The sequence below is a fragment of the Pelobates fuscus genome, chromosome 12 (genome assembly GCF_036172605.1).
Source record: "Pelobates fuscus isolate aPelFus1 chromosome 12, aPelFus1.pri, whole genome shotgun sequence".
NCBI classification, from domain to species: domain Eukaryota; kingdom Metazoa; phylum Chordata; class Amphibia; order Anura; family Pelobatidae; genus Pelobates; species Pelobates fuscus.
This window is the reverse complement of record NC_086328.1, coordinates 60,139,252-60,715,967: the sequence shown is the minus strand read 5'-3', so window position 1 is coordinate 60,715,967 and position 576,716 is coordinate 60,139,252. Positions and strand designations below refer to the sequence as shown.

The window sequence follows — 576,716 nt, the reverse complement described above, 5'->3', positions numbered from 1 at the left end:
GGGGAACGACGGTAGATAGCCTGTGAATCTGCTAAATGGCGGTAATCAGATAGTGCAGAATAATGCCGATCGGAAGAAATCCTGCGGTCGAAACAAGGAAAAAAAACAAAAAACACTTTAATAGGCCTTTTAAACATAAGTAAATAATTGAAAAAACAAAACAAAAAAAAAAACACTTAGCATGTAATCCGATCAAAACCATGAATAGCATTTATGCAAATGTGACCATGCTAAATCCATAAAAATACTTTAACATGTTCAGATATTGACAGCAGATACTTTTAAATCATTAAGATTCTTCCTAAAAACTAAAGATGTCAAATGTGTGGTACATGAAATGTGTGTTGAAAGGCCATTAATGACCATTTTAAATCAAGTGGACTAAAGCTTGATTGTTAGCTGGACAAAAGATATTAAAATGGACACCAAGTACCAGAGCCAGTACAGCTTAAAGGGATATGCATAACTTTGAATGAGACAGTTGCCTCACTCTAAGGGTTGAAAAAAATAAACATATAAATATGAACTTTGTCTTCAGATTTACGCGTTTCTTTCCTATGCTTTCCACATCCACGGTATAGACTGATCTAATCAGTGTCCTAGCCACAGGAATGCTAAAAAGGTGCATTGGGCATGCATGACTAGTTACACAAGTCCAGTTGGAATATCTCTTCAAACTGCAACATCTGACAAGGGGGGGGACGATAACTGATCAGAGCAGGCTTCAGTGTTGGGTTTCTCTCTCCTGCTGCTGTACAAAGACACCCTGTTTATGTCATTAGTAGACTACTCTGAAACTTGAGGGAGAGGCTGACGAAACTCCCATAGGTGAGAGTTTAGAAACGTTTATACATACTTTTTAAAGTTTTTTTTTGGTTTGTATACTTAAATGTGTTTGCTGGTAGTTTAAAAAAAATAAATCATCAAGTGATGCATGCCCCTTTAAATATATCAGTTTTGATGAACAGATCCTGTACACCTTCTCTAATCTCAGTAAGCCACTAATCTCAGTAAGCCACTAGTCTGCACTTAATCATGCAGAAGCACTGATTAAAAAGCCAAATTCTTGCCATAGAGAATAATTGAATGCAATGATTCTCTAGGACAAGCTGTGAGACACTTCACGGTATGACTGGGTATGAGGGCCAGGAAGTACCAGTCCAAGTTCTTCAATTTAGGAGGGCTTGAAACAGGTTTTCAAGCCTTCAAACTAGTAAAAACACTTATCGTTAAAGGACCACTCTAGTGCCAGGAAAACACTCGTTTTCCTGGCACTAGAGTGCCCTGAGGGTGCCCCCACCCTCAGGGACCCCCTCCCGCCCGGCTCTGGAAAGGGGAAAGTGTTTAAAACTTACCTTTTTCCAGCGGTGGGCGGGGAGCTCTCCTCCTCCGATCCTCCTCTTCTCCTCCCCGTCGGCTGAATGCGCACGCGCGGCAAGAGCTGCGCGCGCAGCCGGTCACATAGGAAAGCATTCATAATGCTTTCCTATGGACGCTTGCGTGCTCTCACTGTGATTTTCACAGTGAGAATCACGCAAGCGCCTCTAGCGGCTGTCAATGAGACAGCCACTAGAGGAAATAGGGGAAGGCTTAACCCATTCACAAACATAGCAGTTTCTCTGAAACTGCTATGTTTATGAAAAAATGGGTTAACCCTAGAAGGACCTGGCACCCAGACCACTTCATTAAGCTGAAGTGGTCTGGGTGCCTAGAGTGGTCCTTTAAGGACAGAAGGGGGAAAACATGAGGATCTATAACAGTGATGGCGAACCTTTTTGAGCCCGGGTGCCCAAACCGCAATACATGCCAACTTTTTTTTCCCTTAAAGTGCGTGTGTGTGGGGGGGGGTGCAGTGTGTGTGTGTGTGTGTGTGTGCAGTGTGCGTGTGTGTGTGGGGGGGTGCTGTGTGTGTGTGTGTGTGTGGGGGGGGGGTGCTGTGTGTGGCTGTGTGTGTGTGGGGGGGGTGCTGTGTGTGGCTGTGTGTGTGTGGGGTGCTGTGTGTGTGTGTGTGGGGTGCTGTGTGTGTGTGTGTGGGGTGCTGTGTGTGTGTGTGGGGTTGCTGTGTGTGTGTGTGGGGTTGCTGTGTGTGTAGGGGGTAGGGGTACTGTGTGTCAGTATCCCCCCCCTCCCTCCCTCCTTATTACCTTTAATGAAGTAGAGGAGAAGTGAGGAGGGGGCACAGCCATCCCTGGTGGTGGTAAGCACTGCAGGGGGAGGTATCTGTTAATCAGCTCTCCTGTCGTCCCGCGCGATGCTGTGTGGAGCGTTGCCATGGTAACGCTCGGCAATGCTCCACACAGCATCGCACGGGAGGACAGGGAAGCTGCATCACAGATCCCTCCCCCTGCCTCCCGACCCGAAATCAGAGTAAGCGCCTGCCGTTTCGGGCATGCAGGTGCCTACTCTGCATTGATGGTGAACCTATGGCCACATGCCCACAGAGAGGGCCCGGCGTGCCACCTGTGGCACGCGTGCCATAGGTTCGCCATCACTGATCTATAACAACTTCAATAAGATGAGGTTTTTATATTGTTTACAGTGTTCCTTCAAATGTGTTGCACCATGGCCACTTCAGTGATATGAGGGTGATGAAAGGACGCCACTATTCCTTATACTATAGAATCCGTTAAAGGAACACTATAGTCACCTAAATTACTTTAGCTAAATAAAGCAGTTTTAGTGTATAGATCAGTCTCCTGCAATTTCACTGTTCAATTCACGGTCATTTAGGAGTTAAATCACTTTGTTTCTGTTTATGCAGCCCTAGCCATACCTCATTGGCTGTGATTGACAGAGCCTGCATGAAAAAAAACAAAAAAAAAAAAAAAAAACTGGTTTCACTTTCAAACAGATGTAATTTACCTTAAATAATTGTATCTCAATCTCTAAATTGAACTTTAATCACATACAGGAGGCTCTTGCAGGGTCTAGCAAGCTATTAACATAGCAGGGGATACGAAAATCTTAATTAAACAGAACTTGCAATAAAGAAAGCCTAAATAGGGCTCTCTTTACAGGAAGTGTTTAGGGAAGGCTGTGCAAGTCACATGCAGGGAGGTGTGACTAGGGTTCATAAACAAAGGGATTTAACTCCTAAATGGCAGAGGATTGAGAAGTGAGGCTGCAGGGGTATGTTCCATACACCAAAACGGCTTCATTAAGCTAAAGTTGTCCAAGTGACTATTGTGTCCTTTTAAAAAACAGCAAAACCAGTACACCATCAGTTACAGAATCCTGCATGGATGTCATGTGGGTGTGCATTTATTTACGACTGCAGCATGTTTTACAACAGAATATAAAATCCAGAACCTTATTTAGATCTACTAGCCATGAATGTACAATAAAAATATACAAATTTTGATCATCCCATTTCTTTGCTTTCATGGATAATGTTGCCAAAATGTCTGTTGGATGACAACAATTTGAACATTTCGTAATAAAAATAAGTAATACTTAACTTGAAACACTACTAACACAGCAGACCATGTCCAATCAGAAAGTATACAGATTTTTTACGGACCTACATGTCTCCACCACCAACATTAACAATTCGAGTTTGTTCCTGTAATAACAAATTCTGTTAAAATGCTAGTAGACATACCTGTCAGAAATAGAACTCCGTGGCGGAGAAAGGCGGGTGCGCTCGTACATTGGTGGGTCTGCCTTCATTGGGGGCACAGTCGAGTATGCAGACTGTTGACCAAGGCCAGCAAATTTTGAGGACTCATAGGCAGAATTTGGCTGCTGCCTATATGAGTTGACTAGTGCGGACGACGCATAAGGGGAAGATGACTGTGCAGCATAAGGACTGGATGAGGACTGATTGCCCAAGGACGACGCCATAGAGGATATGTGAGTGCCGTAACTCGACAGTGTGGATCCCCTTGGTCTATACGCATCTAAATCTGCCCCATACGTTGAGGAATGGGTTCCATAAGCTGAAGAAAGTGAAGACTGACTACCATAGGCAGAGGCCAATGCTGCAGAACTCTGGCGGTACTTTGATGTTAGAATAGCAGATGCCTCTGCGGCGGAGTACAATGATCTGGGGGGTGACCTTCGTATAGGGCTCCTATCCCGTGAATAGTAAAGAGGGGAAGGAGGGCGTGGATGGCTTTCATAGGAATTATAGCGAACAGTGTCCATATAACGCTCATGTGGTGACCGTAGTGCATATGAGGCATAGGCGGCTTCAGTGGCTCTCCGGCGGTCATAAACATCAACATGATTTGTCAGTGGTTCATGAAGATCATGTGGCCTGCGTGATCGTGAGCTATGAGAACTACCATTAGAGCTTGAAGGCTTCTGACATTTATTAGAGAGTTCCACATTAATCCTCTTGCCTTTTATATTCTTCCCATTTAGATCCTTGATGGCCTCCCTAGCATCACTTTCTCTCTCCATATGAACAAACGCAAAGTCTAATGAGGTAGCACACGGAACAGGGGACAAAAGAGAGAAACCTGTTTTAGTACAAGGTAGATATGTCAAACACCACATCTTGTTATAAAACACCAAGAGAAGGCCCATCATCATGTGTCAAACAGAAATATTAAGTTCCATAACGCAAAATATTGTTACGAATTACATAACCACCACTTATGCTCAATATATTGGTGTAAAGGCTTGCCATAAATGTTACAGAGCAATTAACTATTTAAATAAGTCATGAATAAATCTGTAAAGCAGTGTTTCCTAATTGGTGTTCCGCCAAAAGTTTATAAAACAAAATGGCTGCAGGCGGCGAGGGAGCAGTAATCTCCCTCGAGCACACAGCAGTGATGCTAAAGCCGAAATATGACGTCACTCCGACATCACTAAGAGGCGCCCGCACCCCAGCAGCCCCACAGGGACTCCATGCCAGCACTCCTAAAGGTAGGGGGGCTGGGTGGAGTAAAATGTAAAAAAAAATACAAAAAAAAATGTATGTGTGTCTGTTAGGGAGTTTCTATGTGTTTGTGTGTCTGTCAAAGAGTATGTGTGTGCTTGTCAGTGAGTGAATGTGTGCTTGTCGGTGAGAGTTTGAGAGTGCATGTATCTGTTCTTGTCAGTGAGAGTGTAGGTTTGCGTATATGTGCTAGTGTGTTTGTATGTGCCTGTGTATCTGAGTGTGTCAGTGTGTATGTTTGTGGGTCAAGATGCGTGTCAGTGTGTATCTGTGTGCCACTATGTGTCAGATACATACACACACACCGACAGGCACATACAAACACAGATACACACTTTGATAAACACACCTGACACACAGATACACACTGTGTGTTACTATCTGCCAGTGTGTGTGTGTGTGCGTGCGTGCGTGCGTATGTATATATTGGTGTGTCAGATTCATACACACTGGCACATACAAACAAAAAAACGGCGCAGTTTTTTTTCTTTTTTTCAGGGGTCCACAATGTTGATACATGATGTCAGTGGTTCCAAGGGAAACATTAATAGGGAACCCCTGCTGTAAAGTGTATTTCAAATTAAGTTAAAAAACAGTACACAGTAGTGAAAACCTTTGCATATCTATGTATAACAATATTGTAAGCTAACACCTAGTTGATTCACAATTCTTAATAAAATAAAAAAAATTTAAAATGTTTTTAACTGAACCCAGAATGATTGAGCAAATTAAATTGTGGTAAGATCTTCTTAAACCGTTTCAATAATACAAAACCACTCAATATAAAGCACTTCACCACTCAGCCATTTTGAAACCATGATAACAGGCACGAACCGCCATTTGCTGAAGCACATTTTGCGCTTTGACGCAAACCTCTCCAAAATCATAGGGTTCATTAGCCTTTCCAGACGAAACATTTTACAAAGGTGCCCCAATGGCGGCTACTTCCACATTTAATCAGGGTGCCCAGAAGCAACTACACCCACTCATTACCTTTCACCACGTCGCACTCCACCACCCTCCCGTAGGCTTCGAACATTTTGCGCAGTTCAGTGAGGTCGCAGCCCGAGCTAACGTTGCCCACGAATATCTTCCAAGTGTTTTGGGGCCTGGGTTTGGATAGCTCTACCACCATCTTCTTGCCGTGAAGCTCAAGTCCGTTTAGCTCTTCTATAGCTTTCAGAGCGCCGTCCTTCCCACGCATGTGAACGAAGGCGTATTGTTTCATGACGGCGCAGCTCAGTACGGGTCCGTATTTTTCAAACAAGGCGCTCAGCTCATCCTGGTTAGTCTGGTCATCCACGTTGCCGATAAAGATTTTCATTTTGTCCTACTTTTTAAAGCGCCTTTGGAAGTTAAAGCAAACAAGAAAAAAAAAAAGTCACAGGAGGTATTACAAATAAGCGCGCATAAGGCGAAGCCCTTGATGCGAGAACAGAAACGGACCTGTTAAAGTAAAATAAAAGCTAAAACAAAAGTCGGATAATTACTAATACCTGAACAGATCCAAAAACGTCACGCTTATGAGCCGCAATATGGGATACTGTGAAAACGGTGCACGCTCTGTACGATACCCAATAGAAAATGGACGGCAGCAAGGCCTCTGTGGCGCACACGGGGAAAAAAATACGTTACTGATAATCTTGAAAATATTAAATAGTTTTTTCCTTCAAAATGAATACGACTGTAATCATGTCGTTGTGTAGAAATCTTAAACTGCGTGGTCTCAACGTTCGTTTCCGCCTTGGTCAATCTTCTCCTAGACAACCAACCAATGTCTGCTCAGTAATCACGAATGCGACCAGCGTCGTCATGCGCACAAGCATCATTTGGGACAATACATAGTTGAACGAGATGTGATCTCCGGAAAAATGGCCGCACCATTTAAGTTCTATGGATAAAGTTTGATTATTGGTCGACCGTGATCTAATATGTAATGCCAGTTCCTAGGATTATAAATATTATGGATGCTTATCCCGTGTATGTAACAAATAGGTGTTGGTGAGGTTCCAAAAAAAAAAAAAAAACTGTCTGATTTAAAGGGACACTCCAGGCACCCAGACCACTTCTGCTCATTGGAGTGGTCTGGGTGCCAACTCCCACTACTCCTAACCCTGCAAGTGTAATTATTGCAGTTTTTTTTATAAACTGCAATAATTACCTTGCAGGGTTAACTCCACCTCTAGTGGCTGTCTATTAGACAGCCACTAGAGTGAACTTCCTGCTCTATAGCTCCTGTGCTAGAGCGTCGCTGGACGTCCTCACTCTGTGTGAGGACCTCCAGCGTTGTTTAAATCCCCATACGGGGGTCTCCTCGGCCGGTGGGCGGGATCAGTATCGCCCACCGGACAACGGAAGCATAGGGAGGAGCGGCGCGGAGAAGGAGACAGCGGCGAGGGACATCGCCACTGCCTCAGGTAAGTGACTGAAAGGGTTTTCACCCCTTCAGTAACTGGGGATTGGTGGGTGGGAGGGAGAGGAACCTTCCAGTGCCAGGAAAACGGATTGTTTTCCTGGCACTGGAGTTTCCCTTTAATCACTGTCCAATTACAGAGAGGTTGCTTCAGCTTTCTTTCATAACCAAGTATCGGCCGAGGGAGCTGTGATCGTAGATTGCACCTTCAAAAGGCGCGCATCAGATAGAAGACCACCAGATATAATCTTTTCCCTCCCCGACGCAAGAGGGGCAATACATTTTCGTGATTTATAGTGATGTCCCGAACGGTTCGCCTGCGAATAGTTCCCAGCGTCCATAGCGCGTTTGCCACGGACGGCGAACATATGCGATGTTCGGTCCGCCCCCTATTCATCATCATTGAGTAAACTTTGACCCTGTACCTCACAGTCAGCAGACACATTCCAGCCAATCAGCAGCAGACCCTCCCTCCCACCTCCTAGACAGCATACAATTTAGATTAAAGGGACACTCCAGGCACCCAGACCACTTCTGCTCATTGGAGTGGTCTGGGTGCCAACTCCCACTACCCTTAACCTGCAAGTGTAATTATTGCAGTTTTTCATAAACTGCAATATTTACATTGCAGGGTTAACTCCACCTCTAGTGGCTGTCTATTAGACAGCCACTAGAGGTCACTTCCTTGTTTCTAGCACAGGTTTCCTGTGCTAGAGCGTCGCTGGACGTCCTCACGCTGTGTGAGGACCTCCAGCGTCGCTCAAAACCCCATAGGAAAGCATTGAAATGATTTTTCAATGCTTTCCTACGGGGAGACGTAATGCGCATGCGCGGCATTTCCGCGCATGCGCATTAGGTCTCCTCGGCCGGTGAGCGAGATTAGTCTCGCCCACCGGCCGACGTAATCACTAGGAGTAGCGTCGCGGAGGCGGAGACAGCGGCGAGGGACATCGCCGCTGTCCCAGGTAAGTGACTGAAGGGGTTTTCACCCCTTCAGTAACCGGGGATTGGTGGGTGGGAGGGAGAGGGACCCTCCAGTGCCAGAAAAACGGATCGTTTTTCTGGCATTGGAGTTTCCCTTTAATTCTGAAGCTGCATTCTTTTTTTTTTTGTGTTTGTTTTTATTATACATTATCCTCCATAGCCAGTAACCTGTGTTTATTATACATTATCCCCCATAGACAATAACCTGTGCTTATTATACATTATCCCCCCATGGCCAGTAACCTGTGTTTATTATACATTATCCTCCCCATAGCCAGTAACCTGTGTTTATAATACATTATCCCCCCATAGCCAATAACCTGTGCTTATTATACATTATCCCCCCATGGCCAGTAACCTGTGTTTATTATACATTATCCTCCCCATAGCCAGTAACCTGTGTTTATTATACATTATCCTCCCCATAGCCAGTAACCTGTGCTTATTATACATTATCTCCCATAGCCAATAACCTGTGTTTATTATACATTATCCTCCCATAGCCAGTAACGTGTTTATTATACATTATCCCCCCATAGCCAGTAACCTGTGTTTATTATACATTATCCTCCCATAGCCAGTAACCTGTGTTTATTATACATTATCCTCCCATAGCCAGTAACCTGTGCTTATTATACATTATCCCCCCCATAGCCAGTAACCTGTGTTTATTATACGTTATCCCTCCATAGCCAGTAACCTGTGTTTATTATACATTACCCCCCCCCCATAGCCAGTAACCTGTGTTTATTATACATTATCCTCCCCATAGCCAGTAACCTGTGTTTATTATACATTATCTCCCCCATAGCCAGTAACCTGTGTTAATTATACATTATCCCCCCACAACCAGTAACCTGTGTTTATTATACATTATCTCCCCCATAGCCAGTAACCTGTGTTACTTATACATTATCCCCCCACAACCAGTAACCTGTGTTTATTATACATTATCCCCCCATAGCCAGTAACCTGTGTTTATTATACATTATCCTCCCATAGCCAGTAACCTGTGTTTATTATACATTATCCCTCCCATATCCAGTAACCTGTGTTTATTATACATTATCCTCCCATAGCCAGTAACCTGTGTTTATTATACATTATCCCCCATAGCCAGTAACCTGTGTTTATTATACATTATCCCCTCATAGCCAGTTTTGTGTTTATTATACATTATCCCCCCATAGCCAGTAACCTGTGTTTATTATACATTATCTCCCATAGCCAATAACCTGTGTTGTGGTGGAATCTCGGTAAAAATAAATGTAGTAGGCCGAGATTACCACGTGGCATGTGTACGTGCATATGCTGACGTATCGATCAGTTGGTTGCACGAGGCAAGATACGATCAGTAGTGTACGGAGCATGTGCAAGAATACAGGATGTAGTATTCCCCTCCTCCATTGTGCTGGACAAGCCATGCGGTCAAGCAGGAAGTTAATTCTTATTTGTATTGATTGGTCAAGAGAATGTGCGGGTGGAGCTTAATATGGGAGGAGTTATGTGCCTATATAAGGAGCCTGCACTATTGTCCGGGGCTCAGAACTTGTGGTATTTTGGTGACGCTAGTCCCTCTGAGTCCCGATCGGTGATCCAATAAAGAATCTCTTCCTTCCTGAAGAAACCTGTGTCCATCTCTCTGTGCTTGGCTTCCGTCAGTTTCTCCGGTATCATTTGGTGCATTGGCCGGGAAGCTCATCGTTCAACGGTAGCTGAGAGGCAGAGGCGTGAGACGGTCTATCTTTGCCCACGTTCTCTACGGCTGCACCCCTGAACTTCTGCGTGGACCTCCCTTCGTCTCGGCGCCACTGGTCTGTTGTCCAGGAGATCATCGGCCTCTACGTGAGAAGTGCTGGGGTGTCCCCGTCGATGAGTGTGAACTCAGGTTCAGGAACGAGGAGGTAAGACAACTGCTGTTTTAGACGGCAGACCCACTAGGGGTATACCGATTGTGCGGTAGGCCCATAAGGGGTTATTTGTGTATGGAATCTGCCCCCTCTGTCGGAGGGAAGGAGCGAAGGCGCACCGCTCAATCGAACGCTCTTTAGTCAGACCGTTTGATTTGGTTAGTCAGGCGGGGTCCTGTGTAAATAGCCCTAGCCGGACACCGGTGTCTTGTCTAGACTAGCGTTCTAGGGTGTATATTACGTTCGCTAGGTCGGAGGGACCGGGAGACTAAGCGGCGCCTGTGTAAATTCGGTTCGCTAGCTCTCAACCTATCTTGGCTAAGTGGGAAGGCGTGTAAATTTGGAACCCACTAGATTTTTGATAGTAATCGACTAAGAGGCACCTGTGTAAATTCGGTCCTCTAGCTCGCTATACGTGGTGCTTGGGCAGTGTGGCTAACCAAAACGGGTGTATATAGTTTTAGGTAGTCCATCAAGGTACTGGCCAATAGTTTAGTTGGGAATTGTAAATGTGATAAAGATTGTTTAGTAAAGTGTATATCTTGTTATATAGCGCGAGCTCAGCCGTCTAGCGAGAGTTTTAATAGTGTGTTGCTGTATTATAGTGCACGGTACCATAACCCTGTATATTTACTGACACTGTATATAAGTACTAATCATTGTCGTCCATTGCATGTTTAACACCATAACCACTAATAATTGTATTGTGACCTTAACTTGTGCTTTGACCTATGCTAACCGTACTGTAACCGCTATTTGTAAAAGACGATGTTACTGGGGTGTGTTATAGACGGTAATTCGTATATAGAGAATTATAGCGTGGGTGACTGTATAGTTTCGCCAAAGGGCATAATATTGATTATCTAGTGACTGGTGTAACAGCTGTGTGTGTACGGGAATTCCCTGAGTGTTTATTGTGTTATTGTATACGTTTCACTTGGTAACTGTACCACGTGGTGCTGTTGCCAGAGGAAACGGGTGTGACTGTTGAATAGTACGCGTGCATAGTATTCGTTGTCAACGACGTTCCATTGATAAGTATGGGCGCGTCGCAGTCAACGATTCCGGATCCCTTAGGTTGTATGGTGAAGAATTTTAAAAAGGGATTCAAAACTTGTGATTTTGGGGTTAAAATGTCTCCTGTACGTTTGGTCACTTTGTGTACTAGGGAGTGGCCTACTTTGGTTGCGGCATGGCCGCCACGTGGCAGTTTGGATCCAACTCTGGTACAGCGCTTACACGTGGCTGTATCGAGTAGGCCTGAACTTTACGGCCAGTTTCCTTATATTGATTGTTGGAGACAGGCCGTAAATGACTCGCCAAAATGGCTTCAGACATGCCACGAGGAGCAATGTCGCCTCATGGTAGCTAGGACTTGTTTGTCCACTAGGACTGGTGTTAGGCCCATTTTGGACACGCCCCCTGAGTCCGAGATCCCTTTGCCGCCCCCTTACTTTCCGTTAAGAGGAAGTGACGCAAATGCAGGAAGTCCTGCAACCCTTCCCTCATTGCCCTCATCCACTTCCGCTTCCTCCTCCAGTACAGAATCCACCACCTCTCGTACTAAATCTCCCCTTCCGGAATCAGAACCAACCCCCATTAAATCCGAATATCCTGATTTGGCGCCACTTCAGACTTCCGGTCAAGCTTCATCTAGCTCGACTCGAAGTGTTTTATTTACAACCTTTTCCCAAAACCAAGCTCCCACATACCCATACCCTATTCCTCCCCGACTGGAACCCATGACTGACGCCCCTCCACGTAGCCCCATACAGACCCGACAACTGACCGGTACCCAACAATTAAAACACTATCAGATGCCTCTTCGTCTGAATCCTGGGTCAGCCTATATCGATGCCGCAGGCCAAATGGCACATGCTGACCCAGTCTTCGTATATGTCCCGTTCACGACAACCGATCTCTTAAATTGGAAGACCCACAATTCCTCGTATACTGAGAAACCACAAGCTATGACTGATCTGTTCACCTCAATAGTACAGACACATAACCCGACATGGGCTGATTGCCAGCAGTTATTAATGACTTTATTCAACAATGAGGAAAGGACAAGAATTAATCAAGCGGCCATTAAAGCACTAGAGGATAAAGCCCGTACTTTAAACCAAGCCAATCCATCAGCATGGGCCGCAACACATTATCCCAACACCGATCCCGATTGGAATGTAAATGGTGCTGATATGGTTCAACTCAGAGCCTATAGAGACGCTATAATTGCTGGCATGAAAGCCGGAGGAAAGAAAGCCATTAATATGTCGAAGACAGTTGAGGTGATTCAGAAAAGTGATGAAGCGCCCAGTGTCTTTTATGACCGATTATTGGAGGCATACCGCTTGTATACCCCCTTTAATCCGGAAGACGCAGATAATTCCCGAATGGTGAACTCCGCCTTTGTCAGCCAAGCTTATGGAGATATTAAGCGCAAGCTACAGAAGTTAGAAGGAAAGGGTATAGGATCAGCGCTGAGTGCTCTAGAGGGGAATAAACAAGAAAAGACAAGCTGCAACCTATGGATATGAGGTTCCCTCCAACGTCCTCAAAAGAGAAATAGCAAAAATACAATAATAGGTCGCGCTATACAGAAAGTATAACAATAAGTAGATAAAAATATATATGTACTCACATTTAATAAATAGGCAAACAGAGAGTAAAAATAGATATGTGTATAAAAGTCCCAATATATATTAAAATTCTTGTAGGTTCCAGTAGGATAGTAGAGACTTGATGGTGATATCAATGAGAGGCTGGATCTTCTATAGCTGAGGGGATCTTGTCTCAATGACGGACATGTAAATGAAAGGATAGAGGAAACTCCAATAGTGTAAACTGTGATTGAGTAGATAAAATAAAGTGTGTATTCGGGAGGTATTACACTCACCTATTCAAGAGCGTGTACTCGCTCAAGTGTATTTGGCATTCAGTGGCGTTGACCCCCCACTGTCGGGATATAGGTGTGGATAATTTCTCGATATGAAAAAAAGATAGAGACCAAATATAGTGCTCACTGTATAATAATAAATAAGTCTGAGAAGTAAAGGGTGTACTCACATTTGCATGAGCAGGATATACCGCTCAATATGATGGCGTGGGTGGTACAATCCCCACCTAGGATTCTTTAAACGATGGTCGGCTTCAAAGTGACGTGTAACCAGGTTAAAAATAAATGAATAAAATAAAATAAAATAAAAGGTATATGGCAAATAAAAGGTAAAAAAGCCAATATTTCTTTATTAATACAGTAAAAAATATATATAAAAATAGCCAAAACGCGTTTCGCCACACAGGGCTTTATCAACTGGCAATAATGTACCACCCACGCCATCATATTGAGCGGTATATCCTGCTCATGCAAATGTGAGTCACAGTCACTCAATCACAGTTTACACTATTGGAGTTTCCTCTATCCTTTCATTTACATGTCCGTCATTGAGACAAGATCCCCTCAGCTATAGAAGATCCAGCCTCTCATTGATATCACCATCAAGTCTCTACTATCCTACTGGAACCTACAAGAATTTTAATATATATTGGGACTTTTATACACATATCTATTTTTACTCTCTGTTTGCCTATTTATTAAATGTGAGTACATATATATTTTTATCTACTTATTGTTATACTTTCTGTATAGCGCGACCTATTATTGTATTTTTACAGAAGTTAGAAGGGTTTGCAGGTATGTCCATTACCCAACTAATGGAGGTAGCGAATAAGGTATATATGAATAGGGAAACAGAAAGTAAGAAAGAGGAAGAGCGCAAGATGCGTAGAAAGGCAGACATGCTAGCGGTAGCGATCGCAGGCGTAGATAGACGGGGCCCAGATAGAGGCGATAGTAGATGGAGTAGGGAGCCTTTGAGTAGGAATCAGTGCGCGTATTGCAAGGAAGAAGGGCATTGGAGGAACGAATGTCCACAAAGAGAGCAGTACGAGAGAGACCAACCCAGGGCAGGTTACGGAAACTTTAGAGGCAGAGCGAGAGGTAGAGGAGGCCCCGGAGGGAGTAATGGTAATAGAGGGAGCAATGGGAACAGAGGAAGTGTCAGGGAAGATAGGTATATCCCAGCAGCGCAAAGGTCCCGCAATAGAGAAGGCAGGGACTTTGTAGGATTGGCTGACACGGTCATGGAGGACTATTGATACCGACCGGGCTCCATCCCCCTTGGTCGAGCGGAGCCTATGGTCGATGTATCAATAGGGGGAAAAAGGAGTGCGTTCATGATCGACACTGGTGCTGAACATTCAGTGGTGACTAATCTAGTTGCTCCTCCATCTGGAAGGACTATTACTGTAATAGGAGCAACTGGAAGAAGTGCTGAAAAACCGGTTCTTAAAAGTCGACTCTGTACATTGGGAGGCCACGTAGTAAAACATCAATTCCTTTATATGCCTGAATGTCCAGTCCAATTGCTGGGACGTGATATGCTATCAAAATTACAAGCACAGATTACGTTCCTACCAAATGGAACAACATCCTTAAAGTTTAATGGACCTTCAGGTATTATGACATTATCCGTACCAAAGGAAGAAGAGTGGCGACTTTATACAGCGTTGACTAGCCAAAACCCTAGGAGTGATGAGTCCTTATTCAACATACCAGGAGTTTGGGCAGAGAACAACCCACCAGGACTGGCCCGCAATATTCCACCTATTAAAATTGAACTAAAACTTGGGGTTTATCCAGTGAGCCTAAGACAATACCACATCCCGCAGAAGGCTAAGAAGAACATCCAATCTTATCTGGATAAGTTCATACGGTATGGTATCCTAAAATTCTGTACTTCCCCCTGGAACACCCCATTGCTGCCTGTTCAAAAGCCCGGTACAGATGAGTATCGACCTGTGCAGGACTTGAGAGCAGTCAATGATGCGGTTGTTAGTATACATCCAGTTGTACCCAATCCATATAACCTGCTTGCTTTAATTCCGGGCGGGGCTACTTACTTTACAGTCTTAGACCTCAAAGATGCCTTCTTTTGCCTCCGAATTGCCGCAGAAAGTCAATGTATTTTCGCTTTCCAATGGGAGAACGCTGTAACGGGCTCAAAACGCCAAATGACCTGGACAAGACTGCCCCAAGGGTTTAAAAATTCACCTACCCTATTTGGTTCAGCTCTAAGTCAAGATCTACTGGATTTCGAGTCCATCCCAGGAGAGTGTGTATTGTTACAATATGTAGATGACTTGTTGATAGCAGCAGTTACAAAAGAAATCTGTCAGCAAGCAACGCACGATCTACTACACATTCTATGGAAGGCAGGATACAAGGTGTCTAGAAAGAAGGCTCAGTTGTGTTTGCCAACTGTCAAATATCTGGGATTCCATATCTCTGAAGGTCAAAGAATTATGGGGCCAGAGAGAAAAGAAGCTGTGTGCCAAATACCGATACCCAAGAATAGAAGACAAGTGCGAGAATTCTTGGGGGCAGCAGGCTTCTGTAGGATATGGATTCCCAGCTACGCGATACTGGCAAAACCTCTGTACGCAGCTATCAAAGGTACAGAGCACGACCCCTTCTTATGGACCCAAGAACAGCAAACGGCATTTGAAGATGTGAAGAAGGCTTTGATGAGTGCCCCAGCATTAGGTCTACCTGATCACACACGACCATTCTACCTGTATGTACATGAGCAAAGAAGAATGGCTGTGGGAGTATTGACACAGTACTTGGGATCATGGCAAAGACCTGTTGCCTACATGTCTAAGCAATTGGATGCAGTGGCCAGCGGACTTCCACCTTGTCTAAGAGCTGTAGCTGCAGCCGCCCTGCTGGTAGCTGAAGCCGATAAACTCACTCTGGGTCAAGAACTTTATGTACGAGTCCCACATGCAGTACAGACGTTGTTGGATTACAAAGGAAATCATTGGTTTAGTAACAGCCGTATGACCAAGTATCAAGCAATGTTGTGTGAAAACCCAAGAGTGCATTTAGAGACTGTAAACACCTTAAATCCAGCTACCCTTTTGCCACAACCTACTGAAAGTCAACATGATTGTTTGGAAGTAATGGATGAAGTATTCTCAAGTAGACCAGATCTTCGTGATTTTCCCATCCAGAACCCCGATGTTCAATTTTATATACCGACGGTATTATACCGACGGCAGTAGTTATGTGAAAGAAGGGATCCGCTATGCAGGATATGCAGTGACAACAATAGACAAGGTGATAGAAGCTCGGCCACTGGCGAAAGGAACATCAGCACAAAAGGCAGAATTGATAGCACTGCCACGAGCGTTACAATTGGCTGAAGGTTTAAGAGTGAACATCTACACGGACTCCAAATATGCGTTTTTAACCACTCATGCCCACGGAGCTTTGTATAAAGAAAGAGGACTACTGAATTCAGAAGGCAAATAAATCAAATACGCAGCTGAAATCCTACAACTATTGGAAGCAGTGTGGGAGCCGAAAGAAGTCGGTATCATACATTGTCGAGCGCATCTGAGAGGAGATGGTGATGTAACCAAGGGAAATCGGATGGCAGATAGTGCAGCTAAGCGTGCTGCTGAATCAGGAAGACAGGAATATGTGGGGCATATAGCTGCTCTTATACCAACTCCACTGTCCCAATGGACTCCAGTTTATACAGCTCAAGAAGAGGAGTGGTTAAAGACTGAACCAGGAAAGTATTTGGAGAACAAGTGGTATCAGCTAGAAGATGGAAGAATAGTCATACCAGCATCACTAGCGGTAGAAATTGTCCAAAATTATCACAACGGGACACATTCTGGGAGAGACAGCACAGAAGAATCTCTCAGAAAACATTTCTACATACCAAGATTGTCCAACTTGACTCAGGCCATTGTACGAAGATGTGTAACGTGTGCTAAAAATAATGCAAGACAAGGACCAGTAAAGCCACCAGGAGTCCAGTTTATGGGGGGACTCCCCATGTCCGATTTACAAATTGACTTTACAGTGATGCCTAAATCGGGTGGACATCGTTACCTGCTGGTAATTGTGTGCACCTATTCAGGCTGGGTAGAAGCATGTCCTACTCGTACAGAGAAAGCAGGAGAAGTTGTGAGATTCCTGCTACGAGAAATAATACCCCGATATGGACTACCCTGTTCTATAGGATCGGACAATGGTCCAGCTTTTGTTCATCAGTGCCTACAACAACTGACTCATATGCTAGGTATAAAGTGGAGACTTCATACAGCATATAGACCCCAGAGTTCTGGTAAGGTAGAGAGAATGAATAGAACTATTAAGAATCAGTTGGCTAAAATGTGTCAGGAAACCCAACTTAAGTGGAACGTTCTCTTACCCATAGCTTTATTGCGAATCCGCAGTACCCCTACCAGAAGGATGGGCCTCTCTCCTTTTGAAATCATGTATGGGCGACCACCTCCCGTACTTGGTAACTTAAGGGGGGACTTGAGTCAGTTGGGAGAAGGAATTACCCGGCAGCAGGTTGTAGAGTTGGGTAAGACTATGGAGGAGGTACAGAAATGGGTACAAGATAGATTACCTGTGAATATTTATCCCCCTGTTCATAGTTATCATCCAGGAGACCAAGTGTGGATTAAAGAGTGGAATAATGTACCGTTAGGGCCCAAGTGGAGAGGTCCTTATGTTGTTCTTTTGTCTACCCCTACAGCAATAAAAGTAGCCGAAGTGACTCCGTGGATACATCACTCCAGGGTTAAACCAGCAGCAGTCGATTCCTGGCAAGTTACAGCAGATCCAGAGAATCCCTGCAAGATCCGGTTAAAACGCACTACTCAGTCGGAGTAACGAGGAATTATTGTGGATTACAAATTTTATTATTTTTGGGATTTGGTGCGTGAGTGAGAAGGCCATAATAAAGCCTGTCCGCCCACCGACGTATAGTTTATAAGCCAGGGAAAGTCTCGAAGGGACTCCTGTGAAGACGAGCAGAACTCCATTCCCTGCAGCCCTTACATCCTGGAAGCTGAGGTGCCTTCGCACGGACGAAGACTGAGGATGACGGCGAAAGATGTGTTGATGATAATGTTTATTTATGTGTATTTTTATATTCAGGAAGGTAGAGGTACCGACACTCCTAGCTGTGAGGTATGCATTAAGACTACAAGAACAGGTAACCATATTTCCCAAACCCTAATTTGGCATTCACAATACGAGTGTAAAGGAGATGTATCGAGATGTAGATACCTAAATATAGACTATAGTGTGTGCCATCTAGGAGTAGGAGAACCTAAGTGCTTCAGTCCAGAGTATCAACCCCGTACAATTTGGTTGACTCTCAGGAATGGAGATCCTCAGGGGACCCTAATTAATAAGACAGTATTAGAATCCGTACATTCTTCGGGTGTTCTGCTATTTGATGCGTGTAAGGCGATATCAAGTGGTAGAAAGCCGTGGAATGTATGTGGGGATCTTAGATGGGAGAGGACGTATGGGTCTAATGATAAATATATTTGTCCCAGTAGTAAAAATAAATATGTGAGTCCTAGATGCCCAAATAAAGACTATAACTTTTGCCCATATTGGTCTTGTGTGGGGTGGGCAACTTGGGGACAGACAGTAGACAAAGACATGATAGTGACTAAGTTGCCTACCAGCCCATATTGTAAGTCTATGGAATGCAATCCCATCCATATACTTATAAATAACCCCGATAAGTTCTTAGACAAGTATGGCAATTTATTTGGGTTTCAAATATACGGGACGGGTTTAGATCCTGGGACAGTATTGTTTATAGGGATAGAGACTGATACGGTATCCTCCCAAACTCATCAAGTATACCATTCCTTTTATGAAGAGATGAGTATAGATAATAAGATCCCCCATAATGCTAAAAACCTGTTCATAGATTTAGCTGAAAGTATTGCCGGTAGTCTTAATGTTACCAACTGCTATGTGTGTGGAGGTACTAACATGGGAGACCAATGGCCTTGGGAAGCAAAGGAGGTAATGTCCGGTTCTGAGGCAGTTGACCAATTAATATCTACACAAGCCGATTATCATATGAGTGTTAGAGGTAAATCTGAGTGGAGATTAAAGACCTCCATCATAGGTTATGTTTGCATAGCAAGGAAAGGAATAATGTATAACACTTCTGTAGGAGAATTAACTTGTCTAGGGCAAAAAGCTTATGATGATGATACAAAGAATACAACTTGGTGGTCGGCTTCAAATGTCTCAGAACCATCTAACCCGTTTGCTAGATACGCCAATTTAAAGGATGTGTGGTTTGATTTATCCATCACATCTACCTGGAGAGCCCCAGCAAATTTGTACTGGATCTGTGGTAAGAAAGCCTATTCGGAGTTGCCACAGGACTGGGAAGGGGCATGTGTGTTGGGTATGCTCAAACCATCCTTCTTCTTGTTACCGATTGAAACAGGTGAGACTTTAGGTGTTAAAGTGTATGATGTGAATCATAGGAAGAAAAGGGGACCCATAGAGATAGGAGCCTGGGAAGATGATGAATGGCCTCCCCAGCGTATTATAGATTATTATGGGCCAGCCACGTGGGCAGAGGATGGTACCTTTGGTTATAGAACCCCTATTTATATGCTCAACCGTATTATAAGATTACAGGCGGTGGTTGAGATTATTACTAACGAGACATCACAAGCGCTCAATCTTCTAGCGAAGCATAATACCAGGATGAGGACAGCAGTCTACCAAAACAGATTAGCCTTGGATTACCTTTTGGCAGTAGAGGGAGGTGTATGTGGGAAGTTTAACCTGAGCAATTGCTGTCTTCAAATAGATGACGAAGGGCAAGCAATAGCTGAGCTTACTAGCCATATGGTTAAACTAGCGCATGTGCCTACTCAGGTATGGAAAGGGTATAATCCAAGTAGTTGGTTTGGTAGCTGGTATGAGTGGTTTGGAGGGCTTAAGGCAGTGGTAGGTGGAGTCCTACTGATTTTAATGTTGTGTCTACTCCTGCCGTGTCTTATACCCTTAGTAGTTAGGTCTGTGCAAAGCCTGATAGAAAATATAGCAGAGAGGAAGGCTGCTGCACAGATAATGGCAATTTATAAGTATAAGGCTCTAGATCAGGGAGAACCAATGCAGGAAGATGAGTGTTGAAGATTCACATCATAAGATAAGTCTGGTCTGGTTCAAGGTAACTTTCGGTGTATGCAAACTAAGGTTAAGTGATGCCTCAAGTAATTGTGAAATATCAAGAGGCATCAAAGGGGGGAAGGTGGTGGAATCTCGGTAAAAATAAATTTAGTAGGCCGAGATTACCACGTGGCATGTGTACGTGCATATGCTGACGTATCGATCAGTTGGTTGCACGAGGCAAGATACGATCAGTAGTGTACGGAGCATGTGCAAGAATACAGGATGTAGTATTCCCCTCCTCCATTGTGCTGGACAAGCCATGCGGTCAAGCAGGAAGTTAATTCTTATTTGTATTGATTGGTCAAGAGAATGTGCGGGTGGAGCTTAAAGGGACACTATAGTCACCTGAACAACTTCAGCTTAATGAGGTTGTTCAGGTGAGTGCTACAGCTACCCGGAGCCTTTTTCTTGTAAGCACTGTATTTTCTGAGAAAATGCAGTGTTTACATTGGAAGCTTGGAACACCTCTTGTTGCAGTCAATCAGACGGCCACCAGAGGGACTTCCGAGTTCATAGGCCCTAAAAAGGCCTCTCGTCCGATGCATTCTGGGTGAATGCATCAGACGGGCTATCAGCACACAAAGCACTGTGAACGCGCTTTGTGTGCTGATAGCCTGTCAGCACTGCTGTGGGAGTGGCTTCAGCTGACAGCTGAAGCCCGAACCCACAGGGACGCTTACTGTCCACAATAGTGGTTGAAGGGGGGGGGGAGACCTACTCTCCTTCCCCCCCCCCCGGCCCCCACCGCTGTGCGGCGGGTGGGGGCCCTAAAATTATCAATAAGGGGGGGGACCTACTGTCCCCCCCCCCGGCCCCCACCCCTGTGCGGCGGGTGGAGGCCCTAAAATTATCAATAAGGGGGGGACCTATTGTCCCCCCCCGGCCCCCACCCCTGAGCGGTGGGTGGGGGCCCTAAAATTATCGATAAGGGGGGGGGCCTACTGTCCCCCCCCGGCCCCCACCCCTGTGCGGCGGGTGGGGGCCCTAAAATTATCAATAAGGGGGGGACCTATTGTCCCCCCCCGGCCCCCACCCCTGAGCGGTGGGTGGGGGCCCTAAAATTATCGATAAGGGGGGGGGGGCCTACTGTCCCCCCCGGCCCCCACCCCTGTGCGGCGGGTGGGGGCCCTAAAATTATCAATAAGGGGGGGACCTACTGTCCCTCCCCGGCCCCCACCCCTGTGCGGCGGGTGGGGGCCCTAAAATTATCAATAAGGGGGGACCTATTGTCCCCCCCCGGCCCCCACCCCTGAGCGGTGGGTGGGGGCCCTAAAATGATCAATAAGGGGGGGACCTACTGTCCCCCCCGGCCCCCACCCCTGAGCGGTGGGTGGGGGCCCTAAATACAAAGGGGGGGGGGACCCTAGTTAACCCTCCCCCCCCAAAAAAAAATTATCTCCCTACCTACCCCCCTCACCCTAAAAATAATGAGGGGGGGAACATTAACTAAAAACCTGTAAAAAAAAAAAAAAAAAAAAGAGATAAAAAAAACTTACCATTCGATGTTTTCTTTCTTCTAAAATCTTCTTTCTTCAGCCCAAAAAAGGCCAAATAAAAATCCATAATAACCGACGCAATAAAAAAAAAAAAAAAACGAGCGCAAAAAAAATAATCCATCTTCACCCATGGAGGGCTCCGCGCAGACTGAGCTCCGCAGGCTTGAAACCCATCCAATCACAGTGCTCTGTGTCATTTTACAAGCGTGGGGAAATTCCAAAGAACTTTCCCACGCTTGTAAAATGACACAGAGCACTGTGATTGGATGGCTTGAAATCCATCCAATCACAGTGCTCTGTGTCATTTTACAAGCGTGGGAAAATTCCAAAGAACTTTCCCACGCTTGTAAAATGACACAGAGCACTGTGATTGGATGGCTTGAAATCCATCCAATCACAGTGCTCTGTGTCATTTTACAAGCGTGGGAAAATTCCAAAGAACTTTCCACGCTTGTAAAATGACAAAGAGCACTCTGATTGGCTCAAACCCACCAATCAGAGTGTTCTTAGCCTAATTGCAGGGCGGGGCAAGGCTTTATAAGCCTTCCCCACCCTGCGGAGCTCAGTCTGCGCGGAGCCCTCCATGGGTGAAGATGGATTATTTTTTTTTGCGCTCGTTTTTTTTTTTTTTTTTTTTATTGCGTCGGTTATTATGGATTTTTATTTGGCCTTTTTTGGGGCTGAAGAAAGAAGATTTTAGAAGAAAGAAAACATCGAATGGTAAGTTGATTTTATCTCATTTTTTCTTTTTTACAGGTTTTTAGTTAATGGTCCCCCCTCATTATTTTTAGGGTGAGGGGGGTAGGTAGGGAGATATTTTTTTTTTTTGGGGGGGGGGGGGGGGGGAGGGTTAACTAGGGTCCCCCCCCCTTTGTATTTAGGGCCCCCACCCACCGCTCAGGTGGGTGGGGGCCGGGGGGGACAATAGGTCCCCCCCCTTATTGATAATTTTAGGGCCCCCACCCGCCGCACAGGGGTGGGGGCCGGGGGGGGACAATAGGTCCCCCCCCTTATTGGTCATTTTAGGGCCCCCACCCGCCGCTCAGGGGTGGGGGCCGGGGGGGGGACAGTAGGTCCCCCCCCTCATTGATAATTTTAGGGCCCCCACCCGCCGCACAGGGGTGGGGGCCGAGGGGGGACAGTAGGTCCCCCCCTTATTGATAATTGTAGGGCCCCCACCCGCCGCTCAGGGGTGGGGGCCGGGGGGAGGACAGTAGGTCCCCCCCTCATTGATAATTTTAGGGCCCCCACCCGCCGCACAGGGGTGGGGGCCGGGGGGGGGACAGTAGGTCCCCCCCTTATTGATAATTTTAGGGCCCCCACCCGCCGCACAGGGTTGGGGGCCGGGGGGGGACAGTAGGTCCCCCCCATATTGATAATTGTAGGGCCCCCACCCGCCGCTCAGGGGTGGGGGCCGGGGGGGGACAGTAGGTCCCCCCCTCATTGATAATTTTAGGGCCCCCACCCACCGCACAGGGGTGGGGGCCGGGGGGGGGACAGTAGGTCCCCCCCCTTATTGATAATTTTAGGGCCCCCACCCGCCGCTCAGGGGTGGGGGCCGGGGGGGGCAGTAGGTCCCCCCCCTCATTGATAATTTTAGGGCCCCCACCCGCCGCACAGGGGTGGGGGCCGGGGGGGGACAGTAGGTCCCCCCCCTTATTGATAATTTTAGAAAGCGAGCTGAGCTGTCAGTCAGACAGCTCAGCTCGCGAACGCGCAATCCGCGCACATGCGCGGTAAAGCGCTCAGGTTCTTCATAGGGCGGCATTCAATGCCGCTCTATGAAGAACGCGATTGGTCCAGCGCGAAGCCGTCCCATTGGGCCCCGCGATTTCGTCATTTTGACGAAAAAGGGGGCGCGGCCTAGCGGGGAGCTCGGCGCTGGAACGGAGGTAAGTTTTTAATATAAAAACACCGAATTTTTTTTTTTAATTAATGAAAGTTCATATAAAAGCAAGAAGGAAGGCTGGGGGACCTGTCTTTCTTGCTTTTATATGGTGACTATAGAGTCCCTTTAATATGGGAGGAGTTATGTGCCTACATAAGGAGCCTGCACTATTGTCCGGGGCTCAGAACTTGTGGTATTTTGGTGACGCTAGTCCCTCTGAGTCCCGATCGGTGATCCAATAAAGAATCTCTTCCTTCCTGAAGAAACCTGTGTCCATCTCTCTGTGCTTGGCTTCCGTCAGTTTCTCTAATGTTTATTATACATTATCCTCCCATAGCCAGTAACGTGTTTATTATACATTATCCCCCCCATAGCCAGTAACCTGTGTTTATTATACATTATCCTCCCATTGTAATGATATTGATGTTACAAAGTTTTGGAGTCCAGTAGCCAGATCAGCAATGTTTTCTGCCAGAGGTAGCCACTCGTTACCCAGGTGGTTGAGCCCCTGAGCCTTGAGTGGCCTTCTGGTCTTAAGCAGAGATGGGAGACTGGAACAGAGAGATGATAATCGTAGGGAAGGAGAAGCAGCAAAGTCAAACCGGTCCAAAATCAGCAACAGGTAGGAGAAACAGGAACAAGCTTGATTAGAGAGTACAGGAACCACAATAATCTGGCAAAGGTACAGAGACAGGAAGTGGCTTTTATAGGCCAAGAACCAGACACATGACCAGACACAGCTGAAGAGACTTGTCACTGATACCGATGCTGTAGAGTCAAGGTTACCAGATCTCAGGTACATTTGCAAAAGGCAGGCTGGTGTACTGGTAAGGAAGAGGTTTAGCAGCATGTAAACCAGGGTTCGAAACCCAGCAGAGTCAGTTCCTCACACCCATAGCCAGTAACCTGTGTTTATTATACATTATCCTCCCATAGCCAGTAACCTGTGCTTATTATACATTATCCCTCCATAGCCAGTAACCTGTGTTTATTATACATTATCCCTCCATAGCCAGTAACCTGTGTTTATTATACATTATCCCCCCAGAGCCAGTAACCTGTGTTTATTATACATTATCTCCCGCATAGCTGGTAACCTGTGTTAATTATACATTACCCCCACAACCAGTAACCTGTGTTTATTATACATTATCCCCCAGAGCCAGTAACCCGTGTTTATTATACATTATCCCCCCATAGCCAGTAACCTGTGTTTATTATACATTATCCCTCCCATATCCAGTAACCTGTGTTTATTATACATTATCCTCCCATAGCCAGTAACCTGTGTTTATTATACATTATCCCTACCATAGCCAGTAACCTGTGTTTATTATACATTATCGCCCCATAGCCAGTAACCTGTGTTTATTATACTGATACCGGAGAAACTGACGGAAGCCGAGCACAGAGAGATGGACACAGGTTTCTTCAGGAAGGAAGAGATTCTTTATTGATTCACCGACCGGGACTCAGAGGGACTAATGTCACCAAAATACAACAAGATCTGAGCCCCGAACATACAGTGTAGGTCCCTTATATAGGCATATAACTCCACCCATAATATGCTCCACCCACACATACTCTTACCCAATCAACCGAACAAAGACTAACTTCTTGTTTGACCACATGGCTTGTCCAGCACAATGGAGGAGGGGAATACCATATCCTGTATTCTTGCACATGCTCCGTACACTACTGATTGTATCTTTGCCACGTGCTACCAACCGACCGATACATCAGTATATGCACGTACACATACCACGTGGCAATCTCGGCCTACTAAATTTATTTTTACCGAGATTCCACCACATTCCCCCCTTTGATGCTTCTGATATTTCACAATTCCAGATGCATCACTTAACCATAGTTTGCTTACACCTCAAGTTGCCATAAACCAGACCAGACTTTGCGACTCCCTAAAGATACAAATCCCTCAACATTCCTCTTCCTGTACTAGTTCTCCTTGATTTAGAGCCTCATACCTATAAATAGCCATTATCTGTGCAGCAGCCTTTCTCTCTGCTATATTCTCTATAATGCTCTGCACAGACCTAACTACCAAAGGAATCAGACACGGTAGGAGAAGGCACAGCATCAAGATTAGCATGACTCCACCTACCAATGCCTTGAGTCCTCCAAACTGCTCATACCAGTTACCAAACCAACTACTCGGATTATACCCTTTCCATACCTGAGTAGGTACATGTGCTAATTTAACCATATGGCTAGTAAGCTCAGCTATTGCTTGCCCTTCATCATCTATTTGAAGACAACAATTGCTTAGGTTAAACTTCCCACATACACCTCCCTCTACTGCCAATAGGTAATCCAAGGCTAATCTATTTTGGTAAACGGCCGTCCTCATCCTAGTATTATGTTTCGCTAGGAGATTGAGCGCTTGCGATGTCTCATTGGTAATGCTCTCAACCACTGCCTGTAACCTTATAATACGGTTGAGCATATATATTGGGGTTCTATATCCAAAAGTACCATCCTCTGCCCACGTAGCTGGCCCATAATAATCTATAATACGCTGGGAAGGCCACTCATTATCTTCCCAGGTACCTATCTCTAGGGGTCCCCTTTTCTTTCTATGATTCTCATCATATACCTTAACTCCCAAAGTCTCTCCTGTTTCAATTGGCAACAAGAAGAAGGATGGTTTGAGCATACCTATTACACATGCCCCTTCCCAGTCCTGTGGTAACTCCGAATAGGCTTTCTTACCACAGATCCAGTACAAATTTGCTGGGGCTTTCCAACTAGAGGTAGCAGATAAGTCAAACCACACATCCTTTAAATTGGTATAACTTGCAAACGGGTTAGATGGTTCTGAGACATTTGAAGCTGACCACCAAGTTGTATCTTTTGTATCATCGTCATAAGCTTTTGGCCCTAGACAAGTCAATTCTCCTACAGATGTATTAAACATTATTCCTTTCCTTGCTATGCAAACATAACCTATAATGGAGGTCTTTAATCGCCACTCAGATTTACCTCTAACACTCACTTGATAATCAGCTTGAGAAGATGTTATCTGTTCAATTGTCTCAGAACCGGAATACATTACCTCCTTTGCTTCCCATGGCCATTGGCCTCCCATATTAGTACCTCCACACACATAGCATTTGGTTACATTAAGACTACCAGCAATACTCTCGGCTAAGTCAATAAACAAGTTCTTAGCATTATGGGGGATCTTATTTTCTACACTCATCTCCTCGTAGAAGGAATGGAAGACCTGATGAGTTTGGGTGGCCACAGTATCGGTCTCTATCCCTATAAATAATATTGTCCCAGGATCCAAACCTGTTCCATATATCTGGAACCCAAATAAGTTTCCGAACCTATCTATAAACTGTTCTGGGTTATTAATAAATATATGGACTGGGTTACACTCCATAGACTTACAATATGGTTTGGTAGGCAACTTAGTAACAATCATATCCTTATCTACTGTCTGTCCCCAAGTTGCCCACCCTACACAGGACCAATATGGACAATAATTATACTCTTTATTTGGGCATTTTGGATCTATATATTTATTCTTACTACTGGGGCAAATATACTTATCATTAGATCCATACGTTCTTTCCCATTTAAGATCCCCACATACATTCCACGGTTTTCTACCACTTGATATCGCCTTACATGCATTAAATAGCAGAACACCCGAAGAATGTACGGTTTCTAGTATGGTCTTATTTATCAGGGTCCCCTTTGAGTCTCCATTCCGAATAGTCAACCAAATTGTACGGGGTTGATACTCTGGGCTAAAACACTTAGGTTCTCCTTCTCCTAAATGGGATACACTATAGTCTATACCTAAATATCTACACTTGTATACATGTCCTTTACATTCATATTGTGAATGCCAAATAAGGGTCTGGGAAATATGATTACCTGTTTTTGTAGTCTTAATGCAAACCTCACAGCCAGGTGTGTCGGTACCTCCACCTTCCTGAATAATTAAAAACACAAATATACACGTTATCAAATACATTTCTCCTGACATCTTTGTCCTAATTCTTCGTCCGTGCGATGGCACCTCAGCTTCCAGGCGGTAAGGGCTGCAGGGAATGGAGTCCTTCAAGTCCTCTCTTCCCTTCACAGAGGTCCCTTCAAGACACTCTGGCTATGTAACGTAGGTAGGTGGTCAGGCTTTATTATGGCCGTCAAAACACCTACTTGCTGATCTCTTTGATTACTCTTGAAGTCCCAATATCTCCTTGTCACTCCGACTGAGTTGCACGCTTCAACCGGATCTTGCAGGGATTCTCTGGATCTGGTGTAGCTTGCCAATAATCTACTGCTGCTGGTTTAACCCTGGAGTGATGAATCCACGGAGTCACTTCGGCCACCTTTATAGCTGTTGGGGTAGACATAAGAACAACATAAGGACCCCTCCACTTTGGCCCCAACGGTACACTGTTCCACTCCTTTATCCAAACTTGATCTCCTGGATGATAACAATGGACAGGTGGATAAATATTCACAGGTAACCTATCTTGTACCCATTTCTGTACCTCCTCCATAGTTTTACTCAACTCTACAACCTGCTGCCGGGTAATTCCTTCTCCCAACTGACTCAAATCCCCCCTTAAGTTACCAAGTACAGGAGGTGGACGCCCATACATAATTTCAAAAGGTGAGAGACCCATCCTTCTGGTAGGTGTACTACGAATGCGCAACAGAGCTATTGGCAAAAGAACATTTCTTGACACTTCTTTGCCAATTGGTTCTTAATAGTTCTGTTCATCCTTTCCACTTTTCCAGAACTCTGAGGCCTATATGCCGTATGAAGTTTCCACTTAATACCAAGCATATGAGTCAGTTGTTGTAGGCACTGGTGAACAAAGGCTGGGCCATTATCCGATCCTATAGAGCATGGTAGTACATATCGGGGTATTATTTCCCGCAACAGAAATCGCACAACTTCTCCTGCTTTTTCTGTACGAGTGGGACATGCTTCTACCCAACCTGAGTAGGTACACACAACTACTAACAGGTAACGATGTCCGCCGGATTTAAGCATTACAGTATAGTCTATTTGGAGATCGGACATAGGGAGTCCTCCGATATACTAGACTCCCGGTGGTTTCACTGGACCTTGCCTTGCATTGTTCTTAGCACATACCACACATCTTCGTACAATCTCTTGAGTCAAGTTGGACAATCTTGGTATGTAGAAATGCTTCCTAAGAGATTCTTCCATACTATCTCTCCCGGAATGTGTCCCATTGTGATAATTCTGGACAATTTCTACAGCTAGCGATGCTGGAATAACTATTCTTCCATCTTCTAACTGATACCAATTATTCTCCAGGTACTTCCCAACTTCAGTCTTTAACCACTCTTCTTCTTGAGCTGTATAAACTGGAGTCCATTGAGACAGAGGGGTCGGTATGAGAGCAGCTATATGCTCCACATACTCCTGTTGTCCTGATTCAGCGGCATGCTTGGCTGCATTATCTGCCATCCGATTTCCTTTTACTACATCACCATCACCTCTCAGATGCGCTCGACAATGTATGATACCAACTTCTTTCGGTTCCCACACGGCTTCCAATAGTTGTAGTATCTCAGCTGCGTACTTGATTTCTTTACCCTCTGAGTTCAGTAGTCCTCTTTCTTTATACAAAGCTCCATGGGCATGAGTGGTTAAAAACGCATACTTTGAGTCCGTATAGATGTTCACCCTCAATCCTTCAGCCAATTGTAACGCTCGTGTGAGTGCAATTAGTTCTGCCTTCTGTGCCGATGTTCCTTTTGACAATGGCCGAGCTTCTATCACCTTGTCTAGGGTTGTCACTGCATATCCTGCATAGCGAATCCCTTCTTTCACATAACTACTGCCGTCCGTATAGTACTGGACATCAGGATTCTGGATGGGAAAATCACGAAGGTCCGATCTACTTGAGAACACTTCATCCATCACCTCCAGGCAATCATGTTGACTCTCAGTAGGTTGTGGCAAAAGGGTAGCTGGATTCAAGGTATTAACAGTCTCAAGATGCACTCTTGGGTTTTCAAGTCTAGCAACGTCTGTACTGCGTGCTGAACTCGCACGTAGAGTTCCTGACCCAGAGTGAGCTTATCAGCTTCGGCTACCAGCAGGGCGGCAGCAGCTACGGCTCTTAGACAAGGTGGAAGACCACTGGCCACTGCATCCAATTGTTTGGACATATATGCAACAGGTCGTTGCCATGATCCCAAGTACTGTGTCAATACTCCCACAGCCATTCTTCTTTGCTTGTGTACATAGAAGTAGAATGGACGTGTATGATCAGGTAGACCTAATGCTGGGGCGCTCATCAATGCCTTCTTAACATCTTCAAATGCCTTTTGCTGTTCAAAGGTCCAAAGGAAGGGATCGTGTTCTGTACCTTTTATAGCCGCATAAAGAGGTTTCGCCAATATCGCATAACTGGGAATCCATATCCTACAGAAGCCTGCTGCCCCCCAAGAATTCCCGCACTTGTCTTCTATTCTTGGGTATTGGTATTTGGCATACAGCTTCTTTTCTCTCTGGCCCCATTATCCTTTGACCTTCAGAGATATGGAATCCCAGATACTTGACAGTTGGCAGACACAACTGGGCTTTCTTCCTGGACACCTTGTATCCTGCCTTCCAAAGAATGTGCAGTAAATCATGTGTTGCTTGCTGACATATTTCTCTTTTAACTGCCGCTATCAACAAATCATCTACGTATTGTAATAGTACACACTCTCCTGGGATGGACTTGAAATCCAGTAAGTCTTGACTTAAAGCTGATCCAAATAGGGTAGGTGAATTTTTAAACCCTTGGGGCAGTCTTGTCCAGGTCATTTGGCGTTTTGAGCCCGTTACAGCGTTTTCCCATTGGAAAGCGAAGATACATTGACTTTCTGCGGCAATTCGGAGGCAAAAGAAGGCATCTTTGAGGTCTAAGACTGTAAAATAAGTAGCCCCGACCGGAATTAAAGCAAGCAGGTTATATGGATTGGGCACAACTGGATGTATACTTACTACCGCATCATTGACTGCTCTCAAGTCCTGCACAGGGCGATACTCATCTGTCCCGGGCTTTTGAACAGGCAACAATGGGGTGTTCCAGGGGGAAGTACAGAATTTTAGGATACCATACCTTATGAACTTATCCAAATAAGATTGTATGTTCTTCTTGGCCTTTTGTGGGATATGATATTGTCTTAAGCTCACTGGATAAACCCCAAGCTTTAGTTCAATACGAATGGGTGGAATATTACGAGCAAGTCCTGGTGGGTTATTCTCTGCCCACACTCTTGGTACGTTAAACAAGGATTCATCACTCTTAGGGTTTTGGCTGGTCAACACTGTATAAAGTCGCCACTCTTCTTCCTTTGGTACTGATATTGTTATTATACCTGAAGGTCCATTGAACTTCAAAGATGTTGTTCCGTTAGGCAGAAATGTTATCTGTGCTTGTAATTTCAACAACAAATCACATCCTAGCAGTTGGACTGGACATTCAGGCATGTAAAGGAACTGATGTTTTACTACGTGGCCTCCCAATGTACAGAGTCGACTTTTAAGAACCGGTTTAGCGGCACTCCTTCCAGTTGCTCCTATTACGGTGATAGTTCTTCCTGAAGGAGGAGCGACTAGGTCAGTCACCACCGAATGTTCAGCACCAGTGTCAATCATGAAAGAACTCCTTTTTCCCCCTATTGCTACATCGACCATAGGCTCCGCTCGGCCAAGGGGGATGGAGCCCGGTCGGTATCAATAGTCTTCCATGACAGTGTCAGCCAAACCCACAAAGTCCCTATCCTCTCTCTCTCTGGGTCTCTGCGCTGCTGGATAGTACTAATGCTTCCTCTATTATTCCCACTATTTCCTCCAGGACCTCCTCTTCCTCTTGCTCTGCCTCTATAATTACTGCTATATCCTGCCCTAGGTCTGTCTCTCTCATGTTGTTCCCTCTGTGGACACTCACTTCTCCAATGCTTACTACTTAATGGCTCCCTATTCCACTTATTCTCGCCTTTTTCCGTTCCCCTATATACTTCCTTTTCCCTTCTATCTACACCTGCGATAGCTACCGCTAGCATATCTGCTTTCCTTCGCATCTTTCGCTCTTCTTCCTTCTTCGTCTCTGTCTCCCTATTCATATAGACCTTATTTGCTATTTCCATTAGTTGGGTTATAGACATCCCTACAAACCCTTCTAACTTCTGTAGCTTGCGCTTTATATCTCCGTAGGCCTGGCTGACAAAGGCAGAGTTAACCATCCGGGAATTCTCAGGAGCCTCTGGATTAAAGGGGGTATACAACCGGTATGCCTCCAGTAATTGATCATAAAAGACACTGGGCGATTCATCACATTTCTGCAATACCTCAGCCGTCTTAGACATATTAAACGCCTTTTTCAATCCGGCTTTCATGCCAGCAATAATAGCGTCCCTGTATGCTTTTAAATGGGCCATATCTGCGCCATTGACATTCCACTCCGGATCAGTATTTGGATAATGGGCTGCGGCCCATGCTGCCGGGTTGGCCTGATTTTGTGTACGGGCCACTTCTTCCAACGCTTTAATTGCCGCTTGGTTTATCCGTGTCCTTTCCTCGTTATTGAACAATGTCATAAGCAATTGCTGGCAATCAGCCCAAGTGGGATTATGTGTCTGGATTATGGAGGTAAACAAATTCGTCATGGCTTGAGGTTTATCGGTGTATGAGGAGTTATGGGTCTTCCAGTTAAATAGAACATAAACGAATACGGGATCAGCGTGTTGTAACTGGCCTTCACCGTTAATGTGTTGGGCCCGGTGTCAGTCGGAGAGGCATTTGATAATGTCGGGGTTGGAGGGTACCGGTCAGTTGTCGGGTTAGTATGGGGCTTAGTTTAGAAATGTCAGTTAGGGGTTCCGGTCGAGGGGAAGTAAGACGAGGGGAAGGGGACGCTTTTTCTTTACTGAGGGGGAGGTCAGTGAGTAGAATGTTCCGAGCCGGACTGGGAGGAGCCTTACCAGGAACTAGAAATGACGTCAAATCTGGATAGGTGGGGTTAACAGAGGTAGGTACCGGAAGGGGAGGGTTTAGAACAAGAGGGTTGGACTCTGAGCTAGAGGAGGGAGTAGGAGGGGACAACGGGGCAAGGGGAGTAGCGTTACCAACAGCACCTCCTCTTCCTCTTCCTGTAGAGGAGGAGTAAGGGGGCGGCATGGGGATCTCTGACTCAGGGGGCATGTCCAAAATGGGCGTAATTACGGCCTTAGTGGACAAGCGAGTTCTGGCCACCATGAGGCGACATTGTTCCTCGTGGCATACCCGGATGCATTTTTGCAAGTCATTTACGGCCTGCTTCCAACAGTCAATATACGGAAACTGGCCGTAAAGTTCAGGCCTACCTGATACAGCCACGTGTACAAGCTGCACCAGATTAGGATCCAAACTGCCACATGGTGGCCATGCAGCCACCAAAGTAGGCCATTCCCTACTACATAAAGTAGTCAGGCGTGTTGGAGACATCTTTACCCCAAAATCACATACATTATATCCCTTTTTAAAGTTTTTCAACATACATCCTAAGGGATCCATAACCGTTGAATCTGACGCACCCATACTTAACAATGAAGCGTCGTCTCCAACAGAAACAAAACAAACACACTTCCAACGGTCACACCCGTTCCCTTGGCAACAGCACCACGTGGTACAGTTACTAGGCGAAACGCACACAACAAAACACTCAGGGAATTCCAGTACACACACAGCTGTTACACCAGTCACTTAATAACTACTACTATGTCTTTTGGCGAAATTATACATTTACCCACGTTATAATTCTCTGTATCTAAATTACCCGTCTATAACACACCCCAGTAACATCGTCTTTACAAACAGTAGTTACAGTACGGTTAGCATTGGTTAGAGTACAATTTAAAGTCACAGTTCAATTAGTAGTGGTTATGGTGTTAAACATACAACATAGACGACAGTTATTAGTGGTTATTTACAGTATCAGTAGTTATTATACATGGTTATGGTACCGTGCGCTATAATACAGTTACACACTATTCACACTCTCGCTAGACGGCAGAGCTCACGCTATCTAGCAAGATATACACTCTACTACAACAATCTTTAACACATTTACAATTCCCAACTAATCTATTGGCCAGTACCTCGATGGACTACCTAAAATTATTTACATCCGTTTTGGTTAGCCACGCTGCCCAAGCACCACATATTGCGAACTAGAGGGCGGAAATTACAACAGTACCCTCTTAGTCTATCTACTCTATCAAAAGTCTAGTGGGTTCCAAATTTACACGCCTTCCCACTTAGCAAAGATAGGTTGAGAGCTATCAAACGATAATGTACATTAGAGTCTGCTTAGTCTCCCGGTCCCTCCGACCTAGCGAACAAAATATACACCCTAGAACGCTAGTCTAGACAAGACACCGGTGTCCGGCTTGGGCTATTTACACAGGACCCAGCCTGACTCCAATACCAAAATTAAACGGGCTGACTACAGGGCGTTTAATTACGAGCGGTGCGCCTTCGCTCCTTTCCTCCACTGGAGGGGGCCAATTCCATACACAAATAACCCCGTATGGGCCTACCGCACAATCGGTATCCAATACCCCTAGTGGGTCCACCGTCTAAAACAGTAGTCGTCTTACCTCCTCGTTCCTGAACCTGAGTTCACACTCATCGACGGGGACACCCCAGCACTTACTACGTAGAGGCCGATGATCTCCTGGACAACAGACCAGTGGCGCCGAGACGAAAGGAGGTCCAGGCAAAAGTTCAGGGGTGCAGCCGTAGAGAGCGTGGGCAAAGATAGACCGTCTCACGCCTCTGCTTCTCAGCTACCGTTGAACGATGAGCTTCCCGGCCAATGCACCAAATGATACCGGAGAAACTGACGGAAGCCGAGCACAGAGAGATGGACACAGGTTTCTTCAGGAAGGAAGAGATTCTTTATTGATTCACCGACCGGGACTCAGAGGGACTAATGTCACCAAAATACAACAAGATCTGAGCCCCGAACATACAGTGTAGGTCCCTTATATAGGCATATAACTCCACCCATAATAAGCTCCACCCACACATACTCTTACCCAATCAACCGAAAACCGAACAAAGACTAACTTCTTGTTTGACCACATGGCTTGTCCAGCACAATGGAGGAGGGGAATACTATATCCTGTATTCTTGCACATGCTCCGTACACTACTGATTGTATCTTTGCCACGTGCTACCAACCGACCGATACATCAGTAAATGCACGTACACATACCACGTGGCAATCTCGGCCTACTAAATTTATTTTTACCGAGATTCCACCACAATACATTATCCCTCCCATAGCCAGTAACCTGTGTTTATTATACATTATCCCCCCCATAGCCAGTAACCTGTGTTTATTATACATTATCTGGTGTAACAGTAGTGTACATTAAAAAAAAAAATACAGGGGGCTTGTTGTCACCTTTCGGGGACCCTTGGTGTTGTACGTGGCTGGGTGGAGGAAGATACCTTCAATGACATCAGTGAGGACAAGGAACGGGACATGGCTAGCTTGGTATCCAACCTTGTGCAAATGGACTGTTTGCGATTGTTTGCGGTACGTTAAACAGGGAGTTTGGTCTGTCACTGTGAAGCGGGCGTAACCCTTACACTACCTGATCGATACAACATCATACCTGATGTTTTAAAGCACGTTATTCCAAACAATTTAGGAATGTTAGGTGATGTATGCCCTTTATGGATTAAAACCAGACTCTGCATCAACTATGTAATTTTCCATGGGAATTTTGCCATGGATCCCCCTCCGGCATGCCACAGTCCAGGTGTTAGTCCCCTTGAAACAACTTTTCCATCACTATTGTGGCCAGAAAGAGTCCCTGTGGGTTTTAAAATTCACCTGCCTATTGAAGTCTATGGCGGTTCGCCGGGTTCGCCCGTTCGCGAACATTTGCGGAAGTTCGCGTTCGGCGTTCGCCATTCGCGAATGGAAAATTTCATGTTCGCGACATCACTAGTGATTTATTAAAAAATATATATGCCCCCACACAACTGTTCCAATTTACCCTTCATGTACTACAGCCCCCTATTGCCACTCCCCACACACTAAAGCCCAAGAACTAAAATGAGGGTGGTAAAATGTTTGTTTTAGGTTGTGTGTGTGTGTATAGCAATTAAAGGAAAACAAAAGTCATGTTTTGCTAAATCTTAAGCTATGCTTTGTAAAATCGATATACATAAAATATTCACGTAATCCAAGATATTTAGATTAGTGCAGTTTCACAATGAGAATGTAAAGAATAGAAGTGCAACAAAAACCTATATATAAAATAGAAACATAGAATGTGACAGCAGATAAAGACCATTTGGCCCATCTAGTCTGCCCAATTTTCTAAATACTTTCATTAGTCCCTTCCCTTAACCTATAGCTAGGATAGCCTTATGTCTATCCCACGCATGCTTAAACTCCTTTCCTTTGTTAAACTCTACTACTTCAGCTGGACGGCTATTCCATGCATCCACTACCCTCTCAGTAAAGTAATACTTCCTGATATTATTTTTAAACCTTTGCCCCTTTTAATTTAAGACAATGCCCCCTTGTTGTGGTAGTTTTTCTTCTTTTAAAGACACAGCTTTAGAAGCTTGTCGTACCCTTAAGGACACAAGGCATTTTTTGCTGTTTGTGTTCAAACGCAATTTGCATCTCTGTCATTTATTGCCACAACACATATTATATACCGTTTTCAGAGGGCAAACAGGGCTTTCATTTTATGTCACATATGCATATATAAATTCTCATCAACTCTAGAGACTATAAAACTGGCAAAATCTATAATTTTCCAACTCGTCGTATGAGACAGAATTCTGAGAACTGTCAGACATCTGAATACGACTCATCAGACACCGAGCCTAATACTGTCATCTCAGATTCACAGACTTTAACGCCAATTCCACCTAACGTTAACAACCCCCGCTGTATCCTAAAGAAAGGCGTGGATTTTTTAGAAGTGAGCCAACAGGAGGCCTTTCCAAACTATCAGACACGTTTCCAATCCAGAAACAGGGGACGAGAAAGGAGGAGGGGGAGACGTTACTAACACTTAACTCTGACACAGTGGCCAGGTACATCCCCAAATCACAAGTTGTAAATCTTGCATCCTGCCAATTAGACAAATCACATCTTAATATCTTGGGCAAAGGACTCTCTTTTGTACCTACTCCATCTTTTGATAGATTCACTTGGATTAAAGATTTACACCTTTTTGTACGCAAATTGGCACTACATAAGTTCCACGAGTTAAATAAGGAAAAGAGGGCACGGTCTTTAGGACTTTCTAATATGGATATTGAGTGTTTGAACACCCTGATTTCCCTTCTGGATGAGAGTGAAACTCAATCATTATCAGTTCAAACTAATCTTAAACCTAAGAGCCGCTTTACTCCTAATTTTGCAGCATTCAGAAATATCGATCTTTTCCTTGAAGCTGTTAAAAGTGAGATAGACGGCATTAACTGTAAACTGTTTCGCTCTTTTCCTAGTGACAATTTGTCCAGAAGAGAACAAACTGCCTTAAAAACACTAAGGGATAATGATGAAATCATTATCAAACAGGCTGATAAGGGAGGTAATGTTGTGGTAATGGATACGGTCAATTATGAACGTATGGTTCTAAATATACTTAAAGACACAAATACCTACACAATCCTACCCTCTGATCCAACTGACACCTTCTTCTCTAGCTACAAGGCTATTTTGGATGATGGCGGTAGTGGAGGGTTGCTATCGGACGAAGAATATCACTTTATTCTGAACCGTCACCCGAGGATAGCAACCTTCTACTGCTTGCCCAAGATTCATAAATGCCTTGAAGACCCTCCCGGTCGTCCGATAGTGTCAGGAGTTGACAATTTAACCCAAAATGGCAGTCTGTATATCGATAAGATCCTCAGACCGTTTGTTGAACTCCTACCCTCTTACATCAGAGACACCAAACAGGCCCTCTCTCTCCTGTCAAAACTGAAATTTGACCCTACAGCTAGTCTGTGCAGCCTTGACGTTGAGGCATTATATTCCTCTATTCCACATCAGAGAGGCATTGAACATGTGAAATACTATTTGGATCAAAGAGGTCCTGATTTACAGGAACATACTACCTTCACTCTGAAACTGTTAAATTTCATCCTTTCCCATAATTACTTTTTATTCCACAATAAATACTACCACCAGATACAAGGCACAGCAATGGGCACAGCTTGTGCACCCTCTTACGCTAATCTCCATCTAGGGTGGTGGGAAGAGAATATTAAGTTATCCACCCAATTGTCACCTTTCCTGTCCAACATTCTTTTTTGGTACAGATATATAGATGACGTTATACTAGTGTGGCAGGGTAATAAGGAGGACTTTGACAACTTTGTGACACTCCTTAATTTCAATGACGATAACCTCAGATTCACTGCTGAATTCGGGGGGTCCTCTTTAAACTTTTTGGACCTCACAATTTCAGTCTCCCAAGATGGCTGTCTTAGAACCACTCTATTTAGGAAACCCTCTGCAACAAATTCCCTTCTCAAATGGGACAGCTTTCACCGTAGACCTCTTAAACAGGGTATTCCTACTGGCCAATATCTTAGACTACGACGAAATTGTACTGACACTAAAGATTTTCAAATCAAAGCTAAGGTCCTGAGACAACAGTTCAGAGAGAAAGGTTACCCAAATAAATGCCTCAAGAGAGCTTATTCTAGAGCGCTGACATCAGACAGATCTGACCTCTTGGCAGACTCCCCAGCTTTACATCAAAGTGACAATAAAACCATTAGGATGATTGGCACATTCGATACTGGCTGGGATGAAGTGAAACATTCTATTCAAAAATTCTGGCCGATACTTTTGAAAGATACTCACCTTAACAAAGTCCTAGGTCCACATGTCACTATCACGGCTCGGCGTGGTAAGAATCTCCGCGACATTCTGGTACCCAGTCACTTTTCTATTAAACAACCTCGCCTCACCACCTGGCTTGGACGTAGTAACCCTACAGGCTCTTTCACCTGCAGCAGATGTGTTGCCTGCAGGTATATTTTCAGAGACTCTAAAACAGTAAGCGACAGTGAAGGTAAACAATCCTTCAAAATTACCCATTTTTTTAACTGCAACTCTACAGGGGTAGTATACCTACTTACCTGTAGCTGCAAGTTAATGTATGTTGGTAAAACATTCCGGCCCTTTAAAGAACGCATTAAAGAACACGTTAGATCCCCAAAAAACCGTCTTGATACTCCCATCTCAAGACATCTTAAGGAACAACATGGGGGGTCTTCTAAAGATATCCGTTTCTGCGGCCTGGAACTTGTCAGACGTGAACAAAGACGTGGTGACTTTGACAAAATTTTACGTCAAAGAGAATGTAGGTGGATCTACAAACTAAACACACCAAGAAGGCAGCGGTGCAGGAGGTCCTCGACCTCAGCCAGGAAATAGCACACCTGGAGGCCAGGCACAAACGCACCCTAGACGCGGAGACGTACAGGGACTTAATATCCAAACGAGACCAACTCACCACACACCTCAACCGCTCGATCCAACGCTCCTACCAGCACTACAAACACATGATACACGAACACGGGGACAAGTGCGGGAGACTGTTAGCGAACCTACTGCGACAACGCAAAACCCAACTCTACATCCCAAAAATCAAAGACGCACAACAGCGACTCAGGCACATGCCGGACCAGATTTCCACAGCATTCCAAGCCTACTACCAAGACTTATACCACCTCCGACGGGAGACCCCAGGAGCACCGCGACCCAGTACCATTGATGACATTAGGAGGTACCTAGCTGCAGCAAATGTGCCCGAAATAGAAGAGGCCGACCGAGAAACACTGGAGACACCCATAACACCGGAGGAACTGGCACACGCTATCAAGAGAGCGAAAACGGGCAGAGCACCGGGACCAGACGGCCTTCCGCTCCACTACTACAAGACCTTTACACAGAGAAACAGTACCAAAACTCCTCATAGCCCTCAACTCCATCCACGAAGGGGCCATACCAACAACCCAATTTACTTCGGCAAACATTACCCTTCTTCCGAAGGAGGGAAAAGACCCGACACTATGCCCTAGCTACCGCCCGATCTCCGTGCTAAATACGGACCTCAAACTCCTGGCAAGCGTCCTCGCGACCCGACTGGCACCGCTGCTACCTGCTACTATCCACCACGACCAAACGGGGTTCATCCCAAACAGGGAGGTAAGGGACAACACCATTAGAACCCTGAACATTATAGCCCAAGCCAGAACGCAACGGACCCCAGTGCTACTCCTGTCCACAGACGCAGAAAAAGCGTTCGACAGGGTAGACTGGGACCTGATGTTCGAAACGCTCCGACACCTCGGCATAGGGGCAAAATACCTCACCTGGGTGACAGCGCTATACACATGCCCCACGGCACGAATCAGGATCAACGGCGCACTATCGGACCCCTTCCAGATACACAACAGCACCAGGCAGGGCTGCCCGCTCTCGCCCCTACTTTTTGCGCTGACGCTAGAACCCTTCCTCAACACGATCCGACGCAATGCGGACATACAAGGACTAACAATTGGAAACACACACCATAAAATTCTGGCATACGCCGACGACCTCCTGTTCGTAGTCACGAACCCGATGACCTCCCTACAAGCCATACAGACGGAATTCGAGACATACGGCCACCTCTTGAACCTTCAAATCAACCACTCGAAGTCGGAGATACTGAACCTGACCGTCAACCACACACTCAAACAAACGATCCAGAGGCAACACCCATACCGCTGGTGCGACCAACGTATGAGATACTTAGGAATCTGGCTCACTCCAAACCCGGCGGATCTATACGCACACAACTACCTCCCGATACTGAAAACAGCAACAGAAGAACTACACAAATGGAACTCATACTATATGTCGTGGCTGGGAAGGGTGAATGCGGTTAAGATGACGCTACTACCCAAACTGCTATTCATATTCCAAACAATACCGATACTAGCCCCGCAAACGTTCTTCTTGACGCTAAAGACAGAAGTCCGCAGATTCATTTGGAAGGGCAGATCCCCACGTGTAGCACACTCCCAACTGATCCTACCTAAACTCTGAGGGGGCTTGGCGCTGCCGGATTTTGAGAAATATTACCACGCTGCACACCTTACGAGAATTATCAGCTGGTCGGTGTCTAGCGGCACCAAACCGTGGACCCAATTGGAATCGGACATGACCAAATGCGACCTCCGAACACTACCATGGATCCCTAAAACAGCGTACAGACACAAACACATCACCAATCCCTTTGTGGCGGCGACAATGCAAGTCTGGCACAGACAGGGCACGAAACATTACCTGACAACAGACCCGAGCCCACTCCTCCCTCTGAGGGGCAACCCGGACTTCCCAGCGGGAGAACTCGGCCCGACCCTGGGAGCGATAGGACAGAAACCAATCTTCCGCATGAAAGACGTCCTCCAACGCCCATTCATGATCCGCCCGCTGACTGAACTCTTCCCGGATCGACCACACACATTCATGCACACTCTGGCGAGAGCACAAATAGCACAATACGCCCGATCCATCCCTCAAAAACCATCCCTCCTGAGAGACCCAACATCATTCGAACTCCTTTGCACACAGGACAAGGAACCACCACGAGCTATATCGCAGATTTACTCGGTCCTGATCGCAAGCAGATATTTACTGGCGCCCCCCTGCATCAGAAACTGGGAGGAAGACATAGACGAACCCATGACCGAGGCAGAATGGGACAAATCCATCACCCTGATACAGAAAACACCGGGTTCCGCACGCCTACAGGAAAACTCTTACAAAATATTCACCAGGTGGTACCTAACACCGTCAGCGCTCCACGCGAGAAACCCAGAAATACAAGACACCTGCTGGAGATGCGAGGAGGAGGTGGGCACGTTCACACATATCTGGTGGTCCTGCTCCAGGATCCGTCCTTACTGGGAGACTATCCGTAAAATGATACAGGATGTAACAGACGAACTATTGCCGAGGACCTCGGCCGCCTTCCTCCTACACCGAACCACCATGTCAACACAGACATACGCCAGATCCATCATTCCCAGACTACTTAACGCAGCCAAGGCAACCATCCCCATATACTGGAAGCAGACCACCACACCCCCACTGCGACGATGGGTGGAGGAGGTGGAAGCTACACGGAAATTCGAGGACCTGAAAGCCAATACCCCAACACAAAGGGACCGCTACATAAAACGTTGGTTCCACTGGATACGCCATACTACCTCAGACTCCTTTCAACACCGCCACATAACACAGTAACCGCAGGAAGAGAGGGAGGGAGAAACACAGACCCGAGTGGGGATTCGGAAGGCCGCGGGGCGCGGTGAGCCGGAGCGGCAACGGGAGACAAGACATCCCCCCCCTCAACCCTCTCCCACCCCTAACACTTCCAAAACGGACGAATACAGACTCCAACGCAAAAAGACCACGCTACCGAAAAGAGTGAAGACAATTAAACAACACACAAACACGACTACTCGCTACGGCGATCCCCACTGAGACACGGACAAACTAACACATTTAACAACCAACACGACCACACCCGAAACACGCTAAAACAAACACTACACAAAAAGAACACGCACACAAACACACTCACCCAACCCAGAGACCGAATATAAAACCGACGCAGAAAGAGGGGCCAACATGTCGAGATACACAAAAGACCCAAGGACACAGTACTACTAGAAAACATAGACTCCGCACCACCCACCAGACCCCAACAAACCCTGCAAACTCTACAGTAGTAAGCACGGCGAGAGGCCGAGACGAGCGGGACTACTGCAGGGGCAAACAGGAGAGATAACATACAGGAGATATGTCACACACAACACTACACTCTCATATAACGGCCAACTACACACAGCCATAAGTAAAAATCAACCGCAACATCAGCAATCCCAAAAGACGCGACGAATAGACGAAAACACTAGCACACGCAAAGCACACAGGGACTAACTAGACACAACAAATCCACAACAAGCTCCAAAAATGTACCTAGGTGCCCACCACAAAAAAAACAAACAAAAAAACAAAAAACGTGCACATCCAGACATGCACAAATCGCACAGTATGACAGATAATTACAATGCATAAAGAATGCCAATCTCGCCTCTGCGTAGGCAACCAATGGCTTATAACGCTGTATTGAGACTCATGCCTCTGCGCAGGCACCTGCATGCTATAAAGAAAAAAATGTTTGTTAACCTAGCTTTTGACACGACTACAATAAAAATATTTAAAACAAACTAAACACACTAAACCCAAAAGGTTTAAATGAAGGCTTCTCCTTCTCCCCCTACATCTGACCTCTAGACGTCTTACACCTCTGCTCTATTGCACCTTATAGCAATTTTTAAAAAAATACCTGTCTATTCTATCGGCCTAATTTTTCATTTATTTATTTGTGTGATCACTCTTAGTACACATTATATGGTAAGTTTCTCTTTTTTATTCATTTTGGCTATTTCAAATTAGATTCTCATTTTCGAATGGGTTTATTGACTGCTTGGCATTCCATTTTAAGACCCATTACTATCTACTCTTTGGGTCTCTCTAATCTACACCTGCATTTATTGTGGATGTTCTTGTATCATTTTTTACTGTATAACGTTACTCCACTTGTGAACAGACCACTACTTAATGCAAATGTTTCATATTGATCGTTATAGCCAGCACCTTGTTCTGACTTATTACATTGTTACACATGGTTTTTCAAGTTTCTGTAACTTGAACCTCGCAGTCATCTAGATTGTCCCTCCTCTCTCTCCGTACTCGTTCTATGTCAGTACGGACGTGACACTACCCCGCCCACCGCCCACGATTGGTCCAAACACCGGAGGTATGATGTGTCAATCTCCGGACTCCCCGCAATCTCATTGGCGGGTCTCAGTAGAGGGGCGGGCGCATGCTCCTTTTTAAGCGGGCTTGTTTGAATTAGCAGATTGCTCTTGACAAAGGCGTTCTTAATACGCCGAAACGCGCGTCAAGCTGCCTATAGCCGACGCTATGACTTTTCACTAAACTTTACTCCGTTTATTATTTTGTTACTTGTTCACTTGGGCTGTCTGGACGCGATTTGTGCGTCCTTTCTTTTTAGTATGGAGGGATTTGGACAGGCTACCTCGAAGCAGCAGTTAGCAGTGGTATTTTTTTAGACAGTCAGTTTAGGGTGATTCAGGTCCTGGCTTTTTTCTTACGTACTGCTACCTCTTCTCACTCCCCAATTGGCTCTATTTCATTAATTGCAAGAGGACTAGTTCCCTTATTATTTACAAATTCCATATGGGGGCGAGTGGTATACTATAGGTTAGCCTATATGTTGTCTTTTTAGGCTCACCAGGACCTAGCCCTGCGATTCACTGCCTCATTCACCTTTGGTACCATCACCACTGCCATCTTTATATATATTTTTCCTTCCTTTTATTATTTTGAAACCTTATTTTTTTTTTTTTTTTTTTTTTTTTTTTTTTTTTTTTTTATATTCTTTATTTTTGTTGTGCAGATATTGACAAATAGGCTTACATAGACATATCCATTGGTTAAGGTAAAACATAACAGGGTACAGGAGCATTACAAGATATGACAAGAGTGTTGCACAATTTTTTTTTTTTTGTATAACAAGCAGGCTTAGTATGATACGCTGTAGTAATATGTTCATGCTAAACAAAACTTCGCATGAGAAGACAACAAAATGCAGGCAGTAGCATAATACGTGTTACATGACTGTTGTCTGGAGAGGGGTTCCACCCCGCAGGACTCCGTGTGATAGGCGTGAGAGTCCAATTAGTGTTGCTTAGGAGTATGGGGAGGCAGGGTACCTCAGCGTGGTAGCGAGCATGGAGGAGCACACTTGGACACTCCAGGTGTCCCTCAGCCTGTGCCTTTGAAGGGCAGTAATGTCCCGGATATCGGTGCTAATTAGCAAGCTCTGTGGGGTAAGTGCCAGTGAGAGGGTACCTTGATGTTATATCAGATGTTGGGGCAGTCAGCATTCCGTGGTGTGTTGCCGTCCGGCTGGTAGCTCTCCTGTCTGTCTAACATAGGAAGCCACAGGTGCAGGCGGCTGGGCTTTATTCTCCGGTGAGTTGGCGCTGATGGACAGGATCTCGTTCGCCCTTGTGCAGCTTTGTCCAGAGTTGTGTGCACCCAGTTGCATGATCTGGAACAAGCGGGTCCGCCGCGTGGGTAGGCTGTAAGCAGGCCTTCATAGGAGCGGGCCTGGGTCTGGCGGCCATCTTGCTTTGGGCCTTGAGCTCACGTGGTGGTATAATGTTGCCTCCGAGAGCCGTTACGGGATGAGGACCGGGATAACCCCCCCGGTCCAAAGGGGGGGGGATCGGGACCGGGCCCGCAGTGATGCAGCTCCTCCGTTGGGCCCCGTAGGGCAGGATAGTGGAGCGGCGGCCGTCCAGTCCACTCACCGCCGGGCTAGTCTCGCTTGGTACGGCAGAGATCTCTCCCCCGAGGGACTTAAACTCCAGGAGTAAGCCTCTCCTCGGCTCCGGTGGCCCTTATGCATCGAGGGTCGCAGTTGTGGGTCAGGTAAGTAGCCAACATTCCCGGTTTTCAGGCTTATTGTTATGAGATTTGCAGGAGCTGGTCTCTCCTGCGACCGTTCAGGTCGGCGGCCCGGCCCCGCCCCCGAAACCTTATTTTTTGGTCACCTATTTATTTATTTATAGTATATTCTCCAAGGGATGCCATCTAGTGTTTACCTCTAATTGTATTCAATACTCCACTATTTTAGTTGCTCCCACTATATATAGTATATCTAAGGTGACCTATAGGCTTTGCCCAAGCGTTTTATCAGGTGCTAGTTTTCACCTATCCTACACAATATTCTGGTGTTATTTTTTATTTTTATTTATATATTTTTTTCTGAATAAAGGTTTATCTACCCGAACTGATGTGACATTGTACCTAGGAGGTATTTGCCCAGTGGAAATTGAGTTCCTATTTGCTATATGCTAGGGGATCTTCCTTTTCCACTCTCTTTTCTTTTGAAGAGACGTAACAAGTTTAGGTTTTTAAGTATGAATTTTCATGGAGGGTTTTGATGCGTCCATGTCCCACTTTGGAGCACTTGAGCAGGCTACATATTAAAACTACACCATAAAGGCATACCATTTCTTAAAGAAGACATCCCAGAGCATTTCAAAAGGCATATTTTGAACCTTAGCGTGGGATAATTTTTCCGCTAGCGTGTACCAAGTGTAGTGGTAATAAGCATTTTTTCTGCCTTTTTGACACACAAAGTGAGTTTGCGCAGTATATTTTGCAAACCTTATGTGTGCAACGACTGTATAATACTACATATGTTGCTCAGCTATGTCGCCTAAGTACAGCAATACGTACGTACCTTTGCCAGGTATATGTGGATGTTGAAGGGGCACATTTGAGACACAGCCATTCAGTTTTTTTCTAACTTTGAAGTTTTACGCTGTGTCCATGTTCCATTTTGGAGTAGTTTAGATGGTTGGTTATTGAAACTTTCCCACAAACACATACTATGTATTAAAGAATACACCCTAGGGTAATTCAAAAGGCGTATTTTGAACCTTAGCGTGAGATAATTGGCTGGAAATCCAATCTTCCTCACAAATAGAGTTGAGCGAACCTGGACTGTTTGGACCCCGGACCAGAACACGGACATATCACTGTATGTTCGGGTTGGAGTTCGGTGTTCGGCGATTTAATGACGCGTTTTGAAAGACTGCAGGGCAGCCAATCAACAAGCGTTTGACTCGTGTGCCCTTAGAAGCTTTCACAGCCATGCCTGCATTTGCAAAATAAATTAAAAAGTATGCTTTACACAGCGTATAAGGGTGATGTCACAGCACAACGGGAATCTAACAGGGGAAGAGGTGAAAGTCATCCTCCTCCTCCCACGACCACGCCGGCAAGGACAGGACGCTTTAAAGACCTGTTGTTGATGGAGGACATGCAGAGCTTTTTAAGTCCTACGCATTGCCACAGCCCTTCGGGATCCACCCTCAGAGAACGACTCGACCGACAGGTAGCAGACTACCCTGCCTTAACTGCAGATATCGACACTCTGAGGAGCGATTAACCCCTTGACTACTGGGTGTGCAGGCTTGACCTGTGGCCTGAGCTATCCCAATTTGCGATAGAACTTCTGGCCTGCCCCGCTTCAAGTGTCCTGTCAGAAAGGACCTTCAGTGCAGCAGGAGGTATTGTCACTGAGAAGAGAAGTTGCCTAGGTCAAAAAAGTCTAGATTACCTCACCTTTATTAAGATGAATGAGGGATGGATCCCGAAGAGACTGACAGTGGGCGATACATTAGACTAAAAAAGGCCTGATGAGTTGAGCTGCCTTGGGCTAAAAATGGTCCACACGCTGCTGTATTTTAGCTCTGAATGCCGGTTGACTTGTGTGACTTATCCGCCACCAACTAGGGTTCAAGCCACAATGTTTTAGGGCACTTTCTGCCTGGGAAACAAACATCAATTTTTATGGCCGCTGCTATAGCAGCGGCTGCAACAATACCTAATTTTTCAGGCATGTGTACATGCCTAATTTTTCGGCCCTCTGGTGCTGCACTGTTACGCTACTAGGGGTGATTTGGGTTGGAACTCAACTGCAGCTTGTAAACTCCCTAATTACAATAGTGAAGAAATAGATAATCCTTAAGTATTAATACTGTAGCTTTAGAAAAGAGAGATTCACTGGTAACTTGATTCAACCGAAGTTTTAATAAGTGTTAAACTTAAATGAATTGCATTTAGGCAATAATCCAATAATAAGAAGTGCAAGTAATCAATGACACAAAGTTCATTATTAAGTATTTCTTCAGAGATGCATTAAGTAACATTAGTTCATGAGAATAATCTTCAATAGGAACAATAATCAATTAGCTAAGGATATTTGCAAAGCAAGAACAGTTCATAGTGAATAAGCATGATGGGAGTTGTCCTTCATGAGATTAGTAATTTGAAGCACTGAATGTAATTGCAAAGCAAGAAACAGTTCATAGTGAATAAGTATGATGGGAGTTGTCCTTCATGTGATTAGTAACTTGTAGCAATGTAGATTTGAGTAAGCAAGCATTAGTTCATTAATAAATGATATTGCAGACAAATAGCTGAAAGATATACTTAAGGTTAATATGGGTAGTCCTCCAATAGTCCAGACATATGGTCCACTTGTAAAGTAGCAAAGTATCCATTCTCCAGTAATCCTTTATGGCATGCAGCAATCCTTGCATTTGCTCAAAGGCTGGAAGGGCTTGTCTGAGCTTGTGGAGAGGTAAGTCTGGTGGAAGTAGTTCCCAGTAGCTAAGCCTGTGGAGCTCACGGAGGCAGCTCACATGTTAGCTCAAACAATCAATCACCAAGCACCCTCCCTCTGGCCCAGTCTCCCTAAATACTGTCAGAGCTGTGTCAGAGGGGTGCGGGGTCCAGCTCCTCACAGCTGAGTGACGAACCCAGAAGTGTTACTCCATGACATGCACTGTGGCTTCAAAAACCAAACAAAAAAAAAGGCACATAACAGGGATTAAACTGATAGGAATAGTACTACTTAACACACCACTCCTATCTGGTGGCACATTAGATTGCTCGCGCAGTGCCCCAAATTTGAATTAGGAGACCGACCAAGCATCTTTTTCCATCTCCCGGTTCCTAAAATCGATGCCATATACACGTCCCCTAATAGGGCGCCAGCTTGTTATTCTCTTGGGCGCCAGCTCGTTATTCTCTTTTTCACTTAACTAGGGACACTTTACTGCACTATGGGCACTTAGACCCACTCTTTGTCTTGCATACTGTTATTCCTAGCCAGCATCTGTGATGGGAAATCAGGCAGTCATCTAAACGTTTAGATTGAGCTTTAGCTTAGAACACCCTTGAAGGTGTTTAAGGAGATTAGGGCTAGTTTAGAGGATTCTTCTTTGACCTCTCTGAGTCTTTATAGCCCTTCTACCTATCCAGCATTTCTGGAAACTAGTTAAGAGAAAGGGTGTCTGTGTGTCTGTGATACATTTAACTTTATATCACCTTATTGACACTTTATCACTCCGGTCTCCATACTCTCTGCCTATACCCATCTATTTAGAGGGAATGTCCTTGCCCCTGCCAATATTATATAATAGGTAATAGTATTACCATTATTACACAATTAGGTCTCTGAGGACAGGTGTCAATCCATATCTGCCAAGTGACCCTATGTAGGGTGAACAGTCCCTATTCTGCTCTGTGTCAGTGTGTATCAGGGGCTCTGAGGACAGGTGTCAATCCATATCTGCCAAGTGACCCTATGTAGGGGGAACAGTCCCTATTCTGCTCTGTGTCAGTGTGTATCATGATCTCTGAGGACAGGTGTCAATCCATATCTGCCAAGTGACCCTATGTAGGGTGAACAGTCCCTATTCTGCTCTGTGTCAGTGTGTATCATGGTCTCCGAGGACAGGTGTCAATCCATATGTGCCAAGTGACCCTATGTAGGGGGAACAGTCTCTATTCTGCTCTGTGTCAGTGTGTATCATGGTCTCTGAGGACAGGTGTCAAGCCATATCTGCCAAGTGACCCTTTGTAGGGGGAACAGTCTCTATTCTGCTCTGTGTCAGTGTGTATCAGGGATCCTTAGGATAGGTGTCAATCCATACCTGCCAAGTGACCCTATGTAGGGTGAATAGTCCCTATTCTGCTCTGTGTCAGTGTGTATCAGGGTCTCTGAGGACAGGTGTCAATCCATATGTCAAGGTGTCAAAATGTCATATGTCAGGTGTCAATCCATATTCATTGTGATTTAGGAATGTTAGGTGATTTCTGCCCTTTATGGATTAAAACCAGACTCTGCATCAACTGTGTAATTTCCAATGGGAGTTTTGCCATGGATCCCCCTCCGGCATGCCACAGTCCAGGTGTTAGTCCCCTTGAAACAACTTTTCCATCACTTTTGTGGCCAGAAAGAGTCCCTGTGGGTTTTAAAATTCGCCTGCTATTGAAGTCAATGGCGGTTTGCCCGGTTTGCGAACGTTTGCGGACGTTCGCGTCCTCCGTTCGCGAACCGAAAATTTTGTGTTCGCGACATCACTATTAGGGAGCATTGGGAGGGAGCCACAGAGTCAGCAGGGACCCCGGTGGTGCCATATGTGCTGGAACTGAGGGACCGTATGGAGGCGTTGACCCAGATGGTGCGTGAAAACCTACAGTCGGCTCAGCGGTGCCAGCGAGTATGGTATGACCGGAAGGCCAGGCACTGTAGTTTTCAGGTAGGCCAGTGAGTTATGGTACTTAAACCAGTCCGACGGGACAAACTACAGGCTGCCTGGCAGGGACCCTACAAAATTATTGGGAAAGTATGTGACACTACGTACACGGTAGCCAGCTGTGATGATGAGAATATAAAGCGCACATTCAACATCAACATGCTGAAGCAATACAAGCGCAGAGAAGAGGAGGTGGCTGCCGTGTATGCACCTCCATCCGAGGATCTAGACACCCTACCCCTGCCGGATCTATTGGAGGGCGACCAGAGGGTACGGGCTATAGAGGCGGCACAGTTGGGGGAACGGCTGGGACCACAGGAACGGGCCCAGGCAATCGCCCTCCTGAAACAGGCTACGTTCTCTCGGGTGCCTGGGTACACGAGATTGGCTGTCCACAAGGTTGAGTCCCCAGGCCAGGCTCCCTTGCGGCAGCCCCCCTACCGCATCCCTGAGGCAGTCCGGGAAGGGTTGCGGAGGGAAATATGCTATGCATAGGGGTCATTGAACATTCCGAAAGTCCTTGGGCTTCGCCGGTAGTGTTAGTGCTGAAGCGGGACGGCACGACCCGCTTCTGCGTAGACTACCGACGATTTCGCGATAAGACTGTCACAGACGCCTACCCGATGCCCCGGGTAGACGAACTGTTGGACCAGATGGCTTGGGGGAAATATCTGACAACAATAGACTTATGTAAGGGCTACTGGCAAATTCCCCCATCCGAAGACGCCATTCCGAAATCTGCCTTCGTCACCCCGTTCGGCTTATACCAGTTCCGAGTTATGCCGTTCGGGATGAAGAATGCCCCAGCCACTTTCCAACGGATGGTAGATCGCCTCCTAAATGGTCTCCAGGATTATGCGTGTGCATACCTGGACGACATAGCGATTTTTAGTGAAACCTGGGAGGCCCACTTAGAACATGTAGGGACGGTACTGGATAGAATCCGGGCAGCCGGCTTGACCTTGAAGCCTGACAAGTGTCACATTGGTATGGTGGAGGTGCAGTACTTGGGCCTTCGGGTAGGATGCGGAAAACAATGGCCGGAGCCCACTAAGATTGAGGCTGTTGCCAACTGGCCCACCCCCCGTACCAAGACGCAAGTTATGGCTTTTTTATGGACAGCCGGCTACTACAGGCACTTTGTTCCTGACCATAGCGCCCTGGCCAAACCCCTGACGGACTGGACAAAAACGAACTTACCCCGACAGGTCCTGTGGTCCCCAGAGTGCGAGGCAGCCTTTCAAGCATTGAAGCAAGCTCTTATAAACGATGCCCCCGATCCTAACAAACGTTTCATTGTACACACAGATGCTTCAATGTTTGGACTGGGGGCAGTCTTAAGCCAGGTCGGAGAAGACGGGGGGAGCACCCTGTAGCCTATTTGAGCCAAAAATTGTTGCCCTGGGAGGTCAGCTATGCGGCCATTGAAAAAGAATGCCTAGCTTTAGTGTGGGCATTGAAGAAACTAACACCCTACTTATATGTCCGGCGTTCACCCTCATCACGGATCACAATCCTCTCGTCTGGCTCAATATGGTTGCAGGGGATAATGCCCGACTTCTACAGTAGAGCCTCGCATTACAACCATATGACTTCACCATCCACTACCGACAAAATGAATGGGAATGCGGATGGCCTATCCCGACAAACTGAATGAACGGCCTAAATTTCGCAAGGATTACCCAGACAGCCCCAAGTCGACCCGAAAAGGGTCCAACTGTGTCTGCCGTAGCTGTCAGCAAGGGGGGAGCAGTGTTAAGAAAACCCCTCTTTTATGGACTTAGTTTGACTGTTTTGTTTCCCCCCTCTTAGAACACCAGTTTAAACCCTTAATAACTGTAATATTTTCAAACACTTTTGTTTTCCTCAGAGCAGGTGTGTTTTTACTGCATGAATACTGTTGTTTTGTGTGGCATTAAACAGATCTCTACCTAGCATTGAGCCTCGGCTCATGTGTGAGGGGTTATGCTATGCTTGTGTCTACACTCTGCCTGGAAGGATTATTCGCTAACTACTGGGAGAAAGGGAACCCAAGACGGTCAGAGAGGGTTGGACCGTTACAAGGGGGGGTTCCTATTGTCCCCCCCGGTCCCCACCCCTGAGCGGTGGGTGGTGGCCCAAAATATCAATAAGGAGGGGACCTATTGTCCTCCCCCCCGGCCCCCACCCCTACCTACCCTTCCATCCTAAAATAATGAGGGGGGACCCTTATCTAAATACCTGTAAAAAAAAAATAGACTTACCATTTGACGTCTTCTTTCTTCTAAACTCTTCTTTTTTCAGCCCCAAAGAAGGGCAAATAAAAATCCATAATAACCGACACACTTTGAATTTTTTTTTTTTTTAAACGAGCGCAAAAAAAATAATCAATTTTCACCCATGGAGGGCTCCGTGCAAACTGAGCTCTGCAGGGCAGGGGAAGGCTTATAAAGCTTTGCCCTGCAATTAGGATCAAAGCACTCTGATTGGTGGGTTTAAGCCATCCAATCAGAGTGCTCTGACAGGTAAATGAAGAGACTGACAGGTAAGTCTCTACATTTACCTGTCACAGCACTCTGATAGGTTTGCTTGAAATCCACCAATCGGAGTGCTCTGTGTCATTTTACACAGCGTGGGAAAATTCTTTGGAATTTTCCCACGCTGTGTAATTTGACTCATAACACTCTGATTGGTGGATTAACCAATCAGAGTGTTATGAGTCAAATTACACAGCGTGGGAAAAGTCCAAAGAACTTTCCCACGCTATGTAAAATGACACCGCTCAGGGGTGGGGGCTAGGGGGGGAGGAGAGTAGGTCCCCCCCCCCTCCTCATTCTTATTAAGGGCCCCCACCCATCGCACAGGGGTGGGGGCAATATTTATTTAATTTTTTCTACTAGACACGCCCCTACTCGCGGTATAGCTCCGTGTTGAGGGTCAAAACAGGAACAGACAGAGCTGTGGGTTTATTGTTCTTATATACACATTCTTACACATTAGTACCACCCACAGGGTTTTGGAAAACAACCAATAAACACGTACAATACACTCAGACACTCCCACACAAAATTCTCCCCTCTACCTGTGATTAGTGATGTCGCAAACACAAAATTTTCGGTTCGCGAACGGCGGACGGGAACTTCTGCAAATGTTCGCGAACGAGCGAACCGCGCGAACCGCAATAGACTTCAATGGGCAGGCAAATTTTAAAACACACAGGGACTCTTTCTGGCCACAATAGTGATGGAAAAGTTGTTTCAAGGGGACTAACACCTGGACTGTGGCATGCCGGAGGGGGTTCCATGGCAAAACTCCCATGGAAAATTACACAGTTGATGCAGAGTCTGGTTTTAATCCATAAAGGGCATAAATAACCTAACATTCCTAAATTGTTTGGAATAACGTGCTTTAAAACATCAGGTATGATGTTGTATCGATCAGGTAGTGTAAGGGTTACGCCCGCTTCACAGTGACAGACCAAACTCCCCGTTTAACGCACCGCAAACAACCGCAAACAGTCCATTTACACAACCGCAAACTCCCCATTTGCACATGTTTTAGTGCAAACTAGTCTAACTACTAATATAGTTGAAACATGCTACTTTTATTCATGCCAGACAACCATGCAGGCCAGACTAACAAACATGCCAGGGCCAATCATAGTTAACCACCTCAGATAGTAACATGGCTCCCTCTATATACAGAGTAACATGGCTCCCTCTATATACCGTGTAAACATGGCTCCCCTCTATATACTGTGTAAACATGGCTCCCCTCTATATACAGTGTAAACATGGCTCCCTCTATATACAGAGTAACATGGCTCCCTCTATATACAGTGTAACATGGCTCCCCTCTATATACAGAGTAACATGGCCCCCTCTATATACAGTGTAAACATGGCTCCTCTCTATATACAGAGTAACATGGCTCCCCTCTATATACAGTCTAAACACGGCTCCTCTCTTTATACAGAGTAACATGGCTCCCTCTATATACAGTGTAAACATGGCTCCTCTCTATATACAGAGTAACATGGCTTCCCTCTATAACCCATGTAAACATGGCTCCCTCTATATACAGAGTAACATGGCTCCCTCTATATACAGAGTAACATGGCTCCCCTCTATATACAGTGTAAACATGGCTCCTCTCTATATACAGAGTAACATGGCTCCCCTCTATATACAGTCTAAACACGGCTCCTCTCTATATATACAGAGTAAAATAGCTCCCTCTATATACAGTGTAAACATGGCTCCTCTCTATATACCGTGTAACATGGCTCCCCTCTATATACAGTGTAAACACGGCTCCTCTCTATATACAGAGTAACATGGCTCCTCTCTATATACAGAGTAACATGGCTTCCCTCTATATACCGTGTAAACATGGCTCCCTCTATATACAGAATAACATGGCTCCCTCTATATACAGAGTAACATGGCTCCCCTCTATATACAGTGTAAACATGGCTCCTCTCTATATACAGAGTAACATGGCTCCCCTCTATATACAGTCTAAACACGGCTCCTCTCTATATACAGAGTAACATGGCTCCCTCTATATACAGTGTAAACATGGCTCCTCTCTATATACCGTGTAACATGGCTCCCCTCTATATACAGTGTAAACACGGCTCCTCTCTATATACAGAGTAACATGGTTCCCTCTATATACAGTGTAAACGTGGCTCCTCTCTATATACAGAGTAACATGGCTTCCCTCTACATACTGTGTAAACATGTGCAGTGTGTGTATAGTGTGTGCAGTGTGTGTATAGTGTGTGCAGTGTGTATTGTATATGCAGTGTGTGTAGTGTGTGTGTACATAGTGTATGCAGTGTGTGCATAGTGTGTACAGTGTGTACAGTGTGTGTATATTGTGTGTATAGTGTGTGTAGTGTGTGTATAGTGTGTGCAGTGTGTATAGTGTGTATGCAGTGTGTGTATAGGGTGTATGCTGTGTGTGTATAGTGTGTGCAGTGTGTGTGTGACAAACCTAGCCACTTCTGGACTATAATGTAGAAAGGTTGTCTGTAGGCTGTATTGTGTGCTGTGTATATTTTGCTGTGTGTGTACTGTGCTATGGTAGTTCGCATGCTGGCAGCCGTAAGCTACCAGCATGCAAGTACTTCGTTCGACGAACAGCGGCTATCCGGGCTGTTCGTCACACGGATACGGGCTCCCCTGATAGACCACACACTTAGAGTTGTGTGGCGCTTGTTAACCGATAATTAGAGGCTCTCCTAGGCTCTCCTAGGTGGCCGTCGTTCGACTACCGACCATGCGGCGGTCGGCCATCTTGGATTCGCTATTCTTCAGCGGTGTTTGTTCGTCGAGCACCTGGAACTGAAAACGGCTACTCGACGACACGAACACCGCTGTACTTCCAGGCCGTTCGGGAGCCCGGTGTTCGGTAGGATCGTTCCCCTAAGTACAATCGACAGATTGAGGGGAACTTCAATGTATAACCTTATTTGTTGCGGCGTTCGGTCATTTCAGCTGGGAGCTGAGCGGTATTCTCTCAAAAGATGCGCTCATGCGGCGGTCGGCCATCTTGGATTCGCTATTCTTCAGCGGTGTTTGGTCGTCGAGCGCCTGGAACTGAAAACGGCTACTCGACAACACGAACACCGCTGTACTTCCAGGCCGTTCGGGAGCCCGGTGTTCGGTAGGATCGTTCCCCTAAGTACAATCGACAGATTGAGGGGAACTTCAATGTATAACCTTATTTGTTGCGGCGTTCGGTCATTTCAGCTGGGAGCTGAGCGGTATTCTCTCAAAAGATGCGCTCAGATCCCAGGTATCTACCGAACGTTCGGTTATGTCAATATACCGAATAAAACACAAAAACTGTATTTTAATGTAAATTGTCAGTTTTGCTGCACAAGGGGATAATCCACTTAATCGTCCATTTTAGTGGGAGTATCCCTCTCAGCAGCAATGCCTGTTGGGAGAATTATATTGCATGAGGGAATAAATCCCCTGAAGTCCCTGTAAGGAAACCCCTTGCATGGGGAACTGTATAAATATGCCAGCTTGTGAATAAAGCCAGTTAGTTGACTCCCAGACTGTGTTTCGTCCGGTTATTGGGAGGATTGGGATATTGCCTTGCTTTCTAGCGCTGACTGTGGATTTACCTGTGATATCAGCAGAGATCGTGGATTATAATACTGCATTCCGCTACAATTGGTGGAAGCGACGGGATCCGACCTTACAGCCGAAAAGCGGTGTTCGTGTAAACAGAAACTACCGAATAAGGAAAGCAAAGGGCAATTCGTATGGAGATTGATTATACTGTATTGAAACGGCAGACATTAAAGGAGCTACTGGAAGCCAGGGGTAAGATAGCCAGCAATAAAGCCAAAGCTGTGCTGATCGCTGAACTGATGGAGGGAGACAGAGCCCGCAGCGCTACACCTCCACCAGCCATGGAAGAGACCCCATACCAGAGAGAGCTGAGAACCAGGATGGAGTTTTTGCCGCAGCCAGTACCCATGGAAATAATGACCGTGCTGATGTCAGATGTGCATAATTATCTCATGGCAAACCGCACACCGGAACCACCGTCCAGGGAAGAGTCCGTTACTGCCTCCATTTACGGACAGGTAAAGCCCAAAATCCCATATCATGCATTTAAGGTGTTTTGTGAAGAAAAAGATGAGATTGACGGGTATTTACAGGATTTCGAGAGGCTGTGTGATCTGCATGACTTGGAACCGGCCGTATGGGTACCCCTACTGGCAGGCAAACTATCGGGTAGAGCAGCGGAAGCCTACCGCGCTGTACCCCGAGAGGACAGCAAAGATTATGCAAAAGTAAAAAGGGCGATTTTAGAGAGGTATGCCATTACCCCGTTGGCATACCGGCGCAAGTTCAGAGGCTTGCGCAAACCAGAAAAAGATTCCCATGCAGAGTGGGTGCACAAGCTGGACCAAGCATCACAAGGGTGGATACAAGCCAGCAACGCCACTACTATGGAAGAACTGAGGCAGTTAATGCTGCTGGAACAATTTTTTAATGGCTTGTCCCCAAAGGCACAAGAATGGGTGAGAGATCGGAAACCTCTCACCCTAACGGAAGCGGCTCGACTAGCTGACCAGCATTTTGATGCCAGGTACCTTTACGCCTACGCCTGACGCCCAGTACCTTTACGCCTACCGGCCCCACCGTACCACTGTCTAGATCAACCCAAGGTAATCCACCACCTCCCTCTCGCTATAACGGCCAGGCTAACATCCAGTGTCACACCTGCAAACAGTGGGGACATATTTCCTGAGAGTGCACTCAGAACCGGAGCAGACAAGCGTGGAACCAATATGTGTATAGACAAAAAGGAGACCACCCAGGTGCAGCAGTGAATTAACAAAAGGGGGGTAGATTACTTCCCTCTGAGTCTAGGCTGTAACAAAGGATTCCTCGGATCCTCACAAATCAATATGTAAAACAAGATACGCCTAGATAAAATGGAAGCAGAGAACACTCATAGGGTAACACCGTTTAGTGTATATGTCCCTACTATGAATATTATGCACTCACAAAATAAAGGAGTATTTCAAGCCCATCTGATGTCTTTAGATCCTGGAGTATAATTCCTCAGGAGTACATGCAGAAAAGAAAACTGGACATAGTGTGAAATCTTAATTAAATAAAAAATCACATTTAATGGAAAAACTTACAAAAAGTCAGAAGTAAGAATGCTCATCAAAGGTGGTGAATTGAAGAAGCAGGTTACAGGATTTATGAAGCAGCTCTACGCGTTTCGTCTAGATACTAGACATCATCGGGAGCAACAGCAATCAAATATATAAAAAACAATAAAATACAAATACATTAATAAAAGTCCTGTTTCTTAAATCTTCTTTTATAGGTCCTTAGTCCCATTCCGCGCCAAAAGTTCGCCAATCCGTGGGTTCTATGGCAGCTGTTCTGCATTTTCTCAAGATTCAGATCCGTCTGTGTATTTCCGTATTGCCGCAGTGGAACGCACGTGCGTTCCACCCACCCGGAAGATATCCTCTCTTCCGGACGCATATCCAAATACGTCATCTTTCCGTGGCCGGAACGCACATGCGTTCCACCTCGGCCGTCGCCGAGAAGTATGGATACCGATGGGGAAAAAACAAGAAATTATATATCAAAACACAGGAAGCATTATAGCATAATTAACATCAATCAGGAACATAGAAGGATGCCTCCTTCTTCAATCCAGACTGTAGAAATCCATAGATATGCTCAATAAAATTATAGAGGTGACTTAGACGATACATACAGGGAGTGCAGAATTGAGCAAATGAGTATTTTGACCACATCATCCTCTTTATGCATGTTGTCTTACTCCAAGCTGTATAGGCTCGAAAGCCTACTACCAATTAAGCATATTAGGTGATGTGCATCTCTGTAATGAGAAGGGGTGTGGTCTAATGACATCAACACCCTATATCAGGTGTACATAATTATTAGGCAACTTCCTTTCCTTTGGCAAAATGGGTCAAAACAAGGACTTGACAGGCTCAGAAAAGTCAAAAATAGTGAGATATCTTGCAGAGGGATGCAGCACTCTTAAAATTGCAAAGCTTCTGAAGCGTGATCATCGAACAATCAAGCGTTTCATTCAAAATAGTCAACAGGGTAGCAAGAAGCGTGTGGAAAAACCAAGGCGCAAAATAACTGCCCATGAACTGAGAAAAGTCAAGCGTGCAGCTGCCAAGATGCCACTTGCCACCAGTTTGGCCATATTTCAGAGCTGCAACATCACTGGAGTGCCCAAAAGCACAAGGTGTGCAATACTCAGAGACATGGCCAAGGCCAGAAAGGCTGAAAGACGACCACCACTGAACAAGACACACAAGCTGAAACGTCAAGACTGGGCCAAGAAATATCTCAAGACTGATTTTTCTAAGATTTTATGGACTGATGAAATGAGAGTGAGTCTTGATGGGCCAGATGGATGGGCCTGTGGCTGGATTGGTAAAGGGCAGAGAGCTCCAGTCTGACTCAGATGTCAGCAAGGTGGAGGTGGAGTACTGGTTTGGGCTGGTATCATCAAAGATGAGCTTGTGGGGCCTTTTCGGGTTGAGGATGGAGTCAAGCTCAACTCCCAGTCCTACTGCCAGTTTCTGGAAGACACCTTCTTCAAGCAGTGGTACAGGAAGAAGTCTGCATCCTTCAAGAAAAACATGATTTTTCATGCAGGACAATGCTCCATCACCCCACACAGCATGGCTGGCAAGAAAGGGTATAAAAGAAGAAAATCTAATGACATGGCCTCCTTGTTCACCTGATCTGAACCCCATTGAGAACCTGTGGTCCATCATCAAATGTGAGATTTACAAGGAGGGAAAACAGTACACCTCTCTGAACAGTGTCTGGGAGGCTGTGGTTTCTGCTGCACGCAATGTTGATGGTGAACAGATCAAAACACTGACAGAATCCATGGATGGCAGGCTTTTGAGTGTCCTTGCAAAGAAAGGTGGCTATATTGGTCACTGATTTGTTTTTGTTTTGTTTTTGAATGTCAGAAATTTATATTTGTGAATGTTGAGATGTTATATTGGTTTCACTGGTAAAAATAAATAATTGAAATGGGTATATATTTGTTTTTTGTTAAGTTGCCTAATAATTATGCACAGTAATAGTCACCTGCACACACAGATATCCCCCTAAAATAGCTATAACTAAAAACAAACTAAAAACTACTTCCAAAACTATTCAGCTTTGATATTAATGAGTTTTTTGGGTTCATTGAGAACATGGTTGTTGTTCAATAATAAAATTAATCCTCAAAAATACAACTTGCCTAATAATTCTGCACTCCATAGTTGGTGGAGATATTCAGAGAGATGGATACTGGAATACACTAAACATATATGAAATTATCTATAATGAATGAAATAAAAAATGAAATAAAAAAAGAGAGGTCAAAATAAATAAAAATAAAAATAAATAAAAATAAAAATAAAAATGAAAATAAAGATATAAACATCAAAATAAAAATGATTAAAAATAAAAATAGATTAAAGATAAAATAAATAAATCAAAATCAAAATCAAAATATAATTAGTATTAAAATTAAAACTAAAAATAAAAATAAAAATAAGAATAAAAATGAAAATGAAATACAATAAAAATAAATAAAAATAAAAATAAAAATGAAAATAAAAATAAATAAAAATAGAAATAATAAAAATAAAAATGAAGATGAATATAAAAATAAAATAAAAATAATAATAAAAATAATAATAATAATGAAAATACAAATAAATACAAATAAATAGAAATAAAAATAAATATAAAAATGAAAATCAAAATGGAAATAAAAATAAAAATTAAAATAAAAATGAAAAAATGAAAATAATAATAAAATAATAATAAAAATGAAAATAAAATTGAAAATAAAAATACTAATAATCAATGTTATTAAAGAAAACAAATTAGATCAAAATCCACATTCAACCCATAGGGTTGGAGTGTTTTAAGTTTGTGGATCCAGTATCCCTCTCTCTGTCTCAGTCTCGTGACAATGTCTCCCCCTCTTACACCAAGAGACACTTGTTCTATAACCACCCATGAAAAATTGTGTAAGTGGAATTGCAGGCATCTATTACAATGTACTGGTACAGAATGATTTTGTACATTTTTCCTGATATTGTTTTTATGTTCTAAAAACCGAGTTTTGGCTGGTCGCCCCGTTCTCCCCACATATTGTGCACCACATCCACATGAGAGGAGGTACACAACATGCGAGGAAGAGCAGGTGACCCGTCCCTGGATGAAAAAAGTCTCTTTAGTAATAAAGCTTGTGAAAGAGCGTGTGTGGGATGGTAATCCCCTACACGCTTTGCATGAGCCACAAGTGTAGAATCCTCTACTACTCTCTGTTTTCTTATTGATTTTATTCTGAAAATGGCTAGGTGTTAGAAATGTGGACAGGTTTTTGCTTTCCCGGGAAATAATTTGAGGGTATTCTGGTAATTTAGGGCCTATAAACTCATCGAATTTTAGAATGTTCCAATGTCTTTTGAAGATTTTATTAGCGTGGAACCAAATCCGACCAAATTTGGCACCCAGGGCCGCTGCTCATCATTTTCAAGTAGCACCAGCCACCCAGGAGATATTGAGCACTCAAACCGAGGAACCTCTAGGAGTACTCCACGAGGTGATGTCGGTTCGAGCCACCGACAACCGGCAGCATCATCGCCAGCTAGTGACCCTGGAAGGGAAGGAGGTACAAGGGCTCCGAGATTCCGGGGACACTCTAACTTTGGTAGCACCTCATTTAGTCCCAGGTTCAACCCACACTGGCAGATCAGTGGCAGTGCGAGTGGCAGGGGGAGCAGTGTACCGACTACCCACTGCCAAGGTCCATTTGGATTGGGGTGTGGGAGAGGGGACTGTGGAAGTGGGCCTCATGCAAAATTTACCAGCAGATGTTGTACTGGGGAATGACTTGGGCCAGATGACTTCTGCTTTTATACCTCAGGCTCCACACCAGGAAACCCATCCAGTGACTACACGGCAACAGGCTCGCACCACGGTTCCACCACCACACTCTGAGGCTCAGGTAAGAGACCATGACCCCCACATGACACACATGTCCTGGGATACCCCAACTACCTTTGAGGCAGAGGTGAAGTCAGACCCCACCCTACAGGTATACAGGGACAGAGTACACACCGACCAGGCAGGGTTAGAGGGGGAGCGGTACACATGGGAGAAAGGGCTACTGTACCGCATCGCGGAAAAAGGAGTAGGAGGGTCAGTCACAGTGACGACCAAGCAGCTAATAGTTCCCCAGAAGTATCGGCAGGAGCTACTTAGGATTGCTCACGATATCCCCTTGTCCGGGCATCTAGGGATGACCCGTACCCGGTACCGGTTAACCCATGCATTCTTCTGGCCCGGAATTTCTAAAGATGTGCGACAGTATTGCACCTCCTGTGACGTTTGCCAACGAGTAGGCAAACGAGGTGACCGCCACAAAGCCAAACTATGTCCCCTCCCTATTATTGCAGAACCTTTCAGTAGGGTAGCTGTAGACATAGTGGGGCCCTTACCAAAACCCAGTCCCTCGGGGAAAAGATATATCCTAACTGTAGTGGACTATGCCACCAGGTACCCCGAGGCCGTAGCCCTCACTAATATTCACGCTGAAACGGTGGCTGAGGCTTTAATGAAGATATTTTCCCGGGTGGGGTTTCCCCAAGAAATAATATCTGATAGGGGCACCCAATTCACCGCCGAGGTCACCCAACAACTGTGGAAGGTATGTGGCATTAAGCCAATAGTAAATTCTGCCTACCACCCCCCAGTCCAATGGGCTATGCGAGAGATTCAATGGTACGCTGAAGCAGATGCTCCGTACGTTTGGAGAAACACATAAAGACTGGGAGAGGTTTTTACCTCACCTGCTCTTTGCGTATAGGGAGGTACCCCAGGAATCGACAGGATTCTCCCCGTTTGAATTACTGTTCGGAAGGAGGGTACGAGGGCCATTAGATCTAATTAGGTTGCACTGGGAAGGAGAGAGTAGCTCAGATGGAACCCCTATTGTATCATACGTACTGGAGTTCCGGGACCATCTGGAGGTGCTGACTCAGACTGTGCGCACCAACCTCCAGGCGGCCCAACAACGCCAGCGCCGCTGGTACGATAGGGGAGTAAGAGACCGCAGCTTTCAAGTGGGACAGAAGGTGTTGATTTTAAAACCCGTCCGCACAGACAAGCTGCAGGCCATCTGGCAAGGCCCATACCAGGTGGTGGAACAGAGATGTGACACCACCTATGTGATTGGCCCCTGCTCAGGGGTAGGGAAGAGACGCATGCTCCATGTGAACATGCTCAAACCCTACCATGAGAGGATAGAGGACGTGACGGCGATATGCGCCTCAGCCTCAGAGGATCAGGAGAACCTGCCCCTACCTGACCTATTAGAGCCGGAAGAGCAGATAGAGCCCTCCCGGGGGGTTCAGCTGGGGGAGCGGCTAAGCCCTCAGGAACGTGCCCAGGTACAAGAGCTGATCGTAGCTAAAGGGGCTACCTTCTCCAATTTGCCTGGGTACACTCCACTGGCCACCCACCGAGTCGAAACCCCGGGACAGCTACCTATGCGACAGGCTCCATATCGGGTCCCTGAATCAGTCAGGACCCATATGAAGGCCGAGCTAGACGAGATGTTACAGCTAGGGGTTATCGAGCCCTCAGATAGCCCCTGGGCATCGCCGGTAGTGCTGGTACCTTAGAAGGACGTCACGACACGTTTCTGTGTCGACTATCGGAGGCTAAACAACAAAACAGTGTTGGATGCCTACCCGATGCCCCAGATAGACGAGCTGTTGGATAAGATGGCCCGGGGCCAGTATCTCACTACCATAGATTTGTGTAAGGGATACTGGCAAATTACACTAGCCGATGATGCCATCCCCAAGTCGGCGTTTGTCACCCCGTTTGGCCTGTACCAATTCTGGGTCATGCCATTCGGGATGAAAAACGCTCTGGCAACCTTTCAGCGGATGGTAGATCGGCTACTGGACGGCTTCCAAGGTTATGCCTGTGCGTACTTAGACGACACCATATTTAGCCAGACCTGGGAAGAGCACCTACGACATATAGGGGCAATTCGAGATCGTATTGGGGAGGCAGGGTTAACACTCAAACCCAGCAAGTGTCACATAGGGATGGCCGAAGTGCAGTATTTGGGCCACCGGGTGGGGTGTGGGCAACAGAAACCCGAAGTCGTAGCAAAGTGGCCCACCCCAAGGACCAAAACCCAAGTGCTAGCCTTTCTAGGTACTGCGGGGTATTATAGAAAATTCGTGCCCAATTACAGTGCCCTGGCTAAACCCCTGACTGACTTGACCCGCAAGAACCTTCCCCGATAGGTTGTCTGGGCCCCAGAGTGTGAGCAGGCATTTCAACAACTCAAGACTGCTTTATCTAATGCTCCTGTACTTGCTGCTCCTGATCTAACTAAAAGATTTCTTGTCCACACAGACGCTTCAATGTTTGGATTGGGAGCAGTGCTGAGCCAAGTTGGAGCAGATGGCGGTGAACATCCCGTAACTTACTTGAGCTGAAAGTTGTTGCCCCGTGAAGTAAGCTACGCCGCCATTGAAAAAGAATGCCTGGGCGTGGTGTGGGCCCTCAAAAAGTTACAGCCGTATTTGTATGGACAACCTTTTTCCTTACTCACAGATCACAACCCGTTGGTGTGGCTGAACCGTGTGGCTGGGGACAATGCCAGGCTGCTGCGCTGGAGTTTGGCGCTGCAGCCCTTCGACTTTACCATACATTACCGCCCAGGGAAACAAAACGGTAACGCCGACGGGTTATCTAGACAAACTGAACTTGAAAAGTGATCTGTGAGTACTCTCCCGGACATCCCCAAGCCGATCCGTTGGGATCAGACTGTGTATGCCGGCTTGGTTCTGGGGGAGCATTGTGGCAAACCTAGCCACTTCTGGACTATAATGTAGAAAGGTTGTCTGTAGGCTGTATTGTGTGCTGTGTATATTTTGCTGTGTTTGTACTGTGCTATGGTAGTTCGCATGCTGGCAGCCGTAAGCTACCAGCATGCAAGTACTTCGTTCGACGAACAGCGGCTATCCGGGCTGTTCGTCAAACGAATACGGGCTCCCCTGATAGACTACACACTTAGAGTCATGTGGCGCTTGTTAACCGATTGCAACAATGTTGCAATCGGTAATTAGAGGCTCTCCTAGGTGGCCGTCGTTCGACTACCGACCATGCGGCGGTCGGCCATCTTGGATTCGCTATTCTTCAGCGGTGTTTGGTCGTCGAGCGCCTGGAACTGAAAACGGCTACTCGACGACACGAACACCGCTGTACTTCCAGGCCGTTCCAGGTGTTCGGTAGGATCGTTCCCCTAAGTACAATCGACAGATTGAGGGGAACTTCAATGTATAACCTTATTTGTTGCGGCGTTCGGTCATTTCAGCTGGGAGCTGAGCGGTATTCTCTCAAAAGATGCGCTCAGATCCCAGCTATCTACCGAACGTTCGGTTATGTCAATATACCGAATAAAACACAAAAACTGTATTTTAATGTAAATTGTCAGTTTTGCTGCACAAGGGGATAATCCACTTAACCGTCCATTTTAGTGGGAGTATCCCCCTCGTGCAGCAATGCCTGTTGGGAGAATTATATTGCATGATGGGATAAATCCCCTGAAGTCCCTGTAAGGAAACCCCTTGCATGGGGAACTGTATAAATATGCCAGCTTGTGAATAAAGCCAGTTAGTTGACTCCCAGACTGTGTTTCGTCCGGTTATTGGGAGGATTGGGATATTGCCTTGCTTTCTAGCGCTGACTGTGGATTTACCTGTGATACCAGCAGAGATCGTGGATTATAATACTGCATTCCGCTACAGTGTGTATAGTTAGTGCAGTGTGTGTATAGTGTATGCAGTGTGTGCAGTGTGTATGCAGTGTGTGTAGAGTGTGTATAGTGTATGCAGTGTGTGTGCAGTGTGTGCATAGTGTGTGCAGTGTGTATAGTGTGTGCAGTGTGTATGCAGTGTGTATAGTGTGTGCATAGTGTATGCAGTGTGTGCATAGTGTTTACAGTGTGTGTGTATATTGTGTGTATAGTGTGTGTATAGTGTGTGTAGTGTGTGTATAGTGTGTGCAGTGTGTGTATAGTGTGTATGCAGTGTGTGTATAGTGTGTGCAGTGTGTGTATAGTGTGTGCATAGTGTATGCAGTGTGTGTATAGTGTGTACAGTGTGTGTATATTGTGTGTATAGTGTGTGTAGTGTGTGTATAGTGTGTGCAGTGTTTGTATAGTGTGTATGCAGTGTGTGTATAGTGTATGCAGTGTGCATAGTGTGTATAGTGTGTGCAGTGTGTATGCAGTGTGTGTAGTGTGTGTGTATAGTGTGTGCATAGTGTGTGTATAGTGTGTACAGTGTGTGTATTTTGTGTGTATAGTGTGTGTATAGTGTGTGTAGTGTGTGTATAGTGTGTGCAGTGTGTATAGTGTGTATGCAGTGTGTGTATAGTGTGTATGCAGTGTGTGTATAGGGTGTATGCAGTGTGTGTATAGTGTGTGCAGTGTGTGTATAGTTAGTGCAGTGTGTGTATAGTGTATGCAGTGTGTGCAGTGTGTATGCAGTGTGTGTAGTGTGTATAGTGTATGCAGTGTGTGTGCAGTGTGTGCATAGTGTGTGCAGTGTGTGCATAGTGTGTGCAGTGTGTATGCAGTGTGTGTAGTGTGTGTATAGTGTGTGCATAGTGTATGCAGTGTGTACATAGTGTGTACAGTGTGTGTATAGTGTGTACAGTGTGTGTGTATATTGTGTGTATAGTGTGTGTATAGTGTGTGCAGTGTGTGTATAGTGTGTGCAGTGTGTATAGTGTGTGCAGTGTGTATGCAGTGTGTGTATAGTGTGTGCATAGTGTATGCAGTGTGTGCATAGTGTATAGTGTGTACAGTGTGTGTGTATATTGTGTGTATAGTGTGTGTAGTGTGTGTATAGTGTGTGCAGTGTGTGTATAGTGTGTATGCAGTGTGTGTATAGTGTGTGCAGTGTGTGTGCAGTGTGTATAGTGTGTATATTGTTTGCAGTGTTTGTAGTGTGTGTGTATAGTGTGTGCATAGTGTATGCAGTGTGTGCATAGTGTGTACAGTGTGTGTATAGTGTGTACAGTGTGTGTGTATATTGTTTGTATAGTGTGTGTAGTGTGTGTATAGTGTGTGCAGTGTGTATAGTGTGTATGCAGTGTGTATGCAGTGTGTGTATAGGGTGTACGCAGTGTGTGTATAGTGTGTGCAGTGTGTGTATAGTTAGTGCAGTGTGTGCATAGTGTATGCAGTGTGTATGCAGTGTGTGTAGAGTGTGTATAGTGTATGCAGTGTGTGTGCAGTGTGTGCATAGTGTGTGCAGTGTGTGTATAGAGTGTGCAGTGTGTGCATAGTGTGTGCAGTGTGTGTATAGCCATCATACCCGTCGAATAAAAAACCCGAGCGCAAAAAAAAATTAATCCATCTTCACCCATGGAGGGCTCCGTGTCAGTGTTTATCAGGGATCCTTAGGATAGGTGTCAATCCATATCTGCCAAGTGACCCTATGTAGGGGGAACAGTCCCTATTCTGCTCTGTGTCAGTGTCTGGAGGGAGTATCTGCAGTAACACAGGGTGTCTGGAGGGAGTATCTGCAGTAACACAGGGTGTCTGGAGGGAGTATCTGCAGTAATACAGAGTGTCTGGGGGGGAGTATCTGCAGTAACACAGGGTGTCTGGAGGGAGTATCTGCAGTAACACAGGGTGTCTGGAGGGAGTATCTGCAGTAATACAGAGTGTCTGGGGGGAGTATCTGCTTGTAACATTTATATGAAAAAAAAAAAAAATAATGGTTGCAGCTTCCGAATTAATCTAAAATGGATGCTATCCAGTAGGTGGGAGGGTCTGCTAGGGAGGGTGTGCTGCTGATTGGCTGTAATGTGTCTGCTGACTGTGAGGTACAGGGTCAACGTTTACTCAATGATGACGAATAGGGGGCGGACCGAACACCGCATGTGTTCGCCCGCGGTGGCGGACGCGAACATGCTATGTTCGCCGGGAACTATTTGCCGGCGAACAGTTCGGTACATCACTACCTGTGATACAATTACCTTACACAATGGGTAATGTAATTATCACAGGCAGAGAAATACAGTTTTTCCACATTATTCATAATTTTAAAAGTATGCATCACATTCACATAAAAACATTTTCAGAATCAGCATACTCCAAATACTAACCCATAGGTTGAGGAGGCGGTGACCATGGCGGTGTAGGTGGAAGCGGCGGTGGAGGAGCCTGTGTTTTATATATATATCTATATATATAAAAATATATATTTATATATTTTATTTTAATTGGGGTAGCCCTCAAAATATTGGGACATATAAAAATAAGAAAACTGTTTGGCAGAGCCACTGACCCGTGCGTGCTGCATCTGAAACTCCACTATCGCCTGCTGCTGCTCGCACAGTCTCATGAGGCGGTGAGCGGGAAGGCCGAAGTTACGCTGCAGCGCAGACAGGCGAGCAGCAGCAGGGTGAGAACGCTGAAAGCGCACACAGCCGCTACAGTGAATGTCACATCCTGTTCCAAGTTGCAGATCAGTGTGGTGATGGCTTCTGGTATCCAGTACTCTTTTTACTGAAGCTGCATCAGGGTCCTGGTATGTGGCTGCACAAACGCTGGTGCTCAACACCAAGGGGTGTGCGGTTACCCTGCACCAGACCCTGCTAATCCATTCCACACTGCGACACCTAACTTCTACATCAGGCATACTGGGTCCCATTCTCCAGACTGCAAAACTGCGAATGGCTCGTTAAATCTGTTATGGTTTTTTTATCGCTTCAACTGCTACTTGGATAACTGTGGGAATTCTAAAGATAATACATGCCGCTCCGCTTTTGCACCCTGCTCCCTCCTATGCTGTGCTGATACCTCTGTGCGACCAGTGCCTCTTCCTCCAAACTGCACACGTCACTCGCATGACCTTGATTCCATGTGGGGTCTAGGACCTCATCATCCTCCACATCATCTTCCACCTACTCCTCAACCCTGCACTCCTTGCCGGTATGCACACTGCAGAAAGCCACAGCAGTTGGCACCTGTGTTTTTCCAGCATGTAAAGTCTGCAAAGGACATATGGAAATTGTTTTAGAATTGTATCCAGGCAACAGTTTTCCCTATAAACTGACCTCTCAGTTTGACTTGTGAGGGTATTGCCCCAGAATTACAATATTGTTTAAGAACCTCTTAGCTATTGATAACTGGTTTAAATATAGCAGCTTGTTATCTGGTAGTTTCTAGTGTAGAAATATCAATCTGTTTTCTATCACTTAGATCTGTGTAACAAGTGTTGTAGGTGTGAAACAATATTACAAGTGACCGATGTATTAAATTCGAATCAAAGTTACGCTTCTATTTGACTCTCAGAAATGAAGAGCAGGCCCCAAAATTTACTATTTAGCAGATTAGCAGCAAAACAATTAGAATGTTTACAACTGCTCTGTAAGCACACTATTAGACGCTTCGATTTTACTCTCAGATATGAAGAGCAGGCCCCAAAATGTACTATTTAGCAGATTAGCAGCAAAACAATTAGAATGTTTACAAGTGCGCTGTAAGTGCACTATTAGACGCTTCTATTTGACTGTCAGATATGAAGAGCAGGCCCCCAAATGTACTATTTAGCAGTTTAGCACCAAAACAATTAGAATGTTTACAACTGCGCTGTAAGCGCACTATTTCACGCTTCTATTTGACTCTCAGATATGAAGTGCACCCCACTAAAATACTATTTAGCAGTTTAGCACCCAAAAAATTTTAAGTTTTAAAACTGCAATGTGACAGCAGTATTTGACGCTTCTATTTGACTCTCAGATATGAAGAGCGGGCCCCAAAATGTACTATTTAGCAGATTAGCAGCAAAACAATTAGAATGTTTACCACTGCACTGTAAGCACACTATTAGAGGCTTCTATTTGACTCTCAGATATGAAGTGCACGCCCCAAAATGTACTATTTAGCAGATTAGCAGCAAAACAATAAGAATGTTTACAACTGCGCTGTAAGCGCACTATTTGACGCTTCTATTTGATTCTCAGATATGAAGTGCACCCCACTAAGATACTATTTAGCAGTTTAGCACCCAAAAAATGTTAAGTTTTAAAACTGCAATGTCACAGCAGTATCTGACGATTCTATTTGACTCTCAGATATGAAGTGCACCCCACTAATGTACTATCCTACTAATGTACTATTTAGCACCAAAAAAATTGACTTTTTAAAACTCCAGTGTAACCGTAGTATTTGACGATTCTATTTGACTGTGAGCTATGAAGTGCACCCCACTAATGTACTAGTTTGCAGAATTCTTTCCTAAGCTGTCCCTCACAGCGGCAGCATCCTCTCCCTACACTAATACCAGCTTAGAAATAGAGGCTGGGTCAAATTGCTGCACTGGCCAATCACAGTCATGCCATTAGTAGGCATGGCTGTGATGGCTTCTAAGGGCACACGATTCAAACGCTTGTTGATTGGCTGCCCTGCAGCCTTTCAAAACGCGCCATTAAATCGCCGAACACCGAACTCCAATCCGAACATACAGTGATACGTCAGTGATCGAGTCCGGGGCCCAAAAAATTTAATGTTTGGTACAAACCCGATCTTTACAGTCCGGGTTCGCTCAACTCTACCGACCGCACGTATGGTCCCATGCCTAAAACGGTTCCATAGAACCGCTGGCGATCGACTGGGAACTGTGAAGTCTTCATGCCGAAAATAGTTCCATAGAATCGTGGCTAAGTGCCGCTGGGGGACCGACTGGGAACCGCAAAGTCTTCATGACGAAAATAGTTCCAGGGCATTCGCGGCTTAGTCCCCCTGAAGTCTATTTGTGGTTTTGGTCAATGCGAACAGCTGCCAGGGAGTTAGCCTTTGGTTCTATGGAAAGTGCAGAGCCAGGGGAACCAGGGGGTCTTTACAGTCGTTGACTTGGCCTGTAGTCTTTTGGCAAGAGGCTGGCCAGCAGGCCCCTCTAAGCATCCGTGACATGGTTCAGTTTGTCACATTTCTTGCCCCCCAAGGGAAGACTAACCAGGTGTGACGAAACCAATCTCGCCACATTGTGTTGGAGGAGCCTGGTTGCCCGCCTGCTGCCTTTGGACTATGGGCCAGACTGTAAAATACTTATTTGCCCTGCAGAAAGGCTTATTTGTGCCTTTTCTGCCGGGGTGTTCGGTAGATTGTATCTACCGAACAAACTACCGATTGCCAGGCCACCCGGGAGCTGGAGTGTGCCCTCAATTTACCTCCGTGAAGCTGCGGTTAACCGCAGCTTAATTGACTAATCCAGGGTGGTCTTTGTTCGTCGACCGAACACGTGGCGGCGGCCATTTTACAAGTAGCATACGGCCAGCGGTGTTCGGCACCTAACTTATGGAACTATAAACGGACACTTATTTGCACGAACACCGCTGAGCCGTCCGTCTCCTGGTTCCTGTTCGGGGGGGATGTAGCCGAACAGCCGTTCATTCGGTATTCTTATGTGAACTGTGGTAACCCAGATAGCTTGCCATGGAGCCTCTTCGTGTGATTAAAGACTTTGGCTCCATGGCGATTAAACTGTATTCGTGTAGTCTGGGTGCCATTCACCTAATAATGTGCACCCAGACCTGAGCTATCTGGGGATATGTAACATGTCCATATTTAATGTGTAACAAGTGACTGTATATATTTTAAAGCATATTCTGTATTTAGGTCCCCACATGTGTAATGGAGGTTTGTCTTTGTCCTAGGAGATAATTGGATTACTTCACCAATTATCTCCAGGAAACCAGGATGCATTGTGGGGATGTTTTTCCCCTGTTTGTCCTGAAATGCTAAATGTCTGTCTTTTGTTACAGTCTTCCATCTGGTCCCCTAGGGGAGTGTCCACCAGGTGGGAGACCTGCATAAATACAGGGGCAGGTAGCCCTGAATAAACAGACCACTGCTTGACCTTCAACACGGAGCCTTGTCTCGTTCTTGGGGGGATTCACTGTATGCTGCTGGAAGATTGATTGCTAGGAGTGTAAGCTGATGTCTGCTTTTCCTGTTCGTCTGCTAGCAGCTATTCGTGAGGTTCCAGTTTGGAGTGCTATCTTATTCCCTGGTATGCAGTTCGGGAGTTTGATGTATTCAGCTATATCCAAATTCGTGAGTTTTGGTGCTTTTACAGTAGCTGTGCCTTTTTGTGAAAAGGGGATTATCGCCTAAACAGATTTTTACCCTTTTATGCTGAAACGGTCCGTAACAATTGGTGGCAAGCGGCGGGATCGTTCCTACAGCCAGAAGGACAGCTACAGGAGACACCATTGCTCTGGATTTTACAATTTGACAGCACCAGCATGGAACCAGCAGTAGAGTTCGATGAGGGTACCATGGAGGACCGAGATGCAGTCCGTAGAGGCATCTGGTACCAGGCACTGGGCATTGTGGAATACCAACAGGGTAAGAGACTTCCCAAGGAAGATCAGCGTTTGCAGAAGCGACTAGCCCTGCGGATGCCCTTCCTGGGAGAGCAGCCCAGGGAGGAATGGGTAAAAGAATTGGAGCTCCGGGTATGGCAGGAGATGTGGCTGGAGGATGCCTACCAGGCGCTTTGGTGGTATGTTGCACAGTACCTGCCCCGGACAGCCGAGCATGACAAGCCAGAGGGAGAGGAGTTTTATGGTCCTGGCTTGTTATGGGGGTCCTTTTCAGAGCTTGAATTTGGGAGCCCTACACAAGACCGGTTCAGTGATCTCTTGGGGTGGAGGGAGAGCAGGTATGACTGGGATGACACTCATGAAATTGAGCAAGACCTGGTCCACCTGGTGACCCGGGAGATGGAGCTAGAACAGGGCTACCAGCAGCTGTTCCAATATTATGAGAAGGCTCAGCAGGAGAGCAGCAGGACAGACCCAGAGCCAGACCCATTCAGAGGGGACGAGATGGTACAGTTTTACTGGGAAGAACCCCAGGTGGCCAGTGGAGATGGGACCGAGGTCTCTCCACCGGTCCTGCAGGGAATTGGGAGCCCAGTCTCCATTCCCCAGCGGCAGTGTAAAGTGCAGGGAGAGGAGAGCAGTGTCCTCCCTCCCAGCGGCAGGCTGAGTTACAGGGGGCAGAGGTAGTTGTTCCTGCCCCCCAGCAGCCGAGTGATATGCCAGGAGGGCAATGTGAAGTGCAGGGAGAGGAGAGCAGTGTCCTCCCTCCCCAGCGGCAGGCTGAGTTACAGGGGGCAGAGGTAGTTGTTCCTGACCCCCAGCAGCAGAGTGATATGCCAGGAGGGCAATGTGAAGTGCAGGGAGAGGAGAGCAGCCTCCTCCCTCCCCAGCGGCAGGCTGAGTTACAAGGGGCAGAGGTAGTTGTTCCTGCCCCCCAGCAGCAGAGTGATATGCCAGGAGGGCAATGTGAAGTGCAGGGAGAGGAGAGCAACGGCCTCCCTCCCCAGTTTCAGCGTGATTTTTCGGGAATTGGGAGCCCAGTCTCCAGTCCCCAGCGGCAGTGTGATGTACCGGGAATTGGGAGCCCAGTCCCCTTTCCCCAGCAGCAGGACTCTGTATTGGGAGGAGAGACAGTCGGTCTCCCTCCACAAAGACTAGAAGTATGTATGGGAGAGGAGATTGTTACCACCTCTCCCCAGCGGCGGATCATCAATGGGCAGAGTGTTCTATCGGGAGAGGAGCTTGTTACCCCCCTCTCCCCAGCGGCAGTTTAATGTACCAGGGGGAGACTGTAAACCCCCCACCGGTGCAGATGGGACCGTGGTCTCTGCACTCACCACACAGGGGGTAGGGACGGTCGGTCCTACCCCCCACGACAGAGCTGTGTATCCAAGGGGGAGACAGTCCGTCTCCAGCAACCAGGCTCCAACCAGACTACTCCGGTGGTAGTGCTGGCACCAGGACAGAGTACCGCTGGTCTCTGCCCACTCAGCAACCCACCCAGGCAGCTTACCGGTCCCCCACACAGCCGTGGTGAGGCACCTGGACATGGACAAGATTCTCCTCTACCCAGGTGTAGTAACCATTTATTGTGGGTGGGCTGTACTGTTGTTTCTGCTTTGTGGGTGGGTTGCTGGACTAACAAGGGCACTGACCGGCAGGAGGTCAGGTACCCTGTTAGTCTTTTTGGAAAGGGGGAGAGATGTGACGAAACCAATCTCGCCACATTGTGTTGGAGGAGCCTGGTTGCCCGCCTGCTGCCTTTGGACTATGGGCCAGACTGTAAAATACTTATTTGCCCTGCAGAAAGGCTTATTCGTGCCTTTTCTGCCGGGGTGTTCGGTAGATTGTATCTACCGAACAAATTACCGATTGCCAGGCCACCCGGGAGCTGGGGTGTGCCCTCAATTTACCTCCGTGAAGCTGCGGTTAACCGCAGCTTAATTGACTAATCCAGGGTGGTCTTTGTTCGTCGACCGAACACGTGGCGGCGGCCATTTTACAAGTAGCATACGGCCAGCGGTGTTCGGCACCTAACTTATGGAACTATAAACGGACACTTATTTGCACGAACACCGCTGGTTCCTGTTTGGGGGGGGGATGTAGCCGAACAGCCGTTCATTCGGTATTCTTATGTGAACTGTGGTAACCCAGATAGCTTGCCATGGAGCCTATTCGTGTGATTAAAGACTTTGGCTCCATGGCGATTAAACTGTATTCGTGTAGTCTGGGTGCCATTCACCTAATAATGTGCTCCCAGACCTGAGCTATCTGGGGATATGTAACATGTCCATATTTAATGTGTAACAAGTGACTGTATATATTTTAAAGCATATTCTGTATTTAGGTCCCCACATGTGTAATGGAGGTTTGTCTTTGTCCTAGGAGATAATTGGATTACTTCACCAATTATCTCCAGGAAACCAGGATGCATTGTGGGGATGTTTTTCCTCTGTTTGTCCTGAAATGCTAAATGTCTGTCTTTTGTTACAGTCTTCCATCTGGTCCCCTAGGGGAGTGTCCACCAGGTGGGAGACCTGCATAAATACAGGGGCAGGTAGCCCTGAATAAACAGACCACTGCTTGACCTTCAACACGGAGCCTTGTCTCGTTCTTGGGGGGATTCACTGTATGCTGCTGGAAGATTGATTGCTAGGAGTGTAAGCTGATGTCTGCTTTTCCTGTTCGTCTGCTAGCAGCTATTCATGAGGTTCCAGTTTGGAGTGCTATCTTATTCCCTGGTATGCAGTTCGGGAGTTTGATGTATTCACCTATATCCAAATTCGTGAGTTTTGGTGCTTTTACAGTAGCTGTGCCTTTTTGTGAAAAGGGGATTATCGCCTAAACGGATTTTTACCCTTTTATGCTGAAACGGTCCGTAACACCAGGTACCCGAACTTATGTCGGTCGGCACCTGAGTTAGTTGAGTAGCCCACCCATACACAACTACTTGACCTGGTGGCCTCTGGTGTCCGGCTCTGTACTGTATGTACCATGTTGCTGAGTGGGTGTCCGTCACCCCCGACCTCCCTTGTGCTCCCAGGCATGGAGTTGTGAGTAATTGGGGGGAAGAGGCCCCTTAGCCAGCGTTACCGCTGAGTAAGTCAGAGGGTCGTCCGGTCCTGGAATGAGGACAGGGGGAAGGCAGAGGCCAGCTGCTCTCTGCCCTGTTGCCAGCATTTCTGCATGGATGGCCTGTGGGTATTCAGGCTCTGGACAAAGGAAAAGGGGAGGGCAGAGGCCAACTCCTCTCTGCCTGGGTGCCAGCTCTTCTTACCTCTGATACCATGATACCAGCCCATCCTGTAGGTTCAAGAGGTTCTGCAACCTCCAGTGAAACTCCTGCTCCACTTCAAACTCTGTCCAGGGACTAGCTGGTTCCATATCGCTGTAGATAGGGACACTGCATGGTGGCTGGCTCTATCCCTCCATATCAATCCGTAATGATTGGTGTCTCCAGGATGCTGTTCCTCTCACTAGGAAGCCATCCCACTGCTGCCACCAATGTGACGGACCGCCTGGCACCCTGACTGGGTACCTCTGCCAATCGATGTTTCCTAGCTGACGCTGAGGACCATAAGCACTGCACCGGACACCATATGCACCGCAGACTCCACAACCGCTGTAGCTTAGCTGGGATCTCGCCGTCTTCCTCTCACCATGGACCAACCTCTGATATCCAGGACCGTGTGGGAAAGACCTCTCCTCCAGGAGAGTATAGCTGTAAAGCTCTTATAAGAGCTAGTGATATAGCAGTATAGCATTTCCCCTCCAATCACGAGACCAAGCTACATGTTGAGGGTTAAGCAGGACTCAATTTTAATGGTGCCACAGCTGGCCTAATATGCAAGTTCACATGCAAGGGAACACCCACCTGGACCTGATGGGGCACAGGGTTACAAAGTTAACACACACAGCACACAATCCCTCCCTGTGGCAAATACAGCCACTATATATTGTCCTGTATGTATAACCAATGTTAATGTATGTGTATACCCCTTTAAAAGAACCAAGCGTGTTAGGTATTAGGTGTACTATGGTTCAGGGGAATGCTAGCATTCGTATGCTGATGGCATGAAAACCGCCAGCGTTTAGGTAATCGTTTCACGAATGGTGAATTTCAACACCAACAAACAAACTACCAAATGGAGACCACACACAGGAGGTCGTGTGGCTCCCATTAAAGATTGCAACAATGTTGCAATCGGTATTTAAGAGGATTCAGGGTGGCCGTCGTTCGACTACCGACCATGCGGCGGTCGGCCATTTTGGATCCTTTGTTCGTCCAGCGGTATTTGGTCGTCGAGCGCCTGGAACTAAAATCGGCTACTCGATGGCACGAATACCGCTGGACTTCCAAGCCGTTCGGGAGCCCCGGTCTTTCGGTAATGTGGTCTCCTAAGCTCAATCGGTAGTTTGAAGCAAGCATAAGTAATATATGTATTTTGTGCGGCGTTCGGTTAGATGAGCTGGGATCAGAGCGGTACTTTCATGAAATATGCGCTCAGACCCCAGCTATCTACCGGACGTCCAACCATGTTAATATACCGAAAATTACCCAAGTTATGTATTTTAAATGTAAATTGTCAGTTCTGCTGCACAAGGGGATAATCCACTTAACTGTATATTTCAGTGGGAGTATCCCTCTCGTTCAGCAGTGCCTGATGGGAAAAATGCAATGTATGATGGGAGAAATGTGGGGAATGCCCCTGCTATGTCATTATGGAAACCCCTTGCATGGGGACCTGCATAAATACTGCAACTTGGAATAAAGCACTCAGTTGACTCCCAGCCTAAGTCTCGCCTAGTTCTTGGGAGGGAAGGATTCGTATTACGCTACCTGGAATATTGTATGCTGTACCTGCCTATGCTGATTATTACCTGTGGTCCTGTATACCAGCGGAGATCTTGCAGATGGTACTGCCTCTCCGCTACACTCCCCTCTGCATGGGAGATAATTGAGTAAAGTACTGTATGTAACTCAATTACCTCCAGGCAGAAAATCCACATATCTATAAAGTCCCATAAGTACCCCAAAACACAACATATCCCCATAAATGTTACATCCCCCGATAGCCCTCATTTGGGTGAACAACATATACAGAAAATCACCCAGATCAGAGCAGGGTTTCAGGAAATTTATGGAAGTCTCTTTTTGACTGACTGCACGCATGGTTTCATGCCCCAAACAGTTCCAGAGAATCAGGCTGTGCGGCCAGTCTATTTCAATTAGTCGATATACCGTTTGAATTACCGAACGTAGCCATTCGTCAATGTAGTCAATATATGCCCCTTGTTCATGGGCTTCTGCCCACCGAATGCGGTTCGACTCCCGTTCGAATAGCTTAAGTTCCATGGAAGGTAACTGTTTAGCGGTGTTCGTGCCTTCGCGTGTCTGATTTGAATTCCATAAACTCGACGACAAAACACAGCTGAACACGTTCGACTAAACACGTGTTCGACTATATGAACGGCGACCACCCAGATGTTTGCCAATTTGGCTGTGGTTAACTACCAGCCTAGGAGGTAAATAGGCTGCACACTCCACTTGCGTGTGGTCTGGCTGTTCGGTGGTTCGAAGTGGCACTTCGAAAGTTCGAAGAATTATTGTCCAAAGTCCTAATGGGTACAAATAGGGTTTTTTAACCATAATAAATTAAAGGGGCCATAGTCACAGGGTAAAAGGCTGGCAAGTAGTCCCCTCCAAACCCCAGTGGCAAAGTGGCTTTCGCCACATGCCGAATGTGACGTCATGTGGAAGCCAGGTGTACACAATGGCCGACAATTATATGGTTATATACTCCAGACAAATGGAGGCTTTGATTAGCATTGAGTAAGACTCCAGGAGGAGTCGAAACGCATCTGCTGACCTTCTCTTGAGACTATTATATATTTGTTTTTGCTGTGATTTTTTTTTTTGTGAATATATTTTATTGAGTAATTTTCAACGTCATGACAATGTGGTAAACTCATCACAGTGGACTCGCAGGTCCCAAAGGTTGGTCAGGTCTTCTAAAATAACATAACATCTGGAACATTTGTCTCAAATGCAAACATTGGTGACTCGCAGGTCACTCCATTACATATTTGGTATATATTGGTGGGACTCGCAGGGCCCGCAGTATGTGTGGTGCTGTGATTTTTATATGTCATTTGTTCACTGCTTTTTTGTCCCATTATTGTTATTATTTTTATTGATTTTCGACCATAATAAAGTCTTTTAAACCTACATTACAGAAGGAAGAAATACACATCTTTAGCCTATTGTCACATCCTGATCTGTTCTGTGGAGATGTCTGGCTTTGGCTTCTGGTATCCAGTACTCTTTTTACAATTCTTGTTTAGTTTTTCTTGTTTTTTTTGTTTTCTATTCTATGTCTGGTTTTCTTTATGCTGGGATTTCTGGGTTCATTCTTATAGTCCGTCCCTGGATTTCCCAGTCTCTTCGATTCATTTAAATGTTTGTTTTATTTGCCACACCCGTTTGTTTTCCATCATTCTTTTTTGTTTCAGTGTCCTGCAGGCAGCTGCTCAAGGCTTCTGCCCTTTCTTGCAGGTAAGTGCTATATATGTCTTCTTTGGTTGTTTTAGCATACATTAGGCAGAGTAGGACCTGCCAGATATGGGGTACATTGGCGTTGCTGGCAGGCTTATGCAATGTATGATCATATAATGTGACTAAATCCCCATGATTTCCATATATAGTGTTTAGTTATGTCTCCTCTTGTTTTGCCTATCTTCTCCTGTCTTGTTTTAGTTTGTATACCCAGTCCATGTACAGTCCTGTCCAGTCATGCCCATGTTATGTTCATGTTTCCCTCGTGTCTTGTGTACATGTTCTGGGTTTAGCTTCCTATCCTTCTCCGGTTCTGGGTTCTATTAGTTCTGTCTTGTTTCCATGTTTGGTGTCTATCTCTAGCCTTGTCTTGTTTCTGTACTGGATACACTCCTGCTGCAGAGCCTCCCTATTCAGCTCTGGGAGGTCTGCTTAATTCCTGCTCCTAGTTCCTGGGATCCGCTTAAGCTGATTCAGGATTCTGGTTGTGGCTGCACAAATGCTGGTGCTCAACACCAGGGGGCGTGCGGTTACCCTGCACCAGACCCTGCTAATCCACCTCCACGCTGTGACTACTACTCTGAACATCAGGCATATTGGGTCCCGGTCCACGCACTGCCACCCGGACAGTGTCTGGGTCCCGGGCACCAGACCACCACCCTGACACCTATATAGGCACCTTGGAGTGCATTATATAGTGCCTGACACGGCTCTATACTGTGTGAGTTATATTCCACCATTGATTCTGTGTTTCCTCCCAGTATATACAAAAAGAACTATGTGTTATTTTTTTTTAATGTTTTACATTTCTGCTTGATTGAAATACAGGGATAGATATTATATTTTATGTTTTTATGCTTAAATAGATCTACAATTACAGGGAAGTAAGTAGCCTATGAAATAAAGGGTTTAGACAATAAGCCCAAAGTGGAAATAAGGTAAACCTATAAATGTTATAGGTAGGAAATTGAAGATAACCCTATAAGAGAAATTATTGGTACAATCTTGAGGGAAAACAGAAAACAGGATTTAGGCAAATATGCCGCAGAACAGGATATAAAGAAACAGGGAAACCTATAAGAGAGAAAGATGTCTTCTTTTTTCTAAAATCTTAATTTTTCAGCCCCAAAAAAGGCCAAATAAAAACCATGATACCCGTCGAACTTGTAAAAAATAAAATAAAAAACGCGAGCGCCAAAAAAATCAGAGGATAAAGAAAAAAACCTGACATTAAAAAATGTATCCATCTTCACCTGGCGAGGGCACAGCACAGACTGAGCTCCGCAGGGCGGGGAAAGGCTTATAAAGCCTTCCCACGCCCTGAAATTTGACTCAGAACACTCTAATTGGTTGGCTTGGAATTCAACCAATCAGAGTGCTAGTCATTTTACACAGTGTGGGAAAATTCTTTGGAATTTTCCCACGCTGTGTAAAATGACACAGAGCACTCCAATTGGTTGGATTTCAAGGTTTGATATCCATTATAGGATATACAGAATGTTAAAATAAATATAAAATCAGTTATATATAAGACTCTAGATACATAAAGCATAAAACTGAGAAAATATGTACAGTTAATTATAGTTGTTTTTTTATAAAAATGTGTATGACTGAGAGTTAAACTTTAAATTTATATGTATAGGAATAAACCATATAAAGGGGGTTAAAAAAAAGGTCTTGTATAGGAAGGAATAGGATACATTCTTAAAAAGTTATAAAAGTTCAAAATCTACATTCAGGCCTTTTGGGGCCAGGGTTTTTAAATTAAAAACCCAATTCATTTATTTTTGGCCTAACACTTTTTTAAGATCTCCACCTCTCCAAGGGATTTTACATTTCTGAATTCCTATACATTTTAGATTCTTTGGATTTTTACCATGGATTAGAAAATGTTTTGATACAGATGCTTGCTGAGTCCAGTATATCACATTGATTTTATCGTTTTTAGTTGATCTACTTCCTGTTAATATGTCCTTTGACCTTTGAAACATATCATATGACCTAATTTAGGGTCAAAGGTCAAACAAGACACCATTTTTAATTTGCTGATTGTTTGGACCCTATATAAACCCACAGGTGCCAGGCTAATACTATGTACACTTGTAGAAACGCCTTGTGGCGAAACGCGTTGTGGACTTTTAATTTGTTTTACTACTGTGTTAATAATGGTATTTTGGCTACTTTTACTCTTTTTACTCCGTTTTTATTCTTTTATTATTTTATTGCCTGGTATCCTGACTCTACTCCCAGTAAGAACTACTCAAGAAATCCTTAGGTGAGGATTATTCCACCCGTGCCCTATCCATAGAGCAGTTTGTCTGATCTGGTAAATAAAAGTAATATTATCTTATTTATTCTTCTGGTTGATTTTATACAGTGAGCACCATTGTTGTTTCTTTTTATTTATTAGTCCACACATCATTGAAACCATTCTTCACGTATCCTATAAGTGAGTATTGTACCACTGTACGCCTTTCATACTAGAGCTGGTTTAAAGCTCTAAAAAACGTAAGTTGGACCGTATATACTTTTATTCTTATTTTTATATTTTCTGAACATACTGCACCATTATTCTCTCCTTCTTTCCACATACAGACCGCATCTGATATACCAACATGAAAATTTTCCTTGAACAAGTTTGTTATTGCTCCTCCAGAAAGTATATACCATCATCTTTTATTGGATTCTCTATCTTGGATATATATATATATTTTACTAATCTATTTATAATAGGTAACACACTACGCTGTGAATGACTGAAATCCTGCAGTTCCCCAAGGTCCCCCTGTGGAGGGAGTTGAAGGTTCGAGTTGCCAAACGTCAGCTTTGAAATCTTAAAGACTTGGAGGAGATTTGTGCAAACCTGATGGCCAACTACAAGAAATGTCTAACTTCTGTGATTGACAAAAAGGGTTTTGCCACCAATTGCTAAGTCAAAAGGGTGAAATACGTATTCAACTCATTGACAGGCAAATCAATGTATGACTTTTTTGACATGCATTTTTCTGTTTTTTTTTTGTTATCCTGTCTCTCACTGTTAAAATACACCTACCATTAAAATTATAGACTGAAAATTTCTTTGTCAGTGGGCAAACGTTCAAAATCAGCAGGGAATCGAATTGTTTTTTCCCTCCCTGTAGGTTGAAAAGAGACATGTGTCCATCAAGTTCAGTATTCCTCTAATTTGTTTTTTGATGTTGACCAAAAAAAAGGCAAAACAAAACCCAGTTCAAACATAATTTTGCAACAAACTAGGAAAAAAATCCCTCTTGACCCAAGAATGGCAGTAATATTTATCCTTGGATCAAGAAGCTATTACTCTACAGGTGAAAAATTATATAATTGAATATTATGTTTTTGCAAATATGCATCTAGTTGCTGTTTAGACATTTGTACAGACTCTGATAAATAAGATGTTAATTCTACCCAGCCAAAAGAGTCTGAGACTTCCATTTGTTCATTTCGCCTTTGCATAATCATTGTATAGTGACAAGAGTAAGTTTCCTTATACCTGAGAGATGGGTGATTTTAACTCCCAGATAAGCAAGAGGTGCTGTTCTCCAGTCAAAGGAGTGAGAGGTTTGGTTAGGTCCGAGGGTGGGCTGATTGCAGTGGCGTACACACAATCCATGGGGCCCCGGTGCGATACTGATCACCCTCCTGTTTCTTACATTTTAGGTGCAAGAGGGTGACTGGGGTCCAGTGGTGGCTCAGGTGTATGGGAGTCTCTGACTCCCTGGTCTTCCTCCCGCGCGGCTCTCAGTGTTAGCGGTCACTTCTTCCCAGCAGTTAGTGGTCACTTCTTCCCAGCAGTGATGCCATCACAGGGGACCCGGTCGCGCTGTAACGCGCCCAGCGCTGACCGGGTCCCGTACAATCCCTATCCATCGTGTGGCCCTGACAGCATTGGCCACCCGATGGACCCCTTGGACGGTGACCCCGGTGGTTTACCGCGCGGGCCGGGGCCGCAAAAGATAGTGGCGCAGGTGTCCGCCGAGTGGCCGGGCCCGGTCGCAGCTGCGACCCCTGTATGTATGCCAGTGGCTGATTGGGAGAGCTTATGTCTTGTCTTGATTTAAGCAGTAAAGGTAAAAAATTTTAAAGAGATAACACAGGGGAAAGAAAGTGCATAGGGTCAGAGAGTGCTATAAAATTTTGCCAGCAAAGAGTGCCAAATAATAGTCGATAATATCCGTAGAGTAGTAGATTTGATTGATTTAACCAATAGAAGGACCGAACAGACTATCCTACTTTCACTTGATGCGAATAAAGCCTTTGATCGTGTAAGTTGGTCCTTTATGTTTCAAACATTAATTAATAGAGGCTTTAATGGGTTAATTCTTCAGGCAATAATGCCTCTACACTAACCCTTCAGCTAGGATCATAGGATCAGGTATTGCTTCCTCTTGGTTTAAGGTTCGAAATGGAACTAAGCAGGGTTGTGCTCTCTCTCCGATGCTATATATTCTTACTCTGGAACCACTTCCTCAATATATTAGAATGAATAGAAATATCAAGGGAATTCAATATGATCATAGAGAGACAACATTAAGCTTATATGCTGATGATGTTATAATTAGTGATGTATCGAACTGTCCGCCGGCGAACAGTTCCCGGCGAACTTAGCGTGTTCGCGTTCGCCGCGGCGGGCGGACACATGCGCAGTTCGATCCGCCCCCTATTCATCCTCATTGGGCAAACTTTGACCCTGTGCCTCTCGGTCAGCAGACACATTCCAGCCAATCAGCAGCACTCCCTCCCTTCCACACCCTCCAACCTCCCTCCCAGCATCCATTTTCGATTCATTCTGAAGCTGCATGCTTAGTGAGAGGAGGGAAAGTTTAGCTGCTGCTGATTAGATAGGGAAATTGATAGCTAGGCTAGGGTATTCAGTGTCCACTACAATCCTGAAGGACTCATCTGATCTCTGCTGTAAGGACAGCACCCCAAAAAGCCCTTTTTAGGGCTAGAACATCAGGCTGCTTTTTTTTTTTTTCCCTGTGTAATGTAATTGCAGGTGCCTGCCTGCCAGCTTCTGTGTGAGGTTCACATTGGATACTGTGCCCACTTGCCCAGTGCCACCACTCATATCTGTTTTTACAATAGGTTAAGCTTTGGATTAAAAAAAATATTTTTTTTTTCACTGTAATAGAAGAGCAGTTGCCTGCCTGCCAGCTTCTGTGTGAGGTTCACATTGGATACTGTGCCCACTTGCCCAGTGCCACCACTCATATCTGTTTTTACAATAGGTTAAGCTTTAGATTTAAAAGAAATAATTTTTTTTCACTGTAATAGAAGAGCAGTTGCCTGCCTTCCAGCTTCTGTGTCAGGCTGGATGCCTTGCCCATTTGCACAGTCAGTGTCACCACTCATATCTGTTTTTACAATAGCTTAAGCTTTAGATTTAAAATAAAAAAATGTTTTCACTGTAATAGAAGAGTAGTTAGTTGTCTGCAAGCATCTGGGTGTCAGGCCTCCTTCAGCGTGTGCTCTGCAGACCTGTGCCAGCATACTTTGACAGTTGCCAATCATATCTGGTGTCTCTTTAGCGTGCTTTTACAAAGAAAAAAGGTTTCCAGTGTAAGCTAATAGCAGCCAGTCAGTGTCCTTCAAGCGGCTCTGTCAGGCCTACAGTGTGTGCTCTCCAGAACTGTTCAAGTGCACATTGCCAATCATATCTGGTGTCTCTATAGCGTGCTTTTACAAAGAAAAAAGGTTTCCAGTGTAAGTTAATAGCAGCCAGTCAGTGTCCTTCAAGCGGCTTTGTCAGGCCTACAGTGTGTGCTCTCCAGAACTGTTCAAGTGCACATTGCCAATCATATCTGGTGTCTCTATAGCGTGCTTTTAAAACCAAAATTTAGTTTCCACTGTAATAGAAGAGCAGTTGCCTGCCTGCCAGCTTCTGTGTGAGGTTCACAGTGCATACTGTGCCCTCTTGCCCAGTGCCACCACTCATATCTGTTTTTACAATAGCTTAAGCTTTAGATTTAAAATAAATAATTTTTTTTCACTGCAATAGAAGAGCAGTTAGTTGTCTGCAAGCGTCTGGGTGTCAGGCCTCCTTCAGCATGTGCTCTGCAGACCTGTGCCAGCGTGCTTTGACAGTTGCCAATCATATCTGGTGTCTCTTTAGCGTGCTTTTACAAAGAAAAAAGGTTTCGAGTGTAAGCTAATAGCAGCCAGTCAGTGTCCTTCAAGCGGCTCTGTCAGGCCTACAGTGTGTGCTCTCCAGAACTGTTCAAGTGCACATTGCCAATCATATCTGGTGTCTGGTAATCCTCCAAGATGGCACCAATATACCAGTGGTCTAAGCATCTTCCCACCTTGGCCTAAAAAGGGGAGGTGATTCCACAATTAAAAATCGCTGCCATTTACACGTCCACTGATAGGAGACGCGGAAGGTATTAAACTGATATGAACAATACTAAACTCACCACTCCTATCTGGTGGCACATTAGCTTGCCCTGCAGTGCCCCAAATTTCAAGTAAGAGGACCGACCAAGGATCTTCTTCCATCTCCCTGTTACATAAGCCAATGCCATATCCATAGAAATTGTACATAATATCCAGGAGAGTTTTACAGGGCCAAATCTTGTCGCCTGTTGAAAGAGGTGACCTTGCTCGGGTCCCACGTGTGCGGTTCCTAAAATGGCTGCCATATACACGTCCACTGATAGGAGACGCGGAAGGTATTAAACTGATATGAACATTTACTAAACTCACCACTCCGAGTGCTGTTATTTATTTAATTTTTTTGTGGTGAGGCTTTACAGGACAGAGTGCTTCTCCACGGGACATGTTAACTCGCGGGCAGCTGGCTCATCAAGGAACCAGAGCAGCTTTAACGAGCAGCTTGAACGGTGTCCCAATAGCTTGCATTTAAAAACCTGTTAAATGCTATAATAACAGATTGCTTTGCAGCAGGATATCCTTCCAGAAGAGATGTATTTGACAAAATGTTGTAATACCTTTAGTAAAAATTAGTGAAAAAATAAATCACAAGCAGGGTACAAATGGCTAATTAAAGCTAAGGATTTCAGGATTAACCATGTTTTAGAGAAGGAGATCCCACCAAAAAAACAAAAAACAAACCCTTGTTCGATTCTAGAAACCTGGTGTGTATGGTAATCTGACCCAAGTCAATGAGGCAAAACTGCAGATGGAGGAAACATGCAAACTCACAAGTTACATTAGCACCACCACTCAAAAAACACTGAATAAACAGACGCAGAACTGTAGCCGTCTCTATATTTTAAAGTAAATTAAGTCATACAATTCACCACCCTCATTTTCTAAAAGGGGAAAAATTACTATGGGTCACTTTACCACCAGTGAAGTTCAGCCCACCCCCGGCTCCAACCAATTGACTGAAATCCTCCAAGATGGCACCAATACACCAGTGGTCTAAGCATCTTCCCACCTTGGCCTAAAAAGGGGAGGTGATTCCACAATTAAAAATCGCTGCCATATACACGTCCACTGATAGGAGACGCAGAAGGTAATAAACTGATATGAACAATACTAAACTCACCACTCGTATCTGGTGGCACATTAGCTTGCCCGCGCAGTGCCCCAAATTTCAAGTAAGAGGACCGACCAAGCATCTTCTTCCATCTCCCTGTTACATAAATCAATGCCATATCCATAGAAATTGTAGAGAATATCCAGGATAGTTTTACAGGGCCAAATCATGTCGCCTGTTGAAAGAGGTGACCTTGCTCGGGTCCCAGGTGTGCGGTTCCTAAAATGGCTGCCATATACATGTCCACTGATAGGAGACGCGGAAGGTATTAAACTGATATGAACATTTACTAAACTCACCACTCCGAGTGCTGTTATTTATTTAATTTTTTTGTGGTGAGGCTTTACAGGACAGAGTGCTTCTCCACGGGACATGTTAACTCACGGGCAGCTGGCTCATCAAGGAACCACAGCAGCTTGAACGAGGTGACCTTGCTCGGGGGTCCCAGGTGTGCGCTTCCAAAAATGGCTGCCATATACACGTCCACTGATAGGAGACGCGGAAGGTATTAAACTGATATGAACAATACTCCACTCCTATCAGTAGGTCCGTCCCATTGTGATTTATGCCCCCCACCCACCGCGCAGGGATGGGGGCCGGGGGGGAGGAATGTAGGCCCCCCCATTGTGATTTATGGCCCCCACCCACCGCGCGGTGGTGGGGGCCGAGGGGGGGAGGACAGTAGGTCCCCCCATTGTGATTTATGGCCCCCACCCACCGCGCAGGGGTTGGGGAGGACAGTAGCTCCCCCCAGTGTGTATCATGGGCTTTGAGGACAGGTGTCAGTCCATACCTGCCAAGTGACCATATGTAGGGGGAACAGTCCCTATTCTGCTCTGTGTCAGTGTGTTTCATGGTCTCTGTGGACGGGGAACAGTCTCTATTCTGCTCTGTGTCAGTGTGTATCATGGTCTCTGTGGACAGGGAACAGTCTCTATTCTGCTCTGTGTCAGTGTGTATCAGGGGCTTTGAGGACAGGTGTCAATCCATATCTGCCAAGTGACCCTATGTAGGAGGAACAGTCCCTATTCTGCTCTGTGTCAGTGTGTATCATGGTCTCTGTGGACGGGGAACAGTCTCTATTCTGCTCTGTGTCAGTGTGTATCATGTTCTCTGTGGACAGGGAACAGTCTCTATTCTGCTCTGTGTCAGTGTGTATCAGGGGCTTTGAGGACAGGTGTCAATCCATATCTGCCAAGTGACCCTATGTAGGAGGAACAGTCCCTATTCTGCTCTGTGTCAGTGTGTATCAGGGGTTTTGAGGACAGGTGTCAATCCATATCTGCCAAGTGACCCTATGTAGGGGGAACAGTCCCTATTATGCTCTGTGTCAGTGTGTATCAGGGATCATTAGGATAGGTGTCAATCCATATCTGCCAAGTGACCCTATGTAGGGGGAACAGTCCCTATTCTGCTCTGTGTGAGGAGGAGGAACGGGAAATGAGTAGCTCGGCATCCAACCTTGTGCAAATGGGGTCTTTCATGCTGTCGTGCCTGTTGAGGGACCCTCGTATATAAAGGCTGAAGGAGAACAACCTGTGCTGGGTGTCCACTCTACTAGACCCCCGGTCTCTATTCTGCTCTGTGTCAGTGTGTATCAGGGGTTTTGAGGACAGGTGTCAATCCATATCTGCCAAGTGACCCTATGTAGGAGGAACAGTCCCTATTCTGCTCTGTGTCAGTGTGTATCAGGGGTTTTGAGGACAGGTGTCAATCCATATCTGCCAAGTGACCCTATGTAGGGGGAACAGTCTCTATTCTGCTCTGTGTCAGTGTGTATCATGGTCTCTGTGGACAGGGAACAGTCTCTATTCTGCTCTGTGTCAGTGTGTATCATGGTCTCTGTGGACAGGGAACAGTCCCTATTCTGCTCTGTGTCAGTGTGTATCAGGGGTTTTGAGGACAGGTGTCAATCCATATCTGCCAAGTGACCCTATGTAGGAGGAACAGTCCCTATTCTGCTCTGTGTCAGTGTGTATCAGGGGTTTTGAGGACAGGTGTCAATCCATAGCTGCCAAGTGACCATATGTAGGGGGAACAATCCCTATTCTGCTCTGTGTCAGTGTGTATCAGGGATTTGACTATCTTTATTCAGATTCAAAAATTAAAATTCCAGGAAAAATTTAACAAACATTTACAAGAACATGTTATGCACATCATAGAAACAACGTGAACCTCTTTAAAGCCACAAACTTAAGACAAAAAATACGTACACACAATGTGTAATGGTTTGAAAGAATATTCTGAATCCTTACATGTTTACTTTATCGTTTGTTTGATTTTTGTGAACCATATATAAACTACAAGCAGCGTGAAAACTATAAAAACTCAAGTGGCCATGCTGATCAAATTAAAAAGTATGCTTTACACAGCGTATAAGGGTGATTTCACAGCACAACGGGAATCTAACAGGGGAAGAGGTGAAAGTCATCCTCCCCCTCCCACGACCCCGCCATATCTGCCAAGTGACCCTATGTAGGGGTAACAGTCTCTATTCTGCTCTGTGTCAGTGTGTATCATGGTCTCTGAGGACGGGGAACAGTCTCTATTCTGCTCTGTGTCAGTGTGTATCAGGGGCTTTGAGGACAGGTGTCAATGTTAGGTGATTTCTGCCCTTTATGGATTAAAAGCAGACTCTGCATCAACTTTGTAATTTCCCATGGGAGTTTTGCCATGGATCCCGCTCCGGCATGCCACAGTCCAGGTGTTAGTCCCCTTGAAACAACTTTTCCATCACTTTTGTGGCCAGAAAGAGTCCCTGTTGGTTTTCAAATTTGCCTGCCCATTGAAGTCAATGGCGGTTCGCGCGGTTCGCGAACATTTGCGGAAGTTCGCGAGCCGAAAATTTCGGGTTCGCGACAACACTAGTTATAATGATACTAACAGATCCTGAAAACTCTTTAAATTGTCTTCTTAAACCCTTAAGGACCAAACTTCTGGAATAAAAGGGAATCATGACATGTCACACATGTCATGTGTCCTTAAGGGGTTAAGGAATTAGAAATATATGGCGCCATGTCAAATAATAATACATCTAAATCAATTATTGTGAGTTGGAATTTGGATGATGATATTAAAGAGAGCCTTAAAAAAAAATACCTTTAAATGGGAAAAAGCATTGAATAACTAGGCATTACCCTCACCTCTCAGGTAGAAAAGCTAATTAAGGCTAATTGGGAGGTATTGTTAAATCAGACTATCAAAATGCTTAACGAATGGAAATCCTTGGTACTCTCCTGGTTGGGACGAATCAATGTCATAAAATCCTATTTGCTCCCAATATAGAATTATGTATTTGTGGTTATTCCCATATGCCTACATAGATTGAACTTGGTTAAAATCCAAAGTAAAATGTATGATTACATAAATAGAGGGAATAAAGTCAAGAATAAAAAGAAAGCTATTGGAAAAAAGCATAGATAAAGGTGGATTAGCCATTCCTAGTATTAAAAAATATCATGATGCAGCTATTCTTAAACACATCTCTAAGTGGTTTAAAACAGAACCCAAAGACTTATGGGGTGATCTTGAATATCAGAACTTTCCCTATTACTATGGATTGATCCTAAAAAATTGAGTATTGGTAGGACCGTAGAGAACAAATGCGGGAAACACTATCTTACATATGAAATTCTAAGGTTTTGGTCCAGATTCAAGATGCAGTATAATCTATCCTGGGGCAACAGTATCAGAGATAAGTGCAGCATAAGCTTGTAAGAATACAATATGGAAGAAATTAATATGTCTATATGGAAAAATTATGGTATAAATGCTTTAATAGATAAATTAAATGGTCCTTTATTAAACCTTTTCATGAATTAGCTTTTGAATTTCATTTATAGTGTTTTCCTATCTTAGAATCAAAAGTTACATGAGAAACGTTATATGTAAAAGAGACAATGAAATTATAGGATTGGAGTCTCTATTAAAATATGGAGATAATATTAGAAATTTGATGAAAAGTCCCATTTTTGATGATAGAGACTCTTCTATAGATCCAGTTATTAACATTATAAATAAGTGGAAAACTGAACTTGGAATAGAAATAAAAATCTCAGACTGGCATAAGATTATACCGAAAGTCAAGAAATCTCTCCATTGTCTTAACCTCATAGAGCTACAATATAAGATATTAATTAAATGGCATTTGGTCCCAAAGAAAATAAATACAATGTTCCCCTCATACTCCCCTCTCTGCTGGCAGTGTAATTACTTCTTGTGCCATGGATTCTGAATCACAAAACAAACAAAATAGCTCACTCATTCCTCATTTCATTTGTTTTGTGACTTGGTGATTTAGAGTTATAGAATTTCGATGATTCACCGAATGCAGAAAATTTGGACAAACTGTGAAACAAGTCTACTACTCACTGTATCCTGGCAGCAAGAGTACGGAAGCCTGCTTGCTGTATCTTGGAGTAGAAAAGCCTGCTGACTATACTAGGATATAGTGACAGACCTCCTGAACTTAGGACTGAGTTAATTGGTTTTCCATTTGGTCATAATCTATATAGTGATGTCCCGAACGGTTCGCTGGCGAATAGTTGCTGGCGAACATAGCATGTTCGTGTGCGCCACCGCGGGCAAACACATGCGATGTTCGGTCCGCCCCCTATTCTTTATCATTGAGTAAGCTTTGACCCTGTACCTCACAGGATACTCTCCCCAGACACTCTGTATTACTGCAGATACTCCCCCCAGACACTCTGTGTTACTGCAGATACTCCCTTCAGACACCCTGTGTTACTGCAGATACTCCCTCCAGACACTCTGTGTTACTGCAGATACTCCCTCCAGACACTCTGTGTTGCTGCAGATACTCCCTCCAGACACCCTGTGTTACTGCAGATACTCCCTCCAGACACCCTGTTACTGCAGATACTCCCCCCCAGACACTCTGTATTACTGCAGATACTCCCCCCAGACACTCTGTGTTACTGCAGATACTCCCTCCAGACACTCTGTGTTACTGCACATACTCCCTCCAGACACCCTGTGTTACTGCAGATACTCCCTCCAGACACTCTGTGTTACTGCAGATACTCCCTCCAGACACCCTGTATTACTGCAGATACTCCCTCCAGACACTCTGTGTTACTGCAGATACTCCCTCCAGACACCCTGTGTTACTGCAGATACTCCCTCCAGACACCCTGTTACTGCAGATACTCCCTCCAGACACTCTGTGTTACTGCAGATACTCCCTCCAGATACCCTGTGTTACTGCAGATACTCCCTCCAGACACCCTGTTACTGCAGATACTCCCCCCAGACACTCTGTATTACTGCAGATACTCCCCCCAGACACTCTGTGTTACTGCAGATACTCCCTCCAGACACTCTGTGTTACTGCACATACTCCCTCCAGACACCCTGTGTTACTGCAGATACTCCCTCCAGACACTCTGCGTTACTGCAGATACTCCCTCCAGACACCCTGTGTTACTGCAGATACTCCCTCCAGACACCCTGTGTTACTGCAGATACTCCCTCCAGACACCCTGTTACTGCAGATACTCCCTCCAGACACTCTGTGTTACTGCAGATACTCCCTCCAGACACCCTGTGTTACTGCAGATACTCCCTCCAGACACCCTGTTACTGCAGATACTCCCCCCAGACACTCTGTATTACTGCAGATACTCCCCCAGACACTCTGTGTTACTGCAGATACTCCCTCCAGACACTCTGTGTTACTGCACATACTCCCTCCAGACACCCTGTGTTACTGCAGATACTCCCTCCAGACACTCTGCGTTACTGCAGATACTCCCTCCAGACACCCTGTGTTACTGCAGATACTCCCTCCAGACACCCTGTGTTACTGCAGATACTCCCTCCAGACACTCTGTGTTACTGCAGATACTCCCTCCAGACACTCTGTGTTACTGCAGATACTCCCTTCAGACACTCTGTGTTACTGCAGATACTCCCTCCAGACACCCTGTGTTACTGCAGATACTCCCTCCAGACACCCTGTGTTACTGCAGATACTCCCCCCAGACACTCTGTGTTACTGCAGATACTCCCTCCAGACACTCTGTATTACTGCAGATACTCCCCCCAGACAGTGACACAGAGCAGAATAGGGACTGTTCCCCCTACATAGGGTCACTTGGCATATATGGATTGACACCTATGTGGCAAACCTAGCCACTTCAGACTATGGAACTGGGTCTCTAAAGGTTTTCCTACACACTGCTGACATATTGTGTTTGATTGTAATTCGTATTCTGCCTTGAAATGTATGGTTGCCTGTATCCCTATAGTATTTGTATGTTAGCAGCCGAAAGCCGCTGGCATTTACATGGCCCTTTCACGAACAGCAACGTTACCGGCTGTTCGTGAAACGAATTAGGTACCGAACCCAAGCCCACACACTGAGAGTCGTGTGGCACCAATTACCCGATTGCAACATTGTTGCAATCGGTAATTAAGTGTGTTCTTAGGTGGCCGTCGTTCGGCCATCTTGGATCCTTTGTCTTCCCCAGCGGTATTTGGTCGTCGAGTGCGTGGAACTACAAACGGCTACTCGACGACACGACCACCGCTGTACTTCCAGGCCGTTCGGGAGCTCTGGTCTTCTCCTATTGTGGTTCCCCATCGGTGTTCGGTACTTTGAAACAAATTAACTAAGTGAATGTATTTTGTGCGGCGTTCGGTTAGTTTAGCTTGGATCTGAGCGGTATTCACACGAAATGTGCACTCCGACCCCAGCTATCTACCAAACGTATGTTCGTGCAAATATTGTGAATATTGTTGGAGTTATAGATTTTAAGGTGAAATGTCGGTTCTGCTGCACGGAGGGATAATCCACTTAACAGAATATTTCAGTGGGAGTATCCCTCTCGTGCAGCGGTGCCTGATGGGAGAAATGCTTCAAATGTTAAGTCCCACATGTAGTCCCTTACTGTGTTACCCCTGTTATGTCAGTAAGGAAACCCCTTGCATGGGGACTTGCATAAATACTGGAAGTTGTGAATAAAGACCTCAGTTGACTACCAGACTGTGTTTCGCCCGGTTATTGGGAGGATTGGGATATTGCCTTACTTTTCAGCGCTGACTGTGGATTTACCTGTATACCAGCGGAGATCGTGGATTTCAATATTGCACTCCGTTACAACCTATCCTAAGGATCCCTGATACACACTGACACAGAGCAGAATAGGGACTGTTCCTCCTACATAGGGTCACTTGGCAGATATGGCTTGACACCTATCCTAAGGATCCCTGATACACACTGACACAGAGCAGAATAGGGACTGTTCCCCCTACATAGGGTCACTTGGCAGATATGGATTGACACCTATCCTAAGGATCCCTGATACACACTGACACAGAGCAGAATAGGGACTGTTCCCCCTACATAGGGTCACTTGGCAGATATGGATTGACACCTATCCTAAGGATCCCTGATACACACTGACACAGAGCAGAATAGGGACTGTTCCTCCTACATAGGGTCACTTGGCAGATATGGATTGACACCAATCCTAAGGATCACTGATACACACTGACACATAGCAGGATAGGGACTATTCCCCCTACAAAGGGTCACTTGGCAGATATGGATTGACACCTATCCTAAGGATCCCTGATACACACTGACACAGAGCAGAATAGGGACTGTTCCTCCTACATAGGGACTGTTGTAAGCACCCCTTTCCAACCCAATCCTGACAATATAAGTGTGGGATTATTCCACTTTTTTTCAATGACTGCCACCTTAACTAATTCCTCTGCATGAAGAAAACAACTAATGAAGTTTGAGAAATCATCTTTTGGACTTCCTCATCTCTGGAGAACTACTTCTATAATTTATCATGTATTACACAGGGTATCTGCTTTGCCCCAATCTTTCTTCATCACTGCATTGGAAAAATACTTAGGCCAAACTGTGGTGGAATCTCGGTAAAAATAAATTTAGTAGGCCGAGATTACCACGTGGCATGTGTACGTGCATATGCTGACGTATCGATCAGTTGGTTGCACGAGGCAAGATACGATCAGTAGTGTACGGAGCATGTGCAAGAATACAGGATATAGTATTCCCCTCCTCCATTGTGCTGGACAAGCCATGCGGTCAAGCAGGAAGTTAATTCTTATTTGTATTGATTGGTCAAGAGAATGTGCGGGTGGAGCTTAATATGGGAGGAGTTATGTGCCTATATAAGGAGCCTGCCCTATTGTCCGGGGCTCAGAACTTGCTGTATTTTGGTGACATTAGTCCCTCTGAGTCCCGATCGGTGATCCAATAAAGAATCTCTTCCTTCCTGAAGAAACCTGTGTCCATCTCTCTGTGCTTGGCTTCCGTCAGTTTCTCCGGTATCATTTGGTGCATTGGCCGGGAAGCTCATCGTTCAACGGTAGCTGAGAGGCAGAGGCGTGAGACGGTCTATCTTTGCCCACGTTCTCTACGGCTGCACCCCTGAACTTCTGCGTGGACCTCCCTTCGTCTCGGCACCACTGGTCTGTTGTCCAGGAGATCATCGGCCTCTACGTAAGAAGTGCTGGGGTGTCCCCGTCGATGAGTGTGAACTCAGGTTCAGGAACGAGGAGGTAAGACAACTGCTGTTTTAGACGGCAGACCCACTAGGGGTATACCGATTGTGCGGTAGGCCTATAAGGGGTTTGAATTGTGTATGGAATCTGCCCCCTCTGTCGGAGGGAAGGAGCGAAGGCGCACCGCTCAATCGAACGCTCTTTAGTAAGACCGTTTGATTTGGTTTGGAGTCAGGCGGGGTTCTGTGTAAATAGCCCTAGCCGGTGTCTTGTCTAGACTAGCGTTCTAGGGTGTATATTTTGTTCGCTAGGTCGGAGGGACCGGGAGACTAAGCGGCGTCTGTGTAAATTCGGTTCGCTAGCTCTCAACCTATCTTGGCTAAGTGGGAAGGCGTGTAAATTTGGAACCCACTAGATTTTTGATAGAGTAATCGACTAAGAGGCGTCTGTGTAAATTCGGTCCTCTAGTTCGCTATATGTGGTGCTTGGGCAGTGTGGCTAACCAAAACGGATGTAGATAGTTTTAGGTAGTCCATTCAAGGTACTGGCCAATAGTTTAGTTGGGAATTGTAAATGTGTTAAAGATTGTTAGTAAAGTGTATATCTTGTTAGATAGCGCGAGCTCAGCCGTCTAGCGAGAGTGTTAATAGTGTGTTGCTGTATCATAGTGCACGGTACCATAACCCTGTATATTTATTTACACTGTATATAAGTACTAATCATTGTCGTCCATTGCATGTTTAACACCATAACCACTAATAATTGTATTGTGACCTTAAATTGTGCTTTGACCTATGCTAACCGTACTGTAACTGCTATTTGTAAAAGACGATGTTACTGGGGTGTGTTATAGACGGGTAATTCATACATAGAGAATTATAGCGTGGGTGACTGTATAGTTTCGCCAAAGGGCATAATATTGATTATCTAGTGACTGGTGTAACAGCTGTGTGTGTACGGGAATTCCCTGAGTGTTTATTGTGTACGTTTCACTTGGTAACCGTACCACGTGGTGCTGTTGCCAGAGGAAACGGGTGTGACTGTTGAATAGAACGCGTGCATAGTATTCGTTGTCAACGACGTTCCTTTGATAAGTATGGGCGCGTCGGAGTCAACGATTCCGGATCCCTTAGGTTGTATGGTAAAGTATTTTAAAAAGGGATTCAAAACATGTGATTTTGGGGTTAAAATGTCTCCTGTACGTTTGGTCACTTTGTGCACTAGGGAGTGGCCTACTTTGGTTGCGGCATGGCCGCCACGTGGTAGTTTGGATCCAACTCTGGTACAGCGCGTACACGTGGCTGTATCAGGTAGGCCTGAACTTTACGGACTGTTTCCATATATTGATTGTTGGAGACAGGCCGTAAACGACTCGCCAAAATGGATTCAGATATGCCACGAGGAGCAATGTCGCCTCATGGTGGCCAGGACTTGTTTGTCCACTAGGACTGTGGTTAGGCCAATTTTGGACACGCCCCCTGAGTCCGAGATCCCTTTGCCGCCCCCTTACTTCCCTTTAAGAGGAAATGACGCAAATGCAGGAAGTTCTATACCCCTCCCCTCATTGCCCTCATCCACTTCCGCTTACTCCTCCAGTACAGAATCCACCCCCCCTCGTATTAAACCTCCCCTTCCGGAACCAGAACCAACCCCCGTTAGATCTGAATATCCTGATTTGGCGCCACTTCAAACTTCCGGTCAAGCTTCTTCTAGCTCGGCTAGGAGTATTATATTTACCAACTTTTCCCAAAATCAAGTTCCCACATCCTCATGCCCTATTTCCCCCCGACTGGAACCCATAACTGACGCCCCTCCACGTAGCCCTATACTAACCCGACAACTGACCGGTACCCAACAACTTAGACATTATCAGATGCCTCTTCGTCTGAATCCCGGGTCAGCCTATCTCGATGCCGCAGGTCAAATGGCACATGCTGACCCAGTCTTCGTATATGTCCCGTTCACTACTACCGATCTCTTGAATTGGAAGACCCACAATTCCTCGTACACTGAGAAACCACAAGCTATGACCGATCTGTTCACCTCGATAGTTCAGACACATAATCCGACATGGGCTGATTGCCAGCAGTTATTAATGACTTTGTTTAATAATGAGGAAAGGACAAGGATTAACCAAGCGGCCATTAAAGCGCTAGAGGATAGAGCCCGTGCTTTAAATCAAGCCAATCCGGCAGCATGGGCCGCAACACATTATCCTAACACCGATCCCGACTGGAATGTTAATGGCGCAGATATGGTCCAACTTAAAGCCTATAGAGACGCTATAATTGCTGGCATGAAAGCCGGAGGGAAGAAAGCCATTAATATGTCGAAGACAGTTGAGGTGATTCAGAAAAGTGATGAAGCGCCCAGTGTCTTTTATGACCGATTATTGGAGGCATACCGCTTGTATACCCCCTTTAATCCGGAAGACGCAGATAATTCCCGAATGGTAAACTCCGCCTTTGTCAGCCAAGCTTACGGAGATATTAAGCGCAAGCTACAAAAGTTAGAAGGGTTTGCAGGAATGTCTATCACCCAACTAATGGAGGTAGCAAATAAAGTATATATGAACAGGGAAACAGAAAGTAAGAAAGAGGAAGAGCGCAAGATGCGTAGAAAGGCAGATATGCTAGCGGTAGCGATCGCAGGCGTAGATAGACGGGGCCCAGATAGAGGCGATAGTAAGTGGAATGAGGAACCTCTGAGTAGAAATCAGTGCTCATACTGTAGGGAAGAAGGGCATTGGAGAAGTGAGTGTCCGCGAAGAGAACAGTATGAGAGAGACAGACCCAGGGCAGGTTACGGAAACTTTAGAGGCAGAGCGAGAGGTAGACGAGGCCCCGGAGGGAGCAATGGTAATAGAGGGAGTAATGGGAACAGAGGAAGTGTAAGGCAAGATAGGTACTATCCAGCAGCGCAAAGGTCCCGCGATAGAGAAGGTAGGGACTTTGTAGGATTGGCTGACACGGTCATGGAGGACTATTGATACCGACCGGGCTCCATCCCCCTTGGTCGAGCGGAGCCTATGGTCGATGTATCAATAGGGGGAAAAAGGAGTGCGTTCATGATCGACACTGGTGCTGAACATTCGGTGGTGACTGACCTAGTTGCTCCTCCATCTGGAAGAACTATTACTGTAATAGGAGCAACTGGAAGAAGTGCTGCAAAACCGGTTCTTAAAAGTCGACTCTGTACATTGGGAGGCCACGTAGTAAAACATCAATTCCTTTATATGCCTGAATGTCCAGTCCAATTGCTGGGACGTGATATGCTATCTAAGTTACAAGCGCAGATTACGTTCCTACCAAATGGAACAACATCCTTAAAGTTTAATGGACCTTCAGGTATTATGACATTATCCGTACCAAAGGAAGAAGAGTGGCGACTTTATACAGCGTTGACTAGCCAAAACCCTAGGAGTGATGAATCCTTATTCAACATACCAGGAGTTTGGGCAGAGAACAACCCACCAGGACTGGCCCGCAATATTCCACCTATTAAAATCGAACTAAAACTTGGGGTTTATCCAGTGAGCCTAAGACAATATCACATCCCGCAGAAGGCTAAGAAGAACATCCAATCTTATCTGGATAAGTTCATACGGTATGGTATCCTAAAATTCTGTACTTCCCCCTGGAACACCCCATTGCTGCCTGTTCAAAAGCCCGGTACAGATGAGTATCGACCTGTACAGGACTTGAGAGCAGTCAATGATGCGGTTGTTAATATACATCCAGTTGTGCCCAATCCATATAACCTGCTTGCTTTAATTCCGTGCGGGGCTACTTATTTTACAGTCTTAGACCTCAAAGATGCCTTCTTTTGCCTCCGAATTGCCGCAGAAAGTCAATGTATCTTCGCTTTCCAATGGGAAAACGCTGTAACGGGCTCAAAACGCCAAATGACCTGGACAAGACTGCCCCAAGGGTTTAAAAATTCACCTACCCTATTTGGTTCAGCTCTAAGTCAAGATTTATTGGATTTCGAGTCCATCCCAGGAGAGTGTGTATTGTTACAATATGTAGATGACTTGTTGATAGCAGCAGTTACAAAGGAAATATGTCAGCAAGCAACGCACGATCTACTACACATTCTCTGGAAGGCAGGATACAAAGTGTCTAGAAAGAAGGCTCAGTTGTGTTTGCCAACTGTCAAATATCTGGGATTCCATATCTCTGAAGGTCAAAGAATTATGGGGCCAGAGAGAAAAGAAGCTGTGTGCCAAATACCGATACCCAAGAATAGAAGACAAGTGCGAGAATTCTTGGGGGCAGCAGGCTTCTGTAGGATATGGATTCCCAGCTACGCGATACTGGCAAAACCTCTGTATGCAGCTATCAAAGGTACAGAGCACGACCCCTTCTTATGGACTCAAGAACAGCAAACGGCATTTGAAGATGTGAAGAAGGCTTTGATGAGTGCCCCAGCATTAGGTCTACCTGATCACACACGACCATTCTACCTGTATGTACATGAGCAAAGAAGAATGGCTGTGGGAGTATTGACACAGTACTTGGGATCATGGCAAAGACCTGTCGCCTACATGTCTAAGCAATTGGATGCAGTGGCCAGCGGACTTCCACCTTGTCTAAGAGCCGTAGCTGCAGCCGCCCTGCTAGTAGCTGAAGCCGATAAACTCACTCTGGGTCAAGAACTTTATGTACGAGTCCCACATGCAGTACAGACGTTGTTGGATTACAAAGGAAATCATTGGTTTAGTAACAGCCGTATGACCAAGTATCAAGCAATGTTGTGTGAAAACCAAAGAGTGCATTTAGAGACTGTAAATACCTTAAATCCAGCTACCCTTTTGCCACAACCTACTGAAAGTCAACATGATTGTTTGGAAGTAATGGATGAAGTATTTTCAAGTAGACCAGATCTTTGTGATTTTCCCATCCAGAACCCCGATGTTCAATATTACACCGACGGCAGTAGTTATGTGAAAGAAGGGATCCGCTATGCGGGATATGCAGTAACAACGATAGACAAGGTGATAGAAGCTCGGCCACTGGCAAAAGGAACATCAGCACAAAAGGCAGAATTGATAACACTGACACGAGCGTTACAATTGGCTGAAGGTTTAAGAGTGAACATCTACACGGACTCCAAGTATGCGTTTTTAACCACTCATGCCCACGGAGCTTTGTATAAAGAGGACTATTGAATTCAGAAGGCAAAGAAATCAAGTACGCAGCTGAAATCCTACAACTATTGGAAGCAGTGTGGGAGCCGAAAGAAGTCGGTATTATACATTGTCGAGCGCATCTGAGAGGAGATGGTGATGTAACCAAAGGAAATCGGATGGCAGACAGTACAGCTAAGCGTGCCGCTGAATCGGGAAGACAGGAGTATGTGGGGCATATAGCTGCTCTTATACCAACTCCACTGTCTCAATGGACTCCAGTTTATACAGCTCAAGAAGAGGAGTGGTTAAAGACTGAACCTGGAAAGTATTTGGAGAACAAATGGTATCAGTTAGAAGATGGAAGAATAGTCATTCCAGCATCACTAGCGGTAGAAATTGTCCAAAACTATCACAACGGGACACATTCTGGGAGAGACAGCACAGAAGAATCTCTCAGAAAACATTTCTACATACCAAGATTGTCCAACTTGACTCAGGCCATTGTACGAAGATGTGTAACGTGTGCTAAAAATAATGCAAGGCAAGGACCAGTGAAGCCACCAGGAGTCCAGTTTATGGGGGGACTCCCCATGTCCGATTTACAAATTGACTATACAGTGATGCCTAAATCTGGTGGACATCGCTACCTGCTGGTAGTTGTGTGTACATATTCAGGCTGGGTAGAAGCATGTCCTACTCGTACAGAGAAAGCAGGAGAAGTTGTGAGATTCCTGTTACGAGAAATAATACCCCGATATGGACTACCCTGCTCTATAGGATCGGACAATGGTCCAGCTTTTGTTCATCAGTGCCTACAACAACTGACTCATATGCTTGGTATAAAGTGGAGGCTTCATACGGCATATAGACCCCAGAGTTCTGGTAAGGTAGAGAGAATGAATAGAACTATTAAGAATCAGTTGGCTAAAATGTGTAAGGAAACCTAACTTAAGTGGAACGTTCTCTTGCCCATAGCTCTATTGCGAATCCGCAGTACACCTACCAGAAGGATGGGCCTCTCTCCTTTTGAAATCATGTATGGGCGACCACCTCCCGTACTTGGTAACTTAAGGGGGGATTTGAGTCAGTTGGGAGAAGGAATTACCCGGCAGCAGGTTGTAGAGTTGGGTAAGACTATGGGTACAGAAATGGGTACAAGATAGATTACCTGTGAATATTTATCCCCCAGTTCATAGTTACCACCCAGGAGACCAAGTGTGGATTAAAGAGTGGAATAATGTACCGTTAGGGCCCAAGTGGAGAGGTCCTTATGTTGTTCTTTTGTCTACCCCTACAGCGATAAAAGTAGCCGAAGTGACTCCGTGGATACATCACTCCAGGGTTAAACCAGCAGCAGTCAATTCTTGGCAAGTTACAGCAGATCCAGAGAATCCCTGCAAGATCCGGTTAAAGCGCACGACTCAGTCGGAGTGATGAGGAACTTTGTGGATTACAAATTTTATTGTTTCAGAGATTTGGTAAGTGAGTGAGAAGGCCATAATAAAGCCTGTCCGCTCACCGACGTATAGTGTATAAGCCAGGAAAAGTCCCGAAGGGACCCCTGTGAAGACGAGCAGAACTCCATTCCCTGCAGCCCTTACATCCTGGAAGCTGAGGTGCCTTCGCACGGACGAAGACTGAGGATGACGACGAAAGATGTGTTCTTAATAATGTTTTTATATGTGTATTTTTATATTCAGGAAGGTAGAGGTACCGACACTCCTAGCTGTGAGGTATGCATTAAGACTACAAGAACAGGTAACCATATTTCCCAAACCCTAATTTGGCATTCACAATACGAGTGTAAAGGAGATGTATCAAGATGTAGATACCTAAATATAGAATATAGTGTGTGCCATTTAGGAGTAGGAGAACCTAAGTGCTTCAGTCCAGAGTATCAACCTCGTACAATTTGGTTGACCCTCAGGAATGGAGATCCTCAGGGGACCCTAATTAATAAGACGGTATTAGAATCCGTACATTCTTCGGGTGTTCTGCTATTTGATGCGTGTAAGGCGATATCAAGTGGTAGAAAGCCATGGAATGTATGTGGGGATCTTAGATGGGAGAGGACGTATGGGTCTAACGATAAATATATTTGTCCCAGTAGTAAAAATAAATATGTGAGTCCTAGATGCCCAAATAGAGATTATAACTTTTGCCCATATTGGTCTTGTGTGGGGTGGGCAACTTGGGGACAGACAGTAGACAAGGACATGATTGTGACTAAGTTGCCTACCAGCCCATATTGTAAGTCTATGGAATGCAATCCAGTCCATATACTTATAAATAACCCTGACAAGCTCTTAGATAAATATGGTAATTTATTTGGGTTTCAAATATATGGGACGGGTTTAGATCCTGGGACAGTATTGTTTATAGGGATAGAGACTGATACGGTATCCTCCCAGACTCATCAAGTATACCATTCCCTTTATGAAGAGATGAGCATAGATAATAAGATCCCCCATAATGCTAAAAACCTGTTTATTGATTTAGCCGAAAGTATTGCCGGTAGTCTTAATGTTACCAACTGCTATGTGTGTGGAGGTACTAACATGGGAGACCAATGGCCTTGGGAAGCAAAGGAGGTAATGTCCGGTTCTGAGGCAGTTGACCAATTAATATCTACACAAGCCGATTATCATATGAGTGTTAGAGGTAAATCTGAGTGGAGATTAAAGACCTCCATCATAGGTTATGTTTGCATAGCAAGGAAAGGAATGATGTATAATACTTCTGTAGGATAATTAACTTGTCTAGGGCAAAAAGCTTATGATGATGATACAAAGAATACAACTTGGTGGTCGGCTTCAAATGTCTCAGAACCATCTAACCCGTTTGCTAGATACGCCAATTTAAAGGATGTGTGGTTTTACCTATCCATCACATCTAACTGGAGAGCCCCAGCAAATTTGTACTGGATCTGTGGTAAGAAAGCCTATTCAGAGTTGCCACAGGACTGGGAAGGGGCATGTGTGTTGGGTATGCTCAAACCATCCTTCTTCTTGTTACCTATTGAAACAGGTGAGACTTTAGGTGTTAAAGTGTATGATGTGAATCATCGGAAGAAAAGGGGACCCATAGAGATAGGCGCCTGGGAAGATAATGAATGGCCTCCCCAGCGTATTATAGATTACTATGGGCCAGCCACGTGGGCAGAGGACGGTACCTTTGGTTATAGAACCCCAATTTATATGCTCAACCGTATTATAAGATTACAGGCAGTGGTTGAGATCATTTCTAACGAGACATCACAAGCGCTCAATCTTCTAGCGAAGCATAATACCAGGATGAGGACAGCGGTATACCAAAATAGATTAGCCTTGGATTACCTTTTGGCAGTAGAGGGAGGTGTATGTGGGAAGTTTAACCTGAGCAATTGCTGTCTTCAAATAGATGACGAAGGGCAAGCAATAGCTGAGCTTACTAGCCATATGGTTAAACTAGCGCATGTGCCTACTCAGGTATGGAAAGGGTATAATCCAAGTAGTTGGTTTGGTAGCTGGTATGAGTGGTTTGGAGGGCTTAAGGCAGTGGTAGGTGGAGTCCTACTAATTTTAATGTTGTGTCTACTCCTGCCATGTCTTATACCCTTAGTAGTTAGGTCTGTGCAAAGCCTGATAGAAAATATAGCAGAGAGGGAGGCTGCTGCACAGATAATGGCAATTTATAAATATAAGGCTCTAGATCAGGGAGAACCAATGCAGGAAGATGAGTGTTGAAGATTCACATCATAAGATAAGTCTGGTCTGGTTCAAGGTAACTTGCGGTGTATGCAAACCAAGGTTAAGTGATGCCTCAAGTAATTGTGAAATATCAAGAGGCATCAAAGGGTGGAATGTGGTGGAATCTCGGTAAAAATAAATTTAGTAGGCCGAGATTACCACGTGGCATGTGTACGTGCATATGCTGACGTATCGATCAGTTGGTTGCACGAGGCAAGATACGATCAGTAGTGTACGGAGCATGTGCAAGAATACAGGATATAGTATTCCCCTCCTCCATTGTGCTGGACAAGCCATGCGGTCAAGCAGGAAGTTAATTCTTATTTGTATTGATTGGTCAAGAGAATGTGCGGGTGGAGCTTAATATGGGAGGAGTTATGTGCCTATATAAGGAGCCTGCACTATTGTCCGGGACTCAGAACTTGCTGTATTTTGGTGACATTAGTCCCTCTGAGTCCCGATCGGTGATCCAATAAAGAATCTCTTCCTTCCTGAAGAAACCTGTGTCCATCTCTCTGTGCTTGGCTTCCGTCAGTTTCTCCGGTATCAAAACCTTATTTGAATACAACTGGATGAGAGCTATTAGTATGTATCATATCATATCAGGTTAGTGAGGAAAATCCTTAAATAGTATATGGTCTATCATTTGTACAAATAAATCTAATTGATTTATTATGGCGATGTCCCAAGTTACATTACTATTGGTCTGAGGTGATATTTCTTATCCAATCTTGTACGGTATTCACCCTCCCTAATACTCCTGACTGTATCTTGTTTATTTTCCATATGGGGATCCCAAAACCTATGAAATATTTTATTGTTCATAAATTAGTGGCCTTATTGTCAAGGAAATCGGCTTTCACCCATATTCCCACATTTCTTGACCTCACTAGATCTGTGATGCAAACAAATCAATTTGCCAGCACTACTTCTTCAGGTAATTGTTTGTGGAAGGAGGCTTGCGATATTTAGGATAAAGCAAAACTGCTAATACTCTCCTCTGTGTTTCCTATCTCATGATTTCTTGAGTGTCTGTCAGGTGTGCTCTTTTACTTTAATGTATAATTAAGTTATCCTACTTTTCCCACCTTCCTAATTACCCTTTTCCATCCTATCCTTCCTTCCTTAATCCTTGGTTTCTTCTCCTTGTTCGCAATTCATGTTATTACATGGGTATAAAATAAGCTCCAGGGTTTCCCAAATTACAAGACTTGTACGTGTATTTGTTTTTGTGAATGTTTCTGTGACAATCGTTTTTTGGTTTGTCTTTTTGTACTATTGGGGTCTCCTTTGTGTAGAGAAATATGTAAAGTATGCCCTTTGAACCATTTGTTATAATCCTCTTGTTATTTTGTTTCTGACATATATATATATATACCAATAAAATTCTATTTAACCCCCCTATGTAGGAGAGAAGAGATGAAACAGTGTTTCTGTTTCTTCTCTTCGTTGCAATGTCTACTTTGGCTTTGCCTTATTTGAACTAGCTTATTATGCTATTTGCTAAATCTATTATATACATTTAAAAGAAAACTATTTTATTTTTTCCAATGGTGTAAAATCCAAAAGTGACAGATCCCCTGTAAGCTGATATTAATGAAAGAAGCCACCAACACTCCAAGAATGCGGTACTGGTTATGGAGCCAGGAGTACTCTGGCATCCATGGGCGTCGGCAGGGGGGAAGGGGGGGGAAGGGGGGGCACTTGGATTTTTCAGCTTGATCTGCTATTTTTCGTGTGATTGAAAATGAACTGCAACCAGTAGGTGGCGCTGTGTGTGGAGAGAGACAGGGATAGGAAGCTACATCTTATCCCTGCATCTCTCTGCTGACTGAAACCGCAGGGGAGCAACACATGCAGGCAGAGACAGCCTACAGATCAGGTAAGTGAGGGATGGGGGGGAGGGTTTGAGATAGCCTACAGATCAGGTAAGTGAGGAATGGGGGGGAGGGTTTGAGATAGCCTATAGATTAGGGGAATGAGGCATGGGGGGGCAGCCTATAGATTAAGGGAGTGAGGCATGGGAGGGGCAGCCTATAGATTAGGGGAGTGAGGCATTGGGGGGCAGCCCATAGATTAGGGGAGTGAGGCATGGGGGGCAGCCTATAGATTAAGGGAGTGAGGCATGGGAGGGTCAGCCTATAGATTAGGGGAGTGAGGCATTGGGGGGCAGCCCATAGATTAGGGGAGTGAGGCATGGGGGGCAGCCTATAGATTAGGGAAGTGAGGCATGGGGGGGCAGCCTATAGATTAGGGGAGTGAGGCATGTGGGGGGGGCAGCCTATAGATTAGGGGAGTGAGGCATGGGGGGCAGCCTATAGATTAGGGGAGTGAGGCATGGGGGGGCAGCCTATAGATTAGGGGAGTAAGGCATGTGGGGGGGGGCAGCCTATAGATTAGGGGAGTGAGGCATGTGGGGGGGGGCAGCCTACAGATTAGGGAAGTGAGGCATGGGGGCATAGGTGTGCGCAGCCTATTGCATTAGGGTGTGCACCCTAAAGCACAAACACACGCCACGTGTATATGTATGTATGTGTGTATGTATACATATAGTGTATATGCATACATACAGTGCTGTGTGAGGGTGCTGTGTGTGTGTGAGTAAGGGTGCTGTTAGTGTGATGTGTGTGTGTGAGGGTGCTGGTAGTGTGCTGTTAGTGTGCTGTGTGTGGGGGAACTGGTAGTGTGCTGTGTGTGTTTGTTAGGGTCCTGTTAGTGTGCTGTGTGTGAGGGCGCTGTTTGTGTGGGTGCTGTGCGAGTGTTGTGTGTGTTTGTGAGGATGCTGTTGGTGTGCTCTGTGTGTGTGGGTGTTGTATGTGTGTGGGTGCTGTGTGTGTGGGTACATGTGTGTAGGTGCTGTGTGTGTGCTGTTTGTGTGTGTGTGCTGTATGTTTGGGTGGAGGTGGGGGCAGATTAGTTAATATCCCCCTCCCTTCTTACCTCATGTAGGGAGGGGGGACCGTGCTGCTGCCTTCCCTGGTGGTCCAGTGGAGAGTGAATTCTAGCCCGGGTTCTCTGCTGCCTCCCTCCATGCTGCTGTGGACCGATGAGGTAGATCTTTGATCTCCCCACCGGCCCATGGAGGCTTAGACCAGAGTCGCCGGTCGAATAGCGCTCTGTCCGGCCGGTCTCAATCCATTGGCATGCCGCGGGGATTAGAGTGTGCCCAGGCACACCCGACACACCTGTGCGCACGCCTATCGAAGTGAGGGATAGGGGAGACAGCCTATATGAAGAGACAGCAAAGAGCAGGAAGGTAAAGTAAGAGAAGGAGCAGAAAGGAGAAGGGACAGAAATGAGCAGGAAGGGACATCAAGGAGCAGAAAGGGTCAGAAATGAGCTGGAAGGGGCAGAAGGAGCACAAACGTAAAGTAGGAGAATGAGCAGGAAGGGCCTGCGAGGAGCAGGAAGGTAAAGGAGCAGAAAGAATCAGAAGGAACACAAAGGTAAAGTTGGAGAAGGAGCAGAAAGGGACAGCAAGGAGCACAAAGGTAAAGTAGGAGAAGGAGCACAAAGGAACAGAAATGAACAGGAAGGGTCAGCAAGAAGCTGGAAGGTAAAGCAGCACAAAGGTAAAGTGGAAGAAGCAGAAAAGGTCAGAAATTAGCTGGAAGGGGCAGAAGGAGCACAAACATAAAGTAGGAGAATGAGCAGGAAGGGCCTGCGAGGAGCAGGAAGGTAAAGGAGCAGAAAGAATCAGAAGGAACACAAAGGTAAAATAGGAGAAGGAGCAGAACGGGACAGCAAGGAGCACAAAGGTAAAGTAGAAAAAGGAGCAGAAAGGGTCTGCAATGGAGCCGAAAGGGGTCAGAATGAGAAAGGAGCAGAAGGGCGCAAAATGAGCAGAATGGGCAAAGGATAGAAAACAGTGTCAGAAGAAAAAGAAGACTGTCAAATGAAGGAGAGGAAAAGGAGATTGGAGCAGGAAGGACAAATGAAGTGAACCCTCCACTTTATTCTGGACATCACATCATAAGGTTTTGGTACCTGGGCCTGGCAGGGAAACTCTGGACCTTCTCATCTCCAAAAGTAAAAAAAAATTATCAGTGTTAATGTGTTCACTTTTATTTACTGAGTGTCCGGAAGCACAGAGAGCCATTGGGTAGGGGTGTTGCTGATTGGCTAGAGCGGTCAGCTGGCACTCTAAGCCAATCAGTAGCTCCCCATTCCTAAAAAAGTAAAAATATTTTATGAACCGAGAACTCACGATTGGCTTAGAGCGTCAACTGTCCACTCTAGCCAATCAGCGGCACCCATGCCTGACATCTTCCTTACACTCTGTTTCAGAAGCTGAATACCACTGAGCGACCTGGAGCTGGAGGAAGCTTTTGGGGTTAAACCATTTGAGAGCGGTTTAACCCCTTAAAGGAAAGAGAGCACCCAGGGGCTTCCTGGCATCATAGCATTTTAATTTAGGTGAAGTTGTTATGGTGACCAGAATGGTCCTTTAATTTGCTTAAAGGAACACTATAATGTCAGGAATACAAACATATATTCCTGACACCATAGTTGTGAAAACGCTATTCACCCTGGCTTTATGTGATAATGACTATGCCTCTTGCCTTTCATGACACTGTCAAAAAGGTACCAAGCATGGATGTCATTACAATTATTCCCCCCCTGGAAAAATTCCTGCGGACGCCCATGCTGGCATCCCACCCCAATGTAGTCAAACTGTTTGCTCTCTTCCTGGGGTGTGCCAGGTGCTGCATTCTGCTTCCTCACAGCTGGAAGCTCAATTCATCAAGTCAAGCCTGACGGTGCAGGGCATAGATCATTGGCTAACATCAATCAGCAGACACACTCAGCCATTGAACTGGCCCTGCACAGTGGGCTTTGGTGTCCATGACTACCAGTTTTCTACCAGTGCATTTAATTCATGACATCTGAACTTTTTCAGGTTGTGCAATGTTGTTTTATCTCCACTGATTAGATAGTAGATGATTTCACTCAATTAAAACGCCTACTTAAATTAAACCCTTAAGAATCAAAAATGTCCAAGAAATCGCAGCCTGCTGTAATGAAAAATAATAAGAAATAGAATACGTTAAACAAACATTTACTCAATTAGCCTCACTTTATCTTTTATATTATTAAATGAAGACTCCAAGTATCATAACTACTATAGCGTGCATTAAAGATTACCATTGGTTGCCATTTTGCAAGACCAAATGAAAATGTTTTCTAGCACAAGACAGTAAATGAAATATTTAATACTGTTTTGATTACTTCCCATTAATCTTAGTTCTAGGATTACTTAGACTGTAATGCGTAAATCAATATGTATGTAAATCAATCTAATTTTAAATTATCAACAGTTAATAGATTTGTCTGTGGAATTGAAATCTTTAATTGTAACTTGTAATCAAATGTTCTGACAAGGAAGATACGTTTTCTTAAAGGTTGGCAGTTTTGCGTTTGTTCCGTTCTGGTCCCGCTATTGGACAGTCTCTCTCCTCCCAAATGGTAACCCCATCACAAGAGCAAATCTTCTTTACGTTTTCATAGAGACCTGCTGAGCGAGCAATAATACCGAATGCCAACCTGAAAGCAACACAAATTTAAGAGAAGCAGAAGAGACTGAGTTTCAAAATAAGGAAGTGGTTTATATACAATATGAAAAAAATAAAAGCAGGTAGAAGAAATATCTAAGACACATGGAAATGAACAAACAGTAGTAATACAATAAAGCTGAAGATAAAAAAAAAGGAAATACATGGTAAAATGTGTTTGTCTACTCCTTTTCTCTTGTAAAATGATAGGTAAACAAGGCCAACAACAGACACCTATGGATAATTTAAAACTGAATTATAGATGTTCCATTTGGAGATGAATACAAAACGGGTTGGTGCAGTCTTAGCAGACCAAGGAATTCCACGCCAAGAGCCTTAAATATAGATTCTATACTGGGTGCATATGTAGACTATACCTTCTAAAAGTGGTGGAAACATATATATTGTCTGTTGAACTGGAACCTCGACTCATTTTTTATTTCTATACTAAGCATTCATTTAAAGAGACATTAATTACCATAACCACTACAATGCTGTAACAGTTTTAGTGCCAGGAATCCCCAGGCAACGTTCAAAGATAATCTGTGAAAATGTTTACAAAAAAAGGTTGACATTTACCTTCCATTTACCACCGTCCTTCCGGGCTAAGCTACAACAATAAAGTGAAAGTTCATACTACCACATTATCATACTAGGTATGGCTTAGAGAGTGTGCACAACATGATTTGAAAGACTAGTGTTTAGATTTTTACTTACCTTGTTTCCCTTGCCTTGCCAGTCTCTTCACTCAAGTCCCGCCCCTTTTTGCTGAGCTCATTGAGATCGATGATCTCAGACAATCCCATAATTTCCCATACGTGGCAAAATCAGATGGTCTCTCTAAGATCATCTAATTAAAATAGCAGTTTTACTGTGCTGTTTTAGAGGAGCACCTCTAGTGGTTAACCTTACAATGAATGCATTGCCATTCCAACTGCATGGTTAAACCGGCGGCACATTGCACTCAGGCCACATTGAGATTAAGTGGTCTAGTGTTCCTTTAAAGAAACATCTTATGAAACAGGCACTTTAAAAAACACGAAGAGGGAGTTCCTAAACAAAGCATAGACTAAAAGCATGTAGTTAAACCATAAATGCATGTTTTCTTTAGGGTATAACTAGGTTCGGGTCAATTGTATTGCTTGGTCTTGATGTATCAAATTATATATAATGATTAGAGACTTTTTAGCTATATCAGTGAAATGTTTTAAAATGCTTAGTAGGGTGTCTCCCCTGCCTGCTCAGCAAAACACCCTGAGTTATGCTGAGCAGACTTGCTTCTCTACTCCTAACATACAGAATTGTATGTGATGTATTAGAATTGCTTGGTTTGTAAAGAATACTGTGCCAATTTGCGATTGGCTGAATAAATGTAACACCTTAGACAGTGGATCAAATAGTTTTTTCCCTCCCTGTTGGTTGAAAAGAGACATGTGTCCATCAAGTTCAGTATTCCTCTCATTTGTTTTTTGATGTTTTTTTTTTATAAATCTTTTTATTTGTTCACCGTACAGCAACAATTGTCTTAGGCTCGCAGGCCAGTAAGAAAGATCATCTAGGAGTATACAATTTAGGTCTGGTAGCGAACAAGTTATCATGACATAACAGTTTATAGAGTGTTGCATAAGTACTTTACAGCTTTTTTTTTTTTTTTTTTTTTGGGTTTTTGAAAAAGAGTAGGAGATCATATACATTAACAAGGTAACAGTAAATGTAGGGCTCGTAGGCCTCAAATAAACATTCGTGGTTACATAATATGTCTGCATCTTATATTTTTCTGTTTATAATTCAGCAATTTTTCAACATATTGTGCTTGTTAATACCATCGATATGCATAAGATGCAGTGTCCTTTTCTATGAGTGTATAGTGTGTGTATGTCAAGACTGTAGTGTGTGTAAGTAAACAAAAATAGCGCGTTCCCATAGGTGGGGTATTTCATCTCATATTTGAGTACCTTTTTGCCCTTCCGGGTAGAGTGTACGTGATGATGTCTATGTGAGATGTCTTTATTTTTGGGGTAGTGAGGAAGATCAGATTGTTGGTAGGCGATATGATAGGTGGGGTGTGGTGGTGTTCGTGTCAGCGTCCCCCTCCGGGTCCCTGCGATGCAGCCCCCACGGCAAGCGACCCCCCTGGCCCAGTGAGAGATGGCCTGGTTCGCTCGGACCACTCATCCCCAGCGTCAGATTGTATGTGTGGGAGACCACACCAGAGATCTAACGTTGAGGTTACTATTCTCGGGGGTATTCCCTCGGTATAAGGGTGTTTGTGTTTCCGGCAGTGTTATCGTGCTGTGGTATGTTCTAATGCCCAACCTCTTTTCCCCCTCCCTCATGCTAGGCCGTGATTTATTTAATGTCCTCTGGCTTTGTAAATGAACCAAGGTTGCCATAGCTCCGCGTGCCTGGCCTCTCGACCCGCCAGGGATGCCTGCAGTGCCTCCGCAGTTGTATGTCTCCGACCCTATGGCGCCACTCCTCTACCGTGGGGATCTCCACACGTTTCCAGTACAGAGGTATAAGGGCCTTGGCTGCGTTCAATAGGTGTCTGAGTATGGACTTCTTATATCTAGATATGGACTGAGAGGTGATATGGAGGAGAGCCAGTTCTTTGGACCACTCTGTGTCATCCCCTAGGACCACTTTAATTTCTGTCCTGATTCGTTCCCAGTATGGTATAATGGTACTACAGTCCCACCACAGGTGTACCACCGTCCCCCTTTCCTCCTGGCATCTCCAGCATGTTGGGGACACCTCCGGGAATATTCTGTGTAAGGCGACTGGCGTTCTGTACCACATGGAGATCAATTTATAATTGACCTCCTGGTAGTGGGAACTGGAGGAGCTTTTGTGTTGCCACAAGAGCGCTTTGTCCCACTTCGATGTTGATATGGATTTTCCCAGTTGGTCTTCCCATCGTCTCTTGAAGGTGTGGTTATTCGCGGTGGTACTGACTATTAAGTGCTGGTAGAGCTGTGAGACTGCTTTGTCGAGTTGCGCTCCTCGGTGGCATATATCCTCGAACCAGGTGAGTTCTCTATGCAGCTGTTCTTTGAGTGGAAGCGATTCATAATAGTGTGTCAGCTGCATATGTCGGAGGGACGCCATTGGCGTAAGAGGTCTATCTGCCAACAGTGTGCGTAGGGGCTGTATCGTTCCTTCCTTAAGCACAGTGTATATCGGGATGTAGTCCCTTTCCTCCAGGAATATCCAAGCCCGGGCCGGGACACCTCCCCCTATACCCGCGTTAGGGGTAATGGGGATCAGGGGGCTAGGGATCGGGGAGACCTGTGTGGTTTTCCTTATTTTCCCCCATGTCACCAGTGTTTGAGTCACTGGGTTCCCTGTTCCCCCGTCATTGCGACGTCTCGATCCTCCTTGCCACACTGCTGCTTTAAGTTTAGCTTTCGAGTCTCCTCTGTCCAGAGTCACCCATAGTTTTGGGGGGTCATTTGCGTGCCATTCTAGAATTCGCTGCATCGTGGTTGCTTGATGGTATCGTTGGAAGTCTGGGAGTGCCAGCCCCCCCTCTCTTCTAGGTAGGCATAGAGTTTCGTGTCGTAGTCTGGACCTTTCTCCCCTCCAGACGTATCGTATGATAGCCGATTTTAGGGTGGAAAAGAAGATAGGCGGTGGTGCCAGTGGGATTGTTTGAAATAGATAGAGGATTCTCGGTAGCACATTCATCTTAAGTACGGCAATTCGACCATGCCATGTAATGTGCGGATATCTCCAGTTGTCGAGATCTCTGGTTACCTGTTGGAGGATGTGTGCGAAATTATATCGGTAAAGCTCTTGGGGGTTCGTAGTTATCCAGACACCGAGGTATTTCATCCTCCCTACGCACCATCGGAACGGGAAGGCGGCTCCCATTTCTGTGTATTCTCCTGTTGGGAAGGTCAAGTTGAGTACCTCACATTTTGAGAGGTTCAGCTTGAACCCCGATATTCTCCCAAATTTTTCAAATTCCAGGAGCAGGCATGGGATCGTGATCCGTGGGTTAGATATAAAAAAAAGGAGGTCATCCGCGTAAGCGGCTACTTTGTGCTCCGTGTCCTTCCATGTGTATCCCGTGATATCTGGGTTCTGTCGGATCGCCTGTAGCAACGGTTCCAGTGTTATTGCGAACAGGAGTGGTGACAGGGGACACCCCTGTCTCGTTCCGTTGTTGATCGCAAAGCTAGGTGTCAGGGCCCCATTCACTCGGACCGTTGCGCGGGGCGAGTCGTACAGCGCCGTTATCCATGTCAGCATGTTTTGTCCGAGTCCCATGGCTCGCAGCGTGTCCAGCATGTATGACCAGTTGACGCGGTCAAAAGCTTTTTCAGCATATGTGGAAAGTAGCAAAATCTTATCCCGTGACTCCCGGGCTCTGTGCTGTATAGAGAAGAGGCGTAAGGTGCTGTCTCGGGCTTCTCTCCCTGGTATGAACCCTGTCTGATCCGCGTGGATCAGACTTGGTAGCACGCGTTGTATCCTGGTTGCGAGCACTTTAGTGAGCAGTTTCGTGTCCACGTTTAGTAGGGATATTGGACGGTTACTGCTGCACTGTTCGGGGTCTTTTCCGGGCTTAAGTAACACTGTGATGGTAGCTGCCAGAGATTCTGGTCCAAGTCGTTGTCCCTCGGTGATGGTGTTGACCGCAGTCGTCAGTCTCGGCAAGAGGATGGAAGAAAAGCGTTTGTAATATCCTGTGGAGAAGCCGTCAGGTCCCGGAGCTTTTCCCAATTTGGTGCGCTTCAGGGCCGCAGCCATCTCCTCAATACTAATCGGGTCGTCCAGTATGTTAGCTGCTTCCATTGTCACTGTTCTGCTTACGGTGCTACGCAGGTATTCGTGGATAGATGTGTTGTTAAGCTGCGTCGGTGGCGTAACTCCGGGGCCAGGTAGGTTGTATAAGGCGTGGTAAAATCGACGGAATTCATTTGCGATGTCGTCTGGGTGTTGGGATGAATTCCCTGTCGGTAGTCGTATTTTGTGCACCCGTGTGCGAGGGGTATCGCCTTTCAGGATGTGGGCCAAGTATTTGCCACCTTTGTTTGCGTGGATATAAAAAAATGTTTTTGAGTGTTGTAGAAATCGGTGGTGTCTTCTCGTAATTAGGTCCCTGAGTCGGTGTCGGGCCTCTGTTAAGTCCTTTTGTATGTCGGCACGTTGAGTTTCTTTGTGTTGGAGTTCCAACCTCGAGATGGTAGCATATAGGTCCGTCATTTCCCTCAGGGTTGCTTTTTTCTTGCGTGAGGCGATTTTGATGAGTGTGCCACGGATGGTGCACTTGTGAGCTTCCCACAGTGCGATTGGTGAAATGTCTGCCACGTCGTTTTCTTGAAAGTATAGGTCGAGAGCTTGTGTAATTTCCCCTTTCACCTCCGGGTCCTGGAGCAGTGACTCGTTTAAGCGCCAAGTCCATTGTGCCGGCTTGAACATCGGCGATTCCAGTTCCACTGTCACAGGACCGTGGTCAGACCATGTAGCAGGTTCTACGGTGGCCTTCCGTAATCGGGGCAATCCTTCCTGTTGAAGTAACAGGTAGTCAATTCGCGAATAGCGCCCATGGAGTGCGGAGTAATGAGTGTAGTCTTTAGTATCTGGATTGAGCGCTCTCCAGCAGTCTACTAGCCCCAGGTCGTCCATTGACTTACGGATTGAGTGAAGGCTAGATCGTGGTATATGGCTATGCCCTGTGGAGGTGTCTATGTGGGGTTCTAGGGGGGTGTTAAGGTCCCCCCCCAGAATGAGTGTGCCCTCGGAGAATTCCCGCAGCTTGTTCAGTGTTCTTCGGATGAAGCGTGCCTGGTTCTTATTGGGCACATAGACTGACGCTAAGGTGTAAAGCTTGCCTGCAATGGTGCCTTTGAGGAAGAGAAATCTCCCTTGTGTGCCTGTCATCTTACCTAGTTCTTTAAAGTCCAATTCGGCCGCGATTAGTATTGCAACTCCAGCTCTGCGGGCCGTGGGGTGATTGCCAAAGGAGTTGTTAGGGAAATGTCGGTTTCGGAGTTTGGGCGCGGAGCCCTCAAGGAAATGGGTCTCTTGGAGCATTGCCACTGAGATCCGTTTCGTATGTAATTCTCGCAGTAGGTGAGTGCGCCGTTCTGGGACGTTCAGGCCCCGACAGTTGAGAGTCATGACATTGAGCGGGGCACCGAGGTACGCCATAGTCACACCACCGAGAGGGCCCGGTCACGCGGAGATACCAGCACCTGTCCTTTAGCTATTGTTATCAATAGGCCTAATCGTGTCTCCGTATAGTTTCCCTGGGTTCTGTGCGCTGCGCGGGCGTGGTGTGGCAGGTTATGTCGTGTTACCCCTGTGCGTGCACTGGAGTCCCTAGCTATAACTGTGTAGTAATAATTTGTGGATCTCGCGAGTGTGCGGACTTTTATGTGTTGTCTGGGTATGTGATGTTGGGATTGGGTAGGGTATCGGGTTCGGTGAGCTCACCCGCCTGTGGGCCGCACCGCAGGGCAAGGGAGAGGTAGACGCCGGTGTGTTAAGTGTGGGTTGTAAGGTGTAGAGTGGGTGTAGTGGAGAGGTTAAGAAAATGGGGATTGTTAGGTCCCCAGATAGAGGTGACCCCCACAGTGGGAAGGGAGAGTGTTCACCTCGGTCCCCCTTCAGGAGAAGGGGGTATAGTCGTGCGACGGCAGGGGTTGCCCAGGCCCACTCCAGTAACCAGACCAGGAGTTGGGGTCCCGGGGAGCTCCGCCGTATTATTCTATGCACGGCCTGTCTTAGGGGTAGGCGGCCTCGCCCCGATCCGATACGGATCCAAAGTGTGTATGTGGTATGTGGTTTGTATCAACTAACTCCTCTCCGCCAGCACCACAGCCTAGTGCTGTGAAGAACACATGGTAGAGTATGGAACAAAGAAAGCATGAATAACAACATATAAACATTTCAACATAGCAATATTAGTAAACATGTGGCATAGCTCAAGCCACTTCCCCTCCCTGTCTCCCCTCCTCCCATCCCATAGTTATCCCCGCAATGGATGTGCATTTAACGAGTATCAGGCAATGCATATAAAGTACAATCAATGGTATCACCTCCACGTGTACCTGTATAAGTTATAAGTAGCATTATTCCTCGACAGTGTTGTAGTCAGATACCCCCTCGAGCCCTCCCCCCCCCTTGCATCATGTTGCGGAGTGTAGCATGTGGTATAGGTATATGTCCCTGCTAGTATACCGTGGTATTACAGATGTTGCAATAGAATGAGTGTGGCATAACCTTTGAAATGTGTGCCGTGTGCGGCCTATGTGTTGGTAACATGACCATAAGCGTGTCAATAAGTTGAACACCCAGTGTTGTGTGAGTGTGGACGTGACACCCTGTACCGTTAGTCCATCGTGGGCATCTTTCGGTTAGACGGTGCAGTGTGGGGGTTCAGAGTTTTGTTCAATGCAGAGGTGTATGGTTTTCACAGCGGAGTCCTGTTTTGTAGGGGTATATACAATCACACGTGCATGGGGTTGTTCCCCCGCTATGTCTGCCTTCCAGGAGCTGGTTCGGTGCACCATTCAATAAGTGTATCGCAGTGTCCACATTTTCCGTAGTCGGTGGGTTCCGTGTCCTTTGGTCTGAGAGCTGGTACTGATCGTGTTCTCTCTTATGTCTGTGTGGGTGTATAACAACTGCTGTCCACATCCAGTGAGTTGGTGTAACGAAGGGATATTGTAACCTGTCTATGTAAGGGGTGGTCCCCTAGGGTTCCAATGTCTGCGGTTAGTCCATAAATTTCAAAGGGGCGGTGGGGTACGTGGGTATCCAGGGGAATGCAGGAGTTGGGATGGGTATTCAGGGAGGCGGTGGGCATACTCATTATTCTGGTGCCTCTGGGTTGTTGCGTCTGCGTCTCGCTAGGCCCCGAGGCGATCCACCTCCTCGCCTCCGTGGTGCTCCCCTTTGATGTTGGGGTCTCCCTCCCAGTGGGCCCAGGACCCAGTCCGGAACCGAGATGTTCGGTAAGTCATTTCCTCGAGGAATCTGGGGATCTCTTCTGGCCATCGGATGGAGGCCCAACCATTCTGGTGTCGGGCCATCAAGGCAAAGGGGAAACCCCATCTATAGGCGATATTTTGTTCTTGCAAGGCTGCCGTGATAGGTTTTAACGCCCTCCTGGCCTCTAAGGTGATGGGCGAAAGGTCATTAAATACGGAGATCAGTGCCCCTCGGTGGTTCCAGGTAGGTTGAGCTCTAGCTGCTTTCATGATGGCATCTTTGTCACGGAACGAGCTGAGGCAGCATATAATATCCCTTGGGCTGTCATCTAGGGATCTGGGGCGCAATGCTCTGTGTGCACGGTCATATTTGAAGGTGTGAGGAGCCTGCTCACCCATGATCTGATGGAAGAGATCATTCAGGGTGTGTTCTATATTTTCCTCCCCTTCAGCTTCAGGGACTCCACGTACTCTGATATTGCTTCTCCGTCCCCTATTGTCTAAGTCTTCCACCGTTCTCCTCATATGCAACAGCATTTCCCCCTGGCGTGCAAGGGCTGTGTCAGTTGCCTGCAGTCTTGTGGATTGGGCCTCCTGTGCGTGCTCAATATTCTGAATGCGGCCTGCTTGTACTGCGACCTCAGATCTGATACCTGCTATTTCCGCACGTAATGCATCTTGTATGGATGTGGTGTGAATCAAGAGGTCTGCCTTAGTCACCATGGCTGCAGCCATCGAGCGGATCTCTTCCCCAAGCCCATCTAGGGTAGTGCCACGCGGTCCGCTCGTGGGGGGTGATGTCGGCGCCATATTGGATCCGCACGCTTCCCCACTTACTTCGGTGTGGGTTTGGAGGAAGCCGTCCATCGGTCCGTGAGTGTGTCCGGACTGGGAGCCCCTCGGGGTCTGGGGGGTATCGGTGTGGCGGTGTCGTCCCATGTGTGCCGTTTATCGCTGGTTTTAAGGCTATGTTTTGTGCCGGCGGAGCGGAGCTCACTCTCTAAGCGTCCATCTCGGTCAGAGCTCAGGCCACGCCCCCTTGTTTTTTGATGTTGACCCAAAAAATGGAAAACAAAAAACAAGTTTGAAGCACTTCCAATTTTGCAACAAACTACAGAAAAAAATTCCCTCTTAACCCTAGAATGGTATTCAGATTTATCCTTGGATCAAGAAGCTATTACCCTACAGGTGAAAACTTATATAATTGAATATTATGCTTTTGCAAGTTGCTGTTTAAACATTTGTACAGACTCTGATAAATGAGATGTTTATTCTCCCCAGCCACAAGAGTCTGAGAGACTTCCATTTGTTCATTTCGCCTTTGCATAATCCTTGTATAGGGACATAAGTAAGTTTCCTGATACCTGAAAGATGGGTGATATTAACTCCCAGATAAGTAAGAGATGCTGTTCTCCAGTCAAAGGAGTGAGAGATTTGGTTAGGTCCGAGGGTAAGCTGATTGGGAGAGCTTATGTCTTGTCTTGATTTAAGCAGTAAAGGTAAATATCGCCAAAGGTTTGTAAAAGAAATAACACAGGGGAAAGAAAATGCGTAGGGTCAGAGAGTGCTATAAAATTTTGCCAGCAAAGAGTGCCAAATAGACATGTGCAATTCATTTCGGTCCGAATTAAAATTCGGCCAAATTTCGGGTAATTCGGACATTCGGGTGTTTCTGAATGTCCGAATAGCTGAATTGCCGAAGTCCCGAAATTACTGAATTTCCGAAGTGTAGTAGTGCCGAAGTGCCGAATTTGCCGAAGTTCCGAGGTGTCAAAGTGCCGAAGCACAGTATTGCCTAAGTACTAATATACTTACCCAGTGAAAGAAGAAGAATGTTACATTGTATACAATTTTAAATAAAAAGTATACAAACATAGCCAGGATTCAGCTGTAAGCGTTTGCAACACTTACAACAATCAAGTAACACACATTTATATAAAATATAAGTTACTTAGCCAGTCATGTATTGACAAGAATGAATACGTAGATAACTCCCTAATTACATACATACTTTTTTCCACCTGCACTGTAAATGTTTACATGGTGTGTTCAATAAAAACATGGCAACATTTCATTCTTTGTGTATTATTAGTTTAAAGAGACTGTGATTGTCTATTGTTGTGACTTAGATGATGATCATCACATTTAATGACCAATTTGTGCAGAATTCCATATCATTCCAAAGGGTTCACATACTTTTTCTTGCAACTGTATGTAATGAAATAGCAACACCGTATATGGAACTGTTTGCTTAAGCAATAAATGTATCGCTATAGACTGAAGTTAATTGCAGAAACTAGATCAAATATAAAAACCAGTTTATTAAACAATAAAAGATTATATATAAAAATCCATAAAATACAGATCAGTTCATGATGGTATTACCAGTCTTATGAGTATCAAATGATGGTATGAACCCTCGGATCAGCTTAGGATGGATGTAGATTGAGTTGTGCAAACTCGCCTCCTGTAATACTTCACGGCAAATCCTAGTTATATTTATATACCTTAAGACATCCATACTGGGACTCTGCATTCGGTTTCATTTACTGTGCTGCTTTCTTACCATATTCCACTACAGAATATTTTTGTATTCATTATATTTCCCTTATCTTTATTCTTTATATTTGTTTCCATGAATCCTCAGTTTATTCTATTATCACACTGTAATGGGTCAAAATATATATTTAACCTTCACACGTATTCTTATCCACACAGTCCCATCTCTCTTCTCTTCTCTTCTCTTCTCACATGTACTTAGAGGTCCGACAACACACCATCATCGATCAAAGTCATTTTAAATATAATTGATTGATGAATATACTAATGTATGTGTTCTTTTTCAGAATGGACCACTAATAGGATAATTTGATTAACATTAATAGTATTCATAATTTTTTCACTTGCTGTTTTACTAATTATCAAATTATGTAACATTGTATGTTTATTTGTATATTACTTTAAGAATGTAAACAACACCAATGGATACATATCCTACCCAATAGCAATCTAAATTCCATTTGGTTATAATACTACTGCAGCATATTTAATATAAAGGTTTTATGTATGCCTTTATGAATAACATCTAAAACATGTATTTGTATTTTTTCTCTTAAAGAATTAACTATTTCCTATTACCATCCCAATTATAACAGGTGTAATATTGTAAACAAATATATACTACTAACTGTGAACTGTCTAGATATTAACCCCTTAAGGACACAGCTTCAGAAGCTTGTCTTACGCTTAATGACACAAGCAATTTTTGCATTTTCTTGCTGTATGCGTTCAACTTCAATTTGCATCTCTCTCGTTTATTGCACCAACGCATATTGTTTAGAGGACAGAAAGGGCTTTCATTTGATGTAACATATATATATATAAATGCTTATTTATTATTAAAAAATACAGAAAAATGCAAAAAAAAAAGAAAAATTTTGTGTTTTTTGTACAGTTTTTGCAATAATAATGTGTGCCTAATTAGTGCAGGTCAAAGAAAGTAATTAAAAATAAATTCATTTAGTTGTTCTGATTTACAGAATATATAATGTGTCTGGGATTTTCAGTTTTTTTTGGTAGTTACAGGTCACAAAGCACAAGGAATAAAATAAACTGTAAATATGGAGCGATTTTAGAATTTGGTATGTTTGTCTTGTAAGCTTAATAGCCATAAAAGAAAACAAAATTGCCCCACAAAAGTATATATTTATATAAAGTAGACATCACAGGCTATTGTCCTAAGGTTGTTTTGACACTTTCTAAGTAGCCATTTCACTGCCAATCTCTGCTAAATATTGGAGTAAAATTTAGTATTTTGGGGTATTTGGCACACAAACTTTTAACAAAGAACTTCTCATGTGTATTTTGTAAAGTTGGTGTGTGCTATTCCTGTACAAGGTTTTATTATGTGTTCAGTTACTTCTGCTGAGTACAACGGTACCCCCATTGTATGTCTTTGGCACTATTTCGTGAAGCTACAGTGCCATATAGGAGACTTGTCCGTTTCAACATTTACAGTAGAATTTTGAGAGGCGGATTTAATGGGCCTATGCTTCAATTTGGGGTATTATAGCAGTTTGACTGTTCAAAAAAACCTCACAAAGGCCTACCATTTGTAAAAGTAGACACCTCAGGGTATCTCATATGGTGCATATTGTGCTTTAACATGCCCCCATTTTTTCACCAATATATGCCAAAGTATGTGGTAAAATATAATTTTGGGCATTTTTTACATATGGATTACATTTTTGCTGGGCATTTTGTACATTTCATATGTGCCACTAAGTTCAAACCCCCCAAATTATGCTCAGCTAAGCCTTCTGAGTAAAACAATATGCCCAATGTATGACCTAGACACTATTTTGTGAAGTTACACTGCTGTAAAAGAGACATAACAAGTTAAGTTTTTTAAGTGTGAATTTTCATGGAGGGTTTTGATGCGTCCGTGTCCCACTTTGGAGCACTTGAGCAGGCTACATATTACAACTACACTATAAAGGCATACCATTTCTTAAAGAAGACATCCCAGGGCAATTCAAAAGGCATTTTTTGAACCTTAGCGTGTGATAGTTTTTCCGCTAGCTTGTACCAAGTGTAGTGGTAATACGCATTTTTTCTGCCTTTTTGACACACAAAGTGAGTTTGCGCAGTATATTTTTCAAACCTTATGTGTACTCCGACTGTATAATACTTCATATGTTGCTCAACTATGTCGGCTGAGTACAGCAATACCCCCGTATGTACCTTTGCCAGGTATATGTGGACATTGAAGGGGCACATTTGAGACACAGCCATTCCAGTTTTTTTCAAACTTTGAATTTTTACGCTGTGTCCATGTCCCATTTTAGAGTATTTTACAAGGCTATATAATCCAATTACTCCATTAAGGCATACCATTTCTTAAAGAAGACATCCCAGGGTAATTCAAAAGGCATATTTTGAACCTTAGCGTGGGATCATTTTTCCTCTAGCTTGTACCAAGTGTAGTGGTAATGAGCATTTTTTTAATGTATTTTTTTACTTTGTAAATCTTTTTTTACTTTGTAAAACCCGTTTTTAAACTTTTTTTAACTTATTAAATGTTTTACATTTTCTTAACTTTTTTTTACAATTTTACATTTTTTTCTAAACTTTTCTTTTACGGTTAACCCCTAACTAGCAGTAAGTAGCACTAACAGTAAATTCCCCATTTCCCCATAACTCTCACCCACCCCAGCTAGCAAAATATATAATTATAAAATATTTAAATGAATTAATTAAATAAATTGAACCCCTGAGGGTTAAAAAAAATAAATAAAAGTTAATCCTCAGGGGTTAAAAAAAAAATTAGATCACAGTATAATACTGCGACCTGTATGTTGATCACTGTAGGCAGTGATCAACTGGCAGGGAAGGGGTTAATTTTTATTTAGACTGGGTAAAGGGGGGTGGTATTTTTTTTTTACTTAAACGTTACTAAACAGTTAAACATTTTTTATTTTTTTTTACCTTTTTAAAGCTTATTTTTAAAAAAAAATGTAACGTTAATCTTAAGCAAATGGAATGCGATGAGGAAAATGTGGAGGCTTTATGGGTAAATATCTGCTTGGGGGAAAATAAACCAACTATTGGTTGGGATATGTTATAAACCACCTAATGTTAATATTGACGAGGAACAACAGCTGTTTGAGCAAATTGAGAAAGCTGCAAATCTGGGTAACACTTTAATTATTGGAGATTTTAATTACCCGGACATAAATTGGGACAGAGGGACTAGTAGCTCAGCAAAGGGAATTAGGTTTTTAAACTTGTTAAATGACACCTTCATGTCACAACTAGTACAAGCACCAACTAGAATGGATGCTTGTCTGGACCTGGTTTTAACAAACAACATTGATCTTTTGACCAACATTCAAGTAGGTGAGCACTTGGGAAATAGTGATCACAATATAGTGTCCTTTGAAATAAACTCAAAAAAACAAAAGCACATGGGGTATACTAAAACATATAATTTTAAAAAGGCCAATTTCAATAAGTTAAGGGAAGCTTTACAATATATTGACTGACAAACTCTTTAGTGAAAAGAACACTGAGGATAAATGGATCATCTTCCAACAAATATTAGAAAGGTACATTTCTCAGTATGTACCATTGGGAAATAAATATAAAAGAAACAAATTAAAACCAATGTGGCTTACTAGAAAAGTAAAACAAGAGATTAAAAATAAGAAAAGGGCATTTAAAGCATTTAAATCGGACAAATCAGATGCATCTTATAAAAGATATAAGGAAGCAAATAATGCGTGCAAAAAGGCAATTAGACTTGCTAAACTTCAAAATGAAAAAATGATAGCTAAAGAGAGCAAAACCAACCCTAAAGCATGTTTTAAGTACATAAATTCTAAAAAAAAAAAAAAATGAAAGTGTAGCTACACTAAAAACTGAAACGGGGGTGTTAGTCAATGAAGACCAGGAAAAGGCAGGAATTTTAAATAACTATTTCTCCTCTGTATATATTAAGGAAGAACCCATGGCAATAGATGTGCAAATGATTGCTACTAAAAAGTTGCAGAATAATTGTAATTGGTTAACTCAAGACAAGGTGCTGCAGCAACTAAAGAAAGTTAATATAAACAAAGCTCCAGGGCCTGACAGTATCCATCCACGAGTACTTAAGGAACTAAGTGTAGAAATAAGTGAACCTCTGTTTTTAATCTTTCAAGATTCTTTTCTTTCAGGAAGTGTTCCGGAGGATTGGAGGAAGGCAGATGTGGTTCCTATATTCAAAAAGGGTTCAAAATCCTTGCCTGGAAATTATAGACCTGTGAGCTTAACTTCTGTGGCTGGTAAAATATTTGAAAGGTTATTAAGGGATTATATTCAAGAATTCCTTGAGAAGAACATGGTTATCAGCAAAAATCAGCACGGTTTTATGAAGCACAGGTCGTGTCAAACTAACTTGATTGCATTCTACGAAGAAGTAAGTAGAAGTATAGATCAGGGTGTTGCAGTGGATGTGATCTATTTGGACTTTGCCAAAGGCATCTGATACAGTTCCACACAGAAGATTAGTGTTCAAACTCAAGGAAATCGGTCTAGATGAAAATGCTTGTTCTTGGGTAGAACACAGAGCACTTAAAACCAGAGTACAAAGAGTTGTCGTTAATGGTAAATTTTCAAGCTGCACAGAGGTGGCAAGTGGTGTCCCTCAGGGGTCTGTTCTGGGACCCCTTCTATTTAACATGTTTATAAATGATCTTAAAGGCAGCATTGAAAGTCATGTTTCAATGTTTGCAGATGACACAAAACTTTGTAAAATAATACAATGTGAGCAAGATATTACTTTGCTGCAGAGGGATTTAGATAGACTGCAGGACTGAGCACTCAAATGGCAGATGAAATTTAATGTTGAAAAATGCAAAGTTATGCACTTCGGCGTAAAGAATACACAAGCAACGTATACCCTTAATGGAAGCGAATTAGGGTAACAACACACGAAAAGGACTTGGGAATTGTTATAGACAACAAACTATGCAACAATGTGCAATGTCAATCAGCAGTGGCCAAGGCCAGTAGGGTATTGTCATGCATGAAAAAGGGCATTCATTCTCGGGACGAGAATATCATTTTGCCTGTTTATAAATCACTGGTAAGACCACACATTGAATATGCTGTGCAATTTTGGGCACCTGTTCTAAAAAAGGATATTATGGCACTAGAAAAAGTGCAGAGGCAGGCTACAAAATTAATAAAAGGAATGGAACATATCAGCTATGAAGAAAGGTTAACAAATTTAAACGTATTTAGTTTAGAAAAACGTCGCCTGAGAGGGGATATGATAACATTATACAAATATATTCGGGGCCAATACAATCCATTGTGTGGAAATCTATTCACAAACCGGACTTTACATAGGACACGAGGTCATGCGTTTAGACTAGAAGAAAGAAGATTTCGTCTAAGGCAAAGGAAAGGTTTTTTTTACTGTAAGAACAATCAGGATGTGGAATTCTCTGCCTGAAGAAGTGGTTTTATCAGAGTCCATACAGATGTTCAAACAGCTACTAGATGCATACATGCAAAAACAGAATATTCAAGGATATAATCTTTCAATGTAGGGTAATAACTGCTTGATCCAAGGATAAATCTGACTGCCATTCTGGGGTCAAGAAGGAATTTGTTTCCTAGCTTGTTGCAAAATTGGAAGTGCTTCAAATGGTTTTTTTTTTCCTTCTTTTGGATCAACAGCAAAAAACATATGTGAGGAAGGCTGAACTTGATGGACGCAAGTCTCTTTTCAGCTATGTAACTATGTAACCCCCTGAGGGTTAAAAAAAATAATAATTAACCCTCAGGGGTTAAAAAAAAAAAAAATCAGATGACATTAAAATGTATACCCTGCCAATTGATCACTGTAGTCAGTGATCAATTGGCAGGGAAGGGGTTAATTTTATTAAAACAGGGAAAAGTGGGGGTGGGATTTAACTTTAATTTTTTTTTTTACACTAGGGGGCAGGATCATTGAAGATCCGTCTCCCTGCACTTCACACAGAACCCGGAAGTGCAGGGAGGCGGAAGGTGAGTATTTGGAGCGCTCGCTCTGACATGCTGTCAGAGTGAGCACCGGTGCTGGGGCAGCCCGATCGGGTGCTCCCGGTCTGCCTCTAATACAGAGGCAGACCGGAGCACCGTTAACCCCGCGATCGCCGCGATTGCGGCGATCTGGGGTTAACTTTAGTAAATGACGGAAATTTTCCGTCAACGGTCCTTAACTGAAGGACAAGGTTGACGGAAAATTTCCGTCACCGGTCGGGAAGGGGTTAAAATGTATCAAATGTATTTATTTATGCATCGAACATCTATTTACTTATTCTTCTTATATAACTTCTTAGACTGTATTAATTTGTGTCCAGTATATACATTTTTCACATTTAGGTTCTGTATTTGTATTTATATCAATTTTAACCCCTTAAGGACAGAGCTTCAGAAGCTTGTCTTTCACTTAATGACAACAGCATTTTTAGCATTTTTTTGCTGTTTGCGTTCAACTGCAATTTGCATTTTACAAATTTTTTGCACCGACGCATATTATATACCGTTTTTTAAAGGACAGAAAGGGCTTTAATTTGATGTAACATATATATAAATGCTTATTTATTATAAAAAAATACAGAAAAACGAAAAATGTTGTGTATTTTTTTACAGTTTTTGCAATAATAATGTGTGCACAATTAGTGCAGGTTAAGGAAAGTAATTAAAAAATAAATTCATTTAGTTGTTCTGATTTACAGAATATATAATGTGTCTGGGATTTTAAGTTTTTTTTTGGTAGTTACAGGTCACAAAGCACAAGGAGTAAAATAAACTTTTAATGTGGAGCGATTTTAGAATTTGGTATGTTTGTCTTGTAAGCTTAATAGCCATAAAAGAAAACAAATTGCCACACAAAAGTATATATTTATATAAAGTAGACACCACAGGCTATTTACCTAAGGTTGTTTTGACACTTTCTACGTAGCCATTTCACTGCCAACCTCTGCTAAATATTGGAGTAAAATTGTGTTTTTTGGGGGTTTTGGCACACAAACTTATAACAAAGAACTTCTCATGTGTATTTTGTAACGTTGATGTGTGCTATTCCTGTACAAAGTTTTATTTTGTGTTCAGTTACATCTGCTGAGTAAAAGGACACCCCTATTGTATGTCTATGGCACTATTTCGTGAAGCTACAGTGCCATATAGGAGACCTGTCCTTTTCAATATTCACAGTCGAATTTTGAGAGACGGATTTAATGAGCCTATGCTTCCATTTGGGGTATTATAGTAGTTTGACTGTTCAAAAAAAACCCACAAAGGCCTACCATTTGTAAAAGTAGACACTCCAGGGTATCTCATAAGGTGCATATTGTGCCTTATCATGCCCCCATTTGTTCACCATTATATGCCAAAGTATGTGGTAAAAAATAATTTTGTGCATTTTTTACATACGGATTGCATTTTTGCTGGGCAATTTGTATATTTCATATGTGCCACTAAGTTCAAAACCCCCAAATTATGCTCAGCTAAGTCTTCTGAGTAAAAAGACACCCCCAATGAATGTCTTTGGCACTATTTCGTGAAGCTACAGTGCCATATAGGAGACCAAGCCATATCAGTTTTTACCGAACTTTGAATTTTGATGCTGGGCCTATGTGCAATTTCCAAGCATCTTCGCAGGTTTTAAATTCAAACTACCCCACAAAGGCCTACCATTTCTTAAAGTAGACACTCCAGGGTATTTCAAAAGGCATATTTTGAACCTTAGCGTGGGATCATTTTTCTGCTAGCTTGTACCAGGTGTAGTGGTAATAAGCCTTTGCCAGGTATATGTGGACATCGGAGGTGCACATTTGGGACACAGCCATTCCAGTTTTTTTCAAACTTTTAATTTTTACGCTGTGACCATGTCCTATTTTAGAGTATTTTACCAGGCTATGTAATCCAAATACCCCATAAAGCCATACCATTTCTTAAAGAAGACATCCCAGGGTATTTGAAAAGGCATATTTTGAACCTTAGCGTGGGATCATTTTTCTGCTAGCTTGTACCAGGTGTAGTGGAAATAAGCATTTTTTCTGCCTTTTTGACACACAAAGTGAGTTTGCACAGTATATTTTGCAAACCTTATGTGTGCTACCACTGTATAATACTTCATATGTTGCTCAACTATGTGGTCTGAGTACAGCAATATCCCCGTATGTACCTTTGCCAGGTATATGTGGATGTTGAAGGGGCACATTTGAGACGGAGGCAGTTTTTTTCTAACTTTGAAGTTTTACGCTGTGTCCATGTTCCAATTTGGAGTAGTTTAGATGGTTGGTTATTAAAACTTCCCCAAAAACACATACTATTTATTAAAGAATACACCCTAGGGCAGTGATGGCGAACCTATGGCATGCGTACAGCAGTACCCCTACCCCCCAGCAGCACCCCTACCCCCCAGCAGTACCCCTACCCCCCACACACAGCACCCCTACCCCCCAGCAGAACCCCATACCCCACATACACAGCACCCCTACCCCCCAGCAGTACCCCTACCCCCCACACACAGCACCCCTACCCCCAGCAGTACCCCTACCCCCCACACACAGCACCCCTACCCCCCCACACACAGCACCCCTACCCCACACCAGTACTCCTACCCCCCACACACAGCATCCCTACCCCCCCACACACAGCACCCCTACCCCCCAGCAGTACCCCTACCCCCCCACACACAGTACCCCTACCCCCCACAGTACCCGTACCCCCCCACAGTACCCCTACCCCCCACACGCAGCTCCCCTCCCCCACACCCAGCACCCCTCCCCTCCCCCACACGCAGCACCCCAACCCTCCCCCCACAGACAGCACCTCTACCTCCACACACAGCACCCCTACCCCCCCACACAGCACCCTTACCCCCGCCCAGCACCCCTACCTCCCCACACAGCACAGCACCCCCCACACTGCACAGCACCCCTCTCACACACAGCACCCCTCTCACACACACAGCACCCCTCTCACACAGCAACCCTCACACACAGCAACCCTCACACACACACACCCCTCAATGCAGTGAGTGCGTGTACGCAGCAGTCTGCGTGTCTGCGTGTACGCAGCAGTCTGTCTGTGTACTCAGCAGTCTGTCTGTCTGTGTACTCAGCAGACTGTCTGTCTGTGTACTCAGCAGACTGTCTGTCTGTGTACTCAGCAGACTGTCTGTCTGTGTACTCAGCAGACTGTCTGTCTGTGTACTCAGCAGACTGTCTGTCTGTGTACTCAGCAGACTGTCTGTCTGTGTACTCAGCAGACTGTCTGTCTGTGTACTCAGCAGACTGTCTGTCTGTGTACTCAGCAGACTGTCCGTCTGTGTACTCAGCAGACTGTCTGTCTGTGTACTCAGCAGACTGTCTGTCTGTGTACTCAGCAGACTGTCTGTCTGTGTACTCAGCAGACTGTCTGTCTGTGTACTCAGCAGACTGTATGTCTGTGTACTCAGCAGACTGTCTGTCTGTGTACTCAGCAGACTGTCTGTCTGTGTATTCATCAGTCTCTATATTCAGCAGTCTTGTGTGTGTGTGTGTGTGTATTCAGCAGACTGTGTATGTATTCAGCAGACTGTGTATGTATTCAGCAGTCTGTGTGTGTGTATTCAGCAGTCTGTGTATGCAGGGCCGGATTAAGAGCACACTGGGCCTGGTGCTGACAATTATGATGGGCCTAATTACGTAATCTTATTGACCAAAAACACTAAACCAGTCATACCTCCCAAGCGTCATGTATCTGATAGAGATGGTGCTGGAGGGAAACTCATAGGATGCGGCTATAAGAAAACACATACTCTATTCTAATCTCTCTCTAATTTTTGCTTTCATATTTCAAGTAAATCCATAACCCCTAACAGCAGTGTCCAGTGAAGCAGGAAGTCAATGGGCTGGGTAAAAGGTGGGCCACTGGTGCGAATCACGTGACTAGACCTGCCAAAAGGGGAGAACATGCCCACAAAGGGGGCATGTCTGTCCAAAGAATTTGAAGGACAGCCTGGCATGAATGCATGTCAGGCTGCCCACCAATCCTGCAGGCTGTCCAACTAAGGACATACTATCCAGGCAGTACCCTGAGCTTGACATAAATGCGTCTAATGTTGCGCTCACTCCATGCTTTCTAAGGACTGTCCCCTAGCACTCACATGTCCACTTTTCTCATTATTGTCTTATTAGCAGGCAGACGTCCCTGGTATATAGTTTGAGACAGAGAAAAGGTGTATGCAGTGAGTGTAGAAGAAAGGGGACATGCCACAGTGTTAGAGAGACCAACGTCTGCATCACCTAAACTAATTTTATTGTCAGCCAGTCCACACAAGTTTTGTTCCCATACATCCCTCTTAAGCTTTCAAACTTAAAGGAACACTATAGTCACCATAACAACTACAGCTTATTGTATTTGTTCTGGTAAGTAGAATCATTCCATTCAGGCCTTTTGCAGTAAACACTGTCTTTTCAGAGAAAATAATTCCACTGGCCACTCCTTAGATGGCTGCTAGAGGTGCTTCCTTGGGCAGTACTGCCTAGTGTGCAGCACTGCCATTCAGTGTCTCCACCCTCTGCATGCAGACACTGAACTTTCCTCATACAGATGCATTGATTCAATTTATCTTTATGAGGAGATGCTGATTGGAATTGTGCTGGCTCTGCCCCTGATCTGCCTAGTTGACAGTCTCAGCCAATCCTATGGGGAAGTATTGTAATTTGCTCAGACCACCACTTCTGATGATGTCAGCAGACAGTCAGTTCAGAGGCAAAGCCAGCAGCTGCAGACTTGAATACAAGTTATATTTTACTATACTTAGGGAGGCAAGAAGGGGCCAACGTGCTGGTTTTAACATAATAGGGTCAGAAATACATGATTGTGTTCCTGATCCTATGGTGCTCCTTTAAGCAAGAGTATGTGAAGAGTAGTTAGGGTTGCCACCTTTATTGGAAAAAAATACCAGTCTTAATCATTTGTTTAATCACAAGGAGTGACATCAGAGAAAATTCTGTAAAATCACCAACAAACTACTCACAGTTTGATTCTGCTGTATAGATGGATTGCTCCCAGTGTCTCAGTCTCGCAAGTCACCCAGTGTCTCAGTGTCCCTATATATAACAGTGTCAGTGTCCCCATGTTGCCCAGTCCCCTAGTCTCTCAGTGTCCCCATTTCTCCCAGTGTCCCAATGTCTCAGTGTGTCCCCATGTCACTAGGATACTGGGGACACTGAGAGACATGGGGACACTGAGAGACCCGGGGACACAGAGACATGGGGACACAGAGACATGGGGACACTGAAACATTTAGGGAAACTGGGAGAAATGGGGACACTGAGACACTAGGGACACAGACACTGGGAGACATGGGGACACTAAGACATGTGAACACAGACACTGGGAGACTAGGGGACACTGGGAGACATGGGGACACTGGGACATATAGGGACACTGGGAGACATGGGGACACTAGGCACACTGAGACACTAGGAACACAGACACTGGGAGAAATGGGGACACTGAAAAATGTAGGGACACTAAGACACTAGGGACAAAGTGACATAGGGACACTGGGAGACTATGGGACACTGGGAGACATGGGGACAGTTGTGGACATAGACATGGGGACACTGGGACATAAAGGGACACTGGGACACATGGGGACACTAGGCACACTGAGAGACATGGGACACTGGATGGGGGACATGGGGACACTGGGAGAAATGGGGACATCATGTCTCTGTGTCCCAATGTCGCAGTGTCTCCCAATGTCCCTATGTTTCACAGCATCCCCATGTTTCCCCTAGTGTCTCAGTGTCCCCATGTTTTCCAGTGTCCCCAAGTGTCTCAGTGTTTCCAGGTCTCCCAGTGTCTGTGTCCCCATGTGTCCTAGTGTCAGTGTCCCCTAGTGTCTGTGTCCCCATTTGTCCCCTAGTGTCTGTGTCCCCTAGTGTCTCAGTGTCCATATATGTCCCCTAGTGTCTCAGTGTCCCATAGTGTATCAGTGTCCCCATGTGTCCCTGCTGCCTTTCCCCCATCCCTCTCTTACATGAGCTATAGAGCTGCTGTCTGGACTCTGCTGTGTTGCTGCTCCCTCACGGATCAGTAAGTAGTAGAGAGAGGCAGGGATATGCTGTAACTTCCTATCCCTGCCTCTCTCCACACACAGTGACCCCTACTGGCCGGTGCTGGTATTGCAGAGTAATCTCCATTTATTCTGAGAAAAATACCTGCATTTGTATTGCCGGTATTACTGCAATACTGGCACAGCCAGGCAGCCTCAAATACCAGTCAGGTGGCAAACCAGTAAAATACCAGTCAGGTGGCATACCTAAGAGTAGTGTGTGTAAAAAAAAAAAAAAAAAAAAAAAATTTTTTTTTTTTTAAATGGGCCTATTCCATGGGCCTGGGCCTGGAGCTGCAGCTCCATCAGCCCCTATGTTAATCCGGCCCTGTGTGTATGTATTCAGCAGTCTGTGTGTGTATGTATTGCATTTGTTGGAGATACTAATAAATATAAGCTTAATTTTATCTATTTATATCATTATTTAAAATTTGTATCATTGAACTCTCTGTTGTTGTGTTCTTTTAAAACAAAAGTTGTTAATTAGTTCGGACAACAGTCCGAGTTGTTTTTTCTAAACTTAAACCTCAATATTCAGGTTTAATTGCCGTGTTGGCACGTTAAGGAAAAAAATTTGGCATGTATTGCGGTTTGGGCACTCGGGCTCAAAAAGGTTTGCCATCACTGCCCTAGGGTAATTGAAAAGGCATATTTTAAACCTTAGCGTGGGATCATTTTTTCTCTAGTTTGTTCCAGGTGTAGTGGTAATGAGCGTTTTTAAATGTATTTTTTAACTTTTTAAAACTTTTGAAAATTATTTTGTAAACTTTTGTTTTGCTTATTAATTTTTTTAAACTTTCCTATACTTCCTTAAAGCTTTTTTTTTTTTTACAGATTTAACTTTTTGTAAGCTTTTTTTTTTTTTACCGTTAACCCCTAACTAGCAGTAAGCAGCACCAACAGTAAATTCCCCATTTTCCCATAACTCCCACCCACCCCAGGTTGGAAAATATTTAATTATACAATATTTAAATTAGTTAATTAAATAAATTGAACCCCTGAGGGTTAAAAAATAAATAAAAGTTAATCGTCAGGGGTTAAAAAAAATTAGATCACAGTATAATACTGTGATCTGTATTTTGATCCCTGTGTAGGCAGTGATCGACTGGCAGGGAAGGGGATAATTTTTATTTGGACTGGGTAAAGGTTTTTTTTTTCTTTTTTTTACTTAAACGTTATTAACTTTTTTTTTACTTAATTTTTAACCTTTTAAAGCTTATTTTAAAACTGTTTTTTAACGTTAACCCCTAGTTAGCCTAACACCAAATCCCCAAATTCCCCACTAACTTCCACCCACCCCAGCTAGCTAAATATATAATTTTAAAATATTTAAATGAATTAATAAAATAAATTTAACCCCTGAGGGTTAAAAAAAAAAAAATCACTTCATAGTAAAATGCAATCCCTGCCAATTGATCACTGTAGTCAGTGATCAATTGGCAGGGAAGGGCTTCATTTTTTTTATTAAAATGGGTAAAGGGGGGTGGGATTTTAATGAAACTTTATTTTTCAACAGGGGACAGGATCACTGATGATCCGTCTCCCTGCACTTCACAGTGAGCCCGGAAGTGCAAGGAGGCGGAAGGTAAGTATACTAAGCACATGTGCTGGCTCTGACATGCTGTCAGAGCGAGCACATGTACTGGGACACCGCGATCCGGTGCTCCCGGTCTGCCTCTAATATAGAGGCAGACCGGAGCACCATTAACCCCGCTATCGCCGTGATTGCGGCGATCTGGGGTTAATTTTTTTTTTTTTTTTTTATTCTTTATTTATTACAAGGCGTGTAACCACAAGCATGTGTAAGCAATAGGAGATAACACAGAGTGCTGTAATACAGTATCATATATACGAACACTTGGAACATTAATACATAATAGCATTGAAAACATTTATGCTAAGAAAAGTAGAAATTGTAATCAGTCCAAGGTTTTCATAACGAATAAGTGTTCTGTTGCCATAAGTGCGTGAAAGTTTATGTAGTTACACCTTGTTAGTTTTTTATTTTAGTAATATAAGAAAATGTCGGACATCCCCTGTACACCTGTCAGGCCTATGTGTATCCCACGCTTATTAGAGTATCGGACCCGGGCTCTCGCCCAAAAAGCCTAGTAACTCAAGTTCTGTATATGAGTCCATTTGGCTTAGGTGATACCTTAGATTTCGTATCACTTGTGGGCGCCGCCCAAGTTGATAGATCGATACATATGTGGTTCATTGTCCAGAGCACTCATTGGGCGGCGTCTTCCAGGGTGGGGGTGTAGTAATAAATTGTCTTGGTGTACATGGAGATGAACGTAAAAAGGATAGAAGAAGATAGAAAGGAGTAGCGTAGAAAAAAGAGGGGGAGAGTATGGGGAAGGGAGAGGGGAGGAGGATGGGAGGGGGAGGTACAATATATAGCAGCACACAGTCACAATGAGTAAGTTCCGCGAATTAAGCTTGATAAAGTAAAGTATTGGGCCGTGGTGGAGATCAGGGTGCCCCAGGCGCAAGCCTCAAGCTAAGACCCACCTAGCGGGGTCTTGCGAGGCCCTCGCAGGAGGCCCGAACGAGAGAGTGGTGTGTAGCTAAGAAGATGATAACACAGGTGGGGGCTCAGGGATAGATCCTGTCCTCTCCTCCCCTAATCCCCCATTCCGCTGTCTACCCATGGGGCCCAGACCCTGTAAAACTTTTTAAGGGTGCCCCTAACCCGCGCCGTCAGCTTATCCATAAGGAAAGCATCTTTGATCTTTTGTATGACTACATCAAGTGGGGGGGGGGGGTCTCGCTCTGGAGCCACACCTGGGCAAGGGCTCTTCTGGCTGCTAAGTTCACTTTGTGTAGTAAGTTTTGTTCCCCTCTGGACCAGTTGTCAATAGGCCTGGCCAGGAGGAACACCCAGGGATCTAAATTAAGCTCTTTATCAAAGATATCCTTCAAAAGTCCCACCACCCTTTTCCATAATTTCTGTGCTTCAGGACATTCCCACCACATGTGTATGTATGATCCCTTCTGACCACAACCTCTCCAGCATAGGTCCGTGGGCATTTTATGCATTTTATATAACTTTACCGGGGTGGTATACCACCGAAAGATGGTTTTATATGCTTGTTCCTGCATGGAGACACATATAGACGAAGTGGCTGCTGCCTCCCAGATTTCCTGCCAATCGATGCCCTCCAGTTCCTCGCCCAGGTCAGCTTCCCACTGAGATATGTAGGTGAGATCCCCCCATTCCGTCGTATGTGTACTCAAGTGAGTATACAGGATGGAAATGAGGCTCCTAGGGAACCGTTCTTTGAGGCACATAGATTCAAAGAAGGTTGGCTGCCTCAGTGCACTGATCTTAATCGAAGGGACCTGGGCGAAGTCCCTTACCTGGAGGTAGCGGAAAAAGTTGGCGGGCGCAAGGTAGCCCTGGATTTCAGTTCTTCGAACGAAATAACAGAGCCACCTTCATATAAGTGGCAGAGACGTTGTACCCCCGCGCCTTCAATACCCCCAAAATCCCTAGCGTTTAGTCCCGGTGGAAATGCTGTGTTTCTCAAAAAGGGAGCCAGGGGGGAAAGCCGGGGTGACAAACCATATTTGGTTGAAGTGGCGTCCCAAATTCTCAGGGAGTTCGCAATGGCCGGGCATTCGATGTGGGTCGATGGTCTATGGTCCCTAGGGACCCACATCAGAAATTGGGGCAAGTCTGGTCCCGTGAGGGACGATTCCAAGTCTACCCACCGCCTCTCCTCTGGAGGGGAATGCCATAAAGCTATGTGCGATAGCTGCGCTGCCAGGTAGTAAAAGTATAAATTAGGGAGGCCCAGGCCTCCTCTCGTCTTGGCCCTATAGAGAACGTTTCGGGAGATCCTATGTCTTTTGTTTTGCCAAATGAATTTCCCTATCGCCTGTTGGAGTGCGCGTAGATCAGATTTGGTCACTTTAACCGGGAGGGCCTGGAACAAGAACAAAATCCTGGGGAGAATGTTCATCTTCACCGAGTGGATTCTGCCGATCCAAGAGATCGGTTTATCCAGCCATTTCTCCATATCCGTCATTAGGGTGTTAATCAGAGTTGTATAGTTTTGTGTGTACATCCGGGCAGGATCCGCCGTTAACCACACCCCTAAGTATTTGACATGATCTCTCGCTATGCGGATCCGATATGTGGTGTCCATGGAGGCTATGTCAGGTTCAGTCATGCAGATAGGTAATGCACTAGATTTAGGCATGTTTACCTTGTATCCAGCCAGTCTACTGTAGGCAGCGAGGACATCCGCTAGCGCCTTCATTGACGGAAGCGGGTCTGTCAGGGTCAACAATATGTCGTCGGCGAAACCCGACACAACGTACCGCTGGCCCCCCACCGAGATCCCATGGATATTTCGTATCTCCTGCAGAAGAGGTTCTAAGGAGAGGATGAACAGCAAAGGAGACAAAGGGCACCCCTGCCTGGTGCCGTTCCCCAGGCCAAAGGGCGTCACCTTCGCCCCGGATATCCGAACCCGTGCCTTAACATCCGTATACATTGCCTGCACCGCAGTTATAAATGTGTCCGGTAGGCCAAAGTGTCGAAGGACCTCGAAAAGATAGGGCCATTTAACCCTATCAAAGGCCTTCTCAGCGTCAAGGGATAATAACAATGTCGGGATTTTCCTATTCGTTTGCCTCCAAATGAGGTCGATATTCTGCCGGGTATTTTCAAAAAGTTGCCGGCCAGGTACAAAACCAACTTGGTCAGGGTGTATCAACTTTGTCAATAAGGGGTTTAGTCGGTTAGCCAAAATTTTCGCCAGGATCTTGGAGTCGTGATTGATCAACGAGATCGGGCGGAAATTGCCCGGGACGAGATCATCCTTGCCCGGTTTTGGTAGTAGTACCACATCCGCCAACGACATGTCCCGGTCCGGGACGCCACCCCCCATGAGGTCATTAAACCACGACTCCAAGTAAGGTACTAGCTCCTCGCGAAAAACCTTGTAATAACTACCCTCAAAACCATCCGGACCTGGAACTTTGTTGCCTTTCAGCATTGAAATTGCAACGTCTATCTCCTCAGCGGTTATGCGAGCTCCGAGAGCCGCTGATTCTTCGGCCCGTAATTTTGACAGGGCGAGGCGGGACAGAAAGGTACGGGTATCGTGTGCTTCTCGTCGAAGGTCCGAAGCAGTTCAGTTGGAATGATTATATAAGTTGGTATAATACTCCGTGAAGACCCTGGCAATCTCAGTGGGGTCCGTGCAGAACTTACCTGAGGCGTCCTTAATTCTCGTGATGTGCGAGTGTCCCTGTCTCGGGCGGAGAGACCTGGCCAACAGTGTATCCATTTTGTTGGATTTCTCGTAAAAGGTCCTTTTGGACCATGTTATGGCCCTGGCGGTCTCATCTATGAGTGTGTCGCGGACCGAGGATCTTAAGTTTCGAACATCCGCCAGTGTGTCTGATGATGGGAGAGCCTTATGCTTTTCTTCAGCTTTCCCCAATGCCTCCAATTGTGAAGACAACAGTTTTGTTTTACGTTTTTTCTTCAGGGTGGCCTCGCGAATCAATATACCCCTAATAACCGCTTTGTGTGCGGCCCACACCGTAGCCGGTCGAACGCCAGCAAACGCATTCCTTGCGAAATAATCAAGCAATTCCCTGCGAACAGTCTCCACCACGGCCGGGACCTCTCCCGTGTGACCTCGGGATTCCGCCTCGTAGGCTCCTGTCTACCGCAGGACACGGGGCAGCGTTAAGGTCGCCCCCCACAATTACCATGCCGTGAGGCAAACCGTTCACCACCTGGGTCATGGTGTCCCAGAAGTCCACAGAGGGATCGTTAGGGGCGTAAATATTCAGAATATGGATGGTGTGAGAATACAGGGTTCCAGATATTAATATAAAATGCCCACTCGGGTCTGCTGTGACAGTCCCCACTCGAAGCGGGCATCTATGGTGTATAAGCACCGCCACCCCATTCCATTTGTTTAATGCCCTTGCTTCGTGGGTAGTCCGAAAGGTATGGTCCCTGAGAGCGAACTTCGCTGAGGTCGGTATATGTGTCTCCTGCAGGAGTGCTATATCCGGATTTATGCGTTTAAGTTCCCTAAACATAAGGCGACGTTTACTTGGTGCGTTTAGGCCCTTAACGTTCAGGGATAATAGTTTCAGGGGCATTGATATGGATCAAGGGGGAGGCTTATCCTACAAGCCATTTTCACCAGAGGCCGGTGATAAACGAGTAATAAACAGTGTTGTCGTAGAGCATCTGTCCACGCCACCTGGGCCAGGGCCGAGCATCGTGTCGTCGCAAATTGTACCAACGTCCCCTCCCAGAGGGAATACCAGAGAGGAACGGGGGGGGGGGGGGGAGGGGGGGGGAGGGTAAAAAGGGTGAGAGGGAAAGGGAGAAAGAGAAGCAGAAACAGAGATAAAGAGCAACATAAATAACAAACTCCTGGTCTTACTCGTAGCCAGGGTCAAAAGGGGAATACGTTGAAGCTCCTCCAAAGTCCATAAAAGGCTCCAGAGTAGCAAAAACATAGACCAACGAAGAACGGGCACCCACAGGGTGCCCATACGAATAACTTATGCAAGAAAAACGATACAAAAATAAACAATATGTATTATGATCCCGCCAAAACCAGCCCGGTCCCAAGGTCCGGCAGGGAGGCCCCCTACCCCGTCCCGCCAGCCCACCTCCGTGAAAGACCCTGTGCTCCCCTCTTCCCCCGTTCCCAGGAGGGATAACCCCCACCGAAACCTGATAAGCGAGCGGGGAGGGGAGGAACAGTTAAGAAAATGCATCGGAGTGGGATGGATGATCTCAAGGATGAGGGGCGTATGGTGGGGGGAGGGGGGGGGGACACGGGTACCCAAGCGCCAGGTCCCGGAACCGCTAGTGGGTCAGAAACAGGGCACAACACGTATCGTACTATAACATAATATGATATAACGTAGCAGGCCTGGGGCGTATAACAGCCCAAGGCAGAGAAAAATTTAAGCCCTCCCGCCACCCCCGAGGGAGTACCGCCCCAACATGAAGATCCGGGAGGGAACAGACTCGAGTGGGCACAAACCCGAGAACCTAAAATGGGGGATGGGGTATAATACATCCAGCGGAGGGAGGGGGAAGTACCGGCCATAGGGACTGTATTTCTGCAATGGTCGGCCAAAAAGAGGCCGGGAGATAAGCCGTGATATCCCCTCGAATCCCGGTTCCAACCCCCCAGAGCGCCATAAGCATAGTAAATTCGATAGGGATATCCCGGTAAAAATTATCACTCGGTGCATAATCTAAAACAGACGACCCACCCCTTAAAATAAGAGTTAAGGTACCCCGCATACAAAACAAAAGTTCAGCATATAACAAATGTTAACCATGAAAAGTAAACAATACGCCCGGTGCCGCCACAAGCTTGCAGGGGTTAATCAGGGAGAGCCCTCCGCCGTCATGCCCTCGATCGCCCCCCTTCCCGGGGTCACAGAAGTGCATATGGGTTAAGGGCCAAAACAAAAGGAACGGTATGGGGTGTGATGATGAACTTGTGGGAGTGGGGGAAATCCCTAGCCCACCCCAAACATAGTAACCCCCCCGACAAAAAGAAGAAAAGCCGCGTTGGGGCGACCCTATAAGGGACCCCTGAAACCCGGGTGAAAACAAAAATGGTGGAGGATAAGGAATCCCCGCAACCCTCCCTCACAAACAACAAGGGCCCACCCGGAAAAGCTCACCGCCCTGATCCGCCGACCGCTCACCCAGTGCCGCATTAGATGGGCCTACATCATTCGCCCGCCGCATACCACTCACGTGGCAGGGCAGGAAGGACCTCCGCCGACGACTTCAGAACTGCGAAACCCTCCGGAAGACGGATCCCGAGCTCCGACAGGAAGATCGCCGGATCGCCATCAGCATGCAGAACTTTCGTGCGGCCATCTTTAAAGGCCAGTAGCCGAAAAGGGTGACCCCATGCATATTTAATGGACTCCTGCTGCAGTATTTCGGTTATAGGGCGCCATTCACGTCTTTTCCGCAGGGTAGCAGGGGTTATGTCCTGATATAAGGCAAGGTCTGTCCCTTTGTAAGTAATTGGGCCTTCTCTGCCCCGTTTCATTAAGGCCTCTTTTGTCTGGAAGGACAGGAATTTAATGATGACGTCCCTCGGTCTCCTATCATCCGCCCTCCTGGCTCGAAGCGCACGGTGAGCCCGCTCGATGTGCCATAGATGTTCCGGCACGTCGGGGAGAAGCGTTTTAAAGATATTCGAGACCACCTCCACTAGGGACCCTCCTGCTCCGGAAGGCCACGGAGACGGATATTATTCCGTCGCGACCTGTTACCCAGGTCGTCGATCGCCGCCGCAGCCATCTGTAATTGGGATGTCAGGGTATTTATTTGAGCAGCCGACTCGTTGTGGGCCAGCACAGTAGACTCCATCCTTTGTTCGAGTGCCGCCGTCCTCGTACCCAGGGCCTGGATCTCGGCCTTCACTTCCGTTGTAGTACGGACGATTTCTGTGGCCAGGTAAGAGCGTACCTCTGATAGCTTGGCTAATATTTGGCTGGTATCCGTGTCCGATGTCCCCGCAGCGACACCACTACCAGGGCTCGCAGGAGAGTGAGGCGTTCCCATGCCGTCCCGACCGCCATCTTGGGTGGAAAGTCTCGCGGCACGTGTGGCCGCAAACATTTCGGGAACCGATGTCACCGATTCCGAGGGTTTTTTCACCTGCTTTCTTTGGGTCCGTTTATCCATCCCGGTCCCCCGTGCTGGTAGGCCAAAATAGGATAGATTTTCAGCTTTTGTATGCTGTTGGCACTGTGGTTACAGCGGAGCTCTAGCCAGACACGTCCAGCTCGCTCGGCTGCAGACCACGCCCCCTCCCTGGGGTTAATTTTAATGGGTGACGGGCGAGGTCCGTCACTCGTCGTTATGGCAATTCCCTGAGTGACGGACCTCGTCCGTCACTCATCGTTAAGGGGTTAATGTTGGATTATTATACAATCAATTTATGCAGCGATATGTATGTTTCACCATTTAACACTTTGAATGTAACTGTAATTTATGCACTGAATACTTGTATCACTATGAAATATTTTTATTAGCAATTAAAATTAGCAATCAAAGTATTTGTATATAAAGATAGACTGAAGCATTAGACCACATTCCGTCTCTGAAGAAGTAGGGCTTAACCTACGAAACGCGTAAGACAGACTAACAAAGCAGGATACATATCCACCTAACCAGCAGATCACTCCACACAAAGAACCCTTGGTAAACCTATCTACCGAAATCGTCTGTTCTGTCCGTCCCCTGGAGTGAGGATCTGTTGGGACATACACACAGACGCACGCTGTCCTCACCGGCAGTTGCATTCAGGAGGCGAGTTTGCACAACTCAATCTACATCCATCTTAAGCTGATCCGAGGGTTCATACCATCATTTGATACTCATAAGACTGGTAATACCATCATGAACTGTTCCTGATCTGTATTTTATGGATTTTTATATGTTTAAGGCCGTAAGGCCTGTATTTGTGGGAGGAGTTAAGCGTTCCATATAAACGCTACTCCCCCCCTTCTTACCTGCCGTACGCACGCTGTTCACCTTGGAATGCTCGCTTCCCTCTCGTCGACAGGACTTCCGGTTCCTCAGCAGCGCTTCCGGTCCCGACATTCCTCGCTGCTTTCCCGCTGGCCTTCATTCGCACGGACGCTCAAAACCTCTAACTAACGAACGCAGGTAATCGGTGAGAATAGCCACGTTTCGGCTATTCTCACCGTTCGGCACCGTTCAATTTACGTTCTCTAAATATACGATACAGCAATTACAGGAATTATTCGTTTCGTTATATATTAATTCCTTCGTTCAATTTGGGTATCTGGTTATGCTCAAGCGGGTTCCGTTTTACAAATCAACCGTACTTTAGTACATTTCGTCGTATATTTAGCTTGTATGTACGTAGGTTGTTTTATACACATGCAATTATTGTTCAAATTAACAAGTCACTAACTCTACTCAAGTTAGTTACTTCGCTATCACCCTGTGCCACGTATATGCAAACCTGCAGTCTGTTCCCCATATTCACTGCCCCCTTAACAGAATTCCATGTCCCTTTCCAGTAATCATGCTCCCTGTAGAGACTTTGCATGTTTGGAATTGAGATAATGATGCGAGTTGTGTCCTCTGCCAATGCAGGTAATGCTGGCTGTCTAGCAGGTGCATACATTGCTTTAGTGCATCCTGGGGAAAAAAATAAATAAATAAAATGCGGACATCTGTGTGCTCTGCACTCACTCAAACATTATCACTTTGGCATATTCTTGCTAAATTGCCCAGGGGTTTATTTGGAATCTTTCATTGTCTGTTTGACTAATTTATCAATGCCTGCTATACATATAGTATATACATACAGCTCTGTTGGTTGAATATAAGGGTCAGTAATTCATATATGTGCAGCATTTCTTGGATTTTACAGTAATGCCATAAGCTGATGATTCAGCCTTGCATACATGTTACCTTTCCGTTTTTTCTATTTATTCAATACAACTCTATTTGATTTGCTTTCAAGTTTCCTGCAATTGCTTTATTTTACAGCGATCAATGCTTCCCAGCTGACAGCTGTTGCCTATTTCCTTCGCATACGTTTGGACATAGTGCAATTGCTATGTGGGTGGGAGAGCATTACCTTTTGAATTTGCCTGACATCTCGTCCTGTTTTGGGTGTATCTTCATTGGCACTTCCATGTAATAATTCTCAATGTCTGACACCGCACTGGATTATGCATTCGTAGGAATTAATTGTTATATTTCTAGTTCGGTTATTCTAAGGGTTAATCCATTTTTCCTCGCTAACAGATGTAACGTTTCACTGTCTGGCAATATCATTGGTCAATTCATGGATTTACTACACTTTGTGTTTAAATTAGACAATGAAGACTACTGCTGTTTGTAATGTATTACTCTCTGTCAACCATTTGGACAGTTTACAGTAACATATGGGGCATGGATTAAAATCCCCTCCTTTCATTCATTTACTACCACTCGGTTGTTACTCCATTAATTTATAATTAACTTACAGGGGTTGTTAACATACAAATGTTGTTTACTCGCCTTGCCGCGTCAGGCCACGGCGTCACTCGACTACTTGTTTCACGTTATAATCAACGCACATAATCTCGCAACCAACATCCTAAACTCCTGTGACTCCCTTCATTCCTTCACCGTTTTCCTTCCATCTTTACTACTATTTTAGGGTTGTCACCTTATAGGGGAATTTTAGTTAATGTCCTTAGTCTCTTTTGTATGCACAGGACCTTTGGTTATTATTCTATATGTAATATCACGGAATGCTTAATATATATTCCCTACTATCTTCTACTCGTATGACCAACTGCGTTACTTTTACATGTTCGGCTTAATTTGATTCCGTTTAGAGGCCTGGATTGTAGGGTGTCCTTTCTTTTTTTTTTTTTTTTTTTTTAACTACACCTTGATTTCAGGTTCATGACAGCATTCTATCGCCAATCAATTACTGGCTTGTTTTGTCTCCAGGTGTCATCATTAGACAATCACTAGTTCGCTATTGTCGCCTATTTCTATCAGGTACAATTAAGTTTCGTCCACATTTCAAACAACTGCCTCGACAAGGCCACGTTGTTACACGATGGGGTATCGACCTATATTTTATACGCTCAAGCTCACTAACGGTCTAGCGCGTGAACGCTTGACACTCACAGACAACACGATTCGTATGAGAACGGCAATCAGGTTACATTTCAGCAGACTATTTGTTTTGGTATTTATTATCAATTGTGTCTGTATACGTATGCGTAACTATGTTTGTTGCAGGTACCACTTCCATAGTTTTCTTCTCGCATTTGCACCTGTTACATTGCGACCTTTATTCGGTCGGTATATTTGGGATTTCAGCGTTTTCCTTAGCAATTTTGCAATTTTCTGTAACCTTCAGTCTCACTGTTTTGGCTGCAACCAAACACCGGTGTGATACATTAATAACATGGTTTAAACAGGTCTTCAAATGTTTTTTTTTATTTATTGTGGTCTTACGTTGTAGGTAATTCCGTTGGTGTTTAAGTCACGGTTGACTCAGACTGATCAGCTGACTGTACAATTGCCTGTCTCAATTACGATTACGTAAGCTCGCAAATATTAATGTTATACCTAAGGTTATCTATTATTCAGCCGCTTCACCGTGTGGATAACCATTCTTTCACTGTTATTGGACTGCCTGTCCTATTACTCTCAGCTTTGGCTAGGGTGGTAATTTATGTAATACCCTCGTTGGGGGACTGCTCTGTAAGTTATACTGTGCAGGCGAGACTTTCAGGTAAATGTTTTTCATACGTGTAATTGTAGGTGACAATCAAATGTTACGTTAGTTTCACAATTACTATTGTTGTCATCTGCTATCAGTAGACAATTACTGGTTCGCTATTGTCGCCTGTTTCTTACAGGTATAAATGTGTTTTTGTTTCCATTTCCTACAATTGTTACGCAATTGGCCTTTAGTCAATCGATTTGTCACCTGGTTCCATCAGGTTTACTTTCGTTTTGTTTCCAAACAACTGCCTCTACTAGGCCACGTTGTTACACGATTGGGTTTTGGGGTGCGGGGGCTTGATTCCTGCCTTGCCTCATCAGGCCACGGCTCCACTCGACAACTCTTCATTCGTACTCGCTACCCGTAACATTCGTTTTGTTACTCACTATCTTGCTAATTTCACCCTCCTCTTTCCGTCAGCTGCACAACACCTTCTTTCATCTCCTGTCAGGTTTATTTAGTTTTCATCACGAGAATCTTCAGCACCCTCAGGGTCTATCGATACTGTTCTATCAGCTATATCTCCATAGTACTTTGCTGTACGGCACGTTATTTTCCTTCCCTCGACTTCAGTTCCTTTCCTCTTCTTTTTTCCTCCTTCCTCTCCCTTCGTTTCCTCTGTCTCTGTCTGGGAATCTCCGGGTACCTATCATTATCCACATCTTGGGTTACCAAACACCCCGTCAAGCCCCCGTCTAGGGTCAGAGAACTGGCTATCTAGGGTTAGGAGCTGGCCTCAGCTGTACAACGTAGCTGGTCCCACGAGGCCAACTCCCCAATCTCAACACGGAGATTTTCGCCCCTCGGCCCAAATCATAGTTAGTGCCTCGCATTCACCCACCTATCGGGTTTATAGTTAGGGCCTCACCTCACACGGCCACACGTTTTTGGATCTTTACTGTCACCGAGAGGCCACCACCCCGCCACCACGCTAGTGGCTCGAGCCCCACGCCCAAATCATAGGTAGAGCCTCTCACCAGCCGCTTGGCTACTAGCAGGGCCTCACTTGTCACGGGGTAGTGAGCTTTTCGCTTCGGCACTAGTTTGCCAGCCAGTTCTATTTTACTTAACCGTATTGTTGTTATTTGAGTTCATTGTTGTTGGCATGTTCTTTTTCAGGATGTCCTGCACAGGCAACGTCGGACGAGGGATTGCAGCATTTTCGTGTCTATTAGGGCCGATTATCCAAGAGTCGCTCAGTCTCGTACCTCACCCAACTCACATCTCTCGAGCATAATCCGCATTTTAGCATCCCCTTCCAGTCACTCGGCTGTTGGGGCTCGACACAAGTTATCATCTGGAACATTATTCGTTTGCTCTTAGATACATATTTCAGAATTGTGACGTTCTTCCAAGAATCAGTGGAGCATGACTTCCACAGGCATGCTGATCACCCTGTAGTCTTTTCTACATTTTTGCCACCTTTAGTCGGTTAGCCAAAATTTTCGCCAGGATCTTGGAGTCGTGATTGATCAACGAGATCGGGCGGAAATTGCCCGGGACGAGATCATCCTTGCCCGGTTTTGGTAGTAGTACCACATCCGCCAACGACATGTCCCGGTCCGGGACGCCACCCCCCATGAGGTCATTAAACCACGACTCCAAGTAAGGTACTAGCTCCTCGCGAAAAACCTTGTAATAACTACCCTCAAAACCATCCGGACCTGGAGCTTTGTTGCCTTTCAGCATTGAAATTGCAACGTCTATCTCCTCAGCGGTTATGCGAGCTCCGAGAGCCGCTGATTCTTCGGCCCGTAATTTTGACAGGGCGAGGCGGGACAGAAAGGTACGGGTATCGTGTGCTTCTCGTCGAAGGTCCGAAGCAGTTCAGTTGGAATGATTATATAAGTTGGTATAATACTCCGTGAAGACCCTGGCAATCTCAGTGGGGTCCGTGCAGAACTTACCTGAGGCGTCCTTAATTCTCGTGATGTGCGAGTGTCCCTGTCTCGGGCGGAGAGACCTGGCCAACAGTGTATCCATTTTGTTGGATTTCTCGTAAAAGGTCCTTTTGGACCATGTTATGGCCCTGGCGGTCTCATCTATGAGTGTGTCGCGGACCGAGGATCTTAAGTTTCGAACATCCGCCAGTGTGTCTGATGATGGGAGAGCCTTATGCTTTTCTTCAGCTTTCCCCAATGCCTCCAATTGTGAAGACAACAGTTTTGTTTTACGTTTTTTCTTCAGGGTGGCCTCGCGAATCAATATACCCCTAATAACCGCTTTGTGTGCGGCCCACACCGTAGCCGGTCGAACGCCAGCAAACGCATTCCTTGCGAAATAATCAAGCAATTCCCTGCGAACAGTCTCCACCACGGCCGGGACCTCTCCCGTGTGACCTCGGGATTCCGCCTCGTAGGCTCCTGTCTACCGCAGGACACGGGGCAGCGTTAAGGTCGCCCCCCACAATTACCATGCCGTGAGGCAAACCGTTCACCACCTGGGTCATGGTGTCCCAGAAGTCCACAGAGGGATCGTTAGGGGCGTAAATATTCAGAATATGGATGGTGTGAGAATACAGGGTTCCAGATATTAATATAAAACGCCCACTCGGGTCTGCTGTGACAGTCCCCACTCGAAGCGGGCATCTATGGTGTATAAGCACCGCCACCCCATTCCATTTGTTTAATGCCCTTGCTTCGTGGGTAGTCCGAAAGGTATGGTCCCTGAGAGCGAACTTCGCTGAGGTCGGTATATGTGTCTCCTGCAGGAGTGCTATATCCGGATTTATGCGTTTAAGTTCCCTAAACATAAGGCGACGTTTACTTGGTGCGTTTAGGCCCTTAACGTTCAGGGATAATAGTTTCAGGGGCATTGATATGGATCAAGGGGGAGGCTTATCCTACAAGCCATTTTCACCAGAGGCCGGTGATAAACGAGTAATAAACAGAGTGTTGTCGTAGAGCATCTGTCCACGCCACCTGGGCCAGGGCCGAGCATCGTGTCGTCGCAAATTGTACCAACGTCCCCTCCCAGAGGGAATACCAGAGAGGAACGGGGGGGGGGGAGGGGGGGGAGGGTAAAAAGGGTGAGAGGGAAAGGGAGAAAGAGAAGCAGAAACAGAGATAAAGAGCAACATAAATAACAAACTCCTGGTCTTACTCGTAGCCAGGGTCAAAAGGGGAATACGTTGAAGCTCCTCCAAAGTCCATAAAAGGCTCCAGAGTAGCAAAAACATAGACCAACGAAGAACGGGCACCCACAGGGTGCCCATACGAATAACTTATGCAAGAAAAACGATACAAAAATAAACAATATGTATTATGATCCCGCCAAAACCAGCCCGGTCCCAAGGTCCGGCAGGGAGGCCCCCTACCCCGTCCCGCCAGCCCACCTCCGTGAAAGACCCTGTGCTCCCCTCTTCCCCCGTTCCCAGGAGGGATAACCCCCACCGAAACCTGATAAGCGAGCGGGGAGGGGAGGAACAGTTAAGAAAATGCATCGGAGTGGGATGGATGATCTCAAGGATGAGGGGCGTATGGTGGGGGGAGGGGGGGGGGACACGGGTACCCAAGCGCCAGGTCCCGGAACCGCTAGTGGGTCAGAAACAGGGCACAACACGTATCGTACTATAACATAATATGATATAACGTAGCAGGCCTGGGGCGTATAACAGCCCAAGGCAGAGAAAAATTTAAGCCCTCCCGCCACCCCCGAGGGAGTACCGCCCCCAACATGAAGATCCGGGAGGGAACAGACTCGAGTGGGCACAAACCCGAGAACCTAAAATGGGGGATGGGGTATAATACATCCAGCGGAGGGAGGGGGAAGTACCGGCCATAGGGACTGTATTTCTGCAATGGTCGGCCAAAAAGAGGCCGGGAGATAAGCCGTGATATCCCCTCGAATCCCGGTTCCAACCCCCCAGAGCGCCATAAGCATAGTAAATTCGATAGGGATATCCCGGTAAAAATTATCACTCGGTGCATAATCTAAAACAGACGACCCACCCCCCCACCCCTTAAAATAAGAGTTAAGGTACCCCGCATACAAAACAAAAGTTCAGCATATAACAAATGTTAACCATGAAAAGTAAACAATACGCCCGGTGCCGCCACAAGCTTGCAGGGGTTAATCAGGGAGAGCCCTCCGCCGTCATGCCCTCGATCGCCCCCCTTCCCGGGGTCACAGAAGTGCATATGGGTTAAGGGCCAAAACAAAAGGAACGGTATGGGGTGTGATGATGAACTTGTGGGAGTGGGGGAAATCCCTAGCCCACCCCAAACATAGTAACCCCCCCGACAAAAAGAAGAAAAGCCGCGTTGGGGCGACCCTATAAGGGACCCCTGAAACCCGGGTGAAAACAAAAATGGTGGAGGATAAGGAATCCCCGCAACCCTCCCTCACAAACAACAAGGGCCCACCCGGAAAAGCTCACCGCCCTGATCCGCCGACCGCTCACCCAGTGCCGCATTAGATGGGCCTACATCATTCGCCCGCCGCATACCACTCACGTGGCAGGGCAGGAAGGACCTCCGCCGACGACTTCAGAACTGCGAAACCCTCCGGAAGACGGATCCCGAGCTCCGACAGGAAGATCGCCGGATCGCCATCAGCATGCAGAACTTTCGTGCGGCCATCTTTAAAGGCCAGTAGCCGAAAAGGGTGACCCCATGCATATTTAATGGACTCCTGCTGCAGTATTTCGGTTATAGGGCGCCATTCACGTCTTTTCCGCAGGGTAGCAGGGGTTATGTCCTGATATAAGGCAAGGTCTGTCCCTTTGTAAGTAATTGGGCCTTCTCTGCCCCGTTTCATTAAGGCCTCTTTTGTCTGGAAGGACAGGAATTTAATGATGACGTCACTCGGTCTCCTATCATCCGCCCTCCTGGCTCGAAGCGCACGGTGAGCCCGCTCGATGTGCCATAGATGTTCCGGCACGTCGGGGAGAAGCGTTTTAAAGATATTCGAGACCACCTCCACTAGGGACCCTTCCCCCTCCTGCTCCGGAAGGCCACGGAGACGGATATTATTCCGTCGCGACCTGTTACCCAGGTCGTCGATCGCCGCCGCAGCCATCTGTAATTGGGATGTCAGGGTATTTATTTGAGCAGCCGACTCGTTGTGGGCCAGCACAGTAGACTCCATCCTTTGTTCGAGTGCCGCCGTCCTCGTACCCAGGGCCTGGATCTCGGCCTTCACTTCCGTTGTAGTACGGACGATTTCTGTGGCCAGGTAAGAGCGTACCTCTGATAGCTTGGCTAATATTTGGCTGGTATCCGTGTCCGATGTCCCCGCAGCGACACCACTACCAGGGCTCGCAGGAGAGTGAGGCGTTCCCATGCCGTCCCGACCGCCATCTTGGGTGGAAAGTCTCGCGGCACGTGTGGCCGCAAACATTTCGGGAACCGATGTCACCGATTCCGAGGGTTTTTTCACCTGCTTTCTTTGGGTCCGTTTATCCATCCCGGTCCCCCGTGCTGGTAGGCCAAAATAGGATAGATTTTCAGCTTTTGTATGCTGTTGGCACTGTGGTTACAGCGGAGCTCTAGCCAGACACGTCCAGCTCGCTCGGCTGCAGACCACGCCCCCTCCCTGGGGTTAATTTTAATGGGTGACGGGCGAGGTCCGTCACTCGTCGTTATGGCAATTCCCTGAGTGACGGACCTCGTCCGTCACTCATCGTTAAGGGGTTAATGTTGGATTATTATACAATCAATTTATGCAGCGATATGTATACCATTTAACACTTTGAATGTAACTGTAATTTATGCACTGAATACTTGTATCACTATGAAATATTTTTATTAGCAATTAAAATTAGCAATCAAAGTATTTGTATATAAAGATAGACTGAAGCATTAGACCACATTCCGTCTCTGAAGAAGTAGGGCTTAACCTACGAAACGCGTAAGACAGACTAACAAAGCAGGATACATATCCACCTAACCAGCAGATCACTCCACACAAAGAACCCTTGGTAAACCTATCTACCGAAATCGTCTGTTCTGTCCGTCCCCTGGAGTGAGGATCTGTTGGGACATACACACAGACGCACGCTGTCCTCACCGGCAGTTGCATTCAGGAGGCGAGTTTGCACAACTCAATCTACATCCATCTTAAGCTGATCCGAGGGTTCATACCATCATTTGATACTCATAAGACTGGTAATACCATCATGAACTGTTCCTGATCTGTATTTTATGGATTTTTATATGTTTAAGGCCGTAAGGCCTGTATTTGTGGGAGGAGTTAAGCGTTCCATATAAACGCTACTCCCCCCCTTCTTACCTGCCGTACGCACGCTGTTCACCTTGGAATGCTCGCTTCCCTCTCGTCGACAGGACTTCCGGTTCCTCAGCAGCGCTTCCGGTCCCGACATTCCTCGCTGCTTTCCCGCTGGCCTTCATTCGCACGGACGCTCAAAACCTCTAACTAACGAACGCAGGTAATCGGTGAGAATAGCCACGTTTCGGCTATTCTCACCGTTCGGCACCGTTCAATTTACGTTCTCTAAATATACGATACAGCAATTACAGGAATTATTCGTTTCGTTATATATTAATTCCTTCGTTCAATTTGGGTATCTGGTTATGCTCAAGCGGGTTCCGTTTTACAAATCAACCGTACTTTAGTACATTTCGTCGTATATTTAGCTTGTATGTACGTAGGTTGTTTTATACACATGCAATTATTGTTCAAATTAACAAGTCACTAACTCTACTCAAGTTAGTTACTTCGCTATCACCCTGTGCCACGTATATGCAAACCTGCAGTCTGTTCCCCATATTCACTGCCCCCTTAACAGAATTCCATGTCCCTTTCCAGTAATCATGCTCCCTGTAGAGACTTTGCATGTTTGGAATTGAGATAATGATGCGAGTTGTGTCCTCTGCCAATGCAGGTAATGCTGGCTGTCTAGCAGGTGCATACATTGCTTTAGTGCATCCTGGGGAAAAAAATAAATAAATAAAATGCGGACATCTGTGTGCTCTGCACTCACTCAAACATTATCACTTTGGCATATTCTTGCTAAATTGCCCAGGGGTTTATTTGGAATCTTTCATTGTCTGTTTGACTAATTTATCAATGCCTGCTATACATATAGTATATACATACAGCTCTGTTGGTTGAATATAAGGGTCAGTAATTCATATATGTGCAGCATTTCTTGGATTTTACAGTAATGCCATAAGCTGATGATTCAGCCTTGCATACATGTTACCTTTCCGTTTTTTCTATTTATTCAATACAACTCTATTTGATTTGCTTTCAAGTTTCCTGCAATTGCTTTATTTTACAGCGATCAATGCTTCCCAGCTGACAGCTGTTGCCTATTTCCTTCGCATACGTTTGGACATAGTGCAATTGCTATGTGGGTGGGAGAGCATTACCTTTTGAATTTGCCTGACATCTCGTCCTGTTTTGGGTGTATCTTCATTGGCACTTCCATGTAATAATTCTCAATGTCTGACACCGCACTGGATTATGCATTCGTAGGAATTAATTGTTATATTTCTAGTTCGGTTATTCTAAGGGTTAATCCATTTTTCCTCGCTAACAGATGTAACGTTTCACTGTCTGGCAATATCATTGGTCAATTCATGGATTTACTACACTTTGTGTTTAAATTAGACAATGAAGACTACTGCTGTTTGTAATGTATTACTCTCTGTCAACCATTTGGACAGTTTACAGTAACATATGGGGCATGGATTAAAATCCCCTCCTTTCATTCATTTACTACCACTCGGTTGTTACTCCATTAATTTATAATTAACTTACAGGGGTTGTTAACATACAAATGTTGTTTACTCGCCTTGCCGCGTCAGGCCACGGCGTCACTCGACTACTTGTTTCACGTTATAATCAACGCACATAATCTCGCAACCAACATCCTAAACTCCTGTGACTCCCTTCATTCCTTCACCGTTTTCCTTCCATCTTTACTACTATTTTAGGGTTGTCACCTTATAGGGGAATTTTAGTTAATGTCCTTAGTCTCTTTTGTATGCACAGGACCTTTGGTTATTATTCTATATGTAATATCACGGAATGCTTAATATATATTCCCTACTATCTTCTACTCGTATGACCAACTGCGTTACTTTTACATGTTCGGCTTAATTTGATTCCGTTTAGAGGCCTGGATTGTAGGGTGTCCTTTCTTTTTTTTTTTTTTTTTTTTTTAACTACACCTTGATTTCAGGTTCATGACAGCATTCTATCGCCAATCAATTACTGGCTTGTTTTGTCTCCAGGTGTCATCATTAGACAATCACTAGTTCGCTATTGTCGCCTATTTCTATCAGGTACAATTAAGTTTCGTCCACATTTCAAACAACTGCCTCGACAAGGCCACGTTGTTACACGATGGGGTATCGACCTATATTTTATACGCTCAAGCTCACTAACGGTCTAGCGCGTGAACGCTTGACACTCACAGACAACACGATTCGTATGAGAACGGCAATCAGGTTACATTTCAGCAGACTATTTGTTTTGGTATTTATTATCAATTGTGTCTGTATATTTATGCGTAACTATGTTTGTTGCAGGTACCACTTCCATAGTTTTCTTCTCGCATTTGCACCTGTTACATTGCGACCTTTATTCGGTCGGTATATTTGGGATTTCAGCGTTTTCCTTAGCAATTTTGTAATTTTCTGTAACCTTCAGTCTCACTGTTTTGGCTGCAACCAAACACCGGTGTGATACATTAATAACATGGTTTAAACAGGTCTTCAAATGTTTTTTTTTATTTATTGTGGTCTTACGTTGTAGGTAATTCCGTTGGTGTTTAAGTCACGGTTGACTCAGACTGATCAGCTGACTGTACAATTGCCTGTCTCAATTACGATTACGTAAGCTCGCAAATATTAATGTTATACCTAAGGTTATCTATTATTCAGCCGCTTCACCGTGTGGATAACCATTCTTTCACTGTTATTGGACTGCCTGTCCTATTACTCTCAGCTTTGGCTAGGGTGGTAATTTATGTAATACCCTCGTTGGGGGACTGCTCTGTAAGTTATACTGTGCAGGCGAGACTTTCAGGTAAATGTTTTTCATACGTGTAATTGTAGGTGACAATCAAATGTTACGTTAGTTTCACAATTACTATTGTTGTCATCTGCTATCAGTAGACAATTACTGGTTCGCTATTGTCGCCTGTTTCTTACAGGTATAAATGTGTTTTTGTTTCCATTTCCTACAATTGTTATGCAATTGGCCTTTAGTCAATCGATTTGTCACCTGGTTCCATCAGGTTTACTTTCGTTTTGTTTCCAAACAACTGCCTCTACTAGGCCACGTTGTTACACGATTGGGTTTTGGGGTGCGGGGGCTTGATTCCTGCCTTGCCTCATCAGGCCACGGCTCCACTCGACAACTCTTCATTCGTACTCGCTACCCGTAACATTCGTTTTGTTACTCACTATCTTGCTAATTTCACCCTCCTCTTTCCGTCAGCTGCACAACACCTTCTTTCATCTCCTGTCAGGTTTATTTAGTTTTCATCACGAGAATCTTCAGCACCCTCAGGGTCTATCGATACTGTTCTATCAGCTATATCTCCATAGTACTTTGCTGTACGGCACGTTATTTTCCTTCCCTCGACTTCAGTTCCTTTCCTCTTCTTTTTTCCTCCTTCCTCTCCCTTCGTTTCCTCTGTCTCTGTCTGGGAATCTCCGGGTACCTATCATTATCCACATCTTGGGTTACCAAACACCCCGTCAAGCCCCCGTCTAGGGTCAGAGAACTGGCTATCTAGGGTTAGGAGCTGGCCTCAGCTGTACAACGTAGCTGGTCCCACGAGGCCAACTCCCCAATCTCAACACGGAGATTTTCGCCCCTCGGCCCAAATCATAGTTAGTGCCTCGCATTCACCCACCTATCGGGTTTATAGTTAGGGCCTCACCTCACACGGCCACACGTTTTTGGATCTTTACTGTCACCGAGAGGCCACCACCCCGCCACCACGCTAGTGGCTCGAGCCCCACGCCCAAATCATAGGTAGAGCCTCTCACCAGCCGCTTGGCTACTAGCAGGGCCTCACTTGTCACGGGGTAGTGAGCTTTTCGCTTCGGCACTAGTTTGCCAGCCAGTTCTATTTTACTTAACCGTATTGTTGTTATTTGAGTTCATTGTTGTTGGCATGTTCTTTTTCAGGATGTCCTGCACAGGCAACGTCGGACGAGGGATTGCAGCATTTTCGTGTCTATTAGGGCCGATTATCCAAGAGTCGCTCAGTCTCGTACCTCACCCAACTCACATCTCTCGAGCATAATCCGCATTTTAGCATCCCCTTCCAGTCACTCGGCTGTTGGGGCTCGACACAAGTTATCATCTGGAACATTATTCGTTTGCTCTTAGATACATATTTCAGAATTGTGATGTTCTTCCAAGAATCAGTGGAGCATGACTTCCACAGGCATGCTGATCACCCTGTAGTCTTTTCTACATTTTTGCCACCTTTTATTCCAACCTTCATACGCACACGATCGCACTATTCCAAACTGACATACACGTTTCTGACAAGCCTTTCAAACCATACCCCGTTTTTACACAAGATATCAAAAGATAATTGGTTTATCGCTCTACAGTAACGTACGTACACAGATGGGAATACCGGGCAGTATCAGACTCCCTAAAAACAGCATTCGCGCCACACAACCAGTTCTTAATCTATGTGCCTGAAACCATACAAGGGTTCGGGAACCCTACAACTCCACGATCATAACCAATCAGACAGGTAAGTCATGTCTCCCCAAGGGAAATTTAAGAAGGCACAAACACTACACCGCGTCACAAAAAAATTCAAACCAGACAATCAAGACACCTGACCTACTAATCATTCCCTAACTACTTATAAATACGATTCTACATTCACACTCCTGTCATTAGAGTAAGTAGGACCACTGGCTCCTATTTTTCACATCCATTCGATAAGCACGACATCCAGTAGCAGTACGCCGGAACAACAATTAGAGGCACTAGGAATCGGCTATATTATACAGAAACATTCCAACGCATGAGTAGCAAGACAACGGATTTTATATAGTGCTATAAGTGTGTTTTCTGGCATTTCCTTTTGCCCTCTTTTTCAGGCCTACCCTCTACGTCGGTTCCGGCACACCACACTGACTTAATCTCAATCACAAGGTATTTCACTATACGATATTAACCGACCACAAGTTTAAGGCCGTAAGGCCTGTATTTGTGGGAGGAGTTAAGCGTTCCATATAAACGCTACTCCCCCCCTTCCCACCTGCCGTACGCACGCTGTTCACCCCACCCACCTCTCCCTCTTATACAATTCATTCAGGGGGGCCCTCTTTTTCAGGCCTACCCTCTACGTCGGTTCCGGCACACCACACCGACTTAATCCCAATCACAAGGTATTTCACTATACGATATTAACCGACCACAAATAATCTTTTATTGTTTAATAAACTGTTTTTTATATTTGATCCAGTTTCTGCAATTAACTTCAGTCTATAGCGATACATTTATTGCTTAAGCAAACAGTTCCATATACAGTGTTGCTATTTCATTACATATTTTTATCTTTGCTGATACAAAGTATATTATTCAGTGAAAGTGTCATTTACCCTGCACCCTTCAGGGATAGAGACACTAACACTGTACATTCATCCATTGCAAACCGATTCAATAGTTCTCTTATTCTTATATTATTATTTTTTCCATCCTCTATGTGCATATTTTACCATCTTTACTCCGATTTCTACCAATTTTATTTTCTATTTCTGATTTGTATTTTTTATTTTTATAACTAAAGCTTCTATATTAAATTTCTTAAAGGCACAGTACTTAATTTTAACATCCAGTTATATATTCCTTTTATTTTTTATATATATTTGCAATTTTTCAAGTCTCTACAAATCCCATGGGATTTTTTACTGTCCCATCAAGCCATTATCACGAGTCAGCTCCTGGTTTTCACGCACTATTTCTTAGAGTGTTGTTTTCTTATTACTGTTTATAGGTTTTTGTAAATCCCTATTTGTTTACAGTGTGAGCGACTCAGTGTTAGTTAGACTCCCTCTCCTCTGTGCATACATTAGGTATACCAGAACCCTCTAATACTGCATTGTATACCTAACCCTATAGTGTTCCTTTAAATTTAATAGTATACATATTTGTTTTGTTATACTTGATCTTTATAAAGGCCCAGGTGGGGTTGAAACGCTGATCGTCATATAAATTTTCACTTTGAATTAAAGATTTTTTTTTATACACTTTGGAATGCCATGAAAGCACAATAGATCTTTAGCACCCAGACACATTGTGCTTAAGGTAGACTGTATTTATGGTAGGGTGTGGAATTGCACTCTGTCCCTTTAAGCAGTATGTAGCTGGGTGAAACTCGGACAGTCTCAGTACTAGAGACCAAATGCTGAGTTACAAAAAGAGAAGAAAGGTCCAGGCATTCCAAGGTACAAACCAGGCAATTTTATTGAAACCACTGTGATGGAGTGGGTTCAATAAAATTGCCTGGTTTGTACCTTGGCGTGCCTGGACCTTTCTTCTATTTAAGGTAGACAGTATAACATATATATATGTAAATAATGGTATTTAATTTTTTTTAGCTTTAACTAAAATTAATGATGCAGCACATTCTTTTTTTATGTTCAGGTATTTTGGTCTTGAATTTCGCTGGTCAATTCTCCACACTGGTTGTTAAGTGAATAAACCCCTAGTGAATAATTTACACTTTGTGATTTGTTGTTTATTAACATATTTCTTACCGTTTGCCTGAGTTTCCAGTTATTTTAGACAGAGGATGATCCTCTTGTCCAAGATCGTCCTCTTTTTCATCCACCACTAAAGAGCGACCAATGATGTCCCATACCTGAGAGAAAATAGACCACCAGATGTCAATCAGTGTTTGGAGATTAACATTTCTGTGACTGGTATAACAAAATACATTTTCAATAATAATGGGTGGTAGGCACACCTCAGAATCCCACATGTTGGAGCATGTGCTAGCAGGTAATGTCCCTGTTCAACCAAACCTTTTCCAACCAATAAAACAGAAGCATCTACAGCAGGGGTTCCCAACCCATGGTATGAATACCCCTAGGGGTACAATCCAGTGTTCCCAGGGTATGCAAAAAAAAAAAAAACAGGTACTAGCGGTGGTGCAATCACACCGTATAGGTTGGTAACCTGGGTGAAGGTCCATCAAGTGGCCCATGGACATGTGCCATGAGGGGCTCGGTTGTGCGCTGCAGCCTTTTAGCCTTCTAATCTGCTTGTTACTTCCTCCCAGCTCACTCAGACCCAGCTGCGCAGGGGGAAGAAGTTATGAGGTGCGAGTGCCCACAATATCTCAACTCTGCCCCCTTGTTGTCATTGAAGCGGAATGAACGCTTGTTATATATATTTTTTCATTTCCTTTAGTTGGCTGTCCGTACCCACCCCCGTTCGTATACCGAAACCCCATCTGTGTGGTCCATATGTTCGCATCTTTTAACAACCGACCACCCCTGGCTGTTAAATGCAAATTGCTTGTTAAGTAAAGTGGTTCCCCTGTGTGGTCGCCGTTCGAATAGCTGAACACATGCGTGCAAACAAATGGCGGCCATCTTGTCTCTTGAACGCGGGCAGTGGTATATGGTCGTCGATGACATGAAACGGTTTTCGGCTACACAACTCCACGAACACCCGGTAAACTGATACCGCTGCCATCTAACTTCACGAACGGTTATGAGAACGGCGTTCAGGAGACATAGACTACCGAACAGGCGGAACATTCGTATGCTAACAGCCAGGGGGAGCCTTCGTCGGTATTCAAGAACCACTGAAAGATGACCACAGTTTATACTAGAATACTACTGCTTACTAATATAGTTCATGATGTTCACTACAATAGGTCTCCTTACTAGATAGGCAAGTGGCAATTATTTCATCATTTTTTTTTTTATGTTCATAGATGATAGAGTAGGCAGCAATTTCCCTTATATGTGCTGTCTATCAGTCTGTCTGTTAGTGCACATTAGAGAAAATTAACATGCTTGTTAAATACTCATACAAGTGCTTAATATGCCCTGTTGGATACTAGTTATCATTTAATTTGTTTGGCAACATTTCTAATCATGTTTATGATAAATATAGTAGATACGTATATGTCTAATCATCATGCCTTTATTACTAAACTCCAGAAGCAGCTTGGCTTATTGTTATGCAATGTAGGCTATATTTAGTTCTAATGAGATTATTTTTGTTGTAATTTTTCAGAAGAATAGCAGTTCTCCTTGTAACCTTTGTCTGGCTACATAGTACAGTGTATTAGTATATTTATAGGATTGGAATATGCTGCTATAGTTATGGTGTTTGCAGTAGCTTTTCTAGTGAGTGTTTTACATTTTACATTGGCTGGTTCCCATTTGCATTGTAGAAAGCATTCATATGCTTGTTTGATATTCATATAACACCACCATAATTGCGTTCAGGCTCTGACTAATTGATGTTTTGAGATCCCTCAAGTATGTTTTGTTTGATAAAATATTAAATTAAGTCCGAGATAAATATAGAGGGCATTTAAATGCTTCCTACTTATGTAATGATAAATATTGGTTCCTGATTTGATTTGTATAAATATCAATACTAATATGTATAAAATATAGACAAAACATATATAATAATTAGTGATGTCCCGAACTGTTCGCTGGCGAATAGTTCCCGGCGAACATCGCTTGTTCGCATTCGCCACGGACGGCTAACACATGCGCTGTTCGGTCCGCCCCCTATTCGTCATCATTCAGTAAACTTTGACCCTGTACCTCACAGTCAGCAGACACATTCCAGCCAATCAGCAGCAGACCCTCCCTCCCAGACCCTCCCACCTCCTGGACAGCATCCATTTTACATTCATTGTGAAACTGCATTCTTAGTGAGAGGAGGGACAGTGTAGCTGCTGCTGATTTGATAGGGAAATTGATAGCCAGGCTAGTGTATTCAGTGTCCACTACAGTCCTGAAGGACTCATCCGATCTCTGCTGTAAGGACAGCACCCCAAAAAGCCCTTTTTAGTGCCAGAACATCAGTCTGCTTTTTTTTCTGTGTAATGTAATTGCAGTTGCCTGCCTGCCAGCCTGTGTCAGGCTCACAGCATATACTGTGCCCACTTGCCCAGTGCCACCACTCACTCACTGGTGTCACAATAGCTTGCATTTAACAAAAAATAACTTTTTGGACTGTAATATAATAGCAGTCAGTTTCCTTCACTAGTGTGCGTTTCAGGGCCTGCCAGGGCACAGTGTCACACCAGTGCAACTCATATCTGGTGTAACAGTAGTGTACATTTAAAAAAAAAATACAATTTTGACTGTAATAGATTGAATAGCAGTTAGTTGTCTGCCAGCGTGTGTGTCAGGCTCACAGCGTAAACTGTGCCCACTTGCCCAGTGCCACCACTCATATCTGGTGTCACAATAGCTTGCATTTAACAAAAAAAATAACTTTTTGGACTGTAATATTTTTTTTTTTTTTGGATTATTATTTTTTTTATTGAATAAATGTAATATACTGTAAACATTAAACAAAAACATACACAAAATAAGTCAATATCTAGTGGTTTATGCACTTAACACATGATTGTGGTAAAATGAAATCTGAAATGCAAAATTACTACAACAAGAGCCAAGTTGTTATAACAGTGTATGCTTATAACTGAGTTGATTTTTTTTTTTTCAATGAGCTACTGTTGCCTAAATTTTGCAATTCAATATTCAGTCTACTACAATTCTTTTTTTTTAATAAATTTTTATTGAAACATTTTCCTTTTTCACAGTAAAAGACAATTATGCTGGGTCTTAAAAGATTCAATTCATATACAGTGTTACAAACAAATAAATGAATATTTGAATAAATTATTTGAATAAATTATTACTCATTATTTGGCATTGTACAGAAAGATAGTGTCACAATGATCCCATATGAACCAGCATAAATAACAAAAATACAATAAATAAAAAAAAAAAAAAAAACCATCACCAAATTTTGGAGCAGATAATTTAGAGCACATAATCATATATTTAGATCCACATCTATTTTATATTCTGTTTGATTTATCCCTTAGTAAGGCCAACAAATACTTCACAAATATAATAAACTATCTAGCTAGAAGAGTGTCCGAATAAGCCCTTGTATTTTTTTAACCAATCTTTGTACCATTGTTGCTTCTTCGACATAAAAGTCGAATTGTTGATCAGCGCATATTCCATTGACATTTGGAACATGATCTGGTCAATCAATAGTCGCTTGTCAAACGGCTTTGATGATTTCCAATGTCGCGCAATAATAATTTTAACAGCGACTAGGCAATGAATGGCAAAACAAACATCCTTCTGGGAATTGAAAGTCAGGTTTAGATGTAAGAGGGCCGCAGCGGCATTTTCCTCAATTCTATTTGTCGTCATGGCAGTAAAGATATTAAACGTCCATATCCACAAATATTTAACCGCAGGACAGGTCCACCATATATGTATATAAGTACCTGGCTGACTTCCACATCTCCAACACGTTGGATCAGTAGAATCGTATATTCTGGCCAGTCTGGCTGGAGTATAGTACCATCTATATAAAACTTTAAAATGGCACTCAGACAGATTAAGGCAGTGTATGTATTTATTTACCATAGTTAGAGAGGAGTTCCACTCCTCTACAGAAATCTGCAAATCCAATTCTAGTTCCCACCTTTTAATCAATCTGTGAGGGGATTCTTTAAGCAGCTCCAACAAGGACGCTGCCACAGACGAAATCTTTCTAATGGCTTGGCTTCGAAAAATAAATTCCAATTTCTTTGCAAATATATTAGATGAATTAATAACATTTTTGTGGATGAAATTTTTTAAGCGAAGATAAGTAAAGATTTCTCCGCCTGGAATATGGCAAGTATCTATAATGCTTTGGAAAGGTACGATCTTATCTCCCTGCATTATGTCTGCAATCCTCAGTTTGTCAACATTATTCCAGTGCTTTAAAGAGAAATCTTCTATCAATAATTCCAATATGTCAAGCGTACATGTTTTCGGTATGGAATTATTAATGTTTAGTTTTTCCTTAATGTTTAGCCATTCTCCCAGCATCTGGGATAATATCAACGAGCTAGTTAGGGGAGAGTTTTTAAGGGAAGTCTTTGTAGTTGTCCACAAAGAATGTTGTAATTTGTCCAAATGAGCCACTTTGGATTCTATAATATACCAGGGCTCAGAAACCTGTTTAGGATCCTGGAGAAGATAAATATGCCTAATAATATTCGCTTGGTAACTATATACAATGCTAGGGAAATTTAGACCGCCATTGCTCAACTTTTTAGTTAGGATCTTTTGAGTAATTCTGGGTTTTTTATAGTTCCAGATAAAATTGTTAAAACTAGATTGGATCATTGCCAACCAGGGTACAGGGACTGTAAGTGGTATCATGGAGAACAAGTATAGCCATTTAGGTAAAATATATGAGTTTATAATGTTGATTTTGCCCTGCCATGAAGTTTCTAAATTTCTCAATTTTTTAAGTTTAAGATTCATGTTGCGAATGCAAATCAAAATATTCCTCTCCATTATCCCAGCTGGGTTAGCAGTTATAACTAGTCCCAAATAGTTTATTTCTGAATCTGTCCATATAAATTTGTAAGTGTCGGCTAGGGTTGTGACTTGTTCACTGCTCATATTCATGAACATTACTGTGGATTTATTAATATTTAATTTAAAATTTGAAATAATGGAATATCTGTCAATTTCAGACATTAAGGATTTCAGAGACGACTCTGGAGAGGAGAGCGTAAGTAACGCATCGTCCGCATAAAGAGATATTTTGACATCCAGAGTGTCCATTTGGACACCTCTAATTCGTGGATTGTTCCTGATATTAATAGCCAAAGGCTCAATGGACAAAATATACAACAAGGGAGAGAGTGGGCACCCTTGTCGCGTACCATTTTTAAGAGCAAACCACCCTGCAGTAATGTTGGGGCCCACAGTGCGTGCAGAAGGAGCAGAGTACAAAGCCATAATGGCATTGTGTATCCAACCTGTAAGCCCGAAAGCAGTAAGAACTTCAGCTAAGTAACCCCACCCGACCCTGTCAAATGCCTTTTCGGCATCTAAAGACAGGGCCAGGAGGGGCAACTGGTCTCTATTGGCCAAATCTACAATATCTATTATTCTCCTAGTATTACTGGACGCTAACCTACCCGGTACAAACCCAATCTGGTCCGGATGGATCAGGGTCGTAATTATAGACTTGATTCTCTCCGCGATTATAGCCGCGTATAGCTTCATGTCTACATTAATTAACGCTATAGGTCTGTAATTGCTGGGATCGGTACTACTTTTATTTTGTTTTAGAATAGGAATGATATTTGCTTGTAGTAGTTCGGTTGGAAAAGACTCGTTTATGGCTATTTGATTGAACATATCCGTTAAAGGTTTAATCAATAGAGACTGCATATGTTTATAATATAAATTTGTAAAACCATCCGGACCCGGGGTTTTATTTATGGGTAATCTATTTATTTGGAACTGAACTTCGTCCTCCGAAATGGTTTTATTTAAATTTAATAAATCCTGATACGTAACTTTTGGTATTTGCGTGTCAAGTAAATACTTTTTAATATCATTAACCTTAGGGGACAGTTTTAAATTATACAAATCCTCATAGAATTGGTTAAATCTTTCCCCTATTGAAGAAGGGGTCGAATAAACCTTTTGACCGTCTGTCAATTGTTCGACTCTATTTTTTGCGTTGAAATTTTGTAGTCGTTTAGACAGATTTTTATTTGCTCTATTCCCCGTATAGTAATTATTTAGTTTTAATTTATGAATATTTGTTATAATTTTCTGTTCAACCTTTAGATTTATTTGTTTTTGTAACCCTTTTAACTTTGTGTTTATTTCTGCAGAGGGATTCTGTTTATTAAGTTTCGATAAATTATAAAACTCAATATACAGATCACTTAAGGTCTTTCCAGTATTGATCTTCATAATGTGGGCTAATTTAATTAAATATCCGCGCATAACTGATTTATGTGTACACCAATTATTTGCTGGAGATGTATCGGAGGAGCTGTTCTCCTGCCAAAAATATTTTAATAATTGGGTTAGGTCCTCCTTGCTCTTTGGATCATTAATAAGAGCATCATTCAATCTCCAAGTATTTCGGACTGGGGGAGATTTATTTCCGAGCTCCATTAATATAAAACTATGATCTGACCAAATACTGTCTTTAATTTCACTTGTGTTGCATAAAGAAATCGAATTTGCATCCAATAGACAAAAATCAATCCTAGAATATGATCCATGTACACAAGATTGATGAGAGTAATCTTTGTCGGTTGGATGCAATATTCTCCATATATCATGCAGATTGTATTGTTTGCAGATAGTATGAAGTTTTTTAGCCTGCTTAATAGTTCTTTTATCAGTTAGAGTGCCCAATGTATACAACTTATCCATTTTAGGGTCACTGACGCAGTTAAAGTCCCCAGCTATAATTAGATGGCCTTTGTGCACTTTATCAACTTGGCTCATTATAGACAAAAATGTAGCCATAGGATCTACATTCGGCAGATACACGTTGACTAAAGTATAGACTGTATTATCAATGGCACAGACAATAATTATAAATCTAGCTTCTGTATCCAGTTCAATATACTTAATTTCAACATTGAGATTACTATTAAAGATAACTGCAACCCCTCTTTTTTTATTATTCGTTAATGAAGCATGAACAATGGTGGGAAACTTGTCCCCTCCCCATTTCTGGGTACGATCCTTTAACCAATGAGTTTCTTGTATAAATGCCAGTTGTATATTATGTTCCACTAACGAGGCATACAATCTTCTCCTCTTTCTATTTGTATTTAAGCCTTGTACATTTAACGACATAAACTTAATCATATTTTTCATGTGGAGTTTTCAAAAGTATTTGTTGTGCTTGGACCCCACGTCTAAAGTCAAAGAATTGGACAGCTACCATCATCAAAAGTTTCTCCAAAATATCATATGCTCCAAAATAAAAACAGAAAAAACAAATCAGATACAAAGATATACCACCCATAGTAAAACAGAATTGGATCAAAATTGATCCAATAGCCACAGACAACATATAACAAATATAGAAGAACCTAGTTCCCTAGTTCTTCCCGTTTCCTCCTTGTCCCTCTTTTCTCTCTTACACTGTGAATTTCAGATGGTACTAGAAATTGACAGAAACGATGTAGTATCACTACACCAAGAGGGGCAACCTCCCAGAGAAGACTAACAACAGCCTCTTAGAGTCTTACGTCCACTATTTCCATTTAAGTCGGGGAAAGCAGGATACCCTTAAACTAGTCCCGCCTAACGTATTCTGTGTGTTTTAATGTCAATACAGTTAACCAGACAGGGTCATTATATAAATGCAAAGAGGGGAAACATTTGATATGCCTATCAATTATCTGTATACAGAGAAAGAGATAAGGGTATGATTGGGTCTGGTATGATTTCCAACAACAAGGGCATCGGCCATAGGAGATAAAGTTTACCCGTGGCATTTATCGGGTTCTACTGTGGGGCTAGTTAATTCAGATAAGCCTCCTATGACCAACGCTTATCCAGAGTCGACTTATCCCTTCACAATATATATCACCATTAGGTAATCGTGCCATGATTTCTCAACTTCATATTCTAATCGGCTGCTTACCCGTCTACCCCCACGTCTTAATAGAGTAAAATAACAATGGGTATAAATTACATGCTTCAAAAAAAAAATATCTTATTTTACCTTAATTCATGTATCCCCACCAGCATTGCCATTTTAAAGACTAGAATTATCATACAAATATAATACCATTGTGCCCATGCAGATTATTTGTGCACATTTATATGAGTGTGCATAGCAGATTTCTATCTAATCTGTCCCCGCGAACATCCTTTGTTTCCAAATAGTGATAAATTTAAACTTTGACAAATTAACATTCTTTTCCCTTTACCCATTTTCATATTTACACAGAGTGTTGTCTTGTGGTAGTAAAACAAAATTCAATGACTATAACAATTGTTTATATTATATAATACCGTGTCTAAATATATTTAGGCCATAGCAGTTTAATTTGCAAATGGCTTATAGAGTTACTAATGTATATCAACTTGGCTATACCAATATACTGTGACTTCTTAAGTTTATCTGTGAGTTTACAATTTCTAATGTGAATCTGCATTAGCGAGTAATTATTAATCTGCACATATAGACAAATAATGAAAAATTAGATAGTGAATCTATATAGAATCAAACATTTAAATCATACTTTTCTTCTCATCTAGTGAATCGTCTTAAACACGTAGAATCCCAATCACCTTATCATCCCCCCTGTTTATAGCTATTGAGTAACCATGGCTAATTGTGATAGCTTTATAGTCTGGTCCCCTATGGGGCCGTCAGCCTAGACGTTCTAATAATGGTAAGTATAGGTAAGTAAACGTATCATACAGTATTATCCAATGGTAGTAAAACAGACTACCATAAGTATATCATTTATAATATATATAGGCTGTTATATTCGGGGAGTGGGATATTATCCGTATTGTAGTAGCATTGAGCAATTGTTTAAGGGAGTTTTTTCTTTTTTCTTTTTTTTTTTTTTTCCCCTTGTTGCCCTTATCCCCTCTCCCCCCCCTTCCCCCCCTTCCCCAGCGTAACACTTCATTTCTCCCCATATGCGTTGTATTCTTAACCACTTAATGGGGCTACTGCATTAATTTCTTGCCCTTAAGCCATTCAACCAAGTCCATATTGGTATCAAAAGTCTCTCTTTTGTCTTCATATGTCAGCGAAAGTTTCAAGGGGTGTAGCCACCTGTATCTTATATTGTGAGATCTAAGTATTTGGGTTGCAGAGCTAAATATTTTCCTTTTCTGTCTGGTTTCAAAGGAGAGATCCCGAAGCACCTGTACATTTTGATAACAGCCAGAATTAATTTGATTTGTTCGAGCTGACCGCAGAATAGATTCCTTAAATTCATATGAAACAAAACTAGCAATGATGTCCCGTGGAAGATTTTTCTGAATTGATTGTGGTTTAGATAATCTATGGCAACTGTCTATTATTAGATCGTGTGGATCAAACACAATACCCAGAAATTCTACGAAATCCAGCAAGGTTTTTTTTAGATCTTCTTGTGAGTCTTTCTCAGATATATTCCTGAAACGTAGGTTTTTACGCCGACTGCGATCTTCCAAGTCAATTATTTTGAGTTCTAATGCCGAAATCTTGGTTTGGGCATTCGTACTTTCTTGCATAAGACTTTTAACTTGAAAATCCATTGCTTTAAATTGATCCTCTATTCTGTGCATATTAGCAGCAAGAGCATTTATTTCTTGTTTAATTTCTGTTTTAATTGCTGCTGCAGTTGTAGCTAATTCGATCTTTATTTCATCCAAGTTCGCTCTAAGGGTAGTTTGTAATATAGTAAGTGTAACTTGATCTGTTTCAACTGATTTTCTGCCCACATCCTCGGGAATATCAAGGCTAGTGTCTGTATCATTCACTGTCAATTTAGGCTTTTTATTCTGTTGCGGCGAAAAATAAGTGCTCATTGATTTGTCTTGAGAAAGATCTTTTTTTATCTTTTCTTGATGAGACCTTAGTGTCATTAGGTTTCCTTGAAGCCATATTGAAGAAAAATAAATCCGGGTTAAAGTTGCACACCAGTAAATATGGTTGCTCTTTAATTATGATTGTATAAACAAACTTAGCGTTGCACTTGAATTTACACAGTGGTATACAATTACCCCGTTTATATATACGTTGGCACACAAAAATATGTATGTAAAAAATGTGTAATATGCCCCACACACTCAGATATATGAAATAATTTGGCTGACTTTGGTGGGGTTTAGTTGTACACTAATACACTAATAGTGTGCATTCCCATTCAGGATGTATCAGTAGACAAATAGAAAAAATAGAGAAAAATATAAATCCTTGGTCAGAGGAGCAGTGTTTCCCATGTGGGAGGCGGCCACCGCAACCTTATGAAGGCATATAGGGAGAGTGTTTCCTCCGGTAAATTACCTTAACCTTTTAGTTAAAAAAGGGAGCGGATAGTTCTCTGTCAAAGCTGGAGACAGGGGGGAATCAGGCAGAGTTTATTCCCCGTCGGCAAACCGTAATGACTCCTCAAAGCTGCAGCGGGAGCACGGACGGCTCATCTCGGAACGGCCGCCTCGCCACCCGCCATCCCTGGTGGCTGCCCCTCCTCCTCCGTCACAACGACGCCGCACGCAAAGTACGTCAGCACGTCATAGCGTCCTCCTCGGTGAGGCTCCTACAATTCCTTTTTGGACTGTAATATAATAGCAGTCAGTTTCCTTTACTAGTGTGCGTTTCAGGGCCTGCCAGGGCACAGTGTCACACCAGTGCAACTCATATCTGGTGTAACAGTAGTGTACGTTTTGAAAAATTTTTTTTTTTTGACTGTAATAGATTGAATAGCAGTTAGTTGTCTGCCAGTGTGTGTGTCAGGCTCACAGCGTATACTGTGCCAACTAGCCCAGTGCCACCACTCACTCACTGCTGTCCCAATAGCTTGCATTTAAAAAAAACAAAAAACTTTTTGGACTGTAATATATTAGCAGTCAGTTTCCTTCACTAGTGTGCATTTCAGGGCCTGCCCAGTGCAACCACTCACTCACTGGTGTCACAATAGCTTGCATTTAACAAAAAAACAAGAACTTTTTGGACTGTAATATATATATGTCTAATTTGGACAGAAACAAATAAGTTTGAATGACTATCTGTTCCTGTCCAAATTAGAGATGATTAAATTACGTATACGCAGAAGTAAATTCACACTGACACACGGAGTTCAGGTTAAAAGAACTTCGAGAAAATTTAATGGCATCTGGTTAAAAAAGCGGGTATGCAGACCCTTTTAAAGGCAATATTACATCATCATAGAATATCAAGATAACAACAAATAAACATTATTAATTGGATTAGGTGTTAAGTGGTAAGTTAAATGCCCTCCCATCTATATTATTAATTGGCTTAGGGGTTAAGTGGTCAGTTGGGCATCCTCCCATCATGGGATGTCGTCATCTTCGACACGGGAGTGGACATAAGATACAAGCGCCATTGTTGTTTAGCACGAGGCTCGCTCGATGGGAGGGGGGATCTGGCAGCCAGCCATTTTGAGTACTTGGCACCATTTAGCTTCAAGGTTAGTTTCTCAGGCTTTTTAGTGAATACACATTTTATTAGTACAGTTCTCATGATCTAACTATGGCATACAATGTTTCATACTACAGGAACTTGACTGTTCCGGTGCTGCTCATAACCTTCTAGAAAAGCATTTCCTTCTAATATTCTAAATACTGTTAGGAAAAAGAATAATAGTCAATCAATAATAGGTGATTTAATAATTCTACAACAATAGCAGTCAGTTTCCTTCACTAGTGTGCGTTTCAGGGCCTGCCAGGGCACAGTGTCACACCAGTGCAACTCATATCTGGTGTAACAGTAGTGTACATTTTTAAAAAAAAATACAATTTTGACTGTAATAGATTGAATAGCAGTTAGTTGTCTGCCAGCGTGTGTGTCAGGCTCACAGCGTATACTGTGCCCACTTGCCCAGTGCCAACACTCACTCATATCTGGTGTCCCAATAGCTTGCATTTAAAAAAAACTAAACTTTTTGGACTGTAATATAACAGCAGTCAGTTTCCTTCATGAGTGTGCATTTCAGGGCCTGCCAGGGCACAGTGTCACACCAGTGCCACTCATATCTGTTGTCACAGTAGCTTGCACGCATAGTAGCATTAATCGAAAAAATGACAGGCAGAGGCTGGCCACCCCGCAGGGGCCGTCGTGGTCGTGGTGCTGTGATTCCCTTTGGCCCTAGAATAATGCCCAGTGTTCAGAGGCCACGTACCCTGAACTCGAAAAGTTCTGAGGACATAGTTGACTGGCTAACACAGGACACCCAATCTTCTACAGCTTCCGCTCGGAACCTTGACGCACCATCCTCCTCCAGCTTAGCTTCGGGCACCTCTCAAGTTACCACTCGCCCGCCTGCGGAAGAAATGAGTGATGCGCAACCATTATTGCCAGAGGATGTAGATAACAGGGATATGTCGCAGGCAGGCAGCATTACACACATACGGTGTGATGATGATGATGTTGTACCCGCTGCTGCTTCCTTTGCTGAGTTGTCAGATACAAGTGAAGCGGTTGATGATGACGATGCGTCCGTGGATGTCACGTGGGTGCCCGCTAGAAGAGAAGAAGAACAGGGGGAAAGTTCAGATGGGGAGACAGAGAGGAGGAGGAGATGAGTTGGAAGCAGGGGGAGGTCGTCGCAAGGAGCTAGTGGCACAGTCAGACAGCATGCATCGGCACTCGGGGTCAGTCAGACAGCACGCCAATAAACGCATGCTGTTGCCACCACCAGAATGCCGTCATTGCAGAGCTCAGCAGTGATGCCATTTGCAACCTGTGCCAAAAGAAACTGAGTTGTGGGAAGTCCAACACCCACCTAGGTACAACTGCTTTGCGAAGGCACATGATCGCACATCACAAACACCTATGGGATCAACACATGAGTACAAGCAGCACACAAACTCAAAGCCGCCATCCTCCTCCTGGTCCAGCATCTTCAGCCACGTCAACCACTGCTGTCCTCCTTGCCCCTTCTCAACCATGCGCCCCTCCGTCTCTCGCCTTGAGCAGTTCCTGCTCATCTGCCCACAGTCAGGTGTGTGTCAAGGACATGTGTGAGCGTAAGAAGCCAATGTCACAAAGTCACCCCCTTGCCCGGCGTCTGACAGCTGGCTTGACTGAACTCTTAGCCCGCCAGCTTTTACCATACAAGCTGGTGGAGTTTGAGGCGTTCAAAAAATGTGTAGCTATTGGGACACCGCAGTGGAAGGTACCCGGCCCAAATTTCTTTGCACAAAAGGCAATCCCCAACCTGTACTCGATTGTGCAAAAGGAAGTAATGGCATGTCTGGCACACAGTGTTGGGGCAAGGGTCCATCTGACCACTGATACCTGGTCTGCAAAGCATGGTCAGGGCAGACCACCTACACTGCACATTGGGTAAACCTGCTGACGGCTGCCAAGCATGGAATGCGTGGCTCTGCAGAGGAGTTGGTGACACCGCCACGACTTGCAGGCAGGCCTGCTGCCACCTCCTCTACTCCTCCTACTCCATCCTCTTCCATAACCTCCTCGGCTGAGTCCTCTTCTGCTGCTGCGTCTTGCTCCACATCAACGGCACCCCCCAGCTCCCCAGGTACTGTTCCACATCCCGGATACGGCAGTGTTACGCCGTCTTGGGGTTGACTTGCCTGAAAGCAGAGAGTCACACCGGACCAGAACTCCTGTCCACCCTGAATGCACAGGAGGATCAGTGGCTGACTCCGCACCAACTGGAGATCGGCAAAGTGGTTTGTGACAACGGAAGAAATTTGTTGGCGGCATTGCATTTGGGCAAGTTGACACATGTGCCGTGCATGGCACATGTGTGTAATCTGATCGTACAACACTTTGTGCATAAGTACCCAGGCTTACAGGACGTCCTTAAGCAGGCCAGGAAGGTGTGTGGCCATTTCAGGCGTTCCTACACGGCCATGGCGCACTTTTCTGATATCCAGCGGCGAAACAACATGCCAGTGAGGCGCTTGATTTGCGACAGCCCGACACGTTGGAATTCAACACTCCTAATGTTCGACCGCCTGCTCAAAACAAGAAAAAGCCGCTAACGAGTATTTGTATGACCGGGGTGCTAGGACAGCCTCTGCGGAGCTGGATATTTTTTTGCCACGTTACTGGACGCTCATGCGCAATGCCTGTAGGCTCATGCGTCCTTTTGAGGAGGTGACAAACCTAGTCAGTCGCACCGAAGGCACCATCAGCGACATCATACCATTTGTTTTCTTCCTGGAGCGTGCCCTGCGAAGAGTGCTGGATCAGGCCGTAGATGAGCGTGAAGAGGAAGAGTTGTGGTCACCATCACCACCAGAAACAGCCTTATCAGCATCGCTTGCTGGACCTGCGGCAACGCTGGAAGAGGATTGTGAGGAAGAGGAGTCAGAGGAGGAATGTGGCTTTGAGGAGGAGGAGGAAGACCAACCACAACAGGCATCCCACGGTGCTCGCTGTCACCTATCTGGTACCTGTGGTGTTGTACGTGGCTGGGGGGAAGAACATACCTTCAGAGAGATCACTGAGGACGAGGAACAGGACATGAGTAGCTCGGCATCCAACCTTGTGCAAATGGGGTCTTTCATGCTGTCGTGCCTGTTGAGGGACCCTCGTATAAAAAGGCTGAAGGAGAACGACCTGTACTGGGTGTCCACGCTACTAGACCCCCGGTATAAGCAGAAAGTGCCTGAAATGTTACCGAATTACGGCAAGTCGGAAAGGATGCAGCAGTTCCAAAATCAATTAAAAAGTATGCTTTACACAGCGTATAAGGGTGATGTCACAGCACAACGGGAATCTAACAGGGGAAGAGGTGAAAGTAATCCTCCTCCTCCCACGACCACGCCGGCAAGGACAGGACGCTTTACAGACGTGTTGTTGATGGAGGACATGTGGAGCTTTTTAAGTCCTACGCATCGCCACAGCCCTTCGGGGTCCACCCTCAGAGAACGACTCGACCAACAGGTAGTAGACTACCTCGTCTTAACTGCAGATATCGACACTCTGAGGAGCGATGAACCCCTTGACTACTGGGTGTGCAGGCTTGACCTGTTGTCACGATTCCTGGAACCCAACACGCTAACAGACACACACACACACACAGAAAAGGTGCCGTACCGGACCTTAGAGTGGCCGGGCTAAGCACACACAGAATAGTCAGGAGACAAGCCGAGTCAGGGGAACCAGAAGACAGGATAACGATAAACAAGCCGAGGTCAAAGGGTAGGAGAAAGTCACAAAGTCAGTTTAACAAGCCAGAGAGCACATAACCAGAAATCACAAGTTCAGAATCAATACTATAAAGCAAAGACCACAACAGGGCAGGGAGGAACAGGAAAGGTAAGTATAAATACCCTAGGTTTAATTCTGATTGGATAACTTCCAATCAGAATTAACAATCACACGTGGAAGATATCTAAGCCTCCCACTGTGATTGTGGTACTGTTGCTTTAACGCCGGGTCACTCACGTGACCCCGGCGTTTGCATAAATTAACAACCTCCCAGCGTGCAGCGTTATACATCGTGCCGCTGGGAGGCGTGAAGGACGCGAGCGGCGAGCGGCGGAGAGGAGACGCCGCTCGCCGACAGGTAGGAGGGGAGACCGCGGGCGGCGATGGACTGAGGGTGAGTGCTGCAAGTTGCGAGCAGCCTCCCCTCCTAGCCGCCCGCGGACCCCTGACACCTGTGGTCTGAGCTATCCCAAGTTGCGATAGAACTTCTGGCCTGCCCCGCTTCAAATGTCCTGTCAGAAAGGACCTTCAGTGCAGCAGGAGGTATTGTCACTGAGAAGAGAAGTCGCCTAGGTCAAAAAAGTCTAGATTACCTCACCTTTATTAAGATGAATGAGGGATGGATCCCGAAGGGACTGACAGTGGGCGATACATTCAACTAAAAAAGGCCTGATGAGGGGGACTACTTAACACACCACTCCTATCTGGTGGCACATTAGATTGCACGTGCAGTGCCCCAAATTTGAAGTAGGAGGACCGACCAAGCATCTTTTTCCATCTCCCGCTTCCTAAAATCGATGCCTTATATACACGTCCCCTGATAGGGGACATAACAGGGATTAAACTGATAGGAATAGTACTACTTAACACACCTTATAATAACGCAGAGAGAGGCAACGCAGAGAGAGGAGTCTGAAGAAGAGAAGTCAGAGGAGGAAGGTGGCTTTGAGGAGGTGGAAGACCAAACACAGCAGGCGTCTCAGGGGGCTTGTTGTCACCTTTCGGGGACCCTTGGTGTTGTACGTGGCTGGGTGGAGGAAGAGAGACCTTCAATGACATCAGTGAGGACAAGGAACGGGACATGGCTAGCTTGGTATCCAACCTTGTGCAAATGGGGAGTTTGCGGTTGTGCAAATGGACTGTTTGCGGTTGTTTGCGTTGCGTTAAATGGGGAGTTTGGTCTGTCACTGTGAAGTGGGCGTAGCCCTTACACTACCTGATCGATACAACATCATACCTGATGTTTTAAAGCACGTTATTCCAAACAATTTAGGAATGTTAGGTGATTTATGCCCTTTATGGATTAAAACCAGACTCTGCATCAACAATGTCATTTTCCATGGGAGTTTTGCCATGGATCCCTCTCCGGCATGCCACAGTCCAGGTGTTAGACCCCTTGAAACAACTTTTCCATCACTATTGTGGCCAGAAAGAGTCCCTGTGGGTTTTAAAATTTGCCTGCCCATTTAAGTTTATGGCGGTTCGGCCGGTTCGGCCGTTCGCGAACCGAAAATTTTATGTTCGCTACATCACTAATAATAATGTATATAATTTGTGTGAATATGAATTATACATATGCCACATCATGGATAATCACTTGTATTTCTTAACACTTCATTGTTTGTCACTTTATCACACAAGTTTTTTCTTTCACGCATGTTCACCTCTGTGCATCTTTTATCACATTTTATTTTTTTTTGACTAATTATACTATATATATTACATCAAGAAAACTGATAATGTTCCAAACTTTGATCTGGACGCTATGATTTTGTTCCTCCGTCTGTATAGTTTCACTTCACACCGCACATTTTTTTTCACTTGTCACAGTTGTTATTCCGGTAACTATGGCAACCACGCATCTATCCGCCGTACTCCAACACGTGATGACAGCACAGGCGGTCTCAGCACACTTCCGGATGGTAACAGAGAGAGGGACAACACTTCACTGATTGGTAAGTTTATTAATTATTTTGTTATATATACACATTCTTTATGTAAATGCAGTAATCTTGAAAAAGACCCGACAGAGTCGAAACATTGATTTTTTTGCTGTATGTATATTTACTACCAGTGTGCATTCTGGATTTCTATTTTATATATATATATATATATATATATATATAAAATAGAAATCCAGATTTCTATTATATATATATATATATATATATATAAAATAGAAATCCAGATTTCTATTATATATATCTATCTATATATATATATATATATATATATATATATATATATATATATATATATATATATACACACCAATTTTTCTTGCAATGTTTCATTACATCAATTAGTCTCGCTAGGCCTAAACCAACCACCCTTTACACCCTTAACTCGGTCTGCAAAAACTCTCTGGTATTGTTTATACATGGTATCATGACTTCACATATTGTACTCCACTTATCCGCAATGTTATGTTTTGATATGTCTTTCTGTCACAATGCCTAATTGCTCCAAACTTGCGGCTGTTTATCCTCAACTAGATAATTTGTGATTGTACCCTCGCCTTGAATATACTTAACAGGGGTCATGTTGTTCAATTATTTCCGGCCACCTCCTTTTATGGCCTTTGTTACATATTGAAACACAACGGTGAGATTGCCGGTAAGGTAGGTAAAGTAAGTGTAATGTGCCCAGAACACGAAATACTCTTGATATCTGATACCAACTAACCAAAGGAAATTGAACTGTATAATAAGTGACCCATGGTCAGTATGAAGTATACCTGGGGAGATGTGGCATACTGCAATCTCGGCGTTACATTATCATGGTGTTGTCATAGTTCTGGATTATGAAATCCCTAGTGGGATTTCAGTTTTGGACCTATGTATTCAATCTATTTTGCCAATACCTTTATATTCACTTATTCTTACCATCAACTCTGCCAGGGTATGTCTAATTAATCATGCCACAGTTTATTGTGTGGCTTTAACGTTTTTCAAGTCACCATGCAAGTGACTCGCTATACAATACTACTGTCACATATTCATCGGCTCATAAAAATGTGATTAATGGCATTTACTGTCCTGACAGGAACAGTTGTGCAGAGCAGCAATGAATCCACAGGAGGGTTTGTGCTGAGCAGCAATAAATCCACAGAAGGGTTTGTGCTGAGCAGCATTCATGCAAATAGGAACCTGGTAACTGCTTTTGGGGTCAAAGGCCGGTTACAACCAATCAGATCCACAGGCGGGGTATTTAGGCCCAGTTCTCCTCTTGCTCTGTGCCCTGTTGTGGTTTCCCTTGTGATTGTCCGAGAGCGCGTTATTGATTCTGGTTATTTGACTTTGGCATTGATATTGACTTCCCTGTTTTCTGGCATCCCTGACCCCTGGCTTTTCCTTATCGTTGTGTCTCTTTCTGCATCCCTTGACCTCGGCTATTTCTGACTATTCTTTGGTACGTTAGTCCAGCCATTCTAAGGTCCGGTATACGTTACCTATCAGTCCTCTGTGTTGCACAATTCTACGTGATGAATCATATTGTAATCCTGACAACTACCTCCCTTCTTACAACAACCACTTGCTCTACACAACGTATGTTTAGCTTGGTCTGGCTGTTAGTTTTCGGATTCTTGTGCCATTATTTAGCAGTTCCGCAAGGCCAACTCCCATTCTCAACTATGGAGGGCCAAATCATAGTTACTGCCTTGCATATCTGCCCTCTTGGCAAACGTAGTTAGGGCCTCATCTGTCATGGCCAACTTATTGTGAATCTCTTTAATCCTCATCGAGAGGCAAACACCCTGCCACAAGTCAGTGGCAACTGTATCCAACAAGCCAAATCATAGGTAGAGCCTCTCATCGCCACTTGGCAACTAGTTAGGTTTCCAGTCACCAATTTAGCTTAATTGTTTTGCCACTTGGCATAACATAGGTCAGCCAGTATCTTGGTGGTATCTCCCACTAACACATTTTCACTTTCAGGTTTGGTTATAAATGCTGATAAAATTTTAAGTATTGATTGCGTAATGTGGACACATATTAAAGTGTTAAACTATTAACTTTTTGCCCTCTTCTTACAGGCCCACTCAAACATCGGTACAATACAACCGACTTATGCACTACTAACATAACTCGTCTTATTTTCCCCGACCACAAATGGAAGGCTGGGCTTGTAGTTGTGGGGGTGGTTATTCCGGCTCACCCATCACTTGCTTTATCAAGCCATTTAAATTGGTGAGCCCTCTTTTTACAGGCCTACCTCAACATCGGTTTTGGCACACCACAACCGACTTATGCACCACTAACATAACTAGGCTTATTGTCCCTGACCACAATTATTTATTTATAATATATACATATATTTTCCCAATAGAGGCAGTGCACAACAACTTGGATTTCCTCTAATCTGGATCGGAGGAGACCTAAAAAAACGTAAGCACTCCTTCTCACCGACTCCGACTCCTATAGGTATAAGACCACACCAAATCCCTGAAACCCCAGTAGTTGGCGACGTATGTCGTGACAAAGTGAGTCGGTGTGGACCGAGGACTGCTCTGTCCTTCCTTTATGGGGAGACGCAAGACTTCTCTCTTAAAAAATCAGGTGGAAAGCAAGCTGGGTGGCTGCTTTCCACCGTACTTTATACCGCCTAACATTTGAGCCAGGTGCCGGAAATGGCGAGGGTGCGCGTCTCACACATGCTGGGAGGTCCTAGGATGGAACGCATCGCACAGGCTGAATTGCATTTCATCGGGAGACTGCAGAGCAGTCTGCACAGCTCCTAGAATCAGGCGCAAAATTTAGAAAAAAAAATTATCTTTGCAAACTAGGACCTGGGAACAGTATACAACCCAGCAGCAGCTTCCTTGCCAGGTGCTCACAGTTTACGTTGCAGTGTGCTCTCACCTGCACTCCTGCACACTTAGAGGCCATTAAAGTAAGACTTTACAAATGTAAAGTTCATGTTCTCTTACCTAATTTAATTTTCCTTATCCAACAAATACGGATATGCCTGGAGAAAAAGGCAAATGTATGGCTAAAATAAGGTATTTGATGTGTTCCTCCTGTTCCCAACCTTTACCACACAGCTATAAGAAGAAAATGTGTGGCATTTGTTCTAGAGAAGCTTTAGATGAAGCATCATCTTTCATGACTTGGTTCCTAAATAGCTTACAGCAAGACATGTTTTGAGGTACCAGATATGAGCTCTAAATCATCTTCTAATGCCTATTCTTCCAAAGAATCTAGTGATTCCTCTGATTAGGAAAAAATGCTTTCAGGAGCAGTATCTGCCTAAACTCATTAAAGAATTTTACAGCCTCATGGATTTGGGAGAATCATCTTCAGGAGAACTGGAAAAGAGAAAACTTAATTCCTTTCCTATTCATCCATCTATTCAGAAGCTGATGCTAAGGCAATGAAAATTTCCTGCAAGTAAAGCGTTCAAATCCAAGCATTTCATTTTTTAGGTTAAAGATGACGGACCCAAATACACAGCTAGAGATTTTACCTAAGGTGGATGTTCCTATTGCCCAACTAGGGAAAAAAAACACACTTCCTATTGGAAATTCAAGTGGTCTCCAGGATACAATGGATAAGAGAGCACAGTCTTCCTTAAAAAATCTTTTTTTTCACTGCAGTGGCCCAGAGTAAGGTGCTCATTTTAGGTACATCAGTGGCTAAAGCCCAAAGATGCTCGCTAGACACCTCAGAGAAAGTCTATCTGGGTGATTCTAAGGAAGATCCTCTTAAACCTTTGAGAAATATCAGTATGGCTGCAGATTTTCTGACGCTTTCGGCTAAATCAAAGGGGCTTGCTAATGTACCCAGACATGCAGTATGGTTAAGAAGCTGGTCTGCTGATTCTGCTTCTGCTTCAGCACATCGCCCCCTTCTGGTAGAGTATACCATAACACAGATTCTGATGATGATTCCTCTCCCTCTACAAAGGGGGACATCAAGAGACTGCTTGTAGATCTTAGAATAGGCACCCTACACCAGAAGGTGTCTGCTGTGGAGGAGAGGGAGAAGACACGAGACAGTGAATTACAGAACACAAAACACCAAATGGAGGGCCTTAGCGTACAGGTCAAGCAGCTGCACAAGATGGTGACCTCCATGGAATCCCGCCACCGCCGTCGGAACATACGCCTTCGAGGTATTCCTGAAGAGATCAGCGGAGGCGCAGTCTTGCCATTTGTCCAAAGAATAATTGCGATGCAGATACTCCAGTTATTCTGTCCTCTTTTAGAGTACGAAAATCAGCTGCTGCACCGGCAGGAGCACCCAGAGACGTTATTGCAACTACAAGGGATATTGCAGTGAGAACCGCTATAAGGGTCAAATCTAAATCTTTGGGGATGGTGAGCTTTGAGAGCCACAATGTGTCTATCTACAGTGACATCCCGCTCTCCGCCCTTGCAGAACGCAGGCAGTTGGCACCAACCACCAGAATACTTAGGGGTCATTCAATTAAGTATTTCATGGAATCAGGGCCGGCGCGTCCATAAGTCCTTAGGGCGCACGGGCTCTGGGGGCGCAAGATTTCAGTGACCGGCAGGAGGGAATCTCTCCCTCCTGCCGGCCACAATCTCGGCCCCCGGCCCGGCCCGGTACAGCACAGCCGCACGCCGCCCAGCAGCCCCACTGGACCCCAGGGAAGGATTCATCATCCACACCAGCTCTCCAGGTAGGGAGGCTGGGTGGAAAATATTTATTTATAAAATAATTAGTGAGTGTCTGTGTGTGTGAGTGTATGTGTGTGTGTGAGTGTATGTGTCTGTGAGTGACAGAGTGTGTGTCTGTGAGTGACAGTGTGTGTCTGTGAGTGACAGAGTGTGCGTCTGTGAGTGGCAGAGTGTGCGTCTGTGAGTGACAGCGTGTGCGTCTGTGAGTGACAGCGTGTGCGTCTGTGAGTGACAGCGTGTGCGTCTGTGAGTGACAGAGTGTGCGTCTGTGAGTGACAGAGTGTGTGTCTGTGAGTGACAGAGTGTGCGTCTGTGAGTGGCAGAGTGTGCGTCTGTGAGTGACAGCGTGTGCGTCTGTGAGTGACAGCGTGTGCGTCTGTGAGTGACAGAGTGTGCGTCTGTGAGTGACAGAGTGTGTGTCTGTGAGTGACAGTGTGTGCGTCTGTGAGTGACAGAGTGTGCGTCTGTGAGTGACAGAGTGTGCGTCTGTGAGTGACAGTGTGTGCGTCTGTGAGTGACAGCGTGTGCGTCTGTGAGTGGCAGCGGGTGCGTCTGTGAGTGGCAGCGTGTGCGTCTGTGAGTGAGAGTGTGCATCTGTGAGTGACAGAGTGTGTGCGTCTGTGTGTGTGCATGTGAGTGTATGAGTGTGTCTGTCAGTGTATGATGAGTGTGTGTCAGTGTATGAGTGTGTGTCTGTCAAATCAGTGAGAGTATGTTTGTCATTGAGTCTGTGTGTGACTATCAGTGTGTCTGTCAATGAGTCTGTGTCTGTCAGTGACGTCTGTGTGTTTGCCATTGAGTGTGTGACTTTCAGTGAGTACAGAGTGTAGCGGAGCGGAGCGCGGTACAGGAGCTTCTGTTTCCTGTACCTGGCCAGACTGACAGGAGGTGCTCACAGAGAGAGCACTCCCTGTCAGTTCGGCCGGGTACAGAAAACTGAAGCACCTGTACCGCGCTCCGCTCCGCTACACTCTGTACACACTGACACACCAGGAAGGGGAGTGTGGCCACTAAAGGGGTGTGGGGTGCACCAATGGACAGGGAAAAGAGGGGGGAGGGGAGAAGAACACTAAGGGACAGGGAAGGGACCCTTAATGGTCGGGGAGGAGAGAGGGGCTGGTTAAGAGGCACATAGGTGAAGATGTTTTTTTGGGGGGTGGGGGGGGGGCAGAAAAATGCATCTTCGCCTATGTACCTAAAAATCCAAGCACCGGCCCTGGTTGGAATGCAGAGGGATTTCTTGCAGTCACTCAGGGCTCCGAGACGCTCACATTGTCCTCCTCCGATGACCCAAAGTCGCTGCTCCATGCACTGGGCTTGGGACCTGCCCTCACTGACGAAGGGACAACCAGAGGAGATATATGGAGCTAACCAGCCTCTAACACCAGAAACATCATCAGATTTTTTATTTAAATTTTTGTTTCAGATTTGTTTTTTACGAGACTGTTGTCTATTTTTCAGTGGCTGTCGATGTGAACTTTATGTCCTGGAGTATGCTACCAGTATGCACCTGTCTACCATCTGAAGTGCGCTATATGGGCTAAAGTTTGAATTGCAAATATACCTTGAGATTCGAGGCTACATATGTTTATTTTATTATATAGGTTGATTAGAATGGAACTTAACGAAATCTTGACCCGCTTATTTTCAGATATATATTGGCACAGTTGTATACTGTGTACAAACCCTAATAAGACACACACAACAAAAATGTCTTTGTGTTATCTTCCCTCGAGCAGGGTAGACTGTTTGGATCACAGCTAGATGACCTACTAAAGCATATGGCAAAAGGTAAAAATGCCTTGTCCAAAGAAAATATATTCAGGGAACAAACCTTTTTTCTACAGAAACAAACAGCATTATATAGATTCCTTTCATAGGTTCTCATACAAGAAAAATCAAAGAAGACCATTTTCCGGTCAAGAAAAGGGAAAGGAACTTTCCAGAGAAAAGACTGAAACATGCCAGTGGGTGGCAGACTTCTGCATTTCCTTTTAGTATGGCAGAAGACTACTACAGACAACTGGGTCTTGTCAGTAATTCAAAACGGTTACCGGATAGAATTTCTCGACATTCCTCAACGCAAGTTCCTTTGTTCCACTGTTCAGTCCAAAGAGGTTGCTGCAGTGCTTCTCCGGGGGGGGGGGATGGAAAATAGGTCCCCCTCCTTATTTTACTTTAGAGCCCCACCCGCCATTGCCCGGCCCCCACCCCTGAGTGGCGGGTGGGGCCCTAAAGTAAAATAAGGAGGGGGGACCTATTGTCCTCACCCCTGGCCCGCACCCCTGAGTGGCAGGTGGGGCCCTTTAGTAAAATAAGGAGGAGGGACCTATTGTCCTCCCCCCGCCCCCACCTCTGAGCAGCGGATGGGGGCCCTAAATTAGAATGAGGAGGGTGAACCTATTGTCCTCCCCCCGGCCCCCACCCCTGAGTGGCGGGTGGGGGCCCTAAATACCAATAAGGGGGGGAATCTATTGTCCTCCCCCTGGCCCCCACCCCTGAGCGGCAGGTGGGGGCCCTAAATTAGAATAAATTAGAATAAGGGGGGACCTATTGGCCCCCTCCCGCCGCTCAGGGGTGGGGGCCCTAAAGTAAAATAAGGGGGGGACACCAATTGTCCCCCCCTGGCCCCCACCCCTGAGTGGTGGGTGGGGACCCTAAATTAGAATAAGGGGGGCCCTAAATTAGCTGTGGGAGGGGGCCCTAAATAGCGGTGGGAGGGGGCCCTAAATTAAAAAGTAATCCCCGCCCCAGGTGACTAGGGTTCCCCAAACTCCTAGTCACCCCCTCCCAAAAAAATTAATGAACCCCTACCTACCCCCCTTACCCTAAAAATAGTGAGGGGGGGGCAATAGCTAGGTACCTGTAAAAAAATAAATAAAACTTATTTGATGTCTTCTTTTTTCTAATATCATCTTTTTTCATTTTCTAAAATTTTCTTTTTTCAGCCCCAAAAAAGGGCAAATAAAAATCCATAATAACCGCCGCAAAAATAAATAAAAACAGAACACAAAAAAAAAAAAAATCCATCTTCACCCATGGAGGGCACCGCGTAGATTGAGCTCCGCAGGGCAGGGGAAGGCTTATAAAGCCTTGCCCCCCCCCCTGCAATTAGGCTCAGATCACTCTGGTTGGTTGGTTTAAGCCATCCAATCAGAGTGCTCTGACAGGTAAATGAAGAGACTTACCTGTCAGTCCCTTAATTTACCTGTCACAGCACTATGATTGGTTAGCTTGAAATCCAGCCAATCCGAGTGCTCTGTGTCATTTTACACAGCGTAGGAAAATTCTTTGCCATTTCCCACACTGTGTAATTTGATTCATAACTCTCTGATTGGTTACTTGCAATCAACCAATCACAGTGTTGTTAGGGGACAAGAAACAAACTCAGGGGTGTATATAAAAAATACCCCTTTCTGTCTCAGTAGAGATTTTTGCCAGAGGCTCAAGGAAGCAAGGTGAATAGTTAGAGTTAGACCCACCTAGGGGGGGGTCTGCCTTGATGTTGGCAGGTGGGCTCATCCTCTCATGGCCATTGGAGGTAACTAAAAAAACTCTGTTTGTTTAAAAATACATAGGGATTAAGGAGAGAGCGCAGGTAACTTGTTTTTACCATATATTGGGGCTGATGTGTACTGTAGTCATTTGCAGCCACCCAGTGATGGGAGTGAGAGCAGGACTTATCTTTCTGCACTTGGATTCTGCCAGTCTGAAGATTCTCACTTTAAAAACAGTTTTTTGGGGCACAATCAATGAGCTCCCCGCTCACGGCTACTAAAAACACGATTTTTTGCTAGAATAACAAGCCGCAAATTGAACCCACCGACCCACCAGGGAAATGGGGCGGAAAACAAAAAAACAAAAGCCAGACAAGGTTAAATTGGAACTCGATATCGGAGATTTATGCCGACAGGCACAAGGCGCACATGGGGCCAAGATGGCCGCCGACAAGGCAGGGTATACGGACTCATCAGACGAGCTAAGTCTGGACGAGTGCCCCAGCGGAATGTTCGCTCCATTAGCACTACCACCCACGACCAAAAGGCCATCTGAACCAGTTACCACAGACACGCTAAGATCCATGCTGGGCGAGCTACAGTGGGTGCTCCAGGCCAATGTGGCACAGTGCCGGGTGGAGGTGACAGGCCTGGTGGGACGCACTGACGCCATCGAGGCCTCCACAGACAGGCCCAAGAGATGGCGGATCGACAAAACGAAGTACAGGCGCTCAAGAAGCATCAAGTGGCCACAGACCAATGATTTGCAGCCCTTGAAGACCGCAGATGCCGCAATAACCTCAAGATTCGAGGAGTCCCAGACGACATCCCGACCGAGGAACTCCCACACCTGGGGCACAGGGGCACTACTGAAGCCACAACAGGCGAAATTCACGAGTTTTGAGGAGATCTTCCGTGTCCCTAAACCAAAAAAAGCCCCAGACACGGCCTCCAAGTACCTAGTGGTGAGGTTCCGATCAGGGACAGACAAAGCGGCAATACACACTGCCCTTTAAGGGAAGACACCCTACACCTTTGAAAACGCCAACCTTACCTTCTATGCCGACCTGTCTGGAGACACCCTGCAGTGGCGCAGGTCCTTACAATGTTCACGACACTCTTGAGGCAAAACGACATAGCTTACCCATGGCGCTCACCAAGGACCCTACAGGTCCTGAAAAACGACCAGATCCACACAGTCACAGACCTGCCAGAAGCTGTGCGGCTGTTGCCAACACTCAAATTACCGGGGAACTCTCTTACACCTGCAGCTCAAACAGGTGCAAACAACATAAAGCACTGATGGGACCCATCAAAGATTACGCCATTAGTACCTCAGAAATGGCAGCCGATCAACTCAACGACAGCCTCATCCTGAATAGAGGCACTTAACACCTTTAGCAGTGCCCTACTTCCTCAGGACGCACCACAGCTGCGACCCGCAGCAGCTCCCGCTTAATATCGGACTCTTATTTTTATTTACTACTTTGGACTTTTCTTTTACACCTCGTTACCATACCACTATTCTACAAGCAAGCGACCCAGACAAACCTGGGTTCACTCAGGCCCAATATCCGGGACTTTGGATATGTTTGAGAAAAGCAGGTCACGGATGCCTTTCAGCGCATGGGCCCTACCCCCTCTCCACGCCCAACAGCTTATAGACACTCCATGCCACAACCTCTGGGACAACAGATCAACCATCAGCGATCGAGACACTGGCACCCACCCATCAGGATCGAAACCCAAGGTTTGCAGAGTCAGCATCCACTGCCACTCCGCACGACAGCTCCTAGACCTTCCTGGCAGCAGGACACGAGACTCATAACCCATCAACAGACAACCCAGTCACCCATACGTACCAGAGGGAGCAGCACAGTAAACCGGGTTCCAACGGGACCCCACGCTGCCTCTTGGTAACTCTCTTGCTTGTCCCTATGCGCCCAGCTGTACTGCGGCAGTTGCCATCCCACATTCCGAGACTCTCGGCCCACCTACGTAGACATATCCACAAAGCCCCCTGCAGTGGCTCACAGTTTATAACAGTTACTAACTCTTTCGATATACAAATGTTTCTTTACTTGTTTTCAGTTTAATGGCCAGCATGCTATGGAAAGTTGACAACCCTAACCACACAAAATGACACACAAGACTAGACGGACACCCATACCCGGCTTTTAGCCGCGCGGGACCTTCCCCCCCAACCACCCCTATACTTAAGCCCACTCTAGTAGCACACGCTCACATACAAAACCTTAAAAGGTCAGACACTCCAATCACTAATAGACATATCTACCACACGCACATCTTACTGTTTTTACTGTTTATGCATCTATCCTTATGCCAACAACTCACTACTGTCGAGAGCAGATCATACATGCTAATCATCAGCCCATTCGCTATACACATTTATTCCCCCAGGCCACACATCCAACAGGTCAGCTAGAATAACCAGCAACGTTATGCCTGGGGACTTCCTTCTCACTCACCTTTTTACTTTTTCGATCTGATCATTTTATGTTAATTTCACCAGTGCCCAGCAGTATATATTGATGCATAATCTGACTACTCAGCTTAAACTATGACTAATAGTTACACACACATGAATAGCCTTGTTCATCTTTACTACCTAATGGTACTCGACTTGAGCATATTACCTAGCTTGTTTACTAACATATGTACCTAGACTAATTATGGTGGGCACACGGCCTGTCTTCACAATTCCAAATCGTTAGACGCAACCTGCGCTGTGACCATAGTTTATTATTGTGTTTTTAAAAAAAAAGAGAAAAGTGCTGCAATATGTATACATTTATACTACTCTGATTTGCCTGACCCATTGCAACATTTCTCATATATACGGTCTTACTGCTGTCACCACCAAGCACAACTAAAATAAAGAATTTAAACCCCTCCCCCCCCCCAAAAAAAAAAACTGTGTTTTTAGTTGCAGTGACTTCTGCAAAACATCTGGGGGAACTTCAGTCTTTGGCCTCTTCTCCACCATCCTTTTTTTAATTTGGATAATGTAGCCCTGAAACTTCATCCCTCTTTTCTTCCTAGGGTGATTAATTCATCTAATATAAATTAAGAAATTATTCTCTCCACATTTTGCCAGAACCCACAAAATCCTACTAAGCATACATTTAATTGTCTGGATGACATATGGAGACATATTTTGTGTATTTAGGAGGAGTGCCAAGCATCCGTTTATAGGTAATATATATACACAGTAATGAAGGTGGCTGCACTCCGGTCTTTCAAGTATCCTATATTTTATTCAAGACAAAGCTAAAAAGATCAACGTTTCAGTCCCTCTTTCTTCAGGATCAAAACATACAATACATACAAATTACAATTCTAAATTTAAAAGTGCACAGTGACGGATATGTAATGGTTGTGAATGCTCTGACACCTAAGTGGGTTCCCCTAATACCACTTAAAAACATAAGAAATACATACAATGGTAGGTGGAGTACTCAATGAATCTGTAAAAATAATCAGAAATACAGCAAATAGTGCAATATGTTTAAAATGGGCATACAGTGCAGTATAAAATAGGTAGTTAAACTGACAAGCCTAGAGCCAAATAAAGTAATATGGCGCACATGGGAAGTGCAGTAGGACTCTTAGTAGGATGTCCCCGGCCTTTCTGTGGTTCACTTTCAGGTGTCTCCAAGTGGTGTTTGGAGAAATGGTCCAGACAGCTTTTTAGTCAGAAAAGGTATACTTTATTTAATACGATAAAATAAATAAAAGCAAATGGGTGGAAATGTCCAAAAAAGTGGTGTGGCGAACAGAACCTCGCCACTGGTTCTGGGAGGGGCCTGCTTGCCAGCCTCTTGCCCCATGACTATGGCCCCTGCAATAGACCTGGCTAAAATACGTTAAAAAGACTCTGTTCTGCAATTGGCATTATATGGTTCAGTTACCGAACAACCGCACGAACCAGAGAGCTCCCTGGAACTTGTTAACACCTAATAACTAATTGTTCGTCTGGCTGGTCGCAATTCCTATGACCAACCACGAGGTGGTTGCCCTCTTGTTTGAATGAACGCAGGGCATGAATCTCATGGAACTAAAATCGGACACAGAAACTCCCGAACACAGCTGGACTTCCATCATCGCCTGCGTTCGGTTCTATACAACTTAGAAGGGCACTGTTCGGTGAAATCATTCATCTGGATGAAGGGAACAAGCTCCAGGGTAAGACTATTGAATCTGTTTGGTAGTTTGTTCGTTTTCAAACTACCGAACTAGACCGACCGCAAGCCCTGATTCTCTGGAACTGTTTTGGGCAGGGGACAATGCCTACGGTCGGTCTATGTGTGGGAGTGTCATGCATTGTAACACTGTTATTATTGGTCTGTGACTTTGTACCGTAGTTCCCCACAAGGTCCATGTGGGAGTGCCCCTTGCATGGTGATTGTCATAAAAGGCCAAGTGTGGCACCATTAAAATTTGTTCCTCTTCACCATCAACATAGAGCCTCGTCTCATGTGTGGAGGGGACAGCTAAATTCACTCTGGGGATTGCTATACTCATTATAAACCCTTGGATTATAATGACTAGCTCTTATAAGAGCTGTTCTTGCTATATTCTCTGGAGTAGGAGAGGTTCACCCACTGGGAGCTGGATCCTGGTCCAGGGTGGGTAAAGAACGGCGAGTTCCCAGCCAAGCTGTAACGCTGGACGTGGGGACTACGATGCTGATGGTGTCTGTGGCGGAACCAACCTCGCCATTGTGCACTGGAGAAGCCTGGTTGCTCGCCTGCTCCCTTTAGACTATGGCCCCTGTTATTTTTCCCTGCAGAAAGGCTGGTTTGTGCCTTTCTGTGGACTGTTAAAGCCATGCTACCCCAGATAGCTATGCCATGGAGCCCAGCCGTATACTGAAAGACTGTATGAAAGACTTTGGCTCCATGGCGATTAAACTGTATGTATGTGATCTGAGCGCCATCCGGTAATAATGTGCGCTCAGATCTAAGCTATCTGGGGATAGGTAGAATGTCTGTATTTTATGTAATAAATTTAACCTTGTGTATTTATTGTATTTTACTGTCTTTTTACTGCCATGTGCTTAATGGAGTTTTGCCTTTGTCCTTGGAGATAATTGGATTACTTCTCAATTATCTCCAGGATAGAAGACTCTGTGGAACTGGTTTTGGGCAGAAAAGCCATGCTTCATTTCGTCACAAAGGACTTCGATCTATCTTTTGAACCAATGGACCAATTTGGATGATTTTGACATATGTTTGTATTTGGAGTATGCTGATTCGTAAATGTAAGTTTTATGTGAATGTGATGCATACTTTCAAAGTTACGAATAATGTGTAAAAACTGTATTCCTCTGCCTGTGATAATGAGATTACCCAGTGTGTTCAGTAATCATATCACAGGCAGAGGGGAGGATTTTGTGTGGGAGTGTCTGTGTGTATTGTACGGATTGATTGGTTGTTCTGTAAAACGCTGTGGGCTGTACTATGTTTGTGGATTGGGAATAAAAGAGGCTGTATGTGCCAGTACAGTCAGTTCTGCTTGACTTCAAAAGGAAGTGTTGTCTCGTTATTGGGGGAATTGGATTATATGCTGATTGCCAGGAGTGTAAGCGGATTGTATGCTTTTCCTGTTCAGCTGGAGGATTCGTGTAGTTTGCAGTTCGGGAGATTGGTGCTTGCAGTAGCTGCCTGTGCATTGGAAAGGGGAATATCGCCTAATCGGTTTTTAACCTCTGGTGAGCAAAACGGTCCGTTACAGTGTCTGGTAGAATGCTAAGGTTCCTCGGTGAGCACTAGGAGCATTGATTGGCGGAGACACCTGGTCGGGGTGCCAGGCGGTCCGTCACAAGTGGATTAATAAGTCCTTGGTTAGTGCCAATATTAGTCCGAAACGTGTTTCGCCCTGTACCTAGGGCTTCTTCAGTTGGTACGTGTACTTCCGGGTTTGTTGACCGCTTTAAATATCCTGCCAGATCAGCATATTTCGTTCCACACTCGCTTGCGGTCATATGTTCAGCGTGTCACTTTACCACGAGTTGCGTGGCTTCCTAGAGGTGTTTCCTTTCCGGCATTTTGTGGGGTGTGTCTTTTGTTGGAATGCTCCATGTGTTCCACCGTGTATAGTGTTAGTAGATCCCAGGATCTCTTTCAAATTTTCGATCCTCCCGTGATGTGTGTATTAATACTACAGGGCGATCAGCACTTTCTGGAGCTCCTTTCGGGGTTCCATCTATAGAATTCCAAATAAACATTTTCTCATGTTTATAAGAAGGTGCTTCATTTATATTAATGGCAGTATATTACTATAAATAAATATTTTTTCTTGTTAAAAAGAATTATAACCAATGAAACCTTATTTTATCTTTAACACATCTATAACAGAGTAATACAATCTTTTCAGTCCATCATAATTTGTTTGGATCTATTCCTTTTTGGTATAATTATTATTTAGCTGAGGATCAATGGATATATATAATAGCTCTTAAAATGATGAAAAAATGTGTTGGAGAATACTTTGGGCATTCTGGAGGTTCATAATAATATTAGGGAACTTAATAAAACGTGTATTAAAAAGGAACAAGTTAAAAAATATGTATGTGAAGAGAAAATAACTAATATCTAAAAAAAAACGCTCTAAAATATATAATTATATTGGTAAGGATAAAGAGAAGCAAGTATCAAATGTGTGAAGAGTAAGAATCATATATCTAAAAATCGCTGGACCAGCTTAGTAGGTTTTCATCCCCCACCCTCCATGACTCCTCTCCTGCAACTGTCAAAAATTACCTACTAAGCCCTCAATTATTGCTTTTCTAACAACCTACTTCGTACCCCTACTTTTACTCTGTGTCACTATACCCCACTCCCTCTATAATGTAAGCTCATGGAGCAGGGCCCTCCACCCCTCTGTTCCTGTATGTTCAGTTGTCTGGTTACAATTCCATGTATGTTAGCCCACCCGTTGTACAGCACTATGGAATTTGATGTCGCTATATAAATAATAAAACATTAATAATAATAACTGCACAGTTTTAAAAGGAAATCGTAAGAAAAAATGCTAGAGTAGTGTGTTTAGATGTGGATGCTAGGTGATGTTTAGCAATTTTCAGACATGCATAATGAGAAATATACGTATGTTAATAGTGAAACTCCTGGTTAGCTCGCTGTAGTGGGACACCTGGTAACCCGACCAGTTAACTCCGCTAGTTCCCTTCCTTCAGCCAATCAGGAACTCTTACATGGTTAGGGGACTAAGCTCTATGCTTTCCCAGGAAGAGACGACACTCAGTCCTGGAAGCTCTTAGTCTTTACAAGGACTTTCCCCGTTGCATCCCCTGCCAGCTGGAACAGCAGACACAGGGGTTAAATCTTCCTTCCCTCCAGTAACTGGATGACACACAGTTCTGGAGGTTAAAACAATGACAATCTTTATTTAGAACACACCGCTATTATGCACAGTCTCCATTCAAAGTAACCCAAAACATAAGCCAGACCCGGTGTCGCTGTGTCTGGGAAATAATCGAGTCGGGAACAGTACAACTCAATTATCTCCCAGATACTTCCAAAAAAATATACAATTTGAAACACCTCAAAAGTACCTTTCCAATTTCTAAAATGGGTTAATTGGATTGCATGAAGTGTCAAAATGTACAACCCCAATCCCTCTTTGAAGCTTGGACTCCAGCAGAGCTATTCTGTAGGGTGTGGGAAGTCACACGGACGTGTCCTGGAAGTCTTTTGATATGGTAATGATCAAGCTTTCTAGAAACAGGAAACCCTTGATTCAATACCATATCCAAAAGAGACATCTGCTTAACCCAATTATCCTCCATGCACTAGAGTTGTAGATCATAAAACAAAAACTATTAAATATACATCTCAAACATATAGGAACCCTAAAAATAAACCAGGGAAATCACACAAAATGCATAAACAATAAATGGGGAAACACAGAATGCAAGGGGAGAACTCACAATACAATGGAAAAACACACAAGCAGTGGGCATGGTACGTAGTGACGGTGGTTTGTCACACTCGCGTTATGCAATTAAGTTATTCACAGAGACTTTGCTGAAGTCATTACTATAGTGGGTGGGTGGTATTACTCAACCAATTGTTAGCCATAGAGTCCCATGGGAGCCCTACTGTAGGTAACAGTCCCTTTGCGCCCTGTAGATCTTGGATAGGATACAAGGTGTCTCCATGTTTGTACCTGCAGGGTGCTGGGTGTTCTCCATGCTGTTTGAGGTAATCTGCATAACACTTATAATTCATTAGTACTATTCCACCACCCTTATCTGCAGGGTTTATGGCTATAGAAGGATAATTCCCTATTACTTCTTTCCAAAGTTTGTTTATGAATGTGCACTGCCACCAGCTGTGGATCAAATTGCCTTCCTCGATATTGCATTTGCAACATCTGTCTGATAACTCTGGGTAAATTTTCTTTTAACATTTTTGGTGTTAAATACCATCTATTAACTAATTTAAATTGTGTTTCTGTAAGGTTTAGACAGTGTATATGTTTATTTTGTTTAAGGCATTTATCCATGTTTCTTCTTCTATATACATTTGAAGTTCTTTTCCCCATTTGTTGATCAAATGCTATCGGTTTGTCATGTCTCCATTCATGTCCCCAGGCCTCCGTCCTGCTTTGATCTGGCCAAAACTTTCATTTTAACTCTTGGTTTCCTACCTCCCCATATGAATTAAAAAAAACGAGTAGTGTAGTAGTGATAACCAATTTTCTGGGAAGTTAATAGGAATCATTCTCAACAAGTATAACCATTTTGGCAAAATACATGCTTTTAAAATGTTTATCCTACCCGACCAAGACAAGCCCATTCCTTTCCAATCCTTTAGATTTTTATTAGTTTGTGTTAATAAAGGGAGGAATTGGCTTCTACTAAGTCTTTTAATTCTGCGGTTATGGTAATGCCCAAATATTTTAGCCTGCCGCTTTATTTCGGGGAACCCAATGTCTTGTAGAAGAAATTTAATTGTACTTTTGTTCATATTTTTAGCTATAAATGTTGATTTCTCCAGTTTTGTTTTATAACCTTAGACTTTAGAATAAGTTTCTATATCCTTTAATAATTCTGGGACTGAGATATTTGGTTCTTCTAGTGTTAGTAAAATATCATCTGCGTATATGTTTAATTTGGTTTGTCCTAGCAGATTGGTAAATCCTTTAATTTTTTTTGTTTTGACTTATTAATATCACTAAAGTCTAACACCATTATATACAGTAAAGGGGAGAGGGCATCCTTGTCTAGTCCCATTTCTGATATTGAAATTTTGTGATGTAAATCCTGAGCCTGTTACCTTGGCTGATGGGGAGCTGTAGAGAGCGGGCACGGCTTGTGAAATTGGTCCAGTGATTCCAAACTGTCTTAAAGTGGCATAACATAAAACCCCATCCAACCCTGTCAAGCGCTTTTTCTGCGTCTATTGACAGGAATATCAGAGGGGTTCCACTGTTCTCTATTTCTTCTAATATGTTTATTGTTTTTCTAAGATTATTGATTGGGGATCTCCCTGGTATGAATCCGGCTTGATCATTATTGATTAAATGTGGTATTACTATTTTTAGTCTATGAGCAAGAATAGAAGATAGTATTTCAATATTGGTATGTATTAATGAAATAGGTCTATAGTTGCTGATATGATCTTTATCTGCTTTTGGGATGGGAACTATGTTTGCTTTCAACAGCTCTCCAGGACAGTCTCCTGTTTCCATTATATAGTTAAAGACATTAGTTAGTTCCCCTTTGAATTGATCTTTCATTAACTTATAGAATTTGTTTGTGAATCCATCTGGGCCTGGTGCTGTCTTTATTTTAACCCCTTAAGGACCAAACTTCTGGAATAAAAGGGAATCTTGACATGTCACACATGTCATGTGTCCTTAAGGGGTTAAGTGTATATATTGATTTAGTAACCTCTAGTTCTGTTATGGGCTGATTTATCAGTCTTAATTGTAGATTATGCTAGCTTTAGTGTACCTATAATCTTAATTTTATTAATGACAGGAGGCGAGTATTTGCTTAAGTCTCTCTTTACTAGAACTCCACAGCAGCACATAAAATACAATGGGGAAGAAACAAAGTCCTAGATAACATGAATACAACAATGTCCACCATCCGAGAAGAACTACCCAACCAGAAAGCGTTGATGGACTGTAAACTGAAACGAGAGAAAAAACAGAATCGAACAGGTTGGTTAACCAATGAAATGTACTCTGAACAAACATGTAGGTACCCAATGAAGCAATCAAAATACCTTAATATGTAGATATCCAAACTCTATGAATGAAAAACAGACATAAGAACAAGTGACAGGTAGCAGAGACAACAAGTAGAGTTGCAAATGTACCTGATGAACCCAAATCACAATAAACAAGGGAGAGATAAGAATGGGTGGGAAATACTTGCCTCCTGTCATTAATACAATTAAGATTATAGGTACACTAAAGCTAGCATAATCTACAATTTTATAACATGACAGGAGGCTTTGTATTTGCTGTTTTAACGCCCGTCAACAAATCCAACGCTGTTTGTTTTGCTGGTACCTATTCCGGGAGACACTAGAGCAGTCCTAAATGGACCTTCCAACTGTGAGAAATGACAGTAGACGGATCGATGAAGATGCCAGCCATCGAGGCACCCCAAATACGGGAAAACACCATCCGCTGTTAGATCCATTGTACGTAGGGTTGCGACCTGTTTCCTATTAGCCGGTCCATGGGCTGCCAAGCTCACCTATTAGCCCTTCTCCTGTAGGTGTAAAATGCAGAAAGTCATATGCGGACTCAGGGCTGCGAGGGGCAACTGCCACCGGGTCTTGACTCTTGATGTGGAGGAAGGCTCCTCCGATCGTGCCAGGGTCACTCGATGATGTGGCCTTGCAGACAAATCTCCAACCTCAAGTAATGCGTCTAAGTCTACCACCAATTCCGTAGCAGAACCGAGTAGGGTCTTTTCGTTCCCTCATGATACCCGGTGAATGGTCTCATCCGAGAATGAGTTTATTATGCAGGCAAGAGCGCGGTCAAAACTAGCCATATCCTAAGTGATTCCAATACTCCAAATGGACTGCGTAACCTGCGACTGCGGTAGAGAAGGAATTCCCAAAGGACGTCCAATCCGGGTCCCAAACCGTACTTGTGTAGTGAAACGGTGGTTGACTACTCTGGAGGATTGTGAATCCCGGATATATCCAAAAGGAGATGAACGTAAACCAGGGTTGAGATTTCCATCCAGATATATCGTCGAAGAGTGATAAGTGGTTGGATCCAATGGTAATTGGGACCTGTATAACACATAAGAGTCCTTACGTGCTGTAGTGAGAGTGAGATAATCTGATTACTCGTTTGTACGATCCTGTTCCATGCCCGACCTGTCAAAATATGTGTAGGAGCTCCTGGTCTGCATGCCCCCTACAAGATAGGGTAAAACATAGTGAAACCTTTAGGTCCCTGTTCCCCTGACTGTCCGGGCACATATCTCCAAGATATCCAAGATATCTCCAGGAATGTGAATTTGAGAATCGAAGTCAAGGCTTCCCTATAGAGGAGTACCTCCCTTCTTAGTCTGGAGTCCCGCAACTTATAGCGTTCTCTAACATGCAGGCAAGACGTAAAGTCCCTTCACTCACGACAGGTGACTCCAGAGGCAGATATAGCGAGGACAAGGGTCTAGCTTCAACCGTCCGAAGCAGGGGTTGTCTAGTTTGAGGACGTCGGCAGCCATCTCCGAGCCTGCCACACATCCTGAGCAGTACTCCAGCGGTAGGCTGCGTCCCGACTTGTGACGTCTGTGTAGGAGGCGGGGGCCCACCGGGTTCCCCCATAGAGTCCAAGTAAGTCTCCTTGATGGTAGTTGAATAGGTGGGTTAGCGAGAACCCACAACCAATACGGTTCCCGCGAGGGAATTAGAGTATAGAAGGAGTGCCCCCATCTCCGAATTGTGTTCTCCAGATATGTTCTCAGAGGAGCAGAGGCAGTCCTGTCATCTTATCCCAAGATGGTTAATGACCAGGGAAACCAAGTCAACCAAGGGTTCCGGTGTACCTGCGATCCATGTGCCCGGTGTACCTGCCGACCGGGCTGTGGACTTTCCCCAGTCTTGTTACCTGAGCAAGGCAGTGTACGTTTGCTCTATGAAGGTCTCAGGATCTCATGTCATCCTGACCTGGGAAAAACTGTCTGCGCAGTTTGTTTGCAATGGTCTTCCTAGCCTAAACAGAGTGCGATTGCTTGTTTGATATATGCAGCTAAAGGTAAGGGATTACCGAGAACCCCTGATGGTGTCTGAGCACTGGTCCCTGTATGTGCATCAGAACGAAACTCTCCGTGGGGATGTGTCACCGCCAGGCTGGGGAAAACCGTGGCTGCCCGCCCGGGAATCTTAGTAGAAGCCTTGCCCTCAGAGCGTGAGGTTTAGGGCCTTCACCCTTCCAATCATATTATGTGTATGTATACTGGTGTCACCTCAGGGCATATGGCAGCCGTGTCAAAATATTTTAGCCTGCTGCTTTTTTTAGTGGGTATTGGGCTTTCCTCAGTATATTCCCCCAGGCCTGTGGCCAAGAGGGGTTCGGGCAGGCCAATCCAATGGGCACAGATGTAGCAGGCCGATCAATGGGGCACAGAAATAGCAGGCCAATCAATGGGGCACAGACATAGCAGGCCAATCAATGGGGCACAGACATAACAGACATCTGCGTGTGTAGAGCCCCCTTTATAGACAAAGAGAATCTTGGGGTAATAGATGCACAGCCACTCGATATAGTAAACCCTCATGGTAGTGAGAAAGTGCGCTAAGGGCACTAAAATAGGAATTTTGGCAGTCCTCCAAATGTCCTACAGCCACTGGTCACTGGGGCATCCATGTTGAAAAAATATCAGTGTAGAACAGATAAAATAGAACCCAAACTGCATCCCAACCTAGCTTCTTCAGCATATACCTTAGAAAGGGGTGTTATAGTGACTAGTTGGTTAAAATTGGTCACCTGAAAAAGCGGTCACAACACGTTTACATGTAAACCTGATCAGTGTAAAAAATGGTGACCTCTGTTATTGCTTGTTTAAAATGCAAAAGGGAATAACAAGCACAGAAAAATCAAAACACTCCACAAAATAGAAAGACCAATCTGTTATGACAGCCGAGAGTGAGAAAACCAGTGTTGTTTATATCATTAATATTTTGATTAAGTTATGGTGATGTATAGTTTCTTAAAACAAAATAGGGTCTAACAATCAGCATGGCCATGTTTGATTAATGGTGTCTTACTATTTGTATAGTTTCAGACACCAAAATGCATATGTTTAGTGAATTACCCAGTTTCAAATATTTTCCTATTAAACAAAATAGCTACAGGAAGTCTGGCAGAAGCGCCAGACTTCCATCGGAGAAAGAAAACCTGTAAACAGGCCGCCATAGAGGAATGTACAGCCAGGGGAGGGGCCGCGATCAATGCGCCCCCTCCTCCACCCGGTCGGACACATGCGGTCTGGAGCCGGAGACGGCCACATGTAGAAGAAAAAACGGCCGCCGGGTACTCGTGACCAAGCACGGGAAGCGGCAGGAAAGCACGGGACCACCGGAGGTGACTCAGCGGTCCGGAGCCCAGGGTCAGAGGCGACATGATAGGCAGTCCGCCTCCAGAAAACCCACGGGCAATGCACATACAGCCTGCCAAAAATGGGCAGTGGTGAAATAAAAATGGAGCATTGCTAAATATAGAAGGAGAAATTATCCAGTAATATGAAGAATTAGGTATCAGATGTGATGGATACTATATGTGTATCACAAGGCTGAGATAACACTAAAACATGCACCTAATGGTCTTATACTGGGAGATAGGTGGGGGGGGGGGGAGAAAAACAAGGATATAGCAAGGGCAGAAAAAGCCCACCAAGACCTCCTAGAATCCAAATGCACTACATGTAAGCAAACAATGAGGCATAAAGCTACAGAACAATATATAAGTTCCCAGACAGATAAACATAGAATGCTAAATATAAACAAATCAATCCAAAGCCACCAACTAAGCAGGAGGCAGTGGTAGTCTGACCTGTACTGACTGCGGAGCAGCAAAGAAAGAGGAAATTATGTATGGGAAGGGGAGTTTTTATAGTACCTTACTAGTACCTAGTGCTGCTGTGGAGTTCTAGTAAAGAGAGACTTAAGCAAATACGAAGCCTCCTGTCATAAAATTGGTCGGGTAGAATTTTAGTTTTTTCATTTAGTTTTTCTTTGTATTTTTTTCATGTGCAGACAACTATTGCTGATTGCAGACAGGGTCTTTACCCATATAACTTTCAACTATAACACTGGTTATTGAGGTGGCATATCAATTAGGGACTTTTTTTCTTTTTGTCAAGGCATATCACCAGATGTTGCATTGTTGAGTTAGGATATAACTTTACGCAATAATCCTATGTTCTGCCATATGCATATATTTATATAGCATCACTAAGTGTAAGAGATATTCATTTTTTATTGGATGGAATAAAAAACAGATATTTTACTGTATATCTAATATTGAGTGCGGTATCATATGTATTCATAGATTTTTTGGCATAGACAGATTTTAAAAAAATAATTTCAATCTCTTTTTCTTTGCCAAATGTTTTTTTTTCTGGTAAGCCATATAGATTCTGATAAAATCTTTCAAATGCTAGACCTATTTTTTCTGGGGCCATTAAGTAGGTATCCTTATCTTTTATTTTACATGTTACTATTTTATATTTATCTTTTTTCAGTTTATTAGACATAATTGTTTCTGGTTTATTACCTTTTAAAGCACTTTTGATATGAAGTTTATTGTAGCTTAATTTGGTGCATGGATATTGGCTAATGTGAGTAGCTTATTATTTATTTCACAAATTAAAATAATATATCGGCCTTCTGGATCTAGTTCTTGATGTTTAATAGTTAAGGAAACATTTTTTTGCAAAGATAAATGCATCACCTCTTTTTTTTTATTTTATAATGCTGCATGTATGATAATAGGGAACCTTGATGAATTAATTTATTGTACTGTCTTTGGGTCTTGTCCAATGAGTTTCTTGCAAGGCGCGAATTTGTACCCAATTTTTTTTTATCAGAAAATCTACAGTTATAGACCTTTTACATGGTGTATTGATCCCCTGGGCATTTATTGAGATCAACTTAATTTGTAATTTCTTGTTTTTGGGACTCTCTCTCTCCATGTATTAAAATACTTATGTAGAAAATAAAAAAAAACCTTCTTTATTATTGTTTACACAAAGATAAGACGGGTTGATCCAAAACACTGGCATCAACCTAAAACAAACGTAATGTATGTCGAGAAACCCCCGCCATACAATATCTCGAGCAATGTAACACATTACCCAGATACAGGTCCCACGTATCATGTGGGAATAGCGTACTGAGGGTAGTCGTTCTGGGGTTAGCCTAACTAGAGGCACTTCTAGTAGAAGGGGCGTGGAGAGTGAGGATATTTTTTTTTTTTATAAATACATAATAAATAAATAAAATAAAATTCCTGGTGTGCAAACTTACAAAAGAATCTTATAAGTCGTATTTACACCTCCAACACTTTATTACGTGAATTTTATCTCACTATCTCTTACTTAGTTGACAAACTTGTGCTATATTTAAACTTATCACTCTTTCTCTTAGCTTTCTTTCCTCCATATCTTGATATGTGCCTATCTTATTTTATAGTGTTCTTTACTTTTAATGTTACTTTTTCTTTGTTTCTTATTACATTTCCTTCTTTTTATCATGCTCCTAATAGATATATTTTCCTTCTTTAGTGCATTAATTTTCTTATTAAGTGCCTGTTTGGTTAAATTTTGGTGTGATCTACTATTCCCTATTCTTTATTTGTTTCTTCATTTTCGCTAAATTCCTATTTTTAATTGTATTTATATTATCTCATAAATCCCCTTGTCCCCTAATGCTGATAATAAAAATAATAAAAACAGTGTCTTTCTTCCCTGTCTTTCCCCCTTCCTCCTCTCCTTCTCCTTCCTCTCCCACTCCATTCCTTTCAGTATTTATATCATCCTGATTTGTTGGCTGATATCTAGGATTGATTCCAATTTGATTTGTGTTTAACCAACATTTCAAGTCTTCTCCACTGTTAATATAGATGAGTTTCTCTTCATGTGATATACATTTCATGTGAAATCCCCATCGATAATTGATATTATTCTGTCTCAGAATTTGTGTGCCTTCAGAAAAGGTCTTCCTCTTTTGTCTGGTTTGCCATGATAGATTCTGGAATACTTGTAATGTTTTATATTCTTCTGCACATTCATTACTTCTTATGGCTCTCAGGACTTGCATCTTAATTTTAGAGGAGAAACAGCATATCATTACATCCCTTGGTAGATGTTATGGTACGACTTTAGGTTTGCTCACTCTATGGCATCTTTCCATCATAGGGATTCTAGGGTCCCATTCAAACTTCAGGTGTTTAAAATATTCCTCTATGTATAGTTCCAGATTTTTTAATACCTTTTTGCTCTGGTACTCCTCTGATTCTTAAATTGTTCCTTCTTGCCCAGTCTTCTAGGTCTATCAATTTATTCTCCATATCGGCCATCTTTTTCTCTAGCACCAGGTGTTGTTCTTCATGGGCATTTTCCTTATGTTCCAACACATTTAAAGGATCACCATCTAGCCCCCCAGGCTAGATACCAATACGGATTCCAGACTATATTGCTCTGCTTGAGCTCTAGCCACAGCGTGAGATACGTCTTTCGGATACAAGAAGGGGAAAGGTCGCCTTTACGGACCTGAGAGCGTATATCCCTGAGCTTGGCTGTAAGCTCAGTAATATGTGAGTGGTTCCTTATATAGAGTTACAATTGTTACAATTTTTACTTGCAGTTTTGCACTATGAGCATTTAATCTCTCTTTCAGAATAAGATTTTTATACCATTGAATTTTGTTCGGGAGTGACAACTAAAGAGTTTGAACATATTTCAAATTGTATGTAGCGCTACACCTTTTGTTATTTTTATGAGTTTGTGATTAGTGTATGAGGAAAGATTACACATGGTGATATAGCAGCTATTATAAAGTCTATCAAAGTATATTTTGTGGAAATTAAGCTTGTATAGAGCGCCAGTATATTCTTATTTTTACTTCTGCAATATCACTAATAAAAATATTTAAGAGAATGGGTCCAAGTACAGATTTCTGAGGTACCCCACTGGTGACAAGCCCATGCTTCGAATATACTCCATTGACTACAACCCTCTGTTGCCTGTCACTCAGCCTTACCCATTCAACAATATTGGAATCCAAACTTAAATATTGCAGTTTACTGATAAGCCTTCTACGTACAACAATGTCAAAAGCCTTACTGAAATCTAGGTAAGCAATGTCTACGGCACCACCCTGATCTATTATTTTAGTTATCCAATCAAAAAACAACAATGATCGGTTAAAAAAAATCTGTTAATGGTTTTCCTAGTACAGCACTAAGCTCTTTTAATAACTTTGGGTGTATTCCATCAAGTCCCATTGACTTGTTTGTCTTTACTTTTTACAGTTGAAATAGAACCTCTTCCTCTGTAAATCTGACTCATTTGTCCTTTTTTCTAACTGAGGCCCATTTCCTTAATTTCCATCTGTAAATACTGAACAAAAATATTCATTAAGGCAGTTAACTAGACTTTTATCCTCTACATACCTTCCTTCTGTTGTTTTTAATCTTACTAATCCTTGTTTTACTTTCCTTTTCTCATTTATGTATTTAAAAAATGTTTTGTCACCCTTTTTTACTGACTGTGCTATTTTCTCTTCTGTGTGTGATTTGGAAGCTCTTATAACTTGCTTAGCCTCTTCTGCCTAATCTTATAGATCTGTCTATCTTCCTCACTATGTTTTTTTTAAATTACTAAATGTTAACATTTTGTTTTTTTGGCCACATTTGCGGAGTACCACAGTGGTTTCTTGATTTTTTTGCTAATACGGACAAGCCTAATGCAATTTTCTGTTGACTTCAGCAGTGCAACTTTTAAATAATCCCATTTCTCTTGGACTCTATTTAAATTGCCCCAGTCTGATAATGACTCCTTTACACATATTCCAATTTTAGAAAAGTCTGTTTTTCTAAAGTCTAAAACTTTTGTTTTTGCTTGGTGTGATTCAGTCACTGTTCTTATATTAAACAACACTGACTGATGATCACTGGATCCTAAACTTTCCCCTCCAGTAATATCTGATACCAAATCTCCATTTGTTAACACTAAATATAGTATGGCCTCCTTACGAGTTGGCTCCTCAACGACTTGTTTTAGAGACAATACCAGTAGGGAGTTTAGAATATGTGTGCTCCTGGCACAAGCAGCTATTTTGGTTTTCCAGTTCACATCAGGATAATTAAAGTCATCCATGATGAGAACTTCCCTCTTCTAACTTTTAGTAGGCTAGATTTTTTGCTATCCTTCACATACAGGGCCACCCCTCCCCCTTTCTTGCCTTCCCTGTCTTTTCTATATAAAGAGTACCCTGGTATTGCTATGTCCAAGTCCAAGTCATTTTTTTTATTATACCATGTCTCAATTACAGCGACTAAATCTACATTATCAGTTGCCATTATTGCCACAAGTTCATGGATCTTATTCCCTAAAATGCGAACACTTGTAGACATGACTCTAAGCTTATCATTTTAAACACACTTGCTACAGGCACCGTCTGTCCTTGTTTTGGGGGGGCAGTTGGATTAATGTTTTATCACCCTTTTACGCCCCTCCGAGTTCAAATACATCCTAGCAAAACCTCTGAACTGCTCACTGAGAACATTTGTTCCACTTTGAAAAAGATGCATATCATCTTTTTTGTACAGTTTATTTCCATTCCAAACAGAGCTACCATGAGAAATTAAGACAAATCCTTGCTCCCGACACCTTTCACCAAGCAACAAGTTAAAGTCCCTAATATGCATCAGCTTGTTGTTCTGAGTGTTATGCACAGGCAGAACTTCAGAGAATGACAATGTGGAAGCAACCTGCTGTGTATCATTGCCAAAACACAAAAAACTCACACAGTGCTTGAGCACTACACTTAGTGCCTGAAGCCTGTCTCCATAACACCATTACACTACAGCCTGTCTCCATAACACCACTACAATCTGAAAGTGCTAAAATGAATTATATAGAGCAACAGATTGTGCAATATGCATTTTATCTACAACTCTATGTCTACCAGATCCTACAGTAATCCATCTGCCATTCCTAGTACAACTTTGCGGCAGTGGCTTTGCAGCAGTTCCAGCCTGCATTTGTTTACCAGATAATTTACAAATCTAAAACTTCAAAAATGCAATCTCCTGCCGCAATATAAAGAACTGTCTACAGATTAGACAGCATCCAAATCTCCAAAAAGTGGACGTGAAACAAATGCATAAGAACTATTACACTGAACTAAGTCCGTCATTTTAATGAGGTAAATAATTTAAACCAAACAAATCTTAATTTTTTTTGTCCTCATGTATACCTCAGATTACCTCCAGTTTATCTCCAGAATATCTTCAATCACACACTTTGAAGCAGCACGTTGATGTAGCAGCCAAGCTAATGACCACAACCCTTATATAACTCCTAAAAGCACCACCCACTAGGAATGTTTAACACCCTGGTAGGCCTATGCTTATTTGCAAATGTAGCGGAGAGCTGGTATTTCACAGGTTATCTCCACTAAAGATCCCAGTGAGGCTCAGGAACAAGTAATCAAATCCCATATAACAATAATCTCAGCAAGCAAGGTAATCCACGAATATCCCAATATACAGGGAGTGCAGAATTATTAGGCAAGTTGTATTTTTGAGGATTAATTTTATTATTGAACAACAACCATGTTCTCAATGAACCCAAAAAACTCATTAATATCAAAGCTGAATATTTTTGGAAGTAGTTTTTAGTTTGGTTTTTAGTTATAGCTATTTTAGGGGGATATCTGTGTGTGCAGGTGACTATTACTGTGCATAATTATTAGGCAACTTAACAAAAAACAAATATATACCCATTTCAATTATTTATTTTTACCAGTGAAACCAATATAACATCTCAACATTCACAAATATACATTTCTGACATTCAAACACATAACAAAAACAAATCAGTGACCAATATAGCCACCTTTCTTTGCAAGGACAATCAAAAGCCTGCCATCCATGGATTCTGTCAGTGTTTTGATCTGTTCACCATCAACATTGCGTGCAGCAGCAACCACAGCCTCCCAGACACTGTTCAGAGAGATGTACTGTTTTCCCTCCTTGTAAATCTCACATTTGATGATGGACCACAGGTTCTCAATGGGGTTCAGATCAGGTGAACAAGGAGGCCATGTCATTAGATTTTCTTCTTTTATACCCTTTCTTGCCAGCCACGCTGTGGAGTACTTGGACGCGTGTGATGGAGAATTGTCCTGCATGAAAATCATGTTTTTCTTGAAGGATGCAGACTTCTTCCTGTACCACTGCTTGAAGAAGGTGTCTTCCAGAAACTGGCAGTAGGACTGGGAGTTGAGCTTGACTCCATCCTCAACCCAAAAAGGCCCCACAAGCTCATCTTTGATGATACCAGCCCAAACCAGTACTCCACCTCCACTTTGCTGGCGTCTGAGTCGGACTGGAGCTCTCTGCCCTTTACCAATCCAGCCACGGGCCCATGCATCTGGCCCATCAAGACTCACTCTCATTTCATCAGTCCATAAAACCTTAGAAAAATCAGTCTTGAGATATTTCTTGGCCCAGTCTTGACGTTTCAGCTTGTGTGTCTTGTTCAGTGGTGGTCGTCTTTCAGCCTTTCTTACCTTGGCCATGTCTCTGAGTATTGCACACCTTGTGCTTTTGGGCACTCCAGTGATGTTGCAGCTCTGAAATATGGCCAAACTGGTGGCAAGTGGCATCTTGGCAGCTGCACGCTTGACTTTTCTCAGTTCATGGGCAGTTATTTTGCGCCTTGGTTTCTCCACACGCTTCTTGCGACCCTGTTGACTATTTTGAATGAAACGCTTGATTGTTCGATGATCACGCTTCAGAAGCTTTGCAATTTTAAGAGTGCTGCATCCCTCTGCAAGATATCTCACTATTTTTGACTTTTCTGAGCCTGTCAAGTCCTTCTTTTGACCCATTTTGCCAAAGGAAAGGAAGTTGCCTAATAATTATGCACACCTGATATAGGGTGTTGATGTCATTAGACCACACCCCTTCTCATTACAGAGATGCACATCACCTAATATGCTTAATTGGTAGTAGGCTTTCGAGCCTATACAGCTTGGAGTAAGACAACATGCATAAAGAGGATGATTTGGTCAAAGTACTCATTTGCCTAATAATTCTGCACTCCCTGTAGATCCCAATGACTGGACGACACACAGCATCAGGAGCAGAACTGAACTTTTAATCACACAACCTTCTTTTAAAGCTTTCTCCCATGCAAGGGAGGGATTCACATTAATTTGTACAGTATCCAATAGTGTAACTGTTACCTCCCACACATCTCCTCCCTTCAGTGTGACACATAATCCACTTATTCATACTGCAGTTTTACCCGATTTCTAGATATAGCCCCAAACAGTCAGGCATAATTATGCAATTATATAGGTATAATGTTGGTAGCCCTGATCTGGGTGACCAACATATTCAAAATTCACCCAGATCGGACCAGGGGTTCGGGAGTTAGGTGGAAGAGGCAGTTTGACAGACCGCACACGAGATAGTATCCGAAAAAGGCTCCATGTGTTTTGGCCTTGCGGTCGGTCTCTGTTCGGGAGATAAAACATATAGAAATACTTGCCATTCAAAGTTAAATCGGTATTTGTCTGAATTCCCTTGTTTGGTATATTTATTTCACTGAACGAGGGGCTGGTTGGCCCCTCCGTTCGGGAGTTACGGAGCTCTGGAGGTCTCAGCAGTGTTCGGGTAATTGAGTGTCTGATTTGAGTTCTAGACACTCGACAACCAAACACAGATGATATTTTCTTGGGTAAGATGGCCGCCGCCACGCGGTTCGTATGCCGAGCGGCGACCACCCAGAAATATACAAAGTACCGATTGCATGGTCAATTAGATTGCGGTTACAGAGTGTGAAAGCTTAACGAGGTGCACACTTCTCTCTGGGGTGGTCTGATGCTTCGGTAGTTTTCATTCGTATGGAACACGGAATGAAGAATACCGAACAATCAAACAAATGCTACATACAATACAGCTATACAGGGGAATAATCACATGAAATACATTTTTAAAACGATTTTTGAGGACAGCCCAATGCCATCCGCTACACTGCTCCCCCTTGCCCACAAGCCAGCATACACAGTCTGATCCAACACGGATCGGCTTGGGGATGTCCGGGAGGGCTCACGGATCATTTTTCAAAGTCTGTTTGTCTGGACAACCCGTCAGCGTTGCTATTCTGTTTTCCCAGGCGGTACTGGATATTAAAGTCAAACGGCTGCAGCGCCAAACTCCAGCGCAGCAGCCTGGCATTGTCCCCGCCACCCGGTTTAATCATACCAACGGGTTATGATCCGTGAGCAAAGAAAAGGGCTGTCCATACAAATACGGTTGTAACTTCTTTAGGGCCCACACCACAGCCAGGCACTCCTATACGATGGCGGCGTAGGTAACAGTTTCTGACTGATGTAAGCCACGGGATGTTCTCCGCCATCGGCCCCGACTTGGCTCAGTACTGCCCCCAATCCAAACATAGAAGCGTCTGTGTGAACAAGAAACCGTTTAGTTGGATCGGGAGCGGCCAAGACAGGGGCATTGATAAGGGCATCTTTCAGTTTTTGGAATGCCTGCTCACACTCCGGGGTCCAAATTACTTGGCGGTGAAGGTTTTTGCGGGTAAGGTCAGGAAGGGGTTTGGCCAGAGCGCTATAGTTGGGTACATACTTCCTGTAATACCCAGCTGCCCTAGAAAGGCTAGTACCTGGGTCTTTGTCCTGGGGGTTGGCCACTGAGCTACGGCCTCTACCTTTGCAGGGTCAGGCTTCTGCTTCCCGCAGCCTTCTCTGTGACCAAGGTACTATACCTCGGCCATGCCTATACTACATTTGGCAGGTTTCAATGTTATTACTACATTTGGCAGGTTTCAATGTTAAGCCTGCCTCCCTGATCCTATCTAGAACTGCTCCAATATGGGCCAGATGTTCCTGCCAGGTATTGCTAAAGATGGCAATTTCGTCTAAATAAGCACAGGTGTAATCTTGGAACCCATCTAGGAGCCGGTCCACCATCCTCTGGAAGGTAACCGGTGCGTTTTTCATCCCAAAAGGCATCACCTTAAATTGGTACAAGCCGAAAGGGGTGACAAAGGCGAACTTAGGGATGGCGTCCAGGGCCAAGGGGATCTGCCAATAACCCCTACAAAGATCAATAGTAGTGAGGTATTGGCCTCTGGCCATCTGGTCTAGCAGTTAGTCTATCCTGGGCATAGGATAGGCGTCAGACACGGTCTTTTCATTTAACCTCCGGTAGTCTACGCAAAAGCTACAGGGGAGGCCCAGGGGCTGTCTGACTGTTCAATCACCCCCAGTTGGAGCATCTCTTCGATCTCCTTGCACATGTTCTCCCGTACCGCTTCAGGGATGCGGTAAGGCGTCTGGCACATGGGAAGTTGTCCTGGGGTTTCTACCCGCTGAGTGGCCAGAGGGGTGTACCCAAGTATATTGGAGAATGTATCTTGTTTCTCCCTTAGCAGTTGCTGTACCTCAGTACGCTCCTGTGGGCTCAACCGGTCTCCCAGCGTAACTTCTCCTAAATCCCCGGACAACCGACCGTCCCCCAGCAGGTCTGGGAGGGGAAGGCTGTCGAACTCCTCAGAGGATGGGGCACAAATGGCCGTCACCTCCTCCGAACGTTCCTGGTAGGGCTTCATCATGTTCACATAAAGCATGCGTCGCCCTCCAGTTCCTGTGCAGGGGCAAATTATATAAGTGGTATCACATCTCTGTTCCACCACTCTATAAGGGCCCTGCCAGGCGGCCTGTAACTTGTGGTGCCAGACAGGTTTTAAAATTAAAACATTTCTGCCGACCTGGAAGCTACAGTCCCTGGCGCCCCGATCATACCATGTGCGCTGGCGAGTCTGAGCCGCCTGAAGGTTCTCCCTTAAAGAACATAGTCAATGCTTCTAGTCGGTCTCGGAATGCCAACACATATGGTATGACGGTAGTCTGCGCTCCGGTCTCCCTCCCAATGCACCCTAAATCAGGTCGAGGGGTCCTCTTACTCTCCTCCCAAATAGTAGTTCAAATGTGGAAAACCTGGTCGATTCCTGCGGCACCTCCCGGTAAGCAAATAGAAGATGGGGAAGGAATCGCTCCCAGTCCCTATGGGTTTCCGCGAAGGTTCGGAGCATTTGTTTCAATGTTCCATTGAACTGTTCGCATAGCCCATTGGTCTGGGGGTGGTAAGGGGCACTGATTATAGGCTTAATGCCACAGAATTTCCAGAGGTGCTGGGTGACCTCCACAGTGAACTGAGTCCCCTGATCCGAGATGATCTCCCTGGGTAACCCCATCCAGGAGAAAATCCGCATCAGGGCCTCAGCTACCGTTTCTGCATGGATCTTGGTCAGGGCCACCACCTCTGGATATCTGGTGGCATAGTCTACGACAGCTAAAATATACTATTTACCTGAAGGGGGCCTATTAAGTCTACAGCTACCCTACTGAATGGTTCCTCAATTATGGGTAGCGGGTGCAATTTTGCCTTCTGCCGGTCCCCCCTCTTCCCTAGGGGACACATTCTAAGGAAGGGGAAGGATCTCTTACCTGGACCTCCGGGAGTGTGTTGTAGTCCTGGGTGCGGGCCGGTTGTCGGGTGACCACTGGGATGTGCTTCTCCGGTAGTTGGGGCCTGGGGTGGGGCCTGGGGCTCAAAAGCAGAGCTTGCCCAGATCATTCCCCAGCAAAACCTCCGCAGGCAATTGCGGCATTAACCCCACTTCCACATTTCCATACCCCGCTCTCCAATGTAAATGTACCCGGGCTGTAGGTAGCCAGTATACTGCCCCCCAGGCTACCCTGACTGCTACAGTTCGGCTGGTCTTGGCTTGGTCAGATACGAGGTGGCTTTTGACCAGAGTTATGGTGGCCCCAGAGTCGCGGAGCCCTTGTACCGCTTTCCCCTCCAGGTAAACAGTTTGTCGATGATGTTAGCGATTGTCTGCATTAGCTTGGAGTGGGCCTGCTTCGTGTAACACTTCCCACTGTTCCACGGTAGTGATAGGAATTGCCGAGCCATATGTGGTTGGTGTTTCTGTTTGATAACAGTGGGCTGCAGCTCGAGGAGGTGGAGGAGGACCTGGTCGGATCCAGGTGAAGCAGTCTCTTTGTTGGGGACAATCCCGTTTGTAGTGTCCCCACCACTGGTGGCATTGCACTGGTGGCATTGCACAGAACTGGGTGGCCGGAACCTCTGTTGCGTAGCGGCTGGTGGATAGGGTGGTAGTTGTTGGGGTGACATTGCTGTGCTGGGGGGTTGGCTGCTTCCCCCTAAGGGTCGAATCACCATTTTGGTGGGTGCAGGTTTTAGTTGTCTGCTTTCCTAGCTGCCTCTGTGAGGGAGGTTGGATTGCGGTCCCGTACCCATTCCTGGACATCTGTCGGGACCCCATCGTAAAATTGTTCTAACAGCAACATTTGTAATAGGTCCTCCATGGACCGAGCCTTGTTTGCCTGTATCCAGCCGAGGGCGGCCCGGTGCAGCCGGCAAGCCCATTCGACATGTGAGTCCTTGTCATTCTTTTTCAGTTCTCTGAACCACCTCCGGTATGCCTCTGGTTTGATGGCATACCGGGCCAGAATAACTTCTTTAACCCGGTGGTAGTTCCGAATTTCTTCGTCCGGTACAGTTCTGTATGCCTCAGCTGCCCTCCCAGATAGCCAACCTGCTAAAATGGGCACCCACTCTTCTGGACTGATCTTATGTAGGGCACATAGTTGTAGCGGTTACCCTGTGTAGCAGAGGGGTTTCAACCGCTGGAGGGTGTCCTTTTCCTGATCAGTGAGGAGGATTGTCAGCATCCAGTCGTGTTCCAAGTCAAGAAGCTCTTACAAGAGCTAGTGTGAATAGCTGTATAGCAGTTACCCCCAATAAGACAGGACAGGACTCTAGATTGAGGGTGAAGTAGAACTGAGGTTTAATGACACACACTCTGCTTTTATGCAGTGCTCCCCTGCAAGAGAGACGCCCACAGACAATTAGACATTAACCAATCAGACAACGGTTACAACCCACAGATTCCCTCCCCTCTGCTTGGGAGATAATTGAGTTTCTTACTGTATCTACTCAATTATCTCCAAGCCAAAACTTATACTTTTTTATGCATTTTTATAACTTTATGATTTTTCATCACACAGGAATAAAAAATATATTTTTAGGAACAACATAACTTGGGGACAAACATATTCAAAATTCGTACAAATCCGTTCAGTGGTTCCAGAGATATTGAAAAGTCTATTTGAACTGACTGCACGCCTGTTTGCATGGCCAAAACAGTTCCACAGATTCAGGCTGTGCGTTCGGTCTATTTCTGCCTTGAAAAATAACAAAGTCCCATCCGAAGGCAGCGTTCGAATAGTCGAACGCACTTTGACTTCTGTCGAAGTGTCAAAGTAAAACGGGGTTACATTTCCACGTTGGTCGTTAGTTGAGTGGCAGTCTATTTCACACGAAAAAGAGGACAAAGTCCCATTCGAACGTGTGTTCGAATCTTCGAATGGGACTTAGTCTCCAGCCGCAGTGTCGAAGTAGGGGAAGGTACAGGTCAGCGGTGTTTGTTCAAATGTGTGGCTGATTTCCGTTCCAGGGATTTGACGGCACACACCGCTGACCGCGTTCGACTGCATGAAAATGGCCACCGCCACGTGTTCGATTGTCTAATGGCAGCCACTTCGACTGTATCCGAAGTGCCATATCAAACTTACCCATTCTTTGCACAACACAGTTAAAGGGCCAGAAACAGTTTTTGTCCTTAGGTGCAGGGCAATGTGGATGATGGCAGGAAAACAAAAGCTAGAGGTTCCCAGGCAACATGGTAGTAGGCTGGTACAACATATATTACAGATCCAAAACAGGGGGATCTTTTACAATAGTCTCTCAAAATCTTGAAAGAATGCGTCTATGTCTTCCTCTGCCTCTACGTCACTTTTAAAAGCTTGGTAAGGTATTTTTGTCTTACCCTCTGTGTTGGTAGTGGTTGCTGGGTTTCTTTCTGTGGTGGTCTTTGCCGTATTATAAACTCCTGGACTTCGGTCATAGTCCTGGAGATAATATCCGCCGTTGGATTTTCCCCATAGGTTCGCCATCGGTTCGGTATTCTGCCATGACCTCTGCGATGAGACTTGCTTCTGTTTTATTGCTTGCTGAAATACCTCTTGCTTCTAGAAGGTCTTTTAGCGTGGATCTTTTCAGCGTAGAGTAATCAATCTCCATCCGTACTCCATTAGTCCTTGTTCCTTTGTGAGTCTGGATCCCGGCGCTGCCAACCAATGTAGCTGGTATTTCACAGGTTATCTCCACTAAAGATCCCAGTGCTCAGGAACAAGTACATCAAATCCCATATAACAATAACCCAGCAAGCAAGGTAATCCACAAATATCCCAATATAGATCCCAATGACTGGACGACACACAGAATCAGGAGCAGAACTGAACTTTTAATCACACAACCTTCTTTTAAAGCTTTCTCCCATGCAAGGGAGGGATTCATATTAATTTGTACAGTATCCAATAGTGTAACTTTTACCTCCCACACATCTCCTCCCTTCAGTGTGACACATAACCCACTTATTTATACTGCAGTTTTACCCGATTTCTAGATATAGCCCAAAACAGTCAGGTATAATTATGTAATTATATAGGTATATTGTTGGTAGCCCTGATCTGGGTGACCAACATATTCAAAATTCACCCAGATCGGACCAGGGGTTCGGTGGAAGAGGCAATTTGACCGACTGCACACGAGGTAGTATCCGAAAAAGGCTCCATGTGTTTTGGCCTTGCAGTCGGTCTCTGTTCGGGAGATAAAACACATAGAAATACTTGCCATCCAAAGATAAATCGATATTCGTATGAATTCCCTTGTTTGGTATATTTATTTCACTGAACGAGGGGCTGGTTGGCCCCTCCGTTCGGGAGTTACAGAGCTCTGAAGTTCTCAGCGGTGTTTGGGTAATTGAGTGTCCGATTTGAGTTCCAGACATTCGACGACCGAACACTGCTGATATTTTCTTGCGTAAGATGGCCGCCGCCACACGGTTCGTATGCCGAACGGCGACCACCCAGAAATATACAAAGTACCGATTGCATGGTCAATTCGATTGTAAGCTTAACAAGGTGCACACTCTCTGGGGTGGTCTGATGGTTCGGTAGTTTTCATTCGTATGGAACACGGAATAAAGACTACCGAACAATCAGACGAATGCTACATATAATACATCTATACAGGGGAATAATCACATGAAATACATTTTTAAAACAAATTTTGAGGACAGCCCAATGCCATCCGCTACAGCAAACAATAGCTAATTAACCAACAATCAATAGCAAACACCTGGCTAATCAAATGCATTACCAATTACCAACAGGAAATCAAACATTGAGCAAACAGTAACCTTTTCCTATAGATGAATCTTTCCTGCAAGAGTAAAAAAAATAAACGCTTAGCAAAATATTAGGCAGTTGAAGATTCTGTAAAACTCTCCAGAATGTCTCCAATCACACACTTTGAAGCAGCACTTAGATGTAGCAACCAAGCTAATGACCACAACCCTTATATAACTCCTAAAAGCACCACTGACTAGGAATGTTTAACACCTGGGTAGGCCTTGTGCTTATTTGCAAACAATAGCTAATTAACCAACAATCAATAGCAAACACCTAGCTAATCAAATGCCTTACCAATTACCAACAGGAAATCAAACCTTGTGCAATCAGTAACCTTTTCCTATAGATGAATCTTACCAATTACTAACAGGAAATCAAACCTTGTGCAATCAGTAACCTTTTCCTAAAGATGAATCTTACCAATTACTAACAGGAAATCAAACCTTGTGCAATCAGTAACATTTTCCTATAGATGAATCTTACCAATTACTAACAGGAAATCAAACCTTGTGCAATCAGTAACCTTTTCCTAAAGATGAATCTTACCAATTACTAACAGGAAATCAAACCTTGTCCAATCAGTAACCTTTTCCTAAAGATGAATCTTACCAATTACTAACAAGAAATCAAACCTTGTGCAATCAGTAACCTTTTCCTAAAGATGAATCTTACCAATTACTAACAGGAAATCAAACCTTGTGCAATCAGTAACATTTTCCTAAAGATGAATCTTACCTGTAACAGTAAAAAATAAAACTCTTAGCAAAATCTTAGACAGTTGAAGATTCTGTACAATCTCCAGGATATCTCCAATCACACGCTTTGAAGCAGCACTTAGATGTAGCAACCAAGCTATATGTCCCATCAAGGCCCTTGCGCTCTGCCGGAGACCTAGGTCTAACCTCTGTTCGTATTCCTACCTCTGATGCTCACCTTAAAGACTTCTCTAGGGCTGCATTGTTTCTATGGAACACCCTTCCCCTCTCTGTTAGACTTTCACCCAAATCTCCACTTTGGACGGAAGGTGTCTGAGAATCAGGGGAACAAACACTACCTATGAGCCAGCCAGAGCAGCCATATTGCGGCCGCAGGAGCTGGAACTGTTTTGGGCATAGGACCATGTGTGCGGCCGGTCAGAACTTACACTGCATCGATCTCAGCGCTATTTGGAGAACTTTGGCACTTAGATCAGGGCTATTTATTAATATAATATTTATGGGGGTTCCTATTTGTGTTATGTATATTTTTAATATTTTATGTTTAATGCTTAGTCATGCTGATGTGGTGGAATCTCGGTAAAAATAAATTTAGTAGGCCGAGATTACCACGTGGCATGTGTACGTGCATATGCTGACGTGGTTGCACGAGGCAAGATACGATCAGTAGTGTACGGAGCATGTGCAAGAATACAGGATGTAGTATTCCCCTCCTCCATTGTGCTGGACAAGCCATGCGGTCAAGCAGGAAGTTAATTCTTATTTGTATTGATTGGTCAAGAGAATGTGCGGGTGGAGCTTAATATGGGAGGAGTTATGTGCCTATATAAGGAGCCTGCACTATTGTCCGGGGCTCAGAACTTGCTGTATTTTGGTGACATTAGTCCCTCTGAGTCCCGATCGGTGATCCAATAAAGAATCTCTTCCTTCCTGAAGAAACCTGTGTCCATCTCTCTGTGCTTGGCTTCCGTCAGTTTCTCCGGTATCATTTGGTGCATTGGCCGGGAAGCTCATCGTTCAACGGTAGCTGAGAGGCAGAGGCGTGAGACGGTCTATCTTTGCCCACGTTCTCTACGGCTGCACCCTGAACTTCTGCGTGGACCTCCCTTCGTCTCGGCGCCACTGGTCTGTTGTCCAGGAGATCATCGGCCTCTACGTAAGAAGTGCTGGGGTGTCCCCGTCGATGAGTGTGAACTCAGGTTCAGGAACGAGGAGGTAAGACAACTGCTGTTTTAGACGGCAGACCCACTAGGGGTATACCGATTGTGCGGTAGGCCCAAAAGGGGTTTGAATTGTGTATGGAATCTGCCCCCTCTGTCGGAGGGAAGGAGCAAAGGTGCACCGCTCAATCGAACGCTCTTTAGTAAGACCGTTTGATTTGGTTTGGAGTCAGGCGGGGTTCTGTGTAAATAGCCCTAGCCGGACACCGGTGTCTTGTCTAGACTAGCGTTCTAGGGTGTATATTTTGTTCGCTAGGTCAGAGGGACCGGGAGACTAAGCGGCGTCTGTGTAAATTCGGTTCGCTAGATCTCAACCTATCTTGGCTAAGTGGGAAGGCGTGTAAATTTGGAACCCACTAGATTTTTGATAGAGTAAATAGACTAAGAGGGTTCTGGGAAAATTCCGCCCTCTAGTTCGCTATATGTGGTGCTTGGGCAGTGTGGCTAACCAAAACGGATGTAGATAGTTTTAGGTAGTCCATTCAAGGTACTGGCCAATAGTTTAGTTGGGATTGTAAATGTGTTAAAGATTGTTAGTAAAGTGTATATCTTGTTAGATAGCGCGAGCTCAGCCGTCTAGCGAGAGTGTTAATAGTGTGTTGCTGTATCATAGTGCACGGTACCATAACCCTGTATATTTACTGACACTGTATATAAGTACTAATCATTGTCGTCCATTGCATGTTTAACACCATAACCACTAATAATTGTATTGTGACCTTAAATTGTGCTTTGACCTATGCTAACCGTACTGTAACCGCTATTTGTAAAAGACTATGTTACTGGGGTGTGTTATAGACGGGTAATTCATATATAGAGAATTATAGCGTGGGTGACTGTATAGTTTCGCCAAAGGGCATAATATTGATTATTTAGTGACTGGTGTAACAGCTGTGTGTGTACGGGAATTCCCTGAGTGTTTATTGTGTTATTGTGTACGTTTCACTTGGTAACCGTACCACGTGGTGCTGTTGCCAGAGGAAACGGGTGTGACTGTTGAATAGAACGCGTGCATAGTATTCGTTGTCAACGACGTTCCATTGATAAGTATGGGCGCGTCGGAGTCAACGATTTTGGATCCCTTAGGTTGTATGGTAAAGCATTTTAAAAAGGGATTTAAAACATGTGATTTTGGGGTTAAAATGTCTCCTGTACGTTTGGTCACTTTGTGCACTAGGGAGTGGCCTATTTTGGTTGCGGCATGGCCGCCACGTGGTAGTTTGGATCCAACCCTGATACAGCGTGTACACGTGGCTGTGTCAGGTAGGCCTGAACTTTACGGACAGTTTCCATATATTGATTGTTGGAGACAGGCCGTAAACGACTCGCCAAAATGGATTCAGATATGCCACGAGGAGCAATGTCGCCTCATGGTGGCCAGGACTTGTTTGTCCACTAGGACTGTGGTTAGGCCCATTTTGGACACGCCCCCTGAGTCCGAGATCCCTTTGCCGCCCCCTTACTTCCCTATAGGAAGAGGTGACGCGAGTGCAGGAAGTTCTATTCCCCTCCCCTCCCCTCCACTTCCGCTTCCTCCTCCAGTACAGAATCCACCCCCCCTCGTATTAAACCTCCCCTTCCGGAACCAGAACCAACCCCCGTTAGATCTGAATATCCTGATTTGGCGCCACTTCAAACTTCCGGTCAAGCTTCTTCTAGCTCGGCTGGGAGTATTCTACTTACCAACTTTTCCCAAAATCAAGCTCCCACATCCTCATGCCCTATTTCCCCCCGACTGGAACCCATAACTGACGCCCCTTTACGTAGCCCTATACTAACCAGACAACTGACCGGTACCCAACAACTTAGACATTATCAGATGCCTCTTCGTCTGAATCCTGGGTCAGCCTATCTCGATGCCGCAGGTCAAATGGCACATGCTGACCCAGTCTTCGTATATGTCCCGTTCACGACTACCGATCTCTTGAATTGGAAGACCCACAATTCCTCGTACACTGAGAAACCACAAGCTATGACCGATCTGTTCACCTCGATAGTTCAGACACATAATCCGACATGGGCTGATTGCCAGCGGTTATTAATGACATTGTTTAATAATGAGGAAAGGACAAGGATTAACCAAGCGGCCATTAAAGCGCTAGAGGATAGAGCCCGTGCTTTAAATCAAGCCAATCCGGCAGCATGGGCCGCAACACATTATCCTAACACTGATCCCGACTGGAATGTTAATGGCGCAGATATGGTTCAACTCAAAGCCTATAGAGACGCTATAATTGCTGGCATGAAAGCCGGAGGGAAGAAAGCTATGAATATGTCGAAGACAGTTGAGGTGATTTAGAAAAGTGATGAAGCGCCCAGTGTCTTTTATGACCGATTATTGGAGGCATACCGCTTGTATACCCCCTTTAATCCGGAAGACGCAGATAATTCCCGAATGGTAAACTCCGCCTTTGTCAGCCAAGCTTACGGAGATATTAAGCGCAAGCTACAAAAGTTAGAAGGGTTTGCAGGAATGTCTATCACCCAACTAATGGAGGTAGCAAATAAAGTATATATGAACAGGGAAACAGAGACGAAGAAAGAGGAAGAGCGCAAGATGCGTAGAAAGGCAGATATGCTAGCGGTAGCGATCGCAGGCGTAGATAGACGGGGCCCAGATAGAGGCGATAGTAAGTGGAATGAGGAACCTCTGAGTAGAAATCAGTGCGCATACTGTAGGGAAGAAGGGCATTGGAGAAGTGAGTGTCCACGAAGGGAACAGTATGAGAGAGACATACCAAGGACAGGTTATGGAAACTTTAGAGGCAGAGCGAGAGGTAGAGGAGGCCCCGGAGGGAGCAATGGTAATAGAGGGAGTAATGGGAACAGAGGAAGTGTAAGGGAAGATAGGTACTATCCAGCAGCGCAAAGGTCCCGCGATAGAGAAGGTAGGGACTTTGTAGGATTGTCTGACACGGTCATGGAGGACTATTGATACCGACCGGGCTCCATCCCCCTTGGTCGAGCGGAGCCTATGGTCGATGTATCAATAGGGGGAAAAAGGAGTGCGTTCATGATCGACACTGGTGCTGAACATTCGGTGGTAACTGACCTAGTTGCTCCTCCATCTGGAAGAACTATTACTGTAATAGGAGCAACTGGAAGAAGTGCTGCAAAACCGGTTCTTAAAAGTCGACTCTACATTGGGAGGCCACGTAGTAAAACATCAATTCCTTTATATGCCTGAATGTCCAGTCCAATTGCTGGGACGTGATATGCTATCTAAGTTACAAGCGCAGATTACGTTCCTACCAAACGGAACAACATCCTTAAAGTTTAATGGACCTTCAGGTATTATGACATTATCCGTACCAAAGGAAGAAGAGTGGCGACTTTATACAGCGTTGACTAGCCAAAACCCTAGGAGTGATGAATCCTTATTCAATATACCAGGAGTTTGGGCAGAGAACAACCCACCAGGACTGGCCCGCAATATTCCACCTATTAAAATCTAACTAAAACTTGGGGTTTATCCAGTGAGCCTAAGACAATATCACATCCCGCAGAAGGCTAAGAAGAACATCCAATCTTATCTGGATAAGTTCATACGGTATGGTATCCTAAAATTCTGTACTTCCCACTGGAACACCCCATTGCTGCCTGTTCAAAAGCCCGGTACAGATGAGTATCGACCTGTGCAGGACTTGAGAGCAGTCAATGATGCGGTTGTTAGTATACATCCAGTTGTACCCAATCCATATAACCTGCTTGCTTTAATTCCGGGCAGGGCTACTTACTTTACAGTCCTAGACCTCAAAGATGCCTTCTTTTGCCTCCGAATTGCCGCAGAAAGTCAATGTATCTTCGCTTTCCAATGGGAAAACGCTGTAACGGGCTCAAAACGCCAAATGACCTGGACAAGATTGCCCCAAGGGTTTAAAAATTCACCTACCCTATTTGGTTCAGCTCTAAGTCAAGATCTACTGGATTTCGAGTCCATCCCAGGAGAGTGTGTATTGTTACAATATGTAGATGACTTGTTGATAGCAGCAGTTACAAAGGAAATATGTCAGCAAGCAACGCACGATCTACTACACATTCTCTGGAAGGCAGGATACAAAGTGTCTAGAAAGAAGGCTCAGTTGTGTTTGCCAACTGTCAAATATCTGGGATTCCATATCTCTGAAGGTCAAAGAATTATGGGGCCAGAGAGAAAAGAAGCTGTGTGCCAAATACCGATACCCAAGAATAGAAGACAAGTGCGAGAATTCTTGGGGGCAGCAGGCTTCTGTAGGATATGGATTCCCAGCTACGCGATACTGGCAAAACCTCTGTATGCAGCTATCAAAGGTACAGAGCACGACCCCTTCTTATGGACTCAAGAACAGCAAACGGCATTTGAAGATGTGAAGAAGGCTTTGATGAGTGCCCCAGCATTAGGTCTGCCTGATCACACACGACCATTCTACCTATATGTACATGAGCAAAGAAGAATGGCTGTGGGAGTATTGACACAGTACTTGGGATCATGGCAAAGACCTGTTGCCTACATGTCTAAACAACTGGATGCAGTGGCCAGCGGACTTCCACCTTGTCTAAGAGCCGTAGCTGCAGCCGCCCTGCTAGTAGCTGAAGCCGATAAACTCACTCTGGGTCAAGAACTTTATGTACGAGTCCCACATGCAGTACAGACGTTGTTGGCTTACAAAGGAAATCATTGGTTTAGTAACAGCCGTATGACCAAGTATCAAGCAATGTTGTGTGAAAACCCAAGAGTGCATTTAGAGACTGTAAACACCTTAAATCCAGCTACCCTTTTGCCACAACCTACTGAAAGTCAACATGATTGTTTGGAAGTAATGGATGAAGTATTTTCAAGTAGACCAGATCTTAGTGATTTTCCCATCCAGAACCCCGATGTTCAATATTACACCGACGGCAGTAGTTATGTGAAAGAAGGGATCCGCTATGCAGGATATGCAGTAACAACAATAGACAAGGTGATAGAAGCTCGGCCACTGGCAAAAGGAACATCAGCACAAAAGGCAGAATTGATAGCACTGACACGAGCGTTACAATTGGCTGAAGGTTTAAGAGTGAACATCTACACGGACTCCAAGTATGCGTTTTTAACCACTCATGCCCACGGAGCTTTGTATAAAGAAAGAGGACTATTGAATTCAGAAGGCAAAGAAATCAAGTACGCAGCTGAAATCCTACAACTATTGGAAGCAGTGTGGGAGCCGAAAGAAGTCGGTATTATACATTGGCGAGCGCATCTGAGAGGAGATGGTGATGTAACCAAAGGAAATCGGATGGCAGACAGTACAGCTAAGCGTGCCGCTGAATCGGGAAGACAGGAGTATGTGGGGCATATAGCTGCTCTTATACCAACTCCACTGTCTCAATGGACTCCAGTTTATACAGCTCAAGAAGAGGAGTGGTTACAGACTGAACCTGGAAAGTATTTGGAGAACAAATGGTATCAGTTAGAAGATGGAAGAATAGTCATTCCAGCATCACTAGCGGTAGAAATTGTCCAAAACTATCACAACGGGACACATTCTGGGAGAGACAGCACAGAAGAATCTCTCAGAAAACATTTCTACATACCAAGATTGTCCAACTTGACTCAGGCCATTGTACGAAGATGTGTAACGTGTGCTAAAAATAATGCAAGGCAAGGACCAGTAAAGCCACCTGGAGTCCAGTTTATGGGGGGACTCCCCATGTCCGATTTACAAATTGACTATACAGTGATGCCTAAATCTGGTGGACATCGCTACCTGCTGGTAGTTGTGTGTACCTATTCAGGCTGGGTAGAAGCATGTCCTACTCGTACAGAGAAAGCAGGAGAAGTTGTGAGATTCCTGCTACGAGAAATAATACCCCGATATGGACTACCCTGCTCTATAGGATCGGACAATGGTCCAGCTTTTGTTCATCAGTGCCTACAACAACTGACTCATATGCTTGGTATAAAGTGGAGGCTTCATACGGCATATAGACCCCAGAGTTCCGGTAAGGTAGAGAGAATGAATAGAACTATTAAGAATCAGTTGGCTAAAATGTGTCAGGAAACCCAACTTAAGTGGAACGTTCGCTTGCCCATAGCTCTATTGCGAATCCGCAGTACACCTACCAGAAGGATGGGCCTCTCTCCTTTTGAAATCATGTATGGGCGACCACCTCCCGTACTTGGTAACTTAAGGGGGGATTTGAGTCAGTTGGGAGAAGGAATTACCCGGCAGCAGGTTGTAGAGTTGGGTAAGACTATGGAGGAGGTACAGAAATGGGTACAAGATAGATTACCTGTGAATATTTATCCCCCAGTTCATAGTTACCACCCAGGAGACCAAGTGTGGATTAAAGAGTAAAATAATGTACCGTTAGGGCCCAAGTGGAGAGGTCCTTATGTTGTTCTTTTGTCTACCCCTACAGCGATAAAAGTAGCCGAAGTGACTCCGTGGATACATCACTCCAGGGTTAAACCAGCAGCAGTCGATTCTTGGCAAGCTACAGCAGATCCAGAGAATCCCTGCAAGATCCGGTTAAAGCGCACGACTCAGTCGGAGTGACGAGGAACTTTGTGGATTACAAATTTTATTGTTTCAGAGATTTGGTAAGTGAGTGAGAAGGCCATAATAAAGCCTGTCCGCTCACCGACGTATAGTGTATAAGCCAGGAAAAGTCTCGAAGGGACCCCTGTGAAGACGAGCAGAACTCCATTCCCTGCAGCCCTTACATCCTGGAAGCTGAGGTGCCTTCGCACGGACGAAGACTGAGGATGACGACGAAAGATGTGTTTCTGATAAGGTTTTTATATGTGTATTTTTATATTCAGGAAGGTAGAGGTACCGACACTCCTAGCTGTGAGGTATGCATTAAGACTACAAGAACAGGTAACCATATTTCCCAAACCCTAATTTGGCATTCGCAATACGAGTGTAAAGGAGATGTATCAAGATGTAGATACTTAAATATAGAATATAGTGTGTGCCATTTAGGAGTAGGAGAACCTAAGTGCTTCAGTCCGGAGTATCAGCCTCGTACAATTTGGTTGACTCTCAGGAATGGAGATCCTCAGGGGACCCTAATTAATAAGACGGTATTAGAATCCGTACATTCTTCGGGTGTTCTGCTATTTGATGCGTGTAAGGCGATATCAAGTGGTAGAAAGCCGTGGAATGTATGTGGGGATCTTAGATGGGAGAGGACGTATGGGTCTAACGATAAATATATTTGTCCCAGTAGTAAAAATAAGTATGTGAGCCCTAGATGCCCAAATAGAGATTATAACTTTTGCCCATATTGGTCTTGTGTGGGGTGGGCAACTTGGGGACAGACAGTAGACAAGGACATGATTGTGACTAAGTTGCCTACTAGTCCATATTGTAAGTCTATGGAATGCAATCCAGTCCATATACTTATAAATAACCCCGACAAGTTCTTAGATAAATATGGTAATTTATTTGGGTTTCAAATATATGGGACGGGTTTAGATCCTGGGACAGTATTGTTTATAGGAATAGAGACTGATACGGTATCCTCCCAGACTCATCAAGTATACCATTCCTTTTATGAAGAGATGAGCATAGATAATAAGATCCCCCATAATGCTAAAAACCTGTTTATTGACTTAGCCGAAAGTATTGCCGGTAGTCTTAATGTTACCAACTGCTATGTGTGTGGAGGTACTAACATGGGAGACCAATGGCCTTGGGAAGCAAAGGAGGTAATGTCCGGTTCTGAGGCAGTTGACCAATTAATATCTACACAAGCCGATTATCATATGAGTGTTAGAGGTAAATCTGAGTGGAGATTAAAGACCTCCATCATAGGTTATGTTTGCATAGCGAGGAAACGAATGATGTATAATACTTCTGTAGGAGAATTAACTTGTCTAGGGCAAAAAGCTTATGATGATGATACAAAGAATACAACTTGGTGGTCGGCTTTAAATGTCTCAGAACCATCTAACCCGTTTGCTAGATACGCCAATTTAAAGGATGTGTGGTTTGATCTATCCATCACATCTACCTGGAGAGCCCCAGCAAATTTGTACTGGATCTGTGGTAAGAAAGCTTATTCGGAGTTGCCACAGGACTGGGAAGGGGCATGTGTGTTGGGTATGCTCAAACCATCCTTCTTCTTGTTACCTATTGAAACAGGTGAGACTTTAGGTGTTAAAGTGTATGATGTGAATCATAGGAAGAAAAGAGGACCCATAGAGATAGGCACCTGGGAAGATAATGAATGGCCTCCCCAGCGTATTATAGATTACTATGGGCCAGCCACGTGTGCAGAGGACGGTACCTTTGGTTATAGAACCCCAATTTATATGCTCAACCGTATTATAAGATTACAGGCAGTGGTTGAGATCATTACTAACGAGACATCACAAGCGCTCAATCTTCTAGCGAAGCACAATACCAGGATGAGGACAGCAGTATACCAAAATAGATTAGCCTTGGATTACCTATTGGCAGTAGAGGGAGGTGTATGTGGGACGTTTAACCTGAGCAATTGCTGTCTTCAAATAGATGACGAAGGGCAAGCAATAGCTGAGCTTACTAGCCATATGGTTAAACTAGCGCATGTGCCTACTCAGGTATGGAAAGGGTATAATCCAAGTAGTTGGTTTGGTAGCTGGTATGAGTGGTTTGGAGGACTTAAGGCAGTGGTAGGTGGAGTCCTACTAATTTTAATGTTGTGTCTACTCCTGCCGTGTCTTATACCCTTAGTAGTTAGGTCTGTGCAAAGCCTGATAGAAAATATAGCAGAGAGGAAGGCTGCTGCACAGATAATGGCAATTTATAAATATAAGGCTCTAGATCAGGGAGAACCAATGCAGGAAGATGAGTGTTGAAGATTCACATCATAAGATAAGTCTGGTCTGGTTCAAGGTAACTTGCGGTGTATGCAAACTAAGGTTAAGTGATGCCTCAAGTAATTGTGAAATATCAAGAGGCATCAAAGGGGGGAATGTGGTGGAATCTCGGTAAAAATAAATTTAGTAGGCCGAGATTGCCACGTGGCATGTGTACGTGCATATGCTGACGTATCGATCAGTTGGTTGCACGAGGCAAGATACGATCAGTAGTGTACGGAGCATGTGCAAGAATACAGGATGTAGTATTCCCCTCCTCCATTGTGCTGGACAAGCCATGCGGTCAAGCAGGAAGTTAATTCTTATTTGTATTGATTGGTCAAGAGAATGTGCGGGTGGAGCTTAATATGGGAGGAGTTATGTGCCTATATAAGGAGCCTGCACTATTGTCCGGGGCTCAGAACTTGCTGTATTTTGGTGACATTAGTCCCTCTGAGTCCCGATCGGTGATCCAATAAAGAATCTCTTCCTTCCTGAAGAAACCTGTGTCCATCTCTCTGTGCTTGGCTTCCGTCAGTTTCTCCGGTATCACTGACACAGAAATTTATAGACGTGTTGTGGAAGTGTTCTGGGCGTGTTGTGGAAGTGTTCTGGGTGTGTTTGAGTGTATCCCTGATGTGTATAAAAGCAGGTCAACTGGGCAGAATAATATATTCCTTTTATACCTTTCATCAAGTCTAAGCTCATGTTTGGGTAAATCAGAGCTTTAATCACTGCTTCACTTGGGATTTGGGATAAGTAAAGCGGATATACTCATTAGGAGTAAAGGGGATCCGTTACAGAGGGAGAGGGAGAGAACCCTGAAAATGGTGAGGAAGGAGCAGTTAGAAAGCGACTTATGCCCAGCAGGTTTTACAAGTGAAAGGCTAGAGACACTTGTTCTAATAGCAGAAAACTACAAATAAGATACGGTTACCCATGTACTGTAAATGGGGGGAGAGGGTGAGTACCCTGAAAACTACGAGCAAAGTGCAGTTAGAAAGCAACTAATGCCCAGCTAAATGTGTAATTCATGAAAAGCTAGAGACTCTTCTTCTGATTGCAGAAAACTACAAATAAGATATGGTTACCCATGTACTGTAAATGGAGGGAGAGAACCCTGAAAATGGTGAGGAAGGAGCAGTTAGAAAGCGACTTATACACAGCAGATTTTACAAGTGCCTAGCTAAATGTTTAACCCATGAAAAGCCATAGACACTTGTTCTAATAGCAGAAAACTACAAATAAGATACGGTTACCCATGTACTGTAAATGGGGGGAGAGGGCGAGTACCCTGAAAAAAGCGAGGAAAGAGCAGTTAGAAAGCGACTTAGGCCCAGCAGGTTTTACAAGTGCCTAGCTAAATGTTTAACCCATGAAAGGCCAGGGACACTTTTTCTAATAGCAGAAAACTACAAATAAGATATGGTTACCCATGTACTGTAAATGGGGGCAGAGCATAAGAAACATTGAAACTGTGAGGATGGAGTAGTCGGGACAGTATTTATACACAGTATACACCTGGTTAACAGTACACACGGACGGTGGCTTTATGCAATGTATAGGCAGAGTACAATAAAAAATGATGGTTGATGCATTGACGTACAGCACTGTACTCACTGTATTAATACTGTAATTATGTGCAGCACTGTGCCAACTGTATTAATACTGGTGGTGTACAGCACTGTACTCACTGTATTAATGTACATCACTGTACTCACTGTATTAATGCTGTATTAATGTACAGCACTGTACTCACTGTATTAATACTGGTGGTGTACAGCACTGTACTCACTGTATTAATACTATATTAATGTAAATCACTGTACTCACTGTATTAATGCTGCATTAATGTACAGCACTGTACTCACTGTATGAATACTGGTGGTGTATAGCACTGTACTCACTGTATTAATGTAAATCACTGTACTCACTGTATTAATGCTGTATTAATGTACAGCACTGTACTCACTGTATTAATACTGGTGGTGTATAGCACTGTACTCACTGTATTAATGTACAGCACTGTGCTCACTGTATTCATACTGGTGGTGTACAGCACTGTACTCACTGTATTAATACTGTGTTAATGTACAGCACTGTACTCACTGTATTAATGTTGTATTGATGTTCAGTACTGTGCTCAATGTATTAGTACTGCTGGTGTACAGCACTGTGCTCACTGTAATAATACTGGTGGTGTACACCACTGTACTGACTGTATTAATGTACAGCACTGTACTCAATGTATTAACACTGGTGGTGTACAGCACTGTACTCACAGTATTAATACTTTATTAATGTACAGCACTGTATTAATGCTGTATTAATGTACAGCACTGTACTCACTGTATTAATACTGGTGGTGTACAGCACTGTACTCACTGTATTAATGTACATCACTGTACTCACTGTATTCATACTGGTGGTGTACAGCACTGTAGTCACTGTATTAATACTGTGTTAATGTACAGCACTGTACTCACTGTATTAATGTTGTATTGATGTACAGTACTGTGCTCACTGTAATAATACTGGTGGTGTACACCCCTGTACTCACTGTATTAATACTGCTATGTACAGCACTGTACTTACTGAATGAATACTGGTGGTGTACAGCACTATACTCACTGTATGAATACTGCTATGTGCAGCACTGTACTCACTGTATTCATGTACAGCACTGTGCTCAGTAGATTGTGCCTTAATTAAAGGCGGTGCAGGGGGAGGTGGAGAGCTGGATGGAATGGCTTACTGTGCAGGGGAGGTGAGAATTGATTTGGGAGGGGGAGGCAGGGAGAGCCAGGGGAGCTCTATGCATCATATAGTCTGGGCTTATTTGTAGTGGGTGGTGGCAGTGTTATGATGGAAGGGGCAGAGCTATGATGGAAGGGGCAGAGCTATGCAAGCATGTAATGGATCGACGGGCACACCGACTGGGTAACTCCGTTGAAGGATGCTCCTAGCGCTTCCTGAGGACTCCAAGCACTGCAGCAGACACCACAACCACCGAACTGGAGAAGCATACAAATGCTCTCAAGCATATGAATGCTGTAAACAGCTAAACAGGAAAAGGATACAATCAGCTTACACTCCTGGCAATCAGCATACAATCCAATTCCCCCAATAACAAGACGACACTTCGTTTTGAGGTCAAGTAGAACTGACTGTACTGGCACATACAGCCTCTTTTATTCACAATCCACAAACATAGTACTGCCCACAGGGTTTTGAAATACAACCAATTAATCCATACAATACACACAGACACTCCCACACAAAACCTCCCCTCTGCCTGTGATATGATTACTGAACACATTGGGTAATACAATTATCACAGGCAGAAAAATACAGTTTTTACAAAATATTAATAACTTCCAAAATATACATGCCATTCACATAAACATACATTTTCAGAATCAGCATGCTTGAAATATACACATACTCAAAAATCAGGGCAATCGGTTCAGGGGTTAAAAAGTTAAGGGAATGTCCTATTTGACCACATGAAGCATGGCTTTTCTGCCCAAAACCAGTTCCACAGAGTCTTCTATCCTGGAGAAAATTGGGAAGTAATCCAATTATCTCCAAGGACAGAGGCAAAACTCCATTAGCCACATGGTAGCAAAATACAATAAAATACATAAAAATATATAACTGTGCAGCTATTGCATAAAACAGGTACATTCATATCCCCAGATAGCTTGGATCTGAGCGCACATTATGACTGAATGGCGCTCAGATCACATACATACAGTTCAATTGCCATGGAGTCAAAGTCTTTCACATAGTCTTTCGTTATATGAATGGGCTCCATGGCATAGCTATCTGGGGTAACCCTGCTCACATAGGGAAAGTACAGAATGACCCGGCTTTCGGGTCTTTGCAGGGGAAAATCTAGCATTTTAACATGGGGCCATAGTCACAGGGCAGGAGGCTGGCAATCAGTCTTCTCCAATCCCCAGTGGCAAGGCTGGTTCCGCCACAGTCCAGACTGGAGATAGTCTGGGTGGGAGGAGGCAGGTATAGAACGCAAGCAGGGAGGGAGAAGGGAGGGGAAAGCAGGAGAACTCAGTGATGAAATCAGGAGGCAGACCCTGCAGCACACAATCTGAAGGGTCACTGAATCGCACATAACACCGGTATGCAGTGGCTAGGACCTACCAAAAGAGGTACAAGGAAAGAAAACCAAAGAACCAGCATCAGGGTCATGGGCACGCAAGTCGTATTCATGCACATGGGGAGCGAAGACTTGTCCATCTGGTCCGATCACAAAGCAGAGTTACTGTAGAGCAAATTGCTGAAAAACTTAATGCTGGCTTTGATAGAAAGGGGTCATACACAGTGCAGTTTGCTATGTATGGGGCTGAATAGACGCAGACCAGTCAGAGTATCAAAAGGCGGAGTTAAAAATTTATGGTGGATCACCGCCCTTGCACTAATTCGTATGTTAGGCATTACAAGCTGTGGAACGCAGCAGACTGAGCGATGGGACACATGCCTTTCCCAACTTTTACAGAACCTCCATCCATTTTTATAAAGTTTAAGCTGTCACAGAGGAAGGGGATCTCATTATTCTAATGAAAGGACAGTTTTTCCTGCGAGGCTCTCGCAACGTCAACACCTGTAAGTGTATTTTAACCTTGATTATAAAAAAATGTGTCTGCAACAGTAAGCACTGAGTTTTTTCTGCATTTTATTTCCTAGGCATTTGAGATACAGTTGAAATGTTCCACATCCATCAAAAAAGATACATAAGTGGGAGGTAGGTATTAAAAGGTTGACTACCCCTGACCTATTCTATGGTTTAAAGTGGATTTGTTCACTTACAAAATGTTGTGTACTATAATGATAGTGGTATATGATACAATTTGGATACTAAGTACTTATCTGCAAGTGTGCTTTCCTTTCCTTATTGCTATATATATTTATATATATTTATATATATATATATATATATATATATATATATATATATATATATATATATATATATATATATATATATATATATATATTTGTAGCATTTAGGGACACTGCTACAGTATATTTCCTTCTCTATTTATTTTTGGATCGGGACTTGTTTTCTCAAACTTGGAAGGATTGTAATATTTTCTTAATATCTGATTGATGTAATGACTTTTTTTTTCTCTGTTTTATTTTATTTATCTGTAATCCTGCTATATGATACCTCTCTTTTCATCAGTTTTCACAGATTTTTGTTTTTTATTCCGCTACTTTGAGGTGCTTGATATGGTGAGACATAGACTAGTTTTAGAGCTATATTTATTACATAGTCTTCATTTCCTGGCTACTTTGCAGCATCACTTACAGGAAATAAGTCAATAAAAAAAAAAGAGACCGAGCATACAAAAGGTCCCTCTTCCTTTCATACCTCAGTCTTTTCCTGTCCTCAACCGGATAGGAATATTTTTTCCTCATATTTTTTTTTTCCACCTTCCCATGTGCACCATGGGTCTACCAGTCACAGTTCAGCCTCTCTGTCCCTGAAGGACCCAGTAAACATCCTGCACGAGCAAGACTAACTGGGTCAGGTTTAAAGGAACACTATAGTCACCTAAATAAAGCAGTTTTAGTGTATAGATCATTCCCCTGCAATTTCACTGCTCAATTCACTGTCATTTAGGAGTTAAATCACTTTGTTTCTGTATATGCAGCCCTAGCCACACCTCCCCTGGCTATGATTGACAGAGCCTACATGAAAGAAAAAACTTAAATAATTGTATCTCAATCTCTAAATTGAACTTTAATCACACCTTGCAGGGTCTAGCAAGCTATTAACATAGCAGGGGATAAGAAAATCTTAATTAAACAGAACTTGCAATAAAGAAAGCCTAAATAGGGCTCTCTTTACAGGAAGTGTTTATGGAAGGCTGTGCAAGTCACATGCAGGGAGGTGTGACTAGGGTTCATAAACAAAGGGATTTAATTCCTAAATGGCAGAGGATTGAGCAGTGAGGCTGCAGGGGCATGTTATATACACCAAAACTGATTAATTAAGCTAAAGTTGTTCAGGTGACTATAGTGTCCCTTTAATATTAGCTATTAAACCAGACAAATATATCTAACATTAATTAATGAGGATTGGTACAGGCTGTATATATAGCCACTTAATTATCCCCTATCCATTACCCTGCTGAGGCTTATTTTACGAAAGAAACCTCTTTAAAAATTTTGAAAATCCTTAAACAAACTTTCTCTAACTTTCTTAACTTATCTGCCCTTTTTTATTTTTATAGAGATCCAGCTCTTAAAAATCTCACAAACGTGATATTGTACTCTGCTTCTTTTCACGAAAGACATTCATTTCCTGAACGCCATACAACTGCATTTAATCCAGGTGCATCTGTTAGAAGCCGGTAGACGAATCAGTTCCCTTTATAAGCGTTCGTGCCTTTTGCCACAAATGGGGAATTGGCACTGACGTCTAAAATGGCGCAAACAAACTCGAAGTTCTAAATTCCATGCATTAATTCTCCCAAATGCCATAAAGGTACACATCTTGCTGGGAATTAAAGAGACATCAACTTAGAAATTTCTCTCCATATTTGGAATTCATATCATCTGCTGCCTTTTCTTATCTTATCTTTCCTTACTCAAGGGAATTACTTCCTCTGTAAAAATTTCAAACAAAAAATTTATTTTTTGTTTCCTTATTAATAAGAATGTCACGTTGACGTTTATTCTTATTCTATTATTCCAGATGGCTTCTCCCTCTGCATCACATCAATCAGTGTCCAAGAAACATAGGTGAGCCAATACCTTAAGATTAACGGGGATATGAAGAGTGCCAATTAAGCCCCATCATTTATGTATGACCTCATGTTTTGCAGCCCCAGTATTATCCACGAAAAACACTGTTTCGAGAAAAGTAAAAGTAAAAAAATAAAAAGCAAAACGTGTCTTTCTTCTCCAAAAGACAGTTGTTCCAGCCAGAACTTACACCAGTCTGCTGGGTTATTAATTTCAACAATAGGCTTGATTGGATGGGCCTAATGGAATTCCAGAACTATCCGGTTAAACTTTTTTCACCAAATCGACAACAAGGTAAACAATTGGGAACAGCCATTTTTTATTTCTCCAGCAGTCAAAAATCAGTTAAAATTTTGGAGACAAGACAAGAACCTTCAAAAAGGATTTATCCTAGGAGAACCACCCTGGCAGATAATAACTATAGATGCAAGTCTAACCAGATGGGGAGCCCACACAAACTCAGTTTGGGCTCAATGATCATTTAACAAATTGGGAAAGTATGTTACATTCAAGCCTACGAAAACTTTGTACCATTATGAAAGCTATCAGGAACTTCACCCACTTCAAGTCAATGGCTCATAATCAAAACAGACAACAGAGCAGTAGTGGCTTACATAAATCATCAAAAAAGGAAAAAGAATAAGTCTTCTTCAGAAACTATCTACGCTGATGACCTGGGCACAAGTTTACCCGAAAGCTATCAAAGCTGTATACTTACCAGACACAGAAACCCATCCAGCAGACTACTTGAGCAGAACCCACATCCAATCAGGAGAATGGAGACTGAACCACACAATATTCAAGGTCTTGGCTAAGTAGTGGGCCATACCTCAGCTCGATCTAATGGCCAACAGAAAGAACATGCAAGTCCAACTTTTTTTTTCCCCTTACACCAGACCATCTAGCTCTGGGACAGGGTGCACTAACTCAAATTGGAAGTTCGATCTGGGGTATGTGTATCCTCCACTCTATGAGAGTCTTAAAGAAAATCTGTCAAGAAGGTACAAAGGTTATAGCCATAAACTGAATATGGCCCAGGAGACCTTGTTACTCACTCCTTCTGAAGATGTCTCAGGGACCTCCCAGGAGACTACCAATAATATCTCTTGCCAGTTGGAATCTGGGGGCATGACTATTAAATGGAGGTCACTTATAGAACAGGGTCTTTCCGAACCGGTTGTCAATACAACACTCCTTAAAGCAAGAAAACCAGCCACCTCATCGTGCTACTACCAGTTATGGGATACCTTCAAAAATCGGGCCAAAGACAAAGAAGTAGATTTTCAAAACCCATCACACCTTAAAATGTTAGAGTTCCTCCAAGCAGGACTAGACAAAGGTCTAGTACCTTTAAAGTCCAATCCTCTGCTTTATCTGCCCTACATAATATCTCCTGGGCCTCTAATCTATTAATAACTTGATTCTTCAAGGCTGCTATGAAGATTTGCCCACCACACATTCTCTTTCTCCTTGGGACCTTCCATTGGTCTTGAAAGAATTATGTGAGCTTCCATATTCTCCTCTTGAAGATATCTCCATTCAATACCGCACATATATAGCAGTATTCCTCGTGGCTATTTCTACTGCAAAACAAATCTCATAAGTACAAGCCTTTTCTAGTGAACTATCTCACACTTTGGTTTTTCATGATAGAGTAATCCTTAAACCTAAAGAAGATTTTCTACGTAAGGTAATGTCTAACATTCATCTACTACAATAAGTGGTTCTTCCATCCTTTTTTTTTCTCCGTCTAATAAAGAACGGGAGAAACTACATGAATTGGAAGTCGAGGAATGTATCACCCAATACTTATCAGTTTCATCGGAATTCAGAAAATCAAACAAATTGTTTTTTCTGCCCTCAGGATCATGCAAAGGAGAAGCAGCTTCTTCATCAACATTAAGAAAATGGATTGCCAGTGTCATCTCAGGTGCATACACTAAGAACAGCTTAGCTCCTCCAGAAAAAAAATAAAAGCACACTCCACAAGATCCTTTGCTACTACTTGGGCAAACTGGACAGAGGTTCCTCCAGATGACATCTGTAAGGCAGCCACCTGGTCTTCTCCTATGAACTTCATAAAACATTATAAGTTGGACTTTTCTTCAACTGCTTCAACCTCCTTTGGTAAAGGGGTTCTATCACCGGCTGTTTCTTCAAACTAAGCATGATAAATGTTGTGTGTTTGCATCTATATTAGTGTATATGCCTTTCCCCCCTCCCTTATTTGGAGCTTAGGTATTACCCATACGTAATGCTGCCACGATTAGCCAGGAACAAGACAAATGAATTACTTACCTGTGATTTTTTTTTCCTGGCTATTTAGCATGGTAGCATCAACAACCCTCCCTTTAAAATTGCTTAATAATTAGACTGAGGTATTAAAGGAGGAGGGACCTTTTTTATGCTCATTGTCTTTTTTTAATTGGTTTATTTCCTGTCCTGATCTGATATGGGGGTGGAGCTACCCATAACTTATGATGCCATGATAAATAGCCAGGAAATTCCATTCCAAAGTAATAGCCATCTTAAAAAAATATTTTAAAGGGGGCGGAGCCTGACTGCTTAACTGGCTAAATGTATCTAGATTGAGCTCCGGGGATATACCCTTTATATCGCCCGTGTTTTACTAACAATCGTTGCCTTTTTATAGATGAACATAAGCTGGGTGCACATGAGAACCCTGTAAGCGCCAATCTTGCCATTATCAAGCAGGCGGCTGGTGGTTATATGGAGAAACAAACTTGCGGCCTGTAGACTGAGGCGGGCAGCCGCTCTCCTTGCTCTCGGGTCAGCTATACGGACCAAGTGAGCTTCACCTTTCGGTCAAGTCCCATCATTGTTTCCCCTTCTTCTAATATGTCCAGAAGAGCGTTATTTGGAGGGAAGGCACAATGAACACTGAGGAGCAGTCGCTCCCTGAAAGCCAGGGGGAGCTCCCATTTGTCACTGCACAAGATCTCCCGTAAAACGTGTCCGCAGGCACTGAACTTTTGGACCTCATTTCGGCCAGGATTCAGCGAATGGCTGGTCAGAACTTTAACCTGGTGGTGTTTCCCCAATTTCTTATGGATCTGAACTTTTTTTTGTGCCAGAATGGGCACTCAGACCAGACCTTTCCAGTGATATATAACTTGTGGAGATTCGGGGTTGTTTTGTTAATGTTTTAGGGGCTTTTCTATGTAAGGCTCTCTGTATCTGGGAGATAATTAGTTTAGCAAGAAATGACTGAATTATCTCCCAGATATAGAGATGCCAGGCAGGGACTACCTACATGCACAGACCCCCTGTTGGGGGGTCTGTGTATAGAAGATCACCTTGTCCCATTAAACATGGTCATTGTTCCAACATCAAGTGTCGTCTGATGTGTGGGTGAATAAGGGCTATAACACTAAACAGCACTTTCTTCCAGCTCAAAGGATATTCCAGCGGAGATCACTAGCTAGGGCATAGGAGCTCTGCTACACCATGCATGTACAATATTTATGTAAGCCAAAAGAGGAACTACAGCCAGGGCAAGACTAGCTCATTGGTGAAAATAAGGTAAGCAAATCTTTATTGCTTACTTCTGTGGTGGGACCCTTATCTAAATAGGCTACACAATACTCTAACATTAGGAATACATGTTTCTGAGTGTCATTCTACTAATTAAAATAGGACAGATGAACCATGACAAGTTGAGCTCCAATCTTCAAATATGTTAAAAAACTGAAAATGAAAAAACCTCTAGATTTTGACTGTTTCCATATAATTAATTCACTCTGAGAGACATATCTACTATAGTACAAGAGAAAATAAGAAGCATGTCACCTTTAATCGATTATTCTCCACTCTGAAAGTTGCTCGTCCATCATCATTGGCAAAGATATTTCCCAGGTCTCCAACATGCTAACAAAGCAAAAAAGTAGCAGATACTTCACAGTTAGAATCTAATGTTAACTGAGCACACATAAAAGGTTATAATGCAAGGTGAATTTGGGGTCCAGGAGAAGTAGTGGGATCATGGAACATGGGTACTATCTGTATTCTAAGTGTTGGCAGCAACTCTAAAACCCATTTTTAACCGCTGATTAATTGCTTTTAATCAATCCATTTTGTGAGACCACTCTCATTATGAGACAGACAGGAAAAGGCAAATGCTTTGTTAGAGTACAAGCACCGTAACCACTGCAGCATCCTGGTGACCACCAATGGGTGGTTTAGTTTAGTAAGAGTTTGCTTTCTTACCTAAGGTGTGCTGGGAGTTGCTCCAAACTGCTAGCTCTCCTGAGCAAGCCCTGCACTGTAGTGCTAGGTCACTAGCTGAGACTGCCAACGGATCGCTCTCAGCAAAAGAGGTAGCCCTTTACCAACGGGCATAGTTCAATGAAGAGAGCTTTCAGCAGAGAGTATTTGGGATGCTGAACCCAGCACATCCCAGGTAGGAATTCAAAGGGTTTGACTACTTACCATTAGGGGTCACCAAAGCACTCTTGCCACCACATTGACTACAACATACTGTTACGACAGCAGCACATTTCAGGTGTATTATTTTATCTTAACTAGTTATTTTCCTAGCACAGTGTAAACATTACAGTTTTTACACCTGTACATGTTTTTGGGATCAAATGCAAACCTTATGAATTATAAAACAGTATTTTCAAATGAAGTACACTCACTCGGTCAATATCTTCCGGACCTCCATGGGTATTGCCATCAGGATTATAATGCTCACCACAACTAGGAAAGAATAAAGAAGTAATTTTTTTACATTTACAATTTCTTAATGCAACCAAACCCATTTAACCTCTTAGTGACCAGACCGTTTTTCAATTTTCTTACAGTTAAGGACCAGGGCTCTTTTTACATTTCTGCGGTGTTTGTGTTTAGCTGTAATTTTCTTCTTACTCCTTTACTGTACCCACACATATTATATACCGGTCTTTCTAAAGATACCATTATCTACAACCGCCAGAAAACACCCATGCTGAATAGTTTCAAAATGTTGTCCTAAGTTTAGAAATGCCCAAATGTTAACATGTTCTTAGTTTTTTTTGGAAAGTTATAGGGATATAAGTACAAGTGGCACTTTGCTATTTCCAAAACATTTTTTTCAAAATGAACACAAGTTACATTGTAACACTGATAACTGTCAGGAATAAACCTTCACATGTATATATTTGAATAAACCTTCACATGTATATATTTTTTTAAAAGAAGACAACCTAAGGTTTTAAACTTGGGGTGTTTTGACTCTTTTCGTGCTCTTTTCATGCAACCATTTTACCACCAATCTATGCCAAATTAAAAAAAGAAAAATAGTTGGTGATTTTTTTGACACACATAGTTACGTAGTTACATAGCTGAAAAGAGACTTGCGTCCATCAAGTTCAGCATATGTTTTTGCTGTTGATCCAAAAGAAGGCAAAAAAACTAGTCTGAAACGCTTCCAATTTTGCAACAAACTAGGGAAAAATTCCTTCTTGACCCCAAAATAGCAGTCAGATGTCTCCTTGGATCAAGCAGCTATTACCCCACTAATTAGAAATAATATCCCTATATGTTATGTTTTTGCAAGTATTTATCTAATTGCAGTTTAACCCCTTAAGGACACATGACATGTCTGACACGTCATGATTCCATTTTATTCCAGAAGTTTGGTCCTTAAGGGGTTAAACATCTGTAATGACTCTGACAAAACCACCTCTTCAGGCAGAGAATTCAATATCCTTATTGCTCTTACCGTAAAAAAACCTTTCCTTTGCCTTAGATGAAATCTCCTTTCTTCCAGCCTAAATGTGTGACCTTGTGTCCTATGTATAGCCCTGTTTATGAATACACTTCCATATAAAGGTTTGTACTGGCCCCAAATATATTTGTATAATCTTGTCATATCCCCTCTCAGTCGCCGTTTTTCCAAACTAAACAGATTACATTTTTTTAACCTTTCTTCATAACGAAAATGCTCCATTCCTTTTATCAATTTTGTAGCTCGTCTTTGCACTTTTTCTAGTGCTATGATATCTTTCTTTAGAACAGGTGCCCAAACTTGCACAGCATATTCAAGGTGTGGTCTTACCAGCAATTTATACATGACAAAACCTTACTGGCCTTAGCAACTGCAGATTGACATTGCTTCCAGTGTACCTACACTTTCATTTTTTTTTTTTTTTTCGAATTGATGTACTTGAAAAAAATTTGCGGGTTGGCTATCAATTTCTAATTTTCTAGTTTAGCCACTTTGATTGCCTTTTTGCAAGCGTTATTGGCTTCCTTATATCTTATATAGCAGTGATGGCGAACCTTTTTGAGCCCGAGTGCCCAAATCGCAATACATGCCAACTTTTTTTCCTTAAAGTGCCAACACGGCAATTGCGTGTGTGTGTGGGGGGGGGTGGTGCGTGTGTGTGTGGGGGGGTGGAGGGGGGGGCGTGTGTGTGGGGGGGGTGGGTGTTGTATGTGAGGGGTGCTGTGTGTGTGTATGAGGGGTGCTGTGTGTGTGTGTGTATGAGGGGTGCTGTGTGTGTGTATGAGGGGTGCTGTGTAAGTGTGTGTGGGGTGCTGTGTAAGTGTGTGTGGGGTGCTGTGTGTGTGTGTGGGGTGATGTGTGTGTGTGGTGCTGTGTGTGTGTGGGGGGGGGGTGCTGTGTGTGTGTGTGTGGGGGGGTGCTGTGTGTGTGTGTGTGGGGGAGTGCTGTGTGTGTGTGGGGGGTGCTGTGTGTGTGTTTTGGGGGGTGCTGTGTGTGTGTTTGGGGGGGTGCTGTGTGTGTGTTTGGGGGGTGCTGTGTGTGTGTTTGGGGGGGTGCTGTGTGTGTGTGAGGGGGGTGCTGTGTGTGTGAGGGGGGTGCTGTGTGTGTGTGTGAGATGGGTGCTGTGCGTGGGGTAGGGGTGCTGTATGTGTGTGTGAGAGGGGTGCTGTGCTGTGTGGGGGGTAGGGGTACTGTGTGGGGGGTAGGGATACTGCTGGCGGGGTATGGGTACTGCTGTGGGGGGTAGGGATACTGTGTGTGGGGGGTAGGGGTGCTGTGGGGGGGTAGGGGTACTGTGTGTGGGGGTAGGGGTACTGCTGGGAAGTAGGGGTACTGCTGAGGGGTAGGGGTACTGCGTGGGGGGTAGGGGTACTGCTGAGGGGTAGGGGTACTGCGTGGGGGTAGGGGTACTGCTGAGGGGTAGGGGTACTGTGTGGGGGGTAGGGGTACTGCTGAGGGGTAGGGGTACTGCATGGGGGTAGGGGTACTGCTGAGGGGTAGGGGTACTGTGTGGGGGGTAGGGGTACTGCGTTGGGTGTAGGGGTACTGCGTGGGGGGTAGGGATACTGCGTGTGTGGGTAGGGATACTGCGTGTGTGGGTAGGGGTACTGTGTGTGGGTAGGGGTACTGTGTGTGGGGGGTAGGGGTGCTGTGTGTGGTGGGTAGGGGTCCTGTGTGTGGTGGGTAGGGGTCCTGTGTGTGGTGGGTAGGGGTGCTGTGTGTGGTGGGTAGGGGTGCTGTGTGTGGTGGGTAGGGGTGCTGTGTGTGGGGGGTAGGGGTGCTTTGTGTGGGGGGGTAGGGGTACTGCTGGGGGTGGTAGGGGTACTGCTGAGAGGGGGTAGGGGTGCTGGGGGTAGGGGTGGTGCTGGGGAGATAGGGGTGGTGCTGTGGGGGGTAAGGGTACTTCTGAGGGGGTAGGGTGCTGCTGGGGGGGTGGGGTGGTGCTGTGGAGGGTAGGGGTGGTGCTGGGGAGATGGGGTGGTGCTGTGGGGGGTAAGGGTACTTCTGGGGGGTAGGGTGCTGCTGTGGGGGTAGGGGTGGTGCTGGGGAGATAGGGGTGGTGCTGTGGGGGGGTAAGGGTACTTCTGGGGGGTAGTGTGCTGCTGGGGGGGTGGGGTGGTGCTGTGGGGGGTAGGGGTGGTGCTGGGGAGATAGGGGTGGTGCTGTGGGGGGTAAGGGTACTTCTGGGGGCGGTAGGGTGCTGCTGGGGGGTGGGGTGGTGCTGTGGGGGGCAGGGGTGGTGCTGGGGAGATAGGGGTGGTGCTGTGGGGGGTAAGGGTGCTGCTGGGGGGGTGGGGTGGTGCTGTGGGGGGTAGGGGTGGTACTTGGGAGATAGGGGTGGTGCTGTGGGGGGTAAGGGTACTTCTGGAGGGGTAGGGGTGCTTTGTGTCAGTATCCCCCCCCTCCCTCCTTCTTACCTTTAATGAAGTGGGGGGGGGGGGACACAGCCATTCCTGGTGGTCCGGTGGTGGCAGGCAGTGCTTCCGTGTCGGGAGGCAGGGGGAGGGATCTGTGATGCTGATCCTCTGTCCTCCCGCGCGATGCTGTGTTGAGCGTTGCCATGGTAACGCTCGGCAACGCTCCACACAGCATCGCGCGGGAGGACAGGGGATCAGCATCACAGATCCCTCCCCCTGCCTCCCGACACGGAAGCAGAGTAGGCCTCAGAGAGGGCCCGGCGTGCCACAGGTTCGCCATCACTGTTATATAGGATGCCTTTGATTTGTCCGATTTAAATGTTTTAAATGCCCTTTTCTTATTTTTAATCTCTTGTTTTACTTCTCTACTAAGCCACATTGGTTTTAATTTGTTTCTTTTATATTTATTACCCAATGGTACATACTGAGAAATGTACCTTTCTAATATTTGTTTGAACAGTTTCCATTTAGCCTCAGTGTTTTTATCACTAAGGAGTTTATGCTAGTATGTTGTAGAGATATGCTGTAGAGCTGCCCTAATCTTATTGAAATTGGCTTTTTTTGAAATTATACATTTTAGTATACCCCACGTGCTTTTGCTTTTTTTAGTTTACTTCAAAAATTACCATATTGTTATCACTATTTCCCAAATGCTCCCCTACTTGGATGTTGGTTAAAAGATCAACATTGTTTGTTATAACGATATCCAGACAAGCATCCTTTCTAGGTGGTGCTTGTACCAGTTGTGACATAAAGCTGTCATTTAACACATTCAAAAACCTGATTCCCCTTGCTGAAGTACTAGTCCCTCTATACCAATTTATGTCCGGGTAATTAAAATCTCCAATAATTAACGTGTTACCCCGATTTGCAGCTTTCCCAGTTTGCTCTAACAGCTGTTCCTCCTTATTAATATTTACATTAAGCCTAGATAAATACCAAGACATAATAAAGTTTAGGAAACATGACAAATTTTTGAGGGATCTGAATGATTATGAGACCGGGAATATTTACAAATCTTTTAATCGTAGGATGAGACGTACCTCAGATAACACTTTAACATCAGACTATGATTCCTCAGATACGGACTCAGGTAGCCAAATTACCCCATCTGAGTCCCAATCACAACCCTCCACCTCCACAATGGCTCCTAACCCAAGGGGGATTCTCAAGAAAGGGGTTAATTTTTTAGCCATGGGCAATCAGGAAGAATTCCCAAGCCAACGCACACGTTATCAGACCAGGTACCCAAGGGGTGGGGGGGGAGGAGGAGGAGGGGGGAGAAGGAAAAGGTACTAGATACCACTCAAATTTCAGGACCCGAGTCACAGGTCATAAATCTGTCATCCCATACATTGAACGAAGACCAGCTTAGGGTCCTCGGCAGGGGACTATCATTTGTACCGACTCCATCATTTGACAGATTTAGTTGGATCAAGGATCTCCACCTTTTTATCCGTAAACTGGCTTTACATAAATTCCATTCAATCCAGAATGAGAAAAGGGCTAGAGATCTCGGTTTAACGACCAGAGACTACCAGTGCCTGACTACTCTCTTGTCTCTTCTGGATGAGAACGACCCAAGTACCACCCATAAATACACCGATCTTAAACCTAAGAGTAGATACACACCAAGCTTTGCTGGCTTCAGAAATATTGAACTTTTTCTTGAAGCAGCTAGGAATGAGATCGAAAAAATTGACTTTAAAACTCTTTCCATCCGATCAAGTGACAACCTCCAAAAAAATGAACAGCGGGCCTTGAAGGCACTCCAAAGTGATAGTGATATCATTGTTAAACCAGCGGATAAGGGGGGTAATGTCGTGATAATGGATGTAAATAAATATGTTGAAATGGTGGAACACGTTTTGGGTGACTCTGAGACCTATAAAGTGATTAAGTTTGACCCGACAAATGATTATCTCCAGAAATACAAAGAAATTCTGGATGACGGCCGCAGTAGGGGGTTGCTATCTAAGGACGAATATGACTTCGTCCTTAATCGTAACCCTAAGATAGCAACCTTCTACTGCCTGCCTAAAGTTCACAAAAACAGGGAGAACCCCCCCGGACGCCCAATCGTTTCGGGGGTAGATAATCTCACACAGAACGGCAGTCTGTATGTAGATAAAATCTTGAGACCTTTTGTAGAGGCCCTCCCTTCGTATATTAGGGATACGAAACAAGCCCTAAATAAACTATCAGAGCTCAAATTTCCTTCTACAGCGAGTCTTTGTAGCTTGGACGTTGAATCCCTCTATTCTTCCATTCCCCACGTGAGGGGGATTGAACATGTAGGATTCTACCTTAATGAGAGACCATCTAGGGATGATCCCCATACCACTTTTGTCTTACGTTTATTGGGCTTTATTCTGTCACACAACTATTTTTTGTTTAATTCCAAGTTCTACCACCAGGTGAGAGGTACTGCCATGGGCACAGCGTGTGCTCCATCATACGCGAACCTCCACCTGGGCTGGTGGGAACACTGGATATCCACCTTGGAAAATTTGGCAGAGTACTTGCCCAAGATATTATGGTGGGGTCGCTACATTGACGACGTTCTAATTGTCTGGCAGGGCACCCCTCAGGAATTCTCTGACTTGGTCACTCTTCTTAACCACAATGAAGAGAACCTCCGCTTCACATTCGAATTTGGGGGACGCTCTATTAACTTTTTAGACGTGACCATCACCATGGATGAGGGTGGTACATTTCAATCCACACTGTACAAAAAACCAACTGCTACAAACTCGCTTCTCCATTGGAGTAGTCATCATCCAAGACCATTGAAGTCTGGTATCCCTACGGGTCAATATCTCCGTCTCCGCAGGAATTGCAGCGATATTTCAGATTTTAAACTCAAAGCACAACAACTTAGAGCCCACTTTAAGGCTAAGGGCTATCCGAACCGCTGCTTAAAGCTGGCGTATAAAAGGGCATTAGGGACCCAGAGGAGTGCACTCCTGAGTGACCAACCTGACAAGGTTGATAGGGAAACTGACAAAATACGCATGATCGCGACATATGATGCTGGCTGGCCTGAGGTTAGGAAGTCACTGGACAGATTTTGGCCGTTACTGCTGAATGACACCCACCTCAAACAGGTCCTTGGCCCTCACATTGATATTACGGCTAGACGGGGACGTAACATCCGAGACTTGTTGGTACCAAGTCACTTCTCTACCCCAACACAACCAAGAGCCACCTGGCTAGGTACCCCACCCTGTGGCTCATACAGCTGCGGTAGATGTGTCGCCTGTCGATACATCTCCAAAGGCTCAAAGACCGTAACTGATAGCACAGGTGAAAATACCGTAAAGATAAAAGATTTCTTTAATTGTAACACCAAGGGACTTGTATATCTTTTATCCTGCGCCTGCGGACAGAAATATGTAGGCAAGACCTTCAGGGCCTTCAAAGCGAGAATTATGGAGCATATAAGGTCTCCGAGGAACCGTTTAGATACACCAATATCTAGACATTTAAAGGAACACCATCACGGTGACTCTAATAACCTCAGATTCTGCGGCCTTGAATTAGTGAAAAGGAACCAAAGACGTGGTGATTTTGACAGAATCCTAAGACAGAGAGAATCCAAATGGATTTATCAGTTAAAAACACTCCAACCGAGAGGTCTAAATGAGGGCTTCTCTTTTGCCCCATTCATCTGACTTGTCTATAATCATTTTTATGATGCTCTTTTTGTTTATTTGTTTATTTATTTATTCTTTGAACCATGCCTTTCTTGTTTTATTACCACTCCTTCATTATGTATAATCAACTTAGTTCATAACATTTGAATGGACCTTTAATTTTCTTTTCTCCTATTGATACATAATATGTCACTTATTACGAATTATGCCTCTCTTAAATGTTTGCCCCCACTAGATATCGAACGTTATGATACTCGGACTTACTAGCCACCTTACAACATCCACCCTCCCCCCTTTTCTAAAGAATTTTGGGGATGTGTAAACCCCTATCGTATCACGATAGAGATTAACCACAGCTGCCCAGTAGCAGATACGTTATCCCAATGTGGGTAATATATACTCTGGGGCCCTTAATACTGCTTAAGATAATATTCTCTGGGCTCTCTTAGATTCAAGACTTTGCTGAAATCATTAGGGGATATTTTGGTAGGCAGCCGATTTATCATCCACTACATTTACCATCCTTGCCAGGTGGACCGCCTGAGTTGGTGACTAAGTCCAGACGCATGCGCAAGAATAAATACTTATAAACACTAAGTTCGCACGCATGCGCCAATACTTGACGGCGTACTGCCGTGAGCGTATCGCCCAATCCTGAGTTTTTGGCGCATGCGCGAACAGACTGACACATACATACTCTGTGCGCATGCGCCGTTATCTAGTATCCGACATACGCATGTCCACAAGCGGATATTCTGCCTGGCCCGAAGACTAAGTTCTGACGCATGCGCGGGTGGAGGCTCTGTACCCATGAAGGGGGAGAAGTTCCCGCGCATGCGCCGGGGAAAGGGACATGCGCACAACACCACCAGCGGTAATTATTGGATGCGGCTGGCGGGCAATTTGAAACCCCACCTTCTACTGGATTAGTAGATGGTTGGGTATATAAACAAGGTAAAGGGAGGCTCATTATGTACCACTATTTGCCCTTGAGAAAGGCGGTGAGACCGCCGAAACGCGCGTTGGGCAGTTTGTTCCACATGATTGGACACACTGATATACTTTTGATGCTGACTGCTTTGACAACTTGAGTGAAAACCTCACAGCCCTAGGTACAGACTAGAGGGATTATTCTGAGTTAGGAGCAGCAATGGTAATTGTATTATTTGCAAAACTCTGTTTAGACTCAGTCCCTTTCATTACTTTGTTTTCTCTGTATATACTGTTTGATCTTACTTTCCTTTCGATTTACTTCCTTTTGGTGCACTGGATATACCAGGCACTTTTGATATTGGACTAAATTTAAGTACACCTTAGGATTCTCGGAAGCTATTATACAGATTTAACTAGATATCAGCTGTTCCTAGGAACACTGCAATTGGGGGAATCCCCCGGCTTTGGTGCTGTTTCCTGGCATTAATCAGTGACAGGTAGGCTGAGGTTCCAAGGGAAGCTAGATTAGCAACTATGTATCTTTACAAACTATATTGTGTCTAGAAACTTGATACACCAGTACTTTTTGTGATTGCCGTTGCTACTTGCATTCCAATAGGTACCCAGCCACACTGGTTCGCCAGTCTACATTTACAGTCGCATCGTATCATCTTGTTTTTAACCCTCACTGAGTGGGGTGATTTAATAGGTGGTGTGTTTTTTGATATTATATTTTTTTCCTTAAAGTTGTTCTATTAAAGTTTTTGTTATTTTCGTTGCTCTTATTGTTTTGATACTAAGACTGGGGGTAGCGGTAGTGAGATTAAGGACCCCGTTTTTACGGGGAACTCTTCTCACTCCCTCCGCTTTGATAGTCATATATTCAGGGTTAAGCCCTATACTACCCCTTTAACCCCTTTTTTACTACTGGTCAGATGTTTTGCACTTTGACCGATAGTTCTTATGCTTAATATTTACATTAGGTGGCAGGGCCGGACTGGGGATACAAAGCAGCCCTGGAAAAAAATTATATTCCAGCCCCATAAGTCATTGCGCCACATATTGTCGCATGTAATATGTAAGGTTATGTCTTGCCACCCCAGATGATTGATATATATATATATATATATATATATATATATAATTGTGATGACTTGGCACTCTCCTTTACAAAAAAATATATAAACAAAACTTGCTTTGGTGTGACTCCCAATGCATCCAACAAATATAATATAGAGAGATCGAGGAGGCACTCACAGGTCTTGCATTCGTAAAATGTGATTTATTCTATTAAATTTCCATACAGTAAATAGATCAACGTTTTGACCCTGCTGGGTCTTTCTCAAGATGAGAAAGACCCAGCAGAGTCGAAACGTCGATCTATTTACTGTATGGAAATTTAATAGAATAAATCACATTTTTCGCATGCAAGACCTGTGAGTGCCTCCTGGATCTCTCTATAATAAATATATATTTTTAATATATTGTATTTTCTAATATAAAATATTGGTCCTTTCAGAGTAAAACGTTTAATTATACAGTAAGCATACTCACATGCAGACATAGACAATCTCACTGACACACGCAAGCTCATTGATACACAGCCTCATAGACAAACAAACAATCTCACTGATATACATAAGCTCATTGACATAAAAACCACAAGCTCATTCACTAGCAGGCACACACACACACACACACACACATGCAAGCAAGCTCACTCACTAGCAGGCGCACACACATACACACACACACACACACAGCTATATGTAGTGGTTCTGGTGTCTATAGCCTGTCCCTGCAGGCTTTTCAATGTAAAGGCAGTGTTTACATTGCTTGCTAGTGAAACCTCTAGTGACAGACACTCAGACGGTCACTAAATGTGCTTCCTGTGTCAGTGCAGCACAGTGTGCAGCACCTACATTCAGGGCCTCCACGCTCTGGATGCGCTGAACGTTCGCCATAGAGATACATTGATTTAACGCATCTCTATGAGGAGATGCTGATTTGTGTAATGTTTTGCAGCCAATCCTATGGTGAAGCATTTGTTTGGCTGAGATCCTCAAGCTTGATGATCTCAGCCATAGAGGCAGGGCAAGTCGAGGGGAGACCAGCACAGCGTGGAGAAAAAAAGGTGAGTAAAAACACTATTTTAAAAACACACACAGACAGCATAACAGACACAGACACACACATATACCATGACAAACACACACAATGACAGACACACACACACAATGACACAGACAGACCACACATTACATGACACAGACAGACACACTCAATTGCTAGTGCTACCTGTGCACAGACGCAGGGGGAGCTTTCAGCTTTGCTGGCGGCCGCAGGTAGCTGTGCTGTTTCTGCTCTGCTCCCCAGCACAGCTTAATGAGACCGGGGCCAGAATATGACGTCATATTCCGGCGCCGGTATCATTAAGTAGCGCGTGAGGCGGGGGCAGAGCAGAAACAGCTCCCCCTGCGGCCGCCAGCAAAGACAGCGGTCTGCCCGGCCCCAGGTGCCGACGGCCCACCGGGAAATTTCCCGGTATCCCAGTGGGCCAGTCCAGGCCTTTAAGGTGGTTTATAACATATCCCAACCAATAATTGATTTCCCTTTGTTTGCCCCAAGCAGATATCTACCCAATTTAAGAATACATGTATGGAGAACTTTAAGGGTTACTTCCGAAGAACACCAATATGTGTTCAGCAACATATCCTGAGTACAGTGATACCCCCATGTATAGGTGTGTCAGGTTCTCTGAGGGCTAGAAGACCTTATTTGGAGGGTGCACATTCCAGTTTTCCAACTTGGAATTTTCACAGCTGGTCATCATGCACCCATGTCCTATTTGGGACATTTTTGAAGCCGGCCAATGTAATTTACCCCCATCAAACCATATATTTTTAAAAAGTATACACCCTAGGATATTTTAAATGGTGGTGTATTTTAACAACTGCCATGCACTAATTCTACCACCAGTCTTGGTCAAACTTTTGGGTAGTCATTTTTTTGTGTTATTTTTCTCTCACATACTGTACTTTAGGCATGGATTCTCAGTTCCTGTTACTGACAAAGAACACCCCAATTTGTGTTCAGCAACATCCCCCGATGTTTGCACATTGAACTTTGCCAGATTAGCTTGCTGGGACTATGCTGCCTTTGAGACCGTATAGCAGCCCAGGAATGAAAATGAACCCCATCGTAGCCACTTAGTCACAAACACTTGCCAAAGTTAGCATTCAAATTTGTTTTCTGCATTATTTTTACACAAAAACTGCACTTTTACTGGTGATTTCATTGTCGTGACAAGTTTTACTGTTGTAAACACTCATATTTGTGTTCAGCGAAGTCTCCCGAGTATAACAATACCCCCATGTACAGGTTTTATGGTGGTTTGAAAAGGTACTGGGTCAATATAGGGCTTGCCCAATTCAGTTTGCCAGATTGGTTTGCTACGTCTGTGTTGCATTTTGAGACCATATGGAAGCCCAGGAATGTGAAATAACCCCATCATGGCATACCACTTTCAAATGTAGACAACCCAGGGTATTCCAAATGGGGTATTTCCAGTGTGTGTGTGTGTGTGTACGTATATATATATATATATATATATATATATATATATATATATATAAATACACATACATACATACACACACACATACGCACGCACACACACACACACACACACACACACATATATATATAATATGTGTGTGTGTGTATATATATTTGTGCTCTGAATTTTCTAATACGTAATGGAATGTAGAAGGGGGAAGCAAGGTTGGTTGAGGTGTGCCGAAACCAACGTACGAGAAGGCCTGTAAAAAGAGGGCCCACAAAGGTGAATTGTAAATATATATGGGTGTAGGTGGGTGGGGACAAACGGCTTGCAAGACAAAGGTAAGTAGGAGGGAAGTGGTTTATATAGGGTCATAACTCCTCCCACAAATTCAGGCCAAATGGCCTTGCAACTTGTGCTCGGAATTTTCTAATACGTAATGGAATGTAGAAGGGGAAGCAAGGTTGGTTGAGGTATGCCGAAACCAACGTATGAGTAGACCTGTAAAAAGACGTCAAAAGAGTATTTAAAAGAAAAAAAAACACACTTTATTGCAAGTTAATACAGCACGAGTACCGAAAGCTTGTAAGGAGCTATACTCTGATTGAGGTATGTAAGTACCTGAGCTGATGATTTCTTGTGACCCCATCGCTTTGTGATGTAGACTGGGGTGTAAGAGTTTGAAGCTGCTGCTGTAGTGCTTGCTAAAAGAGACCAGCGGAAGAGACATGCTGAAGCTCCAGCTTAGTGGAAGGGTTAGACATAACGTAATGGATTTAGGAATGATAGTGAGTGTTTGACTTAGGAGACGTAACAGCTGAGTAACAGCATAGGAGGTCTTAAGTTAGAAGCTTGGTTTGTAAGCTTAGAGGAAGAGGCAAAAATAGAAAAAAACAAAACAAATTACCATGATTATAACAGAGAAAGTCTTGAATTCAAGCAAACTTCTGCTTGTGACATGGTACAATACACAAAGCCGTGGCGTACGTAATGGAATAGTTGTGAACATGCGTGAAGCGTGCGTACCTGTGCGTGGCGTAATTGTGCCTAGTCCCAGATTAGCTTGTGGAATGGTGGTACCCTGGATGGAAAGTGATGGGCCGTGGGGAGTGCCTGAAATAAGACATTAATTTGGGAGCATGAAAGAGCATCGGCTGCTGTGTTGTGGACACCAGGAATGTGGATACAGACTAGAAAGAACTGATATGTAGCTGCCAACCACGTCAGCCTGCGAATCAGCCTCATAATTGTTAGTGAGGAGGATCGACCTTTGTTAATGATGTCGCAGTTGTCGGAGAAGCATCTAACTGCCTTGCCGGTCCAAAGATGACCCCATGTGTGGGAGGCCGCTACGATGGGGTAGATCTCAAATAAAGTAGATGTTTCTCTAAAGGCCGTCTCAGTGGTGTACACACAAACAAGTACGTCCCAGAGAATGAAAACTGCTCAAAACACCAGTGAGGTATCCCCTTCACCTTCACAAATACAATGATATAATACAACAAAATAGGTGGAGCAGTGTATAGCAAATATGAATACTTCCCTCTCTTCAATATTACAGCCAAAACAATGAAACTGAAACTGAAACAGAGGGAGATACGATAGTGTAAATCTGATAAAATGGAGGTAGGTCACTGTATCTTTAAATAGCACACTCACAAAAGTAGAGCCATAAAGTAACCTGGCTCTGGTCTGGATAACGATAGGATACTTAAGGGAGATCCAAATCCCACTCCAGCAGATGAGAAGGATAATACAGGAACAATAAATGCTTCTAAAAAAGATAATTTATTCCAGAAATAAAAGAACAGCATAAAACAAAGTCCATATAGTCACCAAAGTCACCAAGACGCGTTTCGCCAAATAGGCTTCCTCAGTTGGTGAATATTCAATATGTGCAGTCCCTTTCCTCTTAAATACGTTTGATTTTGGCGCCTTTTTTCATCCGTGGAACGCACAAATTCGTCAGTGGAACGCATCGTTTCCGGCTTGGTGTTCGCTTCCTGTATTGTCCGGTCACGTGATCGGGCTGCTTGATACTTCCTGTATTGTCCGGTCACGTGATTGAACTATTAGATGCTTGTGGAACGCACATGCATTCCACCCCTCCCCACATCCTCCTCCTGCTCCAGGAAACGAGCGGACATGACGGCCGTGGAACGCACCTGCGTTCCACCCACGAAAATTTAAAGAGAAACATCCCTTAAAATAAAATAACATTCATTATAGGAACTGACTTCAAAAAATACCTAAATGATTCATAACAGAAACATATTAAACTATCATATTTTATAAAATCATACAAAGAGATCAATAAGAACGATGTCACAATATATGTGAATAGCAAGGAAAGTGTATAGTGATAAAAATTAGAGTAAAAAGATAATATATAGATAAAGTGCCAATATGTAATATTAATATGTTAAAAAAACTTTTAAAAATTAGAAGGTTAGTATGTACCACAAGCATATATGATAAAAAGCTATATGAAAAGAATTATACACATATGTTTAACACATTACAAATTATGTCACAAAAAATGGCATAATTCAAAGTCTTGGTTCAGACCGTTTGGAATAAGGGTATTGAAATTATATATGTATCGCATTTCTTCTTCACCAATTCTTTTGCTGAAATCTCCTCCCCTCCAATTTTTTGAGACTAATTTAATAGCGCAAAACATTAAAACTTTTGGATTACTATTATGACATCTTTTATATTGTTGTGAGACGCTATGTGTCTCTAAACCTTTTTTTATATTCCGTATGTGTTCGGCAATTCTAATATGTAGGCACCTAATTGTTCGCCCCACATAAATTAGATTGCAAGGACACTTAAGGATATAAATCACATTCTTTGAAAAACAGGTTAACTGATCTTTAATGATGAATTCTTTTTGGTCTTTATATATAAATGAAGTTATATGTCTTTTTGTATTATTCGTTTCCCTACAAGCAAGGCAGGAACCACACCCATAAAACCCTTTATTTTTATTTAAAAAGTGTGTTGGGGGTTGTGCTCTAAAACTACTTTTTACTAGAAACTGTTTCAGATTCCTACATCCACGATAAACCATTTTTGGTTGATTGGGTAAAATTTGGCGTAATACTGGATCTTCTTTTAAAATAGGCCAATACTTGGTAACAATTTTATTAATTTTGTGATTATTGCCACTATAATTACATATAAAAGGCATATTTAGTGCATGTTTATCAACAGTATTCTTATGTGGCTTTTTATAGCGTATAAGGTCTTTTCTATCAATCTTTTTAACTTCCTCAATGCAGTTCTGTAAAGTTCCGGTCTCATAGCCTTTATCTAAAAATTGTTCTTTAATTTTTTCTACTTGAGAAATGTAATCGGTCTCTTGTGTACAGTTTCTACGTACTCGTAGAAATTGACTTTTTGGGACATTCTTAAGCCATGGTGGATAATGGCAGCTATTCATTTCAATGTAGCTATTAGCATCGACATCTTTGAAATGATTCTTGGTGTTGATAGTAGAATTTGAAATAAAAACCTCTAAGTCCAGAAAATTAATGTGATTAGTGCTATATGTAGAAGTTAAAACGATCCCCCAATTGTTGACATTCAATTCATTTAAAAATAAATTAAGACTTTCCTCTCCTCCTTTCCAAATTAAAAATATGTCATCGATATATCGATGATAGGACACCAAATTCGTAGCAGCAAGATGTGGAAATACTATGTTATCCTCCCAGTATGCCATAAAAAGATTGGCATAACTGGGAGCGAATTTGGTGCCCATAGCTGTGCCAGTAATTTGCATTAAAAAATGAGTCTTTGAACCAAAAAAAAATATTTTCTAAAATCAGTAAAATTCCTTTGAGTATAAAATCTATTTGTTCTGGTTTAAAACTAGATTTCTCTAGAAAAAATTGCACTGCTTGTATACCTATATTATGAGGTATTATGCTGTATAGAGAGCTAACATCGCAGGTGACTAACAAGTATTCTTCTCTCCATACTATATCTTTAAGAATCTGTAGCATGTGTATGGTATCTTTGAGGTAGGAATTTATTTCTGGAATAAATTATCTTTTTTAGAAGCATTTATTGTTCCTGTATTATCCTTCTCATCCGCTGGAGTGGGATTTGGATCTCCCTTAAGTATCCTATCGTTATCCAGACCAGAGCCAGGTTACTTTATGGCTCTACTTTTGTGAGTGTGCTATTTAAAGATACAGTGACCTACCTCCATTTTATCAGATTTACACTATTGTATCTCCCTCTGTTTCAGTTTCAGTTTCATTGTTTTGGCTGTAATATTGAAGAGAGGGAAGTATTCATATTTGCTATACACTGCTCCACCTATTTTGTTGTATTATATCCGTCTCAGTGGGCCAGTCGTCCCTAAACCAGTGGTTGCCGTAGATGGCTGCGAACCCTGTGTGAATCGAAGGCGAGTGCTCTGAAAGTGGGCAAATGAACAAAGAAATCCCATTCAAATCAGCCAAAAATCTACTCCACATGTGTAAATCCGCCCTAGCCGGATCGTACAAAAATGATTGGGCAGGAGTTGGGCACACCATGGAGCAAGTTGAGAAGCATGGAGACAAAAAGCCTGGAGACCTCCCCTGTGTAATAAAACGCATAGCAAAGTTGAGGGACCACAATAATGACTGGAGGCCCCTCCTAGTGCACTTAACACTCCGCAGGAACAGGACAATCTTGTTCCTAATGTGGGACAGTGTAACGGATCGACGGGCACCCCGACTGGGTACCTCCGTTGAAGGATGCTCCTAGCGCTTCCTGAGGGCTCCAAGCACTGCAGCAGACACCATAACCACCGTAGACTCCTCCAGAGAGCAAAACAGGAACAAGCTCTTACAAGAGCTTAGCAGTGATTAAGCAAGGGAGTACGACAAGCATAGCAATCCCTTGTAGCAGATTCCCCCAATAAGAGACGGCACTCCAAATTGAGGGTAAAGTAGAACTCAGGTTTAATGGCACACACTATGCTTTTATGCAATTCTCCCCTGCAAGGGAGACGCCCACATACAATTATACATTACCCAATCACACAATGGTTACATCCCATAGATTCCCTCCCCTTAGCCTGAGAGGTAACCCAATTATCCGTACAGTTTAAACATAGTTTTTACCCAACTTTCATAGTTCTAAAACCATACATCCAATATTAATAAAAGTTACATATTATTACTCAGCACATTCCAAATACAAACATACCCAAAAATCATTTGAATCCGTTCAGCCGTTCGGGAGATAGGTATAAGTCACTTTTGACCGACCGCAAGCACACTTTCATGCCCAAAACAGTTCAATGGATTTTGGCTGTGCGGTCGGTCTATTTTACACCGAGAAAATGACTAAGTCCCATTCGAACGAGCGTTCGAAGCCGCGGTGTCTCCAGCCGCGGGGTGTCAAGAAGGTACGGGTCAGCAGTGTTCGTGCAATTGGGTAGCCGCAAACAGTTCCATAGATTTGGTTTGGTATGTTAAAATGGCCGCCGCCATGTGTTCGTTTGTCGAATGGCGGCCACTTCGACAACTTCGGCACTTCGACTGCATCCAAAGTACCAGTTCAAAAGTTGTAACACTGCTCCAAAGTAATCAAAGGGCCAGGAACAGCATTATACAAATCCATTGTGCCCAAATACAGTCCTTAAAGTGTTAATACATCCCAGGGCCATAGTCGCAGGGCAGGAGGCTAGCAACCAGGCTTCTCCAGTGTACAGTGGCGAGGTTGGTTCCGCCACAGACAGTTTGTCTGGTGGTAGACTGGCTTGAAGGGTTGTGGTGTTGAGTACTATGCCCAAAAAAACGAGCGTGGTGGGGGGACCAAGTGTTTGCTTGGTGACAAAGGGACCCAGAGTGTTGTGAAAAAAGTTGTGGTGGAGTGTATAAAGTAAGGGGATTGTGAACCTGGTTCTATCAATAGAAAATCATCTAGGTAGTGGATGACAGAGGGACATCTGATTATATTTAGGAGCAGCCAGCAGAGGGTTTCTGCTAAGATATCTTAATATATATATATATATATATATATATATATATATATATATATATATATATATAAATATATATACATATATATCTAGAAAAATATCAAAGATAGCACTCCAAGGACTTAATAAAAAAAATAACTTTTATTACCTTCACTAAAACAGCAAACTTATCAACGTTTCAGCTTGATCCCCTCAAGCTTTCGTCAGGACACCTTGAGGGGATCAAGTTGAAACGTTAATAAGTTTGCTGTTTTAGTGAAGGTAATAAAAGTTATTTTTTATTAAGTCCTTGGAGTGCTATATTTGATATTTTTCTACATTTTTGGCTGACAAGCACCGGGCAATTTGATGTTTTTATAGGTGGAGTGCAAGATTATTATTTTTTTTTTTTACATATACATATATATATATATATATATATATATATATATATATATAGTCAAAAAAAAATTCTTGCACACAAAAAAGTTTTATGGCCTGGTGCCCAGCAAAAAAGATAATATATAATGAAGAAAAATACCGGCACTCTAGGTCTTCCAATGATTGTAGTTTAATTTTCAATCCAATGTCAACGTTTCAGCCCTGGTTCAGGGCTTTCAAAACATGTGTGTCCTGATGAAAGCCCTGAACCAGGGCTGAAACGTTGACATTGGATTGAAAATTAAACTACAATCATTGGAAGACCTAGAGTGACAGTATTTTTCTTCATTATATATATATATATATATATATAGCAAGAAGGAAAGAGATGCACTCTCAGGTCTTTATAGAAAAAAACTCTATATTATTTAATAACAGGTCCTGAAGAGGTCGAAACGTCGATCAGATGTATGTTACCTGTTATTAAATAATATTGAGTTTTTTCTATAAAGACCTGAGAGTGCATCTCTTTCCTTCTTGCTTTACATACCCAGCGTGGGATTGCACCAAGGCAGTTTTTTACTTATTCATTGAAAGGGTGAGTGCCACTACACTTGTGTGTATATATATATATATATATATATATATATATATATATATATATAACTTGGGGCTGCTCCAAAAGTGAGCCGGTGGCGAAAAGTGAGCCGGGTGGCTTCCATGGCATCATCAGTTTTAGCGTATTACAGTAAGCGTATTGCAGGGATGAGGGAGTTGATACTGGGAGTGGAGGAAGAGTGAGGTGCAGAGAGGTCTATAATTTTATAGCATGACAGGAGGCTTCATATTTGCTTAAGTCTCTCTTTACTAGAACTCCACAGCAGCACATTAACATAGAGATAAAAACACCAGAGACAAAATAAAATCATGAATCTATAAAAGGCTTCTCCCAACTAACTATTTCCTCTTTCTTTGCTGCTCCGCAGACAGTACAGGTCAGAGTACCACTGCCTCCTGTTATATATGGGTGGTTGTGGATATTTTACTGTATTTATATGTTTATTACTGTATTGATATATTTGTTTAGAGGGTATTTTTGCATCTACCTACTTAGTGCTGTAGGGATTGATTAATTTAGCTAATCTGTATTTTCTTCACCTACCTGCTTAGTGCTGTAGTGATTTATTTATTTAGCTATACTGTATTTTCTTCACCTACCTGCTTAGTGCTGTAGTGATTGCTTAATTGATTATTTACTTTTTTCTGCATCTACCTTCTTATGGCTGCAGGGATTTATTTGTTTAGAATGTGTTTACCTTCCTACTGCCATTATGATTTATTTATTTAGATTGTATTTTTCTGTCCCTACTTTTTTGCTGTAGGGATGTATTTTCTCTTATGACTTTTCTGCATTTTTCTGTTTTGGGCCCCCATGTCTGGGGACGGTTTTTTCTTGGGTTTGGGTGGGGGGGATTCCTTTTTTCCCTCCCTCCCTCTACCTTTTCTGGGTGGCTTTGCCCTTCACTTTTCGTCTGTTTTGCGGCCGCCGGGACGCCGGAGTAAGACTCAGGAGCTGAGATAAGTCAGTTTTGCGGCCGCCGGGATGCCGGAGTAAGACTCTGGTGGTCCCACGTGTTGGATCCCGCCCGCCGGCTCCATCCGCCGAGCGAGATCCTCTGCTTCCACACCCCACCCGACCCACGCTACCGCTCGCGGTATATCTGCTCCCACGGCGTGGGGGGGGTTACCTTACCATGCAGTGCGGCGGCCCCGAGCATCCACTTCTCCATGACCGCGCGGTCGGGTGGGGGTTGGGGCCGGCCAGTTACCAGACTTACCGCATTAGTTCCGTTGATGGCAGGCACATGTGCTGTAGATTTGACTGGGACTCAGCTATGACCTGGGGCGCATTGCACCCTCAGGCTGTCCTGGCTTTGTGCCCCACGTGGCTGGCAGGCTAGGCTACTGGGGACTATAGTGGATGATATAGATCACAGGCATGCTAAATAGAGCTGTGCACAACCCCTCAAGGGTTACAGGCACAACTGGCAGTGTTACCACTTATACTCATCCCCCCCCCCTTTTTGTTTGTTCAGATGATTGCTTGCAGCGCTCTGTTTTATCATTTTGACCAATGGAGAACCTCTTGTGAGGTAACTCAGTTGGTGAGCTCCCTGACTACAGGTGTACTCAATATGCAAGTTCACTATTTACGGAGTGTCCGGCACTATTTAACTGAAGTGCGTTAGCTACAGTTGCACAGTAGAAGGCTATGTACAGTTATACAGTAGAAGGCTATGTACAGTTACACAGTAGAAGGCTTTGTACAGTTACACAGAAGAATGCTATGTACAGTTACATAGAAGAATGCTATGTACAGTTACATAGAATAATGTTATGTACAGTTACATAGAAGAATGTTATGTACAGTTACACAGTAATATACTATGTAGTTACATAGAAGAATGTTATGTACTGTTACACAGAAGAGTGCTATGTACAGATACACAGAAGAATGTACGTACAGTTACATGGAAAAGTGTTATGTACAGTTACACAGAAGAGTGTTATGTACAGTTACACAGAAGAGTGTTATGTACAGTTACACAGAAGAGCATTAGGTATGGTTACACAGAAGAACGTATTGTATGTTTACACAGAAAGATGTTATGTACGGCTGCACAGAAGAGTGTTATGTACAGTTACACGGAAGAAGGTTACGTACAGTTACACAGAGTGTTAATTACAGTTACACAGAAATGTGTTATATGCTAATAATCTGAAGAAGTGTTATGTACATCTTAGCGAAAGGTACATTTTATCGGAAGAATGGAATATGCAGTTCCTCACCTGTACATCTCTGAAGGTCATGACTTGTCTATGCCCCAGGCTTTGTCTGTGCCTTACTGATTGGCCTGCTTTGTCTGTGCCCCGTTGATTGGCCTGCTTTGTCTGTGCCCCATTGATCTGGCCTGTGCTGTCTGTGCCAGAATGTCTGCATGCCAAGCCTACTGCCACATACTCACGCTTGTGCATTGTATGCGGTGCCCAACTTGCCTCGGTCACTATATGGGGTGCTGCCCCTATCTCCCTGCCGGTGACTCTTGTCCTCTATACTCCTTGAGGTCACTTTGCCTGGGACCGCTGCACAGGAGAACCCTTATCCAGGTTAACAGCGCAGACAATGACTACTATGGCAGTGACCGCCTCCGTGGAATTAGGCTTCAGCCAGGGTCCTCCCTTAAGCTCGTCAGGAGCGTAACGCTAGAGGGCCCACCTTTAAAACGGCAGGCGACTTGAATGAGTCAGACTCTCCTAGAGGAGAGCAGGCAAGGGCAAGGGCACATAAGCGCTACTGGAAGGGTGAAGGCCCTGAACCAGTGACTTGAATGAGTCAGACTCTCCTTGAGGAGAGCAGGCAAGTGCGCATGAGCGCTACTGGAAGGGTGAATGCCCTGAACCAGGCTCCCGGAAAGATAAGACTCCGAGGAGCGGCTAACCCCTCTGCAATCGGCCAGACGGCCCTGCCTATATGGCGCTGGGGAGGCGATGACCACCGGATGCGGCAGTGACTGCCTTCTTAAAAAGGCAGATGACTTGGAGGAGTCAGACTCTCCGAGTGGAGAGCAGGCAAGGGCGCATAAGCACTACGGGTAGGGTGAAGGCCCAGAACCGGAAAGATTAGACTCCGGAGAAGTGTCTAGCCCTGATATGATCGACCTTGACGGCCAGACAACACTGCCTATGTGGCACAGGGGTGAAGGTCCCTGTAACCCCCCACCATGGCCGCCCTAGCTGAATGGCGGGCGGACCGGTTCCCCTCGGAGGGAGAGGACGATGGGGGTGTGGATTATGATGACGGCCCCTGGTGGCACCATGAGATGTAGAACAAAGGCCACTACAGGGGCCCCGACATCCTTGGAAGAAGAGGTCGTCTCGTGGATCGCCTTAAACGAACCCCTGTTCGACCCTCGATCCATTGCTCACCTGGTTTCTTTGGAATGGTCTCTGCCCGATCACCTAGCACCATCGGTGCATTTATGGGCCCGTAGACCGCTGGCTTGAGAAGCCCGCAGGATAATTTGAGCGGTATTCCCAGCCGGGCTCCCGATCAAAGTAGCCGCAAACCCAGACTTAGACCCCGATGGGGCACTGCGGTTTTGCTGGTTAAGCACCTGTCTAGTATTCAGGAGATCCTGAGAGCGGCCCACTGCAGTGCCTATACTATGAAGGCCGCACTGGCAAGCCGATTGTTCTCCGCTACATGAGTGAGTTGTGCTAGCAGAACATACGAGGAAGTATAAGAGGTGTCCTATTTTACATGGAAATACTTGACGGCGGCTTATCTCAGCTCCAAACCGTACCTTTTATAGGGGATTGGACCCTTGACCCGGAATTTCACACTTGCCTCCACTTTCTGGTGACATCCCAGACGGGGCCCCGAGTCTGGGGTGGTAGACGACCCTATCCTATACGCAATTTGGACCGCTGGAGGTGCTTGGGATAAAGGGATCTGAGCCCCTCAGAGTCCCGGCCAGAGTCTACGAATGAACGTATATTCATTAGTTGCTTTGAATTAGATGCGGCCCTCGAGAAACTTCTAGGGACCGCGGGGCCCAGTTCTGGTAAGGTGGCCTCTATTTTCTCCTTGGTGAGATAGGTATCTTGTGCATCAGTCATTTGGGCGACAATACAACCTGGTTGGCAGGTTGGGAGGAGTTGAGGACATTCAGGAATACCAGAACTATCTGAAGAGATCTTTCTCGTTTTCCACGCGTTGGGACCCGGACGCGACTCTTCATCGATATAGGACATCTTGCTGTACGGTCTACCTGGACAGGCTTGCCGGAACCCCTGCGAGGTACCTCCCAGACCGAAAGGTCAGACGCTCCCTGCGTTTTACCTGGTTAGAGTTCCTGGATTTCGTTTTTTTCAACCAGGGAAATATCAACCTCCTCTACATCTCAAGAAATGGAGTCCTGGAGGGCGGATTGGACGCAAGGGGGTGCCTCCTACGCTCTCCACTGCCCGAGTTTCTTGTACGTATGGAATAGGTACTCTGGGAGGACCCGGCGTCAAGACTTTAGTCCACGGAGGAGGACCCATCAGGCCCCGACCAGTTCGGCTGGATAACGGACCCGTTTGCTCAGCGATGGATGTTTCCCTCAAGGAGTGTTCGACACGGAGACGCGGATGAGTCTCTTCCGTTTGTTTGGTCTCAGGACCTTTCTACACGTGCCTCGGTCTGCAGTTCCAGGATTCCCTGGACCCTTGCTCATTTGATCTCGGGGATCGTGAGACTTTGGTCTGCATGGCGACCCTGACGTAGTTGGGTCTGGTACGGATCTCCTAATTTTGCTACCGCTTTTACAGGGTTCGGGTATTGTTTGGTCACTTTATTACCGGGGACTGCCATATCAATTAGATTAGGTAGCGCGTACAACTGTTGTCAGCGGGCCTCGCTCTGCTTAGAATTCCCTTTACGGTTCCTGAGGATGGGTATTCATCTCCCCATGGGGTACACTCATTTTTGTCATGCTCCTGTGGTGGTTTATGTCCGGTTTTGTCCATTCACTGATTCTGGATTTATTTCAGTTATTATACCTTGTTTTTTCTTTCAGATGGGTTCGGTGGTTTGGACCTTAGTTGTCCATCAGCCTTAGTCGGACCAGAGGGTCATATTATTACTTTGGTAGTGCTCCCACCTTTAGGCGGTGTTCGACGTCACCGTTTGTTTAAATGGTTCTTCCCTTTTTCTCGCCCTTCATGTACCGCTTGGTTGTGGTTGGCATTGGCGGGGCGTATAGGTTTTTTCGGTTCACTTCAGTCCGTAACACTGCGACTTCAGGTACCGACATGGCGGGCGTTTTTCTCCACGACATTGTACGCTTTCCTGACGGTTATGAGGAGCCATCTTCGCAGAGTTTAGGTTGGTACGGCGGATCGGGTTTCTTTGGTCTTTGCTGTCCGAGCGTTAAAACAGCAAATATGAAGCCTCCTGTCATGCTATAAAATTGTAGATTATACTAGCTTTAGTGTAACTATAATCTTAATTTTATTAATGACAGGAGGCGAATATTTCCCTCCCAGTTTCTCCCTCCCTTTGTTATATGTTGGTTTGACTGACTTGTTGTTTATTCATCTGGTCTCCTGGGCTAGGTTGGTTATCTGGGGGACTGGGGGTTTATCTGGGATATGGTACCATCAGTATTTTATGATGGGGATTCAGGTTCTCTCACTTTCTGGGATATTATACTGTCAGTATTTACGATGGGGATTCATGTTTTCTCAATACATTTCATTACCTAATCAGTCTTTTCGACTGTTTCTCTCATTTCAGTTTAATGGTTTGGCTACAGTTCTTAGATCCGACTACTCTACAGGATAAAGGTCAAGGCTTCACCCACTGGTTCCACGATTTCTAGTTCGCATGGCATTCAGCGTTATGTTTTGTTTGTTTCTCCTGTTATTGTATTTGTGGTGTATTGTTCATGTACTTTATTTGTCGCAGCGTGAAAGAGGAAATAGTTAGTTCATGATTTTTTTTGTCTCTGGTGTTTTTATCTCTATGTTAATGTGCTGCTGTGGAGTTCTAGTAAAGAGAGACTTAAGCAAATATTCGCCTCCTGTCATTAATAAAATTAAGATTATAGTTACACTAAAGCTAGTATAATCTACAATTAAACGTTTCTTGTTGGAGTATTTGTGAGTGGCTATACCGATGGGATTGGTATGCCAAGATGAGAAAGGTGAAGACAGAAAAGGACCGATCATAAAGCCGGTTGTGATTTCTGTGGACAGAAGTGTACCTGTATGGATGGCGATAAAGCCAGTGTTAAACCCCTGTGAAAAACCCGTCACCAGATAATCTACCAGGTGCCTAGCTGGATGTGACTGGAGATAGTATTCCAGGATGTTTATGTTAACCTCGGTCAGGCGTTTCTTAAGTGACAGATGGGCTGGGCAAGTGGACTTGGTGTAGGCTCTGAAGCATATGGAGCAGATGTGCAGATTACATACCCACGCATTAAAGTCACTGCCCACCCAAACCTTGCTCAGAAATGAAATTGGACTGTCCGGCATGTCTCTCTGCCCTCCACCCTTACTAGTGTGCAAGGTGAGGGGGTGGTGAGACTTGGAAGTGTCTGTCATGCTAGTGAGCGTAGTTTGGGAGGTCAGCGGTAGGGCCATCAAGTTAATGTCTTTATCCTCGAGGATTCCCTTTTGTCAGGATTACTGTTTGATCCAGCACGTAGAACTGTACAGCACGGATGACAAATAAGTAACATATTACCGGTCCTTAGAATGGCCAGATTTAACGTACAAAGAACAGTCAAAAATACTAGCCAAGGTCAGGGAACACAGAAAGGGACACAGCGATGAGGAAAGCCAGGAGTCAGGATACCAGAATATAGAGAAATCAATAAACAAAGCCAAAGTAAAAAAACAGGTAGAAAACTATAAACAGGAACGCGCTCTCGGACAACCACAAGGGAAACCACGACAGGGCACTGAGCAGGATGAGATTTGGGCCTAAATACCCCTCCTCTAGATCTGATAGGCTGTAACCGGCCTTTGACCCCAAAGTCAGTTACCAGGTTTCATTTGCATAATTAATGCTCAGCATTAACCCTTCTGTGGATTAGGTTGCTGCTCGGCACAACTTTTCCTGTGTGGACAGTAAATGTAATTAACCACATTTATAAGCGGATGAATACGTGACACCTTTTTGATGGACTCTGGGACAGGGTGGGCCAGGGATACGTATGGAGTGGGTATGGCCAAGATCGCCAGGGGAAGGTTTGCCAAGCCCAATGAGACACCTGGTGTGGCTATAGCAGATTCCACTTTCGCCAGCCTGTGATTGATCGTTGGGAGGCTGGTGAGTATAGCTACCAGGGTGTCTCGTGTAGAATCCAAAGTGTGAGCTGGCAGGTTTTGTGAACTACAGCCTGGCCTGGGGACATTGGCCTGAGTGGTCATGAGCCTGTATAGTTCGGCCTTCCTGGGAGTGGCAGGAAAGGGGATACCCCTGTATCTGAGCTCCGCTGAGATTTTTGGTATGGTCCAGTATCTCAGGGACCTGTGGGTAGAAGGGATGAGGGATTACTCCGGAGACCCAGGCCTGACTGGCAAGCTGGGTATGTTGTCAGATGGTAGATCGATGATCGGTTCTTGTGACATCTGAAAAAGGAATAATGATTTGAATAAGTAGGGTGAAGAGGAGGTGAGGGTGAGACCAAGTGACAGGTGAGGCCCTGCTAGTGCCAAGTGGCACTACCTACGATTTGGGCCAAGGGGATTTTGTTGCCACGTGCACGAGACCGTAAAGAGAGTCAAAATGTGTGGCTGTGACTGGTAAGCCCTAGCTATAGCCCAAAAGAAGGGCGAGCGAGGTGGCTAACTATGATTTGGTCGTGGGCCGAACCTCCGTGTATGAGATGGGGTGTAGACCTTGCGGGTATTACTTTGATAGCGAAGGCCAGAAGCTAACCCTATGAGCCAGTTCTCTAAACTAATAGGGCTTGTCTCTTGGAATGATGTATTTGAACGTATGTAAATACTAACCTTGAGTATAAGTCATGTTTGTTTGGACAAAGCACAGGGAGACTTCGATATGTCTCTATATTTGCTTCTGCAGGAAACAGGCTTGGTCCAGAAACCTAAGGGTAAAGGAGATGCTAGTGGGCCTGAGGCGTACCACCGGTGTGCCAAGTGTGAAAATGTAGAACGTATGGGTAAGTGTGTATCGGAGATACTGTAATGTAAGCATGTGTAAGCTGAGGGACCTGAACGTTGGTCCGTAATTAGAGACAAGCCCCTGGGATCCCAGAGATGTGAAGTTTTGAATGATACGAAGGCGAAGTGAGGCCTTGAAGAGAACGTAAACGTAACGAGAAGATAAAAATACCTGATACTGAATGCCGGGGACCGGGTAGCCTGTTGGTTGTTAATATAATACTAGCACGGTTGTGTAGGTTTATGAGATTGTTCGTGTCTTGGTGAGGTGTCTTAGACCTGGTGTGTTTGAAGTTAAGAACCCACTTTGGGAGGTGGGGGGAATGGAGAGGGGGGGTTACGTAAGGTCGTGGAGGCTGAATGAGGCCTCAGGAGAAACATAATATTGGTAAAACCTTTTTTACCTGATACCGTGAAACTGGAAACTGGATACCACTTCCTGAAGATTTGCTTGAAGAAGAGTAGTAGGACCTAAAACATATGCATTCTAAGTATGAGACCCCAGGGAATAATGTTTATTTAAAGGAACACTATAGTCATCTAAATTACTTTAGCTAAATAAAGCAGTTTTAGTGTATAGATCATTCCTCTGCAATTTCACTGCTCAATTCACTGTCATTTAAATAATAATAAATAACTTTGTTTCTGTTTATGCAGCCCTAGCCACACCTCCCCTGGCTATAATTGACAGAGCCTGCATGAAAGAAAAAACTGGTTTCACTTTCAAACAGATGTAATTTACCTTAAATAATTGTATCTCAATCTCCTCCACAGGGGGACACACAAAGGTCCCAATGTGAGTCTTAGCAGTAATGCTAAGTAGAGAGGACTGACCCCAAGTACCTCGGCACTATATGGAAGACGCTAGTGCCTACTATGACCAGAGTCCCTATAGCTCCCCCTAACCAGAACCCTTATGGTGCAGAGCAGGGAGAAGCCTCTAAAGAGGAACACACAAGGTCCCAAATTAACCTTAGCAGAAATGCTGAGTAGAGAGGACTAACCCTAAGTAACTCGGCACCTTTGTGTGTCCCCCTGTGGAGGATTTTCCCTTCACTGCTCCTCCGCCCATAGCAGCAAGTTTTTCCCTACTACCTCAGATCCCTTGACAAGGGTTCCGGTTAAGGGGAGCCTTTCAAGCTAAGGACATAGTCAGGTAGCCTTCCCATTTAAAGGGGCACCTGTGATACTAATTGTCCCTTGACTGCTGGCATACTCCTTACCCCTGTTCTACCTGTCCTATTCCCTCTCTATTTTGTTTTCCCCTTAGGATTATTAAAGGTAGGGACTCCCCATCTTTCACTTTAACTCTCCACCTGAGGGACTTTCTCTAGTCCCACTTTCTCCTCGTTATCTATTTACTATTAAGGGTTATTCCCTTCTGGGAGAGTTATTGCAGGGCATCTTGACACTAATTCACCGGTTAATATTTTAACCTCTGTATAAGTGCCATCACCCATCTAGTTTTTATACGTATATATGTCTAATATATATATTTTTATTTATTTTTTTACTTTTTAGCAGCCTGCTGGCAGCTCCTTGACTCCTATTGGGGCGATGTGATCATTGTGATCACATGGCCCTGGAGGGCCGGGTGGCTGGAGCTGCTGCAGGGGGACTGCTGGGGTCTCCAGCAGTACCCCCTGAGTGTGATCGCCGCGGATCGCAGGTCCAGGTCTCATATTTGCCGCGGACGTAAAAACAACCGTTTTTTTGTCAGACGTACATAGTACATCCACGGTCGTTAAAGGTATATACGTAGATATATATAATTTCATTCTAAGTGTATTTTGAGATATATATATATATATATATATATATATATAAATATCAAAATACCAGTTAGAATAAAATTACATATTGTGACCTTTATGGGCAAAGCAACACAGTCCTCTAGGGTAACAGGTATAAAACAACAGTCTCTTATGCCAAAAAAAAGTTGTGGTTTATTTACATTGTGCACAAATATCCATGCAGCAATCAGTTTGTTCAAAACTGCAGGAAAACAGAAAGGAAAATCTACAAACAAAATCCTAGCTCAAATTTGAGCACTTACTAAACATAAAGTAATGTCCCTTACTAAACCAGGGTAATAATCTATACAAATCAACAAAATAAACATTGGTTTCACCAACCTTTAGCACTTGTTATGGTGCTGCTCTGCACAGACCTGCTCTCTGCAGGTCAGATTGTATCTCCCCCCTTTCTGTTTTGAGACCTGCAAATTAAAGCCTCAAACGTCGATATTTGGAGTAAAAAGAAGCTTTATTTAAAAATCCTGGGAGTGCTGATTTTTTTCTGTTTTGCATGTCTAGTGCAATCTAGCACCGGGTTCTAAATTTTTGTAAGTAGGAGTGCAAGGCTTTTGTTTTTTTCTATATTTTATGTATATATACACACACATATATATATATATATATATATATATATATATATATAAAAACAAAAGCACATGGGGTATACTAAAACATATAATTTTAAAAAGGCCAATTTCAATAAGATAAGGGAAGCTTTACAATATATTGACTGGCATAAACTCTTTAGTGAAAAGAACACTGAGGATAAATGGATCATCTTCCAACAAATATTAGAAAGGTACATTTCTCAGTATGTACCATTGGGAAATAAGTATAAAAGAAACAAATTAAAACCAATGTGGCTTAGTAGAGAAGTAAAACAAGAGATTAAAAATAAGAAAAGGGCATTTAAAGCATTTAAATCAGACAAATCAGATGCATCTTATAAAAGATATAAGAAAGCAAATAATGCGTGCAAAAAGGCAATTAAACTTGCTAAACTTCAAAATGAAAAAATGATAGCTAAAGAGAGCAAAACCAACCCCAAAGCATTTTTTAAGTACATAAATTCCAAAAAACCCAAAAATGAAAGTATAGGTACACTTAAAACTGAAACGGGGGTGTTAGTTAACTAAGACCAGGAAAAGGCAGGAATTCTAAATAACTATTTCTCCTCCGTATATATTAAAGAAGAACCCATGGCAATAGATGTGCAAATGATTGCTACTAAAAACTTGCAGAATAATTGTAATTGGTTAACTCAAGACAATGTGCTGCAGCAACTAAAGAAAGTTAATATAAACAAAGCTCCAGGGCCTGACGGTATCCATCCACGTGTACTTAAGGAACTAAGTGTAGAAATAAGTGAACCTCTGTTTTTAATCTTTCAAGATTCTTTTCTTTCAGGAAGTGTTCCGGAGGATTGGAGGAAGGCAGATGTGGTTCCTATATTCAAAAAGGGTTCAAAATCCTTGCCTGGAAATTATAGACCTGTGAGCTTAACTTCTGTGGCTGGTAAAATATTTGAAAGGTTATTAAGGGATAATATTCAAGAATTCCTTGAGAAGAATATGGTTATCAGCAAAAATCAGCACGGTTTTATGAAGCACAGGTCATGTCAAACTAACTTGATTGCGTTCTACGAAGAAGTAAGTAGAAGTATAGATCAGGGTGTTGCAGTGGATGTGATCTATTTGGATTTTGCCAAGGCATTTGATACAGTTCCACACAAAAGATTAGTGTTCAAACTCAAGGAAATCGGTCTCGATGAAAATGCTTGTTCTTGGGTAGAACATTGGCTTAAAAACAGAATACAAAGAGTTGTCGTTAATGGTAAATTTTCAAGCTGGACAGAGGTGGCAAGTGGTGTCCCTCAGGGGTCTGTTCTGGGACCCCTTCTATTTAACATTTTTATAAATGATCTTGAAGACAGCATTGAAAGTCATGTTTCAGTGTTTGCAGATGACACAAAACTTTGTAAAATAATACAATGTGAGCAAGATATTACTTTGCTGCAGAAGGATTTAGATAGACTGGAGGACTGGGCACTCAAATGGCAGATGAAATTTAATGTTGAAAAATGCAAAGTTATGCACTTCGGCGTAAAGAATACACAAGCAACGTATACCCTTAATGGAAGCGAATTAGGGATAACAACACACGAAAAGGACTTGGGAATTGTTATAGACAACAAACTATGCAACAATGTGCAATGTCAATCAGCAGTGGCCAAGGCCAGTAAGGTATTGTCATGCATGAAAAAGGGCATTCATTCTCGGGACGAGAATATCATTTTGCCTCTCTATAAATCACTGGTAAGACCACATATTGAATATGCTGTGCAATTTTGGGCACCTGTTCTAAAGAAGGATATCATGGCACTAGAAAAAGTGCAGAGGCGGGCTACAAAATTAATAAAAGGAATGGAACATATCAGCTATGAAGAAAGGTTAACAAATTTAAACCTATTTAGTTTAGAAAAACGTCGCCTGAGAGGGGATATGATAACATTATACAAATATATTCGGGGCCAATACAAACCATTGTGTGGAAATCTATTCACAAACCGGACTTTACATAGGACACGAGGCCATGCGTTTAGACTGGAAGAAAGAAGATTTCGTCTAAGGCAAAGGAAAGGTTTTTTTACTGTAAGAACAATCAGGATGTGGAATTCTCTGCCTGAAGAAGTGGTTTTATCAGAGTCCATACAGATGTTCAAACAGCTACTAGATGCATACTTGCAAAGACAGAATATTCAAGGATATAATCTTTCAATGTAGGGTAATAACTGCTTGATTCAAGGATAAATCTGACTGCCATTCTGGGGTCAATAAGGAATTTTTTGTCCTAGCTTGTTGCAAAATTGTGCTTCAAACTGGGGTTTTTTTTTTTTTGTTTTTTTTCTCTTTTGGATCAACAGCAAAAAACAGGTGTGAGGAAGGCTGAACTTGATGGACGCAAGTCTCTTTTCAGCTATCTAACTATGTAACTATGTAACTATGTAATATATATATATATATATATATATATTTATTTATTATCTTTTATTTGTTTATTTTACTTTTATTAACTTTATTTTTACTTTTCAACTAGCAGAGAGACTGCCAGTCAGTTCAGGCAATCTCCCTGCAGGCAGGCAGGCAGCACTGTGGACCTGGCCCCTGGGGGGTCCTTTTTTGCAGAGGGGGGACTCTCTGGGCTCAGTCCCGAGAGTCCCCCCAACGAAGAAGACCGATCGCTGGCGGGAGAACGCGGCGATTGTTAAGTACACGGGAGAAGGAGGTTTTTTTTTTTTTTAGACAGAAGGAGGGAGGGTAGGGGTTAATTATTACTATTTTTTTAATTACTTTTTTTTTTTTTTTTTTTAGACAGAGCATTGGAAGCCTGCCTGATGGCTTCCGATGCTCTGTCTCACTGCCGGGCTCCATGTGGAGCAACCTGGAAGTGATTGCTCCTGGGGGAGCGACCACCCGGTAATCTCCGGTGGCCCCCAGCAGTGAGGGGGGTATTACAGCAATGCCTCAACATTAAGGCATTGCTGTAATAACATTAGAGCTGCTGGAAGCGATCATGATTGCTTCCAGAGGTCTAATTACCCCAGGATGTATCAGATACGTCCGCGGTCCTTAAGGACCGTTTTTTGTCGGACGTACCTGATACGTGTCCAAGGTCGGGAAGGGGTTAAAGACACTAACAGCACCCAGACCACTTCATCTCAATGAAGTGGTCTGGATGCAGTGGCCCTTCAGTTTTAATCCTGCAATGTCAAACAATATAGTTTTGTAGAAACTGCAATCTTTCCATTTCCTGTCAGACTCGGTCCTAGAGTACATTTGATTGGCGCAGCGTGACAATTTCCCACACATGCGCACTAGCCTGCCGATCCATTCCCATGGGGAAGCATTAGATTGGTGACTGAAACGCAACCAGTAAGTCGAGGAAGTAAAGGTAACTAAAACTACCTTTTAAACCCTCATGAGGGGCATCTAAATAGGTAGGCGGCACTCTATAGCAATTATTATTATTATTATTATTATTATTGCCATTTATATAGCGCCAACAGATTCCGTAGCGCTTTACAATATTATGAGAGGGGGATTTAACTATAAATAGGACAATTACAAATAAACTTACAGGAACAATAGGTTGAAGAGGACCCTGCTCAAACGAGCTTACATTCTATAGGAGGTGGGGTGTAAAACACATTAGGACAGGAATTTACAATCAAATAAGGTGGGCTGCCCTTTAGGAGAGGGCAAGAGACAGGTATGTGAGGTAGGGGTTAGTCTTTGAGGCCATAAGCTTTCCTAAAGAGATGGGTTTTAAGGCACTTCTTAAAAGATGCAAGACTAGGGGAGAGTCTGATGGCGGTAGGCAGGCTATTCCATAGGAAGGGAGCCGCCCGTGAGAAGTCCTGCAAGCGCGAGTTGGCCGTACGAGTGCGGACAACGGACAGGAGGTGGTCACGGGCAGAACGGAGAGACCGAGAAGGGACATACCTATGGATCTGTGAGGAGATATAAGAGGGGCTAGAGTTGTTCAGTGCTTTATAGGTGTGAGTTAGTACCTTGAATTGACTCCTATAGCATACAGGAAGCCAATGTAAGGACTGGCAGAGGGGTGAGGTGTGAGAGAAACGACTAGAGAGGAAAATCAATCTAGCAGCAGCATTCATTACGGACTGTAAGGGTGCAGTACGGCTATTGGGGAGACCAATCAGGAGAGGGTTACAATAATCCATGCGGGAAATTACTAGAGCATGGACAAGCTCCTTGGTAGTATCTGGTGCAAGAAAGGGGCGGATGCGGGCTATGTTTTTAAGATGGAATCTACAGGATTTGGCAACATGCTGGATGTGAGGCTCAAAGGTGAGACCAGAGTCAAGTATGACGCCAAGACAGCGTGCTTGCAAGGATGGACTGATGTTGGTACCACAAACTTGGAGGGAGAGCGAAAGAGGAGGAGCAGTATTAGGAGGAGGAAAGACAAGGAGCTCAGTTTTTGAGAGATTGAGTTTCAGAAAGCGGGAGGACATCCAGTCAGAGATGGAAGAAAGGCAAGCAGTGACACGTTGCAGGACGGCAGGGGAGAGGTCTGGGGAGGAGAGATATAGTTGGGTGTCATCAGCGTACAGGTGGTAGTGAAATCCAAAAGAGGTAATAAGTTTGCCAAGAGAGGCAGTATAAAGAGAAAATAGAAGGGGACCAAGGACGGAGCCTTGGGGAACTCCAACTGAGACAGGGCAAGGGGAGGAGGTATCATTAGAAAAGGAGACACTGAATGAGAATTCATGTGTTTATCGATAATGCTATAATGTTCCCTGCTTTTGTTTTGATCATCTCAGATTTATACAGTGCCCATGTATTATGTAAACACAGAACATATCTTTAGTAGCTCCTGTAAAAGCTGTACATTATTATTACATAATTTTCTTTAATGAACAATTACCTTGCACAACCCTCTGAGATATCACCATATTCATGAATATGAATGCCATGTAAGCCAGGACTCAGACCATCCAAAGTTCCATCAATAATGCAGTTATCCTCAGATACTTGAAGAAAGCGGACAACTCCTTGTATTGCATCTTCTCCGGATATTATAGCTACAGCAGCCCCATTGTTCTCTGGAAATCACAGAATGTCAGCTGTAGAACATCAGCATATGCTTTATAGGTCAGTGTTCAACAGGAATTTTTCAAATTTGTCTTGAGCTTCCAAGTCCCAATTACTGAATATAGTGGACCCCATGTAAGAAGTCTAACAGTTCTAAAATGGTTTGACTATTTAAAATGGACCCTCCAGACACCATAACCACTAGAGTGTACTGTGGTTATGGTGCTTGAAGTATTTCTTTCATTTTTGCATGCTAAATAACAAATTCATTATAAATAGTAAGTCAGCTTAAGTCTGTTGCCCATCGAAGCTTAACTTGTACTGCTTCATAGAATACCACAATTTCTACTCAATTAGTTCCCCACCCCTCTCCCATGTCATCCATGTTTTTGAGTGCTAGGTTAAGAATTTTTGTTCAAACTTGTAAATTGGAGCTATGTATATAATTTTGTAGACTATTAAATTACTCATTAACCCCTTAAGGACTGAGCCAAATGTACACGTTGTGAACAAAACAAAATGTAAACAAAACCTGGCATTTGCGCTATATGCCTGTCCAACCATAATTCACCTCTTTCATATTAAATGCAACCACCCTTATTACATATCATTTTATTCAGGGGAAACAGGGCTTTCATTCAATATCACATATTTAGCTATGAAACATAATTTAAAATGAAAAAAATGGGAGAAAATAAGAAATGTTTTAGTTCTACATGACATTTTAACTGTCAATGTCATAATACTGTTTGCTTTTACTGCAATAAAATACACATAGTTGTATTAAGCAAAGTCTCACGCGTAAAACAGTACCCCCTATGTACAGGTTTTATGGTGTTTTGGGAAGTCAAATATAGCACGTTACATATGAAATTAAAATTTGCCAGATTGGTTACGTTGCCTTTGAGACTGTATAGTAGCCCAGGAATTAAATTTACACCCATAATGGCATACCATTTGCAATAGTGTTTGTGACTAAGTGGCTACTAAAAAAGACTGGACATACCCCATTTGCAATACCTTGGGTTGTCTACTATTGCAAATGGTATGCCATCATAGGGGTAATTGTAATTCTTTGGCTACCATAGGGTCTCAAAGGCAACGTAACCAATCTGGCGAATTTTAATGTAAAAAAAACGAAACACAAACCGTATATTTGACGCTGTAACTTTTGAAAACACCATAAAACCTGTACATGACGGGTACTGTTGTACTCGGGAGACTTCGCTGAACACAAATATTTGTGTTTCAAAACAGTAAAAAGTATCACAGCAATAATATCGTCCGTGTAAGTGCTGTTTATGCGTGAAAAATGCAAAAATTTCACTTTTACTGGCGATATCATCGTTGTAATACATTTCACTGTTTTAAAACACTAATATTTGTGTTCAGCGAAGTCTCCCGAGTAAAACAGTACCCCATGTACAGGTTTTATGGTGTCTTGGAAAGTTATAGAGTTAAATATAGTGCTAGCAAATTAAATTCCCTATACTTTCGGCATGGGTTGTCAGGCAGGTCCCGCTAATTGTAATTAATTAAGATACCTAATTATGTAAACATATTACATAAATATATATGTAGAATTAATATATGTATATATATATATATACGTATGTGTATATATATGTATATATATATATATATATATATATATATATATATATAATATTTTAAAAATACTTTTATTTATATATAGGTATATATATATATAGTGATATAAATGTGTATATTTATGTATATAGATATATATATATATATTATTTCGTTCTACGTGTATTTTGATATAAATATATATATATTAATATCACAATACAGTTAGAACGAAATAACACACATCTATATATTTTTTAATTATTTATTTTTAGTTTTTTAATTTTATTTTTTAACGTATTTACATATTTATTTTTTTATATTATACATAAACATATATATAACAATAATTATATATATATATATATTTAACCAGTATCAGTCTACGTGTAATTTGATAATATATAATTATATATATATATATATATATATATATATATATATATATATATATATATTATATATATATATATATTAATAGTAAAATACACCTAGACAGTGTATGTGTGTGTGTGTATATGTGTATATATTTATATATATATATAATCTAAGTATATTATTATTTTTTTTTTTATTTTTTTTACACTGATTAACTTTAATTTGATTTCCAGCCAGCAGGAGGACTAACTGTCATTACAGGCAGTCCCCCTGCTGGCAATGCAGCAGCCAGCCAACCCGGCCATGTGATTGTGAGGTCCTCGCAAGGACCTCACTCTCACATGGCCGGGGGGGTGGGGGGGGTTGGGATCTGCCGCGGGGGACTCCCTGGGATCCCAGGTTTGTCCCCCCAACTGCGATCACCGGCGTCGGATCCCCGGCAACCGGGTAAGTAAAAAAAACAAAGAAAAAAACGGAGGGTGTACTCTTACGCCCTACGGCGTTTAGAGCCGCGTAGAATAGGGCGTAATAGTACGCCCTCCGGTTTTAAGGGGTTAAAAAAGTGATTCTAAGGCAGAAAACACATTTTGAAGAAAGTGAAGACAAGGAAAGAGGTGAGTTCCTTAATTACTCGCAAGCCCCTCTCTCATTATTCACTAAACTCATAACAAAATATGACAATTTTATCTGGAGTGTCTACTAGGAAATTAACAAGTTCTATATAAAAGTATAGAATTCAGATATTTATCAGACACCACAAATTGACACTAAATTGTCTCCCAATTTGTACTGTCAAAGCCAGAATTGGAGATGATTGCAAAAAAAAAAGGGTGGGGGTTTTAGGGGTACAGGCTTTAATGTTCTATCATCTTCTTCTCACCAATATGTAGTACGTGAGGATTTAACCCTTAAGGACACATGACATGTGTGACATGTCATGATTCCCTTTTATTCCAGAAGTTTGGTCCTTAAGCAGCACTGTCATGACAAACTGATCTTTCCTCAATCGCTTCCTCTTCTCTTCCTCTCTCAGGATCTGTTCTTCATATAGACTGTTCTTCTATAGACTGTAAGTTCGTTTGAGCAGGGCCCTCTTTAACCTATTGTTCCTGCAAGTTTTTGTAATTGCCTCATTCATTGTTTAAATCTCCCCCTTTGATAATATTGTCCCCTTTGATAATATTGTAAAGCGCTACAGAATATGCTGGCGCTATATAAGTAATAATAATAATAATAATAATAATAATAATATCTTCCTATCTACTCTAGTTTTCTTTAACCCTTTAACTCCATTACGGCGTTCTATGCCGTCCCGGCTTTAGAGGGCTTTAAAGCTGTTGCGGCGGCATACAACGCCGTAACGGCTTTCTGCCCCAGGAGGAGAGATTTACTCACCTCCACCGCAGCCCTCCCCCGGCAAATCAGGCCCCCGGGAGTGATCACTTGGCCCCCTATAGCTGGCTGTGGAAATATTAGACAGTCCCCCTGCTGGTAGGTAGTGTAAAAAAAAAAAATATTAGACAAGTGTAAAATTAAATTAAAAGTATTTTCCTATATATAATATATGTATATATATTATATATATATATAATATATATACATATTATATATATGTAACGTCATACAAAGTGTATTTTAATATTACTATTAGTATATATTAATATTAAAATACACTTAGAATGACGTTACATATATATATATATATATATATATATATATAATATGTATATATATTATATATATATAATCGATATATACACATATATTATATATATATATATATGTATAATTACAATAAATAAATAAAATAATTAAATAAATAAATAAAATATTGAAACAAAATTGAATGTAAATTATATATTCATATGTAATTTCATTCTAACTGTATTTTGTTATTAATATATATATATTGGTAACAAAATACACTTAAAATGACATTCTATATTTATCTATCTATATATAAAATACAAATAACCGCAAATATATATATATATATATATATATAGATAAATACATATAATTACATAAAAGATTACATTAGTATACACGTAGAATTTAAATACCTATAAATGCATATATATTAAAATTCTACGTGTATATTTAAATAATCTTTTAACATAATTATGTGATTTTATTAATTAAAATTTGATTGACATGCCTGACAACACAGGGAGAAAGTCCAGAGAATTTAATTCGCAAGCACTATATTTGACCCTGTAACTCTTCAAGACACCATAAAACCTGTACATAGGGGGTACTGTATGACTCGGGAGATTTCGCTGAACTCAAATATTAGTGTTTCAAACTGGTAAATTGTATTACAACGATGATATTTTAAGTAAAAGTGAAGTTTTTTGCATTTTTTACAAACGAACTGCACTTTTATGGACTATATTATTGTTGTAATATGTTTTTACTGACATTGAAATTTGCCAGATTGGTTATGTTGCCTTTGAAAGCGTATGGTAGCCCAGGAATGAGAATTACCCCCATGATGGCATACCATTTTCAAAAGTAGACAACCCGAGATATTGCAAGTGGGGTATGTCCAGTATTTCTTAGTAGCCACTTAGTCACAAACACTGGCCAAATATTCGTTTTTTGCTTTTTTCACACAAAAACAAATATGAACGCTAACTTTGGCCAGTGTTTGTGACTAAGTGGCTACTAAAAAAGACTAAACATACCCCACTTTCAATACCTTGGCTTGTCTACTTTTTCAAATGGTATGCCATTATGGGGGTAATTCTCATTCCTGGGCTACCACACCGTCTCAAAGGTAACATTACTAATCTGGCAAATTTCAATCTGAAAATGGAACGTTCTATATTTGACCCTGTAACTTTCCAAAACACCATAAAACCTGTTAATGGGGGGTACTGTTGTACTCGTGAGACATCGCTGATTACAAATGTGTGCATTTTTTTGCAGTAAAACCTAACAGTATTATGACATTTACAGCTAAAATGTGAGGCGGAACTACACATTTTTAAAAAAATAAAATAAATTTTTCTCACAGTTTTTTTTATTTTATTCATAATAAATCATGTTTCATACATAAATATTTGATATGAAATGAAAGCCCTGTTTCTCCTGAACAAAATGATATATAATAAGTGTGGGTGCATATAATATGAAAGAGGGGAACTATGGGTGAACAGACATATAGCGCAAATTCCAGTTTTTGTTTTGATCAGAACGTGTACTATTGACTCCGTCCTGAAGGGGTTAAAACATATGACAAAGTAGGGACTATTTTGACTTATGTATTTTTCCTGTGGTGAAAGCAATTTCCCACAATACTCACCTCTCCTCCTGTGGTTTCATTCGCCACCTGAACGCCGGTGAAACTACCGAATTTCATCCTAACAGAATGAGAACAGTTTGTCCATTCACGTTAGGACGCAATTCGGTTCTTTTCATACGGATTGGAATTTCATTCGAATTAATGAAATACCGATCTATTCATGCCGCGGCTACCTCTTGTTACCAGGGAGCTATTTACTAAAAGGCTGAAAAATTCAGCCAAATTCACTAATATGAAGTACATTTTACTTAGTATTAGTAATTAAGGGAGATTAAAATCTCAATTGTGTCCCTATTCGCTATTCCGCGAGTAGAGGCATGGTCACAAAAATAATTAACTGGGGGGACGTAGTGTCTTCCCTGAGCCCCCACTCGTGCACCGCTAGTGGGGGCCACTAATCTAAAACTTATTAGTGATATTGCAAAAAGTCTAGTGATATAAGGTATATCTTTTTTGCTAATGATACTAAGATATGTAACAGGGTTGATGTTCCAGGAGGGATAAGCCAAATGGCAAATGATTTAGGTAAACTAGAAAAATGGTCAGAGCTGTGGCAACTGACATTTACTGTGGATAAGTGCCAGATAATGCACCTTGGACGTAAAAATCCAAGGGCAGAGTATAGGATATTTGATACCCTACTAACCTCAACACCTGCGGAAAGGGATTTAGGAGTAATTAGTTGACTTAAAGGTAGGCAGACAATGTAATAGAGCAGCTGGAAATGCTAGCAGAATGCTTGGTTGTATAGGGAGAGTTATTAGCAGTAGAAAGAGGGAAGTGCTCATGCCATTGCTCAGATCACTGGTAAGACCTCACTTGGAGTATTGTACGCAGTACTGGAGACCGTATCTTCAGAAGGATATTGATACGCTAGAAAGAGTTTAGAAGAGGGCTACTAAGCTGGTTCATGGATTGCAGGATAAAACTTACCAGGAAAGGTTAAAGGATCTTAACATGTATAGCTTGGAGGAAAGACGAGACGGGGAGATATGATAGAAACATTTAAATACATAAAGGGAATCAACACAGTAAAGGAGGAGAGAGACTATATTAAAAGAAGAAAAACTACCACAACTAGAGGACATAGTCTTAAATTAGAGGGGCAAAGGTTTAAAAATATTATAAGGAAGTATTACTTTACTGAGACGGTAGTGGATGCATGGAATAGCCTTCCAGCTGAAGTGGTAGAGGTTAACACAGTGAGGGAGCTTAAGCCTGCGTGGGATAGGCATAAGGCTATCCTCGACTTAAAGTAAGGCCAGGGACTAATTAAAAGTATTTCGAAATATTGGACAAACTAGATGGGCTGAATGGTTCTTATCTGCCGTTACACATTCTATGTTTCTATATCTGAACTCCATACACACATAGGTGTGGCATCTACAGCCTCAAGCAGGAATATACCTCTACATATAATTATATTTCTAGGATGCTGGAAGTTCAAGAACTTAGACAAGCATTTCTGAATATGACAATGTAAATATATATAATGGTTTTGTTGATTTTAATAAATATATGCATGGTATTCTCCATTTTACAGGTGTGCTAGTATGGCAGTTCTAGCATACCACAACTGACATTGCATAGACATATGCAATATTCAAAAACGTGTGTGTGTGTGTATATATATATTAGGGATCGACCGATATTGATTTTTTTTTAGAGCCGATAACGATATTCTGTGAACTTTCAGGCCGATAGCCAATATAGAAAAAAAAAAGGCAAACAAACAAAGAACATACAGCTGTTAAAAAAACAGATGTATTGAAGAGGTTCAGTCATATCTAGCAAAGAAAGCAATACAATATCTTTGTAATTACCGTATTTATCGGCGTATAACACGCACTTTTTCCCCCTGAAAATAGGGGAAAAATCGTGGGTGCGTGTTATACGCCGATATCCCATAATTACTTACCTGTCCTGAAGCGTGGGCCGGCTTCACAGCGCGCACCGCGGTACAGGAACTTTAATTTAAGGTTCCGGTTTCCGGCGGGACTGAAAGGAAGTGTGCACAATAGTGTGCACACTTCCTTTCAGTCCCGCCGGAAACCGGAACCTTAAATTAAAGTTCCTGTTCCGCGGTGCACGGTGTGAAGCCGGCCCACGCTTCAGGACAGGTAAGTAATTATGGGAGGGGAGGAAAGTACACTATGGGAGGGGAGGGGGAGGAAAGTACACTATGGGAGGGGAGGGGGAGGAAAGTACATTATGGGAGGGGAGGGGGAGGAAAGTACACTATGGGAGGGGAGGGGGAGGAAAGTACACTATGGGAGGGGAGGAGGGGAAGTACACTATGGGAGGGGAGGAGGAGGAAAGTACACTATGGGAGGGGAGGGGGGAGAATACTATGGGAGGGGAGAGGGGAGAATACTATGGGAGGGGAGGGGGGGAGAATACTATGGGAGGGGAGGGGGGGAGAATACTATGGGAGGGGAGGGGGGGAGAATACGAGGGGGGGGAGAATACTATGGGAGGGGAGGGGAGGGGGGAGAATACTATATACTATGGGAGGGGAGGGGGGGAGAATACTATGGGAGGGGAGGGGGGGAGAATACTATGGGAGGGGAGGGGGGAGAATACTATGGGAGGAGGGGGGGAATACTATGGGAGGAGGGGGGAATACTATGGGAGGGGGGAGAATACTATGGAAAGGGGGAGAATACTATGGAAAGGGGGGAGAATACTATGGAAAGGGGGGACACTATGGGATGAGGGGGGAATACTATGGGATGAGGGGGGGGAATACTATGGGATGAGGGGGGAAATTTCCTGGAATTTCTTTCTAAAAATGAGGTGCGTGTTATACGCCTGTGCGTGTTATACGCCGATAAATACGGTAGATACAATGTTGCATTCTAGGCTGCTGCATGTTTAGGCAGCTTTAGTTACTGACTATCTACCTTGTTCATCTTTTCTGGCTAACATTCTGTTCATAGATATGCCGTGAGCATTCTAAGCTTCACGATATCTATGCTTTTTACCTCTTTCTACTATATGTATTTATAGCCTCTTTTTTTCATTTTCCAGCAGCTCCTCCAGCTCCACAGTGTAAGTCTCGTGCTGCGCGGCAACGCTCTGACGGCCACGGGTCTCGCAAGATTTACTCTGGGGAGCTGCAGGAGCTGCTGGGAGGTGAGTAAACGCTTGCTGCCTGACCCCCCCCCAGGACTGCCGGGCTGTTAATAATGAGCTTGGCGGTCCTAGGAGGTATTATCGGCAATATCGGTATCTATATTGGCCGATACCGATATTGCCGAAAATAACGAATATCGGTCGATTATATCGGTAAAACCGATAATCGGTCGATCCCCAATATATATATATATATATATATATATATATAGATATATATATATATACACTGTATGTATATGTTATGTTTCAGGAATGTTAGACAAAATGGAGGAACACAACTGCAGAATGAATAGGTAGTACTATACCTTTAAGAAAAGCAAAAAGATTTTACTTAGGATTCCTTGAAAGATTTTATTTATCTTTAGTGAATTTAAGTTGAAGACAATTATTATTACTTAATTGAAGTTTGGCATGTAGTAAGAAAAAAAGACTTTGCCCAAATGTTCTGGTTGCAACAATTGTATAAAAAATAAAAAGTAACAATGTCCTTAATTATGCAAAGTAGGAGTTTAGAATGCAGCATAGGAATTAGTGTTGAATAGATTGTAGAAATGTAAGAATTCTTTAATTAGTAGCAGAAGTACATACAGTTTGATTATCCTTATATGCAGAGTTGCAGCAATAATTAGATTTGATAAGTGGCACGTAGAATTTGATTAGCCTTATATGCAGAGTTGCAGCAATACGTAAATTGATAGCAGATATTTAGTGATACTTATGGTTTTCCATGAAATTCCTGAAGATGAAGTTATTAGTAGATTTTTAAGGGATTTATATATCCAGGTAGTTTAGTAGTAACAATCCAGTTTGTTTGAGGGTTCATGAATTCAGGAGTCCGTCCTGGTCTGGTAGAAGATGATGACAGCGTGGGATAGTATTCAATCAAGCGAGAGATAAATCAGAGAGCAGACCAAGGTTGTTGAAGTCTAACGAAGTAAGAGGTAGCTCAGTGTAGAGTCCGAGGTTACAAGCAATTTTGAGTTTGGCGCGGCTTCCCTATAAGGCAGGTGAGTGGAGTGTCATATGGATGGGAGGAGCTTACTTCTGAACGCGGAAGTAACCTCAGGGGAACGGAGTCATGGTAAGTTATGACAGGGCCCCCTCTCAAAGGAGCACCCTAAGGGAGCTATTAATGGAGTTTATGAGAATAACATTTGTGAAATATGGAGACCTTTCTAGGTGAACATGAACATCGGTAGATTTTCCCCAGGTATCATCTTCACAAGAATTTCCCTTTTATCTGATCAGATACTGTAATGTGCCATGATGAAAACGTGAATCGAGGACTTCGTATTGATCTTGACCATCAACAGAGATAGGATCAGGATTCTGTTGGATGTTCCTAAAGAAAGGATCTGGTTTGTGAGGTTTGAGTAAGGATACATGGAATACGGGATGCAACTTGTCTGAAGCTGGAAGAGTAAGTTTGAGTACGGATTCATTTATGATTCTTTCAATAGGAAATGGTCCAAGGTAGAGAGAGCTTAATTTCTTCGAGATCTACAACGACGAGGATGGTGGTACATTTTTTAGAAGGCGGTAATTAGATTATGAAGTCCATGGAAATTGATCTTCATGGTCCTTTCGGAATTGGTAGATTCCTTAAAAGTCCATAAGGATGATGCAGGTGAGGTTTAGATTTAAAAAAAAATAAATAAATAAAGTGCGCTGTGCCTTTAAGACCAATATTAGTGAATAATTCACACAAATATTAAATAACAATAATGACTTTTCAAAGGTTATTTAAAGTGCACTGTGCTTAAACACTATAAATCAAAGTGATATGAATATCACATACATATGTGATATCTTAACCCCTTAACGACGCAGGACGGTTCAGGACCGTCATCGGCATTTTTGCATTGCCGACCGACGACGGTCCTGAACCGTCCTAAATTTAAAATGTACTTACCCGATCGCCGTCGTTCCCCCGGCGGCGATCGGCGGTGCTCCCGTTGTGGGGAGACTGCCTGCAGCCCAGACAGTCTCCCCATGGCGGTTTAGGACCCCTGGGGCCATGTGATCGCCCAACAGGGCGACCACATGGTCACAATAGGTGTCCTAGACTCTGCCTGCAGGGGGACTGTCTGTGCTGACAGGCAGTCTCCCTGCAACTGTAAAATCAAAAAAAAAAATTAAAGTTATAGTTAATAAAAAAAAATATATTATTATATATGTGTATATATATGATATATAGACATATATTATACCTATATAATATATGTCTATATATTATACATATAATGTCATGCTAAGTGTATTTTTATATTAATATGTACATATATTAATATAAAAATACACTTATAATTAATTTGCACACGTATATATATAATATATATAATAACTATATATAGTGTATATATATATTATTATAAAATACGAATAATAAATAATTTAAATTAAAAAAATTAAAAATAATAATAAAAAATTGAAAAAAAATTATATATCTATACGAAATTTTATTCTAACTGTATTTTGATATTAATATATATATATTTATATCAAAATACACTTAGAATGAAATTGTATATATATCTATGTATATTTAAATAAATAAAAAGAATGCGAACTATTCATATGTCGATATACAAAATTACATAAATAATTATATAAATATACACGTAGACTTCAAATATATAAATATGCATATATATTTAAATTCTACGTGCGTATTTAGGTAATATTTTTACATAATTAAGTTATTTTATTGATTGCAATTTAAGGGACCTGCCTGCCAACCCAGGCCGAAAGACCAGAGAATTTAATTTGATATCACTGTATTTTACCCTGTAACGTTCTACGACACCCTAAAACATGTACATGGGGGGTACTGTTTTACTCGGGAGACTTCGCTGAACACAAATATTAGTGATTCAAAACAGTAAAACATATCACAGCGATGATATTGTCAGTGAAAGTGACTTTTTTTGCATTTTTCACACACAAACAGCACTTTTACTGATGATATAATTGTTGTGATACATTTTCCAGTTTTGAAACACTAATATTTGTGTTCAGCAAAGTCTCCTGAGTAGAACAGGACCCCCCATGTACAGGTTTTATAGCGTTTTTGAAAGTTACAGGGTCAAATATATAGGTCAAATATTTTTACATTGAAAATGGCCAGGTTGGTTACGTTGCCTTTGAGAGCATATGGTAGCCCAGGAATGAGAATTACCCCCATGATGGCATACCATTTGCAAAAGAAGACAACCCAAGGTATTGCAAATGGGGTAAGTCCAGTCGTTTTTAGTAACCACTTAGTCACAAACACTGGCCAAAATTAGCGTTCAATTTAGTTTTTTACTTTTTTTACACACAAACAAATATGAACGCTAACTTTGGCCAGTGTTTGCGACTAAGTGGCTACTAAAAAAGTCTGGACATACCCCATATTGAATACCCTGGGTTGTCTACTTTTAAAAAAATATGTACATGTGGGGTGTTATTTAGCAATTTATGACAGATAACAGTGTTACAATGTCACTATTGATACATTTTAAAAATGTATGTTTTGAAACCGCAATATCCTACTTGTACTTATAGCCCTATAACATGCAAAAAAAAAGCAAAAAGCATGTAAACACTGGGTATTTTTGAACTCAGGACAACATTTTGAATCTATTTAGCAGTTTTTTTCATTCGCTTTTGTAGATGAGTAAAAGATTTTTCACATAAAATTCAAAAAACGTGTATTTTTTTCAATTTTTCATCATATTTTTTCATTTTTTTTAAATTAAATTAGATGAGATTATATAAATAATGGTATGTAAAGAAAGCCCCTTTTGTCCTGAAAAAAACAATATATAATTTGTATGGGAACAGTAAATGAGAGAGCGGAAAATTACAGCTAAACACAAACACCACAAAAGTGTCAAAAAGATGCCTGGTCGCAAATGTACAACATCGCAAAAAAAGTCCAGTCCTTAAGGGGTTAAAAGTGCATTAGTGTCAAAACACATAAGTGCTAATTGAAAAATAAACTCACTTTTAAAAGTTTTGTAGTTGCTTCTGTTGACAATTAAGTGATATACTCAAAGAAAACAGAAAAAAACCCATAGGGCAATATGCATAAAATTTAAAATACTGAAATTATAAATCAAAACACTCACAAGAGTAGAGCAATTTAGTCTGCTCTGAACTGTATAGGCATCTCGGTATATAGAGGCTTGAGGCTGTGATGGTAGTTAAAATCCTACAATTGTTTGGGACTATATCACACCGGTGAGGAGAAGGACATACAGCCAGACAACTACTTTTAATGATTGGAGTGTCTAATAAAGGATTTTAACTACCATCACAGCCTCAAGCCTCTATATACCGAGATGCCTATACAGTTCAGAGCAGACTAAATTGCTCTACTCTTGTGAGTGTTTTGATTTATAATTTCAGTATTTTAAATTTTATGCATATTGCACTATGAGTTTTTTTCTGTTTTCTTTGAGTATATCACTGAATTGTCAACAGAAGCAACCACAAAACTTTTAAAAGTGAGTTTATTTTTCAATTAGCACTTATGTGTTTTGACACTAATGCACTTTTAAGATATCACATATGTATGTGATATTCATATCACTTAATTTGATTTATAGTGTTTAAGCACAGTGCACTTTAAATAACCTTTGAAAAGTCATTATTGTTATTTAATATTTGTGTGAATTATTCACTAATATTGGTCTTAAAGGCACAGCGCACTTTATTTTGGGTTTTTTGCATTTTATGTGAGAGGAGCTTTTTCACGATATATAGTGCTGCTTTATTTTTATATTGTACTGTACACATTAATTTTAGCGCCATTTTTACTTGTCTTTTGGTACCTTCAGGTTTAGATTTTTGACAAATTCCATATGATGAGACATAGGATGAAATGGTTTTATTGTGTTGAGGCCACCAATATAATCTATTTAGTAATTCCGAGGTTTTCTCTATACCGGGATGTCCAGCAAGAGGGGAATCATGAATCATTCTTAAAACTTATTTCCTAATGATGGGGGAATATATATTTTATCACTCATGTAGAAAAGACCATTCTTTTTTAGTAAGGCAGGTTCATTTGGTAAATCCAATTTAGAAGAAGGAGTTTTTTTTTTATCTTATCTATTAAGGTATATGAGAATCCAGTGAAAGACTCTGGCTTTCGGATCATCATGTTTTTTTCTTCATGAGGAATAGAATGTGGAATTCTTGATAATGAATCAGCTTTCTTATTCTTGGACCCTGGTCTATAAATGATATGAAAATAAAACGGTTAAAAGAAGACTCCATCTGAGTGCAGTCGCATGGTGTGAGAGCTCCGCCGTTAACCCAACCTGAGCAGCGACAACATAAGCGAAAATACAATCCATCTGCACACCCCAAAGCCTCTTATTTCCCTTAAACGACTACCTTCAATAATGTCACCTTCGAAACAACTAAAACTGACAGAAGCGCCAAAAAATAAGAGGAAAGACCGGAGGCGGGAAAAACAAGATGGCGACGAAACAACTAATATGTCGGATGCTGCATCGGATAATGAATCTATTTCATCTAAATATTCGGAAGCAGCGATCACGGAACGCAGTCTCCATAAAATGCTGCAAGATCTGCGGGCCACTATTAGAAATGATTTTCTTAAAATCGATAGCGACCTCAGGAGGGAAATCTCGGCCCTAGGTGAGAGAACTAGCCAACTGGAGAACAGATCGGATGAACTATGCGTAGCCCATAATGAAGTAGTCGATAAACTACAGAAAATCTCCGAAGAAAACATCACTCTAAAATTTAAGTTAGCCGACTTAGAAGATAGGTCAAGGAGGCAAAATATACGTTTTAGAGGCATACCGGACGATGTGTCACACGATGCTCTGCCCGCTTACATTTTATCGATCTGCAAATCCCTCGTTCCAGATCTACCGGACTCTGCCTGGTCGTTTGACCGTATGCATAGACTCCCACGCCCGGCCCGCATAGCAAGCGACATTCCTAAGGATGTCATCGTGAAGTTCCACTACTACACACACAAGGACACCTTACTAAACGCAGCCCGAAAAGCAAGCACGCTCCCGGATCCGTTTCAACAAATCTCCTTATACGCTGACTTATCGGCCGCCACCATGGCAAGAAGAAAAGAATTCATTAACATCACGAAAACTTTGCGCAACAATAACGTCTCCTACAAATGGGGCTACCCGACGAAACTTCTGGTATGGCGACAAGGAAAAACTATAAGCATCAATGAGCCTGAGGAAGGGATGAAACTTCTAAAATCTTGGGGCCTATGGCTTACCTCTGACTCAACTCCGAATGAACTCTCTCCCGCTGGCGGTTCCATTAAACGCTTACAACCAGAGTGGATCATGGCGGGATCGTCAGCTAAAGTCGCATGAACTGCTTCTCCACTCCTCCAAATGTCTTTTACGATGAGTATATTATATGTGCCTGAATATTCAATGTGTATCTTAACCCCTTAACACCGCAGCCAAATGTACAAGTTGTGAACAGAACAAAACGTAAACAAAACCTGGCATTTGCGCTATATGTCTGTCCAACCGTAATTCACCTCTTTCATATGAAATGCATCCCCCCTTATTATATATCATTTTATTCAGGGGAAACAGGGCTTTCATTTAACATTAAATATTTAGGTATTGAACATAATTTAATATAAAAAATATATAAAAAAATGGGAGAAAAAAAGATTTTTTTATTTTTTTTTAGTTCTATGTGACATTTTAACTGTGGATGTCAAAATACTGTTTGCTTTTACTGCAATGCAATACACATATTTGTATTCAGCGATGTCTCACGTGTAAAACAGTACCCCCTATATACAGGTTTTATGGTGTTTTGGGAAGTTACAGGGTCAAATATAGCGTGTTACATTTGAAATTGAAATTCGCCAGATTGGTTACGTTGCCTTTGAGACTGTATAGTAGCCCAGGAATTAAATTTACACCCATAATGGCATACCATTTGCAATAGTAGACAACCCAAGGTATTGCAAATGGGGTATGTCCAGTCTTTTTTAGTAGCCATTTGGTCACAAACACTGGCCAAAGTTAGCGTTAGTATTTGTTTGTGTGTGAAAAATGCAAAAAACGCCAATTTTGGCCAGTGTTTGTGACTAAGTGGCTACTAAAAAAGTCTGGACAAACCCCATTTGCAATACCTTGGGTTGTCTACTATTGCAAATGGTATGCCATCATAGGGGTAATTTTCATTCTTGGGCTACCATAGGGTCACAAAGGCAACGTAAGCAATCTGGCGAATTTTAATGTGAAAAAACTGAAACACAAGCCTTATATTTGACGCTGTAACTTTTGAAAACACCATAAAACCTGTACATGTGGGGTACTGTTGTACTCGGGAGACTTCGCTCAACACAAATATTTGTATTTCAAAACAGTAAAAAGTATTGCAGCAATAATATCGTCCGTGTAAGTGCTGTTTGTGCGTGAAAAATGCAGAAAACGTCACTTTTACTGGCGATATCATCGTTGTAATACATTTTACTGTTTTGAAACACTAATATTTGTGTTCAGCAAAGTCTCCCGAGTAAAACAGTACCCCCCATGTACAGGTTTTATGGTGTCTTGGAAAGTTATAGGGTTAAATATAGTGCTAGCAAATTAAATTCCCTATACTTTCGGCATGGGTTGTCAGGCAGGTCCCGCTAATTGTAATTAATTAGGATACCTAATTATGTAAAATTATTACATAAATATATGTGTAGAATTAATATATGTATATATATACATATGTGTATATATACGTATATATATATATAATTTTTTTTTAATATTTTTATTTATATATAGGTATATATAGTGATATATACGTATATATTTATGTATATAGATATATATATTATGATATATATTATTTTGTTCTACGTGTATTTTGATATAAATATATATATATTATTATCACAATACAGTTAGAACGAAATAACACACATCTATATATTTTTTAATTATTTATTTTTAAATATTTTTTTAATTTTATTTTTTTACGTATTTACATATATATTTTTTTATATTATATATAAATATATATATAACAATAATTATATATATATTTAATCAGTATCAGTCTACGTGTAATTTGATATTAATATATATATATATATATATATATTAATATTTAAATACACGTCGTGTATGTGTAAATGTGTGTATGTGTATATATATATATACTTAGATCATATATATATAATATATATGATCTAAGTATATTTTATTTGTAACTGTAATTTTTTTTATTTATTTTTTGAACTAATATTTTATTTTTTTTACAGGACAGGGGGCAGAGACAGTGTCAGCCAGTGATGTCACATCACTGGCTGACACACAGGATCAGTGATCACAGTGACTGCCTGTCACTGTGATCACCTCCTGCAGATTGGGTAATTGACCACAGGGGGGAGTGCCTGGGTGGTACAAGCACTCCCCCCTTCCAATCTGCAGGGGGATCACTGTGCCAGTTACATGTGTCAGCCAATAGGCTGACACATGTAACACTGATCGCAGTGACAGGCTGTCACTGCGATCAGAGCGCTCTGAGATCGCAGTGACAGCCTGTCACTGCGATCTCAGACCTAGCAGATCGCGGTCACTGACCCCAGGGGGACTGCCTGGGGGGCCTGGCATCCCCCCCGACCGCGATCTGCAGCGGGAGAATACCGCCGGCCACGTGGGCGGCAATAAAAGCGAGGACGTACTATTACGCCCGCCGGCGTTTAGAGCCGGTTTCTGCGTGGCGTAATAGTACGTCCTCCGGACTTAAAGGGTTAAGGGTTATGTTTCATGTTTTACATTTTGTTTATTTTTGTTTAAATAATGTTCATCTGACTCTCATTAGTGATTACAATGGTGCCCATGGCCTACCCTTTGCTCACGGCTACTTTACTAACCCGGAACCCCCATGCCCTATTTTTGCCTATAATGGCTTTAATTTAACTAACACCAAGCCATATTACTTGATAAAGCCCGTACACCAGCAACTTAGAACGATGAGCTCCCCCATACGGCACATCGCCGCTTTAACTACGTCTGGCAATCGGGGTTCACTTGTACCTTCTTCCGGCCATAATGTTCAATGCCCATCATTTAAACCGCATTGTCTTGAGGGGCCAAAATGGTTAACTAGGTAGTACACAGTCAGACTACCAGCAACTCCTCAAAGCCATTTAATCTTTATGTTTATCAGAAATCTGTTATTAGAGGATATTGTTTATTATTTATCAATATCTCACTCATAAGGTCCTCGCCTTAATACACATATCGCACCTCAGATGTACTTATTCATTTGTGTTCACGTTATATAATTATTATCAATTTCACGTAATCCTGTTCATATGTTCAGCTGTATATCGACCTTCAAAGCACTGGTTTCCTCCAAGGCACCGTATTGCTAATACTGCTAGTATTGCTAGTTAGTTGCAAAATCTCCCTCCTTACTGAAGTTTATGAAAATTACTCTTGTCCCTTACTGACACTATACTTGCTACTCCACGACATCTATAGTAAAACACCGTGGTTATCCGGTACTATTTAAAATATTTGGCTTTTCTGTAAGTCGCAACCTTCCCGCGGGAACTTGCTTAATCACCCAAGTCAACAACCTATGATAGGGTATTTTCACAACGAATTTGGGGTTCATTCGCCTATTTCACGTTTCGGCTTTCCTAGTAATCTCCCTAGCCTTCAAACAAATTTCTTTTTTTCTTTTTTTTTCCTTCCCACTAGCTTTAAGGATAAAACACAATTAAAAAACAAACGCAAAGGGTATACTGATTATGGAGGGATAAAACATAAATCAAGCAAGTATTGCACGATAAGATCAAAATGGGAAAAAACAAAAATAAAAATTAAAAAAATATATAAAATACTATAAAAAACAATAAAAAAAATAAATAAATAAATAATCGTTACAAAAAATATAAAAAAATAAATAAATAAAAAAAAGGCAATAGAAATATACTGTCTGATACTCATTCAGGTTTGGGTTCCTCACCCCCCACGAGTCATCACTTGAGACATACACTGTGCCTCAGTATGACTGGTTCATATTCCCCTTTCACAGTGAAAGGACTTGTATATAATTGTTACTGTTTTGTTGTTCCCCTTGCCTTCTCTTCTTTTTCCTATCTTTTCCCAACACTCATACCTACCCTAAAGAAGTCACTATCTACTTCCATACATATGCCACTGGGTCTCAATAGAGTACATCCACCTTTCTCTCGATATGTAACAACAACCTGTGCATTTAGACCACATTTAAGACATTTCAGGCTCCCATTACGCTTGTATAAATCCCACGATGACTAACACTCTGAAAATTTTTTCTCTAAACGTAAAAGGTCTCAATAGCCCATATAAAAGAAGACAGGTATTGAAGGACATGCACGACTCAGGTGCAGCTATAATCTGCCTTCAAGAGACCCATTTTTGCAAAAATAACCCACCTCAACTACGTTCCACCAAATACCCTGTAGCGTACCATGCATACGCACCCAACAAATCCAAAGGTGTAGCTATTTTATTACACGCAGACTGGGTATTCACCCTCCACACTCAGTACGCAGATCCATCTGGCAGGTTGCTTATCCTAGTAGGTGAACTTAACGGCATTCAAGTGACGTTGTCATCCTTATATGCACCTAATGATGCCCAATTCTCATTTCTCAATAAGTCTATCAGGAAAATCTCAACTCTAAAACGAGGCCACGTCATAATATGTGGTGATTGTAATTGTATACTAGACCCCTCATTAGACATACAACGCACCAATAACCAAACACCTAACAAACTCACTGTCCACAATAGCAATTTATTCTCGAATCTCATTTTCACGCATGACCTCTATGATACATGGAGAAATCTGTATCCTACTGCCAGGGATTATACATACTTCTCCCCAGTTCATCTAACTTACACGCGAATTGATCTATGCATGATAGATAAACTAACATTACCCCACCTTTTAGACCATACAATAGGACAGAGGACGTGGTCTGACCACGCTCCAATAGTCATCACGTTAGCAGTACCCTACCCAGCAAAAGGCCGTGGCACGTGGAGGTTAAACGAGTCTATCCTCGACTCACCCGAATACTCCCACACAGTTGCTCTGGAACTGCAAAACTATTTCTCCAATAACGATACAACCGACACGTCTATCGAATACCAATGGCTAGCTCATAAGGCGGTAATCAGGGGCACATTTATAAAAATAGGCTCAACTATTAAAAAAAAATTCTGCAAACTCAAAGATTCACTTCACCAACAGCTCGTGTCCTTAGAGAACGCTAATAAATCAGCCCCCTCTAGATCCACCACGAAACAAATATCAATAACTAGAGAGAAAATCCTCAACCTTAAAATCCGAGAATACGCTAATCATGCGACCAAACTTCGACAGAAATATTACGGCTTAAGCAACAAAGCCGGCAAACTTTTAGCCAGCCAACTGAAATCCAAGTACCTTCAAACAAAAATTCCATACATCCTCTCTAAGTCAGACGCAAAACTTTTTAACCCCAGCGATATCGTCAATGAATTATCATCGTATTATGAGACTCTCTACAACCTGGATAAAAATGGGGACATACCCACTCCGAATAATGCAGATATCCTAGCATTCCTACAGAAAATATCTCTACCACAAGTGACACAACAACAAAATGCAACCCTAGATGCACCCTTCACAGAATTTGAAGTGGCTACAACCATTCGCTCCTGTAACGCTCAATTGTTGATAAGATGGAAACAACTGCAGATTTCTGAATTTGATAACGTTTATTACTTTAAAATAAAAAAGATAATCAATTTTGAACTGTCTCTTTAATTCCTGGCAGGTTATAACCAGCAGCGGTGTTTGAAGTTGTTTTAGGATAAGGTAACTTTAACACAACCAGCGAGAAGTTCCAAATTAGGATGCAGATAATTAATAAGTGGAGCAGAATGCAAACTACTTAGATTAGAGATGGTTTTATATTAAACTTGAGCCAATCTGGTTTACTTAACTTATGAAGGAGAGATAATCCAAATTGGTGATGGAGGTTCCACAGAGGATCGAGGTTGCAACAGGCAAGAGAATGTCCAGAAACAGTCCGAGGTCGTAGGAGAGGAGAAGGAGGGTAAATGATTAAACAGTCCGGGTCCGATACACAGTAGAAGTAAATATCCAGTTTGAAGTTCGCGGGAGCTTTCGAGTTGATCAAGCACTGTGGTGTTGGCGCGGACTCTCTATGAACCCTGGGAACGACCACGTCATAGGAGGGGGAGTGGCCGCGCTCCGAGAACCCGGAAGTCCACGGTTAGCGAATGCCGGAAGGTCTGACAGAACCCCCCTCATAAGAAGCAGCCACCGGATGCTGTCAACGAGGTCTGGATGGGTAGCGAGCATGGTACGCGTTGATAAGTCGACGAGCATGCACCGCGGAGGACGACACCCATGAGTCTTCGTCAACACCGTAGCCCTTCCACCGGACAAGATATTGTAAGGAACCACGATGGATTCGTGAGTCGAGAATCCTCTGAACCTCGTATTCTTCTTCACCTTGTACCAGAATGGGATCAGGAGTGGTATGAACATCCCTCATGAAAGGGTCGGAGTGGTGTGGTTTAAGCAACGACACATGGAAGACTGGATGCAGTTTCATGGTAGGTGGAAGTTTCAATCTAACCACGTTTTCGTTGATGAGTGACAATATACGAAAAGGGCCAAGGAAGAGTGAACTTAGTTTCTTTGAGGGACGGTTGGTAACAATGTTTTTTGAAGAGAGCCATACGAGATCACCAACCTTGTAAGTAGGGGAAGGTCGTCTACCAGTATCGAAAAACTTTTTCTGAGCAGATGATGCATTTTTAAGGTTATCACGTAACTTGAGGAAGAGGGCAGACATGAACGAGTTATGGTTGGAGACGTATGGATTAGAAGAAGGAAGTCCTTGATCAGGAAATGAAGAAGGATGGAATCCAAAATTTGAGAAGAATGGAGTCATTTTGCTACTAGCGTGTACCGAGTTGTTGTATGAGAACTCTGCCATTGGTAACCACGTGATCCAATCATCTTGTAAATGAGAGCAATAACACCGCAAGTATTGTTCAAGACATTGGTTAACTCTCTCTGTTTGTCCGTTGGTTTGAGGATGATAGGCTGAAGATAATTTACGTTGAATGTTGAGGGAGGAACACATCTCATTCCAGAATTTGGAGGTGAACTGTGTTCCTCTGTCTGATATGATTTCTTCAGGAAGACCATGGAGTTTCACGATGTTGTTGATGAATACTTTTGCAAGTTCAGATGAAGAGGGTAATTTCTTTAAAGGAATAAAATGGGACATCTTGGTGAAACGGTCTACCACCACCAGAATGGTGGTATGATGTTGCGAAGGAGGGAGTTCTACCAAGAAATCCATTGAGATGGACTGCCAAGGTCTTTCTGGAACAGGTAGGCTCAGTAATTGACCGAATGGGGGATGATGGTCAGATTTTGATCTCAGACAGGTTGGGCAGTTTTTGACATAAGATTCTATGGTTCTGTCCTGGCGAGGCCACCAGTAATATCTTTTAGACAGCTCCAGTGTTTTTCTTGTACCAGGATGACCAGCCAGAGGGGAATCATGAATCAAGGAGAGTATTTTATTCCTAAGCAAGGGAGGAATGTATAACCTGTCTTTGAAGTAGTACAACCCGTCCTTTTTTGATAGATTGTTTTGTTTGGGAAGTTCAAGATCTTCTTCTTTAAGATGTTTAATCTCATCAGTTAATGACGAAATAATACCTATGATTTTAGGAGGTTGAGTTTCGTTTACAGGAAGATCTTGGTGAATTCTGGACAGGGCATCTGCCTTTTTATTTCTGGATCCCGGTCTGTAGATGATTTGAAAATTAAAACGGGAAAAGAAAAGATTCCAGCGTACTTGTCTGGCAGAGAGTGTTTTGTTGGAATGAAGATATTCAAGGTTCCTGTGGTCGGTATAAACAATTACAGGAGTGCGTGTGTCTTCAAGTATGTGACGCCAGTTTTCGAATGCAGCTTTAATACTTAATAATTCTTTTTCTCCTACAGGATAATTGCGTTCAGCAGGAGACAAAGATCGTGAAAAAAAAGCTACTGGATGGAGAGGATCTTGAGGCGTTTGGTGTTGAGAGAGTACAGCCCCGATAGCTGTATCAGAAGCATCCGTTTCCATGACGTAGAGAAAAGCAGGATTAGGTAGTTGAAGAATGGGAGCACTTGTGAATCTCCGTTTTAATTCATCAAAGGCTGCTTGAGCCTCTTCGTTCCAAGCAAAGGATCGTTTACTGCTATTGAGCAGGTTGAGGGGATGAGCAACCTTAGAGTAATTTTTAATGAACTTCCTATAGAAGTTGGCAAATCCCAAAAAACGTTGTAAGTCTTTAGTATTAGTAGGAGTAGACCAGTTGACAATGCAATCTATTTTGGAGGTATCCATACTTATTGAATGAGGGGAGATAACATATCCCAAAAAAGTGATTTCTCAGCTTTTCTTTCCCTAAGTCTTCTGTCGATACTGATTGACAGTTGAATAAGTGTATTTAGTGTAGTAGGTAGTTCAGTTCTGGAGAGCTCATCTTTGACAGCTTCAGATAACCCAATACGGAACTGGTTACGTAGAGTTAAGTCATTCCACTGAGTTTCAGGTGCCCATCGTTTAAATTCAGCAATGTAATCTTCAACAGGCCGGTTTCTTTGCTGCAGTGTTCTGATGGTTAAATCTGCAGTCGCTTGTTTGTTTGGGTCTTCGTAAAGGAGAGACATGGCTTCAAAGAATTCATCCAGAGAATCCAATATGGGATCATCGTTCTCAAGAAAGGAATGGGCCCAGGCCATGGGTTCACCTCTCAAAAATGAAATAACAGAACAGACTTTAGATCTTTCTGTGGGATATGATCGGGGTTTTAATGCAATCAACAACTTGCAAGAATTGATGAACTCTCGGTATTGGGACCTGTCTCCAGAGAATTTTTCGGGGTTGGAGACAGCAGGGTCACTAGCCGAGTGTGTAACTGTGTGAGGAGTATGGGTTTGCAAGTCCCTTACATAAGTAAGGATTCTTTCATTGGTGATCTGTAGATCTTGCATGCCTTGAGTGAGAGTATCCACCCTTTGGTTTAATCTGGTGATTTCAGAAGTGAGATCTGCTGTATCCATTAATTAGGCTTGATCAATCTGTAACGCTCAATTGTTGATAAGATGGAAACAACTGCAGATTTCTGAATTTGATAACGTTTATTACTTTAAAATAAAAAAGATAATCAATTTTGAACTGTCTCTTTAATTCCTGGCAGGTTATAACCAGCAGCGGTGTTTGAAGTTGTTTTAGGATAAGGTAACTTTAACACAACCAGCGAGAAGTTCCAAATTAGGATGCAGATAATTAATAAGTGGAGCAGAATGCAAACTACTTAGATTAGAGATGGTTTTATATTAAACTTGAGCCAATCTGGTTTACTTAACTTATGAAGGAGAGATAATCCAAATTGGTGATGGAGGTTCCACAGAGGATCGAGGTTGCAACAGGCAAGAGAATGTCCAGAAACAGTCCGAGGTCGTAGGAGAGGAGAAGGAGGGTAAATGATTAAACAGTCCGGGTCCGATACACAGTAGAAGTAAATATCCAGTTTGAAGTTCGCGGGAGCTTTCGAGTTGATCAAGCACTGTGGTGTTGGCGCGGACTCTCTATGAACCCTGGGAACGACCACGTCATAGGAGGGGGAGTGGCCGCGCTCCGAGAACCCGGAAGTCCACGGTTAGCGAATGCCGGAAGGTCTGACAGCTCCCTTCCCAAGCACAAAGCCCCTGGTCCCGATGGACTTTCCAATTATTATTACATCAAAATGGAATCTCATTTAACTCCACATATTACAAATCTTTTTAATTCTATAAAAGTAAAAGGCAGTTTCCCAAAAGAAATGTTGGAGGCATACATTGTCACTCTGCCCAAACCGAACAAACCACCCACATCCTGTTGTAATTTACGACCAATATCTTTACTTAACGCTGATACAAAACTATATGCCAAACTTATCGCTAACAGATTGAAACTCATCTTAAACAAATTAGTATCTGAAGAACAAGCTGGCTTTGTGCCTGGCAAACAAGTGGGCGATAATACAAGACTTTGCTTAGATCTAATAGAGTGGGCAACTCGTCAAAAGCAGTCCGGGGTCCTTATGGCTCTTGACGCCGAAAAGGCCTTTGATCGTCTCAATTGGGGTTACATGAAGGCCACCTTAAAGGCATTTGGTTTCTCAGACCTTTTCGTCACAAGCATTCTGGCTCTTTATTCCGCACCCTCGGCGAAAGTCTTCAACTCAGGCTTCACGTCTACCAGTTTTAATATGTCTAATGGTACGAGACAAGGTTGTCCCCTGTCCCCCTTGATTTTTATTCTTTGTTTGGAACCACTCATCCGTTCTATTAAAAAAGACCCATTACTCCCAGGCCTGAATACCCCCGCAGGAGAGAAAAAACTTGCTGTCTTTGCGGACGATATCATTCTTTTCCAAAGAAATCCGACTTCTTCCATTCCCCATCTTCTACAAGTTCTGAGAACATATGGTAGCGTTTCTTTTTACAAAAATAACGTTAATAAAACTCAAATACTTCCTTTAAACATAAAACCTCACATTGTGGATTCTTTAAAGTCACAATTTACTTTTGATTGGCGCAAAACGTCTATCACTTATTTAGGTATAAAACTCACCCAGTCCAAAGCTCAAGCCATAAAAGAAAACCACGAAGCAACCCTAGCTAAAATTACCAACCAACTTGACTCTTGGGATAGATTAAACACCTCATGGATCGGAAAAATTAATTCAGTAAAAATGATGGCACTGCCTCAAATACTCTACTTATTCAGAACGTTACCTATTACCCTTCCAAATTCAATCCTCACAAAATTCCAAGCTGCAATAAATGCGCACATATGGAAGAAGAAACCCCCAAGAATCGCACTCTATTCTTTATGGCGTCCCTTTCATCAAGGAGGTCTGAGTATTCCCAATATTGGCAACTACTACAAGGCTTCTGTGTTGGCTCAATGCCTGGACATTATGACTAAGAATTCCCTCCCGTCATGGCTTAAACTAGAACAATCCTGTGGCAATATTCAGTCGGTGGAAGGCTTACTGTGGTCGAAAAACTCTCATGACAGCTCGTCCCTTCTATCGAGTACAAAGTTTATGCTAAATTCATGGAAATTATGGAGTACAAAACTCTGCTCGAACAAAGAACTACTCTATCTAGCTCCGTTACGTGCTCTTTCAACGCTCTCTCCAGACCTGGCGATACAGCACTGGTCATTACATGGCCTAACACATGTGTACTCTCTATATGATATCAATGGTCTTCGGTCCTTCCCTGACCTACAGTCAGATCATAATCTTCCACATCGAGATATCTTCCTTTACCTGCGAGTTAAACATATTTTAAATACTGCTGAAATCATTTATTTGAACACCGCTACACTTAGCATGATTGGACACAAATGCTACTTATCAACTAAAACCAGTCATCCACCAAAATTTCTCACAGCATGTTATCTGGCACAATCAGCGAACCTCACCGATAGTAAACAACCCTACATGATAAGATGGGAAAAAGACCTAGGAGCAGAATTTCATATTAAAGACTGGCTATATGCTATAACATCCACCAAAAAATCCACCAAATGTGTCACCCTTTGGGAAGCATATTATAAAGTTCTGATGAGATGGTATCTAGTCCCCAGCAGACTGAGTAAAATCTATCCCGACACTAAAGCTTTATGTTGGAGATGTAACAATGAAAATGGTTCTTTTCTACACATATTCTGGGATTGCCCGAAACTCCGAACTTTCTGGACCTATGTGAAGAATATTATACATTCGCTTTCTGAATCACATATTTCTCCTAGTCCAGCAGGATTTCTGCTTCACCTAATACCGGACCTACACCGTTTGCCCTCGAGAGCAGCAATTATCAATGTTTTAATAGCAGCTAAACTCTGCATAACATCACATTGGAAGAGTAATAAAGTTCCACCTATTTCTGAACTACTGAGTAAAGTTCACACCAGCTATTGTCATGAAAAAGAATGGTCCACAAAAAGCATAACATCCAAATTCAGGGAAAAATGGGAATCTTGGGACACCACCTATAACAAATTCATGAACTTGATTTAACCAACGAAAACAACCCAGACATACGACATTTTCGGTACTAACTGGCCCCAGTGACTTCTGTACTTCTGTACTTTTGTACTTCTGTACTTCTGTACATCTGTACTCCTGCACTTCTGTACAACACCGCAATTTCCCATACCTTCCTCCCCATCTCATAACCTCCTCCTCTACTCCCCCTCAATTTCTATCTTACTTCGCTCCCTCTATCTTGTAAATACATCATCTCTTATCTCTATTCGCATTTATTCATACGTCCAGCTCATATATGTTTAAGTTAGTGTATACTATTTTCACAAACAAATGTCGACCTATACACTCCACATGAGTCATTATGGATCCCTTTATTGCATTGTGGTTCCATTTGAATAGAAGTACTTGATATGGGTCCATCGTTTTAAATTCCATGTATGACATGTTGATACAGCACACAGCTTTTGACAATATGCGAGTAATATGCAATTGTGTTGTAATATGTGTACCATACTTTATTATTATTGTATACTTGTGTATCTACAATGCTGTTTGTATAAAGATTGTGATTTTTGCACCCCCACCCTTCTTTCTTTCTGTATCCCACAAGTTTCTTATATGAAAAATGCACAATAAAAATTAACATTGGAAAAAAAAAAAGAAGACTCCATCTGACTTGTCTGGAGGACAATGTTTTTTTGTTGTTTAAGTATTCGAGATTCTTGTGATCTGTATAAACTATTATAGGGTGTCTTGTCACTCAAATAGGTGACGCCAATTCTCGAAGGCTGCCTTGATTCCCAATAATTATTTTTCCCCAATGGGATATTTATGTTCAGGAGAAGTCAAGGTCCGAGAAAAAAAATCCACTGGATGAAGGGGATGCTGTGAAATCTCTTGTTGAGATAAAACGGCTCCTACTGCTTCATCTGAGGCATCCACTTCTACAACATAAGGCAACATCGGGTTTGGCATCCTTAAGATGGGAGCAGTAGTACATCTTTCTTTTAGCAAATTAAAAGCTTTATTGTTTTCATTGTTCCATTTAAATGGACGTTTATTACCAGTGAGTTGGTTTAAAGGGCGTACTATTACAGAAAAATGTTTTATGAACTTCCTGTAAAAGTTAGCAAAGCCTAGAAAGCTTTGTAATACCTTGATATTTTTTTGGAATGGGCCAATCTATTATAGATTTAATTTTGGAGTCATCCATTTGTATCTGTTGGGGAGATATAATATAACCAAGAAAAGAAAGTTGGGAAACCTCAAATAGACACTTTTCGGGTTTGGCATATAGGTTATATGTTCAAAGTCTGGATAAGACCCATCTGACATGTTTTCGATGATCGTGGATATTGTTTGAGTAAATAAGAATATCATCCAAATAAATGATTACACAGTAATCTAATACATCTTTAAACATATTGTTGATTAAATGTTGGGATGTAGCAGGGGCATTGCAGAGCCCAAAAGGCATGACAAGATATTTGAATAAGCCATATTTGGTACGGAAGGCTGTTTTCCACTCGTGCCCCCTTTTTATGCATATTAAATTGTAGGAACCTCGTAAATCAATCTTTGTGTAGATCTTGGCAGTTCTCAATCTTTCAATGAGTTCTGGAATTTTGGATATCGGTTTTTAATGGTTCTTTTTTTTAGCTCTCTCTAATCAATAATGGGTCTTACTGAGTTATCCTTATTCCTAACGAAGAACATCCCTGAAGCAGCAGAAGATGTGGATGGTCTTATGAACCCTTTACGTAGATTCTCATCTAGGTATACCTTTAAAATCTTTAATTCTGCTTCGGATAGAGGATAAATACGGCCAAACGGTACACATGAACCATGAATCAAATCAATGGGTCAGTCATAGATTCTATGAGGGGGAAGAGTCTCTGCTTCTTTTTTATTGAAGACATCTTCAAATTCCTTATAACATTCAGGAATAGGAACCTCTTCAGTGGATTGAAGTATGGGAAGGTGTTGGAAACAAGTATTTTCACAATAGTTTGAATTCAATTTAATAAAGAAGGGAAACCACTGAATAGAAGGATTGTGCCTTTTTAGCCATCTAAGACCTAAAATTTTTGGACAAGTAGGTGACTTGACTATATCAAATACAATGAATTATGTGTGATTGTGATCAATAATCATCCTTAAAGGTACGGTTTCCTTTTTAATGGGACCTGAAGGCATAAGTGAACCGTCAAAAATCTTAATGATACAAAGGTATATTTTTGCACACAAGGGATTTTATTCATTCCAACAAACTCTGAATCTAAAAAAACACCTTCAGCTCCAGAATCTATGATGGCCTTAATTGATATCCTTTGTTGATCCCACTGTAGAAGAATAGAAATAATACAATGAGATGATGAACCAATAGGGGACATTTTTAAGATAGAAGGGTGAGAGGTACGCTTACCGCCTTTGATGCATCTAAGGTTAGGATAGTTGTCTAGGAGATGGTCGGTGGCAGCACAGTACATGCATAGGTTCAAGTGTCTTCTTCTGGTTTTCTCTTCAGGAGACAGAGGACCCCTCATTATGCCAAGTTCCATAGGTTTATGACTCTTGGCCTTGTCGTGGGTTTTAGAAGTAGTGGAGGAAGTTCTCCAGTGAGGAGATGAGAAAGTTTTTTTCTACCTTACGTTCACAAATTCTTCTATCAAGTTTAATTGATAGTTGTATTAATCCATTGAAAGTAGAAGGGCGTTCTCGAGAGTTCATCTTTAACTGAGCCAGACAAGCCCAATCTGAACTGATTCCTGAGCGTGATGTCATTCACCTCAGTTTCTATAGCCCATCTCTTAAACTCAGCGATGTAATCCTCGACCTGTCTTTTACCCTGAAGGGTTCTTATAGCAAGGTAAGCTGTTGCTTGTTTGTTTGGATCTTCATACAACAGAGACATTGCATTAATGTCAATGGAATCAAGGATAGGATCATTATTTAAAAAAAAAAAAAAGTATGAGCCCATGCCATTGGTTCTCCTCTAAGAAAATACATTACTGAACAAACCTTGATCCTATCAGTGAGGTAGGATCTAGGCTTAAGAGCAAATAGTAATTTGCACGAATTAAGGAATTCCCTGTATTTGGCATGATCACCTGAAAATTTCTCAGGATTGCAAACTGCAGGTTCTGAGGAGGAATGCATTGTGGGATCAGGAACTAGAGGGGGAAAATTCTGATTTTGTATTTCTCTGTTATATGTCAGAATCCTTTCGTTTGTTACTTGAAGTTCTTCGAAACCTTAGAAGAGTATATCAACTCGGTGCGTTAGAGAATTTATCTAAAAAGTTATTTCTGCTGGTTCCATCATTTTTTTTTTTTATTCTTTATTTTTGTGGATAAAGCATGATGTTTACAATATTACATGTTTGGCAATATAATGAACAAACAATGCAGTAATTTCAACATGTTGCGGGGACTATCCAGTTTTATAATTTTAATAGCTTTTACAACCCTCTCTTGCCTGTTCTCCTGCGGGTGTTTGGTGATGTGCTGGGGGGCTCCTTTCCTATTGCTGGGGAGTGCCCTTATGCTCGGTAATGTGAATTTACGTGTGGCAGTAACGAATGGCACATCTGGGAGGGTGATCTGCTGGTGAAGCTCAGTTAGTGCTGTGGGTGCCCATATGCTTAGTAGTGGCATGGTATATGTGGCTTGGGCCTAAGGCACGCCTAAAAGTGTGGGTACCTGGCATGGGTCCTGACGGACCTGGGCATAGGGCTTAGGGCTATAATTGCGTGAAAAAACTGTATTTGCTTGCCGCATGTGAGGGACACGGGCAGTATTAACTCTGCTTTGTGCACTCAAAATAAAGGGGGGGGGGGGAAATAACCTGGTCGTATAACCTGAGCCGTAGCTTGCGGAGCCAGTGGGAGGACGTTTTCTAAGAAGGGAGATTAATAGTCCAGGGAACTGTTGGTGCTCCTGCTGTCAACAACAGGTATATAGACATGGAACTTGCATGGCTGTAACTGTATCAGGTAGGCAGGGCAGCAACTTGCAGACCCTCTCCTCTGGGCACGAAGGGTCCAAGGTGGTCGAGCTGTTTCTTGTGCTGCTGGCGTCGGTATGCCCAATGATCTGAGGAATGCCGGTATTTCAGAAGTGTGTAGTAGCTTGTATGTCACGCCTGGCTTTTCCGCTTGTAGTCTGCGTGGGCCCCACTTGTAGGGGATGGCTTGATCCCGTAGTAGTTGTGTGACCTGACAAAATGATTTCCTCCACTGAATAGTGTGTCTTGAATAGTCTCTGTAAAATGCTAGTTGTGCCCCTTCAAACGGCACTGTGGGAGAGTCTCTCGTAGCCCCATAAGTATTCCTCGGTCAGAGTCTCTTACGAATTTTATCAGGACGTCGCTAGCTCCTTCTTGTGGCGTAGAGGTCGCCCTGGAGAGCCTAAAGCAGGAGTCAATCATTACCTGCTTCGCTTGTCGTGGTGTCAGCAGCGTGGCTATGAGCCGTCGTCAGAAATGTGGCAGTTTGTTGCCGGAGATCGTCTCTGGTATTCCCCGGACCCTCAGGTTCCGTGCCTTGTGTCTGTCGTCCATGTCCGCCAGTTGTGCTTGCTGGTCGGCACACTGCTTGCGCAGGGTGTTCAGTGCGGCATCTGTGGCATTTTGCGCCAGCGTTGCACCTTTCGCGCCCTCCTCCACTGCAGCCACCCTGTTGGTTAGCGTAGCCAGTGCCATATCGGCCTGAAACATGATCTTGATTTCTTGCACCAGGGCTTTGATATCCTATTTGGTGGCGGGTGCTGAGTCTCCCTGATCCAGGGGTCCCTGAGGTGTCTGGCGCTCTCGGCTCAGTGTGGAGGGTTCAGTGTAGTGGCTATCCTCGTCTGAGGATTGGGAGGTGTAAGCCTCCGGCGCCATCTTGGGATTTGCCGTCCGCATGGCTGCACGGAGAAAAGCCCCGATATCTCCCGATCCTATGCTCGGATCTGCCCGCTGTTTCTTGTTTTTCTTCCCCATGACTCAGGGAGTCCGTGCCCCATCTTTGGTGAGCCGGGAAGCCGGTATTTATCATCTCTGGGCAGCGTTTTTCGGCACGATACACGGAGCAGCAGTGCTGTACGACTATCCTGCTCGGGTGCTGGCTCCGCCCCCCTGGTTCCATCATTTTTAAGGCTGAGTGATTATGTTATGTTTCAGGAATGTTAGACAAAATGGAGGAACACAACTGCAGAATTAATAGGTAGAACTATACCTTTAAGAAAAGCAAAAAGATTTTACTTAGGATTCCTTGAGAGATTTTATTTATCTTTAGTGAATTTAAGTTGTAGACAATTATTATTACTTAATTGCAGTTTGGCATGTAGTAAGAAAAAAAGACTTTGCCCTAATGTTCTGGTTGCAACAATTGTATAAAAAAGAAAAAGTAACAATGTCCTTAATTATGCAAAGTAGGAGTTAGAATGCAGCATAGGAATTAGTGTTGAATAGATTGTAGAAATGTAACAATTCTTTAAGTAGTAGCAGAAGTTCCTTTTTTTTTTTTTAAATCTTTTTTTTAAGTTTTATAGTATAAAAAGACAATGACAACTGAGAAAATACAGTACCACACCGAGAAATGTCTTACTGTACCCCATCGGGAAAGGTATTACAAAAGACAAGGAACAATCTTTGTCGGAAGGGACTACGACACAAAGGGTATATCCAATTTACATCATAAATATCTAGGAGATAACTCTTCCAGTACATACAAATTTGAATTACAATATAAATAAGTCGAGTCATCACATTTCTGAGATTCTCACTACCCAGAGTGGAAACACATATAAGACAAATATAACTGGTCAAAAATAAAGACACATAATATCAGGTCGAGAGTTCCATATTCGAGAGAAAAAGAAAAAAAAAGTAGAGAGTAGCACTATTATCAATGTATGGTCAGTATATGGTCAGAGAGCCCAGAAGATAATCTCCATTGCCAAGAGTCTTAAAAATATATGTATAATCTTTTATATTTGTCCAAATGTTTTATACCAGCCTTTTAGTCACATCAACAAGATTGGAATATAAGGTTAGAGTATCATCATTAGGGTAATCAATCAAAAGTAAGATCCCTTTTTCCATCTCCAGTTGATATAATAATTGGGCTATAACTTGGTCTCTATTAGGGATCAAGGTACTTTTCCAAAATCTTGCAGTAAGAATTTTAGTTGCTAGTAAACAATGTATAATTACAATTTCTTGAGTATCCTTTGTTTCTTCACCCATAATATGGAGAAGGGCAATTTCTGCTCTATGCTCCAATCTGTGACCACCAAGCCTATATATTAAATTGAATGAAATCTTCCACAAAGGCTTAATTCTGCGACATGCCCACCAGATATGGAGCATAGAGCCGTCTTGTTGGAAACACCGCCAGCAAATTGACGGATTGGAGTTAGATATTTTTGCTAATCTACTCAGTACCAAATACCATCTATACATAATTTTAGTATGGGTCTCTAAAAAATTCAAACAATGTATAACTTTTTTAGTCAACATAAAAGATTTCCACCACCTATTAAATGAAATAGAGATTGCCAGGTAATTTTCCCATTTAGTTAAGGCGTTAGGGATATCTGGATTGCCCTTAAGTTTTATCAATTCTATCGCAAGAGAGAACACCTTTTTTGCCCTCGAGGCGGAAATTTTTTTCCCAAACAGTTTTCCCGTTTGACCATTTAAGACTAATAAATTATCTTTAAGATAGCTCTTTATACGAAGATAATTAAATATTTCTCTAGGGGGTAAATCCAGCAAAACTTTAAGATCTTCGAAGCTTTTTAATTGTTGATCATTATAAAGATCATTTATCTTATAATTAGGATCATTATACCAATTTATTAGATTAATCTCCAACATATAATGTTCCAAAGAGCTTAAACCCAAATTCTCATAAAGTTTGTTATTCATTTTTAGTTTTTTATTTATAGTATTCCATTCTCTTAGTGTTTGTAATAAGGATAGAGGATATTGAATGGTATCTCAGCCGTTTGATTATTCTGACTTGCTTCTCTCCAAAGAAGAAATTCCAGATTATCTAATCCAATTCTAGCTGCTTCGATCTTATACCAAGCTTGATTTTTAGAATCCCTTAGTTGTAGATTGCTGGCATGTACCAGCATATTGGCCTGATATATTTGGGAAATTAAGGAGTATCCTAATCCCCCCTGTTGGGCTTTCCTAGATAGGGTATATGTATTAATTCTTGGTCTCTTACCTCTCCATATATAAGATGTAAAACTGCTTTGTAGCATGCTTAACCAGTGAGTAGATATCGAGAGGGGGAGCATCCCAAAGAGGTAAGCCCATTTTGGGATTATATAGGCTTTAATGGTATTAATCCTTCCCCACCAGGAGATTTCATGTACTCTCCATTCTTTTAATAGAGCGTTAGTTTCTTTTAACAATTTCAAAAAAATAATTTCCATAGTCCTTTTTGTATCTACAGATATAATCACCCCTAAATATGGAAACTCTTTTTCCGTCCATTTAAAGTCAAAATCTTTCTTTAATAATGTTAATTTGTCTCTTTGTATATTGATAGACATAGCTATTGTTTTATTCATATTCAAGCTATAGTTCGAAACACTACTGTATTTATCAAATTCTTGCATTAAATATGGGAGAGAAACATGGGGGTCTATAATCACCCCTAAATATGGAAACTCTTTTTCCGTCCATTTAAAGTCAAAATCTTTCTTTAATAATGTTAATTTGTCTCTTTGTATATTGATAGACATAGCTATTGTTTTATTCATATTCAAGCTATAGTTCGAAACACTACTGTATTTATCAAATTCTTGCATTAAATATGGGAGAGAAACATGGGGGTCTGTAATGGAAATTAAAATATCATCTGCATACAGACATATCTTCCATTCATCATCTTGTGTACCCATTCCTTTAATCCTATCATTTTGTCTGATGTTATTCGCCAAAGGTTCTATTGATAGAACATATAGTAGGGGAAAAAGGAGACACCCCTGCCTTGTCCCATCATTAATACTGAACCAGTCTGAACATATATCGCGAGTTACTATACGAGCCGAAGGGTTAGAATAAATAGCCCCAACTGCATCCATGAACCACCCCTCAAAACCGAATTGTGAGAGAGTTCTCCTAAAAAAAACCCGACCCGACCCTGTCAAAGGCTTTTTCAGCATCCACCGACAGGGTGTGGAGGGGGGTTCCCTCAGCTTGGGCCCAGTCCAGCAAATTCAGGACTCTACGCATATTATTAGATGAGTGCCTACCCTCCATAAAACCTATCTGGTCCTGATGGATGAGTGATGGCAATAATATTTTTAATCGTTCCGCTAAAATTGCGGCATCAACGTTAACCAAAGAAATAGGGAGATAGTTACTAACTTCATAGGGAATTTTATCTTGTTTCAGAAGTAGCAGAAGTTCTTAATAACTTGATTAGTAGATGATAATTGGCACATAGAATTTGATTACCGTATATACTCGAGTATAAGTCGACCCAAATACAAGTCGAGACCCCTAATTTTACCCCAAAAAACTGGGAAAACATATTGACTCGAGTATAAGACTAGGGTGGGAAATGCAGCAGCTACTGGTAAATTTCTAAATAAAATTAGATCTAAGATGCAATGTAAGTTGCCATAATACAGACATTGAAAAAGTTACCTGCGCTCTCTCCTTAACCCCTTAAGGACAGAGCTTCAGAAGCTTGTCTTTCACTTAATGACAACGGCATTTTTTGCATTTTTTGCTGTTTGCGTTCAACTGCAATTTGCATTTTACTAATTTATTGCACCGACGCATATTATATACCGTTTTTTAAAGGACAGAAAGGGCTTTAATTTGATGTAACATATATATACATAAATGCTTATTTATTATTAAAAAATACAGAAAAATGCAAAAAAAATAAAAATTGTTTGTTTTTTTTACAGTTTTTGCAATAATAATGTGTGCACAATTAATGCAGGTTAAAGAAAGTAATTAAAATTAAATTCATTTAGTTGTTCTGATTCACAGAATATATAATGTGTCTGGGATTTTAAGTTTTTTTTAGTAGTTACAGGTCACAAAGCACAAGGAGTAAAATAAACTTTTAATGTGGAGCGATTTTAGAATTTGGTATGTTTGTCTTGTAAGCTTAATAGCCATAAAAGAAAACAAAATTGCCACACAAAAGTATATATCTATATAAAGTAGACACCACAGGCTATTTACCTAAGGTTGTTTTGACACTTTCTACGTAGCCATTTCACCGCCAACCTCTGCTAAATATTGGAGTAAAATTGTATTTTTGGGGGGTTTTGGCACACAAACTTATAACAAAGAACTTCTCATGTGTATTTTGTAAAGTTGGTGTGTGATATTCCTGTACAAAGTTTTATTTTGTATTCAGTTACAATTGATGAGTAAAATGACACCCCCATTGTATGTCTTTGGCACTATTTCGTGAAGCTACAGTGCCATACAGGAGACCTGCCCTTTTCAGTATTCACAGTAGAGTTTTGAGAGACAGATTTAATGAGCCTATGCTTCCATTTGGGGTATTATAATAGTTTGACTGTTCATAAAAACCCCACAAAGGCCTACCATTTGTAAAAGTAGACACTCCAGGGTATCTCATAAGTTGCATATTGTGCCTTAGCATGCCCCCATTTTTCCACCAATATATGCCAAAGTATGTGGTAAAAAATTATTTTGGGCATTTTTTGACATACAGATTGCATTTTTGCTGGGCAATTTGTATATTTCATATCTTCCACTAAGTTCAAAACCCCCAAATTATGCTCAGCTAAGTCTTCTGAGTAAAAAAGACACCCCCAATGAATGTCTTTGGCACTATTTCGTAAAGCTACAGTGCCATATAGGAGACCAAGCCATATCAGTTTTTACCGAACTTTGAATTTTGACGCTGGGCCTTTGTGCAATTTCCAAGCATCTTCGCAGGTTTTAAATTCAAACTACCCCACAAAGGCCTACCATTTCTTAAAGTAGACACCCCAGGGTATTTCAAAAGGCATATTTTGAACCTTAGCGTGGGATCATTTTTCCGCTAGCGTGTACCAAGTGTAGTGGTAATAAGCGTTTTTTTTCTGCCTTTTTGACACACAAAGTGAGTTTGCACAGTATATTTAGCAAACCTTATGTGTACTACCACTGTATAATACTTCATATGTTGCTCAGCTATGTCTGCTGAGTACAAAAATACCCCCGTATGTACCTTTGCCAGGTATATGTGAACATCGGAGGGGCACATTTGGGACACAGCCATTCCATTTTTTTTTAAACTTTAAATTTTTACGCAGTGCCCATGTCCCATTTTAGAGTATTTTACCAGGCTATATAATCCAAATACCCCATAACGCCATACCATTTCTTAAAGAAGACATCCCAGGGTATTTCAAAAGGCATATTTTGAACCTTAGCGTGGGATCATTTTTCCGCTAGCTTGTACCAGGTGTAGTGGTAATGAGCGTTATTAAATGTATTTTTTAACTTTTTAAAACTTTTTTTTACTTTTTAAAACTATTTTTTAAACTTTTGTTTTGCTTATTAATTTTTTAAAGTTTCCTAAACTTTTTTTTTTACAGATTTAACATTTTTCTAAGCTTTTTTTTTTTTACCGTTTACCTCTAACTAGCAGTAAGCAGCATTAACATTTGTCTAAATATACATAGGGATTAAGGAGAGAGCGCAGGTAACTTTTTCTTTTCTTTGGTTTTTACTATATATTGGGGCTGATGTGTATTGTGGTCCTTGCTGCCGGCCCATTAGTGATGGGAGTGAGCGCAGGACTTCTCTTTTTGTATTTGATAATACAGACAAAAAATGTGCCGAAAAACTCGTCTTATACTCGAGTATATACGATAGCCTTATATGCAGAGTTGCAGCATAATTAGATTTGATAAGTGGCACATAGAATTTGATAAGCCTTATATGCAGAGTTGCAGCAATAATTAGATTTGATAAGTGGCACATAGAATTTAATTAGCCTTATATGCAGAGTTGCAGCAATAATTAGATTTGATAAGTGGCACATAGAATTTAATTAGCCGTATATGCAGAGTTGCAGCAATAATTAGATTTGATAAGTTGCACGTAGAATTTGATTAGCCTTATATGCAGAGTTGCAGCAATACGTAAATTGATAGCAGATATTTAGTGATACTTATGGTTTTCCATGAAATTCCTGAAGATGAAGTTATTAGTAGATTTTTAAGGGATTTATATATCTAGGTAGTTTAGTAGTAACAATCCAGTTTGTTTGAGGGTTCATGAATTCAGGAGTACGTCCTGGTCTGGTAGAAGATGATGACAGCGTGGGATAGTATTCAAACAAGCGAGAGATTACTCAGCGAGGAGATAAAGGTCCTGGAAGTCTAACGAAGTAAGAGGTAGCTCAGCGTGGAGTTCAAGGTTGGGACAGAATGACTCAGCAATTTTGAGTTTGGCGCGGCTTCCCTTGAAGGCAGGTGAGTGGAGCGTCAAATGGATGGAAGGAGCTTACTTCCGAACGCGGAAGTAACCTCGGGGGAACAGAGTCAGTTATGACAGTATATATAAAAATCTGGCACTCTGCCCCAAGCAATATATTGGTAATCTTAATAACCAGGGTGTTTCCCAGCGCACATGATACACCATGAAATAATGAGAAAATGAAATTACCTACGTGCACAATATTTATAACCAAAGAACAATAATGAAAATAAGCTAACCTATTACCAGTCATGCAAACAAATCCCCAGACTCTCGGCAATCGGTCGATCTGAGCACCAATGCGCGCGTAGTGATGTGTGAATTGCTATTCTTGTTTCTTTGTCTTTTTCCACACACACTTCACTCCACACATTTCTTTTGGTCCTTTTTTTGGATTCTTTCTTTTCTATACACGATCTTACACACACACACACACACAAACGTTGGGCATTCCTATAGATGCACATGTCCAGACTCTAATTCAGAGTCTTATGTTTAGCATTTATTGTTTATCATATCCTCCTTGCATGATTTTAATTTCCACGATCACTGTGTTCTTTGATGGCTAGCATCACCGTGGCAACGGGACGCCTGTTTGTGCTGCACGTCATCACGTTGGACGTATGACATCACACGCACACACTTCACTATGCACGTACAGGTGGTCGGACTAATAGGTAAGCTTGTTTTCATTATTGTTCTTTGGTTATTAATATTGTGCACGGAGGTAATTTCAGCATCTTCATAAAAACCATTGTGTGGTCGAAATGTTGATTTATACATGTCAATTTGAAGATACTTAATTGATTTTTCATTATTTCTTGGTGTGTGTGTGTGTGTGTGTATATATATATATATATATATATATATATATATATATATATATATATATATATATAGGTGATAGCATGGAGTTGTGGGAGAGCCTAGTTTCCGCAATCTAAAGTACTCACCTCCTCTGATCATTAACCATATCATGTACAACGCAGAACATATTCCACCCTCCACTCACAATTTTATAACATGACAGGTTTCATATTTGCTTAAGTATGTCTTTAACAGAACTCCACAGCAACACATTAACACAGAGAAAATCAACCAATCAGAAAAAAGTTATATATAATAAAGCTCCCCTCCCCACACATAACTCCCTCTTTCTTTGCTGCTCCGCATCAAGCACAGGTCAGAGTACCACTGCCTCCTGCTTTTAGTGGGTTGCTGTGGGTTTATTTATTTATATTCTTATATAGATATCTCTTCTATTTTGCTGTAATAATCAGTTTAAATGAAAGAAATATGCATTTGTATGTTCAAAGATATTAATAATTTCAAAATATTAATAATGTGTTTGTTTTCTCCCACATTGTTATTGTCCTGTACTATTTCATCCCTTTCTTTTGCAGAGTTTGGATTTGTATTTTTTCTACTGAGCCTGTAAATAGTGGTCTTCATGTCTGATGATATGAGCAATTTTGATACCTTATTTCTGTAGTATTTATGGTAGTGAATTCCCTGGGCCTAAGGAATCCGTAAAAGGCTAAATATATCGCGGCTTTTAAAGATTGATTGGTCTCGGGTTCAAATGGGGAGTTATTCAAAAGGTCTGACAGTGACCTGAACAAGCTCCCATTAAAATGTAATCTCTGTGGTGTTTGTGTTGTACTGCACCTCTGGATTCCTTTCAGTAAGGTCTTGATTTGGTAAGATGATATGAAGGTCTGTTTGTTTGGGAAAAGTGTCAGCATGTGGTGTTGTAACCCTGTGAGGTAAAGTTTGATTGTGTTGTAGGACAAATGTAAATTGAGGTGGCAAAAGGATGCAAAAGCCACCAAAGATTCCATTGTAAACATATTTACCTCCTGGAAGTCCCTAAATTTCACAAAAATATCGAGAACCCGTTTGTGTAACGGACCGCCTGGCCCCCCGACCGGGTACCTCTGTCAATCGCTGCTTTCTAGTATTTGTGAGTACCATAATCACTGCACTGGAACACCATAACCACCATAGACCCCACAAACGCGGCAGCTTGGACCCAAGACCAGGATCCAGCTTCCAGTGGGTAGATCTCTCCTAGTCCAGAGAGCGTAGCAGCAACAGGGGACAAACCGAAGCATTTCTTCCCACAGTCGCCATGGCTTGACTGGGGCCCTGGAACCGACTGGGGCCCTGGACTAACCCCATTGAATCCCCTGCAAGCTGGAATAGCAGACACAGGAGTAAATAATCTTTCCCTCCAATAACAGGACGACACACAGTTTTGGAGTGTAAGATGGAATAGCAGTTTAATGGAGGCACACTGCCTTTTATACAAGTTTCACAACAAGGTTGACGCCCAGGTGGACCTTGTTGGAAAAAGGACATAAAATATACAAGCCAATCAAAACAATGTAACAATGAACGACACTCCCACATATAGTACACAATCCTTTCTCTCTGCCTGTGATACAATTAAGGTAGATAATATAATAACTTAATTATCCCTAGGCAGAAAAAAAAAACATTTTTTTAAAGTCTAATAAATACCCCAAAATACAACATATCCCCATAATTTGGGTGAACAACATAACCAAGAATCACCCAGATCAGAGCAGGGGTTCAGAAAATTCCTGGATGTCTCTTTTGACCGACCACACGCATGGTTTCATGCCCAAAACAGTTCCAGAGAATCAGGGCTTGAGGCCGGTCTAGTTTGGTAGTTTGCAAACGAACAAACTACCGTACGGAGTCAATAGTCTTACCCTGGAGCTTGTTCCCTTCATCTAGATGAATGATCTCACCGAACAGTGCCCTTCTAAGCTGAATAGTAACTAATGCAGATGGAAGTTCAGCGGTGTTCGGGAGTTTCTGTATCCGATTTCAGTTCCATGAAATTCATGCCAAAACACCGCTGCCTGTGTTCATGTGAACAAGATGGCCGCCACCTCGTGGTTGTTCATAGGAATCGCGGCCACCCAGACGAACAATTAGAACACTGCGGTGAGAAACGTTCCAAGTTGTTAATAGGTGTTAACAAGCTCCAGGGTGGTCTCTGTTCGTGCGGTAAACAAACCATCTAGAACCTGTTTGAAGTATATTAGCCAGTTCTATTGCAGAGGCCATTGTTACAGGGTAAAAGGCTGGCAAGTAGTCCCTCCAAGAACTTGTGGCAAACTCACTTGAAAAGGGGAGTTTGTCATAGTTTGTATGCCCGTCTGGTGTTTTCAGATAAAGCGCATTGCAACAGCATTGTGCCGTGCGCTAGGAGTTGGCCTAATCCAAGATGAGCTCTTGAAACTAAGGGGCTGGAGTTGCTACCATTGAGGCATTGGGATGTAGTTGGAGGAATTCATGAAAATGGAAGCGGGACAAATGGTCAGCTGCTGTGTTGCGAACACCAGGCACGTGTGTACAACATATAAAGAACGGATGAGTCGCAGCGAGCCAAGTTAACCGTCTAACGAAGCTCATGATAACTAGAGAGGGGGACCGGCCTTTGTGTAATGATATGACAAGTAGATTGATTGTTTAAAAAAACAATGTACCGCGTGTCCTGACCAGGAGTGGCCCCAGGTTGCTGCCACTGCCACAATAGGGTAAATTTCCAACAATGCTGAGGTCTGATCAAAGGCCTCCAGTGTTCTGGTCTCAGGCGGCCAACTGCCCCACAACCACTGGTCACCACAAATGGCCGCAAAACCAGTAGAAGCAGCCGCATCCGACCCCAGCATTGGGGAATCGGTGGACAGTGTAGGTATGAACATGGATTTCCCATTCCACTGACATAAGATTTTCTGCCACACGCGTAAATCTGCTGTGGCCTGAGAATCCAGAGAAACCTCACTGTCCTCGGGGGGTAGACTAGGTAATAGACATTAAAGCCTAGAAACAGAAGACCTGCCTTGCGGGATGATCCTCATAGCAAAATTTAACGACCCCAGCAATGACTGCAACTCCTTACAACTACAGTAACCCAGTCGCAAGTAATCACTAATACTTGCTAGGATATGCTCAATTTTGTCATGTGGTAAGCTGGCTTCCATAGTCACTGAGTCAAGTTCAATGCCCAGAAAACTGACTACGTTTTTGGGACCTTCTGTTTGAAGGGGAAAATTGGGATACCCAACCTCCCAAAGAGTTGTCTGGAAGGCTCTGTGGTGGGTTATGATTACTCTCTATGAAGAGAAAATCATCCAGATAGTGCAGTACTGATGGTACATGAGTTCAGGAGCAACCAGGTTAAGGCCTCAGCAAAGGTGGCAAATATTTTCGGGCTACTTTTTGACCCAAATGTTAGATGGTTGAAAAAAATAATACTGGCGATGACGGGGGGCAGGGTTGCGTGATGACGTAGAGGTGGGCGGAGACACGCACGCACGCATCCTGAGGCGGGGAGGCTGAGACCGTAATGGAGGAGGAACGCAGCGTTCTACACGTGGCATGAACAGATGCTGAACTCTAAGGGGTAAAGGACGCCAATTTTTGGAAGAATAATACAACAAAGCTACTTATACGATATGAAATGAAGACAAACGAAGATAAGCTAAGTACTTCCCTTTTTCTCTATACTTATTAAGCTGGGGTAGAAACCGAGAAAGGACCGAGAGAGGAAGAAAGCAAAAGGAAAGAAAAGGAAAAATAGATAACGGAGAAATAAATACAACCAAATTAAAATAAGAAAAACGAGGTATTAAGACATAAAGGGAAAAAGAAAAGGTAAAAAAGAGTAAAGGCAGTGAAAGGACTGTGAAAGGACTGAAAGGAATGAATAAAAAATAAAGAATAAAGAAAAAGAGAGAGTTAAAAGAAGGACAAGGGGGAAAGAAAAAGAAAGTAAAGAAAGTAAAGTTAAAACAGGCGGAAAAAAAAAAGCTATATCATAAAGAAAATAAATCAGACCTATCATATTAAAATTAAATGCCCTTTGAAAATGAACTGCCTCTGATTTAAGGGAAAGTACTTGGAATAGAAAAGCAGAAAAATAAGAAGACAAACAAACAGAATAAAGGCAGAAAAAGCCGGTGAATTGTAAAAAAAAAAAATAATAATAATAATAACAACAAAAAAAAAGGGGAGAATTGTAAATATAACCAATATAAAAGAAGATTTAAATAACCTTTGGAAAAAAACTGCCTCTGATTAAAGGGAAAGTACTGTGAACATAAAAGCAGATAAAAATAAATAAAAGTACCAAAGGCAGAAAAAAAACTGGTGATTTGAATAGCAAAAAAAAGGGAGAATTGTAAATATAACTAAATATAAAAGGAAAGAGAGAGGAATAAGAAAAGAAAGAGAAAGAGAAAAGAAAAAAAAGAAAAAAAAAGAAAAGAGGAAAAGGAGTAAGATTTGAATTTTGAAAAACCACAATCAAAGGAGAAAAGGAAGAAAAAAGTAAAAAGAGATCATGGCAACTAAGTCATCAGGAAAAGCCGCCATTAAGAAAGCAGCAAAGCAAGATCAACAAATAGAAAAAAAAAAAACAAAACTCAAGTTTCTTTTCACCAGGACAAAAATCTATTGCTGAAAAAAATTTAGATAGCTCAATTATGTACTCATCAAAAAGCGAAGAATCAATTCAAAGTCCATCCAGTCAAATAGAAAACTATATTACAGCAGAGTTTCTAGACTAATGTTTAGAAGAGCAACTGGTGGCTATATCTGCTGAATTTAATAAAAACACAACTGAAATAAAAAACAGTTCCAGGACATAACGGAAAAGTTAAAGCAAAGTGAAGAAAAAATCACAGCCTTGGAATTTGAAAGCAGAACATATAAAGAACAAAATGAGCAGCTTAATAATCAAATGAGACAAATAGAAGGAAAATTAGGAGATCTAGAAGATCGCTCAAGAAGAAACAATTTGAGAGTAAGAAATGTGTCAGAAGCAGTTACACAAGATAAAATACCTGAGTACCTTGATACCTTATGGGCAACATTTAATCTAGATTTGTCGACTCTAAATACCAAAATGGAGCGATACCATCGTTTAAGCAAACCTAGATCGGTTCCCCAACAACTTTTCAGTCCTTTCAATTTAAGGAAGCTGTATTATATGCAGCTCGAACAAAACAGATTAATACAGAAAAATTTGGTGATATCAAGATATTTCAAGACTTATCTTTCTATACCAGACAACAAAGAAAGAAATTCACGACGGTTACAAGCTCACTAAGAAGCTTAAACATAAAATACTTGTGGATCTATCCCAGTAAAATAAAGATTATTACAGAAGGAACACTAGAGACATTCACGACTCCATCCCAGATTGAAGAATGGATAAAGAAGAAAAATAAATAACTTTACAAAAGGGATAAGTAAGAGAAAAAAAAATGGGAGGGAGAAGAGAAGAAGAGAGAGGAGAAGAGCAAGCAAAGACACTGAAGACCTAAAGCATAAGTAGAAATTAACGGATCCAAAAAGAAAAGAGAAAGGAAAGAGGGAAGAAAAGAGAAAAAAGAAAAAAGCCAGAAATTTACAAAGGACGTTGAAACATCTAGGTTGAAAACATAGAGAATAGATTGTAATCATAGAAGGAGAAATCAATATAGAGAAGAAATCTTAAGTTAAAAGTACTCATGTATAGTTTAGTAAAGTAATTTTTATGTAAGGAAATGGAAATGACATTATGTAAGATACACTAACTTTTTGAGGAGAAAATGGTACACTTAGAAATATAAATTGCACATTAGTAATTAACACGATTGGAAACTTAGAAAAAAAAGAGAATAAGTAAAGGGAAAAGAAAATGTTCTATAAATATGTAGAAAAGAAAAATCACTTTTTTTATATACAAAGTAGGGGAAAGTAACAAATTTAACCGAGGCACTATATAAAAGGTTAAAACAAAATTAAAATATTTGAAATATAGCACAAGGTAAAAATTAAGAAGTATGAAAAATTCAAATTTATATTAAATACAAAAGAAATAGAAATATAGAAGTGTTAATAAAAAATGAAAACATTTTTTACAGTTAATGATAATAGAAAAATTATAAGATCACGAATATAAAGAAAAAGGCACGTAAAAAGATAGTTAGGTTCTTTTTTTTTTTTTTTTGATAGTTTCTCCTTCTATCTTTTGTCCTCATCAATGGTTTAAGTGGTAGTAGAGACAAACTAAAGGGATCAAATGATCAAACAAATTAAGAGAGGAGATCTAAGAGATTTATAAGAAAACAAAAAAATTAGAATGTATTTAGGATAATCACCAGTGCTTTGCTTTTAATTATTATTTTTTTTTTTTTTTTAAGTATTGATAGTTTCTCCTTCTCTCTCTTGTCCTCATCAATGGTTTAAGTGGTAATAGAGACAAACTAAAGGGATCAAATGATCAAACAAATTAAGAGAGGAGATCTAAGAGATTTATAAGAAAACAAAAAATTAGAATGTATTTAGGATAATCACCAGTGCTTTGCTTTTAATTATTTTTTTTTCTCTCTCTCTCCCCTCCCCAACCTCTGCTTCTAAATCTCTTCTCTCCGTCTCAGTGGAATAAGAGTGGAGAAGAAGAATATACTACATAGAGTAGATGAGAGAGAGGGACTAGAGAGAGATGGAAAAAGGGAATTAAAATTTAGATTTGGTTCCTCCATGTCCGAGATAGCCTCCCCTGCTGTAATCTGAAAAAGGTTAAAAGTGGGCATTAAGACCCACCAAGGAAAGTGGTTTTCGACTCTTTTTAGAGTCTGTGGAAAGAGTGGAAATATACTCCAAGTACTAAATATACTTGTAGTTGTTTCATTTATGTATTGTGATGTTAATTTGTTGTATTGTTCACGAGAGCTCTCTAGATTAACCAAAAAAAAAATACAAATTTACGAGAATGGTTAAAATAATAACGTTAAATATTCAAGGTTTAAATATTCCTCAAAAATACAAGCTTTTCAAGAGTATTTAAAAAAGGAACAGGTTCAAATTGCTATGATCCAAGAGACACACTGGCGTAAACAGGATGAAAAAAGATGGAATAGCAAATCCTTTCCCTTAAAAATATGTTCCTCTAGAGAGGAGGGAAAAAAGGAAGGAGTAGCAATATTTTTTGAAAAAGATTCACAGATCACGAGGGGAGATTTATCATCCTAGTAGCTACAATCAATGATGAACTATTCACCCTAATTAATGTTTACTTGCCCAATAAAAACCCCATATTTCTATTGAGAAAAGTATTAAATAAGGTTGAGAAAGTAGGAGTAGGAATTAAGATATATGCAGGAGACTTTAACAGTATACAAGACCCCTTATTAGACAAGTTCTCTGAAAAACTAACTAGTTGGGATAAACAAGTCTTAAAAAACGCAAGAACTTTTAATAACTTGATGAAAAGAGAAGGTCTATTTGACATATGGAGACTTAATAATCCTGCAGAGAAAGAATTCACGTTCTATTCCTGGCCTCATAATTCGTACTCGCGAATAGATCTGGTTTTTGGAGACTCGAAACTGATAGAAAGAACATATAAAATAGAGATCAAGCCAGTAATATGGTCAGACCATGATAGTGTGTGCCTGGAACTAAATAATAATAGATTAAAGTGCAGTAAGAATAAAACCTGGAGGCTAGATGAATCATTATTAGTAAATAAAGAATATAAAGACTATATAGATAAAATGATCATTTGTTATTTTGAAGAAAATAATAATGGACAAGTGGAGAATGATACTCTATGGTGCTCATTTAAAGCAGTAATAAGGGGACACTGTATAATGCTTAGCAAATTAAAGAAAAAAGAAAAAGGTGCAAATGTACAAGATCTTTACAATGAACTATATAATTTAAATAAGAAAAATAATACAAACCCAACCAAGGAAAATCAGGTAAAAATAGATAACATTAAATCTGAGATACAGGAAAAAACTTACGAAAAAATCAGAATAAATATGCATAAACTTAAAATTAAATATCATAAATCTAATAGAGCGGATAAAATAATGTCGAATATGCTGAAAAAAAGAAATACATCTAATAAGGTTGATAAAATAATAACTAACGATTCCATCTCCCTTTTTCCAGAACAAATAGGGAAAGCATTTAATGAGTATTATGCCAACTTATTCAGTAACTACTCCTTCAGAAATAATAAAAAAATATATAAAATCAGCAAAATTGAATAAGATAACAGAAACACAAATAAATAATCTAAACACAGAAATAACGGAAGGAGAGATTAACATAATAATAGATAGATTAGAAACTCATAAAACGCCAGGTCCGGATGGGTTTGGGAACAAATTTTATAAAACAATGAAACACCTATTGATAAGCCACCTAAAAAAATATTTTTAATACTGCAGTTAAAAAGGGCAGATTCCCAGAAAAAATGCTTAAAGCAAACATTCTACCTATACTGAAACCAGGGAAGGATCCAACTAAAGTTCAGAGCTATCGCCCAATATCATTAATAAATGTAGATATTAAGATATTTTCTGCGATTATAGCTAGCAGATTAAAAGAAGTTATGAAACAACTAATCCATCCTGATCAAACAGGTTTTATCTCAGACAGAATGTCAAGCAATAATATTAGACGTTTGATAGATGCACTAGATATAACACAACGTAAAGAAAGTCCCATGCTGATCCTGTCTTTAGATGCTGAGAAAGCCTTCGACAGGGTCAGCTGGGACTTTATGAAGTTCACATTAGAAGAAATAGGCATACAAGGTTGGCTGCTTGATGCAATTTTAGCTTTATACAAAGATCCAACGGCAAGAACAATTGGTCCTGGCATATGCTCAGAATGGTTCAAATTGAACAACGGGACCAGACAAGGGTGCCCGTTGTCCCCTTTACTATTTATATTAACTATAGAGGTTCTAGCTAATAGAATTAGAAATAACGAAAATATTAAGGGATTCATAGCAAGTCAGAAAGAACTAAAAATATCTCTTTACGCTGATGATACTATTCTATAAGGCCTGAAGGTTTTTCTTTCTCCCCCTACATCTAACTATCACTATAGGGTCCCTCTACAATAATCTTGTGACCCATACCTGTCGCATGGATACAGCGACAATGTTTTGACTTTGTAAACACATATGTATATAATTCCTGTCTATACAAATAAATAAATAAACTAATATAATCCTAAAAAAAATCCTTTACCTGCACATATTGTCTGTTCACAATTATAATTTTTTTGATTACTATTTACAACAATTTTGTGGTATATATACCTTAACCTGGCACCGGTCTAGTCCATTGAGACTATGACCTTAGAACATTTAGATAAGTATATATATATATATATATATATATATCGACAGCAAGGGGCGACAGCAAGGGGCGGGTGTGGGGAAGGCTGAACTTGATGGACGCAGGTCTCTTTTCAGCTATCTAACTATGTACTATGTACTATATATATATATATATATATCTTTGTTCATTCATGGGCAAACTATATAATTTTGTCACTAACCTGCCATTTTGGGTAATGTATCTAATGAATATACACTTTGGATCCTTTATTTAATCAAATATCAAACTTAATTAATCCATATGGCATACTACTAATGTTGTGCGTTACCTCTAGCCATATCTAAATTTAACAGCACTTTATAATAGTGACTATTTGCCTAGATGGTGATTGGTGAACCCCAATGCGAGAGGACCGAGTACAGTGATCTAACTCTTTACAGATCGTGCTAGATGTAATTTCTCTTTACAGTTTAGATCCCCCTTTGAATAAAGTGGCTCCTCTCCACTGGCGAGTTACCAATGACTATCTTGACGTAGTTCTGACATATGGCTTACCTATGGCTATTATAGAAGTAGCTAAGTGAGGTGATAAACCTTTAAATCTAGGTCTCTGTGCAGCTATTCTGCACTGCGCGCGCACACTACAAGGCTGGTTGCCTCACCATGGTGATAGCTAACGCAGCTCATACACAGGAGACACGTGACACTCTGACTAACGAGCCCTTTGAATGAGGGGGACTCGATCGGGGCATAGCCCCGCCCCCGGCCAACCCTCAGCCGTGCTGATTGGAACGCACGGATGTATGGGCGGGACTTTCCCCGGTATATACTCACCTCCTCTCAGCTGTGCCAGGAGCTCTTGATAAAGGCGTGTGATCGCGCCAAAACGCGCGTCGAGCGTTTGCCGAACTTTTGTTTTATTACTGGGGGATGCAGACGGCTAATCTTTATTAACGTGGGGAACTAGACACCTTTTGCTCAGACTTTGTACTATTAGACTGTCTTTCTAGCAGTAGCAACAGTAGTTACTTCTAGTATTACTAGGAAATAGGGACTTAGCACCTAAGGAGTCTATTTAAACCTCTGCCTAGACACTAGACTATGAAACTGTTTCTCTAGTAGCAGCAGCAGCAACTCTGGGCACAAATAGGGGATATATTTAGCTATTCCTTTAGTCAGCTCAACAGTCTATTTGTCACATATAGAGATAGGCTGCCTTGAAGCAGCTGTATATTTTTCTCAGTCAGCTAGACAGTCTGTCTGTAACATACAGCGCTAGGCTGCCTTGAAGCAGCAGTGTGTATAATCAACTATATATAGGAGCTAGACCTGGTGAAAGACATACTCTTATCTGATATATATTTGCCTTAGGGGCCTCTATCTCAGGGAGGAATTTGGTTTATTGGCGGGTACCTATTTTTATATGGGGTCTGTGTCCTTACCCACTTACTTTGGGACATCTATGGGCTGACCCTCATGTGCATCCTGTGAAACCAGTCTCTTAGTTACATCTACAAATTTGCGCTCTAACCAACCTATTGAGACATTTGCTGTATTGCTGTCTCTATTTACTGATTATATATATCAAGTATAAAGTCTATTTCCAAGGTACTTTAATCCTATAAGGAGATATTTGGATAACAAATGAATTTTATCCACGATCTATTATGGTGCATATAGATACATGGGTGCTGGTACTATGTTCTCTATTGACTAAACAGCTTCCTATGTATCACCACTCTACTTAAATACAGAGTGGCATCATTGATACACACTCTCCTTTAGCTCATTCTAGACTCTTTTCTACTTGTAACAATTTAGATATATACTGCATGACAGACTTACCACACATGGATACTATGTATTTATTCTAAATTGTTAAATCCTACTATAATATACTTGTCAGGGTACCTGTTGTCTCTACCTCAGAGGAGGTGAGACACTTAGAATTCCGCCCTCTCAGAGGGGCTGACTCACTCGTTCCTCGCAGTCCTCTCGGCCGTTTACACGCCGGACGCCTCTGATCCGCCTCCTTTTATGACGCGGCTCTAGTAGCCGACGTCATGACGACTATCCGTTTCGACCTGTCAATCAAGTCCTGAGCACGAATCAGGACTCGTCGGGGGCGTGATCATCTATTTAGAACCAGGGTATAAAATAAGGTTTTGTGTATTGGTTCATTGCCCTGTCGTGGTTCTAGCTAGTCTAGTCACTCAGCGCTCTTATTTCTATTTGTCTCTTTGGTTCTGACCCGGCTTGTAATATTTCTACCCTGCTTACCTCTATTACCTTTTTGACCCGGCTTGTCTCTCGTTTACCTGCTCTCTCGTTCCCTCGACCTGTCTCTAGACCATTCTTTGCTTACTCCTTACGTTAGTCCGGCCATTCTAAGGTCCGGTATACGTAACTTCTCCTGTTTGTACTCTGCGTGTTGGATCCCTGTCCCGATCCTGACAATACTAGAGTCTGTGGGAAGGAGTTGTGGACTCACGTCTATAGCCGGGATATCTACGAAGTCCTATACACTGTGGGAACCCCCCTCTTAAGGAATAGGGTTTGTGCGATATCCGATTTAATATAGACTGTACTATATATTGTACTCTTTACTTTAAACTCTATTTCGGATACAGCTGTCACCCACATTACCCGTGTAGAATATCCATATTGCATCTACCCAGTTTTTAATTCACCTATATTTTCACGAGTGTTTCACTATTATTACACTTTGTTTTTGTTCTGTCCGTCAGCGGCTTAATAAAGGTTATACCCTATAATTATTCTAATTTTTTAAGATATATCATCTTGTGGAATGGATGTCCATTTTTTCCATCTCTAGTGGAACAACCATTTCACTTTAGTCTTTTCTTTTTACTATTCTATTCTTAAGTAATGCGTCAACATCTATATCAAACGCAATGTCAGAAATTGAAATGTATAGTGAAGTATCAAATTACAAATTAAATAAAACAAAATCAATTGCTATATATATCAATATGTCGAATCAAGAAATAGATTCATATCAAGAAACATACAATTTTATTAAAGCTAAAACATTCCCATACCTAGGAATTAAAATTAGCAGAAAAGTAGAAAACATTATGCGAATAAATTTTATGGATCTCTTAAAAGAAACCAATAAGAATTTGAAAGAATGGAGAAAACTAGAAGTATCTTGGGGAGGAAGAATTAATATTTTGAAATCATATGTTTTGCCAAAATGGATTTATATGTTTAGAATGCTCCCATTAGAAATTCCGAATACATGGTTAACAATGATCAACAACGCTTTTTCTAACTTTGTATGGCGAGGGAAAAAACACAGAATTAAAAACAAAGTACTATCTAGAAGAATAAAGAAAGGAGGCTTAGGATATCCAAACATAAGAAAATATTATGAAGCTGGGATTATAATGCATGTTATGGCTGGCCAGATAAAACAATATAAAGAGGAGATATGGTGGTGGTCAGAATTAGAATCTAGCCAATTAAGAGATCCCCTAGACTTATTCTGTAAAATAAAAAAAATTCATTTATCCAGATCATATATCTTAGGACAGATTATTCCAATATGGCAAAAAATAAGGAAAAAAATTGATTTAGTTAATAAAATATTTGATTTTCAAAACCTAGATATAATAGAATTAAATATGAAGAATATTTCTTTAAAATTATGTAAGGAAAAAGGAATAAGCACTTTAAAAGATCTGACCAAAGATGGCAAAATTAAACCTTATAAAACGCTGATAGAGGAGTTTAAGTTCTCTGCTAAAGATGTATATACTTACCTCAGAGTAAAACACTTTTTGGAGAAAGTTGAGATAGTAATAGAGGGTAAGACGTATGATATTTTAAAATCAATAATATACCAGAATAAAACAAAGCAGTTGTTCTCTAGATGTGTTAGAATGCTAGACCCAATGAATTATTCAGTCCTAACCAGTGCTATTAAAAAATGGAACACTGAATTAAAAATAAATATAGAATTAAAGGAATGGTTAGCTACTCTACAAAAGGAGAGAAAAAATGGGTCGCAAGAGAATACTGAGAACGGGCAGCAACTGAAATAGCCTGCCCTTCGGTCGGTCACCGCTCAGTTCTCAAGCTGTTTTTTGCTCATCTTGTGCCATTACAGAGAGAACTTCTCTGAAACATATCAGACTGGTCCCACCCATACGGGCAGTCCAGATCCGAAATGCCAGCAAGTTCCCTCTGCACGAGAGACACAGCAACCCCAGACGATCGTTTCAGCCTTGTAAGGCATCATCAGTGAGGCATAGCTGATATCTCCCTAGGCACCGTGAGCAAGGGGTCCACGTCTGGATTATCCCTTAAACTTGTGGAGAGAAAAAATGGGTCGCAAGAGAATACTGAGAACGGGCAGCAACTGAAATAGCCTGCCCTTCGGTCGGTCACCGCTCAGTTCTCAAGCTGTTTTTTGCTCATCTTGTGCCAATACAGAGAGAACTTCTCTGAAACATATCAGACTGGTCCCACCCATACGGGCAGTCCAGATCCGAAATGCCAGCAAGTTCCCTCTGCACGAGAGACACAGCGACCCGTTTTTTCTCTCCATAAGTTTAAAGGGTAATCCAGACGTGGACCCCTTGCTCACGGTGCCTAGAGAGATATTGGCTATACCTCACTGATGATGCCTAACAAGGCTGAAACGATCGTCTGGGGTTGCTGTATCTCTCGTGCAGAGAGAACTTGCTGGCATTTCGGATCTGGACTACCCGTATGGGTGGGACCAGTCTGATATGCTTCAGATATGTTCTCTCTGTAATGGCACAAGATGAGCTAAAACCAGCTTGAGTTCTGAGCGGGGACCTACCGAAGGGCAGGCTATTTCAGTTGCTGTCCGTTCTCAGAATACTCTTGCGACCCGTTTTTTCGCTACTCTACAAAAAATCTATAAATATGTCCATTCTTTTATACTGATAGAAACACACTTTAAGTTGGCTTATCAATGGTATATGACGCTAACTAAAATAGCTAAATTTGATACATCCATGGACACAAAGTGTAGAGAGGAAAAAGGAAATTATATCCACATGTGGTGGTCATGTAAACAAGTGATTGTTGTATGGCAGTGGGCTCAATTTATCATCCATACACTGTGTGGTGTAAAAATATTCCTAAAACCTGAAACAATGCTATTACACTATCAATGGCCAAAATTAAACAAAATAAATCAATTTTTAATTACTCATTGTTTAATAGCCTGTAAAATAATAATAGCAAGAAACTGGAAGGGAGATACCGCATTTAACATCAAATTAATAACAATACAGTTGATATACCAAATTAAAATGGAGAAGGATCACTGCAAGTTTCTGAATGATAATTTGAGCCTATGGGCAAATTGGGAAAAAAAATTACTACAAATGTAATATCGATACCATTTGAAATAAGAAGTAGAAGCTGGAAGTATGTAGAGCTCTCGTGGGGGGGTGGGTTGTTTTGTGTTTTTGTCTTTTTTTGTTTAAGTGTTTATGTGTATGAATATGAATTTTTAAATACTTTTTTGTATAAATGAAATTTTTTTTTTTAAAATAATAATACTGGTTTCTCCACTTAATACCATGTAGATGCCATAAGGAAGGGTGAATTGGAAGTAACTTGAATGCATTCACAATATAATTTTTACACAGAAACGTAGAAGGTGAATTAGGCGCCAATCTTAAAAAATATAAACTGGTGCAGCTTTTTCCACCTAAGTGTATAGTCACACAATACACTCCAAATAGAAACCACAAACAAAGAAAGGTGATAGCGCACAAACAGTAATATTTTTTACCTTTTTACATGTAAATATATTGGTCCTATTAACAGTTATAGCTATTTAACTGTGGACCCTATATATGATAAAAACAAAAAACACAGCATAGTGTATACTGTTTAACCAAGTATATATTGTAGAGAATAGAAAAAGGTGCACTCACAATTTCCAGAGCCAAATAAGTCAGGCTCTGGATTATAGAAGCATTTCATCCATTTAATGGGATACACTGGATCTTTGTCCTTGAAGGTCCTCTGGTTTTCAAATTCACAGGAACCCAGGAGTCCAATGGATTATTCAAAAGTGGGAATTTTATTCACATATATGTATATAAAAACATATAAAATACAGATCTAATAGCACAACGCATTTTGACCCAATTGTGGTCTTCCTCAGGTGCAACATGTCCTTCCCCTTGGTCAGTACACCTATATATACCCCCTAATAAATATAGGGTTACAGGTGTAGTGACTTAATCAGGGTGATTGTATAACCAAATATGGCCATAAACGGAAGCAAACCGCCACCACCAAGATGGTGGTGCTTCCGGTTTTCGGCGTGATACATAGAGATGTCTCTGTATGCAGTTACTTCCGGGTATAGTAAAAGGTGGTACGTCTTCTTCCGATGACATCCACTTTCGGTTTTCGGCATGTTGCGTCCTCGCATGACGTATTTCTGCTCTTTCAATTGTAAGACGGCCGTGTCTCTCGCTGGAGTGGGGAACTCCTCCCATTCACCAGCGTCAGAAAACGAACGAAAGTCCCAAAGGGGATTTAGGGGGGGATGTCCATACGTTCCATATTAGAAGTTCATCACACATTATAGATCTCCATTTTGGACAAGGGCAATCCTCCCAAAAGTCATATATAACAGAAGATATAAAATATACATTATACAAGATAACAAATAGTTTATATTCACAGTGAGATAATAAAGTGCATGTTGGAAATCACATCCCAATATAATAAAAAAAAATGTTATAATAAAATTATTTTGAAAGGAGGGAGAATATAGCTTGGTTGCTTCATCTAAGTGCTGCTTCTAAGTGTGTGGTTGGAGATATTTTGGAGATAAACTGGAGGTAATCTGTGGTATTCAAGAGGACTAAAAATATAAGATTTGTTTGATTTCAATTATTCACCTCATTAAAATGGCAGACTTAGTTCAGTGTAATAGTTATGTTATGCATTTGTTTCACGTTCCACTTTTTGGAGATTTGAATGCTGTCTAATCTGTAGACAGTTCTCTATATTACGGCAGGAGCTTGTATTTTTGAAGTCTGAGATTTGCAAATTATCTGTTAACAAACTCAGGCTGGATCTGCTGCAAAGCCACTGCCGCAGTGACGTCCTGGCAGATGGATTACTGTAGGATCTGGTCGACTTAGAGTTGTGGATAGAAGGCATATTGCACAGTTTGTTACTTTACAGAATTCATTTTCTGCACTTTCAGAGTGTAATTGTGTTATGGAGACAGGATCAGGTACTGAGTATAGTGGTGTTATGGAGACAGGCACTGAGTATAGTGGTGCTGTGGAGACAGACTCAGGCACTGAGGGTAGTGGTGCTGTGGAGACAGACTCAGGCACTGAGGGTAGTGGTGCTGTGGAGACAGACTCAGGCACTGAGGGTAGTGGTGCTGTGGAGACAGACTCAGGCACTGAGGGTAGTGGTGCTGTGGAGACAGACTCAGGCACTGAGGGTAGTGGTGCTGTGGAGACAGACTCAGGCACTGAGGGTAGTGGTGCTGTGGAGACAGACTCAGGCACTGAGGGTAGTGGTGCTGTGGAGACAGACTCAGGCACTGAGGGTAGTGGTGCTGTGGAGACAGACTCAGGCACTGAGGGTAGTGGTGCTGTGGAGACAGACTCAGGCACTGAGGGTAGTGGTGCTGTGGAGACAGACTCAGGCACTGAGGGTAGTGGTGCTGTGGAGACAGACTCAGGCACTGAGGGTAGTGGTGCTGTGGAGACAGACTCAGGCACTGAGGGTAGTGGTGCTGTGGAGACAGACTCAGGCACTGAGGGTAGTGGTGCTGTGGAGACAGACTCAGGCACTGAGGGTAGTGGTGCTGTGGAGACAGACTCAGGCACTGAGGGTAGTGGTGCTGTGGAGACAGACTCAGGCACTGAGGGTAGTGGTGCTGTGGAGACAGACTCAGGCACTGAGGGTAGTGGTGCTGTGGAGACAGGCTCAGGCACTGAGGGTAGTGGTGCTGTGGAGACAGGCTCAGGCACTGAGGGTAGTGGTGCTGTGGAGACAGGCTCAGGCACTGAGGGTAGTGGTGCTGTGGAGACAGGCTCAGGCACTGAGGGTAGTGGTGCTGTGGAGACAGGCTCAGGCACTGAGGGTAGTGGTGCTGTGGAGACAGGCTCAGGCACTGAGGGTAGTGGTGCTGTGGAGACAGGCTCAGGCACTGAGGGTAGTGGTGCTGTGGAGACAGGCTCAGGCACTGAGGGTAGTGGTGCTGTGGAGACAGGCTCAGGCACTGAGGGTAGTGGTGCTGTGGAGACAGGCTCAGGCACTGAGGGTGGTGGTGCTGTGGAGACAGGCTCAGGCACTGAGGGTGGTGGTGCTGTGGAGACAGGCTCAGGCACTGAGGGTGGTGGTGCTGTGGAGACAGGCTCAGGCACTGAGGGTAGTGGTGTTGAGGAGACAGGCTCAGGAACTGAGGGTAGTGGTGCTGTGGAGACAACCTTGGTGAGGCCGAATAGAAAGCAGTTGTTGTTGGGGGATTCCATCATAAGAGGTGTGGAGATGAACAATGGTGGTCTTGTGAGATGTCTTCCCGGAGCTACTGTTCACAGAGACAGGAGACGTATTTGTAATATTGTTAAGCGAGCAAAGCAGGAAGGGAACTGGATGTACTTGTCCATCTAGGGACAAATTACTTTGCTTGCAATGAGGTTTCAGAGGTTAAGGAAGTTTTTAGTGTTTTTGCCAATGATATACGGTAGGTTGCTTCCACACTGTCATTCTCTGAAGTTCTGTCTGTGCATAACACTCAGAACGACAGGCGGATGCTTATTAGGGATTTTAACTTGTGGCTTGGTGAATGGTGTCAGGAGCAAGGATTCGGCTTTATTTCTCATGGTAGCTCTGTTTGGAATGGAAATAAACTGTACAAAAAAGATGGTTTGCATCTTTCTCAAAAGGGAACAAACAAGGACAGAAGGTGCCTTTAGCAAGTGTGTTAAAGGATAAGCTTAGAGTAATGTCTACAAATGCTCGCAGTTTAGGGAATAAGATCCATGAACTTGTGGCAATAATGGCAACTGATAATGTAGATTTTGTCGCTGTTACTGAGACATGGTATGAGAAAAATGACTGGGACATAGCAATACCAGGGTACTCTTTATACAGAAAAGACAGGGGAGGCAAGAAAGGGGGAGGGTGGCCCTGTATGTGAAGGATAGCATAAAATCTAGCCTAATAAAAGTTAGTGAGGCGAACATAGAGTCAGTTTGGGTTACGTTAGAATTTGGTAATCACACAGTAACTTGTGTAGGTGTGATTTATAGGCCCCCAGGAAAAATAGAAGAGTTAGATAATCAACTAGTTGAGGAAATAGCTAAAATGCCAATGAAGGGGAAAGTTATCATCATGGGTGACTTTAATCTTCCTGATGTGAATTGGAAAACAAAATTAGCTACTTGTGCTAAGAGCACACATATTCTAAACTCCCTACTGGGATTGTCTCTAAAACAAGTCGTTGAGGAGCCAACTCGTAAGGAGGCCATACTAGATTTAGTGTTAACAAATGGAGATTTGGTATCAGATATTACTGTAGTGAAAGTTTAAGATACAGTGATCATCAGTCAGTGTGGGTTTATATAAGAACAGTGACTGAGTCACACCACACAAAAACAAAAGTTTTAGACTTTAAAAAAAACAGACTTTTCTAAAATTAGAATATGTGTGAAGGAGTCATTATCAAATTGGAGCAATTTAAATGGAGTTCAAGAGAAATGGGATTATTTAAAAGTTTCACTGCTGAAGGTAACAGAAAATTGCATTAGGATTGTCAGTAAAAGCAAAAAATTAAATAAACAACTATGGTACTCCGCAGATGTGGCCAAATTAGTAAAAAAACAAAAAGTTAGCATCTCGTAATTATAAAAAAAAAAACAAAGTGAGGAAGACAGACTGATCTATAAGATTAGGCAGAAAGAGGCTAAGCAAGTTATAAGAGCTTCCAAATCACACACTGAAGAGAAAATAGCACAGTCAATAAAAAAAAAGGGGAAAATATTTTTTTAGATACATAAATGAGAAAAGGAAAGTAAAACAAGGATTAGTTAGATTAAAAACAAAAGAAGGAAGGTATGTAGAAGAGGATAAAGATCTGGCTGACTGACTCAATTAATATTATTGTTCAGTATTTACAGATGAAAATGAAGGAAATGGACATTAGTTAGGAAAAAGGACAAATGAGCCATTTATTACATGTGAGTTTACAGAGGAAGAGGTTTTATTTCAATTGTCAAAAGTAAAGACAAATAAGTCAATGGGACCGGATCGAATACACCCAAAGTTATTAAAAGAGCTTAGTGGTGTACTAGCAAAACCATTAACAGATTTATTAAAAAAAAAATCATTGTTAACAGGAGTAGTCCCAGAAGATTGGAAGTTAGGGAATGTTGTGCCCATCCACAAGAAAGGTAGTAGGGAGGAGTCGAGGAGTCGAGGAGTCGGGCAAGCCTTACTTCAGTAGAGGGGAAAGTAATGGAAACCATGTTAAAGGACCAGTATAGTCACCCAGACCACTTCAGCTTAATGAAGTGGTCTGGGTGCAAGGTCCATCTAGGATTAAACCTGCATGCTGAAAACATAGAAGTTTCAAAGAAACTATGTTTACATATGGGTTAATCCAGCCTCTAGTGGCTGTCTCATTGAAAGCCGCTAGAGGTGCTTCCGCGCTTCTCACTGTGATTTTCACAGTGAGAAGACGCCAGCGTCCATAGGAAAGCATTGAGAAGACTGGCTGAATGCACGCGCGGCTCTTGCTGCGCTTGCGCATTCAGCTGAGGAGGAGGAGAGTCCCCCGCCCGGCGCTGGAGAAAGAGGTAAGTTTAACCCCTTCCTCCCACTAGAGCCCGGCGGAAGGGGGGCCCTGAGGGCACTATATTGCCAGGAAAACGAGTATGTTTTCTTGGCACTATAGTGGTCCTTTAAAGGATAGGATTGTTGAACATCTAAAAACACATGGATTTCAAGATCAGAGACAACATGGGTTTACTTCAGGGAGATCATGAAAAACTAATCTTATTTATTTTTTTGATTAGGTAACTAAAATAATAGATCAGGGTGGTGCATTAGACATTGCTTACCTAGATCAGTAAGGCTGTTGCACATAGAACGCTTATCAATAAACTGCAATCTTTAAGTTTGGATTTCAATATTGTTGAATGGGTAAGGCAGTGGCTTACTGACAGGCAACAGATGGTTGTAGTCAATGGAGTATATTCGAAGCTTGGGCTTGTCACCAGTGGAGTACCTCAGGGATCTGTACTTGGACCCATTCTCTTTAATATTTTTTATTAGTGATACTGCAGAAGGACTTGATGGTAAGGCATGTCTTTTTGCTGATGATATTAAGATATGTAACAGGGTTGATGTTCCAGGAGGGATAAACCAAATGGCAAATGATTTAGGTAAACTAGAAAAATGGTCAGAGTTGTGGCAACTGACATTTAATGTGGATAAGTGCAAGATAACGCATCTTGGACGTAAAAAAACCAAGGGCAGAGTACAGAATATTTGATATAGTCCTAACCTCAACATCTGCGGAAGGGAATTTAGGGGTGATTATTTCTGATGATAATAGAGCAGCAGGAAATGCTAGCAGAATGCTTGGTTGTATAGGGAGAGGTATTAGCAGGAGAAAGAGGGAAGTGCTCATGCCATTGTACAGAACACTGGTGAGACCTCACTTGGAGTATTGTACGCAGTACTGGAGACTGTATCTTCAGAAGGCTATTAATACTTTAGAGAGAGTTCAGAGAAGGGCTACTAAACTGGTTCATGGATTGCAGGATAAAACTTACCAGGAAAGGTTAAAGGATCTTAACATGTATAGCTTGGAGGAAAGACGAGACAGGGGGGATATGATAGAAACATTTAAATACATAAAGGGAATCAACGCAATAAAGGAGGACACCATATTTAAAAGAAAAGCTACCACAACAAGAGGACAGTCTTAAATTAGAAGGGCAAAGGTTTCAAAATAATATCAGGAAGTATTACTTTACTGAGAGAAAGTGGATGCATGGAATAGCCTTCCAGTTGAAGTGGTAGAGGTTAACACAGTAAAGGAGTTTAAGCATGCGTGGGATAGGCATAAGGCTATCCTAACTATAAGATAAGACCAAAGACTAATGAAAGTATTTAAAAAATTGGGCAGACTAGATGGGCCGAATGGTTCTTATCTGCTGTCACATTCTATGAGAAAACTTTTAGAAGGGACTATTTAAAAAGGAAGGGTGGGTAATGGAACAGGTTTTCATTTAAAAATAAAAAATATATATATAAAAAAATATATAAAATATATTTTTTATATATATATATATATATATATATATATATATATATATATATATATATATATATATATATATATATATGTGTGTTCGGGGCATTATCATATGATATAGAATAAGATGGTTGTAGCGATGTAGCTTTAGGAATAATCGGTTGAGGTGTGCCGAAACCGACGTATGCTGTAGGCCGGTAAAAAGTGGGCTTACATAGAGGAAATATGAACAATAGGAGTGGAGGGTGGGGCTATTCGTCTTACCCACAAAGGTAAGTAGGGAAAGGGGGAGTCCCTTTTGTAGGTCTATAGCCCCTCCCACAACTTCAGGCCATGCCTTCCAATTTGTGTTCGGGGCATTATCATATGATATAGAATAAGATGGTTGTAGCGATGTAGCTTTAAGAATAATCGGTTGAGGTGTGCCAAAACCGACGTATGCTGTAGGCCGGTAAAAAGTGGGCAAAAAGAGAAATATTAATGCAAAACATTATACAGGATCATAGTGCATTTGTTAACCATCAGGTAGACATTTTAATGAAAGCTTCCTAATTCCTGAATCGGCTGTGGTATGTAAGTCGCATAAGCCTAAGCCGTGTCTTTAACGTGTGCGGGGATATCTTGGCTATATAGTGCATGAACTTACCTGTGGTAAGGACAGTATTGTACAGTGACAGTAATGGTTCAGTAGTGCGTATGGTGGTGTGCCCAAGAACGTAACCAGTACCTTAACCGGGCACCCAGTATTGCTTGTAAGATAGTAGGTTATATGCACTGGTTCGCACATCTGACTCGTCTTCGTTTTAGGAAGGGACCGGACATAGTGGTTTGTGTGTTTTAGAACAATAAGAGGTCAACAGGCACTCTTGTGTATGATGTTTGCAGCTGATAGTGAGTTATACCTTGAGAAAGCAGTTAAAGGCTAGATAGGTAGCAGTTTTGATGACTGCATTGGCGCATGGTTCGGAAGGTGCATGGTCGAGTGGTTCTGATATGGTTTGAACATTGTATGTCTATGGCCAGTATTTAGTCGTAGAGGGAACGTAAGCTTGGTATGTCTCTAAGTAAGGTATGGATGGGGTAGGAGGATAGGAACCTTTGTTGTTTGGGAAGGAGAAATACGTATAGTGTTGAATGTCCGTGAGATAAAGTTTAACCGTGTAGTGCGAGAATTTTTAACTTAAGGTGGCAAAAAGAAGTGAATGCCATAAATGGTGAAACCTCAAACCAGCTAAGTCATGGTCCGACATGAAACATATTGTATAAGTGGAAACCCTGTAGCAAGCGTGTTGAGTGCTGGTGGACAAGGCCAGTTTAGTCAGAGCCCGGCTATGTTGGCGAGGTTCATGTAATCCATGACCTTGACCATAAATGACCCCCTGCCATGGCGGCTGTCACGTCAGCTGCCACAGTAGTTTACCATTACGTGTGGTTAGGTCTGCTTGGTTGTCTAGGGACAGCCCCTGATCATCATGCGCGAGTGTGGAAAAAGCAAAGTGGTCTGAGATTAAAGCGCAGCCTGCGGTTTGATGCGCATGGCAAATTTTAAGGAACCTGGCAGGGATTGTAGTTCCATGCGGTTGCGAGTACCAAGCAGGAGTTGGTAATTGGTGTTGTTGCGACTGTTCCTATTTCTCACGTGGTAACTTGTTGGCAAGGATGCCAAGTCAAGTTGTATGCCCAGGAATGTAACGATAGTGTCTGGGTCTTCTGTGACCTTAGGGAATACTGGGACCCCCAAGTGTTCAGACATACTAATGGCTTCCTTGAAGCTTCTAGAGGGAAAGGCGTTCCCTTTGACCAACAAGAAATAATCTCGGGAGTGTATGACTGTGGGGCATCTGGATATGTTTAACCACAACCAGCAAATAGTTATACAAATATATTTAAGATTGTGGCTGCTCTTGACCCAAAAGTTAAGCAGGAGAAGAAATATATGACTGCTGCCCATAAATGCCCTGTAAGTGCCAGTGTAGGGTGGATGATGGCAGTCTGAAATGCGTTGTGATATCAGTTTTACTTAACCAGGCTTCCCCCGCTGCTTGAGTGATAGCTGTAATGGTATGAACAATAGTGGCATACTGTAATGAAGACTCCTCGGAAGGGTATGAGGGTGTTGAGACTTGGGGTAGACGAGGCGTGAGGTGCAGATGAGTCTATGATCTGTTACAGTGTGAGGGAAGATTCCCTGTGACAATCCCAATGGGATTGCGCCACGCGGTAAATGGTGTAGATCGGAGAGGCCCAGGTAGAAATCTTTCTGCCATTCTTGGGCCATGAGTGTATTGCTAGCTGTTGGATGCTGCTGTGATGACTGCAAGTTAGGGCATTTTATATTTCCCCAAAAGTATATGGCAATACCTGTCCGGAAGGCTTTTAAAATCGGAGATTAGGAAATCAACTAAATGTCTGGAAAGGTGATGAGTTAGAAAGTACTGGAAATGCATAATGTTTACAGACGTGAAGTAATGTTCAGGGTACATTTATTGGGACACATGGTTTTCGTGTGCCCTGACGTATTGGGAACATATCTGCCACAGTCTGCATGCACTGAAACTACTTGTGCCAACATGGAAATTGCTGCAAATCTGGGATTTGCCAAAGAGAATAAGACGACCCAATTTGTCTCTGGTAGTTCTGAGGTGCTAGAGCTTGGAGCCTGAAACGTGATTGTCCGCTGTGTTGGGACAAAATTGTCATGTGGGACTAGCAACATCCTCTCCAAGTGAAAGATGAAGATAGCCATTATTATATGAACCCACAGTGTGCTAGTACTGGCTTGCTAGCTAAAGCCACATGGCGAAACAATTAATCCTTTGTTTTGTGACAGGTGAGGCCCTGCTAGTTGCCAAGTGGCTTGAGAGGCTCTATCTATGCAATGGCGCGAGGGAATTTGTGGCCACCAACGTAATGGCAGGATGTTGGCCTCTCGGTGACTGTAACCATAAAAAAGGGGAGGGGAGGGGAGTGACAGGTGAGGCCCTCTCTATATACCATGCGAGGCGGCTAGCTCACGAGTGGCCCGATGGGTGTTTGCCTCCGAGCGTTGAGGCAAGGTGTTGGCCTCGCGGGACCACTATACGACAGGCGTAGATGCCAAGAAAGGAGAATACCTATTGGAAACCTATAGTCCCTAATTGCGAGTACACTAAGGATGTATCCAGGGGAAAACAGAAAATGTATGTAAATATCACATAAGCAGGTGTATATACCTGGTAGTATGATTAGATACCCTTACTGGTCGTAAGGGTTATTAATACCTGTATCCCGGATGGGTAAAACAATGCATGAAAATTGAATATAGACATTTAAAAGCGTATACCCATATGTGTGTTATGCATGTTTAATAGAGCAAAGTGCTCAGTCCCAATGTTTATTGTATGCTTGTTAATGCCCCTGTTTGAAGGAAATTAACTTGTCGGGAGTGTTATATCATATGTGATATGGAATACAACTGTACCCGGAAACATGAGTGTAGTGAACCATGACTGGCTGCTGAATAACCTAATGTGTGAAAGTACGTAATTGGAAGGACTTATATTTTAAGCGTGCAACCATGCAAATATTCCATAGGAGTCAGTATAAAAGCGAAAATGCTGTAGTTAATTTGTTTGCTTATGAAGTGAAATAAAGTCTGAGAAGCCTGTAGTATACCGATTGACCAGTAGGGGTCAGCATGTAGGCGAAAATGCAGTGGTTCGTTGGATTCTACATGAAATGCAATAATGTCTGAGAAGCCTGTAGTACACCGAATGACCGGTAGGGGTCAGTGTGTAGGCGAAAATGCAGTGGTTCGTTGGTTTGTACATGAAATGCAATAATGTCTGAGAAGCCTGTAGTACACTGAATGACCAGTAGGGGTCAGTGTGTAGGGGAAAATTTAGTGGTTTATACATGAAAATGCAAACAACATCTAAGAAGCCTGTAGTACACCGAAATGACTGGCAGGGGTCAGTGTGTAGGCAAAAATGCAGTAGTTCGTTGGTTTGTACATGAAATGCAATAATGTCTGAGAAGCCTGTAGTACACCGAATGACTGGTAGGGGTCAGTGTGTAGGTGAAAATGCAGTGGTTTATTGGTTTGTACATGAAAATTCAAACAACATCTAAGAAGCCTGTAGTACACCGAAATGACCGATAGGGGTTAGTGTGTAGGCGAAAATGCAGTAGTTAGTTGGTTTGTACATGAAATGCAATAATGTCTGAGAAGCCTGTAGTACACCGAATGACCGATAGGGGTCAGTGTGTAGGTGAAAATGCAGTGGTTTATTGGTTTGTACATGAAAATTCAAACAACATCTAAGAAGCCTGTAGTACACCGAAATGACCAATAGGGGTCAATGTGTAGGCGTAAATGCAGTAGTTAGTTGGTTTGTACATGAAATGCAATAATGTCTGAGAAGCCTGTAGTACACCGAATGACCGGTAGGGGTTAGTGTGTAGGCGCAAATGCAGTGGTTCGTTGGTTTGTACATGAAATGCAATAATATCTGAGAAGCATGTAGTACACTGAATGACCGGTAGGGGTCAGTGTGTAGGTGAACATGCCGTAGTTTATTGGTTTGTACATGAAAATGAAAAACGTCTAAGAAGCCTGTAGTACACCGAATGACCGATAGGGGTCAGTGTGTAGGTGAAAATGCGGTGGTTTGTTGGTTTGTACATGAAATGCAATAATGTCTGAGAAGCCTGCAGTATACCGAATGATCGGTAGGGGTCAGTATGTGGGCGAAAATGCAGTGGTTCGTTGGTTTGTACATGAAATGCGATAATGTCTAAGAAGCCTGTAGTACACCCAAAGACCGGTAGTTTTAACCGCACAGATGATTTTAACCCAAAAGATTTTAAACAACAGATTTTACATGAACAGCTAGGTGAGTATTAGGTAATGAAATAACTGTGCAAAACCGTAAAGTGAGGACCCGTTCTGTGCTGAACGCCGTGGGAACTAATTCTGGCGCGACAGGTGGGTCAACTTACGGTTTGAGAGTCCCTGAGGCACCAAATGTGATGCTGACCGGAAAGAAAGCCACTGGATTAACGGAAAGCCCTGCAGCAGAATTCCTGGACACAGCTTGGAGTATGAGACCTCATGGAGCAAAGGTGAAAACAAAATGGCGTCTTGCATGACCTGGAAGTGCTATTCGTCTGACCCACAAAGGTAAGTAGGGAAAGAGGGAGTCCCTTTTATAGCCCCTTATAGCCCCTCCCACAACTTCAGGCCATGCCTTCCAATATATAGGCAATTAGCAATTATGTAAAAAAAAATGTGAAAAGATGAATAATAAATTTTCAGGAACACCTGGATTATAAAATAGTTGATCTCAAAATCTATATTGAGCCCTCTCGATGTTGAAGTGCATAATTCGAAAATCCATTTTGTTTCTTGCAAGCTTAATTTTTTATTGAAATTGCCCCCTCTCCAATGCATAGTAACTTTTTCAATTGCACAAAATTCTAATTTTTTGGGATTAGAACTATGCTTTTCCAAAAAGTGTCTTGACACACTATGATTAATAAAACCTCTCTTTATATTTCTGGTTGTCTTGCCCACATATTGAAGTCCACATTCACATGATAATAAATAAATTACTCCTTTAGATTGGCATGTAATGGGGCATTTAATATTATAAGATTTTCCAGTGACTTTAGATAAAACACATTTTACATTCTTAGTATTAAGATTGGAAATTCTGCATGCATTGCATGTTCCACAATGATAAAAAACCTTTCTGGATTTCAGCCCAGCTAGTAAAAAAAAAGTTTGGTCTTTCTTTTCCAATAAAACCTTTGGTAAAATTTGTTTAACATTTTTTACTCCCCTAAAAATGAATCTAGGTTTTGGTCCTATGTATTTTGAAACAGCATGATCTTGTGTTAAAATGTGCCAGTTCTTATTAATTATTCCTTTAAGGGAATTAATATTACTTGCATAATTAAAAATAAGGGGAATTTCGTTTTCCTCTTTTGGGATCTTTTTTTCTTTATATTTTAAAAGTTGGACTCTATCGGATTCTAAAACCTGGTTAATTTCTTGTTGTAAAGTATCTTCAGAGTATCCCTTTTGTTGAAACTGTTCTTTCAAAATGTTAGCTTGGGTTTTAAAAAACGACTGTTCAGAGCAATTTCTACGAAGTCATAAGAATTGTCCTTGAGGTATATTTTTTAGATATATTCTTCTAGTACTTTATTCTCGGCCACAGAGAGAGGATAGACTGTGCCTCTAGGGGGCATAGTGCCGGGTAATAAGTCAATGGGACAATCATATGTCCGATGTGGAGGTAATTTTTCTGCCTCTCGCGGTTCAAAAACAGCTTTCAGATCCCAATATTGTTTGGGTATCTTAGTGGTTAAACTTAGAGTGTGAGCTGACAGAAGAGCTGAACTGACGGTGCGGAGGAGAAGGGAGCTGACAGGAGCTGCAGGAGAGGTAAGTAAGATCTCTGCCAGCCCCCCTCTCCCTCCCACTGAGCTACCAATGCTGGACCACCAGGGAAGGAGAGCCCCCCTCCCTGCCATATATCAAGCAGGGAGGGGGGACGAAAAAAAACATATATTAATAATAATAATGAAATTAAATAAAACATAATAATAAATAATAATAAAAAATAATAATAATGAAATTAAATAAAAAATAATAATAAATAATAAAAAAAAATAAAAAAAAATTGCCCACCCCCACCAAGGCTCTGCAACACACACACACACACACACACACACACACACACACACAGCATTCATACACACACTGCATTCGTACACACACACTGCACTCATACACACACACACACTGCACTCATACACACACACTGCATTCATACACACACACTGCATTCATACACACACTCGTACACACACACTGCATTCATACACACACACACTGCACTCATACACACACACACTGCACTCATACACACACTGCATTCATACACACACTGCATTCATTATACACACACTGCACTCATACACACACACACTGCACTCATACACACACTGCATTCATACACACACACTGCATTCATTATACACACACTGCATTCATTATACACACACTGTAAATAAATATTCAATTAATATATTTTTTTTAGGATCTAATTTTATTTAGAAATTTACCAGTAGCTGCTGCATTTCCCACCCTAGTCTTATACTCGAGTCAATAAGTTTTCCTAGTTTTTTTGGGGTAAAATTAGGGGCCTCGGCTTATATTCGGGTCGGCTTATACTCGAGTATATACGGTAACCTTGTTTCACCTGCAGTAAAGCTAAAATCAGGAGTCAGGTAATTGCTCATATGCATAGTTGTCAACAGTGGCATACACACAACCCATGGGGCCCCGGTGCGAAAACTGATCCATGCCCCCCCCCTGCTGGGGCCGCAACACATGGCGACCGTGGTATGTACGCCAGTGCATGCAGATACACATACACTTAAAGGACCACTACAGACACCCAGATCACATCAGCTCAATAAAGTGGTCTGGGTGCCAGGTCCCTCTAATTTTAACCCTGCAGCTGAAAACATAGCAGTTTCAGAGAAACTGCTATGTTTCACTGAGGGTTAATCCATCCTCTAGTGGCTGTCTCATTGACAGCCGCTAGAAGAGCTTCCGCGATTCTCACTGTGAAAATCACAGTGAGAAGACGCTGAACGTCCTTAGGAAAGCATTGAGTAATGCTTTCCTATGGGCGGTTTGAATGCGTGCGCGGCTCTTGCCACGCATGCGCATATGGAGCTGAGAGGAGGACCGGGTCGGAGAGATCCCCAGCGCCAAGGGAGTCCGGCGCTGGAGAAAGGTAAGTGCTTAAGACACACACACTCTCACGAACAGACGCATACACACTAGCTAACAGACACACACATTTATTGACAGACACACTCAGTGACAGACATACATATACACTCACTGACAGACAGACACACACTCACTCACTTACAAAACACACACTCACCGACGCACACAAACTAACACACTCAGTAACAGACACACACAGTAACACACTCACTGACACACTAACACTAACACACACACACACCCTAACACTAACACACACTAACACACACACTAACACTAACACACACTAACACACACACTCACACGTTTTTTTTAAAACATTTAATAATCCCCCCCAGCCTCCTTACCTGTGGGAGTGCTGAGGGGATTCCCTGGGGTCCAGTGGTGTTACCCGGCGGGCAGGCAGGCTGGCGGGTGCGCGAGGGAGCACTCTCCCCTGAGTGCTTCCTCTTCAGCTCCCTCGCGCGCCGCGTAGGGATGCCGGCGCCGGAAGATGACGTCATCTTCCGGCTCCGGTATCAGTGCGGTGCACGAGGGAGCTGAAGAGGAAGCACTCAGGGGAGAGTGCTCCCTCGCGCGCCCGCCCGCCCGCCTGCCTGCCTGCCGGGTAACATAAGGGCCAGCCTCTGGGGGCCCTGAGGTGGCCGTCTCATGGGCCCCCCAGGAGAAGAGGCTGGCCCAGTGGGTACATATCTGGGTCGCAGGGCGGCCGGGCCCCCTGGTGGGCCGGGCCCGGTCGCAGCCGCGACCCCTGCAACCCCGGTATGTACGCCACTGGTTGTCAACATTTGAAAAAAAATTCTAGGGACACTTTGCAGCACAGCTATCAATTACTTACTTGAAAATGTACCACGCCCACTGCTGCAAAGCTACGCCCACTCTGCCCAGCACACACAATTAATCTCCACCTGCTTCTCATAGTGCAGATTACAGGGTCTACTCAATAAAGAAAGAATTACAGGGAATTGAGATGGTAATTTTAAACTTTAGGCCAAAGTAGCCGAGTTGGAAAAATTCTCCCATTCAGCTGCACTATTTTGGCCTAGATTTTGAAATTTCCACCTCAATTCCATGCAATTCTCTCTGTATTGAGTAGACCTTTATAACACCAAGTTCCCACCAACAGTACCATGCATCCTTGGTATGCAATAGATACATTTGCAGCACAGCATCTATATCAGGCAGGTCTATTTTATCATTTTTAGGTGAGTTGGGTATCAGAGGTTACACTGTCAGTACAAATACAAATATAGAAAGACCTTGTGTAGATGTGCTTCAGTCAGAGAGTTGTGTCTTTACCATAGAACATACTTTAGTTCACAAAAATAATTATATTGGGGAGTGAATATAGTAAAAAAATAAAAAAAGCTGAAAATAGGAAATGAAAGATTATAGAAAGAGAATTTATATAATGGAATTAATTAGAGAAACGGGAGAAAAAGAAAAAAAAAGGAAAAAGTGGTTTTGGCGACTATAGTGTCCCTTTAATGTGAGGTAAATTACAGATTAGTGTCACTAATAATATACTAGCTTGCCTACTTACAGCCAGATGAGGACAAGAGGGTGACGATGGGCTCTGGCTGCAGTCTGGCTCCACTGGTGTGGTATAGCACAGGCTCTCTGGAGGCTGTTTGTAACTGTACTCACAAAAATTGATGCCCTGGGGGAACAGTAACCAGCTTGATTTTTGGGGGTCCTTTACACAGCTCCAGATCTCGCCCCCCGGGGCCTGACCGTGAGTATGCCCACAAAGCCCGCCCATAAGTCCATCTACATGGCCCCCCCCATGAGTTTGCTTACAGGGAATGAAGTGTATGTGTGTAGGGAATGTGTTGTGTTATTGTAGAGGATGTAATGTGTGTGGGTGTGCTCATGGAATGTAGTGTATAGGGATACCAGTTTGTATAGGATATGTAGTGTGCGTGTGTGTAGTGGATGCAGAGTGGTTGTGTGTAAGGGACAGAAAGCAGTGTGTGTTTGTGTAAGGGATGCATTATGTGTTTCTGGGTTGGAGTGTGTGTAAGTGATGCATTATGTGAGTCTGTGTTTGTATGTTTAATGGATGCAAGATGTGTTTCTGTGTATGGGATTTATTCAGTGTGTGTAAGAGATGCATTGTGTGTTTTGTGTGAGTGCAAGGGATGTATTGTGTGTTTATGTGTGTGGGTGTGTGTGTGTGTGTAGGGATGCATTGTATGTTTCTGTGTGTGTAGAGATGCACTGTGTGTTTCTGTGTGTGTATGTAGGGATCCATTGGGTGTTTCTTTGTGTGTTTGTGTGAGTAAGATCTTCAATGAAAGCTTACGAAACTATAATCATAAGGGGCCATCCTGGCTAAGCAGCAGAAGCCATATTCAATTGCCTGAGCTGTGCTAAGGCATCCAGGTGTACATTTTAAGTGCAGGGGACTATTCACTAAATCAAATAATTCAACCTTTCTTACCTGGCAACTGATTATTATTCTCCACCCTAAAATAGAAAAAACAATTCGCTACCTCGAACTGTTCATCCCTTATGTTTATATGGCAACTGAAAAATGCATAATACATGTTTTAGAAACATCCTGCACTGAACAATAAAAAAAAAAAAAAATAATACTCTTGAAATGCTTTAACATATATTGTTAGGATGCCTTACATCACTTGTTATAGTCACTTAGTTGCTTTCACATATTTTTCACTTATTTATGCACATTTTTTTCACTTTCACAGGTGTAAGGGTGATTTGGGTATTAATTAGGCATCTCATTACTCTATGTAGTCATTATAGTAATTTAGTAGATTCCTTAAAAGGCTGTAGATATCTTCTGTCCTGTTGTCCTTTTAACACAACCTCGGACTCACATTTCCTCTTAGACACAGACTTTATGCATAGTGGATATGTTTCCATGGTAATCACTGAGTATTCCGCCGGACATCATGACGTAATGACGTCACATGGGCGGTCCTAAAACACTTCCGGGTTCGGTGAAGGGATTCACAACGAGATTGATTGTTAAGTTCACTTACTTTTATGTATATATAGAGATTATTGTGTTAGCTACAGTAACCTTGAAAAAGACCTGCAGAGGTCGAAACGTTGGTTTGGTTTGTACCTGGATTGAATAAAACTACACATTTTTTTACAAAGACCTGAGTGTGCATCCTACATTCTCTATTTTTGTCTATATATATATATATATATATATATATATATATATATATATATATATATATATATATTTCGTTTTTAAATTTTGTGTCCCCCTTTTAAGCCCCTTGTGTGTCTCTTTGTATGTCTCCTACATCCTCCCAATCCCTTTGTGTGTGTTACTCTCCCAGCCCCTTTGCGTCTTTTACTCTTGCCAGCTCCTTTGTGTGTGTCTCTTTCACCCCTAGGTCCCTCTGTGTGTCTCCCTCACGAGTGACTGTGTGTGTCTCCCTCCGAGTCTCTCTGCGTGTCTCGTTCTCCCCTATCAACCCCTTTGTGCTTCTCATTCGCCCCTTCCTCAGCCTCTCTGTGTTTCTCTTCCACTCCCATTGTCCTTCAATGATCTATTTCACCCCCCCCCCAACCCTTAGTGATCTCCTCTTCTCCCCCTGGCCCTTAGTGATCACCCCTGCACCCATGTCCCTGGCCCACTGTTTCAGGATTCCTCCATATTGTCTCGGAACTCCTCCTTGTTGGTTTCATCCCTATTGGCATTACCTGTATGACTTCCGGGTTTCACCGATCAGTCTCCGCCTATGCGTCTGACATCACGTGCTTCCCTTCAAAAGGAAGCCGTGACCGCATTTAAAGGGCTCAATCAATCTCTTGTGTTTGATGTGCTCTCGCTACTTCCTACATTGTTGCCACTTCGCTACAGAACTCGGCTGATCTGAATTCCTGTGCACCGAACTTCTGGCTTTGATCCTGGCTACACTCTACTCCACTCTCCCACTCAAGGAACAGACCTAACTTCGGATTCCTGCATCTCTTCACTTACTTCAAGGAACCATAACTAATTCCACGCCGGAAAGGACTTCAATTCCTATCATTCAGGAAAGGCAAGATAAGTTGACCATTGATTACAATTATTAATTGGCATGGGCTTACCGGGAGCATTTGGCACCCGGGTGGATCTTATATTTGGCACGTTTTTGTATGAAGTATGTGTGAGTGAAACAGCTTTACCGGCTGTTCGTGAAACGAATTAGGTACCGAACCCAAGCTCACACACTGAGAGTCGTGTGGCACCAATTACCCGATTGCAACAAGTGTGTTCTTAGGTGGCCGTCGTTCGACTACCGACCACGCGGCGGTCGTCCATCTTTGATCCTTTGTCTCCCCCAGCGGTGTTTGGTCGTCGAGCGCATGGAACTAAAAACGGCTACTCGACGACACGAACGCTGTACTTCCAGGCCGTTCGGGAGCTCCGGTCCTCTCCTATTGTGGTTACCCATCGGTGTTCGGTACTTTGAAACAAATTAACTAAGTGAATGTATTTCGTGCAGCGTTCGGTTAGTTTAGCTTGGATCTGAGCGGTATTCACACGAAATGTGCTCTCCGGCCCCTAGCTATCCACCGAACGCCTGTTCGTGCAAATATTCTGAATATTGTTTGAGTTATAGATTTTAAGGTGAAATGTCGGTTCTGCTGCACGGAGGGATAATCCACTTAACATTATATTTCAGTGGGAGTATCCCTCTCGTGCAGCGGTGTCTGATGGGAGAAATGCTTCAAATGTTAAGTCCCCCCATGTAGTCCCTTACTGTATTACCCCTGCTTTGTCAGTAAGGAAACCCCTTGCATGGGGACTTGCATAAATACTGGAAGTTGTGAATAAAGACCACAGTTGACTCCCAGACTGTGTTTCGTCCGGTTATTGGGAGGATTGGGATATTGCCTTACTTTTCAGTGCTGACTGTGGATTTACCTGTAATACCAGCGGAGATCGTGGATTTCAATATTGCACTCCGTTACAATGACCCTATGGAAAGCCCATAAAGTGGTCCTTCGAGGCCAACTTATTAAACATGCTAATTATAACAAAAAACAACGTATGCTGACATATACAAACACACTTGCCAGACTCTCCCCGCACGAACAAACAAACACCCTCACACGACTTCAAGCTTAATTGAAAGACATGGAATTGGCCAAAACCACGTACCTACTGACAAAGTTGAAACACCATTTTTTTAAAGAAGGTAACAGAGCAGGGAAAATCCTAGCAGCTCAACTTAAAACACGAACTGTACCCTCTAAAATAGCATTTGTCCATACCAAAGATGGATGCAAACTTACTAATCCGCAAGAAGTAGTGTAAGAATTTGGTAAATACTACAGCGATCTGTATAACTTAGCTAACGATGCGGATTCTCACGCACCTCCACAAGAACACATAGACGCCTTCCTACGCGACATTAACCTGCCTAGCCTTACACTAGAGGAGTGCCAAACACTGACACAGCCATTCCCACCCCAGGAAATATTATGTAATCTTAAACAATTGCCGAAACAAATCACCGGGACCTGATGGGTTCACCAACCTCTACTATTACACTTTTAAGGATATACTAGCACCCCACATGTCCAACCTATTTAATCGCTGTTTTCAGACTGGTACTATGCAATCAGATATGCTCAAAGCACACATTACTACTCTGCTGAAACCGGGAAAGCCCCTAACCCAATGTTCAAATTACAGACCTTTTTCCCTCTTGAACTGTGACACTAAGGTGTATGCCAAATTGATAGTGAATAGACTAGCTCCGATATTACTGCGTATTGTGCATAACGACCAATCGGGCTTTATAAAAGGTAGGCAAGGTTCAGATAATACCAGAAAGATTTTAAATATATTATCCCACATAGCAGAAAACAGTACTGAAAGCCTGCTACTGGCCTTAGATGCGGAAAAGGCCTTTGATAGGCTTAATTGGGTATATATGACTTCAGTGCTATCTAAATATAAATTCCTACCAGAGGGATTATGACACTATATGGGAACCCCTCGGCCCAAGTATCCCAATCTGGATTTATTTCATCATCCTTTAACCTCACCAACGGCACCAGACAGGGGTGCCCCCTGTCTCCTCTCCTCTTCATTCTCACATTGTAACCCCTAGCCCACAAGATCCGGCAGGACCCACTTATCAAAGGGATTCACAATAACACTAATTACCGATTAACTATGTTTGCAGATGATGTGTTACTATCCCTGAGCGACCCAGAAATATCCCTACCAAGACTCATGACCCTATTGCATGAGTAGGAGCGCGTCTCATACTATAAGCTCAACAACTCCAAAACACAGGCCTTACCGATCCACATACCTACATCAAAGACACATCGCCTCCGCCTCACATTTCAATTTGACTGGAGGTAAATCACATTTTTAGTATTACACCGGACAAAAAAATCTTTAATAATATACCGTATTTTTCGCTCCATAAGACGCACCTCACCATAAGACGCCCCTAGTTTTTAGAGGAAGAAACCCAGAAAAAAAATATTCTGAACAAACTGTCCCATAGTGTTTCTTACTATGGGACAGTTTGTACAGAATATTTTTTTTCTCCCCTGTCCCATAGTGTCCCCCCCTCCCATAGTCTTCACTCACCCCCTCCCCATAGTCTTCACCCACCCCCTCCCCATAGACTTCATCCACCCCCTCCCCATAGACTTCATCCACCCCCTCCCCATAGACTTCATCCAACCCCTCCCCATAGTCTTTATCCCCCCATCCCCATAGTCTTCATCCACCCCATCCCCATAGTCTTCATCCACCCCATCCCCATAGTCTTCATCCACCCCCTCCCCATAGACTTCATCTCCCCCCCTCCCCATAGACTTCATCTCCCCCCCCTCCCCATAGACTTCATCCCCCCCCTCCCCATATTCTTCTCTCCCATACTGTCCCCCTCCCCTTGTCCCATAATTACTTACCTGTCTTGCAGCGTTGGCCGGCAGCACAGGGCGCACCGCGGTAGTGGAACTTGAATTTCATGTTCCGGTTTCCGGCGGGACTGAAAGGAAGTGCGCACTCAGCTTGTGCACACTTCCTTTCAGTCCCGCCGGAAACCAGAACATGAAATTCAAGTTCCACTACCGCGGTGCGCCCTGTGCTGCCGGCCAACGCTGCAAGACAGGTAAGTAAAGCTTCATATTCGCTCCATAAGACGCACAGACATTTCCCCTCACTTTTGAGGGGGGAAAAAGTGCGTCTTATGGAGCGAAAAATACGGTAACTTTTGTTGGTTTTATTCAATGTAAAATGGGTGACTTTAGACTGGGTAGAAGAATTAGTACTCTTGCAGACAATACACCGTTTGCATTTATAAAATCCTTTTGCCTCTTCTAAAAATGTACGGTTTGTAGTAGATTTCTTTTCTTTAGTGTAATTATTAGTTAAAATACTTCTAAAATTTGGTGCACCTCTAAAAACAATATTTGTTTTTTCAAGTAAAATTTCTTTAACCCCTTAAGGACACATGACGTGTGTGACACGTCATGATTCCCTTTTATTCCAGAAGTTTGGTCCTTAAGGGGTTAAGGAGGTCATCTTGCCATAAAAGGTGCCAGTGTTTTTTTTATTATCCTATTTATTTAGCCACTTTTGATGTTGTAATTAAAAATTATAGGGAGAGACAGGGAATCTGAAGATTTTTTATCTTTATAGATTACGAGGTTGTCTCTTTAATGATTTCTAAAACTCTCTATGGTGTTGTTTAGTTTAGTAGGAGAGTAGTTCTTTTCAATAAATGTACCGCACTTCATGCGACGCCTGCTAGCTTCTCTGCTACCTGCCAAACAGGCCAAACAGGCCAAGCTGGGGGGGTTGTTCCGCCTCCCACGTCCACCTAAAGCCCCAGCTACAGCACCGAGAGACCTCCTGGTGCGCTTCCTGAACCATGGGGACAGAGCAGCGGTCCTCCAAGCGACCAGGACACAGTCACCATACGTGTTCGAAGGCAGACAGCTAGCATTTTACGCGGACCTCTCGGAGTCGACACTGGCCTGGCACCGCACCTTGAAACCCTCCACGGCCCTCCTCCGCCTACATAAAATCACCTACCAGTGGAGGCGACCCTGGGTGCTCCTGATTCAACACGGCGACACTTCATACAAGGTCCACGACCCACAAGGAGCCAGTGATCTTCTGCCAACCCTGGAACTGCCACAGAACACCCTGGCCGGCACGCCCGGCGACGGGGTCAGCAATAAGCAACACCGCTCACCCCCAGACGGGCGGGAGCAGGCGCACCAAGATCGCCAACAATGAATAATACCTGAGAAGCCCCGGGACTCAAAACTACCTAGTACTCACCTCCTAAAAGCCCCAGGGCTACATTGACACACTGTTCACAGTGACCGGGACTCTTTCTTTCCTCACCCACTGAGCCTAACTATAAGTTCACCTCCCCCCCTCTCCCCAGGGTAATGGGGTACACCTTTCTAACGGGAGCATGTAGCTCAAGAACCCACGCACCAGGTATAGCTCCCTAGCAGGAAAACGGTACTATACCTAAACTATTAAAGGACCACTCTAGTGCCAGGAAAGCATACTCGTTTTCCTGGCACTAGAGTGCCCTGAGGGTGCCCCCACCCTCAGGGACCCCCTCCCGCCCGGCTCTGGAAAGGGGAAAGGGGTAAAAACTTACCTTTTTCCAGTGCTGGGCGGGGAGCTCTCCTCCTCCTCTCCGCCTCCGTTCCTCCCAGTCGGCTGAATGCGCACGCGCGGCAAGAGCTGCGCGCATTCAGCCGGTCACATAGGAAAGCATTAATAATGCTTTCCTATGGATGCTTGCGTGCTCTCGCTGTGATTTTCACAGTGAGAGTCACGCAAGCGCCTCTAGCGGCTGTCAGTGAGACAGCCACTAGAGGAAATAGGGGAAGGCTTAACTAATTGATAAACATAGCAGTTTCTCTGAAACTGCTATGTTTATAAAACAATTAGTTAACCCTAGCTGGACCTGGCACCCAGACCACTTCATTAAGCTGAAGTGGTCTGGGTGCCTAGAGTGGTCCTTTAAGTCATCTAGCTAACAGCCTAACAGCCCCTAGCAACGCCGGCCATACCAGCCTTATGACCAAGCCACTAGACCCCCAGGCTTACATGTTAACGCTGACACCCACTACCCAAAATAAAATTCTCTCAGCTCATTGCCCTTGGTTATTTAACCCCACATGAATGTCACACATTGGTCAAGTTTAACGTTATGTATATGCTGTATTGTCCACACTGTTACCTTTCTTCTGTAAAACTCAAAGGTCACACTGAATCCATGACCTGAGTCAAAAATAAAGAATTAAAAAAAAAAAAAAAAAGTTATCAGCAGAATAAGTATAGCTTCTGCCTATATAAGGAGAAGAACATTCCCCAAAGGTGCATAAAGCAAGAATATATTAAGTCTCAAAGTACCTGCCAGAGATCAAGGTAGTTTTCAAGGAGATAAAGTATAAATTGGAAAGAACAGCTTCCCTACTCTACTGTGCCTTCGAGGGCACCCCTTAAAAAAAAGCTAGTAACCCCCTCCCCTCCTCTGAGTCAAATAGGTGCAGTACGTCAAACAAGACCGCAGAAAGAAAAATAAAAGTAATAAATGATGAAATAGTGAAATAAAAGAAAAAATAATAAAATAATATTGTATGGGTGGTATTGTCTAATAGTGTCAAGGCATGTCCCCTTATCATGTGTACCAACACCATACAAAGTAACGTCCCAATCTCTGGCAGGACTCAAATTGTTGCTACAATTTATGTTATCCTCTCACTTCTGGGTTAGTAGACAAGCAACATATGTGGCTCCCAGCTTGCAGTTACATTTGTTACAAATCTTGTAACAACCCCTTGCAGTATTCGATTCAAGCTTCAAATTACCACTGTTTTTGACAGTGAGATATTATTTTCTTACTTTAATTATTATTTATTTTTCTATTTACTTATTGTGAATATTTATTTAGACGGAATTACTTTGAGACTTAATATATTCTTACTCTGTGTTTTATGCACCTTTTTTTTCTCCTTATATAGGCAGAAGCTATACTTATTCTGCTGATAACTTTTATATATTTGACGTTATATATTTTTTCACTTATTTTTTTATACAATATTTATTAAAAGTTACATTTTATTTGGGTTACTCGCTTTACAAAGGGATTTACTAAATGGTTTACCCTTTTGTTTCTCTTTTCTATACTTTGGTTTATATTCAAATATACAAACACTGGCACACATGCAGATACACAGACACATAGGTATACACATGCAGATACATAGAAAAATGGTCACGCGCAGATACAGACAAACACTGACACACATACAGATAGAGACACACAGATACAAACACACACACACACACATATATACAGTGACACTTAGGCATAGACACAAGTACAGATAAAACACAGACACACAAATAGAAACACAAACACACAAACAGATACACAGACACACAGGTATAAGTGTGTGTGTTTATTGTATGCAATGTGTGTTTGTGTAGTGTATGCAGTGTATGTGTATAGTGTGTATGCAGTGTGTGTCTGTATATCTTCATATCTGAGAGTCAAATAGTGCAGTTACAGCGCAGTTTGAAACATTCTTATTTTCTGGGTGCTAATCTACTTAATAGTAAATTTGGGGCGTGCTCTTCATATCTGAGAGTCAACTAGAACTGTTAAATAGTGCTGTGACATAGCATTTTTAAACATTCAAATTTTGTGGCTGCTAAATAGTACATTTGTGGCCTGCGGTGCACTTCATATCTGAGAGATAAATAGAAGCGTCAAATACTGCGCTTACAGCGCAGTTTGAAACATTCTCATTTTCTGGGTGCTAATCTGCTAAATATTACATTTGGGGCGTGCACTTCATATCTGAGAGTCAAATAGAACCGTCAAATACTGTGGTTACAGCGCAGTTTGACCAATTCAAATTTTTTGGGGTGCTAAATAGTACACTTGCGGCCTGAACTTCATATCTGACAGTCAAATAGAACCGTCAAATAGCAATATAACAATATTGTAATTCGGGGGCAATACCCTTACAAGTCAAACTGAGAGGTCCGTTTATAGGGAAAACTGTTGCATGGATACAATTCTAAAATAATTTCCATATGTCCTTTGCAGACTTTACATGCTGGAAAAACACAGGTGCCAACTGTGGCTTTCTGCAGTGTGCAGACCGGCAAGGAAAGCAGGGTTGAGGAGTGGGTGGAAGATGATGTGGAGGATGATAAGGTCCTAGATGCCACATGGAATCAAGGTCATGCGAGTGACATGTGCAGTTTGGAGGAAGAGGCGCTGGTCGCCAGGGCCGGACTGGGGATACAAAGCAGCCCTGGAAAAAAAAAAATCTATGCCAGACCCATAAGTCATTGCGCCATATATTGCCGTATGTAATATGTAAGGCAATGTCTTGCCACCCCAGATGGTTGAGTAATATATATATATGTACATATATATATATTTATTTTTCTAATATATAATATTGGTCCTTTTAATTTAATTATACATTAAGCATACTCAAATGCAGTGTTTACATTGCTTCCTAGTGACACCTCTAGTGACAGTCACTCAGACAGTCACTAGAGGTGCTTCCTGTGTCAGTGCTGCACAGCGTGATTGCACAGTGTGCAGCACCTACTATCAGGGCCTTTGCAGCCAATCCTATGGCAGAGCATTGGATTGGCTCAGATCATCATGCATGATGATCTCAGCCATAGAGGCAGGGCCAGTCGAGGGGAGACCAGCACGGCGTGGGGATAAAAAAAAGGTGAGTAAAAACACTTTTTAAATACACACAGACACAGATACACCATGACACACACACACCATGACACAGACACACACAATGACAGACACACACCATGACACAAACACACACACCATGACACAAACACACCATGACACAGACACGCACACACACACCATGACACAGACACACACACACACCATGAAACAGACACACACACCATGACACAGACACACACACAATGACACACACACACACAATGACACAGACACACACACAATGACACAGACACACACACACCATGACACAGACACACACACACAATGACAGACACACACCATGACACAAACACACACACCATGACACAGACACACACCATGACACAAACACACACACCATGACACAGACACAGACACACACACACACCCACCATGACACATACACACACACACTGACACTGACAGAATTACACAATTTACCTGTGGGTGACAGGCTGGGTGGGCTAGTGGCCGCAGGGGGAGGTCTTCTGCTGCCCGCTGGCTGAGGGAGGTCTGCTGCCCGCTGGCTGAGGGAGGTCTGCTGGCGGCCGCAGGGGGAGCAGGCTCTTCTGTCTCTGCTCCCCCGCCCTCGCACGCTAGAAAGAGACCGGCGCCGGAATATGACGTCATATTCCGGCCCCGGTCTCATTAAGCTGCGCGCGAGGGCGGGGGAGCAGAGACAGAAGAGCCTGCTCCCCCTGTGGCCACCAGCAGACCTCCCTCAGCCAGCGGGCAGCAGACCCAGCTGTCTGCCCAGCCCCAGGTGCCGACGGCCCACCGGGAAATTTCCCGGTATCCTGGTGGGCCAGTCCAGCCCTGCTGGTCGCACAGAGACACCAGCACAGCATAAGAGGGAGCAGGGTGCAAAAGCGGAGCGGCCGTCCCCATAGCGCTCGTCGGCAGGTATTCTCTTTAGAATTCCCACAGTTATCCAAGTAACAGTTGAAGCGATAAAAAGAACCATAACAGATTTAACAAACCATTTGCAGTTTCGCAGTCCGGTGACAGGGACCCAGACACTGTCTGGGCGGCGGTCGGACGACCGGTACCCAGTATGCCTGATGTTGAAGTTAGGAGTCACAGTGTGGAATGGATTAGCAGGGAATGGATTAGCAGGGTCTGATGCAGGGTAACCGAACGCCCCCTAGTGTTGAGCACCAGTGTTTGTGTGGCCACATACCAGGACCCTGATGCAGTTAGGAGTCACAGTGTGGAATGGATTAGCAGGGTCTGGTGCAGGGTAACCGAACGCCCCCTAGTGTTGAGCACCAGTGTTTGTGTGGCCACATACCAGGACCCTGATGCAGTTAGGAGTCACAGTGTGGAATGGATTAGCAGGGTCTGGTGCAGGGTAACCGAACGCCCCCTAGTGTTGAGCACCAGTGTTTGTGTGGCCACATACCAGGACCCTGATGCAGCTTCAGTAAAAGAGTACTGGATACCAGAAGCCATCACCAGACTGATCCGCAACTTGGAACAGGATGTGACATTCATTGTAGCGGCTGTGCGCCCTTTCGGCGTTCCTGCTGCTGCTTGCCTGTCTGCGCTGCAGCGTAACTTTGGCCTTCCCGCTCACCGCCTCATAGGCGATGTGCTCACAAGGTGGAACTCCACCTTGCACATGCTGGAGAGACTGTACGAGCAGCAGCAGGCGATAGTGGAGTTTCAGCTGCAGCAAGCTCGGGTCAGTCGCTCTGCACCAGACTTGCGTTCCAATTGATCAGAGTTAAAGGATATCAAGTGGACTCATTACAATTACAGGGCCTCTAAAGAGTCTTGTATTGTTATTTGTCGTCACTACCTTCCCGCATCGGGAGTGGGTAATTTGCGCGCCCGCTGCCTGCCTTGCATGTGGTAGCCGTTTCTCAGGCTCCCTCTCTGGAATCAAACCCTGATTCCCCATTACCCGTGGTCACCATGGTAGGCGCAGTAAATGGCATTGAAAGTTGATATGGATGACATACGAATGCGTCGTCGCCTTGTCATTGGGGAGCCCATTGAAAAAGTGATCTAGCATGATGAGCTGGGTGATCTCCTCCAGGAACTTGGCTTGATAGGAGTTTGGCCCTTGTGATGCGGCATGCCAACTCCGCATGGGAGTCCTTCTCCACTTTCCGGGTCTCCCTAAACTTTCGTAGTGTATTGCTCGGGGGTGACCGCATACCGGACCAGGAGGATTTGGGTAATAAAGGGATAGTCTCTGATCTGCTCTTCTGGTACAGCCCGGTATATATCCGCTGCCTTCCCCACTAGTTTGTTGGCCAGGATGGTGACCCAGTTGCTGGGGTCCACGTCTTGGAGTAGGCACTGGCGCTCAAAGTCTTGTAAAAAGTCATCAATGCCTTCTTCTGCTTCCTTGAAGTCTTTGAAGGCATTGTGGGCCAGGGTGGTTCTGGGCCAGGGTGGTTGTGCTTCACGGCGCCCTCTGCTCCCTTCTTCCTTCATCTGGGTTCATGGAGGTCACCCTCTGTCTATTGGCAAGGACATAGGCTTGCACCTTCAAAAAGGTCCTGCTGACAATATCCTCTGTGGGTGGCTCTCGGTAATATGCCTGGTGCCGTTCCAACTCCTTGTGCACTTCCTCCTCATCTCCGGACCCTGGCTGGGGTTCGTTGCCTCACTGCGGGCCTGTTGTCCTCCATGAGCGCAGCAGTCAATTCGGCCTTGTTACGCCCACCAGGCGTTATTCCTCTGGCTCCACAAGTCCTGCAGTGTAGGTCGCATTAGGGTCTGTTGGAAGGGACATGGGATCCCACCGCTTGCCACCAATTGAAGCGGGAACTGGGTAACCAATGGTTATCCCCTTTGATTAGAATAGGTCAGACCCATTTCCCCAGTAACCGGATGGGACACAGTTCCAGGATACAACGTTTGAAAACCTTTATTTGGGTACACAGCTTTGCCTCCTGTTGCCTCCCCCCATAGTAGTAGGGGGGGGAGGGTCATAGCAATCTACAAAATGGAGAAAGGACAGAAAGGAGATAGGCTTAAGCACAGTATAAGGGGGGTGGAGACGGGGGGAGGGGCAAGCTCAGAACAGAGAAGCTATGTAATGTTGATGATTCACAAAATATACAAGTGACGCATGATATTAAATGTATGCTTACTAATGCAACTAGAGGCATTAGCATACACTAAACAATATGATATAATAGTCATAACTGAAACATGGTGGGATGAGACACATGACTGGGGAGTTAACTTAATGTTATTTAGGAAGGATAGGAAAAACAAGAAGGGTGGTGTCAACCATGATTTGTATGTCAACCAATGTTTGTATGTCAACCATGATTTAAAGCCAAATCTTAAGCAAATAGAATGTGATGAGGAAAATGTGGAAGCTTTATGGGTAAATATCTGCTTGGGAGAAAAGAAGGGAAACCAACTATTGGTTGGGATATGTTATAAACCACCTAATGTTAATATTGATGAGGAACAACAGCTGTTGAGCAAATTGAGAAAGCTGCAAATTTGGGTAACACTTTAATTATTGGAGATTGGAGAATTACCCGGATTTAAATTGGGACAGAGGGACTAGTAGCTCAGCAAAGGGAATTAGGTTTTTAAACTTGTTAAACGACACCTTCATGTCACAACTAGAGATGTCGCAAACACAAAATTTTCCGTTCGCGAACGGTGAACACGAACTTCTGCAAATGTTCTCGAACGGGCGAACCCGGCGAACCGCCATAGACTTCAATAGGCAGGCAAATTTTAAAACCCACAGGGACACTTTCTGGCCACAATCGTGATGGAAAAGTTGTTTCAAGGGGACTAACATCTGGACTGTGGCATGCCGGAGGGGGATCCATGGCAAAACTCCCATGGAAAATTACATAGTTGATGCAGAGTCTGGTTTTAATCCATAAAGGGCATAAATCACCTAACATTCCTAAATTGTTTGGAATAACGTGCTTTAAAACATCAGGTATGATGTTGTATCGATCAGGTAGTGTAAGGGTTACGCCCGCTTCACAGTGACAGACCAAACTCCCTGATGTCTTCCATGTTTTAGTGCAAACTAGTCTAACTACTAATATAGTTGAAACATGCTACTTTTATTCATGCCAGACAACCATGCAGGCAAGAATAACAAACATGCCAGGGCCAATCATAGTTAACCACCTCAGATAGTAACATGGCTCCCTCTATATACAGAGTAAACATGGCTCCCTCTATATACAGTGTAACATGGTTCCCCTCTATATACCATGTAAACATGGCTCCCTCTATATACAGAGTAACATGGCTCCCTCTATATACAGAGTAACATGGCTCCCCTCTATATACAGTGTAAACATGGCTCCTCTCTATATACAGAGTAACATGGCTCCCTCTATTTACAGTGTAAACATGGCTCCTCTCTATATACAGAGTAACATGGCTTCCCTCTATATACCGTGTAAACATGGCTCCCTCTATATACAGTTTAACATGGCTCCCCTCTATATACAGAGTAACATGGCTCCCCTCTATATACAGTGTAAACATGGCTCCTATCTATATACAGAGTAACATGGCTTCCCTCTATATACCGTGTAAACATGGCTCCCTCTATATACAGTTTAACATGGCTCCCCTCTATAAACAGAGTAACAAGGCTCCCCTCTATATACAGTGTAAACATGGCTCCCTCTATATACAGAGTAACATGGCTCCCTCTATATACAGAGTAACATGGCTCACCTCTATATACAGTGTAAACATGGCTCCTCTCTATATACAGAGTAACATGGCTCCCTCTATTTACAGTGTAAACATGGCTCCTCTCTATATACAGAGTAACATGGCTTCCCTCTATATACCGTGTAAACATGGCTCCCTCTATATACAGTTTAACATGGCTCCCCTCTATATACAGAGTAACATGGCTCCCCTCTATATACAGTGTAAACATGGCTCCTCTCTATATACAGAGTAACATGGCTTCCCTCTATATACCATGTAAACATGGCTCCCTCTATATACAGAGTAACATGGCTCCCTCTATATACAGAGTAACATGGCTCCCCTCTATATACAGTGTAAACATGGCTCCTCTCTATATACAGAGTAACATGGCTCCCTCTATATACAGTGTAAACATGGCTCCTCTCTATATACAGAGTAACATGGCTCCCCTCTATATACAGTGTATACATGGCTCCTCTCTATATACAGAGTAACATGGCTCCCTCTATATACAGTGTAAACATGGCTCCTCTCTATATACAGAGTAACATGGCTTCCCTCTATTTACCGTGTAAACATGGCTCCTCTCTATATACAGAGTAACATGGCTCCCCTCTATATACCGTGTAAACATAGCTCCCTCTATATACAGAGTAACATGGCTCCCCTCTATATACAAAGTAACATGGCTTACCATTCGACGTCTTCTTTTTTCTAAAATCTTCATTTTAAAGCCCCAAAAAAGGCCAAATAAAAAGCCATCATACCCGTCGAACTTAAAAATAAAATAAAAAACCCGATCGCAAAAAATTAATCCATCTTCACCCATGGAGGGCTCCGCGCAGACTAGGGTATTAACATATACCCTATTGTTACAATTGTTACTTGAAAAGCGTGAGGAATGCCGTTGGGGTACCACATGCTCATTTGTTATACCTCCATGCACTACAAAAATAAAGAATTTTAAAAAATAAATAAATAAAAAATAAAAAAATAATAAAGAAAATAATAATAAAAAAACATGTATGCAGCTTCCAAATGAATCTAAAATGGATTCTGTCCAGGAGGTGGGAGGGTCTAGGAGGGAGGGTCTGCTGCTGATTGGCTGGAATGTGTCTGCTGACTGTGAGGTACAGGGTCAAAGTTTACTCAATGATGAAGAACAGGGGGCGGACCGAACATCGCATATGTTCGCCGTCCGCGGCGGACGCGAACACGCGATGTTCGCCGGGAACTATTCGCCAGCGAACCGTTTGGGACATCTCTAGTCACAACTTGTACAAGCACCAACTAGAATGGACGCTTGTCTGGACCTGGTTTTAACAAACAACGTTGATCTTTTGACCAACATTCAAGTAGGTGAGCACTTGGGGTATGGGGTATACTAAAACATAGAATTTTAAAAAGGCCAATTTCAATAAGTTAAGAGAAGCTCTACAATATATTGACTGGCATAAACTCTTTAGTGAAAAGAACACTGAGGATAAATGGATCATCTTCCAACAAATATTAGAAAGGTACATTTCTCAGTATGTACCATTGGGAAATAAATATAAAATAAACCAATTAAAACCAATGTGGCTTAGTAGAGAAGCAAAACGAGATTAAAAATAAGAAAAGGGCATTTAAAGCATTTAAATCGGACAAATCAGATGCATCTTATAAAAGATATAAGGAAGCAAATAATGCGTGCATTGTTGCACGCAAATAATGCGTGCAACAAATAAGATTGTTGAAGAATGAGTTGTTAGTAATAATGCATTTCTCCATGCATCAGAACTGCAAGAAATGCACCGCAGGCGGCAAATGTTTCTTTTTTTATATGTTCCAATATTTTCGGGGCTACCCCAACTCAAGAAAAATATATATATATATAAAAAAAGGCAATTAGACTTGCTAAAGGCAATTAGACTTGCTAAACTTCAAAATAAAAAAAAAGATAGCTAAAGAGAGCAAAACCAACCCGAAAGCATTTTTTAAGTACATAAATTCTAAAAAAAACAAAAATGAAAGTGTAGGTACACTAAAAACTGAAACGTGTGTGTTAGTTAATGAAGACCAGGAAAAGGCAGTAATTTCAAATAACTATTTTTCCTCCGTATATATTAAGGAAGAACCCATGGCAATAGATGTGCAAATGATTGCTACTAAAAACTTGCAGAATAATTGTAATTGGTTAACTCAAGACAAGGTGCTGCAGCAACTAAAGAAAGTTAATATAAACAAAGCTCTAGGGCCTGACGGTATCAATCCAAGTCTACTTAACCCCTTCAGGACGGAGTCAATAGTGCACGTTCTGATCAAAACAAAACGTAAGCAATAACTGGAATTTGCACTATATGTCTGTTCACCCGTAGTTCCCCTCTTTCAAATTATATGCACCCACACTTATTATATATCATTTTGTTCAGGAGAAACAGGGCTTTAATCTATCATTAACTATTCATATATGGAACATAATTTATTATGAATAAAATAAAAAAAAAATGGGAGAAAATAAGATTTTTTTTAAAATTTGCATTTCCGTCTGACATTTTAACTGTGAATGTCATAACACTGTTAGGTTTTACTGCAAATAAATGCACATATTTGTAATCAGCGATGTCTCACGAGTACAACAGTACCCCCCATTAACAGGTTTTATGGTGTTTTGGAAAGTTACAGGGTCAAATATAGAACATTCCATTTTCAAATTGAAATTTTCCAGATTAGTAATGTTACCTTTGAGACGGTGTGGTAGCCAAGGAATGAGAATTACCCCCATAATGGCATAGCATTTGAAAAAGTAGACAAGCCAAGGTATTGAAAGTGGGGTATGTTTATTCTTTTTTAGTAGCCACTTAGTCACAAACACTGGCCAAAGTTAGCGTTCATATTTGTTTTTGTGTGAAAAAAGCAAAAAACGAATATTTGGCCAGTGTTTGTGACTAAGTGGCTACTAAGAAAGACTGGACATACCCCACTTGCAATACCTCGGGTTGACTACTTTTGCAAATGGTATGCCATCATGGGGGTAATTCTCATTCCTGGGCTACCATACGCTCTCAAAGGCAACATAACCAATCTGGCAAATTTCAATGTGAAAAAAATTAAATGCAAGCCTTATATGTGACTCTCTAACTTTCCAAAACACCATAAAACCTGTACATGGGGGGTACTGTTATTCTCGGGAGACTTCACTAAACACAAATATTAGTGTTTTAAAACAGTAAAACATATTACATCAATAATATAGACCATAAAAGTGCCGTTCGCTTGTAAAAAATGCGAAAAACGTCACTTTTACTTAAAATATCATCGTTGTAATACAATTTACCAATTTGAAACACTAATATTTGAGTTCAGTAAAGTCTCCCGAGTAAAACAGTACCCCCTATGTACAGGTTTTATGGTGTCTTGGAGAGTTACAGGGTCAAATATAGTGCTTGCGAATTAAATTCTCTGCACTTTCTCCCTGTGTTGTCAGGCATGTCAATCAAATTTCAATTAATCAAATCACATAATTACGTGAAAAGATTATTTAAATATACACGTAGAATTTTAATATATATGCATTTATAGGTATTTAAATTCTACGTGTATACTAATGTAATATTTTATGTAATTATATGTATTTATCTATATATATATATTTGCGGTTATTTGTATTTTATATATAGATAGATATATATAGAATGTCATTCTCAGTGTATTTTGTTACCGATATATATATATATTAATAACAAAATACAGTTAGAATGAAATTACATATGCATATATAATTTATATTAAATTTTGTTTCAATATTTTATTTATTTATTTTATTATTTTATTTATTTATTATTTTAATTACCGTATATACTCGAGTATAAGCCGACCCGAATATAAGCCGAGGCCCCTAATTTTACCCCAAAAAACTGGGAAAACGTATTGACTCGAGTATAAGACTAGGGTGGGAAATGCAGCAGCTGCTGGTAAATTTCTAAATAAAATTAGATCCTTAAAAAATTATATTAATTGAATATTTATTTACAGTGTGTTTATATAATGAATGCAGTGTGTGTATGAGAATGCAGTGTGTGTGTGTATGAGAATGCAGTGTGTGTATGAGAATGCAGTGTGTGTATATGAATGCAGTGTGTGTGTGTATGAGAATGCTGTGTGTATGAGTGCAGTGTGTGTATGAGTGCAGTGTGTGTATAAGTGCAGTGTGTGTGTGTGTGTGAATGCAGTGTGTGTGTGTGAATGCAGTGTGTGTGTATGAATGCTGTGTGTGTGTGTATGAATGCTGTGTGTGTGTATGAATGCTGTGTGTATGAGAATGCTGTGTGTATGAGTGCAGTGTGTGTGTGTATGAGTGCAGTGTGTGTGTATGAGTGCAGTGTGTGTGTATGAGTGCAGTGTGTGTGTATGAGTGCAGTGTGTGTGTATGAATGCAGTGTGTGTGTATGAGTGCAGTGTGTGTGTGTATGAGTGCAGTGTGTGTGTATGAGTGCAGTGTGTGTATGAGTGCAGTGTGTGTATGAGTGCAGTGTGTGTGTATGAGAATGCTGTGTGTATGAGTGCTGTGTGTGTGTATGAATGCAGTGTGTGTGTATGAATGCAGTGTGTGTATGAATGCAGTGTGTGTGTGTATGAGTGCAGTGTGTGTGTATGAATGCAGTGTGTGTATGTGTGTGCGTAATGCAGAGTGTGATGCAGAGCCTTGGTGGGGGGTGGGCATTTTTTATTTTTTAATTATTATTTTAATAGTTTTTTTTGTTTCATTACATTTTTTTATTATTATAATTTTTTTATTTTATTATTATTTTTTATTTTATTATTATTTTTATTTTATTATTTTAATTTTTTTATTAATATATATACAATTTTTCGTCCCCCCTCCCTGCTTGCTAGCTGGCCAGGGAGGGGGGCTCTCCTTCCCTGGTGGTCCAGTGGATGGGCACTGTGTAGGAGGGGGCTGTGGGGGCTGCAGAGAGATGTTACTTACCTGTCCTGCAGCTCCTGTCAGCTCTCTCCTCCTCCACCGGTCCGTTCAGCACCTCGGTCAGCTCCCAGTGTAAATCTCGCGAGAGCCGCGGCTCTCGCGAGATTTACACTGTGAGCTGACAGAAGAGCTGAACGGACCGGCGGAGGAGGAGAGAACTGACAGGAGCTGCAGGAAAGGTAAGTAACATCTCTCTGCAGCCCCCACAGCCCCAGTCTGTATTATGGCAATGCAAATTGCCATAATACAGGCAATTGACTAGAGTATAAGCCGAGTTGGGGTTTTTCAGCACAAAAAATGTGCTGAAAAACTCGGCTTATACTCGAGTATATACGGTATACGTATTTATATATAATATATATATGTAAATCTATTATATATATAATATATATACATATTATATATATGTAACGTCATTCTAAGTGTATTTTAATATTAATATATGTACTTATATTAATATTAAAATACACTTTGTATGACGTTATATATATATAATATGTATATATATTATATATATATAATATATATACATATTATATATATATAAAAATATATTTAATTTATTTTTAAACATGTTTATTTTTTTTTTTTTACACCTCCTACCAGCAGGGGGACTGTCTGATATTTCAAACAGTCCCCCTGCTGGCAGATCCATAGCCAGCTATAGGGGGCCATGTGATCGCTCTTTGAGAGCGATCACATGGCCCCCGGGGGCCTCATTTGCCGTAAGGGGGCTGCCTGGGCTCTCAGGCAGCCCCCCAGAAGAGGATCGCGGCGGAGGTAAGTACATCTCACCTCCTGGGGCTGCAAGCCGTTACGGCGTACCATGCCGTCGCAACGGCTTTAAAGCCCATTTAATGCGTGACGGCATGGTACGTCGTAACGGCGGGAAGGGGTTAAGGAACTAAGTGTAGAAATAAGTGAACCTCTGTTTTTAATCTTTCAAGATTCTTTTTTTTCAGGAAGTGTTCCGGAGGGTTGGAGGAAGGCAGATGTGGTTCCTATATTCAAAAAGGGTTCAAAATCCTTGCCTGGAAATTATAGACCTGTGAGCTTAAAGGGAAACTCCAGTGCCAGAAAATCGATCCGTTTTTCTGGCACTGGAGGGTCCCTCTCCCTCCCACCCACCAATCCCCGGTTACTGAAGGGGTGAAAACCCCTTCAGTCACTTACCTGGGACAGCGGTGATGTCCCTCGCCGCTGTCTCCACCTCCGCGACGCTCCTCCTAATGATTACGTCGGCCGGTGGGCGAGACTAATCTCGCTCACCGGCCGAGGAGACCTAATGCGCATAAATTCCGCGCATGCGCATTACATCTCCCCCATAGGAAAGCATTGAAAAATCATTTCAATGCTTTCCTATGGGGTTTTGAGCGACGCTGGAGGTCCTCACACAGCGTGAGGACGTCCAGCGACGCTCTAGCACAGGAAACCTGTGCTAGAACCCAGGAAGTGACCTCTAGTGGCTGTCTAATAGACAGCCACTAGAGGTGGAGTTAACCCTGCAATGTAAATATTGCAGTTTATGAAAAACTGCAATAATTACACTTGCAGGGTTAAGGGTAGTGGGAGTTGGCACCCAGACCACTCCAATGAGCAGAAGTGGTCTGGGTGCCTGGAGTGTCCCTTTAACTTCTGTGGCTGGTAAAATATTTGAAAGATTCGTAAGGGATAATATTCAAGAATTCCTTGAGAAGAAAATGGTTATCAGCAAAAATCAGCACGGTTTTATGAAGCACAGGTCATGTCAAACTAACTTGATTGCGTTCTACGAAGAAGTAAGTAGAAGTATAGATCAGGGTGTTGCAGTTGATGTGATCTATTTGGATTTTGCCAAGGCATTTGATACAGTTCCACACAAGGAAATCGGTCTAGATGAAAATGCTTGTTCTTGGGTAGAACATTGGCTTAAAAACAGAGTACAAAGAGTTGTTATTAATGGTAAATTTTAAAGCTGGACAGAGGTGGCAAGTGGAGTCCCTCAGGGGTCTGTTCTGGGACCCCTTCTATTTAACATGTTTATAAATGATCTTGAAGACAGCATTGAAAGTCATGTCTCAGTGTTGACACAAAACTCTGTAAAATAATACAATGTGAGCAAGATATTACTTTGCTGCAGAGGGATTTAGATAGACTAGGGGAATGGGCACTCAAATGGCAGATTAAATTTAATGTTGAAAAATGCAAAGTTATGCACTTTGGCGTAAAGAATACACAAGCAACGTATATCCTTAATGGAAGCGAATTAGGGATAACAACACACGAAAAGGACTTGGGAATTGTTATAGACAACAAACTTTGCAACAATGTGCAATGTCAATCAGCAGTGACCAAGGCCAGTAAGGTATTGTCATGCATGAAAAAGGGCATTCATTCTCGGACGAGAATATCATTTTGCCTCTTTATAAATCACTGGTAAGACCACATATTGAATATGCTGTGCAATTTTGGGCACCTGTTCTAAAGAAGGATATTATGGCACTAGAAAAAGTGCAGAGGCGGGCTACAACATTTTGGAACATATCAGCTATAAAGAAAAGTTGACAAATTTAAACCTATTTAGTTTAGAAAAACGTCGCCTGAGAGGGGATATGATAACATTATACATATATATTTGGGGCCAATACAAACCATTGTGTGGAAATCTATTCACAAACCAGACTTTACATAGGACACAAGGACATGCGTTTAGACTTGAAGAAAAAAGATTTTGTCTAAGGCAAAGGAAAGGTTTTTTTACTGTAAGAACAATCAGGATGTGGAATTCTCTGCCTGAAGAAGTGGTTTTATCAGAGTCCATACAGATGTTCAAACAGCTACTAGATGCATACTTGCCAAAACAGAATATTCAAGGATATAATCTTTCAATGTAGGGTAATAACTGCTTGATCCAAGGATAAATCTGATTTTTTTTTCCTAGCTTGTTGCAAAATTGTGCTTCAAACTGGGGTTTTTTGCCTTCTTTTGGATCAACAGCTAAAAACAAATGTGAGGAAGGCTGAACTTGATGGGCGCAAGTCTCTTTTCAGCTATGTAACTATGTAACTATGTAGAGGCTTGTGAAGGCCTTTTCTCCATGCATCAGGAGTTGAGCATTTCTCCATGCATCAGAACTGCAAGAAATGCACCGCAGGCGGCAAATGTTTCTTTTTTTATATGTTCCAATATTTTCGGGGCTACCCCAATTTAAGAAAAAAAAAAATATATATATATAAAAAAAAAAAAAAACAGTGTTGGCTACCTCCTCCTCCTCCACCACTGCTTCCACCTACACCGCCACGGTCACCGCCTCCTCAACCTATGGGTCACTTAGTATAAACTATGTACACAATAGCAGAGGCTTGTGTAAGCCTTTTCAGGAGTTGAGCTCAGTTTTAACAATGAATGAAACTCCAACCCTCTCTCAAATGGATAATTCTGGTGATCCTCCTGACAGTCATGCTTTAGATTTTGATTTATGTTCTTCCAAAGCTAAAATCAAAGATTCCATCTAGTGCTATTTCATGGCTCAGCTGTATTTTAAATTTTTAAGTTATTTTAAGTGATTTCCCTATCCACATTAGTTTGCAGGGCACTTGTCCTACTCTTACCCTCATTTAACTTCATTTTTCAGCCCTCTAGCCCTCTCCAGGACTTTTTAGAGGCATTTTTGTGGCTAAAAGTTCGGGTCCCCATTGACTTTTTTTTCAAAGTTCGGCCGAACCCACCGGACCCGAACATCCAGGTGTCCGCTTAACTCTACTCAGTACCTGTTAACAACTGCAAAGAATGTGTGGAGTGAAGTCCAAAAAAGGACTATTGGTGAAGAGTAAACCAAAGTAGTTATTGTAGTGGAGATAAGATCAGTACTGATCTGGCCCTTCGTGGCCACCTGAGCTTAAATCTGAAGAGTTGCCCAACTAGCGAAACGAGCGTCGGGGCTTCATTCTTCACTCGTGGTCAGTCTGTATATTTCCAACAGAAATATATGGTAGTACCCCTATATCACAGGGAAATATAGATTTCTGTGTTTTTTTTAGCTACCAGCATACTGAATTTTTTTATGTAACTGTGAAGAACTCCTCATGCCTTACCTATAATAATTAGATAATTAGCCCCCCACCCCCAGACTCTTCAGAAATCTTTACTTATTTATTTTATAGTGGAATAAAGGATTTGCTAAATTACATGCTCTTCAGGTAAGGCTGTCATTTTGGGGTCTGACTGTCCAGATTTGCTGGTTCAAACTCCCTTCAGTGCACCAGGGGCTGACACAATTGCACCCCACACAGCTCCCCACATCATCTAAGAAGATTGCACCAACAGAGGACCATGATGCCCGATGCTTCCTCGGTCCTGACACCAATATCTCTTGATATTGGTGTCAATATCTCCCTCCCTCCCCCCCCCCCCCCCCTCCCGGGTGCTATATGTGCTCACTAGAACCAGTAAACTTTATGGGACATTGACCAGTGTCTCAGGGAAAGCCGCCACTGTTGTGACATGGGAGAGGGTGTGCTAACTGTCCTCCAATACAAGACCATTAGCCCAGTCTTCTGTGCTTAGATGTACTGTGCGTCCAGAGTACTAAGAGCTTTCTCCTGTGCAAATACCCATGCATGTTTCTGTGCAAATGTACAACATGCATTCCTATGCAAATAGCTGTGCAGCCTGCATTGCTACACAAATATATGTGCAATCTGCACTCCTGTGCAACATGTATTCCTGTGCCAGTCACCAGCACACTGTTCCTCTGTATAATTTATACCCACCTGTATCCTAGTACAAGTGCAACCTGGGTTTCCAACCAAGCTACCAAATACCACCTGTTTTCCTGTGTTAATACCCTTACTATCTGTGTCCCTGTGTGGGGATCAACATCCCTGTGTTCTTGTGTAAGGCAGACTTGTAAAGACTCAGGGCTACAACCTCAGCCTTGAGCCCTTTTGCCCTCCTGCTCAATCCCACGAGTTTTTACCTGTCAAACTGCCTGTACCTGTATTTTGGGCTCCTCCCACCAAACCCTGGAACTAACATGATGTTGCTTCTTCTCATAAATGATTTGCCGAATTATTTCCGTTGCTGATAAGAAAACCAGAAGTGCAATCTAATACTCAATTCCTCAACATGCCCAGTGCAAAATTATTCTGTTGATTTGCATTTAATGTGTGCGCTGCTTAACACTTACTTGAGTCGTTGCTCCCCATTCCCTTCAGAACAGCTTTCATTCCAGTTCTTTCTAGAAGACTAAGTATTTCTTGTGCTGCCAATGTTGTCTCCACTAGAACAGTCTCCAACTCCAGACTGACACTGACACTCTGCACATCTAAAAGTTAGAGAAATCATGAAATATTAGAAGACACTTTAATTTTTAAATTGTAAGCTCATTTGGGTAGGACCCTCTTTATCTACTGTTCTAGTATGTCATACACAAACTGTCAAATATATTTTAGAGGAGTGCTGATGATGCTTACCCTATACATCTTGTATGTAACAGAAATAAACAAGTCTCAGACGTGAAAAAAGAACATAAACAAATAATAGCACAGCTTTTAATGATGGGCAGTAAATTCAAATAATAATGAGGTGGCACACTTACTTGTTATTAAGCCTACTAATGATTGACTCAAATCCTATATGCAGTTGAGCTTTTTATAAGCAGTCCCCCACCTATCTGCTGGAGAATGTGGTTGTCAGTTAAAGAATACAGACATAGAGAGACTGATAGTGTGGTATGTCTCTGCAAATGGTATAAGGCAAAAAATATTTTGATTAAAATGAATGCTTGCCTTTTTTCAGATCTCAGGTAAATACAAGGCTATAGGCTATGAGGTGTGTAAACATTAGTGTCAGTAAAGGTGACACTCGGTTAGGTAGTCAGCCTGAAATCCTGGAGCTTTGTAAGATACCATCAAGACATGTTGCTTTCAATTATTTAGACAGTTAAAATAAACCAGAGGCATAACTAGAAACCACGGGGCCCCGGTGCAAAAAGTGCCCTTGGGCCCCCCACATACATCCCCGCCCCCCAAACATCTACCCCTACCCCATACATCCCACCCCGCCACATGCAGACAAACAGATACACACGCAGACACACATACATGTAGATACACACATACACATACAAACACACACATACACACAGAGACCCATACATACAGACACACACACAGAGACCCATACATACAGACACACAGACACATACACACAGACATACAAACACACACATACATACAGACACACACAGAGACCCATACAGAGACACACAAACACACACACAGATATACTGATACAGACAATCTCTATCACACACACAAACTGTTAAAAAAAAGTTAGTGTCTTCCCTAGGGTCCAGTGGCTGCCTCATGCTGATCGGAGTCAGAGCTCCCACTCTGACTTCCTCCTCTCCTCTTGCGTGGTGCTCTGTTGGCTGGGAAGAAGTGACGGCTTTCTACCATCTCTGACATCATCACTGGGGCCCAGTCGCGCTCCTAAAGCGCCACAGCGCAGACGGGTCCCAGGAAATCCATTGCCATTGGGTGACACCAAAAGCATGGGGCACCCGCTAGGCTACTTAAATGCGGACACGGCGGTTTTTCCACACGGTCGGAGCCACGCCAAAATGCTGGCGGGCACCCCTGTCCCAGGGGTCGACAGGGCGGCCGGGCCCCCTGGAATGATGACCCCGGTAGCAGCTGCGACCCCTGTGACCGTGGTAGTTCTGCCAGTGAAATAAACATATATGATAAACAAATAAAATAATGAGCCCTCCCTTATGCCAAGATGCATTTAGTTAAAATGCTTCTTCAGTTGGTGTTTATCCAATTCTGGTCTTCTTGTATTATACATATCATGCCCCTGCTCACTCTCTGCCATTTAAGAGATAAATTACATTGTTTATACAACCCTAGTCAGGCCTCCCTGCACTGTCCTGTAAAGAGACATATAATGTTTTGTTTAAACAAAACAAATAAAACCTGGAAATTGCACTATATGTCTGTTCAACCGTTTTTCACCTTTTTCATATTAACCCCTTAAGGACACAGTTTTAATTTTATGTCACATATAAATATATAAATTCTCACTATTACAAAAAAAATTCTAATTTTGGGGTATTATAGCAGTTTGACTGTTCAAATAACCCAACAAAGGGCTTCCATTTGATAAAGCAGACAGCCCAGGGTATCTTATATGGCGTATATTGTGCCTTAACTTGTCACCATTTTTTCACCAATTTATGTCAATGTTTGTGGTGAGGGGAAAAATATGGCATTTTTACATATGTTGCATTTTTGCTGAGTATTTGCTACACTTGATATGTGCCACTGTCATAAAATGCTCAGTTACATCTTCTGAGTAAAACAATATGCCCAATGTATGACCTAGACACTATTTTGTGAAGTTACAGTGCTGTAAAAGAGACGTGACAAGTTCAGGTTTTTAAGTGTGAATTTTCATGGAGGGTTTTGGTGCGCCTGTGTCCCACTTTGGAGCACGTTAGCAGGCCACATATGCCAACTACACCATAAAGGTATTGTGGTGGAATCTCGGTAAAAATAAATTTAGTAGGCCGAGATTACCACGTGGCATGTGTACGTGCATATGCTGACGTATCGATCAGTTGGTTGCACGAGGCAAGATACGATCAGTAGTGTACGGAGCATGTGCAAGAATACAGGATGTAGTATTCCCCCTCCTCCATTGTGCTGGACAAGCCATGCGGTCAAACAGGAAGTTAATTCTTATTTGTGTTGATTGGTTAAGAGAATGTGCGGGTGGAGCTTAATATGGGAGGAGTTATGTGCCTATATAAGGAGCCTGCACTATTGTCCGGGGCTCAGAACTTGCTGTATTTTGGTGACGCTAGTCCCTCTGAGTCCCGATCGGTGATCCAATAAAGAATCTCTTCCTTCCTGAAGAAACCTGTGTCCATCTCTCTGTGCTTGGCTTCCGTCAGTTTCTCCGGTATCATTTGGTGCATTGGCCGGGAAGCTCATCGTTCAACGGTAGCTGAGAGGCAGAGGCGTGAGACGGTCTATCTTTGCCCACGTTCTCTACGGCTGCACCCCTGAACTTCTGCGTGGACCTCCCTTCGTCTCGGCGCCACTGGTCTGTTGTCCAGGAGATCATCGGCCTCTACGTGAGAAGTGCTGGGGTGTCCCCGTCGATGAGTGTGAACTCAGGTTCAGGAACGAGGAGGTAAGACAACTGCTGTTTTAGACGGCAGGACCCACTAGGGGTATACCGATTGTGCGGTAGGCCCAAAGGGGTTTTGAATCTGTGTATCTGCCCCCTCTGTCGGAGGGAAGGAGCGAAGGCGCACCGCTCGATCGAACGCTCTTTAGTCAGACCGTTTGATTTTGTTAGTCAGGCGGGGTCCTGGTGTAAATAGCCCTAGCCGGACACCGGTGTCTTGTCTAGACTAGCGTTCTAGGGTGTATATTACGTTCGCTAGGTCGGAGGGACCGGGAGACTAAGCGGCGCCTGTGTAAATTCGGTTCGCTAGCTCTCAACCTATCTGGGCTAAGTGGGAAGGCGTGTAAATTTGGAACCCACTAGACTTTTGATAGTGCGACTAAGAGGCGCCTGTGTAAATTCGGTTCTCTAGCTCGCTATATGTGGTGATTGGGCAGTGTGGCTAACCAAAACGGGTGTATATAGTTTTAGGTAGTCCATCAAGGTACTGGCCAATAGTTTAGTTGGGAATTGTAAATGTGTTAACGATTGTTTAGTAAAGTGTATATCTTGTTAGATAGCGCGAGCTCAGCCGTCTAGCGAGAGTGTTAATAGTGTGTTGCTGTATTATAGTGCACGGTACCATAACCCTGTATATTTACTGACACTGTATATAAGTACTAATCATTGTCGTCCATTGCATGTTTAACACCATAACCACTAATAATTGTATTGTGACCTTAACTTGTGCTTTGACCTATGCTAACCGTACTGTAACCGCTATTTGTAAAAGACGATGTTACTGGGGTGTGTTATAGATGGGTAATTCGTATATAGAGAATTATAGCGTGGGTGACTGTATAGTTACGCCAAAGGGCATAATATTGATTATATAGTGACTGGTGTAACAGCTGTGTGTGTACGGGAATTCCCTGAGTGATTATTGTTATTGTGTACGTTTCACTTGGTAACCGTACCACGTGGTGCTGTTGCCAGAGGAAACGGGTGTGACTGTTGAATAGTACGCGTGTATAGTATTCGTTGTCGACGACGTTCCATTGTTAAGTATGGGTGCGTCGCAGTCAACGATTCCGGATCCCTTAGGTTGTATGGTGAAGAATTTTAAAAAGGGATTCAAGACATGTGATTTTGGGGTTAAAATGTCTCCTGTACGTTTGGTCACTTTGTGTACTAGGGAGTGGCCTACTTTGGTTGCGGCATGGCCGCCACGTGGCAGTTTGGATCCAACTCTGGTACAGCGCTTACACGTGGCTGTATCAGGTAGGCCTGAACTTTACGGCCAGTTTCCTTATGTTGATTGTTGGAGACAGGCCGTAAATGACTCGCCAAAATGGCTCCGGACATGCCACGAGGAGCAGTGTCGCCTCATGGTAGCTAGGACTTGTTCGTCCACTAGGACTGGTGTTAGGCCCATTTTGGACACGCCCCCTGAGTCCGAGATCCCTTTGCCGCCCCCTTACTTTCCGTTAAGAGGAAGTGACGCAAACGCAGGAAGTCCTGCAACCCTCCCCTCATTACCCCCATCCACTTCCGCTTCCTCCTCCAGTACAGGATCCACCCCCCCTCGTACTAAATCTCCCCTTCCGGAATCAGAACCAACCCCCATTAAAAACGAATATCCTGATTTGGCGCCACTTCAGACTTCCGGTCAAGCTTCATCTAGCTCGACTCGAAGTGTTCTATTTACAACCTTTTCCCAAAACCAAGCTCCCACATCCCCATGCCCTATTTCTCCCCGACTGGAACCTATGACTGACGCCCCTCCACGTAGCCCCATACAGACCCGACAGTTGACCGGTGCCCAACAATTAAGACACTATCAGATGCCTCTTCGTCTGAATCCTGGGCCAGCCTATATCGATGCCGCAGGCCAAATGGCACATGCTGACCCAGTCTTTGTATACGTCCCATTCACGACAACCGATCTTTTAAACTGGAAGACCCACAATTCCTCGTATACTGAGAAACCACAAGCTATGACTGATCTGTTCACCTCAATAGTACAGACACATAACCCGACATGGGCTGATTGCCAGCAGTTATTAATGACTTTGTTTAACAATGAGGAAAGGACAAGAATAAATCAAGCAGCCATTAAAGCACTAGAGGATAAAGCCCGTACTTTAAACCAAGCCAATCCATCAGCATGGGCCGCAACACATTATCCCAACACCGATCCCGATTGGAATGTAAATGGTGCTGATATGGCTCAACTCAGAGCCTATAGAGACGCTATAATTGCTGGCATGAAAGCCGGAGGAAAGAAAGCTATTAACATGTCGAAGACAGTTGAGGTGATTCAGAAAAGCGATGAAGCGCCCAGTGTCTTTTATGACCGATTATTGGAGGCATACCGCTTGTATACCCCCTTTAATCCGGAAGACGCAGATAATTCCCGAATGGTGAACTCCGCCTTTGTCAGCCAAGCTTACGGAGATATTAAGCGCAAGCTACAAAAGTTAGAAGGGTTTGCAGGTATGTCAATCACCCAACTAATGGAGGTAGCGAATAAGGTTTATATGAATAGGGAAACAGAAAGCAAGAAAGAGGAAGAGCGCAAGATGCGTAAAAAGGCTGATATGCTAGCGGTAGCGATCGCAGGCGTAGATAGACGGGGCCCAGATAGAGGCGATAGTAGATGGAGTAGGGAGCCTTTGAGTAGGAATCAGTGCGCGTATTGCAAGGAAGAAGGGCATTGGAGGAACGAATGTCCGCAAAGAGAGCAGTACGAGAGAGACCTACCCAGGGCAGGCTACGGAAACTTTAGAGGCAGAGCGAGAGGTAGAGGAGGCCCCGGAGGGAGTAATGGTTATAGAGGGAGTAATGGGAACAGAGGAAGTGTTAGGGAAGACAGGTATATTCCAGCAGCGCAAAGGTCCCGCGATAGAGAAGGCAGGGACTTCGTAGGATTGGCTGACACGGTCATGGAGGACTATTGATACCGACCGGGCTCCATCCCCCTTGGTCGAGCGGAGCCTATGGTCGATGTATCAATAGGGGGGAAAAGGAGTGCGTTCATGATCGACATTGGTGCTGAACATTCAGTGGTGACTAATCTAGTTGCTCCTCCATCTGGAAGGACTATTACTGTGATAGGAGCAACTGGAAGAAGTGCTGAAAAACCGGTTCTTAAAAGTCGACTCTGTACATTGGGAGGCCACGTAGTAAAACATCAATTCCTTTATATGCCTGAATGTCCAGTCCAATTGCTGGGACGTGATATGCTATCAAAATTACAAGCGCAGATTACGTTCCTACCAAATGGAACAACATCTTTAAAGTTTAATGGACCTTCAGGTATCATGACATTATCCGTACCAAAGGAAGAAGAGTGGCGACTTTATACAGCGTTGACTAGCCAAAACCCTAGGAGTGATGAGACATTATTTAATATACCAGGAGTTTGGGCAGAGAACAACCCACCAGGACTGGCCCGCAATATTCCACCTATAAAAATTTAAATAAAACTTGGGGTTTATCCAGTGAGCCTAAGACAATACCACATCCCGCAGAAGGCTAAGAAGAACATCCAATCTTATCTGGATAAGTTCATACGGTATGGTATCCTAAAATTCTGTACTTCCCCCTGGAACACCCCATTGCTGCCTGTTCAAAAGCCCGGTACAGATGAGTATCGACCTGTGCAGGACTTGAGAGCAGTCAATGATGCGGTTGTTAGTATACATCCAGTTGTACCCAATCCATATAACCTGCTTGCTTTAATTCCGGGCGGGGCTACCTACTTTACAGTCTTAGACCTCAAAGATGCCTTCTTTTGCCTCCGAATTGCCGCAGAAAGTCAATGTATTTTCGCTTTCCAATGGGAGAACGCTGTAACGGGCTCAAAACGCCAAATGACTTGGACAAGACTGCCCCAAGGGTTTAAAAATTCACCTACCCTATTTGGTTCAGCCCTAAGTCAAGATCTACTGGATTTCGAGTCCATCCCAGGAGAGTGTGTATTGTTACAATATGTAGATGACTTGTTGATAGCAGCAGTTACAAAAGAAATCTGTCAGCAAGCAACGCACGATCTACTGCACATTCTCTGGAAAGCAGGATACAAGGTGTCTAGAAAGAAGGCTCAGTTGTGTTTGCCAACTGTCAAATATCTGGGATTCCATATCTCTGAAGGTCAAAGAATTATGGGGCCAGAGAGAAAAGAAGCTGTCTGCCAAATACCAATACCCAAGAATAGAAGACAAGTGCGAGAATTCTTGGGGGCAGCAGGCTTCTGTAGGATATGGATTCCCAGCTATGCGATACTGGCAAAACCTCTGTACGCAGCTATCAAAGGTACAGAGCACGACCCCTTCTTATGGACCCAAGAACAGCAAACGGCATTTGAAGATGTGAAGAAGGCTTTGATGAGTGCCCCAGCATTAGGTCTACCTGATCACACACGACCATTCTACCTGTATGTACATGAGCAAAGAAGAATGGCTGTGGGAGTATTGACACAGTACTTGGGATCATGGCAAAGACCTGTTGCCTACATGTCTAAGCAATTGGATGCAGTGGCCAGCGGACTTCCACCTTGTCTAAGAGCCGTAGCTGCAGCCGCCCTGCTAGTAGCTGAAGCCGATAAACTCACTCTGGGTCAAGAACTTTATGTACGAGTCCCACATGCAGTACAGACGTTGTTGGATTACAAAGGAAATCATTGGTTTAGTAACAGCCGTATGACCAAGTATCAAGCAATGTTGTGTGAAAACCCAAGAGTGCATTTAGAGACTGTAAACACCTTAAATCCAGCTACCCTTTTGCCACAACCTACTGAAAGTCAACATGATTGTTTGGAAGTAATGGATGAAGTATTCTCAAGTAGACCAGATCTTCGTGATTTTCCCATCCAGAACCCCGATGTTCAATATTATACCGACGGCAGTAGTTATGTGAAAGAAGGGATCCGCTATGCAGGATATGCAGTAACAACAATAGACAAGGTGATAGAAGCTCGGCCACTGGCGAAAGGAACATCAGCACAAAAGGCAGAATTAATAGCACTAACACGAGCGTTACAATTGGCTGAAGGTTTAAGAGTAAACATCTATACGGACTCCAAATATGCGTTTTTAACCACTCATGCCCACGGAGCCTTGTATAAAGAAAGAGGACTACTGAATTCAGAAGGCAAAGAAATCAAATACGCAGCTGAAATCCTACAACTATTTGAAGCAGTGTGGGAGCCGAAAGAAGTCGGTATCATACATTGCCGAGCGCATCTGAGAGGAGATGGTGATGTAACCAAGGGAAACCGGATGGCAGATAGTGCAGCTAAGCGTGCTGCTGAATCAGGAAGACAGGAGTATGTGGGGCATATAGCTGCTCTTATACCAACCCCACTGTCCCAATGGACTCCAGTTTATACAGCTCAAGAAGAGGAGTGGTTAAAGACTGAACCAGGGAAGTATTTGGAGAACAAGTGGTATCAGCTAGAAGATGGAAGAATAGTCATACCAGCATCACTAGCGGTAGAAATTGTCCAAAATTATCACAACGGGACACATTCTGGGAGAGACAGTACTGAAGAATCTCTCAGAAAACATTTCTACATACCAAGATTGTCCAACTTGACTCAGGCCATTGTACGAAGATGTGTAACATGTGCTAAAAATAATGCAAGACAAGGACCAGTAAAGCCACCAGGAGTCCAGTTTATGGGGGGACTCCCCATGTCCGATCTACAAATAGACTTTACAGTGATGCCTAAATCGGGTGGACATCGTTACCTGTTGGTAATTGTGTGCACCTATTCAGGCTGGGTAGAAGCATGTCCTACTCGTACAGAGAAAGCAGGAGAAGTTGTAAGATTTCTGCTACGAGAAATAATACCCCGATATGGACTACCCTGTTCTATAGGATCGGACAATGGTCCAGCTTTTGTTCATCAGTGCCTACAACAACTGACTCATATGCTAGGTATAAAGTGGAGGCTTCATACTGCATATAGACCCCAGAGTTCTGGTAAGGTAGAGAGAATGAATAGAACTATAAAGAACCAGTTGGCTAAAATGTGTCAGGAAACCCAACTTAAGTGGAACGTTCTCTTACCCATAGCTCTATTGCGAATCCGCAGTACCCCTACCAGAAGGATGGGCCTCTCTCCTTTTGAAATTATGTATGGGCGACCACCTCCCGTACTTGGTAACTTAAGGGGGGATTTGAGTCAGTTGGGAGAAGGAATTACCCGGCAGCAGGTTGTAGAGTTGGGTAAGACTATGGAGGAGGTACAGAAATGGGTACAAGATAGATTACCTGTGAATATTTATCCCCCTGTTCATAGTTATCATCCAGGAGATCAAGTGTGGATTAAAGAGTGGAATAATGTACCGTTAGGGCCCAAGTGGAGAGGTCCTTATGTTGTTCTTTTGTCTACCCCTACAGCGATAAAAGTAGCCGAAGTGACTCCGTGGATACATCACTCCAGGGTTAAGCCAGCAGCAGTCGATTCTTGGCAAGTTACAGCAGATCCAGAGAATCCCTGCAAGATCCGGTTAAAATGCACTACTCAGTCGGAGTAACGAGGAATCGTGTGGATTACAAATTTTATTGTTACAGGGATTTGGTGCGTGAGTGAGAAGGCCATAATAAAGCCTGTCCGCTTACCAACACATAGTATATAAGCCAGGAAAGTCTCGAAGGGACACCTGTGAAGACGAGCAGAACTCCATTCCCTGCAGCCCTCACATCCTGGAAGCTGAGGCGCCTTCGCACGGACGAAGACTGAGGATGACGGCGAAAGATGTGCTTTTGATAGTGTTTATTTATATGTGTTTTTATATTCAGGAAGGTAGAGGTACCGACACTCCTAGCTGTGAGGTATGCATTAAGACTACGAGAACAGGTAACCATATTTCCCAAACCCTAATTTGGCATTCACAATACGAGTGTAAAGGAGATGTATCGAGATGTAGATACTTAAATATAGACTATAGTGTGTGCCATTTAGGAGTAGGAGAACCTAAGTGCTTCAGTCCGGAGTATCAACCTCGTACAATTTGGTTGACTCTCAGGAATGGAGATCCTCAGGGGACCCTAATTAACAAGACGGTGTTAGAATCCGTACATTCTTCGGGTGTTCTGCTATTTGATGCGTGTAAAGCGATATCGAGTGGTAGAAAGCCGTGGAATGTATGTGGGGATCTTAGATGGGAGAGGACGTATGGGTCTAATGATAAATATATTTTTCCCAGTAGTAAAAATAAATATGTAAGTCCTAGATGCCCAAATAAAGACTATAACTTTTGCCCATATTGGTCTTGTGTAGGGTGGGCGACTTGGGGACAGACAGTAGATAAAGACATGATAGTGACTAAGTTGCCGACTAGCCCATATTGTAAGTCTATGGAATGTAATCCCATCCATATACTTATAAATAACCCCGATAAGTTCTTAGACAAATATGGCAATTTATTTGGGTTTCAGATATACGGGACGGGTTTAGATCCTGGGACATTATTATTTATAGGGATAGAGACTGATACGGTATCCTCCCAAACTCATCAAGTATACCATTCCTTTTATGAAGAGATGAGTATAGATAATAAGATCCCCCATAATGCTAAAAACCTGTTCATCGATTTAGCCGAAAGTATTGCCGGTAGTCTTAATGTTACCAACTGCTATGTGTGTGGAGGTACTAACATGGGAGACCAATGGCCTTGGGAAGCAAAGGAGGTAATGTCCGGTTCTGAGGCAGTTGACCAACTAATATCTACACAAGCCGATTATCATATGAGTGTTAGAGGTAAATCTGAGTGGAGATTAAAGACCTCCATCATAGGTTATGTTTGCATAGCAAGGAAAGGAATAATGTATAATACTTCTGTAGGAGAATTAACTTGTCTAGGGCAAAAAGCTTATGATGATGATACTAAGAATACAACTTGGTGGTCGGCTTCAAATGTCTCAGAACCATCTAACCCGTTTGCTAGATACGCCACTTTAAAGGATGTGTGGTTTGATTTATCCATCGCATCTACCTGGAGAGCCCCAGCAAATTTGTACTGGATCTGTGGTAAGAAAGCCTATTCGGAGTTGCCACAGGACTGGGAAGGGGCATGTGTGTTGGGTATGCTCAAACCATCCTTCTTCTTGTTACCGATTGAAACAGGTGAGACTTTAGGTGTTAAAGTGTATGATGTGAATCATAGGAAGAAAAGGGGACCCATAGAGATAGGCACCTGGGAAGATAATGAATGGCCTCCCCAGTGTATCATAGATTATTATGGGCCAGCCACGTGGGCTGAGGATGGTACCTTTGGTTACAGAACCCCTATTTATATGCTCAACCGTATTATAAGATTACAGGCGGTGGTTGAGATTATCACTAACGAAACATCACAAGCGCTCAATCTTCTAGCGAAGCATAACACCAGGATGAGGACAGCAGTCTACCAAAATAGATTAGCCTTGGATTACCTTTTGGCAGTAGAGGGAGGTGTATGTGGGAAGTTTAACCTGAGCAATTGCTGTCTTCAAATAGATGACGAAGGGCAAGCAATAGCTGAGCTTACTAGCCATATGGTTAAACTAGCGCATGTGCCTACTCAGGTATGGAAAGGGTATAATCCAAGTAGTTGGTTTGGTAGCTGGTATGAGTGGTTTGGAGGGCTTAAGGCAGTGGTAGGTGGAGTCCTACTGATTTTAATGTTGTGTCTACTCCTGCCGTGTCTTAAACCCTTAGTAGTTAGGTCTGTGCAAAGCCTGATAGGAAATATAGCAGAGAGGAAGGCTGCTGCACAGATAATGGTGATTTATAAGTATAAGGCTTTAGATCAGGGAGAACCAATGCAGGAAGATGAGTGTTAAAAGATTCACATCATAAGTTAAGTCTGGTCTGGTTCAAGGTAACTTGCGGTGTATGCAAACTAAGGTTAAGTGATGCCTCAAGTAATTGTAAAATATCAAGAGGCATCAAAGGGGGGAATGTGGTGGAATCTCGGTAAAAATAAATTTAGTAGGCCGAGATTACCACGTGGCATGTGTACGTGCATATGCTGACGTATCGATCAGTTGGTTGCACGAGGCAAGATACGATCAGTAGTGTACGGAGCATGTGCAAGAATACAGGATGTAGTATTCCCCCTCCTCCATTGTGCTGGACAAGCCATGCGGTCAAACAGGAAGTTAATTCTTATTTGTGTTGATTGGTTAAGAGAATGTGCGGGTGGAGCTTAATATGGGAGGAGTTATGTGCCTATATAAGGAGCCTGCACTATTGTCCGGGGCTCAGAACTTGCTGTATTTTGGTGACGCTAGTCCCTCTGAGTCCCGATCGGTGATCCAATAAAGAATCTCTTCCTTCCTGAAGAAACCTGTGTCCATCTCTCTGTGCTTGGCTTCCGTCAGTTTCTCCGGTATCAGTATACCATTTCTTAAAGAAGACATCGCAGGGTATTTCAAAAGGCATATTTTGAACCTTAGCGTGGGATCATTTTTCCACTAGCTTGTACCAAGTGTAGTGGTAATAAGCATTTTTCTGCCTTTTTGACACACAAAGTGAGTTTGCACAGTATATTTAGCAAACCTTATGTGAGCTACGGCTGTATAATACTTCATATGTTGCTCAGCTATGTTGACTGAGTACAGCAATACCCCGTATGAACCTTTGCCAGGTATATGTGGATGTTGAAATGGCACATTTGAGATGAAGCCATTCAGTTTTTTTCAAACTTTGAAGTTTTATACTTTGTCCATGTTCCATTTTTGAGTAGTTTAGCTGGTTTGTCATTCAAGCTAACCCACAAACGCATACCATTTTAAAAGGCCTATTTTAAACCTTAGCGTGGGATATTTTGTTCCAGGTAAAACTTTTTTTACACTTTAAAATTTTTTATAAACGTATTTTTTACCGTTAACCCCTAACTAGCAGTAAGCAGCACTAAATTTCCCAATGTCCTATAACTCCCACCCACCCCAGCTAGCAAAATATATAATTTTAAACTATTTAAACTAATTAATTAAATAAATTGAACCCCTGAGGGTTAAAAAAAAAATAAAAGTTAATCCTCCAAAAAAAAAAATATATATATAATACTGTGATGTGTATTTTGATCACTGTAGGCAGTGATCAACTGGCAGGGAAGGGGTTAATTTTTATTAGAACTTGGTAAAGGGAGGTGGGATTTTTTAACTTTTTTTAAACGTTATTAAAACATTTTTTTTAAACTTTATAAAGCTTTTTTTTTAAACTTTGTTTAATGTTAACCCCTAGCTAGCCTAACACAAAATTCACAAATTTACCATTAACTTCCACCCACCCCAGCTAGCTAAAGCTACCATTTTAAAATTATTACAATTAATTAATAAGATAAATTTAAACCCCTGAGGGTTAAAAAAAAAAAAAAAAAAAAAAAAAGTTAACCTTTAGGGGTTAAAAAATGGGGTGGGATTTAACTATATTTATTTTTTTCACACAGGGTGAAGAGGATCATCACTGATCCGTCTCCCTGCACATTGACCGTGGAAGAGCAGGGAGGCGGTCCACATATGCTCGCTCTGACAGCCTGTCCTTCCTTCTTTTAACCCTCCCCATCTCCTCTCTCTATTTGAGGAGCCCCCCGCACATCACTTTTGATGTTAATACTTACTGGTTATACATCCCCCATTGCCCCCCAGTTCAAAAGAAAATCAGAGCGCCTGAGCTCATCACATATCCTACCTACTATTAATGATTAGAGCGTAACTCTGTGATACATTAATGCTGTGTATGATGCCATGTCTCACTCTTATAACTTTGTTACCTCTTTTGTTTTTTGGACACACGATGCTGCGTGACGTGAGATATGTTAAATATATATTTGATGTGCATGAATGCTTGTGATGCACCAATAAAACGTAAATTCACAACAACAAAAAAAAGACACTAAAAATGGCACAACTCAAATTCTATATTTAAACCAAAAGGTTGCATTGTATTTAAATAAAACTCCATCTCATCTCTGCTTGACTCATGTTTTTAATAGCATTATTATTATTATATTATTATGCTTTTAATAATCCCCTTTCCAGTTAACTACTATTTTTTGAATGCCCAAAACCTTCATACCTTTAGGGTCCCCACTGTGTTTTTCAAATTGTTTATTTTATTTTTTATTTCTTTTATATGTCTGATATGTTCTTCTATACATTTGTGAAGAACCCTTTATGTGCAGCCAAAATAATGTAACTCACATGGGCATTTCAATAGATATATCTGGACTGGCATGTGATTAAATCCTTTATGTTCAAAAACACTTCCTTTTTATATGTGGGTCATTAAATCGTGTGATGTGGCATTTATTATTACCTGTACTTTAACATGCTAAGCAGGTACCACAACCATACAACCCATTCCTTTTGGTCCTCAATATGATTTTTGGATTTTTATTAACTTTTGTTCTTAAAACTTCAGCTCTTCTGGGGGTGGGAGGGCGTGGCTGACCACCGAGCAAGATGGCCGCATAAGGACTTGCTCCGGCACCGAGCTCTTTATCAAATACCACTTATAGGCACAAAACAGGTCAGAACGACCATTCAACAGGTGATGTCTCACCACAAAACAAAGAAAACGGCATCTAAAGCCGACAAACTAAATTTCTTCGACCACCAAGGCTCGGCACCGCTACAGACCTCTCAACCCGACACCCAAGATGGCGACAGAGATTCAGACACTAGTCTCCCGACAATGCAGCCCGCGCGGGCCGACCACAGAAGAAAGATTTCCTGGCACAGGCTTTGGATAATCTATCCACCAAACTCATTACCTCCTGACAACAAACAGCGGATGCCCTGAGGAAGGAGACGCATGCTACAGGCGCCCGAAAATCCCACATGGAAACTAAAAGTGGGGACTACGCCACTGCCCATAATGACATGGCCGACCATGTCCAAAGCTTGGAGGAAAAGGTGGAGGTAGAAACAAGAATGGCAGATGCTGAAGATAAAGCACAAAGAAATAACGTACTGCTCAGGGGAGTGCCAAAGTCAGTACTCCACGCGGACTTTGGGCCTATGCTCCGGATATCCCGACGGATATGGTGCTTATCGATCAGGTACACCGAGTCACAAAGCCTAAGTACTTACCAGACTCAACACCACGGGTTGTGCTACTTATGGCACATTGTTTCCACATTAAAGAACTGGTCCTGAAGGAGAGTCGCAACCGGAGCCAGCCGCACAAGGAATACCCAACGGTTAAGGTCTTCACTGACCTCTCTGCGGCAATGCTGAAAAGACGGAGAAGCTTCCAACAGGTCGCAGAAGCTTTACGGCAACACGGCACCAGATATTGGTGGGGCTACCCGACCATGCTCTTGTTCCAACACATCGGAAGCATCAAGCCTATCTTCACTCGGGAGGAGGGCATCAAGATGCTGAAAGAGTGGAACATTCAAGTCAAACAAAGATGCACCCCACTCGCACAGAAAAGTCGCACAAGAATGCAGCACAGCCTGCAAGAGACTCTCTTAGCCGCAACGATACTGAATACGCTCTGGTGGGTATATATAGCCCAAACACACACTAAAGAAAATTATTGCACAAAGTTCTAACCAAGCTCCCTGCAACAACCTCAGGAGCAATTATCCTATGTAGAGATCTCAACCACATGCTAGATTTGCACACAGACCTCAACCTTGCCCGACCCATCTCCCAGACACTCCGCAACCCGAACACAAAGCAAAGCCCTCCTCAAACTAATGACAGAACACAATATCTATGATGCCTGGAGAACAATCCACCCTACGGGGAGGGAGTTCACATACTACTCAAGTGTACACAGGCCATTCTCCAGAATTGACTACGTCATGGTGTCGGGGCCCCTGCTTCCAAGGATCACCCAGTGCTCGATTGGAAATATTGTGTGGTCTGACCACACGCCACTTACCCTCAGAGGCCCATTCCCTCACAGAGGTCAGGCGCCGTGGCGCCTAAATGAATCTCTCCTACACAACACTACATTTCTCTCCCAGATGACGCAAAACTTAGAACAATACTTTCAACTGAATGACACCCCAGAAATCTCTCCTATCTCCCTATGGCACCATTAGAGGTCTACTGATAAGCCGAGCCTCATATTTGAAATCCAACACAGAACAAATAGATTTGCTGCGCACACTACGGGATGCCACAAGTGCATACACGATAAAACCAGAGGATACACATCTCAAAACCATAGAGAATGCCACCCGGCGCCTAAATGACATCCACCTAGCCAAGACGTCTTACACACTCCAACGACTCAAAATGATACAAAATGATACAAAATGATACTGAGACAGAGATTAGCGATTTCTTAAGCCTAACACAGTTGCGGTCCCTGACCCCACAACAAAAAGAATCAATACAACTGCCCGTGACATGCCAAGAAATCTCGCAAACCATACTACCGTCCGGGAAATCCCTGGGGCCAGATGGCCTCACTAACTATTACTACAAAACATCTTCGCCCCGTGCTTAGTACCAGTATTCAATCACATCATCAATACAGGCAACATGCCAAAGGAGATGCTCACGGCGCACGTAGGGACGCTTCCTAAAACGGGGAAACCACCCAACAAAAGCTCGGCAAATGCTCCTATTACAAATTGAACATAACTAAAACACAAGCGATGGGAATAAACATCCCGAAGATGGCACTGGACCATCTAAAAGAGACATTTGCGTATGAATGGCGCACAGACTCGATCAAATTTCTGGGGATAGCCCTGACACAATGTTTATCAGGCATCTATAAGGCCAATTATCACCCACTGCTCACAGACCTGAAAACCCTAATACAAAAGGGAAATTTATCTCCTGGGTAGGCAAGATAGCGGTAGTCAAAATGGTACTTCTCCCGAAACTACAATGTTTGTTCAGAACTATACCACTTGCAGTCCCCAACAACTACCTGCGCGAAGTGTAAATTCCTTTGTCTGGAATAACACCAGGCCTAGAATCGTAAAATCTACTCTTTACAAACCATTCCCACTGGGAGGCATGGGCCTACCAAACGTCACAAATAAAGCATCTATCTTAAGCATCCATCTTAAGCCCAGTAATATCTGCTAGCAGTAACCCTAGGCCCCTAAGTGGGTTCGTATAGAATCAACATATACTACCAATTTTACCATCCCTACCCTTGCCTGGATGTCCAGGAAGCTAAGACCTAACCATAAGGAAATACTCCCCACGACCAAGCTTACTCTACAAATCTGGGACCAGTTTAGGGACAAACACATGCTATCTGGCAGCACATCCCTAGCATTACCCCTGGAAGCAATACCCTCAATAATATCGGACTTTAATTACAAACTGTGGCACACACACCATATCACACACCTATACCACATTTTACAGGGACCGACGTTAAAAAGATTTGCTGACATACAGACACAATACGGGCTGCCCGACACTGGGCCCAAATATTTAGGGCGCACAAGAATCTTTCCCTATGCACCTCACATGTGGAGATCACACGAAAAATATTATACCGGTGGTACATGGTACCGGTGTGGCTGAAACGGGGTAACCCAACCCTGCCAGACACATGCTGGTGCTGCCTAGCTTACAAAGGATCGATGCTGCATATTTGGTGGTCCTGCCCGAAATTGACGCAATACTAGTCAGACATAGCACAAATCATACATGACTGCACGGGTATATGCTTACCCAAAAGTCCGGAAATGTATTTACTGCATCTATTCCCAAAAGGCCTAGCCAAAGCTAATTTATATCTCATATATCATATTAAAGTAGCAGCCCTCCAGACGATTAGCAGACTCTGGCGCAAAACGGAAGCACCAACACATTCCCAATGTAACAGAGCGTTACAGCTGACCAAAAATGATTAAATAATGGCACGCAAGAACTCACCTACAAAATTATTCATGACCTCAGCATGGACGATATGGGAGGTGCATCTCTCAAACACAATTGGGGATAGCCTCCCACAAATAAAATAAAATAGTATATATAGTCCATTGGACCTCCCCGAAGGAGGCACTATGTTACTTCTGCAAATAATACATTTGTGATAACTTCACGTTCTTGGGACACTTGGACTGCCCCGACAGCTGAGACCATACTTTTGCCAATATACATGTATAACGCAAATGTACTAACTGAAACTATCCATATGAACATGCATGTTCTCTCCACCCCTCCACCCTCCTCTTCCCACCCTATGCCCCTACTTGATGTTCGGTTACACAAAAAAAAAAAAAACTATGCGCAGTTCATATGGCACTTAAAGTAAGAAAATTTGAGACAATGTTATGTTTGTTGTCAATGCCATTGTGTATTCTTTACCTTTCAACGGAATGTATCACTGTACGTTGGATTAACAAAAATGCTAATAAAAAAAACCCAAAAAAACTTCAGCTCTTCTGAAAATATTTTTTGGTAAAATCTCATATAGCATCAAATCCTGTCTTAATATTCACCAAAGTTTTTTTTTTTTTTAAATGTTATTTAGCTGTTGACTACTGTCATTATATTCCCATACAATTGGTACTTTTAAATTATTTTGTGTATCTTTTATCTTTATAGTTTAACAGTGTGTCTCTCTAGTATTTTTGTGTAACTTTCTTACAGTTTAGTTTTAGCATATTCTCTCATTACAAAATATTTTTTTTTTATTATGGGAACCTGGTCCACAAATGTCTCAAGGCGGGGGGCGGGGTCTGACTGCCATGCTGGCTGGCTGCATGTGAAGGGAGCTCTGAGTGCTAAACTTTAATCTAGACAAATCTAATGACCATTCCACATAAGAAACTCTCAATATCTGTGCCTGAGACAAGCCAGATACATTAAGGCTGAATCCTGCCACTTTTGGACACACGAGCACCGACTAAACCCTGAAGGAAATTTGCGGCCTACCTGGAGGTGCAGGCAGTGGACGGCCGATCTCCCTGCTAGTATTCCCGGAGACACTGCAAACAGCAGAAGCGCTCCTGCTTCCCCCCCTGCAGGTGAGGAATATCCCGGCGCCTGCTAAGCAACCCTGGTGGCCAGATGCTGGAGACATCTGAGACCTGACACTGCAACGACACGCAAACTTCGCCACTGCTTTGATCAAGATGGCGACCTTTCCGCACCCCCCCCCCCCCCCACTGTACGAGGCCTGCTAGAGTCCAGCTTCACGCGGCTCGACCAAATATTTGCCGACTTCTGGCTGAAGCTAGACCAAGCATGCCACCCTGAAACCAGGCCAAGAAGCCGCAGAAGTATGCTGCCATACGTACCTGATGTTCACCAACAATATGGGGCAACAGTGAATAGACGTCCAGCCACCGCACATGCCAGCCCTAAGAAGCAAAAGCCACGGCGGACCTCGGATGAGAAGCAGCCTCCTGGACAGGAGCGCATTCACAGAGCGTATACTCACCTGTGCTCTCAACCAGGTGCTACAATCACAAGGCCAGCGGCGAGAAACGCACCTCGACGATCCGCTGCACAATGGGTCCAGGAAACAAGGCCGGCTCTGATCCACAAAGCCCCAGTGGTGCCAGCTAGGCTGGAGGCTGTCCTCAATGCCTTTTGGCACAAGCTAGAAAACCGGGCACTACAACATGCCATACAGAAGACAGGCAGCGACCTACCTGAGAGGCGTCCACACCAGGCAAAGAAACAGCCTGCAGTTCACACCAGGAGGGAGTTCCCGCAGAGAAGGTGCAACAGACCACGCAAACCACCCCAGCACAAGGACAAGCAGAGGAAAAGGCCGCTGGGACCTATTGCCGGCCCTCACCAACGGTCTGCAGGACTCCTGGGCACACCGATCCGACAGGCTGAACTACTCCACCTGACAACGCTTGTGCCGGGAGGCCTGAGGTACCGAGCCATGCTGCAGGACTGTGAGGTGCCCACACAGGGCATAGGCTGATGAAGGGGTCTAACACCACAAGCTGTCCGGCTGGACACAGCCTACTTAGGCTACTTTGCTTGCAATCTACCAATTTAATACTAGCCACAGCCAAATGCTCTAATGCTCTAAATCTCCATACCTGGACTGTTGCTGCCATAACCTTGTTCTAGATAGATCTGATAAGCATGTTCATAATCGTATTTAGCCAGCCTGACTTTATGTGAATGTTTTTGGGTTTTTTTCTCAGTTACTCCACTCCATAAACAATATAGATTTACCTAATGAGCCTGCAAATGTTTAGCTACTACCTAGTCTATTAATTATACATGCCTGACATGGACTGGTATTTTCTTTATCATCTTTCAAAACTAGTGCAGTAGTCCTGACAGCATGTCCAGCAGCCTAACTCAGGCATGAATATAGCACCTTCTGTAATACCTAATAGACAGGACTTCTAACCAGTGGTGTATCCTGGTTTTGTGCTGCCCTAGGCAGGACAAAACTCAGGCGCCCACCTCCCGCCCGCGCCACCCCCACCCAACCCTTCCCCCGCCCCGCCTTCTAAATACACACACACATTCACTGACAAATACGCATACACTAGCTAACAAACACACACTCACTAACATACACTCACTAGCAGATACACACACACTCACACTAACAGACACACACACAGTCAGACACACACACACTAAGACATACAGACACACACAATAACAGACATACAGACACACACACACACTAACAGACACAATAACAGACATACACAGACACACACTAACAGACATACACACACACACTAACAGACATACACACACACACTAACAGACATACACACACACACTAACAGACATACACACACACACTAACAGACATACACACACACACACTCACTTTTTTATTTATTTTTTTTAACCCCCCCCCAGCCTCCTTACCTTTGGGAATGCTGAGGGGGGGGGATTCCCTCTCTCCCTGGTGGTCCAGTGGCTGGTTTTATTTAACCCCCCCTCTCCAGCCTCCTTACCTTTGGGAATGCTGGGGGGGGGGGGATTCCCTCTCTCCCTGGTGGTCCAGTGGCTGGTTTTATTTAACCCCCCAGCCTCCTTACCTTTGGGAATGCTGGGGGGGTGGGGGATTCCCTCTCTCCCTGGTGGTCCAGTGGCTGGTTTTATTTACCCTCCCCCCTCAGCCTCCTTACCTTTGGGAATGCTGGGGGGGGGGATTCCCTCTCTCCCTGGTGGTCCAGTGGCTGCTGGGCGGTGCTGGCGGGCGGCTGGCGAGGGAGCACTTCCTCTGAGCTGTCTGCTCAGCTCCCTCGCACGCCGCACAGTGAGGCTGGGAGGCGGAGCCGGAATATGACGTCATATTCCGGCTCCCAGCCTCACTCTGCGGCGCGCGAGGGAGCTGAGCAGACAGCTCAGAGGAAGTGCTCCCTCGCCAGCCACCCGCCAGCACCGCCCAGCAGATCGCCTGCCCAGAGGGCTTGTCAGTTAGCCGCAAGGCTAACAAGGCATTTGCCCTGGGCATTTGGGGGCGGCATTTTTTGCCGCCCCCTGGAAAATGCCGCCCAAAACAAATGCCTTGTTTGCCTCGCGGCTAATACGCCCCTGCTTCTAACTACTCTACTCACAATGTTATTGTTTAGCAATCTATATAGGACGACTGCCCTTCATGTGCGCCTAGCATGTTTAACACCGACACAGTCTTGTATTATATTTTGACCTTTGTGTATGTTACTTAACCTAGCAAGTCTTCTAGCCAACTCACCTATATACACCTGTACCATGATTTTCAGATAGATGAACCTACCTAGGAAGTATAACACTCTGTTTATCTTATGTTCATACCATAAAAATTGTGCATGCCTTATCCAATGTTTTGCAAAGCCTGGGGATTGCCGTCGGGGCACCTCAGGCCTGTTTGTACTACTCATGCGCTGCAAAAAAAAAAATATTAAAAAAAAAAATGTCTCAAGGCTTGTACAGTTTCTTCTAATCCGGAGAAACAGTGACCTCTGACACCCATTAACCAAGGAGAAAAATGACAGCAAGTTACATGGATAAAGGTATTTACATATTGTAACGGATCACCTGGCACACCGACTGGGTACCTCCGTTGAAGGATGCTCCTAGCGTTTCCTGAGGACTTCAAGCACTGCAGCAGACACCATAACCACCGTAGACACCTCCAGAGAGCAAAACAGGAACCAGCGCTTACAAGAACTTAGCAGTGATTTAGCAAGGGAGTATGGCAAGCATAGCAATCCCTTGTAGCAGATTCCCACAATAAGAGACGGCACTCCAAATTGAGGGTAAAATAGAACTCACTCTCTGCTTTTATGCAATTCTCCCCTGCAAGGGAGACGCCCCCATACAATTATGCATTACCCAATCACACAATGGTTACATCCCACAGATCACCTGGCACACCGACTGGGTACCTCCGTTGAAGGATGCTCCTAGCGTTTCCTGAGGACTTCAAGCACTGCAGCAGACACCATAACCACCGTAGACACCTCCAGAGAGCAAAACAGGAACCAGCGCTTACAAGAACTTAGCAGTGATTTAGCAAGGGAGTATGGCAAGCATAGCAATCCCTTGTAGCAGATTCCCACAATAAGAGACGGCACTCCAAATTGAGGGTAAAATAGAACTCACTCTCTGCTTTTATGCAATTCTCCCCTGCAAGGGAGACGCCCCCATACAATTATGCATTACCCAATCACACAATGGTTACATCCCACAGATTCCCTTAGCCTGAGAGATAACCCAATTATCCGTACAATTTAAACATACATTTTACCCAACTTTCATAACTCTAAAACCATACACCCAATATTAATAACAGTTACATATTATTAATCAGCACATTCCAAATACAAACATACCCAAAAATCATACGAATCCGTCCAGCCGTTCGGGAGATAAGTATAAGTAACTTTTAAACGAACGCAGGCACATTTTCATGCCCAAAACAGTTCCATGGATTTGGGCTGTGCGGTAGGTCTATTTTACACCGAGAAAACTACTAAGTCCCATTCGAACGGGTGTTCGAATCTTCAAACGGGACTTAGTCTCCAGCCACGGTGTCGAAGAAGGTCCGGGTCAGCGGTGTTCGTGCAATTGGGTAGCCGCAAACAGTTCCATAGATTTGGCTGCACACACCGCTGACCGCGTTCGACTAAGTTAAAATGGCCGCCGCCACGTGTTCGTTTGTCGAATGGCGCCCACTTTGACGACTTCGGCACTTCGACTGCATTCGAAGTGCCAGTTTAAAAGTTGTAACACTGCTCCCAAGTATTTAAAGGGCCAGGAACAGCATACAAAAATCTATTGTGCCCAAATACACTTCTTAAAGGGTTAATACACCCCAGGGCCATAGTTGCAGGGCAGGAGGCTAGCAACCAGGCTTCTCCAGTTCACAGTGGCGAGGTTGGTTCCGCCACATATTTACACCAGCTTGAAATGTATACTGGTTTTAATAACATTGATTTCCACATAAATATTAAAATTTGCATTCTAAATGTCAATAAAAATATTAAAATAATTTTCAAAGCCTTTCCAAACAAAAAATAAGTCACCAATGTAACAGTGATAGACAACAAGGTTCTGCATCCAATAATATCCTTGATAGACATTGGTATGTTCACAAAATATGCCGTGACTGGGATGGGAACCAGGTTTGCACAGTTTCACCCTCACTCTCTGATACTAAGGTCTGGAGACTGGCTAGGCCACTCCTGGACATTTTTAATGCCCTGGCTGAGGGAAGGAGGTTCTCACCCACGATTTGACAGTACATGGCCCGTCCTTCATCCCTTTACTGCAGTGCAGTTGTTCTATCCCCTTAGCAGAACAACATCCCAAACGCACAATGTTTTCACCTCCATGTTTGACGGTGGGGATGGCCCTGGATAGGGCACATACAGTGCTCAAACTGAGAAATCTCCCCACAGAGATGCCAAGAAACACCATCATTCACTTCCACTATTACAGATCCAAGGAGGATTTAATATTAGTGGAACGCAAACTACATTCTTTCCCAGAGCCTTACGAAGCATTGCTAATTATGCAGACCTATCAGCAGACACCATGCTAAAGAGCAGTACCAAAGTACTGCACAACAACTCCATCACCTATCAATGAGGCTAACCTACAAGACTTCTCGTCTGGAGAAACAAATTCCTGCATCCCGTGTCATCATCAGAGGAGGGTATGCGACTTCTCAAGCGTTCGGGCCTCCTACCTGTGGACTCATCTCCAGGCCAACAGGAGTCACATCTGCAAAAGCTTTTCTCAGTATGGGGTTGGGTAGGAACTAGTGCATATTCTTGAAGCAGATATATGTCCAGCTACTAAAGTAAGATTAGTTTAAAGCGGCACTGTCATGGCCGAATCCCGTTTTTTTTAACCCCCCCTCCCGTCTCCACTACATCTAACTGACCCCCTAGTCACCCCCAAATGCCCCTAAGCCCCCCATATTACCTATTTTTTAATCTTTATTTTCTGCCCCAATCTATATTCAGCCAGTGGCTGCTCACTGTTTAAAAAATAACAATAAGGAGGGGGGGAAAGTTCTTTGGAATTTTCCCACGCTGTGTAAAATGACACAGAGCACTGTGATTGGATGGATTTCAAGCCCACCAATCAGAGTGCTCTTTGTCATTTTACACAGCATGGGAAAATTCCAAAGAACTTTCCCACGCTGTGTAAAATGACACAGAGCACTGTGATTGGATGGATTTCAAGCCACCCAATCAGAGTGCTCTGTGTCATTTTACACAGTGTGGGAAAGTTCTTTGGAATTTTCCCACGCTGTGTAAAATGACAAAGAGCACTCTGATTGGTGGGCTTGGAATCTAACCAATCACAGTGCTCTGTGTCATTTTACACAGCGTGGGAAAGTTCTTTGGAATTTTCCCACGCTGTGTAAAATGACACAGAGCACTGTGATTGGATGGATTTCAAGCCACCCAATCAGAGTGCTCTGTGTCATTTTACACAGCGTGGGAAAGTTCTTTGGAATTTTCCCACGCTGTGTAAAATGACAAAGAGCCCTCTGATTGGCTTAAACCAACCCATCAGAGTGTTCTTAGTCTAATTGCAGGGCGGGGCAAGGCTTTATAAGTCTCAGTCTGCGCGGAGCGCTCCATGGGTGAAGATGGATTAATTTTTTTAGCGTCGGGTTTTTGCTTTTTCGGCTGGATTTTTTTTTTGCGCTCAGGTTTTTTATGTTATTTTAAATTCGACGGGTATGATGGCTTTTTATTTGGCCTTTTTTGGGGCTGAATAATGAAGATTTTAGAAAAAAGAAGACGTCAAATGGTAAGTTTACTTTTTGTTTACAGGTTAGTTATTTTATTCCCCCCTCACTATTTTTAGGGTGAGGGAGGTAGGTAGGGGATAGTTTTATTTGGGTGGGGGTGACTAGGGGCTTGGGACCCCTAGTCACCTTGATTTGTGGGGGGGTAGTTTTATTTAGGGCGGGTGGGGGCCAGGGGGGACAGTAGGTCCCCCCTTTATTGTTTTTTTTTAGGGCCCCCACCCACCGCTCAGGGGTGGGGACCAGGGGGGGAGGACAGTAGGTCCTCCCCTTATTGTTTTTAAGGGCCCCCACCCACCGCTCAGGGGTGGGGGCCAGGGGGAGGACATTAGGTCCCCCCCTTATTGTTTTTTAGGGCCCCCACCCACCGCTCAGGGGTGGGGGCCATGGGTGAGGACAGTAGGTCCCCCCTTATCCTTGTTCAGGGCCTGCACCCACCGCGCAGGGGTGGGGGCGGGGGGTGGAAAGTAGGTCCCCCCATTGTGATTTATAGCCCCCACCCAACGTGCAGGGGTGGGGGCCAGGGGGAAGGACAATAGGTCCCCCCACCTAATTGCCACACGCTCTTTACTTAGTATTAGTAAATTTGTCTGAAAGACCAATTTAGGTCTTTCAGCCTTTTAGTAGATAGCTCCCTGATACCGTGGGAATTAGGGAGCTATCTACTAAGCGACTGCAAGATGCAGCCACAGCACGAATAGGATCGGAGTTTCATTCTTTCGAATGAAATTGCGATCCGAACAAAGTCCCGAATTGCATCCTAACATGAATGGAGAAACTCTTCTCATTCTGTTAGGATGCAATTCAGCAGTTTTGCCGGCATTCTGTCTAAGTGACAGGACGTTCGGCAATACTGACAGGAAGCATTGTGGGAACAGGGAGGAAAGCTAGGTATCATGGGAAAATTGCTCTGACCAGCGGAAATGAAGCACACTTTGCTCCTCCGTTGGTCAGAGCTGGTCAAGCGGAGGAAACCTCCATAAGGCAAAGAGTCCCTACTTTGTCTTATGATTTTAAAGAAAACTATAGCAGACAGGAAGAAAAAAACAACAGATCCTTAGAGAGGGGGAGAAGAGGAAGAGATTGAGGATAGGTAAGTTCGGCATTACAGTGCCGCTTTAACTCTCCTTTGGGCAAGTGTGCCTTCCTGGTCGTGTCCTACCTGAATACAATTAGAGTGTTTAATATATAACTACAGTTCAACATAAATAAATAAAATATATAAAATAATCACATCAAAAATACATATACTGCTAGACGACTTCTAAAATAAGGTTTTGCATGTCTAGCAAAACGGCTACATATTCAACTGCAAAGCTAAGACAAATCTATTGTATGTCCATAGACTTTCAGTTCTTTATTAATTATGTGCTAGAAGTTTATGGGCATACAATAATTCAGAACTCTGTTTTCATATATTCTTATATGTACTGATTTAGTTGGAGTTTTAATGCCTAGCTATGTTTTTTTTTCTCTTTCTTGTTATTGTCTGTTTTGAGGCCAGATGACAACAATGTATTAGAAGCAGTAATATTAATGCACTGGAAAAAATACAATAATAATGACTGCAAAATGTATGAGTAGGAGATGCTACACATTATTTAGTAATCGACCTAAGGACTAAAATAAAAAACAAAGCAAAATAATGTAATTACAATGACAGACCCACGACCAGAAAACAAACATAGAACAGCCGCTAAACTTCACACAATTCAGCTGTCACTGAACATAATAAATTACCTAAATAGACAACCAAAGGTGGAAGTGCAGAACAAAACAGTTTGAAAAAAAATAGGACAGCAGACCCGGACCACCGACTATGTGCCCGCAAGTTCCTCTGCTCAAGAAAGCACATGTACAGTCTGAAGTTTGCGAATGAACATCTGAATGATTCAGAGGAGAATTGGGTGAAAGTGTTGTGGTCAGATGAGACTTAAATCAAGCTCTTTGGCATACACTCAACTCACCGTGTTTGGAGGAGGAGGAAGAACACCATCCCCACCGTCAAAAATGCAGGTGGAAACATTGTGCGTTTGGGATGTTGTTCTGCTAAGGGGACAGGACAACTGCACTGCATCAAAGGGATGAAGGATAAGCCATGCACTGTCAAACCTCCTTCCTTCAGCCAGGGCATTGAAAATGTCCAGGAGTGGCCTAGCCAGTCTCCAGACCTTAATCCCATAGAAAATCTGTGGAGGGAGTTGAAGGATTGAGTTGCCAACCGTCAGCCTAGAAACCTTAATTACTTGGAGAGGATCTGCAAAGAGGAGTGGGACAAAATCCCTCCTGAGATTTGTGCAAACCTGGTGGCCAACTAGAAGAAACGTCTGACCTCTGCGATTGCCAACAAGGGTTTTACAACCAAGTACTAAGTTAAAATAGTTATTTCACTCTTTGACATGCAAATAAATTTATAACTTTTTTGACATGCGTTTTTCTGGATTTTTTTCGGTATTTTGTCTCTCACTGTTAAAATACCTACCATTAAAATTATAGATTGATCATTTCGTCGTCAGTTGGCAAACGTTCAAAATCAGCCGGGGACCAAACACTTTTTTCCCCTCACTGTATTTAAATTTACCTGGCTCTAGATTCTGTGCCCTATTGTGGTTTCTGTTCCCAGTACCCTTTAGTGTGTTCCTTGTGTTATTGTATTGTATTCTGTTATTGACCTTGGCTTTGCTTCCTGACTCTGAGTTTCTCTTTAACCCTTGCCTGTCTTGTTTGCCCTTCTGATTATTACCGTGTGCCTGACTTTGGCTAGTTCTTGTTTTCGCTGTCTTTCCGTTACCCTGACTTAGGTTTGTATTTTGACTACTCTTTACTCTGTCTAATGTTTAGTCCGGCCCCTCTAAGGCCCGGTAAGAGGTTTATATTTCCCCAGTTCGTTCCTTGCTATCCTAAATTCTGTGTGTTAGGGTTATACTCCGTGATATGAGGAAGAAACTCTCAGCTCCCTGTTGTACATACTGCAGCTGGGGAGTGGGTCCGGCTGTCTACCCTCCTTGGAGCACACTCTGCCGCTGGGGAGTGGGTCCGGCTGTCTACCCTCCTTGGAGCACACTCTGCCGCTGGGGAGAGAGACTGGCCGTCTCCTCTCCCTGGAATATACACTGCCGCTGGGGAGGGAGGGCAATACTGGGGAGTGAGATTGACTGTCTCCCCTCCCTGGAGCACACTCTTCTGCCAGGGAATGAGACTGACTGTCTCTCCTCCCTGGAGCACCCTCTGCTGCAGGGGAGTGATACCGGCCGTTTACACTCCTAGTAACTTGCACTGCTGCTAGGGAGGGAGGATGATGCTCTCCTCTCCCTGGAGCACACAGTGCTGCTGGGGAGTGAGACCGGACATTTCCACTCCCAGTAACTCGCACTGCTGCTGGGGAGGGAGAACAATACTCTCTTCTCCCTGGAACACCCACTGCCGCAGGGAAGAGAGACCGACCATCTTCTTTCCCTGTAACACACTTGGCAGCTGGTGAGTGAGACCAGATTTCTCTACTCCCAGTATCCCCCACACTGCTGCTGGGGATACTCTGACGATACTCTCCTCTCTCTGGGTTGCCAAGTCCATGAGTTCCATCACTTCGAAGACAGTCGGTGTTATCCTGCGAAACAGGTGTACATAGTCCGGTTCGAGCTCTCACTACAGGTTAGACAGATAGTCACATCCAGCTGCATTTTCGTGATCTCCATTATGCCATGTTTCCCCGCTCATCTTGGATGCACCAGAAGAACCGCCTGGGTCTCCAAACACCATACCATCCTCAAAAATCTCCCACAACAGACCAGGGCCATCCTCTCCCTTGATGCATTTGAGATCAACTAGCCGCAGGTAGATATGTGCCACATTCGACTGCAAGGCCCATCTGATTCATCCAGCCACACATTTCCATCATAACCAGCATCTCCAGTTCCATTATCCATTCCTCTAATGGCTGTTTTCCCAGAAACGGCGTCCGTAGCTTCAGTCTTTGCCATCGGTGCTGGTCGGTGGCTGGGAGGGACTTGCTCCGGAAAGGTCGAATTTAGTTAAGGTCCTCCTTTCAGAGATTGGTTCAGAGCGCCACCCTCAATTCTAATTCTTTCTCTGCTGGGATAGGGTCATCATTACCACTCAGAACCTCCTGTAACTACTGCTGGAGTTTTGCATTTCCAGAAAGGGGGTGTCTCTAAATATGTGCTGGTTTCCCCACAGACTAGGAAGCCATCCCACCGCCACCACCACCACCACTTGTAGCGGAGCTGCAATTTTGAGACCAAATATCTCAGCTGAAATCCTTTCGAGCTGGAACAAAGCGCTGCTTAGTGAATATAGCCCTTTCCCACAGTAACTGGACTAAACACAACGACCTGACACTGCAACGACACGCAAACTTCGCCACTGCTTTGATCAAGATGGCGACCTTTCCGCACCCCCCCCCCCACTGTACGAGGCCTGCTAGAGTCCAGCTTCACGCGGCTCGACCAAATATTTGCCGACTTCTGGCTGAAGCTAGACCAAGCATGCCACCCTGAAACCAGGCCAAGAAGCCGCAGAAGTATGCTGCCATACGTACCTGATGTTCACCAACAATATGGGGCAACAGTGAATAGACGTCCAGCCACCGCACATGCCAGCCCTAAGAAGCAAAAGCCACGGCGGACCTCGGATGAGAAGCAGCCTCCTGGACAGGAGCGCATTCACAGAGCGTATACTCACCTGTGCTCTCAACCAGGTGCTACAATCACAAGGCCAGCGGCGAGAAACGCACCTCGACGATCCGCTGCACAATGGGTCCAGGAAACAAGGCCGGCTCTGATCCACAAAGCCCCAGTGGTGCCAGCTAGGCTGGAGGCTGTCCTCAATGCCTTTTGGCACAAGCTAGAAAACCGGGCACTACAACATGCCATACAGAAGACAGGCAGCGACCTACCTGAGAGGCGTCCACACCAGGCAAAGAAACAGCCTGCAGTTCACACCAGGAGGGAGTTCCCGCAGAGAAGGTGCAACAGACCACGCAAACCACCCCAGCACAAGGACAAGCAGAGGAAAAGGCCGCTGGGACCTATTGCCGGCCCTCACCAACGGTCTGCAGGACTCCTGGGCACACCGATCCGACAGGCTGAACTACTCCACCTGACAACGCTTGTGCCGGGAGGCCTGAGGTACCGAGCCATGCTGCAGGACTGTGAGGTGCCCACACAGGGCATAGGCTGATGAAGGGGTCTAACACCACAAGCTGTCCGGCTGGACACAGCCTACTTAGGCTACTTTGCTTGCAATCTACCAATTTAATACTAGCCACAGGCAAATGCTCTAATGCTCTAAATCTCCATACCTGGACTGTTGCTGCCATAACCTTGTTCTAGATAGATCTGATAAGCATGTTCATAATCGTATTTAGCCAGCCTGACTTTATGTGAATGTTTTTGGGTTTTTTTCTCAGTTACTCCACTCCATAAACAATATAGATTTACCTAATGAGCCTGCAAATGTTTAGCTACTACCTAGTCTATTAATTATACATGCCTGACATGGACTGGTATTTTCTTTATCATCTTTCAAAACTAGTGCAGTAGTCCTGACAGCATGTCCAGCAGCCTAACTCAGGCATGAATATAGCACCTTCTGTAATACCTAATAAACAGGACTTCTAACCAGTGGTGTATCCTGGTTTTGTGCTGCCCTAGGCAGGACAAAACTCAGGCGCCCACCTCCCGCCCGCGCCACCCCCACCCAACCCTTCCCCCGCCCTGCCTTCTAAATACACACACACATTCACTGACAAATACGCATACACTAGCTAACAAACACACACTCACTAACATACACTCACTAGCAGATACACACACACTCACACTAACAGACACACACACACTAAGACATACAGACACACACACTAACAGACATACAGACACACACACACACTAACAGACACACAGACACACTAACAGACACAATAACAGACATACACAGACACACACTAACAGACATACACACACACACTAACAGACATACACACACACACTAACAGACATACACACACACACACACACTCACTTTTTTATTTATTTTTTTTAACCCCCCCCCCAGCCTCCTTACCTTTGGGAATGCTGAGGGGGGGGGGATTCCCTCTCTCCCTGGTGGTCCAGTGGCTGGTTTTATTTAACCCCCCCTCTCCAGCCTCCTTACCTTTAGGAATGCTGGGGGGGGGATTCCCTCTCTTCCTGGTGGTCCAGTGGCTGGTTTTATTTAACCCCCCCCCAGCCTCCTTACCTTTGGGAATGCTGGGGGGGGGGGATTCCCTCTCTCCCTGGTGGTCCAGTGGCTGGTTTTATTTACCCCCCCCCCCCAGCCTCCTTACCTTTGGGAATGCTGGGGGGGGGGATTCCCTCTCTCCCTGGTGGTCCAGTGGCTGCTGGGCGGTGCTGGCGGGCGGCTGGCGAGGGAGCACTTCCTCTGAGCTGTCTGCTCAGCTCCCTCGCACGCCGCACAGTGAGGCTGGGAGGCGGAGCCGGAATATGACGTCATATTCCGGCTCCCAGCCTCACTCTGCGGCGCGCGAGGGAGCTGAGCAGACAGCTCAGAGGAAGTGCTCCCTCGCCAGCCACCCGCCAGCAACGCCCAGCAGATCGCCTGCCCAGAGGGCTTGTCAGTTAGCCGCAAGGCTAACAAGGCATTTGCCCTGGGCATTTGGGGGCGGCGTTTTTTGCCGCCCCCTGGAAAATGCCGCCCAAGACAAATGCCTTGTTTGCCTCGCGGCTAATACGCCCCTGCTTCTAACTACTCTACTCACAATGTTATTGTTTAGCAATCTATATAGGACGACTGCCCTTCATGTGCGCCTAGCATGTTTAACACCGACACAGTCTTGTATTATATTTTGACCTTTGTGTATGTTACTTAACCTAGCAAGTCTTCTAGCCAACTCACCTATATACACCTGTACCATGATTTTCAGATAGATGAACCTACCTAGGAAGTATAACACTCTGTTTATCTTATGTTCATACCATAAAAATTGTGCATGCCTTATCCAATGTTTTGCAAAGCCTGGGGATTGCCGTCGGGGCACCTCAGGCCTGTTTGTACTACTCATGCGCTGCAAAAAAAAAATATTAAAAAAAAAAATGTCTCAAGGCTTGTACAGTTTCTTCTAATCCGGAGAAACAGTGACCTCTGACACCCATTAACCAAGGAGAAAAATGACAGCAAGTTACATGGATAAAGGTATTTACATATTGTAACGGATCACCTGGCACACCGACTGGGTACCTCCGTTGAAGGATGCTCCTAGCGTTTCCTGAGGACTTCAAGCACTGCAGCAGACACCAGGAACCAGCAAAACAGGAACCAGCGCTTACAAGAACTTAGCAGTGATTTAGCAAGGGAGTATGGCAAGCATAGCAATCCCTTGTAGCAGATTCCCACAATAAGAGACGGCACTCCAAATTGAGGGTAAAATAGAACTCACTCTCTGCTTTTATGCAATTCTCCCCTGCAAGGGAGACGCCCCCATACAATTATGCATTACCCAATCACACAATGGTTACATCCCACAGATTCCCTTCCCTTAGCCTGAGAGATAACCCAATTATCCGTACAATTTAAACATACATTTTACCCAACTTTCATAACTCTAAAACCATACACCCAATATTAATAACAGTTACATATTATTAATCAGCACATTCCAAATACAAACATACCCAAAAATCATACGAATCCGTCCAGCCGTTCGGGAGATAAGTATAAGTAACTTTTAAACGAACGCAGGCACATTTTCATGCCCAAAACAGTTCCATGGATTTGGGCTGTGCGGTAGGTCTATTTTACACCGAGAAAACTACTAAGTCCCATTCGAACGGGTGTTCGAATCTTCAAACGGGACTTAGTCTCCAGCCACGGTGTCGAAGAAGGTCCGGGTCAGCGGTGTTCGTGCAATTGGGTAGCCGCAAACAGTTCCATAGATTTGGCTGCACACACCGCTGACCGCGTTCGACTAAGTTAAAATGGCCGCCGCCACGTGTTCGTTTGTCGAATGGCGCCCACTTTGACGACTTCGGCACTTCGACTGCATTCGAAGTGCCAGTTTAAAAGTTGTAACACTGCTCCCAAGTATTTAAAGGGCCAGGAACAGCATACAAAAATCTATTGTGCCCAAATACACTTCTTAAAGGGTTAATACACCCCAGGGCCATAGTTGCAGGGCAGGAGGCTAGCAACCAGGCTTCTCCAGTTCACAGTGGCGAGGTTGGTTCCGCCACATATTTACACCAGCTTGAAATGTATACTGGTTTTAATAACATTGATTTCCACATAAATATTAAAATTTGCATTCTAAATGTCAATAAAAATATTAAAATAATTTTCAAAGCCTTTCCAAACAAAAAATAAGTCACCAATGTAACAGTGATAGACAACAAGGTTCTGCATCCAATAATATCCTTGATAGACATTGGTATGTTCACAAAATATGCCGTGACTGGGATGGGAACCAGGTTTGCACAGTTTCACCCTCACTCTCTGATACTAAGGTCTGGAGACTGGCTAGGCCACTCCTGGACATTTTTAATGCCCTGGCTGAGGGAAGGAGGTTCTCACCCACGATTTGACAGTACATGGCCCGTCCTTCATCCCTTTACTGCAGTGCAGTTGTTCTATCCCCTTAGCAGAACAACATCCCAAACGCACAATGTTTTCACCTCCATGTTTGACGGTGGGGATGGCCCTGGATAGGGCACATACAGTGCTCAAACTGAGAAATCTCCCCACAGAGATGCCAAGAAACACCATCATTCACTTCCACTATTACAGATCCAAGGAGGATTTAATATTAGTGGAACGCAAACTACATTCTTTCCCAGAGCCTTACGAAGCATTGCTAATTATGCAGACCTATCAGCAGACACCATGCTAAAGAGCAGTACCAAAGTACTGCACAACAACTCCATCACCTATCAATGAGGCTAACCTACAAGACTTCTCGTCTGGAGAAACAAATTCCTGCATCCCGTGTCATCATCAGAGGAGGGTATGCGACTTCTCAAGCGTTCGGGCCTCCTACCTGTGGACTCATCTCCAGGCCAACAGGAGTCACATCTGCAAAAGCTTTTCTCAGTATGGGGTTGGGTAGGAACTAGTGCATATTCTTGAAGCAGATATATGTCCAGCTACTAAAGTAAGATTAGTTTAAAGCGGCACTGTCATGGCCGAATCCCGTTTTTTTTAACCCCCCCTCCCGTCTCCACTACATCTAACTGACCCCCTAGTCACCCCCAAATGCCCCTAAGCCCCCCATATTACCTATTTTTTAATCTTTATTTTCTGCCCCAATCTATATTCAGCCAGTGGCTGCTCACTGTTTAAAAAATAACAATAAGGAGGGGGGGAAAGTTCTTTGGAATTTTCCCACGCTGTGTAAAATGACACAGAACACTGTGATTGGATGGATTTCAAGCCCACCAATCAGAGTGCTCTTTGTCATTTTACACAGCATGGGAAAATTCCAAAGAACTTTCCCACGCTGTGTAAAATGACACAGAGCACTGTGATTGGATGGATTTCAAGCCACCCAATCAGAGTGCTCTGTGTCATTTTACACAGTGTGGGAAAGTTCTTTGGAATTTTCCCACGCTGTGTAAAATGACAAAGAGCACTCTGATTGGTGGGCTTGGAATCTAACCAATCACAGTGCTCTGTGTCATTTTACACAGCGTGGGAAAGTTCTTTGGAATTTTCCCACGCTGTGTAAAATGACACAGAGCACTGTGATTGGATGGATTTCAAGCCACCCAATCAGAGTGCTCTGTGTCATTTTACACAGCGTGGGAAAGTTCTTTGGAATTTTCCCACGCTGTGTAAAATGACAAAGAGCCCTCTGATTGGCTTAAACCAACCCATCAGAGTGTTCTTAGTCTAATTGCAGGGCGGGGCAAGGCTTTATAAGTCTCAGTCTGCGCGGAGCGCTCCATGGGTGAAGATGGATTAATTTTTTTAGCGTCGGGTTTTTGCTTTTTCGGCTGGATTTTTTTTTTTTGCGCTCAGGTTTTTTATGTTATTTTAAATTCGACGGGTATGATGGCTTTTTATTTGGCCTTTTTTGGGGCTGAATAATGAAGATTTTAGAAAAAAGAAGACGTCAAATGGTAAGTTTACTTTTTGTTTACAGGTTAGTTATTTTATTCCCCCCTCACTATGTTTAGGGTGAGGGAGGTAGGTAGGGGATAGTTTTATTTGGGTGGGGGTGACTAGGGGCTTGGGACCCCTAGTCACCTTGATTTGTGGGGGGGTATTTTTATTTAGGGCGGGTGGGGGCCAGTAGGTCCCCCCTTTATTGTTTTTGTTTAGGGCCCCCACCCACCGCTCAGGGGTGGGGACCAGGGGGGGAGGACAGTAGGGTCCCCCCCTTATTGATTTTTAGGGCCCCCACCCACCGCTCAGGGGTGGGGGCCATGGGTGAGGACAGTAGGTCCCCCCTTATCCTTGTTCAGGGCCTGCACCCACCGCGCAGGGGTGGGGGCGGGGGGTGGAAAATAGGTCCCCCCATTGTGATTTATAGCCCCCACCCAACGTGCAGGGGTGGGGGCCAGGGGGAAGGACAATAGGTCCCCCCACCTAATTGCCACACGCTCTTTACTTAGTATTAGTAAATTTGTCTGAAAGACCAATTTAGGTCTTTCAGCCTTTTAGTAGATAGCTCCCTGATACCGTGGGAATTAGGGAGCTATCTACTAAGCGACTGCAAGATGCAGCCACAGCACGAATAGGATCGGAGTTTCATTCATTCGAATGAAATTGCGATCCGAACAAAGTCCCGAATTGCATCCTAACATGAATGGAGAAACTCTTCTCATTCTGTTAGGATGCAATTCAGCAGTTTTGCCGGCATTCTGTCTAAGTGACAGGACGTTCGGCAATACTGACAGGAAGCATTGTGGGAACAGGGAGGAAAGCTAGGTATCATGGGAAAATTGCTCTGACCAGCGGAAATGAAGCACACTTTGCTCCTCCGTTGGTCAGAGCTGGTCAAGCGGAGGAAACCTCCATAAGGCAAAGAGTCCCTACTTTGTCTTATGATTTTAAAGAAAACTATAGCAGACAGGAAGAAAAAAACAACAGATCCTTAGAGAGGGGGAGAAGAGGAAGAGATTGAGGATAGGTAAGTTCGGCATTACAGTGCCGCTTTAACTCTCCTTTGGGCAAGTGTGCCTTCCTGGTCGTGTCCTACCTGAATACAATTAGAGTGTTTAATATATAACTACAGTTCAACATAAATAAATAAAATATATAAAATAATCACATCAAAAATACATATACTGCTAGACGACTTCTAAAATAAGGTTTGCATGTCTAGCAAAACGGCTACATATTCAACTGCAAAGCTAAGACAAATCTATTGTATGTCCATAGACTTTCAGTTCTTTATTAATTATGTGCTAGAAGTTTATGGGCATACAATAATTCAGAACTCTGTTTTCATATATTCTTATATGTACTGATTTAGTTGGAGTTTTAATGCCTAGCTATGTTTTTTTTCTCTTTCTTGTTATTGTCTGTTTTGAGACCAGATGACAACAATGTATTAGAAGCAGTAATATTAATGCACTGGAAAAAATACAATAATAATGACTGCAAAATGTATGAGTAGGAGATGCTACACATTATTTAGTAATCGACCTAAGGACTAAAATAAAAAACAAAGCAAAATAATGTAATTACAATGACAGACCCACGACCAGAAAACAAACATAGAACAGCCGCTAAACTTCACACAATTCAGCTGTCACTGAACATAATAAATTACCTAAATAGACAACCAAAGGTGGAAGTGCAGAACAAAACAGTTTGAAAAAAAATAGGACAGCAGACCCGGACCACCGACTATGTGCCCGCAAGTTCCTCTGCTCAAGAAAGCACATGTACAGTCTGAAGTTTGCGAATGAACATCTGAATGATTCAGAGGAGAATTGGGTGAAAGTGTTGTGGTCAGATGAGACTTAAATCAAGCTCTTTGGCATACACTCAACTCACCGTGTTTGGAGGAGGAGGAAGAACACCATCCCCACCGTCAAAAATGCAGGTGGAAACATTGTGCGTTTGGGATGTTGTTCTGCTAAGGGGACAGGACAACTGCACTGCATCAAAGGGATGAAGGATAAGCCATGCACTGTCAAACCTCCTTCCCTCAGCCAGGGCATTGAAAATGTCCAGGAGTGGCCTAGCCAGTCTCCAGACCTTAATCCCATAGAAAATCTGTGGAGGGAGTTGAAGGATTGAGTTGCCAACCGTCAGCCTAGAAACCTTAATTACTTGGAGAGGATCTGCAAAGAGGAGTGGGACAAAATCCCTCCTGAGATTTGTGCAAACCTGGTGGCCAACTAGAAGAAACGTCTGACCTCTGCGATTGCCAACAAGGGTTTTACAACCAAGTACTAAGTTAAAATAGTTATTTCACTCTTTGACATGCAAATAAATTTATAACTTTTTTGACATGCGTTTTTCTGGATTTTTTTCGGTATTTTGTCTCTCACTGTTAAAATACCTACCATTAAAATTATAGATTGATCATTTCGTCGTCAGTTGGCAAACGTTCAAAATCAGCCGGGGACCAAACACTTTTTTCCCCTCACTGTATTTAAATTTACCTGGCTCTAGATTCTGTGCCCTATTGTGGTTTCTGTTCCCAGTACCCTTTAGTGTGTTCCTTGTGTTATTGTATTGTATTCTGTTATTGACCTTGGCTTTGCTTCCTGACTCTGAGTTTCTCTTTAACCCTTGCCTGTCTTGTTTGCCCTTCTGATTATTACCGTGTGCCTGACTTTGGCTAGTTCTTGTTTTCGCTGTCTTTCCGTTACCCTGACCTCGGTTTGTATTTTGACTACTCTTTACTCTGTCTAATGTTTAGTCCGGCCCCTCTAAGGCCCGGTAAGAGGTTTATATTTCCCCAGTTCGTTCCTTGCTATCCTAAATTCTGTGTGTTAGGGTTATACTCCGTGATATGAGGAAGAAACTCTCAGCTCCCTGTTGTACATACTGCAGCTGGGGAGTGGGTCCGGCTGTCTACCCTCCTTGGAGCACACTCTGCCGCTGGGGAGTGGGTCCGGCTGTCTACCCTCCTTGGAGCACACTCTGCCGCTGGGGAGAGAGACTGGCCGTCTCCTCTCCCTGGAATATACACTGCCGCTGGGGAGGGAGGGCAATACTGGGGAGTGAGATTGACTGTCTCCCCTCCCTGGAGCACACTCTTCTGCCAGGGAATGAGACTGACTGTCTCTCCTCCCTGGAGCACCCTCTGCTGCAGGGGAGTGATACCGGCCGTTTACACTCCTAGTAACTTGCACTGCTGCTAGGGAGGGAGGATGATGCTCTCCTCTCCCTGGAGCACACAGTGCTGCTGGGGAGTGAGACCGGACATTTCCACTCCCAGTAACTCGCACTGCTGCTGGGGAGGGAGAACAATACTCTCTTCTCCCTGGAACACCCACTGCCGCAGGGAAGAGAGACCGACCATCTTCTTTCCCTGTAACACACTTGGCAGCTGGTGAGTGAGACCAGATTTCTCTACTCCCAGTATCCCCCACACTGCTGCTGGGGATACTCTGACGATACTCTCCTCTCTCTGGGTTGCCAAGTCCATGAGTTCCATCACTTCGAAGACAGTCGGTGTTATCCAGCGAAACAGGTGTACATAGTCCGGTTCGAGCTCTCACTACAGGTTAGACAGATAGTCACATCCAGCTGCATTTTCGTGATCTCCATTATGCCATGTTTCCCCGCTCATCTTGGATGCACCAGAAGAACCGCCTGGGTCTCCAAACACCATACCATCCTCAAAAATCTCCCACAACAGACCAGGGCCATCCTCTCCCTTGATGCATTTGAGATCAACTAGCCGCAGGTAGATATGTGCCACATTCGACTGCAAGGCCCATCTGATTCATCCAGCCACACATTTCCATCATAACCAGCATCTCCAGTTCCATTATCCATTCCTCTAATGGCTGTTTTCCCAGAAACGGCGTCCGTAGCTTCAGTCTTTGCCATCGGTGCTGGTCGGTGGCTGGGAGGGACTTGCTCCGGAAAGGTCGAATTTAGTTAAGGTCCTCCTTTCAGAGATTGGTTCAGAGCGCCACCCTCAATTCTAATTCTTTCTCTGCTGGGATAGGGTCATCATTACCACTCAGAACCTCCTGTAACTACTGCTGGAGTTTTGCATTTCCAGAAAGGGGGTGTCTCTAAATATGTGCTGGTTTCCCCACAGACTAGGAAGCCATCCCACCGCCACCACCACCACCACTTGTAGCGGAGCTGCAATTTTGAGACCAAATATCTCAGCTGAAATCCTTTCGAGCTGGAACAAAGCGCTGCTTAGTGAATATAGCCCTTTCCCACAGTAACTGGACTAAACACAGTTCTGGGAGTACAACTGACTTTATTGAGCCAACTCTTTCTTTTATGCACAGATCGCAGCATTTTGTCTCCATACAATACAAAACCCCGCCCAGGTGTCTCTGTGTCTGGGAAATAATTGAGTCAAGGACCGGTATGTTAATTATCTCCCAGATACAGAGAGCCAAACATAAAAGTTAAAACATACAGGAACCTCGCATGTCCTATATCCCCAAATAGCCCTTGTGGCGAAACCGACCTCGCCACGTGTCCTTGGAGGGGGCTGATTGCCCGCCTCTTGCCTTTGGACTATGGACCAGACTTTATGGGAATGTGATACCCCAGATAGCCATACCATGGAGCCTATTCATATAATGAAAGACTATGGGAAAGACTTTAGCTCCATGGCAATTGTACTGTGTGAGTAGGATCTGCGCGCTATTCGGTAGTTTTGTGCGCGCAGATCCCAGCTATCTGGGGATAGGTGAAATGTCTGTGTGTTATGTGTAAATGTGACTTTATGTATTTTAAAGTGTTTTATGTCGTTTTGCAACCATGTGGTTAATGGAGTCTGCCTCTAGTCCTGGATAATTGGATTACTTCTCCAATTAACTCCAGGGCAGAAGGGAGGAAACCAGGGTGCATTGTGGGGATGTTTTTCTGCCAGCCAGGAGGGACAAAAGATACTTTTAGTAACTTTTGAACCCCTGGTCGGATTCATGCCATTTTTTAATATGTTGTTCCCCTGAATGGATTGATTGTGGATATGTATTTTTATGTGAATGTGATGTATGGTTTTAAAGTTATGAAAGTTGTGTAAAAGTATATTTTACACTGTATGTATAATGGGATTATGTGTCACACTAAGGGCAGGGGATGTGTGAGAGGTAACATCTATGTCATTGGTTCTTTTATGCCTCCCCCTGGGTGTGGCCTGTATGTGTGAGTTGGAAATAAAAGCCAGGCTGGATGAGCCAGTCCAGAGTTCCTGTTTAACCCTCAAAATGAAGTGTCGTCTCGTTCTTGGGGGGAATTGGATTGTAAGCTGACTGCCAGGAGTGTAAGCGGATTGTATGCTTTTCTTGTTCAGCTGTTCCAGTTCGGAGTGTTATCTTGTATCCAGTTCGGGAGTTTGGTGTTCTGCAGTAGCTGTGCCTGTCTCTCAAAAAGGGGATTATCGCCTAAACGGATTTTATTCCCTTTTATGCTGAAACGCTCCGCAACAATTGGTGGCAAGCGGCGGGATCGTTCCTACAACCAGAGGGACAGCTACAGACAACACCATTCCTGGATTACAAAGTGAGGGCAACGCCAGTACCCGTACAGCGACCCTATCTACGAAGGATTTTGGGAAAATGGGCAACACGCACACCTGGGCAACACGCACACCTGAGGAAGAGAGTGAATTAGAATGGAGAGATAATGCCCGGATAGAATTATGGTATGATGCCCTGGAAGAAGTCCAGTATCAACGGCAGCAGCGCTTTCCTGGTGCCGCATACCAGTTGGAGGAACAAATGGCCTGGCGGATGCCGCTTCTGGGGGACCAACCCGGAGGGGAGCGGGTAAGACAACTTGAGTACCTCGTGGAAAGGGAACTGAGCCTGGACGTCTCATACCGGGCACTGTGGTGGTGCACTGTCCAGCCAGAGACGTGGAGGGCAGAGGGCATCCAGCCGGAGGGGGATCACTACACTAGCCCTGGCCTGTTGTGGAAGGCCCTAACAGAAGACGTCGACTTCGGCAGTCCAGCAGAGTCACGGTACTGGGCTATCGTGCATTACCGGAGTGAGATGTTACAGGGCCCGAGATCTATTGGACTGGGACAAGACCTCCGCCGTTTCGCTGCCATGGAACAAGGGCTGGAGATGGACTATGTAGAACTATTAAATTCCGGCCAGCCGCAGAGCAGGGACGCAGACCGGGAAAACTGGGTAGCAGACCCAGACCTGCTAGCCTACAGCTGGGAAAACGGGGCCGAGGTACCTCCTGCTTCACTACCAGCTGCAGAAGTGGGGGACCTCATGGACTGGCCCTGGAGAGACCCACAGATGGCCGGGGGAGATGGGACCGAGATCTCTCTACCGGCCCTACAGGGATGCTGGGCAGTCGGCCCAGATTCCCAGCGGCAGTGTGTGTCCCAGGGAGCAGAAGGTGCAGTCCTTCCTCCCCAGCGGCAGTGTGTACCCCAGGGAGCTGATGGTGTCGTCCATCCTCCCCAGCGGCAGTGTGTGCCCAAGGGAGCAGAAGGTGCAGTCCTTCCTCCCCAGCGGCAGTGTGTACCCCAGGGAGCTGATGGTGTCGTCCATCCTCCCCAGCGGCAGTGTGTGTCCCAGGGAGCAGAAGGTGACGTCCTTCCTCCCCAGCGGCAGTGTGTACCCCAGGGAGCTGATGGTGTCGTCCATCCTCCCCAGCGGCAGTGTGTGCCCCAGGGAGCAGAAGGTGCAGTCCTTCCTCCCCAGCGGCAGTGTGTACCCCAGGGAGCTGATGGTGTCGTCCATCCTCCCCAGCGGCAGTGTGTAACCCAGGGAGCGGATGGTGTCGTCCTCCCTCCCCAGCGGCAGGCTGAGTTACAGGGGGCAGAGGTTGTTGTTCCTGCCCCCCAGCAGCAAAGTGATATGCCAGGAAGGCAGTGTGAAGTGAAGGGAGAGGAGAGCAGCATCCTCCCTCCCCAGCGGCAGTGGGTGTCCCAGGGAGCAGAAGGTTCCGTCCTTCCTCCCCAGCGGCCGTGTGTACCCCAGGGAGCTGATGGTGTCGTCCATCCTCCCCAGCGGCAGTGTGTCCTGCAGGGAGCAGAGACAGTCAGTCTCGCACCCCAGCAGCAGGACAAGAGAAGGAAAGGGGAGACAGCTGGTCTCCCTTTCCACCAGCAGAGAGAATGGCAGGGAGAGGAGCCTGCTAGCCTCTCTCCCCAGCGGCAGTTTATGTATTTTTATGTGAATGTGATGTATGGTTTTAAAGTTATGAAAGTTGTGTAAAAGTATATTTTACACTGTATGCATAATGGGATTATGTGTCACACTAAGGGGAGGGGATGTGTGAGAGGTAACATCTATGTCATTGGTTCTTTTATGCCTCCCCCTGGGTGTGGCCTGTATGTGTGAGTTGGAAATAAAAGCCAGGCTGGATGAGCCAGTCCAGAGTTCCTGTTTAACCCTCAAAATGAAGTGTCGTCTCGTTCTTGGGGGGAATTGGATTGTAAGCTGACTGCCAGGAGTGTAAGCGGATTGTATGCTTTTCTTGTTCAGCTGTTCCAGTTCGGAGTGTTATCTTGTATCCAGTTCGGGAGTTTGGTGTTCTGCAGTAGCTGTGCCTGTCTCTCAAAAAGGGGATTATCGCCTAAACTGATTTTATTCCCTTTTATGCTGAAACGGTCCGCAACAGCCCTGATCTAAGTGCCCAAGTTGTGCAAATAACACTGAGATCCATGGGGAATCGCCACCGGAGTAAAGTTCTGACACAGACCGGACACAGGCTCCTATGCCCACAATAGTTCCAGAGTGATTAGTGTTTTGGCCTTCAAGGGCTCCTGCGGACAAAATACGGGGTACTCCTCCTGGCTCACAGGGAGAGAGTTTCTTACAGTCTCGGGCATCTTCTCTCCAAAGAGCGTTCTCCTGGCAGTTCAGCAAGGGGATCAAAATACCAGACAAAGATGACCGGTAACCACAAAGTCTTCGAGCCTAAAAGAGTTCCACAGCGGTCATGGCTAAATAGCGTTGAGGATCGTTCGCAAGTTAGTCTGTACGAAAGACCACCAAGGATTGAGTGTTCGGGTGAATTCGGGAGAGGGAAGGTATCGAATCAGGGTAGTGAGCCCGGGCAGGCTTACTCTCAAACAGGGTCTCCGGACCACAGTCGGTGGTCCAGGTCCAGGAATTTGTGGCAAAGGAGCGTTTGCTACAACTTGAGTCTGCTGTCCTATTTTTTTTCCAAACTGTTTTGTTCTGCACTTTGGTGTGTCACCTTGGTAGTCTGTTTTGATAATTTATTATGGATAAGTCTTCTATTGAGGCCAGGCAGGATAACTCCCGAACGGGGTGTCCAGACCCGGATGGTTTTCGGTAGGCAGGAGGCCAGCTTCTACACTTCTCCAGGAGTTTGTGGCAAAGGAGCGTTTGCCACACAAGTGTTCCACATAAAAGTATTGCATACTTGGCCTGAGCTATCATACTGTGCTAAATACTTATATGACCGCCAGCAGAGCGAATTACTACATTATGAACTACACACGAGTATCATAGGTTACAACGCTCTTGTTGTTATTTTACTGTACTGTGCGATCATTTTTGCTTTTGCTTCCCTTAGGTGGAATTAGCTATCTTATTATGTCTTATTGCTAATCCAAGATAGTTAACCTTTTTTCAGACTTCTACAAAACCCTATATAATTTGAAATGAGTCCCCGATATGCACATCCCAACAGATAGAAAAATAGCCCAGTTTTTTGAGGATGTACAACTCCCCACAATCATCCGGTGCAGAAGGAGGAATTAGAGCACCACATAACAGAAAAGGAAATATGGGAGACAATTAAAATATTGAATATGTAATAAATAGTGTGCACAGTGTGGAGTATCCCCTACACCACTTAAAAACACATAGTATACATACATATAAGGTGGAGCTTAGGAATCACAATTCTGCGAAAATTCTGCAAAATAAAATATATACAACAAATAGTGCAATATATCTTTAAAATACTGTGTAGAATGGAAATAAAAGAGTAGTTTGTAACGGACCGTTTCGCCCACAGCAGGATAAAAAACGTTTAGGCGATAATTCCCTTCCAGATAGACAAGCAGCTACTGCAAGCACCAATCTCCCGAACAGGAAAAACCATACGAAAGGTTTACACTCCTGGCAGTCAGCATACAATCCAATTCCCCCAATAACGAGACGACACATCGGTTTGAGGGTCAAGCAGAATCTGTTTTACTGAGGGCTACCTGCCCGGTATTTATGCAGGTCTCCCACCTGGTGGACACTCCCCTAAGGGATCAAATGGGAAACTGAAACAACAGACAGACATGTATCACTTTAGTACATACAGCCACAATACTTTCCCACAATGCATCCTGGCTTCCTCCTCTCTGTCCTGGAGATAATTAGAGAAGTAATTCAATTATCTCCCAGGACAAAGGCAAGACTCCATTACACACGTGGGGACAGAAAACAGACTATCACTTTAAAATACATAAAGCCACATTTTATACATAAAACACAGACATGTAACATATCCCCAGATAGCTCAGGTCTGAGTGCACATTATTAGGTGAATGGCACTCAGACCACACGAATACAGTTTAATTGCCATGGAGCCAAAGTCTTTAATTACACGAACAGGCTCCATGGCATTGCTATCTGGGTTAAAGCATTCACATAAACCAAACTACCGAATTTCCATGCATTCGCCCAATCCATACGAATAGAACCAGGAGTTGGAGGTTACATATAGTTACATATAGTTAGATAGCTGAAAAGAGACTTGCGTCCATCAAGTTCAGCCTTCCTCACACCTGTTTTTTGCTGTTGATCCAAAAGGCAAAAAAAAAAAAAACCCCAGTTTGAACCACAATTTTGCAACAAGCTAGGACAAAAAATTCCTTCTTGACCCCAGAATGGCAGTCAGATTTATCCTTGAATCAAGCAGTTATTACCCTACATTGAAAGATTATATCCTTGAATATTCTGTCTTTGCAAGTATGCATCTAGTAGCTGTTTGAACATCTGTATGGACTCTGATATCAGCGTTCAGCGGTGCCTGCACGTAAAAGTGTCCGGGTTTGGTGCATGGAAGCCGGGCAGACAAGCGCTGGCTGCCCGGGGAGCTCCGGAACACCGCCATCGTGTGGCGGCCAAGTGTAACCGCGATCACCCAGTAACAATCAATTAAGTTCACAGTGGTGAGGTTGGCTTCGCCACACATCTCCCCTTTACCAATTAGACTAACAGGGTACCTGACCTCCTGCCGGTCAGTGCCCTGGTTAGTCCAGCAACCCACCCACAAAGCAGAAACAGCAGTACAGCCCACCCACAATAACTGGCTACTACACCTGGGTAGAGGAGAACTTTTTCCAGGTCCAGGTGTCTCACCACGGCTGTGTGGGGGACTGGTAGTCTGCCTTGGTGGGTTGCTGAGTGGGCAGAGACCAGCGGTACTCTGCCCTGGTGCCAGTACTACCGCGGAAGTAGCCTGGTTGGAGCCTGGTTGTGGGAGGGAGAGACTGACTGTCTCCCCTCTGGCTACACCGCTCTGTGGTTGGGGGACAGGACCGACCGTCCCTACCCCTTGGGCTGTAAGTACAGAGACTACGGTCCCATCTGCACAGTTGCGGGGCTTAACATCTCCCCTTGGTGGGTTAGGCTGCCGCTGGAGAGAGGGTGTAAAAAGCTCCTCTCTCTGGACTGTCAACTGCCGCTGGGGAGAGGGGTTAACAGGCTCCTCTCCCTGACACTCTCTCTGCTGGTGGAGAGGGGGACCAGCTGTCTCCCCTTTCATTATTTTGTCCAGCTGCTGGGGTGCGAGACTGACGGTCTCTGCTCCCTGCAGGACACCCTGCCGCTGGGGAGGAAGGACGACACCTTCTGCTCCCTGGGGTACACACTGCCGCTGGGGAGGAAGGACGGCACCTTCTGCTCCCTGGGATACACACTGCCGCTCGGGAGGAAGGATTGCACCCTCAGCTCCCTGGGACACACACTGCCGCTGGGGAGGAAGGCTGGCACCTTCAGCTCCCTGGGATACACACTGCCGCTGGGGAGGAAGGACTGTACCTTCAGCTCCCTGGGATACAATCTGCCGCTGGGGAGGAAGGATGGCACCATCAGCTCCCTGGGGTACACACTGCCACTGGGGAGGAATGATTGCACCCTCAGCTCCCTGGGGAGGAAGGATTGCACTGCCGCTGGGACACTGCCGCTGGGGAGGAAGGATTGCACCCTCAGCTCCCTGGGATACACACTGCCGCTGGGGAGGAAGGACGGCACCTTCAGCTCCCTGGGGTACACACTGCCGCTGGGGAGGAAGGATGGCACCTTCAGCTCCCTGGGATACAATCTGCCGCTGGGGAGGAAGGATGGCACCTTCCGTTCCCTGGGGTACACACTGCCGCTGGGGAGGAAGGACGACACCTTCAGCTCCCTGTAATACACACTGCCGCTGGGGAGGAAGGACGGCACCTTCTGCTCCCTGGGGTACACACTGCTACTGGGGAGGAAGGACGACACCTTCAACTCCCTGTAATACACACTGTCGCTGGGGAGGAAGGACGACACCTTCAGCTCCCTGTAATACACACTGCCGCTGAGGAGGAAGGACAGCACCTTCTGCTCCCTGGAGTACCCTTTTGAATCCCCGTAACGCACTCTGCCACCGGATAGGGCGACCGATACCTTTGGCTGGATCTGCCATGAACCGCAGGTACTCGTCTACCTGGCTCCTTACCAACTCCACAAATTTCTCAGAGGGGACAAATGTAACGAGAGCCATCCGCGAGGCATACTCTTTGTCAAACGCCTCCTGAGTGTAGCTGGGTGCCATGCTTGCTCTGCTGAAGTTGGTTCCTTAGTAGATAGGGTCGCTGTACGGGTACTAACGTTGCCCTCAGTTTGTAAATCCAGGGGATGGTGTTACCTGTAGCTGTCCTTCTGGTTGTAGGAACGATCCCGCCGCTTGCCACCAATTGTAATGGACCGTTTCGCCCACAGCAGGATAAAAACCGTTTAGGCGATAATTCCATTCCAGATAGACAAGCAGCTACTGCAAGCACCAATCTCCCGAACTGCAAACTGTACGAATCCCCAACTCCCAAACAGGAAACACACGAACCCTGGAAGCAGCCGAACAGGAAAAACCATACGAAAGGTTTACTCCTGGCAGTCAGCATACAATCCAATTCCCCCAATAACGAGACGACACATCGGTTTGAGGGTCAAGCAGACCTGTTTTACTGAGGGCTACCTGCCCAGTATTTATGCAGGTCTCCCACCTGGTGGACACTCCCCTAAGGGACCAAATGGGAAACTGAAACAACAGACAGACATGTATCACTTTAGTACATACAGCCACAATACTTTCCCACAATGCATCCTGGCTTCCTCCTCTCTGTCCTGGAGATAATTAGAGAAGTAATTCAATTATCTCCCAGGACAAAGGCAAGACTCCATTACACACGTGGGGACACAAAACAGACTATCACTTTAAAATACATAAAGCCACATTTTATACATAAAACACAGACATGTAACATATCCCCAGATAGCTCAGGTCTGAGTGCACATTATTAGGTGAATGGCACTCAGACCACACGAATACAGTTTAATTGCCATGGAGCCAAAGTCTTTAATTACACGAACAGGCTCCATGGCATTGCTATCTGGGTTAAAGCATTCACATAAACCAAACTACCGAATTTCCATGCATTCGCCCAATCCATACGAATAGAACCAGGAGTTGGAGGTTCAGCGGTGCCTGCACGTAAAAGTGTCCGGGTTTGGTGCATGGAAGCCGGGCAGACAAGCACTGGCTGCCCGGGGAGCTCCGGAACACCGCCATCGTGTGGCGGCTAAGTGTAACCGCGACCACCCAGTAACAATCAATTAAGCTGCGGTTAACCGCAGCTACTGGGTGGTCAATTGCCGGCACACGCTTGTTAAGCAGCGGTTAACCGCAGCTTCAGGGAGGTAAATGGAGGGCACACTCCAGCTTCTGGGTGGCCCATTAACAGCGCCGGCCGGCTTCCCACGGCTCTGGGGAAGCTGATAAACACGGCTGTTTGTTCGGTAGATAGAATCTACCGAACGGCTGTGCAGAGAGGGAGAATTAAATCCTCCTGCACAGCAAAATGAACCCTTTAGCTGCCGGTCCATAATCTATACAGATCTAGAACCATACATAAACCAAAAATTTGTAATAAAGGACCACTTAACCTGCCATTCTAAGGGAGTAATCTATGTTTTAAAATGTCCATGTAACCTCCTATATGTAGGCCGCACAATTCGGAACCTTAACACCAGAATAGCAGAGCATACAAGAAACATAAAAAATGGGGTCGAATCACATAGTGTTTCCAATCACTTTAGAACCGTACATCAAAAAAAAAAAAAACAGGGTTTGTTCTTTAGCGCTATAAAACTTGTAAAAAAAGATTGGAGAGGAGGAGATTACATAAAAAAAAAATAGGAAAGGAAGAGATGAAATTCATTTTTAACCTAACACTATGACACCCAATGGGTTAAACAATGATTTCGAACTGTGTCATTTCATGAATTAATATCTTTTTATGTTTATGCACTATATGTTTATACTACTGAGAAATGATTTTAAAATAGCACATATACCTTTTCAATCAAACCCAAATGATATATTATCATATTAGACAAATCCTCTTCCTATTCTTATTCCTTTTTCTATTTCTGTATTTGTATCTTGATTTTTTTTTACATTTATGTCGGTATTAATGGGAAATGTTCTTAATGTATATACCTCTTTAAATATTTTAATGTAGAAAATAAATTCCTCTTTTCATCTTTTATTCTGTATTTGCACAGTTCCAAATACCTTTTAGGGAAGAAACACTGATTCCTCTATATGTCTAAAAAGTAGCAACTACCCTTAAATTCCAGTACATATAAAAAACAAAGGGTTTCTATTACATTATAAGTATCCATTAATACTTCCAATATTCCTTTAAAAGATTATTAACAAGAAGTTTCTCCTATATGGAGACAGATTTTATATAAAACAACTGTGCAGAATGAAAGATGAATTTGCAGCAAGGAGAACGAACGTTGGAACGCACGATGCGTTCCAACAAGACGAAACCCGCAAGTGACATTGAACGTTGGAACGCATGGTGCGTTCCAGCAAGACGCGATCAGGAGACCCGGAAGTGAAATTGAACGCTGGAACGCACGGTGCGTTCCAACAGGACACAATCCGGAAACAAAGAAACCCGGAAGTGACGAAACGAAACCGGCAAGCGGGACATTTAAAAAGGCAGCAAAAGAAGAGAAAATTTACAACAACCAACTGAGGAAGCCTTTTAAAGGCGAAACACGTTTTGGACTTGGACTTTTTGGACTATTTAGTCTATCCAGAAACATCTGGTAACTTTTATATTTGATTTTATATTTTGATCAATAAATTGCTTTTAATCCCTTGAGGACCAAACTTCTGGAATAAAAGGGAATCATGACATGTCACACATGTCATGTGTCCTTAAGGGGTTAAAGAGACCTTGTTGCATCTGGCATCTTCTACTTTGGGAACAAGCCCAGTGACATAAGGAAAAGCATAAAGAGAAAACATAGGAACACTGTGAAAGAAGGGTTTAGACAACCCCCAAATGGTCCAGAGGTCGCTACCACCTGAGTCATATGAGGGTATGACTCATAGGCGTGCGCAGCCTGTTGCATTAGGGTGTGCACCCTAAAGCACAAACACACACGCCGCGTGTATATGTATTTTTATATACACACACACACACACACACACACACATATATATATATATATACATACACACACACACACACACAAATACAAGTATACGTAGGTGCAGTGTATGTGTGATTGTGAGCTGAGCTGTGCAGTGTGTGTGATTGTGAGCGGTGCAGCGCGTAAGGGGTGCAGTGTGTGTGATTGCGAGGGGTACAGTGTGGTGTAATTGTGAAGGGTGCAGTGTGTGTGATTGTGAGGGGTACAGTGTATGTAATTGTAAGGGGTACAGTTTGTGTAATTGTGAGGGATTCAGTGTGTGTGGGGTACAGTGTGTATGATTGTGAGGGGTGCACTGTGTGGGCGACAGGGGTTAGGAGGGTGGAGGGGCAGCAACAGGGGTTGGGGGGGGTAGAGGGACAGGAGGTGGGGGGGTGGAGGGGCAGTGACAGGAGGTAGCGGGGGTAGACGGTTAGTGACAGTGGTTAGGGGGTAGTAACAGGGGTTAGGGGTGGTAGAGGGGTAGTGTTGGGTTTGGCGGGATAGAGTGGTAATGACAGGGGTTGGTGATAGAGGGGTAATGACAGGGGTTGGGGATAGAGGGGCAGTGACAGGGGGTGGGGGAGTGGATGGGCAGTAACAGGGGTTAAGGCGGTTGGAGAGGCAGTGACATGGGTTAGGGGGGTAAAGGGGCAGTGACAGGGGTTAGGGGGGTAGAGTGGTGTGACAGGGGTTGGGGTAGTGACAGGGGTTAGGGGGTAGAGGGGCAGTGAACGGGGTTGGGGTAGAGGGGTAGTGACAGGGGTTGGAGGGTAGAGACAGGAGTTAGGGGGGTAGAGGGGCAGTGACAGGGGTTGGGGGGTGGAGAGGCAGTGACATGGGTTAGGGGGGTAGAGGGAAAGTGACAGGGGTTAGGGGGTAGTGACAGGAGTTAGGGGGTAGTGACAGGAGTTAGGGGGTAGTGACAAGAGTTAGGAGGGTAGTGACAGGGGTTAGGGGGTAGTGACAGGGGTTAGGGGGTAGTGACAGGGGTTAGGGGGTAAGAGGGGTAGTGACAGGGGTTGGGGGTAGTGACAGGGGTTAGGGGGGTAGTGACAGGGATTAAGGGGGGTAGTGACAGGGGTTAGAGGGGGTAGTGACGGGGTTAGGGGGGTAGTGATGGGGGTTAGGGGGGTAGTGTCAGGGGTTAGGGGGTAGTGACAGGGGTTAGGGGGGTAGTGACAGGGGTTAGGGGGGTAGTGACAGGGGTTAGGGGGGTAGTGACAGGGGTTAGGGGGTAGTGACAGGGGTTAGGTGGGTAGTGACAGGGGTTAGGGAGGTAGAGGGGTAGTGACAGGGGTTAGAGGAGTAGTGAAAGGGGTTAGGGGTAGTGAAAGGGGTTAGAGGGGTAGTGACAGGGGTTAAGGGGGTAGTAACAGGGGTTAGGGGGTTAGAGGGGTAGTGACAGGGGTTGGGGGTAGTGACAGGGGTTAGAGGGGTAGTGGCAGGGGTTAGAGGGGTAGTGACAGGGGTTAGAGGGGTAGGGACAGGGGTTAGGGGGGGTGGGGGGCAGTGAGTGACAGGGGTTAGGGGGTTAGAGGGGTAGTGACAGGGGTTGGGGGTAGTGACAGGGGTTAGAGGGGTAGTGGCAGGGGTTAGAGGGGTAGTGACAGGGGTTAGAGGGGTAGGGACAGGGGTTAGGGGGGGTGGGGGGCAGTGAGTGACAGGGGTTAGGGGGTTAGAGGGCTAGGGACAGGGGTTAGGGGGGTATGGGTGCAGAGGCAGGGTGGGGGGGCAGTGAGTGACAGGGGGCAGAGGGGGGGTTAAATACCTGCCCTGGTGGTCCAGTGGGCGCCCTCTCTTTTCAGTCTGCAGCTCCGCCGGGAGTGAGCTGCAGACCACATGGTGAGTCTCGCGATCTCCAGGCAGAGCGTTGCCGTGGCAATGCTCTGACAGGCTGGAGATCGCGAGATACTTCAGTCTGCAGCTCACTCCCGGCGGAGCTGCAGACTGAGGATCAGGGCAGACAGACAGGAGGGGCCTCTCACCCGGCGGCATTGTGTGCACGCCGCCGGCCCCCTCCTGTGTCGGGTCCTCGGTCATAGACCGAGGACCCGACATGTTAGTCTGCCCAAAGGTAGTGCAGCACGGAGGTGTGATTAGGGTGTGCCCAGGCACACCCGGCACACCCCGTGCGCACGCCTATGGTATGACTCTAGGCTTGTGAGTTTAACTACTCTTTTATTTCCATTCTACACAGTATTTTAAAGATATATTGCACTATTTGTTGTATATATTTTATTTTGCAGAATTTTGATTCCTAAGCTCCACCTTATATGTATGTAAATTATAATATTGCCATCCTACAAAGTGCCAGGACCAGGCAGTTTCTTTAATATGTATTATAACCCCGCTACTTATTTTAACCCCTTAAGGACACATGACATGTCATGATTCCCTTTTATTCCAGAAGTTTGGTCCTTAAGGGGTTAAAGAGATTGGAACCGTTCCCAAAGAAATGTTAACTGCTAACATTATTACCTATCACAAATGTACCTGCTCCTGGAGGCTGCGCTGCTCCTCTCATCGAGCCCCATGAGCCAAACACTTCATGTGCCTACGCAGATCCCCTTCTCGGCCTGAACAGGAAATACTTACCATTTGGCCTGGCGAACAGCTCCCAATGATGGTTTGCATAATATTAGACACTGCCCGTTTGAATGGTGTATCATTTCGGAGTCGTGGACTTGGACCAATCAGAAACATTGTTAGCGTATATAATTGTAATTTTATACTTTATTCCTTGTCCTATCTTTGTTTCTACCCAGATACATGTCACTTGTGTTATATTTTTGATATTGAACTTGGCTTGTATTTAACTTTGTGTATTTGTGGTTTCCAGATCCAGCTTGTTATTCCTTTTATTTCTATATCCCAGTCTGGCCACTATAAGGCCTGGTAATATATTTATCTAGAATGTTTGTTCGTGGGATTCGCCATTTCTGTAAGTTGGGGAACGTCGTCATGATATTATCCTCCCTAAGCCATTGAAGGAAACTAACACGTGCAAACGTTCTACTCATTTTGCAGCATAATGCAGAACTCAAATTAAATGTAGAAGTTCTAGTGATTAGATTACTCCTTCTACTAACTTCTCTAGTCTCTACTGTACAAGCAGGATGTGTCCCAAGATGACATGTATCTGATAATGCTAGACACACACTCAACATTTTTGAGATAATTAACAAGAAGAGCAGGCATCAGAGTCCTCACTCTCAGGCCTTTAATAGGTTACATTGGAAATGTATGGCTTGTACTCAAAATAAATTAGACATACTCCCTCTTTCCTTAATGGAACACAATAGGGTCAGGAACACAAACATGAATTCCTAACCCTATAGTGTTTAACCCACCATTTAGGTGGTTTGCCCCTCACCCCCCTATAAAACGTTAAAACTGTCTCCGCCCCCTTTGTGACATCATCAAAATGGTGGATTTTTAGCGAATCCATGGGGAAAGCATTGGATTGTCTAAACTCGTCACAGGGCCGGGCCAAATGCTGTTTTGAATCAATGCATATTTATGAGGAAAATTCAGCATCTCCACACAGAGAGTGGACGTCAGGGCTACTTTTTTGGCAGCACTGACCCAGGAAGCACCTCCAGTGGCCATCTAAGGAGTGACCACTTGGAAGTGTCCCTAGAGGAAATGTAAACACTGCCTTTTCTTTGAAAAGGCAGTGTTTGCATGAAGAAAGCCTGAAGGGAACTATTATACTCACCAGAACAACTACATTAAGCTGTAGTTATTCTGGTGACTATAGTGTCCCTCTAAGGCAAGCCTTAGCTTATACACAAACCCCTCATTAACGCTACTCAAGTATTTTTCCCATCAACAGCATACTGAGCATGCCCCCTCTACTCCAAAACTAGCTACTACCCAAAGCAGAAATATTTTCATATGTACGCATAAAGCATATCCTGCAACAGAATAAAATTCAACCTCAACCTTCAGCCACTCGATCCTCATTTCAGAGCCTTTGCCATGACTCACGCCCACATCTAACGCTCCTATCTGCATGCAACCAATCAATAATCATTAGTACCCAGTGACAAAAAGCAATTACAAAGTTCAAATGTGTTTCAAGACGCCTCACACATTAAGAATAATCTACCTAGATATTGGAAGGCCACTACTACACCACCAATCAAATTACTACGGACCTCCATACAAAGCACTAGGAATTTCCAAGAATTGTGTAACCAAATTCTGCAGACAACATGCAAGGCTGCTGTTTTTTGGGAGCATTATCTACTCACTGTGTTTTACTGTATACTGGTCTCTGAGGAAGTCCCCTGGTGGATGAAATGCGTAAGACCAATCATTTTTATACTTTTTATACCAATAAACCTCCTTTTTACCTATCTATCGGAGTCCTGAATGGTTCATGATACCGGGTGATACTTGATACTAAGAGGGAGATACTAGCCCCTTAAAACATCAGGGGAGGCACCAATAGAGCGCATATACTTTCAACATCCTGTGAGTGCAATCTATAGCAGGAAATATTACATTTCTAAAACTGTATTATGCTATGTTTTATTTCATTTGATTTTAGATTCATCAGCTGAATCCCACACATATTGTATTTCTTGGCTTGTTCAGACGTAACACTACTTGGGAGGTGTTCAGTGGGAAGCTGTTTTTCTGTTTACTGATAAGTATTTTATTTTTGTTGTGTCTGTTTTTTTCCTAACATCCAAATTTATGTGTGCAGTGCATGGGATGCCTATCAAGTGAACCTCACAAGTGGGTTCAGAAGCCCGCACAGGTCATCCCTCCTCTCTCACCTATCTGTTCTTTTCACAGTCAAAATACATTAAGTCATGGCATAGAGCTGAACCTTGCTCACTGTACTTATCTACCCAACATTTGTCAAGACACAAATGCTCTTTCTACAGTTATAGTTGTGTAATCCTTGTTAAATCAGAGAATTCAAATTAAGGGAAAACCAGATATTTAACCAGAGTGTAGTTTAAAAAAAAAAAAGTAGTTTGAAACAAAAGTTGGTAAAAAAACAATATTAAGGAAAAAAATAAAATCAAAAGAATGGAAAGGGTTTTTACAGTTGTGGTACCTGCTGAACATGTGAAAGTAGAGGTAATAATAAACGCCACATCACACAATGTAATGACCCACATATAAAAAGGAAGTGTTTTTGAAAATAAAGGATATGATCACATGCCACTCCAGGAATCTGATATACCTACTGAAATGCCTAAGTAGGTTACATTATTTTGGCCGTACAAACAGGGTTCTACACAAATGTATAGAAGAACATATCAGACATATTAAAAAACTATTTGAAAACCATAGTGAATTGCAATATTTCAAAATTGCACATAATAAGGACCCTAAGGGTATGAAGGTTTTGGGCATTCAAAAAATAGTAGGTAACTGGAGAGGGGATCATCTAATTATTTAAAAATGGGTCAATCAGAGATGAGGTGGATTTTTAATTTAAATGCAATGCATGCCATATAGCTACCCAAGTTCCTGTCCTTACTAACTCGTGTTTGGAATTTCCCTGCAGATGCTATTTAACATGGTTTGCGTATCTTCATGGGCTCTTTCCAGGTATTCCCCTGTATGCCAGTTCTTTCTAATTGGATCCATATGGACCAGGTGGGAGATAGATCACAGTGAATCTTCTAAATGGACAACACATGGGTGTAGGTGAAAGACATAAAATAACAAAAATGGGGCTGGGGGAGGGGAATTAACTTAACTACAGGTGGGTTATTCTGTCAATGTCATCTAGCGGTATTAGCCAACTCTGATTCAAAGCGAAGGTTTCTGTTGTGGTCGTGGCTCTTCAGCCTAGAGATAAACAGAGGGGGTTATTTTATCGTTAGGGAGCAGTAGTGCATGGGGGACATATCTGATATGGGTATATGCTGACACTGTGATATCCAATGTCCCTATCACGGAAGCGTAAGTAAGGCATCTGTCGTGGAGATTTGAGTGGGCGAGCGACAATACAGGCATTCTACCTTTTAATCACCACTGGTACTTGTCAGTGTAAGCCAGTATTCTTTCCAAGTCTGGCCTGACAGTTCCGTAAACTTTCCCTTTCTAATCTGCTGATTTGCCGTAAATTCATAATCCCAATTTGTTTGTATATGTTGCATGAACATATGCTTTGAGGGAGCATCTGGGAATTTCCATGCTCTGGCTATGAGGGTGTTAGTAGCTATCAAAATGTGGAACAAAAGTTTTATGTCTATTTTTGGTATGTTTTCAGGCCAAATAAACGGAAAACGTAGTTTGGGAGTTAGTTGTGGGAGTGTGGGCAATAATTGGGTGAGTAGTTCTCCAAACCATTTTTCAATACGGATAATAATGCGGATAATGTTGCACATCCACCATATATGGTACACGAGCCTATTACAGATTTACATCTCCAATAGACATGTGCAATTTGTTTCGGTCCGAATTAAAATTCGGCCGAATTTCAGGTAATTCGGGCATTCGGGTGCTTCTGAATGTCCGAATAATTGAATTGCCGAAGTGCCGAATTGCTAAAGTCACAAAGGGCCACAGGCTGCTCACTGTTTAATATACATGCCCCTACTCGCGGTATTGCGAGTAGGGGCACAATTTACTAATACTAAGTAAATTTTACTTAGTATTAGTAAATTTGGCTGAAAGACCAATTTAAGTCTTGCAGCCTTTTGGTAGATAACTCCCTAATACCGTGGGAATTAGGGAGTTATCTACCAAGCGGCTGAAACAAAAGTCCCGAAATGCCGGAGTTCCGAAGTTGCCGAAGTTCCGAAGGTCTGAAGTGCCGAAGTTGCCGAAGTGTCTAAGATCCGAAGTTCCGAAGTTCCGAAGTTGTCAAGTGCCGAAGTTGCTGAAGTTCTGAAGTGTCGAAGTCCCGAATTGATGAAGTCCCGAATTTTGGGATGCCGATCCAAGACGAATATTTTCCCCATGCACATGTCTAATCTCCAACATTTGTGTTAGGGTAGGTAGATATGTGCTAACTTTGTTCGCACTAGATACCACTTGTACTGTATTTTTCGTATGAGTTCAAGATATGTGGTGCTGTATTACCTTTGTATATTGTGAATGCTCGGTTCCACTGGCTTGCAGAGAAAGTGGAGCCAAGGTCATCATGCCAAGCTTGCATTCATTTTTTGGTTTGTGCTGTTTTACTCACAAGAGGTAGTGCATATATAATTGAGAATACTTTTTTTTGTGGGGGTCCCTGTTAGACATAGTGAGTCATATTTAGTGAGGGAGGGCGTCGTGAGTTGGCGCGTTGTCGACTGCAGGAGGAACTTGAGCTGCAAATAAGAAAAAATAGCTCTCTGCGGGATTTAAAATTGTGTCTGTAAGTCTGGGAATTGTTTCAAGGCTGTCCCATTGTATTGATCAGAGGTAGTCAACCTTTTAATACCTACCGCCCACTTTTGTCTATGTTGATGGTAAAATTCCCTTACCGCCCACTTGTGCCACAGCAACTAATTTTATAGCGCAAGTGCGTTTTTTTTTTTTTTAAATATGTACTTGACGGAACGCCTGGCACCCAGACTGGGTGCCTCCGCCAATCGTTGCTTCCTAGTCGCTTTGAGTACCATAAGCACCACACTGGAAACCATCAGCACCATAGCCCCCCTGGCTGCCACAGCTTGGCTGGGGTCTCGCCGCCCCTTCCCACCCTATACCCAGGGCATGCCTTAGGGGTGTGCGAGCTGTGCGGCCGCACAGGGCGCCATGGAGAAGGGGGCGCCCTGCGGCCACACAGATCACACATGGCCTGCCCGAATTTGAAAGAAAAAAAAAAAACTTGCGGTGGAGGCGGAGCTTACCCTGCGACGGGGCGGAGCTAAAAGCGCCGGATAACTGCTGCAGGGGAAGCAGGAAGGAGTCCCTGCTTCCCCCTCCAAACAGTCTCCAGGAGCTGCACTGCCTCCACAGGTAACTGTGTGATTGTCAGTGTGAGTGTGACTGTCTGCCTCTGTGTGTGTGTGTGTGTGTGTGTGTGTGTATGACTGCCTGTGTGTGTGTGTGACTGTCTGCCTCTGTGTGTATGACTGTGTGTGTGTATGACTGCCTGTGTGTGTGTGTGTCTGTGCGTATGACTGTCTGTGTATGACTGTGTGTATGACTTTCTGCCCGTGTCTGTGTGTGTGTGTGTATTACTGTCTGTCTGTGTGTATGTCTGTGTATGAGTGTGTGTGACTGTCTGCCTGTGTGTGTGTCTGTCTGCCTGTTTGTGTGTGTCTGTGTGTATGACTGTGTGTGTGTATGACTGCCTGTGTGTGTGTGTGTGTATGACTGCCTGTGTGTGTGTGTGTGTGTCTGTGTGTATGAGTGTGTGTGTGACTGTCTGCCTGTGTGTGTGTCTGTGTGTATGTATGTCTGTGTGTCTGTGTGTATGACTGTCTGCCTGTGTGTGTGTGTCTGTGCGTATGACTGTCTGCCTGTGTGTGTTACTGTCTGTCTGTGTGTGTCTGTGTATGTGACTGTATGTGTGTATGTCTGTCTTCCTGTGTGTGTGACTGTCTGTCTGTCTGTGTGTATGACTGTCTGCCTGTGTGTGTGTGTGTCTGTATGACTGTGTGTGTGTGTATGAATGTCTGCCTGTGTGTGTGTGTCTTAGCCTATGACTGTCTGCCTGTGTGTGTGTCTGTGCGTATGACTGTCTGCCTGTGTGTGCGTGTGACTGTCTGCCTGTGTGTATGTGACTGTCTGCCTGTGTGTGTGTATGTGACTGTCTGCCTGTGTGTGTGTATGTGACTGTCTGCCTGTGTGTATGTGCGCATGACTGTCTGCCTGTGTGCGTGTGACTGTCTGCCTGTGTGTGTTACTGTCTGCCTGTGTGTGTTACTGTCTGCCTGTGTGTGTTACTGTCTGCCTGTGTGTGTTTGTTTGGCTGTCTGCCTGTGTGTGTGACTGCCTGCCTCTGTGTGTGTGGATGTCTTCCTGTGTGTGTATGGCTGTCTGACTCTGTGTGTGTGTGTGTGTGTGTGTATCACATACAACCAATACACGCATATCACACACTGTTAATACACCCATTACAAATATCACACACAGCCAACACATAGCATACATATCACACACAGTCATCACACCTACTATCACATACACAGACAACACAAACATTACATCATACATGGGTGATGTGTGGGGGGGGGCGCTGTGAAGATTTTTCGCACAGGGCGCCTAAAGGCCTAAGGCCGGCCCTGCCTATACCTAATTACGGGATTCAGCTCTCAGTGGGAAGGCCTCTCCTCCAAGAGAGTACAGCTGTGAAGCTCTTACGAGAGCAAGTGGTTATAGCTTGTATATCCAAGAACAATCCCAGCAGCAAGGATTATAGCTGGAATAGCTGTTTTATACAATCACGAGACGAGGCTGTTTGTTGAGGGTTAAGTGGACTGATTTAATGGTAGCCATGATCCCATGCCCAAAACAGTTCCAGAAAATCAGGCTGTGGGGCAGTTCTACTTTGAGGATTCGAAATAACATTCAAAATATTAAACGTTGCCGTTCGTGGATAAAGTCATTGTATGTCTCTTGTTCAGGAGTTTACTCTTACCGAACGCCGTTCGACTCCCGCCGTTCGACTCCAAATAGCTGAACCTCCATGGAAGGTAAGAGTTTAGCAGTGTTCGCGCTGTCGCGTGTCCGATTTGAGTTCCATGAACTCGATGACAAAACTCCGCTCATTGTACTCGTGGCTTAAGATGGCTGCCGCCACGTGGATGAATGACGCTTGGAACCACTTCAACCGTTTGGGCTCAAATAGTTTGCCCATACAAATCTCGTAATGGCCTTTTGTAAAGTCGGCAGATATTGTTTAGGGAGAGGGATTTGGAGTGTCCTTAGTAAGTATTTTCATTTTGGGAGTAAAGACATCTTGAATGCTGCAATTCTCCCGTGCCAGGACAGAAAGTCCTTCTCCCAAGATTGGAACGTTTGGGTAAATTCATGATAATATTTCTAGTAATTATGTTTTAATAGTTGGTGTGTCAATTTAGTGATTTTTATGCCTAAGAAGGTAACAAAGTCCTCTCTCCAATCGAATTTGATTTCAACAGCTCCCTTATATGTGTATGCTTGTGTCTTTGATAGATTGAGTTGTAGTCTTATATGCAGTGTAATAGGTTGGGTAGTGAGATTTGTGGTTGCATATCTGCCCTCTTGGTCTAGGTCTTCTGTTAGCAATTCAAATGCTATGTTTATGCTTAAGAAATGGAAATTCCTATAGATTTAGTTTGTGACGTAGAATGGTATTGATGTGGGAAGTTTGCTGAAAGTAGTTGTGGATGGGCATTCTTTTTGAAGTGTGTCTCTTGGAGGCACACAGTGTCAGGATCACTTTGTCTCAGATCTCTCCCTAGAAGGTATCTTTTAACTGGGATGATAAGCCCCTTTACATTGTGACTATAGATCCCTATGGTGGTGGATATGGAAAGTGTTTGTATAAAATCAGTTGATACACTTCTATTTGGAGGTGTCGCCCTCCCCAGCATGTTCAAGCCGGGCCAACACCTCCCCTTGACCCCCTCTCCGTTCTATTTGTGTGTCCAAGATGCTGCAACCCTGGTGCCAGTCATGGGCCGTGGAGTGTCTCGGAGCCTCCAGAGTAATCTCCATTACTGTGGTTGGGCCACCCACAAGGCCAGGAGGTATGGTTGAGGTATTCTGAGAGTACATAACATGCATAGTAAAGTGTAAAAAAAATAACATAAAAATAATAAAGAACAGTTAATAAACATTGGAGCATAACAAAAAAAGCCAAAAATATGGCTGGGCACTTATAGGCGCCATGGGGGTCAAAGAATAGAGCTTCAAAATGTTTTTGTATTTGTATTGAGTTTGTATGTACGATATACAATCTTTGCGATTGTATTGCAAACAAATAGAATATACAAGGGCATGGTAATATCAAGCAGGGACGTAAGTCGAAAAGAAAACATAACATCACAACACATTATCTATCCATCTATCGATCACATAGGTACATGTAGCTATAGCTATACTTGGCCCTCTTAGGGTAGCAGCAAGAAGACAGCATAACATTTGTGAGGGTAGAGGTCTGGAACTGTAAGCAGGGATTGCTACCTTGTAGCAGCTCTCCCTGGTAATTTATGAAGCCTCTGTTTTCCAGGCTCCTTATGCCCTCCTAGCATTCGTGCTGAGGTTGGGACTTCTGCTAGGATTTAAGGTGACAGGCCTAAGATCTTCAGGAATGTCTCTGTATTTTCTGACTATTTCAGCGACAGACTCACTCCCCATTTTATCAACCACCAAGGATCCCCTCAGTCCCCAACAGTATTTAATGGAGCAGTCCTGTAGTCTTCTGGCAATCAGTGCCAGTCTTCAAATTGAATAGCATCTTAGCACAATTTATTAATATCAAAGGTTAAAAACGTACTTTAAGTGGTGGCTTTGCAAGCAATAAATCCATAACTCGGCAAGCAGAAATAAAATATACACAAATGGTAGCAGCTTGTAGTCACTTCCACGTTTCGACACTGTTCCTATCACGTGACAACTTGGGACCCCTATCAGGTGATAGGAACAGTGTCGAAACCCTGAGCCGAGGGTGGGGGCCCTAAATAAGAATGTGGGGGGGACCTACTGTCCTCCCCCTCTGGCCCCCACCCCTGAGCGGTGGGTGGGGGCCCACAAATAAGAATGTGGGGGGGACCTACTGTCCTCCCCCCGGCCCCTACCCCTGCGTGGTGGGTGGGGGCCCTAAATAACAATAAGGGGGGAACCTGTCCTCCCCCATGGCCCCCACGCCAAGGGGACCAGGGGTCCCCAAGCCCCTAGTCACCCCCCACCCAAATAAAAGCTATCCCCTACCTACCCCCCTCACCCTAAAAATAGTGAGGGGGGAATAAAATAACTAACCTAACCTAAATCTTTATTTTTCAGCCCCAAAAAAGGCCAAATAAAAAATCATCATAACTTAAAAATAACTTAAAATAAAAAATCTGAGCACAAAAAAAAAAGAAAAAGAAAAAAAAAAAACAGACGCTAAAAAAAAAAAATCCATCTGCACCCATGGAGGGCTCCACGCAGACTGAACTCTGTAGGGCGGGGAAAGGCTTATAAAACCTTGCCTCGCCCTGCATTTAGGCGAAGAACACTCTGATTGGTTGGTTTAAGCCAATCAGAGTGCTCTTTGTCATTTTACACAGCGTGGTAAAGTACTTTGGAATTTTCCCACGCAGTGTAATTTGACTTATAACACTCTAGGGTGGGGTGGGGACAGGGGGAGGACAGTAGTTCCCCCCACATTCTTATTTATGGCCCCCACCTGCCACTCAGGGGTGGGGGCCGGGGAGGAAGACAATAGGTCCCCCCTGTAACGGAACCGCTGGCACCCCGACCGGGTACCCTCCGCTGACGGATGCTCCTAGTGCTTTCCAAGGTCTCCAAGCACTCCACCAGACACCATAAGCACTGTAGACTCCCACGAACCGCCGCAGCTTGGTTGGGGTCTTGCCACGCTACCCACTCTGGACCCAAGACCAGGGTCTAGCTTCCAGTAGATGGACCTCTCCCAATTCCAGAGAGCAGGCACAGGAACAGCTCTTAGCAGAACTCAGCGATAATACCCTGGGGAGTATAGTGATTATAGCAATCCCCAGAGTGTAGTTTTCCAATCCCCCAAACATGAGCCGAAACTTCATGAAGGTACAAGATGAACTGAGGTGCTAGCACACCCAGTCTGCTTTTATTTCCATCTTACACATAAAAGACCGCCCACAGGGGCGGGGTAAAACAGCCAATAGCATAACGGTTACAACCCACAAGTTCCCTCCCCTCAGATAACCGGTTAACATAATTATTACAGCCAGGGAAAATACAGTTTTTATACATGTGCTATAACTTTAAAACCGTACATCCAATCTTCCCAAAAAACACATATTTGGAATCAGCACACTTTAAACATACACCCTTCCAAAAATCAGCCAAATCCCCCCAGTGGATCAAAAGTTAGCTGGAGGTCCCTTTATGACCGACCGCAAGCACATTTTCCTGCCCAAAACAGTTCCATAGATTTGGGCTGTGCGGCCGGTCAATTTCATGCGAAAAAACGACTAAGTCCCATTTCGAACGGGACTTAGTCTCTGGAGCTGCAAGTTCAGTATGGAAGAAGGTAAGGGTCAGCGGTGTTCGGCAAAATGTGTAGCCGATTTTAGTTCCACAGAATCTTTAGCATACACCGCTGACCGCATTCGACTGAACAAAGATGGCCGCCGCCACGTGCAATTAACCTGCAGTAACCTCACAGCCTGGGAGGTAAATTGCCTGCACACTTTAGCTTCTGGGTGGTCCGCCTGTGTGGTACTTGGTTCAGTAAGCCCTATTTACTGAACCAAGTGGGAGAAAGCCAGGAACAAGTTATTTTACAGGTCTGGGGACATAGTCTTAAAGGGACATTGTTCACCAAAGTTACAAGATGTCCCCAGACGGTTCTTAAAGGGCCATACACACACAATAAAAGTTCATACTTTTCAGGGGCCATAGTCTTAAAGGGTATTGTTACCCAAAGTCTCAATATGTCCCCAGACAGTTCTTAAAGGGCCAGCAGAAGTACAATAAAATACCATTCACTGTGCTTAAAGGGCCAGCAGTCGCACAATAAAATACAATATGCCCAAATATAGTTCTCTAAACGTACCAATTTTCAAGGGGCCATAGTCAGCAGGTAGGAGGCGGGCAAACAGGCTTCTCCAATGCCCAGAGGCGAGGTTGGTTTCGTCACACCCCCTTATTGTTATTTAGGGCCCCCACCCACCGCGCAGGGGTGGGGGCCCGGGAGGAGGACAGTAGGACCCCCCTCATTGTTATTTTGGGCCCCCACCCACTGTGTAGGTCAGGAGGGGGAGGACAGTAGGTCCCCCACTCATTGTTATTTAGGGCCCCCCACCCACCGCACAGGGGTGGGGGCCGGGGGGGGAGAAAATAGTTCCCCCCTCATTATCCTTTAGGGTACTAGGGTTACTGTTTACTAATACTAAGTAATCTTTACTTAGTATTAGTAAATGTGGCTGGAAGACAAATTTAGGTCTGTCAGTCTTTTGGTAGATAGCTCCCTAATACCGTGGGAATTAAGGAGGTATCTACTAAGCGGCTGCAAGATGCAGCCACAGCATGAATAGGATCGGAGTTTCATTCATTCATTCGTATAAAATTGCGATCCAAACAAAGTCCCGAATTGCGTTCTAACACGAATGGAGAATATTTTATCATTCTGTTAGGATGCAATTCGGCAGTTTTGCCGGCGATCTGTCTAAGTGACAGGACGTTCGGCAATACTGACAGGAAGCATCGCTGGAACAGGGAGGAAATCTAAGGATTATGGGAAAATTGCTCTGACCACTGGAAACGAAGTACACTTTGCTCCTCCGCTGGTCATAGCTGGTCATGGCGTAGGAAACCTCCAGAAGAGAAATAGTCCCTACTTTGTCTTAATTTTTAAAGAAAACTAGAGCAGATAGGAAGAAATTAAGAACTGATCCTGAGCGAGGCAGAGAAGAGGAATCGATTGGGAAAAGGTAAGTTCGGCATGACAGTGCCCCTTTAAGGCTGTTTCCCAAATCCTCTTATACTAAACATGACAATTTACAATATAGACCAGAAAAGAACAAGTAACAAAAGGCGCTCAATACACGTCTACAATATAAGTATTAAAACTTTAAAAGCGGCTCCCTTATAAAGTGCAATAGCTCATAAAACACTAAAAAACGACAATATAGGAAAAAGGGTGCGCTGTGCCTTTAAGACAAAAAATTGTGCAATATCTCTTTAAAAACCAATGTAAAATATTTGTGCGATAGTAATTCACAATCTTAATATTGTGAGTGTAGTATTAACTTAATACACACGTGAACATACACAAAAGTGCCAATGTGCTGATATCTCTGATATCACAGTGCTTAAGTGCAACTCAAAATTAAAAAATTGAAGTGGATACAATACCAAGCTGTATGTAACCTCGAATTGGTTGCTTCAAATTATTTGTGCATATACATGAAAATAAAAAGAAAAGTACATAGCGTAATACAGTAAGGTAAATATAGCATATGGAGACAAACTCTCTCTGGGTTCACTCACAAGTAGGGAGCAGATAAGCCTGCTCCAACTGTATCCGCTTTGTATATGAAAGATACACAGGACGGCAGCAGCTTGTAAACGAAAAATAACTTTTAATATCTGCAAGATTCCACAGTATAAAAACGGTGCCACTTAGCTCCCTTAATCCTCCTCTGGACAAAATGTTCGGTTTGGTTGCCGGCAAACACACTACCGCAGACACTTCCTGGAGGCGGGGCTTACGTGACGTAACCACGGGACGTGCGTGATGACGCGTTTCGCCTCAGATTCGGCTTCCTCAGATCACACTCCCATCCTGCTGCTGTCTTCATTTAAATCCACTCTCATTAACATGTGTCCGCCCATTGTGTCCTCTCATTGGTTTAAAATTCAGTCTCTAAATATCAGTCCAAAAGCTCTTCACTACAGACTTCATCCTTAAAGTCCATATCGCCTAAATGGCGTTTTGTAACACATATCTTTATCATCTTATTGTGTGCTAATTATATACATATTACACATATCTACTCAGTCAGATATTACATTTATTAAAAACCAAGTTAAAAATCTCTAGAAATCTTTATCATACAGTATTCTAAAAAATAAAAATTATTCTAATTAGATTCCAAATAGGAAATTTAAGGTGCAAAATCTATTACCCATCTTACAGGAAATTATACAGGTCAAATTCTATGTTCAAACCTCTTGGTTCTAAAGTTCCCAAACGATGTACCCATTTCATTTCTTCCCTACCTATTGCATTTATATGGTCTCCCCCTCTCCAGGCTTTATTAACTATTTGGATAGTCCTTTTTATGGCACTTGTTGAAATGGGCTGAGACGCTGTGTTGTTCATAGCCCCGTTTTATATTGTACACATATTGTGCGACCTACATATTGCAGCCCACAAGGACAAATTAACAAATAAATTACATTTTTACTGCAGCAAGTTATAAAATCCTTTATCGAGAATTCCTCGTCACTATGTCTCGCTTTAAATTTACTTATTCCTTTTAAAGTTTTGTTTTTGCTGCACTTACAGCCCATACACTTTCCGCATGAATAGAACCCGCTTTTATTGTTTAAAAACGTTGTTTTTACTTCTTTTTTCGGATGATTAAAAGTTAAAAGTCTTTTAAAATTTGGTGCACCTCTAAAAGTGATAAAAGGCCTCTCTGGTATAATCCCTGCCAACTCTTTATCTTTTTTCAGTAAGTCCCAATGTTTGTTAATAATAGACCTCATTTTCCTAGAGTCACTATTAAAATCAAAAACTAGGGGCATCTTGTTGTCTCTTCCCTCAATTTCCCTATTTTCTCTCCTCATAATTGCATCTTCCTGATTGAGTTGGCTCACTTCCTCATACGCCCTATCTAGTATGCTTTTGGGGTATTTTTTCTCTGAGAACTTATCCATAAGGATATTGGCCTGATCTTTAAAAATATCTAACTCTGTGCAATTCCTCCTCAATCTTTGTAGTTGTCCCTTTGGGATATTATCTAACCAGGGGGTATAGTGGCCACTGTTATATAACACATAACTGTTAGCGTCCACTTTCTTAAAAAAATTCTTAGTTTTGATACCCCCTCCTTCTACATAAATATCCAAATCTAGGAAATTAATTTTGTCCTTACTGTAAGTACTAGTAAAATGGATACCCCAATTATTATCATTTAATAAATTTAAAAAACTCTCCAAATGTGATTCCGTACCTCTCCAAATTTACAATATAGCAAGTTGATTTTTTTTTACCAAATAATGTAATAATTTATACTTCGATGTTTACAGCAAATTATTTTCTCAAGGTGTGTTACAGGAGGTAGCTGTACTTGGTATGTAGCTCAGCTTCATAGAGATTAACTCCTAATCCCTGTTATTTAGATGTATGGTTATACTTACAATTTGGTTATACTCCCAAATATTTTTTTTTTTACACAACATAACATAATGTCGTGTATAAATAACTTAGCTGTCTTGAAATCAGCTAACAAGTATAGTATTTTAGGGACATGATTGCATTGAGGATTAATCATATTGTCAAGTAAGAAGTGGTGTAACGGATCGCCTGTCACCCCGACTGGGTACCTCCATTAAAGGTTGCTCCTAGCGTTTCCTGAGGACTCCAAGCACTCTGGCAGACACCACAATCACCGAATCTGATAAGCATATAAATCCTCTCCAGCCTCTGAATGCTGTAGACAGTTGAATAGGAACCATACGAATAGGTTTGTACTCCTAGCAGTCAAACTGAAACAGCATGCAATAAATCCTCCCCCAAGAATGAGACGACACTTCAGCTTGAGGGTTAAAACAGGAACTCCCTGTACTGGCCCATACAGCCTCTTTTATTCCCAATCCCCAAACACATTACAGCCCACAGGGTTTTGCAGAACAACCAATAAACACATTTCAACTCATACAATGCAAGTACAGCGGCCAATCAGACACAATGGGACAATAGAAAGACACCCAGCATATTCCTCTCTTCTGCTTAGGAGATAATTGAGTCAATTACTGTATCTACTCAATTATCTCCAAGCTGAAAAGTTACACTTTTTATACATTTTAATAACTCCCTGATCTTACATCACATACGGATAAAACCCCGTCCAGGGGTTAAAAAGTTAGGTGAGGTCCCTTTATTATCCCTTGCCAGCATGGCTTTACCTGGTCTGGCAGTGTCCCTGGGAAAACGCCCTGCTGGAGAACAATGGAGCTGGGGGAGGGGAAGAGCCTCACCTTCCCAGGGATTCAAAGGGGAAGAAAAAGTGTCCCAAAAGTTTCAGTATTTCCCTTCACTGTTGTTAAAAGGCCAGCACAGTACAATAAAGTACAATATGTCCAAATGCAGTTCTTTAACCCCTTAAGGACCAAACTTCTGGAATAAAAGGGAATCATGACGTGTCACACACGTCATGTGTCCTTAAGGGATTAAAGGGTCCCATCTTCCCGGGACCATAATCACTGGGCAGGAGGCGAGCAAGCAGTCCCCTCCAGGAAACTGGGGCAGACGCTGGTGCAGGGTCCAGTCCGCTACAAGTGGATTATCTACTAAATCGAATTTTCTAATCTTAGAAGTTATAATGGACCATATGTAAAATATAATATGTAGATAGCTAAACTATATAGAGATTAGCTGCTGAGTATAGTTATTTAGGTACCTGGTTACACATAGGTTTAATCATGTTCTAGAGCAGAGGTGGATTATCCACTAAATCAAAATTTCTAATATTACCTAATTACATCTTTGGGGTCAGTATTCAACTTGCAGTGTACAACTATTTTATGTCACAATCATATACTGTATCATATAAAACATGTATATACAAATGTATATGCAAATGAAAATATAGTAAAAAAAAATATATATTTTTTAAACAAAATCTAAAAAATAAAGATTATTATAGCAAAGAATAAAAAAAAAAAAAATAATAATAATGTCTCCTCTATAGGAAATGGCAGCTCTCAATGTCCCCACTGAGGCCCCTAGGGAATAGTTATTTTAGTTTGAAGATCCACCTTGTTTCCTGTTGTGTTAATTTTTTAGATTGCCCCCTCTCCAGTCTCTAATAACTTTTTGAGAATTTGAGTTTGGTAGGATCACTATTATGTTTAAGTGTCAAGTGTAAGAATAGTAGGTGTTCTATGAAGCCCTTACGGATGTTCCCCAACATGTAAACATATCTGTTGTGTGGTTTTTCCCACGTACTGTACATGGACAGGTAAGGACGTAAATACAATTCTTACTATGGCAGGTAATGAGTTGTTTAATTTTGTATGTATCACCCATAATGCTGCCCTCTAGTTCTTTCACCACTTTTTTATGAGCTCCTTTTCCCCTGCGGGCTAGAAAGTATCCACATTGGAAAAATGCCATCTCCTCAGTAAGGAACGTTATGTTGCTCTTCTTCTCATTCCTAAAGGTACTTTTGACAAGATGACTTTTTATGCTTGGTTCTCCTCTATAGATGATTCTTGGATTTTTGGGACTATCTCCTTTAAGAGAGAATCTCCGGATAGGACAAACCAATATTTATTTATAATTTTTCCTCAAACTCCCGTTACTCCCTGAAAAATAAGAAATCAGTGGTACTTCCTGTATTTCTTTATCTGTTTGCCCATTTTTCTTATGAGACTTTTTCTCTTTTAAGAGATCCCTTCTGTCCACATTCTCAAATATATTTTCTGGATAATCTGTCGTTCTAAAATCATCCAGCGATTTTTTGGCCTGAACTTCATATTCATCCCCATTGGAACAGTTTCTCCTGACTCTCATCATGTTATCCAACCAGTGGCAATAGTGACAGCTATAAAAAAAAATATAGAGCTATTTACATCTACCTTTTTGAAGAAGGGTTTAGTCTGGATCTAGTTGGCTGATATTAAAATATGAAGGTCTAAAAATGTACTTCACTGTCACTATGGTCCATGGTGAGTCTAACTCTTCAGGTATTCAAGTTGAGATATCCAACAAAGAGCAGGAGCCCCCCCAGATGAAGAACAAGTCGTCAATGAAACGGCAATACGTGACCAGATTTCACGCCCAGCCATAAATATATGTCTCTTCTCAAAAGGACATAAACAGGTTGGCATTGCTAGGCACATACCTGGTCCCCATCGACATCCCTAGTATCTGTAGGTAGAAAGAATTCTATAATATTTTTATTTTTTATTAAGATTAGGTTAACACCTTCTAGGATAAATTCTTGATGATTTGGAGTCAAATCAGTTTTAGTCAAAAAGAATCTCACAACTTCAATGCCGATCCGGTGAGGGACAATGGAGTAGAGCGATGAGACATCTCCTGTTACTAAGAAATTCCCCTCCATCCACTCCCCATCCCCCATGATCTGCAATGTGTCCTGTATCCCTCAGATATGCTTTCATGCCTTTAACTATGGGTTGAAGAAACTGGTCAATATATTCCGACAAGGGGGCAGATATCAATCCCATTCCCGAGATGATGGGTCTTCCTGGTGGTTTTGTTTCATGTTTGTGAATTTTCGGCAAGAAGTAATAGACCGTATCCTCGGATTTGTTACCATTAGGTCTTTTTCTAGATAATCCAAACATATTTTCTTTCCATGAGGAACTTCAGAGGATACGAAGTGACCTCGGACAGCCATAAAACGCGTTTTTGGCAATCGCCGTATACTGATCCAGCTACCGAGCAACTTGTGGAACGCAGATCGGGCGCACAAAGTGGAACGCATGCGAAGGGAGCCTTACCTCTCCCTTCACAGCAAGATCACCTCATCGGCCGGAGAAGAGATCTTCCACTCTTTGCACATCATCACCCGCTCTTGCTGAACACTTAGAACTCTTTTGCTGCTACATTACATCTCATTACTGTGAGTGTATTTTAAAGTTTTTCTTCAATAAATGTGAAAAGTTTCATAGCAACAATATCAGTTTCACTTCATCTTTTCAAGACTTTAAATAAGATCTGACTATAACTATATTGCTGCTGTCATTATACCAATTATTGAAATTCCTGCTTTTATACACTTATATTGGTTATATTATTTTTACACTTGACACATTAAAGCTGCTGCCAGTTCTTTTGACAGCAGCACACTGTGTCGGCTATGATATTTTCACCATCCCCCTCTGCACCAGTTGAACTTTAATACTCAAAGACTGTGGATTTAATTACATTTAACCATCCTGGCTCCTTAGTAGTTTTACTGTATGATTTTCTATGAACTTTTATTCACTCTATACAAAATGTTTTGAAGGACATTTTTTGCTTAGTTTACTGTTTTCACTTTTATAAGGAGGACTTCTGTGAAGGAATTCCCCTGTTTGACATTGGGGTGACAGTTTGTATTCCCTTGTTTCATGTTGGCAGTTGACTCCTTGAGCCTGATTTTTAAAAAAAAAATTGTCAGTTGACTCCCTGTACTGTGCTTCGTCTGGTTACCGGGGGATTTGGGGATTTTTACCTGATATACCAGCGGAGATACGTATGCTGTTTGGGAGTTCGTGAGTCTTACTGAGGGAATTATCCAGGGACACTATGAAAATTACATGGGGATTCGTCTACCATAACTACCGAACGGAGGGCTATGTTCCCTAGGCTCTGGTGGTTCAGGGGGGAAACTACCGATCGAGGTTTAAATACACTTGGTTTCCTTACAACTTGTCAATAAATCTTCAGTTCAACTTTGTACCCTTCTTCTGTCTACGTATGCTGTTTGGGAGTTTGTGTGTCTTACTGAGGGAATTATCCAGGGACACTATGAAAATTACACGGGGATTCGTCTACCATTACTACCGAACGGAGGGCTATGTTCACTAGGCTCTGGTGGTCCGGGAGGAAACTACCGATTGAGGTTTAAATACACTTGGTTTCCTTACAACTTCTATATCTCAAGGGTACCACCTAGTGGACATATTCATTAATTCATGTATTTATTTATACACCTATTTCATTTATCCATGTATTTGTCAACTGTTTTTAATGTTTTGATGTTTCCTGTAATTCTGTTTTTTGGAGTTTTATAATTTTTATCCATTTTTAGTTGATTTTATTTCCATTTATTCCTCTGTGTACAATAGCATATCTGTTCCAGATTTCAATTAAGAGTTAACTCGTTTTCTAACCACTTCTTCTACGCCTTCTTCCAGTGTATACACACTTACTATTTAAATATACGTTTTTAGGACCTGGTAAGAGATCTCCTAGTATGTGTAGGTTTTTGAACCTACTATCACATCCCTGAGTTCAAAGCCAATCCGGGCATACAGGCTGACCAGTCTGGCTATAATGCGCTGGATTGTATGCAGCTGTTCTTGGGGGATGAGATTTTTGGGAGATAGTCAGGAGAGAGAGATGGAACCCAACCAGTGTGCCAGAAATGAAACATTCTGGGCACTGACAATGCTAATGGGGATAATTAAAAAGCCCACAATTAGGATGTATTGGTCTAAAAATCCTATTTGCAATACCCCCATTTTTACCCAGACAATGACTAGGGAAAGATATGAAGACATACTGAGATTTATGCACTTTAGTGACAATACGAAGTTCCCCCCAAAAGGGGGAACTTTAACAATACATTTGCCACTATATGTACCCCCAATTAACACATTTCTATTGATGAGTCCCTCATGAAGTATAAGGGAAGACTGGGGTTCAGACAGTACATCCCATCCAAAAGATCCCGATATGTGATCAAATATTATAAATTGTGTGAAAGTAGTGTTATGGGCAAATGCAAATATTACAAGTTTTAGAATGAAATGTTGTATTTCTTAAACTGTGTACTTTGTCTTTAAGAGATATTGCAAATTGACAAGGTGTTAGAAATGGAACATATTGTTTTTCATAGATGTTTCTTTAAGCAATAACCTCAGTGCATAATATGTTTGCGCCATTTTGTCCCAGACTGAATTACAATAACAATAATGCATAAACAAGCTTCAAGGCTATGCTACGACTCTTTCAGTACACAATATACTGTGGTAACCCCAAGTTAATGGAACTTCCCCAAATCCGGGAATCTCCCACGACTGTGCACTTACGTCTTAGTATAAACAACAGATAAGCTATTCAGACTTTGGGAAGCCATCTTGTCTCTTGAACTTGATGGAAGTTCCCCAGGTCCGGGAGTTTCCCATGACGTGTGCACTTGCTTTTAGTTATGGACTTTTTCATATTTGAACTATGGTGACTCTAAAATGACGACACTTAAGGTATAAATAGGTGTACTTTTAAATGTTAAAAAACAGAGGAGAGACTTGGAGACAGACGCTGCTCCATCTTAAAATGACTGAGAGGCTGACATGATGACATGTTCAGGAGGGTATGTTAACCTATTAATGATATTTGCAAGCATTTAATTTCATCTTATAAACTCTGCTATAATGGATGTTATATGTCTATATTTATATTTTTATATAATAAATATCTAAAAGACAAAACTATTGCTTCCAAGACAATCCTTATTTTATATTGTATTCTCAATTATTTACATATGTTAAATAGAGGATCTCTTACTAACTATATAACATTATGGCTAAGATATCTGTATGGTTAGCCCTGCTAAGTTCTATGCTTTAAGACATTATAGAGGTAAATAAGGGAACCGCCAGCGGTTACAATTGGCGACCACGAAGGGACTTGTACTTGGAAGCGTTAAATAAAAAATAATAAATACCTAGGTAACCTCTTATACGTAAGAGAAGACACAATACTTTGTCATGGCACAAGTCTTGAAATATCAAGAATCTATTGAGCTATTTGCAGCCCAGACTCAGAGAGAGATCTTCATCATTAGAGATGATTTTAATGTGAACTTGTACAAGGCACTTTAAGTTCAGTTGCCAGGTACATTGTAATTAGCATACAATGCTGAAATTGTGGATCTTAATATCATAAGAGAACAAATATACATATTTGGTAAACTCCCTGATATGCCTAATACAACAGCATGTTCCATTAGTTCCAGGACAGTGGATTGCAGGCAGGGGGATATGTTCTCTTTGTAGCTGCGTAGTATGCATGCGCAGGAAAAAGATTAATGCAAAATGTTGTCAAAAGAAAAGTGATAAGACAGAGCGATGAATTTGAAGTCTAATTCCAAGAATGGATAGAAAATTGCATTATGGCTTAATGAAAACATTCATGCAACAGACAGACAGGATTTTTTAATTATTGCATTACTGCATTCTGGATTCTAATGTCCACTATATATGAAAAGTTTATAAAACAGTGAAAATTTCCATACTGTCAGTTACGCTAGCTGTTCATTAAAAATCAGGAATTATAACAGCATAACTATTATTGGAGTCTGGAGTTTCCAGCCAAGGTTGCGGAGATAGGAGACATGTAAACATTCCAAGGAGTTGAGAAGTCGTTGTTTTATATTTCAGATTATGAACAACATTATCACATACAGCCATAAAGAGAAAGACATGGCTTTTAATACATTCAGTGCAGTACAATGCAGTACACTGCAGCATATATTTTATATAATATATGCTAACTAGCTCATATTTGTTCCTAAACAGAGTTGAAATTATACTACCCTCCTAGAAAAAATGCAACCGGTGGTTATACATCCTTTGCTTCCCTAAATGCTCTGCAAAAATAAATATTTATAAAATGATTAAAAATAATATATATGTAAAATAAATCAGGGCAAAATAAAATTGTAACTATACAGGATCTCTGATAACTTTTAAACTGAAATTATTAAAGGCTTATTTAAATAAAATGTTAAATACATTTACAGCTTTAAATGTAACCAAAATATACTAAATGATGTGTTAAGCAACCAGCCCAATTCACTAGAATAGCATAAGTATTCTACTATTTAAAGTGCACAATCCCTGCACATAATGACTTTGCTTACTCAGGTACAGTCTTTAGTCGATTGCAATGGCAGGATTAAAATCCACCAATTTTAAAAAGGGAAAGCTTACTTAAATAAGTGGTACTATCCCACTGTACCTGTAGTGCTAGCAGTAAGGAAATTAGAACAATGATATTGTACTACTGACTGTAATCAGATCAGACACATGCAATCTCAGTGAATTTCATAAACTAGGTTTTCATAAAACATAAAATAAGATTAAATATCAATGTTTATAAATAAATGTATATAGACCAGGCAATAAGAGCATTCAGCAGCCTGCTCTCTCTGCCAGAAACGGATTTATAAAAAAAAAAAAATAGGTTTTAAAAAAGTCCACAGTCAACCACACACGATGGGTGAAATAATTGCTTCTTTAAAAGCTATATGCTGCTGCAATTATGTATATAAATACTGATTAGGGCACAGCGTAGAAATAAAAATACAGTTTCAAATCTCATATATGGGGATTCAGTTCCACCACATATTGGTGTATCTTACACTAATTCCAGTGGTAGATAGTGCTAATACTGAAGGAGGCTAATTTTAATAATATGTTGTAAGAGCATTGTGAATATATATACTGCAAAATTAATGTGATATTGCAAAGCCAGCAATATTCTAAACAGACATTAAAAATTACGAAAAAAAGAAAAATCATAATGCATAAAGAATAATGCAGTGTCAAGTAAAGTGATAATGCTCTGATATAGTAAATCCCATTGCATATCACATATCATATATGCTATATGAAAAGTATAATTAAGGTAACTTTACTGTCCAAAGCCCCCTCACATCTATTTTATAGAATCTATACTTTTCTGTGGTCACCTCCAAAGGGGCCTCTGAAACTGGGGGGCTGAGAAGGGTGCTCATACCTAAAGGAAACAGATTTCACACTTAAAAAAATAAAAATAAAAATAAAATAAATTATAATAATAGAAGAAGTATTCTGGGAACATCCAGAACATGCATGTTTGTATTTAATCTTAATTTGCAGATATTTTATGCCTTAAAGACATATAAAGGATATTTAATGAAATATGCAGGTATCTTTTTTAAAAATTAAGCAATGTTAAAAAATAAAATAAATAATAATAATAAAATATATATATATATATATTTACCACAATATAAACAGCTTTGTTAAACAGATTTAAGTACAAGTACTTATGTCAAGAAATATACCGAATCCGTTTACAACAGGCAGGTTTAGCATAAATGAGAAGTGGGGGATTTATTATTACCCGAGAAATCTCTGAACATATTTGGAATTTTTGAGAGCAGCAAGTACAGATAGCAGATTGCAATGGACACCATTACAATATTGCTTTACCGATTGAGGTCAGAGCTTTAAAGAATAAATAAATAAATATTCTATGGCCCGCTAGACCACTGGCTTTTAATGAACAGTTTGCACAACACTTATAACATAGTTTGTTATACTGCACATTATAGCTGTGACATAATATACAGGGTAAAAATACTATTTCACTGTTTAATAGACTTACCCAGTATTTAAAGACGACATGTTTCTTGCAAAGTCATCGGGACTTTGAGGGAGTTTCTAACTATGTTTAATTAAATAATTAATTTACTAAAGAAAAGAAAAAAAGGTTTTGTTTTTTTCCCCTGCAAGTGAATATTCAGCGCAAGGTCATTTTGTGTTCACAGACTATTCGGATTTTTAAAAAGCTGTTCTTTATCTCACGCTACGAACGGCCTTGTAATTCCTATGCACACTAAAAGTTGGCTTTTAAATGTTATTGTTTTAACTTTAATATTTCATAGTTAATACAGAGGATAAAGTAATTTTGAGAAAGTATATTGAAAGTATATTAATTGATCGGATTTCATTTATCTATTTTGGTCCACTGTAAACTGATCTCTAGTCTCAGTCTGGTGTTCAAACAGTTTTTCTTACGATACGTCGTGTGTTTATATCCACATCTGCATTTTGCTTTGTGGTAACAAATTGAAAGCCTGGCATTGTAATACGTGTATGGACATGCTTATAACAAAGCATGGGCCCTCTCCTCATATAGTTGGCCGTTAACAGGCACTTTGATGCACTGTGTCTGTGGTCACTGGATCACAAAAGCATACCCTATCTCTCAGTCATGATGCAGAGTTTATGCTTGCAAGGATATCCAGACCTTATCCACCTGGTATCCGTATAAATACTCCTATCGTTTAGAGGGGTTAATTACATAATAACCATTGAAGGCAATATGTTAGTTGTTCTTCCTATAGAGGAAATATAGACTTGCCCTAAAAGCTTTTTCATGGCTAGGACAAGCTCTTATAGAGAGACGTAATGTACTTCTGACTCCTGAAAAGGAATATTGGTGGTCCAATATGGGAAATACTGTAATTCATGTGTTTAGTAATCGCAAGCATTTGCTTATTGTCACATTACTGATGTACTGTTTATTGAAATATTAATATCCAACGTACTTTTTGAATTACTATATATTGGAAGTTTGCCAACATCTCATGGTTATAAATATGTTTTTGTATGTGTTGATGCATGTGTCACGACAGTGACCCCTTCACGCAGAGTGCAACCTAACTATAGAACATATACCGGACCTTAGAATGGCCGGGCTCACGTTAGAGTAGTCAAATGGGATAGCCAGAGGTCAAGGGATAACAGAAGACGGAATAACGATTAACAAGCCAAAGTACAGGGAACCAGAGAGTAGAATAGTCAAATAGAGTAGCCAAAAGTCAAATACCAGGAGAGAATACCAATAAACATAAAGAGCACTATGGGAACCAGCAAGAACCACACTAGGGCGTCTTACTGCTGTCAAGACAGCCCTTTTATAGTGTGGTGTGTTTTGCTTTAAAACCACGCCCCCAAAAGGTCCGGGTGCGTGGTTGCGTCATGATCCTGTCGGCTTCCAGCCGACGGCAGTGGCGCGCATGCGCCGAAGTTAGAAATTCCGCTCTGAGTGAGCGGCCGGCGTCAGAGGTGCCGTGCCGCTCAGTGAAGGAGGATGCTGTACTGCGTGGGTCCGAGGATGACAGGTAAGGTATCGTGACAGTACCCCCCCCACAAGGACCGCCCCCAGGGCGGTTAGAACGCCTCCTTTCAAATAAACGAATCAGGCGGGGGGCGTGCACATCAGAAGCGTCCACCCACGAACGATCCTCAGGTCCATAACCCTTCCAGTCTAAAAGGTATTGAAGTTTACCCCTAGAAAAACGAGAATCCAAAATAGACCTCACCTCATATTCGTTTTGTCCCTCCACAACTTCAGGAAGAGGAGGAGGGGTATTACGAGTAAACCGATTACAAATTAATGGTTTGAGAAGTGAGACATGGAACGAATTCGGTATTTTCATATTAGAGGGCAAACGAAGACTGTAACAAACAGGGTTGATACGCTTGAGAACCTGAAATGGACCAATGAATCTGGGAGCGAATTTCATAGATGGGACCTTAAGTCTAATGTTACGGGTACTTAACCACACTTTATCCCCGATCATGAACGTGGGAGCAGGTTTCCGATGCCTATCCGCATTGGCTTTGTACACACTAGCCCTTTGAGTCAATATTTGTTTAACCCCTAACCAAGTCTCCCTCATGTTCCTAACGGTGTCATCTACACTTGGCACTCCGGTAGAATGAATGGAACTCGGTAAAGTTGTAGGATTAAACCCATAATTTATAAAAAACGGGCTGTGTAAAGTGGATTCATGGACATGATGATTGTGAGCAAATTCTGCCCATGGTAACAGGTCCGCCCAGTCATCTTGATGAACCGAAGTGAAACAACGGATGTATTGTTCCAGGCATTGGTTCATCCTTTCTGTAACCCCATTAGATTGGGGATGATAAGAAGAGGAAAGGTTAAGGTTGATACCTAACTGTCCACAAAATGATTTCCAGAAACGAGAAATAAATTGAGGCCCTCTATCAGAGACAATATCATGGGGTACCCCATGTAAACGGACCACTTCTCTTATAAATATATACGCCAGTTCAGATGATGTAGGTAATTTATAAAGAGGAACCAAATGAGACATCTTGGAGAATCTGTCAATTATCGTTAATACGACAGTGTAGTTCTTAGAAGGGGGTAGGTCTACTACGAAATCCATAGCAATGCTTGACCATGGAGTCTCTGGAATAGGTAAGGGCATGAGGAGTCCTATAGGACGACCCTTAGGCGATTTTGTAGTGGAACAAATATTACAAGCAAGGACAAACTCACGCACATCCTTCTTGTAGGAAGGCCACCAGAACCGTTCCGCCAGCAATGATGTGGTTTTATGTATCCCTTGATGCCCTGCCATTTTGGAGTCATGCATGAGGGATAATACTTTATTCCGATAGGTTAATGGCACATATAGTTTTCCTTGAGGAACAGTCAAGGTAGTACGATCTTGGAATGTAGAGATCTCCTCTATTAATCCCGATGAGACTTTTGCAAAGACAGTTGCTACAATACGATTATGAGGGATTAAAGAGGACATAACTTCATTGGAGGAAGTAACAGGTTCATATTGGCGGGATAGAGCATCAGCCTTAGTATTTTTTGACCCTGGCCTGTATGTAACAACATAATTGAAACGATTGAGGTATAAAGACCAACGTACTTGTCTGTCAGACATTTTCTTGGCTTCACTGAAGTAAGAGAGGTTTTTATGATCTGTAAAAATGGTAACAGGGATGGGTGATCCTTCAAGCAAGTATCGCCATTCTTTAAGGGCAGAAATAATTGCCAACAACTCTCTCTCCCCTATATCGTATCTCTTCTCAGTTTCCGTTAATTTTTTAGAAAAAAACCCACAAGGATGCAATGGTTGATCATCCGAAGGTCTTTGAGATAGTATTGCTCCTATCCCTGACTCGGATGCATCTACTTCCAGTATGAAAGGACGAGAAGGATCAGGGTGTCTTAATACTGGTGCTGAGGAAAAGGCTTCTTTCAATAAATCAAAAGCTCTTTTAGCTTCAGTACACCATTCCCTGTGATTTCTTCCCTTCTTAGTCATAGCAGTAATAGGGGCTGTTATTGAAGAGAATCCTTTTATGAATTTTCTATAGTAATTGGCAAACCCCAGGAAGCGTTGGATTGCTTTAAGTCCAACTGGTAAGGGCCATTGCTGAATGGCTTCTAACTTTTTCGGCTCCATTTGGAAACCCGTACTAGAAATGATATATCCCAGGAAATGCACTTCTTCCTTGTGGAACAAACATTTCTCCAATTTACAATAGAGACCATTCTCTAATAACCTTGAAAGAACCAATCTGACATGTTCATAGTGTTCGTTCATGTTTTTAGAGTAAATCAGGATATCATCCAAATATACGATTACAAACATTTGTAAAAAGTCTCGCAACACATCATTGATGAAGTCCTGAAAGACTGCTGGGGCGTTGCATAAGCCGAAGGGCATAACTCGATACTCATAATGACCATAACGAGTATTAAAAGCAGTCTTCCATTCATGCCCTTCTTTTATTCTGATTAAATTATATGCTCCCCGCAAATCTAGTTTAGAAAAGACAGTAGCTCCTTTTAACCTGTCAAATAGTTCAGTCACTAAGGGAATAGGATAAGCATTACGGATAGTAATCTTATTCAAACCTCTGTAATCAATACAGGGTCTTAAATCCCCTTCTTTCTTAGATACAAAGAAAAACCCCGCACCCGCGGGCGATGAAGATTTAGTGATAAACCCTTTCTTTAAATTCTCGGCAATGTACTCCTCTAATACTTTATTCTCGGCCATCGACAGGGGATAAACCGTACCTCTTGGAGGCATAGTACCAGGCAACAATTCAATAGGACAATCATAGGGACGATGGGGAGGTAATTTTTCTGCCTCTTTAGGTTCAAAGACATCTTTAAGGTCAATATATTGGTTGGGTATTTGGGTAGTCAATGGTTCCATAGTAGGTATATTGATTAAGCCTACTGGTTTAATCGGAGTAATGCATTTACTGTGACAAGAATCTCCCCACTTAATGATCTCCTTCTTTTCCCAGTCAATCGACGGATTATGCTGGACTAACCAAGGAAACCCAAGTATTACAGGAAAAATAGGAGATGTTATCTGTTGCAGAATGATAACCTCCCTATGAAGAAGACCTGTAGATAATACTAGAGGAATGGTCTCCTGGGTAATAAGAGGTATCGATAATGGTCTACCATCTATGGCCTCAACGGCCAAGGGTGCCGATCTTTTTTGGAATGGAAGGGTATTTTTCTGCCCGAATGAGAGATCTACAAAATTCTCAGCAGCCCCAGAATCAATTAAAGCAAGGGTGGATATTTTCTTTCCCTCCCATTCTAAAGTAATAGGTAGAAGAAGCCGGAGATCTTTTTTATCATTGAAGGAGGACATACACATAACACCCAAGGCCTGTCCCCCTTGTGAACTTAGGTGCGAGAGTTTTCCGGCCGGTTAGGACAATTCACTCGTGTATGTCCCTTCCTGCCACAATACAAACATAAACCTTCCCTCCTACGGTATTGTCTCTCTGTCTCAGACAATCTTGTAGCCCCTAATTGCATGGGTTCTGGAGGGGTTTCGGACGAGGGATAGGTTAGAGCAAGACGTTCCGGTACTCTCCTAGGTCTCTCTCTGGTATTCTGCCTGTACCTAAGACGTTCATCAATATGAGCTAAATATGTTATTAGCTCCTCTAGAGTATCTGGTAAATCTCTTGTGGCCACTTCATCTAGGATTCTATCAGACACTCCATTCAGGAACACATCTACGAATGCTTGTTCGTTCCATCTGACTTCTGCAGCTAAAGTACGGAATTCCAAGGCATAATCTACTAGAGAACGGGTATTTTGTCTTAAACGCAATAAGGATTTGGCAGCGTTAGTCTTTCTGCCTGGGGTATCAAAAGTTCTCCTGAAAGCTGCAACAAAGTTAGTGTAATTAAAGACTATGGGGTTGTCATTCTCCCACAAGGGATTAGCCCAGGTTAAAGCCTTATCTACTAACAGGGTTATAATATACCCAATCTTAGCTCTATCGGTAGGGTAAGCTCTAGGATGGAGTTCAAAATATATGCTTATCTGATTTAGGAACCCCCTGCATCCGTTAGGATCACCCCCATACCTGAGAGGTGCTGTAGCCTGATTGGAAGTGCCTGTAGGTAGCACTTCCATGGGATGTTCTTGGGGTCTCAGACTAGGAGTCTGCTCCTCCGGCTGGAGATAAGCAGTGCGGTTAATTAATGTCTGTATGGCGAGGGCGATCTGGTCCATACGATGGTCCAGCTCCTCAAACCTATTGTCCGCACCAAGCCCAAGAGGGTTAACACCTGCAGGGTCCATGCCCTAGTGTAATGTCACGACAGTGACCCCTTCACGCAGAGTGCAACCTAACTATAGAACGTATACCGGACCTTAGAATGGCCGGGCTCACGTTAGAGTAGTCAAATGGGATAGCCAGAGGTCAAGGGATAACAGAAGACGGAATAACGATTAACAAGCCAAAGTACAGGGAACCAGAGAGTAGAATAGTCAAATAGAGTAGCCAAAAGTCAAATACCAGGAGAGAATACCAATAAACATAAAGAGCACTATGGGAACCAGCAAGAACCACACTAGGGCGTCTTACTGCTGTCAAGACAGCCCTTTTATAGTGTGGTGTGTTTTGCTTTAAAACCACGCCCCCAAAAGGTCCGGGTGCGTGGTTGCGTCATGATCCTGTCGGCTTCCAGCCGACGGCAGTGGCGCGCATGCGCCGAAGTTAGAAATTCCGCTCTGAGTGAGCGGCCGGCGTCAGAGGTGCCGTGCCGCTCAGTGAAGGAGGATGCTGTACTGCGTGGGTCCGAGGATGACAGGTAAGGTATCGTGACAGCATGTACCAGGTTTACTTGGATATATCCTGTGCGAAGTGCAACCTCTGATACCACGTTTTCTACTCTCACTTCCTTAGTATGCATTTGATAATCCCAGGGCCATCCATTTGGATGGTGGTCCTGCAGTTACTGCAAAGGAAACCTAAAACTGGGCAACCACATTTGGGTTACTTTGGGATTTCAGTGCCCCAGCCACCCCCAAAGTAGTGGGGTTGTGGTCTGAGAAAATGCTGAGGTTAAATGATTATTAACCAAGTTACCAGTTGCTTGCCCCACACAGTGGTATCTATTTATTCCTATGGTACAGATGAGCTTTCACAACATACCTGATGATACAAATGGTGAGACACCATATGTAATGTTACATGTTTTTCACTGACAAACATATTTCTGCACCAGGGAGAGCTTAGAACCATTGGTTCTATTAGAGAAATTTAGGGATTTTTTTTTCCAGCCCACCTCACCATGCACCACCACCTATTTCCTGCTGTTGGCCAGCTTGTCCTGGAGAGGGTGACTGCGAGAACTTTTACTACAGAGAACAATCAGAGCCAACAGAGAACAGTGAGTTTTGATATTTTACAACCTGCTAAATACTTCCAGGACGTTCACAGAACCACTGACTGATACAATGGATGCTGTTAAAGATGACAAGATAAAACAAACAGAGGACAACAGAAATGCCACCAGAACACAGCCACCAGAATCATATCCACGTAACAGACTGAATCATGATCTGACATCTGATCCTGAAAATGTGAAGGAGAAGGATGAACAGACAGACATGATACATTCACAGTTAACATGGAATGTATGAAAAATGAATCATCAACATCATTATAAGAAAGACTCTGGAGAAAACAGACTGAACCTGAATTATCTTATACAGTAAGAAAGAAATGCAAAGATGGAAGCAAAAGGATGCTAGAAAATTGGTTATGGTGTCTCCTTCTTACAATCTGCAGCATTATCATAACATCAACCCTAGCTGTCGTTTTAAAACTGCATTGGGATTATGTTAACAAGCAGGAAGCACCTGAGCTGAATTTGACTGCACACTATACAAGTTCTTTGATCGTGAGGACTACCTCCAAGAACCTTCTCAAAAGGAGAGACACAGCTCACAGTGAAATGAATACACTGGTATTTCACAAGGAACCTACTGAGATCATTCCAAAAACCGATTATACATGAGAGAGATGTGATTGGACTATTTCAAATCCTAATAATGGACTCAACGATGATGGCAAAGCATGCTGAAAACAGAAAAAGATGCTTGTGAAAGACTTTGGATGCACCTATGAAGGTGATGTAAGAAAAGACTATGCAATATAGTTTATCATTGAATGACTACCGCAAACAGCCTTCTTATGCTGAAAAGAAGTGCTATGTAATTCTGGACATTGCTATTATCCAGACAGAAGATGACCGGAAAAAGAAATAAAGGGTGATAATTGTCAACACCCAGCTGTTTCTCAAGATGGAACATGGTACTGAGAAAACCTGATTGACTATCAAAGCGCCTCACAGTACAAGACACAGATTGTTGCCTACAACTCAGAAAACGTGGTTAATAGGAAGGAGCAGAAGAAGAGGAATATAGATTTCGTACTGGAGTGAAAACCATGCTGGAACAATATTCTGTAACAATGAACTTTACAATGACATTTGGTGGCATATGAATTTGAATTCGGAAGAAACATATCAATTAACGAAAGAAACCTTGATGCAATTAATAAATAATAAGACCGGCCTACTAAGAGCAGATGCCATGCCAAGAGAATGGAATATAAAAGGCCAGCAAAATCTATCAGAAACCTGACATCATGGGGCACTTGTACTAAAGAACGATTTGCAGCTTTTCTTAAACTCTACATATTATGTACATACCTGCAAAGCAAGGAACTCCTGTAAACATAAACATAGAGACATTGATACAACAAGGAATCTGTAATGGTTCTGTTGCAGATGTGATCTACCGATGTACTCCTTGCTCTTTTGGTATAACTATACCAATCAAAACGTTAAATGGCTCCATAGAATCAAACGACAAAGGATTTTTGCTATATTCTGGACTTCCAGGAATGTGGTGCATGGACAGAAAAATTATAATTACTAAAGCAATCATGCTATTTGTTTCCCTGTATCAGAAATGTGTCAGTGACAACGTGTAATATTATACAGATACTATAATTAATGGTATAAAATAAACACATAATGTGTTAATTACAAAGGTGGATAGACTTTGTGAATATCTGAAACGTAATTGAAGATTATTGCTAAAATGCCATATGCAGCTGCAGTCTGGCCTACAAACAAATATATTAGACATAAAGTAACAGCTAATAATCCAGATGAATAATTGAATCATGATAGTTAAAGATCATATGATTACAATAACAACTGCAATAATGTTTAAACTTTAGAAGAAAATGTGAACTGTTCTTATTAAATCAGAAACTACTCGATATCTGTATAAGTTTGCAGAGTGGTATAATTAATATAAGTGAAGTACTTCAACAGTTAAAACTTAACTGAAAGAGAGGCAGAAACTTTACTTCAATTATCATAAAGTTTATTTATAATGATAAAAATGTTCAGTCTGCCAGAGCCAAGGCCAGTCAATGGAAAGTAAAAGAGTATTATGGATTAACCCGTCCAGGTGAGATACACGATGATTTTGGAAATTGATCATTTAGGTCACCAATTGCAAACGGGTGAAAAGATGTCAAAGATATAAATTCAACATCCATACCACTCCATGTATATATATTAAAATACACGTAATGAAATATTTTATCGGTTTTTCAAATGCGAAGAAAATGTTATTTGGTTTGTGACGGTTAAAGGTACATAACGCCACCTATACAAAGGTAGAGTTATAATATAAATACCTTCAATATTGTATCTGAGTGCTTTCTTAACTCACTTTTAGAAATAATAAAACATTCAAATCATCTTAAGCCACACCCAACAGCCACTGAAAAATATACTTAAACAATTAAGATTCACATTGTTAAGCATCCAACCTCATGAACGTAACTTTCCACAATGGCTGTCAGATCTTGGTAAAAAAAAAAAAATATAAGACAATTTGTGGGTGTTTCTGGTATTTTAAGCCACTAATAACTGTAGTTATTATATTTACTAATTGTAACTTAGGGAATAAGTTGTCTTCTACCTAACAGGCCAAAGAAAGATAATTAACGTCATATTTCCAATTAGCAACTATTCTAAATATATTGAGAGATTTTGAATAAAAGAGTATTTTTATCATTTAAAGAGAATGTAATTTTACATACCATTGTGAACAAAGGCGGTAAATACTTTGCTGCTTCGAATTATCCTTATATCTCTAAATCATATACAAGGGTGTTTATCTTTAAAACAAAACACTAGAAAGATTAACTATGTTACTATTTCATCTATCATTATTATACAAAGTATAACAAATGTAAAGATTTTTCCACAGATTTTACCTGTTAACATTTTTAGCACAACAGCACCTGATATCATTGAGATGTCTATCACTGAGATGTTACAAAGATTCCAGTACAGCAAAAAGAGTCGTTCTTGAGAATCCACTTCGATTGCTGTATCAACATAACATTTACTATAACGGGATCCATGTCACTTAAGACAATGTCTTGGAAATGCTGTCAATTAATTTATTCCGTAAAAGAATATCGGAGAGTATCCAATCTATACACATCATAAACGGTGTAAAAATGTTTCATAAAAAAAACAAAATAAAAAACAAAAGACAAATACCAACACCATCACCACGGTGATAACAGATGATGCTGATTCAATATCTGCAACCAATTCTAGCCAAATATTTGGAAAGCTGGACTCTACAATCTATACTCTACAACAAATACCCGGGTATTCTACAAACACAACCTCCAGCAATGTATCTAAGGAATGTAAACTTCTACAGGCCTTTACAGACTTTGGATTACAAATACAATTTTTACTTTGGATTGCAATTCCTATCTGGATCCATCCAAGAATATCTTACTCTGGAACTTTGTGTTCTTTTCAATTCTTTCCTAGACAAAAGCTTTGCTCATTTTAATCAACCACCTTTACAGGAAAAGATCACACTACGGATATTTTACTGTTACAACAATGATCAAAGATGCTGGGAGCACAAAAAACCTAAAGACTGTTGGAGAACTTTGGTTCACTAATTTAAGGAAGAAATGCTCTACAGTGCCCACAGTTTAATGGAGAGGGTGTTATGGGCAAATGCAAATATTACAAGTTTTAGAATGAAATTGTATTTCATGAAGTATTTCTTAAACTGTGTACTTTGTCTTTAAGAGATATTGCAAATTGACAAGGTGTTAGAAATGGAACATATTGTTTTTCATAGATGTTTCTTTAAGCAATAACCTCAGTGCATATTATGTTTGCGCCATTTTGTCCCAGACTGAATTACAATAACAATAATGCATAAACAAGCTTCAAGGCTATGCTACGACTCTTTCAGTACACAATATACTGTGGTAACCCCAAGTTAATGGAACTTCCCCAAATCCGGGAATCTCCCACGACTGTGCACTTACGTCTTAGTATAAACAACAGATAAGCTATTCAGACTTTGGGAAGCCATCTTGTCTCTTGAACTTGATGGAAGTTCCCCAGGTCCGGGAGTTTCCCATGACGTGTGCACTTGCTTTTAGTTATGGACTTTTTCATATTTGAACTATGGTGACTCTAAAATGACGACACTTAAGGTATAAATAGGTGTACTTTTAAATGTTAAAAAACAGAGGAGAGACTTGGAGACAGACGCTGCTCCATCTTAAAATGACTGAGAGGCTGACATGATGACATGTTCAGGAGGGTATGTTAACCTATTAATGATATTTGCAAGCATTTAATTTCATCTTATAAACTCTGCTATAATGGATGTTATATGTCTATATTTATATTTTTATATAATAAATATCTAAAAGACAAAACTATTGCTTCCAAGACAATCCTTATTTTATATTGTATTCTCAATTATTTACATATGTTAAATAGAGGATCTCTTACTAACTATATAACATTCTGGCTAAGATATCTGTATGGTTAGCCCTGCTAAGTTCTATGCTTTAAGACATTATAGAGGTAAATAAGGGAACCGCCAGCGGTTACAATTGGCGAATTCAGAAGATTGAGGGTTTGAGTCCCTTCGTGGTCGCCAATTGTAACCGCTGGCGGTTCCCTTATTTACCTCTATAATGTCTTAAAGCATAGAACTTAGCAGGGCTAACCATACAGATATCTTAGCCATAATGTTATATAGTTAGTAAGAGATCCTCTATTTAACATATGTAAATAATTGAGAATACAATATAAAATAAGGATTGTCTTGGAAGCAATAGTTTTGTCTTTTAGATATTTATTATATAAAAATATAAATATAGACATATAACATCCATTATAGCAGAGTTTATAAGATGAAATTAAATGCTTGCAAATATCATTAATAGGTTAACATACCCTCCTGAACATGTCATCATGTCAGCCTCTCAGTCATTTTAAGATGGAGCAGCATCTGTCTCCAAGTCTCTCCTCTGTTTTTTAACATTTAAAAGTACACCTATTTATACCTTAAGTGTCGTCATTTTAGAGTCACCATAGTTCAAATATGAAAAAGTCCATAACTAAAAGCAAGTGCACACGTCATGGGAAACTCCCGGACCTGGGGAACTTCCATCAAGTTCAAGAGACAAGATGGCTTCCCAAAGTCTGAATAGCTTATCTGTTGTTTATACTAAGACGTAAGTGCACAGTCGTGGGAGATTCCCGGATTTGGGGAAGTTCCATTAACTTGGGGTTACCACAGTATATTGTGTACTGAAAGAGTCGTAGCATAGCCTTGAAGCTTGTTTATGCATTATTGTTATTGTAATTCAGTCTGGGACAAAATGGCGCAAACATATTATGCACTGAGGTTATTGCTCAAAGAAACATCTATGAAAAACAATATGTTCCATTTCTAACACCTTGTCAATATGCAATATCTCTTAAAGACAAAGTACACAGTTTAAGAAATACAACATTTCATTCTAAAACTTGTAATATTTGCATTTGCCCATAACAGTAGTAGAGGCTATGTATATACCTTCCGTGTATACGAAGGAAGGGATAGCCACCTTGATACCCCAGGTTGCCCAGATATAGTAGGGACAAGTGTGAAAATTGTCTGGGACTTAATAATGCCATTACTTAACAAAGGTTTTCATTTATATATTGATAACTTTTATAATAGCATTCCACTTTTAAAAATGTTGTACTGCTTCGAGACAGTGGTACTATTCGGAAGAGTCGCACAAGTTTCCCAAAGGCTCTAGTGGGGAAAAAAAATGAAAAGGGGGGAAACAGTAGCTCTCTGCCAGAATGAACTGCTGGCACTCAAGTACAGAGATAAAAAGGAGGTTTTCATCTTAACCACCATTAATGGTGAAAACACTTGCAGGGTCGCAGTACGTGGCAGAGAGGAATTTAAACGTGTGCCAGTCTGCATACAGCAATACAATCGGCATATAGGGGGAGTGGACCCATCTGATCAACTGATATAGCCGTATTTGATCATGTGAATACCATGGCATGGTATAAAAAAAGTGGGCATATATCTATTGCAGACGGCAATCCACAAAGCCTTTGTCATTTTTAAAAAGGCAAATGCTGAGCTTAAATGCACTTTTCTCTCGTTTCAGTTTCAGCCCATTTCTGGGCTGCTTGAGTGCCACAAAGGGGGACCATTAGTGTAAAAGAATGGAGGCAGGTCACTTCTGCTTCAGGATTCCACCAACCCCCAAAAAGAACCCCCCCCCCCCCAGAAAAGGTGCAGGGTGTGTTACAAGAGGGGCGTAAGAGCTGAGACCAGTAATTACTGCACTGATTGCCCCTAACAGCCCGGCCTATATATTGGCCACTGTTTTTATATTTTTCACACCCGGCCGAATAAGTAGACCAGTTTTGGGGTGTGATTTTAGTCATCTGTCTGATTGGTTACAGAAAAAAAAATTATCCTGTCTTCTCTGATCCTTGACCTCGGCTTGTCCTATCGTTGTTCCGTTTATCTTTACTCCTTTGACCTCAGCTTGTACCTTCACTATTCTCTGCTTGTATAGTCCGGCCATTTTTAGGACCGGTATTGCAAGTTTCTCTCTCTGTGTTCTCTCTCTTTGTGGTCTGTCTGTGTTTTGGTTTCGGAATCCATGACAGCTTTGCCCGGGACGCAGATGACTGGGTACTACCCCCTGATAAGTTTACGCCAACTATTCTCCCTTTCACAGCAAATAGTATACACTTGTTCATAATTTTAATTGCTAAGCTGCTTATATTTAAAAATACATGTGGCCTTTGATAGGTAATTTGCAATCCTGAGCTACTAAAATGAGACATGGACCCAGCATCAACTTTTGGAAAATATGAAAGTGGTGTGTCTCCAATGTGCCCCGTCAACATCCACATATCCCTGAAAAAGGTACACATGGTTTTACTAAGACGACGTAGCTGAGCAACATATTAGGTGTTATACTGCCGTAGCACACATAAGGATTGCAAAATATACAGTAACAATACCCTGGGGCCTTTGTGGGGTAGTTTGAATTAAAAACCTGCTAAGATGCTCAAAAATTGCACATAGGCCCAGCGTAAAAATTCCAAGTTTGGTAAAAACTGATATGGCTTGGTCTCCAATGTGCCCCTTCAACATCCACATATCCCTGAAAAAGGTACACATGGGGGTATTGTTGTACTAAGACGACATAGCTGAGCAACATATTAGGTGTTATACTGCCGTAGCACACATAAGGGTTGCAAAATATACAGTAACATCTCCAGGTGTGTGTCAAAAAGGCAGAAAAAATGCTAATTGCTACTAGACCTACGCTAAGGTTTAAAATATGCCTTTTGAAATACCGTGGGGTGTCTACTTTAAGAAATGGTAGGCATTTGTGGGTTTTTTTGAACACTCGAACTGCTATAATGCCCCAAATTGAAGCATAGGCCCATTACATCCGTTTCTCAAAAGTCTACTTAAATACTGAAATGGACCGGTTTCCTATATGCACTGTAGCTTTACGAAATACTGCCAAAGACATTCATTGGGGGTATCATTTTACTCAGAAGACTTAGCTGAGCATAATTTTGGGGCTTTGAACTTAGTGGCACATATGAAATATACAAAATGCCCAGCAAAAATGTAATCCGTGGGGGGCGGGGCCAGGCCGCCAAGCAAGATCCTGGCACCAAAAAAAAAAATAAGCATGGAAAATGAACCTTGGGCACAAAAAGCCGTCCAGCTGAGGTGGACCACATCGGGGGGAGAGTACCGGACCCAGGGTGAGGCTGGCCTGCATGGTTTCAGTCCCCTGAAGGAAGAAACCTCACCGGCGCAGACGAGGCCTACTCCGGCGGTGAATGGGGCAGACGGCCGCTGCCCCACTATCCTGCTCATTGGTACTCAGCCAAGGCCGGACCCGATGGGAAATGGCCCCGTTCCCCCTGCGGGCCGACCCAGCAAAAGGTGACTCCCTGATAAGGTATTTCTGCCCGATACCCCTCTGAAGACGGCCCAGCCATGAGGGGCAAAAGCATCAATGAACCCTACGTACCGCAGCTGAAATCTATGGGCAAATATGACAAAGACCGCATGCTCCAGGTTACACATGGAGGAGCAGTCCGATCTACTGATCAAACTGGACAGTCTCTTTGACGCATTTTGGCAAAAGCTGCAGCACCGGAGCCTCCTGCTTGCTACAAAGGATCAGCCACCATACCTACCTGTCCAGTCATCTCGGAGACCCGATAAAAACATGCCTCACCAAGCAATCTCTCTACTGAGCCGAGCTGGGTTGGAGAAGGAGAGCGATGGAGGGATATGGAGCTCACGGAGATCCCTCCCATCATGTAAGCCTTAAAGCTGGACTAGTAAAGGACTGCTCAGGGTGGCCTACCAGAGGCATTGGATGAGAACCTGACCCTGCCTAACTGCCGACCCCAAACGGACACCAGCACAAGTATATCTGTCGACCAACCTTAATGTTTCTCACATAAATGTCTTTCTTTTATGCCACTCTTGCTATATTTTCATTTAAAGGACTAAGCAGTTTTATGCTATAGTTTGCATATTTCACTCGCATGCTTATATTACCTCACAATTGTTATAGTTGCTTTAAGATTTATTTTTTGAAAAACTACAGTCAGATATGAACCATTTTGTTTCAGCTCAAAATTTATAGGCAAAACTTATACTGGATCAATCTGACATCTACTGTCTAGCAGCGTAGTTCTTGCATAAATACACTTTTCATGTATAGCATGATAATGAAGCATGATATATTAATCAAAATGTGCTGTTTAATTGTGTGCCATTTTGTTCTGCTGTCTAGGAGCATGTATAGATAGCAGCAAAAATTGCCTAAGCCTATATGAAAGCTTGAACTGACTAGCTCGGTGACTTGCTGCCCCCTGGTGGTCAATATTAAGCTGTGTGGAGTAATCTACACTTTGACTCTGTCAAATAAGCCTGAAACTTAAAAACTGTATCATACTCATTCAAATAGCATGTATAGCTCAATAAAATGTTAGAGTTCTATTAACATGTACTTAACTTGATATACCTAAAACTTAAACGTGCTGTTTACTTTCCATGACTTAGTATATCATTATTGTTTAACCCATATTACTAAAAATGTATGCATACTTATCGTGCCACAATACTGTTACCATATGTTTATGTAACTTGAGCCTGTTAAAGCTGTTGTGGCGGCACAGGCGCTGTTGTACATCCCTGCATACCAAAAATAAAGAATTAAAAAAAAAAAAAAATGTAATCCGTATGTAAAAAATGCCCAAAATGATTTTTTACCACATACTTTGGCATATATTGGTGAAAAAACGGGGGCATGTTAAGGCACAATATGCACCATATGAGATACACTGAAGTGTCTATTTTTACAAATGGTAGGCCTTTGTGGTTTTTTTTTTTTAATAGTTTAACTGCTATATTACCCCAAATTGAAGCATAGGTCCATTAAATCTGTCTCTCAAAATTCTACTGTAAATACTGAAACGGACAGTGCAGAGAATACCTGTACACGGGGGTACTGATTTACTCGGGAAACTTCGCTGAACTCAAAAATTAGTGTTTCAAACTGGTAAATTGTATTACAATGATGATATTTTAAGTAAAAGTTACTTTTTTTTCAATTTTTTACAAACGAACGGCACTTTTATGGACTATATTATTGTTGTAATATGTTTTACTGTTTTAAAACACTAATATTTGTGTTTAGTGAAGTCTCCCGAGAATAAAAGTACCCCCCATGTACAGGTTTTATGGTGTTTTGGAAAGTTAGAGAGTCACATATAAGGCTTGCGATTCATTTTTTTCACATTGAAATTTGCCAGATTGGTTATGTTGCCTTTGAGAGCGTATGGTAGCCCAGGAATGAGAATTACCCCCATGATGGCATACCATTTGCAAAAGTAGACAACCTGAGGTATTGCAAGTGGGGTATGTCCAGTCTTTCTTAGTAGCCACTTAGTCACAAACACTGGCCAAATATTAGTTTTTTGCTTTTTTCACACAAAAACAAATATGAACGCTAACTTCGGCCAGTGTTTGTGACTAAGTGGCTACTAAAAAAGACTAAACATACCCCACTTTCAATACCATGGCTTGTCTACTTTTTCAAATGGTATGCCATTATGGGGGTAATTCTCATTCCTGGACTACCACACCGTCTCAAAGGTAACATTACTAATCTGACAAATTTCAATTTGAAAGTGGAACGTTCTATATTTGACCCTGTAACTTTCCAAAACACCATAAAACCAGTTAATGGGGGGTACTGTTGTACTCGTGAGACATCGCTGATTACAAATATGTGCATTTTTTTGCAGTAAAACCTAACAGTATTATGACATTCACAGCTAAAATGGCAGACGGAAATACAAATTTAAAAAAAAAATCTTATTTTCTCACATTTTTTTTTATTTTATTCATAATAAATGATGTTCCATATATGAATAGTTAATGATAAATTAAAGCCCTGTTTCTCCTGAACAAAATTATATATAATAAGTGTGGGTGCACTTAATGTGACAGCGGTGAATTACGGTTGAACAGACATATAGCGCAAATTCCAGTTTTTGTTTACGTTTTGTTTTGATCAGAACATGCACTATTGACTCCGTCCTGAAGGGGTTAAGCACACATTATTATTGCAACAATTGTAAATAAAAAACACACCATTTTTCTTTTACTTTTTTTGCATTTTTCTGTAATTTTATAATAAATAAGCATATATATATATATATATATATATATATATATATATATACTTATATATGCTTATTTATTATAATATATATATATATATATTACATCATATTAAAGGCCTTTCTGTCCTTTAAAAAAATTGTATATTTAAACATTTATTTAAACATTCGAACCGCCTTGCAAGGTGGTACACATTGTATTACATGCCTTTCAGTGATTGTGTCAGTGTGTCCCTTAGTGCGTCAATGTGGCTCACATAGCGTTGTGCCTTTGCTCTCGTGCCGTCTTGCCCCAGAAGTGGGAGTTGTTAGGGTTGCACATTCTGAGCGGCAGTGCATGTCCTTGTGTTCAATGGGCCGTTGCACGGTGGGGAAGGGGGGAGGGGGGACTTGAGGGGGAAGGGAAAGGCAGCGGTAACAGCTGGTAACACAGTTCGGGACATTTAGCCACATTTGTCTATTTTATGCAACCCGTACGGTAGAGATTCAGCATGTATAAGAATGAACACAAACTACCGAACACCGGACCACCCTGCTATTTAATTATGTGGTATTTTACCTCCCAGGTCAGCACTTACCATCCGTATGAAACGCACAAACTCTTTGTTCCAGTTACTAGGTGGCCGCCATTTTGGGACTTTTACACGTGTTCGCGGCCATCTTAGTTCACGAACAGCAGTGATTTGCCGTTGAGTAGCTGGAACCAAAATCGGACACTCGAGTAGGCGAACACCGCTGAGACCTCCATTACACCGTAAATTCGTGCTGGAACCACCGACCGTGCTGCCGTTCGGTAGAGAGACTATACCACATACAGGGATTTTAGCGACCATCAGCAAACTCACGAATGGCAGGATTTTCGTGCCTTTTCACCACACGAACGAGGACCGACCGCAAGGCCAAAACTTATGGAACTATTTTCGGCTAGTGTGCCTGTGCGATCGGTAAAAACTTTAAAGGCCCATAACTCCTGAACCCCTTAACCGAATGGGATGATTTTTAAATATGTTGTTCCCCCAGATTGGGGCTATCTGGGGATACTGGATTTATGGATGTACCCCAAGTATTTGGGGTACATCCAAAACTCGGGTAAAAATGTGTGTGTAATAATTATGTTAACTGTTTATCTGAGGGGAGGAAATGTGTGGGATGTATCATGTTTGTAATTGGTTACTGTCCTAATTATGTAGGTGTCTCCCTTTCATGGGCAGAATTGATAAAAGGAGAATCCTTGTCATTAAAATTTAGTTCTTCTTGACCCTTCAAAACGTAGCCTCGTCTCGTTCTTGGAAGGGGATTTTTACTGCATTATTACTGTAACAGATCACCTGGCACCCCGACCGGGTAGCTCCGTTGAAGGATGCTCCTAGCACTTCCTGAGGACTCCAAGCACTGCAGCAGACACCATAACCACCGTAGACTCCTCCAGAGAGCAAAACAGGACCCATCTATTCCAAAAGCTTAACAGTGATGTAGCAAGGGAATATGACAAGCATAGCAATCCCTTGTAGCAGATTCCCCCAATAAGAGACGACACTCCAAATTGAGGGTAAAGTAGAACTCAGGTACTCTGCTTTTATGCAGTGCTCCCCTGCAAGGGAGACGCCCACAGACAATTAGGAATTAACCAATCAACTATCGGTTACATCCCACATATTCTCTCCCCTCTACTTGGGAGATAATTGAGTTTCTCACTGTATCTCCTCAATTATCTCCGAGCTAAAACTTATATATTTTTATACATTTTTATAAATTTAAAACTATACATTCAATCTTAATAAAAAAAACACATATTATTAATCAGCACACTTGAAATATGAACATACTCAAAAATCATGCAAATCCTTCCATTAGTTCAAAAGTTAGTCGGAAGTCCTTTGTGACCGACCGCAGGCACATTTCCATGCCCAAAACAGTTCCACAGATTCAGGCTGTGCGGTCGGTCTATTTCTGCCCTGAAAATTACAAAGTCCCATCCGAAGGCGGCGTTCGAATCGTCGAACGTACTTCGACTTCTGTCGAAGTGTTGAAGTGAAACCGGGGTTGTGTTTCCGTGGTGTTACATTGTCTACCAGAGGTCTGTTTTACACCCAGAAATGACAAAGTCCCGTTCGAACGTGTGATCGAATCTTCGAACGGGACTTAGTCTCCAGCTGCAGTGTCGAAGGGTAGGGGAAGGTACAGCTCATCGCGTTCGACTGGATTAAAATGTCCGCCGCCACGTGTTCGACTGTAATGGCGGCCACTTCGAAAACTTCGGCACTTCGACTGCATCCGAAGTGCCAGTTTAAAAGTTGTAATACTGCTCCACAGTATTTAATGGGCCAGGAACAGCATACAAAACCCCATTGTGCCCAAATACAGTTCTTAAAGGGTTAATACACCCCAGGGCCATAGTCGCAGGGCAGGAGGCTAGCAATCAGGCTTCTCCAGTTCACAGTGGCGAGGTTGGTTCCGCCACAATTACCTTGCTTTTTAACAGCTAAACCTGACTCTCCTCTTGTATCTTGTGGATGGGAATAACCAACTTCATTACTATACAGCAACTTGCCGGGAAAAAGGACGTCTCCAACGGCTGATACTCTCTCACTACCTGGGTAGCCGTTACACTCCTCAATCTCCCATTTGGTTCTCAGCCCCTGTTATTGTGGGGCCCAACCCTTCCATGTATTATAGTGCTCTATTCACTATTTTATGTAAATGAGGTGGTTGGGGACATAAATATGTGTGTTGTGTTTATTAAAAGGGAATTGTTTTAAACTTCACCAAGTGTCGTCTGGTGTTTGGGAAAATAGCTCTGATTACTGCTCTGCTGCTGAAAAGGGTGTCCAGGGCTATAATCCTTGTAGCCTGGTCCAGAGTGGACAAGGCCCTCAGCGATCCCAAGCAATCCTCGGCGACAGGGTCTGAAATACTCCAGGGTTCCTGATAACTATGAGAAAGCAGGCTTGGCTGAGGTCCGCTCGGAGTACTGGAGCTCTGTCACAATAACATTGTCAGGTTTCTCAGTTCAGAGTAGCAAATAAATCTATGTTGGTGGTGGTTTGATTGGTTACTGGCTGGGAATAAAGAATTAATTTCTGAATGAAAAGATAGTTGCCAAATATTGATGTGTGCAGATTGCTGATAATCAACTTCCAAATAACAATGTTTGCCGATTGCTGTTAATCAATTTTCAAGAGTATGATTGCATAGTTGCTAGATGTGTTTGCATTTTGCTGAATAATAGAAATACAGAAACATAGAATGTGACGGCAGATAAGAACCATTCGGCCCATCTAGTCTGCCCAATTTCCTAAATACTTTCATTAGTCTCTGGCCTTATCTTATAGTTAGGATAGCCTTATGCCTATCCCACGCATGTTTAAACTCCTTTACTGTGTTAACCTCTACCACTTCAGCTGGAAGGCTATTCCATGCATCCACTACCCTCTCAGTAAAGTAATACTTCCTGATATTATTTTTAAACCTTTGTCCCTCTAATTTAAGACTATGTCCAGTTGTTGTGGTAGTTTTTCTTCTTTTAAATATAGTCGCCTCCTTTACTGTGTTGACTCCCTTTATGTATTTAAATGTTTCTATCATATCCCCCCTGTCTCGTCTTTCCTCCAAGCTATACATGTTAAGATCCTTTAACCTTTCCTGGTAAGTTTTATCCTGCAATCCATGAACCAGTTAAGTAGCCCTTCTTTGAACTCTCTCTAAGGTATCAATATCCTTCTGAAGATACGGTCTGCAGTACAATACTCCAAGTGAGGTCTCACCTGAGTTTTGTACAATGGCATGAGCACTTCCCTCTTTCTACTGCTAATATGCTAATACCTCTCCCTATATAACCAAGCATTCTGCTAGCATTTCCTGCTGCTCTATTACATTGTCTGACTACCTTTAAGTCATCAGAAATATTCACCCCTAAATCCTTTTCCTCAGATGTTGAGGTTAGGACTCTATCAAATATTCTGTACTCTGCCCTTGGGTTTTTACGTCCAAGATGCATTATCTTGCACTTATCCACATTAAATGTCAGTTGCCACAACTCTGACCCTTTTTCTAGTTTACCTAAATCATTAGCCATTTGGCTTATCCCTCCTGGAACATCAACCCTGTTACATATCTTAGTATCATCAGCAAAAAGACATACCTTACCATCAAGACCTTCTGCAATATCACTAATAAAAATATTAAAGAGAATGGGTCCAAGTACAGATCCCTGAGGTACACCACTGGTGACAAGCCCAAGCTTCGAATATACTCCATTGACTACAACCCTCTGTTGCCTGTCAGTCAGCCACTGCCTCGCCCATTCAACAATATTGGAATCTTAACTTAAAGATTGCAGTTTATTGATAAGCCTTCTATGTGCAACAGTGTCAAAAGCCTTACTGAAATCTAGGTAAGCAATGTCTACTGCACCACCCTGATCTATAATTTTAGTTACCCAATCAAAAAAATCAATAAGATTAGTTTGGCATGATCTCCCTGAAGTAAACCCATGTTGTCTCTGATCTTGAAATCCATGTGTTTTTTGATGTTCAACAATCCTATCCTTTCCCCACTACTGAAGTAAGGCTTACTGGCCTATAGTTGCCCGACTCCTCCTTTCTTGTGAATGGGCACATCATTCGCCAACTTCCAATCTTCTGGGACTACTCCTGTTAACAATGATTGGTTAAATAAATCTGTTAATGGTTTTGCTAGTACACCACTAAGCTCTTTTAATAGCTTTGGGTGTATTCCATCAGGTCCCATTGACTTATTTGTCTTTACTTTTGACAGTTGAAATAGAACCTCTTCCTCTGTAAACTCACGTGTAATAAATAACTCATTTATCCTTTTTCTTAACTGAGGTCCCTCTCCTTCATTTTCATCTGTAAATACCGAACAAAAATATTAATTGAGGCAGTCAGCTAGACCTTTATCCTCTTCTACATACCTTCCTTCTTTTGTTTTAAATCTAACTAATCCTTGTTTTACTTTTCTTTTCTCATTTATGTATCTAAAAAAAGTTTTGGCCCCTTTTTTACTGACTGTGCTATTTTCTCTTTTGTGTGTGATTTGGAAGCTCTTATAACTTGCTTAGCCTCTTTCTGCCTACTCTTATAGATCATTCTGTCTTCCTCACTCTGTTTTTTTTATAATTACTAAATGCTAACTTTTTGTTTTTTACTATTTTGGCCACATCTGCGGAGTACCACAGTGGTTTCTTGAATTTTTTGCTTTTACTGACAAGCCTAATGCAATTTTCTGTTGCCTTCCATAGTGCAACTTGTAAATAATCCCATTTCTCTTGAACTCCATTTAAATTGCTCCAGTCTGATAATGACTCCTTTACACATATTCTAATTTTAGAAAAGTCTGTTTTTCTAAAGTCTAAAACTTTTGTTTTTGTGTGGTGTGACTCAGTCACTGTCCTTATATTAAACCACACTGATTGATGATCACTGGATCCTAAACTTTCACCTACAGTAATATCGGATACCAAATCTCCATTTGTTAACACTAAATCTAGTATGGCCTCTTTACGAGTTGGCTCCTCAACGACTTGTTTTAGAGACAATCCGAGTAGGGAGTTTAGAATATGTGTGCTCCTGGCACAAGCAGCTATTTTGGTTTTCCAATTCACATCAGGAAGATTAAAGTCACCCATGATGATAACTTCCCCCTTCATTGTCATTTTATCTATTTCCTCAACTAGTAGATTATCTAACTCTTCAATTTGTCCTGGGGGCCTATAAATCACACCTACACGAATTACTGTGTGATTACCAAATTCTAATGTAACCCAAACGGACTCTATGTTCACCTCACTAACTTTTATTAGGCTAGATTTTATGCTATCCTTCACATACAGGGCCACCCCTCCCCCTTTCCTGCCTTCTCTATATAAAGAGTACCCTGGTATTGCTATAGTCATTTTTCTCATTATACCATGTCTCAGTAACAGCGACTAAATCTACACTTTCATTACACAAGTTCATGGATCTTATTCCCTAAACTGCATTTGTAGACATGACTCTAAGCTTATCATTTTTTAACACACTTGCTACAGGCACCTTCTGTCCTTGTTTTGGGGGACAATTGGATTGATGTTTTATCACCCTTTTGCCCCCTCCCCCCCCCCCCCCCACGCCCCTCCTAGTTTAAATACATCCTAGCAAAACCTCTGAACTGCTCACTGAGAACATTTGTTCCCTTTTGAGAAAGATGCAAACCATCTTTTTTGTACAGTTTATTTCCATTCCAAACAGAGCTACCATGAGAAATAAAGCCAAATCCTTGCTCCCGACACCATTCACCAAGCCACAAGTTAAAGTCCCTGTCGTTCTTAGTGTTATGCACAGGCAGAACTTCAGAGAATGACAGACTCTATGATAGACCAAGGTGGTTATTATAGAAACTGCATATTGATTGATTGACCATACTGGATTAATTACTGCATTTCAATATTTTATTAAGTGATTAACCCCTTAGTTATCAACAGATAAATTATCAACAGATAAAATACAAAAAAATAGAAGGATAAAAATATGTTTATATAAAATATATGTTGGATAAAAGTCTTTGAGAAAAATGGCACTGCTTGATTGCACTATACGTTCTTGGTAGAGTAGTTCTTGTAGTTCCAGAGGTACATGCAAGACATAAAGAGAAGGGGACTCCAATGGCACAGTATAAAATAAACTATAATATATAATAAAAACTGGATAGTATATTACTCACATTAACCAGAGCTATATCCTGCTCTGGTACATATAGCGTTAAGTGGAATGATCCCCACTTCTGGTGATATGTGTGGCAGATAGTACTTCCAGATATTTCCAAAAATGGTAGTTTCAAACCAGGAAGAGAAGAGAGTAGCAAATATAGTGCTCACTGTATAAAATCACAATAAATATATATAGAGGAGACGTACTCACACTTTTGAGAGCAGACTTACTGGTATAATCCCCAAATTGGATTCTTTGGTTCTCGCTTAGAGTGATGAATTCAGGATGCCAGGTATAAAAGGTGTAAAAGAGTATTTTATTGATGCAAAAATAAATAAAATAATCGCGTTTCGCCTTGCAAGGCTTTTTCAATTTTTCTATTCTATTTTTATCTACTTGAAAAAGCCTTGCAAGGCAAAACGCGTTGTAGATTATGTTACATATTTTTGGATTTGTTCCCACGATTCACCACAGACGCATCACGTATCACGTTAGACACGCAACCTCGGTTTTGATCATGTGGCGTTTTTCCTCACATCTTGGAATAGGCGAGCCATGTTTCCCCCCCCCCCTCCCTGACATTTCACCCACCCTTTGGACAGACCCTTTGGACAGACGCTGCGGACAGACGCTGCGGCAAACTCTTGTTTTGCAGTCATCTGGGGTGATCAATGGCTTTGGGGGTCATGGCCTACAGACGTTAAGTCCCTGTCCAGCTTCTCTTTATCTCTTTACTTCAGCTTTATTTGAATTGTATCCGATCATGGCAGCTGCCATTGCCTGGATACCAAAATGGTCCGTGTAACCGAGTGCAATATTAAAATCCACGATCTCCGCTGGTATTACAGATAAATCCACAGTCAGCGCTGAAAAGTAAGGCAATATCCCAAATCTCCCAATAACCAGACGAAACACAGTCTGGGAGTCAACTGAGGTCTTTATTCACAGCTTCCAGTAATTATGCAAGTCCCCATGCAAGGGGTTTCCAGACAGACTTAGCAGGTGTAATACAGTAGGGGACTACATGGGGGACTTAACATTCTGGACATTTCTCCCATCAGGCACTGCTGCACGAGAGGGATACTCCCACTGGAATACACCGTTAAGTGGATTATCTCCTCTTGCAGCAGAACCGACAATTCACTTTAAAATCCATAACTTTAGTATAATTCGCTCTTTTTGTACGAATGAACAGTCGGTAGATAGCTGGGGTCTGGGGTTATATTTCGTGAGAATACCGCTCAGATCCCAGCTACAACTACCGAACGGCATACGAAATAGACTTAGCCATCGAGTTCGGTTTAAAACTACCGAACACCGATGGGAAACATAATGTGATACGGGCGGAACTCCGGACCGCTCTGGAAGTCCAGCGGTGTTCGTGTCGTCGAGTAGCAGAGTTCAGTTCCAGGCACTCGACGACCAAACACCACTGAAGAGACAAAGGATCCAAGATGGCCGACCGCCGCGTGGTCGGTAGTCGAACGACGGCCACCTAGGAAAGCCTTTGATTACCGATTGCAACATTGTTGCAATAGGTTAACAAGCGCCACACGTCCCTTAATGTGTGGTCTATCAGGGGGGCCCATATTCGGTTCACGAACAGCCCGGATAGTCGCTGTTCGTGAAACTAAGTACTTGAATGCCAGCGGCTTACGGCTGCTAGCATAAGAATTACAATGGCCACATAAGACACAGCAGAATACATGCAGAACATAGCATAAAATACAGACAACCTTTTGACAAGTAAAGTCCAGTGTTCTAGAAGTGGCTAGGTTTGCCACAATGCTCCCCAAGAACCAAGCCGGCATACACAGTCTGATCCCAACGGATCGGCTTGGGGATGTCCGGGGAAGTACTCACAGATCACTTTTTAAGTTCAGTTTGTCGAGATAACCCGTCAGCATTACCGTTTTGCTTCCCGGGGCGGTAATGGATTGTAAAGTCAAACGGCTGCAGCGCCAAACTCCAGCGCAGCAGCCGGGCATTGTCTCCAGCCACACGGTTTAGCCACACCAACGGGTCGTGATCTGTGAGCAGCGAAAAAGGTTGTCCATACAAATACGGCTGCAACTTTTTGAGGGCCCACACCACGGCCAGGCATTCTTTCTCGATGGCGGCGTAGCTTACTTCACATGGCAATAACTTTCGGCTCAAGTAAGCTACTGAGTGTTCCCCGCCATCCGCTCCAACTTGGCTCAGCACTGCCCCCAATCCAAACATTGAAGCGTCTGTGTGAACAAGAAATCTTTTAGTTGGATCAGGAGCAGCGAGTACTGGAGCATTAGTTAGAGCCGTTTTAAGTTGGTTAAATGCCTGATCACACTCTGGGGCCCAGGTAACCTGTCGGGGAAGTTTCTTACGTGTCAAGTCAGTCAAGGGTTTGGCTAGGGCACTATAATTGGGTACGAATTTTCTATAGTACCCCGCCGTACCCAGAAACGCCAGTACTTGGGTCTTGGTCCTAGGGGTGGGCCACTTGGCAACGGCTTCAATTTTGCCCGGTTCGGGTTTCTGGTGCCCGCTCCCCACCCGGTGACCTAAATACTGCACCTCTGCCATCCCGATATGGCACTTACAAGGTTTCAGGGTCAGCCCTATACGGTCAATAACGGCTCCTATATGGTGTAGGTGTTCTGCCCAGGTCTGGCTATATATGGCAATATCGTCCAGGTATGCGCATGCATATTCCTGGAACCCGTCCAGTAGCCGATCTACCATCCTTTGAAAGGCTGCTGGGGCGTTTTTCATCCCGAAAGTCATGACCCGAAATTGGTACAGGCCAAACGGGGTGACAAACGCCGACTTGGGGATGGCATCATCGGCTAACGGAATTTGCCAATATCCCTTACATAAATCTATGGTAGTGAGATACTGACCCCTAGCCATTTTATCTAGCAACTCGTCTATCCGGGATAGGCATCAGACACCGTTTTGTCATTAAGCCTCCGGTAGTCGACACAGAAACGTGTCGTGCCATCCTTCTTAGGTACCATCACTACCAGCGATGCCCAGGGGCTATCTGAACGTTCGATAACCCCTAGTTGCAACATCTCTTCAAACTCAGTTTTCATATGAGTTTTCATATGTGCCTTGACTGCTTCAGGGCCGCATAGGTAGCTGTCCCGGGGTTTCAACTCGGTGAGTGGCTAGCGGAGTGTACCCAGGCAAATTGGAGAAGATAGCCCCTTTAGCTATGATCAACTCTTGTACCTGGGCACGCTCCTGAGGGCTTAGCCGCTCCCCCAGATGAACTCCCTTGGAGGGCTCGATCTGTTCTTCTGACTCTAATAGGTCAGGTAGAGGCAGATTCTCCTGATCCTCAGAAGCGGAGGCGCATTTCGCCGCCACGTTCTCTATCCTCTCATGGTAGGGTTTGAGCATATTCACATGGAGCATGCGTCTATTCCCTACCCTTGAGCAGGGGCCAATCACATAGGTGGTGTCACATCTCTGTTCCATCACCTGGTATGGGCCTTGCCAGATGGCCTGCAGCTTGTCGGTGCGGACAGGTTTCAAAATCAAAACCTTTTGTCCCACTTTAAAGCTGCGGTCTCTGGCTCCCCTATCGTACCAGCGGCGCTGGCGCTGTTGGGCCGCCTGGAGGTTGGTGCGCACGGCCTGGGTCAATGCCTCCAGTCGGTCCCTAAACTCCAGCACGTAAGATACAATGGGGATCTCATCTGGGCTACTCTCTCCCTCCCAATGCTCTCTAATGAGGTTTAACGGCCCTCGCACCCTTCTCCCAAATAGTAATTCGAAGGGAGAAAAACCTTGGGGTACCTCTCTATAGGCGAAAAGCAGATGGGGTAGATAGCGCTCCCAGTCTTTATGGGTCTCTCCAAACGTACGGAGCATCTGCTTTAGGGTCCCGTAAAACTTCTCACACAAACCCTTGGACTGGGGGTGGTAGGCAGAGTTTACTATTGGCTTAATGCCACATACCCTCCAAAGTTGTTGGGTAACCTCTGCGGTGAACTGAGTACCCCTATCAGATATCTCTTGGGGAAACCCTACCCGGGAAAATATTTTTATTAAGGCTTCGGCTACCGTCTCTGCATGAATGTTGGAGAGGGCGATAGCCTCTGGGTACCGGGTGGCGTAGTCCACCACGGTTAAGATATATCTCTTCCCTGAGGAACTGGGCTTGGGTAGAGGCCCTACGATATCAACGGCTACCCTGCTAAATGGTTATTCAATAATGGGCAGAGGGCATAATTTACCTTTGTGGCGATCACCTCGTTTGCCCACTCGCTGACACACGTCACAGGAGGTACAATATTGTCGTACATCTTTAGAGATCCCGGGCCAGAAAAAGGCGTGGGTTAATCTGTATCGGGTGCGTGTCATTCCCAGATGCCCAGACAGAGGAATGTCGTGAGCTATTCTAAGTAGCTCCGGCCTATACTTTTGGGGAACTACCAACTGTTTGGTTGTCACTGTGACTGCCCCCCCTACACCCCTTTCTGCTATGCGATATAATAGCCCTTTCTCCCAGGTGTATCGCTCGCCCTCTAACCCGGCCTGATCAGTGTGCACTCTATCCCGATATATCTGCAATGTGGGGTCGGCTTTTAACTCTGACTCATATTGGGTGGGGGTATCCCAGGTCATACGGGTCAAGGGGGTGTCATGGTCTCTTACCTGAGCCTCGGTGTGCGCTGGTGGGGCCGTGGTGCGTGCCTTCTGCCGGGTGGTTACTGGATGGGCCTCCTGATGTGGAGCCTGGGGTACAAAAGCAGAGGTCATCTGACCCAAATCATTCCCTAGCACAACATCTGCTGGTAAGTTTTGCATCAGGCCCACCTCTACCATGCCCTCCCCCGCGCCCCAATCCAAATGAATTTTAGCAGTAGGTAATCGGTACACTGCTCCCCCTGCCACTCGTACTGCTACTGATCCGCCAGTGTGTGCCGAATCGGGAACCAAATGGGGTGCTATCAGGGTTAAAGTAGCTCCTGAATCCCGAAGCCCCTGGACTTCTTTCCCCTCCAAGGTCACTAGCTGGCGATGATGCTGCCGGTTATCTGTGGCTCGAACCGACATCACCTCGTGCAAGACCCCCACGGGTTCTTCCGCTTGAGCGCTCAAAATCTCTTGAGCAGCTGGCTCCAGTTGATAATGATGGGCAGCAGCCCTTGGTGCCGTGTTCGGTCGGCCTTGGTTCCAGGCTGGTCTGCCCCGGTTCTGGGTGCACTCACGTGCTGTGACAGACCCCTTTGTATTGAGAGATATTGCCCATGAGAATTGCTTTCCTTTCCGTTTGGTTACTGGATTTCGTTTATTGCTGGAACTGTCCGTTATACGAATGAACTAATGAACAAACTGTCGAACGGCGGACCACCCAGTAAAGAAGTGTGCTGCTTGTTAACCTACTAACCTTTTCCACACTTCAGTTAACAAGCAGCCACTTCAAAACTACCGACCGACAACTAGGTGGTCTGGATTCGAATGCACGAACACACGTGGGGAGAACAATGGGCCGCGGCCATTTTAAATGCACGAACTGATAAACGAACACTATGGAGTTTTCCACACGGTGAATTCATGCTTTTCCGTTGAACTACTTCTATGCCGTTCGACAAGTACCGAACAAGGCACATCATATCCACGAGAGAGATCCAGTCTATTTAATGTGGTTTTCATGTAAATGATACGAACGTGTATCTAGCGAACGGCTCATCAGATCTAGGTGTTTTTTATATATATTGATCTCCGTTCGCTAGTGCACCAAGTACATTGTATTTTAGTTAAATATTGTATGTGTTATTAAAATTGTTAATAACTGGTAAACTATTATGCCATGTACAGTGGGAGGGATTCCCACTGTAAAAGTATTATCTCCCCAGGATGTGGGGAGGAGTTTTGTACGGCATAAAAGCCCTGATTGAAAATAAATGATTATTCCTGCTTTCAACCCTCAACACAGAGCCTCGTCTCGTGCTTGGAGGGGATATTTTGTTGCTGATTCCTATTCTCTCGGGATGTGTTCGCTGCAGCTGACTTTATACTTGGGGGAAAGAACATCTCTTTAGCGGCGTTACCCCCTACTACACCGGGGTGCCGCTACAATTGGTGGCAGCGGCGGGATTGTTCTTTAACCCCAGAAGGACAGCTACCGAGAGCTATCAGAATGGAAGCCTATTATGGAAGGCTAAAACGATCTACACTTAAAGACCTGTTGGAGAGCCGTGGTCGTTCGGCTAGTAACAAAAAGAAAAGGGACATTCTGGCAGAGTTGGTCGCATTGGATTTAGCCGAACAAAATGGTGAACGGAGTGTCGAACCGAATGCCGAACCAGAGACCACATTGATCAGAACTCCCGAAGATGAGCTATTTGATCATGATGTGAGGGTAAGATTGGCTCATTACGGACCGAATCCCTCAACTAAGATCGTTACCCAGGTAATAGCAGCAGTTGATGCGAACCGGCGCCGGACTCCAGCCAGGGATATTACAACTGCTGGGAATTTCCAAAATCAAGAGGAAAAGAGAAAGGTACACTTTGCTTCTTTTAAAAGTTTTGTGGAAGCTGAGGGGGAGATTGACCAGTACCTGGCTGATTTTGAGCGTCAATGTGCCCTACATAAGGTACCTCATGAGGAGTGGGTTAAAATCCTATCTGGCAAGTTATCCGGGCGAGCCAGTGATGCTTTCCGGGCAATCCCAGATAACGAAGTGGGAGATTATGTGTTGGTTAAGGAAGCTTTATTGTCCCGTTATGCTGTAACCCCTGAAGCATACCGGAGACGCTTCAGGGAATCTAAAAAGCAAACCAGTGATTCCTATACCGAGTGGGCATGCCGTTTACAATGCACGGCTACCCACTGGGTGGATGGGTGCCAAGCTACCACCGCAGAGGATGTATTGCAACTTTTTGTTGGAGCACTTTTACGAGAAAGTGGATAAGGAGATTCGGGAGTGGATCAGGGATAGGAGACCCCTTACCCTACCAGAGTAGAGAGCCGTCCAACAGTTGCTGCTCCAACCACCCCTATTAACCCTCCTACCTACAACAGCCCATCCCGCTTCACCCAGCACAACACCACTGACCGCCGTCGATGCCATCGATGCCAGCAAGTGGGGCATCTGAGAGATAAATGCCCCCTGGATCCAGCCCGACAAGGTTCCTGGAGGAAGCCAGCAGAGGGGAATAACCGGCCCTTTAACCCAGGGGCCCACTGCGTTGAAACCCGACCCATGGGGGAAGAACAATGGGAAATTTTGCATGAAGCTAACCCCCTGTATGCAGCTGCCGTAGACAACCGTCAGCACCACCGACAGACCGTCCGAGTAAATGGACAAGTTGTCAGTGGGTTAAGAGACACTGGTGCCACACTGAATTTGATACAGCACGACTTGGTTCCGGGAAAAGAACACACTGGACAAACTGTGGCCGTTAGAGTTGCTGGGGGTGCTGTACATCGCCTTCCCACGGCCCGGGTGCATTTGGATTGGGGGGTGGGTGCCGGCCAGGTAAATGTGGGCCTGATGAAAGGATTACCAGCTGAAGTCCTATTGGGGAATGATTTGGCCCCTTTGCTTTCTGAGTTTGCCCCGCAGGGCCCTGCTGGAGCTTGCCCAGTCACCACCCGTGCCCAAACCCGTGCCATTGGAATCGGCCAGCCTGTCGCAGAGACCCAGGTAAGAACCAACCCTTTGACTATGACGTTAAGACAGACCCCCTTAGACTGGGATACCCCTGAGACCTTTGGGAGGGAGACCCGGGAAGACCCCACACTACGAAAGTATAGGGATAGGGCTGATAAAAAGGAACCGGGAGTAGATGGGGAAAGCTATGAGTGGGTGGGGGATAGGCTGTACAGGATCCCCCAGGGTAGAGGCCATTTACTTAGGAAGCAACTAGTGCTACCCAAAAAGTATCAGCAAGAAATCATGAGAATTGCACATGATGTACCTCTAGCTGGACATTTAGGAGTGCGTCGCACGGCCCATAGGATCACCCAGAATTTCTTCTGGCCAGGGTTTAATAGGGACGTGCGACAGTACTGCAGAACATGCGACACATGTCAACGGATAGGAAAGAGAGGAGATCACCCCAAGGCTAAGTTAATGTCGATGCCGATTATTGGGGAACACTTCTATAGAGTCACCGTTGACAATGTGGGTCCCCTAGCCAGACCTAGTCCGTCCGGTAAGAAATACATTCTTACCGTGGTGGACTATGGGACCAGGTACCCTGAGGCAGTAGCTCTGTCGAATATTGAGGCCGAAACGGTAGCCGATGCGTTGGTTAAAATATTCACCAGAGTGGGGTTCCCTAAGGAGATCCTGTCCGATCAGGGAACCCAGTTTACTGCCTTACTCACACAGCAGTTATGGAAAGTGTGCCACATTAAACCCCTGCTGAACTCCCCTTACCACCCCCAGACTAACGGTCTCTGTGAGCGCTTTAATGGTACCCTCAAACAAATGCTGAGGACCTTTACGGACGGTTGCAGAGACTGGGAGAGATTTTTGCCCCACTTGTTATTTGCTTACCGTGAGGTACCCCAAGAATCTACGGGATTTTCTCCCTTTGAGTTGTTATATGGGAGAAGGGTGCGAGCCCCCTTGATCTCATTAGGGACCACTGGGAGGGGGAGACAGAGCAGGAGGGGACACCTATTGTGCCATGTGTTCTGGAACTCAGGGACCGCATGGAGCAACTCTCTCTGTTGGTAAGAGAGAACCTCCAGGCGGCCCAGGGGCGACAGAAGAGGTGGTACGATAGGGGTGCCCGGCAACGACTTTTCCAAGTAGGGCAGAGAGTATTGGTGCTGAAATCTGTAAAGGACAACAAACTGCAGGCCGCTTGGCAAGGTCCTTATAAGGTCATAGCCCAACTCTGTGACACCACCTACCTTATTGCCAGCTGTGCAGATGAAAGGATCCAACGGTCCTTTCATGTGAACATGCTGAAAGAGTACCAGGAAAGGCAGGAAGATATCTCCGCCGTTTGTGCCCCAGCTACGGATGATTCCGAAAATTTACCCTTGCCCGATCTGTTAGAAAGGGAACCACAGACTGACCCTATTAGTTTAGTAAAGTTGGAAGACCGATTGAACCCCACAGAGTTGGAACAAGCTAGACAGCTCCTATGGGAGAAACAGAGTACCTTCTACCAAGAGCCAGGATATACTACTCTGGCAGTGCATAAGGTAGAAACCCCAGGGCAGGCACCCCTCCGACAGCCCCCTTACCGTATTCCGGAAGCAGTCCGGGAAGGAATGCTGAAGGAAATACGAGAAATTACTCAGCTGGGAGTTATTGAACCATCTGACAGTCCCTGGGCCTCACCTGTAGTCCTTGTGCCCAAGAAGGACGGAACCACCAGATTCTGTGTGGACTACAGGCGACTTAATGAAAAGACTACCACTGACGCCTTACCCGATGCCACGGGTAGACGAACTGCTAGATCGCATAGCTAGGGGAAATTATCTCTCTACCATAGACCTCTGCAAGGGCTATTGGCAGATTCCCCTGGCCGAGGATGCCATCCCCAAGTCGGCATTTGTCACCCCGTTTGGCTTCTACCAATTCAAGGTCATGCCATTCGGGATGAAAAATGCCCCGGCTACTTTCCAGCGTATGGTGGATAGGCTCCTCGATGGATTCCAGAAATTTGCTTGTGCATACCTGGATGACATTGCGATCTACAGTGAGTCTTGGGAAGAACACTTAGTACACATAGGGGTAGTTCTGGACAAAATTCAGGCCGCTGGCCTGACATTAAAGCTAGAAAAGTGCCATCTAGGGATGGCTGAGGTGCAATATTTGGGTCACCGAGTAGGGTGTGGGAACCAGAGGCCAGAGCCCGCTAAGGTTGAAGCAGTAGCCAACTGGCCCACACCTCACACTAAGACTCAGGTATTGGCCTTCCTAGGGACTGCAGGGTATTATAGACGCTTTGTCCCTGATTATAGCGCGATAGCCAAGCCACTGACTGACATGACCAAGAAGAACTTACCTAGGCAAGTCGTGTGGTCTCCCGCTTGCGAAGCCGCGTTCCAATCTCTCAAGCATGCACTTGTTAATGCCCCTGTCTTGGCTGCCCCAGTACAAACGTTTCCTTGTCCATACAGACGCTTCCATGTATGGACTGGGGGCTGTGCTGAGCCAAGTCAGGGAAGATGGAGGAGAGCACCCTGTCGCATACCTCAGCAGAAAGTTGTTACCCCGGGAATTGAGTTATGCGGCAGTGGAGAAGGAATGTTTGGCCCTGGTTTGGGCATTGAAAAAGTTGACCCCTTATTTATATGGACAAGAATTTTCTCTCATAACTGATCACAACCCATTGGTGTGGCTTAACCGGGTCGCAGGAGACAATGCCGGGTTGCTAAGATGGAGCTTAGCCCTGCAAACATACAATTTCACCATCAGCTACAGGCCCGGTAAGCAAAATGGCAACGCCGATGGGTTGTCCAGGCAGCTTGACAATTCTCCAGACAAGTAATTCCGGTCATCCCCAAGTTAATCCGAAAAGGATCAAGCCGAGTCTGCCGGAGTGTACCTCTAGGAGGGAGCCGTGTGACAGACCCCTTTGTATTGAGAGATATTGCCCTGGAGAATTGCTTTCCTTTCCGTTTGGTTACTGGATTTCGTTTATTGCTGGAACTGTCCGTTATACGAATGAACAAACTGTCGAACGGCGGACCACCCAGTAAAGAAGTCTGCTGCTTGTTAACCTACTGACCTTTTCCACACTTCAGTTAACAAGCAGCCACTTCAAAACTACCGACCGACCACTAGGTGGTCTGGATTCGAATGCACGAACACACGTGGGGAGAACAATGGGCCGCGGCCATTTTAAATGCACGAACTGATAAACGAACACTATGGAGTTTTCCACACGGTGAATTCATGCTTTTCCGTTGAACTACTTCTATGCCGTTCGACAGGTCCAAAGTACCGAACAAGGGACATCATATCCACGAGAGAGATTCAGTCTATTTAATGTGGTTTTTGTGTAAATGATACGAACATGTATCTAGCGAACGGCTCATCAGATCTAGGTGATTTATATATATATATTGTTCCCCTAGATCTCCGTTCGCTAGTGCACCAAGTACATTGTATTTTAGTTAAATATTGTGTGTGTTATTAAAATTGTTAATAACTGGTAAACTATTATGCCATGTACAGTGGGAGGGATTCCCACTGTAAATGTATTATCTCCCCAGGATGTGGGGAGGAGTTTTGTACGGCATAAAAGCCCTGATTGAAAATAAATGATTATTCCTGCTTTCAACCCTCAACACAGAGCCTCGTCTCGTGCTTGGAGGGGATATTTTGTTTCTGATTCCTATTCTCTCGGGATGTGTTCGCTGCAGCTGACTTCATACTTGGGGGAAAGAAAATCTCTTTAGCGGCGTTACTCCCTACTACACCGGGGTGCCGCTACACGCGCCATATGTCCCCACTGTTTGCAGGTGTGGCATTGTATGTTAGCCCGTCCGTCATACCTGGAGGGTGGTGGTAGATTCCCTTGGGATGGACTGAAAGGGGTGGCTGTGTGAGCAGTGGGCGGTAGAGTACTGGGTGGCCCCGTGGGTCGAGGGTAACTCTTGGGCAGGGGCCCATGATGCCTCCTCGCATCAAAATGCTGATCCGCTAATCGAGCTGCTTCTGTTCGGGTGAGAGGTTTTCTGTCTCGCACCCATTCTTGTGCCTCTGGGGACAAACCGTAGGAAGAAGAATTGCTCCAACAGCATCAACTGTCGCAACTCTTCTATAGTAGTGGCTTGGCTGGCTTGTATCCACCCTTGTGAGGCTTGATCCAGCTTGTGTGCCCATTCCGCATGCAAATCTTTCTCTGGCTTGCGCAGGCCTCTAAACTTGAGCCGGTATGCCTCTGGAGTAATAGCATATCTCTCCAGTATCGCTCGTTTCACTTTCATCATAATCCTTGATGTCCTCACTGGGTACAGCGCGATATGCTTCTGCTGCCCGACACTGTCCGTTCCAAATCATGCAAATCACACAGTCTCTCAAAATCCTGTAAATACCCATCAATCTCATCTTTCTCCTCGCAAAACATTTTAAAGGCATGATATGGAATTTTGGGTTTAACCTGGTTGTAGAGTGAACCAGTAATGGATTCTGCTCGAGACGGTGCATGCTGCGGACTGTGTGCCATCACGTACTCCTGCACATTTGCCATCACCATGGACAGCATGGCCTCTGATATAGGCTGTGGTAAAAATTCCAGCCTGGTCCTCATTTCTCTCTGGTAGAGGGTCTCTTCCATAGCTGGTGGGGGTGTAGCGCTGCGAGCTCTGTCTCCTTCCATCAGCTCGGCAATCAGTACAGCTTTGGATTTGTTGCTGGCTAGCTTACCCCTGGCTTCTAGCAGTTCCTTTAATGTCTGCCACTTTAGTGTAGAATAATCCGTCTCCATTCACTTCGGTAGTCGGTTCTTTTGCTGTATTCTACTTGCCATTCCCTTTTCATATTCCGCAGTTTTAAATTGCACAAATTGCGCTTTTCGGCTGTAAGGTTGGATCCCGTCGCTTGCCACCAATTGTAACGGAGTGCAATATTAAAATCCACGATCTCCGCTCCGGTCCAGGTAAGTCCAAGGCTACTATTTGCCACGGTCGTACTAGGTACGTCCACGGTCGTTAAGGGGATATACATAGATATATATAATAATTTCATTCTAAGTGTATTTTGATATATATATATATATATATATATATATGTTAGAATAAAATTACATATATTTATATATTTTTATTTTTATTATTTTTACAGTTTTTTATTTATTTTTAAATTATATTCCTTTTTTATAATATAAATATAAATATATATACACACAATATATAGTTATATATATATATATTATATATATATACACACACACGTGTGTAATTTTACTCTAAGTGTATTTTTCACTTAATATATGCATATATTAATATAAAATACACTTAGTATTACGTTGTATATAAGATATATATATATACACTGCTCAAAAAAATAAAGGGAACACAAAAATAACACATCCTAGATCTGAGTGAATTAAATATTCTTCTGAAATACTTTGTTCTTTACATAGTTGAATATGCTGACAACAAAATCACACAAAAATTAAAAAATGGAAATCAAATTTTTCAACCCATGGAGGTCTGGATTTGGAGTCAAACTCAAAATTAAAGTGGAAAGACACACTACAGGCTGATCCAAATTTGATGTAATGTCCTTAAAACAAGTCAAAATGAGGCTCAGTAGTGTGTGTGGCCTCCACGTGCCTGTATGACCCCCCTACAACGCTTGTGCATGCTCATGATGAGGTGACGGATGGTCTCCTGAGGGATCTCCTCCCAGACCTGGACTCAAGCATCTGCCAACTCCTGGACAGTCTGTGGTGCAATGTGACGTTGGTGGATGGAGCAAGACATGATGTCCCAGATGTGCTCAATTGGATTCAGGTCTGGGGAACGGGCGGGCCAGCCCATAGCATCAATGCCTTCGTCTTGCAGGAACTGCTGACACACTCCAGCCACATGAGGTCTAGCATTGTCTTGCATTAGGAGGAACCCAGGGCCAACCACACCAGCATATGGTCTCACAAGGGGTCTGAGGATCTCATCTCGGTACCGAATGGCAGTCAGGCTACCTCTGGCGAGCACATGGAGGGCTGTGCGGCCCCCCAAAGAAATGCCACCCCACACCATTACTGACCCACTGCCAAACCGGTCATGTTGGAAGATGTTGCAGGCAGCAGAACGTTCTCCACGGCGTCTCCAAACTCTGTCACATCTGTCACATGTGTACATGCTTTCATCTTTGAAGAGCACAGGGCGCCAGTGGCGAATTTGCCAATCTTGGTGTTCTCTGGCAAATGCCAAACATCCTGCACGGTGTTGGGCTGTAAGCACAACCCCCACCTGTGGATGTCGGGCCCTCATACCACCCTCATGGAGTCTGTTTCTGACCGTTTGAGCAGACACATGCACATTTGTGGCCTGCTGGAGGTCATTTTGCAGGGCTCTGGCAGTGCTCCTCCTGTTCCTCCTTGCACAAAGGCAGAGGTTGCGGTCCTGCTGCTGGGTTATTGCCCTCCTACGTTCTCCTCCACGTCTCCTGATGTACTGGCCTGACTCCTGGTAGTGCCTCCATGCTCTGGACACTACGCTGATAGACACAGCAAACCGTCTTGCCACAGCTCGCGTTGATGTGCCACCCTGGATGAGCTGCACTACCTGAGCCACTTGTGTGGGTTGTAGACTCCGTCTCATGCTACCACTAGAGTGAAAGCACCGCCAGCATTCAAAAGTGACCAAAACATCAGCCAGGAAGCATAGGAACTGAGAAGTGGTCTGTGTTCACCACCTGCAGAACCACTCCTTTATTGGGGGTGTCTTGCTAATTGCCTATAATTTCCACATGTTGTCTATCCCATTTGCACAACAGCATGTGAAATTGATTGTCACTCAGTGTTGCTTCCTAAATGGACAGTTTGATTTCACAGAAGTGTTTAAGTGTTCCCTTTATTTTTTTGAGCTGTGTGCATTATACATAGATATAATATATTTGTGTGTGTGTGTATATATATATATATATATATATATATATATATATATATAAATAATTTTAGTTTTAGTTTTTTCACCAGCAGCCTGCCAGATGGCTTCCGATGCTCTGCCTAACTGCCAGGCTCCACGTGGAGCAACCCGTAAGTGATCGCTCCGGCGGTAAACGATCACCCCGTGTTCTCTGGGGGCTACCGGCAGTGAGGGAGGTATTGCAGCGATGCCTCAACATCGAGGCATCACTGCAATACCCAGCGATCTACTTCCCCGCGGACGTATCAGGTATGTCTGCGGTCCTTAAGGACCGTTTTTTGTCAGAGGTACCTGATACGTCCTTGGTCCTTAAGGGCTTAATGTAGAAATTGCATTGGTTGGTTTAGCCTACTTGATTAATTTTCTGTATTGCCATATTCCATTATGTTTGCATTGCATTGATATCACACATGATCATTATTGTCATGTCCCAATAAATATACAATCATTGGTAACCTGTTGTGATATTTATTGATTAATCATAAATTACATTTAAACAACGAATTTTAGGGTCTGGAGTGCAAAGGTAGGCACTCCTTGCTTAATATATTTAATTACAATTCTCATTAATATTACAGCGCTAAAAGATAAAAAAAAAATGTAGTATTCCAAGTTATTAAACTTTTGATAATTTTCATAAACTATTATTCTACTACTTTTTTCTACTACTAAATAGCCCTACAATTTGTACATATTCTTACCTTTTACATATTCCAGGGATTTTTTCACAGCATTAACACAGTTTTCACATGTCATCTGTACTGCAAACTCCATCTGCCACAAATGTATAAACAATGAATTATAGAACATACATCTCAGCATAGAAATAAGTGACAGTATTAATCAGTGTGTAGTTTTAAATAAACCTAGCACACTAAAATAACGGAATATGTGATTTTGCGACTGGGTGTTATTAACCACGGCTCTGAAATCAGTGAGTATGCAACATGGGTTTACAGCTTGAAATACTCTCAATAATAGGGGTGTCGGTTCTCTTGGGGCTAAAAGACCTTATTTGGAGGGTGCGCATTCCAGTTTTCCAACTTGGAATTTTCACAGCTAGTCATCAGGCATCCATGTCCCGTTTGGGACATTTTTTAAGTCGGCCAATGTAATTTACCCCATCAAACCATATATTTTTGAAAAGTAGACACCCTAGAGTATTTCAAACACTCCAGGTTGTTTTCTGCAAGGCCTCCTGAGTACACCCATGCCCCCATGCATACGTTTGCCAGGATTTTGTGAAGGTTCAGTTACAATTGTATGACTTGTAATTTGAGTTAAAATTTAGAGTATTCTTCAGGTGGGCCTATCTTTAGTTTAGGGCTTATCGCGTACCCCAGTTTTATTTATTGTCATGAAAGTGTATATGTGGCGGAACCAACCTCGCCACTGAGAACTGGAGAAGCCTGGTTGCTAGCCTCCGGCCCAGTGATTATGGTCCATGGGAGATATTGCCCTTTAAGGGACTGAATTGGGGCTTATGGACTGCTACCATAATGTACTGACCCTTTAAGAACTATATTTCGGCATGTTTTAGTTTATATTGCTGCTGCTGGCCCTTTTAGAATCATCCGTGGACATATTGGGACGTTTGGGAATAATGTCCCTTTTAGACTTTGTAACATATCACAGTAATACTGTCTTAAATATTATGTAGGTATTTATGTGTTCGGTTAAACTGGGGATATGTAGAAATGTGTGTTTTATGTGTTAAATGTATCAGTATGTAATTTTATGTCTTTTACTGTCTTTTTGTCTGCCATGTGGGTAATGGAGTTTTGCCTCAGTCCTTCCCCAATTATCTCTAGGCCAGAGGGGAGGGATTGTGAGGCATTGTGGGAGGTAACCGGTCTGAGCTGGAAAGTCATGCTGACAGGGGTTTTAAAAGATACTATTACTAACTTTTGAACCCCTGGTCTGATCCATGCCATTTTTTAATATGTTGTTCCCCTGAATGGATTGATTGTGGATATGTAATTTTGTGTGAATGTGATGTATGGTTTTGAAGTTATAAATATTGTGTAAAAAGTATATTTTAAACTGTATGAATAATGGGATTATGTGTCACACTAAGGGGAGGGGATGTGTGGGAGGTAACATCTATGTCATTGGTTATTTTATGCCTCCCCCTGGGTGTGGCCTGTATGTGTACTCTTGTAATAAAAGCCAGGCTGGATGTGCCAGTCCAGAGTTCCTGTTTAACCCTCAAAGTGAAGTGTCGTCTCATTATTGGGGGAGGATTTATTGCATGCTGTTCCAGTTTGACTGCTAGGAGTGAAAACCTATTCGTATGGTTCCTATTCAACTGTCTACAGCATTCAGAGGCTTGAGAGGATTCATATGCTTCTCTGATTCGGTGATTGTGGTGTCTGCTGCAGTGCTTGGAGTCCTCAGGAAAGGAGCATCCATTAACGGAGGTACCCAGTCGGGGTGCCGGGCGATCCGTTACATTGGTGGCAGCGGTGGGATGGCGTTCTAGTGTGAGGTAAAGCAGCTCGGAGACACCGTTCGTTTGGATTACAAAGTGAGGGCAACGCTAGTACCTGTACAGCGCCCCTATCTACAAAAGAAGCAACTTCAGCAGAGCAAGCATGGCGCCCAGTTACAGTCAAGAGGAGTTTGACGCTATGTTGAAAATGCTGCTGGCTTTCTTTGGACCAGAACCCCCAGAGGAGAAATACATACAGAGCACAAGGAAAGTAGCGGCAGCGTATCTGCAGGGTCTAGCAGATTTGGACAAAAAGGGAGCTGAAGGTGTCGTCCTTCCTCCCCAACAGCGGTCTACGGTTCAGGGAGAGGAGCCTGTTATCCCCTCTCCCCAGCGGCAGCGCAGCTCACCAAGGGGAGACAGTAAGCCCCTCACCAGCGCAGATGGGACCGTGGTCTCTGCGCCCTGCCTACAGGGAGTACAGAGGGTCAGCCCTGCTCCCCAGCGGCAGTCTACGGTGCAGGGAGAGGAGCCTGTTATCCCCTCTCCCCAGCGGCTGAAGGTGTGTAAGGGAGAGGAGTTTGTTACCCCCTCTCCCCAGCGGCAGCTTAGCACCACAAGGGGAGACAGTAAGCCCCACACCAGCGCAGATGGGACCGGGGTCTCTCCGCCCAAGTTACAGCGGCAGTGTTATTTGTTGGGAATTGGGAGCCCAGTCTCCATTCCCCAGCGGCAGAGTATCCAGCAGGGAATAGAGAGCCCAGCCTCCTTTCCCCAACAGCAGGACTCTGTGTTGGGAGGGGAGATAGTCGGAAGTATGTATGGGAGAGGAGATTGTTACCACCTCTCCCCAGCGGCGGATTATTAATGTACAGGGAATAGAGAGCCCAGTCTCTATTCCCCAGCGGCAGAGTGTTCTAATGGGAGAGGAGCTAGTTACCACCTCTCCCCAGCGGCAGCTTCATGTACCAGGGGGAGACGGTAAGCCCCACACCTGTGCAGATGGGACCGTGGTCTCTGCACTTCCAGCACAGGGGGTAGGGACGGTCGGTCCTGCCCCCCCACGACAGAGCTGTTTAGCCAAAGGGGAGACAGTCGGTCTCCAGCAGCAGAGCTGTGTAACTAAAGGGGAGACAGTATTTAAAGGCTTCAAGCCCAGATAACCTTTTTAATATAATATCCCACCCATATATATTGGAATAAAGCTTGGGGCCTATCCTGTGAGCCTACGTCAATATCACATACCCCAAAAGGCTAAGGAAAACATACAATCCTACTTGGATAAGTTCGTAAGGTATGGCATCCTAAAATTCCATACTTCCTCCTGGAACACTCCATTATTACCTGTTCAAAAACCAGGATCGGACGAATGTCCTGTACAGGATTTGAGAGCAGTTAATGATGCGGTAGTTAGTATACACCCAGTTGTACCCAACCCTTACAATCTGCTTGCTTTGATACCAGGTGGAGCAACCTACTTCACAGTGCTAGATCTTAAGGATGCTTTCTTTTGTCTTCGAATTGCTGCTGAGAGTCAACATATCTTTGCTTTCCAATGGGATGCTGTTACAGGTTCAAAGCGTCAGATGACCTGGACCAGACTACCTCAAGGGTTCAAGAATTCACCTACCCTATCTGGATCTGCATTAAGTGTCAGGATCAGGACAGGGATCCAACACGCAGAGTACAAACAGGAGAAGTTACGTATACCGGACCTTAGAATGGCCGGACTAACGTAAGGAGTAAGCAAAGAATGGTCTAGAGGCAAGCCGAGGTCGAGGGAACGAGAGAGCAGGTAAACGAGAGACAAGCCGGGTCAAAAGGGAGACAGAGGTAAGCAGAGTAGAATAAACAAGCCGGATCAGAACCAAAGAGTCAAATAGAGGTAAGAGCGCTGAGTGACTAGACTAGCTAGAACCACGACAGGGCAATGAACCAATACACAAAACCTCATTATATACCCTGGTTCCAAATAGATGATCACGCCCCCGACGAGTCCTGATTCGAGCTCAGGACTGATTGACAGGTCGGAACAGCTAGTCGTCATGACGTCGGCTACTAGAGCCGCGTCATAAAAGGAGGCGGATCAGAGGCGTCCGGCGTGTAAACGGCCGAAAGGACCGCGAGGAACGAGTGAGTCAGTTCCTCTGAGAGGACGGAATTCTCAGTATCTCACCTCCTCTGAGGTAGAGACAACAGGTACCCTGACATTAAGCCAGGATTTGCAAGATTTCAAGTCTATCCCAGGAGAATGTGTATTACTTCAATATGTGGATGATCTTTTGATAGCGGCTGTTACTAAAGAGATATGCCAACAAGCCACTTATGATTTGCTTCACATTTTATGGAGAGCAGGATACAACGTATCGAGGAAGAAAGCGCAATTGTGCCAGCCAAGTGTTAAATATTTAGGATTCCATATATCCGAAGGCCAAAGAATGATGGGACCTGAAAGAAAAGAAGCAGTGTGTCGGATATCTATACCTAAGAATAGAAGACAAGTGCGAGAATTCTTAGGATCGGCAGGATTTTGCAGGATATGGATTCCTAATTATGCAATATTGTCGAAACCTCTATACGAAGCTGTGAAAGGAACAGAACATGACCCTTTTTTGTGGACCTCTGAACAACAGAAGGCATTTGAAGATGTTAAGAAAGCACTAATGAGTGCACCAGCCCTAGGTCTACCAGATCATACACGTCCTTTCTATCTGTACGTACATGAGCAAAGAAGAATGGCTGTGGGAGTATTAACTCAATACTTGGGATCATGGCAAAGACCTGTAGCTTACATGTCCAAGCAGTTGGATGCAGTGGCCAGTGGTCTTCCACCTTGTCTGCGAGCAGTGGCTGCTGCTGCCCTACTGGTAGCAGAGGCTGACAAGCTCACCTTGGGTCAGGAACTGTATGTGAGAGTACCTCGTGCAGTACAGACCCTCTTGGATTATAATGGAAATCATTGGTTTAGCAACAGTCGAATGACCAAATATCAGGCTATGTTATGTGAAAATCCAAGAGTACACCTCGAAACTGTAAACAATTTGAATCCAACTACCCTTTTGCCTCAGACTACTGAAAGCCAACATGATTGTTTGGAGATAATGGATGAAGTGTTTTCAAGCAGGCCTAATCTTCATGATTTTCCCATCCAGAATCCAGATATACAGTATTATACTGATTGTAGTAGCTATGTGAAGGAAGGTGTACGTTATGCAGGGTATGCGGTAACGACTACAGATAAGGTGGTAGAAGCACGGCCACTGTCGAAAGGGACATCAGCACAGAAGGCGGAACTGATTGCATTAACCAGGGCTTTGCAATTAGCTGAAGGGTTGAGAGTGAATATCTACACTGATTCAAAGTATGCTTTTCTAAACACCCATGCCCATGGAGCACTGTATAAAGAAAGGGGATTGCTGAATTCGGAAGGAAAAGAGATCAAGTATGCAGCTGAAATACTCCAACTGTTAGAGGCGGTATGGGAACCGAAGGAAGTCGGTATTATACACTGTAGGGCACATCTGAAAGGTGATAGTGATGTCATCAAAGGAAATCGCATGGCCGACAACGCAGCAAAACATGTCGCTGAATCAGGGCAAGAGGAATATGTGGGATATGTTGCAGCCCTTCTACCGGCACCTCTGTCTTAATGGACTCCAATATATACAACCCAACAGATGGAGTGGTTGAAGACTGAAGCTGGGAAGTATCTGGAGAATAATTGGAATCAGTTAGAAGATGGAAGAATAGTTATTCCGACATCTCTGGCTATAGAGATGGTTCAAAACTTCCATAATGGCACACATACTGGAAGAGATAGTATGGAAGAATCTCTTAGGAAACATTTCTATATACCAAGGTTATCTAGTTTGACTCAAGCCATAGTTCGGAGATGTGTTTTGTGTGCCCAAAATAATGCAAGACAAGGCCCTGTCAAACCCCCTGGAGTTCAATATATGGGAGGACTTCCAATGTCAGATCTGCAAATAGATTACACTGTGATGCCTAAATCTGGGGGATATCGTTATTTGTTGGTAGCTGTGTGTACCTCAGGCTGGGTAGAAGCTTGCCCAACTCGTACAGAAAAGGCAGGAGAAGTTGTACGTTTTCTGTTGCGAGAAGTTATACCCAGATATGGACTTCCGTGTTCTATCGGATCAGACAATGGTCCAGCCTTTATTCATCAGTGCTTGCAACAACTAACTCGTGCTTGGTATCAAGTGGAAACTTCAAACAGCCTATAGACCTGAGAGTTCTGGAAAGGTGGAAAGGATGAACAGAACAATAAAAACCCAATTGGCTAAAATGTGTCAGGAAACTCAGCTCAAGTGGAATGTCCTTTTGCCAATAGCTCTGATGCGGATACGTAGTACGCCTACCAGAAGAATGGGTCTGTCTCCCTTTGAAATTATGTATGGGCGTCCACCTCCCATACTAAGTAATCTAAGGGGGGACTTAAGTCAGTTAGGTGAAGGATTTACTCGGCACCAGGTTGTAGAGTTGGGTAAAACTATGGAGGAGGTGCAGAAATGGGTGCAAGATAGGTTACCTGTGAACATATATCCACCTGTTCATTCATATCAACCAGGAGATCAAGTGTGGATAAAAGAATGGAATATTGTTCCATTAGGTCCAAAGTGGAGGGGTCCTTATGTTGTTCTTTTATCTACCCCAACAAGGTGGCAGAGGTGACTCAGTGGATTCATCATTCTAGGGTTAAACCAGCATCAAACTCTTGGCAAGCTATCCCAGATCCTGAGAATCCTTGCAAGATCCGGTTGAAGCGTGTAACTCAGTCGGAGTGACGAGGAGATATTGGGACATCTAGAGTAATTATAGAGATCAGCAAGTAGGTGTTTTGACGGCCATAATAAAGCCTGACCACCTGCCTACGTTTCATAGCCAGAGTGTCTTGAGTGTCTGTGAAGGAAAGTGAGGATCAGAAGAACAACATTCTTGCAGCCCTCACATTCGGGAAGCTGAGGTGCCATCGCACGGTCGAAGAAAAATTAGGATTTCAGGAATAATGTGTTTTATTATGTGTCTTAGTATGTTTATGATTTTTCAGGAAGGTAAGAGTACAGACATACCGAATTGCGATAGTTTGCCAATTACACTCATTTAAAGGAGGTATGGTTTGACTTATCTGCTACATCTAGTTGGAAAGCCCCAGCAAATTTATATTGGATCTGTGGTAAGAAAGCATATTCGGAGTTCTCCTAGGACCAGGAAGTGAGGCAGTGAAGCAAGCGAGGCAGCGAGGCAGAGAGGACGCCGAGCCGAGCACAGCACAGCACAGCACGCTGAGCACAGCAGCGTTGAGAAAAAAAAATAAAAATCTGAAGGCAGGGAGGGAAGGAGCTGGGGGTTTCCCAAAGCCACCCCAACGAGATAACAAAGAGATTAAGCACAACGGTAGCAGAAGAGACAGTGGGACGACAAGGAGCTGATAAGACTGTCTCTCTATCTTTCAGTCTGCAGGTACCTACGTTTTTTTATAAACAGAAGATTGTTTTCTTTGCATGGATGTGATGGGCATGTAAGTCCCAGCGTGCAGAATAGAAATTTCTTTGAGTAAACATACTACTTTTTTATTATCTGCCACTGACCTCCACCTTATATTTTGAGCGACATACGACTTTTTATTATTTATATGTCATGGACTCCATTTCTTGCTCTGAATGATATGTAAGGGACAACTCATTAAAGGCACAGCTAATCTTTAAAGCTATATATAGACTTTTTAGATAAGCTTTAGAAAAGCTGGAGGATCTAACTCTATAAGCAATATTTAATACCTGCAAAAAGAAAAAAAAAGAAAATATATATCACCTATAGATATATGTGTTAAAGAAGTATATATTACTGACGCAACAAGTATTGATCCAAATGTTGGACAACCTACATAAGAATATTAAAATGGATATTGAAAATAACACTAAAGATATTAGATCGGAAATTGCCATCCTTTCTGAGAAATTCTCAAATCAGGCAAATATACTACAAAAAGTAAAGGAGGAATACGAACAAATTAAAACATCTAACTTACAGTTTGAGAAGAGACTGCATGATACTGAGATTAAACTGACGGATTTAGAAGACCGTTCCAGGAGAAAAAACATAAGAGTTAGAGGTATACCAGAATCAATTACACAAGAAGATTTATACTCGTATCTGGACAGCTTCTTTTCAAAAATACTATCTCGACAGACGCTGGGCCCTGAAACTTTCGAAAGATTCCATAGATTGTCCAGACCAAATGGAAGTGATAAGTCCTATCCAAGGGACGTAATGATCTGTTTCTCCAGTTTTGGGATAAAAAAAACAAATAATGCAAAAGATAAGGAATGGAACTCTTGATACTGAAGAATGGAGACACCTAAAAGTTTATCAGGACTTATCTCAAAAAACCAGACAAGCAAGAAGAACCTATTCAGAGGAAACGGCAATCCTCAGGAACATGGAGATAAGATATAAGTGGCAGGGCCGGCGCGTCCATAAGGCGGCCGCCTTAGGGCGCACCGGCCCGGGGGGCGCAAAAGTCCGGGTGACCAGCAGGAGGTTGGGAAGCGCACAGCTCCCCTCTCCTGCCGGTCACTTCTTGTAGCGTGACCGAGCGCAAGCCGGCAGTGCCGCGGACTGTGAGGAGGGGGCGGGGATATGAACACGTCATACCCCTGCTCCCTCTGTAGAACACAGCGCGGCTGGCGCCCAGCAGGGGCAGAGCTACCGCCGGCCCCTCACTTCAGCATGGGAGGAAGTCCCCCCAAGAAGAGAGCAGAGAGGAGGCAGAGAGGAGGGGGGCTGGGCAGGACCAGCTCCTCCAACTCCCAACTACCTCAGGCAGCACTTTGGATCCCAGGTAAGCCACCCTCCTGAACCTGTCTGTCAGTGTCTGTATGTCTGTCTGTCTGTGTCTGTCTGTCAGTGTGTGTGTATGTCTGTCAGTGTGTGTATGTCTGTCAGTGTGTGTATGTCTGTCTGTCAGTGTGTGTATGTCTGTCTGTCAGTGTGTATGTATGTCAGTGTGTATGTCTGTCAGTGTGTGTGTATATGTCTGTCTGTCTGTCTGTGTATGTCTGTCTGTCTGTCAGTGTGTGTGTATGTCTGTCAGTGTGTGTGTATGTCTGTCAGTGTGTGTGTATGTCTGTCAGTGTGTGTGTATGTCTGTCAGTGTGTGTATGTCTGTCAGTGTGTGTATGTCTGTCTGTCAGTGTGTATGTCTGTCAGTGTGTGTATGTCTGTCAGTGTGTGTATGTCTGTCTGTCAGTGTGTATGTCTGTCAGTGTGTATGTCTGTCAGTGTGTGTGTCTGTCTGTCTGGGTGTCTGTCTGTGTGTGTGTCTGTCTGTGTGTGTGTCTGTCTGTGTGTGTGTCTGTCTGTGTGTGTGTGTCTGTCTGTGTGTGTGTGTCTGTCTGTGTGTGTGTGTGTCTGTCTGTCTGTCAGTGTGTGTCTGTCAGTGTGTGTCTGTCTGTCAGTGTGTGTCTGTCTGTCAGTGTGTGTCTGTCTGTCAGTGTGTGTCTGTCTGTCAGTGTGTGTCTGTCTGTCAGTGTGTGTCTGTCTGTCAGTGTGTCTGTCTGTCTGTCAGTGTGTATGTGTGTCTGTCTGTCAGTGTGTATGTGTGTCTGTCTGTCAGTGTGTATGTGTGCCTGTCTGTCAGTGTGTATGTGTGTCTGTCTGTCAGTGTGTATGTGTGTCTGTCCGTCAGTGTGTGTGTGTGTGTGTATATGTCTGTCAGTGTGTGTGTCTGTCTGTGTGTGTATGTCTGTCAGTGTTTGTGTGTATATGTCTGTCTGTCAGTGTGTGTGTGTGTGTGTGTATATGTCTGTCAGTGTGTGTGTATATCTGTGTCAGTGTGTGTGTGTGTGTGTGTGTATATGTCTCAGTGTGTGTGTGTATATGTCTGTCTGTCAGTGTGTGTGTGTGTGTGTATGTCTGTCTGTATCATTGTGTATGTATGTCTCTATATGCCTCTCTGTTTCTTTATGTCTGTGTCTGTATTTCTGTGTGTGCCTGTGTCTGTATTAATGTATGTCTGTGTTTGCACGACAATGTACCTGTATGTGTAGATTGTATGACTGTGTTTGTTTGATTGTGTGCCTTTTATGACTGTGTGTCTGTATATCTTTGTGACTGTGTGCCTGAATAATTATGTCTGTGTGCTTGTATGGTTGTGTGTCTGTATGTTTGTGTATTTGTGCATGTATGTATTTTTGCCTGTATCCATGTCTATGTGGGGGAAAAAAAGAGAGATAGATAGGGGCTGAGGGGAAGAAAGAGACAGAAATGGGCTGGCGGGGAAGTAAGAAATACATAAGAGGGGTTGTAGGAGACACACTAAAGGGCACAAAGGGGCCAAAGGGGTAAGACATTGAAGAGGTTGGATATGCAACACTAATGGGGGCTAAGAAATTCAAAAGGGGGCTACGAGACACAGAGGTGAAGATGCATTGTTTATTTTTTGGGGAGAGGCGTGGGGTGGGGCGTCAAAATGCATCTTCGCCTGTGTAGTCAAAAATCCTAGCACCGGCCCTGATAAGTGGCTATTCCCGACGGCAATCATGGTCTATTTTAAAGAACAAACATATATTTTCAGAGACAATATGGCACTAAAACAGAAGATGATATCTTTGAAACTCATCCTTTAGAATCAAACGGGACTTAATCTCTCCTTTTTCTCTTTTTTTTTTTTGCGGGTCACATCATAGATTTTAAATTTGTAACTTATATATTCTGTAACCTATATATATTAACACAAAATATAACTTAGTAGCACAAAATGAAGGAAGAAGAGGTGTACAATATATATAAGGTTAGATAACACTTTATAAAGGGTGTAGAATAGGTGAGAAATGTTTTAGAAATGATATAAGGAACTCATATATAAGAAAACAATCACAAATATTCACATAATTAAATAAATATAGAGTTACACTTAGAATAATGGAAAGGGAAGAGTTTAAAACATAACTTATATACATATAGATGCACAATTTAACTTAGGTGTATGAATCGAATGAAAGTGAGCTTCACAATAAGCACAAGCTCAATAAATACTGCACAAAAAGCGCACAAAAGGGAATGGCTGAAATAATGTAAGTGAGTTTTATAACACATCACAAGTTCAATAAACATTATATGATGAGTGCACAAAGGGGAAGTTAACGTAAAGAGAAGGGAGAATATAAAAAGGAGAGGGAAAGAGATTAATCTGATTACAAAAACATGATAGATGAATTTGTCCCAGTTAAAATAAAAGATATCCTGGGGTTGATATTGTATACTATGGATAAAGGAAAGGAAGGAAGAAGAAAGAAAGAAAAGGGAAAGAAAAGGAAAATACTGTAACGTCTTTGAAAATTGGAATTTGAAAGGGAAAAGAAGGGCAGATTAAGGGAAGATAAAGGGAAGAAAAGAGAGAAGGGAAGGGGGGAAAATGAAAAAAGAGAAATGATAATAATGCCTATTATAATGATAATAATGCCTACTATCCTGGTCCAGGGTCCTGCGACGGCAGCAGGGTTAAATATGAAGACTGTATATAGGACTTCATATTACGGAATGAATGTTGTAATAGTGAGTTGGTGGCTGAGCCCCTCCAGGAGGTTCAAATATAGAGGGCTGACTGGAGAAGGTATGAGTGGATCTGTGTGTTGGATGGTACTAGAGGGGAGGATAGGGGGAAGGAGGGTGTGGGGAGAGTTGCGGAAGAATGTCATTAAATATATTATCTATTAATGCAAGGGGCTTAAATTCAGGACAGAAAAGAGGCTATCTGTATAAATTATTGATAGACAGCAAAACAGATATCGGTTTTGTTCAAGAAACACATTAGGTTAATGCCATGTCCAAACTATGGAACTATAAAAAATTCCCAGTGGTCCATAGATCTAATTTTGCAGGAAAAAATAAGAAAAGAGGGGTGGCAATTTTCTTTTCAAGTAGTTTGAAATACGAGTTGATCCATGAGGAGGCGGACCCTAGTGGTAGGTTTCTGATAGTTATAGTTCGTATCAATGACATTTTGTACACTTTAGTAAATGTTTATGCTCCAAACCAACTTCCATATAGATTTATGGGAAAGCTGATTCAAAAGATTGACCGTGTATTGTCTGGAAGCCTAATCATCGGCGGCGATTTTAACTGCATTATTGATAACAAAATGGATAGGAATAGAACTAAGTCTGTACATATAGATGGTAAGCAAGGAACAGTTCCATCAATGATGCAGACTTTCTTAGCAAAAAACTGTTTATACGATGCTTGGAGAACATGTAATCAAGAAGAGAGAGACTATAAGTTTTATTCAAATGTTCATCAGACTTATACCAGAATCGATTATTTCTTGGTTAAAGCAGAAACCTTGGAGCGAGTGAATAAGGTGACAATAGGACCCATTACATGGTCCGATCATGCACCTGTAAGTCTAGTCATAAAAAATAATGCTGAATATAAATGTAGAGATAGATGGAGACTAAATGAAAATCTATTAAAATCAGAAATTAATGTAGAAGAATTGCGTATTCAGACCAGATAATTTTTTGAAACCAATGACACAGGGGATGTTTCCAATGCCATGTTATGGTGTACCTTTAAATCATATATGAGAGGATGCCTTATAAAATTGGGAGCCAATATAAAAAAAAAAAAAGGGTAAAGAGCTGAATGAGCTCTATATTGATCTGGCAAAACAAGAACGTTTACATAAACTTACTATTGATCATAACATTTTGGAGGATATTAAAGGACCACTCTAGTGCCAGGAAAACATACTCGTTTTCCTGGCACTAGAGTACCCTGAGGGTGCCCCCACCCTCAGGGACCCCCTCCCGCCGGGCTCTGGAGAGAGGAAGGGGTTAAACTTACCTCTTTTTCCAGCGCCGGGCGGGGAGCTTTCCTCCTCCTCTCCATCTTGATCGCAACGTCATCGGCTGAATGCGCATGCGCGGCAGGAGCCGCGCTCGCATTCAGCCGGTCGCATAGGAAAGCATTTACAATGCTTTCCTATGGACGCTTGCGTGCTCTCACTGTGATTTTCACAGTGAGAAGCACGCAAGCGCCTCTAGCGGCTGTCAATGAGACAGCCACTAGAGGATTTTGAGGCTGGATTAACCCTCATTATAAACATAGCAGTTTCTCTGAAACTGCTATGTTTATAAAAAAAAAGGGTTAATCCTAGAGGTACCTGGCACCCAGACCACTTCATTAAGCTGAAGTCGTCTGGGTGCCTAGAGTGGTCCTTTAAGGAGATCAGAAAAAAAATATTAGTAAGAACTCAAGAAAAAATTAATAAAGCAATGCTAATATTAAAGCAGAGATGGTATTATGGAAATAATAAAATAGGGAAAAATCTTTCAAATAAACTAAAAAATAAAAATAAACTTCAGTCCATAAATTATATAACAGCTGGAAGTAAAAAAATGTATGCACCAACGCAAATAGCCAATGCATTTGAAGAATATTATAAAAGTCTATATAATATAAAATTTAATGAACCATCTGCAGGGGAAACAAAGCAGTTTTTGGATAAATTGAGTCTGCCAAAAATATCCAAGGAGAAATTAAGCCAACTAAATGCCCCATTCTCCATTCAGGAGATAAGTAACACCATTAAAGCATTAACAGCAGGTAAAGCACCAGGTCCAGACGGCTTTTCTTCAATTTTTTATAAAAAACTGAATGATATGATCTCTCCGTTTATATTAAGGACATTTAAAGATTTTGCTAGTCATAAAATTATCCCACCGAAACTACTTCAGGCCTCCATAAAACCAATTCCGAAGACAGATAAGGACCCAATATATACTTCAAACTATAGACCAATTTCTCTTATTAATTTTGACATTAAAATCTACTCTAGAATTTTGGCTGATAGACTTAAATATAACATACCTGATATTGTACATCCAGATCATAGTGGGTTTGTAGAAGGCAGGGGCACATCGGATAATATCAGGAAACTATTGAATGTCTTATATCATGCGGATCAAAGTGTGTCTCCTTTTGCTATGGTTACCCTCGATGCCGAGAAGGCCTTCGATCGGGTTAACTGGAAGTACCTGGAGGAAGTATTGAAGGCATTTGGCATAGAGGGTCTCTTTAAGGAGTGCACAATGGCACTATATAATGACCCTCAAGCTAGTCTCAGGATATATGTTTCAATCAAAATGGTTCCCAATTAGAAACGGGACGCGACAGGGATGCCCTTTGGCACCCCTGCTATATATTCTTTCTATAGAACCGCTGGCAGCCGTGATTAGACAGAATGTTGATATCAGTGGGCTAAAAGTGAATAGCCTGGAGAATAAAATTGCACTTTATGCAGATGATGTCCTCCTGACCCTTACAGACCCTATTAGTTCTATCCCAGCCATATATCGGATTATTAATGATTATAGTAAATTCTCAGGTTATAAAATAAACATAAAGAAAACACAAATCTGGATAAAAGGTCTAAGCGGACCCGGGGTAGACAAACTTAAAAAAGATTTTAAATGTGACTGGGAAGTAAGGAACATAAAATATTTAGGGGTTAGATTATCTCTAGATTATAGAGAAATTGGAGATCTTAACTATACAGAAATCGCTACCCAATTTAGAAGCATCCTAAAAAACTGGAAGGGATTGGAACTGTCCTGGCTGGGAAGGATTGAAGCAGTGAACTTCTACCTTCTCCCTAAACTGACATTTTTATTTTGTAATCTCCAGCTGATTAAATGCGATAACTTTACAATGTTAAGACCAAATTGGTTAGATATTGAAAAATCGGACCTCTACAATATAGAACCCTTATATCTCTGGTGGTGTGACACTGAATTTGTAAATAACATAAGATCTAACAACCCGATAAATAATACAATGATTTATATTGTCAAGTACTTGAAAAGAAAATATGGAACAAAATATATATCAAGAAACGCCCCGCTAACATGTTTAAAACTATATATAAAGGACATAAATATTCAAGAATGGGAAAATTGTGGAATAGTAAATATAGCGGATCTTCTAAACGACAATAAAATACTACCATTTCCAACGCTACAGTCTAAATACAACCTCCCTTTGAATGAATTATTTAATTAACTAAGAATAAAATCCTTCACTATGGGAAAAGCTTTTTCGGAAACCTCTTCAATTGACCAGTTCGTAGCATTTCATTATAAAAAGAAAATTGCATCCAGATTTAATCAATTTATAAGAAGTCAAAGGCAAATAGATAAAGCGCCTGCAATGAATAAATGGGAACAAGAACTCAATTTTTCATCTTTGGCTGAGGATTGGTTCTCGAGCCTACAAGCGGTAAAAAGATATATACATGGGGTGAATATACAGGAAGTATACTTTAAAATCATATACCGTTGGTACTTGGTTCCTACTCGCTTACATAGGTTTCAACCCACACTCCTACCAGATTGTTGGAGATGCGGTAGGGAGCTGGGCTCATTCTCCCACATCTGGTGGGACTGTGAGGATTTGAGGCCTATGAAATCAATGCTATGGGAATTGGTAGATTTTATTTATGAGGTTCAAGTTGTCATTACGCCCCAAATGTTTTTGTTTCATCTAGATCTCCCAAAAAGCAACATAAAACTAAAAATTCTTATGATCCATATCTGTATGGCAATAAAAATAGTTGTGGCTAGAAATTGGAGAAATATGGGTGCGTTAAACTGGCACGATATATGTACACAGATAGAATATCAATGTAGTATGGAAGCCGGGATAGCTCTAAATAAGATATCCAGAGAGAAGTGTAATGAAGTTTGGGCCCCTTGGGTTAAATACATTAACCATAAAACTCAATCCCCCCCCCCCTTATAGCTAGCCACCCCCAGGTCGTAGCCGATATGTGAGAGTATGGATACAAGATGAACTATATTGTCTGTTTGTTTGTTTGTTTGTTTGTTTTTCTCCATACTGTATGATTGTGCAAATGTAGACATAGCAGAAGTTGAGTAAAGAAATATTTGATAACACATATTGTTACTGGCGAATATGCTAATTTTTTATTAATGCAATGCTCTATTGATAATGTCGAATATGTATACATTATATTGCAACGCTACTCACTGTACCGTGTTCTGAAATTATATTTGAACTGCTGCTTGTGAATGAATTCATTTTTAAATTGAAAAATAAAGATATATAAAAAAAAAAAAAAAAAAAAAAAAGAAAGCATATTCGGAGTTACCACAAGATTGGGAAGAGGCATGTGTATTAGGTATGCTCAAACCATCCTTCTTCTTGTTGCCAATTGAGACAGGAGAGATCTTGGGAGTTAAGGTTTACGATGTAAATCATAAAAGGAAGAGAGCATCCTTGAACATAGGTAATTGGGAAGATGATGAGTGGCCTCCTCAACGTATTATTAATTATTATGGACCTGCTACTTGGGCAGAAGATGGCACTTATGGATATAGAACTCCGATATATATGCTCAACCGCATTATTAGACTACAGGCGGTGGTTGAGATTATTACTAATGAGACAGCTCAAGCGCTTAATCTTCTAGCTAAGCAAAATACCAGGATGAGATCAGCCATCTATCAAAATAGATTAGCTTTAGATTACCTATTAGCAGTGGAAGGAGGTGTATGCGGTAAGTTTAACCTTAGCAACTGTTGTTTGCACATAGATGATGAAGGTCGGGCAGTGGCTGAACTTACTAGTCACATGGTTAAACTTGCGCATGTACCAACTCAGGTCTGGAATGGGTATAATCCTAATAGTTGGTTTGGAAGCTGGTATGAGCAGCTTGGAGGAATTAAGGCACTAGTAGGAGGAGTAGTGTTTATCATATTCTTATGTCTTTTCCTGCCCTGTTTAATTCCATTAGTGGTGAGGTCCTTACGTAGTATTATAGAGAGTACTATAGAAAGAAAGACAGCGGCTCATGTAATGGCTGTCTATAGATATGATTCCCTAGCTCAAAGAGAACATATTCAGGATGAGGAATGTTGAAAGAGTTTTTGCTAAGATACTTACGAGGTCTACTCTGGTTCAATGGCTACTTGAGAGGTGTTGGTAACCTGTGATTGGTGATGCATCTGGAATAATTTGTATCAGAGGCATCAAAAGGGGGGGATGCGATGGGATTCCAGCATGGTTAAAATTTAGTAGGCTGAAATCTCCACATGGCATAGGCTAATTAGTATCTGGTTACAAACAGTTGGATGAGTCATCAGCATACTGAGCATGTGCAGGAACTGAAATTGCACTTATTTCCTTTGTCTTGGATGAGCCATGTGGTTTGGCCAGATGTACAAGTCTATATTCTGCTCATTGATTGGTTAAGGGTATATGTGGGTGTAGCTATTGATGGGAGGAGCTATATTGCTATATAAGGAATGTACACCATGTGTTGGTCTCTCAGATATTTTTGGAACAGGAGTTCATCTGAGGCCCGATCGGTATGTAAATAAAGACCTCTTATTTCCTGAAGACCTGCATCCATTTCTCTGTGTTTGGTTTCTGCTAGTTTACTCGGTAACATAACTGAACGGCAAATGTAAAAAAAAAATGAAAAATGGACCAGTGTGTGGTATCGTTTGAAGCAGTCCCCAATGCAGAGTCCAGGCTGTCCAGGGCAATCAGGACAGTGATATACAGTATCTTTTCTCTGCCCCCTCTTAAAACAGACTCTGCATCTTTTGGGGGATTCTGCTTTCCCACAGTAGGGGGAATTTTAAAAATAAAATGTGTAGCCCCAACTCTCTCCCATCACCACCCGGGGAGCAGGTGCATCATGGTGCAAAATCCCCAAAACGATCTGGAGCTGAAACTGTAAAAAAGTCAGTTGCATTCTGGGGTTTGCTTTTGTGAACAAGAAAAAAAGTGTTGTGGGTTGCGATCTGCATTAAGTAGATTGCAACCTTTTTGTACCAGGTCCTTGTTTTGCGTATAATTAGGTAGGGCTGGAGCAGCTGATCTGCCAGATTAACCCCACCCATTTGCCGGTTATAGGTCTTGATGCACACTGGCTTCCTTGTGCTCTCAGCTCTGCCATGTACAGAGACCTCCACAGTCCTCTCAGTGTGGATGGTGGTAAGAAGTTACACATCCTTCTTGTCTCTGTACTTAACTGCCAACAGCTCCTCTTAGCGCAGAGCTGAGGTCTTCCTCTTTTGTAGCGTGCAAGTTGTCCTGGGAAACCTGCGCGGTTCTTTTTTATTGGACTGCAAGCTACTGTATCAAAACAATACAGTAGCTTGAACAAAGTGACATTTGTGTAAAAATTGTCTGTATATAAGTAATACAATTTGTTCATCCGGGGAATATCAGTTCCCAGACAATCTTGCCACTGGTTCCCATATGATCTGGGCAGCCTGAAGGGTCAAGGTGGGTATCCTTTCCCTTGTAGACCCGGTGCCCCAGGTGCTGACAGCCCACCGGGAAATTTCCCAGTCCGGCCCTGGATTCTAGTGATCACTGGCAAGATAGGGGTTAATGGCTCTGAAAAGAGCCTTTGGGTCTCACAATTTTACAAACCCCTACCTAAAACTACCTAAATCTCCCTACCTAAAACACAGACCTCTCCCTCTCTCACTAAAACACAAGTGAAGAGAGGGAGGGAGATCCACACTGATCAGAGCCAATATTTACCAATATGGACATGATCAGACAAATGGGGATCATAGTTATAATAAATATTATTGTAGGGGCAAGCTCTGATTGGATGTCCCTAGCCTGCCTCTATGATGAGGCAGGCTAGGGACACACCCCAGAAGCCCCATGATGCACTGCCCAATGGCTTCCAATACTCTGCTTAAATGCCGGGCACCATGTGGAGCAACCCGAAAGTGATCACTCCGGGGGGAGCGATCAACCGGCGCCCGGCAGTAAGGAGCAGTATTGCATGATGCCTCAACATCGAGACATCGCTGCAATACCATTAGAGCTGCTGGAAGCGATTATGATCACTTCCGGCGCTCTAGCTAGCCACGGACGTATCAGGTACGTCAGCAGTCTTTAAGGACCATTTTTTTTCGGACGTACCTGATACTTCCGCGGTCTGGAAGGGATTAAACATGTACAGTCTATATACAGTTATGGTCACAAGTTTGCATATCCTGGCAGCAATTTATTATCACATTGTTGTTTGGCTCCTTTTTAAATCATAATGATAACAAAAATCACCCAAATGGCCCTGATCAAAAGTTTACATACCCTTGAATGTTTGGCCTTGTTACACAAGGTGACACGCATAGGTTAAAATGGCATTTGAGGTTAATTTTCCCACACCTGTGACTTTTTAAATTACAATTAGTGTCTGTGTATACGTAGTCAATGAGTTTTTTAGCTCTCCCGTGGATGCACTGAACAGGCTAGATACTGAGCCATGGGGAGCAGAGAAGAACTGTCAAAAGACCTGCATAACAAGGTAATGGAACTTTATAAAGATGGAAAAATATATAAAAATACATCAAAATCCAGAAAATGCCTTGAAAATGCCATTCAGTACTGTTTAATCTCTTATTAAGAAGTGAACAATTCGGGGATCTCTTGATACCAAGCCAAGGTCAGGTAGACCAAGAAAAATTTCAGCCACAACTGCCAGAAGAATTACTGTATACACTTGAGTATAAGACGAGTTTTTTTTGTGCTGAAAACCCCCCACTCGTCTTATACTTGAGTCAATGCCTGTATTATGGCAACTTACATTGCCATAATACAGACCAGGACCGCCGGGCTCATTACAAGCCCGGCGGTCCTGTTGGGGGCTGGCAGCGAGCTGTAACTTACCTTTCCTGCAGCTCCTGTCAGCTCCCTTCTCCTGCGCCGCCACTCACACCGCGAGACTTACAATGGAGGAGAAGGGAGCTGACTGGAACGCAGGAGAAGGGAGCTGACAGGAACTGCAGGAAAGGTAAGTTACCAGCCCCCCTACTACACAGCGCTGCCAGCCCCCCTACTACACAGCCAATGCCACTGGACCACCAGGGACTGCTATATCCCCCCTCCCTGGCCATGTATCAAGCAAGGAGGGGGGACGAAAAAAATATAAATACAAATTTAAATAATATAATAAAATAAAAAATTTGATTGTATTAAAATAAAATTAAAATATTAATAATATTTAAAAAAAAGAAAAAAAGAATATTAAAATAATACTAATTTTAAAAAATAATAAAAATGCCCACCCCCCACCAAGGTTACACACTCTGCATCACATACACAAACACACTCTGCATCACATACACACACTGCACTCATACACACACACACACTGCATTATATACACACACACTCTGCATTATATACACACACACACTGCATTCATTATACACACAAAATAAATATTCAATTAATGTAATTTTTTGGGATCTAATTTTATTTAGAAATTTACCAGTAGCTGCTGCATTTCCCACCCTAGTCTTATACTCGAGTCAATACGTTTTCCCATTTTTGGGGGTAAAATTAGGGGTCTCTCTATTCGGGTCGACTTATTCTCGAGTATATACGGTATTCAGGATACAAAGAAAAACCTAGAGGTAACCTCAGGGAAAATAAAGGCTGCGCTGGAAAAACACAGTGTGGTTGTGTCAAAGAGCACAATGCGACCAAAAATTAGCTTCATGATTGAGTTGCCCGAAAGAAGCCTTTACTGCGCCAATGCCACAAAAAAGCCTTGTTACAATATTCCAGACAACATTTTGACACACCTTATAGCTTCTGGTACAGAGTAATTTGGGTGTAGAGACCAAAATAGAGCTTTATGGGCACAACTGTAAGTGCTATGTCTGGAGAGGGGTCAACAAGGTCTGTAGTGAAAAGAATACCATCCCCACTGTGAAGCATGGTGGTGGCTCACTGATGTTTTGGGTGGGTGTGACCACATGGGGAATCTTGTGAAAATTTATGTCAAGATTAATGCAGAATGTTATCAGAAAATACTGGCAGACAATTTGCATTCTTCTACACGAAGGCTGTGCATGGGACACTCTTGGACTTTCCAGTATGACAATGACCCTAAGCACAAGGTCAAGTTGACCCTCAAATGGTTACAGCAGAAAAAGGTGAAGGTTCTGGAGTGGCCATCACAGTCTCTTGATCTTAATATCATCAAGCCACTCTGGAGAGATCTCAAACATACGGTTCATGCAAGACGACCAAAGACTTTGCATGACCTGGAGGCATTTTGCCAAGAAAAATGGGCAGCTATACCACCTGCAAGAATTAGGGGCCTCATAGGCAACTATTACAAAAGACTGCATTCTGTCATTGATACTAAAGGGATGTGAGGTTATTTATGGGGTAATGAATATTAAAAATAATATTTTATAAACATTTTCAAAAAGAAATCTAATAATTTTTATTACTATCAAAAATGTATGTATTGGCACAGTTTCCCCTTGAAAGTCTGTGAAAGTGCAGTTTTTTGCATTTTTCACACACAAACGGCACTTTTTCACTGATGATATAATTGTTGTGATAAGTTGGAATGTTTGGAAACACTAATATTTGTTTTCAGCGAAGTCTCTCAAGTATAACAGTACCCACCATGTACATGCCCTATAGAATGTAAGCTCGATTGAGCAGGGTCCTGTTCAACCTATTGTTTCCTGTAAGTTTATTTGTAATTGTCCTATTTATAGTTAAATCCCCTCTCATAATATTGTAAAGCGCTACGGAATCTGTTGGCGCTATATAAATTGCAATAATAATAATAATAATAGTGTTTTCAAAAGTTACAGAGTGTAATATAAGACTTGCATTTCCATTTTTTCACATTAAAATTCGCCATTTGAGACCGTATGGTAGCCTAGGAATGAGATTACCCCATGATGGCATACCATTTGTAAAAGTAGACAACCCAAGTTATTGCAAATGGGGTATGTCCTCCAGAAAGGTACATGGCTGATTTTTCATGCAGGCAGTCAGTCACAGTCAGGGAAGGGAGAAACAAAAGTGATTTATCGCCTAAATGGCAGACAACTGAGTTAACCCTCAAAGGTAATTATTGCAATAATTAGCTTTGCATGGTTAAGAGACCTGGAACATTGCACCTGGACCACTTCAAAGAGCTGAAGTGGTCTGGGTGGGTATAGTGTCCATTTAACTGATAGCAGCTGCGGTATGGCTGCTGTCAGTTTATAATGCAGTTCCAATCAAATTGTTTAATGACTGGAACTGCTCTTAGGAAGACATACCAAGTATCCCGGTAGTTCCAGGAGACTCCCGCATTTTGCATGTGGCTCCCTGACACCCTCATATCATGTATAATATCCCAGAAACACACACTAACATACAATGTTTATCAGATTGTGTGTGCTGGTTACCAGGATTTTATACATGATTTATGCCCCCCCCCTTCCCTCATACTTGCTAAGCAGGGTCCCAGTGGGGTGCTGGCCCTTTAAGAGCCGACCATAGTATCAGCCAGTGTTCTATCAGATAAATATACTTACAGGTGGTCCTCTTATCTGAAGGTGTACAGCGCATGCACGCAGCTCACCCTCCATATATAGAAAACTGACGGGTGAAATGCGCATGTGCGCGGCACATCCGTCAGATATAGAAATCTGATGGGTGTACTGCACGTGTGCGCGGTACATGAATCAGATTTCTATACTACAGCTTTCACTGTGTACTAACACAGTGGAAATATTTGAGATGCAGGATTATGGGGGTGACACACTATGGGGAGGTTAATGTGGGTTATACACTGGGGATGGGAAGGCGGTACACCTTCAGATTAGAGGACCAGCTGATCCCGCGTCATTGGAGTTGGCGCGCATGCGTGCAGTGCCTCCATCAGAATTCTATACCCCAAGATCAGCATGCGCGCAGCTGATCTTGCGTCACTTCCGGTGACGCGGGTGCACCAGAAGTGACGTACGTATAGAAATCTGATAAGTATACTTATCTAATGGAACACCGGCAGGGAAGAACTGATGACAGTCTGTCACTTCCTCCCTGCTTCACAGGAGGACTGGAGGGAGGATGCAGCATGGATCCAGCACGGAGTGCATGCTCACTCCGATCAGCCTCAGCCAGGGCCAGAGCACCAAGCAAGCCACCCTCCAGAACACAGGTAAGCTAACAGGAGTGTATCTGAGTGCTTGTGGCAGTGTGTGTGAATCTGTATGTCACTATGTATCTGAAGAGTGAGGTGAGTGAGGTGAGTGAGGTGAGTGAGGTGAGTGAGGTGAGTGAGGTGAGTGAGGTGAGTCACAGTGATGTAAGCTGTGTGGGAGAGGGTGTGTTCGCGCATGGGGGTGGGGGGTAACGTCGCAGCTGGTGTAGCCATCTCCCTGAAATGCAAGTTGGGATGTCTGTCTTAGGTGATAAATTACTTATCCCATACACTTCTACACAACATCAGGTTATGGGATAAAATTGGTCTCCGCAGATTAAAATGAGCTGCCTTGCTTGCATCTAAAATAGTATGTATTATCTAGGGATTCAAATATATATATATATATTACTACTTTACCCAGACACTAACCCCTCTATTCCAAATACGGTATTCCATAACCACCTTAAACCCATTGAACACTGCTCTGCACAAAATGTTACCACACATCAATCTGAAGACAGCCTGAATATCAAACTAATGCGGGCGCGAAACTAATCATTGAGTTGCTGTTTTGTTACACTATTGTTACTGTGTCTAAATTACACCAGAGAGATCACCTTGCATAGTGTTCCACTGACGTTTGAGGAATTCATGACCTGAGAATATGCGCGGCTCCACTGGCTCTCGGTTTATGCCTTTTTTACGTCATAATATGTCGACGATTTCTTCACACGGAAGTCCTCGAGAGAGGAAAGCATTTTATGTTTCATAGCGAGTGAAACTTAAAAATATTTGAGTAATATCATTCAACGCTTTTTTTTTTTTTAATGATCATTAACTAGGTTATATATTAATAAACGAATTAACATAAAGTGTAATTTACTATTGGTAACCATAATTAAATATAAAAAGCCAACATAGGTTGCATACAGTAGTTTGCATACTGAATTTATCAGCTGTTTTTTAGAGAATAGTGCCACTTTTCTCATAACTTAGTCGTTAATTAGCTTAGGTGCTTAGAGCTCTAGCGCCCAACCAACGGAAATTTTATGACGTATATGACCTACTGGTCGTTCATTAGTTTAGGTGCTTAGAACTCTGGCGCCCAAAAAACGTCAATTATATGACGCACTTCCTTCAATAGAATACGCCAATGCAAAGGACGCTTTTTACCGGTGTATGCGTAGGCAGTCTTCCAATCAAATTGAGACTGACGCAGCAGTTCCTCTTCCGCTCCCATTCCATTTTTCTGTTATTTGTATGATCTGCAAGTCTTCTGCCATTTTGTTTTGTCTGCGGTCATTTAAGGAGGTAAGTGAAGCGCGTGTTCAAATATTACAACGGTAAGATTGATGGCCTGGAATATTGGTTTACAGTCTGGCTATGGACGAGAGCACTGTTTAATAATTTGATCATTTGACTCAAGCAGAGTCTAGTTGCAAAATTCGTTCTTTAATCGGTTCTGGTATTCTTGTGCCCATGTGTTTTGAAGTCATGCTATTCATTGAACTCCGAATCATAGCTAACTGAAAGAAATCCGATAGGCTTAAAATATCCTATCTGTAAAGGTTATTCTCCGTTTCGATATAATTCAGGGTTTAATAAATCGCCATTCTCGAGAAGCAACAATGGGATTTGAAACGTTATTTTAAAATAGGCTTCTTGGGATGTACATTAAAAGCTGCGTTAACGATATAGGTGATATTGTGTCCTGAAACCACCAAAGGGAGGTGGTGGTTTTTTTTTTTTTTTTTTTTGTTTTTTTTCTAAACTCGCCGGCTCAGAGCGCGCTCCATCCCTGAGAGAGAGCGCGGAAGACTCGCGTCGTAAGATTGGCCCTGCTCTGGATTCCATGTGAGTATAACTTTTAATTTTCAGGTTTTACTGCAAATCGTGGAACACGACACAATAGGGTAATTTACACCGGAAAAGCAACCTACCCTTCAAAGGGTTAGAGTAACCCGTTAACGCAGCTGTAATGAAATGAAAGCTGCAGCACTTGACCGGACTGTGACATTTTTACAGGGAAGTAATAGGGAGGATTCTGCAGAGTTGGGAACAGCAATTCCTTTGCATGGTTTTTATAAGGTCTATTTTGTCTGCCCAGTTCCTACTAGGGGCAGGACAACACCCATCAATTGTTCATTGAGGACATCTCCAGTATTGGTTGGTTCTTGATGGGTAAACTCAAACTATCCTTATGGGTACCATCAGTAAAAAGCAGCCACTGACTGCACACTGTTTAAGGGAAATGCAGGGAAGTGGCAGGGAGCAGAGCTGTTTTTAATTTTTCATATCTCAAAGAGGGAGCTGTGAGCCAGTAACTCCTTCCTTTTGATAAACTAAAACGAATGAACAAAAACTGAATTGCAATTCGGTTTTCGTTTGATATAATTTCTATTGGTTCATTCGTTGTTGTTTTTTTTTTTTTTCAGACTAACCAAAATCCGGTCTGAAATTTGGATAAAGGCAAATACCCAGGTCTACAATAGGCATGCATTGGAATTTCACATTGTGAGCTTATGTGGGCAGATGAAGGCCCTGCTATACACGCCATCCAGGAGCACAAACATGGTGGCGGCTATAACATAGATCCAGAGAAGAAATTAAGTGGTTAAAAAAAGTAAAATAGGTGATCTAGAGGCATTTGAGAGTGACCAGTGGGTCAACAAAATGTAGGAGAGGGGCTTAAAAAAAAAATAAAACCCGAATGCAGCCATTTCAGTGCTGCTACAAGGTCGGGCTTCTTCTTCAGATTGCATAAATCTAATCTGCCAGTGTTGGCAGAATGACAGCAAGAAGGAGAAACTGCCACTGTCTCTGCGGTTAGCATGACATTATATTTAAAAAAAAAAAAAAAAATTCACAAAATTGGTAATGCCAGCCAGTAAGAAAGTATGCTGGTTGGGTAATCTCCATACATGGCGGGACCCAGGTAAAAAGGGAAACCATTGAAAAATGGTTTGCCCCATTATCAAGGAATGGCGCCAGGCCATTCTGGTATAATAAACTATCCTGTATGCCAGGGCTTGACAAATTTGCCTTAAATCTAGGAGTCAGCTAAAAAAGTTAAAAGCCAGATTTTTTTTTTTTTTAATGTACAAAGCTTTATATTAAATGACAATACTATTCTTAAAGGGATACCGTAGTGCCAGGAATACAAGGCTGTATTTCTGGCACTACTGATCCCTCGCGCCCCCTCCAGGGTAAAATAAAGGGACACTATAGTCATCGGAACAACTTTAGCTTAATGAAGCAGTTTTGGTGTATAGAACATGCCCCAGCAGCCTCACTGCTCAATCCTCTGCCATTTAGGAGTAAAATCCCTTTGTTTATGAACCCTAGTCACACCTCCCTGCATGTGACTTGCACAGCCTTCCATAAACACTTCCTATAAAGAGAGCCCTATTTAGGCTTTCTTTATTGCAAGTTCTGTTTAATTAAGATTGTCTTATCCCCTGCTGTTAATAGCTTGCAAGACCCTGCAAGAGCCTCCTGTATGTGATTAAAGTTCAATTTAGAGATTGAGATACAATTATTTAAGGTAAATTACATCTGTTTGAAAGTGAAACCAGTTTTTTCTTTCATGCAGACTCTGTCAATCATAGCCAGGGGAGGTGTGGCTAGGGCTGCATAAACAGAAACAAAGTGATTTAACTCCTAAATTACAGTGAATTGAGCAGTGAAATTGCAGGGGAATGATCTATACACTAAAACTGCTTTATTTAGCTAAAGTAATTAAAGGGAAACTCCAGTGCCAGGAAAACAATCCGTTTTCCTGGCACTGGATGGTCCCTCCCCCCCCCACCCACCAATCCCAGGTTACTGAAGGGGTGAAAACCCCTTCAGTGACTTACCTGAGGCAGCGGCGATGTCCCTCGCCGCTGTCTCCTCCTCCGCGACGCTCCTCCTTGTGATTGCGTCGGCCGGTGGGCGAGACTGATCTCGCCCACCGGCCGAGGAGACCTAATGCGCATTACATCTCCCCATAGGAAAGCATTGAAAAATCATTTCAAATCTTTCCTATGGGGTTTTGAGCGACGCTGGAGGTCCTCACACAGCGTGTAGTAGACAGCCACTAGATGTGGAGTTAACCCTGCGATGTGGAGTTAACCCTGCAATGTGGAGTTAACCCTGCAATGTAATTATTGCAGTTTATGAAAAACTTGCAGGGTTAAGGGTAGTGTGGGTAGTGTTGGCACCCAGACCACTCCAATGAGCAGAAGTGGTCTGGGTGCCTGGAGTGTCCCTTTAAGTGATTATAGTGTTCCTTTAAAAGTTAAAAACCCTGTATTTACTTGCCTGATCTCCACGCCGATCTCCCTCGGCGTTGGGTCGCAGCTCTGCCCCTTCCTGTCCCGAAATGAGCAGGATCTAATGCACAGCGTTGGACCTCCCCTTAGGAAAGCATTATTCAATGTTGTCCTATGGTGGTTCCGGTGACACTGGAGGTCCTCATGCATAGCGTCATTTACAAAACTTTTTTTTCGTGTTTTAAGAAGCTGGAGGCACCATCTAGCGTCTGTCTGAGAGACAGCAGCTAGAGGTGGGATTAGCCCTTTAATCAAACCACTGCGGTTTCTCTGAAACCGCAGTGTTTTGACTAACATGGCTAAGGAGAGAGAGACAAGGCACCCAGACAAGTGGTTTGGGTGCCTGGAGTGTCCCTTTAAAGGGATCCTATAGTCACACCTACCATTGCAGCTTAAAGGGACACTCAAGGCCCCCAGACCACTTCTGCCCATTGGAGTGGTCTGGGTGCCAACTCCCACTACCCTTAACCCTGCAACTGTAATTATTGCAGTTTTTCATAAACTGCAAAAATTTACTTGCAGTGTTATGCCCTCCCCTAGTGGCTGTCTACGAGAGAGCCACTAGAGGGCACTTCCTGGTCCATAGTACAGGTTTTCTGTGCTATAACGTCGCTGGACGTCCTCACGCTGTGTGAGGACCTCCAGCGTCACTAAAACCCCCATAGGAAAGCATTGAAAAGCATTTTCAATGCTTTCCTATAGAGAGGTCTAATAAGCATGTGTGGCATTGCCGCGCATGCGCATTAGGTCTCCCCAGCCGGCGGGTGGGATCAGTCTCCCCCCGTCGGCTGACGTAATGAAGGAGAGTGGCAGAGGGAGAAGCAGCGACGTGGGACATGTCGCTGCCTCTGGTAAGTGACTGAAGGGGTTTTCACCCCTTGAGCAACCGGGGATGGGAAGTGGAAGGGAGAGTGGACCACTGAAGAAAATTCAGTGTCTCCATGCAGAGGGCTGAATGGCAGTGCTGCACACTCTGGAAGCACCTCTAGTAGCCAGCTGAGCCTGAAAGGAATTATACTTATACTCACCAGAGCAAATACGATAAGCTGTAGTTGTTCCGGTGAATATAATGCCTCTTTAAGGTTGTTGGATGTCACTAAGGAGCATGATGCCAAAGCATTTACTGCTTGAAAATAAATGTTGGGCCTCCAAAATGTTTGGGTTTTCACTGACTTATCACTCCCAATTCCATAAATCTGCCAGCCAATCAGCCCACACAGGAATGACTGACATTTGTAAATTAGAGGTTCCCCAGGCTTTTAAGATTTTTTTTTTCCGTATAGGATTATAATCCTACTTTCCAACTCTCCCTATCACACCATTTTTTAAGGATCTTCCCTATGCTTTCTATTCAGTGTTGGTCCTGCAATTAGAACATGATGTGTGTGCTTGTTCTCCATTGAACACACCTTACTTTCCCTGTTTCCTTCAACACCTGTGCCAATTTTGTATCCCTTCATAGTCTACCTGGCAGCAAAGTAAGCAGTGAGAGATGTGTGCAGAGTAGGAAAAAGCCATACAAACTCCTCTTTTAAATAAGGACAGGATTGTTCACTAAAGTGAGACTTTTTTAAAGTGAATTTCTAATTTAAAGCCAAAATAGCTGAATTGGAAAAGTCGGCTATGATTTCAAACTGGATCTCTGGCCTTGACTTTGAAATTCACACTTTTGTAAATAACCCCTGTGAATGTACACTGGTGCTGAATTTCAATTCACCAAGGGGGCAAGTGGAAAGTTTGGGCCCTGTTGCATGTATTGGCATTCCTCCTTATTTTTTTTATAGGAGTAAAGGCATTTTCCCCATGTAAAAACAAAACTATGCTTCTTTTAATAACTTTGTTTAACTTTTGTGCCTTTTTAAGATATGAAAATTATAAAGAACTATGTTTAAACTTTTTTTTTTTCTTTCTTTCTTTTTTTTTTATTTTTTTTAGGATTTGTAAACATGGTGAAATTGTTTGTAGGCAATCTGCCTGCTGAGGCAACCCAGAGTGAGCTGAAATCTCTGTTTGAACAGTTTGGCCGTGTAACAGAATGTGACATCATTAAGAATTATGGCTTTGTCCACATGGAAGATAAGAAGTCAGCAGATGAAGCTGTGCATAATCTTAACCACTACAAACTGCACGGGGTTGCCATCAATGTTGAGAACAGTAGAGGGAAGCCAAAGGCCTCTACCAAACTTCACGTTAGCAACCTTAGCAACAACTGTACCAGCGATGAGTTGCGTGCTAAATTTGAGTCATATGGGTCTGTCCTGGAATGTGACATTGTGAAGGAGTATGCCTTTGTCCATATGGAAAGGGCAGATGAAGCACTGGATGCTATAAGGAATCTGGACAACACTGAATTCAAAGGTGAAATTAGATTGAGGGGAGATCTTGGGTAGCTTTTAGGCAGCATAGATGCTCTTTCATCGAAAATTAATACATCAAGTAAGCCCTGGCTTGTTTTTAAGGGATGCTCTTAATGTAAGCCTTTCCCCGAAAATAAGCCCTAGTTCGCTGATCTATGTTCGGGGAATTTTCCCGGAACATAGATTTGCGGGATTCCGTGCTCTAATGAACTAGTCTAAAAGCTAGCTGAGCATCATGGGAAATGTAGTCCAGAAACAATTTATGGTGTCAAGGATAGCCATCACTGGCCTAGTAACATTCAGATAGCCGCCAGCGGTGCTTCCTGTGTCGATTCTGCAGCATTCGCATTCAGTGTTTCCACACTCTGCATGGAGGCATTGAATTTTCCCTATAGATATTCAATACTTCTCTATGTGAGGAAATGCTTTTTGTCGAAGTGTAGCGTTTTGTGTAATCGCTTAAAAAAACAGCCCTGGCCAATAAGCATCTCATCAGAGAGAGAGAGAGAATCTATGCATCTCTGAGGAAAGTTGTCTTTATGCCGAGGGTGGAGACACTGAATGGCAGTGCTGCTCACTCTGCAACACTGCCACAGGAAGCACCTCTAGAAGCCATCTGAGGAGTGGCCAGTGGAGTTATCACTAGGCGGTAATGCAAAAACTGCCTTTTTTTCTGAGCCTCAAGGGAATGATTCTACTCTCCAGAACAAATACAATAAGCTGTGTTTGGAGAGCCCTACAAGGTTACTATTAGAATAAATATGGTGGCAGGCCTAGTGTCTAATTAGAACCTCCACCTGCTGTAACTGGCTTAAGAAAGATACATTTAATTTCAAGCCAGGTTTATGAATGAGGAGTCACTGATTGGCTTATGGCGTCGGCTTACCACTCTCAGCCAGTCAGCGGCATCCTAAAACGGAAAGGTGAATTCCCCCTTGGGGACCAGAGGATCAGTGCTGTTAAGAGTTTGCCTGGGTTTTTCTGGCACCATAACAACTTAATTTAGATAAAGTTATGGTGTTCGGAGTGTTCTTTTAAGTGTGACCCTAAAAACATAAAACTGAAAAAAGAAAAAAATAGGACTTAGACTGTAATTGTCTAATGTACATAACTCTTAGACAGAGCAAACCCTGCTTCTCTTGACATTTCCAGTTTAAAAAATAGATTTGACAGACAAAAAATATAATTGACTAATGATTTGTCGATCAGCTTGACTACATCCTTCTTGCATAATTTGGACTTCTGTTTATTAAATCAGGAAATGTGGAGAACATACAAATAAGGCCAATGTAGCTGAATAAGAAACGTTTCTAACTTGGCTGCTTTGGCCCTTGAATTAAATTACTCTTGTCAGTTCTCCACATTTCCAGTTTAGGCAATAAATCCATAAAATGCCAAATATAGGTGGGAAATTGGACTAACTGGTTTTACAAATAGGCTAGGATATTCATAGCAGGCTTATCCATTCTGTTTAGAGCAATTTCAAAAAGACCCTTGTTAATTGGCTCCTAAAGAATACTCCTAAATGCTAAGATTTAAATTCTAGTTGTTTGTATATTTCCCTTGCAACTGCAAGTCAAGAGAAGTCTCTGTTCATGTACACACTTTTTGTTACTTCTGTCTATACTGGAGTTAGAGGAACATTTACTTCACTTGATGCTGCAGGTAAGTAGCAAAGGATTGGTAAGTATTAAAAAAAACAGCTCCACAGCACTGTTTGGTGCAATGTCACTGCTGCTTTAGGTTCTACTGAGGAACGGTCATGCCGTCTTGACTAATGTAACTGTGTGGTTACATTAAACTAACATCACAACAACCTTTTGGTTTTGGTGTATAGATCATGCTCCTGCAGCCTCACTATTCTATTCTCTGCCATTTAGGCTTTAAATTACTTTGTTTATGCAGCACTAGCAACAAGTCACCTGAATGTCTCTGTTCATTTCTTGTATAGAGAAATCTAATGTTTAAATTTAAAGTAAACAGACTGCAAAAAAGGCAGTTTTAATATATACTGCTGTTTATAGTCTGCAGCAGCCTCCAGTGTGTGGTTAAATTTCAGGTAACAGAGCAGGAGATAAAAAGCACATCTAAAGTAAACCAACTGTGCTGTCAGATCTGATAGACAATTAAAGGAACACTATAGCGTTAGTAATACACACATGTATTCTTAACTCTATAGGGACTTTCTAAACTGCGTGTGCCAATCAGTCTATGATTTACATAGTGGAGTTTAACTGTCAGTGTAACAGCCACTAAAGGCTTTTTAGCCCTGCAATGTAAACATAACCGTTTCTGCAAAACCAGTGTTTTAAGCATGAATTAAATTAAAGGAATTCAAAGAAGTGGTCTGGGTGATTATGTTGTCCCTGTTGAAGCGACACTATAGTCACTAGAACAACTACAGCTTAATTTATAATGGCTCCTTTCAGGCATTTTCATGCAAACTCTTCCTTTTCAGAGAAAATGCAGTGTTTACATTGCCCCTAGGGACACATCCAAGTGGCCACTGGAGTGGCTCAGCAGCCCTGCCATTCAGCATCCCCACGCTCTGCATGGGGTTGCTGAGTTTTCCTCAAAGAGATGCATTGATTCAGTGCATCTCTATGAGCAGGTCCTGATTTGGTCAAAATGGCATTTGGCCCTGCCCGTGCCGATTTTTATACAATCCAATGCTTTCCGTATGGGAAAGCATTGAATTGGCTAAAAATTGGCCATTTTGATGTCACAAAGGGGGCAGGCCAGCACTAGCAGACCCACGCGGGGCTGGAAATAAGGTTAGTTTTAAAGGACCACTATAGGCACCCAGACCACTTCAGCTCAATGAAGTGGTCTGGATGCCAGGTCCATCTAGGATTAATCCTGCCTGCTGTAAACATAGCAGTTTCAGAGAAACTATGTTTACATATGGGTTATACCAGCCTCTAGTGTCTCATTGACAGCAACTAGAAGCGCTTCCGCACTTCTCACTGTGATTTTCACAGTGAGATGACGCCAGCGTCCTATGAACTAGCTGCATGCGCATTCAGCCGATGGCGACCAAAGGAGAGTCCCCAGCGCCGAGGGAGCCTGGCGCTGGAGAAAGGTGAGTGTTTAACCCCCTTCCTCCCCCTTCAGCCTGGCGGGAGTGGGACCCTATAGTGCCAGCTCGTCTTCCTGGCACTATAGTGGTCCTTTTTATGGGGGGGGGAGAGGAGGGAGGGCAAACCTCCTATATGGTGGGTTAAACACTATAGGGTCAGGAATACATGTTGGTGTTCCTGACCCTATAGTGATCCTTTAACCATTATATTATTTTATTGTTTTTCTCCTGTTGGATGTGAGCCACAGCCTTGGGAGGTGCAGCTAGGGTTGCATAAACAGAAACACAAGTGATATAACTCCTACATGCGCGATAATTGATCAGTGAAACTGCAGGGACATTTTCTATTCACTAAACCTGCTTTAAGATGGTTGTTTTGGTGCTTAGAGTGACCCTATAGGCATCCAGACCACTTCAACTCATTGAAGTGGTCTGGGTACAGTGTCCTTTATGCACTTGGTGCTGCAATGTAAAACATTGCCGTTTTAGAGAAAATTTAATGTTTACATTACAGCACTAAGAGAGCCTCTAGTGGCGGTCTACCAGACAAACCTCAGTTCCTGAATTTTGGCAAGTGCTTTTCTGAAAGAGGAAGCAAAAACTATTTTCAAAGTTAATTTTCTGTTTAACTTTAAAGGAACACTGTAAGGTCAGGAACATGTATTCCTGACCCTATCGTGTTAAAAACACTATTTAGGCCCCCCCACTTCCTCCCTTGCCTACCTTAAATATAAAATGTACCTTTATTTTCAGCGCCGCACGGGTCTGCTAGAGCTATTCAGCATTGAAATTCTAGGTACGTCATTGGATAGACTGTGTATAAATTAGCGAGATGGTAACACTTATGACATGCTTAAACTAAATGTTAATTATTGAGGTGTAGATGGTGAATTTGTGTTATTCTTTGAGTATTTGCTATTTGTGATAATCACAGTGAGAGTGGAGATACTCTCTTGAATCACTACCAACTCTTGTCGCGTGTGCTCTTTTGAAGGCAAAAGGATGCATGTTCAGCTCTCCACAAGCCGTCTGCGTGTAACACCAGGAATGGGAGACCAAAGCCGATGCTACCGTTGCGGGAAGGAGGGCCACTGGTCTAAAGAGTGTCCCCTAGATCAAATGGCCCAGGAGCTGGAGCAGCCGCCACCAGCTTATCCCCATGATCCATACCCAGATCCTTATGCCCCTGTGCGCAGTATGTCGGCTTCTGCCTACAGCTCAACTTATGCAGAGCGTGTTTTCTATGACGAACGGGAGCGTTGCAACATCATCGACTACTATCAGCGTTACCGCGTACGGCCCTCCTCCTACGATCCGTACTTGGAACGTCGCCTGACTTCTCTTCCCCCTCCACCACCAACAGTTTCCAACGTATACAGGGATCGAATTGAGGCATTCCCATATGAGAGGCATCTGCTGCCCCCTCCACCCCCTCTCTCCAGCTCATATTACACACGAGAGAGAAGCCCTTTACGTCGCTCCTCCTCCACCTCCTCCAGCATGGACGGATATCGATCGGAGCGCCGACTCTCCCCCGTGTTGCGAAGTTCTCTCTACGACATCTCACGCTACAGTCGGGAATCCTACTCTGACCGGCCGCGGTATTACTAACGGAGGAGGTGAGAGGTTTATTGTTAGTGTTTCACATTAAACTGCTTGTTGATTCTATTTTTCATCTCCCTTCCCCATTGCTTATCCTTTTCTTGTGCTCTTGCAGCACTTCGTTTTTCATTTCTACTCCAGTTCCTTTTCACAGTATATGAAACTTTTTTTTTTTTTTTAAATCGCGCAGGGTAAAGATTCACACTGCTCTGTAAATCACATTCATAATTACTCAGTTGGTTCAGACAACCATTTGAAATGTTAATGCATATTAAAACGTACCAATGTCTGTTAAAATACTTTTTCCTTAAACATTTTCACTTCAGTGTTTTTTTTTGTTTTTTTTTCTGATTTAAATAGTTTAAAAAAATAATAATAATTTCTGAAGTGTGATGGTAGCGATCTTATCAAAAGGTAATGCTCTTTTCTATTAAAGATAATGAAAGTGGAGTCTTCTAGCTATCAGTATATTAAATGGGGACTCCAGACACCTAATTCCATTAACCCTTTTGTCCTGCTGATGTAGCAGTCAAGTTAGAGATGTATTGAGATAATGCACTTCCATAAGGTGTTGATTGGCGCAGCGATAGCCGTGCAAGTGCAGTAGCTGCCCCCCAATTTATAATGCATTCAAAGGTGGATCTGTCTCAAGTATTCAGTTGGCTAAGAGTACAAAATAAAAGAACTACAGCTTAATATACCGTATATACTCGAGTATAAGCAGAGTTTTTCAGCAAATTTTTTGTGCTGAAAAACCCCAACTCGGCTTATACTCGAGTCAATGTCTTTATTATGGCAATTTACATTGCCATAATACAGACTGGGGGCTGGCAGCGAGCGCTTACCTCTCCTGCAGCTCCTGTCAGCTCCCTCCTTCGCGCCGGTCCGTTCAGCCCCTCTGTCAGCTCCCAGTGTAAGTCTCGCAAGAGCCGCGGGGTCATAGTGCGGCTCTCGCGAGACACACTGTGAGCTGAAAGAGGAGCTGCATTGACCGGCGAGGAGGAGAAGGGAGCTGCAGGAGAGGAAAGTGCTTCCTGCCAGCCCCCCTCCCCCCCCCCCCCCACTGAACTGCCAATTCCACTGGACCACCAGGGAGTGAGAGCCCCCCTCCCTGACATGTATCAAGCAGGGAGGGGGGACAATAAAAATAATACAAATATTAATAATATAAATAATAAAAAAAAACTATTAAAATAAAATAAAAATGCCCATCCCCCACCAAGGCTCTGCATCACGCACACTGCATCATGCACGCACGCACTCATGCACACACAGTAAATAAATATTCAATTAATATAACTTTTTTAGGATCTAATTTTATTTAGAGATTTACCAGTAGCTGCTGCATTTCTCACCCTAGTCTTATACTCGAGTCAATAAGTTTTCCCAGTTTTTTTGGGTAAAATTAGGAGCCTCGGCTTATATTCGGGTCGGCTTATACTCGAGTATATACGGTAGTTGTCCTGGTGTCTACTAGGGATTGACCGATATAGTTTTATTTTTTTTTTTACTTTCATGCCGATAGCCGATAACTTTTCTGTACATTTACCATTTTGAAAAAAATAAACTATTTCTAAAGGTAAATGCACAAAATATACATGTCACATGTAGTGTGTGTGTGTGTGTGTGTGTGGTGAAGGCTGTGTGTATGTGTATATATGTCCTTTAACACTATATTGTCAGGAACACTTGTTTTTATTCCTTTAAAGGGAGACACTAGTCCACAAAACTTTATCTATACACAAAAACTGCTTCATTAAGTGAATGCCTCTGAAGTCTTACTGCCATTTAATTGTTGAAGGAAAACTATACCTCTAGCGCAATAATTAATTACCTTTGTAGGTTTAAGGGACATGGGACCCTGCACCCAGACCACTTCAATGAACTGAAGTGGTCTGGGTGCCTATAGTGTCCCTTTAAATACTTTTTGTTTCTGTTTATGCAGCCTTAACACAGCCTGTATGGAAACAAAATTATTTAATTCACTCTCATGCAACTTGCTTTTAAAGGGAAACTCCAGTGCCAGAAAAACGATCCGTTTTTCTGGCACTGGAGGCTCCCTCCCACCCCCCGATCCCCGGTTACTGAATGGGTGAAATCCCCTTCAGTCACTTACCTGGGACAGCGGCGATGTCCCTCGCCGCTGTCTCCGCCTCCGCGACGCTCTTCCTGGTGATTACGTCGGCCGGTGGGCGAGACTAATCTTGCCCACCGGCCGAGGAGACCTAATGCGCATGCGCGGAAATGCCGCGCATGCGCATTACGTCTCCCCATAGGAAAGCATTGAAAAATCATTTCAATGCTTTCCTATGGGGAATAGAGCGACGCTGGAGGTCCTCACACAGCGTAAGGACGTCCAGCGACGCTCTAGCACAGGAAACCTGTTACAGGGTTAAATACAATGCTAGCAAATTAAATTCTCTAGACTTTCGGCCTAGGTTGTCAGGCAGGACACACCCAAATTGCAATCAATAAAATTACTTGATTATGTAAAAATATTTCATAAATATGCACGTACAATTTAAAAAAAAAATTAAATTGTGTGTATGTATATATATTATACGTTTATATGGACATATGTATAGTATTTTATTTATATAGATAAAGGGATATTTTTTTGTATTCGAAGTGTATTTTGAGAGATATTATATATATATATATATATATATATATATGTATATATGTGTGTGTGTGTGTGTGTGTGTGTGTGTGTAATTTTACTCTTAATATATGTATAAATAAACATCGCTGCAATACCGTTAGAGTGGCTGGAGACCCATCATTACTGTTACTTATAGGGATTGACAAATATCACTTAATCTGGAAAGGATGGGATATTGTAAAATGTAATGAAACTTTTAAATAGACTCCATGTAATATTCAACCTTTTTAATTTCCTTTAACTTTAAACCAGCCACACACTCCCCCTTGTTACACATTTTTTCCCCCTACCCCCTTTCTGTTCCTTCCTGGTACTTTAGCACACTGGAGGCAGGCAATTGCCCAGAGTCAATTCTTGCACATTTTCAATGAGCTGCATTGGGAAATCTGTGATAAATTTTACTTTTTTTGCAATGGGGTGTACCTTTCATATAAAATGAACATCAATTTGATTAATATTTAGAAAAAAATATATATATTTTTTTTTTTCTCTAATTTAAACTTTTGCTTTCATTAGATTGGCAACTTCAAATCCATGTCCATTTGATAAAAATATGCATGGATAATTTATTCTAAACAAGTTACAACAAGCCATATTAAGAATAACTAGCGTTTTTTTGTTTTTTCTTACATATTTAAAAAATTTTTTACATATGCATGCACATTTATTTGACACTGATAATGCCCCTTGAATGGTTCACATCTACTTGCTAAATATACAGTCTCTTTTCCACTTATTTGTCCTCTATTCTTCCTTTCTTTGACTACCTATTCAAGCCTTACCTGCTGCCTACACTATTTTGTTTGTGTTGCCTAGGCAACCTAATTGCGTTACGTTTTAAACAATTCGATTGCCCTTCGTCCATGTTTGTTTTGTTACAAGAGCTACCTCATTTTGCATTTAAATTTCTTCTAAATATTGTAAATACGTATAACACTACATTTAAATGCCACATGGGTATGTGATATAGGTCATAATTATTCTTTATGCCTTAAAAAGGTGAGGGGACCTTATCTGTATATTCATATTTTTGAAAAGACCCCCTTGGCAAAACGCTATAGTGAATAAACAAAGTGGTGTTATTTTTTTTTTTTATATTTTTTAAAGTATGTGGTTGCATTATTTTATTGGCTTTATTATTTGTTATTTAAAATGTTGTTTGATTTATTATTCTGCACTTGCCAGCTCTTTCGGATAGTACCCATGTGGTGGAAATAATAGCACCAGATGTCTACCCCACTCTGAGCAAAGTCACATTGCCGTTTCTTCAAATTTCAAATTGTACAATAATACATACTTTGTAAGGACTTCCATGCACTATTTTTCTTTAGTGCAATCTAGTGGCTGCTCAAACTGCACATTGCTTTAACTTAGGTTAGTAATGATGTTTTTTATTTTATTTTTTGGTAGATCTTTAGCATCGCATAAAGATGGTAGGAAAATTGAAACTCCTACTCTTAACTTAAAGCCATGTTGTGTAAAGATTTGTAACTCTTGGCATACAAAAGTAATTGGGCAGTGCTAATTGTAGCAGGTGTTAAACCTGGAGATTTACTTCAAATATGCATATTTATAATAAGTTTGGTATATTTTGTTTGTTCAGAGCACAGTAAATACAAGTAGATCAATTCCAGTCACATATAGTTACATAGGCTGAAAGGAGACATGTGTCAAAGTTCAGCCTTCCTCACATTTGTTTTTTGCTTTTCATCCAAAACTAGGCAAAAAAAAGGTTTGAAGCACTTCCAATTTTGCAACAAACAAGAAAAAAAAATTCCCCCAGAATGGCAGTCAGATTTGTCCTTAGATCAAGAAACTATTGCCCTACAGTTGAAAAATTGAAAAAACCTAGCTAGCATATGCCCTTATCATAACAGTGATTGTGTGTATAAATTCCTTTTGTAGGCGAGCTTAAATGGCTTATGAAAATTGACATTTCCTAATTTTCACTTATTCTTTATTTATAAAGTTGCACCTCCAGCAGCAGATGAGTTAAACTTCTTTTATATGCAGCATTTCGCTATAAAATGCTGAACATACAGACTCTCCAAGCCCTTCACTTTGCACCTTTTTAAATGATTACTCCAAGCACCATGACTGCTTCACTGATTTAAAGTGATCATGGTGCCATGAGTCTTATTGTGTTATTATGAAACACTGCACCATAGAGTGTTAAATCCCTCCTCTGCAGAAGGTGTAGCTAGAGTTCTGTGCTGGCTAATGTCTATTCTATACATATTTGGCAATCTGATGCTGGCAATGAAGAGTGATGTCAGCTAAGGAGGATTGAGATCAGGGAGAAGTTGACCTCTGAGACAAAATGGAGTTACATTTTAGTTATAGATTTTATTTTTTGAGTAGGGAATACTGTTTTATAGGAAGGATTGCTCTTCATATATACTAAATTGTTAAAAATTTACTTTTATTTTTTCTTATTCTATTGGAGTCTTCCTTTAAAATTGTTTTACTACTTTAAGAACCTACTGTGTTTTGTATGCATCGGCATATTTTTATTTTTTTTTACCATATTCTAGCACTGTCTGCTAAGTTACACACTTCACCTGTGGCACTTGTAAGACTGCAAGATTATACAATATCAGTATGTTTAATAGCCAGAAACATACAAACAAAATAGTTGGTTACCGAAAACCTATTGTTTACTATACATTTATGGAAACATGAATTTATGGCATCTTTGTCTTTTTTTTAAATTTAAAAAATGAATAATAATTTTTCCTTCTTCTGTTCCAGGTAAGATATTTTCATGGGTCCGGCACAGTCTGCAGTCATGTTTGCAATAAAAACTTGCCTACGATCAGTTAGTGTTAGTGGAATATGAATTACCGTATGTGTTTGTTTTCTCCCTCCTATGATGAATATTTTAGGTCTGCTTAAATGCCCCATGCCACTTTTTCCCCACCCTTCTTTTAGCAACACCCATTTATAAAGAAAAATACAAAATGTACATCTTTAAGTTTTATGCAGATAGGACACATAAAATATTTAAAAACTCTAATAGTCTTATGTTTCATATTTTTTTTTTTTTTTCCTCTTGACATACCTGTATCGTTTTTCTGGATCAATGTAAAGAGATTTCTCCAGATGTTTTAATTCTGCAACTCCCATGATGCCTAGTGAATCTACCTTTTGGATACCCCTTTCATCAGTTGTGAGATTTATTATGCACGAATTGTTATGTTTAAGTATTGATTAGTAATTTTGCATATCACCTTAAGTTTGGTTTGTGATCTGCAATGCATACCTTGCACAATTGACACAGTGCTAAACCTAAACAATGTCATGCTTGTTAGCAAATAGCTAGTTGCTATGTGATCCCTTTATAAAATATCCATATTTCAAATATGAAACATTAAGTGGTTCCTTTTTAGTGATAATTACCAATAGAGTTCAAAACAATCCATGTCAAAGCTTCATATACTGAAAAATGCCATAGTTTTATGCCATCCAGTGAACATATATATCATTGCAGAAACAGGGCCGATTGGGGGGGATTGAGACACTATTTTATTTTGAGCTTTCCAAAACTTAGTACTTTTTCAAGTTAACCTTAAAATCAGCATCTAATTACTGCATGTTAATGTAAGATCATATTTTTTTTAGTATTGTAAAATGTGTTATTTTTTTTGTCTGAATAAAACTGTGGTATGGGGGAAAAAGTGTGGTTTACTTAACTTTATTCTACGATTTATGGTTCACTTTTATTATTTAAATTGTGCCAACAATAAGTGAAGATGGCCCTGCTCCAGTAGGAATTATAAGGTAGGTAGATGTTTGTTAAGAGTTGCCCAAAAACACTTGTGAGGTGATCAGAACTCAGCAAACCCAGGTTTGAATCCCAGTCAAAGCTAATGTTATAACTGGTCTAATCAGCTGATGTTTTATGAAGCATAATAGTGACAGGAATACAAGCATGTATTCCTGTCACTAAGGCTGTGAAAGGAATGGTTAGGTGAGTGGCCACCTTGTCAGTAAAGTATGAGGAAGCACTATATCCACAAATGATATCCTTGAGATACAACACTTTTACAAATGGTAGGCCTTCATGTGGTTGTTAAACTGTCAAATTGCTATGATCTGTTTGCAGATGCCACAAAACTCTGTAAAGTAATACAATGTGAGCAAGATCTTACTTTGCTGCAGAGGCACTCAAATGGCAGATTAAATTTTAATGTTAAAAAATGCAAAGTTATGCACTTCGGCGTAAAGTATGCACAAGCAATGTATACCCTTAATGGAAGCGAATTAGGGATAATAACACATGAAAAGCACTTGGGAATTGTTATAGATAACAAACTATGCAGCAATGTCAATCAGCAGTGGCTAAGGCCAGTAAGGTATTTTCATGCATGAAAAGGGGCATTCATTCTCGGGATGAGAATATAATTTTGCCTCTTTATAAATCACTGGTAAGACCACATATTGAATATGCTGTGCAATTTTGGGCACCTGTTCTAAAGAAGGCTATTATGGCACTAGAGTGCAGAGGCGGGGCTACAAAATTAATAAAAGAAATGGAACATATCAGCTATGAAGAAATTTTAACAAGTTTAAACCTCTTTAGTTTAGAAAAACGTCGCCTGAGAGGGGATATGAACACAATATAAAAAGATAGATATTAAGGGCCAATACAAACCATTGTGTGGAAATCTATTCACAGACCGGACTTTACATTAGACATATGGTCATGCGTTTAGTCTGGAAGAAAGAAGATTTTGTCTAAGGCAAAGGAAAGGTTTGTAAGAACAATAAGGATGTCGAATTCTCTGCCTGAAGAAGTGGTTTTATCAGAGTCCATATAGATGTTCAAACAGCTACTAGATACTTGCAAAAACAGAATATTCAAGGATAGGGTAGTGGTTCCCAACCTTATTTTTAACTTGAGTACTTCTTGGCAGTCCATCTCCATAAATTGTACCCCTCATATTAGCAAAATGTTTGTAATGAACATAGTTGCTGTTATTTTAAAGGGGCACACTAGTCACCCAAACCACTTACAGCTCAATGAAGTGGTGTGGGTGACAGGTCCCTCTAGGACCGTGCTTGCTGTAAACATTTGGGGTTAAGCAACTAGAGGCGCATCTGCGACGCTGGAGGTATATAATGCCTCCATCACGCAGAGCGTCCATAGGAAAGCATTGAGAAATTCTTTCCTGTGAACACTTTCAATGTGCGCGCATTCCACTTCGCTGACGTCAGCCAGGGGAGCCCGGCGGTGGAATAAGATGAGCAAGTTAATACATTTTCAGGGGCACAATCTTCCAGGGGCCATAGTCATGAGGCAGGAGGCTGGCAAATAGGCTTCTCCACAATCCAGGGAAGCAGGGCAATTTTTCATTTAAAGGGCCAGTTACAAATAGCCATTTGTAACACCCTTCAACACCACGGGTGGTGACACCCTCAGGGTACTATAGTGTCAGGAAAACCCGATTTGTTTTCCTGACACTATAGTGATCATTTAACCCCTTAAGGACCAAATTTCTGGAATAAAATGGAATAATGACGTGTCACACACGTCATGTGTCCTTAAGGGGTTAAATATATACATTTTACTCTGTCGCAGGCTCTCCCTGGTTTTTCTCTTTGACCGAGTCTCTCCCTGCGTTTCCCTCTGCCCCAGGATCTCCCTGCTCTTCCCTGTGTTCCAGTCTTTTCCCGCTGCCTCAGACTCTCCCTGCTTTTTCCTCTGTTCCAGACTCTCTCTCCCTGTTCTCTATGCTCACAACTCTCCCTGCTTTTCCCTCTGCCCCAGGACACACACACGTACAGATGCAGATACACATGTACAATCACTGACACATGCAGATACACATATACAATCACTGACACATGCAGATACACATATACAATCACTGACACATGCAGATAGTCATATGTATGTCAGTGATTGTATCTATGTGTCTACGTATATGCGTGTATATCATTGTTTGTCAGTGTCTGTGCATCTGCATGTGTGTTAGGGTATGTATCTGTGTGTCAGATACACACCTTGACACATGCAGACATACTGACACACATGGATACATACCCTGACAAACAGATACACGTTCTGACATCCATGCAGATACACAGAGATCCATATCTTGACACACTTATAGATACACACTGACACACATGCATATACACAGACACATGTACAGGGAGTGCAGAATTATTAGGCAAATGAGTATTTTGACCACATCATCCTCTTTATGCATGTTGTCTTACTCCAAGCTGTATAGGCTCGAAAGCCTACTACCAATTAAGCATATTAGGTGATGTGCATCTCTGTAATGAGAAGGGGTGTGGTCTAATGACATCAACACCCTATATCAGGTGTGCATAATTATTGGGCAACTTCCTTTCCTTTGGCAAAATGGGTCAAAAGACAGGCTCAGAAAAGTCAAAAATAATGAGATATCTTGCAGAGGGATGCAGCACTCTTAAAATTGCAAAGCTTCTGAAGCGTGGATCATCGAACAATCAAGCGCTTCGTTGAAAATAGTCAACAGGGTCACAAGAAGCGTGTGGAAAAACCAAGGCGCAAAATAACTGCCCATGAACTGAGAAAAGTCAAGCGCGCAGCTGCCAAGATGCCACTTGCCACCAGTTTGGCAATATTTCAGAGCTGCAACATCACTGGAGTGCCCAAAAGCACAAGGTGTGCCATACTCAGAGACATGGCCAAGGTAAGAAAGGCTGAAAGACGACCACCACTGAACAAGACACACAAGCTGAAACGTCAAGACTGGGCCAAGAAATATCTCAAGACTGATTTTTCTAAGGTTTCATGGACTGATGAAATGAGAGTGAGTCTTGATGGGCCAGATGGATGGGCCCATGGCTGGATTGGTAAAGGGCAGAGAGCTCCAGTCCGACTCAGACGCCAGCAAGGTGGAGGTGGAGTACTGGTTTGGGCTGGTATCAAAGATGAATTTGTGGGCCTTTTCCGGGTTGAGGATGGAGTCAAGCTCAACTCCCAGTCCTACTGCCAGTTTCTGGAAGACACCTTCAAGCAGTGGTACAGGAAGAAGTCTGCATCCTTCAAGAAAAACATGATTTTCATGCAGGACAATGCTCCATCACACGCGTCCAAGTACTCCACAGCGTGGCTGGCAAGAAAGGGTATAAAAGAAGAAAATCTAATGACATGGCCTCCTTGTTCACCTGATCTGAACCCCATTGAGAACCTGTGGTCCATCATCAAATGTGAGATTTACAAGGAGGGAAAACAGTACACCTCTCTGAACAGTGTCTGGGAGGCTGTGGTTGCTGCTGCACGCAATGTTGATGATGAACAGATCAAAACACTGACAGAATCCATGGATGGCAGGCTTTTGAGTGTCCTTGCAAAGAAAGGTGGCTATATTGGTCACTGATTTGTTTTTGTTTTGTTTTTGAATGTCAGAAATGTATATTTGTGAATGTTGAGATGTTATATTGGTTTTACTTGTAAAAAATAAATAATTGAAATGGGTATATATTTGTTTTTTGTTAAGTTGCCTAATAATTATGCACAGTAATAGTCACCTGCACACACAGATATCCCCCTAAAATAGCTAAAACTAAAAACTACTTCCAAAAATATTCAGCTTTGATATTAATGAGTTTTTTGTGTTAATTGAGAACATGGTTGTTGTTCAATAATAAAATTAATCCTCAAAAATACAACTTGTCTAATAATTCTGCACTCCCTGTATACATACTCTGACACACACACATATACAGATGCAAAGAAACAGGGTATGTGTCTTTGTATCTGCATGTGTATCTGTGTGTCAGGGTGTGTATCTGACACGTGTATAAACAGAGACCTATACTGACAAACATGCAGATACACAGACCTATATGTATACATACACTGATGCACTTAAGGATGCACACCCTCAAACACACTGACCCAGATACATGTACTGGCAAACATGCAGATACACATATATACATACACTGAATTGTACCCCTGGGGGTATGCATAGCACGGGTTGGGAACCCCTGATGTAGGGTGATAGCTGCTTGATCCAAGGATAAATCTGACTGCCATTCTGGGGTCAAGAAGGAATATTTTTCCTAGTTTGTTGCAAAATTGGAAGTGCTTCAAACTGGGGTTATTTTTGCCTTCTTTTGGATCAACAGCAAAAAACAAATGTGAGGAAGGCTGAACTTGATGAACGCAAGTCTCGTTTCAGCTATGTTACTATCTTCAAAAAACTCAGAAAACTAAGAAAATTCACACTTAGAAATCTGAAATAGGGGGGCGTGGCCTGACTGCCAATGGAGTAGGACGCACTCATCCCTTGCTCCTAGGCCCTAGCCTGTTAATAATCACCTAACAATGGGGAAGAACAAGCGGCTAACTGCCTTGGGTCAGCCCAGTGCGACTCCGTCGAGGCAACAACAACAACCCGGCCCGATGGACGAGTTCCTGTCTGTGCCGCATGGCCTCCGAGACACCGGAGACGCTGGCACATCAGCCCCGGGATCCAGTATCGCAGACTCGACCCGAGACACGTCCGCACCCGGTACCCTCTCACAAATATCCGTGGACATTGCCGCAATTTCCGCAAGCATGCTGACCCGCAAGGATAAAAGCAAAATGGCAGAACTAAGGGCCATAATCCGGGAAGAGATTGCTGCAGTGCGCACCGACCTCACGGCCCTAGAGCAGCGGGTGGATGCCCTGGAGGCGGACCGCATGCAAAACGAGCAACGCCAGCAGGCCACAGATTTGGCGACCACGAGGCAAGGCAATATCCTCCTGGACCTCCGCCGGCAGGTCGAAGACCTGGATAACCGTGGCTGGCGCAACAACATTAGGATCCGAGGCCTGCCGGAGACGGAGGGGGAAGTACCGCAGGAGCTCCTCACGGGCCTGTTTACACAACTGCTGGGGGACGCAGCCCCTGGCGACTTTGGCATCGAAAGGGCCCATAGAGCACTACGAGCACCCAGACGTGATGGCCTACCAAGGGATATTATATGTGCCCTGGTGTCGTTCCAACTAAAAGAATCTTTAATGCCGGCGGCTAGGACACAACAGCACATCACGTACATGGACACGCAGGTATCCCTGTTTCAAGACCTATCTACGATTACCCTAGATGCCCGCAGGGCCCTGAGGCCGCTCACCCGCCTCCTGCAAGAGAGGAGGATCCCGTACAAGTGGGGCTTCCCATTCAGCCTTCAGGCCCGTGTGGGAAATATATGGCACATACTCCGCTGGCCTAATGATGTACCACGGTTTCTCCGGTCAGCCAACCTGCCTGCAGTATCGATACCCAATTGGATCTTTGAGGACCCCCCCGGCACGAGCGATAGGCCCAACGGAAGCTGCGCACAACTTACACCCAGACTCCAGATCGCAACGACGCAGGGGGGGACCTGAAGGCCCCGAGGAGTAACCGCAACCACGCAGCTCCGACCCTAGACCCACTGGGATGAAACGCACCTTGCCGGTATGTTTTCAACTGTACCCCACCTCTGCCGACTGAGCCCGCATTACGACCCCGACGACATCAACTACCAGGGGTATGTACTTTCCCGAACTGCCGCCAGATAGCTACCGTAGAGGGACACGGGTGGATAGCAGGTAGGTGGGGTGGGAGTAGGCAACCTACACCGGGAGTAATTAGAGGAATTGGCCCCACTGGTAGGCCCATCCACCAAGGGATATACACGGGGGGACCCCTTAGGTTGGGAGGAGGGGATCAACTGGGGGGTGGATGGGACTGTGAGACAGCAAGGGTCCGCACGGAGACTTTCCAGAGACCAAGGACAACCGGCCGTCAGTAAGCAACCGGACTATATCTCGGACAAGGGGAACGGAAGGTGGGTGGTCGCAGGGAGGTGGGGGAACTCCGAGAAAAAGGATGGGAGGCAGTTGGAGGCAGACACCGGTTATGGCTAGACTAGCGGGGAGCTGCATGTACATAGTTTGTTACTTTAAAAGTTGTTTCACGGGGGGCGGGGCCTGATCTCCAACATGGCTGGACGTGTTTGCCTGTAGCTCCTCACTATATGAGCCACAAACACATGAAAACAGCACAAATCAAGCAAAAACAAAAAGCAAAACAAGTTTTTCAACTCTAAAACCAACATCCCACAGTCAAGCAAACAGTGGGGAGCCCGGGTCGGACGGACCGCGGGACAGCACGTCTGAGGCCTACTGCAGCTGGCGGACCACCGGTGGTGAGACGCGGCCGATCTCCTGCCGGGAGGCGCACAACACACCGCTCAGAGCTCCGTTATCCCCCCCCCTTTGGACCGGTGGGGGTTATCCCGGTCCCCACAGGGCCAGCTAAGCCGGCTCCATTAAGCCTGAAAAACAGAATCCTGTAAGCCACGCGGCTCAACTAAGATGGCCGCCACTTTGAAACCCCAAAGCGACCAAACAAGCCTGATGGGACAGAGCTGGATAGAGGCCTTTGATGCAAGGTTCGAGGCGATCTGCCAGGACTTCTGGAACCGCCTCACCAAGCGGAGACCCACTCACACCCCTCCCGAAATGGCAACTGTGAGTACAGCAGCCACCGCTACCTGTCCCTCTTCCAGGCCGGGGGCCCAACCGGAGACTCCTCCATGCCACAGTCTACTGACCCGAGGGGTAAGCCGTTACCCGGAAGCCCTGGGGACTTACGATTCCGCCGATGGGAGAAGGGGGATCCACGGACTAAGGGCACCGGCTCCCCTTACAGCCCGGAGCCGTAGAGACAGGGACCTGTCACGAGGCGATCAGCCAACAGCATGCTTGCCACACACGCAGAATTGCCCGACCTACCTAAAGCCGGAGAGGGGGACTGAAGAGAGCATACAGCACTCACCTGGTCATCGACCCAAAAGGGAGCTGCACCCCAGACAAAATCGTCACAAGTGGCAGCCACACACCCAGCATGGGAATCTGCAGCCTCATGATGGCTACCGCGATCACAAGCGGGTCAGCACCCGTTACCAGAATGGACTCATACCATCCAAGGACAATAACCTGCCACAGATAGGCATTGGCTAAACTGCATCTCACAGGTCCCATGGGGTCAGGCTTCACACTCAGGGTGTGGGGAATACAGTGTTGCTACTCCACTTACTAGCCTAGCTCCCAGTGGCTATATTATATTATATTGTTTAACTCCATCCTGCATTCTGTCTAGCAGTATAACACATTAATACATTTTCTGTATTGTTATAACACATTAATGTCATGTATATTGTTTTACTTAGCATCCAGGGGTATAACACCCATGGCGTACAAACAAAGTTAATGTTTCACCCTGTCAATCTTCCACAATCCAGCAGCAGCACTTAGTGAACAGCTGACACAAAATGTGACATGTCCATTTATCTGAGCCTAAGAAATAGTATAGCTAGACTGAATACTCATACTAAGTTTCTGTTCAATATGTTCTCATTGTTTAGTCTTGTATAATTAAGCGAACCTGACCTCCTTGTAAAGCCAACCCTTACATGTCCAAGAAGCAACATATGTTTAATGTCTCAAGCTTGCGGTCCTTAACGTGACCCACCACGTTGGACATACTTACTTAGCTTATACTCAGCTTGCATTATAAACTCTATAAAATTGTGCTTTTTTCTAATGCCACGTAACTGTTTAACTATGCTTGTATTCAAATAGCCTGTAACCGCCGTTGTGGCTTTACAAGTATGCTTATTATCTCTTGCACATCAAAAATAAAGAATTAAAAAAAAAAAAAATTAAAATAAATAAATAAAAGTTGTTTCACATTAGGGCCCTCTGGGCCAGAGGAGAGCCACACACAGCCCACATCTTAATACGTGGCAATAGCCGTACAAGGAACCCGACAGCGAGAGCGCAAAATGCATACATATAGGAGTATGGAAGCTAGCCCACATATAGAACCAGGGAGTATAAGGCGGGACCACGGGGTAGGAGCCAGAAATGGATACAGAGGAGGAGACGGGAAAGGCTAGATAATACGGGGAACACTCGCTGAAGGTCCGAACCGACATATATCTGTAACGCTCAATTGTTGATAAGATGGAAACAACTGCAGATTTCTGAGGTTGATAATGTTTATTACTTTAAATAAAAAAGATAATCAAATTGAACTGTCTCTTTAATTCCTGGCAGGTTATAACCAGCAGCGGTGTTTGAAGTTGTTTTAGGATAAGGTAAATTTAACACAACCAGCGAGAGTTCCAAATTAGGATGCAGATAATTAATAAGTAGGTGTTGGAAACAAGATTATGAGTTGATGTGGAGCAGATAGCGAACCACTTAGATTTAGGATGGTTAAATATTAAGTTTGAGCCAATCTGGTTTACTTAACTTATGAAGGAGTGATAATCCAAATTGGTGATGGAGATTCCACAGAGAATCGAGGTTGCAGCAGGCAAGAGAATATCCAAAAACAGTCCGAGGTCGTAGGAGAGGAGAAGGAGGGTAAATGATTAAACAGTCCGGGTCCGATACACAGTAGAAGTAAATATTCAGTTTGAAGTTCGCGGGAGCTTTCGAGTTGATCCAGCACTGTGGTGTTGACGCGGACTCTCTATGAACCCTGGGAACGACCACGTCATAGGAGGGGGAGTGGCCGCGCTCCGAGAACCCGGAAGTCCACGGTTAGCGAATGCCGGAAGGTCTGACAGAACCCCCCTCATAAGAAGCAGCCACCGGATGCTGTCAACGAGGTCTGGATGGGTAGCGAGCATGGTACGCTTTGATAAGTCGACGAGCATGCACCGCGGAGGACGACACCCATGAGTCTTCGTCAACTCCGTAGCCCTTCCACCGGACAAGATATTGTAAGGAACCACGATGGATTCGTGAGTCGAGAATCCTCTGAACCTCGTATTCCTCTTCACCTTGTACCAGAATGGGATCAGGAGTGGTATGAACATCCCTCATGAAAGGGTCGGAGTGGTGTGGTTTAAGCAACGACACATGGAAGACTGGATGCAGTTTCATGGTAGGTGGAAGTTTCAATCTAACCACATTTTCGTTGATGAGTGACAATATACGAAAAGGGCCAAGGAAGAGTGAACTTAGTTTCTTTGAGGGACGGTTGGTAACAATGTTTTTTGAAGAGAGCCATACCAGATCACCAACCTTGTAAGTAGGGGAAGGTCGTCTACCAGTATCGAAAAACTTTTTCTGAGCAGATGATGCATTTTTAAGGTTATCACGTAACCTGAGGAAGAGGGCAGACATGAACGAGTTATGGTTGGAGACGTATGGATTAGAAGAAGGAAGTCCTTGATCGGGGAATGAAGAAGGATGGAATCCAAAATTTGAGAAGAATGGAGTCATTTTGCTACTAGCGTGTACCGAGTTGTTGTATGAGAACTCTGCCATTGGTAACCACGTGATCCAATCATCTTGTAAATGAGAGCAATAACACCGCAAGTATTGTTCAAGACATTGGTTAACTCTCTCTGTTTGTCCGTTGGTTTGAGGATGATAGGCTGAAGATAATTTACGTTGAATGTTGAGGGAGGAACACATCTCATTCCAGAATTTGGAGGTGAACTGTGTTCCTCTGTCTGATATGATTTCTTCAGGAAGACCATGGAGTTTCACGATGTTGTTGATGAATACTTTTGCAAGTTCAGATGAAGAGGGTAATTTCTTTAAAGGAATAAAATGGGACATCTTGGTGAAACGGTCTACCACCACCAGAATGGTGGTATGATGTTGCGAAGGAGGGAGTTCTACCAAGAAATCCATTGAGATGGACTGCCAAGGTCTTTCTGGAACAGGTAGGCTCAGTAATTGACCGAATGGTGGATGATGGTCAGATTTTGATCTCAGACAGGTTGGGCAGTTTTTGACATAAGATTCTATGGTTCTGTCCTGGCGAGGCCACCAGTAATATCTTTTAGACAGCTCCAGTGTTTTTCTTGTACCAGGATGACCAGCCAGAGGGGAATCATGAATCAAGGAGAGTATTTTATTCCTAAGCAAGGGAGGAATGTATAACCTGTCTTTGAAGTAGTACAACCCGTCCTTTTTTGATAGATTGTTTTGTTTGGGAAGTTCAAGATCTTCTTCTTTAAGATGTTTAATATCATCAGTTAATGACGAAATAATACCTATGAATTTAGGAGGTTGAGTTTCGTTTACAGGAAGATCTTGGTGAATTCTGGACAGCGCATCTGCCTTTTTATTTCTGGATCCAGGTCTGTAGATGATTTGAAAATTGAAACGGGAAAAGAAAAGATTCCAGCGTACTTGTCGGGCAGAGAGTGTTTTGTTGGAATGAAGATATTCAAGGTTCCTGTGGTCGGTATAAACAATTACAGGAGTGCGTGTGTCTTCAAGTATGTGACGCCAGTTTTCGAATGCAGCTTTAATACTTAATAATTCTTTTTCTCCTACAGGATAATTTCGTTCAGCAGGAGACAAAGATCGTGAAAAAAAAGCTACTGGATGGAGAGGATCTTGAGGCGTTTGGTGTTGAGAGAGGACAGCCCCGATAGCTGTATCAGAAGCATCCGTTTCCATGACGTAGAGAAAAGCAGGATTAGGTAGTTGAAGAATGGGAGCACTTGTGAATCTCCGTTTTAATTCATCAAAGGCTGCTTGAGCCTCTTCGTTCCAAGCAAAGGACCGTTTACTGCTATTGAGCAGGTTGAGGGGATGAGCAACCTTAGAGTAATTTTTAATGAACTTCCTATAGAAGTTGGCAAATCCCAAAAAACGTTGTAAGTCTTTAGTATTAGTAGGAGTAGACCAGTTGACAATGCAATCTATTTTGGAGGTATCCATACTTATTGAATGAGGGGAGATAACATATCCCAAAAAAGTGATTTCATTGACTTCAAATAAACATTTTTCTGGTTTTGCGTATAATTTGTGTGTTCTTAATCTGGATAATACCCATCTCACGTGTTTTCTGTGTTCTTCAAGGTTGTTGGAGTAGATGAGAATATCATCTAAGTAAATGATGACACAAACGTCTAGGAGATCTCGGAAGATATCGTTGATGAAATGCTGAAAGGTTGCAGGGGCGTTACATAGCCCGAAGGGCATGACAAGATATTCGTAAAGACCATATCGGGTTCTGAACGCCGTTTTCCATTCATCATTGGCCTTGATTCTAACAAGGTTATATGCCCCACGAAGGTCAAGTTTAGTGTAGATGGTAGCTGTTCTTAATCTTTCAATCAACTCATTGATCAGGGGAAGAGGGTAACGATTCTTAATAGTTATTTTATTTAAAGACCTGTAATCGATGATGGGGCGTATAGTCTGGTCCTTGTTTCTCACAAAAAACATGCTGGAAGCGGCTGGTGAACAGGAAGGTCTAATGAACCCCTTCCGGAGGTTTTCATCTAGGTATTCCTTGAGGGTTTTTAGCTCTGATTCAGAGAGGGGATAAATATGTCCAAAAGGGATAGGAGCACCAGGAACAAGGTCAATCGGACAATCATAGGGTCGATGAGGAGGAAGTGTCTCTGCTTCCTTTTTACTGAACACATCAGCGAACTCCGAATAGCTGGAAGGTATAGTGGATTCCCTAGTAACATGCAAAATGGGGATGTGTTGTAGACATGTTTTCTGGCAATATGCAGAGTTAAACGTGAGAGAGAAAGGAGCCCAGGTAATAAGTGGGTTGTGAGTCCGTAACCAGTCTATCCCTAATATTATAGGATAAAGAGGAGAATGTATGACATCAAAAACAAGAAATTCAGAATGGACATAATTAGTAGTAGTCCTTAAAGGGACAGTTTCAAGGCGAATGGGCCCCGAGGAGATTAAGGAGCCATCAATAACTCTGACAGAGACGGAATTACGTTTTTGAACACAAGGAATTTTATTTTTTGTAACAAAGGATGAGTCCAGGAACACCCCATTAGCACCGGAATCAATAATGGCCTTAGTCGTAATTCTTTCTTTGTCCCACTGTAATATGAGAGAGACAGAGGAGAAATGAGGGGTTGGTTTAGAAGGAAGTACACTCATTATAGTCGTGGTAGAACCATGCTTACCGCCTCTTGGACGTTTCAATAGGGGACAGTCTGGGACCACATGTTCTTGCGAAGCACAGTACATGCAGAGGTTCAGTTGTCTTCTTCTGGTTCTCTCTTCTGGAGTAAGAGGACTTCTCACAACCCCTATTTCCATAGGTTCAGCGGGAGTTATAGGTTTCTCCGGTGCCTTTGAAGAGGTGAAGGGTTTTTTCCATAGAGAGCTAGTGAGTGATTTCTCAGCTTTTCTTTCCCTAAGTCTTCTGTCGATACTGATTGACAGTTGAATAAGTGTATTTAGTGTAGTAGGTAGTTCAGTTCTGGAGAGCTCATCTTTGACAGCTTCAGATAACCCAATACGGAACTGGTTACGTAGAGTTATGTCATTCCACTGAGTTTCAGGTGCCCATCGTTTGAATTCAGCAATGTAATCTTCAACAGGCCGGTTTCTTTGCTGCAGTGTTCTAATGGTTAAATCGGCAGTCGCTTGTTTGTTTGGGTCTTCGTAAAGGAGAGACATGGCTTCAAAGAATTCATCCAGAGAATCCAATATGGGATCATCATTCTCAAGAAAGGAATGAGCCCAGGCCATGGGTTCACCTCTCAAAAATGAAATAACAGAACAAACTTTAGATCTTTCTGTGGGATATGATCGGGGTTTTAATGTAATCAACAACTTGCAGGAATTGATGAACTCTCGGTATTGGGACCTCTCTCCAGAGAATTTTTCGGGGTTGGAGACAGCAGGGTCACTAGCCGAGTGTGTAACTGTGTGAGGAGTATGGGTTTGCAAGTCCCTTACATAAGTAAGGATTCTTTCATTGGTGATCTGTAGATCTTGCATGCCTTGAGTGAGAGTATCCACCCTTTGGTTTAATCTGGTGATTTCAGAAGTGAGATCTGCTGTATCCATTAATTAGGCTGGATCAATCTGTAACGCTCAATTGTTGATAAGATGGAAACAACTGCAGATTTCTGAGGTTGATAATGTTTATTACTTTAAATAAAAAAGATAATCAAATTGAACTGTCTCTTTAATTCCTGGCAGGTTATAACCAGCAGCGGTGTTTGAAGTTGTTTTAGGATAAGGTAAATTTAACACAACCAGCGAGAGTTCCAAATTAGGATGCAGATAATTAATAAGTAGGTGTTGGAAACAAGATTATGAGTTGATGTGGAGCAGATAGCGAACCACTTAGATTTAGGATGGTTAAATATTAAGTTTGAGCCAATCTGGTTTACTTAACTTATGAAGGAGTGATAATCCAAATTGGTGATGGAGATTCCACAGAGAATCGAGGTTGCAGCAGGCAAGAGAATATCCAAAAACAGTCCGAGGTCGTAGGAGAGGAGAAGGAGGGTAAATGATTAAACAGTCCGGGTCCGATACACAGTAGAAGTAAATATTCAGTTTGAAGTTCGCGGGAGCTTTCGAGTTGATCCAGCACTGTGGTGTTGACGCGGACTCTCTATGAACCCTGGGAACGACCACGTCATAGGAGGGGGAGTGGCCGCGCTCCGAGAACCCGGAAGTCCACGGTTAGCGAATGCCGGAAGGTCTGACAATATCACATACCACATAGAGCACTGGGGAAGGGAGAGAGCACAATTGCGCCGGGCTGAGCCCATGGGCCAATGAACCTAATGGCGAACACCGCCAGCCCGACTCCACACCAAGGGCTGACACGCACTGCACAGGCAGGAAGGCAACGCAAACCACCACACGACAAGGATAGAGCGCCCCCAGGGATTGAAAACCTTCCATGGATACGCGAACTCATAGACCGTAGGGCCGATCCACCCTAGCACGTACAACATGACTTAAAGAGACGGGTAGCGATGTGGCACCTGAATGACACACGGCTTGAATAGGACCACACCAAATCTTTGATCAGCCCATAAGTACCTTGGCTCAGACGTTAAGAGGGATGACCGGGGACAGGGATGCCACAGGAGACAATAAACGTGGCTTGCAACGGACAGGAACACACAAACCCAGATAGAACATTCACCCACCAAGGCTCCGCATACCAATATACACCAAGGAAACATGGGCGACTAGACCCCTCCCCCCCTAAAACACGACGCATAGACAACAACGCATATACCAAGCCGGCTAGGAGCCGACGGAGGGATACGAACATTGACCTCTTCACAACCAGTCACCACCACTACTGTAAGTGACACTACAGGACCCCCTGTCACAAACCCAGACTGTACATACAACCGGAGTTCCTTACGTTGGAGATACGATCCCGACATAGGAACAATCGCACCAGGTTCAGGGTAGACGTCACACCCACACACCCGAAGAGTCCGACTGACACTTAGCTACAACCTTCAGACCCCCCAAACCAGGTGCCGCTGCCGGGGCGCCTTCCCTCCGTTGGGATGGCTGCCACACGGGGTTTTGTCCCGGCCCAGCTGTCATACTGGTCCAACAATGTCCAGGGCCTCAACGCCCCCGAAAAGCGGTCGCATTTGCTGAGGCGGCTGTGGGCCGCAAAGGCATCCGTAGCGTTCCTACAGGAGACGCATCTCAGAGGAACCGACGCACCCAGGCTGGAGAACCGACGATTCCCACAAGGCTTCTACGCAAACCACCCGGAAACCAAGAAAGCTGGAGTGGCGATACTCTTCGCTCAGTCGACACCCTTCCACCACACGGCGTCCCAGGTGGACCCCAATGGCAGATATCTCTTCCTAAAAGGTACCATAGCGGACCACACTTATACTTTCGCGTGCCTATATGGCCCAAATAGAAAACAGCACATCTTCATATCACGGACACTAGCCAAACTAGAGAAATTCAGAGAAGGCCTCCTGGTCTTGGCTGGCGACCTGAACATCCCACTAGACCCTCGCATGGACACCTCCAGGGGACAAACTGCGGTTCCCGCACACTGCATTCGAGTGGTACAGCGGTCCCTACACAAACTTGCATTAGTCGACTGTTGGAGGGCTTGTAACCCAGTGGAGCGAGACTACACCTACTACTCTGCAGTCCATGCACACTATAGCCGTATAGATTACGTATTCCTAGCGCAGGCACACATAGGCATAATGGACCATACGGACCATGCACCACTACTGATCCGCACAACTTCCCCGCTATTCAAACCACGAGAAAGACAATGGAAACTAAACGAATCCCTACTAGACGATTTGGAACTCAGGACAACAGCTGCCCAAACCCTGACCGAATATTTTACAACCAATGACGACCCGGACATGGCGCCGTTAATGCTCTGGGAGGCACACAAGTGCATCATCCGAGGCCACTTTATTGCCGTGAGTACCAGAGGCAAACAAGAATGAACAAACCACATCTCCAACTTGACAAAGCGGATAGCCGAACTGGAAGGGGACCATAAGAAAATCCTGGACGAGGACACGTATCTCCGTTTGACGGAAGCGCGCAGAGAACTGAGATCCATAATAACCCAAGGAATGTTACACACTGCAAGGAATGCCTCCAGATACTACTATGAACACTCAAACAAAAGCGGTAGAATGCTAGCCAGGATGCTGCAGGAGAAACGAAGAACGCAACACATTCACAAGATACGCACAAAAAGAGGAGAAACCACACGACTCCCAGACGGCATATTGACAGCGTTCCAAGAATACTACGCGGAACTGTACGACCAGACACAATTCCGGAAGGAACAGGAAGCACGACAACACAGGGAACGGATTGCCACATACCTTCAAGACCATGTAGCGCGAAAACTCACTCCAGAACAAGAGGCTGAACTAGAGCTACCCCTCACAATCGAGTAACTGGCACCCACACCTACACATACCGAGACAGCAAGCGAATGTTCACCACAAACAAGGAAGGAGACCTTCCGGAGACGGCCAGAAAACACATGGGAAAGCAATAAGGCAGCAAACAATCTGAACCACCGGCAGCAGAAGTATAGTATATGGGGATGACAATTGGAGATGACCACCGTCTACACACCTGACCCCACTGTTAACAAGGGAAGACAATTACATCGGATACGATGACATAGACAACATCCAGTACTGCCTATACTAGTTAGAGCTAATACAGACGAAGGCCCCAACCGGGCACATACTTCCATTCAGGACACATGACACAACTGACCATTCAGGGCTACGTTGCGGCCGCCCCGACCAATGGAGCTCCTTACAGCCCATCTTTTGAAACAAAACAGATACTACTTAGCTCACAGGCGACACAAGCCAATCAACACGCAGAGATACCACATACCTCACATTAAGCCGACCTACCTCGGACCTCCCATAGACATTACCATGGTATGATCTGAATCGAGTAGTCACCAGCAGTAGACACTAATGTCCCACAGTCCTAGCAGATAAGGGCATACACAAAACCGGCAAAACACGGGTACAAATGACTGAAATCTAGCATACGGTTTCACGCACCATAACTATGCTTAGCTATGCACCTAAAATAGTAGCAAATATAGTCTGAACCAACACTTATGACGCCTTAGGATATTATCTAACGATTTGAATGTGAACACAAGCGCAATGCCATTAGCGATGTGAAAATGTACCAACAGACATGACAAACGTTGTATTGGAATATTTATGTCCTACGAAAAATGAAAAATAAAGAATGTAAAAAAAAAAAAGAAATCTGAAATAGGTATGTTTTTTATCTGGCACTGGAGCTTTGCAATTTAGTGGCTATGACATACATTTAGCAACATATAATTTGGAGGGTTTGTTACAGTGGCTCCCCTCAGATTTATAATACGCTGCAAAAACTGCAACATGTAAGGTCGGCCCCAGGGGTTAAAAAACAGCAATGAAATATAGTTAAATATAACAAATGGATTAAGAATAATAAATATAAAAAGGGGACATCAAATATATGAATAGTAATGGATAAAATATACCTAGATATATAGAAAAAAAAACAATAACAAGGCCTGTGTAATCAGAATTGACTCACTTGGGAGGCAAGCAGCAAATAAAGAGGAATTGGGAGGAGTCTCACAGCCACATATCACTGACCAGATGTGTTCTAATTGGTTGTTTCTTTTGTTCAAACTGTTAACTATTTCTTTGCTGCTAAGAGGATACAGCAAAGGAAGTAAAGCAAATATGAAGCCTCCTGTCTTGCCATATAATTAGGTATATTGCATTCAAGTGAATAATTTCAAATTTATAACACTGGGTGAAATCCATTGAAATACTACCGAATGACTATTAGGTTAAGTAGGCTGGGGAAATTGTACTGCATTTACTTGTAATTGTGTTGAATGTTTATGGTTGTTTATAGACCACTCTGTGTTTTGTTTATATGAAAATAATAGTAAAGCTATCTTAACCCCTTAGCGACCGAGGACGGTTCAGGACCGTCATCGGCATTTTAGCGTTGCCGACCGGTGACGGTCCTTAACCGTCCTAACGGTCCTTAACCGTCCTAACGGTCTTATGTACTTACCCGATCGCCGTCGTTCCCCCGACTGCAGCCCAGACAGTCTCCCCGCGGCGGATTATTATATGTTATATGTGTCTGCCTGCAGGGGGACTGTCTGTGCTGACAGGCAGTCTCCCTGCATGTGTAAAATCATTATAAAAAATTAAGTTAAAGTTAATAAAAAAATAATAATAATTATATATGTGTATATATATATATATATATATATATATATGATATATAGACATATTTTATATCTATATAATATATGTCTATATATCATATATTTATAATGTCATGCTAAGTCTATTTTTATATTAATATGTACATGTACATATATTAATATAAAAATACACTTATAATTCAATGACACACGTGTATATATAATAACTATATATATTGTATATATATATTATTATAAAATACAAATAATAAGTAAATTAAATTTAAAAAAATAATAAAAATGAAAAAAATTACATATCTATATGAAATTTTATTCTAACTGTATTTTGATATTAAAATATATATATTTATATCAAAATACACTTAGAATGAAATTGTATATATATATATCTATGTATATATAAATAAATAAAAATAATACGAAATATACATATGTCCATATACAAAATTACATAAATAATTATATAAATATACACGTAGACTTCAAATATATAAATATGCATATATATTTAAATTCTACGTGCGTATTTATGTAATATTTTTACATAATTAGGTAATTTTATTAATTGCAATTTGAGGGACCGGCCTGCCAACCCAGGCAGAAATTCCAGAGAATTTAATTTGCTAGCACTGTATTTTACCCTGTAACTTTCTATGACACCCTAAAACCTGTACATTGGGTGTACCAGCAGAAAAAAGTGATTTACACTAAAAAATGCAAAAAAAATAAAATAAAAACCTCTGTGGCTATTACAAAGGCAAAATATAAAATTTATATAAATACTCAGAAATAGGAAGTGCGAAGACTCCTCAATGTCTTCAATATCATAAACATAAAACCATAAATAGCACGACCTAAAAGTACTAAGGGAGACCAATAGTGCAGACAGAAAAAACTAAATACATAAAAAGGGGGAACTATAAAACACTCACAAACATAGAAGTAAAAAGGCAGGGTATAACAAGTCTTCTTCAAGTGCTTCTTTTCTTCTTGTATATGAAGATAAATACTTAAAACAAAGCACAGAAAAAAACATAGTGTATAGCTGTATGGTATTCGAAAAAAATGCTTTATTGTATACACTTACAAAATAAAAGAAGTTAAAAGGCTCATCAATATCAACATCCACTGTCTGCCACCAGGAACAGATAAAACCGCCAGGATAAGGAGACAAAAGTGGATAGAAAGAGTCCACAGTAAAATAATTTTCTATAGTGAAATAAAGCTTGCCGCCCTTCGCGTTTCGTCTGGAAGACTTCGTCAGGGGCTCGTGGCAACAATACATAGTACACATGCACATACATTTAAATACCCTGCCAAGAAAAAACTTTACAATCCTTTAACCAATCACAAAACAAAACTTCTGAGTAAATCCACCTGAAGGTAATTTCATCCGTCTCTTCCCGTTCTTTTTTCGCGCTTCTTGAAAGCGCTTGCGTCCCAAGCCTCGCTCTCAATAATGCCGGAAATGGACGCCAATCCACATTCGGAACGCTTGTGTTCCGTCATTTCCGGACGACACCGGAAGTTGTCACAAGTCTGTGTGTGGACGCATATGCGTTCCACTCAATCCGGAAGGACTAACCACTCTCTTTGGAACTAAATGCGTTCCATTTAGAACAACAGAGTCAATGGAGCTCCTAAAATGGGATGCACATGCGCTCCCATCAAGAAGAAAAAACAACAAGTACTTATTAATAAATAAATCCAGAAAAGTCTTAAAAACAAAAAAGGACAAAATATAAAAAGGACATATTGAAATAAAAACAAACTCACATCATGATAACACATCATAAAAAATCTTCAAATTACATCATTAAAAATCATCATAAAAACCCACATCATAAAAATCCCATAAACAGTCACAGAAAACATGCCATATCAAAGTCAACATTCATACCTTCAGGTTGCATTGTTTTTTAAGTGTGAATCCAATAGCCTTCTCTCAATCACACACACACACCCCTGAAGACATATAAAATGGGCCTCCTCATACACCTGCTTACCGCGGCGAAGTCGCTGATCCCGCTATTATGGAAGAGCACAGCAACACCCACCTTACAACAATGGATAGACAGAGTGGAAATTATATTTAGCATGGAAATGATGACAGCCTCGTCGCACTTCTTAATTTTAATACGAAATCACCACCTCTTTCATCCAGAAGCACCTTTTCAATCCCAATACATGAAAGAGTATTGGGATTAAAATTTTGACACCTATTACAGTGAACAGGAACTGAATGGGTTAATAACTTATTTTTAATATTATTGTAGTGCTCTAAAAATCTTTTTTTCACTGGCCTAATCGTTCGTCCGATATATTGGGTTCCACACCCACATGTCAGAAGATATACCACATGTGTGGAATTACATGTGATATGTTCCTTGATTTTAAATTTCTTTTTAGTTCTTGAACTACAAAAATAATGAGTTTTTTGGTTCTTATGATGACAACTTTTACATGAACCACATGTATAAAAACCTCCATATTTTTCAACTTCTTGTTTATCTTTATTCCTGAAAGTGCTAGGTGCCAAGACATTTTTAAAACTCCTCCCTTTCTTAAAAATAATTTGTGGAACAGGTGGAAGTTCTGTCTTTAAAAAATCGTCTTCAAGTAAAAGAGGCCAATGTTTATTTAATATATTTTTAATTTGTTTAGCATGAACATTATATTGAGTGTTAAAAGAGAAGGCAAATTTATTATTAACCAATGGGGCTCTTATTTCTTTATTAAGTAATAAATCCCCTCTTTTTTTATTATAGGAATGCGTGATCTCTTTATTTATAAAATTGTTTGTATATCCCTTTTCTATAAATTGATTTTTTTAAAAAGAGGCCTGATCTAAAAAAACTCCCTCATCCGTACAATTCCGCCTAATTCTTATGAACTGACTTCGTGGAACACCACGGAGCCAATTAGGGTGATGATTACTTTCTGTATTAATATAACTATTGGCATCAGTGGGTTTAAAGAAAGTTTTCGTCTTTATTTTGGCATCCTCAATAAAAATCGTAAGGTCTAAAAAATTAATTTCATTATAGCTAAAAATCGGAGAAAAAATTAAAAAGAATTGATTACAATTAATATAATCAATAAAATCTTTTAGATTAATTTCGGGACCATCCCATATAAAAAGAATATCATCTATATACCTTCTCCAGAGTACCAAGTTCGCGCCGAAAGAAATGTTCTTCCATATAAAATTATTTTCCCAAAAATGTAAAAAGATATTGGCATAACTCGGCGCGAACTTGGTACCCATGGCCATTCCCTGCAACTGTAGAAAAAAATCCTCATTAAAAGAAAAAAAATTATGAGTTAAAATAAAATAAATACTGTCCAACAAAAAATTGCTAAAATTTGATGATATCTCTGGGTCTGAATCCAAAACTGACTTAACTGCCGCAAGCCCTAGATCATGTAGAATAACCGTATACAGTGATGTGACATCAACTGTAAACCAGATAAAATCTTTTTTCCATTCAAGGCACTCCAATTCTTGTAATGGACTCTTAGTATCTTTTAAATAGGATTTCGCCCATTGGGCATATTTTTGAAGAAAAAAGTCTATAAATTCAGATAATTTTGATGTTAGTGAGTCAACCCCACTAATAATCGGTCTGCCTGGGGGATGGGTTATTGACTTATGCACTTTAGGTAAAAAATAAAAAGTCGGAATCCTAGGGGCTTCTGAATATGAAAACGAAAAATTCTTATCATCAATAATACCTTCTTCCCTGTATTTAATAAGTAAAATTTTTAACTCGCCATTAAAAGTAGCATTGGGGTTGGAGGATAATTTTTTATAAGTGGTAGTGTCCCCTAAAAGTCTGTTCGATTCTTAAAGGTAATATTCTGTAGACATAACCACAGTACCTCCCCCCTTATCTGCGCTTTTAATGACGATATCTTTACGGTCTTTAAGGGATTTTAATACTTTATTTTCCTCTTTGGTCAGATTAAAATTTCTCAATTTAAAATCTAGTTTATTCATATTCTTATTAACCATTTTTTTTTTTTTTTTTTTTAAAAAGGCCTCTATTTGATGTCCTCATTCATTAGGGAAAAAAGTAGATCTAGGTTTAAAAATTGATTTTGGAGAAACATTAAATTTATCATTCTTATTACAAAAACCTTCTGTTTCTTTCTTTTAAAAAAAATCTCTTTATGGACATTTTCCGTACAAATTTATTAAGATCAATAAATAGATCAAAGGGTTTAGCAGCAATATTCGGAGAAAATTTCAAACCTTTTTCTAAAATTAAAATCTCCATCAATGATAAAACTACATCTTTAATAATAAAAATGCATTTAGAAAGGGCTAATGTCTTTATTTCGAATAGGTCGTCCCTTCGCTTACTCGCCTCCTTTTCCCTGGGGCATTCCACTCCCCCAGGGGGGCAAATCTGTTTGTCAGATCTATTTTGGATAGTTTGGGGGAGAAAAATTGATTTATTTGTCCTTTTTTCTTTTTTTGGTTTCGCCAAAGAGGACACTTATAAAAAATTATCCTCCAACCCCAATGCTACTTTTAATGGCGAGTTAAAAATTTTACTTATTAAATACAGGGAAGAAGGTATTATTGATGATAAGAATTTTTTGTTTTTATATTCAGAAGCCCCTAGGATTCTGACTTTTTATTTTTTGCCTAAAGTGCATAAGTCAATAACCCATCCCCCAGGCAGACCGATTATTAGTGGGGTTGACTCACTAACATCAAAATTATCTGAATTTATAGACTTTTTTCTTCAAAAATATGCCCAAGGGGCAAAATCCTATTTAAAAGATACTAAGAGTCGTTTCTACTATTTAGTTCCTGCAGTAATCGTATATGCTATGCTGTAGCCTAATTCATACAATCCAGTGGTAAATTAACGTAGTTATTCTAGCTATGTAAGCAACATTGAATCTACTTTATTAACCCTGATTACATCAACAAAGATATTTATCTATTAACTAAGCCTGTACCAGACTTGTGTACCTGAGAAATGCATGTCTAAATCATATCAGCTCAGCACAAATGTCCTGCTATGCTTTTCACGATTATAATGTTTACACTCTTGTTCTCTTTACTACTACTACTTAAAAAAAAAAAAGTGCAGAATATCTTGTAATCTACGCGTACACCAACTGTTATGTTATTCACTAACCTTGCCTTATGTCATTTACCCTGCACTATGAAAATAAAGAATTAAAAAAAATAAATAAATAAAAGATACTGAGTCTATTACAAGAATTGGAGTGCCTTGAATGGAAAAAAAGATTTTATCTGGGTTACAGTTGATGTCACATCACTGTATACGGTTATTCAACATGATCTAGGGCTTGCGGCAGTTAAGTCAGTTTTGGATTCAGACCCAGAGATATCATCAAATTTTAGCAATTTTTTGTTGGACAGTATTTATTTTATTTTAACTCATAATTTTTTTTCTTTTAATGAGGATTTTTTTCTACAGTTGCAGGGAACAACCATGGGTACCAAGTTTGCGCCGAGTTATGCCAATATCTTTTTACATTTTTGGGAAAATAATTTTATATGGAAGAACAATCCTTTCGGCGCAAACTCGGTACTCTGGAGAAGGTATATAGATGATATTCTTTTTATATGGGATTGTTCAGAAAGTAATCTAAAAGATTTTATTGATTATATTAATTGTAATCAATTCTTTTTAATTTTTTCTCCAATTTTTAGCTATAATGAAATTAATTTTTTAGACCTTACGATTTTTATTGAGGATGCCAAAATAAAGACGAAAACTTTCTTTAAACCCACTGATGCCAATAGTTATATTAATACAGAAAGTAATCATCACCCTAATTGGCTCCGTGGTGTTCCACAAAGTCAGTTCATAAGAATTAGGCGAAATTGTACGGATGAGGGAGTTTTTTTTAGATCAGACCTCTTTTAAAAAATAAATTTATAGAAAAGGGATATACAAACAATTTTATAAATAAAGAGATCATGCATTCCTATAATAAAAAAAGAGGGGATTTATTTCTTAATAAAGAAAGAAGAGCCCCATTGGTTAATAATAAATTTGCCTTCTCTTTTAACACTCAATATAATGTTCATGCTAAACAAATTAAAAAAATATTAAATAAACATTGGCCTCTTTTACTTGAAGACGATTTTTTTAAAGACAGAACTTCCACCTGTTCCACAAATTATTTTTAAGAAAGGGAGGAGTTTTAAAAATGTCTTGGCACCTAGCACTTTCAGGAATAAAGATAAACAAGAAGTTGAAAAATATGGAGGTTTTTATACATGTGGTTCATGTAAAAGTTGTCATCACAAGAACCAAAAAACTCATTATTTTTGTAGTTCAAGAACTAAAAAGAAATTTAAAATCAAGGAACATATCACATGTAATTCCACACATGTGGTATATCTTCTGACATGTGGGTGTGGAACCCAATATGTCAGACGAACGATTAGGCCGGTGAAAAAAAGATTTTTAGAGCACTACAATAATATTAAAAATAAGTTATTGGGCGTGTCCTGCGACCGCATGGAGTAGTCGCACTGTAACGGAGCTCCGCAACCACCGAGCCTAAAAGCTGTCACAAACGAGCCAGACACACCGCCAAACTCACCCCTCTGGACGCCCCAACACCCTGACACAGCATGGCACCGTCCAGACAGCTGAAATTGACGGACCCGGTCCGGACCGCCAAAAAAGACCGCCCGCGGCAAAAACAAGATGGCGACGGCGGAACATAAGAAGCCTCTGACATCGCAGAAGCTGCTGCGCTTATAAATGAAGATGCAGACCAGACCCCCCACGGAGACTCTCTGGTAACTAACCACAGCCTCCACTTAATGCTGCAGGACCTAAAAGAGTCTCTTAGGTCCGATTTTAAGCAGATTACCAGAGAACTGCGCGATGATATTCAGGAACTGGGGGACCGCACTGACTGCCTGGAATCCAGAACGGATGATATGTGCATAGCCCATAACGAGTTGGTGGATCACCTACATCGCTTGGAAGAAGAGCAAGTAACTCTAAAGCTTAAAATGGCCGACATGGAGGACAGGGCCCGCAGAAATAATCTGCGCTTCAGGGGCATAGCCGACACAATCCCAAATGAGGCCCTCCCACAATTTCTACAAACCCTGTGCTCATCACTAGTACCACAGCTTGGGGCTGAGGCCTGGACGTTGGACAGAGCGCACAGGCTGCCGAGACCGGCCAGGCTAACGGCAGACACGCCGAGAGATGTTATAGCACGTTTTCATTACTACAGCTCAAAAGAAGCTATCCTGTCCGCGACGAGGAAGTTGGAAACACTACCCGACCCATACCAAGGACTCAGTATTTATGCCGACCTTTCTGCAGCTACCATGGCGCAACGACTTGAATTTATTAACATCACGAAAACCCTACGCAACCGACAGATCCCGTACAGATGGGGTTACCCAACTAAACTGTTAATTTGGCACAAAGGCAAAACTGAAGTAATATTGGACCCGGAGGCCGGAATGGCGAAACTCAAAGAATGGGGCCTACATCACAACATGGGTCAAAACTCTCCCACGCACACGCAACCAAGGAAGCTGAAAGCTGACTGGATGATGGCGGGAACGACATCGAAAGCAACAGCACATAAAGAACTTTGAAGCAGAACCAACCAGGGTCCAGGCCTTGCCTGCTCACTCACTTAAGTATCACTATCTAAAATACGTGTTTGATTTAACAAGTATCTTATATGTATGTATTCAGGGTTTCCGGTTAAGCCAAATTCAGTTGGCATAACGGTTTTTGGTTAACATTTAGTTTTTACTTGCCACTCATCTCAGCCGTTTTGAGATATGTTTATATTTATTGGTTTAGCAACATGCCTATCCGGCACCCGGTAATGAAACTAATGCTGCCCAGTACAAGGTCTACATACACCAACATGGCGACTTTTGCCTTAAGGGAACCACGCACAGTAATTATTGGCCTTCAAGCCGGCCCATGAGGTGGATTCCCATATTGAAGTAATTTCTCACAGCGCCATACGTAACCCCCTCATACTACTTAACAGGAGTGGTCGGTACATGTTTGGGGAGCTGACGTGGCGCATACCCTAGGTTCGATAAAATCCAGACATGTACCTCCTAAACTGAGCAATTGACGGTTGTGTTTTAGTTTGTTTTAGATTTAGACCTCCGACGCCACAATCCAGAGTTTGAACCTATTTCATTCCATCTGGCTCCTCAAGGCATAATTTAGATAGGCTCGTCTTCGGTGGAGCCGTCTACCCACACCCCCCACCGCCCACTTTCGAGAGATGACAAACTCTCACCTGAGGCGATCTACACCCCTGTGCTGGCCACAGGTTTTCCTATGTTCTCCCCCTTTTATTCTAACCCAAGGTTTAAATGTGTTTGTACAATATATGTTAACATGCATAAAAATGTTCCTAGATACTATGCGATGTATAAGAATTCCACCACTTATAATGTGTATAACTTGTGTAACCATTAACTCTCCCCACATCCCGTTCCTGTCTGTGCGTTTGCCTACCCTTGACCGCACACAATACTCCCCAGGTCGGCACACCAGGCCCTACTGGATCCAAGCGCTAAAGCGCTGCATACCTAAACACAATCATGACGCTACCTACATTTAAAATCCACTCTTTAAATGTCAAAGGCCTGAATAGCCCGCACAAGAGGCGCCTCCTAGTGCAGGAAATGCAGAAATCAAAGGCGGCAGTTATATGCCTCCAGGAGACGCATCTCTGTGTCCGCAAACCCCCCCGCATCCACTCCTCTCACTACCCTCAGGCATTCCATGCGCTCTCACCCCACAAATCAAAAGGGGTTGCTATTTTTTTTCATAAAGATTGGGTCTTTCAAGAAACAAACAGGTATACTGATAAAGAGGGGCGCCTGCTGATTCTGGTGGGCAACCTAAATGGCATGCTGATGACTATAGCGACACTATACGCCCCAAACGAAGCCCAGAATACGTTTATACGCAAGTCTTTGCTACATCTCACTAAAATTAAACAAGGACACACGATAATATGTGGTGACCTTAATTGTACCCTGAACCCTGAACTTGATATACAACGAGAATGCCACAAACCCCCTACCGCTCAAGCGAGAGTGATAAGCGCTGAATTAAGCAAACTACTATCCCATAATGAGCTTTACGATACATGGCGCTCTATGTACCCTACCAAAAGAGATTATACGTTTTTTTCACAGGTACACAGAACGTATTCAAGAATAGATTACTGTCTGGTAGACAAGGTAACCCTGAATAATATAGAGGACATACACATAGGACAGAGGACGTGGTCAGACCACGCCCCTCTGTCAATCACCTTTAGATCTCTACACTCAGCGAGAGGCAGGGGAAAGTGGAGACTCAATGAGAGCTTACTAGACAACCCACACATACTTGATACAGTTGCAAAAGAAGCGACTGAATACTTCAATATCAACTCATCAGAAGACACCCCGGTCCCAATCATTTGGGTTGCTCACAAGGCAGTTTTACGAGGCGCACTCATAAGGGAAGGGTCCAAACTTAAAAAGACAACTAAAGACAAACGCGACCTCCTGCAACTAACACTGACATCCCTTGAGACACAAAACAAAGCTAATCCAACAAAATCCCTAACAACACAAATCTCCGGAATACAAAGGGAATTACATGAACTAGACCTCTTGTCCACCGAAAGATGGATGAGATCTCTCAAACTCCAATTTTATACACAAGGGAACAAAGCAGGCAAAATACTGGCCAAAAAACTCAAACACAAACAACTACAAACCAAAATCCCTTACATAGACTCCCCCACGAGAGGCAGATTATATAACCCTTTAGATATCGTAAACGAACTAGCAAACTACTATGACACACTATACAACTTGAAAAACGACCCAACAACACCCCAACCCACACCTGAGATTATAGAGGCCTTCCTAAGTAAAATTTCACTACCGCAACTTTCCCCAATAGCCTGTAAGCAATTGGATGAACCATTCACAGAAGAAGAGGTACTCAACACTATCAAGTCCCTGCCCAAACACAAGGCACCTGGCCCCGACGGGCTCTCTAATTATTATTACCACAAATTAGCAAAGATCTTGATACCCCACCTCACAGACCTATTCAACACCATTAAACGAACAGGCACACTCCCGGCAGAGATGCTGGAGGCACATATAGTTACCTTGCCCAAACCGGGCAAGCCGCCCACTCAGTGTGAAAACCTCCGACCTATTTCCTTATTGAACGCAGACATTAAATTATATGCGAAACTATGGGCAACAAGATTGAAACAACACCTCCCCAACCTAGTCTCTGCCGAACAAGCGGGATTTGTCCCAGGCAGACAAGCGGGTGATAATACTAGGCACTTCATTAACATGATCAACTGGGCAAACACAAATAAGAAATCAGGCGCAGTTCTGGCGCTCGACGCTGAAAAAGCGTTCGACCGTCTGAACTGGCTATACATGGAGGCCACCCTATCCAAAATGGGCTTCACTAGCCAATCCCTGAGAGGTATTAAGGCACTATACCAAATGCCCTCAGCCAAGACCTTCAACTCCGGCTTCCTGTCAAACACATTCCACATAAGCAATGGCACACGCCAAGGCTGCCCGTTGTCCCCGTTACTATTCATTTTATGTCTCGAACCACTTATACAACACCTCAAACACGACCCCCAGATTACAGGCTTAGACACCCCAGCAGGGACCCAAAAACTAGCCCTATTCGCAGATGATGTGTTAGTATACGTTTCCAACCCAGAACAATCCATCCCGAACCTAATGACCCTTCTCCAAGAGTATGGAAGAGTTTCATACTATAGGAATAACCTCAAAAAGACACAAGCCCTGCCCATAAACCTCCCCCAACGTACTGTGCAGTCCCTCATGGGCTCCCACCCCTTTGACTGGAGGAAGGTCTCCATAAAGTACTTAGGTATAAATCTGACCAAATCAGCCCAGCATCTTCCCAAAGAGAATCACGCCAAAGTGGCCCATAAACTACAAACGTTACTCGATGACTGGCAAGATCTGGAAATCTCTTGGCTGGGAAGGGTGAACACCATAAAAATGATGGCATTGCCCCATATCTTATACCTATTCCGCACCATTCCAATAGCACTTAACGACAAACTACTACACAAATTCCAAAGTATCTTCAATGCCTACATTTGGAAAAAAAAACCACCAAGACTAGCTAGGCGCCTAACATGGCTATCCCCGAATAAAGGGGGGCTGGGCATCCCAAACATCCGAATGTACTATAGAGCAGCAATCCTGGCACAAGGCCTAGAATTACTCACACGCCATCACACACCTATTTGGGCTTCCCTAGAAAATGCCTGCATTCATCCACTCACTGTGCAATCCGCACTGCGGGCGTGTGTACTCGGGACGACGCCCACGAACAACCCCTTACAAAACACAAAATTTCTACTAAAGAGCTGGAAGAAATGGGCAGGCACACTCATGGGTGCGACCAATCTTCTATATTTTGCCCCTATACAAACAATCTCAGAATTAGCTGAAAATATCACTATGGCAACCTGGACTACGAATGGCATACACTCGATAGCCCAACTATACACGGAGGCAGGCCTAAAACCGTTCCCAGTGCTCCAACTGGAGTTCAAACTCCCCCCCAGGGACGTATTCACGTACATCAGGATAAAACACATCCTACATAATTTACATGCACAATACTGTGAGGAAACACAACTAACAAACTTCGGCCGACACTGCATAAGACGACCCACACAATCAAAATCCCTATCCATGTGTTATACAGCTCTCAATGATAGGGACCCGCTCCACAAACACACCTATATGCGCTTGTGGGAACGCGAGCTCGAAGTAAGCATCCCGATGCCAATATGGCTACAAGCTATACAGACAACTAGAAAAGTGTTCCATAGCCTAGCGCATTGGGAGGCCTACTGTAAAATATTTATGAGGTGGTATCTGGTACCAGCCAGGCTGGCTCTCATGTATAAGACAACACCGCCTACCTGCTGGAGATGTGACGCCCCCAGGGGAGATATGCCACACATTTTCTGGACATGTCCTGCACTAAACGGCTTTTGGAGGTCAATAGGAGAGGCCATTAAACTGATTACCCATCGCAAAATCCCATTCACACCAGAATGCTTCCTCCTTCACCTGTCCCAGAACTGTTAACAGATAAAACCAAACATGTACTCCTGCATATTTTAACTGCAGCTAAAACCAGCATAGCTTGTCACTGGAAGAAAAGGAGTGCTCCAACACCGCTAGAGGTATGGGATAGGCTGGATAATATCGCCATGTACGAACGCATGGCATACAAGATACAGGGTCGTGTAGAATCCTACTCCACACACTGGGAAATTTGGCACACGGCACGCACAGAAATATTGAAACTTCAAATCACAAACAATTAACACATTTAATATCATTCACAGCCAAAGTTCCACAGGCTAGCATCTGGGAATCTAAGTAATTAAGTCGTCCCCCAACGCTCAGGCAAGTAAAACAAAACGCACACCACATGGTACTAGTTACAAGTCACTCGTAATGTATTGTATAAACACTTGGTTAATAAGTTACCCCCCTGTTTACTTCCTCTACTACCTCTATACCCCCACCTATACCCCGACCTTTGAATGTGCATGCAGTACAGTGAACACACACGGTCCACAGGTCAGACACTAGTCATCACTTTATGCAATAGATAGCCTATAAACTGACAGCGAGGAAGCCACTTGGAGATGGTTTCTAATGGACGATGTGTAATTTGTTTGTTTCAACTGCACTACTCAACCTTCAATACTCTCTTTGTTAAATTCGATCAATGTCTACTGTGTACTTTGAAATGAGATAATATGACCATGCATATTCATGTACCCTCCCCTTTTCTTTTTTCTGTACCCTTGTAACTTTGATTTTTCTTATTGCAACAAAATCTCAATAAAAACGAGACATTGAAAAAAAAAAAATAAGTTATTAACCCATTCAGTTCCTGTTCACTGTAATAGGTGTCAAAATTTTAATCCCAATACTCTTTCATGTATTGGGATTGAAAAGGTGCTTCTGGATGAAAGAGGTGGTGATTTAGTATCAAAATTAAGACAGAGAGAAGGCTATTGGATTCACACTTTAAAAACAATGCAACCTGAAGGTATGAATGTTGACTTTGATATGGCATGTTTTCTGTGACTGTTTATGGGATTTTTATGATGTGGGTTTTTATGATGATTTTTAATGATGTAATTTTAAGATTTTTTATGATGTGTTATCATGATGTGAGTTTGTTTTTATTTCAATATGTCCTTTTTATATTTTGTCCTTTTTTGTTTTTAAGACTTTTCTGGATTTATTTATTAATTAGTACTTGTTGGTTTTTCTTCTTGATGGGAGCGCATGTGCATCCCATTTTAGGAGCTCCATTGACTCTGTCGTTCTAAATGGAACGCATTTGCGTTCCAAAGAGAGTGGTTAGTCCTTCCGGATTGAGTGGAACGCATATGCGTCCACACACAGACTTGTGACAACTTCCGGTGTCGTCCGGAAATGACGGAACACAAGCGTTCCGAATGTGGATTGGCGGCCATTTCCGGCATTATTGAGAGCGAGGCTTGGGACGCAAGCGCTTTCAAGAAGCGCGAAAAAAGAACGGGAAGAGACGGATGAAATTACCTTCAGGTGGATTTACTCAGAAGTTTTGTTTTGTGATTGGTTAAAGGATTTTAAAGTTTTTTCTTGGCAGGGTATTTAAATGCATGTGTATGTGTATTATATATTGTTGCCACTAACCCCAGACGAAGTCTTCCAGACGAAACGCGTAGGGTGGCAAGCTTTATTTCACTATAGAAAATTATTTTACTGTAAACTCTTTCTATCCACTTTTGTCTCCTTATCCTGGCGGTTTTATCTGTTCCTGGTGGCAGACAGCGGATGTTGATATTGATGAGCCTTTTAACTTCTTTTATTTTGTAAGTGTATACAATAAAGCATTTTTTCGAATACCATACAGCTATACACTATGTTTTTTTCTGTGCTTTGTTTTAAGTATTTATCTTCATATACAAGAAGAAAAGAAGCACTTGAAGAAGACTGGTTATACCCTGCCTTTTTACTTCTATGTTTGTGAGTGTTTTATAGTTCCCCCTTTTTATGTATTTAGTTTTTTCTGTCTGCACTATTGGTCTCCCTTTGTACTTTTAGGTTGTGCTATTTATGGTTTTACATTGGGGGTACCGTTTTACTCGTGAGACTTCACTGAACACAAATATTAGTGATTTAAAACAGTAAAACCTATCACAGCGATGATATTGTCAGTGAAAGTGACTTTTTTTTCGCATTTTTCACACACAAACAGCACTTTTACTGATGTTATAATTGTTGTGATACGTTTTCATGTTTTGAAACACTAATATTTGTGTTCAGCAAAGTCTCCCGAGTATAACAGTACCCCCCATGTACAGATTATATAGCATTTTTGAAAGTTACAGGGTCAAATATATGGGTCAAATATTTTTACATTGTAAATGGCCAGGTTGGTTACGTTGCCTTTGAGAGCGTATGGTAGCCCAGGAATAAGAATTACCCCCATGATGGCATACCATTTGCAAAAGAAAACAACCCAAGGTATTGCAAATGGGGTATGTCCAGTCTTTTTTAGTAGCCACTTAGTCACAAACACTGGCCAAAATTAGCGTTCAATTTAGTTTTTTCACACACAAACAAATATGAACGCTAACTTTGGCCAGTGTTTGCGACTAGGTGGCTACTAAAAAAGACTGGACATACCCTATATTTAACACCCTGGGTTGTCTACTTTAAAAAAAATATGTACATGTGGGGTGTTATTCAGAGATTTTTGACAGATAATAGTGTTACCATTTCACTATTGATAAATTTGAAAAAAATTTATGTTTTGAAACCGCAATATCCTACTTGTACCTATTGCCCTATAACTTGCAAAAAAAAAAGCATGTAAACACTGGTTTTTTTTAAAACTCAGGACAACATTTTGAATCTATTTAGCAGTTTTTTTATTTTCTTTTGTAGATGAGTAAAAGATTTTTCAAGAAAAAGTCAAAAAACGTATGTTTTTACATTTTTCATCATATTTTTTTTAAATTAAATTACATAAGATTATATAAATAATGGTATGTAAAGAAAGCATTTTTTGTCCTAAAAAAACAATATATAATTTGTATAGGAACAGTAAATGAGAGAGGGGAAAATTACAGGTAAACACAAACACAAACACCACAAAAGTGTAAAAAGAGGCCTGGTTGCAAATGTACAACATCGCAAAAACAGTCCAGTCCTTAAGGGGTTAAACTACTGAACGACTCTTCCTATAAACATGCGAACACATAGCAGACCAAAGGTAAAAATACAATGTAATGAAGATCTATTTTATCTTTTTGTCTATATTATAATTGTTACATAGTCATTGTCAATACAATTAGGGATTATTCTAGCTTTAGTGACTGAATAATCTAAATTTTATTAACGACAGGAGGCGAATATTTGCTTTATCTTTCTTTACTGAACCTCCCAGCAGCAAAGGAACAGTTAACAGTAATGTAAAAAGTTCAACCAATCAGATAGTATAACAGTATTATATGATGTCATCAAACTCCTCCCATATCCTCTTTCTTGCTGTGGTCGATGATATGTCTGTGTCAACCGTGTAAACTGTAACGATGAACTGCGGACTAAGTTGGAGTCCTGAAGTAGTCAACATGTGGAATCTTCAGCGTGCTTGAAGGAGCCGTATATACAAAGGTAGGTATTTTTCACACTAAGGGAATAGAGAAAAGACGTGAGAGTATAGGTTCTCATACTAGGTGAATGCAATTTATGGCATGTATGTTAAGAACAAATTGTAGTTACTCTTTGAATATAATATTGAATATTTCAAACACTAGATTAGAAGTGTTATGGCGTGAACCTATGGCAGATGGTGTATAAAGTGTGTGTAACCAGTAGACTGGAATGCATAGTAACTTACCTGGGCGGGTGTTAGAAAGTGAAAATAAAGAAGGGGGGGGAAATATTCGCCTCCTGTCGTTAATAAAATTTAGATTATTCAGTCACTAAAGCTAGAATAATCCCTAATTTTATGGCAAGACAGGAGGCTTCATATTTGCTGTTTTAACGCTCCTATATGATAGAAGATGCAGCATGTGTCATAGGTTTAAAATAAAATGTACGGAATGTGGACTCTCTGGACCAATCTGCAGATGACAAAATGTCTGAGAGGGAGCTCCCCGCGCGAAAGGCTGAGGATGCGGCTGCTCCTCTGACTGAATATGCGCCAAAATTTGAGTCAATGCCTGCTTGCACTAGTATCCATCTGATCCACCTTGTGACGGTGGGTGCGGACACCGGTTTGTGTGGTTTTACATAAGACACGAGGAGGGGTCCCGTAGGGGGGCGTAGAGTGGTGGTGGCATCTAAATAATGCCTTACGCAGAGTGCCACGCAGAGTGACTGTCTATTAGGAAAGTAAGGTAGAATACGGAGGAAGAATTAGTTTTGTTCGTCTGGTGATGTGAAACTTAACGCCTTCAGGCCAGAAGACTACTGCGTGGGGATCAAATGCTCGGATATCCGAGACCCTACGGAAGGATACCAGGCATAGGAGTAAGGCCAGTTTGGCCGAAAGTTGACGTAGCGACAAATTTTCATTAGCGGTCCAGGATTCTAAAAGGGAAAAGACTTGAGTGATATCCCAGAAACAGGAGTATTTAGGAAGAGGGGGTCTGGCTAACCTGATCCCTCGTAAAAGTCTACAGACTGAAGGATGTTTCCCTATTGACGCATTGTCAATGGGATTATGGGCCGCAGAGATAGTGGATATATAGACATTAATTGATCGATAGGATTTACCTTGATCAAATAGGGTAGACAGAAAATTTAGGATGATCGTCAGAGGTGCTGAAAAGGGATCGATGTCCCTTTCCAAACACCAGCTGACCCATGTCTTCCATGCAGCGATGTAAGCTCGACTAGTGCCTGGGGCCCAGGAGTCCCATAGGAGATCCTGAGTTGTCTCCGAAAGTCCTGAGACGTTCCAAGATCCCCTGAAACGGTCCCAGCTATAAGCTGGAGCCGGTCCTGAAGGGCGAGTGGGTGAAAGTGCCCTGTTGGGTTCCTGAGGATGTCGGGTGATCGAGGTAGAAGAATTGGATAGTTCACTGATAATTCTAACAGGGTTGGAAACCAAGTCTGGGTTCTCCTTAGTGGAGTGACAATGACTATCGTCACTATTAGGGCTTTGACCCGGTAGAGGGTGCATTGGATCATGGAGAAAGGTGGGAACGCATAGGCTCCTGTCTGCGGCCAAGGAAGTAGAAAGGCGTCGACTGCCCATGACTGGGGTCTGGGAGCCAGCTGCTAAAGGCTTCCGTCTGGCGGTTCAGACGGGATGCAAACAGGTCCAGTGTAAGGGGCCCCCGAAGGCAATGAATTTGGTGGAACACGCGGGGTTCTAATTGCCAGTCGCTTACATCCCTGCAATGGCGAGAGAACCAATCCGCGACTAGGTTGTCCGTGCCCGGAAGATATTCCGCTCTGATAGATAAGTTCCGTTCTAGACAGAATTGGTAAAGATCTTTGGTCAGATCGGATAGTAGCTTGGATCGGGAGCCTCCTAACCTATTCACATAGCGCACTGCAGAGACGTTGTCCATGCGCAGTACTAGTGAACAGTTGAAACAGTCTTTCGCGAAACTGCGAATTGCGAAAGATCCTGTAATCAATTCCAAACAATTGATGTGCAGTGCTTGTTCGGATGGGGACCAAAGTCCCCCTGTGGACCCTTGGGCGCATGTGGCGCCCCATCCCAGGAGACTGGCATCGGATTCCAGAATGAAATCTGGTTGTGATCCGAAGATGGCTTTGCCATTCCAGGCTTCCATATTGTGAAGCCACCAGTGAAGTTCTATACGAACTTCGTCTGTCAGTTGGATGTACTGATCGAAGGAGGTGGAACGATGTAGGTAGTATGTCTTGAGCCGTTGCATGGCTCGGTAGTGTAAAGGTCCTGGGTAAATGGCTTGGATAGAGGCGGACAGTAGGCCTATAGTATGGGCCAGATCGCGTAAGCGAATCTGATGGGTTGATAACAATTTGCGAATGTCTTGTGCCATTATCAGGATGTCATCCAAATATATGATGGATCGAATCCCCTGTGGTCGGAGTAGCGCCATCACTGGTTTCATCAGTTTCGTGAAACATCATGGTGCGGAGCATAGTCCGAACGGGAGGCATGTGAATTGCCAGATTTCCTCTTGCCAGAGGAATTGAAGGAAAGCTCGATGGTTGCGAGCAATAGGAACTGTGAGGTATGCGTCTTTGAGATCGAAGCTGGAGAACCAATCTCCCACGCAAAGGAGGTCCCTGAGTAGATGGATGCCCTCCATCTTGAAGTGGCGATACCTGACAAAGTGATTCAGGTTTTTTTAAGTTGATAATTGGGTGTAGGTCTCCAGTTTTTTGTGGCCAAAAAAATGTTGCTTAGAAAAGTATGCGGGAAAGGGGATTTCTCTATTGGCCCTTTTTTTACTAGCTTGCGCAGTTCGGTTTGTAGTGTCAGGTTGTCTGCTGCAGACATCTGTAGTGGTGTAGGTGGGGTGTCCTGGAAGGGGTGGAAAGGAAATCTATTTGAACCCTTGGACTGTGTGTAGGATCCATAGATCCTGAGAAAGTAATTCCCACTGTTGGAAAAACTGGTTAATCGACCTGCTATAGGTACATTGAAAGAAGGGAGATTTATTACCTGGAGCAGCTCTTCCGCGTAGGGAGGCTGATCCACGTCCCCGGATAGACCCTCTATTAGTGAATAGTTGCCTGTGGTAGGGTCGGGGTTGTCCCGATTGCCAATAGTTTTCAGAGGGGCGAGGCCTGTAGCCTGTGAAGGCGATTCTGCTGTTCGTTCAGCCTCTATAACGTCCAGCTCTCCCAGAAAAACGGCCTGACTGAGAACGAAAAACCCTGCGCAAGGAGGGTTGGGCCTTATTTAGGGTGGTGAACACCGCTACATGTTTGGAAAGGTCTTTCATGAACGAGTCCCCAAACAGTAATCCATTGCCTCTGGTCCCAGTTCTCGGGAGCCCAGATCGGCTAATTTTGCATCCAGTTTGTACAGTGCCGCCTAGCGTCTCTCGGTGGACATGGCCACATTAGCGTTGCCTAGTAAGCATAAGGCTCTCTGGGCCCACTCTCTAACTGTGTTTGGGTCAAATCTGGCGTGAGAGCTACCTTGTTTGGAATGGTCGGTAGAGGGCACTCGGCTCTGAGTTTTGCCCTAATTTCTTTGTCCAGTGGTTTGCATAACCACATTTTACAAAAGTTGGAAATGTGCTCTGGTGGAGCCCATTCTGCCGACCGTGGGTGTCTGATGACCCTGGGGTCAAATAAAGGGACACCCGAAGCATCCAGAAGGATGTCTGAATCGGGTCCTTTTGATTAGGTAGTATAGAATCTAGATCTTTATGTGTGAGAAAGGTTTCCTTGACAAATTCCGATGGGGTATCACCTAGCGCATTCGCCTAGGGGTCCTCATCAGAATATCCAAGGAAATAATCGTCAACCCCGTCTAACGTGTGGGATGTAGACCCTCTAAGGGGTTAAAGTTAGCTTGAACGGGGCGAGTGGCAATCAATTTTTGGGACTTGGCAGGAGCCTTGCCCTTGCCCGCAGACCTACTCTCCCCTTTCCAGGGGCGTTTGCGTGTAACCTCCTGATCCGAGGGTTGAGAGTCCTCGGAATCAGAGAGTTGACGTGCAGTAGGGGTGACTTCGGCCGAAGTCTTCTCATGAAAGGCTGCTAATGCCTTGGGTTACGGAATCTGCAATGGTTGAAACCAACCAGGCTCTGAGTACCTGGGATATAGCGGGCTCATTATTGTCAGACATGGTATGTTTTAGAGCGGTTGCCAAACAGTTAAGTATATTAATTTGAAAGAATGGAGTTGAATGGGGTTCACCCAAATTTATTTCAGAGTATAGATGGGGGTCACCCAAAATATTTGTGTAGTTTAATACATAGGCGGCACTCAATATTTAGTGGGGTTGTCCACTAAAATATACACAAGTGGGTTGTACCACTATGATAGTAAACAGTGGGGTTAACCACTTAATTATAACCATAGACAGTGGGGTTCACCACTGAGTAGTAATAAAGTGTTGTATCACTTAATTATAGTGTATTTGTATAAGGGGGTCACCCTTAACAGTAATATTGGTGTTAAAACACCTTAAGAATTGATATTAAAGTGTTGTATCACTTTAATTATAGTGCATTTGTACAAGGGGGTCACCCTTAACAGTAATATTGGTGTTAAAACACCTTAAGAATTGATATTAAAGTGTTGTATCACTTTAATTATAGTGCATTTGTATAAGGGGGTCACCCTTAACAGTAATATTGGTGTTAAAACACCTTAAGAATTGATATTAAAGTGTTGTATCACTTTAATTATAGTGCCTTTGTATAAGGGGGTCACCCTTAACAGTAATATTGGTGTTAAAACACCTTAAGAATTGATATTAAAGTGTTGTATCACTTTAATTATAGTGCATTTGTATAAGGGGGTCACCCTTAACAGTAATATTGGTGTTAAAAAACCTTAAGAATTGATATTAAAGTGTTGTATCACTTTAATTATAGTGCATTTGTATAAGGGGGTCACCCTGAACAGTAATATTGGTGTTAAAAACACCTTAAGAATTGATATTAAAGACACTCAATATAATGAAGTGGCAGATAATAAAATGGTGGGGGTCACAATATGGCTACAAGCTATACAGACAACTAGAAAAGTGTTCCATAGCCTAGCGCATTGGGAGGCCTACTGTAAAATATTTATGAGGTGGTATCTGGTACCAGCCAGGCTGGCTCTCATGTATAAGACAACACCGCCTACCTGCTGGAGATGTGACGCCCCCAGGGGAGATATGCCACACATTTTCTGGACATGTCCTGCACTAAACGGCTTTTGGAGGTCAATAGGAGAGGCCATTAAACTGATTACCCATCGCAAAATCCCATTCACACCAGAATGCTTCCTCCTTCACCTGTCCCAGAACTGTTAACAGATAAAACCAAACATGTACTCCTGCATATTTTAACTGCAGCTAAAACCAGCATAGCTTGTCACTGGAAGAAAAGGAGTGCTCCAACACCGCTAGAGGTATGGGATAGGCTGGATAATATCGCCATGTACGAACGCATGGCATACAAGATACAGGGTCGTGTAGAATCCTACTCCACACACTGGGAAATTTGGCACACGGCACGCACAGAAATATTGAAACTTCAAATCACAAACAATTAACACATTTAATATCATTCACAGCCAAAGTTCCACAGGCTAGCATCTGGGAATCTAAGTAATTAAGTCGTCCCCCAACGCTCAGGCAAGTAAAACAAAACGCACACCACATGGTACTAGTTACAAGTCACTCGTAATGTATTGTATAAACACTTGGTTAATAAGTTACCCCCCTGTTTACTTCCTCTACTACCTCTATACCCCCACCTATACCCCGACCTTTGAATGTGCATGCAGTACAGTGAACACACACGGTCCACAGGTCAGACACTAGTCATCACTTTATGCAATAGATAGCCTATAAACTGACAGCGAGGAAGCCACTTGGAGATGGTTTCTAATGGACGATGTGTAATTTGTTTGTTTCAACTGCACTACTCAACCTTCAATACTCTCTTTGTTAAATTTGATCAATGTCTACTGTGTACTTTGAAATGAGATAATATGACCATGCATATTCATGTACCCTCCCCTTTTCTTTTTTCTGTACCCTTGTAACTTTGATTTTTCTTATTGCAACAAAATCTCAATAAAAACGAGACATTGAAAAAAAAAAAATAAGTTATTAACCCATTCAGTTCCTGTTCACTGTAATAGGTGTCAAAATTTTAATCCCAATACTCTTTCATGTATTGGGATTGAAAAGGTGCTTCTGGATGAAAGAGGTGGTGATTTAGTATCAAAATTAAGACAGAGAGAAGGCTATTGGATTCACACTTTAAAAACAATGCAACCTGAAGGTATGAATGTTGACTTTGATATGGCATGTTTTCTGTGACTGTTTATGGGATTTTTATGATGTGGGTTTTTATGATGATTTTTAATGATGTAATTTTAAGATTTTTTATGATGTGTTATCATGATGTGAGTTTGTTTTTATTTCAATATGTCCTTTTTATATTTTGTCCTTTTTTGTTTTTAAGACTTTTCTGGATTTATTTATTAATTAGTACTTGTTGGTTTTTCTTCTTGATGGGAGCGCATGTGCATCCCATTTTAGGAGCTCCATTGACTCTGTCGTTCTAAATGGAACGCATTTGCGTTCCAAAGAGAGTGGTTAGTCCTTCCGGATTGAGTGGAACGCATATGCGTCCACACACAGACTTGTGACAACTTCCGGTGTCGTCCGGAAATGACGGAACACAAGCGTTCCGAATGTGGATTGGCGGCCATTTCCGGCATTATTGAGAGCGAGGCTTGGGACGCAAGCGCTTTCAAGAAGCGCGAAAAAAGAACGGGAAGAGACGGATGAAATTACCTTCAGGTGGATTTACTCAGAAGTTTTGTTTTGTGATTGGTTAAAGGATTTTAAAGTTTTTTCTTGGCAGGGTATTTAAATGCATGTGTATGTGTATTATATATTGTTGCCACTAACCCCAGACGAAGTCTTCCAGACGAAACGCGTAGGGTGGCAAGCTTTATTTCACTATAGAAAATTATTTTACTGTAAACTCTTTCTATCCACTTTTGTCTCCTTATCCTGGCGGTTTTATCTGTTCCTGGTGGCAGACAGCGGATGTTGATATTGATGAGCCTTTTAACTTCTTTTATTTTGTAAGTGTATACAATAAAGCATTTTTTCGAATACCATACAGCTATACACTATGTTTTTTTCTGTGCTTTGTTTTAAGTATTTATCTTCATATACAAGAAGAAAAGAAGCACTTGAAGAAGACTGGTTATACCCTGCCTTTTTACTTCTATGTTTGTGAGTGTTTTATAGTTCCCCCTTTTTATGTATTTAGTTTTTTCTGTCTGCACTATTGGTCTCCCTTTGTACTTTTAGGTTGTGCTATTTATGGTTTTACATTGGGGGTACCGTTTTACTCGTGAGACTTCACTGAACACAAATATTAGTGATTTAAAACAGTAAAACCTATCACAGCGATGATATTGTCAGTGAAAGTGACTTTTTTTTCGCATTTTTCACACACAAACAGCACTTTTACTGATGTTATAATTGTTGTGATACGTTTTCATGTTTTGAAACACTAATATTTGTGTTCAGCAAAGTCTCCCGAGTATAACAGTACCCCCCATGTACAGATTATATAGCATTTTTGAAAGTTACAGGGTCAAATATATGGGTCAAATATTTTTACATTGTAAATGGCCAGGTTGGTTACGTTGCCTTTGAGAGCGTATGGTAGCCCAGGAATAAGAATTACCCCCATGATGGCATACCATTTGCAAAAGAAAACAACCCAAGGTATTGCAAATGGGGTATGTCCAGTCTTTTTTAGTAGCCACTTAGTCACAAACACTGGCCAAAATTAGCGTTCAATTTAGTTTTTTCACACACAAACAAATATGAACGCTAACTTTGGCCAGTGTTTGCGACTAGGTGGCTACTAAAAAAGACTGGACATACCCTATATTTAACACCCTGGGTTGTCTACTTTAAAAAAAATATGTACATGTGGGGTGTTATTCAGAGATTTTTGACAGATAATAGTGTTACCATTTCACTATTGATAAATTTGAAAAAATTTATGTTTTGAAACCGCAATATCCTACTTGTACCTATTGCCCTATAACTTGCAAAAAAAAAAGCATGTAAACACTGGGTTTTTTTAAAACTCAGGACAACATTTTGAATCTATTTAGCAGTTTTTTTATTTTCTTTTGTAGATGAGTAAAAGATTTTTCAAGAAAAAGTCAAAAAACGTATGTTTTTACATTTTTCATCATATTTTTTTTAAATTAAATTACATAAGATTATATAAATAATGGTATGTAAAGAAAGCATTTTTTGTCCTAAAAAAACAATATATAATTTGTATAGGAACAGTAAATGAGAGAGGGGAAAATTACAGGTAAACACAAACACAAACACCACAAAAGTGTAAAAAGAGGCCTGGTTGCAAATGTACAACATCGCAAAAACAGTCCAGTCCTTAAGGGGTTAAACTACTGAACGACTCTTCCTATAAACATGCGAACACATAGCAGACCAAAGGTAAAAATACAATGTAATGAAGATCTATTTTATCTTTTTGTCTATATTATAATTGTTACATAGTCATTGTCAATACAATTAGGGATTATTCTAGCTTTAGTGACTGAATTCGCCTCCTGTCGTTAATAAAATTTAGATTATTCAGTCACTAAAGCTAGAATAATCCCTAATTTTATGGCAAGACAGGAGGCTTCATATTTGCTGTTTTAACGCTCCTATATGATAGAAGATGCAGCATGTGTCATAGGTTTAAAATAAAATGTACGGAATGTGGACTCTCTGGACCAATCTGCAGATGACAAAATGTCTGAGAGGGAGCTCCCCGCGCGAAAGGCTGAGGATGCGGCTGCTCCTCTGACTGAATATGCGCCAAAATTTGAGTCAATGCCTGCTTGCACTAGTATCCATCTGATCCACCTTGTGACGGTGGGTGCGGACACCGGTTTGTGTGGTTTTACATAAGACACGAGGAGGGGTCCCGTAGGGGGGCGTAGAGTGGTGGTGGCATCTAAATAATGCCTTACGCAGAGTGCCACGCAGAGTGACTGTCTATTAGGAAAGTAAGGTAGAATACGGAGGAAGAATTAGTTTTGTTCGTCTGGTGATGTGAAACTTAACGCCTTCAGGCCAGAAGACTACTGCGTGGGGATCAAATGCTCGGATATCCGAGACCCTACGGAAGGATACCAGGCATAGGAGTAAGGCCAGTTTGGCCGAAAGTTGACGTAGCGACAAATTTTCATTAGCGGTCCAGGATTCTAAAAGGGAAAAGACTTGAGTGATATCCCAGAAACAGGAGTATTTAGGAAGAGGGGGTCTGGCTAACCTGATCCCTCGTAAAAGTCTACAGACTGAAGGATGTTTCCCTATTGACGCATTGTCAATGGGATTATGGGCCGCAGAGATAGTGGATATATAGACATTAATTGATCGATAGGATTTACCTTGATCAAATAGGGTAGACAGAAAATTTAGGATGATCGTCAGAGGTGCTGAAAAGGGTGTTTGATGAAACCAGTGATGGCGCTACTCCGACCACAGGGGATTCGATCCATCATATATTTGGATGACATCCTGTCTACACCAGCTGACCCATGTCTTCCATGCAGCGATGTAAGCTCGACTAGTGCCTGGGGCCCAGGAGTCCCATAGGAGATCCTGAGTTGTCTCCGAAAGTCCTGAGACGTTCCAAGATCCCCTGAAACGGTCCCAGCTATAAGCTGGAGCCGGTCCTGAAGGGCGAGTGGGTGAAAGTGCCCTGTTGGGTTCCTGAGGATGTCGGGTGATCGAGGTAGAAGAATTGGATAGTTCACTGATAATTCTAACAGGGTTGGAAACCAAGTCTGGGTTCTCCTTAGTGGAGTGACAATGACTATCGTCACTATTAGGGCTTTGACCCGGTAGAGGGTGCATTGGATCATGGAGAAAGGTGGGAACGCATAGGCTCCTGTCTGCGGCCAAGGAAGTAGAAAGGCGTCGACTGCCCATGACTGGGGTCTGGGAGCCAGCTGCTAAAGGCTTCCGTCTGGCGGTTCAGACGGGATGCAAACAGGTCCAGTGTAAGGGGCCCCCGAAGGCAATGAATTTGGTGGAACACGCGGGGTTCTAATTGCCAGTCGCTTACATCCCTGCAATGGCGAGAGAACCAATCCGCGACTAGGTTGTCCGTGCCCGGAAGATATTCCGCTCTGATAGATAAGTTCCGTTCTAGACAGAATTGGTAAAGATCTTTGGTCAGATCGGATAGTAGCTTGGATCGGGAGCCTCCTAACCTATTCACATAGCGCACTGCAGAGACGTTGTCCATGCGCAGTACTAGTGAACAGTTGAAACAGTCTTTCGCGAAACTGCGAATTGTGAAAGATCCTGTAATCAATTCCAAACAATTGATGTGCAGTGCTTGTTCGGATGGGGACCAAAGTCCCCCTGTGGACCCTTGGGCGCATGTGGCGCCCCATCCCAGGAGACTGGCATCGGATTCCAGAATGAAATCTGGTTGTGATCCGAAGATGGCTTTGCCATTCCAGGCTTCCATATTGTGAAGCCACCAGTGAAGTTCTATACGAACTTCGTCTGTCAGTTGGATGTACTGATCGAAGGAGGTGGAACGATGTAGGTAGTATGTCTTGAGCCGTTGCATGGCTCGGTAGTGTAAAGGTCCTGGGTAAATGGCTTGGATAGAGGCGGACAGTAGGCCTATAGTATGGGCCAGATCGCGTAAGCGAATCTGATGGGTTGATAACAATTTGCGAATGTCTTGTGCCATTATCAGGATGTCATCCAAATATATGATGGATCGAATCCCCTGTGGTCGGAGTAGCGCCATCACTGGTTTCATCAGTTTCGTGAAACATCATGGTGCGGAGCATAGTCCGAACGGGAGGCATGTGAATTGCCAGATTTCCTCTTGCCAGAGGAATTGAAGGAAAGCTCGATGGTTGCGAGCAATAGGAACTGTGAGGTATGCGTCTTTGAGATCGAAGCTGGAGAACCAATCTCCCACGCAAAGGAGGTCCCTGAGTAGATGGATGCCCTCCATCTTGAAGTGGCGATACCTGACAAAGTGATTCAGGTTTTTTTAAGTTGATAATTGGGTGTAGGTCTCCAGTTTTTTGTGGCCAAAAAAATGTTGCTTAGAAAAGTATGCGGGAAAGGGGATTTCTCTATTGGCCCTTTTTTTACTAGCTTGCGCAGTTCGGTTTGTAGTGTCAGGTTGTCTGCTGCAGACATCTGTAGTGGTGTAGGTGGGGTGTCCTGGAAGGGGTGGAAAGGAAATCTATTTGAACCCTTGGACTGTGTGTAGGATCCATAGATCCTGAGAAAGTAATTCCCACTGTTGGAAAAACTGGTTAATCGACCTGCTATAGGTACATTGAAAGAAGGGAGATTTATTACCTGGAGCAGCTCTTCCGCGTAGGGAGGCTGATCCACGTCCCCGGATAGACCCTCTATTAGTGAATAGTTGCCTGTGGTAGGGTCGGGGTTGTCCCGATTGCCAATAGTTTTCAGAGGGGCGAGGCCTGTAGCCTGTGAAGGCGATTCTGCTGTTCGTTCAGCCTCTATAACGTCCAGCTCTCCCAGAAAAACGGCCTGACTGAGAACGAAAAACCCTGCGCAAGGAGGGTTGGGCCTTATTTAGGGTGGTGAACACCGCTACATGTTTGGAAAGGTCTTTCATGAACGAGTCCCCAAACAGTAATCCATTGCCTCTGGTCCCAGTTCTCGGGAGCCCAGATCGGCTAATTTTGCATCCAGTTTGTACAGTGCCGCCTAGCGTCTCTCGGTGGACATGGCCACATTAGCGTTGCCTAGTAAGCATAAGGCTCTCTGGGCCCACTCTCTAACTGTGTTTGGGTCAAATCTGGCGTGAGAGCTACCTTGTTTGGAATGGTCGGTAGAGGGCACTCGGCTCTGAGTTTTGCCCTAATTTCTTTGTCCAGTGGTTTGCATAACCACATTTTACAAAAGTTGGAAATGTGCTCTGGTGGAGCCCATTCTGCCGACCGTGGGTGTCTGATGACCCTGGGGTCAAATAAAGGGACACCCGAAGCATCCAGAAGGATGTCTGAATCGGGTCCTTTTGATTAGGTAGTATAGAATCTAGATCTTTATGTGTGAGAAAGGTTTCCTTGACAAATTCCGATGGGGTATCACCTAGCGCATTCGCCTAGGGGTCCTCATCAGAATATCCAAGGAAATAATCGTCAACCCCGTCTAACGTGTGGGATGTAGACCCTCTAAGGGGTTAAAGTTAGCTTGAACGGGGCGAGTGGCAATCAATTTTTGGGACTTGGCAGGAGCCTTGCCCTTGCCCGCAGACCTACTCTCCCCTTTCCAGGGGCGTTTGCGTGTAACCTCCTGATCCGAGGGTTGAGAGTCCTCGGAATCAGAGAGTTGACGTGCAGTAGGGGTGACTTCGGCCGAAGTCTTCTCATGAAAGGCTGCTAATGCCTTGGGTTACGGAATCTGCAATGGTTGAAACCAACCAGGCTCTGAGTACCTGGGATATAGCGGGCTCATTATTGTCAGACATGGTATGTTTTAGAGCGGTTGCCAAACAGTTAAGTATATTAATTTGAAAGAATGGAGTTGAATGGGGTTCACCCAAATTTATTTCAGAGTATAGATGGGGGTCACCCAAAATATTTGTGTAGTTTAATACATAGGCGGCACTCAATATTTAGTGGGGTTGTCCACTAAAATATACACAAGTGGGTTGTACCACTATGATAGTAAACAGTGGGGTTAACCACTTAATTATAACCATAGACAGTGGGGTTCACCACTGAGTAGTAATAAAGTGTTGTATCACTTAATTATAGTGTATTTGTATAAGGGGGTCACCCTTAACAGTAATATTGGTGTTAAAACACCTTAAGAATTGATATTAAAGTGTTGTATCACTTTAATTATAGTGCATTTGTACAAGGGGGTCACCCTTAACAGTAATATTGGTGTTAAAACACCTTAAGAATTGATATTAAAGTGTTGTATCACTTTAATTATAGTGCATTTGTATAAGGGGGTCACCCTTAACAGTAATATTGGTGTTAAAACACCTTAAGAATTGATATTAAAGTGTTGTATCACTTTAATTATAGTGCCTTTGTATAAGGGGGTCACCCTTAACAGTAATATTGGTGTTAAAACACCTTAAGAATTGATATTAAAGTGTTGTATCACTTTAATTATAGTGCATTTGTATAAGGGGGTCACCCTTAACAGTAATATTGGTGTTAAAAAACCTTAAGAATTGATATTAAAGTGTTGTATCACTTTAATTATAGTGCATTTGTATAAGGGGGTCACCCTGAACAGTAATATTGGTGTTAAAAACACCTTAAGAATTGATATTAAAGACACTCAATATAATGAAGTGGCAGATAATAAAATGGTGGGGGTCACCCACAAAGCCTTCCTTTATTTAGTAACAACAATGATAATACAGCAGGTGTTGGAAAAAATCCTGAGAAGGAAATAAAAGGGGGGAAAAATCACTAAAAGAAATTAAGGTATTAGCACTTTAAGGTGCTATAAACAGAAGAGGAAAATAGTACTTACCAGATCCGAAGTCAGGCGAGTTGATCGCTGCTCTGGTGACTGGAACGCAAATAAAATGGCCGCCGCCAGCAAAAGGGCGGGAAACAATGCACTTGCTAAGTGCTGATGCGAACGGGCGGGGTAACGCGAGGGCGCGAAACTGAGAATAGTAAAAAGCAGTAATGAGTCGCAGGAGGAAAAATCTCCTGCGATTTAAAGGGGAAACCTAAATAAAGTTTAATAGGAAATTGACAAAGTAGTCCAAGATTGAATAGAATTAAATTATAATAAATAGAGCATAAATGTTTCCACAGAAAGTGTTGTTAAAGTGATAAGTGAATAAAGTGTTAAAGGTATATGACCATTGTAAGACATTTTTTAATTGAAATATTGTATTAACCCCTTAACGACCGCTGACGGTTCAGGACCGTCAGCGGTAAAACGTGCGTTTGGACCGCTGACGGTCCTGAACCGTCATAACGGTTTTGGGCTACTTACCTGATCGCCGTCGGTCCCACGGCGGCGATCAGTGCTCCACCCGGTCCAGGGGGGTTGCCTGTCTGCCCAGGCAGTCCCCCTTCGGCAGATCAGGACCCCACGGCCATGTGATCACTCGATCACATGACCGCAATAGGTGTCCATGTGTCTGCCTGCAGGGGGACTGTCTGTGCTGACAGGCAGTCTCCCTGCAAGTGAAAAATCCAAAATAAAGTGTAAAAAAAAAATCTGTGTAAAAAAAAAAAAAATATGTGTATATATATGCTATATATACATGTATTATATCTATATATACCTATATATAATATATGTATATATATCATATATATAATGTCACACTAAGTGTATTTTTATATTTATATATACGTATATAATTATAAAAATACACTTATATTTAAATTACACACGAATATATACAATATATATAATAACTATATATATGGTATATATATATTATTATAAAATACAAATAATATGTTAATAAAAATAAATAACAAAAAATAAAAATAATTTTTAATAATTAAAAAAAAATTATATATATATTCAGTTTTATTCTAACAGTATTTTGATATTGATATATATATATTTATATCAAAATATACTTAGAATGTAATGATATATATATCTATGTATAAATAAATAAATAAAAATAATACGAAATATACATATGTCCACATACATAATTACATAAATAATTTCATAAATATACACGTAGACGTCAAATATATAAATATGTATATATATTAAAATTCTACGTGCATATTTATGTAATATTTTTACCTAATTAAGTAATTTTAATGATTGCAATTTGAGGGACCTGCCTGCCAACCCAGGCCAAAAGTCCAGATAATTTAATTTGCTAGCACTGTGTTTAACCCTGTAACTTTCTATGACACCCTAAATCCTGTACATGGGGGTACTGTTTTACTCGGGAGACTTCGCTGAACACAAATATTAGTGTTTCAAAACAGTAAAACATATCACAGCGATGATATTGTCAGTGAAAGTGAAGTTTTTTGCATTTTTCACACACAAACAGCTCTTTCACTGAGGATATTATTGCTGTGATATATTTTACTGTTCTGATACACTAATATTTGTGTTCAGCGAAGTCTCCTGAGTATAACAGTACCCCACATGTAGAGGTTTTATAGTGTTTGTGAAAGTTACAGGGTCAAATATAAGGCTTGATTTTACTTTTTTTTTTTTTATTGAAATTTGTCAGATTGGTTAGGTTGCCTTTGAGAGCATATGGTAGCCAAGGAATGAGAATTAGCCCCATGATGGCATACCATTTGCGAAAGAAGACAACCCAAGGTATTGCAAATGGGGTATGTTCAGCTTTTTTTAGTAGCCACTTAGTCACAAACACCGGCCAAAGTTAGCGTTTTTTGCATTTTTAACACACAAACAAATATAAATGCTAACTTTGGCCAGTGTTTGTGACTAGGTGGCTACTAAAAAAAACTGGACATACCCCATTTTGAATACCCTGGGTTGTCTACTTTAAAAAATATGTACATGTTAGGTGTGTTTCGGGGATTTATGACAGATAACGGTGTAACAATGTCACTATTGATACATTTAAAATATATATATATTGAAACAGCAATTTCCTACTTGTATTTATAGGCCTATAACTTGCAAAAAAAAGCAATAAAGCATGTAAACACTGGGTGTTTTTAAACTCGGGACAAAATTTTGAATCTATTTAGCAGTTTTTTTCATTAGCTTTTGTAGATAAGTAAAAGATTTTTCAAGTAAAAGTCCAAAAACATGTTTTTTTTTTTATTTTTCACCATATTTTATTATTTTTTTTAAATACAATATATGACATAATATATATACTGGTATGTAAAGAAAGCCCTTCTTGTCGTGAAAAAAACAGTATATAACTTGTATGGGAACCGTAAATGAGAGAGCGGAAAATTACAGCTAAACACAAACACCACAAAAGTGTTAAAACTGCTCTGGTCCTTAACGTACAAACATCGCAAAAACAGGCCGGTCCTGAAGGGGTTAAAGGTTAAATGATACAGCAATATAATTGGAATAGACTCACCTGGGAGGCAAGCAGCAAAGAAAGAGGATATGGGAGGAGTTTGATGACATCATATAATACTGTTATACTATCTGATTGGTTGAACTTTTTACATTACTGTTAACTGTTCCTTTGCTGCTGGGAGGTTCAGTAAAGAAAGATAAAGCAAATATGAAGCCTCCTGTCTTGCCATAAAATCCATTTTATATGTTAATAATAGTTTATGATTCATTGATTATCCATTAAAATACTGTTCCAAACTGCCAAATGAATGTTAGTCTATTCTCGCATGATCATTTGGTAGTTTGTTTAGGATAGCTCGCAGATTTCACTGGTAGTAATACTTAGTTATATATGATTCACATTTATTTAGTCAAACTGATTCACAGCATCATTTATATTTAATTTAGCCACCCTGTACATTTATTTTATTTTATATATCCTGTGTGCATTGTATATTTTCTTGCCTTTATATCTTGTCTGTCATGCTAAAGTGTAGTTTAGCTAGCCCTGCATGTAATTGTTTTATTCACCTATATGCATTCCTCTATTTCCCCTCTGATTTCTTACTGACCTCTGACCCCTACCTTCTTTTATTAATATGTTTGTTTTTATTTGAAAGTGCCTAGATACAGATTCCCCTCCCTCAGCTTTATTGCAAGCCTATCTGACCCTCACATATCTTTATTCAACAGCCTGATTTCAGAATTATCAAGCCCCAATACTGCTGTAAGAAAGTCTGATACCTGCTCATTATTACATTTATAGATTGTCTGTCACACCCACATTTTAGATCAGTAAATATAACAAGTCTACACACTGTCTCTTATTAGTACACTCCTGCACTTTCTTAACCCATAAAACTTAATATTTACCCTACCTTCACCTGCTCTTGATATTCCAATTATTTTCAATTTACTTTTTCAAGTTTAGCAATGATCTGTCTTCTCCTCTCTTTATTTCCTCCTTCTCCCTCAGTATAAAAATCTCTCCTTCACTCATCCCCCCATTTATATTTACATATGTCCCACTCTGCTACACTCCCCCCTTCTCTTATCTCATGCACTGCATTGCACTAATTTTTCTACTCTCTCACTCCTACCCACAATCGATCTCATCCTAGATCCCATGCATACAAAACCCATTCACACCTCCTGTCACTTCTAGCAGCTGGTGATGTCTCTCCCAATCCAGGGCCCTTCACCTTCTCTACACACACTAGGCTGCACAGCTTCTGGGTGGTTAACCAGCAGCACACTCCACATGCAGGGTGGTCGGTTGTTCGACACTTTGTTCGGCTACTTGAATAACATGATCTTGTTTGTAATAAAGTTGTAATTTACCGAATCAACTAACGAACACATCAGGAGGCATATAAAATCCAGCAATGACAAGGGGAAAACGAAGTCCAGGGACGTTTCCTTTGTTGCAAAAAAAATATCAGAAAGCAGAACCACACCGTAATCACTGTAGGGAAGGGAAAAACCACCATAACTACTGAAATCACAAAGGGGTTTTGTTATATGGCTCCCTCCTTGTGGGACACTTTGGCAGACCCGGGTTGACCCCTTTTTGGGGCAACTTGAGGCTGTCCAGACTCTGTTATTCGGGGTTGAGGTCAGTCTGCCGATATAATCCATCCGTGTTGCCATTCTGCTTGCCAGGCCGGTACTGGATGGTAAAGTTGTAGGGTTGAAGAGCCAAACTCCATCTCAGTAGCCAACCATTGTCCCCTGCAACACGGTTTAGCCACACTGTAGCAGACTGTGTTTTGCTACTCACCACCTTTCTTATTTTTGGCTGACCCTACCTTTAATTGTTGCAGTATGTTACACTATTTGCCACTGTTCATTACTTAGAAGAAATAATTAACAAGCTATCTGTTTTATCATTCATCTTGTTGTTCGGTAAGAATCTACTTTCAACCATCTGAAGTCGTACCGTTAGACAAACAAACAAACTACAGAACCAGACCACCCTGGAGAGGAGCGTGGCACTAATTGACCCCCCTATTGTTATTCACACTACCTTAATTGGCAATCACACGAACACAATGGATATTCCGTTCGGCATACGAACACGTGGCGGTGGCCATCTTTCCATACGAAATCGGATACTCGACCACACGAACACCGCAGAGAGCTCCATATTCAACCCCGTTTGTGGAAACTCAAGAGAACAGAACGACGTTCGGTGAAAAGAATCATACGAACTAGGGGAATCATACGAACCTAGGCAAAACCCATTATATTAGACATTTTCGTGATTTTTACCCTACGAAAGGAGACAGACCGCAAGGGCAAAACACATGGAACTATCTTCGGCTTACACCTCGTGTGCGGTTGGTGAAACCAAGACCTCCCTTAAACTTTCAAACCCCTGAACCGATCTGGGTGATTTTTCAGTTTGTTGCCTTCCCAGATTGGGGGTATCGGAGGGTATGTAAATTATGGGTGTATGGTATTGTTTTGGGGTACATCTAAGAATTGGGGAAAAATTTGTCGTATAACTTCTATGTAATTAAGTTATCTCTCAGGCTGAGGGGAGGGAAAATGTATACTGTATCCAGTCATGGATTGTCTGATGCCTTATTCTTTTCCCTGGCATGGGAAAAATGTATAAAAGCTGAGTGTGTGATTAAAAGATCAATTCTGCTTGTGATACTGAGTGTCGTCCAGTTATTGGGAAAAGGTGATGGGAGATTTGTGGATTTCTTTATTTACTACTTATGCTGTTCTTCTTATGATATCCTGCTTGTTCCTGAGTAACTATTGGAATACCAGCGGAGGAAAGTCTATGTTAAACTAGCGCTCCGCTACACACACAAGCGGATTATGGTCTGTAAAAAGGGTGAACTCCAGTCCGTACAAATAGGGAGTCAATTTCTTTAAGGCCCACACCAGCTCGATTCTGGGTCCATATAGCTCGCTTCTGGGTCCGTATATATCCCTACTCCAGACGTGTATCTTGTCCTGGAGAATTGTGCCATCTTTAATTTATATAGTGTTAATAAATTTCATTTTATTTCAGAATCTTTATCCTGCTTCCTGATCTCATCAATTTCTACACGGGAGTGCAGTCCCTAACCTGCACAACGCCTATACATAGAGTCATTCGAGACTCTCCGTTTGTAAGTACCCATTTGGAGATTTCTGTCTTTTACTCTACATTTATAGACAATACTGCACAATCATTTGCCCATTTTGTTTCTCTCCAGGACAAGATCTGGAGTAGGGGTGGGTCGCCTACACGGACCCAGAAGTGAGCTATACCAGAGCTGGGTCCACAGCTCTCTGTTTGTGACTGTGTATAGACTTTAGAGTTTTATATCTTTTAACCCTATACAATCTACACTATATTTGATTGTCTCTTATAGATATCGACATAATTGATGATAAAAGTGGTAATTCCCTTCTAAAATTGAACTAATAGGTGACCTTTTATTCATTATATAAGCGCTACATTCTTTCTGTTTTATTTGTATTTTGTGGGGATATGTTGTATTTTGGGGTCCTTTTGGGGTTTGTAAAAATGTATGTTTTTTCTGTTTAGAGTTAAGTGAGTTAGCCCATTGTCTTTGTTAATTGTATCACAGGCAGAGAGGAGGGATTTTGTACACTGTATGGAAGTGTCTAACGGTACAATACTGTTTTGATTGGTTTTGTGACTTTGTGTCCTGTGCTCCACAAGGTCCATCTGGGTGGTAACCTTGTGGGGAAAACTGTATAAAAGACAATAATTTGACCTCTTGTCGGTGCTGCTGCCTATTATCCCCGGAATCGGCATTAATGGGATTAACCTCGTACAATACCCCCATATATTCCTTGGGGTGAGTATTGGTGTCCACGCAGTGGGCTGCACTGGTGGTGAGTTGTTCCAAAAGGGCAATTGGCCACAAAGTGTCCTGGTTCGTGGCATCGGTGACACTTCACCTTAGAATACTCTTAATTGTTTCTGGGGGGACCAGCATAATGAGTGGGGCCAGGTGGAACAGGGGCCCTAAACGCTGGAGAAGGTCTGGGTACAAGAATCCACTTGAGGGTTTGGTCAGGATAACGCAGGATCTAGTCGCCTGGCATCCGCATACTCATCAGCCAGGCGGGCCGCTTCTCTGAGGGTTTGGGGACGTCGGTCTTGTACCCAGTTGCTTAAATCCTGCGGTAAGTTATTGAAGAAATGCACCAGGAGAAACAGCTGTAGCACCTCCTCGGCAGATACGGCTTGGCATCTTTGGATCCAATGGGTAGCGGTGCGGTGCAGCCTGTTAGCCCGTTCCATGTGGGTATCACATGCTCGCTTCTTGGTGTCCCGGAATTTCCGCCGGTATGCCTCAGGGGTTATGGCATACCATTTAAGTAGGGTATCTTTGACAGGGTGGTATTGTTTTACCTCGTCCTCTGGGATGGCCCGGAAGGCTTCTGCGGCTTTCCCGGATAGCTTGCTGGATAGGATGGATAGGATTCCTCTGTGGGTACCTGGTGAAGCACACACTGCCTAGTGGTAGTGTGCTGGTGCAGCGCTAGAAGTTTATATAATTTTAACAGTTGTGGATATTACTGGTAACACTTGTGAATCAACTTAAAATGTGGGTATATACATGGACAGTACCTTTTGGTATACAAAGAATGTCCTAAGTAGATATTCAATACCTTAAAAATAAACAAAATATACAAAACATAGTGTAAACTGTGACAAAAAAAGTGAATTTCAATTAAGAGTGAAAAGTTCCCACTCACACTTTGGAGAGCTAATAGTATATAGCTCAATTTGATAGCTTGTGGGGTCCGTGAAGGCGACCCTATCCCTTCTTTTTTGCTGGATATTCTTTTCTTTAAATTCTGAAATGTTGAAACATATATATGGTGCAGTACCGTATGGTTCCAAATATGTATAAAAAAGAACAGGTTGGTACTTACAGACACAGAGCCATCCACATCGGCTCTGATCAAGGGTATATGTGGTTAAGGACCACACACCTTCTTTAAAAGAGCAGGAACAATGCCAGCAGTGTTATAAAAATATAAGTATATTTATTAGCATAAAACTATATATAACAATATAAAAAACTATGTATAGCAATATAAAAACACTGGATAGGCATATAAAAAGTCCAAATAGATAAAGACCGGTGTATTCCAAGCTCCAGGACGCGTTTCGCTGTAACAGCTTCTTCAACTGGATAAAAAAGTCTCTATTTCTTCTTAGGGACCAGTTCCTGCTTTTATACCTCTTTAAAAGTCCAATCCTAGATTATGAGTCCGTAATTCCGCGGGCTTTCTCCATGGAAACGTGACGCCCTGCGATTCACGTCTCGTTTTCGTTTGTTTCCTGGTTTTCGCATCACTTCTGGTCACGTGTCACTCGGCCGATACGTCATGCGTTCCACCTTGCGGTTCACTCGGCCGATACCCGGAAGTGTGTGAAATCATTTTATAACAGTGGGAGGTAGACATGGGAAATTGATTAGGCGTTTAAATACATAACAGTACAAGTAGTATCTTTTTGTTCCTCTCAATGAGAGGAATCTATGGGTATCTGGTAATCTGTTTTATCGTGAGGAAAGTCAAACCAATATATAATTTCTATTTCAAAAAATATATTCAGGAGATCTTATATGGATTCAGGGAACATGAATTATAAACATATAAGTGTCAAAAAAGTCATAAAGTGCATATGTGATGTTGTAGGGGATCCTAACTTAAAGCAGTAAGAGGGGGCATTTGTTAATACATCTGTTGAATAAAATATACAATACAAAGGAACTGTAAAAGGCATATAAAAACCCCAATATAAAATGCAACATATAAGCAGTACCTCAATGAGAAATAAAACATATATTTATTTTAAAAAATGGCACATCTCAAAGTCCGTATTAAGACCATATGGGATGAGCGTATTTAATTTAAAAATCCATTCCATCTCGTTCTTACTCATTTTTGTATCGAAATTTCCTCCTCTCCAATCTCTTTCTAGTTTTTTGATCGCAAAAAATTGGGTACCAACCATTTCACAATTGTGGTGGATTTTGTAATGGGCCGAGACACTATGGTTCTCAAACCCTTTAGTTATATTTCTTCCATGCTCTTCTATTCTTGTATGTAATGCCCTTTTGGTCTTACCTATGTATTGCAAACCACAAGGGCATACCACACAGTAAATAAGGTTATTAGAATGGCAAGTAAGTAGTTCTTTAATTTTATATTTGGTTCCGTCTTTGCTAAAAAAATGGTTTATATGTCTCTTTCTGCTGGTAGTTCTTTTACATGCTAGACAATTTCCACATCCAAAGAAGCCTTTTTCTAAATTTAAAAATGTATCATTAGATTTTCTTTCTTTTAAAAAGCTGGATGTAAGTGCCGTGCGTAAATTGTTCACTCCTCTATGTATAAATCTGGGTCTTTCAGGAAGGAAGGTTTTTGCTGCAGGGTCTTGTAGGAGGATGGGCCAGAATTTGGAAACAATATTTCTGACTTTACGATTTTGTGTGCTGTAGTTGCATACAAAGGGAATTTCTTTGAATTCGTTAACCTTTTTCTCTTTATATTTTAAAAGCTTCTCTCTCTCCATTATTTTTACCTCTCTTCTGGCATTCTCTAATTTCGTTTCCTCATAGCCTTTGTCTAAAAAATCTCGTTTTATCTTATCTGATTGAGTTTCAAAGGTGGTAAGGTCGGTACAATTCCTGCGGATACGCAAGAATTGCCCTCTAGGGGCATTCTCCAATCAAGGGGCGAAATTACAACTTTCCCTACCTATGAAGCTATTAGCTTCTACAGTTTTAAAGTGATTTCTGGTCTTAATATTTCCATCTTCTATATATATCTGCAAATCTAGAAATATAATTTCCGATTTGCTCCAGTGATTGGTGAGTGTTATCCCCCATGTGTTGTTATTAAGAAAGTTTAAAAATGCAATTAGGGGGGGCGTGGCCTAACCACGGTAGCGGATGGTCGCAGGTTTGCTGAGCTCCGGGCCAGATAACGGGAAAAACCCTCTGAAAACCCTTAAATTTGGGCCAAACCCGACCCGAATAGCCTCGGCTACTCATCTTAACGAGATGGGGCGCAAAACGAAGAAATTGAAGCCTGAAAAAACCAACCCGGGCACGCATATCGGTGAGCTGTGGCGGAGGGCCCAAGAAGCCTCTACCGCTAACATGGCGTCCCTCCATGGGGGTTGTTCGGACTTCTACAGCGAATCATCTGACGACGCGGAAGGGGAGCTCACACAGGCAGCCCTCAAATCGCCACCGACCCGACACCAACCTCCAACACCTGCCGCGGCCGTTACGCCAGTGAGCATGGAGGCCATCCGAGCCTTAATGGCAGACCACCACAAAAAAATAGCGGAGGAGGTGGCCTCGATTCGGGACACCCTGACAGGCCTCAATGGACGACTAGGGGCGGTGGAGCGCACCACACAGACCCATGAAACGCAACTCCAGGAACTACGGCGGGAGGTTGGAGAAATGAGGAACCTTTCTAGGCAACATGAGCTGCGGTATGCGGAGATGGAGGACAAACGCCGGCTGAAACATCTCAAGATCAGGGGTGTAGCGGACACTATAACAGACTCCGAACTCCCCCATTTTGTGAGACGGCTCCTTACGGTAATGCTCACTCCAAAACAAGCCAAAGCGGTGATGCTGGATGACATGTTCCGCATCCCAAAACCAGCTAAGGCTCCAGAATTGGCCACCCGGGATGTCATCCTACAGTTTCAGGCCCGGAGGGATAGAACCGCAGTCCTGTCGGCGGCCAGGGCCCAGCCGACCTACCCCTTCGAGGGCATGACTTTAATGTTTTATGTAGACCTGTCGGGGGCAACGTTGGCCTGGAGGAGATCCCTGCAACAGCTCACGGCACTCCTACGGGAGCAACATATTACATACCGCTGGGGCCCAGCTCACACCTTGCTGATAACGAAAGGCGACGACACGCACAAACTGCACTGCATACAGGAGGCGCCGACGATCCTTGGGCTGCTCGGCCTCCCTCAGACCATACTACCCCAGCCCGCACCCAAGGGGAGACGCCCGAACCCTCCAAGCTGGGAAACTGCCAGCAGTGTTGAATTTGTACCCAGAGGACAAGCCGGTACATCCACCATTTCTGCCACAACCTGAAGGCTTACATGAATCTCTGGGACTTTGCCCCACCATGAGGGACTTTCACTATGGAGACTGTTGTACATTATTTCATTATACAGCCGACGACGAACTCACTCTCGCCAGGGCACAAACGGCGAAACCCCGCCGAACTGTTAGGCTACACCAGGCCCGAACTCTCACTGTTAAGGTCTATGAGATTACGGAGCTGGCAACTCTAACATTGTTTCGAGCACGTTAGACCAAGCAGCCTGCATGTTCTCTGGACTCTTGTTTATGTTTCTGTTATCCTGTTGATGTCATGTTCACTATGTGAGGTATGGACCGCCAGGGCTTGCACCGCTCTCAAAACCACCGGCAAATGCTGGCGGGACCAGACTTATTTCTTACTGCCGATACCCGCACAGGCTACTATCTGCTTACATTTAATTTTATTTAATTTTATTTTATTTACACCATAGCGGGTGACCATCATGCGTTGCCTTACCCTCAGCAAATCAACACTGCCACATGTACAACTCATACCCGACATAGATTGCCTAATGTCTACGAAACTGCAATACTGGGCATATCAAAGTGAGAATTGACATAGTATACACCAGACCCCAGGGGTAACTCACCCATTGTCTGCTTAGCTTGACATAGAATCCTACTTTACTGCATAGACCACACCGCGAGGGCTACTCCGTCAGATGTTTAATTTTTCGATAGCTTATAATGTTACTAGCTCCCCGGAGAGCCCCACACACGAGCACATTACCTGCACGAGCACACTCCCGCAGGTCAGTGTACCCGTACAAGGAACACATTCACACACGTTCCCTCCTAGCCTTTAGACACACCGAACTCCAGGAACCTGGGGGTGCTTTCCACACGCGCCATCTCATCGCGCTGTTGGGCAGAGATACCGGGCTACGAGGGCAGAGCAGGCACACTGTCCTCCCATGTACGTTTAAACGCAAAGAATGGTAAAATCTAATTTCTTTTTTATTTTATTTTTTTCCTTTTATGCATTTCACACACCAGTCAGTTTCTTAGCACTGTCATGTTATGTATATCTTAAGGAAATCAAGATATTTCACCTTGTCTCTGTTTGGATATTACTGCAACCTATATGTCCAGCTAGCGACCACCAACATGTGAAAATCTTACGGCATTTACCGTTGATAAGTTCTTGTCATATACTTCTTAAAAAAAAAAAATGTGCAT

At 43.0% G+C, this 576,716-nt stretch overlaps 3 protein-coding genes and 1 long non-coding RNA gene across 6 annotated transcripts in view; 2 read left to right on the top strand and 2 right to left on the bottom strand.

Annotated features, from left to right (window-relative positions):
• LOC134579265 (RNA-binding protein 14-like) overlaps positions 1 to 6,675 on the bottom strand; it is an 8,580-nt gene extending 1,905 nt beyond the window's left edge. The window contains exons 1-4 of one of the 2 annotated variants that reach the window (XM_063438486.1): positions 6,385 to 6,675; positions 5,882 to 6,234; positions 3,602 to 4,421; positions 1 to 81 (exon numbers count right to left, since the gene is read on the bottom strand). The exon at positions 1 to 81 is cut by the window's left edge and continues 1,905 nt beyond it. In XM_063438486.1, coding sequence (XP_063294556.1) covers positions 1 to 81; positions 3,602 to 4,421; positions 5,882 to 6,212 — 1,232 coding nt within the window. In that variant the 5' untranslated portion in view covers positions 6,213 to 6,234; positions 6,385 to 6,675. The other variant, XM_063438487.1, reaches the window with a different exon arrangement.
• Positions 6,676 to 106,703: 100,028 nt separating this feature from the next.
• On the top strand, positions 106,704 to 107,591 carry LOC134578448 (uncharacterized). Its single transcript, XR_010086105.1, has 3 exons — positions 106,704 to 106,804; positions 106,855 to 107,071; positions 107,122 to 107,591. It is a non-coding gene; the product is annotated as an uncharacterized LOC134578448 (long non-coding RNA).
• An 845-nt stretch (positions 107,592 to 108,436) lies between these two features.
• CCS (copper chaperone for superoxide dismutase) lies at positions 108,437 to 500,733 on the bottom strand. The gene is made up of 8 exons (XM_063438512.1): positions 500,593 to 500,733; positions 477,227 to 477,299; positions 361,667 to 361,804; positions 266,641 to 266,818; positions 232,668 to 232,728; positions 231,820 to 231,897; positions 156,551 to 156,654; positions 108,437 to 108,937 (listed from the first exon to the last, which is right to left on the bottom strand). Exons 1-8 carry the CDS (start codon positions 500,626 to 500,628, stop codon positions 108,790 to 108,792), a joined length of 816 nt encoding a protein of 271 aa, XP_063294582.1. The 5' UTR covers positions 500,629 to 500,733; the 3' UTR covers positions 108,437 to 108,789.
• A 429-nt stretch (positions 500,734 to 501,162) lies between these two features.
• LOC134579284 (RNA-binding protein 4B-like) lies at positions 501,163 to 517,004 on the top strand. 2 transcript variants are annotated; one of them, XM_063438510.1, is made up of 4 exons: positions 501,168 to 501,286; positions 506,224 to 506,646; positions 510,719 to 511,343; positions 516,740 to 517,004. In XM_063438510.1, the coding sequence occupies exons 2-3, from the start codon at positions 506,235 to 506,237 to the stop codon at positions 511,333 to 511,335; spliced, it is 1,029 nt and encodes a 342-aa protein (XP_063294580.1). In that variant the 5' UTR covers positions 501,168 to 501,286; positions 506,224 to 506,234; the 3' UTR covers positions 511,336 to 511,343; positions 516,740 to 517,004. The 2 variants fall into 2 exon arrangements, with proteins under 2 accessions (XP_063294581.1, XP_063294580.1); XM_063438511.1 differs by lacking the exon at positions 510,719 to 511,343 and having other exon boundaries at positions 501,163 to 501,286.
• Positions 517,005 to 576,716: the final 59,712 nt, after the last annotated feature.

What these genes read in the sequence shown, in the direction of transcription:
- CCS (XM_063438512.1), bottom strand. Translation starts at nt 500,628, where the DNA reads ATGAATTCCTCAAACGTCAGTGGAACACTATGCAAG. An exon ending in TCAGTGGAACACTATGCAAG is followed by an intron (nt 477,300 to 500,592) that starts GTGATCTCTCTG and finishes CATTTGTGGCAG; the next exon opens with ATGGAGTTTGCAGTACAGAT. An exon ending in ACTGGAAACTCAGGCAAACG is followed by an intron (nt 108,938 to 156,550) that starts GTAAGAAATATG and finishes TGTTGCTTTCAG; the next exon opens with GTTGGCATTCGGTATTATTG.
- LOC134579284 (XM_063438510.1), top strand. Translation starts at nt 506,235, where the DNA reads ATGGTGAAATTGTTTGTAGGCAATCTGCCTGCTGAGGCAACCCAGAGT. An exon ending in GGACAACACTGAATTCAAAG is followed by an intron (nt 506,647 to 510,718) that starts GTGAAATTAGAT and finishes GCTCTTTTGAAG; the next exon opens with GCAAAAGGATGCATGTTCAG.